Source organism: Hemiscyllium ocellatum, chromosome 30, assembly GCF_020745735.1.
Source record: "Hemiscyllium ocellatum isolate sHemOce1 chromosome 30, sHemOce1.pat.X.cur, whole genome shotgun sequence".
NCBI lineage: Eukaryota > Metazoa > Chordata > Chondrichthyes > Orectolobiformes > Hemiscylliidae > Hemiscyllium > Hemiscyllium ocellatum.
The window spans coordinates 9452724-10018091 of record NC_083430.1 but is presented as its reverse complement, the minus strand read 5'-3'; the positions used below and the strand labels follow the sequence as shown (position 1 = coordinate 10018091).

Genomic DNA, 565368 nt, shown 5'->3' with positions numbered 1-565368 from the left:
GACCCTCATCCAAAACCCCAACCCCGAGCCTTGTTGCCACATATTCACTATCACCCGCCGTCCTCAAACTCTCTGGGCCTGAATGGTCCGTCCTCAGGAAAGGGATCACATTTGTGTACCTCTGCCCCCACCTCAATGAGCTCCATACCTGCCATGACGTGGAGCTCTTCCTCCACCTCCGTGCTTTCCTCTTTGACAAAAACTCCAAACCTCCCTCCAAGGACCCCTTTTCTCACCTCCAACCTTCCCCATCCACCTGGTCAACTGCGCCCCCACCCCATCACCCCCCCACCCCCGGCCTTGTACCCACCCTAGACCTCTTCATTGCTGACTGGCAACATGACATTGGCCACCTCAATTTCTCCACCTGCCACCCCCCCAACCCACTCCAACCTCACCCTCTTCCGAACGTGCAGCGCTCCACTCTCTCCGTACCACCACCCAACTCACCATCAAACTCACCAACAAAGCAGGGCGGTGGTAGTCTAGAGAATGGACCTGTATGTCGCAGAGGCCGAACTGCGACTCTTCGACACTGCATCCTATCTCCCCCTTGACCACGGCCCCATTGTGACCCATCAAGCCAAAATCACGCCCACTGTCTGTGCTCTCATTGTCTCTGCTGATCTCCCCTCCATCGCCTCCATCCTCATAGTCCCCCCAGCCCTGCTCTGCCCGGTTCTACCTGCTCCCCAAGATCCACAAGCTCAACCACCCCAGCCGGCCCATCGTCTCTGCATGCCCCTGCCCCACTGAGTTCAGCTCATCCTGCCTCCACTCTGTCCCCTTCCCGTTGATTCAGGCACTCCCACATACACCAACCACACCCTCCTTCACTTCAGTAACTTCCAGTTCCCCGGCACCCAGCGCTTTATCTTCATTATGGATGTGCATTCCTTGTACATGTCCATATCCCACAAGGATGGCCTTCAAACCCTCAGTTCCTCCTCTCCAATAGACCTATCCAGTGTCCCTCCACCAATACCCTCCTCCGGCTCACCGAACTAGTCCTCACCCTTAATAATTTTTCCTTTAACTCATCCCATTTCCTTCAAATCCAGGGGGTGGCCGTGGGCACCCGGATGGGCCCCAGCTATGCCTGCCTCTTTGTCGGCCATACTGAACAGTCCCTCTTCAATACATACAGGCACAATGCCCCATCTCTTTTGTTGTTACATCGATGACTGCATCGTCACAGCAACCTGCACCCAGGCTGAATTGGAGTAGTTCATCGACTTTGACTAGAACTTCCCTCAAATTCATTTGGTCCACCCCCCTCCCCTTACTTGACCTCTCCATTTCCATCTCTGGTGACAGTCTCTAGACAGACATTTACTATAAACCCACAGACTCTCGCAACTACCTGTACTACATCTCTTCCCACCCAATATCCTGGAAGAACTCCATCCCTGTTCTCTGAATTCCTCCGCCTCCACCCTATCTGCTTGGATGAGGAGACATTCCACTCCCAAGCATCCCAGATGTCCACCTATTTTGAATAACGTGTTCTTCCCCCCTCTGTAATCCAGACAGCCCTCCACCGCACCTCCTCTGTTCCCCACTCCACTGCTCTAAACCTCCCCATTTAAACGTTATAAAGACAGAGTTCCCCTTTCTCATTACCTTCCACCCCACCAGTCTCCGCATCTAACCCATCATCCTTAAACACTTACACTAACTCCAAATAGACCCCATCATCACCTCCCCACTCCTCTCTGCCTTCTGCAAGGAGTGTTCCCTTCGACAGCCCTTGGTTCACACCACTCTCCCCACCAACCACCACCCCCTCACCCCGAACCCCCAGGTACGTAAAAGATGCAAAACCTGCAGGTACACCACCCCTCTCACTTCTATCCAGGGCCCCAAATAGTTCTTCCAGGTGAGATAGAGATTCATCTGCCTCTCCTGCAACCTGGTTTATTGCATCAGGTGCTTCCGACATGGTCTTCTCTACATCAGGGAAACTAAATGTAAACTCAGGGCACATTTCGCTGCCGGGCCTGCAGGGGTCGATCTGACCTCCCAGTCACCATTCATTTTAACTCCCCTTTCCACTCCCTTTTCGATATGGCCATCCTTGGCCTCCTCCACTGCCACAATGAATCAGACTGTAAATTGGAGGAACAATACCTCATCTGCTTGGGCAGCCTGCAGCCTAGAGGACTCAAAGTTGAGTTCTCCAATTTCAAATAACCTCACTTCCCATACTCCAACTCTCTTCCCAGTTCTCCCCTTCCATTCCTCTGATTGACCCTTCCTTCTGGCCACCAACCAGATTCATTCCTCCCATTGACCAACCAGGTTGTACCTTCTCCCTGTCTTCATCTATCCCCACCTCTCCACCCTGTCCCCCGCACCCGCATCCCTGTTATCTGCGGCTCTCCCAACACCCACCCCAGTCCATAGGAAGGGTTACACCTGAATCATCGACTTCGCCACCTCCTCATGTTGCCTGCCTTACTGTGTTCTTCCAGCCTCCTGCTTGTCTAATCAGATCCTGGTGACAAATTTCTCCAATGTGTGATGAATGCACAACTCACGTGAAACAACATTAATCCAAACATTAAAATGTAATTTGAAGAAACAAAATAAACAATGTTCAAATGAAATGATGTTAAGTCAGGAAATGGGAAGGCATGGTAGCTCAATGGTTAGCACTGCTGCCTCACAGCTCTGGGAATCCGGATTCAAGTTGAGCCTCAGGTGACTGTGTGGAATTTACATGCTTTCCCCATTTCTGCATGAGCTTCCTCCTGGTGCTCCGGTTTCTTCCCACAGTCCAAAGATGTGCAGGTTAGGTGGGTTAGGGAAAGCAGGTTTACAGGGATTGGGTGGGTCTGGGTGGGATGCTTTTTGGAGAGTCAGTATGCACTTGATGGGCCAAATCACCTGCTTCTGCACAGTAGGCATTCTATTCTAATGTAAAACCAGAACTCTGTGTAAACAAAATATGGAAGAGCTACCTGTATAATGCTTTTAAGAAAACTAGTACTTCTTTAAAATATCTGTCAGGTGGATATTAATGCTTGTCACTGTTGAGTCTGTCTATCTTCAGCAGGAGTAGGAATTGTAAGAGAACAAGAAAACAAGAACTTGGAGAGAGGTCTAGGGAAGCTGGTGGGGAGATAAACATGATGGGGAGCAATGCCATGGTGGAGAGAACTGAAGCTCATTACCATCTTTTCCCAGGTTAACACTCCTGCTATCTGGTGATATTTGGTACAGGGTGGAGGTTGTTTATAATATTCACTGCTGAAAATCTTCCTTTGTCTTTGCTTTGTCTTGGACCAATGGACAAATGAGTGAATTAATGATTTATTGTCACATATACGTAGGAAGACACAGTGAGAAAATATTCTGTCACCCTAATTCAGCACCCATAAAGAATGAAACAAAAGTGAAATAACTCCATGAAGATTGGTATCCCATCACCACGTCATCCTTTATTTAGATGTGTTGCTGGAAAAGCGCAGCAGGTCAGGCAGCATCAAAGGAGCAGGAGAATCGACATTTTGGGCATAAGCCCTTCTTCAGGAAGAAGGGCTTATGCCCGATACGTTGATTCTCCTGCTCCTTGGATGCTGCCTGACCTGCTGCGCTTTTCCAGCAACACATTTTTCAGCTCTGATCTCCAGCATCTGCAGACCTCACTTTCTCCTACTTTATTTAGATATGCACAGAATGGACACTGACCAGTTACCTCAGAGACAACTCCTAGAGTGAGCAGAACTGATGACACTACTGCTTTTTTTTAAGCCCTGTCATCAAAAGTGTATTAAAATCTATTTAACTCATCCACCATTTGATTATGACATGGAAAGTTGTCAAGACTTTTTGAGTTTACCTATTAAAAGATTCCTGACCTCAGGCTAGGGGTCCCCTATAGAACATAGAACATAGAACAGTACAGCACAATACTGACCCTTTGGCCCTTGATATTGTGCTGACCTTTTATCCTATTCTAAGATCAAACTAATCTATGTACTCTACATTTTACTATCATCCATGTCCTCATCCAAGAGTCGCTTGATTGTCCTCAATGTATCTGACTCTACTACCACTGCTGGCAGTGCATTCTATGCACCCACCACTCTCTGAGAAAAGAACTTACCTCTGATATCTCCTCTAAATCTTCCTCCAATCACCTTAAAATTATGTCCCCTCATGATAGCCATTTCCACCCTGGGAAAAAGTCTCTGGCGATCCACTCTATAAATGCCTCTCATCATCTTGTACACCTCTAACACCTCCTTGTTTGCAACAATCAATGAGAAAAGCCCGAGCTCCCTCAGCCTCTCTTCATAAGACATGCCCTCTAGTCTGGGCAGCATCATGGTAAATCACCTCTGCACCCTCAATAAAGCTTCCACATCCTTCTTATAATGAGGCAATCCGAACTGAACACAATATTCCAAGTGTGGTCTAACCAGGGCTTTATAGAGCATAATCTCACAGCTCACATTTTGAGGAAGGGTCACTTGACCCAAAATATTAACTCTGATTTCTCTCCACGGTTGCTGCCAGACCTGCTGAGCTTTTCCAACAATTTCTATTTTTGTCTCTGGTTTAGAGCATCTGTAGTTCTTTCAATTTTTATTGTGATGGAAATTGAATTCTTCAATGTGATTAAGGCAGAAGTATATAGTTTTTTTAATAAACAAATAGGTGAAAGCTCATAGAGGGTAGGTTGGAATGTGGAGCAATCAGATTGAAGTAGACTTGATGGGTTGAGTGACGTACTGTGGCACGGTGGCTCAGTGGTTAGCACTGCTGCCTCACAGCACCAGGGACCCAGGTTCGATTCCAGTCTCGGGTAACTGTCTGTGTGGAGTTTGCACATTCTCCCTGCGGGTTTGCTCCAGTTTCCTCCCGCAGGCCAGGTGAATTGGCCATGGCAAATTGCCCATAGTATTAGGTGCATTAGGCAGAGAGAAATGGGTCTGGGTGGGTTACTTTTTGGAGGGTCACTTTGGCCTGAAGGGCCTGTTTCCACACTGTAGGGAATCTAACCTAATCCTGCTCTGAGACTCCATGTTCATATGGCAAGGCAGCCATGACCGTGGCTGCAGTTTGAATCTGAAGTAAGATAGCGATAAAGCTCCTGTGAGCGTTGAGTTAGACTGTGCTGAACAGTGATGTTAATGGAAAGTGAACAGCCTGGCCACTTGAGAGACGGGAAGCCTTCTGTTCTTGGATAGTGATGCTTGAGGCCATAAGGGAGTAGAGGAAGCTCCTCTTCCCTGGGTATGTCACCCAACCATGGCCAGAGAGTCCTGGGTTGAAGTAGCAGAGGCTGTCAGTGCCTGGAATGTAAGCAGAAATAATGCGGTCAACAGGTTTAATGACTTCATATACAACCACCCAGCCCTCAGGGCCCATATCAAGGCTTGCATCGTTAGCAAATATCCCACAAACAGGGGCCTTAGAGCACATTTTGTTCCCAAGCATGGATAGGGAATGTGCCCAGGACACTCAGATTTCAGAATGCCGTGTGCCAATAGCACTGCTGAGGACCTGTCACCACATAAACACTAAGCTTCAAATGGATAGGGACAGATGTGATTGGCTCAGAGAACAGCAATAGAAATCAGAGTTGACACTTCAGGTTAGGTGATATTCTGAGGGACGGTTACTCGACCCAAAACTTTAGCTCTGATTTCTCTCCACAGATGCTGCCAGACCTGCTGAATTTTTCTAGCAATTTCTATTTTTGTCTCTGTTTCCATCACAATTTGAGGAAGAGTTTCAAAAGCTCGTGACCTTCTGTCAGAAACAAAATTCAACCCAGCTCTGCCCTAAATGGGTTATGTCTTCAGCGTGTGAATTGGGCTCACATTTCACTTGATCTATCTCCATTTCATTCCCTGCCCAGTGGTCTCCCAAACTCCTATCCTTCCTGATATCATTTGCAAGTTCATCCTCAAATTCTCTGTGTTATTTTTGCTTTTATTTTGTTGGTTTATAAAACTTTCCCAATTCTCTGGCTTATCACTAATCTTTGCCATACTTTAAATTTAATATTATTGTTAAAGTGCCTGGTTAACCATGTTGGGCTTGTCGCCTTCCTCAAATCTTCCTTCTTCATTGAGATATATCCTTGCTGTGAGCCATGAACTATTTTCTTAAAGGTCTCACATTGTTCCTCAATTGTGATTTCTACTAAAACCCTTTTCTAATGCATGCCTGCCAGTTTTGCCCTCATTTCATTGTCATCAACCTTACTTAAGTGTAAAACATATATTTCCAACCCAAGTCTCTCTTCTTGAACTGAATGGTAAATTCTACCGTGTTATAATTACTGTTTCCTAGGGGATCTTGTACTCTGACATCATTCATTAAACCTGTCTCATGACACATCATCACATCCAAAATAACCTGATCCCTGGTTGGATCCATAACATATTGTTAGGGAGTCATTTATGTCTGCACTGGTCAAAAACAATCAAGTCACTAATCTAATCCAATTTTTCAACATTTGCCCCATAGCCTTGTACACCTTGGCATCACGAGTGCACATCTAAATACTTCTTTCATGTTAAGAGGGTTTCTGCTTCTTCCATGCTCACAGGCAGTGAGTCCTAGATTCCCACCACCTATTCTTTTTCCTCACATTTCCTCTAACCCTTCTGGCCCTTACCTTAAATCTATCTCTTCTCATCACTGATCTCTCCATCAAAGGGGAAAAGTTTCTACACTATTTATGCCCCTCATCATTTTAGGCATCTCAATCAAGTCCCCTCTCAATCTTCTCTGCTCCAAGGGAAGGAACCCCAGTCTGTCCAAACTATCTTCATGACTGAAACTCTCCAGCTCAGGCAAGGTCCTAGTAAATCTCCTCTACTCAATCTCTAGTGCTATCATGTCCAACCTATCACGTGGATTCCAAAACTGCACGCCATTCTCGAGCTGGAACTTAACCAATGTTTTACACAGTTCAAGCATACCCTCTCTCCTCTTAAACCTTATGCCTCAATTAATAAAATTTGTTCAATAAATCATATCAGCTGCATGACACTGGGATCTTTTGCTATAGATTGTGTGTCTTATGATCCTATTCCACAGCTACCTGATGAAGGAGCAGCGCTCTGAAAGCTAGTGCTTCCAAATAAACCTGTTGGAATATAACTTGGTGTTGTGTGATTATTTTTATAGGTTATTTTTATTGAAAGAGAGGTTTTTTTTATAAAATTACAAAAAAAAGCAATTGCATAACAACATCAACAAACCAATGAGACAAAAAATTACTCTATATGTATACAACAGCAAAAGAGGAGAAAAAAAACACTACAACACAAACAAAACACAACTATTCTCGTGCAAAATAGGCACATCAATAAAGGTAATTAATAAATCAATAAGTAAAACACTCAACACAACAAAACATTAGCTCCTGACCTCCCAACCTTAGAGCCCTAAGAATTTATTCAAAATTCTTCCTTCAAGGACATCAAGTACAGATGTACTAGATCAAATTGTCATGACTACACAAGAACCCAAGTTAAAATGGCAGATAAATCTACATCCAAATAGTCCAGAAAGGGCTGCCATATCCAATAAAAATTTACAGTTTTCCGGCGTACCACATTCGTAAAAACGTCCAGAGGAATGTGTTCCATGATAAACGTATGCTAACCCAACAGACGTGGGGGGGCATTTTCGGAGATCCAACCCATTAAGATATTTTTCTTTGCACAGAAAGCAAGAATATTAAAAAGTTTATTTTTCCAGTGAGGATACTTTGGGTCGGCCCAGGAGGAGAGAGATTGGGTGCATCTTAACATGGACCCCCAAGACCCTGTCTATAATTCCTGCCACAGCACACCAGTATATACAGAGCCTGTGGCAAGACCATTAACAATGAGTGAGTGTGCCAATGCTTGTTTTAGACTTTGGATCAAATGAAGACACTCCCGCCATAAATTTTGAGAGACTGTCTGGTGTCAGTGAACCCTATGCAAAATCTTTAGCTGCATGGCATGGGTCCTATTACAGATTGAAATCTTCCTTGCATTCTTGCAAATGTCCCCCATGTCTCCATAGAGGTCTCAACCCCTAATTCTGTCTCCCAAATGCCACAAAGCCCTCAATGTCTTCTGAAAGATCACCCCCTAACTTGGCACCCTCTAGTGTGGTAATAGAGAGGCTACTTCTGGCGCAATGCACCTTCTTCTCCATAACAGATCTGCAGGGGTCGGTCAAAAGCATGGTCCGTTTTTGAACAAAATCCCTGACCTGAAAAAAAATGATAAAGGTTATTTCCAGATTATTTGGTCAAGGACATCATTATTTCACTTTCAAATAAATAGCCCAAACAGGAGATTCCCTGAGCTGCCTAAGTCCGTGGTCTATTATCCCCAGCTGAAAGCCCAGCACAGCAGCTATAGAGGTGAGCTATTTGGATGTATTACACTCCCCCTGCTGCATTGCCCTCCATGCCTTAACAGTATTAATAATTATCGGATTACAGCAATATTCCATGACCGTCTTCAATTTATCTAAAAACAAGCTAACGAGGGGACATTTTGCCTGGGAGGCCTCAATATACAGCCATATTGACATTGGGTCTTTACAAGCCTAGTCACTAATAAAAAATAGAAGGGAACTTACTTGATATCTTTTAACACCTGGGAAATCCATCCCTGAGGCAACTACAATTTAGCCATCTTGACAAGAGGTCGCCTGCAGCGTCAAATAAAGGAGCTAAACCATCCATTAAGCCTCTGAAATGTTTGCCAAGGAAAAATTAAGGGGAGCATTTGTATAGGATATAACAAACGGGGGAAAACATTAATTTTGAGAAGAGTTACCTGGCTTAGCCAAGATATTGGAAGGACCTCCCCTCGTTGAAAATCTTGCTTAATCCTGTCGAACAAATGGGAAAAAATTGGCCTTAAACAACCAATCAAAGACAAGAGTAACAAAGATGCCTAAAGAAAGGAAACCATCCTGTGACCATTTAAAGAGGAACTGTGATTCACCCTCCAATGCAGTGATATGAGTTTAAAGAGAGTTTAAGGGTTACTGTGGATTATATCTGCCATAAATGCTGTTGGATGCGAATCTTATCAGATCGAGTGGATCGGTTAGAGACACAGGTAGAAGCGATGAGGAATTTGCAACAGTAACAGTATGTGATGGATGGCAGTTATAGGTATAGGGGAAAGTCTCAGATACATTCACATAGATGGGTTAACTCCAGAAAAGGTAAGAGAGGTAGGCACCGAGAGCAGGAGTCTTTTGTGGATATACCCATTTCAAACAGGTACGCTGTTTTGGAAAATGTAGGGGTGATGGATTCTCAGGGGAACGTAGCACAAACAGCCAAGTTTCTGGTATTGAGACTGGCTCTAATGCAACGAGGGGTGCGTCAGCTTCCAAGAGATCAATTGTGTTAGGGGATTCTGTAGTCAGAGGTACAGACAGATGTTTCTGTGGCCAGCAGTGAAAAAACAGAATGGTGTGTTGTTTCCCTGGTGCCAGGATCAAAGATATCTCAGAGAGGGTGCAGAATGTTCTCACGGGGGAGAGGGGCCAGCAGGACATCATTGTCCACATTGGAACCAATGACATTGGAAGGCAAAATGTTGAGACTCTGAAGGGAGATTACAGAGAGTTAGGCAGAAATTTAAAAAGGAGGCCCTCAAGAGTAGTAATATCTGGATTACTCCCGTGCTACGAGCTAGTGAGGGCAGGAATAGGAGGATAGAGCATATGAATGTATGGCTGAGGAGCTGGTGTATGGGAGAAGGATTCACATTTTTGGATCATTGGACTCTCTTTTGGGGTAGAAGTGACCTGTACAAGAAGGACGGATTGCACCTAAATTGGAAGGGGACTAATATACTGGCAGGGAAATTTGCTAGAACTGCTTGGGAGGATTTAAACTAGTAAAGTGGGGGGGGGTCCCAGGGAGATAGTGAGGAAAGAGATCGATCTGTGATGGGTACAGCTGAGAACAGAAGTGAGTCAGCAGTCAAGGCATGCAGGGACAAGGTAAGACTAATAAATTAAACTGCATTTATTTCAATGCAAGGGGCCTAACAGGGAAGGCAGATGAACTCAGGGCATGGTTAGGAAAATGGGACTGGGACATCATAGCAATTACGGAAACATGGCTCAGGGATGGACAGGACTGGCAGCTTAATGTTCCAGAATACAAATGCTACAGGAAGGATAGAAAGAGAGGCAAGAGAGGAGGGAGAGTGGCAATTTTGATAAGGGATAGCATTACTGCTGTGCTGAGGGAGGATATTCCCAGATATACATCCAGGGAAGCTATTTAGGTGGAACTGAGAAATAAGAAAGGGATGATCACCTTATTGGGATTGTATTATAGACCCCCCAATAGTCCGAGGGAAATTGAGAAACAAACTTGTAAGGAGACCTCAGTTATCTGTAAGAATAATAGGGTGGTTATGGTAGGGGATTTTAACTTTCCAAACATGGACTGGGACTGCCATAGTGTTAAAGGTTTAGATGGAGAGAACTTTCTTAAGTGTGTACAAGACAATTTTATGATTCAGTATGTGGACGTATACTGCAGCATGATCTGAAATAGTGATATTTCCAATTATACAGGATGTTGCCGAATCCAAGGATTGTACAGGGATTAAGAAGATATCAATCTTGGTTTGACACTTGTGCACATTAGAGAAAAAGGTTAAGTCCCTACACGTCCCTACACCTCCAAACATCTACCAATCCCAATTCTGCACATAAATCTACTAGTTGTTTAGATTGTGACGTATGTGTTTAGGGGCTCCATAGGTATTCTATCCACCGTGGGATCCATAAGGCAATTAAAGTCTCCCCCTATAATAATCTGCTGCAGTGCAAGAGCCATCAATTTGGAGAATGTATCTGTCAAAAACTTAATGGGGTGCGCTGAGGGACAATAAACATTCAAGATACCATACTCTTCTCCACATATTGAGGCTTTGAGAATGATAAACCACCCATGCTCACCTTTAATCTGATCTAGCAACTAAAATGAAAGATTCTTCTGAACGGTATGGCCACTCCCCTGTTCCTAGTATGGAAGGAAGGGAAGTACACCCAATCAAATCCATCTGTTGCAATTTCAAATGCCCTTTATCATTGAGATGAGTCTCCTCTAAAAAGGCAATGTCCACCTTCTCCTTTCTAAGACTAGAAAACATCTTGTTCCATTTCATTGACGAATGGATCCCTCTGACATTCCAGGTACACCATCTGAGGACGCAATTAGCCACAACTTTCTATAGCATTATTTAGTCTCCAAAAAGGAAGAACTCAACTTATCAACTGCTGAGTGTAAACAAAAAAAGATTCACAGAACCTAAAAGAAACATAAACTAAAACTACTACAGCTAACATCTTAATAACTGCGTATACAAAAAAAAGACGAAACCATATACAACACACTTAACAAGGGGCTCTATCCCCTGCCCAGAAGGGGCACTTACATATCCCAAAAACACTTTCCTATCTCCTTCCAGCTTGAGCTGCATCCCAGACTCAGGCCAAAAAGGAGGAAAGTTAAAAAAAAGCGTAACAAATATTAGAATTTGTGTTAAAAGTAGAAAGTCTACCCATCTCCAAACATACATTGTTGCTCATTAATATCAGAACAAAAAGGGTTCAGCAACAATATCATTAAAAAAAATCAAAGGACAAGGAAAAAAGAAACACTATTGTCCACATACTTTAAGCCTATTTTAAAGTGCCTTAAAAATGTTTCACTTTTTCCAAGGAGTCAAAAGAATGCAAGACCCGTCATGTAAAGGGAAGCACCGTCAGGTACCTGAGGAAATACTGGATACCAAGGTCTCTCAATTATCTTTTGCCTTCATCAAAGATTTTCCTTTTCCGAGTTACAGCTGCAGAGAAGTCCTGGAGAAACCTAATCTTGCAGCCTTGGTAAATTAAGGCCTGTGGATTGTGTCCCTTTACTCTGGAGGCTTCCATAACTTTGACTTTGTCCCAATAGTTATGGAGTTGCACTAGGACCATACAAGGGTGCTGGTCTGAGCCCGGCCTGCGCATCAGGACTTGATGGGCCTTTTCCATTTTCACCTGGTCCAACACGGTCTCCAGGCCCAGATATTGCAGTAGCCAGCTTTCAAAGAAGCTCATTGGCTAGTTGCTGTCTACTCTCTCTGGCCACGTGAACGTTCTTCTGTTTTCCAGGTGGTTGACATGGTCCTGTGAGTTAAGTATCCGCCTCTCCAGAACCCATACCCATTCTTTTTAGAATCGATCTCAATTTCAAAAGCCGTGGTCCTCCTTTCAACTTCCTCTGTTTGGTGCCCTCGGCCTTGCAGCTGCTCCTTGTGCTTTTGGGGCATGGCTGTGACCGGGTCGAGTCTGGCACAGAATGTTTCTTCAATCGACGACTCAAAAATTGCTCGGAGTTTCACAAACTCCGTAGCCAGGGTCTGGTGAGTGATCGACTCCGGTCGGCTGGCAGAGGGAGCTGCAGCTGCAGCTGCGGAAGTGCCGACTGCTCCGATGAGTGTACTGTGTGTTGGGACTTGCTGGCGCCTTTACCGTTCATCACGTTTCTTTAGTCCTGCAAGCTTTATAATAGAATTTGGGGAAGTTCTATAGGTTCAGAAGCTCTTTAAATTCTGAATTTTCATAGGGGTAATTTACGTGGGGAAGTGAGAGTGCCACTTTGCCTGAACTGGGATGCAGAGCTCAGCAAAGCAGACCGCTCAGATTGCCGCCATCTTGGATCCCCTGTTGTGTGATTTTTAATTTTGTCCACCCCAGTCCAGCACCTCTACGACTCGAATAATAAAGGCAAATGTACATTCTTAAATGTTTTATCCAACTGCCCTGATACCTTAAGGGTCTGGTGTACATGCACACTAAGATATCTTTGATCCTTGATGCCTCTCTGGGTCCTACCATTCATTTTGTATTCCCTTGCCTTGTCCATCCTGCCCAAGTGCATCACCTCACATTTATCCAGATTGCCTGATCTGCCCCTTGTAGTCTAAGGCTATCCTTCTCATTATTTATAATTCTGCCAATTTTTGTACTTTCTGCAAATTTACTGACCAACTCTCTTACACTAAAGTCTAGCAGAAAGACTATCACACTCTGCTTTCTGCCAATCAGCCAATTGTGCATCTAATTTGCCAAATTTCCTTGGATTCCACGCGCTTTTACCTTGGCAATCAGCCTCCTCTGCAGGAACTTATCAAAAGCGTTACTGATGTCCAAGTAGACCGCATCAAAAGCACTGCCCTGATTTGCATATCTGGTCACTTCTTCAAAATATTCAATCATGTCGGTAACAAAACCATGCTGACTATTCTTGATTAATCACTGCCTCTCCAAGTGCAGATTAATTCTGTCCCTCAGAGTAATTTTCCTACCATTGAGGTTAAACTGACTGGCTTGTTCTAGGAAACTATCTGAAATATGTATTATGAATTCTTCCTTGTGGCAACCTCTACCAATTGACTACCCCAAACTACAGGAAGTTTAAAGTCATCATAATTAATGTATTGCCATTTTATAATGCAGCATTATTTCCTGATTTATTCTCTGTCCCACTATATAGCTACGGTTATGGGGCCTGTAGACTTTAAATGTCTTCTTCCCTTTTTTATTTCTTGTCTGAACACCTTTGCATTCTACACCCTTTGATCCTAAAAGTTTCTTGCTAACAATACTACTCCACTGCCCTTTCCTTCCACTCTGTCCTTTTGAAAAGTCACACACCCAAATATTTAGTTCTTGGCTTTGATCTCCTTGTAACCAGGTTTATGTAATGACTAAAAAAAATGCCTATTAACCTGTACTTAAGCAGTGAATTCATTTATTTTGTTCTGAAAATAGCATTACAGCTGTACTGAGGGAGGATATTCCTGGAAATACAACCAGGGAAGTTATTTGGGTGGAACTGAGAAATAAGAAAGGGATGATCACCTTATTGGGATTGTATTATAGACCCCTAATAGTCAGAGGGAAACCGAGAAACAAACTTGTAAGGAGACCTCAGTTATCTGTAAGAATAATAGGGTGGTTATGGTAGTGGATTTTAACTTTCCAAACATGGACTGGGACTGCCATAGTGTTAAAGGTTTAGATTAGATTAGATTCTCTACAGTGTGGAAACAGGCCCTTTGGCCCAACAAGTCCACACCGACCCGCCCAGACCCATTCCCCTACATTTACCCCTGCCCCTAACACTACGGGCAATTTAGCATGGCCAATTCACCTAACCTGCACATTTTTGGACTGTGGGAGGAAACCAGAGCACCCGGAGGAAACCCAAGCAGACACAGGGAGAATGTGCAAACTCCACGCAGTCAGTCGCCTGAGCCAGGAATTGAACCCAGGTCTCTGGCGCTATGAGGCAGCAGTGCTAACCACTGTGCCACCGTGTCATCCTATTAGATTCCCTACAGTATGGGAACAGGCCCTTTGGCCCAACCAGTCCACACCTACCCTCTGAAGAGTAACCCATCCAGACCCATTTTCCTCTGACTAATATACCTAACACAATGGGCAATTTAGCATGGCCAATCACCTGACCTGCAGGTCTTTGGACTGTGGGAGGAAACTGGAGCACCCGCATGAAACCCACACAGACACGAGGAGAATGTGCAAACTCCACAGACAGACTTCCGAGACTGGAATCGAACCTGGGATCCTGGTGCTCTGAGGAAGCAGTGCTAACCACAGTGCCATCTTGCCGCCTAAATGAAGAGGAATTTGTTAAGTATGTACGAGAAAATTTTCTGATTCAGTATGTGGACGTACCTACTAGAGAAGGTACAAAACTTGACCTACTCGTGGGAAATAAGGCAGGGCAGGTGACTGAGGTGTCAGTGGGGGAGCACTTTGGGGCCAGTGACCATAATTCTATTCATTTTAAAATAGTGATGGAAAAGGATAGACCAGATCTAAAAATTGAAGCTCTAAATTGGAGAAAGGCCAATTTTGACGGTATTAGGCAAGAACTTTCAAAAGCTGATTGGAGGCAGATGTTCGCAGGTAAAGGGATGGCTGGAAAATGGGAAGCCTTCAGAAATAAGACAACGAGAATCCAGAGAAAGTATATTCCTGTCAGGGTGAAAGGAAAGGCTGATAGGTTTAGGGAATGCTCGATGACTAAAGAAATTGAGGGTTTGGTTAAGAAAAAGAAGGAAGCATATGTCAGGTATAGACAGAATCCATCGAGTGAATCCTTACAAGAGTATAGGGGCAGTAGGAGTATAATTAAGAGGGAAACCAGGAAGGCAAAAAGGGGACATGAGATAGCTTTGGCAAATAGAATTAAGGTGAATCCAAAGGGTTTTTACAATTGCATTAAGGACAAAAGGGTAACTAGGGAGAGAATAGGGCCTCTCAAAGATCAGCAAGGTGGCCTTATTGTGGAGCCACAGAAAATTGGTGAGATACTAAACGGATATTTTGCATCAATGTTTATTGTGGAGAAATATAGGGAAATAGATGGTGACACTTTGAAAAATGACCATATTACAGAGGAGGAAGTGCTGGATGTTTTGAAACGTATAAAGGTGGATAAATCAGGTACACTGATCAGGTGTACCCGAGAACTCTGTGGGAAGCTAGAGAAGTGATTGCTGGGCCTCTTGCTGAGGTATTTATATCATCGATAGTCACAGGTGAGGTGCCGGAAGACTGGAGGTTGGCAAACGTGGTGCCACTGTTTAAGAAGGGCGGTAAAGACAAGCCAGGGAACTATAGACCGGTGAGCCTGACCTCGGCGGTGGGCAAGTTGTTAGAGGGAATCCTGACGGACAGGATGTACATGTATTTGGAAAGGCAAGGACTGATTCGTGATAGTCAACTTGATTGAGCTTTTTGAAGAAATAACAAAGAGGATTGATGAGGGCAGAGTGATAGCTGTGATCTATATGGACTTCAGTAAGGCGTTTGACAAGGTTAGATCTCATGGAATACAGAGACAACTAGCCATTTGGATACAGAACTGGCTCAAAGGTAGAAGACAGAGGGTGGTGGTGGAGGGTTGCCTTTCAGACTGAAGGCCTGTGACCAGTGGAATGCCACAAGAATCGGTGCTGGTTCTCTACTTTTCATGACTTATATAAATGATTTGAATGGTAGCATAGGAGGTATGGTTAGTAAGTTTCCAGATGACACCAAAATTGGAGGTGTGGTGAACAGCGAAGAAGGTTACCTCACATTACAACAGGATCTTGATCAGATGGGCCATTGGGCTGACATGTGGCAGATGGAGTTTAATTCAGATAAACGCAAGGTGCTGAATTTTGGGAAAGCAAATCTTAGCAGGACTTATGCACTTAATGGTAAGGTCCTAGGGAGTGTTGCTGAACAAAGAGACCTTGGAGTGCAGGTTCATAGCTCCTTGAAAGTGGAGTCGCAGGTAGGTAGGATAGTGAAGAAGGCATTTGGTATGCTTTCCTTTATTGGTCAGAGTATTGAGTGCAGAAGTTGGGAGGTAATGTTGCGGCTGTACAGGTCATTGGTTAGGCCACTGTTGGAATATTGCGTGCAATTTTGGTCTCCTTCCTATCGGAAAGATATTGTGAAACTTGAAAGGGTTCAGAAAAGATTTACAAGGATGTTGCCAGGGTTGGAGGATTTGAGCTATGGGGAGAAGCTGAACAGGCTGGGGCTGTTTTCCCTAGAGCATTGGGAGCTGAGGGGTGACCATATAGAGGTTTACAAAATTATGTGGGTATGGAAGACAAAGTCTTTTTCTGGGGGTCAAGGAGTCCAGAACTAGAGGGCATAGGTTTAGGGTGAGAGGGGAAAGATATAAAAGAGAGCTAAAGGGCAACCTTTTCACACATACCATGTGTATGGTATGTGTATGGAATGAGGTGCCAGAGGAAGTGGTGGAGGCTGGTACAATTGCAACATTTAAAAGGCATTTGGATTGGTATATGAATAGGAAGGGTTTGGAGAGATATGGGCCGGGTGCTGGCAGGTGGGACTAGATTGGATTGGGATATCTGGTTGGCATGGACGGGTTGGACCGAAGGGTCTGTTTCCATGCCGTACATCTCTATGACTCTATAACATGCATTCAGATAAAGAGCGATTAATAAACTTGCATTTATATTCTGCCTTTAAGATAGAAAGTCCAAGGTTTTGCTGAGGCATGGTCAGATAAAAAGGACATTATCAGCAATATTCAAACAGCTGACCAAAAGCTGAGGCAGATTGAGAGTTCGATAAGACCATAAAGTATAGAAACAGGAGTAGACTGCCTGGGCTCCTCAAGTCTGCTTTGCCATTCAACAGGATCAGGCCAATCTGACATTACTCATGTCTATGTTCCTGCCCTTTCCCTATTGGTTCCTCTATTGATCAAGAATGTGTCAATATTAAGTATGGTATTAATGGAGTTTTAAGGGCAGCATAGTGGCTTAGTGATTAGCACTGCTGCGTCACAGTGCCAGAGACCTGTGCTCCATTCCAGCCTCGGGCAACTGTGTGGAGTTTGCACGTTCTCCCTGTATCTGCATGGGTTTCCTCCGGATGCTCCAGTTTCCCACCAAAATCCAAAAATGTGCAGGTTAGGTGAATTGGCCATGCTAAATTGCCCAAAGTATGTTCAGAGATGTGTAGGTGAGGGGCATTAGTCAAGGGTAAATATAGGATAATAGGGGAATGGGAATGGGTGGGTTACTCTCTGGAGGGTTGGAGTGGACGTGTTGGGCCGAAGGGCCTGTTTCCACACTGCAGGGATTCTATGTAGAGAGGTTTAGGGATGGAAATGGGTTTGGCAACAGAAGGAATGCTGGTGGTGCAGCAATTATAACTGGAAATGCACATAGACTGGAATGAAAGGAGCACAGCTATGATAGAGGGTTTGGGGGTTACAGGGGACAAGGAGGGAAAAGGCCAAGGCTGGATCTGAAAATAAGGACAGAAATTAAAATTGCTGCTATAATCAAGTGGGAGCCAGTGTGGGTCAGTCAGCACGACGTGGTAAGTTTATGATTAAATTAAGTCAATCCCCGGTGCTGGCTGGAAAAGGGACAGTCACATAGGGGTTTATTGTCGGCTAACACCAATAGACCATCCCTTTAACCCACCCCTTTAACGGCAGCACGCAGACAGCGGATTGTTGATTGGTGCCGGCGTGATTGCGTCACCGCCCTGACAACCAGAGCGTCAAGGCAACGGGGAAACCCAGCCCCCAGCCAGGACCCGGATTCACAGAGAAACCCCCACCCTCCAGGACAGAGAGAGAGAGAGAGAGATCCCCACCCCCCTCCATCCAGACAGAGAGAGAGAGAGAGAGAGAGAGATCCCCACCCCTCCAGGACAGAGAGAGAGATCCCCACCCCCCAGGACAGAGAGAGAGAGAGAGAGAGATCCCCACCCCTCCAGGACAGAGAGAGAGATCCCCACCCCCCAGGACAGAGAGAGAGAGAGAGAGAGATCCCCACCCCCCTCCATCCAGACAGAGAGAGAGAGATCCCCACCCCCCCAGGACAGAGAGAGAGATCCCCACCCCCCCCAGGACATAGAGAGAGAGAGAGAGATCCCCACCCCCCCAGGACAGAGAGAGAGAGAGAGATCCCCACCCCCCTCCATCCAGACAGAGAGAGAGAGATCCTCACCCCCAGGACAGAGAGAGAGATCCCCACCCCCCTCCATCCAGACAGAGAGAGAGAGAGATCCCCACCCCCCAGCACAGAGAGAGAGAGAGAGAGATCCCCACCCCTCCAGGACAGAGAGAGAGATCCCCACCCCCCAGGACAGAGAGAGATCCCCACCCCCCTCCATCCAGACAGAGAGAGAGAGATATCCCCACCCCCCAGCACAGAGAGAGAGAGAGAGATCCCCCCACCCCACCCCCAGGACAGAGAGAGAGATCCCCACCCCTCAGGACAGAGAAAGAGAGAGATCCCCACCCCCCAGGACATAGAGAGAGAGATTCCCCCCCCCCCCCAGGACACAGAGAGAGAGAGAGATCCCCACCCCCACCAGGACAGAGAGAGAGAGAGATCCCACCCCTCAGGACAGAGAGAGAGAGAGATCCCCACCCCCCAGGGCAGAGAGAGAGAGAGAGATCCCCACCCCCACCAGGACATAGAGAGAGAGAGATCCCCACCCCCCAGGACAAAGAGAGAGAGAGAGAGATCCCCACCCCCCAGGACAGAGACACAGAGAGAAAGTACCCTAACCCCCAGGACAGAGAGAGAGAGAGACCCCTGTCCCTAGTGAAGATGTCACTGCGGACACTGCCACTGCTCTTCATTAACCTGGGTGGGGAGATGCTGTACATCTTGGACCAGCGGCTCCGAGCCCAGAACATCCCGAGTGATAAGGCCAAGAAAGGTACCTCACCCAGGGAGAGAGGGCTGTTGGGGAGGACATGCACCCTCTGTACACTGCCCTTATGGCCTTCACACTGACATCTCCTTCCTCCTTCTCAATACCCCTGTCCTTCCTCCATTTCCGCTCCCCCATCTCTCCCCATCCATCTTCTCCCCCTTCATTTTCTCCTCCTCCATCTCCCCCGCCACCATCTTGCTCCCCCGTCTCCCCCTTCCATCTCTACTCCCCCATCTCCTCCCTCTCCATTGCCCCACCTCCATCCGTCTTCCCCCTCCCCTCCCCCCCGTCTTCACCCTTCCTTCCCTTCATCTGTCTCCCCCCCCACTTCCTGCCATCAGTCTCCCCCTTTACCTTCCTGCTGTTTGTCTTTGTTCTGTTTTGCCCACTCCATTTCTTCCTCACTGTCCTGTTCCCCCCTTCCACTCTCTTATTCTGTAACGTTGGTTGGGTTAAAGTTATTTTTAATTAAAGTTGTTTGGACATGTTAGGACACATTTCTGGGACTTGAAGTGAGACCTTGTGGTGCGGGGGTGGGGTGGGGGGGGGGTGTGTTGAATCTTGCTGCACTACAAGAACCCCTTGTGTTTCACTTGAGTTATTGTTTGCCAGATTTTCATTGTTACTATTAAGACAGGGAGTCTGCAGTTTCCCGTGGCTTTATCTATATGCTATTGATTTAGGTAAAAACAATGACTGCAGATGCTGGAAACCAGATTCTGGATCAGTGGTGCTGGAAGAGCACAGCAATTCAGGCAGCATCCAACGAGCAGCGAAATCGACGTTTCGGGCAAAAGCCCTTCATCAGGAATAAAGGCAGTGAGCCCGAAGCGTGAGGAGGGTGGGGTGGTGAGAGAGTAGCATAGAGTGCAATGGGTGAGTGGGGGAGGGGATGAAGGTGATAGGTCAGGGAGGAGAGGGTGGAAAAGAAGATAGGCAGGTCGGACAAGTCCGGACAAGTCATGGGGACAGTGCTGAGCTGGAAGTTTGAAACTAGGATGAGGTGGGGGAAGGGGAAATGAGGAAGCTGTTGAAGTCCACATTGATGCCCTGGGGTTGAAGTGTTCCGAGGCGGAAGATGAGGTATTCTTCCTCCAGGCGTCTGGTGGTGAGGGAGTGGCGGTGAAGGAAGCCCAGGACCTCCATGTCCTCAGCAGAGTGGGAGGGGGAGTTGAAATGTTGGGCCACAGGGCAGTGTGGTTGATTGGTGAGGGTATCTCGGAGATGTTCCCTAAAGCGCTCTGCAAGGAGGCGCCCAGTCTCCCCAATGTAGAGGAGACCGCATCGGGAGCAACGGATACAATAAATGATATTAGTGGATGTGCAGGTAAAACTTTGATGGATGTGGAAGGCTCCTTTAGGGCCTTGAATAGAGGTGAGGGAGGAGGTATTGGCACAGGTTTTACAGTTCCTGCGGTGGCAGGGGAAAGTGCCAGGATGGGAGGGTGGGTTGTAGGGGGGCGTGGACCTGACCAGGTAGTCACGGAGGGAACGGTCTTTGCGGAAGGTGGAAAGGGGTGGGGAGGGAAATGTATGCCTGGTGGTGGGGTCTTTTTGGAGGTGGCGGAAATGTTGGTGGATGATTTGGTTTCTGCGAAGGTTGGTAGGGTGGAAGGTGAGCACCGGGGCGTTCTGTCCTTGTTACGGTTGGAGGGGTGTAGTCTGAGGGCGGAGGTGTGGGATGTGGACGAGATCCGTTGGAGGGCATCTTTAACCACGTGGGAAAGGAAATTGCGGTCTCTAAAGAAGGAGGCCATCTGGTGTGTTCTATGGTGGAACTGGTCCTCCTGGGAGCAGATACGGCGGAGGCGGAGGAATTGGGAATATGGGATGGCATTTTTGCAACAGATAGGATGGGAAGAGGTGTAATCCAGGTAACTGTGGGAGTCGGTCAACACAGTATAACTAAGAATTGATTTGCATGTCTTTGTTGTCATTTCATTTGGTAAAGTTGGTGTTTTTGCAAGGATTGTGAAAGGATTTGGTAAAGTTGGTGTATTGATCCTCTGTGGTGCTGGTAAAACACAGCAGGTCAGGCAGCATCAGAGGAGCAGGAAAATCAACATTTCGGGCAAAAGCCCTTCATCTGCTGTATTGATTCTCCAACTGCTCAGATTAGTTGATAGTCGGTAGGCCTGCACCAGTTGGCTTTGGTGTTCATGACCTACGGAGAAAACATTGTCCAGGGGCTTTTGCGTTCAATGGCTGGTGACGTTTGCATCTTTGTGGGCATTTGATGAGGGGAAGGCTGACTTCATAAGAATTGCTGCCATTGTCTGTTTTGATTTCTGGCATTTGCAGCTTGCAGTCTCAATGCTGCCACCTCTGAGAGTGGAAATGGGATCAAAGGTGTTTTAAAATAATCACACATTAGCTCTGAATGGTGACCAAAGCAGCAAAAACCATCAGCGCTGGGGGGTGAGAGGGCAGACAGCTTTATGACTGCGGTGCCTGCAATATTGGAGCTTGTCCTGTTCCTACCCCTCATCGGTGCATTTTTCAGTTTAACCTTTTGAAACCCATGATTATTTTGTAACTGCACCTTCTCCTTGAAGAGTGTCATTCAGGTGGTGAAAGGTTTGTGGAGTGGCTGTGTTTGACAGAATGCAAAGTGGTCCTTCCTTTCATCTTGGAATCCTGTAAGAAGAGGGTTTCATTTACTTGCATTTACACACCTTGTCTGGGCTAATTTGTATGGTAGCATTTTAATTCATATTGCTGTCTCTGGTGGCTGCGCACTACAAAAAGGTAAGGAATTGGCCATTTGACCCTCTAAGCCCCGAGGTAAAAACAATGACTGCAGATGCTGGAAACCAGATTCTGGATTAGTAGTGCTGGAAGAGCACAGCAGTTCAGGCAGCATCCAAGGTGCAGCGAAATCGACGTTTCGGGCAAAAACCCTTCATCAGGAATAAAGGCAGTGAGCCTGAAGCGTGGAGAGATAAGCTAGAGGAAGGTGGGGGTGGGGAGAAAGTAGCATAGAGTACAATAGGTGAGTGGGGGAGGGGATAAAGGTAATAGGTCAGGGAGGAGAGGCTGGAGTGGATAGGTGGAAAAGGAGCTAGGCAGGTAGGACAAGTCCGGACAAGTCATGGGGACAGTGCTGAGCTGGAAGTTTGGAACTAGGGTGAGATGGAGGAAGGGGAAATGAGGAAATTGTTGAAGTCCACATTAATGCCCTGGGGTTGAAGAGTTCCGAGGCAGAAGATGAGGCGTTCTTCCTCCAGGCATCTGCTGGTGAGGGAGTGGTGGTGAAGGAGGCCCAGGACCTCCATGTCCTAGCCCCCTTGCCATTCAGTAAAATAAAGAAAGATCATCCACTTGCTTCCCTTAGTACCAAAGAAATCTGTCAATCTCTATTCTAAATAGAATGAATAGGTGAGCATCCACAGCTGTCTGTGGTAGAGAATTCCAAACCTTCACAATCCTTTGAATGAAAAAAAGTCTAGTTTGAGCCTTAAACTGACTCACTATTCCCATGAATTTACTCTTTGATTTTAAGCTGTACATAGCCAGGAGAAGATCCTCCAGATATATACTTTGTCAAGCCCCTTAGGAATTTGATGTAACTTACCTCTTATTTTTCTAAACTCCACTAATATAGGTGAAAGTGAAGATTGCACATGCTGAAGTCTAGAGCCAAGAGTGTGGCACACTGGAAAAGCACAGCAGGTCAGGCAGCATCTGAGGAGCAGGAGAGTCGATGTTTTGGTGAAGGGCTTTTGCCCAAAACATCAACTCTCCTACACCTTGGATGCAACCTGACCTGCTGTGCTTTTCCAGCACTACACTCTCGACTCCACTAATATAGGCCTGATCCACTCAGTGTCTTCTAATGGGCAATGCCCACATCTTGGCTATCACTCAAAGAGACCCCTTTAGTTGTACTTCGTCTAAAATAAAATAATCCTTACGTAAGGAGAGCAAAACATGTCACAATATTCCATGTGATTTTCACCAAGGTCTGTATATTTTTAAGAAAATTTAGTTTCTCATAGACTGGGCTAATGAGATAGCTCTGAAAGCCAATATTATCCTGTTTGACTGTTTATCCAACTGAATTGATTAACAAATTTCTCCATATTACATGGTGCCTGCCAAGTTTTGTCCGTTTACTTAATGGTCTATGACAGTGACATCAGGTTAGTTCACTATGGTAAAGTTGTGAAATGAACCACCTTGTCTCATGTCTAAATCTACTCTGTAGTATTTAAAATAAAAACAGTAAGTGCTACAGAAACTCAGCAAGTCTGGCAGCATCTGTGAAGAGAGACAGTTAAAGTTTCATGTCTAAAATGACTTGTCTTTGCTTTTATTTCCGAATGTATTCACTGAGTTGGAATGTTGTTATTTATTGGTTTTTCCTCTTCTTGCCTTTCTTCTAAGTTTTTGATTCATGTTGTGGAAATAGTTGTGCTGGTCTTCAAATATGGTCCATAGGGGGCAAATCAACTTTCTGCACTCCCTGCCTCAGAACAAGACATAATAGAAGATAAATGTGACAAATGATAGATTGATCCAATCCTTTAAAACTCTGCACCTCCCTCTCCCTATTTAAGATGTTCACTGAAGTTTATTGCTATGACTAAGCAGCATATCTGTGTCAATTGTTTTCTGATGATACTTCTTTGTAGCACCTTGGAATGTTCTACTACGTCAAAGATGCTAAATAAATGCAAGTTATTATTCTTTACAGAGGATTTCTAGTGCAGGAATAGGCCATTTGGCCCAACGTTGTTGTGCTGCTTGACAGGAATCTCTTCCTATTCTGCCTTCCTCCTTTGCATATATTTCCTTCTCATAGGGTCACAGAGATATACAGCATGAAAACAGACCCTTTGGTCCAACTCATCCAAGCCAACCAGATATCCTAAATAAACATAGTCCCATTGGACAGCATTTGGCCCATATCCCTCCAAACCCTTCCTATTCATATACCCATCCAGATGCCTTTTAAATGTTATTATTGTACCAGCATTTACTATTTCCTCTGGCAGCTCATTCCGTACACACACCACCCTCTCTATGAAAAAGTTGACCCTTAGGTTCCTTTTAAATCTTTCTCCTCTCACCTTAAACCTTTTGGACTCTCCTACCCTGGATGAAATACCTTGTCTATTTACCCTCATGATTTTATAGACCACAATAAGGTCAACCCTGTTGCGCCTGCCACACAGTGTTTAACTTTTATGTTGAGCAAAAAAAACTGTGAGTCGACTCTTAATAATAATAAGCAATAATATTAATTTATTTGACATAATTAATACTATCACAACAAAATACACTATAAAGTAACAATGTACACTGCAAATCTATTGTCCTTTAACTTAACTCTGGATGATTATATACTACCACAGGAGATCTTGGCCTTGATCCACGTGGCGATGATTGTCTGGTCTTCTCCTGCTGGTCTCAGGGGTGTCTTCTCCTCTCGGTGGTTTGTCTTGAGTTACTGTCCTGAGTGTGGTTTTGTGGTGATTCTTGTACCTGAGAGTCTTTGCGCCCTTTCTGGAGGACCTTTACCATTCACAGTGGATCGATCGGGCTCAATCACCCTGATTGATCAGACCCAACCAGGCATGGGCATGTTGATGGCAGGGTGGTTCTTTGGCATTCATTCCTGGAGATGCTGGGCCCACGCAGCCTCCTCCAAATAAGGGTGTGAGGTGGTCCCGAGTCTGGTGACACATCCTGATGTTTCCGATTGCCCTGAAGATGATATTGTGTTGACTCTATTCAAACCTAAATTTGGGTGTGTATTGTAGGGTCTGCAGCTACCAGGTTGATTGCAAACTGTCTATTGGTAGCTGCAGCCTATCTGGATTGTGTAGTATGTTCATTAGCGCAGTCACTTTGGTCAAGGCTTATCTCAGTTTCCCAGCATGCCTTGGTCATTGCCCAATCTTTGTAAATGCATCATAAATTCATTGTTTTGGGCAGCCCATCTGGCCACAGTCCCTCATGATCCTGAACGCGAAGTGTGATGGATTACATAATCAGAGAACGATTTCCATGTGATGACTCCATGATCATCCAGGCTCAAGCAAACCACAACACGCACTAAAGCAGCGAAACTCTGACGGATAACCTGGGAAATTAAAATAAAAATAGAAACAATACAGAAAACAAAATCATAATGAAAATCAAACAGCATAATACTGGAAAATAAAAACAACATCATAGCAGACTTCATCTAAATGGAACATAAAAATATACTCGTACTTAATGGCTGACCAAGCAAATGTAGTAAATTATCAAAAATAAGACATTGGAGAAATAAACAAATACAAAAAAAATTCATAACGAGAAAAAATATTTATAATGGAAGTCGAACAAACATTGTAAACCCGAGAATATTTTATATAAACAATAGGATAACTGATATTTACTAGGCTAACAAATATTTATCCCTGTTTGTTTGTGTTTCGTATGTGTGTTCCAGATGATGATGACAATCCCAATGAGGTACATTTTGATTGCATTTCATGCGGTGATGGTTGTCCTGGGAAGAGATCAAGGTTGTTTCTGTTGTTATCCTTGTCTAATATCTGAATAGTTTTGAACAGATGTAATGCTTATGCCGTTAACTGTTCCCCACTTTTTTTTCAAAAACAAAACAAATTAACAAAAAGGAATGTGAACCTCATGTGAAATGTTAAGTTGGGTATTTAGAGGCCTGGTAGGCTCCAACCTTGATTTCTGGTGGGAGGGGGAGGGTGGTTTAAACAACCTGACCATGAAGTTGTCAGGAAAGACTGAAATGAGGTGGTCAACATGACCAATGACTTAAATGTAAGTGAAGATGGAAATGATGGTCGTCATGACCAATAGAGTCACAGAGATGTACAGCACAGAAACAGACCCTTTGGTCCAACTCATCCATGCCGACCAGATGACCTAACAATCTAGTCCCATTTGCCAGCACCCGGCCCATATCCCTCCTTGTCTAATATCTGAATAGTTTTGAACAGATGCAATGCTTATGCCCTAACATTTTAATTGCTGCATTTTAATGGGGATGCATTTTAATTGCTGCAGTTGTATCAGCCTCCACCACTTCCTCTGGCAGCTCATTCCATACATACACCACCCTCTGCCTGAAAACGTTGCCCCTTAGGTCTCTTGTTTATCTTTACCCTCTCACCCTAAACCTATGCGCTCTAATTCTGGACTCTCTCCAACACGCCCCCATGATTTTATAAACCTCTATAAGATCACTCCTCAGCCTCTGACGCTCTAGGGGAAACAGCCCCAGCCTATTCCACCTCTCCCTATAGTTCAAATCTTCCAACCCTGGCAACATTTCTGTGAATGTTTTCTGAACCCTTTCAAATTTCACAACATCCTTCCAATAGAAAGGAGACCAGTATTGCATGTCTTATTCTCTGGGAAGCCGGGGGCAGTTAGTGGAGCCTTTGGCTTTGATCTTTGAGTCGTCATTGTCGGCAGGTTAGTACCAGAGGACTGGAGGATTGCAAATGCTGTGCTCTTGCTCAAGAAGGGCAGTAGAGATAACCCAGATAATTATCGACCAGTGAACCTTATGTCTGTTGTAGGAAAGGTTTTGGAAACGATTGTAAGAGATAGGAATTATAATTATCTAGCAAGCAACAGTTTGATTGGAAGAGAGTCAGCATGGTTTCGTCAAGGGCAGGTCATGTTTCACAGACCTCAGTGAGTTTTTTGAGAAGGTGACCGAACATGTGGCTGAGGGTAGGGCAGTTGATGTGGTGTACGTGGACTTCAGTGAAGCCTTTGATAAGGTTCCACATGGTCGGCTTTTGGAGAAAATGCAGAGGCATGGGATTGAGGGTGATGTAGCAGTTTGGATTAGAAACTGGCTTTCTGTAAGAAGGCAGTGAGCAGTGGTTGATGGAAATATTCAACTTAGATTCTGGTTACTAGTGGTGTGTCACAAGGATCTGTTTTGGGACCAGTGCTGTTTGTCATTTTTATAAATGACTTGGACGCAGGCATTGGTGGATGGGTTAGTAAGTTTGCAGATGACAGTAATGTTGACGGAGTAGTGGACAATGTGGAAGAATGTTGCAGGTTGCAGGGGACTTGGATAAACTGCAGAATAGGGCTGAGAAGTGGTAAATGGAGTTCAGTGCAGATAAATGTGAGGTGGTTCACTTTGGGAAGAATAACAGGAAGGCAAAATACTGGGTTAGTGGAAAGATTCTTGGTAGTTTGGATGTGCAGAGGGATTTTGGAGTCCACGTATATAGATCCCTGAAAGTTGCCACCCAGGTTGATAGTGCTGTTAAGAAAACGTACGGTGTGTTAGGTTTCAGAGGTAGAGGGATTGAGTTCTGGAGCCGTAATGTCATGCTGCAACTCTACAAAATGCTAGTGTGGCCGCACTTGGCATATTGTGTACAGTTCTGGTTGCCCCGTTACAGGAATGTTGTGGAAGCATTGGAAAAGGTGCAGAGGAGATTTACCAAGATGTTGCCAGGTCTGGAGAGAAGATCTTATGAGGAAAGGCTGAGGGACTTGGGTCTATTCTCATTGGAAATAAGAAGGCTTAGAGAGGATTTAATAGAGACATATAAGATGATCAGAGGATTAGATAGGGTGGACAGGGAGAGCCTTTCCTAGGATGATGATGTTGCCTTGTACAAGGGGAGCATAGCTGCAAATTGAGGGATGATAGATTTAAGACAGATGTCAGAGGCAGGTTCTTTACACAGAGAGTGGTAAGGGCATGGAATGCCCTACCTGCCAATGCAGGTAACTCAGCCACATTAATGGCATTTAAATAGTCTTTGGATAAGCACATGGATGATGATGGGATAGTGTAGGGGGATGGGCTTAGATTAGTTCACAGGTCGCGTAACATCGATGTCCGAAGAGCCTGTTCTGCACTGTATTGTTCTATGTAATATTCCAAAAGTAGCCTAACCAATGTCCTGTACAGCTGCAACATGACCTCCCAACTCCTATACTCATTAGTCTGACCAATAAAGGAAAGCATACCAAACGCCTTCTTCACTATCCTATCTATCTGCGACTCCACTTTCAAGGAGTTATGAACCTGCAGTCCAAGGTCTCTCTGTTCAGCAACACTCCGTGGGATCTTCCCATTAAGTGTATAAGTCCTGCTCTGATTTGCTTTTCCAAAATGCAGCACTTCGCATTTATGTAAATTAAACTCCATCTGCCACACCTCAGCCCATCTCCCCATCTGATCAAGATCCTATTGTAATCTGAGGTAACCTTCTTCGTTGACCACTACATCTTCAATTTTGGTGTCATCTGCAAACTTACTAACTATACCTCCCATGTTCATATCCAAATCATTGATATAAATGACAAAAAGAACAGGCCAGGAAAACCTTTCCAGTCCTTTGGATAACTGGCTGTGAAAAGTCAAGGGTGAGTTATGAAACCCTTGAGATAGGCAAGTCCAGCTATACTGTTGTTCCTGGAAAGTAAATGCGAATTTGTACTGGCAAGACCAATTTAAGTGTATGGACCAGAAGCCATTACTGATATCAAGTACTGTGAAGTATTTCGCTTGTGGGGCTTGTTTCATTATTGTGTCTGAGGTGGTGGCTACTGTTGGTGTAGTCAGAGGCGTGACTTTATTAAGTTCTCGATAATTGATGGTTAAACGCCATGAGCCATCTGGTTTCCTGACCGGCCAAACTAGAGTCTTATCACTGGAGGCTACAGGTTGTAGCACTCCTTGCTGTAACAGACCTTGTTAATCACCTTAGCCACCTCCAACTCTGCCTCTCTGGGGAATCCGTATTGTCTTTGCATTTTCTAGTCATGCCCCTCGATTATCACCTCTCCCGGGATACGCCTGCAGTCATGCTTATGCTGGGCAAATACCCGTTTGTGTTTCACAATCACCTCTCGCATAGCTAGATGCTTGGTTACTGTAAGGGGATTAACCAAAATTCTACGATTGTGTTGATTTGACTCGCCTGCTGAAATGATGGGTGGGACATTGCTAACTGGAGACAGTTGCCATACGCAGGTTTCACTGGATCAAAAGTAAGATTGTACCTCGTCATGTAATCAGTGCCAAGGATGTGTTCTGCACTTGGGAGAAGGTTGGCTAAAACAGCAGGGTACTGGCATGTAATGTTGCCTAGTTTAAATTCTATCCGTTCTGTTTTGTGCCCTTTCTGTGTGCCAATAAACTTAAAACAATACTCCCTGTGGTCCACCAAGGTAGATTATTAAATCGCGAGGTGTTCAGGGTTGTGTGGGAACCTCTGGATTCCCAAAGGAATTCGACAGTTTGGCCTCCTACCTTGCCATTGACTAGTGATCTACCTACATTCCCCCTCTTGGTATTGCAGACCCATATTAGAGAGGTAGAAGCCTGACACTGTCATGCGGATGTCTAATAGATTTGGAGTGGGGTGTACGTGGAGTTGGCTCGTGTCCATGACATGGACTGGAACCTGCCAGCTTGGGCCTTCTAATATGAATGGTGACTCCTTCTATCACCCCTTGGTCCCGCTGCGGTCGGTGGTCCCTGTGGCTGTGAGTGCAGACGTGCTTGATCTGTACGTTCTCGTTCTGTGTCCTGTGCGCCTGCAGAGGGAGCACCACACTGGCTGCCATTTGTTCTCCTGTTGTGCCCCTCTACCTCTCCCTGTGGATGTGTAGGGTGGAACTGGGTTCTCTTCATAAGAGCTCCCTCCTCTTCCTTCATTCGTCCACAAGAGACCTGGTTGGAGGTTCACAAAGGAAGCATTTACCCTCCTTTCTCTGCTTTACTCCTGTTTAATTCATGGGCTTCTTTCTCCCATGCATGGGTCATTCTCTGCAGAATCCATGCCTCATCCATGGCTTGGCTCTGTGGGACCGAAATTATACATGCGTTCCTGCTCTCTTCGGTGGAGAAACTAAAGTTCTGGCCCACACTGCTGAACCGGGCTCGGATAACTGAAGAAGGGCTTATGCCCGAAACATCGAATCTCCTGTTCCTTGGATGCTGCCTGACCTGCTGCGCTTTTCCAGCAACACATTTTCAGCTCTGATCTCCAGCATCTGCAGACCTCACTTTCTCCTCGAAGATTTTAACCTACTGCGAATCCTCTTGCAAGGATACCTTCCTTGAAGAAGCTCTCTTCCTCCCTCTACAAGGATTTCAGTGAGTCCCTCTCTCACTGCTCACCCCAGGTCATCTCCTCTGCACAGAAGCTCTTCAGCATTCCTGAAGAAGGGCTTATGCCCGAAACGTCAAATCTCCTGTTCCTTGGATGCTGCCTGACCTGCTGCGCTTTTCCAGCAACACATTTTCAGTTCGGATAACTGACCCCTATCTAAATCTCCGTAGACTCTCGTAAAGTGCACCCATAAGCAACTGGTAAAGACATTCGGGTGTTTCCCCTTCTTTTGTCTGTGTTTGTTTAACCCATCTATGGGGTCTCCCTTATTGTACCCAATTGCTATTATGATCACCTTTTTTGTGTTGGCAAGGGTTCTGTCTCCTATATTTAATGGGCCTGGGATCACGACTGCACTGACTGGCTTACACACATTACAGTGAGTTTTACTTCCTCTGTCTTGTCTAATTCATGTAAAACCGTCTGCCCTTTCAAAGAACATAAACGAATCAGCTGGTGGTTCAAATGCAGGAATCTTTTTCCCCGATCTCTGCTAACTGCTCCACTGTAAATGGGGTGGTCTATGTGATCGCTGGGGCTTTGACATCTCGACCTGTCTCTCAGTAGTGATCGGATTCATCGTGACAGTGGTTGTCCCCAGGTGCACTGAAGGAATTGACTCTTCTGGGAAGGGTGGGGGTAGACCCCAATCCTCTGTGCACATGGCATACTGGTGTGTGTCTTCCCTGAGCTCACCCCAGTCTGTCTCCAGTCCTTCTCCTTCCTCTTTAACCTTTCCACATGTGCAAATTATTCCGTTGCGGATTGAGAGCTGAGCTTTTAATTTTCTCCATTTCCTGCAGGTTCTTGGTATGGTTTGTGGCTACATGTTTCTTTTCCCCCTGTGTCTGGTGCAGTACTTTGACTACAGCTCGCAAATCTGCACAGTTGTTTCTCAATTGCCTTACTTTGTTCTCAGTGGCCTCTTTCTCTGACACTGTACACTGGGTATCTTGGTATGGTTTTTCACACTGGGTTTGGAATTGCTTCATCGGGAGTGGGTTTGCATGATTTCTGTGATCCTGAGCTGCGTTTTTCAGCTTTAAATCTGTTATTTCCTTTTCACATCTTGCAATTCCTGACAAACGGTTTTAATTCCTGCTCTGTCCCAAATAATTGTCCTAGACAGCACATTATTGCTGTGATCTTCTCAAGTTTGGAAGTCCACTTTCCTTGAGTTCATACAGATGTGCAGCATGGAAACAGACCCTTCGGTCCAACTCATCCATGCTGACCAGATATCCCAACCCAATCTAGTCCCACCTGCCAGCACACGGCTCATATCCCTCCAAACCTTTCCTAACTAACTGTACCTCTAATGGTCACATCCAAATCATTTATATAAATACCAAAATGTAGTGGACCCAGCACAGTTCTCCTAAAGTCATCCCAGTATTTCTGTCCGAGGGATCCTGGACCTGTTCCATCATTGCAACAAAATTCTGCCCATATGGGCCACTTTTCCTTACTAATATACTGCCTCAGTTTTGTTTCCCATGTGGGACAATCCTCTTCTCCAATACCTTTCTCTGCCATTTCCAATTAAACTGTGAGGTATTGAGGATGGATCAGATTGAGGGTATGGCTTTTGCCATGCTCCAGTCCTAATCCCACCAGGTTTCTACCGACTTTCGGTGTTTGACCTTACCTATCCCACTCAGGCACACAAAGGAAAGTCATTTGCTGGATCAGGAGTAAACACCTGTTGATGTTATCTTTAAAGAACAGCTGAGTTTAGACCTGCTCAATTTGTCTCAGTTCTCTTATGCATGTCCCAAAAAGTTTCTTATGAATCAAAGTGTTTTACACGCTCAGTAAGATCAATGGAAAGAAGACAACTTGTTTTTTGAAGGATGAGGGGGGTGAAAGAGAAAAAGAAGTGTCATTCTGTGTTGCAAAAAAACCTTATTTTACATTTATTTCTTCATTAGTAGTGCATGAAGTTATTATCATCAGGCTACAGTAGCTTGTAAGTAATATAATTATCTTTTTAAAAAGTCATTCACTTTTTTCTTGTGCATCTTGTAGATGAGTGGCCAGAGGCAGACCGACAACAAGGTATTGTACTTTGTTTTGTTTAGCTGCATAGTTGCACCCTGTGCTGCTCCACCTCAGCTCTCTTTCTAAATAGGTACATCAGATTGTAGAGAGAGTATTAGTCCCTTAGCCCTGGATTTTATTGTTTCTTTTCTTAGAGGAAGAGGGCAGAGCTGATGGTCATGAGAAATCAAATCCTGTTCGCTGTTTAGCTTGAAAGTAGAACAGAGTTAATGCACTGTTCATGCCAGCAAGCTACTGTCCATAGCCATTCTGTCTGACCCTCAGCAGTCAGGAGATGGGAGCACTTGTGCTTTGGTGAGGTCCACTTGTCACAAAGTGGCAACACTGAGACCCATTGTAATTTCATGCAGCATCACCAGTGTCACCTAGAATAGACTTAAGAGAAACATCATGCCATTCCAATTGAGAGATTGCATCTTTGGAAGCAGTGCAGGCTTTCTGATGCATGGTACACATGTTGAAAACCAAAATGTGTTATGTTAGCCCAGTGTTAAATTTATATCAGATTCTTTGACATTCTTGATGGAGACCAAGGCTGACTGTGATGTCTGTAAACATAAAATTTAAAAATAGAAGTGGATTATAAGACAGTGGGATTTCTGATCCAACTTTGCTATTCAACCTGCAGACAAAATGGGGCATGGTGGTATTATGGCATACTGACCTCTACATCGCTGAGGCCAACGCCAACTTGACACCTCTTTCTGCTGTCCCCTTGATCATGACCCCACCTCTCATCACCAAACCATCATCTCCCAGATGATCAACAACCTCATCACCTTGAGAGATCTCCCATCCATAGCCTCCAACCTGATAATTCCCCTGATGAAGAGCTTATGATTCTCCTGCTCCTTGGATGCTGCCTGACCGGCTGAGCTTTTGCAGCACCACTCTGATCTCCAGCATCTGCAGTTTTCCAGCCTTTTTTCTGTCTCCTACCCAAAATCCACAAACCTGACTACCCCGGTTGATCCATTGTCTCTGCATGCTTCTGCCCCACTGCACTCATCTCCTCTTATCTCGATTCCATTCTTTCCCTTTTGGTCCAGGAATTCCTCACCTATGTTCGGGACACAATCCACACAAAAGGCCTCTGTTTTTTCTTCCTCCCTCTCAGGTCCAACCAGTCCCCCTCCACCAACACACATTCACTTGATCCTTGCCCTCAACAATTTTTCCTTTGACTCCTTCTACTTCCTACAAACCAAAGGATAGCTATGGTCAGCCGCATGGGTCTAAGCTATGCCCATGTCTTTGTAGGATACATGGAACAGTCCCTCTTCTGCAGCTACACCAGTGCCATCCCTCACGTTTTCCTCTGCTGCATCAATGACTGTATCAGTGCAGCCTTGTGCTCACACAATGAGCTTGAACACTTCATCTACTTCACCCACATCTTCCACCCAAATTCACTTGGACCATCTCTGACACCTCCCTCCTCTTCCTGGACCTCTCCTTCTCCAACTTCAGCAACTAACCCAATACGGACATCTATTTCAAACCCGCCAACTTCCACAGTTATTTTGACTACACCTCCTTCCACACCCTGCTCCACCCCCCCGCCCCTGCAAAAATTCAGTCTCATGCTCCCAATTCCTCCACCTCCATTGTATCTGCTCCCAGGATGAGGGATTCCACTCCAGGACATTCCAGATGTCTTTCTATTTCAAGAACAGTAATTTCCCCTCTCCTGTGATTAATTATGCCCTCAACCGCATCTTCTCCATTTCCCGCACCTCTGCCCTCAAAACCCCTCCTCCTAACCACAATAAGGATAGAATCCCCCGGTCCTCACATTCCGCCCCACCAATCTCCGAATCCAACGCACGATCCTCCAGCATTTTCGCCACCTACAGTCAGACCGCACCTCCAAAATGATATTCCTTGACCCACCCCATCTACTTTTTGTAGGGACTGTTCACTCCGTGACTCCCTTTGTTCGGATCTTTTCCTGAGGTTTCACGCACACCATCTACTGCAAGCGTTTAAAGTTTATTAAAGCCTATACAAGCTAAGTGACCCACTTTGACCCTCTTCGCAGGCGTGCAAAGTCGAGTCAAAGAGGCTCCGAACGAGAAAAGCACATCCCCTTTATACAGGTCAGTTGGCAATGCTGACTGATACTCTGGCCACTCCCCCACAGTCACTCCTGCACAGTCACATATGCCCCCAGGTACAATGGTAGAGTGAAATCATCCTGGGAGATAATGCAAGTGTAAATACCCTAATCCTGAGGAATCGTTATGCAGACGATTTCCTGACTCAGTGATTCCCCAAGACAATAATGTAGGTGTGATATATCTAGCTTCAGGGGATGGCTATGAAAGCATGGAAGGCACTGAATGATAGCTGGCTAGGTGAATGCAGCATTCTTTGCTGCTTCTGCTCCCGCTCTGCTGTTCAATGTAACAAAGCTGTTTTGATGTTAGCTTGATCAGTGAACCTTCATATCCCTTAAATGATCAAAAGGTGTAAAGCCCCCCACCGTTTAATGTTTGTAGGAAGGCCGCTGACGGTAAGCATACCGACCTCCTCTTCACTATTGTTAGCTTCTTCCGGTTTTCATGCTCATGACTGAGGAGCAGATTGAATCTGTTGGATCAGGTTGTGGAGGGCTGGATGGTGGTCCAAAGGCATGTGAATGGAGAAACTCGAGAGACAATGTTAGCTGCTGAAAATAGCTTTGCATTTTCTCCCTCATTGCTTCCTTGCCAAGGTGGATATCAGTATGAAGACAATCACACATTTAATTACACCAAATTGTGTCTACCTATTTCAACATTGCTTGAATTTGCAATATGAACAGGGTCAATGAAGTCTCAACAATAATGGCAAAAACCTAAACAGCTCAGCTTGAAGTTCTAATATTCTAACATCTTAACAAAACATCAAAGTAAAAATGCACTCTTCTTTTTGTGAATTCTCTGTATTAAAAACGCTGCAGTAAAGATATTATAAAACAATACTCTCATCTGGCTAAGACCACTGACACAGCAGTTTTTTGAAACAGGCGTTTTACAATTTCAAACAAATCGGGGCTCAAGGCCCTCAATCGATTTATTTTAAGGTTACATGTTTGGTCATTTTGAAAAGGACCTAATGTTGTACAATTTCAATGTAAAAACAAAATCTGCCCCACTACACAGTACACAAAACACATTGAATTGAGATCCTAATTCAGATAAGGCAAAACAGTTACTAAAAAGGATTTTCTGAATGAGTATTTCAGCAAACCAAAATATTTAAGTATCAAACTCCCAAATCCCCCCTTGACTCAAATATTAGTACAACCTTAATTTCAGCGTTTCTCATTTTTTTTCATCCACTTGACGAAATTACATTTAAAAAAAGAAAACCCTTGCAACGGGCCAAATGGCGCCACAGTCCAAGCCACTCCCCTTCCCCAGAACACAGCCCAGAAGCTGAGACTCTCACAACAAAAACCCGGACAAAGCTTCCCTGGCAGTCAATGTACTTTACTGTTGCGATCTGAGTGGACCAGCCCCACTTTCTCTCCCTTTCCCCGGTAATACCATGTTGTCCTAAAAGTACTTCTAAGGGAAGCTGTGGGGGACAAAGGCAATAATTTTAAGAAGTACCAAATTCTATTTTTTTTTAATGCTCTGTAGCCTCAAACCTAGTGTCTGGAGAGAACAAAAACACCTTTTCAAGTTACTTCTCATGGAGATCCTAACCCCAATCAAAACCCTGGGGACCCTAACTCCGATGTAACCTGGGATCTAACCCCGATTTAAAATCCTCGTTTGTGCAAAGTGGCTCATAGATGTGCAAGTGTGTGAGTTACCTCAAAGATTCCATCACCACTGAGTCCCAGGAGATGAGGGGTTGATTGAGTAGTAGGTTTACAGAGAGCGAGAGATCAAGGTGAAGCTTACCTTGTCGGCCCATCTGTCTCACGCAACCAGCACTCAGACAATTGATTAATCAGTCCACCTGGAAGCTCCGTGTATGTTGGAATCCCATTGCTGCCACCATGTGTTAGGTTCTTTTCCCGAGGTTTCGCACATGAGATGCAATTTGCACACACCAACTACTGCAAACAGTTAAAGTTATTAAAGCCTGTACAAGCTAGGTGGCCCCCTTTGACCCTCTTCGCAGGTGTGCAAAGTCAAGTCAAAGAGCTCCCGAACAACGAAAGCACATCCCCTTTATCCAGGTTAGTTGGCAATGCTCACCGATACTCTGGCCACTCCCGCATAGTCACATATTTTCCCGGGTACAATGGTAGAGTGAGATCATCCTTGGAGATAGGGCAAATGTAATTCCCCAATCCTGGGGAATCATTATGCAGACAATTTCCCGACTCAGTGATTCCTAAGACAATGTAGGGATGATATACCTAGCTTCGGGGGATGGCTATAAGAGCATTTCTGAATGGAAGGCACTGAATGGTAGTTTGATTTGATAATACTAGTAGCATAGTAAATGGGGTTGGAAGCATCTGCATTCCTGCATGAATGTTGTCCCCACACACTTCTAAGATGTTCAGCCAGTGCAGTTTAACCCTTTAATATTACATATGTCCAGAGAGATATTACAATTTAATCTTTTAACGTTCCACCTTGTCAGTTCCAAACTCCCCACCAGCCTCTCCTCCACACAGCACCTTTTCCTGCAGTAAGTGCAGCACCTACCCTTTCACCTCTCCTCTCACCTCCATCCAAGGCTCCAAATAGTGATTCCAAATTCAGCAGAGGTTCACCTGGATTTTTAACCTGGTCTATTGCATCCTTTGCTCCCAATGTGATCTCTACATCAGAGAGATGAAACACAGATTCGGGGACCTATTTGCAGAGCATCTGTACGTTCCAACCAACACTACCTTCAGTTTGCCAGCCATTTCAACTCCAACTCCCACTCCCTTAGCACCATGTCCATCCTGGGCCTCATTTCTCTTGTCAAATGAGGTCACATGCAAACTGGAGAAACCCCTTGTATTCCACCTCAGGAGCTTACAGCCCAATCGCCTGAACAGACTTCATCAGCTTCAAAATTGCCTCTCCCCCAAACTCATCCCATATCCATACCTCCCTCTCCTCCCCACCCCCTTCACCTGACCTAACCTGTCCATCTTCCTTCTCACTTATCCGCTCCACCCTTCCCACTGACCAATCACAATAACCCCCACCTGCATTCACCTATCATCATCCCACCCACCTTTCCCGCACTCCACTCTCCTCCCTCTATTTATTTCTGAGCTCCCTTCCCTCTTCCCAGTCCTGATGAAAGGTCCCGACCCAAAACGTCAACATTCCTGCTCCTCTGATGCTGTCTGACCTGCAGTGCTCTTCCAGCTCCACATTTAATCGACTCTTGTCTCCTGAAAGTTGTACGTACATATTTCATTATAAACGTTTCTAACCTCCTGTATCTCTGCAATGAAGCTACAAACTGAATTGCTACAGTTGGATGCTCTTTACACACTTATTAACAAAACATTTTTTGAAAGCCTGGTGTAATTTTGGTACTTTCAGCTCATGCTCATCTTTATTCCATTCCAATGTGATCCTGTTGTCTATTCAGGTGAAAAACAGATTGTGGAATGGAAACTTTCATGATGGTTGTCCTTCTTCCCAGTAAAGCAAAAGAGAATCTTCCTTTCTTCTGCTTTCCTGAAAATGTGTTGTACAAATATTGGAAAAAAAATGACATGTCAGCAATATTTGGACAGGCAACTTATTTTTTTTCCCTCTCCTGCAGATAGACATTGCAACCTATTTAAAATGTTGGTAATTATGGGCATCCCATAGGCCTCTGACTTAATGCTGGGAATTGGTAAGCTGGTGAAAGATCTTATCTTAACATTGGCTGAATGATAGACTGTGCCACATGCAGCATTATTCAAATATAATGAGGTCAGGCCAAGCTCATTTCATGTTTAAATATTGTTATCACATTTGCTGGATCACAGTCCATTTGTCTTCATAAAATGGGGATTCTCTGCCAGGAGCCACTGTCTAATATAAATGTTGTCAAATTGGAAATTGTTGCCCCAATAACTCAGCTCACACAAGCAACAGGAGTAAGCCATTCTGCCCTCAACCTTGGTCTGCCATTCAATAATTACTGATTCTCAATTCCACATTCTTGTCTGATCCCCAAGTTCCCTGATCAATTTAGAATCTAAAAATCTCTCCTTTTTAATCTTGAATGTACTCAACACAAGAGCACCCAGGGATGGAGAATTGCAAAGGTTCAAATTCAATGAATGGAAAAATTTTTGAATCCAAAATGGCAACTCCTTGTACAGTGACTAGGAATACGATACCTATCGTATTCTCAGCGCCCCTCCCCCAAATCCCCCCCATCCCCACCCCACCTTTTCCAGCACCACACTTTTCAACTCTGGTCTCCAGCATCTGCAATCCTCACTTTCTCCTATTTGTTGAATCCCATCAATGCTTTCCAAATGTTCTGCTTTCACATCTTCTATAATAGTCTCTAGCATTTTCCCACTGCTAAAGTTCGGCTTACTGGTTGGTAATTATGTTTTTTTTCTATCCCTCCTAGTTACATTTACCACCTTCCAATCTGTAAGAACTATTCCAGAGTCTCAGAATTTTGCAAGATGACCACCAATGCATCAGATATTTCCAGAACCACTCCCTTGGGAATCTGTCAACCTTTAGCCCCTTTTATTTCCCCGGCATCAGTTTTTTGTTAATACTGATTTCCATCAGTTCTGGCGTCTCAGTTTACCCTTGCTTCTGTAACATTTCTAGGAGGTTATATGTAGCCTCTTTTGTGAAGGCACAAACCCCAAAGTTTATATACAATCTTCTGCTGTTTCTTTGTTCCCCATTATAAGTTTATGGGTTTCTCATTGTAAAGGATCTACATTTATCTTTACTAATCCGTTTATCTTCTCATATTTATAGAAATATTTATAATCATTTTCTATGTTTCTAACAATTTTATTCTCATACTTCTATTTTCCACTTGATCAATTTTTTTAATCCGCTTTCAAATCTGAATTCCAAAATGCCTCAAACCTTCAGGCTTACTATTTTTTCTGGCAATTTTGTACTTTTCTTCTTTATACCTATGTATATCCTTAATTTATTTTGTTACCCATCGTTGAAACACCTTTCCTCCTAATTTTGTGCCAGACAGGAATTAATAATTGTTGTAATCCATGCATGCAATCTTTAAATATGAACCACTGCTTATCCACTATCAACCCATTAGATAAGGTCTCCAAATCCATCCTTGCCAATTATTAATTAGTGTCCTCATAGTTCTCTTGTGTGTGATTTGGTGGCTCAGTGGTTAGCACTGCTGCCTCACAACTCCAGGGACCCAGGTTTGATTCCAGCCTTGGGCAACTGCCTGTGTGCAGTTTGCACATTCTTCCTATGTCTGCATGAGTGTCCTCTCACAGTGGGTTAGGTGGATTGGCCATGCTAAAATTGCCCATTGTGTCCAGAAATATTCAGGCTAGGTGGATTAGCCATGGGAAATGTGAGGATAGGGTAACAGGGTGGGATGCTCTTTGGAGGGTTGGTGTGAACTTGATGTGTTGAATGGCCTGCTTCTACAGTGCAGGGATTCAATTATTCTTTTGAGTGTTAAATTTAAGCTGCACAATCCTATGCCAATTGGTGCATGGTTTTGGTAATAATCCAAAGATGATTTTGATACTCTGTATTTTCATTTTCACCCCAATGCCTTAAATTCTCTTCACAGGATTTAATTCCTAGTCCTAGACATCATGAGGAGCATGGAAAGGGTAAATAGCCAAGGTCTTTTTGCCAGAATGTGGGAGTCCTAAACTTGAAGCCATAGATTTAAGGTGAGGGGAAAGAATTTAAAAAGGCCTGAGGAGTAACCTTTTCATGTGAAGGGTGGCGTGTGTATCGAACGAGCTGTCAGAGGAAGTGGTGAAGGTGGGTACAATGACAACATTTAAGAGGCATCTGGATGGATATGTGAATGGAAGGATTTAGAGGGATATGGACCAAATGCTGGCAAATAGGACTAGATTAATTTAAGATAAACTTGTCTGCATGAGCGAGTTGGACCGAAAGATCTGTTTCTATGCTGTACAGCTCTCTGAAGGTCTCTGGTTCTCACATGTATTTCAACAATTGAATCTTCAGCCTCAAATTTCCTCCACCTAATTCCTATAGACTTAACCTTTGAAGTCCAGGTGTCATTTTTGTAAATCTACCTTGTACTCCCTCCAAGGCTCATTCATTGGCAAGTAAATCACCTCCTATATCCTCAAATCCTGCCCACCATCTACAAGACACAAGATGGGACTGTGATAAAATGTTGTCCATTTGCCTGGTTAAGTGCAACTCCAAGAACACTTAAAGCTCAACCCTATTCCAGACAAAGCAATGCACATGATCAACACTATCTATTACCTGAAAAATTCACTTCCTCCAGCATTAGCAACAATGCATACCATCTACAAAATCCTCTAAACCTGTGACCTCTACTTGGGGAAGGGCAATAAATGCAGGCTCATCCTACATCCCTAAATGAATTAAAAAATAAATTTAAAAGAACAAAGTGTAAGCAGATGGACACAAGATGTATGCCATCCTGACTTGAAACTACGTCACCATTTCTTCAATCTGCTCAAACAAAAATCCTGGAAATATTCGCCATAACAACAAAGTTATGACAGTGATTAGATTACTTACAGTGTAGAAACAGGCCCTTCGGCCCAACAAGTCCAAACTGACCCATACCCCTACATTTACCCCTTACCTAACACTATAGGCAATTTAGCATGGCCAATTCACCTGACCTGCACATCTTTGTGACTGTGGGAGGAAACCAGAGCACCCAGAGGAAACCCACGCAGACACGGGGAGAACGTGCAAAGTCCACACAGTCAGTCGCCTGAGGCAGGAACTGAACACAGGTCTCTTGCGCTGTGAGGCAGCAGTGCTAACCACTGTGCCACCGTGCCGCCTCAAAAGACAGAAGGCAGCTTACCTCCACCTGCTCAAATGCTATTTGGTATAGGTAATTAATGCTGGTTTGTCAGCATTGCCCCACATATTTTGAACAAAGTGAAAAATCAACAATGAGATTCAACAACCATGTTAAAAACCAGACGACACCAGGTTATAGTCCAGCAGGTTTATTTGGAAGCATTAGCTTTAGGAGTGCTGGTCCTTCATTGGGTGGTTGTGGAGCAGAACCATAAGACACAGCATTTATAGCAAAAGATTACGGTGTCATGCAACTGTAATGATATTTTGAACAAACCTAGATTGTTCTTAAGTCTTTCATCTTTTAGAATGGGTTGCAGATGTCGGGTAATTAACATGTAAATTCCAGAACTTCTTTTAAGTCACATTCTTGAGATAACTTAAGGTTTTATTTTTAAAAAGTGACATCTCAACTCAGGCAGTGCATGAATGTTGGGAGGTCAGAGGCTGTCTGTATCCCAAACTTGAGTCAGGCTGGTTCTATTCCAAAGTGGAATTTACAAAATATTACATGGATTGATGCCTGCAGATTGTGTGTTTTTTGAGCAAAATAGAATGTATCTGCAAATATAATTCTGTCACTTTTATAAAACCTTAAATTTTATTTAAAAAGTCAGAGGTTATAGAAAGGGTAGAAAGTAGAACAATCAACATCAAAAGGGAAAAGGTACTCAGCAAACTATTAGGATTGAGGGCAGACAAGTCCCCTGGGCCTGATGGCTCACATCCAAGGGTATTAAAAGAAGTGGTGGCAGTGATAGTGGATCCATTGGTGACAATAGTCCAAAATTCCCTTGTCACGGGAAGAGTTCCAGTGAATTGGAAGCATGATAATGTAACACCTTATTTGAAAAGGGAGGGTAGCAATATGTTGTTGGGAAAGTGTTGGAATCGATCATCAAGGAAGCAATATCAGGACATTTGGAAAGTCAAATCACTATCCATCAGAGTCAGCATGGTTTTATGAAGGGCAAATCATGTTTGATTAATTTGCTAAAGTTCTTTGATGATGTAATAAGCCAAATAGTTAATGGGGATCCTGTAGATGTAATGTATCTGAACTTCCAGAAGGCATTTGATAAGGTGTTGCGCAAAAAGTTAATTCACAAGGTTGGATCAAATGGGATTTGAATAATTTATTAGCTTGGATAAGTGACTGGCTGATAGGCAGAAGACAGAGAGTCGGAGTAAATGTTTTTTTTTCTGGATGGCCATAAGTAGCTAGTGTGATGCCCCAGGGTTCCTTGGACTCCAGCTATTTTCAAGATGCATTAACAATTTGGATACAGGAATAGAAGGCTTTACATCCAAATTTGCAGATGACATAAAAATAGGCGGATGGTGAATTCCAGTGAGGAAATAAGATCCCTATAAATGGATATAAATAGCTTAGGAGAGTGGGCCAAAATGTGGCAGATGGGGTTTAATATGGATAACAGCAAGGTCATGCATTTTAGTCAGACAAGTGGGAAGGAGAGCTATTATCTAAAAGTTGAGAGACTTCAGGGTACAGAGGGATCTGTGTGTCTTTGTTCATGAGTCACAGAAAACTAACATGCAGATACAGCAGATAATAGAGAAAGTGAAAGGAATGTTGGTTTTTATAGAAAAGGCAATAGAATATAAAGGTAAGGAAGTATCGTTGCAATAATACAAGGCATTGGTGTGACCGCACCTGGAGTATTATGCACAGTTTTGGTCCCCTTATTTGAGAAAAGACGTAGTGGCATTGGAGGCAGTTCAGCGAACATTCACTAGATTAATCCGAGAGATGAGGAATTTGTCATATGAAGAGAGATTGAACTGTTTAAGCCAATACTCTCTGGAATTTTGAAGAATGAGGGCAGATCATATTGAGGTTTTTAAGATGATAACAGGTATGGATAAAATATACGTGGTGCGAATGCTTCCTCTTGTAGGGCATTCTAAGGTTAGGGGTCATAGTCTTAGGATAAGGGGTAGCAAATTTAAAACAGAGTTGAGGAAAAACTGCTTCTCCCAAAGGGTTGTGAATCTGTGGAATTCAGTACTCCAAAGTGCTGTGGATGCTGGGATAGTGAGTAACTTTAAGGAGGAGTTAGGCAGATTTTTAATTGATAATGTGTTGAAGAGTAATGGGGAGAAGGCAGGAAAATGGGGGTGAGGAGCATATCAGCCATGGTCGAATGGAGGAGCAGACTCAATGGGCCAAATGGCCTAAATCTGCCCCATGTCTTATGAACTTAACCAGCAACACAAAGCAATGGGAGGTTATTGAGTTATTTGTTTGATATATATTTCACAAACGTGAACAATATGAACATGATGAAAGTTCTGCAGCTATAAGAAATGTGATAAAGCAAGTCACTAATATACTTAAATAATGTGTCAGCAGCTGCTGGGATAAGAGTCTTAGGTTCAGCAAGCACATGTTAAGATGCTTTATGATCTGCTGTGTACTGCACAGCAGCAATATAATTACACTGTGGCAAACAGGCAAATTCACCCCTGTAATCCTCAAAACACCTTTGAAAATTCAATCGCTAGACTGACCAGTCAGAAAATTCATTTCCTAACGGCATTGTGGGTCAACCCACAGCAGGCGGACTGCAGTGGTTCATGGAGACAACTCACCAATACCTTCTCAAGGGCAACTAGGGATGGTCAATAAAATGCTGGCCAGCCAACGACACCCACATCTCGCAAATTAATTTTAAAAATCCACCCTCTTACCCTCCTCCTCTTCCCCCCCAGTAAAATGGACAATATTGGAGAGTGGCTGTACCACCAGTTATTGGCTGATTGTTTTCCATTTGCTGGTTCCATTATGGATCATTATGAACCTATATGAACATTAAATGCTGGAAAGAAATATCCTGTGATTGGAGGGACAGTGAACAGTTAGGAAAATTTTGTCAGCACTGAGACAGTTGGCAAAAGAATCCAACCTGCCTTTAGCCCACTCTGGGAGGCTGGTGAGGGGACAATCTCTTGTCAAGGCTGTGATGGGGAGCCAGGAGCTGCTCTTTGTCAGTGCAGCTTTCTGCCTTAGGGAGCGGTGGTTGCATTGTTACAGTAACTGTCTCAAGGAGGGCAAATGGTGGTGGTAGAGAAGGCAACAGTACAAAGGTGAAGGTTAGAAGGAAGGGACGGAGAAAGGGGGGAGGTTGCAGGAAGGGGTCGGGTTTTGAGCAGGCTGTAGGGGGGCTTTGAGGAGGGAGCCTACAAAAGGAGATGACATTTTTAAATGGATCAGTAAAAGAATACTCATTTAACAGGGATCTCGGAGTAGTTGAAATCATTGATACAATGAATTCCTTACAAATGAATTGCAAAAACTACACATTTTACTTGAAAGTGTAAGCCGGAGAATGGATGTTTGTATTATTAGTTTTTACAACTTGTAGAGAGAGTGCCAGTGCGTGTTATTTTCCTGGCACTGGATTTTATACTTCAGGGATTCACAGTGACACCTCGTTTGTTTGGGGGAAAAGAAAGTAACTGTCCAAAATCAGTTTGTGCATTGATTGTGCGTGTCACTCAAATCATTTTCAAAAATGACTTCTAAGTCAAAACAAGAGCCACGTCCAACTGATTAGCAAATTGAGGATGGTCATGGTTAACAATAATGTGATATAATTGTCAAAAACCGAAAAGGAACTGAAAATGTCACCTCATTCAATCTCTTTTGGTTGAGGCTCAAGTGCAGAATTTATGCCTATTTTCCATTCACAATATTCTTGCCGAGTCTTGGTCTTGTCAGTTCTGTAGATAAGTTTGTTATAATTTTTTTATTTTACATTTTATTGGTGAAACCTGGTGTGAGTTTCTTTTTTCATAGAACTTAAATCAGTCATATGTGGCAACTCGTGGAATAGTGGGGTGTGATTTCCAGCATACTATATTCAGAATCAAAACAGAATGTGGAATCTCTAGCTTAAAGTAACGGTTGCTCAGGAGTTCATGTTCTAGGAAAGCCTGTCATGCATGCTGTAGTAATGAACACAGGATTGATTGTTAAATTTAAATCCACGATCAAGATTGGAGATGCAGTGAATGAGTAGTAACCGGATTTAAAAATTCCATCTTTGTGCACGCTTGATAGAAGTAGATTATTTGTGATCTCACAGGGAATGAAGTGTGAAGAATTTCAATCAAGATGGCGGTAGAATTCATTTTGAAAAAGCTTTTGCTTACTTATGCCTGCTGTGTTTTACCAATTTAAACACTGATTTAAGAAATTAATGGTCTCCTTGTGTGTTGTGGCTTCAAGTTAATTGTGGGTTCATATGGGTGATGTGGAAATGCAAAAAATGGAGGAGAGACCCATGGACAGGAATCATTAGCTGAGCAAAAGGGAAGATATTTTGGAAGCATTATTGTTGAAAGTGGCATTCTCAGAACACGTTAAGAGAAATTGGAAAATGGAATTTAGTCCTCACAGGGAATGAGGTGTGAAGAATTTCAATCAAGATGGCAGTCAAATTCAGTGGCCTTGCAATAACTAATGGTGGATAGTCCATTCCCTTTAAATAGAGATTTTTTAAAGAAGGGAATGGAAGAAACAGTGAAGGTCCTGGATTTAAATAGATATTTACTCCACGTTACTGACAGTGTTAATATGGGTCAAACTTGGGTTGAAAGTGATTACAGCAGAAGCTATGTTGGAGAGGCCTCAAAATGTGTTTAAAATGAAATGTCCTGTGCAATTAACATCCTGCTCACCCACCCCTGCAAGCACTCTCGACCACTGGACCTTATAGGCTGCTGACATCAGAGTGTGCGTGCTCTCAGTGCTCTATGGCTGCCTTTGAGAATGACTGCATCTTTCAGCTCCTGATAACTGATGTCCTACGCCAATATCTCCAATGAAACAGTCAACCTGAAAATTCTGTTGCTGCAGATCCCTCTTGACCTGCTGAGTATTTAAATTTTTCATTTTTGTTTAAGATTTCCAGCATCTGTAATAATGTGTACTTGGTTGATATTAATACAGTCTGCGAATAACAGTTTTGTTTCTCTTTCCCATAACGGTAAGATCAAAAAAGGGTGGATAAGCAAGCTTTTTGAATTTTTGAGCATGTTTGTATCCACATGACCCCCCCCAATTTGCAAAGGTTGGTATCTCACTAGGTTGAATGCAGCATGATACAGAAGTCATCATAAACTTAACATTGATCAAAGACTCTGTGTATAGGTAAAACCTGAACTACCTAATAAAATGATGCATCATGTGAGCCGCAGGAGACTAAGACAGAAAGTGTGGCCCTTATGATATATGTTTTGACATTTCCTGAAAAAAGCTGTAATAAGTGTGAGGGAGGTTTTATATATTTCTTATGCTAGTCTCACACATATTTCCTGGCAGGTAATATACTTCCAACCCTCTGTTTGGCCTACTGTACACAACCTGTGGGTACAGCATTTTAGTTATTTTTCTGGTCACCAAACTCTCTTAAAGGCCTGCAAGGATAGCAGCTCAACACATTCTCAAATCTGTAATGGTGGATGTGAATGTGAATTCTGCCTGAGCTCCAAGACTGTGTCACTGTACTGTTCCTCCTCACCTCCTTTTAAGTGTTCATTCATTTCTCCAATTTATTTCCTTCCTTTGTGAAATAACTGCACCGAGGCTGGTATCTTGTCACCAGGTCCCCTTTATTTACTTGTGCACAGTACCTTGGCTTTGGCCGGCCAGCCAGCTCAGTCCCCTGAACTGAGGAGATACTAAATTCCCTGTTTATAATTTATTCAACAGAACCTAATTTTCCAAATCAACCTGTTCAGAGATGTTATTACACACCTGTGGGCAGGTGGGACTTTTAGATTAGATTACTTACAGTGTGGAAACAGGCCCTTCGGCCCAACAAGGCCACACCGACCCACCGAAGCGCAACCCACCCATACCCCTACATTTACCCCTTACCTAACGCTATGGGCAATTTAGCATGGCCAATTCACCTGGCCCGCACATCTTTGGACTGTGAGAGGAAACCAGAGCACCCGGAGGAAACCCACGCAGACACTGGGAAGAACGTGCAAACTCCACACAGTCAGTCGCCTGAGTCGGGAATTGAACCCGGGTCTCAGGCGCTGTGAGGCAGCAGTGCTAACCACTGTGCCACCGTGCCGCCCACTTAAACCTGGGCTCCTTGGTTCAGGGCTAGGGACACTACCTCTATGCCCCAAGAGGGCCCCTAATCTCTGTTTATATAGTTTTTTAACGTTAGCAATTGTTTAATACTCATTTGCAGGTTGTTAATTACATTTTTTTTCAAAGCATTTAATTCACATTCAGCTATTTGCAATGGTGGGATTCAAATCTGTGTCCAGAGAACATTAGCTGAGTTTCTGGATAAAATTGTCTCACGCTAATACCACTAGGCCATCAGTTCGTCTGCTTCACGTTTTTTTTTAATTCAATGTTATACAAATTTACAAACACGTGATACACTAACAATTAACAGTTAAAAAAAACTACAAAAAAAGGGTCCCAACAACAGATATCTCAAGTCCCCCCAAAACCAGCAGTAAAAGCAATACACAGAAGCAATAAAGCAAACCACTTAGCAATCCTCCAAAAAACACATGCAAACAGCTGGGAAACAGGGCATAAAAAGAAACCCACACACCAGCACTTCCAGCAAAAATAACTCTCCCCAGAGATACACAAAACACAATGGAAACATGGTTCAATCAGAAACTACACAACAAGATATAGTGTATACACAGTAAAAAACACAGTACAAACCGCATTAGGCAGAATCCACTCATAAGGCAGTCTCCCCTGTTTGTTTATTTATTTATTATTTTTGATTAGATTAGATTCCCTACAGTGTGGAAACAGGTCCTTCGGCCCAACCAGTCCACACTGACCTTCCGAAAAGTAACCCACCCACACCCATTTCCCTCTGACTGATGCACCTAACACTATGGGCAATTTAGCATGGCCAATTCACCTGGCCTGTACATCTTTGGACTGTGAGAGGAAACTGGAGCAAAACCCACGCAGACACAGGGAGAATGTGCAAATTCCACACAGGCAGTCGTCCGAGGCTGGACTTGAACCTGGACCTTGGTACTGTGAGGCAGCAGTGCTAACCACTGAGCCACCATGCTGTCCCTCACCCCTGTTTATATTGGTCAGCCAGGGCTTCCTTATTGGCCCAAGTTAACAACCCCAATCAATGATCTGGTAGTCGACAAGTTCCCCCGGTTCCAATCACTGCACTTTGGTAAAGTGATGACTGTCGTGTAGATTCATAGTTTTCCTCCGCTAGCTGTTCTTGTTCCTGTCACATGCACCTTTTTTTATCAAGTCAAATATTGTAATCAGGTTAACTATACTGGGCAACCCCCCTACTGTCACCCTGAGCCCAGCTCAATTAACTCAGGGCTGATTCAGGATTAAATTTGTGGTCTTAGTTCTGGATACATGTGATTGAGTTCTACCTTGGGCAGTTCCTCTATCCAGTACATCAATATAAAGGATTCTGATGAATTATTCATTAAATTATATATAACTCTTTCTCTTTTTTCTTAGTAATGAATGACATTATCAGCACTATGTTTAATAAGAAGTTCATGGAGGAATTGTTCAAATCCCAAGAACTGTATTCCAAGAAAGCCCTAAGAACCGTGTTTGATCGGCTGGCTCATGCCTCCATCATGAGACTTAATCAGGCCAGCATGGACAAGGTGAATGGATCAGTTCAATATAATTGCACTATTTAATCCTTAGAGAAATATGGGAATTATTTTGGTTATAACATATGTAAATACAAATGGTTTCTAGTCTCATCTAACAACATTGATCAGACAAAGCTGTTGGGAGCAATCACTATTCATTCTTTTTGACACCTGAGTATTAAATATTGCTATAGGAAAAAACAGGGGTAATCTGTCAGGCCCTCAACTGTGCAATCGATGAAAATTCACAATGCTAGCTCAAATACTAGCCCTACTTCACCCTTCACAAAAAGATATGGATGATGCCATTGATTGCCAGTGCCAAGTGTCCACAGCTGAAGGGGTGGGAAAAGGATAAAATAATTCCAAGGTGATACTCGTTTCCAGAAAAGAATACTGTTCATGTAATTTAATATGCAGTAAGTATCTGAGCTTTGTTTCTCTGTAATCTCCAGCTCTATGACCTGATGACAATGGCATTCAAGTACCAAGTACTGCTTTGTCCAAGGCCCAAAGACATCTTATTGGTCACATTCAATCATATGGATGCAGTTAAGGAATTTATTCGTGACTCGCCAAGCATTCTCAACCAGGTAGACGAGATATTCCGACAGCTGATCGAGGTGGGTTTTATCTTCACTTGATTTGAAGTTGGTGTGGCTGAGGCCAATGTTGGCCCAGGCATGCGAATTGAAAACATCACGTCATGTAGGCTGCAAGCGTCATTATGTGAACCACCTATCAGGAATTACTGAGACAGATGGTGGGGAGGACTGTTTCTGGACAGGTTCCTTGACAACATGCAAAAGCTTTGGAAAAGTGGTCAAGGATCGAATTATTTTGAGGAGATGGGTAATGACAGCAGGAAGGGAGGGACCCAGGAACTGAGCAGAAAAGAAAGTTCACAAAATTGGTTGTCAGGGACCATTAAAGCAAGTTGGGTGATCAATAGTTCTGTGGGAATAGGTTTAACACAAAATCATGAGGCCATGCACAGAATTAAAAGAGAAGTTAGCAAAATATGCAACTTTTGCATTGAAACAAGGAGGGAATCTTAGAGGGTAAGGCAAAGCAATGAGCAACCCAGCAAGAGCGAAAATGCTACTTGACCTAAATCTGACTAACCTGCCTGCTGCAGCTGCATCTGTCCATGTCCATGTTGGACTGGGGTGGACAAAATTAAAAATCACACAACATCAGGTTGTAGTCCAACAGGTTTATTTGGAAGCACTAGCTTTCGAAATGCTGTGTCTTCATCAGATGGTTGTGAAGCAGGACAATAAGACACAATTTATGGCAAACGATTACAGTGATACAATGATACATGGAACAAATCTAGTTTGTTAAATCTTGCACCTTTTAGAATGGATTTGCTGGTTTCAGTCCTTTAATATGTAAATCCCAAAACATTTTTAAAATCACATTCTCAAGATAATTTAAGCTTTCATAACAAAAGTTAACATCTCAGCTCAGGCAATGTGTTAAAGGTGTGAGTCAGACTAACCTTGATGCAGACTGGTTCTGTTTCCAAAGTGGAATTTCAAAAGTGTGCATGTGTGCAAGTTTGGCAAAGTGTTTTGGGGCATAGGTCTGTGAGAGGGTGCATGTGGTGTGTGTGTGTGTGTGTGTGTGTGTGTGTGTGTGTGTGTGTGTGTGTGTGTGTGTGTGTGTGTGTGTGTGTGTGGTCACCTGTAGTGTGACATGACCCCAAGGTTGAGGCCATCCTCATGGCTATCAGCCTCTGCCACTCTGCATTGTTGCCTGTCCTGAGGTCCATCTTGGAGGTTGGTCACCCGAAGGCCCAAGGCCGAATATTCTTTACTGCTGAAGTGTTCCCTGACTGGGAGGGAACATTATTGTCTGTTGATTGTTGTGCGGTGTCCATTCATCCGTTGTCATGAGCATCAGCTTGGTCTCACCAAAGTACCATGCCTCGGGGCATCCTTGCCTGCAGCGTATCAGATAGACACCATAGACTGAGTCACATGAGTACCTGCTATCTATATGGTGGGTGGTGTCTCCACGTGTAATGGTGATATCCATGTCAACACATGTTGTAGTGGTTGCCATGACAGAGTTGTACGGTGTTGTGGTTGTTGTCCTGAAGGCTGGGCAGTTTGCTGCGAACAATGATCTGTTTAAGGTTTGGTGGTTGTTTAAAGGCAAGAAGTGGAGATGAAGGGAGGGTTTTGGTGAGGTGTTCATCTCATCGATAATGTGTTGCAGGATGCGAAGAACATGGCATAGTTTTCCGGCTCCCAAGAAGTACAGGACAACAAAGAGTACCCTATTGCTTGCAGCTTGTGTCTGTCTCCTGAGGAGGTCATTAAGGATTCTCGCTGTGGCACGTTGGAACTGGCGATTGATGTGTTGAGCATCATACTCTGTTCTTATGAGGGCATCCCTGAGCACCTTCAGGTGTCTGTCATGTTCTTTCACACTCATGATGACTCTCTCTCATATGCAGGCTGTCTCTCACCCGCACACACATACACCTCCCACACTCACAGCCATGCACGCATCCTCTCACAGGCCTATGCCCCATCACGCTCACTCACACACACTTTACCAAGCTTGTACATACGTAACTGTGCACTCTTTCACATGCACTCACACACACACGCACACACACTCACATGCACACACTCACTCTGTCTTTCACTCCTGAATGTGCGCACACATATAGGTTTATGGGGTGAATTTGTATTTGTAGAATTATATTTGCAGATACTTTCTATTTTGCTCAAAAAATGCAGAACCTGCAAGCAGTCAGTGCAGGCAGTGAATCCATATAATATTTGTAAACTCCACTTTGAAATTAGAACTGGTCTGACTCACACCTTTAAGGCATTGTCTGTGCTGAGATGTCACCTTTTCTTATAAAATCTTAAATTATCTTAAGAATAGAACTGAAAAGAAATTCTGCAATCTACATATTAAAGAACCAAAACCAGGAGATCCAAGATGGCGGCGACTCAGCAAGTCTGAGTTTACAGAGCTCTTCCCAAAACCTGGGTAAAGTGAGTTACTCACCCCCACCACACTTACCAAACCACCCAAAAACATTTCTAACCTTAATTAGCTGCTTACTATTATATTTAAGCAGTTTAATATTAAGTGGATAATGAGTAAACTAAAGGGATCCCGCAGCTCTCAGAAAACAAAGACCCCTCCCCCACCCTCCTCTCCTCCGGCTGCAGCTGATGTAAAAACAGGCCTTATAGAGATGATTGCTAGATTGGAATCGACACTCATCAATTTCATCGCAGAATCCCGACAGAGATGGAATGCATTCGAAGAAAAGCTGCAGAAACAGAATCACTCTATCGGAGAATTGCAGGGCCGAGTGGAGGGGGCGGAACTAAAGGCCACGACCTCCGAGGCTGCAGCTCAAACAGCTGCAGAACAGGTGCGAGCTCTGGAGCAGAGAGTCCGGGCCTTTGAAATCTACATGGATGATATTGACAACAGAAGTCGGAGAAAGAATATTCGGTTGCTGGGCCTTCAAGAACAAGAAGGGAAAGGACAGTTAGCAGCATTTCTGGAGCAATGGCTGCCCCAGCTTTTAAACCTGGGGGCTGAAACTGACCGGGTAAGGGTGGAGTGGGCCTACCGGGTCGCAGCACGCGGATCTGGCCCAAACCAGCACCCACGCCCGGTCCTGTTCCGGCTGCAGAGTTATAGGGAGAGGCAGATACTCCTGGATGCCTCCAGAAAGCTTGGAAAGGATCCTAAAGCTATGATTCATGAAGGATCCAAGATTATGTTATTTCAGGACTTCTCCCCGGCTTTGGCACGAAGAAGGAAGGCGTTTGATGAGGTGAAGAAATGTCTAAGGAACTTAAATATTCAATACACCTTACGATACCCAGCGACGTTATGCTTTAACCACGAAGGATCCGAGTATAATTTTAGATCATCGGAAGAGGCCAAGAAACTTTTAGACTCGGTTAAATAAATCGTAAGAGACAATTTATGTTGGCTTGCCTCTCCCACACTCCGTGGGGAGAAATGGATACTTTATTCTACTTTACTTTTGCCTCTGGGAGCGGGGTTGTCTTCCTTGCTATGTTATTATACTTAACTGTAATCTGTTGGAGTTGTAATTTTATAGTTATGTGTGTTTGTACATGGCATTGATGCTATCAGATATACTCAGGTATGGGTGGGGAGGGGTGGGGGTGGGGTGCTCACTGTTAACTCTAGCTCGGTATTATATCTAAATCCTATTAAGGAGCGCCCGGGTCAAGGGTGGGACACTGTTTGGGAGAGGATATGGTGGACCTTTAGAAAGGAAGTAAGGCCCCCTGAGAACAAGGGGGAGGATCTCCATTCAAACATTTTTTTTTTGTTCTTATTGTTTGGAAATAGTTTCCTTTTTATTATACTGTTATGAGTGTATTAGAGAACATTTTCTCTTGTTTGAAGGATGTAAGTGACTCAACTATACACTCTGGATAATTGTGGATTAGATTAGTAGTTAACTGAGTTTCATTGTTTTTCTTTCTTCTTTAGTATCATCCCTTTGAATTTTGATGATTATATATTTAAGATCTATTTTTATATTAATGTTTGTGCTTGAAAGTTCTGTTTATTTTTGTAAATCTGTCAAAATATTAAATTTCTAATAAAAATATCTTTAAAAAAAAAGAACCAAAACCAGCAAATCCATTCTAAAAGATGAAAGACTTAACAATCTAGGTTTGTTCAATGTATCATTGTAGCACTGTAATCTTTTGCTATAAATTGTGCGTCTTATGGTTCTGTTTCGCAACCATCTGATGAAGTCGCAGTGCTTCAAAAGCTATTGCATCCAAGTAAACCTGTTGGACTATAACCTGGTGTTGTGTGATTTTTGACCATGTCATTGTTGGAAGGAGTAACCACTGCATAGTCCGTCTTGAGACAAAAGTCTAGTTTTGGTAATGAGGACACTCAATGTCATGTTGTGTGGTGCTATACTATATTGGATAGATTCAGAATCTATCTAGCAACTCAAAGTTGGGCTTCCATTAGGCACTGTGAGCTGTCAACTGCAGCATAATTGCATTTGACCACTACCTGTAACCTCATAGCCTGGCACATCCCTCACTCTACTATTACCATTAAGCTGCTGGTAATGCAGAGGCAGGACTAGGCATAACTAAAAATATGTTCCCAACCTGCTGAAGGTACAACACAGGACTATAAACATACTAAATAGCAGAAGTGGCACATTATCGACAGCTAAGCAGTTCCACAAGAATAGCCCAGGTCAAACCTCTACATTCCTGTCATATCCAGTTGTGTTTGGGGTCAACAGCTAAACTGTTAACTGGAGAATGAGCTTTGACAATCATTACGATGGGCTAAACCAGAATATTAGTGCTAAAAATGAGTTTAAAGTATTTATAATCATCTTCAACCAGAAGTCCAAAGGGATGATCTGATTTCAACCACTTCCTGAGGTCTCCACCATCACAGACGCCAGTCTTGGGCCAATTTGATTTTCTCTATGTGAGACTAATCAGCAGCTGATTACATAGGATACAGCAAGGGTTATGCACTCTGATAATACTCCAGCCGAATGTTGAAGACTTGCAGTTTAGGACAAGCTATGCCATGAATCAGACTGTTCTGTTTCAGCTGCAACAATGGCAACTACTTGGGCATGTTGAAAATTGCTCAAGTATGTTCTATCCCCAAAGTGTAGTAGGACTTAATCAAGATGACGGCGGAGGGGCATGGCTGCATGCGGGCTCTTGAGCCTGTGACTCGTCCGCACCCATCTGCTTGCTTCTTTTTTTTGCTTCTGTTCTTTTTTTGTCCTTTCCATTTTCTCGTTCAGTTTCCTTTTCTTTAAAGGCTTTAGTAGTAGGTTAGTCAGAAGCATCGGCATGGCAACGAGAGCAGGTCATGCACAGAATGGCGGCAGCCTCTTGGCAGTCAGCAGCAATGGATGTGACTCCTCTCAGCGATTAGAGGCAGCAGCGGCAAGGACACCCTCTCAGTGTGCGGGGTGACGGCAGCGACAGTGACATTTCAGAGGAGGGTGGCTGGAGCGGAACTCGTGGCAAGGCAGTGGCGACCTAACTTGGCCTGGCCTAGAGTGGAGCAGAACCAGTGACTCCTGGTTGTGGTCGCGGCAGGTCCAGAGCCAGGGATTCTTGTTTATTGACGAGGTGGCGGCAGCAGAGCCAGGGACTCCTGGTTTTGGGGCGAATGTAGTTCAGCACGGGACCCTGCAGTGGTATTGATGAGGTCACACCAGTGCCAAAGAGATGGTACCTAAAGTGTGGTGACTCTCACATTGCTGCATCCGGTGCAGGTAGTGGGGTGGCGGTGGAGGCGCAGGTGCTGTTGATGAGCCAGCTCAGGAGTCACAGTGGAGGCAGCGAGGGGAAGATAGACTCTCTTTCAGTTGTATCTTGTTATTCTAAAACTATTCAAAATGGCACTGGATTGAGGTGACAGTTGAAACTTTTCACTGTATTTTCACTGTAAAATGCAAGTGACAATAAATCATTCAAATCAAATAATCCAATTCATCCATACCTATCTTATTAATTTACTTTGGTTCATCAGAAAATTAATGAATGGTGTTACTGACAGCGTTCTTGAGCAGCACATACTCAGCAATAATTTGAATTCTGTTTATCTGCCACTCATCTCAGATTGCACTACATCATTTATCCAAACATAGAAAGAAAAGTTAAGTTTCAGAGGGGAAGTGAGAGTATCTACCGTTGAAATCAGGCAACATTTGACCAACAAAAACAGAAGTTGCTGGAAAAGTTGCAGGTCTGGCAGTATCTGTGAAGAGAAATCAGAGTTAAAGTTCCGGGTCCAGTGACCACTAACTCAGCACAGTTCTGAGGAAGGGTCACCACACCCAAAACATTAACTTCTTTTTTGTTTCTGATTTATAGCATCTGCAGTTCTTTCAGTTTCTAATTCAACATTTGACCAAGTGTGGCATCAGAGAGCCCTGAGAAAACTGAAGTCAATGGTAATCTGAGGAAGACTCTCCAATGGTTTGAATTGTACCAAGCACAAAGGAAAATGAGAGTTTTGGAGGTCATTCATCTCGAGTTCCTCAAGATCGTGTCCTCAGCCTGGCTATCATTGGTTTCATCAGTGATCTTCCTTTGTAAAACCAGAAGTGGAGAATAGTTCATGATGAAGGATGATTTTGTGGAGTACTTGGAAGTCCATAGTGAAATAGGGCTGTGTTGGCACAGCTTCATCAAAAGGAGATCATGCCTGACCCATCTGTTAGACTTCTTTGAGGAGGTAATAAGCAAATTTGACAAAGGAGAGCCATTGGGTGTGATCTGTTTGGATTTCTAGAAGGCCTTTGGCAAAGTGCTGTAAAGAGGCTGCCGAATAAGATGATACTCCATAGTGTTGGCAAGTATTGGCATGGATAGAAGATTTAGACCACACTCATTCATATTATAAATTAACAATCTGGACAAAGAAAGTAAGGACATTGTTGCTAAGTTTGCAAATGACTCAAAGATAGGTGGAGGGCCAGATAGTATTGAGGAGGTGGGGAGGCTGCAGAAGGAGTTGGAGAGTGGGCAAAGAAGTAGCAGGTGTAATAGAATATGGGAAAGTGTGAGGTTATGCACAACATTAGGAAGAATAGAGGCACAGACTGATATCTAAATGGGGAGCAGCTTCAGAAATCTGAAGCACAGAGGGATCCCTTTACTGCTTAAGGTTAAAATGCTGGTTCAGTTGGCAGATAGGAAGGCAAGTACAATATTAGCATTCATTTCACGAGGGCTAGAATACAACAGCAGAGAAGTACTGCAGCAGAAAAGGGTCACGTCAGGCCACATTTGGAATATTATGAGCAGTTTTGGGCTCTACCTGAGGAAGGATGTGCCGTGATTGGAGTCCAGAGGTGGTTCACAACAACGATCCCGGGAATGAGGAGCTTATGACATTAGGAATTGTTGAGGACTCTGGTTCTGTACTGGATGGAGATTGGAAGGATTAGGGGGGTATCCGATTGAAAAAGACAGAATACCAAGATGCTTGGTACTAATAGGAGAGACTAGAACCCTCAGAGTGAAGGGATGACCCTTTAGAACTGAGATTAGAAAGAATTTTTCAGCAAGAAGGTGATGATTCTGTGGAATTTATTGCCGTAGAAGGCTATGGAAACCAAGCCATTGAGTGTCTAAGCTGGAGACAAGAGACAGGTTCTTATTCCGTAATGGGATCAATAGTTTTGGGAGAAGGCAGGAGAATGGGGTTGAGGAACGTATCAGCCATGAGTACTTGATGGGCTGAATTGTCCAATCCTGCTCCTATATCTTCTGGTCTTATGTTTGCTGAGTTTTATGTGATATTTGCAACTTCTTTGATAGCAGAACAATCTATGACCATACAAACAGGGACAACGTTCAGGTTTGTGCTGTTAAGTGCCAAGTTACACTACTGTAACAGAGGTGAAAGGTAATGACCATCTCCAATGTATAGGTGTGTCGTAGGAGATGGAGGGTAGGGTAAAAGGTTGAAAGAGATGGTGTAGTGGAGAAAACTCATTGTGGGGGTTCTGTTTGTGTGATCCTGGAGTTGTGATTTTCGCGGAGGTGAGTAGTACTTAATGGGACTTGTTGTGGTCCAAGCTGACAATGAATAGCCAAACTGGTTGTATTTCAAACTCCAAATGTGACTTTTGGAATTGAAACTGAAAGTTGTAGCCATAACAAGAGGAAAGACTGTGCTAGATGTGTGTGTATGATTTTGCTGGTGACAAGTGCATCAGAGTTGGGATGAGATTGTGATTGGACTTTGTCCACTGATATAAGCTCCCACAGAAATGCATGACCCCCCCCCCCCCCACCAATTCTCACCAACATACAGTTTCTTCATACAAAAGATGTGAGCTGCCAGACAGAAACCCTTGCCCCCACCCCCTCCACCCCCCCCTGCAATCATTCTCCTCACATCTATCTCCCAAGAATGCTTGCAAACTTGGAAACTGTAGCCTCAGCTCTTCAAATTTGGGAAAATAGATAAATATTGTCCTCTTCAAGGTTAACGTTGATCAGTCAGCAAGATGCTATTTTGCAGCAATGAAAAGGAAGTTGTTTTCCAATGTTCAAATGTGGAAAACGTAAGGAACTCTTCAGTTAAAAGGAAAATCAAGATAGTACAAGCATGCAAAGATAATAGGAGCCACCAAAGATTACCAGCTGATGAACATCTCTATATTCCTGATGAAGGGCTTATGCTCGAAACGTCGAATTCTCTATTCCTGAGATGCTGCCTGGCCTGCTGTGCTTTGACCAGCAACACATTTGCAGCTTTGGGGGAACTGTATAAATTCTGACTTGGGCACTTACACCGAATGATAGCCCCGCACTTGGTGGGGCATCTAGTCAACTGTATTTAGTGCTGTGAAACCGATTGCATGTTTCTGATTTGGAATGTAATACATGTCTTTTTGCCTTTCTCTGATTAACAGACATACAGCTGCCTACCTGCAGGAGAGTTTCAACTCATCAGACAAACCCTGCTGGTTTTCTTTCAGGATCTTCATATCCGAGTAAGTGTACCAGGTCCCTTCAAGGTCTGTGATCCATCAAGCACATAACAGGTAGAACTTACTGAGCCCACAGTTTCACAGTTGTGTTGCAAAATATTTACTGTGCACGCAAAGAGTAGATGAGAACTTTTTGCTTCTTTTATGGTGCCTCTTTATAGTGCAGGAAGACCATGTACAGAGAGATGGACTCATATTAACTTTGGTAACTTTCAAATTGATCACTTTTGTCCATAGTCGAGAGTGTGGAGCTGGAAAAGCACAGCTGGTCAGGCAGCATCAGAGGAGCAGGTGAATCGACATTTCAGACATAAGCCTTCATCCTGCCTGAAACATCAATTCTCCTGCTCCTCGGAATCTGTCTGACCTGCTGTGCTTTTCCAATGCCACACTTTTGACTCTAATCTCCAGCATCTGCAGTCCTCACTTTCTCCCACTTTTGTACATAGCCCACTTTTTTTTTCTTTTGATTAAAGTTAGAGTTTGGGACAAACAAAAATAAGACAAAGGAAATTATCATAATCCATATTAGGGCAACTCTGGTAAATTCTTCGAGTAAAAAATGAGGTCTGCAGATGCTGGAGATCACAGCTGCAAATGTGTTGCTGGTCAAAGCACAGCAGGTCAGGCAGCATCTCAGGAATAGAGAATTCGACGTTTCGAGCATAAGCCCTTCATCAGGAAATCTTGTTGTGTCCTTCCCCAGTTTTCTCCCACTTCAGCCCAAGCAATCAAGCGGGCTCCAAGAGTCGTACAGCTATATAGCATGGAAACTGTACACGTTTCACCTTGGTCCAACTCGTCCATGCCAACAGATATCTCAATGCGATCCAGTCCCATTTACCAGCCTTTGGTCCATATCCATAGAGTCATAGAGATGTACAGCATGGAAACAGACCCTTCGGTCCAACCTGTCCATGCCGACCAGATATCCCAAACCAATCTAATCCCACCTGCCTGCACCCAGCCCATATCCCTCCAAACCCTTCCTATTCATATACCCATCCAAATGCTTCTTAAATGTTGCAATTGTACCAGCCTCCACCACATCCTCTGGCAGCTCATTCCATACACGTAACACCCTCTGTGTGAAAAAGTTGCCCCTTAGGTCTCTTTTATAATTTTCCCCTCTCAGCCTAAACCTATGCCCTCTAGTTCTGGACTCCCCGACCCCAGGGAAAAGACTTTGTCTATTTATCCTATCCATGCCCTTGATAACTTTGTAAACCTCTGTAAGATCACCCCTCCGCCTCCGACACTCCAGGAAAAACAGCCCCAGCCTGTTCAGCCTCTCCCTGTAGCCTGTCTCTCCAACCCTGGCAACATCTTTGTAAATCTTTTCTGAACCCTTTCAAGTTTCACAACATCCTAAACCCTTCCTATTCATGTGCCCATCCAGATGCCTTTCAAACGTTGTAATTGTACCCACCTCCACCAGATCCTTTGGCAACTTGTTCCACACATGTACCACCCTGCGTGTGAAAATGTTGCCCTTCAGGACCCTTTAAAATCTTTCTCCTCTCACCTTAAGCCTATGCCCTCTAGTTTTGGCCTCCCGTATTCACCCTGTCCATGCCCCTCATGACTCTATAAAGTCAACAACTGTCTTAAATCATAATGCCAATCACTGCTAGCTCCACTTTTGCTATCTACAACTTAAAGGATCCTTGCATCTCAGTCAGCTCTATTTGAAAGAATTGTAGAGTATATAGTTGGAGTACATCTTGGTGATTTGTTCCAGATATTGGGACTGAGTGAAGAAATAATCCTTGTCTTGGAAGCTAACTTTTCTAGTTTATTTGATAGTTGAATATTCTTCTGACACTGTTATCTCAGAATGAGGATTGAATATTTGAAAAGCTCAGCAGGTCTGTTCCAAGGAAGGGTCACTCAAGCTGAAACTTTAACTCTGATTTCTCTTCAGGTGCTGCCAGACCTGCTGAGCTTTTCTAGCAATTTCCGTTTTTATTTCTGATTTACTGTATCTGTAATTCTTTCAGTTTTATTGAATACTTGAGGACAACAATTACTCTACAGCAGCAAGAGTGAGCAACTATAGGATAGGAGGAATAAAAGAAAAAATAATGGCAATGATGCAAGAAATACATCTTCCCTTTTCTCTTGAAAAGGTCTGAGAGATGATTGAAGAAGTTTTTAAATTGAGGCTTTGATAGAGTCGTCATAGAGAAATATTTCCTTTTGTGGGAAAAGTATAAGTAGTGCTCATCACTAGAAGTTGCCAAAAAGCAACAAGATGTAACATTTATGCCACACATATGCCAGGAGATGACCATTTCCATTAAAAGATAATCTAACCACTGCCCTTGACATTCATTGGTGTTATTATCACTGAATCCCTCCACTATCAACATCCTGAGGTTACTATTGACCAGAAACTCAACTGGAATTACCACATAAACATGATACCTGCAAGAGCAGGTCAGAGGCTAGCAACACTATGGTGAGAAACTCACTTCCTGACTCCCTTAAATCTTGTCCATGACTTACACAGCATAAGTCAGAAGTGCAATGGAAATTCCCCACTTGCCTGGATGGGTGCAGCTCCAACAATACTCAAGAAGCTCGACACCATCCAGGACAAAATATGACTGGCACCGCACCCTCCGCCAATGACAATCAGTAGCAGCAGTGTGTAAAATTATGAAGACTGCAGAAATTCACCTAATATCCTCAGATAACATCTTTCAAACATTCTATTGAGAAGGACAAGGGCAGCAGATACAGGGGAACACCACCATTTATACATTTCCCTTCAAGCCACTCACCATCCTGACTTGGAAATATATTGCTGTTCCTGCAGTGTTGCTGGGTTGAAATCCTGGAATTCCATCCCTAATAGCATTCTGGGTCTACATGCAGCACACTAAGTGTGGAAGTTCACCACATCTCCTTGGAGGTAATTAGGAATGGCCAATAAATGCTGGCCAGCCACTGATGCCCATATGCTAGGAATGAATTTTTAAAAAGTCCAATAGGGAATTCCAATGCAGTTTCATCACCTGTAGAGTGGTGAGAATGTGGAACATGCCACTGTGTGGAGTGACTGAAGTGCCTATTATAAATTAGCCATTCCCAAGAAACAGCAGATAAGGTCAGAAGACATGAAGTGACATTAATCCCTCCTCCGTGACCACACTTCCCAACGTTGTCAAAGCAATGTGATGTATCTAATTGAATTACTAGTGTTGGACATTATCTGTGGCAGTTCTAATCAGATGTTCTGTATTGTAGTTATGCATTTGCCTAAGTATGTCAAAAGATTCCTGAGTGGCTTCTGAAAGCAGCACTGTTGAAGATGGATGCTGATTTAGCAGCCTACTGCACCCTGCTCACACAGAACCTGGGATTCTCATTGCAGACGTTTATATTTATATGATGTATTACGTGTTGACCTGTCATTTGCTGACATTAACAGTTATATGCTCAGTGTTACCATGCTTCATTATTGGTCTGTTGTCTTTGTGGGTATCTGAGACTATGTTATCCGTTTGGGAATTTACAGATGAATTTCAATGGAACCTAGGCAAACGTGATGAAGGAGGGAATATAGGGCTACAATTATACATTTAAAGGCAGAAAGATGGAAAGACTTTTGAGTGGAGCACAAATACAGATTGAACAAAAGCAGAAATTACTGGAGAAACCCAGCAGGTCTGACAGCATCAGTGGAGAGAAAGCAGAGCCAATGTTTCGGGTCCAATGACTCTTCTTCAGAACAGAATGGACAAAGAGTCACTGGATCCGAAACGTTGACTCTGCCTGCTCACCACAGTTGCTGCCAGATCTGCAGAGTTTCTCCAGCAATTTCTATTTTTATTTCCGATTTCCAGTACATCTGCAGTTCTTAGTTTTATTTTCATGATAGATACATTGTCGAGTTGGCTGATTTAGTGCTGTATATCTTATGCATTATGGCACCGTCAATAATGGCGATAAATGCTTTCTCCACAGGTGTCCATCTTTCTGAAAGATAAAGTTCAGAATTCCAATGGACGCTTTGTGCTGCCAATTTCTGGACCTGTTCCTTGGGGAACAGAGATCCCTGGATTGATCAAGTAAGTTACATCGTCTTCCTTCTATAAACTCTATGCTAATTTTAATTCTTCCATTCATGATCCCCTGTGCACACTCCCTCTAATTTAATTTTGATCTTCACTGTGGTAGAAAGAAGACAATTTGGTTCAATTGTTGATGATTTATTGTTCCTTGCTCCTCCATAAATCCCACTATTTAGATCCTGGCATGTATTTCCGTGGCCACAGAGGAATATGTTTTCTTTTTGAGTGTTGTTTAGTCATCTTTCTGTGCAGCAGATATAAAACATCAAAAGGCAATTGATGGTCCACCCTATGCTCAACCATCCATGAAAGGGAACCTGTATTTCCCCACCATTCCAATGAAGTTGTCCTCTAATAGCAGTAACAGGATAGGTCAGAGTCAGCATGGATTTATGAAGGGGAAATCATGCTTGACTAATCTTCTGGAATTTTTTGAGGATGTAACTCTGAAGATGGACAAGGGAGATCTAGTGGATGTAGTATACCCGGACTTTCAGAAAGCCTTTGATAAAGTCCCACATAGGAGGTTAGTGAGCAAAATTAGGGCACATGGTACTGGGGGCAAAGTACTGACATGGATTGAAAATTGGCTGGCTGACAGGAAACAAAGAGTAGTGATAAACGGCTCCCTTTCGGAATGGCAGGCGGTGATCAGTGGTGTGCCGCAGGGATCAGTGCTGGGACCACAGCTTTTTAAAATGTACATTAATGATATAGATGAAGGTATTAAAAGTAATATTAGCAAATTTGCTGATGACACAAAGCTGGGTGGCAGGGTGACATGTGAGGAGGATGTTAGGAGAATACAGGGTGACCTGGACAGGCTAGGTGAGTGGTTAGATGCATGGCAGATGCAGTTTAATGTGGATAAACGTGTGCTTATCCACTTTGGTGGCAAGAACAGGAAGGCAGATTACTACCTAGATGGAGTCAAGTTAGGTAAAGGGGCAGTACAACGAGATCTAGGTGTTCTTGTACATCATCAATGAAATCAATCATGCAGGCACAGCAGGCAGTGAAGAAGGCTAATAGCATGCTGGCCTTCATAACAAGAGGAATTGACTATAGAAGCAAAGAGGCTCTTCTGCAGCTGTACAGGGCCCTGGTGAGACCACACCTGGCATATTGTGTGCAGTTTTGGTCCCAAATTTGAGGAAAGACATTCTGGCTATTGAGGGAGTGCAGCGTAGGTTCATGAGGTCAATTCCCGGAATGACTATCTTACGCTGAAAGACTGGAGTGGCTGGGCTTGTATACACTTGAGTTTAGAAGACTGAGAGGAGATCTGATTGAGACGTATAAGAGTATTAAAGGATTGGACACTCTGGAGGCAGGAAGCATGTTTCTGCTGATGGGTGAGTCCTGAACCAGAGGACACAGTTTAAAAATAAGGGGTAGGCCATTTAGAACAGAGTTGAGGAGAAACTTGTTCACCCAGAGAGTGGTGGGTGTATGGAATGCTCTGCCCCAGAAGGCTGAGGAGGCCAAGTCTCTGGATACATTCAAGAAAGAGTTGGATAGAGTTCTCAAGGATAGTGGAATCAAGGGTTCTGGGGATAAGGCAGGAACAGCATACTGATTGAGGATGATCAGCCATGATCATAATGAATAGTGGTGCTGGCTTGAAGGGCAGAATGACCTACTCCTGCACCTATTGTCTATTGTCTAAATTAATGATTTTGTTTCCCCCATCATATATCAAAGCCCATTCCAAGCATTTATCTCACTTGTATTGATCCCATTCTTCCCAGTATGTGGATAAAATAATGTAGTTCCAGGAGATTGGAAAGCTATTCTATTTAAAAAAGAGGTGAAAAACAGTTAACTATAGGCCAGTTATCTTAATATCTGTTTACGGGAAAGTCTATTATAAAGAATGTAATAGCAGAGCATTTAGAAACATATCATATAATCAAGCAGAGTCAGCATGGTTTTATGAGGTGGAAATTATCCCTGACAAATTTACTCACTCTTTGCGGAGATAATAAGTATGTTAAAACGGAAGCACTGGATGTAATATATTTGGATTTTCAGAAGGGGTTTGATAAGGTAGCATACATTAGACTGCTTGAGATAGCATAGATGGAATATTGGCTAAATAATAGAGCTGGGATAAGAGGGACATTTTCAGGATGGCAACCAGTAACTGGTGGAATGCCTCAGGAATCAGTGCTAAGGCCACAGTGATTTACAACACAGTAATGATTTGGTTGAGGAAAATGAATGTGCTGTTGCCATATTTGCAGATGACACAAAAATAGGTGGGAAGGAGTGTAGTGAGGATAATTCAGTCTGCAGAGGGATTTGGCAGGTTAAGCGAGCTGGAATACAATGTGGGAAAAACATGATATGTACTTTGGCAGGAAAAATAGAGGAGTCGAATATTTGAATGGAGAAAGATTTCAGAAAGCTACAGAACAGAGACTTTCAGATTGCTCGTGCATGATTCACAAAAAGCTAGTATCCATGTTCAGTGAGTAACATGGAAGACAAATGGTCTGTTGGCCTTTACTTCAAAGAGAGTGCTGTATAAACATCTTGCTAAAACTGCGCAAGGCACTTGTCAGACTGCACCTGAAATACTGTGAACAGTTTTGGTCATCTTATCCAACGAGTGATATACTGGCATTGGAAAAGGGTCCAGAGAAGGGTCGCTAGGCTGATCCCAGGTTTGAAAGAGGACTGTCTTAGGAGATATTGAGTAGTTTGGGCCTCTAGTCATTGGAGTTTAGAAGAATGAGAGGTAACCTTATTGAAATGTACAAGATACTTAGAGAGAGATTGTTTCCCCTTGTGGCAGGGTAGGACCAGAGGGAATAATCTCAGAATAAAAATATGCCCATTTAAGACAGATGAAGAGGAATTTCTGCCCTGAGAATGGTGAATCTATATGTTTTTCACAGTGGAAGGCTGTTGAGGCTGTTTTGTTAAGTATATTAAAGGCTCTGACATATTTAATCAGTAATCAAGGGTTATGGGGAACAGGCAGGAAAACTGATTTGAGGATGATCATATCAGTCATGATCTCGATGATTGGCAGAGCAGGCTTAATGGCCTGGAAGACCTACTTCTGGTCCTATATCTCATGGAGTTATCAAGAACAAACTCGATGACTGTGTGTATGATGATAGCTTGGTAAGCAGCCAAGATTGATGAGAAGGGGAAGATCCTGCCTGACCAATTACTTGTACTTTATTGTGGTGATTAATGCCAATTGGTCCTTGTGATGTATACATTTAAACTTCCAAAAAGCCTGTAACAAAACTCCTCATGACAGTCACAGTCTACTCTCGAATATCAGTAAAATGATAAATGACGTCATTATCAGTGCTATCAAGCCACACCTACTCAGCAATAACTTGCTCAATGCTGACCAGTTTGGGTTCTGCCAGGGCCACTCTGCTCCTGTCCTTCTTATAGCCTTGATTCAGACATGGACAAAAACACTGAATTCCAGAGATGAAGTGAGAATGTGACATCAAGGAGCCTGAGCAAAACTGGAATCAGTGGGTATCAAATGGCGAACTCTCCAGTGGATGGAGTCACATGTGGCATGTAGGAAGATGGTCATGGTTGTTGGAGGCCAGTCATCTCAGGAGTTCCTCAGGGTAGTGTTCAAGGCCCAACCATCTTCAGCTGCTTCATCAATGACCTTCCCTCCATCACAAGATCAGATATAGGGATATTCAACGATGATTATGCAATGTTTAGCACCATTCATGACTCCTCATATACTGAAGCCATTCATATTCAAATACAACAAAATGTGTACAGTAGCCAGGCTTAGGTTGACAAGCAGCAAGTAACATTTATGCCACACAAATGCCAGGCAATGACCGTCTCCAATAACAGATAATCTAAAAATTACCCCTTAACATTGAATGGTGTTACCATTACTGAATCCTCCACTATCAACATTCTAGGGATTACCATTGGCCAGAAACTCAACTGGACTTCCCACATAAATGCAATGGCTACAAGAGCAGGTCAGAGGGAGGTACCCTGCAGTGACTCACCTCCTGACTCCCCAAAGCTGTCCACCATCAATAAGGCACAAGTCAGGAGTGTGATGGAATACTCCCCATTTGCCTGGATCACTGCGGCTTCAACAACACTCGAGAAGCTTGACACCATCCAGAGCGAAGCAGCCCCCTTCATTGACACCACATCCACAAGCATCTATCCTTCCACTGTGACGCTCAATGGCAGCAGCGTGTGCTATCTACAAGAGGCACTGCAGAAATTCACCAAAGATTCTTAGACAGTACCTTTCAAACCTGCAATCAGATACATGGGAACACCATCAGCTGCAAGTTCTCCTGCAGATCAGTCATCATCCTCACTGGAAATATGTCACTGTACCATCACTGTCTCTGCATCGAAATCCTGGAATTCCCTCCCTAAGGGCATTGTGGGTCAACCTGCAGCGCATGGACTGTAGAGGTTCAAGAAGGCAGGTCACCCCCACCTTCTCAAGGGCAACTAGGGATGAGTATTAAATTCTTGCCAGCCAGCAAAGCCCACGTCCCCGCAGTAAATAACAAGCCATGCAAGAATGAGCTGCAACTTGCGACACTGCAAATACTAATCAAAAGGGTTATGTCAGGATGATGGGACATTGTTGCAGGTATCATTTTAACATCCTCACTGGTTCTTACTTGCACCAGTGACCTGAACTAATTGGCAAAGGTTAAAAGTTTCAAGTCGGGGGATTCAAGATGGCGGTGACCCAGCAAGTCTGAGTCTGTAGTACTCTGCTCAAGACTCAGGCAAATTGGGGTACGCACCTCAACCACACCTGCCAAACCATTTTAAATAACTCTTACCCAGCATATTTAGTCATTTTGCAGCAAACTTGAACAGTTTGGTGCTGTGCTTAAAATGACTAAAGGTAAAAATGCCCGCAGCTCGCAACAGGCAGGGACCCCCTCCCCCACCCCCTCCAGCAGCAGTGGAGATGTCCGCGGCCGCCTGGGGGTTTTACCTGCAGAGGTGAACCTGATCTCCGTAATTAAAAAGCTGCAGGAGAGGATCGATGCCTTTATTGAAGAATCCAGGAGCAGGTGGGAGTCGCTCTCGGTCGCGCTGCAAAAGCATGACCGAGAAATTGAAAAGCTCGAAAATCGCGTTGGAGGGGCGGAGCTAAAGGCTGGGACCTCGGAGACTGCCGCTGACTCGGCTGTGGGCGGGGTCTTGGCTCTCGAACAGTGAGTCTGGACCTTAGAGCTGCTCATCGATGACCTCAACAATCGGGGTCGTTGAAAAAATATTCGGTTGCTGGGCCTTCCCGAATGGGAAGAGGAAGCCAGCTGGCAGTTTCTTTGGAGCGATAGCTCCCCGAAATATTAAAGTTGGAGTCCAGACCAGGCCAGGTAAGGGTAAAGTGGGCCCACCAGGTTGCTATACGCAGGCTCAGGTCAGACCAGCGCCCCCGCCCGGTCCTGTTCCGGCTCCAATGCTACAGAGAGAAACAGATGCTCCTGGAAGCCTCTAGAATCCTGAGGAAGGACCCCCAGGCCATCGTGTACAAGGGCTCTAGGATTATGCTATTCCTGGATTTTTCTCCAGCCATGGTCCACAATAGGAGGGTATTTGATGAGGCGAAGAAGCGTCTGAGAGACTTAAACATCCAATATTCCTTGCGTTATCCAGCAACACTGCGCTTTAGCCACGAAGGATCTGTTTATAACTGGATCACTGGAGAAGGTTAAAGAATTTTTGGACTCTTAAGTAGATAGTAAGAATTAAACTGTATGGCTAATGATGCAATTTTGCCTCCCCACCCTGGTTTATCTTTTCTGTCCATTTTCTTCCCCTCTATTGTTTAATATTGTCTCTGGGGGATAGGGAGGGGGGCTTATTTGTTATTCACTATGTGATTTTTTTTAACAGGCCAGGCAGCTTAGTTGACTCGTGTCAGGGGAGGAGGGGGGCATTTGCTTTGTCCTACCTCAATTTTTTTTAGAGTGGAGGTTCTTTTTTCTTCTGTTATTATACTTAGTTATCTATTACTTGCTGGGATTGTAACTTTATAGTTTTATATGTTTATACTTTGTATTATCTTTACTAAATGTATCTAAGTGTTGATGTGGGTGGTGGGGGTGGGGCACTCACTTTTAACTGTGGTTTTATAGTACACTTGAATTTCAAGGGCAGGGTGCTGGTTGGGAGAGGGTAAGGTGGGTTTACTGCCCCCTGGGGGCAAGGGGGAAAATCTCTTTTTAAATGTATTTTATATTTTTCTTATTTAGAAATAGTTTTTAACTATATCGGCATTAATGTATTAAAGAATTTCTACTTTTATGAATTTTCTATGGTCTATGCTCAGGGTGTTTTGGATGGGGTTCTTCCTCCTGGGGGTCTCGGACTTGCCTGGACGATCATGGTTAGTCATTCGATTAGGTGGTGCACCTGGAACGACAAAGGGAGTGATTCACTAATCAAAAGGAAGAAAATACTATCAAACCTCAAAAAAAGAAAGGGGTGATATAGCTCTCTTACAGGAGACACACCTTCTGGATAAAGAGCATTTAAAATTACAACAAGGAGGATTCGATCAGGCTTTCTTTTCGTCTTTTAGTTCAAAAAGTAGGGGAGTAGTCATTCTCATTTGGAAGAACCTTCCCTTCAAGCTCTTAAGTCAGATAAAAGATGAATCTGGACGGTATATACTGACTAAAACCCTCATAAATGGGAGGATTGTGGAATTTTGAATCTTTATTGTCCCCCAGCACACCCCTTCAAATTTATAACGGAAGCTGATGGCTTTTGGGGCTTGTCACACAATTATAGGAGGAGATTTTAATTGTACTATGGACCCAGAGATAGACAGGATACCCAAGAGTACTGTGGGTATATCTCTTAGATCCAGACAATTGGTAGATTTGAATAAGGAGCTAGGGTTAGAGATATGTGGAGGTGCCTTCATCCGTAGGGCAGAGACTTTGCTTTCTACTCTAACCCACATAAGTATCATACTAGAATTGATATGTTTTTTGCTCCCTTGACCTTTTTGAACCCCATATTATCCTGCAAAATAGGTAATATAATAATCTCTGATCATGCTCCATTATATATGGAAGTTAAAACTAGGGACAACGAGACCAGCCCCCGACATTGGCGTATGGATTCCTTCTTAATGAAGGATAGTAAATTCATAAAATATTTCTCTTAAGAATTTAAAACCTTTTTGGAAATTAACTCAGGTAAGGCCAGTAACCCGTCGATGATGTGGGAGACCATTAAGGCTTTTGTGCGAGGTCTCATTATTTCATACTCGGCGATACAGAAAAAACAAAAGAGAGAACAATAGTGTCTACTCGAGGCTCACTTGAAGGCAGCTGAGACAGCGTATGTTGATAGGCCCTCTATTGCTAAGTTACAAAGGATTACAGCCCTTAGGACAGCCTTGAATACCGCACTTACCCAAACAGCAAAGAGGGAAATATTATTTGCAAAGCAAAGATTATATGAATATGACGATAAGCCTGGTAGATACCTAGCATATCTCGCAAGGAGAAAAAAGATCCCACAAGCTATCATGTCCATTAGGGAAAGTGCTGGTATTTTGATTCATGACCGCAAAAGGAGCAATACAGCCTTCAGGAAGTTTTATTCTGATCTGTATAAATCACAGGATTGTGAAGACAGAGCTTAGAAGATGGGATCCTTTTTTTAAAAGCCTGGCCTTTCCGGACTTAACCCCGGAACAGGTGTCGATTCTGATTGCTCCCCTGACAACCCAGGCAGTACTTGATGCAACCAGGCAGCTTCAGAGCGGTAAAGCACCTGGCACAGGTGGAGTCCAGGCTGAATTCTACAAAGAGTTTATGGGGTACTGGCTGGTCCACGTATAGGAGAAAGTGAGGTCTGCAAATCAGAGCTGAAAATGTGTTGCTGGAAAAGCGCAGCAGGTCAGGCAGCATCCAAGGAGCAGGAGATTCGACGTTTCAGGCATAAGCCCTCATTCCTGAAGAAATGCTTATGCCCAAAACGTCGAATCTCCTGTTCCTTGGATGCTGCCTGACCTGCTGCACTTTTCCAGCAACATATTTTCAGCTCTGGTCCACTTATAGACATGTATAATTATTTATATAATCGGGGCTGTCTCCCACCTTTGTTGAGAGAAGCAAATATTTCTCTCATTCTTAAAAAAGGGAAGGCCCCAGAAGATTGTACATCATACAGACCAATACCTTTGTTAAATGTAGATTTTAAAATTCTTTCTAAAACGTTAGCATTAAGGCTGCAGAGGGTTTTACCATACATCACAAAAGAGGACCAGACGGGGTTTATCAAGTGCCGTAGATCATCTAATATAAAGAATTTTTGGACTCTCTTAAATAGATAGTAAGAATTAAACTGTATGGCTAATGATGCAATTTTGCCTCCCCACCCTGGTTTATCTTTTCTTTCCCTTTTCTTCCCCTCTATTGTTTAATATTGTCTCTGGGGGATAGGGAGGGGGGCTTATTTGTTATTCACTATGTGATTTTTTTTAACAGGCCAGGCAGCTTAGTTGACTCGTGTCAGGGGAGGAGGGGGGCATTTGCTTTGTCCTACCTCAATTTTTTTTAGAGTGGGGGTTCTTTTTTCTTCTGTTATTATACTTAGTTATCTATTACTTGCTGGGATTGTAACTTTATAGTTTTATATGTTTATACTTTGTATTATCTTTACTAAATGTATCTAAGTGTTGATGTGGGTGATGGGGGTGGGGCACTCACTTTTAACTGTGGTTTTATAGTACACTTGAATTTCAAGGGCAGGGTGCTGGTTGGGAGAGGATAAGGTGGGTTTACTGACAGGGAGTGATGCCCCCTGGGGGCAAGGGGGAAAATCTCTTTTTAAATGTATTTTATATTTTTCTTATTTAGAAATAGTTTTTAACTATATCGGCATTAATGTATTAAAGAATTTCTACTTTAATGAATTTTCTATGGTCTATGCTCAGGGTGTTTTGGATGGGGTTCTTCCTCCCGGGGGTCTCAGACTTACCTGGACGATCATGGTTAGTCATTCGATTAGGTGGTGCACCTGGAACGACAAAGGGAGTGATTCACTAATCAAAAGGAAGAAAATACTATCAAACCTCAAAAAAAGAAAGGGGTGATATAGCTCTCTTACAGGAGACACACCTTCTGGATAAAGAGCATTTAAAATTACAACAAGGAGGATTCGATCAGGCTTTCTTTTCGTCTTTTAGTTCAAAAAGTAGGGGAGTAGTCATTCTCATTTGGAAGAACCTTCCTTTCAAGCTCTTAAGTCAGATAAAAGATGAATCTGGACAGTATATACTGACTAAAACCCTCATAAATGGGAGGATTGTGGAATTTTGAATCTTTATTGTCCCCCAGCACACCCCTTCAAATTTATAACGGAAGCTGATGGCTTTTGGGGCTTGTCACACAATTATAGGAGGAGATTTTAATTGTACTGTGGACCCAGAGATAGACAGGATTCCCAAGAGTACTGTGGGTATATCTCTTAGATCCAGACAATTGGTAGATTTGAATAAGGAGCTAGGGTTAGAGATGTGTGGAGGTGCCTTCATCCGTAGGGCAGAGACTTTGCTTTCTACTCTAACCCACATAAGTGTCATACTAGAATTGATATGTTTTTTGCTCCCTCGACCTTTTTGAACCCCAAATATTCCTGCAAAATAGGTAATATAATAATCTCTGATCATGCTCCATTATATATGGAAGTTAAAACTAGGGACAACGAGACCAGCCCCCGACATTGGCGTATGGATTCCTTCTTAATGAAGGATAGTAAATTCGTAAAATATTTCTCTTAAGAATTTAAAACCTTTTTGGAAATTAACTCAGGTAAGGCCAGTAACCCGTCGATGATGTGGGAGACCATTAAGGCTTTTGTGCGAGGTCTCATTATTTCATACTCGGCGATACAGAAAAAACAAAAGAGAGAACAATAGTGTCTACTCGAGGCTCACTTGAAGGCAGCTGAGACAGCGTATGTTGATAGGCCCTCTATTGCTAAGTTACAAAGGATTACAGCCCTTAGGACAGCCTTGAATACCGCACTTACCCAAACAGCAAAGAGGGAAATATTATTTGCAAAGCAAAGATTATATGAATATGACGATAAGCCTGGTAGATACCTAGCATATCTCGCAAGGAGAAAAAAGATCCCTCAAGCTATCATGTCCATTAGGGAAAGTGCTGGTATTTTGATTCATGACCGCAAAAGGAGCAATACAGCCTTCAGGAAGTTTTATTCTGATCTGTATAAATCACAGGATTGTGAAGACAGAGCTTAGAAGATGGGGTCCTTTTTTTAAAAGCCTGGCCTTTCCGGACTTAACCCCGGAACAGGTGTCGATTCTGATTGCTCCCCTGACAACCCAGGCAGTACTTGATGCAACCAGGCAGCTTCAGAGCGGTAAAGCACCTGGCACAGGTGGAGTCCAGGCTGAATTCTACAAAGAGTTTATGGGGTACTGGCTGGTCCACGTATAGGAGAAAGTGAGGTCTGCAAATCAGAGCTGAAAATGTGTTGCTGGAAAAGCGCAGCAGGTCAGGCAGCATCCAAGGAACAGAAGATCCTGAAGAAATGCTTATGCCCAAAACGTCGAATCTCCTGTTCCCTGGATGCTGCCTGACCTGCTGCGCTTTTCCAGCAACACATTTTCAGCTCTGGTCCACTTATAGACATGTATAATTATTTATATAATCGGGGCTGTCTCCCGCCTTTGTTGAGAGAAGCAAATATTTCTCTCATTCTTAAAAAAGGGAAGGCCCCAGAAGATTGTACATCATACAGACCAATACCTTTGTTAAATGTAGATTTTAAAATTCTTTCTAAAACGTTAGCATTAAGGCTGCAGAGGGTTTTACCATACATCACAAAAGAGGACCAGACGGGATTTATCAAGTGCCATAGATCATCTAATAATATTAGAAGGGTTTTGAATGTGATTCAAGTCTGTCGTCAGGAAAGAATACTGGGAATAGTAGTCTCTTTAGATGCGGAGAAGGCATTCGATCGGGTTGAATGGTCATATCTGTTTTACACACCGGAAAAGCTCAGTGTGGGAGAGGTATTCACTAAATGGATCTCAGTATTGTACAATGACCCCAAAGCAGCCATAATTACTAATGGTTTATGCTCGGATAGCTTCAGTGTGGGTAGGAGCTGTCGTCAGGGATGTCCTCTCTCACCGTTATTATTCACGCTAATAATTGAGCCACTAGCGGAAGCTATATGGGCCGATTCTAATATCATGGCTCCAAGGGTTAGTTCGGGTAAACATAAAATTACCCTTTATGCAGACGATGTTCTCCTTTTTCTTAGTAATCCTTTGATATCCATGTCCCGCTTGATCCAAGTAATCATTTTATTTAGTGCGTTCTCAGGTTACAAATTCAATTTCACAAAATCAGAGGCCGTGCCGATGGGTGGTCTGGTTAATATGTCCAATTTATTGGACGGGTCTTGCTTTCCCTTTCGGTGGTCTCTGGAGGGTTTTTATAATTAGGTATTTTTATCACCCCAGTATTTGGTCAGCTGTATAAAGCCAATTTTGTGCACCTATTAGAGAGGATAAGGCAGGACCTTCAAAGCTGGGGGGATCTCCCGATATCTTGGTTAGGCAGAAGAGCTCTAATTAAAATGAATATTTTGCCTCGTGCCTTATACCCTATGACAATGCTCCCTCCTAATGTTGCCAAGGCCGGCTTTGCGTAAACTATCCATGGCTTGGTTCTTTCATCTGGAATCATAGACGGCCCCTTATTAAATTAACGAAGCTGCAACTTCCACAAGCAAGGGGAGGGCTGGAATTTCCAAACTTTAGGAAGTATCAGCTGAGTTCTCTGTTAAGCTACATAGCTGATTGGGTCTTATGTGACCTGGAATCAATCTGGCTGGACATTGAGGCTTCTCAAGTAAAGTGTCCCCTCATTTATCTCTTATTTTTAGATAAGATGAAAGTTATTCTGGACCGTTGTAAAAATTCTATTGTATTAAATACAATTAAAACTTGGAAGATAATGCGGCAAGACGAGGGTAATTCACAGAAAACTCCCCTTATATTCCTATAGTGGGAGCATGGGATTTTCAACTGGGGCTCACAGATGTTACATTTAAAACCTGGAGATCCAGGGGTATTTCTTGCTTAGGGGATCTGTTCGATGGGGAGGTTATGATGTCTTTTGAACAGCTGCTCCAGAAATTTGGACTGCCTAATGGAGATTTTTTTGATATTTCCAAATTCGAGATTACATACAGAAGAAGACTCCGTTATTGCTCTTATAAATCAGATAGGGAAAGAAGAGTGTTATGGCCAATGGGTCCACTCTCAGTCAGCACTCTTTATCACTCATTACAGAACAAAGTATCGAAAGACATGGAACAATTGTTTAAAACATGGAATCAGAAATTGGGGTTGGAAATCCCTTCAGAAATGTGGGACGACATCTGGGAAAATGCCAAAAAGATCTCCATTTGTAATAGAACCCAAGCTATTCAATTAAAGATACTCCATAGGACTCATATAGCACCGGAATGATTGGCAAAATTTAGGGCAAGAACATCTCCAATGTGTCCTAAATGTAAAATAGAAGTGGGCACTCACACACTGCTTATGGACATGTTATAAGATCTGCAAATACTGGATCAGAGTAGCAAATGCTCTGACAGAAATCTTGGGAGCGGAAATTGGAGTAGATCCAGTATCTCTTCTCAGGTTTTCAAACCTGCACGGGAGGAAACTATTTTCCATTCTCTCCTTTTGTGCAAGGAAAAATATCTTAGTAAACTGGGTAGCTGAGGGCCCTCCACGGCTTTTGAATTGGCAAAGGTTAATCATGGAATGCATGCCCCTTGACTTCCTCACAAAAATTGAATTATTCTATAAAATATGCCATCCCTTCCTGAATTATATATATTTCGGCCATATTGTCAAGGGCTTTTACCTAGTTGTGGTAGTGGTTCTGGCTGGTCCAGGGGCCCCTGGGGGGAGGAATCCTGTATGAATATGGATTTTATTATGATGGATGTTTATTCATTCTGAGCATGTACTTCATTATTTAATTACTATGTTATCTTTTCTTTTGAGTAATGTAAGATATTTTATTATATTCTTTGGTTATTTGTAGGTTAGATTAGTATTTAGTTGATTTTTTTTCCTTTTTTTATTTGTTGAGTTTTGCTTATTATTTATTTAATATTTAATTGTATATTAGTGTTTATATTTGTAAGTTTGTAAAAAAAGTTTTAAAAAATTTCCTTTTTCTTCAATAAAAATATCTATTAAAACATAAGTTTCAAGTTGAAAATGCTCAGCATACTTTGTCAGTCATACAGCATTTGTAGAGAGAGGAAGAGTGTTAACATTTTGGGGCAATGACAGATTTTTCAGAACTGAGAAATGTTTCAGAGATGCCCTAGATTTTAAGCAAGTGAAAGAGAAGAGAATGGGAAGAACACTGAAAGGGGAGGTCTTTGATAGTTTGGAATTAATAAATGTTGAATGGTACAAGGTCCGAGTGATTGTTAATGGAACATGGAAAGATAAATCAAAAATCTAGAGTAGGTATGAATTGCAGAATCATAACATTTGCTTTCTGCTTATTGTTATTTAGTGTCTCCTGCTTTCCAACTGACATAGACCCTCCCTTTTGTTCAGAAACCTTCTGATAATTTATTCATTATCTCCTAAATCTTCTTCTGTTGAAACCAATCCTCAATTGGCCACAATGCTTCCAAAAACTTGGTCCAGCAGGATCTGCTTTGTTGTTGGATGGAACTGTACTGATGTAGAAGATTGTCCTGAACATAACCGAAGAACCCAACTGTCCTATATACTGCTAATATTCCAGTCTATATTTGGATAAATATAATCCCTCATTTCTAATATAATATATTAGAAATCTTGCATTTCAGTAATTGGCATATGAATTGTTCCCCTATATTTTTTTCCCACTTGTGGCCTATACACCACATCAAGTAATCTAATTGCAACATTTTTGTATGTTCCTTGACTCTAACAAATTATGTTTGTCTGTCCTTGGACCATCTTGGACACCTTCTCTGACCTCCTTTTCCTATCTTTCTTGAACACATCCAGGAAAATCTAACTGTCAGGCCTGTCTTCCTTTGAGTCAGGTTTGCATTATTGCAGTATCACATTTCCACATGGGGCCATCTATGCCAGTGGCTCTGCAAAGTTGTTTACCGCATTTTTCACATTCACATATCTGCACAGTCACCCAAATTTCAATGTATTACTTTTCTCTTCATATTGATGCCCCTTATTAAACTAGTATTGCCTATTTTAATGCTATCTGTCTCTCCCAGTACTCTGTGCACCTCTCTAATATTACTTCTTGGCTTCCACATCCCTGCCAACTTAGTATACATCCTCCCTACCAGCACCAGCAGATCACCCTGGAAAGATATAAGCCCAGCTTTAGCTAGGTGCAACCTGTCCATGCTTTTAAGGGCTTATCTTCCACCGAGCTGGTCCCAGTGTCCCAGGAATTATAATCCTTCCTTCTTGCACCATATATGCAAACTTCCATGGACCTATCTCTGTCTGCACTCCGATTAACCATCACTGCTGTTAATATTCCAAATTGAATACATTTTGGAGAGCAGATGGACTTGAAATTCCTGAGCTAAGTAGCTTGTTTCTTCTTGACAGGTCCCAAAACATCCTCTGATGTGTTCATATCATAGACCAGTAACTAAATTATCTAAATTTAATGGTTGAGAAATTGTTGAAGCTATGTGGTAAGAAGGTGAAAGAAGACTGATGAACCTTCCAGGCTGAGCTCTCTTTGTGAGAATCACCTTATTGAAGAGTGTTCCTATAAAGTATTACCTTAACGTCTTTTTTAAGATGCTGGCTTGTGTTGTGCAGCCTTTGGCTTTTTTTTTCAGTCTCCATATGCTTAAAAAAAAACCTGAACTCTTCGACAAAGTTGTCCCTGAGACAGTTTTACAGTACATTGAATGTATGGATAGACATGAGCTGAGCATGTTGTGATGTCTATTCCAGCTTTTACATACATCAAACTTTCCATAAAACCCCTCCTGCATAATCCACAAAGACACGAGTATCTATCAAAGTGCAATTTTAAAGGCGTCTTATGGGGAGAAATGGGAATATGGCATTGAGATAATGGAGCTACTATAATCCTATGGAATGGTGGAACAGGCCTGAAGGGTCAAATGGCCTACTCCTATTCCTAGTTTCTATATATCTGTGGTTTTACAGTGATGAAAGTGATTGGAATTTGATGTTTGGAAGCTTCTCAGGTAAGGACAATACTGATGTCTAGTATTTCTCCACTTGTTACAGAATGTTTACCTATGATGGAGAAGAGATGAAACGAGCAACTTTCCCAGTCAGTGGCAGTTACACGAATGCGCTGACAGAAGGATCTTTCGATCTCTTTGGTGACAGAGTCATTAAACTTGGCACTAATATGTAAGTTGCAGCATTATCACATCCTAATGTCTCTTGGGTACCAGACCCAGAGGCTCTAGGCTGGCCCAACAGTCTCCTGCTTTATAATAGGAACCCTCTGGAATGAACCAAGAATCAAGGAGGGCTATTTCAAAACTATTCATATGGTGTTCTCTGTTGCTTAAAGTTCTCATCACCGATCACTCCTGTGCTATATGACCTACACTGACTCCCAGTTAAGCAATGGTTCAATTTTAAACCTCCCACCATGCCTGGCTGGTTCTGTTCTCTGTGATCTCCTGTATCTGTACAACTTTCCAAAATGTTGGTGCTCCTGCCTCTTGGAGTGGAGCTGGTGGCCTTGCCTTCAGTAGTGTGGGCCCTGAAATTCATCCATACACCTCTCAGCTTTGCTAACTCACTACCTCCTTCAAAACCTGCTGCTTTGACTAATCTTTGTCTTAATATTGCCTTACAGGACTCAATGTAATATTATTTTAAAATGTCTCTGAAACACCTTAAGATGCCATGTGATATTGTTGCCCCTATACACACACAAGTGTTCATTGCTGTTGTAGCACTCAGAGATTCAGATGAACAGGTCCCAGGTTTGATTTTCTGGACCCCGTATCTCAGTCCCTCAGTGGGTGATGCTGTTACCTTCCAGATTTACTAATTATTCTCATCACTCCAGCTGGCCTTAGCATTCATGGACCAGGAGGGTTAAGGTAAAGCAGTGCTGTTCTGCAACGTTATGTGTGTGAGGAGGGTTTGCTGAGCTGGAGGTGAATATCCTGCCACAACTCTCACTGTTTAACTTCTAAATGTAGTGAAGGCTCTTCACTTAACCGTCACTCAAAATGGGAGAAAATAAACTACCGTAAGGACTTGAGGTTGCACAAAAGACAGTTGAATCAGTTGAGAAGTTTTAAACAGTGCCAAGTTAGAAGTTACAGGGTGGTTAATGAAAAACAAGAAGAGGATGGAGGTGGTGTAAGGATGTGGGGGGATTGCAAGTGTAGAGATGGAAGGTTGAGCGTGTAGCTGAGGGATGAGAGTGAGGGGGCGTGGGGAGAGAGTTTGGCAGGCACACTGGACAAACGAGTGACAATGCGAAGAGGGATGGTTAATACAGGACTGAAGGTATTATATCTGAAAGCACGCAGTACTGTATAAGGAACAAGGTAAATGGGCTTGTGGAGCAGATCAAAATTGCCAGGTATGATGTGGTGGGCCCCACGGAGACCTGGCTGCAAGGGGATCAGGATTGGGAGCTGAATGTTCAAGGCTGTACATCCTATCGAACAGGCAGGCAGATGGGCGGGGTAGGAGGGTGTTGCCTTAAGAAATGAAATGAAATGATTAGCAAGAAATGAAGTCAGGTCAGAAGGTGTAAAATCTGTGTGGGGAGAATTGAAGAACCGCAATGGTTAAAAAAAACATAGTTGGAATTGTGTCTGCCTCCAAACAGTAGTCAGCAGCTGGCGTGCAATATACATCAAAAGATAGAAAAGATGTGTAGGAAAGGCAAAATTACAGTGATCATGGGGGATTTCAATATGCAGGTGGACCGGGAAAATCTGGTTGGTAGGGGATCGCAAGAAAAGGAATTTGTGGGATGTCTGCGAGATGGCTTTTTAGAGCAGCTTGTGGTGGAGCCCACCAGGGAACAGGACAATACTGGATTTAGTGAAGTGCAATGAGGCAGACTTGATAAAGGAGCTTAAGGTGAAGGAGCCCTTAGGAGGCAGTGATCATAATATGATTGAATTTACTCTGCAATTTGAGAGGGAGAGGATAGGATCAGAGGTGATGGTATTACAGCTGAATAAAGGCAATGACAAAGGCATGAAGGAGAAGCTGGGTGGAACTGACTGGGAGAGGAGCCTCGCAGGAAAGACAGTGGAACAGCAATCGCAGGGCATTCTGGGAGTAACTCAGGAGACACAGCAGAGATTCATCCTGAGGAAAAAGAAGCTTGATGCAGGGAGGATGAGGCAACCCTGGCTGACTAGGGAAGTCAGGGGTAGCATGAAAACAAAAGCAAAAGCATATAATATGGTGAAGGGCAGTGGGAAACAAGAGCATTGGGAAGCTTAGAAAGAAAAACAGAGGGTAACGAAAGTAAAGAAATAAGGAGGGAGAAGATGCTATGATGCTAAGATAGACAGTAATGTAAAGGAAGATTGTAAGAGTTTCATTAGATATATAAAGGGCAAAAGAGAAGCAAAAGTGGATATTGGGCTGCTGGAAAATGATGCTGGAAAGATAGTGGTGGGGAACAAGGAAGTGGCTGAGGAACTGAATAATTACTCCGCGCCAGTCTTCACAGTGAAAGGCACGAGTAATATCCCAAACATTCAAGAGAGTAAGGGGGCAGGGCTGAGTATGGTGGCTATTGCCAAAGTGAAGGTGGAAGGAAAACTGAATGGCCTGGATAAGTCACCTGGACTGGATGAATTACACCCCAGAGTTCTAAGGGAGAAAGCTGAAGAGATAGTGGAGGTGTTAATGATGATCTTTCAGGATCAGGGAGGGTCCCAGAGGACTGGGAAATCATTAACATGACAGCTCTATTTAAAAAGGGACTAAGGCAAAAGACAGAAAATTATAGATTGGTTAGCCTAACCTCGGTCATGGGTAAGATACTGGAATCCATTGTGACGGATGAGATTTCTGAATACTTGGAAATGGATGGTAAAATAGGGCAAAGTCAGCATGGTTTCATTGAGGGGAGGTCATGCCTGACAAATCTGCTAGAATTCTTTGAGGAAGTAATGAACAGGTTAGACCATGAAGAGCCAATGGATGTTACCTACCTGGACTTCAAGAAGGCCAAGGTGCTGCACAAGAGGCTACTAAGTAAGATCAGGGCCCGTGGTGTCAGAGGCACGGTGCTAGCATGGATGGAAGCTTGGCTGTCTGGCAGAAAACAGAGAGTGGGGTTAAAGTGGTCCTTCTCAGGATGGCAGCTGGTGACAAGTGGTGTTCCACAAGGCTCAGTGTTGGGACCACAACTTTTCACTTTATATATTAACAAACTGAGGGCATTCTGGTTTAGTTTGCAGATGATACAAAGATAGGTTGAGGGACAGGTAGCACTGAGGAAGTGGGGAGGCTGCAGAAGGATTTGGACAGGTTAAGAGAGTGGGCAAAGAAATGACAGGTGGATACAGCGTGGGAAAGTGTGAGGTCATGTACATTGGTAGGAAGAATAGAGGCATAAACTATTTTCTAAATGGGGAGAAAATTCAGAAATTTGAAGTGCAAAGAGTCTTAGGAGTTCTCATCCAGGATTTCTCCCAAGGTAAACTTGCAGGAGCAATATGCCTGGAGCATGTTCAGAGGAAGTTCATGAGAATGGTCCCAGGAATGAAAAGCTTGATATATGAGGAATGTTTGAGGACTCTGGGTCTATACTTGATGGAATTTAGAAGGATGAGGGGGGAATCTAATTAAGACATACAGAAACTGAATGGCTTGGACAGGTAGATGCTGGGAAGATATTTCCATTGGCAGGAGAAACTAGGACCTGAGGGCATAGCCTTAGTGTAAAGGGAAGAGCTTTTAGAATGTAGATAAGGAGAAACTTCTTCAGCCCAGAGAGTGGGGAATCTATGGAATTCACTGCCACTGAAGGCAGTGGAGGCTAGGGGAGAAAGCGGAAGAATGGAGTTGAGAAATTTATCAGCCATGATTGAACAGCAGAGCAGACTTGATGGGCTGAATGGCCTAATTTCTGCTCCTATGTTTTATGGTCTTATTGAGAGCCATGGGTCTGGGTTTGAGAGTGTATTGGGGAAGTGAGAGTGTGGTGGGTTGTTGAAACTCAAAGAGCATGGCAGGGGTTGTGGGGTGAGAGGGCAGGTGTTTGAGAGAGTGGAGGGGGTGAGAGAGTGGTGGGGACAGGGGATGAGAAGTCATGGGGGTTGAGAGGGCAGAGGTCAGCTAAGAAAACGGATGGGTTGTTGAATTTAGATGGTGGGGGGCAAGGGTGTATGGAGTGGGGTTTGCATGAGGGAGGTGTGCAGATGGGTTAATGTGGCATGTGTGTGTATCAAGGAGTGCTACTGGTTTATCTGTCCATCTTGTAGCCATTTAGGTTGGAGATGTTGTTCCTCAGGAGGCTGTAGGATTCACATAGGTGGGGTCTAGGCTGATGTACAACAGAGCAGACCATGACCTCTCCAGACTTGTAGATTTGAGTAAGAGAAATGCTGAGCACAGGGTTCTAAAGGAACCACAGTTCTGTTGAGCAGCATGAATCAGTTCACGTTTAAGTAAGTATTCATTTGTTAAATTAACGTGCAAAGATGCCATCTCTGAGAACATCGTGTGTACGTTTAGGGATCGAATGGGATGAAACCGATGGCAAACTCCCACACCATGTTACAATTTGTGTAGCTAATAGCTCGATGTTTTTCATTTGTTATTCATTCCTACATTTTCAAGAACGAATGCAGAATCAGCAATGCCTAGTCTGTGCTTTAGTCGTGAGTGTGAGTAATCATTCATTGTTCCAGGGAGCTGCCAGTGGTGCCTGCTCATTATATACACTTTACTGCTGAATCTTTGAGTGATAGGTACAACAGATTGTTTTGTTTGTTAATGTTGTGCTGTGTGCCTTTTTAAATCTCATGCATTATCTGAATGGCCACAGGTACAGTGTTTCGCGGCCCGTGGAAACACATATGTCTGGGACATTAAAGAATTCAGCTGCACGTACAAAGGTCAGTGCTCAGTCCACTGCTATTTGCTGTTTCTAGCTTCCTCTTGTTTTCACTGGGTCTTCCCATTTTCTTTCATGTGTTTCCCATATACCTGTGTGAATTGATATACAATGCACAACAAAGCATTTTGCAAATTAAATGTAAATATGGATTGAACAGCAGCAGCAACAATGACATGTATTTTAACGTGATAAAACATCTCTAGGTACTTCACAGGAGAGTTGATACGCAAACTTTGACACTGACCCATATAATGTGCCTTGGAGGAAGATAACCCAAAAGCTTGACCGATGAAGTGGGTTTCACGAAGTATCTTAAAGGTGGAAAGTGAAATTGAAAGGTGGAGAGTTTAGGGAGAGAATTCCAGTTTCGAGCCGAAGGAGATAAATAGGAATATTCAGTAGGTCTGAATTGTTCAAAAGATTTTGGACCTGGGGAAGATTACAGAGAGAGGATGTTACGGAGGTGAGGTATGAAAATGCAGATGAGACTTTTAGCTGAGACCATCCGCTGTCAACTCATAGAGAGAAGATGGTTTCAGATGAAATGCTTCAGATGTTCTTCAGAATGTTAACTTGTGCACTCTGTCTGAAGCAGGTTGTCCTACAGTATTTCCAGGAGGTTACAGTGTAGTCAAACAGATCAGTAGCTCCAGAAATATCATGGTGAATAGAAGACCAAAGATTGGATACTTGCGAGTTTGAAAGTGCAGTTATAAATTAATTGGGAAATAGTGTTTCTGAGCGATGGCCACAGATGGAAGTAGGATTGCTGACAGGAAACAGAAAGAAAGTGACTGAGAGAGGGCCAAAGTTACTGGAAAATAAGAACCCCAAAGAGTTTGATAGTTGGTATCCAGGAAGGAGGGTTGATAAAGCATGATATCGGAAGAAACACAGCAGGTCAGTCAGCATCCTGGGTACAAAAGAGTTGACATTTCGGGCAGGACCTTTCTTCAGGACTGGGGAGGGGGAAAGGGGCTGAGAAATAAATAGAGGGAGGGGGTGTGGGGTAAGGGAAAAGGTGGATAGGATGGCAAGAGGTGGGCAAAGGTAGGAGGTGATAGGTCAGTGGGAAGTATAGAATGGATAGGTGGGAAGGAAGATGGACAGAGAGGTCAGGTCAAGAGAATGGATCTGAGTTGGAGGGTTGGATCTGGGATGGAGTTAGGGGAGGGAAGATATGAAACTGGTGAATTCTGTGTTTATGCCATGTGATAGTAGGCTGCTGAGGTGGAAGCTGAGGTGTTCCTCCTCCAGTTTGCGGGTGGCCTTGTTTAGGTGATAGATGTGGCCCAGAATGGATATGTCCTCAGGGGAGTTGGACTGGATGGTCATGGGAAGGTGGGGTTGTTTGGTGTGTATGGACCAGAGATATTCCATCGGTCTGTCGGATGTAGAGGAGACCACATTGATAACACCAGATCAATAAATGAGGTTGGAGGATGTACAAGTAAATCTCTACTGGATTTGAAATGATCCTTTGGCATCTTGGATGAGGTGAGGGGAAAGGTGTGGGTGCTGGTTTTGCTAACTCTTACAGCAGCAGGGCAAGGTGCCAGGTTTGGAGGGGTTTGGTGGGGAGTGTGGACCTAATGAGGGAGTCGCGGAGGGAATGGTCCCTACGGAATATAGCTAGAGGTGGGGAGGGAAATATATTTTTGGTGGTGGGGTCTGACTTTGAATGGCAAAATGTCCAGAGGATGATGTGCTGGATTTGGAGATTAGTGGGTGGATGTAGGTTGTAGGAAATGGGAGGATTGAAAGAAGTTGTTCAGCATACAGACCAGTTCCGCCAATTGAATGAGAAAGGCAGTGGAGGGGGACTGGGTGGTCGACGGGAGAGGAAGAAATGGAGGCAGCCTATGTCCCCTTTAGAACTGTGGTACAGGGGGATTTAATTTCAATTCAGATGCTACTATCCTGTTCTTAAAGGGTATTATTCCATTAGACTTGGTTAAGATCATTGAAACAGACTGGAGGATCTTATGTGAATATAGTTCAAGCCCTAATATAGTTTACAGAACGTTCTGTTCATGTAGTGTTCTTTGACAAATATTAATCATGAATTTTAGGCGGCACAGTAGTTGGCACTGCTGCCTCACCATCCTCAGGCGACAATATGTGTAGGGTTTGCATGTTCTCCCTGTGTCTGTGCAGGTTTCCTCCAGGTGCTCCAGTTTCCTCCCACAGTCCAAAGATGTGCAGGGTAGGTGGGTTGGACATGCTAAATTTCCCCCAGTGACCAGGGATATGTAGTTAGTTGGATTAGCCATGGAAAATACAGGGATAGGGTACGGAGGTGGGTCTGTGTGAGATGCTGTTCAGAGGGTCAGTGTGTACTCAATGGACCGAATGGCCTGCTTCCACACCTTAGGGCTTCAATAATTCTTATATACAGGCCTTAATTTAACATCTCATCGATTTCTCATTTCATCTAAAAGATGACATCCCTGACAACGCAGCACTATGTTCTGATTGGCTAAGCATTTTTAACTCCATGAAAGAGAGAACTTTGATCGAACGTATTCCTTCCAGACTTTCATAACTGTTTATTGAAGAGGTATGGAGATAGTCGGGACTGCAGGTGCTGGAGAGGCAAGAGTTGATAAAGTTGGTGCTGGAAAAACACAGAAGGTCAGGCAGCATCCGAGGAGCAGGACAGTCAACATTTTGGCAGGACCCTTCATCAGGACTGGGAGAGGGCAGGGGGCTGAAAAATAAATAAGGGGAAAGGTAGGTAGGATGCAATATTCTATTTATTGGGGAAATAGAAAGAAACTAGTAAGAGCAGTGATCTGTCACCCTTGAATTTTCACATTGCTGGAAATGTGATAAGATCTTCATTTTTGTGGATCACCGGCTGTTTCCGATGATTGGGCTTGTATTTTACTGTATTAGAACATGGAACATAGGACATTACAGCGCAGTACAGGCCCTTCAGCTCTCGATGTTTTGCCGAACTGTGGAACCAATCTGAAGCCCATCTATCCTACACTACTCCATTTTCATCTATATGTTTATCAAATGGCCATTTAATTCCCTATAGATTTGGCAAGTCTATTACTGTTACAGGCAGGCCGTTCTGTGCCCTTACTAGCCTCTGAGTAAAGAAACTACCTCTTACATCTGTCCTATATCTATCAACCCTCAAATTAAAGCTGTGACCCATTGTGCTAGCCATCACCATCTGAGGAAAAAGGCTTTCACTGTCGACCCTATCTAACCCTCTGATTATCTTATATGTCTCAATTAAGTCACCTCTCAGCCTTCTTCTCTCTCATGAAAACAGCCTCAGGTCCTTCAGCCTTTCCTCATAAAACCTTCCCTCCATACCAGATAGCATCTTAGTAAATCTCCTCTGAACCCTTTTCAAAGTGAATCAACTCACACCTTTCCGCATTCAACTCCATTTGCCACCTCTCAGCCCAGCTCTGTTGCTTATCTATGTCCCTCTGCAATCTGCAACATCCTTCAGCACTATCCACAACTCCACTGACTTTATTGTGATCTGCAAATTTACTAACCCATCCTTCTAAGCCCTCATCCAGGTCATTTATAAAAATGACAAACAACAGTGAACCCAAAACAGATCCTTGCATTACCCCACTAGTAACTGAACTCCAGGATTAACATTTCCCATCAACCACCACCCTCTGTCTTCTTTCAGCTCGCCAACTTCTGATCCAAACCGCTAAATCACCCTCAGTCCCATGCCTCCTTATTTTGTGCAATAACCTACCATAGGGAACCTTATCGAACCCCTTACTGAAATCCATACAGTACATCAGTTGCTTTACCCTCATCCACCTGTTTGGTCACTTCCTCAAAGAACTCAATAAGGTTTGTGAGGTATGACCTACCCTTCACAAAACTGTGTTGACTATCCCTAATCAACTTATTCCTTTCTAAATGATTATAAATTCTTTCTCTTATAACCTTTTCCAATACTTTGCCCACAACTGAAGTAAGGCTCACTGAGTATAATTACCGGGGTTGTCTCTACTCCCCTTCTTGAACAAGGGAACAACATTTGCTATCCTCCAGTTTTCTGGCATTATTCCTGTAGACAATGAAGACATAAAGTTCAAAGCAAAGGCTCTGCGATCTCCTCCCTGAGTTCCCAGAGAATCCTAGGATAAATTCCATCTGGCCCATGAGACTTATTTATTTTCACACTTTCCAGAATTGCTAACACCTCCTCCTTGTGAAAGTCAGTCCCATCTAGTCCAGTAGTCTATATCTCAGTATTCTCCCTGACAACATTGTCTTTTTTCAATGTGAATACTGATGAAAAATATTCATTTAGTATTTTCCTTATCTCCTCGGACTCCAAGTGCAATGTCCCACTACTATCCTTGATTGGCCCTAATCTTTCTCTAGTCATTCTTTTATTCTTAATATACCTATAGAAGCTTTAGGGTTTTCCTTGATCATACCTGACAATGACTTCTCATGTCCCCTCCTGGCTCTTCTTAGCTCTCTCTTTTGACCTATTCTGGCTAATTTGTAACTCTCAAGCGCCATAACTGAGCCTTCACATCTCATCCTAACATAAGCCGCCTTCTTTCTCTTGACATGAGATTCAATTTCTTTAGTAAACCACGGCTCCCTCGCTCGACTACTTCCCCCCTGCCTGACAGGTGCATTCTTCTCAAAGACACGCAGTAGCTGTTCCTTGAATAAGCTCCATATTTCAATTGTGCCCATCCCCTGTAGTTTCCTTCTCCATCCAATGCATCCTAAATCTTGTCTAATTGCATCATAATTGACTTTCCCCAGCAATGCGTTATATACATATCCCTTTCCATCACTAAAGTAAACATAACCGAATTGTGGTCACTATCATCAAAGTGCTCACCTACCTCCAAATCTAACACCGAGCCAGGTTCAGTACCCAGTACCAAATTCAATGTGGCTTCGCCCCTTGTTGGCCTGTCTACATCCTGTCTCTGGAAGCTGTCCTGCACACATTGGACAAGAACTGACCTATCGAAAGTACTTGAACTGTCGTATTTCCAGTCAATATTTGGAAGGTTAAAGTCCCCCATAACATCTACACTGTTACTTTCGCTCCTGTCCAGAATTATCTTTGCTATCCCTTTGTCTACATCTCTGGAACTCTTCGGAGGCCTCTAGAAAACTCCCAACAGGGTGACCTCTCCTTTCCTGTTTCGAACCTCAGCCCATACTACCTCAGTAGACGACTCCTCAAACATCCTTTCTGCCACCGTAACACTGTCCTTAATTAACAATGCCACACCTCGCCCTCTTTTATCATCTTCTCTGTTCTTACTGAAACATCTAAATCCTGGAACCTGCAACAACCATTCCTGTCTCTGCGCTATCCATGTCTCTGAAATGGCCACAACATCGAAGTCCCAGGTACCAACCCATGCTGCACGTTCATCCACCTTATTCCAGATACTCCTGGTGTTGAAGTAGACACATTTCAAACCACCTTTCTGCTGGCCGGTGAACTCTTGCGACCTTAAAACCATATTTCTGACCTCACTACTCTCAACCTCCTGGACACTGGAACTGCAGTTTAGGTCCCCATCCCCTGCTGAATTTGTTTAAACCCTCCCAAAGAGCTTTAGCAAACCTCCCCCCACCCCCAGGATTTTGGTACCCCTCTGCTTCAGGTATAGACCATCCTGTTTATAGAGGGCCCACCTACCCCAGAATGAGCCCCAATTATCCAGGTATCCGAAACCTTCCTTCCTGCACCACCCAAATAGCCATATGTTCAACTCCTCTCTCTCCCTATTCCTTGCCTTGCTAGTATGTGGCACATGCAACAAACCAGAGATAGCAACTCTTGTTTGTTCTAGCTCTAGGCTTCCACCCTAGTTCCCTGAATTTCTGCCTTAAAGCCCCATCTCCCTTCCTACCTAGGTTGTTGGTGCCTGTGTGAACCACGAGTTGGGCCTACTGCACCCCCCCACCCTCAAGGATCCCAAAACACAATCAGAGACATCACAAACCCTGGCACCTGGGAGACAACACACCGTCTGTGAGTTTGTCTTGTTCCCACAGAACCTGTTATCTGTCCCTCTAACTCTGCTCTGCTCCTTTTCCCCTTCCCTTTTGAGCAACAGGGACAGACCCTCTGCCAGAGACCTGTACCCCATTGCTTACCCCGGTAAGTCTTTCCCCCCACCCACAACAGTATCCAAAACGGTATACTTGTTATTGGGGGGGACGGCCGCAGGGATCCCTGCACTGTTTGCCGGCGCCCTGACTGTAACCCATCTGTCTCATTCTTGCACCTGAGGTATGACTACCTTCCTGTAACCCCTCTCAATAACCCCCTCCGCCTCCCGAATGACCCAAGGTTCATCTAGTTCCAGCTCTAGTTCCCTAATGTGGTTATCGAGGAGCTGGAGTTGGGTGCATTTCCCGCAGATGAAGTCAGCAGGGACACTAGTGATGACCCTTACCTCCCACATTCTGTAGGAGGAACATTCAACTGCCCTCACCGCCATCCCCACTATTCTAAATTCCCTAAAAACTGTAGAAAAATAAAGAAATTTTTAAAAAGTTACCTTTTCAACCCAGTGCACAGGATTAGAGGAGAAGGATGGGAGGGAGGCACGACCTGAGTAGTGTTTTGAGTAACGCAACCACCCAGATATATTCCTTCACTTACCCAGCAGTCCCGTGTCTGCTCCTGCTCAGGGTGCGCTCTGCCTATTCACAAGCTAAGTTTATATAATTTTAAATTTACCTTCCCAGCAGGCCCCTGGTCCTCGCTGTCCCTCCTCCCACTGCTGGCTACTGGAAAAAAGTATTATAACCTAAAGGAAGGTAACAGAAGATTGAAGGAAAGATATTGAGAAGTTTGCAATAACATCTCTCATTGTAATGTGCAGGGCTATCTTTTCAACTCTAGGTCAATCAATCCAAATGACACGTTTGAACATAAACCACCTCTCCCAACAGCCACAGCTACAGTCAGTCTCTTAATAGGAAGTGAATTTCTGAAGTGAATTTCTAGTTAATACTCACTATCTGCCTACAATTAAATACAATTAAAAGATTCCCTTCTCTCTCTTTTTAAATAAAGACTAGAATCTGTACATCCAACCAAATTTCAAAACACAGTCAAAAAACCTCCAAGTCCTGTGGTCCCAAGATGTCTTCCAAGACCCTATCATTATCTTCCTACATAAATTTCTTTCAGTAAGATAATCAGAGAGTTGCTCTCTCTATAAATTCAGTGGGTCTCCTATCTTCAGTACCGATGTGGAGGTGCCGGTGTTGGACTGGGGTGGACTAAGTTAAAAATTACACAACACCAGATTATAGTCCAACAAGTTTATTTGGAAGAAGTGCTGCTCTTTCATCAGATAGCTAGTGGAGTAGGATCATAGGACACAGAATTTATAATAAAAGATCAAAATATCATACAACTGAAGCCATAAATTGAACAAACCTAGATTGCTACTAAGTCTTTAATCACTTAGAATGGGTTGCAGGTTTCGATTCATTAACATATTAATCCCAGAAGTGCTTTCAAGTCACACTTCTGAGATAACTTAAGGTTTTATAAGAAGAGTGACAACTCAGCTCACACAATGTATTAGAGGTGTGAGGTTAGAGTCTGTCTGTATTCCAACCTTGAGTCAGACTGTTCTGTTTTCAAAGTTGAAATATATAAAATGTCACATGGACTGACTGCTTCCAGATAGTGTGCTTTTTGAACAAAATGGCATGTATCTGCCAATACAAATCTGCAAATGCAAATTCACACCATAGACTTATATATATGTGTGTGTGAGGGAGTGAGTGAGTGAGTGTGTGTGTGTGTGTGTGTGCGCGCGCGTGCACACAACAGAGTAATATCCAAACCATCATCTCCCAGACCATCCACAACCTCAATACCTCTGAGGATCTCCCATCCACAACCTCCAACCTCATTGTCCGCGAACCCCGCCATGCCTGATTCTACCTCGTCCCCAAGATTCACAAACCTGAATGCCCATTGTCTCCTGCCCCATCGAACTTATCTCCGCATACCTTGACACCTCCTTACTCCAGGAACACCCCACATGTGTTTGGGACATCACACACGCTCTCCACCTCCTCCAAGCTTTTTGTTTCCCTGGCTTCCAATGCCTCATCTTCACCATGGACATCCAGTCCCTGTACACATCACTCCATCATGACGAAGGTCTCCAAGCTCTCCATTTTTTCCACTCACGCTGACCCAACCAGTACCCTTCTACTGACATTCTCATTTCCCTGTCTGAACTGGTCCTCATGCTCAACAACTTCTCCTTCCAATCTTCCCACTTCCTCCAAACCAAAGGGGTGGCCATGGGCACCTGCATGGACCCCAGCTACGCCTACCTCTTCCGGTACGTGGAACAGTCCATCTTCCGCAGCTGCACAGACACCATTCCTCACCTTTCCCTCCACTACATCGATGACTGTATCGACGCTACCTTGTGCTCCCACGAGGGATTGAACAGTTCATCAACTTCACAAATACCTTCCACTCTGACCTCAAATTCACCTGGACCATCTGGGAAACCTCCCTCCCCTTCTTAGACCTCTCCATCTCCTTCTCCGGCAACTGACTAAATATGGACATTTACTACAAGCCCACCGACTCCCACAGCTACCTGGACTATACCTCCTTCCACCTTACCTCCTGTAAAAATGCCAGCCCTTATTCCCAATTGCTCCACCTCCACCGCATCTGCTCCCAGGAGGACCAATTCCACCCCAGGACATCTCAGATGGCCTCCTTCTTCAAAGACCACAAATTCCCTCCCACATGGTCAATGATGCCCTCCAGCGCATTTCCACTTCCCGCTCCTCTGTCCTTGAACCCCACCCCTTCAATTGCAACAGGGACAGAACCCCCCGGTCCTCACCTTCCACCCCACCAACCTCCGCATGCATCGCATCATCCTCCGCTACTTCCACCACTTGCAAACACAAGCCACCACCAGGAATATATTTCCCTCCCCACCCCTATCTGCATTATGGAGCTTCATTCCCTCTGTGACTCCTTAGTCAGATCCATGCCCCCCAGCACCTTACCCTGCCACTGCAGGAAGTGCAAAACCTGCACCCACACCTCCCCCTTCACCTCTGTCCAAGGCCCCAAAGGATCTTTTCACATCCGACAGAAATTTGCCTGTACATCCATGCAGTTATCTACTGTATACGTTGCACTCGATGTGGTCTCCTCTACATCGAGGAGACAGGACGCCAACTTGCGGATTGTTTCAGAGAACATCTCTGGAATACCTGCACCCACCAACCCCACCGCCCCATGGCTGAACATTTTAACTCCCCCTCCCACTCCACCAAGGACATGCAGGATGTGAGCCACCTCCATCGCCAAACCCTTGCTACCTGATGCCTAGAGGAAAAGCCCCTCATCTTCCGCCTTGGGACTGCAACCATATGGGATCAATGTGGATTTCAACAGTTTCCTAATTTCCCCTCTCCCTGCCTTATCCCAGTCCCAAGCCTCCAACTCTACTCGGCTCCACTACCTTGACCTGTCCTACCTATCCATCTTCCTTCCTTCCCGCCTATCCACACTACCCTCCTTTCCAACCTATCATTTGCACCTTTGCACCTTCATCTACCCACCACATTCCCAGCTACCTTCCCCCAGCCCCACTCCCCTCCCATTTATCTCTGAGCTCCCCAACCCACAAACCTCATTCCTGATGAAGGACTTATGCCCAAAATGTCGATTCTCCTACTCCTCAGATGCTGCCTGACCTGCTGTGCTTTTCTAGCAGTACACCCTTGACTCTGATTTCCAGCATCTGCAGTCCTCACTTTCTCCTGACCCAGTAATATGTCTGTAAGAAGGTGTACACATGAGTGTGAGTGTGTGTCGGAGAGGGAGCATGAGTATGAGAGAGGGCCTGCATGAGTATGTAAGTGTGTGTGTGTGTGTATAGGGGGTAGTGGGGATCACCTATAGTGTAGCTCCACTAGCTATCTGATGAAGGAGCAGCACTCCGAAAGCTTGTACTACCAAATAAACCTGCTGGACTATAACCTGGTGTTGTGTAATTTTTAACTTTATCTTCAGTACACCATTGTACAGAATTTTATCAGAAAGATTTGATAAATTGTATCCCATATGCCATGCCTCCACAAGAGTGAGCATTTTAGTCACTAAACAACTCATTTTCTTAGCTTCCCAAGCTAAACCACAGCATTTCCCATTCTTTGGCCTCTATAAATATTGGTCCAAGTATTCTGATATGTGGAGCAGCCTCCAGTGCATTGGAGGTCCTTATGTGCACTCTTCTGCTGCAATTGGGCAGGACATTTGAAGCTCTGATTGTCAATTTTATCCTGCTCTAATTGTTCTGTGATTCCATGAGAGGGGGTTAAAATTAATGGGGGTGAGTGAGACTTAGAACTGTTGACTTTGGCAGCTCTATTTAAAACAGTATCGATTAACCAATACCAAGAATTGCAGATGCTGGGAATATGAAACACAAATAGAAATTGATGGAGAAACTCAGCAGGTCTGGTAGCATCCAGTTTTGATGAGGGGTCACAGGACTCAAAACATTAATTCTGAAAGCAGAATTATGGAAGTGTAAGTATGTGGGTTAATGAACATAAAAGCTGTGTTTCTGCAGGTTGTGACTTTTCAGAAAAGAGAATTTCTGAAACTTACTTCAAAAAGGCAACAGATGTAGAAGTAAAACTCAGGAAACGAAATAAACTTAGTGGCCTGAAGATGGTTTCTCGAGTGTAATATTATTCTGCCAGATTTAGTTTTCTAAAAATATAAATGTGAACTGAATGCAGTGCTTTGTAATTGTAGAATCATACAGTGTGGAAGAAGCCCTTTGACCCATAAAGTTTGCCCCACCAAGGCTACACCAAAATCTATATCGGTCACACTTTCCAGCACTAGACCCTGAGCCTTGAATCTTACAACATTTCAAGTGCTCAAAAGAGAAAGAGAAAATATACAGAATAATGCTGGATGTTGAATGTTTCTTGTTGGGATTTGATAAATTTATTATTAACAATACAATATCATTCAAAATTGGGAATCAATTTTATAAATTGAGTTTGATCAGGATTGTGTTATGAGGGAGGCAACGTCCTAGTGGTATTATCGCTGGACTGTTAATCCATGGATCCAGAGAACATCCTGGGGACCTGGGTTCAAATCCTGCCATGGCAGTTGGTGGAATTTGATTTCAGTAAAAATCTGGAATTAAAGAATGAATCCATTGTCAATTCTCAGAAAAACTCATCTGGGTCACTAATTTCCTTTCGGGAAGGAAACTGCCATCCTTACTTGGTTTGTTCTACATGTGACTCCAGACCCACAGCAATGTGGTTCACTCTTAACTGCCCTCTGGGTAATTAGGAATGAGCAATAAATGCTGGCTTGGCCAGTGATAACCTCATCACGTGAATGAATAAAAAACCAAGCCAGAGTCCAGTCTGCTGAAGGTTTCTGTCTAGCCCTTGCCTGTGTACGCAGGAGTGCATTCCAAGTTATAACCACTATCTACACAAAATAGTTTTGCCTTATGTCGCAAATTTTTTTTTTTTGCTAACCACCTTAAGTCTGTACCACTAGTTCACAGTCCTTTAAAAAATGAGAGGTTTCTCCCTATCTGCTGCCTAGCCCCCTCAGACATTCGAACATTCGATCAAACGTTCAGTCAGCTTCCTCCTGCAGGGAAAATAGCTCCCGATTTGAATTTGCAGCCACTAAGTGAAGATTTCACCTTGTTTAAACATTTTACTGTAAGAACTCACTAAAAACACAAATGAAGAAAGGCTTTTCTTTTTCTAGGCAACTTCTACTTTAAACTAAAGTGAGGAATAGTATCCCCTCAAATGTGACTCATGTTGCACCCTTCATAGAATAACAATTCTTATAGTAATCAATCAAAAATTCCTCCCACTTTCCAAAACGGTATTTCCCCTTTACTCTCCTCGCCAGTAATCATAATGTTGTTTACTAAAGCAACTTGTATTCTACCTCTACATAAATAATTTCCCCATTTCAGCAGGCATCAAATTAAATAAGCTTAAAAGAAAAGCCGTTTAGTTTTATGGTGGTCTGTTTTACTTGCCTTCCGAGTTGCTGTTCCACTGTTACAGACTTCATCACCTATGTATAGTCATTCCAGTAGCTGTGCAAATAAACCATTAACCAGGAAGATAAAACATACAGCACTAATTTATTCCTTTATTTGCTTCAATCTGACTAAATACAGTGGACGTCTGTTCTAATGCAGATCAATATATAATATAAATTTGCTTATAATAAGGGGATCTCACAGCTACCATATGTATTTATTTGTTGGCAGAAATAATGATGCTCACGAATGAAGTACACATGCAATTTGAGTTGGCACTGGTATTGGGCCTGAATTTAAAATCTTCTAATGGTCTAAGGGAATGCAACTACTTCCAACCTTGGCTTTTACCTTCACGTGCATCACCAGGAGGAAAAATGTTGACTTGACATATACCTCACAGAGCTGCAAAAGGTTTCTCTCTCGCCTCAAATCAATCAGTGCACAACTTGTAGCTGCACCCTGTCCCCAACGGACACACGCACACATTCTCACAATTACAAGTAATTATTCAACGAAAACAAAGAACTATGAATACTTGCAATCTGTAAGAAAAACAGAAATTGCTGGGAGAAACTCAGCAGGTCTGGCAGCATCTGTGGAGAGAGAAACAGAATTAACATTTCAGGCCCACTGACCCTTCATCGTGTGTTCTGAAACCAGGGAGTTGGTTAAGGAGAGAGAGCGGACAGGAGTTTCTATTGAACTAATAAATACAAATAAAAATTGTGGAAGACTGACAGACTCTTACTTCCTGCTTTGGTAAATGGATAATCAGTGATACAACATTCACTACACTTTGAGCATTTATTAGATTACCTACAGTGTGGAAACAGGCCCTTCGGCCCAACAAGTCCACAATGACCCTCCGAAGAGAAACCCATTCCCCTATATTTACCCCTGACTAAATCCACCTAACACTACGGGCAATTTAGCATGGCCAGTTCACCTGACCTGCACATCTTTGGACTGTGGGAGGAAACCGGAGCACCCGGAGAAAACCCACGCAGACACGGGGAAAATATACAAACTCCACACAAGCAGCTGTCCGAGGCTGGAATTGAACCCGAGTCCCTGGTACTGTGAGGCAGCAGTGCTAACCACTGAGCCACTGTGCTGCCCCTCTCTGTGTAAGCCCCAAAATCATCAAAGGCAAGTATATATTTTTCCTTTGCCAGTCACTGCACCCCTGTTTAAAATCTTGTTGCCAATAAGTACCAGATGATCTCTGCTGAGAGAGAACCCAAAATCTTCCATGTAAATTAGCACATTGTCTCAAAAGTTAGATCCTGATGCTGACACAACATCTGTGTTAGATTCCAACCCTATAATCATCTATGTTCTTGCTTGTTTTATTTTCTCAACGTTTCATTTTCCTTATGCTATGTTTCAGGAGAATACAGCACCCAACCCACTGGCTAAGGAAGAGCTGAATTTATTGGCGCAGTTAATGGGAGGTCTAGAGATCAAAAAGCCTGTGGGCACTGAACCAGGATTTCGGCTGAATCTGTTTGGCACAGACGAAGAGGAGGAGTAAGTTGGCAATATTGTTTTGTGTCATTCACAGGAACAAGATTTATAAACGTACACGACTCTTTCTCTTGTGCATGGTCCTTCCCTCTTACTCGCACTGTATCGACACATCATCTTTCCTGTGCAGATCAACTTTCACATACTTTATCGCCCCAGCATCCACATGTATGTTTTCGATTGTGCACATACACTTGGGCGTGAAGAACAGAATGGTCACATTTCGTGCTGTAAAATGCTTTGAAAATGAATTTTTCACATCTGACTATGCCTTTGAGAGCTGGAATGTTACAACTGAGAGTCTAGTTGGCACCAGTACCTTGTACCTTCTAGTCAGAAGCAGTGTTACCTGTTTGTATGCTTAGCTGGGGAATGATACATGGAGCAGGTTAACCCCAAGCAGCAAGTAAAAAATCTTGGAATACTTTAATCCTCAGCACACACAGGAACTGTGTTGGTGTGATACTGTGCTGTAAGACTAGAGAGACTGAGAAAGGGCAATTTAAGATGCTTGCCATCACTGCCACTGTCTGGGCGATGCCTTCAGACCTCTATTCAGTGGAGACAGCTGTACCACTGTGTTTCCCTAAAACTCTGTCAGTAAGAAACCAGAGCATCACTATAACACAACAAAATTAATCAGGTAAAGGGAAGACAGAAACACTGCTCCTACTATGTTGGATGAGCAAGGGACAGCTGTTTGTCAAAGATTTTTGCAGACCAGTGAACTGGTGGAAGATCTGTATAGGTTGTGCAAGTATCTTTTTGATATTTTTTGTGTGCGTCTGTGAAAATCAAATCGCACCAAGTAAAACTGGGACTGTAACTGATTAGATAGCCATGGATGGAAGCCAGGGCAAGGGCAAACTATATGAATGGTCAGAAAATATATCACAGTCAAAATCAGTCAGTGCGGTTACAGTAGGGCTGTACTAAGGCAGGCTGTTTGTCACAGGAGATTTCATTCTGACCTATTTTTATCGTTACAGCCAAGCAGTAGCCATAAAGTCTCCAGAGCTTTTTGATGAGGTGATTGACATACAGGTCTCTAAGGTAAGCAGAATATCATTGGATCACTATTTGCAAAAGCTGCCCCTTTTATTTTAATGAATGGACACATCTATGATGCCCTGCCTCCCACCTTCCTTTGGCAGCTGAAAGCACTGGATCAACAAAGACCTTCAAACCTGTGGGCACCAGCAGACCCTTTGCTAATTCAGCTAAATGGGCACATGAGTTCATTTTATTATGTAAGTAGTGAGCAGGGGCTAGGTAGTAACATACAAGCCCAATCCTGGTTTGTGCCCCCACATGTTCACTCAGAGTGGCACTGAATGGCAAGAGCAGAAGGGTCCTCAGCTGCTTCCTAGCCTAAGTGGACAGTGACAGTCATTGTCCTGCTCCCCCACTACCAACTTCTCTGAGGAGGGCCTGCTCAGACATGGATCTTGCCTCAGGCACAAGTAATAGCGCATCCTGGACAGTGCATTTACTCTCTCAGTCAATCAAGGACCTTGTTTTATTAAGGAATAAAACGGCAGACTGCCACTTGGACCATATGTGTTGTTCTTCTCTGCAGGACCAGCAGCAGCATGAAGAATTAGCTCGAATAATGGAAGAATTCCGTGTCCAGGAGCAGCCGAAGCACAGCTGCAGTAAAGGAGATGATCTCCTGGCCATGATGGATGACCTCTGAAAGCTGAGTTCCCATTCTGTACAATTCTGTGCACTTTGGCACTGCTGCATCCAGTTTAACTCATTGTAAATAGTAAATACTTAAGCAACCAGGCTGTGGCTCATAATTCATAAACATTTGTGACCTTCAGAACCTGGATGGAGGTTTGGAAAAGCATTGGGATAAGGGGGAACAGAGATGTTAGCTTGGCTGTGAATTTTTGCAGACCAGTGAAATGGTGGAAGTGTTTATACAAGTGTTTTCTTAACATAATTTTTGAATGTGCATCTGTGAAAATCAAATCACACCAGGTAAAACTGGGACTCGAACTGATTAGTTGGCCATGGGTGGAAATTAGGGGAATGTCAACGTGGTATGTGGATGGTCAGTAAGTATGTTGCAAAATCTAAACCAGTCAGTGAGGCTAAAGTAGGCTCACTGTGTGTGACTGGTATCACAGTCTATGGCAGTGGAGCCATTGGGCCACACTAAGGCATCTTGCTGGCAGTTGGATAAAAATCTGGTTGGACAGTTGATATTTGTACATCTGATCAAACAGACAAAGCTTTGTTCAGCTTTTAATATTGAACAACAGAACTGGCCTCAAGATTTGGGCTTTAGAACTTAGAATTTCTAAAGATGAACTATTAATTTCAGACCAGTAAATGTTTTTAAATAACTTTGAACACTAACAACCTCATTAAAATATTACATGTAAATTTAAGTGTCAGCTTTAATTTGTATTTAGTATATCTGATTCATATTTATTTTTGATTTAATATTTATTATTTTAACATTGAGGTTTAATGCTTTCATTCCATACATTTTTATTCTTCCCTATCTTGGATGTTGGACTGGATTTGATTAACTTTATTTTATTTGCTGAAGATGTTTAAGTAAGTAATCTTTTCAGTATATGCTCTGCAAAACTATTTTGTCTTTGTTCACTTTGACAGTGCCTCACAGCACTAAGTAACTAGGGTTGTAAAGAGGGCTTTAAATTAAATAAAGGGGTGAGGGGGCGGGGTTGAATAATGTAAGGGAAGATTTGGGCACCATGTTTATAATTCTCTAGTCTTCTGGGACCTCTCCCAAGTTGAGGGAAGGTTGAGGGATTATAACTTGTAATTTTCATTGTCACCTTCAGTATCCTCAGGTGCATTTCATCCTGTCCAAGTGTTTTGTCAATTTTGATTACCAACAGGGCTATCTAATACTTTTTAAAATCAAATGTGAACACTTATAGTAAAGAAAATTCCTCTTCTGCCATTATGGTGTGGGTAATATCTACCTCTTTGGTGAATGTATTAACTTCTCACCTCTACCACACCCACTACCTGCATGTGTAAATCCTCCTTTTACCACTACTGTACTACTTATATGCTATCAGAAACAAGACTTTGGGATTTCCCCTTTACATTGACCACCAGTCTTTCCTCATAATTCCATTTTATTTCTCTAACATGCTTTCTTGTATTCCCTCTGACCCTGACTAACTTTCAGTTCCAGGATTTGTGAACTTCAAAGTTTGCTGTATTTCATAATCAGTTGAAAATCAAAATGCATTGAAGCATTTTTGTTTTAAAAAGTTAACTGTTATTTTATTCAAACTATTGAGGATTAGTGGCACTTTATATTTTAAATTATTTATTTAATGTTTGCACAGTCACTTGACCAAGCCTTTTCAGTAACTAATGGTGTTCAAGTCTACCTCCAAGTCTAGTTAGTGGACACCCTCAATTAGGTATGTCAATGTTTGAAATGCACCAGAGCTGCGGTCTGTATATTCTTGGAGACCCTGTTGCAGAGAGTCTCAGCTAGCCCAGAAATGTTTTAAAAGGGCCCACATGTTGTGGGAGATAAAAGCTGAAGGAACCGGCAGTGGGATGTACAATGGGAGGGTGCTTTCTGATGGTTGTTTTCTTGAGTCACTGTTACTCCTAGTGTGATGACTTTCATCATTTAGGGTGGCACCTCTTGGTTACTTCTGGTAAGTTGAGAAATCATTGAATAAGAGTTGATTTCGGTTGAGGTAGATCTTTTCCAGCAGGTTGCATGTTGCTGTTCCCCTTTCTGATGTGGGTGGACAATGGAAGCAGGCAATGTTGCTTTGGACTGAAACGTCTGGAGCTTAGTTGGTTAAAGAGTACATGCAATTATGTGCACGTTGATTTGCACATTGACAAGTTTGGACACAATATTCTGCAGTTGGATCAGTGATGTTTAGGATAACTCTTATATCTACCATGTTATTCCAATCATTTCATTTGTCTTCAGTACCACCTTTTTTTAAAAATTGTTTTAAACATAAGGAAAACTTTTGTATTTGTTGTAATTGAACATAGAAAAGTACAGCACAGAACAGGCCCTTCAGCCCACGATGTTGTGCTGACCATTGATCCTCATGTAAGATAAACCTAATGTACGAACCCTCAAATTTCTGTGACCATATGCATGTCCAGCAGTTTCTTAAATATCCCCAATGACCTCACTTCCACAACTGCTGCTGGCAACGCATTCCATGCTCTCACAACTCTCTGTGTAAAGAACCCGCCTCTGACATCCCCTCTATACTTTCCACCAAACAGCTTAAAACTATGCCCCCTCGTGTTAACAATTTCTGCCCTGGGAAAAAGTCTCTGGCTATCAACTTTATCTATGCCTCTCATTATCTTATACACCTCAATGAAAAAGGTCCGAGCTCAGTCAACCTCTCTTCGTAAGATAAGCCCTCCATTCCAGGCAGCATCCTGGTAAACCTCCTCTGAACCCTCTCCAAAGCATCCACATCTTTCCTATAATAGGGCGACCAGAACTGGACACAGTATTCCAAGTGTGGTCTAACCAAAGTTTTATAGAGCTGCAACAAGATCTCACGGCTCTTCAACTCAATCCCCCTGTTAATGAAAGCCAAAACACCATATGCTTTCTTAACAACCCTATCCACTTGGGTGGCAATTTTAAGGGATCTATGTACCTGCACACCAAGATCCCTCTGTTCCTCTACAGCGCCAAGAATCCTGTCTTTACTCCTGTACTCAACTTTCAAGTTCAACCTTCCAAAATTCATCACTTCGCATTTATCCAGGTTGAACTCCATTGCCATCTCTCAGCCCATCTCTGCATCCTGTCAATGTCACGCTGCAGCTTACAACAGTCCTCTATACTGTCAACGACACCTCCAACTTTTGTGTCGTCTGCAAACTTGCTAACCCATCCTTCCATCTCCTCATCCAAGTCATTAATAAAAATTACAAAGAGACGAGGCCCAAGAACAGAGTCCTGTGGAACACCACTCACCACTGACTTCCAGGCAGAATACTTTCCTTCCACTACCACTCGCTGTGTTCTGTCGATCAGCCAATTCTGTATCCAGACAGCTAAATTTCCCTGCATCCCATTCCTCCTGACCTTCTGAACGAGCCTACCATGGGGATCCTTATCAAATGCCTTCCTGAAGTCCATATACACCACATCCACCTCTCGACCCTCATTGACTTGTAACATCCTCAAAGAACACAATAAGATTTGTGAGGCATGACCTGCCCCTCACAAAGCCGTGCTGACTGCCTTTAATCAAGCCATGCTCTTCCAGATGGTCATAAATCCTATCCCTCAGAATCCTTTCTAATACCTTGCAGACGACAGACGTGAAACTTACTGGTCTGTCATTGCCGGGGTTTCCCTGTTTCCTTTCTTGAAGAGAGGAATTACATTTGCCTCCCTCTAGTCCTCAGGTACAACTCCGGTGGAGAGCAAGGATGCAAAGATTTTCACAAATGGCGAAACAATTGCATTTCTCGCTTCCCAAAGCAGCCGAGGACAAATCTGGTCTAGCCCTGTCGACTTGTCAATCTTAATGTTTGTCAAAATTTTCAGCACATCAGCTTCCTCAATCTCTATCCGTTCCAGCATGCTTACCTGCTCCTCAATGGTTTCATTCACTACAAGGTCCTTTACTTTTGTAAAGAAACAAAAAACTCATTTAGGGCTTCCCCTACCTCCTCAGACTCTATACACAAGTTCCCTATGCTATCCCTGATCGGCCCTACTCTTTCTTTGATCATTCTCTTATTCCTCACATATGTGTAAAACGCCTTTAGATTCTCCCTAATCCTTCCTGCCAAGCCTTTTTCGTGCCTCCTCCTGGCTCTCCTCAGACCATTTTTGAGCTCCTTCCTCGCCTGCCTGTAATCCTCCGGAGCTGAGCAAGACCCTGGCTTCCTCCACCTTACGTAAGCTGCCTTCTTTCTTTTGACGAGAAGCTCCTCCGCTCTCGTCATCTAAGGTTCCTTTATCTTACCTCTTCTTGCCTGTCTCAGAGGAACACATTTGTGCATCACTCGCAACAACTGCTCCTTAAACAGTCTCCACATGTCTGTAGTGCCCTTTCCATGGAACAATTGCTCCCAGTCCATGCACCCAACTCACGTCTGATAGTATCAATTTTTTTCCCCAATTAAATATCCTCCCATTGTGCCTGCTTCTCTCCTTCTCCATAGCTATGTAGAATGTGAGGCAGTTGTGGTCACTATCACCAAAATGCTCTCCCACCGCAAAATCTGACACCTGTCCCAGCTCATTGCCGAGTACCAAATCCAAAATGGCCTCTCCCCTCATCGGCCTGTCAACGTACTGAGTTAGGAAACTCTCCTGAACACACCTTACAAAAACAGCTCCTTCCAAACCATCTGCTCGAAGGAGGTTCCAATCAATATTGGTAAAGTTAAAGTCACCCATTACAACAACCCTACTACATTCACACCTTTCCAAAATCTGCCGACCTATGCTTTCTTCCATCTCCCTGCTGCTATTGGGGGGCCTGTAGTAAACCCCTAATGAGGTGACTGCTCCCTTACTGTTCCTAATTTCCACCCATACTGACTCAGTAGGCAGACCCTCCTCGATAATAGAACATAGAACATGACAGCGCAGTACAGGCCCTTCGGCCCTCGATGTTGTGCCGACCTGTGAAATCAACCTGAAGCCCATCTAACCTGGACTATTCCATTCTTGTCCATATGTCTATCCAATGACCATTTAACTGCTTGTGAGATTGGTAACTTCTGTAGCTGTGATACCCTCTCTGATTAGCAGTGCTACACCCCCTCCTCTTTTTCCCCCCTCCCTATTCTTTTGAAATGTTCTAAACCCTGGAACATCCAGCAACCATTCCTGCCCCTGAGAAACCCACGTCTCTGTTATGGCCACAACATCATAGCACCAGGTACTGACCCATGCTCTAACCTCATCATTTTTATTCCTGATACTCCTTGCATTAAAGCAAACACACTTTAACCGATCCCTTGGTTCTTTCCCAGGGAATTCCTTCCCACTGGCTGTGCGACCTCTTGCTACTGCCTCATCTCCATCAACTCTCACCACCAGTATATAACTCAGGTTCCCACCCCCCTGCCATACTAGTTTAAACCCTCCTGAACAACTTGAGCAAACCTTCCACCCTGGACATTGGTCCCCTTCCAGTTCAGGTACAACCCGTCCTTCATGTACAGGTCCCACCTTCCCCAGGAAGCATCCCAATTATCTACATATCTGAAGCCCTTCTTCTTTCACCAGCTGTGCAGCCACATGTTAAGCTGCGCCCGCTCGCTGTTCCCCGCCTTGCTATCTCGTGGCACCGGTAGGAAACCCGAGAACACGACTCTGTTCATCCTGCTCTGCAGCTTCCATCCTAACTCCCTGAAATCACTTTTTATATCCTCGATCCTGTTCCTGACTATATCATTGTGCCAATATGTAACACGATTGCTGGCTGTTCACCCTCCCCTTTCAGAATCTTATACACCCGATTGGAATATTCAAAAAACCAAACAATTCAAACCAATGTAAAAAAACACTAATTACATCGATAAATAAGTAATAACTAATAACTTAAAAAAGGAAATCATAACAATAATAATAATGATAACAGCTCGATGAAACAGAGCAATAGCCCTCTACCATCGAGAGCATAAATTTATCCATATTCATATTTTATAATTCCTCCACTTTGGATACCAGATTCACTAAACAGAATTGCCATGGCTATATAAAGGCTCTTGCTAGTAAGGTGGACACATCTGTACCCAGGTAGTCCAAAAAGGGTTGCCCCATCTCATAGAAATTATCAGTTTTATGGTGCACCATGCTTGTAAGAAAATCCAAAGGGATGTGCTCCATGTCTAGCTTATGCCAGCTCGACAGCCCCGGGGGATTGTCCGACACCCACCCTGATAGAATGTTCCTTCTGACATAGAAAGCGAGGATACTGAAAAGCCTTTTTTGTGTGCAAGTGAATGAACAAAGCCAAGAAGAAGAGATACTGGGTCCATCTCCACCTCTGTCCCCAAGGCCTTCTCTATTTCACCTACCACAGTGCTCCAGGATGCCCGCAGTCTGTGGCAGGACCAAAGACAAGGAGTGAGGTGCCCAAACTCACTTTGCATTTGGACACGTTGGAGATTCTCCTGCTTTAAATTTAGTGAGGCGGTCTGGAGCCAAATGGACCCTGTGGAGAATCTTCAAATGCAAAGTGTGGATCCTGTTGCAAATCGAGATCCTCCCATACTTCAGAAGAAATCTGAATATCCAGCTCCCTCTCCCATACCTTAGCTGTTTGGACTTGTCTGAGGGACCCTCTCCCAAAACATTGGTTACAGAAAGTGTACCCTCAGCACTCAACCCCCTTCTCTATGTCAGACCTATAAGAATTAGTTAGAAGTGTGGTCTCATTTTGTGTGAAATTTCTAATTTGAAAAAAATGGAAGAGATCCCCACTGGGCAATTCATATTTCTGAGCCAACTGGTCAAAAGGGATCAGTATGTCCCCTTCGAATAAATCACCCAGGCAGGACACACCCCTAGCTGTCCATAGTTTAAACCCAGAGTCCATTATCCCTGGTTGAAAGCCCGGTATACCATCTACGGGTGTCAAAAATGATACGTTGGCAGTATTCCCCAGACCCTGATGCATCGTCCTCCATGCCTTGACAGTATTGATGACTACTGGGGCTGTGACAATACTCCTTAACTGTCGTCATTTTGTCAAAGAACAGCAGGCTACTAAGGGGGCAACTTGCCTGAGGTGTCCAACCAAAGTGAGTGAGCCCCCCCAATCATTCACGTAAGATAGCATTGAGCTTAACTGATAGTTTTTGATATCTTGGAGGCCCACTCTCAGTCTGTAAGGTAACTGCAATTTAGTCAATGTAATTAGGGGCCGTGTGCGATTCCAGACAAAAGAACTAAACCAGCCGTTCAGTCTTCTGAATATTTGCTTAGTAAAATGTAGAGGATACAACAGGCGGGGCAGAATGTTCATTTTAATGAAGGCTATCCAACCTAACCAAGAGATTGGAGGAAGCACCTCCCAACTATGAAGGTCCTACTTGAATCTGTCGAATATATGGGCAAAGTTGGCTTTAAATAGCTGATCAAAAATGGGAGTAATAAATATATCTAAGTAGAGAAAGCCTTCCTGCAACCATCTAGAGGGGAACCAAGATCCTCCCTCAGAATCAGGCACTCTCGGGAGACCACCCATGGGCATGGCCTATGAATTCGTAAAATTGATCCTGTAACCCAAGAAACCACCAAATAAATTGATGCATTGCATCTTGTGTGGCACTGAGACTGTTGGGTTTGATAAGAAGACAAGATTGTCATCCGCATACAGTGCGATATTATATGACTTCGTCCCTACGTCTGGAGCGATTATATTGGGATCTCTACATATTGCCTCTGCCAGTGGTTTGATCACCAATATAAAAAGCAATGGTGATAAGGGACAGCCCTGTCAACTGCCCCTACAAATATTAAAATTGCTTGACCGTCCACCATCGGTGAGGACCTCAGCAAGAGGATCAATACACAAAACCTCCACGCACCTGATGAAGGTCTCTCCCAGGCCAAACCGCTTCAAAGTATGAAAATGATATGGCCACCTGACCCTGCCAAATGCCTTTTCCACATCTAAGGAGATCACCAATCCCCGTACCGATCACTGTTGACATACTTGGATCATGTTAAGTAATCTCCTGACATTATCCATCGATCTGTGACCTTTTATGAACCCCGTCTTGTCCTCCTTAATGATGGAGGGCAGTACAGTTTCTAGCCTTAATGCCAGAGTCTTGGATAGGAATTTGAAGTCGACATTCAGGAGCAAAGTGGGTCTATAGGATGCACAGTCCTTTAGATTACTTACAGTATGGAAACAGGCCCTTCGGCCCAACAAGTCCACACCGACCCGCTGAAGCGCAACCCACCCATACCCCTACATATACCCCTTACCTAACACTACGGGCAATTTAGCATGGCCAATTCACCTGACCCGCACATCTTTGGACTGTGGGAGGAAACCGGAGCACCCGGAGGAAACCCACGCAGACATGGGGAGAACGTGCAAACTCCACACAGTCAGTCGCCTGAGGCAGGAATTGAACCCAGGTCCCTGGCGCTGTGAGGCAGCAGTGCTAGGCGCTGTGAGGCAGCAGTGCTAACCACTGTGCCACCGTGCCACCGTTTCCTCCGGGGCTTTCCTTTTTTTAATGATGAGAGAAATGTTCGCCTCTTTTAGAGATGGTGGGAGGAGGTCACGACAATGTGAGTCATTAAACATACTGAGCATCGGCCCTGACAATATTCTTATAAATTCCTTATTGAACTCACTGGGGATTCTGTCAGGACCCAGTGCTTTACCATTCTGAGCTGCCTCACAGCCTCCTGCATTTCTTGCTCTGATAATGGGGCATTGAGGACAGACTCTTGTTCAGGGGTCACTCCTGGAAGGTCCAAATTCTTAAAAAAAGTCTCCAGCCTAAGCCACCCATCCTCACAACTTTCAGACTGGTATAGTTAAGAGTAACATTTCTGGGATACTGTATTAATCCTTTTAGAATCATGGGTTAAATTTCCAGTATCCTCTCTGACCAAGGTAATGACTTGGGGAGCATTTCTTTTCCTAGCAAGGTATGCTAGGTACTTGCCCGGCTTATCTCCATGCTGAAACAGCCTTTGACTTGCAAACATAAGCTCCTTCTTGGCTGTGTGAGTGTGGAGTTCAGCGTAGACCGAAGCGCTGTGATTCTCTGCAGTTTAACCAGCGAGGGCCTGTCAAAGTTAGCCTTTACAGCTACTTTCAGATGCACCTCGAGCAAGTGTTGCTGCTCACCAGTATGCAGCTTCTTACTGGCTAAGTAGGAAATAACCAACCTTCTAGCTTAGGCTTTAGCTGTTTCCCAAAGAATGGATGGGCTACTGGCTGAACCTGAATTAATATCTAAAAAAGCCGTGAACTCAGGAGAAAAGAATTCAATAAACTTGCTATCCTTGAGAATGAAGGGGTCTAGTTGCTGGTACCTCGAGCCTACCAACTCTTAATCATTAAAAACACTGGGGCGTGACTGGAAATAGTGATATTGCCATTTGTACATGCCACACTGAGCCCAAATGCGCTGCAGGAATCAAAAAAAGATCAATCCTGGTATGGCATTTATGTGGATTTGAGAACATGAAATCCCGACTAATAGGATGAAAGTGCCTCCAAGCATCTACCTATCCCAGTTCAACACACAAACCCTTTAATCGCTTAGATCGCAAAGAAGTTATTGGAGGTCCTTCGGGCAATCTGTCCACCGTAGGGACCATTAGACAATTTAAGTAAACATTTAAGATCCTGTATTCTCCTTCATCTATCAGAGCTTTAAGCATTACAAATCTCCTGTGTGTATCTTTAATACACTCTCATGACTTAAATGGGAGATTCTTTCTAACTAGAATGGCCACCTCTCTGCTCATAGAGTCATCGAGATGTATAGCACAGAAACAGACCCTTCAGTCCAAGTGGTCCATACCGACCAGATATCCCAACCCAATCTAGTCCCACCTGCCAGCACCTGGCTAATATCCCTCCAAACCCGTCTTATTCATATACCCATCCAGATGCCTTTCAAATGTTGTAATTGTACCAGCCTTTCCATCACATACCACGTTCTGCGTGAAAAAGTTGCCCCTTAGGTCTCTTTTATATCTTCCCCATCTCACTCTAAACCTATGCCCTCTAGTTCTGGACTACCCCAGACCAGAAAAAACACTTTGTCTATTTATCCTATCCATGCCTCTCATGATTTTGTAAACCTCTATAAGGTCACCCCTCAGCCTCCGACGCTCCAGGGAAAACAGCCCCAGCCTGTTCAACCTCTCCCTATAGCTCAAATCCTCCAACCCTGGCAACATCCTTGTAAATCTTTTCTGAACCCTTTAAAGTTTCACAACATCTTTCCGATAGGAAGGAGACCAGAACTGCACGCAATATTCCAACTGTGGCCTAACCAATGTCCTGTACAGCTGCAACATGACCTCCCAACTCCTGTACTCAATATTCTGACCAATAAAAGAAAGCATACCAAACGCCTTCTTCACTATCCTATCAACCTGCGACTCCACTTTCAAGGAGTTATGAACCTGCACTCCAAGGTCTCTTTGTTCAGCAAAACTCCCTAGGACCTTACCATTAAGTGTATAAGTCCTGCTAAGATTTGCTTTCCCAAAATGCAGCACCTCGCATTTATCTGAATTAAACTCCATTTGCCACTCCTTGGCCCATTGGCCCATCTGGTCCAGATCCTGTTGTAATCTGAGGTAACCTTCTTCGCTGTCCACTACACCTCCAATTTTGGTGTCATCTGCAAACTTACTAACTGTACCTCTTATGCTCACATCCAAATCATTTATGTAAATGATAAAAAGTAGTGGACCCTACTTCGATCCTTGTGGCACTCCACTGGTCACAGGTCTCCAGTCTGAAAAGCAACCCACCACCACCCTCTGTCTTCTACCTTTGAGCCAGTTCTGTATCCAAATGGCTAATTCTCCCTGTATTCCATGAGATCTAACCTTGCTAATCAGTCTCCTCAAGTGTCTACATCAACACCAGGCTTCCTGATGCCTGTCTCTGATGTCTCATATTATTTGTCAGGCTTCACCGGATAGTTTATCCAAGTAAAAATGAGAAAATTGAAGCCATTGTTCTCCTGTGACAATCTCAGTCGCTTTGCCAGATTCAGTCATTTCTCTGGCAAGTGTCGAAGCATGATCTGCAATGTTGGCAACCTTGATTTCACAAGAAACCCGGAAAAGAGTTTCCACAAGCAGGTTGATTTAATCAGTCAGGCCCTGGAATTGGCCAGCATCATACCTGATCAGCTGCTGCCACACTTTGGCTGCTGCTGAAATGATCACCCCTGCGGATTATACCTCCAGTCATGATCATTCTCTGAAGTTTCGAGGGTTCTTCCTTGGATTTTGGGGTGGTACTGGAGGACTGCAGAATTTCAAACATCATGCTCTTGTTCAGAAAAGGGCGTAAAGATACGATTGTTTAGATCAGAGTGGTGCTGGAGAAGCGCAGCAGGTCAGGCAGCATCCGAGGAGCAGGAAAATCAAGGATTTGGGCAAAAGCCCTTCATCAGGAATAGAGGCAGGGAGCCTCCAGGGTGGAAGATACAATTATAGACCAGTCAGTTTAATTCAGGTGGTGGAGAAGCTTCAAGAAACAATTATTTGGGATAGAATTAACAGACATAGTTAAAAAAAAGTTGGGTCAATTTTGAACAGTCAGCATGGATTTGATAAGTAAATATTATGTCTAACTAAATATTTGGAGTTTTTTGAAGAGGTCATATCAGGGACAAGGGAAAGGTTGTTGATGTGTGTACATGAACTCCCAGAAGCTGTTCAATACTTGTAAGATATGCCTGGTGCTGCTCTCCAGCGCAGCCTCTTGCGCTCTCCATTGAACTAGGATTGACCCCCTGGCTTGGTGGATGAGTGGGGGATATTCAGGGAAATGCTGGGCCATGACGTTGCAGATTGTGCTGGAGTGCAATTCTGCTGCTGTCGATGGTTCACAGCACTTCATGAATGCCCAGTCTTGAGTTGCTAAATGTAATATTTTGGATGAGCTGAATGCTTGACTTTGAATACAACACAGCCTATTTTCTCTGAAATTGCAAGGTTTTGGTAACTTTGCAAAACACCCCCAAGGAACCTCAGATACTGGAAATCAAAAATAAAAACAGAAATTGCTGCAAAAACTCAGCAGGTTTGGCAGCTTTTGTGGAGAGTGTGGGATATAGGTAAAGTAGTGTTACTTCTGCAATCATAATTACTTATGCAAGGTAAATGCACTCACACCAGTGTATAATTGTTTCAACCAAGAGCTGAATCAACAAGAATGAAAACTGTGTGGAGGAAATATATAACTGTTTTTGTATTAGCTAAAATGTGTATACAAGAATGAAACATGCCTGTAAACAATGGTAGACAAATAGATAAGGTGCTGTGAGGGTGTAGGTTAAGCCAGATAGACTTGTACAAGCAGTAGTTATAAGCATCTGTTCCCCACTTTTGCAAAAACACAAAAACAAACCCCAATTAAAAGGTCATAAGGATCAATATGGTTGGGGAAAGGGAGGAAATGTCACAGGTGGGGGAAGTAGACAATAGTGAAGGAGGATATACCTAACAATGGCCACAGCAGGATGTGGTGAAATGGCCGAGTAAAACTTGTACTTTGTTATGCACAAGGCCGGATAAGGCAGGAGATAAACAATAGTAATGGGCACCGGGTTTGGAGTAGTGAATCCTATATAAGATATGTACTTGCTAAACTCTGTGTGCCTTATTCCAGGCACCACGCTTGCAAGCGTATAATAAACATACTGATTGCTTCAGATCTTGTCTCAGACTGAAATTATTGAAGTGAGTGAGCTTCGTTTCTCACAATTGGGGGCTGTCCGGGATGTTCTTCCATCGCCGGGGAGAGTGGCTGGCCCTGGACACTGGGAAGACATGTCCCATACCCAATTGAGGAGCAGTCTCGTGTCCCAGTTTGGTCCGCTCCCTTGGGCAACTGGTATGAATCCCACAAGAGAGACATCTGAATATTACAGTGACAGGAGGTCGATAAAAAATACGGCGAAAAGGGGTCAGGCAACTCAGTGCACAGACCAAGGTAAGAAAACTGACCGTTAAGTATTGCCTTAGTGGCCGGGAAAAGGGGTATTTAATCGTTGAGGGACTGGCGAGGGCCCTGAGAAATGGGGGGTAGGCAGAGTAACTGTCACGGAGTAAAGGAAGAAAAAGTCCCTGGTAACATTCCTCCTGAAAGTCCGTTGGGGAGGATGTTGTGGAAATGGACAAGTAACACTTGTACAACAGCAAAAGATAAAAAGAAAATGATTAAATATTGTTGTTTAGTATGAACCAAAGAACCAATCCTTTATCCGGCTGTCTTCTGGCCAAAATATGGTTCAGACGAGGATTGGATATGTCAGTATTTAGTATGTGAATAAAAACAACCTTTTAGTCAAGAAGAGGCGGACTATGCATCCTGTTGGCTGGGCAGTTTGGGGATGATGGTAGTAAAGACAAGGGATTCCCCCTCTGCCCCACCCAGACCCTGGGATCCTCTTGGCTGCTTACCACCCCCCACCCCTCCCCTGTACCATAAAATCAGATTAGGTGAAAATGGGGGAGGAGGAGAGACAGACAGACAGGGACAGGGAATGGATGACCTACAAGAGGAGGACGAAGGGGCAGTGGATGGGGATGTTGTTGTTCCTGACCCTCAATCCTCAACAAAAGAAAGGGAAGATAAAGTAGACGTAGAGGAGGTCTCTGGAGCCTAAGGGGGAAAAACGAAAACAAAAAAAGAGGAAGAACGTAAAGGGTTATCCCCTTCGGGAGGTACCAATAGGGGACAAAGAGATTGAGTTTGTAAGTGCCCCCTTCACCAGTGGGGAGGTCAGAACATTTAAAAAGGAGATGAAGGTCCTGGTTGAGGATCCAGTAGGGTTGTCTGAATTTTTGGGGCCCAGTCTGTATACGTGGGCTGAGTTAATGTCTATTTTGAATATACTATTTACTGGGGAAGAAAGGGGACTTATACGACGAGCAGCCAATAAATATTGGACAGGGAACATCCCATTGGGAATGGGGATGCTGGACAGGGAGAGACGAAGTTTCCCCTCAGAGACCCCCAGTGGGAAAATCAAAACCCAGAGCATAGAGAAGAAATGAGGGAATTGAAAGACCTGATTCTAAAAGGAATAAGAGAGGCAGTTCCAAAGTCACAGAATTTGACTAAAGCCTTTGAAGTTAGACAGGAGAAAGATGAGACTCCCTCAGCTTTCTTGCAAAGATTAAGAGACTCAATGCGGAAATATTCTGGAATGAACCCTGAGGACCCAGTGGCAGAGGGTCTTTTGAAAGTACATTTTGTGACAAAGGCATGGCCAGACATACAGAGAAAGATACAGAAGATAGAAGGGTGAAGCGAAAAACCATTAGATGAATTATTAAGAGAGGCACAGAAAGTGTTTGTAAAGAGAGAGGATGAGAGACGGAAACAGAAGGTGAAAATGATGGTAGCTGCGGTTGATGAGGTAGTTAAGAAAAGAATGGAACCAGTGAGCAACCGGAGCGGCGGGTGGCAGCATGTAGGGCAGAGAGGAAGGGGAGAGGGAGAGGACAAGGAGGAGCATTTGATAGAGGGTTCGGGCAACAGGGGCAGAGATGGAAGTCTCCACAGGCAGGATGCTATTATTGCGGAAAGATAGGGTATTTTAAGCGGGAGTGTCCTGATCTACAAAGGGAAGAAAGGGCAATTCCACTTATGAATTTTGATAATGAATAGGGGTATCAGGGGTTCCTGCCCCCGGGGACCCACCAGGAACCCTTGATAAACTTGAAGGTGGGACCCTGTAGGGAAGAGGTAGTCTTCCTAGTAGATATGGGGCAGCACGGTCATCGCTGAATTTTAAACCAAAGAAAGTAGGAATGTCAACACGGTCAATTACTGTTACCGGGGTAAAAGGGGAAGGATTTGCTGTTCCAGTCTTTGAACTATGATGATAGAAGGTCCTAAGGATACAGTCACAGGGGAACTGTTGTAAATCCCTGATATAGGAAGTAACTTACTAGGGAGAGATTTAATTATCCTCTTAGGACTGAAGATTGGAATTCAGGAAAAAGAATTAGTTGTAAAAATGGCAATGTTGACAGAGGATGTGGAGAGAGAGATGGACCCTATTGTATGGGCTAGGGAAGGGAATCGTGGAAAAATACAGATCCCTCCCCTAGAAATAAGTTTAAAAAGGAAAGGGGACGTTGTCTGTGAGCGACTGCAGCCAGTAATTGAGGGACTGATTAGAGATGGACTGTTGGAGCCATATACGTCTCCATATAATACTCCAATCCTACCAGTGCGGAAATCCGATGGAACTTATCGATTGGTGCAGGATTTGAGAACATTGAATCGAATAGTACAGATCAGGCACCCAGTGGTGCCAAATCCCTATACGTTATTGAGTAAGATCCCTCATGACCACAAATGGTTTAGTGTGATAGTTTAAAGGATGCCTTTTGAGCTTGATCCTTGGCGGAGGAAAGTAGGAATTTGTTTGCCTTTGAATGGGAAGATCCCAGGACAGGACGGAAACATCAATACCGGTGGACCGTGCTCCCCCGGTTTACGGAATCCCCAAATTTATTTGGACAGATGCTAGAACAAATATTGGAGAAATCTAGCAGCCCCAAGGGGACTACCCTGTTGCAGTTTGTAGACAACCTCTTAGTAACAGGAAACAGAAGAGAAAGAGTAGTAGAAGCCACTAACAAATTATTGAATTTCCTGGGTCAGCAGGGATTGCAAGTATCTAAAAACAAACTACAATATATGGAGCGAGAAGTGAAATACTTGGGACGTTTAGTTAGTGAAGGAAAGCGAAAGATAAGCCCGGAACGGACAGAGGGAATAGTGGGGATGCCGCTGCCCAGGACTAAACGGGAGTTACGTAAATTTTTGGGTCTAACGGGATATTGCAGATTGTGGATTGATTCTTACGCTCAAATTATATCTCAAACTATTAGAGGAGGAACCAAAGTGTCTAAGTAGGATGATGAGGAAAATGAACTAGTTGAGGAACTCAAAAGAGATCTGATCCATGCCCCCGTGTTAGCCTTACCTTCCCTAGATAAACCTTTCCACCTCTTTGCTACTGTGGATAAGGGAGTGTGTTTGGGAGTATTGACCCAGAGGTGGGGAGGAATGAAACAGCCAGTAGCAAATCTTTCGAAGCTATTGGATCCAGTATCCCGGGGGTGGCCTGAGTGTGTGCAGGCTGTGGCTGCCACTGCACTGTTGGTGGAGGAAAGCAGAAAGCTTACATTTGGGGGAACCCTAATAGTAAGCATTCCACACCAAGTGAGAACGATCCTAAACCAAAAAGCTGGGCGATGGTTGACAGACTCGCGGATTCTGAAATATGAGGCAATATTAATAGAAAAGGATGATCTCGTGTTGGTCACGGACAATTGTTTAAATCCAGCTGCCTTTCTTTGGAAAGGGGAAGGAGAATCTCCTCAGAATCCAGAGCACGACTGCCTTGACACTATAGAATACCAAACTAAAGTTCACATGGACCTGAAAGATGTTCTACTTCATGCAGGAGCCCGACTTTTTATAGACGGATCATCCCGGGTGACTGAAGGGAAAAGACATAATGGGTATGCAGTTGTAGACGGGACGAAAGGTAGTGTGGTAGAGGCAGGAAGGTTGCCAAATGGGTGGTCAGCTCAGACCTGCGAACTCTATGCATTGGAAAGAGCCCTTAGGGCATTAGACAATAAAGAGGGAGCTGTATACACTGACTCTAAATATACATTTGGTGTTGTGCACACTTTCGGAAAGATATGGCAGGAAAGAGGACTGATCAATACCTGGGGGAAGGAATTAGCACATGAGGAGTTGATTAAACGGGTCTTGGAGTCCCTATTCCTCCCCTGAGAAATAGCGGTAGTGCATGTAAATGGTCACCAGAAAGGAAAGGAACCAGAAGTTAGGGGGAATAGACTAGCCGATGAAGTGGCTGAGGAAGCAGCCCTGAACCCACAAGAAGTGGTGATCCATTCCCTAATACCTACTGTCCCCGGTCCTCGGGAAGCTCCTATATTTACTGAAAGAGAAGAAAAATAATTGAAAGATTTAGGGGCTGCAAAAACAGCAGGTGGGCATTGGATGTTACCTGATGGAAGGGAAATGTTGAACAAAATGATGATGCGAGAGATTATGGCTGTCCTACACCAAGGCAGCCATTGGGGAGAACAAGCAATGTGTGATTTAGTTCTTTGGGAATATGGATGTAAAGGAATATATACAATTGCTAAACAAATATGTGAGGGACGTATAACATGCAGAAAGGTAAATAAGAAAGTCTTGAGCAAACAGACCCCGGGAGGAGGAGACCCGGGATTGAGACCCTTCCAGAGTATACAAGTAGATTATACTGATCTACCCAGAGTAGGAAGACTAAAATATATGCTGGTCATAGTAAATCCTCTATCAGGTTGGGTTGAGGCATACCCCTTAGCTACTGCCACTGCGAGTGGGGTGTCTAAAACAATATTAGAGCATATAATTCCCCGATATGGGCTAGTGAACCGTATAGATTCCGACCAAGGAACTCATTTTACTTCTAAAGTGTTACAGGGGGTAATGTAAGGGTTGGGAATTTCCTGGGAGTTCCATACTCCATGGCACCTGCCATCATCAGGGAGGGTTGAGAGAATGAACCAAACACTCAAACGACAACTCTCTAAATTGATAATAGAAACCAGACTCCCTTGGACCAAATGTTTACCTATAGTTCTTTTGTGAGTACGAACAGCCCCAAAGAAAAATTTGGGACTATCTTCCTATGAAATCTTATTTGGATTACCTTATCTGGGAACGAATGGAGAATTGCCAATTCCCAAAACTAAAGACTTGTTCTTAAAGAAGTATATACTGGGCTTGTCCTCCTCTTTGTCTTTCCTCAGGGAACAGGGTTTATTGGCACAGACTCCACCCCTGGAATTCACCGTTCATCCCATCCGGCCGGGAGATTGGGTCTTAGTAAAATCGTGGACAGAGACTAAATTGCAGCCGGACTGGGAAGGGCCGTATCAGGCTGTTTTGACCAAAATGGCAATAAGGACGGCGGAGAAAGGCTGGACTCACTACACTCGGATAAAAGGGCCAGTGGAATCTCCAGTTGAGGAAGAAGTCTGGACAGCTGAATCAATGCAAGACCCACTGAAACTCAGGCTAAAGAGACTTTGAGTAACTGATTATACAGTGGCGACGCGAGCGCGGGATTATTTCTGTAGGATCGTATATTAAGTCTTTTTGTGCTTCAGCACGATTTTTAAAATGCTGGGGACGCTTAGAGTTATGATACTAGCCCTCTTAGTATTGTGATTTTGTCAAATATCATTTTCATACATGTTATTAATGGTTCCTGAGTCTGATAATCCACAAGTAATAGACGCTGATGCATGCAGCTTAGTAAATTGTGGGGATGTAGATAATCAGAGATAGTACCGCAGCTCAGAGATACATCTTAAGTCCTATGGGGATGGCCTTGGGGATGGTACTTGGTATAATGGTCTCGTCACAGTACATCAGGCCCCCTTCCAACCAGCTCTCGACTGTCCCGATAAAAAGTGTAACCCAGTATACTTAACAATAAAGAAAACCACATGGCACGAAGCAATTCTGGAGGGTGGGGGTGGGGGGGCACCTGTGAGATACAATTAAATGAAACATTTGGGAAAGAAATGAAAGCAAACGGGAATAATTTCTCAGGCTGTTGTTTTCGAATTAGCGTAGGACAGGGAAAATGGGTAGAACTACTGGATAATAAGGTACAACCTTTCACCCCTCCCGATGACATTAAAGTAGTAAAAATTATAGAGGTAAAGGATTAAAACAGACCATTGAAATAGAGACTGGGTACAGGGATGCAAATGCCTGGGTTGAATGGGTGAAGTATACTGTAAAAAGTCTGAATAAGAGCAATTGCTATGCGTGTGCCTCCAGTAGGCCAGTGGCCCAGGTGGTTCCCTTTCCGCTCGGGTGGAAGTGAGACAGGAAGGGCATGAAATGTATGATAGTCCTGTATCAGGATGAGACTGCATGGAATGATAGGAATTGTACCTCCCTATCTCTGATGTTCCCTCCCTTGGAGAAGAAAGATTCAAAAGCCCCCCCTACATTTTCAGCCGCAGTTGGAAATCACACATTGTGTGTGCGTAGACGAGATACAAATCAGTCCAGAGACTTGGGGGAGCTGAAATTATGTACAGAGATTAAGAATGTCACCGAAACGGACAAGGGAGGGAACTACTCAGCACTAAAGGTTCCCCGAGCGGATCTGTGGTGGTACTGTGGAGGCAAAATACTGAGACCCACCCTCCCTCCGATTGGAGAGGGATATGTGCAATTGTACAATTGGCAATTCCATTTACCCTGGCATTTGAGAAGGAAAAGATAGTAGGGAAAAAGGGAAGGAGTAAGAGATCACTTTTAGACACTTCTTTCGATGACAGGATTTATCTCAATTCTGTAGGAGTCCCTAGGGGGGGTACCTGATGAGTTCAAGGCTCGTAACCAGATTGCAGCAGGCTTTGAGTCAGCTCTCTTTTGGTGGGTAACAATTAATAAAAACATAGATTGGATAAATTACATTTTCTATAATCAACAACGACTTATAAATTTTACAGGAGATGCGGTTAAAGGAATATTAGAACAGCTTGATGCGACAAGTAGGATGGCATGGGGAAACAGAATGGCCCTTGATATGATTCTAGCGGAAAAAGGATTTGTGGGTGTGATGCTAGGAGGAAGGTGTTGTACTTTTATTCCTAATAACACTGCGCCTGATGGTTCAATTACTCGGGCCTTAAGGGGATTGGCTACCTTAGTAGAGGAACTGGCTGAGAATTCAGGAGTAGACACATCTCTCACGGGATGGCTTGAATCATGGTTTGGAAGATGGAAGGGGGTGGTAGTTTCCATCCTTACTTCCCTGATAGTAGTAGTCGGGGTATTGATAGCCATTGGCTGTTGTATCATACCCTGTATACGAGGACTCACCCAAAGACTGATTGATACAGCCTTAATGAAACAGATGCCCCTAAAAGGGAATCAGGCAGAGGAGCCTGATTAAATAATGAGGAAATGTTTGAGACCAAGATGGATGAAATCTGCTTGCAAATTTTGATGCTTGCGAATTTTGGGGGAGATGCTTAAAAGAAAATAGCAGAAGATAACAAATGGTAATTAAAGAAAAAGGGGGAAATTGTGGGATATAGGTAAAGTAGTGTCATTTCAGCAATCATAATTACTTATGCGAGGTAAATGCACTCACACCAGTGTATAATGGTTTCAACCAAGATCTGAGTCAACAAGAATGGAAACTATGTGGAGGAAATATATAATTGTTTTTGTATTAGCTAAAATGTGCATACAAGAATGAAACGTGCCTGCAAACAATGGTAGATGTTACAGACAAATAGATAAGGTGCTGTGAGGATGTAGGTTAAGCCAGATAGACTTGTACAAGCAGTAGTTATAAGCATCTGTTCCCCACTTTTGCAAAAACACAAAAACAAACCCCAATTAAAAGGTCATAAGGATCAATATTGTTGGGGAAAGGGAGGAAATGTCACAGGTGGGGGAAATAGATAATAGTGAAGGAGGATATACCTAACAATGGCCACAGCAGGATGTGGTGAAATGGCCAAGTAAAACTTGTACTTTGTTATGTACAAGGCCGGATAAGACAGGAGATAAACAATAGTAATGGGCACCGGGTTTGGAGTAGTGAATCCTATAAGATATGTACTTGCTAAACTCTGTGTGCCTTACTTCAGGCACCACGCTTGCAAGCGTATAATAAACATACTGATTGCTTCAGATCTTATCTCAGACTGAAGTTATTGAAGTGAGTGAGCTTTGGTTCTCACAAGAGAAAGCAGAGTTAATATTTTGGGTGGAGAGATTCTTCTTCAGAACTGATTTTAGGTTGGAAAAGTATATCCAGTACATTCTGGATTAGTGGTGCTGGAAGAGCACAGCAGTTTAGGCAGCATCCGAGGAGCAGTAAAATCGACATTTCGGGCAAAAGCCTGGGCCGAAACATCGATTTTACTGCTCCTCAGATGATGCCTGAACTGCTGTGCTCTTCCAGCATCACTAATCCAGAATCTGGTTTCCATTGTCTGCAGTCATTGTTTTTACCTATACAGTACATTCACCTATCTGCCCTAAAACTAAGTAACAACTAAAGTCAACATCACAGCTTTTAACCTATTTTTAAACAAAGTCCGCATTCACTCACGTCATCATTTGCAGGGGTTCTCGGGAACGGAACCCTCATGGATACAGACGAATGACTGTATGCTGAAGATTGGGTGGAGTTGGGAGAGAAGCAATAAATGGATGAACCTAGGGTGAGAGAATAAAAGGGCAGCAGAATGGGGAAAGGTCAGAATGGTAAAATGAATAACTGCTACTGGGGACCATTAGTGGCTGACAATGGGTTGTTTGTGGTAGTAGCCCATGTATTGACAAGGCCTGGTTTGTGGGAGTTTGCATAAAGACATAGGGGAAGGTGCTCAGGCCCTAAAATTATTGAGCTTGAAATGGAATTCTTAAAGGCTGTGGGGGTCCCAAGTGGAAAATGATATGCTGCAACATAAATTTTGTAATGCAAATGTTGTTAGTGGATATGAACCAATGACCAAAAAACCCTCCATTTTAAGACTAATTAATAGTATATTTCACATTCATATAAAAAATAATTCCTCCAGTGAATTTCCAGTACAGATAAACCTTTGCTGTAGATGGATGGAGTTGGTCTATCTTTTCTTGCCTCTGTCTATGGGTTACTGGGACTCAGCTCCCTCCCTGACTGAGCCTCTTCTCAGACACGTGGCCAGGACCACCACGTGCTCCTACTTCCGGGTATTGTCCCACTGCGTCAGCGGAGCGGGGCAACCCTGGACACGTACTTCCGGTTCATACCCCGCCCACAGCCTCGAGGCGGAAGCTGGCGTTACCTGGGAAACGGGGCCTTCTCAGAGAGGCTGCCTGCGGGGAGCGGCTCGGCGGAGAATTGACGCTGCACGGACCGGGACCGAGACCCCGACCCCTTACCCTGAGGGCGCTGCCTCCGCCCCCCTGGCCCTGAGGTGGGGGGGGTAGTGTGGGTGGATTGAGGGGGGTAGTGTGGGTGGATTGAGGGGGGGGTGTAGTGTGGGTGGATTGAGGGGGGGGTGTAGTGTGGGTGGATTGGGGGGGGGGGTGTAGTGTGGGTGGATTGAGGGGGGGTAGTGTGGGTGGATTGAGGGGGGTAGTGTGGGTGGATTGAGGGGGGTAGTGTGGGTGGATTGAGGGGGGGTGTAGTGTGGGTGGATTGAGGGGGGGGTGTAGTGTGGGTGGATTGAGGGGGGGGGTGTAGTGTGGGTGGATTGGGGGGGGGTGTAGTGTGGGTGGATTGAGGGGGGGGTAGTGTGGGTGGATTGAGGGGGGTAGTGTGGGTGGATTGAGGGGGGTAGTGTGGGTGGATTGAGGGGGGGGTGTAGTGTGGGTGGATTGAGGGGGGGGTGTAGTGTGGGTGGATTGAGGGGGGGGTGTAGTGTGGGTGGATTGAGGGGGGGGTAGTGTGGGTGGATTGAGGGGGGGGGTAGTGTGGGTGGATTGAGGGGGGGGTGTAGTGTGGGTGGATTGAGGGGGTAGTGTGGGTGGATTGAGGGGGGTAGTGTGGGTGGATTGAGGGGGGTAGTGTGGGTGGATTGAGGGGGGTAGTGTGGGTGGATTGAGGGGGGGTGTAGTGTGGGTGGATTGAGGGGGGTAGTGTGGGTGGATTGAGGGGGGGGTAGTGTGGGTGGATTGAGGGGGGTAGTGTGGGTGGATTGAGGGGGGTAGTGTGGGTGGATTGAGGGGGGTAGTGTGGGTGGATTGAGGGGGGGTAGTGTGGGTGGATTGGGGGGGTGTAGTGTGGGTGGATTGAGGGGGGGGTAGTGTGGGTGGATTGAGGGGGGTAGTGTGGGTGGATTGAGGGGGGTAGTGTGGGTGGATTGAGGGGGGTAGTGTGGGTGGATTGAGGGGGGGTAGTGTGGGTGGATTGGGGGGTGTAGTGTGGGTGGATTGAGGGGGGGTAGTGTGGGTGGATTGAGGGGGGGTGTAGTGTGGGTGGATTGAGGGGGGGTGTAGTGTGGGTGGATTGAGGGGGGGTGTAGTGTGGGTGGATTGAGGGGGGGTAGTGTGGGTGGATTGAGGGGGGGGTAGTGTGGGTGGATTGAGGGGGGGGTAGTGTGGGTGGATTGGGGGGGTGTAGTGTGGGTGGATTGAGGGGGGGGTGGATTGAGGGGGGGTGTAGTGTGGGTGGATTGGGGGGGTGTTGTGGGTGGATTGAGGGGGGGGTGGATTGGGGGGGTGTAGTGTGGGTGGATTGAGGGGGGGGTGGATTGAGGGGGGGGTGTAGTGTGGGTGGATTGGGGGGGTGTAGTGTGGGTGGATTGAGGGGGGGGTGTAGTGTGGGTGGATTGAGGGGGGGTGTAGTGTGGGTGGATTGAGGGGGGGGTGTGTGTGGGTGGATTGAGGGGGGGGTGTTGTGGGTGGGGGGTGTAGTGTGGGTGGATTGAGGGGGGGTGTAGTGTGGGTGGATTGAGGGGGGGGTGTAGTGTGGGTGGATTGGGGGTGTAGTGTGGGTGGATTGAGGGGGGGGTGTAGTGTGGGTGGATTGAGGGGGGGTAGTGTAGGTGGATTGGGGGGGGGGGTAGTGTGGGTGGATTGAGGGGGGGGTAGTGTGGGTGGATTGAGGGGGGGTGTAGTGTGGGTGGATTGAGCTTCGGTGCCCGCTCCCTGTGTGTCAGTGATTGGTCCCTGAAGGACATATTCAGGTCCCAGTGCCTTTGGAAACCAGCAAGTGGCAGGTTATCCCGATCACGGTGAGGCTGAATAACCCCTGACCCCTCCCACCACTTTGCTCAGCTTGTGACCATGATGTGGAGCTGCTGGGGTTTACAAGGTCAGAGGTCACACGGTAACAGGTTATAGTCCAACAGGTTTACTTTAAGTCGCCAGTTTTTGGGGCACTGCCCCTTCGCAGATTTCTCCTGACAAAGGGGCGGTGCTCTGAAAGCTTGTGATTTCAAATAAACCTGTTGCACTATTACCAGGCGTGGTGTGACCTTTGAGCTTGTGTTCCACCAGGCTGCTGAACTTGTACAGCCACCTTTTAATATGTGTGAGCTGAGGAAGGTGACAATCATCACCGTTGAAATTAAGGCACAAATTGGGGGGGAGTGTGATGCTGGAAACGCACAGAGGGTCAGGAGCATGAGATGAGAATCGGCTTGTAGGTCAGGGCTGAGATATAAATGGGAGGGGGGTGGCGTCGGGGGGGAAAGGTAGCTGGGAAAGCGATAGGTGGATGAAGGTGAGGAAGAAGGTGTTAGGTCAGAAGGGGCAGTGATGGACGGGTCCGGGGAGGGGCGGTGCCGAGTTGGAGGCTTGTGATTGGGATAATGTGGGGTGGGGTGGGGGCAGGGGCAGGGGGAATGAGGAAGCTGTTGAAATTCATATTTATCCCGTGTGGTTGCAGGGTCCCAATGCAGATGTTCCTCCTCTAGGCATCGGGTGGTTTGGTGGTAGACAAGGCTCAGGATCTGTATGCCCTAAATGGAAGGGAGAGTTGAAGTGTTCAGGCACAAGGTGGTGGGTGCGGGTGTTCCAGATATGTTCTCTGAAACAATCCGCAAGAAGATGACCTGTCTCCTTGGATGCTGCCTGACCTGCTGTGCTTTCCCAGCACTACACTCTTGAGTCTGACCTCCAGTATCTGCAGTCCTCAATTTCTCCTCGTCAGTGCGTTCTGACAAAATTGAAATTAATGGGTATTAGATGAAAACTCTCCATGATCTGTTTCTTTTTTCCATGCAGTTCCTGAGCCTGGAGTCCCTGAGTTAGGCCTGGTATTCATCTATCAACTGAACAGAGTTTATGAGTCAACATTATGGCATTGAGCCATTCCATTAAAGAACGAACAATTGCAGAGAACAGCCTCATCATACTTCTCCAGGGGATACATAATCACGTTACCACTGTGGAGCTTAGGGACGAGAGCTCCGTGAAGGGTCGCTTTGTGAACGTTGATGCATTCATGAACATCCGGCTAGCTGAGGTTACATATACTGACAGACAGGGCAGAGTGTCGAACTTGGATGACTTCTTTGTGACTGGCAGAAATGTACGTTATGTTCACATCCCAGATGAGATTGATATAATTGAGACTGTTCAGAGCCAACTGCAGAAAATCCACAAAGTGCGTAACTTTGGAGGGAAAGATCGAGGGAGAAGAGAATTTCCATCAAAAAAGTAGCAATGATGTGCCATCACAGCTCAGTGATGCATGTGGGACATAAAGGATAATGTCAGAACCCGGTGATGTTGGGGTTTGGACAGTACAGTATTTGGAGTGTATGAGGACTGGATGGTATATGGCAAGTGTGGACATCAGGAGTGGGTGGTGTTTGGGTGGGGAATACGAGGACTGCAGTGTTTGAGAGACTGATTAACAGGACTAAGTGGTGTGTGGAGGGGTGGATACCATGACTGGTGTTTGGGGTTTTGTGTGTGAATATAATGACTGTGCGCTGTTTGCAGGTGCTGGAGGCTTGGTTATCCAAACTTGATATTTTGGGGGGGAGGGGGAGGGGGAGGGGGATGGTATTGGGTATCTGAACTGATAGCTTTTTTTCAGGGTAATTAGATAGTCAAATTAGGTGGTGTTTGAAGAGAGTGGATATCAGGGCTGGAGAATGAGCATCTGATTTGGGGGTATTGCATGGGACTGGGGTTGATATCTGGACTCAGCGATGTTTGGGGAGCGTGGTGATCAGGAGTGATTTGTGTTTAGGGTGTGGCTATCAGGACAGTGTGATGTTTGGGCACTGGACATCAGGGCTCAGTGGAGTATGGTGACTGATCACTGTGGGTGTGGATTTCCCTGCCCAATTGGTCTGATATGCTTGGCAAGACTGGCTGCAATCCTTATTACCATGTTGGAAGCTTCGCACTCCAGTGAGGAATGGGTGGGCCAGTTGAATTCCAGAGCAGTACTGAGAGGGAGCTGTGTTGTTGGAGTTACCATCTTTGAAACATCATACCACAGTATCAGCTGTTTCAGTGGTCATTGTGCCAGTACAGCTCCCTTGGTAATTTTGGAAGAATGGAAATTACTAGTTCCTGTACAGATTCTACATAAACATTGATTTTATCTTGGAATCTTGCTGTGTTGAACAGCTGCTACATCCCACAACAGATCAGTGACTTGCACTTCAAATTCCAAGTATTTCTTCAGATGCATTCTCAGTTATCTTTGAGATGTGGAAGGATGATGTACAAATACAATTGCTATCACAAACATTGCCGCTGTGTTTATGTCTGTGCTCCTAATAGGTGATTGGATAATTGGGTGGATTTCTTAAGAGCCAGTGCCACCATGTCCATGGTTTCTGTCTGCCTGTTGTGTAGGTCAGCAAGATCCATGTGTATTTGAAACAAATGCTGATCATAGTAGGTGGTGATGGTAAGTATTGTCACTGATGTGTCACATTTCCAAATGGTGCATTGTATACAGAATGAATGGCAGAAGAACATGCTCCCACAACCTGGTACTTACTCCATTACAGTCACTACCATTATACTACAGACCATTCACATCCACACTGATAATTAAATATAACAAAAGTTTGTATGAATCTCTTCTTTTAAAATTGAACCCCACTAAAAGTGAATATCATGTCCATGTGTCCCTCCCTTTCAGTCATGTGGTAGAGAACCGAATCCAGAGTTCATGTTGGCAAGGACAGAATCTTAAGTGTTTGTCCTAAGTGTGAACGTTTAATTCAGCTGATAGCAAGCACTGCTAACCCAATGACTGTGCTGAGCAACCATCATAATTCTGAAGTCACTGTATATACTTGTATCTAAACACAAACTTGTATCAATTCTTTTCTCATTCCCAAAAAGGGTGATTCTGCTTGTAAATACATTCAGTGATGACTTGGGTTCTGGATAATGTGGGACAGGAAGGTTGCCTTCTCACTGGAGGGATAGGCATCCTTCTCCAACCAGACTCTGAGTCAGTGTCTGGTTTTTAAGAGTAAATCTTATGTTGTAGGTGTTCACAATAAGTTGGGTGCATTTTCAGTTAGTGTAGAACTAGTCTTTCTTCGTCATCCCTAAATTGGTGACAAAACCAGTATTTATTGTTGATTTCTAATTTCCCTTGAGAAAGTGGTGGTCAGTTAGTGCATTGACCTTGAGTTAGTTATACTCCCGGTGCTAGTAGACCATAAGATATAGGAGCAGAATTAGGTCCTTTAGCCGATTGAGTCTGCTGCACCATTCTCACCTGCTCCTAACACCAATTACTCTGTCTTATTTAGCAGCATATATTTGGAAATCGAATCACGTCCATTAGCTCTTGTTACTATCTCAAATAATTTTAACAGATGTGTCAGGGATGACTGCCCCTTGAAACCAGACTGACTCAGCCTTACTTTACCATGCATTCCATTTACTCCGCAATCTCAGCCTTAATAATGGGCTCTCAAATCTTACCAACAACCGAGTTCATGCTAACTGGTCTATAGCTTCCTCCCTCTTCTTAAACGCGGGTGTTACATTAGTTGTTTTCCAGTTTTTGGCACCCTCCCTGACTCCAGTGATTCCTGAAAGATCACTACCAATACCTTTACAACAATCTGCACTTGTTCTTCTAAGTGGTAGATGTTGTAGGTTTGTGAGGTACTGCTGAAGGGAGAGTTATAAGAGAACTGTGTGTTCTTACCACCCCATCTTCCAGCGTGTTCTGTGACCTCCACTTCACCCGACTCTCCAAGCTCCAGCAGTCATTTTCTCACCATAGATTCAACTTATTACCACCTTTTCTGGCAATGCTCCTTCCAAGGTACATTCTTGCACATTGACCTGCTCCTGTATCTCTTAAAGTTTTAATTTCTTTACCTACTCCTTGTGCAAGAGTAAACCTTATCCACATAAGTAAATTCTTTTAAGAGATCTAGTACTCTCTTATTAACCAACCTCTGACCAGGCTCTTCAACTTCCACTGGGATCTCCTTGACCACTTTAATACACCCCACTGGTTTTTCTTGTTTTACCACATCTAATTTCTCAGTAGTTTTCTTAAATCACCAACACTAACTTCATAAAAAAAATCAAAAGAACTATAGATGCTGGAAATCAGAAACAAAAACAGAAATTGCTGGATAAAGCTCAGCAGGTCTGGCAGCATCTGTGGAGAGAAATCGGAGTTAATGTTTCAGGTCCATTGGCCCTTCTTCAGACCTGATGGTAGCTAGGAAAGGGTTGTTTATGCAGAAAATAGGGTGGGGGAAGGGTGTAAGGAGTAAACGATAGGTGGAGATAGAGCCCAAAGAGAGAGAAGGGTGAAGAAAATGCTGGAGGTTTAGAGATATTGAGGCTTTGGCCAGGAATAAGAAGAATGCATACATTAGGTTTAAGCTATCAGGCTCAAGTGAATCCCAAGATAACTATGAAAAGTATAGGAGCGGACTTAAGAGGGAAATCAGAGGAGCTAAAAGAGGGTAAGAGATGGATCTGGCAGTTAAGGTTAAAGATAATCCCAAGAGATTCTGTAGTCACATTGAGAGTAAAAGGATGGCTAGGGAGAGAATAGGCCCCCTTAAAGATCAGCATGGCTGTCTGTGTGGAGCCACAGGAGATGGGGGAGACGTTTAATGAATATTTCTCCTCTGTTTACTGAGGAGAGAATCGGGGATGCTAAGGAAATAAAGGAAACAAGTGGGGATGTTTTTGACTGCAAACATATTACCAGAGAGGAGGTGTTTGCAGCCTTACGGCGCATTGAGGTGGATAAATCCTCTGGACCTCATCAGGTCCATCCTCAGATGTTGTGGGAGGCTAGGGAAAAAATCATGGAGGCCCTTGCAGTAATTTTTGCTTCATCTTTAGCCACTGGTGAAGCTTTGGAAGACTGGAGAGTGGCTAATGTTCCATTGTTTAAGAACGCCAGGGAACTACAGGCCAGTGAGCCTGACATCAGTGGTAGGCAAATTGTTGGAGAGGGTATTGGGGGACAGGATCAACTAATATTTGGATAGTCAAGGTCTGATTAGGAATAGTTAGCAGGGATATGTATGCAGGATGTCAGGTCTGACAAATCTTTTAGAGATTTTTGAAGAGGTAACCAAAGTGACAGAGAAGGGTAGGGCAGTGGATGTTGTCTACATGGACTTTAGTAAGGCCTTTGACAAGGTCCTACATGGCAGGCTAGTCATGAAGGTTAGGTCACGTGGGGAGAGCTAGCTAATAGAATTCAAAATTGACTCTATGGTAGGAAACAGAGGGTGAAGGTCATTTCTCAGACTCGAGGCCTTAGACTAGCAGTGTGCTGGGGTCGGTGCTGGGACCTTTCTTACTTACATTAATGATCAGGATGTGAATATACTCGGCATGATTAGTAATTTTGCAGATGATACAAAATTAGGAGGTATCACTGATAGGTAAAAAGGTTTTTAGATTAGATTTACAGTGTGGAAACAGGCCCTTCGGCCCAACAAGTCCACACCGACCCGCCGAAGCGAAACCCACCCATACCCCAACATTTACCCCTTATCAAACATTACAGAGAGATCTTGATAAGATGGGAAGTGGGCAAATAGAATTCTACAAATACAATTCACCCTACAGACATATATATATGTGTGTGTGTGTGCATGCATGACTGAGAGAGTGTGTGTGAGTGTGAGTGCCTGTGAGTGTGTGTGAAAGCTTGGTAAAGTGTGTGTATGTGTGGGAGTGATAGAGTATAAGCCTGTGAGAGGGTGTGTGCGAGGGGTGGGGGTGTATGTGTGTGTTTATAAGAGAAAGCGTGTGTATGAGAGAATCTGAGTGAATGTGTGTGTGAGAAAGAGTGTATAATGTAGTGGGGTCACCTGTAGTGTGACATAATCCAAGGTTCCGGTTGAGACCCTCCTCTTGGTTACCGAACTTGGCCATCAGCCTCTGCTCGACCACTTTGGTCTGTTGCCTATTCCAAATTCCGCCTTGTAGGATGGTCACCGGAAGATCCGAGGCCTAATGTTCCTGACCACTGAAGTGTTCCCTGACTGGGAGGGAACACCCCTGTCTGATGATTGTTGTGCGGGTGACTTAAAAGACGTTCTAGGATTTACATATGAATGAAGTGAAACCTGCAACCCATTCTAAAAGATGAAACACTTAACAACAATCCAGGGTTTTTCTATATATCATTTCAGTTGCATGACACTGTAATCTGTTGCTATAAATTGTGTCTTATGATCTACAACCACCTGATAAAGGAGTAGCGCTCTGAAAGCTAGTGCTTCCAAATAAACCTGTTGGACAATAACCTGGTGTCGTGTGATTTTTAACTTTGTCCACTCCAGTCCAACACCAGCTCCTCCACATTGAATAAAGGAGTTGGGACGTTATGTTACAGTTGTATAAGTCATTGGTAAGGCTACACTTGGGAGTATTGTGTACAGTTTTGGCTACCCTGTCATAGGAAAGTCATAGTTAAACTGGAAAGAGTGCAAAAAAGATTTATGAAGATGTTGCCAGGAGTTAAAGGCAAAGGTTGGCCAGGGTAGGATTTTATTCCTTGGCATGTAGGAGAACAAGGGTTGACTTATCGAAGTGTATAAAATCATGAGGGACATCGATAGAATGAATGCAGATAGTCTTTTTCACAGGGATGGAGAATTGAAAACTACAGCGCATAGGTTTAAGATGAGAGGTGAAAGATTCAAGGAGGACCTCAGAGGCAACTTCTTCATGTAGAGAGTAGTACATGTATAGAATGGTCTGCCAGAGAAAGTGGTTCAGACAGGTACAATAGCAACATTTAAATATGTACATGGATGGGAAGTGTTTAGAGGGATCTGGTTCATATGTGGGCAGTTAGAACTAGCTGAGTGGGCACTATGGTCAGCATGGACCAGTTTCAGTCGAAGGGCCTGGTTCCATGCTGTATTACACTGATTCAATAAGACCAATTGGACAGATAAAGGAGAAGCAGTGAGAAAGTGAGTTGTGGTTCTGTTCACCGAGCTGGGAGTTTTTCTTGCAGACGTTTCGTCCCCTTTCAAGGTGACATCTTCAGTGCTTGGGAGCCTCCTGTGAAGTGCTTCTGTGCTGATTCCTCTGGCATTTATACTGGTTTGAATCTGCCGCTTCCGGTTGTCAGTTGCTGTCCGCTGCAGTGGCCGGTATATAGGGTTTATGTCGATGTGTCTGTTGATCGAATTCGTGGATGAGTGCCATGCTTCTAGGAATTCCCTGGCTGTTCTCTGTTTGGCCTGTCCTATAATGGTGGTGTTGTCCCAATCGAATTCATGTTGTGAGTAGTGGAGATGAAGGGCCGAAAGATGAACAAGAAACCACAATTGTGGTGCTGGGAAGGGGTGAGGTGGCCTGGCCAGAAAGGCTACAATGGTGGGAGGAGAGACATGCTGTTAGGGAGGGTGTTGCAAAGATGGGGTGAAAAGAAGAAGAAGGCTTTAAAGGGGAGAAAGGCAAGGACTAACTAGGGATAGTCAACAATGCTTTGTGCGTGGGAAATCATGTCTCAGTAACTTGATTGAGATTTTTGAAGAGGTACAGAGAAGTTTGAAGGCAGAAAGGTAGAGACGTCAATACGGTAGCATGCCAGATGGTGGACTGGTTAGCAGGATCCAAGGAGAGCTAGCCAGTTGGATACAAAATTGGTTTTAAGAAAGGAGGCAGAGGGTGTGGTTTTTCAGACCATAGGTCTGTGACTGGTGGTGTGCCTCGAGGATCAGTGCTGGGTCCACTGCCTTTTGTCATTTATATAAATGATTTGGATGAGTATATAGGAGTTATGATTATTAAGTTTACAGGTGACACCAAAATTGATGGTGTCATGGACAGTGAAGAAGGCTACCTCAGAGTACAATGGGAGATTGAGTAGATCGGCCAATGGGCTGAATGGCAGGTGAAGTTTACTTTAGATAAATGCAAGGTGTTGCATTTTGGTGCAATATGACTTATACACTTAAAGGTAGGGTACTGGGGAGCATTGGCAAACAAAACGTCCTAAGGGTGCAGATGCACAGTTCCTCGAAAGTGGAGCTGTAGGTTGTTTAAGGCAGTATTTAGCATACTTGCCTTCATTGGTCAGTACACTGAGTACAGAGGAACATCAATTATCTGAATGACAAGTGTAGAGTATTTTGTTCAGATAATCGAATGCCGGATAACACAGTTTAGCCAAGTATCGGGATCTTACGATCTTATTTGGATAATCTGAAATGCGGATAATTAAATGCCGGATAATTGAGGTTTCTCTGTGTAGGAGTTGAGGGTCATGTTGCGGCTATGATTTGAGTTATTGTTGTCACATGTACCTAGGCACAGTGAAGTTTTGTTTTGTGTGCAGTAGAGGCAGATCATAATGTACAAATATCACTGGGTGATTGAACAGAGCGAGGAAATAAAGTTACAGCTGCCAAGAAGGTGCACAAAAAGCAAGATCAACTTTGAATTTGAAATTAGAGAAATCCATTCAGAAGTCTAATAAACAGCAGAGAAGCTATTCTTGAATCTGTTGGGCAGCGTATCGATTTAAGAGAAATATGTGTTTTGACAGACTTACAATTGAGGATTAAAAGTGCAGAAATGTGAGAATAAGATCTACTGCAGAGATCTCACAAAGATTTTCCCTGTATCAGTGCCACCTTGGAATAAGGCTGTACAGGATATTGGTGAAGCCACTTTTAGAATATTGTGTTCAATTCTGGTCTTGTTATTGGAAAGATGTTGTTAAACCTGAAAGGGTTCAGAAAAGATTTACAAGGATATTGCTAGATTTGGAGGGTTTGAAAGATAGGGAGAGGCTGAATAAGTCTGCGTTTTTCCATGGAGATTCAAAGGCTGAGAGTTTACCTTGTTGAGGTTTATAAAATCATGAGAGGCACAGATAGGTTGAATAGCCAAAGTCTTTTCCCCCAGGATAGGGAAGTACAAATCTAAAGGGCAGAGGTTTAAAGTGAGAGGGGAAAGATTAACAGAGACCTAAGGGGCAACTTTGTCACACAGAGGGTCATGTATGGGTATGAAATGAGCGGCCATAAGGAGATGGTGGAGGCAGGTATAACTACAACATTTAAAAAACATGTGGATGGGTACATAAACAGGAAGAGTTCAGAGAGATATGGGCCAAATGCTGGCAAATGGGTCTAGATCAGTTTAGGATATCTGGTTGGCAGGAACAAGTCGGACTCAAGGGTTTGTTTTCATGCTTTATAACTCTGATTCTTTAGCCATGTTCTACACAGCACTGATGCTGAATGTTTATTCAACAGCTTGTTAAACAGTGAGACAACTGAAAGAACTCACTATGTAGAGTAGTCAGAATCCAGATGGGGTGTGTGCGTATATTTATAATGCCAGCCGTTTAACCAAGGATGCAGAGCGAGTTATTTACAAATCACTCTGCACCTTATTAAAAACTAAGACACTAATATGCTGAACATCACAGGGCTTGTTATGCAACCTTGTCACACAACAATCCCAATGATGTACACTAATGCAGGCATACTTGCCTGATATTTAACAGACACTCAAGCACCCACAGAGAGTTACTGGAGGTGCCAATTTTCCAGAATTTCCAGGAATTCAAAGGTAATTTCATATATGCTGTTGTAAGCAACAAGGGGAAAAAAAATCATTGAACAGTATTTTCTTTTTCTCTGAATACTTTATTGACTGATTTTCAAAATTATAGAAAAATATTAAGATACATAAATGTCTTCTCCAAGGCAGTTCAGAATGAGTAATAAATACATAATAGTCATGGGGAGGCAATGGCCTTGTGGTATTATCGCTGGACTGTTAATCCAGGGAATGTTTGGGGAACCTGGATTCAAATCTCTCCATAGCTGATGGTGGAATTTTATTTTAATTTTTTTAAAAAATGTGGAATTAAACGTCTGACAGAGACCATGAATCCATGACTGATTGTTGGAAAAACCCATCTGGTTCACTAATGTCCTTTAGGGAGGGAAAATGCCACCCTTACCTCGTCTGGACTACATGTGACTCCAGATCCACAGAAATGTGGTTGACTTTAAATTACCCTCTGGGCAATTAGGGATGGGCACTAAATGCTGGCCCAGTCAGCATTGCCCTCATCCTGTAAATAAAAAACTGGTTCAGCCAGCAGCACCCACCTGCCATGAATGTATTTTTACAAAGTGGGAAAATTCATTTTTAATGTGAACTAGTGTGAGCACATTCTTTTCACTGAATGTGCTCACATTCAACAGCTGAATGTGAAGATTGTAAAGACAGTACCATAATTTGGATATCAAGTATATTGTATTTCATGTAGGAACTTGGAATTCTCTCCATTTTAAAAGTCTCCTTTAAGATGCTCCATAAAATCTACCCACTGACGGCTGGGCATATCCTGGATCTATGAGGACAGGTCCTGTCTAAACACAAAAATGAACAGCTAAAGACTCTAGTGACTCCAAGGATTCTGTCAAATATATCCATGTGGGCCACAGCCATTGTGAGCTCCACAGTGGGTTTTCTCCTAAAAAGGTCTTTTCCCTCACCCTTTTAAAGTGCTTTTATTTCAGCTTCCCTGGTCTGATATGCTAACCACGGTTTCTACAGGCAGCTCCTCAGATGTGAGGTAGGGCATAGAAAGATGATTTATTTGTTCATTCATGGGATGTGGGTGTTGTTGGCTGGCCAGCATTTACCTCCCACCTCTAGTTGCCCTTGAGAAAGGTGGTGGAGAGCTGCTTTCTTGAACCACCGCAGTCCGTTTGCTGTGGGTTGACCACAATGCCATTAGAGAGAGAATTCCAGGATTTTGACCCAGCATCAGTGAAGGAACAGTAATATATTTCCAAGTCAGGATGGTGAGTGGCTGGGAGGGAACATACAAGTAGTGGTGTTCTACTAGGTCATCTGCCTTTGTCCAACTGGATGGAAGTGGTTTTGGGTTTGGAATGTGCTGGCCATTAGACACTTGGATCTTTTTAAGTAGCCAGTTATATCGTGCATTTTCACACAATTGACTTGTTTTAGCTGCATACACCATAATACCCTTACTTTAAAAAAAGTCTCCATGTGTCTTGGTAAAGAGGCTGGGATTTTGGAAAACATTTGTTTACTCTACCTATTGTCAATGGTTTTGAAAAATTATGGAATACTGCTTTATCTTCCTTCAAATCTGTGGCATCATCTTTGCCTCATGCACCATGTCTGGGGTAATGAGATTTACTCTGGATGAGTTTGACCTATGTTAGGTGCTACTGACGGAACTATCAGCAAATCAAGCCAGTCCTAATTTCATGTACATTCCCGGGTTAAAATCTTGCAGTTCTGCCATTTGCAGTCATAAATGATATAGACAGTTAAACAGCTAGGAGGATGGGGGTCTCTAGGAATGTCCTACCCTCAATGATAATGGAGTTAAGCATATCAGTACAAAAAACAAGGCTAAAGCGCTCACAACTATCTTCAGCCAGAAGTGTTTGTCATCAATTGTAGGCCCTTACTTTCGTCCCCAGTTTGATACATTACAGATCCAGTCTAGCAAATTTAATTGACTCCATAAGATATGAATGAACAACCGGAAGCTGTGACGACATTCCTGCTGCAAATTAAAAGGTTTGGCTGCACTAATATAGTTACAGCATTGGCATCAATAATGTGGAAAATTGCCCAGGTATACCCTGCACACACTAAAAACAATACAAATATAATCTGACAAATTACTACCCAACAGTCTACTTTCAGTTATCAGCACAATGCATCTGGGCCAGTGTTATTTACAGGAATAACCTGTAGATGCAAAGGTCAGTCAGCTCCTGACCACATTACAGCCTTGGTCTAAGCCCACACAAAGTGTGAATTCCAGACATGAGGTGAGAATGACTGCCCTTGACAACAGTCCAGTGTTTGTCTAAATTTAGGGTATTATAGTACCCTGCCAAAACTGGGGCAGGGGAACATATGGGCAACCTGAAGACTAATTCCTTGTGGGCATTGTTGGCTGGCCAGCATTTATTGCCTGTCCTTAGCTGCCCTGGAACTTAGAGCCCTGCTTGGTTATTTCAGAGGGCAGTTAAAAGGTCAACCAAATTGCTGAGTGTTATTTTTTCTTTATTCATTCACAGGACAAAGGCGTCTCTGGCCAGGCCAAGGTTTCCTGCCCGTCTCTAATTGCCCAGAGGGCAGTTAACCACATTGCTGTAGGTCTGGAGTCACATGTGGACCAGACTAGGTCAGGTTGTCAGTTTCTCTTCCTGAAGAACATTAGTAAACCAGATGGGTTTTTCTGACAATTGGCAACGGTTTCATGGTCTTCAGCAGAATCTTAATGTCAGTTTTTATTGTTAATATATTGAATTCAAATTCCCCAGAATATTTGCTGAGTTTCTGCATTTATAGCCCAGCGATAATACCACATTGCCATCGCGTTCCCTAACATTTGCTTTTATTTTATATTTCCAACATCCACAGTTCTTTGTCTTAATTTAGCCTAATGGTGTGTTGATCGTGTTAAAAAATATCCTGACTTATGGATATTCTTTACAGAAGATTCAAGAACAGAGAAATGTGGTCGATTCTTAACTGCCCCTGGAAAATGCCTAGAGAACCAAACATTTCAAGGCAATTAGGGACAGGCAGTCTAACACCAATGACACCCACTTTCCATGCCAGAAGAAATTTGTATAATACAAATAGTAGCGATGACCATCTGCACTTGAGAGAATCTAACCATCTCTCCATGGCATTTAATAAAATTACCATTGCTGAACCATCAAGATCCTGAGGGTTACTGCCGACCAGAAACCTAACTTTGCCAGCCATACAAATACCAAAGCTACAAGGATAGGTCAGAGGTGAGAATCTTGTGATGTGTAACTCCCTTCCTGACTGTCCAAAGTCTTTTCACCAGTTACAAGACAGAACTTAAGAACATGATTCCTGATGAAGGGCCATTGCCTGAAACATTGATTCTCCTCTTCCTCAGATACTGCCTGACCTACTGTGCTTTTCCGCCACCACTCTAATCTTGATTCTGACCTCCAGCATCTGCAGTCCTCACTTTTGCCTCAAGAATATAGAGTCATAGAGACGTACAGCATGGAAACAGACCCTTCGGTCTAACCCGTCCATGCCGATCAGATATACCAACCCCATCTAGTCCCACCTGCCAGCACCTGGCTTATACCACTCCAAACCCTCCCTATTCATATACCCATCCAAATGTTGCAATTGTACCAGCCTCCACCACTTCCTCTGGCAGCTCATTCCATACACATACCACCCTCTGCGTGAAAAAATTGCCCCTGAGGTCCCTTTTATATCTTCCCCCTCTCACCCTAAACCTATGCCCTCTAGTTCTGGACTCCCCAACCCCAGGAAAAGACTTTGAATATTTATCCTATCCATGCCCCTCATGATTTTGTAAACCTGTACAAGGTCACCCCTCAGGCTCTGACACTCCAGGAAAACAGCCCTAGCCTATTCAACCTCTCCCTACAGCTCAAATCCTCCAACCCTGGCAACATCCTTGTAAATCTTTTCTGAACCCTTTCAAGTTTCACAACATCTTTCTGATAGGAAGGAGACCAGAATTGCACGCAATATCCCAACAGTGACCTAACCAATGTTCTGTACAGCTGCAACATGACCTCCCAACTCCTGTAATCAGTACTCTGACCAATGAAAGAACACATAGCAAACACCTTCTTCACTATCCTATCTACCTGCAACTCCACTTTCAAAGAGCTATGAACCTGCACTCCAAGGTCTCTTTGTTCAGCAAAACTTCCTAAGACCTTACCATTAAGTGTATAAGTTCTGCTAAGATTTGCTTTCCCAAAATGCAGCACCCCATATTTATCTGAATTAAACTCCATCTGCCACTTCTCGGCCCATTGGCCCATCGGGTCCAGATCCTGTTATAATCTGAGGTAACCTTCTTCGCTGTCCACTACACCTCCAATTTTGGTGTCATCTGCAAACTTACTAACTGTACCTCTTATGCTCACATCCAAATCATTTATGTAAATGACAAAAAGTACAGGACCCAGCACTGATCCTTGTGGCACTCCACTGGTTACAGGCCACCAGTCTGAAAAACAACCCTCAACCACCATCCTCTGTCTTCTACTTTGAGCCAGTTCTGTATCCAAATGGCTTGTTCTTCCTTTATTCCATGAGATCTAACCTTGCTCGTCAGTCTCCCATGGGGATCCTTGTCGAATGCCTTACTGAAATCCATACAGATCACATCTACCGCTCTGCCCTCATCAATCCTCTTAGTTACTTCTTCAAAAAACTCAATCAAGTTTGTGATACATGATTTCCCACGCACAAAGCCATACTGACTATCCCTAATCAGTCCTTGCCTTTCCAAATACATGAACATCCTGTGCCTCAGGATTCCCTTCAACAACTTGCCCACCACTGACGTCAGGCTCACCGGTCTATAGTTCCCTGTCTTGTCCTTACTACCTTTCTTAAACAGTGACACCACCTTTGCCAACCTCCAGTCTTCCGGCACCTCACCTGTGACTATCGACGATACAAATATCTCAGCAAGAGATCCAGCAATTACTTCTCGAGTTTCCCACAAAGTTCTAGGGTACACCTGATCAGGTCCTGGGGATTTATTCACCTTTATGTGTTTCAAGACATCCAGCCCATCCTTCTCTGTAATATGGACATTTTGCAAGGTGTCACCACCTATTTCCCTACAGTCTATATCTTCCATATCCTTTTCCACAGTAAATACTGATGCAAAATACTCATTCAGTATCTCCCTCATTTTCTGTGGCTCCACACAAAGGCCACCTTGCTGATCTTTGAGGGGCCCTATTCTCTCCCTGGTTATCCTTTTGTCCTTAATATATTTGTAAAAACTCTTTGGATTCTCCTTAACTCTATTTGCCAAAGTTATTTCATGTCCCCTTTTTGCCCTCCTGATTTCCCTCTTACTCCTACTGCCTTTATACTCTTCTAAGGATTGACTCGATCTATCCTGTCTGTGCCTTACATTTGCTTCCTTCTTTTTCTTAACCAAACCGTCAATTTCTTTAGTCATCCAGCATTCCCTATACCTACCAGCCTTTCCTTTCATCCCGACAGGAAAATACTTTTTCTGGATTCTCGTTATTTTATTTCTGAAGGCTTCCCATTTTCCAGCAGTCCCTTTACCTGCAAACTTCTGCCCCTAATCAGCTTTTGAAAGTTCTTGCCTAATACCGTTAAAATTGGCCTTTCTCCAATTTAGAACGTCAACTTTTGCACATTCTCCCCGTGTCTGCGTGGGTTTCCTCCGGGTGCTCTGGTTTCCTCCCACAGTCCAAAGATGTGCAGTTAGGTGAACTGGCCACACTAAATTGCCCATTGTGTTAGGTAAAGGGGTAAACGTAGGAGAATGGGTCTGGGTGGGTTGCTCTTCGAAGGGTCAGTGTGGACTTGTTGGGCTGAAGGGCCTGTTTCCACACTGTAAGTAATCTAATCTGGTCTATCCTTTTCCATCACTATTTTAGATCTAATAGAATTATGGTTGCTGACCCCAAAGTGCTCCCCATTGACACCTCAGTCACCTGCCCTGCCTTATTTCCCAAGGGTAGGTCAAGTTTTACACCTTCTCTGGCAGGTATATCCACATATTGAAACAGAAAATTTTCTTGGACATACTTAAGAAATTTCTCTCCATCTAAACCCTTAACATTATGGCAGTCCCAGTCTATGTTCAGAAAGTTAAATTCCCCAACATAATCACCCTATTATTCTTATAGATAGTTGAGATCTCCTTACAAGTTTGTTTCTCAATTTCCCTCTGACTATTGGGGGTTCTATAATACAATCCCAATAAGGTGATCATCCCTTTCTTATTTCTCAGTTCCTCCCAAATAACTTCCCTGGATGTATTTCCAGGAATATCCTCCCTTAGCACTGTTGTAATGCTATCCCCTATCAAAAATGCCACTCCCCCTCCTCTCTTCCCTCCCTTTCTATCCTTCCTATAGAATTTGTATCTTGGAACATTAAGCTGCCAGTCCTGCCCATCTCTGAAGCCTGTTTCTGTAATTGCTATGATATCCCAGTCCCATGTTCCTAACCATGCCCAGAGTTCATCTGCCTTCCCTGTTAGGCCCCTTGCATTGAAATAAATGCATTTTAATTTATTCAACCTCCCTTGTCCCTGCCTGCCCCGACTGTTTGACTCACTTCTGTTCTCAACTGTACCAGTCTCAGATTGATCTCTTTCCTCAGTATCTCCCTGAATTTCCCCCCCCCCACCCCCATCTTACTAGTTTAAATCCTCCCGGGCAGCTCTAGCAAATTTCCCTGTCAGTACATTAGTCCCATTCCAATTTATGTGCAATCCGCCCTTCTTGTACAGGTCACTTCTACCCCAAAAGTGATTCCAATGGTCCAAAATGGTGAATTCTTCTCCCATACACCAGCTCCTCAGCCATGCATTCATCTGCTCTATCCTCCTGTTCCTGTCCTCACTAGCTTGTAGCACTAGCACCACTACTCTTGAGAACGTCCTTTTTAAATTCCTGCCTAACTCTCTGTAATCTCCCTTCAGAATCTCAATCTTTTCCGTTCCTATGTCGTTGGTTCCAAAGTGGACAATGACCTTTTGCTGGCCCCTCTCCCCCTTGAGAATATTCTGCACCCTCCCTGAGACATCTTTGATCCTGGCACCAGGGAAGCAACACACCATTCTGATTTTTCTCTGCTGGCCACAGAAATGTCTTTCCTTGCCTGGATGAATACAGCTCCAAAAACGTTCAAGATGCTCAACAGCATTCAACTTACAAGGAGCCCACTTGATCCACACCCCATCCACCTTGTACATTCACTCACTCTACCACTGGTACAAAGTGCATACTATTTCCAAGATGAACTGCAACAGTTCAGTAAGGCTATTTGAACAACATCTTCCATACTTATGGCCTCAGCCACCTCAAAAGAACAAAAAACAGAAAGAAATACCTTGCAAGTTCCACTCGCCATCAGACATGGCCACTTGTACTGCCGTTCATCTACTGTAGACAGGTCAAAAATCCTCCCAAAAAGCACTGTGTATACTAACATCATGTACACTGCAGCAGGTTGAGAAGGTAATCAGCAACACTCAAATCCAAGGAGTGAATGAAACAGAAATGTTCCAAATAAAGTGTGTGTTCTGGACGTACAGCATGGAAACTCGTCCGTGGTGACTAGATATCCTAACTAATCTAGTCCCATTTGCTAGCATTTGGTCCATATCCCTCTTAAGCCCTTCCTATTCATATACCCATAATGCTATAATTGTACCAGTCTCCACCACTTCCTCTGGAAGCTCATTCCAAGCACACACTACCATCTATGTGAAAAAGTTGCCCCTTAGGTGCCTTTTACATTTCTCCCCTCTCACCACAAACCTGTATACTCACCCAGTCTAGAGAAAAGACCTTGTCTATTTACCTTATCCATGCCCGTCATGATTTTAGAAACCCTAGAAGGTCACCCCTCAACCTCCGATGCTCCAGGAAAAGAGCCCTAGTCTGTTCAGCCTCTCCCTATAGCTCAAACCCTCCAACCCTGGCAACATCCTTGTAAATCTTTCTGAGAGGAGGGACACCAGAATTGCACACCTCATTCCAAAAGTGGCCTAACCAACATGATCTCCCAACTCCTATATTCGATACCCTGACAAATAAAGCATACCAAACTCCTTTTTCACTATCCTATCTACCTCTAACTCCACTTTCAAGAAACTATGAATCTGCACTCCAAGGTCTCTGTTCACCAATACTCCCCAGGACCTTACCATTACGCATATTTCACCAATTTTCTCTACACTAGAGTCAATTTCTTTTTCCTGAGTTTGACACTAAAAACAAAATCTGAAAAACGCCTAATTTTAAAACCTGTAACGAGAACTTTTTTTTTGTTGTTATCCAAATTCATCTGTCATTGGAATTCCTTCACCATTCTACCTTTTACATCACACATCAATCACAAGGTGTACAAAGTTAAAAATGACACAACACCAGGTTATAGTCCAACCGGTTTATTTTGGAAGCACTAGCTTTCGAGCATCAGCAGTGCTCCAAAAGCAGTGCTTCCAATTAAACCTGTTGGACTCTAACCTGGTGTTGTGAGATTTTTAACTCCAACCACAAGGTGGCACCAAAACAGCACAATTCAAAGTACTGTACAATGATTCATACCCTAAATGGTAGGGATCCCAAAAACTTAATTGACATAAAGGGAATGAAACTATCAGGTTTTTTTTGGTAGCAATTGAAACATGATCTGAAATTCAACCTCATTGGCAGCTGTGGCTCAGCATTAGCACTTGCCTGTAAACCAGATAGCAGCTCCCAATACATGAGTATTAAATAGATATTTTTGATCAAGCTGTTCAGACAGATTATGACAAATATCTGGGGCAAGTGGGGCTTTAACTGGCCTAGAGGTTCTACCACTACTGCTGCACCACAAAATGAGCAATTAACATAAACTGACACTTCAGTTCGACATCGTGACAGAATGTTGCACCACCGTAGGTGCACTAATCTGGAATAAGATATTAAATAAGTCCCAGTCTGTCCTCTGAGGGAGACACAGGATATCCTATGGCACTATTGAAATGAATGTTATCCTCAATATCCTGGTCTATACTTATCCTTCCAGCTACACCTGAAACAGATTTAATTATCATTATCACCCTGGTATTAACATTGGTAATACTAATTAATGTCAACAGGAGATAGCCAGATTCTCTGTTATTGGAGATGGCCACCACCTCGTATTTGGATGGCATGAATATTTCTTGGCACGAAATAAGCCAAACCAAACTGAGTTTTACAGAGCAGATTGTGAAGTTCGATAGCACTTTTGACGACATAGTGATAGAGGTAAAAACTCCCAAATAACAAGAAAGTATGTACGAGATTCCAACTGGGTGCCGTGTGATAGAGTAAAATCTTCAAGGAGAGCCAAAGAAAATGTAATTCCCATTACCCATTTGAAAAGGATAGCCTTCATGTAATTATGAAGGAAAGGAACATGGTGGCAAAGTCAGAAGCTTGCCTTGGGCTGAAGGCTGATATGTTTGTCATGTAACCATTAAGTGTCTGTGAACAAGTATTCACTGAATTGGAGGAATCTTTTAAGAGCACAGGGATAATCTGGTCAAGTTTTCCAGACAGCATCCTTTCAAATCTTACATGGAAATTTGAAACATTGAATTATTAAAGAAAAAAGTTGAGAAGTTATAGGAAGTTCGTAAACATGATCATGAAGCTGTTGGATTGCCCTAAAAACAAACTGCTACACCTTAAGGAAGGAAATCTGTTGTCTTTACTCAATCTGACTACAAAGTGACCGCAGACCAACAGCATAGCTGGCTCTTAACTTCACTCAGAAACAAACCATTTGATTACAAAGGTTTTCTGTGACTTAAAAAGAGAGCCTGTTATCACCACCTCAAGAAATTAGGTTGAACAATTAATGCCAGTGGCAGACACAGCCCATGTACAAAAAAAGTATCACAGGGTTTCATGAAACAAGGTTGTTAGATTGGTTGTTGGTCTGTTCGTTGAGCTGGTAGGCTTGTGTACAGACATTTGGTCCCCTTTCTAGGTGACATCATCAGTGCTGTTGCCCCCTGTGAAGAGCTGCTGTACTGTTCTGCTTTGAATTGATGTGATTCCGTTTGAGCTGTTTCTGGTTGGTGCTGCTTCCAGATTTTCCATTGCAGCGGTTTGTATATCGGGTCCAGATTAATGAATTTGTTGATGGAGTCGGAGGATGAGTACCAGGCTTCCAGGAACTTCCTTGCTGTTCTTTGGTTAGCCTGACTTAGTATCATTGTCTCAGTCAAACCTGTAGATCTTGTAGTCCATGTGTATGGATACGAGGGAGAGTTGGTTGTGTCGCTCAATTGTTAGTTGGTGTTCCTGGATGCGGGTCACTAGCTGTCTACCTGTTTGTCCTACATAGTGCCTAATTAGGCACCTTCATGTGCAACACCAAGAAGAGAGGACATGCCCCATCACAACACCTACTCTGTTGTGGTTCTGTTTGCCGAGCTGGAAGTTTTTGTTGCAAACGTTTCGTCTCCTGGCTAGGCGACATCATCAGTGCTTTGGAGCCTCCTGCGAAGCGCTTCTTTGATGTTTCTTCCGGTATTTATAGTGGTCTGTCCTTGCCGCTTCCGGGTGTCAGTTTCAGCTTTCCGCTGTGGACAGCTGAAACTGACACCCGGAAGCGGCAAGGACAGACCACTATAAATTCCGGAAGAAACATCAAAGAAGCGCTTCGCAGGAGGCTCCAAAGCACTGATGATGTCGCCTAGCCAGGGGACGAAACGTTTGCAACAAAAACTTCCAGCTCGGCGAACAGAACCACAACAACGAGCACTTGAGCTACAAATCTTCGCACAAACCTTGAACACCTACTCTCCCATACATTAAAACATTTCGGAACTGACGACTAAACTGTTCCAACCACTAGGGATCCTGACAGCATACAAACCAGCAGCCACACAGAGAGCAGCTCACCAGAATAAAGGACCCAATACCCAGTATGTGTAGGACAAATATAATTTACAAAGTCCCATCCAGCGACTGCATTAAGCACTACGTAGGGCAAACAGGCAGACAGCTAGCGTCCTGCATCCATGAACACCAACTAGCAACTAAGCAACACAACCAATTCTCCCTGGTTTCCACACGGACAAGAACCATAAGTTTGATAGGACAATGATACTAGGTCAGGCTAACCAAAGAACAGCAAGGGAATTCCTGGAAGCCTGGTGCTCATCCTCACACTCCAACAACAAGCACATTAACCTGGACCCGATATACAAACTGCTGCAATGTAAAAACCAGAACTGACACCAACCGGAAACAGCTCAAACGGAATCACATCAATTCAATGCGAAACAGTACAGCAGCACTTCACAGGAGGCAACACAGCACTGATGATGTCATCTAGAAAAGGGGATGAAACGTCTGCCCACAAACCTACCAGCTCGGCAAATAGACCAACAACGAATCCAACTACTTCCCGAGCTACAGATCTTCACAAAAACTTTAACAAGGTGGTTAGCTCGAGCAGAATCATGACAACATATTCTCCTCTTTCCACCTTCCATATCCTCCCAAGCCTCCAAGAATGGTCACAAATATTCAAACTAAAGAATCTCTCTCCATGCAGCGTGAGCAATGTAGATGAAGCAATGTAGATGAAAACCTTACGGATGAACCAGGGTAAAGCACCGTCCAATGAAGTTGAACATGTGTACTGGAGGGTATGTACTGTGTACATTGGAGGTCCCATATGAGGACTGGCTCTACTATTACACCCAGGAATTCAAATCTTTTTGGGATTGTTTAAAATGTAGACAGTTGCTTGGGCATGGTCACCCACATGGACCTCTGTCCTTACAAATAAAATAAATATTAAAAGGGTTCAGGACCTCAACACCTCATCTATGAAGTCTTTCATTACCAGTCTAGAGAGCAACTATGAACATTTTATTTTGCAGAAGTAGGCCTTGCAATCCTGTTTAGCTTTTGCTGTAATTCAGTAAGATCATGGCTACACAATGTGAGTGAAGTAACTCAGCCCAAGACCCCAAGCCATGGTACTGAGTGCACTGGATAAGGATGGGAGTCTTTCGGAGATAATGGCTTGGGGAAAATATGAATGTCAATTAGGCTATCAGAGATGGTTGTGGACATTGAGAGTTCAATAGGTGTAAAGACGATGGAGTCATTGCTACTTTTAGGGCAGGCCTGGGGTGGCATTTTGAACGATGAAGTTTGGAGAGGTCGATGGGATTCAGTAAGGCAGGGAAATGATGGTTAGATGAAACATTGGCAAGGGTGGGGTCGGGGGTGTGGAGAGATAAAATTTAGGTGGGCTAATGGCAGTGGGCAGGTGTGTGTTGAGTGGGGTGAGTGACTGGGTGAATGACCGACTGACTGGATGGTGGGTGAGTGGGTGGTTTCAGCAACTCAACTGCTGGTTTTGAGATACTTAGCTGAACAGACATGCACCCTCCTTCTCTGGTCCATGCACTTTCATGTGTAACGTGCCAAGGCCACCTTAACGTGCATCCCAGCAGAGATGAATGAAAATGTTAGTTCAATCCAATTCCTTCACTGGCGCCAATACCTACCCTCTTTTCCTAGTGATCAGCATTTGGAGCCTTCCCTTTCACTTTCTGCTTAACCTAAAAAGGGAAAAAAAGTTTGATTCATTCACTCTTGCTCAGGCAATGATTACAAATATACTTGTATGCACACACTTTATCAAAGAGCTATATTTTTGCTTCCTAAAGGTATGTTTCTGATATGAGAGAGTGGCTCCAAAATATACTGAGGGCCATGAGAATAGGAAGCTCAGAAATATGTTCAAAGTATCTGCCCATGGCTTTTTAGTGTAGCCACTTCATTATTGTTTACCTTTATGTACTACAATCAAGTTTGCAAATGACAGAAAAATAGATGGAAAGGAAATGGTGAGGATGACACTGAGTCTGCAGAAGGATATAAACTGGTTAAGCGAGTGGGGAAAACTGTATCAGATGGAATATGGCATCAGCGGTGGACAGGTTGTTGGAGGGAATCCTGAGGGATAGGACGGACATGTATTTGGAAAGGCAAGGACTGATTAGTGATAGTCAACATGGTTTTGTGTGGGGGAAACATGTCTCACAAACTTGATTGAGTTTTTTTGAAGTAGTATTAAGAGGTTAATGAAGGCAGAGTGATTGATGCTTCAGTAAAGCGTTCAACAAGGTTCCTCATGGTAGACTGGTGAGCAAGGTTGGATCACATGGATTACAGGGAGAACTAGCCATTTGGATACAGAAGTGGCTCAAAGATAGGAGTGGCAGAGGAGCGTTGCCTTTCAGACTGGAGGGCTGTGACTCGTGGTGTGTCACAAAGATTGGTGCTGAGTCCACTGCTTTTCATCATTTATATAAATTATTTGGATGTGAAAGCAGGAGATATAGTTAGTAAATTTGCAGATGATACCAAAATTGAAGGTGTAGTGGGCAGCGTGGAAGGTTATCTCAGAGTACAATGGGATCTTGATCAGATGGGCCAATGGGCAGAGAAGTGGCAGATGGAGTTTAATTTATCTAAATGTGAAGTCCTGTATTTGGAAAGGCAAATCAGGCAGGACTGATACACTGAATGGTAAAGTCCCAGGGACTGTTGCTGAATAAAGAGACCTTGGAGTGCAGGTTCATAGCTCCTTGAGAATGGAGTTGCAGGTAGCTAGGATAGTGAAGGGGTGTTTGGTATGATTTCCTTTATTGGTCAGAGCATTGAGTACAGGAGTTGGGGGGTCATGTTGTGGCTGTACAAGTCATTGGTTAGGCCACTTTGGGAATATTGTGTGCAATTCCTTCCCATTGGAAGAATGTTGTGAAACTTGAAAGGGTTCAGAAAAGATTTATAAGGATGATGCCAGGTTTGGAGGGTTTAAGCTCTCGGGAGGGACTGAATAGACTGGGGCTGTTTTCCATGGAGGCAAGGTTGAGGGGTGACCTTATGGAGGGTTTATAAAATCATGAGAGGCATGAATAGGGTAAATATACAAGGTCTTTTCCTTTGGGTGGGGGAAGAGCTAGAATGTATAGGTGTAAGGTAAGAGGAGAAAGATTTAAAAGGGACCTAATGGGCAATGTTTCATGCAGAAGGTGATGTGTATATGGAATGAGCTGCCAGAGGAAGTATTGGAGGCTGGTACAATTACAACATATAAAAGGCAACTGGGTGGGTACATGAACAGGAAGGGTTTAAGAGGGATATGGGCCAAATGCTGGCAAATAGGACTAGATTAATTTAGGATATCTGGTTGGCATGGACGAGCTGGATTGAAGGGTCTGTTTCTGTGCTTACATCATGACATTGAACCATATTTGAAAATATGACACCTGGTGACTAAAAGCTTGGTCAACAAGTCGATTTTCTTTTTGTCTCAAAAGGAGAAAAGAGTGGTAGACTGTCGAGACTTATTATTCGTTATTGATCTGCCAATTCCATAGGGAGGCCTTCCTGCTCCCTTATTGATTTCTTGACAAAACTTCCACATAATTTTTCTGGTTTCAGAACTTTATTTATTTTTATTCTCATAATGGATTACTTAAAGGAAAATGTGATAGTTATGGACAGCCTGTTCTTGTACTGGGTGAGCAACTCCCCCAAAAGCAAATATATGTTAGCACGTTAGTTACAGGGTTAATTTAATGTCCTTGTACAGGAACGTGGACACTAGATGAAGCGCTTAAAGTATATACACAGTTTAAACTGTGTCCCTGAGGAATCTTGTAAATTTCCATTATACAAATAGTTTAGTTATGATTGTAACCGCAGAATGATGCCTGTTGGAAACTGTCCCACCTGATGTTTGATCAACCGCATTCAGCAAGTGTTGCCATGGTGAATAATCGCAAAGCTCTATTTGACCCATATTCTTATGTTGCCTATATTACTGGAGTTGCTCTGCAGCTAAAATTAATGAATGTAGACAAAAGCCACACAAAAAAACCCTGCATCTCTAGTCAGGTTCCCTGAATTGACATGTCTTGATAGTACTGTAAATGTCAAGGCTATTTACCAGAAAATTTCAGGCTTCTAATCATGCTCTTAAGTTTGAGTGTTTGGCTATTTACCTAGTTTAAAGGTGACAAGACTTGAAAATGCAATAACTAATAAGGATGTAGTAACATGTTAAGAGGACAGGGACACAGTCATACATCTGTCTATTGTTGTGGTTCTGTTCACCGAGCTGGGAATTTGTGTTGTAGACGTTTCATCCCCTGTCTAGGTGACATCCTCAGTGCTTGGGAGTCTCCTGTGAAGTGCTTGTGATGTTTCCTCCTGCATTTATAGTGATTTGTATCTGCCGCTTCCAGCTGTCCGCTGCAGTGGTCGATATATTGGGTCCAGGTCGATGTGCTTATTGATTGAATCTGTGGATGAGTGCCATGCTTCTAGAAATTCCCTGAGTGTTCTCTGTTTGGCTTGTCCTATAATAGTACTGTTGTCCCAGTCGAATTCATGTTGCTCGTCATCTGAGTGTGTGGCTACTAAGGATAGCTGGTCGTGTCGTTTCGTGGCTAGTTGGTGTACATTATAAAATCTCATGTAAGGACTACACAAAACACTACATAGGACAAACAGGAAGACAGCTAACGATCCGCATCCATGAACACCAACCAGCCACGAAACGACACGACCAGCTATCCCTAGTAGCCACACACTCAGATGACAAGCAACATGAATTCAACTGGGACAACACTACTATTATAGGACAAGCCAAACAGAGAACAGCCAGGGAATTCCTAGAGGCATGGCATTCATCCACAGATTCAATCAATAAGCACATTGACCTGGACCAAATATACCGACCACTGCAGCGGACAGCTGAAACTGACAACTGGAAGCACTAGATACAAATCACTATAAATGCCGGAAGAAACATCACAGGAGCGCTTCACGGGAGGCTCCCAAGCACTGAGGATGTCACCTAGACAGGGGACAAAACATCTGCAACACAAATTCCCAGCTCGGCGAACAGAACCACAACAACGAGCACCCGAGCTACAAATCTTCTCACAAACTTTGAATACATGTCTATGTCACCAGAGTAAAATCAAGTATTGCATTTTGTAAGGAAAAATAAAATAAGGCCAAAAGAAATGAAACTGTATGAATTCTAAATACAGGCACCAAGGAGAAAAGCAATGCCATATAGCTGATACTTTATAAATTACTGCTTAGACATTGCTGCAGATTGTGTTCAATTCAGGGTACAACACTTCAGAAAAAATGGATATCAAGGCTTTCAAAAGTGTGCTTAAGTGTAACCATTTACCAAAATAGTTCCAGAGGTAAAGGACTTCAGATTTATGGAAACACTAAAGAAACTGAAACTATTCTTCATAGTGCAGAGATGGCTAAGAGAAGATTTGATAGAAATACTGAAACAAAAACAGAAATTGCCAGGGAAACTCAGCATGTCTGATAGCATCTATTGAGAGAAAGAGTAGTTAATGATTCGAAATAAGTAATCCTTCTGAGGTGCTTTTATAGTATTAATGGGGAAAATCTGTTTGTACCGACATGAGAGTTAGAAATTAGAGATAGAATCCAGAAGAGATTTATGTAGCAAATTGTTATTGCCTAAAATCCACTGCCTAAAACGATGTTGGAAGCAGATTTAATTGTATCTTTTCAATAGAATTGGAGACATACTAGAAAAGGAGAAATTTGCAAGGCTACAAGAGCAGGAGAGTCGATCTAATTGGATAGCTCTTTCAAGAATTATCAAAGATGCAATGGACTGAATGGCCTCTTCTCTACTGCAGATTCTGTGTTGTACTTTTGCATTGTTAACTAAATGCTAGATGGTCAGAGTTATCACTAAATTTGACCATAATATTCAAATGGAAAATGAAAGCACTAACCCCATTATTTTGAGTGCTTGTTAAGATTAAAATAACTAGGAATTTCCAGCATATGATGGGAAGGTGATTGCACAGGAGTACAGCATGAGAGAGAACAATTTAGCATTATCGAATATTGAAATCAACTAGATTTTAAGTTTGTTTTCGACAGGTAGCTAATGCCTTCACTGCATGTTCTTCACTACATATTGTCACCTTATTCAACAGCATTTCATATTTAGTGTTCAGCCTAATACAATGACAATAGTTTGAATATTTTACAAAGTATTTTTAAGATCGAGGTATTTCTTGTTTTTCATAGCCAGGTTCCAATGTTGTATCCTGAATTGCACAGAGACACAAGAAATTCTGACTCCATGAATCAACCCTTTAAAAACAGCTGCCTGCATTTCCTATTTTCAGTCTGAGGCGTGGGCTGAATTGGAATTTGGGCCAGGTGATTCATGAAAAGTTGAAAAGGGTGCCTGGATTCTGAGGCAGGCTGGGTCACCCTGAAACTCCAGCAGTGCATCAGTTAAAGAGTAAAATATAAAACATTCTTACAGCCCTCATTACTCATGCTATAATTGAGCCTGCAATTCAGCTAGCCTCAAGAAGGTAAAGCTACAAATTGCAGAGGCCAGCAGGATTGAATGTGGTGCCTAACTCTGTAGATTAACACAAGAAAGGTTCAATATCCTCATAAAGGTCCAGGAAGGTGACTGTCTGGAAACTCTTAAATGGTAGCCATGACTGTCTCACCTCCTTTATTCTTTTGTACATCACTGCTTTGATTGATACTCCCTGCTGTCTCACACATAGCTTTTGCTCCAGTCTCCTCCTCAAATCTCCATTTTAACAGATAACATGGCAAGTTCCCAAGTTATTGTCCCTCAGTCTCCTTCTTCAATGTCTACACTCCATCAGCAGTAATCGTTGAGTCCTCACACTCCGATATGCCTGCTTTTTCGCACTGTAAAAGACTGTTCAGATCTTAGGGACCACAGGAGGTAGAGCTGCAGCTGAAGCTGCCACCACTATAGGATTGCAAATATGGAGACCATTCATTACTGGAAAGGTGTGCTGACAGTTTTAGATATCACATTGGTACTTTATACTTAATTATCATTCATGGTGAACTGACATTGCTAAATGTCACTATCTGCAGTATACTGACTAGGATCCTATTTCTAGCTTCAGTACTGATCTGCATATTTGTCCTCCCACAGGTAAACTGACAGAAACAATCTGTGGAGGAAATAAGCGAAAAAGAAATTTTCAGAGGAGGTTCAGCACTCTGAATATACAGAATCTTATGACTGTTTTACTTGTACCTTGCATGTAGAACAGGTCAGGCCCCAGGCTCTAGGATTCCCTCCCCAAACCTCCCTCTCTAAATGAATAAACCGCAGGAATTTCCAGGGAATTATTAACAAGTGGTTTACAGTTTACTCAAAATACCATTACATAATAAATTGTCCAAAGGAAAACAACAGAGTTCTCAAACTGATGCCCAATATAGAAAGTCTGGAAGTTGAATATGATGATTCTTAATCAGTAGGGGAATCAAGGGTTATGCAGAAATGGCAGGAAAGTGAACGTGAGGAAAGTCAACTCAGCCATAATCTTATTGAACAATGGCACATGTTTGAGGGGCCAAATGGCCTACTACTGTTCCTATTTCTTATTGATCAGTCTGAGGGAATTATATTGATTACAAAAACCTTCAGTCTAATAACAACAGTACAGATCCATTGAATTACACAGTGCTGGTTAGTAGTTGTATCTGGATAGTAATAAGAATAAACTGGTTAAAATAGGTACAGGGATAGGTCTTTGGAGCAGGAATAACCTTCAGAGCCCTGTAAGACTGCTTTGCTGTTCAATAAGATCATGACTGATCCAAATGTGGTCTCAACCGTATTTCTGCCATTCAGATCCTTTGATTCTGTTGTCAAAACTCTACTTTGCTCATTCTTGAATAAATTCAATGGACCAACCTCCAATGCTTTCTGAGGAAGCAAATTCTACGTAACAATAACTCTAAGTGAAAAAAATCGTGCTTGTGGGAAAATATCCCTTTATCAAGTCCCCTCAAAATCACATCAGAACACAAGAAATAGGAGTGATTATTTGGTCCCCTCAAGCCTGGCTCTACTCAACAAGATCATAGCGGTTCTGCCAGACCTCAATTCCTCTTCTGTGCAGCTGCGCATAGTGCTCAACTCCCCAATATTTTTTTAAAAACTGCCTCCTTTTGAAATACTTTGTACTCTAGCATCTACAACTCTCTAGGCTAATGAATTCCAGACATTCACGATCCTCTGGGAGAAGAAATTCCATAGCATTCTCAGCTTGGACTTCCATTCATTAACTCTCAACCAAAGTTCCTCAAACAGCCAAGACTTGCTGCAATTGTGGTCACCATGGATTGCACTGGCGCCCACGAGTTTCATTTGCTATAATTATGTAAAATAGAGATGGCTGGGCAGGCAATCAATTTAGGTCTTTAAACATGTTAACAGCAAAATCCTTAACTGTAATCTTGTCTGTAATAACATCACCTGAGTTCAACAATTCGGCCAATAAAGAGACACAGAAAGAGCATCTACCAATCACCCATTTTCCTGTGACGTCACACATTTCAGACATGTAGAAACAAGTTGAAAGGGCTCTCTGACACAGGTTTTTTCAATCTCCCAATCCCACTATCCTTCTCACGTAGGTCTACTTATCTTTATGAAGTTGCTGTCACCATTGTCTCACTTATTTGCTTACTCTATTCTCTTTCCTGCTCTTCATGAAGCTGCTGTGCCTGCTTTGTCTGTGTTGCACTCTTTACAAAGCCCCATTCCTGCTCTCATTGCTGAAAGTCCCAGCAAATGTATACATGGCTACGTGGCCAAGGTGATAGGCAACAGTTAAGAGCTATGGGCTGGAAAATTAGGTGAAAATGTGGAAAGCAAGAAAATGCTTCTGGGAGTGACTCCGGCACGAGGAAACAAATATGTACTGGCAATTTTGATGATTGATCCTGTAGCAGCAGCCCTGAAACTCAAGGAGATGAAGTAGAGCTGTAGCTTGACTATGGCTGAGAGAATAATGGCTGCAGAACAATTTAAGAATTTTATGATTAGTAGAGATTGGTGACAAACAAAATCTACCATAAAGTAATAAAAGGAAAAGAGTAATTATGTAATAAAAGAACAAATAGAGTTAGAGAGTTTGAAGGAATTTATTAATTGCTCTGAAGTACAAGTTAGAGGACAGTAAACCTTATCACAAACTTGTACAACACAGAAAAAGAATGAGATTAGTGGCTCAGCATTTCAAAGAGAAACTTTGAGATCAAGATGTTAGAGTAAATTCCTTCATACCTCTCCAGGCTACATATTTATGGGAATATAAGTCAATCAATACAAAAATCATTCCTTTAAAAGGTGAAAAATTTAAAAGAGAAGTGTTTTCAAAGCCACTTTTTTTTAATAGATATTTTTATTGGGAATTTAACATTTTGACAAATTTACAAAAATAAGCAGAATTTTCAAGCACAAACATTAATATAAAAATAGATCTTAAATATATAATCATCAAAATTCAACTAATCCACAATCATCCAGAGTGTATAGTTGAATCGCTTACATCCTTCAAATAAGAGAAAATGTTCTCTAATACACTCATAACAGTATGATAAAAAGGAAGTTATTTCCAAACAATAAGAACAAAAAAAAAATTAAACATGTTTGAATGGAGATCTTCCCCCTTGTTCTCAGGGGGCCTTACTACCTTTCCAACGTTCCACCATATCCTCTCCCAAACAGTGTCCCACCCTCAACCCGGGCGCTCCTTAATAGGATTTAGATATAATACCGAGCTAGAGTTAACAGTGAGCGCCGCACTCCCACCCCTCCCCACCCATACCTGAGTATATCTAATAGCATCAATGCCAAGTACAAACACACATAACTATAAAATTACAACTCCAACAGATTACAGTTAAGTATAATAACATAGCAAGGAAGACAACCCCGCTCCCAGAGGCAAAAGTAAAGTAGAATAAAGTATCCATTTCTCCCCACGGAGTGTGGGAGAGGCAAGCCAACATAAATTGTCTCTTACGATTTATTTAACCGAGTCTAAAAGTTTCTTGGCCTCTTCCGATGATCTAAAATTATACTCGGATCCTTCGTGGTTAAAGCATAACGTCGCTGGGTATCGTAAGGTGTATTGAATATTTAAGTTCCTTAGACATTTCTTCACCTCATCAAACGCCTTCCTTCTTCGTGCCAAAGCCGGGGAGAAGTCCTGAAATAACATAATCTTGGATCCTTCATGAATCATAGCTTTAGGATCCTTTCCAAGCTTTCTGGAGGCGTCCAGGAGTATCTGCCTCTCCCTATAACTCTGCAGCCGGAACAGGACCGGGCGTGGGTGCTGGTTTGGGCCAGATCCGCGTGCTGCGACCCGGTAGGCCCACTCCACCCTTACCCGGTCAGTTTCAGCCCCCAGGTTTAAAAGCTGGGGCAGCCATCGCTCCAGAAATGCTGCTAACTGTCCTTTCCCTTCTTGTTCTTGAAGGCCCAGCAACCGAATATTCTTTCTCCGATTTCTGTTGTCAATATCATCCATGTAGATTTCAAAGGCCCGGACTCTCTGCTCCAGAGCTCGCACCTGTTCTGCAGCTGTTTGAGCTGCAGCCTCGGAGGTCGTGGCCTTTAGTTCCGCCCCCTCCACTCGGCCCTGCAATTCTCCGATAGAGTGATTCTGTTTCTGCAGCTTTTCTTCGAATGCATTCCATCTCTGTCGGGATTCTGCGATGAAATTGATGAGTGTCGATTCCAATCTAGCAATCATCTCTATAAGGCCTGTTTTTACATCAGCTGCAGCCGGAGGAGAGGAGGGTGGGGGAGGGGTCTTTGTTTTCTGAGAGCTGCGGGGTCCCTTTGATTTACTCATTATCCACTCAGTATTAGACTGTTTAAATATAATATTCAGCAGCTAATTAAGATTAAAGAAATTTTTTGGGTGGTTTGGCAAGTGTGGTGGGGGCAGGAAACCCACTTTTCCCAGGTTTTGGGAAGGGCTCTGTAGACTCAGACTTGCTGAGTCGCCGCCATCTTGGATCTCCTCCCAAAGCCACTTTTAAGAAGTGTGATGTTGAAGGGGAGCTGTGGAAATCAAACAGGTGCATTTATGGATTGAGTGATGCATCAAGGGAGTTGTATTTCTCCACTAGTCTGTCTTGCTGAACATGGACTTTATGCAACTGACAGGCACAGTATTACGCTGAAGCACGCTATTTGATAGGTTTGCAGGACAACAGAGATTAACAGAAAATAAATTTTCTTGAATGTAAATTGTTGAATAGGAAGAGCGACAATGAGGAAAGGCCTCACTTGATGAAAATTTCCAGCATCTTCTCCTCTTATTTATTTTCAGCATCTCTGCTATTCTTGTCTTGTGTTGTAATAATGACAAGTAACCCAGGTTAAAGATGATTGAGGACTAAGTATTGGCTAGAAACAAAAACAGAAATTGCTGGAAAATCTCAGCAGGTCTGACAGCACTGCGGAGTGAAATCAGCGTTAACGTTTTTGGGTCCATTGGCCCTTCTGCAGAATTTCCAATAGTTTCTGGTTTATTTTCTGATTGCCAAGATTTGCAGTCTTTTTGTGTTTTTGTTTTGTCAAGTATTGGCCAGATATTGGAATAAATACCCTCGTGTTCTTCAATGGTTTTTAGGAACTTTTATGACGTGCTAAAGAGGACAGATGGGGACTTGGTTAACATCTTATTCAAAAGAGGTTACCTCTGGTCTTGCAGCATTCTTTTTGCTCTTATATGTCAGTGTAGAGTATGTGCACAAGTCTTTGGAATAAGACTTAAACATAACTTTCTGACCCCACTAGACACAGCTACCTACTGATACTACTGGGTTCTTCCTGATCCTTCAATTCTTTCCAAAATATATATATCGCCCCATGTCCAGGTGGACAACTTCCCCACCTTGTAAACTATCTTTACAATACACATGGCGTCAACTTTCTGGAGTAGAGTCCCTTATATTTATAACTTGCTCTCACTTCAACACTACATCTTTGAACCACCATTTCTTCATTTTCAAGGTATCTTTTCTGTAAATTTAGACAATTTATCAACATTAGCTCTACCCACCTATCCTTCTTATGCAAGTATATTGGGAAGAAACATGCAAACATTCAACAAGAATGTACAAAACTGGAAAATCTAAGACCAGAAGATATAAGAGCAGACCAAGGCCAATCAACCCATCGAATCTGCTCTGCCATTTAAGATCATGGCTCATCACATAATCTTCAACTCCACTTCTCTGTTTTTTCCCCATAACGTTCAATTCTCTTACGGATTAAAAAGCTCAGTCAATATCCTTAACAAGCACCCTCTACTGCTGTCTGTGGTTAAGAATTCCATAGATTCACTACTCTCTGAGGAAGAATTTCTCCCTTATCACTGTCTTAAATATGTGACTCCTTATTCTGACATTATATCCTTGGTTCTAGTCTCTCCCAAATGGGAAACAACCATTTTGAATCTACCCTGTCAAGTTCCTAATAATCTTGCATTTTTCAATTAGATTCACTCTCCAATGAGTACAGATCCAAAATACACAACTTCTCATAAGATGGTGTCTCCGTACCGGGAAACAGCTTAGTGAACTTTCTCTGGTTGTCTCCAATATTAGTGTATCTTCCCTTAGATGAAGGACCTAAATCTGTCAGTATTTAGCAAGCATTACACATTTTTATACTCTATTTCCTTTGAAATAAAGGCCAACATTCCATTTGGCTCCCCATTACCCATTGAACTGGATGCTTGCTTTTATGATTCACACACATGGAATCTCAAATCGCTGTGTTATAGACTTATTCAGTCCCTCTCCATCTAAGTACCATACCACTCCTATATTCATCGTACAAAATAGTATAACTTCACATTTTCCCACATTATACTAACTTAGCGAAGCTTTTGCCCAGTCTTTTAAATCTGTTTATATCTGTCTACAGACTCTTTGTGTAATCCTTACTGCCAAGCTGCTTGGCACAGTACATTAACTTTCCTCCTACAAATAATTAATATAGAGTAAATAATTATAGCTTAGCATTGATCCCTGTGGCACACAATCCTGAATGAACCTCCTTATTCTAACTCTCTGCCTTTGCATGTGGTGCCTTATCAAGTGCCTTCTGAAAATTTAACCTGCAATGCAATCTTAAACTCTGAATTTGATCTCTAGAATGCCCTCTTTTAACTGTACCTTTGGTGGTTATGTTTCCATGAACTTCACCATGACAGGAGTTTCCTCTTGGATCAGTTGCCTGTTCTCCCTACGTTTTAGGACCCCCTTTAAAATCTATTTTTGACTGATCACTTGGTCACCCTTTCAAATATCTTACCTCTTTGGCTATGGGTTTTTAGATTATATCTATGTGGTTACATAATACTGGTCAGAAAGATTACTTCAATGTTTCCAATATAAGGGTTTTGAAACTTTTTTCCTCTCCAGGTTAATTGATTTCCATTTGTGCCAAATGGATTATCATAATTGTGCTTTACCTATATGGCTAACAGTGACTGGAGATTATCTGAGACAGGACAATTTTACAACTGAATTGTACTAATTTTTAAACCTCCTGTCTCCAAGGTGGATAAATGACATTTGAATAGTAGGAGCAATGGAAGGATGGCAGCAAATGATAAGAAACAAGCAATTGCATAGAATATTCAGGTTTTAAAAATGCCTTAGCGTTCTTCACACAGACGTTAGCGATATACTTAGAGCAAAAGGGAGGGTAATATTTGAAAGGTCACCTGTGGAAACAGTCTCTATTTTCGCTATTAGAATAATTGATGATACAGTCATTAGAGTCACACAGCAAGAAAACAGACCCTTCGGTCCACCTTTCTAAGCTGACCATAATCCCAAACTAGTCCCACCTGCAGCGCTTGGCACATTTCCCTCCAAACATTTCTTATTCATTTACTTATCTAAATGTCTTCTCAGTGTTGTAACTGTACCCACATCCATGACTCCTTCTGGAAGTTCATTTCATATGCTTATAACTGTGTAAAAGATTGCCTCATATCTTTTTAAAATCTTTCTCATTTCACCTTAAAAATGTGCCTTTTGTCTTGAAATCTTCCATCCCAGCCTGTCTATACCCATCATGATGTTATAAACCTCTACAAGGTCACCCCTCAACCTCCTACATTTCAGTGAATACAGTGCCAACCTAATCAAGCTCTCCTTATAACTCAAATCTTCCATTCCCAGCAATGTCTTGGCAAATCTCTCCTGAACCCTCTCAGCTTAATAATATCCTTCCAATAACTAGACAATTAGAAGTGTACCAGTAGTCCACAGGGGGCCCTACCAACATCTTATATGACCTCAACACAACAAATCTACTCCTATACTCAAAGGGCTGAGCAATGAAGGCAAGCGTGCTAAACCTTTTCTTAACCACTCTGTTTTTGTGATGCAAACCTCAAAGAATTATTTACCTGAATCCTAGGTCTCTACAACACTACTCAAGGTCCTACTTTTAATTGTAAAGAAGTCTTGCTCCCATTTGTTTAACCAAAATGCAATCCCTCGGACTTATCCAAATTAAACTCCATATGCCACTCTTCAGCCCATTGACTCAATTGATCAAGATTTCTTTGTAATCTTAAAAAACATCCTTCAATGTCCATTGTATAACGAATTCTGGCTCCATCCGCAAACTTATTAACCATGCCTTCTATATTCTCAGCTACGTTACTTATATAAATGACAAAAGTGGACCCAGCACCAATCCCTGTAGAACATCCCTGGTCACAGGTCTCCAGTCTGAAAACAACTCTCCATCATCACAGTCTGTCTCCTGCCGTTAAGCCAATTTTGTATCCAATTGGAAGCTCACCTTGAATCCCATGTAATCTAGCTTTACTAATTAGTCTACCAAGTGGAACCTTGTCAAAGGCTTTCTTAGAGTCTGAGTTAATAATGTCTATGTTTTTGCCCTCAATCTTCATAGAATGCCTACGGCATGAAACGCACCCTTCGGCCCACTGAATCCAACTGACCCTCAAAAGAGCATCCCACCCCTGCAATCCTCATGGCAACCCACCTAGTCTGCAAACTATTGGCAATTTAGCATGGCTAATTCACTTAACCTGCATATCTTTGGATTGTGGGAGGAAACCGGTGGAAATCCATGCAGACATGAAGAAAATGTACAAATTCCGTACAGATACTTGCTTGAGGCTGGAATTGAACCCTGGTCCCCAGAGCTGTAAGGCAGCACTGGTAACCAGCGAGCCACCATTGGTTACTTCCTCAAGAAACTGCATCAAGTTTGTCACATTATTTCCACAGCAAACAAAAAAAACATGCTGACTGTCCCTAATCATTCCTTATCTCTCTAAATGTACATAAATCCTATCTCAGAATTTCTTCCAACAGTTTATCCACCACTGAAGTCAGCCTCACATATCTGTAGTTCCCAGGCTTCTCCTCACATACTTTCTTAAACAAAGGCACATTAGCCACTCTTCAATCATTTGACACCTCACCCATGGTTACAGATGATACAAATATTTCTGCAAGGCAGCTTGCAACTTCCTCCTTAACTCTCCATAACATCCTGGGACACATTAGATCAGGTCCTGGAGGTGTATCCACCTTTACGTTTTCTACTGCTTCCAACACTTCCTCTTCTGTAATGTGAAATGGTTTCAAAATATCAATATTTATTTCCATGTTCACTAGCCTCCATTTCTTTCTCCAAGGTAAAATCTGCCACAAAATATTCATTTGAGGTTCAATGCAAAGAGGACCTCTTTGATCTTTAAGGGGCCCTGCACTCCCTCTCTCTCTAGTTGCTCTAATTGATGTTGAACCCCGCTGCTCGAAGATGAACAATCCTCTCAAACCCATCCGTATGACTGCAGGCCCTGATCCCCAGCGCTATTTTGGTAGACTTTTAAATGTCTTCTCAAAAGGTGTTGAGGACAACAGGGAGAGCTTCTCACAAGCGGTTTCATAGAGATGTACAGCAGGGAAACAGACCCTTTGATCCAACTTGTCTATGCCAACCAGATATCCTAAATTAATCTAGTCCAATTTAGCCACATCCTTCTAAATGCTTCCTGTTCACGTTCCAATCCACATGTCTTTCAGTTGTTCATCTGAGTCTTCCAGATGATTGATTCCCATGAGGGAGGCACAGTGGCACAGTGGTCAGCACTGCTGCCTCACAGCGCCAGAGACCCGGGTTCAATTCCCGCCTCAAGCGACTCTGTGCGGAGTTTGCACATTCTCCCCGTGTCTGTGTGGGTTTCCTCCAGGTGCTCCGGTTTCCTCCCACAGTCCAAAGATCAGGTGAATTGGCCATGCTAAATTGCCCGCAGTGTTAGGTAAAGGGGTAAGTGTAGGGGAATGGGTGGGTTGCGCTTCGGTGGGTCGGTGTGGACTTGTTGGGCCGAAGGGCCTGTTTCCACACTGTAAGTCTAATCTAATCTAATCTAATCTTGGTCCCCACCTTCAGCCAAGTCTCACCTGCGGCTCCAAGCGCCAAAGCACGTGTTTAGGCGGGAATCAACCAGCGCCATTTGCACGGGCGGCCTGCCCTCGGAAACACCGGGGGCCACGGTGTTATCATGGGGCAATTCTCACTGCCACACCCGCTAGACCATGCTCCCCGCTAATATCCACAATTAAACTCGAATCCCTTTCACCAAATGCTGAAGCGTACTCCCCACTTTACCCGAGATAACACAGGCGCAGTCTGAGGGATAACCACTAACTGCTTCCGAGAGCGTTTGGGAAGACACGAACCCGCCGAGAGGTGCTCGGGAAGGTTCTGGCGAGGTTCTGGCGTTCGGGAGGATTCGGAAGTAGGTTCGGGAGGAAACGGCGGCGGTTCTGGCGGACTCGGGAGAACTCGCGAAGATTCGGGCGCGGTCCAGGCGTTCGGGACCACTCGGGAGCGGCTTGGTGTAGGTTCGGGAGAACACGGCGGCGGTTCCGGCGTTCGGGAGCGGTTCGGGCGGACTCGGGCGTGGTTCGGTGTGGGTTCGGGAAGGCTCGGGGCGCGGTTCAGGCGTTCGGGAGGACTCGTCGGTGGTTCGGGCTGCGCCGGGGGCCGCTGGTAGCCGCCAGACTTCCTGAGCGGTGAGAGAGTGTGCGCGAGGTGGCTGCTGTGCGAGTCGCTGCTCGGAAGTGCACGGTGCTCAGCAGTTTTCAATGACCGGCCTGGTTACTGTGAGTACTGCCCGGCCGTACAAGTGGCGGTGGTTTGGGGCCTGAAGGGGGTGGGTCCTGGGACTTTTGTGCGGAGCCTCGAGCTGGCGGCGTGGGGGTGCCGGTCAAGTCCGGGGGAACCAGGCCCGGATTGTCGGCTTCCGGGGAGTGGAGGGTGGCGGCTGCTCGAGAAGCGCGATTCGCGGGTATCGAGTGAGTGTGTGAGCCGCGGGCCTGAGGCCCGGAGTCCGGCGGAGGGAAGGTAACCCTCCCTCACAACCGGTCGGGTGGAGTTAATTTTGATCCTAGTTCACTCCAGTCCGTGTTACCAGGACAGGGGGTGGGTGGGTGGGGGAGTGAATGATCACTAGCTGTGGCTTGGCCATGGAGAGGGAAGGCGATGTGGATTAGCTAATACAGCATTTAATTTCTGTGGCTGGTTGAGAGTTGGATAGTAAAGGAGGAGTTAGGAACGAACTAGAAATAGGAGAAACCTTTCAGAAAGCTTTGCGGCCAGCGCAGTGTGTTTGACAGGAATTGGTTGGTGACTTTAGATCATTCTCAAAGCTGTCCATCCTTCAGGTTTCCTCACTCGTGTCTGAACCCAGTTGATAAAGATTAGTTCCAAGGATCACTCGCTAACTTAATGTTGTAGGGTGAGAGTGAGGTCTGCAGGCGCTGGAGGTCAGTCAAAAAGTGTGGTACTGGAAAAGCACAGGCGGTCAGGCAGCACCTGAGGAGCAGGGTCATTCATTCCTGATGAAGAGCTTATGCTCGAAACGTCGTCACTCCTGCTCCCTAGATGCTGACTGACCGGCTGTGCTTTTGCAGCACCACACTTTTTGACACTGCTAGAAAGGTATCGAGCAATTCCTATGCTGTAGCTTATGTGGGACGACGTGTGAAATGTCTGTACTGTTGAAGAGGAGCATGCGGGCATGTGTGAGCAGGAAACATGACATTGGATGTAGAGGAAGAGACGTAAATACAGGGATTGGATAGGTTTCCTCCATGTTTGGTGTAATAAAGTTGTATATGTTTAAAAAGTGGGTTTATAATTTTTTTTGCAGTGAATAAAGCATAGAGGAAATCTATCAATTATGTAAGCGAGGAAAAGAGTTTTGTATTAAGTAATGAAAGAAAGTAGTGGGTATAGGGTCAAGGTCATACTGAGAGTGAGCATGCATGTGACAAGTGAGTTCCTGAAAGTGTCAAATCTGGGACACGATCTTTATAGGGGAAAGCATGTTCATTGAATGTTGGCCCAGAATAGAGAAGGGTAACGTGCAGTGGTGTCGAGTGAAATTTAATATGCTTGAAGGTGCTGCTGGTTGCTTTATTCTGTCTTGTTACAGAATCTGTTTTATTCCAAACAGTAAATATCTGCAACCCTGGATGTAAAATGATTTTCAATTTTTAAAATGGACTGTTTTGATGTGGATAAAACTGGTGCCTTTTAGAATAGTGATTGTGTCACTGATTGACATAGATCAGAAGAGATTTTTTAATCGGGGACTCGAGCCTAAAGTTCTGGCTCAGTGGTAGAGACACTACCACTGCACAGAAAGAGCCCTATATTTTCTAACCAACCTGATCAGATATGTTATTACACACATTTGGAGTAGTTGTGACTTGAAGCCAGGTGTCTCAGTTCAGGGGCAGGGACACTATCGCTGCACCACAAGAGGGCTCTTGTTTCTAATTAATCTGTTTTTACACGACCTGGTATACCTGGTTACTCCACAGCCTGAATTATTTTCAGTTAATGGGCTATGATTATCGTCCAGCATTTCACAGTGAGGCCAGCTTCTGTGTGAAATGGTGTACTGAAATAGGCAGAGAATCCAGAATTGCAGAGAAGTAAAAGCAGGATTTGATTCGCAATAGAACTTTACTTCAGCAATAGTACACTAAACTGCATTCTCTTGGGAGTTAAAATGAGAGTATAGTAGAGAATGGTTGCTAAATGACACCTGGTTCAGATGAGTTTATGGAATGTGATCATAAAACACTTTTGGTTTTTTAAAAAATCTCGTATTTTAATAATGTCTTTCACAATCGCAGGATGTCCTAAAGGATTTTCACAGAAAGCAAAGTAGTTTAATTGCCACCTTTCTAATCTATGTTCCAAGATTATGCTGTTGTCTTTGTTTTTCTTTTGCATTATGGGGTATAAAGTGTATATTGTAAACTGAGGGGAGCTAATTTACTCCTAACATTGAGCAATTGTCAACGATCATCATCCTGCATGTTACTGTGAAATTGCATTTGCAAAAGATGAGTAGTTTAGGTTGATGTAAGTTTATCAAATAGAAATGTGTAGTTGCTGAGAAAGATTTGGTCAGTAAATTGATTCCCTATGACTCATGAGCAGCAACTTAAGACTTTCCCTGAATGTAATTGTATTTATTTCAATCTGATAATCATTTACCAAGGGGGAATATCTCATAGCCTGTTTTCCTTATGTGGTTATATTGACAATGATTGATAGAATGTTGTATAACTGCTATCATATCAAATAAAGCATATCTACCACTGCTGCTGTGGCTTTCAATTGTTTCAAATCTTTCAATGAATTATTTTCAATCTAAGTAATTGACACATTTTTTTTGCTGTGCTGCCTTTTGACTCCATTGTAAACTATTTACATTTACTTATTTAGGGCCATGAGTAATGAAGGTTACAAGTTTTGGTGTATTTTTGTGTTTAGAGGTTGCAGCTCCAGTTTAACTTTAAGAACCAATTTGAGATTACTTCTTGTTATTGCCCTGCCAATATATTTCAAATTAAGAATCCCATTTTTGTTGTCACTGTATAAATTAATCCAAGATTACATATGAGAAAGGTTGGATCTATGCAGGGAGACTGGGGGCAAGGTGCAAAATAGTTTCCATGGTCAAAACATTTGTACAAAGCAAGAAAAGCTTGATAAGAGGTCTATACTGACACTGTTCTGAATTCCTTTATTATGGAAGTTTTTTTGGGGGAAGCCTGCAAATAGGATACCAATTGGTATGCTCACTTGCACTTCCTCACATTGACTGACTGTATAGGCTGGTAACCCCTTATGACACCTGACTTGTCACACTGACATTTAGAGTTTTGGGGATTTCTCTTTGGTGAGAAGGTGAAGATTCAAACCATATTTTGTTTTTAAATATCCCAGCAGTATAAAGACTTTGTTGATGACCTGTTTCAAATCCTCCTAAATGCTTTTCCAAAGAATACAAGTTGAGTTGTAACATAAGGTGAAGAGCAATAATTGAAATAGCATTGAGAGCTGAAATATTGAATTAAGAACATGACGACAAAAAGATACCATCTGAGAACATTGGCAGCAGTCAGAGGGATCTCTTGGAGAAAACTGGTCACATGAAGTTTAATAACGAGGGCTCCTTAGCCTCCTTTTTCTTCTATATCATTATGAATGTCAAGTTGGAACTGAATAATAGAGAAAATGAGTAGTAGTCATAGAGATGTACAGCATGGTACAGACCCTTTGCTCCAACCTGTCCATGCCGGCCAGATATCCCAACCCAATCTAGTCCCACCTGCCAGCACCCGGCCCACATCCCTCCAAACCCTTCTTATTCATATACCCATCCAGATGCTTTTTAAATGTTGCAATTGTACCAGCCTCCACCACATCCTCTGGCAGCTCATTCCACGCACGTACCACCCTCTGCATGAAAAAGTTGCCCCTTGGGTCTCTTTTATATCTTTCCCCTCTCACCCTAAACCTATGCCCTCTAGTTCTGGACTCCCTGATCCTAGGGAAAAGACTTTGTCTATTTATCCTATCTGTGCCCTCATAATTTAGTAAACCTCTATAAGGTCACCCCTCAGCCTCCAACGCTCCAGGGAAAACAGCCCCAGCCTGTTCAGCCTCTCCCTGTAGCTCAGATCCTCCAACTCTGGCAACATCCTTGTAAATCTTTTCTGAACCCTTTCAAGTTTCACAACATCTTTCCGATAGGAAGGAGACCAGAATTGCATGCAATATTCCAACAGTGGCCTAACCAATGTCATGTACAGCTGCAACATGACCTCCCAACCCCTGTACTGAATACTCTGACCAATAAAGGAAAGCATACCAAATGTCACCTTCACTATCCTATCTATCTGCAACTCCACTTTCAAGGAGCTATGAACCTGCACTCCAAGGTCTCTTTGTTCAGCAGCACTCCCTCGAACCTTACCATTAAGTCTATAAGTCCTGCTAAGATTTGCTATCCCAAAATGCAGCGCCTCACATTTATCTGAATTAAACTCCATCTGCCACATCTCAGCCCATTGGCCCATCTGGTCCAGATCCTATTGTAATCTGAGGTAACCTTCTTCCCTGTCCACTACACCTCCAATTTCAGTGTCATCTGCAAACTTACTAACTGTACCTCTTATGCTCACATCCAAATCATTTATGTAAATTATAAAAAGTACAGGACCCAGCATTGATCCTTGTGGCACTCCACTGGTTACAGGCCACCAGTCTGAAAAACAACCCTCCTCCAACACCCTCTGTCTTCTACCTTTGAGCCAATTCTGTATCCAAATGGCTAGCTCTTCCTTTATTCCATGAGATCTAACCTTGCTAATCAGTCTCCCATGGGGAACCTTGTCGAACGCCTTGCTGAAATCCATATAGATCACATCTACTGCTCTGCCCTCATCAATCCTCTTTGTTACTTCTTTAAAAAACTCAATCAAGTTTGTGAGACATGATTTCCCACGCACAAAGCCATGCTGACTATCCCTAATCAGCCCTTGCCTTTCCAAATACATGTACGTCCTGTGCCTCAGGATTCCCTTCAACAACTTGCCCACCACTCAGGTCAGGCTCATCGGTCTATAGTTCCCTGGCTTGTCTTTACCGCCCTTCTTAAACAGTGGCACCACATTTGCCAACCTCCAGTCTTCCGGCACCTCACTTGTGACTATCGATGATACAAATATCTCAGCAAGAGGCCCAGCAATCACTTCTCTAGCTTCCCACCAAGTTTTCGGGTACACCTGATCAGGTCCTGGGGACTTATCCACCTTTAACCGTTTCAAGGCATCCAGCACTTCCTCCTCTGTAATCTGGACGTTTGCAAGATATCACCATCTATTTCTCTACAGTCTATATCTTCCATATCCTTTTCCACAGTAAATACTGATGCAAAATATTCATTTAGTATCTCCTCCATTTTCTGTGGCTCCACACAAAGGCCCCCTTGCTGATCTTTGAGGGGCCCTGTTCTCTCCCTAGTTAGCCTTTTGTCCTTAATATATTTGTAAAAGCCCTTTGGATTCTCTTAATTGTATTTGCCAACGCTATCTCATGTCCCCGTTTTGCCCTCCTGATTTCCCTCTTAAGTATACTCCTACTTTCTTTATACTCTTCTAAGGATTCACTCGATCTATCCTGTCTATACCTGACATATGCTTCCTTCTTTTTCTTAACTAAACCCTCAATTCTAGTATCTCTTTTATTCTAAAATTACACATCTCATGCACTGGAGAGACTTGACAAGCAGTTAGCTTCCTGTGCTTTTTCTGATACGAGAACTTCTACAACAAAAAAAAATTAACATCAGCACAGTTGAAGTAAACTTGAGGTGAGAGGGAAGTTCTGACTGTAACATTGCATACAAGTCATTGTTAACATGGAGATGCACAGTGCTGGATTCAGAGGTTTTGGATGATTCAAGCTAATGGCATATTACTGACTAAAGTGTTTGGGAGCTTAATGCTTGTCAGCTGCCTGGAGGTTCTCTGCACAGTGAAGCACAGGTTTGGGAACTGCTGTCTTGTGTACTGGACACTTCATTATTTTAGCAGGCTGTACTGCTGCTCCATCCAATGACTGTACGAAAATGGTCTTCCAATGCTTTATGCATTGGCTTCTTCTAATGTATTCTGTTTCTAGAGGAAAGAGGGTAGGAGCTGTCAATAACGGATTTTTCAGTACAGAAAGACAAAGTACAGAAAAATGAATAGTGGGATATGTATGAGATCTGAGAAATCCTTTACTTAAACCGAGGTGTTTTAGCATTGAAATAAGAACAAAAGGAATTCAGATCAGGTTGAATCTGTGGAGAGAAACAGAATTAATGTTTCAGGTTGATGACCTTTCACATTTTTAGCTTTGGCTATTCTTTCATGGGTTAGAATTGAGATCAGTAATTGTGATTTCCCTTTAGTGAAGGGAAGTAAGGCTGAGGTTGGGAAGAGATGGGGAGTGAAAAAAAGGATGCAGCATGTTCCTGGGGGAACTTACTGGATAAAAGCAACCTGTTCAGGATTACCACCTGCTGAAAACTTATGACTTGACACTTTTTTATTTTGCTGTTCGTTGCAAAAAATATTTTTTGCTATTGGTTTAATGTAAACCATTGTCTGCAATGGACCACTGAAAAGAAAGTAGCATTTTGAAACTTTTGTAGAACCTTTAAAAGGTTGTATCTAGATAACGTGGGTGGGAGAGTCGAGGAACTGAACTTCTAATTCTGCATTTTTTGATATTAGGATGTTGTCATGTAAATTTCCATATAATGTATGTACATTGATCATGTTTGTTTATTGTAAGTTTGTAGCTTGCTTTACTCATTCTGGTATAACTTGCATGAAATAATTTGTAATCGGATTGAAAACAGCTCACAGATGCTTATAAATATAAAATGCTGTTTTTGCATGCCATTGTGAAGCATTCTACCAGAGGTCCTGGCACTAATGGCTGCCTATTTCTTAGGGAGCACAGGCTGGTTTCATGTTGAAACTGGTAAATGGTGAAACTAATTGGCTTCCTCTAAGTGTTGGTTTCTGCTCTTATTATAATCTCATCATAATCAGACTTTATTCTATCTGCTTATAGGTTAAAGATGTTCTTTAATGAATCACCTGTACTGACAGTTATGTTATTCTAATATAGCCGTTTAAATGTTGTTTTAGGGACTAGCATAATCAAAGTTTTTGTGAGGAGGATTAATGTAACTTCTATATCTCTTGTGTGTTTAAGTGCTGCCTCAGGAAATGTTTCATTGCTATTTTCTACAAATATGACCTTATCCAGTTTTACCTAACTAAGACAGAGCCAAAATATGAGTGGGATAAATTGTTCAATCAAAGGCACAACCTTGGTGACAACTGAAGTACTGATAAAATATATGTTCAAAATCTAAGAGACGACTTGACATTAAGTGTGACACATTTGCCTCTAATTTCAATTCGTAATTTAGCTTGGAGCATTACATTCACACAAGCATAATCTTTAAAACTAAATCATATTTTGGATCCTAAGTATGCATCGCGGTGATTAGAAAAATTTGAGGGACCATTGGTATTCTAGATAATATTTAGGAAGTCGTGCTTGCATTTTAAATATTTTCCAGCTATTGTAATACTGAAACCCTGCTTTAAACTTTTATTGCCTGTGTAGTGTTAGCTTCAGTTGTGGAATAGTTAAAAATGATCAGCCAACTTTTGTATCCTAATCTTTCACTGACTGAGTATACTTCAGTTTATGTGAGGAGAGATTGGAACTTTACCAGGCCCTCTGACGTTAACCATGCAGATTAATTTCTAGCAAGTGTGTACGCCTTGTAGATTCATGCACAATTTGCTTTTAAGTATTCATTGACCCATTTCAAACCCAACTGACAAAAGTGGAAGTGGCTTTTAAATCTCTTGTTGCTGATACAGCTTTGAACAACAGATCAACATCTCTCAGTAAGAACAAAACAACTGCATTTAGCAACATTATGGTTTTGCCCGCTGTCTCATCTGTCAGATGGAGCTAGTTAGATTGAGTGGAGATAAGCTGTTATTAAACTCACTTTGAAAAATCCACTATTTAGAAGATTTAAGTCTGCCCAATGGCAATATTTGAGTACCTAAAATATGATCTCTTTGGAAGGTTATAGGAATGATAAAAACTAAAGAATGTTTAGTAATTGCTTTGTATTTGTGTACTTTTAAGCTCAGTTGGCTGGATGGCTGGTTTGTTTTGTGTTGCAGAAAGACACCAACATCCTGCACTGGCCGAGGTCACCACAAAGTCCTAACTTATCAACTGCACCCCACTTGTCTCTTAGAATCTTGTATTTTTTAAATTGGGCTGTGGGATTTGGGCATCACTGGTGAGGCCAGCATTTCTTATCCATACCCAGTTGTCCTGAGTGGCCTGCTAGGTATTAGTTTAGACATCACATGGCTGCATTACGTGGTGGGCAGATCAGGTGATTTCCTTCCCAAAAGGATACACATGAGCATCTACGACAGTCAATAGTTTCATGTTTGCCATTTTTAAGACTAGTATTTATTCCATATCTATTAATTCCATTTAATCTCCACAGACTGCAGTAATGGGATTTTAGCCTGTGTCCCCCAGAACATTAACTTCGATCTCTAAATTGCTGGTATCATTGCCATGGTCCATCATTTGTCGCTGTGTGGATCTTTTAATATAATAAAACAATCAAACAAATGTGTTGGGACATCAAGTTGATGTACAGGACATTGGTGAGGCATTTTCGGACTGTTCTTGTCACCGTGCTGTAAGAAGGATATTGTTAAATGGGAGAGGGTTCAGAAAAGATTTAGAAGGATGCTGCTAGGACTGGAGGGTTTGAGTTATAATGAGAGACTGGGTGGGCTGGGACGTTTCTCAGTGGAGTGTCAGAGGCTGTAGGGGGACCTTTTTATAGAGGTTTATAATATCATGATGCACATAGATGATTTGAAAAGCAAAGATCTTTCCCGTGGGGTAGGGGAGTTCAAAACTCAAGAGCATGTTTTTTAGGCTTAGAGGAGAACATTTTAAAAGGGAGTTGAGGGGCAACATTTTGATGCTGAGGGTGGTTTGTATGTGGAGTGAACTGCCAGAGGATTTGGTAGATGCAGGAAAGTTACAACATTTAAAAGACATTTGGAGTACATGAGTGGGAAAGGTTAAGAGGGATATGGGCCAAACACAGGCAAGTAGGACTAGTTATAGTGTCATACAATTATATAGCATGGAAACAGACCCTTCAGTTCAACTAGTCCATACAAAACAAGTTCCCAAACTAAACTGGTCACACCTGCTGTGTTTGGCCCATATCCCTCTGAACCTTTCCTATTTTTGTACTTATCCAAATGTTTTTTATATGTAACTGTACCTGCATCCACCACTTCCTCTGTCTTTTCTGTCCACACTGTAACCACTCTGTGTAAAGAGCTTGTCCCAATCTCCTTTTTCAAATCTTTCTCCTCTCACCTGGTAAATCTTTTTTGAGCCCTTTTCAATTCCATAACAAGACAATCAGGACTGCACACAGTTCTCCCTGAGAGGCCTCACCAACATCTTGTACAACCTCAACATGACGTCTCAATCCCTATACTTAAAGGTCTGGGCAATGAAGGCAAGTGAGCCTGTCCTCCTGGGCTGTAAATTTTGAAGAATTATATACCTGAACACCGAGGGGTCTCTGTTCTACAACACTACCTTGGGCTTTGCCATGAATTGTGTAGGTCCTGCCCTTATTTGTTTTATCAAAATGTAATACCTTGCGTTTATCCAAATTAAACTGCATCTGCCACTCCTCAGCACATTGACCCAATTGATAAGGTCACTTTGTAATCTTAGGTAAATTCTTCACTGTCCACTATATCACCAATTTTATGTTGTATGCAAATTTACTAACCATGCCTCCTGAAATTCTCATCCCCAAATCCTTTATATAAATGACAAACAAAAGTGGACCCAGTACTGATCCTTTTAGTTTGGGAAACCTGGTTGGCATGGGCAAGTTGGACTCATTTGTTTGTTTTTGTGCTGTATGACTCTGATGAAGTATGAACCTCTTAAAAATGAGGCAAATTACCAAAAGCTTGGATGAAGTATGGTTTTAAGTGTGCCTTAAATGAGAAGAAAGTGAGCTAAAGAGGTGAAGAAGCTGAAGGAGGCAGTTGCGGAGTTTTGGGCCCACACATCTTGGATGCTTAAATGTGTCGAATTAGTGAAGCATGGACTTCTTGGAAAAATCTGGAGGAGAAGCTTGAATTGGGGAAGTACAGGCTATAATTTTTGAAAATGAAGATGAGAGTTTTGAAAATTTGTAGATGATATGTGAGGTTCCCACCTCAATTTTTGAAGCTAACGTTCCCAGCCAAACAAATTAGCCGAGAATGCAAGAAACTTGTATTGTCAGAATGCAAATATTTTCAAAATTAGTTGCTCATTTATAGATGTGTAACAATGATTATCCCTTAAAACATTCTTGTAAATGGGCCTTTATCTCAGACCTTGACTCCCATCTGGTCAGTTAACAGCAGTTAGCAAATCCATTGTAAATGGATAAGCATACCTACTTGGCATGTAGGCTTTCCTTAATTCACCTGGTCGCTGGCTGGTCAGCATTTATTACTGATCCTTAGTTGCCCTTGGAAAGGTGGTAGTGAGTTGCCTTCTTCAACTGGTACAGTCCACATGCTGTAGGTAGACCCAAAATGCCATTAGGAAAGGAATTTCACGGTTTTCACCCAGGAACAGCGATATATTTCCAGGTCAGCAGAGTGGTTTGGAGAGGAGTTTGCAGGTGGTGGCATTCCATGTATCTGCTGCCCTTGTCCTTCTAGATGGAAGTGGTCATGGGTTTAGAAGATGCTGTTTATGGATTTTCAGTAAATTTCCTAGTACATCTTGTAGATACAGTCAGTTCTGCTATCACGCAGTTGTTCCATTCTCGTGCAATGCCGTATTATAAGAAAATTGAACAGGTGCTGCTTGCTAGCACGGTTTATGACCCCTTCCATTGCTTTACTGATGATTGAGAGAAGAGTAAACTGGCTGGGCTGTCCTGCTTTTTGTGTACAGGAGACACACTTGGACAATTTTCCAGGTTGTCGGACAGATGCCAGTGTTGTACTTGTATTGGAAGTGCTTAGCTCAGGACGTGGTGAGTTCTGGAGCACAAGTCTTCAGTACTATTGCTGGAATGTTGTCAGAACACATAGCCTGTGTAGTATCGAGTGCCAACAACCATTTCTTGATAGAATGTGGAGTGAATCAAATTAGCTGAAAACTGGCTTCTGTGATGCTGGGGACCTCTGGAGGAGAAGGAGATGGATCATCCACTTGGCACTTCTGGTTGAAGATTGTGTGAATGCTTCGGCCTTATTTCAGGCTCTTCCTTCATTGGAAATGTTTGTGGAGTCACCTCCTCCAGGTGAGTTTAATTGTCCACTGCAATTCACAACCAGATATGGGAGGACTGCAGAGTTTAGATCTGATCCACTGGTTGTGTCTGCTTAGCTCTTGTCACTTGTTTATGGTGTTTGGTATGAAAGTAGTTCTCGGTGAAAGTGAGGTTTGCAGATGCTGGAGATCAGAGTCGAGAGTGTGGTGCTGGGGAACCACAGCAGGTCAGGCAGCATCTGAGGAGCAAGAGAATCGACGTTTCGAGCAAAAGTTCTGTTTGGTGGCTTTGAGGTTGAGACCCCATATTGAGAAGTGCCAGTACTCTTAAGACAAGGATTAGCCCTATTTCAGATGGTAATAGTTGAGTGGGGGAGGAAACCAGACACCTGGAGGAAATCCACAGACATGGAGACAATGCGCAAACTCTGCTGGGTGACAGATTTCCTCCCCTGAAGGGCATCAGTGAGGCACTGAGTTTTCAATGATTAACAGTGATACGGGTTCAGTAAATTCTTAATCGCAGGTTTTTAAAATTGAATTCAAAATTCACCATCTGGCGTGTTGGGACTGAATCCTGATGAAGGGCTTTTGTCTGAAACGTCGATTTTCCTGCTTCTCAGATGCTGCCTGACCTGTGCTTCTGAACACCACACTCTCAACTCTAATCTCCAGCATCTGCAGTACTCACTTTTGCCGTGGTGGGTTTTGAATCGAGATCCCCAGAATGTTAGCTGAGTTTCTGGATTCATTGTCTTGTAGTAATATCCCTTGAAAATTGCCTCCCTATGCCACAACAGCATAGTGACAGTGAATCTACCTCTAGACCAGGAGGCCAAAACAGGCTATAAGCATCTAGGACAGCTTGAACAAAAGGTTCCCAAAAAAGTTGCAACTAGAATATTTGACACTTAAGTTAGGGAAAATTCTTTCTAGTGGCATCCTACAGATTGGTCCAGCTGCAATTCAAGACCTGTGAGTGCAGTGCAATGAGTGGTATGAGAAATATTCCTCTCCCTTCCTTGCTAAAATCAAAGAGCTTTGAGGAAATAACCTCCACCTTGTGGTCTGGGTTTATTGATCTGCAGAATTTGTTTTCTTTCCACCCACAATATTTGTGTCAAATCATCTGATTTGTCTCTCTTTTGAATAATTTGAGCATGTATTGGGTTTAAAACACTACAACCTAAACTGTGTAATAAATTTATCCAATTTTTGCCTCTGTTGAAAACCAATTTTCAACAATAAATAGTTGATTTTCTGTTAATGATGAAACCTGATGTGAATTACCTTTGCCCCAAGTAGCAGTCCATCAAGCAAATCAATCAATCAGGACGAAAACTGTCCGGTGGCTAGAGTCATGTCTGACATCGATGAAGTTGGAGGTTGGTCATCTTATTGTCATCCTCACGGGGCCTTGAATCCCACTTAAACACAGAGGACATGAACTCCAATCAAATACACAACACAAACCCCAATTAAACACTAGCCCCAGTACTGCGCAGAGGACCCGAACCTCAATCACACACCCCCTCCCCCCAATGCAGCGCAGAGGACTCTAACCTCTATCTGCCAGCACGCTTGCAAAACTCTCTCTCTCTCAACTGGACTAATTACCGTTCGAGGAATCCGTAGGATAGAGAGTAATCGAGTGAGGGGACCATCTCCGGCACACAGGAATATCGAGAGGGACCAAGGTTGAACATCTTGTGGGCTCGTACGTTGTGAGGCACTGATGTTCCGGGCGGCCGCTGACACTGTGCGATCGTAACTATCTGGATTGTTTGCTGACTAGGCCAATATTGTCTTCCCATTTTCCCCCTCAGTCGAAGCATAATGCTCAAGAGACAGTGTGGTTTTACCTCCTTCGTCCTTATTCATCATCTGATGAAGCTAACAGTGGTGAAGAGGAGGTCTGTGTCTGTATGCTTTTTGTCAGTGGCCTTCCTATGGATATTAAACTACATGAGCTTTACCTTGTCTTTCGATCATTTAAGGGATATGAAGGTTCACTGATCAAGCTAACATCAAAACAGTCAGTTGGCTTCGTTACATTTGACAGCAGAGTGGGAGCAGAAGCAGTAAAGAATGCGTTTAATGGCATTCGACTTGATCCCAAAAATTCTCAGACATTTTGGTTGGAATTCGCAAAGGTGAACATTAATGTGGCCAAAAGCAAACTGACGGCTACAACTAACCCCACAAATACGCACCGTGCCTTGGGAGCACACTTCATTGCATGGGACCCTTACAAACAGCACTGATCCCTGCACCTCCAGAGGCCTGGGCTCCCTATCCACTGTACACAACAGAACTGACCCCTGCCATTCCACATACTGTGTTCACCTACCCTGCTGCTGAAGCTGCAGCTGCGGCACGTCATGCTCCGATGCTCTGGTATCCTCCATCCGAAGTATCTCCATGAAGGTGGATGTCTTGTCAGTTTTGTTTAGTATTTAACTGCCCTTATCCAAGAATTCAGATTTCTCCATGGAGAAATTTTTGTTTTCAGGTTGGACTTGGACTTTACTGAAGGAGATTTTGGATAGCTGGCTCATTTTCACTCAACTTGGAGGGGGTGGAATGGTCACTAAGGACTGTAGAATTTAAGAACTTGACTAGCGAACGCTTTTTTTTCTATGTGAGGATCTGTTGACTGTATGGAATAGTAATTCTTGTTACACTCATTGTATGCTATGTGCCAATAACTTAAATACTGGCTGTCAGATTCTAACATATAAGCTGGTAGCACCTTTTTCATCCTCATTTAGTTGGTTATCCTGGAATGATAAAATGAGAGAATGAGATGTTAAAGGGTAATTTTGTTGTGTTGGCATGTAAAAATATTGGATGTCCCAGCTGGGGGTGGGGGGAGGAGGGAAGAACGTTGTTTTCCTGTCTTGCAGGTAGGATGTGACAATCTAATCCCATACTGTTTTAAGGAATAGCCTAATCTCATTTCTGGAAATAATCTAATCTCTTTTTGTTTTTGTGTGGCATGTGACTGTGGGGGAGTGGCCAGGGTTTGTGTCTTGTGTACATGACTGACTGATATAAATACCTGTATAAAGGGAGGACAGTTCCCTTGTTCAGGGAACCTTGCTTGACATACCCCGCAAGACTTACCAAGAGTGTTAAGTGTTCCTCCAAAAGCTTGCACTTGCCGAAATGAAGAATCACGGATATTCACAGAAATTGGTGTATTATAGTTGTATCAAGCATGTAAGAATCTCAAGAAGGGAACCTACCAGGGAGATAGAGATTTCTAAATGGGAATGGATGGAAGGATTATGAAGAGCAGACAGTAAAGTGCAGTTGAGGTGGAAATGAGATCGACCACGATCACATCACATGGTGAAGGAGGCTCGAGGAGCTGAATTGGAGTCATGCTTCTAGTTCTGATGCTCTGAGTTTACAATCTGCTTTGTACTCGATAGAACAAAAAATTAAAAGCTAAAAGCCTAGATCTAACCTGGCTACAACATTTTTGTGATGCTCCATGACAACATTACATAAGGCCTACATATAAAATGGTTGGACTGGGTTGTGGCTGCACTAGTTTAGACATCAAAAGGTTATAATTATTGGCCCCTCCGTTATTTTCAGCCTGGTCTGGCGAAGCAGAGTTATTTAAGGCTTGTTCTTCTATCACGTACAGCAAAAAATGTCTGAAGTCCTCTGTTTAGTACTCCAGGCAGTCCACACCATGACCTAGGTAATTGAGCAAATTTCAGGAATTGATGGAAGAAGCAAGGTTAATGGGATAGCATGTTTTTGGATCTCTTCTTTTCAATTAAAATGATCTAGTATGAACAGTCAGCAATCTTCATACTTTCAGTCTTTGCCCCATTTTGGACTGGACATTTATGGTTAGGAACTGGTTCCTGTCTGTTTAAGAAAACTTCCATCAACTAACATACCACCTAATTAAATCTATTTCTGATTCCCTCATTCCTTTCTGCTTGTTGGCATTGAATCAGTACCCTTGAAATGGCAGACAAGAAAATGACTTCAGTGCTTTATTTTACATTTTGGGGTTTGTGGATTATGTTTGCTGAAGGTGAAGTAAACATTATGTACTGTTTATGCACATTAACCCTGTGGGGAAGGGTGTGTGGTGGTATTCAATGGAAGATCCACAGAAACCCCAGAGAAGCGGCAATATTTTCCAAGCCAGTCAGTTTAAGTTTAGTAATAGGAAACTTTTCAGAAACTCTAATCCAGAACAAAATTAACAGGTACGTGAACAAATGTGGATTAATTAGGGAAATTTGTTTTAATAATCCCCACAGAGCCCTACAGCGTTTAAAAATAATTCCCAGTCACTCATTGACTTTTAAAAGAAACATGGCTGTGACAGGCATTGGCCAAGAATGGGTCCTTTGGGGACAAGTGGAGTGATAACTTTTGGGAATAATGAGACAAAGCAAAATGAAATAAAGGATAGAAATCTCAAGGGAGGTGTAAGAGAAGAAACGTGGACTTTATGGGCACACATCTAGGTGAATATATTGCAATTTGAGAAAGCAGTTTAAAAAGCCTTTGGGTTCCTGAATTTTACTGAAACTGAATGTTACAATAAATCTCTCTCAATTCCAGATGTGTCTCTGTAGAGGACCTTGAAGATGCAGAGGATGTTTACTAGAATGCTATCACAGTTTAAGAACATGTGGAGTAATTGAAGTTGGATTTTTGATTTTAGAGAAAGTTAAGGAAGTGATCAACTCATGAAGCATTTTGATAGAGTAAGCCGGAGAAACAGTTTTGCTGGCAGTAGACTCTGTGATAATTGGTGATGATTGGCAATAAAGGACAGATGTGAAATGTGAATTTTACTTGTGTGTTAGTTATGATCTTGAATGTGCTGCCTGAATTAATGAAAAAAGAATCAGTTTAAAATAGCTTTAAATTCAAATTCAATGCAGGATTGTGGGGAAAATGGCGTGGGACTAAGATTAATCAGTAGCTCTTTCAAAGAGCCTGCATTGGTGAAAGGGACCAAATGACAGCCATTTAAGTTTTAAAGTTCAGTGAAATTTTAAGTATAGGTCTACTCTGACAGTGAAAAGCTGTATGCAAGAACTTGTGTTAAAAAAAATTATTGCCTTTTTAAGCCATGTTGCTTAGTGTCTCTGTGGTACATTTTTTAAACTGAAGAGCAATAACCAGTACTGGTGGATTGAGATAAAACTAGTCTCCCATTTGTGAAGTTCTTTGGCATCTTCCCTGTCTGACCATTCTTCATTTGAGTAGGCGAAAGTGAGGACTGTAGCTGCTGGAGATTAGAGTCGAGAGCCTGGTGCTGGAAAAGCACAGCAGTCAGGCAGGGTCCAAGAAGCAGGAGAGTCAGCGTTTTGGGTAAAAGCCCTTCATCAGGAATTCTTCATTTTGAGCCCACACCAAGAGTGGTGATCAACTTTTTGACAACGAACTGAGAAACACAACTGAACCTGATCTATCCTTGTGTGAAACAGACATTTGCACACTTTCCAACAAGTCAGTGACTCCATGCTTCCCTCCCCTTTGTCTTTCTCTCTTTCCCTACACACTCTTGGATTCCCCCCCACCCCTCCAGTCAGTCGTCTTTGTCTCTCTGTCTATGCATTCTGATAGTCACTCTCTTCTTTGTGTCTCTCTCTCTCTCTCTCTCTCTACTTGTTCTGACAATCTGAATTCTACTCAAAACATGCTACAAAGGTGACTAATTAGGCAAAGTGAAATGATATTGTAATCCTGACTCAAAGTATTTAATACTGACACTGCCTAGTAAAAGTAGGAACTGCATAATGATACGTGCAATCTATTATCGCATAGACTTTGTCATGAAAGTCTATTCGCCAGAAACCTCATGGCTGAAAGCGAGTCTTTAATTAGACCAAGCCATTGTGTTCAGTTATTTGGAAGACGAGGTTCTTATTTTATCATACTGGAAAGAACTAAGCTCCCTGTGTACCCTGATTTAGTAATTCCCATACAAGGAATGAAAGTAATCTAGAACTCAAGCGCTGTTTAAAAGCACCTAGTTTGTTTGCCTACTTAATCTCCTTTTAAAGGTAAAAAATCTCACACCACCAGGTTATAGTCCAGCATGTTTAATTGGAAGCACTAGCTTTGAGCACTGCTCCTTCATCAGGTGGTTGGATGAAAGATCCAAAAGCTAGTGCTTCTAATTAAACTTGTTGGACTATAACCTGGTCTTATGTGATTTTTAACTTAGTACACCCCAGTCCAACACTGGCATTTCCAAATACTTTTAAAGGATTGTTCTTATGAATTCTCAGGCGGAATAAATATCACATCTTGCCTCAAGTCAGTACTCGTTCTAAGAGCTTGGCCTAATAATTTTTGGCATCTGTAGATATTGCAGTAGTCAGGTAATATGTCATCATATGATCATTCTGCAGATTGCACATACACACATGCCGTCATGCAGTGTGTGCGACGGTTTAGATAAAAGCCAATTTTAAATCTTAAGGAGACTAGGGACATTTTGTTGTTTGTGCCTGAAGAATTGTGAAGGAAATCTTTCACAAATACATTCCAAGGGCAATCCAGGAATTTTATTGGAACGCAGAAAAGGAATTTAATTCCCACTGTTTATCCGGAATGTTTTGTGTAGCTTGCTAATGGATATTTCAACTTTATTCATGCAAAGTATGCAGTTGAAATTTGTTAGGCATTTGTAATTGTGATTTGCAAACTTAAAATTGGGCGTAGCTTATTAGCTGTATTCCAAATCTGTTGAAAGGTTTTAGTCAGGCATTTCACAAGAGTTTTCAGTCCCCTCTACTTTGGCTAGCCAGTTAATTGAATGTCATGTCTACTGATTTTTTAAGGCCGAGCCAGTTTTCATGCAGATGATGATCCAAGAATACAGATTTCTCAAAGGGAATTTGTTGTGCACTCATTGTGTCCCTACCTCTGAGCCAGGAAGCCTGGATTCAAGTCCCACCTGCTCCATAGACGTGTAATAGCACCTCCGAACAGGTTGGTTAGAAGATGTTTACAGATTTCTCTATCTGTTGCTGTTACCACTGTTCAATACTGCCCATGATGGTTGAAGTATTCGGCTCAATTTCAGTGATCAGTACTCCTTTTGAATTCAGTTGCCCTTCCTTTGGATACTATTTACCCAGCTGTATCCCAGAAGCAGAACAGCTATTTAACATTATCTCTTCAAAGTGGGGGCCTGCATTTGAACTAACATATTTCATCCAACTGAGATAACTGACAGTTGGCCCAAAGATCTGAACTGTTAATTTTCATATTGGCAAATAAACACAATTATTTAATGCCAGTTGGAATAATTGTCTAATTATCAGTGAAAAAAATGTAACTGTGTTCCAGTAGCATGTGCCTATTTATTTTGCAGCCTAGTGGTTCACACCAGGGATTGAAGGAAACTTTACCTTTTTTGTTTTGTAAGTTCTGGCATATTTTGCCATCAAACTATTTTCGGCATGCTACTTGAGTCATAGTTGTTGCTTTCAATGATCAGAGCTTACATCACAGTTTAATGACTAGGTAGTTAACTTGTCAAAAAAATTATATGTTACACTTCTACTTCTGTAATTAAGCATTATAGTAAATGAAAAAGGGCAAAACAAGTCAGTGGGAATTAGGGGCAAAATCTCTCCATTGTATGGATTCTATGATTCTATAATGTGGAAGCAGGCCATTCAGTCCATCGAGACCATGCTGACCCTCTGAAGAGCATCCCACCCAGAACCACCTCCTTACTCTATCCTTGTAACCCTGTATTTCCCATGGCTAATCTACCTACCTACCCTGCACGTCTTTGGACTCCATTAGTTGGAGTCATCCAGGGCACATAGTAAATTGGTTGTTGGAAATCAGTCATTTCAGCTCCAGGACATCTTGCAGGAGTTCCTCAGGGTAATATTCTAGGCCTACCGTCTTCAGCTGCTTCATCAATGACCTTCCCTCCATCATAAGGTCAGAAGTGGGGATGTTCATCTATAGTTATACAATGTTCAACATCATTTTTGACAACTCTGTTGCTGAAGAAGTCCATGTTCAAATGCAGCAAAACCTTGATAAATAACCAGAGTTGGGCTGAAAAGTGGGATGTCACATTGCCTAGCATTTTTGTGGCATCAATGACCATTTCCAGTATGAGACAGTCTAATAATCATCCCTTGAAATTCAATGGCACTACCATCACTGAATCTCCCATTATCAATATCCAGGGGTTATCACTATCCAGAAACTGGCCTGAACTTGTCATGTAAGTACAGTGGCTACAAGAGGGGGTCAGACGTTAAGAATCCTGCAGTGAGTAACTCCCCTCTTGATTTGCCCACAGTCTGTCCATCCACCATTTACTTTGCACAAGTCAGGAGTGTGATGGAATACTGTCCATATAATCTGGATGAATGCAAAATAACAATGCTCAAGAAGCTTAACACCATCAGGACTTGCTTGATTTGCACCACACCTACAAATATTTACTCCATCTACCCAGAAGCATTCAGTGGCAGTAGTGTGTACAATTTACAAGATACACTGCAGAAATTCACCAAAGCTCCATGGACAGCACCTTCCAAAGCCATGATCACTTCTAGACGGACAAAAGCAACAGATACATGGAAATGCCAACATCTGCAAGTGCCCCTCCAAGCTGCTCACAATTTTGATTTGCATAAAAATGCCATTCAGTGTATTTGGGTCAAAATCTTGGCATTGGTTACCTAGAGGCATTGTGGGTCTGTCTGCAGCACATGGACTGCAACAGTAACTCACCACTACCTTAATAGGAACCAGGGATATGCAGTGAATGCTGGCCTGGTCAGCAAAATAGAACAAACTTAACTTGGAATAGTTTCAATAGAAGCTTGCACCCATAGTTGTGATTTACAAGGAAAACTCAAACTTCACTTTTTGATTGAGGAGTTTACAGATCAAACTCTGAATTCATAACATCATCATTATGTTGAGGCAAAATGTATTCGTAACAAATTGGTAGTGTTCAATGTTTTGTTTTCTTGTCCACAAAATAAATTAAATGCAATACAACATAAACTGTATTTGATATTCCAGATGTGTTGTAAAAAATCTATTTGTCATGGTACCAGTGATAATTATCCATTGTTATTTGATTAATTGTCAATTATATCAAAAATGTATAGAGAGTGAGTGACTAGGACCTGTTACAGCAAACGGTGATTCCATTTGTCAAAACTACTTAAGCACTGCATTTTATGTAAGAAGAAAAGTATCTTAATTCACTGAGCTGAGCATTAAACTTGGTTGGTACAATAATTTTAAAAAATGCATCAGAGGTGCTTAGCTTTAGTTTGTGTTTCAGGCTCTTTAGTTTTTCTCATAAAATTTAAGAATATTGGTGCAAAGTGTATTTTGAGTATTCTCTTTCTTGTCTTTCACTTTGTCCTACCAAGATAAAAATGCTAACTTTGCCTATTAAGTTGTTGGTCACTTCTATGCTGCCTTGTACATATTTAGTTCACATTTAATGAAGAAATCACATAGGACAAGAGTCATAGGGAGACTTTAAATTTCTGCAGTGAGCATGAAGATCATTTTCTTAATGTTGTGTTTATTTTGTGGACCCACTTCAGAAAACAGTTTTATAATATTGACTGCGGCATTTTGTGCTGTGGGATCCATATTTATTTTTGTGGGACAGATTCCGTGGCAAAGCAGCAGTAAATGCTGGTGCCTTGAGTATGCGTAGTTAAATTTAATTTGTGTATACTTAGTTCTGGCTGGCACAGTGGCTGCCAGGGAAATTTGCCAGCATAAAGGGAAGACATTGTTTATATTCCCACAGCATGAAAGCCCACTTTGAGAGTCAAGAACTACCAGAGACCATAATGCCTTAAAACAAAGTAGGGTACTGGATGGCAAGTAAATATGGTTTGACTGTTTTTTAGATCAGTATGAAAAGTTTTAAAAGTTAAAGTATCTATTGAGACCATCGGATTGGTTGTGCATTTGAGATGGTAGAGAAATATCAGGTGGTGTTCTTTTGAGCTGTTATGAGTTGAAGTGGACACTTTTTTTCAATGCCTGAGGAATCAAGAGTTGGATGAAGAAGGATGTGATGATGCCTCCTGAGTAATAAGCCTGGCTCAATGGTTGAGCTTTTATTTAACAATCTCCAAACCTGTGTAGGTGTTGAAAGATTCAAATTTTGTGGGAGAGCTGTTATTTGTAGTGTAGATAATGCACTTTAATCCAAGACCTCATGTCTTTTATCTGGATGTCTGTCTTAGTATGTGGAATTAAGGCTCAGTTATTCTGATGTTGCAAGTCAGTATTCTTCAGCTTAGCTAGCTGATGACCCTAGAACCAAGAGGCATAATATCAGGAAAAGAGGTGGGCCATTAAAGATTGAAAATGAGTTTCATCACTGAGGAGGGTAAATGTTTCAAAATCTCGATCACCACTTCATAGAATCATGAAGTAGAGACGGATCAGTGTTACTGCATGAAAAGAGGCCCTTTGACCCATTCTGTCCACGCCACTCATTAAAGTACCTATCTAGTCTGATTCCATTTCCCTGCATTTGGGCTCTGACCTTGTATGATGTGGCTTTTCATTTAATTACTACTTGAATGTTGCCTCTACCATCCTTTCAGGCAGTGAGTTCCAGATATCCACCACTCTGGTCAAAATAATATCCTCCATAAGTCTGCTGTAAATCTCCTACCAGTTACAGATAGTTCTCATATAAAATATGTTTCGGTAGCTCGATTTGGCTATAATATTCCTGAAGAATTAGGGAACGGTATTTTTGAGAACGCTTACCTCTTTTCGCAATAGTGCGATTCCAGCAGCGATCGTTTTGCGCACTTCATTCTGCGCATGCATTGATGTCAGCACTGAAGTCTCCACGCTGTTCTGCACATGTGCCGATGTCAGTTGCTGTCAGAGCATGCGAGAGGTACAGTACCAAATATTGAGCAGCTTCACCTCAAACATTCATTAGTTTAATGTTGATTGCTCTCCCTCTGAGGCAAGAATATTCTTGTATAATTCCTGTATAAGCCCTGTATAATTCCTGTCGGACGGCATTACTCTCATGCATGCCATTTGCCTTTCTAATCTGTTACTGTACCTACAAATCTCTCAATCTGAACTCACCCCAAAGAAACAGTCAAAAGACAATCAACCACAGCCATCTACTTCTGCAACCACAACTACACCTGAAGGTAGTGATGATGATGACGACCCTCTCTTCCTGCATTAACAATATTTTTTCAATGTAATGTGTTAAATTTACTTTTGTTTCATTAATAAATGATTTAAACCTTCATTCAGGCTGTGCTATATTTTGTGTTAAGCTTTTGGGTGATGTTTGAACAATCCTGAGTGATATTTTTAGGCCCTATTATTTATATTAAGTTATTTTCTATTAAGTGAGGTGTAGCTGGAATGCAACTATGGCATTCAAGGAGAATTAAGCGTACATTTAAAACTATGCCTCCTGAAAATCAGCCATGGAGTATATGTGCTCTTTGTAATTTTGTAGACCTCAACTGGTTTTCTTTGTTCCAAGGAAAACAATACATCGAAGCTCAATCATTCTGCATGTTCAAGACTGAAATTGGCAGTTTAAAGACAAATGACATCAACGGCCATGGCAGTAATGCAGGAATATGTCATTGAGGTAGATGATAAATCATCATCTAATTGAATGACTGCAGGTTGTACTAGTTGAGTGGCCTACCGCTGATCCTATATTCCTTTGTTCCTATTAGCTACATTCCCTCTAAGTTGTGTGATGGAACATACTGAAAGCAATTCCAATGTTCTGCGCATGGCGATTGGCTTTGGCATGCACATTGTGACATTGAGTTCCAGTTCTGGGTGTTTCTGCCATGCGTAGACTTTGGATGCCAGCCCAGCCAGGGAGAAAATGTGAGGGAACACTGCCACTAAGTATTGTCTTTTGAAATGTACTTTGATAACTGGAAGGTTATGGTGCCTGGTATGACTTGCAGGCTCTACCTGATTTAATGAATTAAATCTTGGTGACAGTTTCATCAGTTTCTCTTGTTACTGTTTTTGTGTGGCGTTAAGTTGTAATACAAACACTTGTACAAGCAGTGACATTCTATGCTTTGCAGAGTTGTATTATGTTTTCATCCTCTAATTGCATTAGTCAAACCTCACTTGCAAAATTTCAAAGCCATACACATATTTTGTACATCTTTCCATATCTTCAGACAGAACGATGGAAATTAACCTCTGACTCATTTGACAGCTGCATGAGTGGTTTCTTAAATTCTATAGTTGAAAGGCACGTTGAAGGACAGAATGAAGCTGTACAGATGTTTAAGGGTTAATCTCAAATCCCTGATGTATAGTTTAAACATTTTTCTAGTTGTCGCACTCCAGTGAAGATGGTAACTGCCTGAAACTTCTAAACTAAGTGCTGAGTGAAACTTTCCACTAGAAATGTAGTTTTTGTGCACATGGTGACCTTGGGCAGGAGTGAGTGTGATACTGTTGGAGATTATATCATGGTGCTACTTTCATGGCCTGGTTAGCAGAAACGGGAAATGACTCACCAGCATGTGTTGGATTTAGTGTGCAGCCACTGAGTAGTTTACTTTGAACGAAGAGCCAAGGAATTGCTGTTTCTGAAGCCAAAAGAGAAAAAGCACTTGAGCTATCATTTGCTTTTGTTTCTCCTGAATTTTGCAAGTTTTCATTATAACTTAAAAAGTAACTTGCCACAGTCCCATTTCAAACATACTTCAGATTAGTTTCTCTGTTAAGATTTCCGCAAATACTTTACTGATATTACTTGATGCTTTAATATTCAAGTCACTTTGTATATGGATCTTGTTTCCCAAATGTTGTAGCTTGCCGCTGTAACTCTTGACTTCGAATACAAAACACATGTTGTGCAAGATATTCCTGTATGGTAATTATTTTGTATGGAATTATGTTTGCAATCGGTGTCCAGCGTCGTCTTCTAGCTTGAACTTCTAATTGTTACAAGAAAAACTTGTATAAAAGTGCAAAAACACTGTTTCGTGCTGTATTGATTGGGAAAGGAGAGAGTTTCTTATTTGGTACATGAAAAGGCTATATCCTACTTCAGTTTTTTCAAAACTTGACTGTTGCTCTCACTCCTTTAACCAATTGCCCTTCCTTCTTGAAAACAGAACACAGGTTGACTGTCCCTATTTAAAAACCATCCAAGCACTTGTGTTTATTGATTAATTGATCCTTTTTGAGTAGGTTGTGGAGTCAAGCTTATTTTGCACAGATTAATAAGGTACCTTGCAACATTCCCTCTAATTTGCACAACTACATGGCAGTCCTAGGAGCTTCCACACATGCTGTGAGCTAGTTAGCCCTTTTAAATTACCGCAGTTAAAAATGGTTGCATGCTTAAATACATTTTCTGCTCACTCCAAATGAAAGTAGGAAGAATGATCATCACAGGCCCAGGTTTTGCTGATTTGTCTAGTTTCTGGTTTGTGTTCTGGTTCCTATAACTTTATTTTTGGGTAGTTGTTAGTGTACATCCTTGCTTACATTCTGTTGTTGCATAACTGTTGTTCAACAGTATTTGAACTTCAGTATTGCAGGAGTTTGGAAAACTCTTCAAATTCATTTGGCTGTCTAGAAGTAAAGACTTAATGAGATCATTCAGGGGAATTTTAATTATAATAATTTTCATATCAAATCATAATGTTCATGCCAAAAAGCTTAGATTTGATTAGATTCCCTGCAGTATGGAAACAGGCCCTTCGGCCCAACTAGTCCAAACCAATCCTCCGAAGAGTAACCCACTAGATCCATTCCCCTATCCTATATTTATCCCTGACTAATGCATCTAACATTATGGGCAATTTAGCATGGTAACTTCACCTTGCCTTCACATCTTTGGATTGTAGGAGGAATCCCATGCAGACACTGGGAGAATGTCCACATAGACAGCCACTTGAGGTTGGAATTGAACCTGGGTCCCTGGCGCTGTGAGGCAGCAGTGCTAACCACTGACCCCCCCGTGCCACCCTTACTTTGCAGTTTACAAACCGAAAAGGCAGAAGAAACTCAGCAGGTCTGGCAGCATCTGTGGAGAGTCATATTGGACTCAAAACGTTAATTCTGTTACTCTCCACAAATGCTGCCAGGCCTCCTGAGTTTCTCCATCATTTTGTTTGTTTATCTTCCATGATCTTGTATTTAGTTTTCACTTTACAGTTTAATCTTTATATTATTTTTAACAGTACTTATTGCTGCATGAAGGTTTCACATTGAGAATGTGACCTTAATTGGATAAGTCCTGCTAGTCTACATGTGTGATTGCATAGATGTTCTGATTGACAAGCCAGATGGTTACCAGTGCAATATCAAAGCCACAGTTAGTCACTGTGAAGTAAAACGGGGTAATACCCCGATTCCAATTAAACATGTACATTAGAGCTATGATTTTTGTCTTTGAATATATAACTTGGAACATTTTTCAGTAACTCCAGGATCCATTTTGGAATCAAAATATCAGGCAATAAAAATGTCCAGTCATGCTGCCTTTTGGAGGGGAAAAATAATTGTATCTTTCTAAATATAGTCATCAAGTGTTGACAAATAGAACATCATTTTGAATATGAAGTGTCTGTATCAGACACTTACGTTCAGGAGTTAGATTGCCAATTGCAAAATAACATTGCTTTTTTTTGGTCCACTCTATTCTAAGCATTTACCTAAATATAACAAAACCAAAGTGGAATACCTTACTGTACTGTTTTGACATTGTTTGATGGTGACAATCCTCAGCTTTTTTTTAGAATGAGGATGGAAATTGGTGTTTGAAGCAATCTTGTGCCACCTATCATGTTGGCACCTAGATTAACAGGGCACAAGCTCATTCTGCAATGATTGTACTTGTTTAAAAAAAATTGAAGGGAATTGGTAACACTGAGGTGGCATTTTAAAAAATATTCTTGCACTAAGGCTTAATTTAACTTTCATTCTCAATTATTTAATAAATTGAGCCAGTCATAGTGGCCATAACACACAACCAAATTTAAATTGTACTAGAAGTTACCAACTGAAACAAATTTGTACTGTTTCAGTTGGGGGATTTGTGCAAATGTTTAAGGGAGAGTCAATGTTGGATTTCTTTCCAGCTTTCAAATCAATCCATGCTCTCCAGTTAGTAGTGAGTTGGCAGTCTATAAAAGGAAACAATATCCTTTTAAGGTCATCTGTTCTGCTGAGAGAGAGTTTTTGCAATCATCTTTTCACAGCAGTGCTGTTTTGAACAGCATCAATAGAAACTGGAAGCAGACATGCATTTGCTGACCAAATTGGCCTTCACCCCTAGCCACTGATGCTGCAAAAGTTGTGAATCGCTTCTACAATAGGAAATCACAAGAACAAAACATGTAGTCTTCGCAGCACCAGCCACGCAGAACTGTATTGCAGAATGTTTTGAAAATGTAGAAGGCAGCTACCTTTTTTCCCTTTGAACATTCTGATGAAGGGTCAGTGGACCTGAAAAGTTAGATGCTGCTGGACCTGCTGAGTTTCTCTAGTAATTTCTGGTCTTAGTTGCCAAAATTATCTATCTGCATTGTGGTCATGTTGGTCATAGTAAAAGATTGCCCTGTGGTCAGATATGACATTTGTTATAATGTTAATTTTGACAGCATAATTCTTTTGAAATTTTAGAATTTTCCAGTAATGCATTTAATCTTGGGCTGGATCTATAATAGTGTGGCAAATTATCCATTGAACTTTACATACTTTGCTATGTAAACTAAGTAAATATACAAAGCATGTTACAAGGATGCCTCTGTCCCTTTAAATAGCTCAAACTGAATGTATAACTGCATCAGTGTTGGTAATGGTTGAAGCTATTAATTTGTGATCTGGTTCATAGAACTAAGTTTTAAATAAACTTAAGATATGGCTTCCTGAGTTTGTTTGTAATAAAAGGTTTTGCCGGCAGGCTCTTCTTTAGTACTTGCAGTTCAGGGCAAAACTTCTTACAGTATGGCGTGTATAGAGATGGCCTACGGGTCTAATTCATGCTTTTGATGATTGTGGTTTTTGTTGAGCTGGAACTCTAGAGGTTCTGCCAGTTTCTCCATTTGGCAGCAGAAATAACAATACCTATTTCTATGTCTGCCTTCATCTTTTTATTAATACCCTCGTTCAAGCTTCTGAATTGCTTCCAGACTTATTCTTGTGCTGTCTGTCTTGTTTCCCGCCCTCTATATCTTGTATAAACTTGAACTCATCTATTGTTCTGCCACTTCTTTCCTCACCTGTACAAAGACCTGCATTTCCAGCATGATCTTCTCACTATCATTTATTAGGTCCTGGTTCACCAATGTCAAAAATGGAATAATTCTCATTCTGGTATTCAGATGCCTCCATGCAATTGCTCTCCCTGATGTAACCTCCTTCATCTCTACAATCCTTTTAAAGCTCACATTTCTTAATGCTCCTCTTAAGACTTTCCTTAGAACTTACCTGTTTCTCCATTTTTAATCGCCCTTGTTATGGACCAGACCAGACCCCCTCAAAATATGAAGAAGGTAGATTTCTTTGTTTTAAAACAGGGAAATGTGAAGTGCTGTGTTCCAAATGCAATTTGAATGGTCAACTTCTCAACTTACTACTTTAGCAAATTACAATTTATTCAAACACTTTTTTTCTATTGTTGCATTTTAACTAAAGAAGGAATTGGCATAACTTTTGGAAAACTTAACAGTTTTCTATTGCTCTGTATCTATTGCTCTGCTAACTAACTGTTCCAATATAGTAACATTCCATAAACACACCCTTGACAAAAAGCAAATTTGGAACACCGATTGTCTCCCATGCAACTTCCATAGCAGGCAGGGAAGCCCAGCTTTCAGCTGTATCTGCGAGAGGGAAAAATAGCTTCCACTTTGAGACCCCAATAGTAACTGCTGAATGTTAAAACTAAAAAATCTGGTTCTGTGGATAGGAGCTTTACCACAATTATTCACCTTTCTATTGTTCCAACCCTTTTTAAAACAAAAGCACACCCAAGTCTTCACAAGTTGTTTTACCTTCACATAGACTAGTCGATACCTGGCCCTCAATCTCTCTAAAAGAAACCAGGACAAAGATCAGCTCCTAAAGTCACAAATCATTACACCCTCCCAGTATCTCCTTTTGCTTAGGCATTTTAAAAATCTAATTTATATTTGTGTGAGCTTCTGTGGAATGTTTTCCCACATTGAAAATCCCATACAAGTGGATACCTTCTTGATGTGAGTTGAGATGGCTGGTCAGTGAGTAGAGCATTTTTTATATATATAATCTTTTAAGTAAATGTGTTAACTGGGCAATGTTAAAAGAGGTGTTGGTGTGAAATTTGTTAATACCTACCATTAGTCTTACTATAATATTTTAATTTTTCCTTTAATTGAACGGATATTTTTTGAGTGTGTATATATATCTATCTGCTCTTAATCTGATCCTAACCTGTTGTAATTATCTGTTCTGTATTTTTATGTATCCCGTGATTTTTCTGGTATGTAGAAATAATGATTACTCTTCAAATGATCACATCTTGAAGGCTGTTCACCAGTAAATCGAAAGGTACAATGTGGGACCTGCTTTTTCAGCGTGCTGATCTAACCACTGCCCCTTGACATTCAATGGTCTTAGCATCACTGAGTCCCCCACTATCAGCATCCTTGGGGTTACCATTGATCGGAATCTAATCCGGACTCGGCATAGAAGTACAGTGGCTACAATAGCATGTTAGACGTTAGGAAAACTGCATTGAGTAACTCACCACCTGACTCCTCAAACCTGTCCGTCATCTACAAGACACAAGTCAGGAGTGTGATGGAGTACTCCCCACTTGCCTGGATAAGTGCAGCTCCAAAAGCACTGGAAGCTTGACATCATCCAAACAATGCAGCCACTAGATTGGCACCGCATCCTCAAGCATCCACTCTCTCACCAACAACACTCATTTGTACCGTCTCCAAAGATCCTTAGACAGCACCTTCCAAACACACAACCACTTTCATCTAGAAGGATAAGGGCAGCTGATAGAACAACAGCACCTACAAGCTCTCCTCCAAGCCACTTACTATTTTAACTTGGAAATATATTGCCTTTCCTTTACTGTCTGAGTCAAAATTCTGGAATTTCCTCCCTATGGTGATTGGAATCAGGTGGACTTTGTTGACTACGATGTTCTTGTTTGGCCAGGGTTAATAATCCCAATCAGAAAACCCTCACCAACTAATATGAACAGGGGATTTAAAATCTTCAGTTCAGAGGACTCACTTTGAGCTGGCTGGCCACATGTAAATAAAGGGTGACTTGGTGATGGGATATGGGCCTCTGTACAGTTATTTTGCTCCCTGATGGCAGTGTGGCTCAACATATATCATTTGGAGTGCAGTGGTCCAAGAGAGCAGCTCACCAGCATCTTCTCAAGGGCAACTAGGACGGGCAATAAATGCTGGTGAGCTGGGGATACCTACATCCCACAATACAAAAAAAATGTTGTAAATGTGGAATGTCTGTATACTTTGTGGAGCAGTTTAACAAAGTCTGGATAACTGTTAAATTTGGGTTTAGATTCTCTTAAATTATCTGGTGGTAGTTTACATTTTTGATACTATGTTGGCAATAATGCTAGAATAAGCAGCTGTTGCATTCATCTTGCAGTTCATTAAATGTTTAGAGCTTTTAAAGGACATGGTAGAACGGCATAACATGTTTTGAGAGCATAAAGACTGTTACATGATTCTTGCATGAAGTACTTCAAAAATGGAATTTGTTACACTGGTTACTGTTCTTGAAATAGTAATGACTGGTAACAAATTTTGATTTTTTTTGGATTGTATATGCCACTGGTAAAGCAATATTTGTTACCCTGAGAAAACTACTGGACTTGACTACATAATATGGCACTGTAGTGGCAGTGTACTTCCCTGAAGGGCATTTGTCAACTAGTTCCGGTTTTAGAGACCTAGAGGTCTACAGCACTGAAAAGGATTTACAAAAATACTGCAATTTTCATGAACAAAAATGGAAATTACTGAAAAAGCTCAGCAAGTCTGGCAGCATCTATGAAGAGAAATCAAAGTTAATGTTTCTGGTCTGGTTGAGAAGGTGTACAAAGTATCAACAGGTAGGAAAAGAGTTAGGTTTTGAGTTTTGTGAAGCAAAGATTCAGCTAAGCATGACTCAGAGCAGATAAGAACTTGCAGGAAACAGTGAGGTGCTGGAGATAAGGGTTCTGGGTTAACAAGGTGGAAAAGCATTCATTATGTAAAGCCATTTAACGAGATGACGAAGTATTCATTATGTGAAGCCAGTTATTCATTGTGTAACAGCAGATGGCTTAATCTTTACAGTTGATGCTTGCTGATTGTAACGGTCAGCCAATCAATATGTATGCTACCTTATCTGGATGCTCCTCCCTGCAAAAGACTATATAATTCATCTAAGAAACTGCTGTTCAAGTAAAGACCACAAACTCATGTCTCTGTGCACATGGGCGAGTGTTCTCTCTCCCTCCAGGGCCCGAAATACAGATGGAGGAAGTAAAACTATACTGTGTTTCTGACCATTTTACTTTGAGGCAGGAATGGGATACCACTGTGACCTTTCCTCAGTACAGATGCTAACTTTAACAAATTCCATGAAAAGCAGTCATTCCTTTTCCCTTGGTGAATATCTTCATGCAGCAGGTTTTGATTATGGTGAATCTCAGGATTTGATCAGAGAATAACCAAATTAGATGTGGACAAATTGCTAGCTGGATAAAAGTCTAGGAGGATGTGGGGAGAACAAACACATAACGAAACTAATTTGATGTGCTTGTCATTTCACAAATAAATAGTGCACAAGATAACTTTGTGGGTGTGATACGGTGTTGTGCATCCTAGCTTTCATGTTGCATCCTGTCTTTCATGTTGCATCCTGTCATGTTGGTTCCCTACACGTGTACTAGGGCTATAGTGGGATGGAACCTGTATTTGGCTAGCTGTTGCTCCACATGTACAAGGCTTTTTATTTGTGATTTTTGAGAAGGTTTGTAGCTCTGGTTGAGGTTCAGGTTGTAAGTTTGCTCGCTGAGCTGGAAAGTTTGTTTTTAGACGTTAGGTGCTAGGTTGCATCATCAGCTTCCAGTGAAGAGCTGGTGTTATGTCCCACTTTCTATTTGTATCTTGATCTGTTGAGGTGGGTAATATAATTTCTGATTATTTTTCTCAGAGGTTGGTAAACGGGGTTCAAATCAATGTATTTATTGATGGAGTTCCAGTTTGAATGTCAAGCCTCTAGGTATTTTCATGCGTATCTTTGTCTAGCCTGTTCTAGGATGGATGTCGAAATGGTGTCCTCCTTTGCCTTTACGTAAGGATACTAGTGATAGTGGGTCATATCTTTTGGTGGCTAGTTGGTGTTCGTGTATTCTGCTGGCTAGTCTTCTGTCTGATGTGGTGTTTGTTACAGTCCTCGCGTGGTATTTTGTAAATGACATTTGTTTTGCTGGTTGTTGGTATAGGGTTATTTAGGTTCATCAGTAGTTGTTTCTGTATGTTGGTAGGTTTGTGGGCTATCTTGATGCTAAGGGGTCGGAGTAGTCTGATTGCCATACATCAAAGACATCCCTGAAATGACTGTGGCTAGAGATTCTGGGCGCATTGTGCCTGCTTGTTTGGGTTTATTGTTTAGGAATCGGTGGACTGTGTTTATTGGGTACCCATTCTTTTTGAATATGCTGTGTAGGTATTTTTCTTCTGCTTTAGTTCCTGGGTGCTGGAGTGCGTTTGTAGCCTCTTTTAATGTCTTGATGCAGCTCCGTTTGTGGATATTGGGGTGATTGCTTCAGTAGTTTAAGTATCTGGTCTGTGTGTGTTGCTTTCCTGTAGTCGCTGGTCTGCAATTCTCCATTAACTGTTCATTCCACTGTGACATCCAGGAAGGAGGATGTTGTTCTCCTACTCTTTTTTTTGTGTGTGCGTGAATTTTATGCCAGTAAGCGTTTTGTTAATGATTTTGTGGGTTCCTGTAATTTGTTCTCTAAAGTATCACCCACGTAGCGCATCCAAAGTTTTGGTTGAATCGTGGGGAGGGCTGTTCGTTCGATTCTCTGCATTAGTTTCTGCTAGGAACCCTGATATTAATGATCTCATGGGTGTTCCATTGATTTGTTTGTTGGTCTTATCATAGAATGTGAAGTGGGTATTGAGGCACAGGTCTGCTTGCTTGAGGATGTTGTCCTTGCTGATGAGGTTGGTGCTGTCTGATGTTTGTGTCCTTGGTTCTCTAGTAGCACAGTCAGTGTTTCTTTGGCCAGGCTGATGTTTTTAGGGCTGTCACATCAAAAGAGACCATTATTTCATCGTCTTCTGTCTTAGTGTCTTTGGTGTTCAGGAGTTTTTGGGTGGAGTGAATGGAATGGCATGAGTCTTTTATTAGGAATTTCAGTTTTCGGTGGAGTTTCTTTGCCGGTGTGTATGTCGGTGTTCCTGGTAGTGAGACTATGGGTCAGAGGGGTACAGCTGTTTTCTGTATTTGAGGTAGTCCATAAAAGTGAGGTTTCATATTTTTTTGGAAATCTGGTTTATGAAGTTTCTTCAATGAGGTTGTGACCTGGCTTTCTAGATGTGGAGTCAGGAGTTTCACCATCGGCTGTATCTGAGGCACTGTTGCCATCACAAAACGGAACAAATTAGAGGAAACCTACAACAGCATCAACAATATCCTTACTGGCGCAAAATTCACAGAAGAGTAATAGAACAACAACACTCTCTCCTTCCTGGATGTCACAGTGGAGCGAACAGTTAATGGAGAACTGCAGACCAGTATCTACCGGAAAACAATACACAGATCAGATACTTAACTACACAAGCAATCACCCCACTACCCTCATATGGAGCTGCATCAGGACATTATTTAAACAGGTCACAACACACTGTAGCACCCAGGAACTACGAGCCGCAGAAGAAAAATACCTACACAGGGTCTTCAAAAAGAATGGTACCCAATAAACACAGTCCACTGATTCCTAAACAACAAACCCAAACAAGCAGCCACGATGGGCCCAGAAACTTTTGCCAGATTGCCATACAAAAACATCTCTGAAATGACTATCAGACTACTCTACTCTGACCCCTTGGCATCATGGTCATCCACAAACCTACCAACACACTGAAACAACTATTGATCAACCCTTTGTCGGCAACCAGCAAAACAAATGTCATTTACAAATTGGCACGCAAGGACTGTAACAAACAGTACATCGGACAGACAGGCAGAAAACTAGTCACCAGGATACACAAACACCAACTAGCCACCAAAAGACATGAACCACTCTAACTAGTATCCTTGCATACTGATGAAGAAGGACCCCACTTTGACTGGGATAATACATCCGTCCTAGGACAGGCAAGACAGAGACACGCACAGGATTACCTAGAGACCTGGCATTCAAGCTGGAATGCCATTAATAAATACATTGATTTGGACCCTATTTACCAACCACTGAGAAACAGAATCAGAAATGATATCACCCACCTTAAGGGATCAAGACACACAAATAGAAACTAGGACATAACACCAGTGTTTCACTGGAAGCTCACTGATGATCCCTAGCATAGCAACGAAACGTCTGAAAACAAACCTTCCAGCTCAGTGAGCAAACTTACAACCTGAACGCCTTTTATGCTTGAGAGTGGGAACCACCCCTGCTATTTTTGGTGCAACACCTAGGATGATTCTGAGATCCTGTAAACAGTTCTTTAAATCTCCAGAGTTCAGCGGGCTTGTGGTGTAGGGACTAGTGAGGTCAGAACTCCCAGGTACTAACTAATTACAGTGTAATAATGCTCTGCTATAATGCGTGTTTCATTAACAAATTGGTGGCACTGTTTCTAAAGCGCAAACTTTTAAAATGTGTGTTGGCTATAATGTGATTACAATACATCGCCAACACTGTAAACGCTGTTTCTATAGTGCAATTTTTCTATAATGCAGGGTCGCATAAGAACACAACCATTGCATTATAGAAGAACTACCTGCATAGTGAATTTAGTTCATCACAATCTGACCATGAGGCCTGTGGGGCAGCAGGGCAAAGCTATTGCTACAAAGCTGTTTGCAAACATATGGTAACGAGTGAGTGATTGGGATGAAGTGAAGGTTCATAAAAAGTGCCACTGAGTGAGTGCATGGTAGGGGGTGTTTGGGGGTGGCAGACCTAGCATAAAATGCATTCAGGAAGTGAGATGTCTTTGAAAATATGGTTTTGAAACAATAGTAGGCATTTGGCCTGTTGCCTGCTTTGCCAGTCAATACGATTGTGAACTCAAATCCATATTGTTGCCTACCCTGATAATCTTTTGAACCCTTGATTAACAAGAATCTATCTTCCAAGGTCTTTGTTTTCACCTTTTTGCTTCCTTTTCTGGAAAAGAATTTAAAGACTCTGCCAGGGTTAAAAGACTTGAGCTATAGGGAGTGTTGAATAAGCAAGGGCTGTTTTTCCCTGGAGCATTAGAGACTGAGGGATGATCTTTATAGAGGTTTATAAAATCATGAGGTCGGGGAGTCCAGAACTAGAGGGCATAGGTTTAGGGTGAGGGGGGAAAGATATAAAAGAAACCTAAGGGACGACTTTTTCATGCAGAGGGTGGTACGTGTATGGAATGAGCTGTGAGAGGAACTGGTGGAGGCTGGTACAATTGAACATTTCACAAGCATCTGGATGGTTATATGAATAGGAAGAGTTTGGAGGGATATGGGCCAGGTGCTGGCAGGTGGGACTAGATTGGGTTGGGATATCTGGTCGGCATGGACCACTTGGACCGAAGGGTCTGTTTCTCTGCTGTACATCGGAGTCTGACTCTGACTCATTATTTATTGAAAAAAATGTTTGTTTTAAATGGGTGTCTGCTGATTGTTAAACAGTGACCTCTTGTTCTAGATTTTCCCGTAAGATATTTATCTTTCCCACATGAATCCTGTCAAGTCTGCTCGGGATCTTATGTTCAAATCAGTTGGTCTTAGACTTCTAAACTCCAGCAGATACAAATCTATCCTATCCAACCTTTCATCATTTGACACAACCACCACCCACCCATTCCATGTATTAGTCTAGTAAACCAACTTTGAACTGCTTCCAATGCATTTCCATCCATCCTTAAATAAGATAACAAATACTGTGCATAGTACTTTAGATGTGGTCTCATTGGTGCTCTGTATAACTGAAACATTATCTCCCTGCTTTTCTATTCCGTTTCCCTTGTGATAAGTGATAACATTGTCAGTTTTTCTAATTGCTTGCTGTGTTAGAGCGGCACGGTGGCTCAGCAGTTAGCACTGCTGCCTCACAGCACCAGGGTCCCAGGTTCAATTCCAACCTTGGGCAACTGTCTGTGTCTCCCCTTGTCTGCGTGGGATTCCTCTGGGTGCTCCGGTTTCCTCCCACAGTCCACAGATGTGCAGGTCAGGTGATTTGGCCATGCTAAATTGTTCGTATTGTTAGTTGCATCAGTCAGAGGGAAATGGGTCTGGGTGGGTTACTCTTCAGAGGGTCAGTGTGGACTTGGGCTGAAGGGCCTGTTTCCACACTGTAGGGAATCTAATCTAATCTTCATACTAATCTTTTCTGATTAAGCCGAAAGCAACCAAATTCTTCTACTTTGCAGAGCTCTGCAATCGCTTGCGATTTAAATGTTTTTTTTAAATAAAAGGGGGCAATTGCACATGTTTGTCCGCCCATTTTTTTTGTATCCTCCTTGTTCCCTTCACAACTTGACTTTCCTACTTTAAAATAAACTTGCGGATGGTAGACATCTGAAACAAAAACAGGAGAAACTTGGAGAGTCTGGCAATGTCAATGGAGAGAAATGAATTAATGTTTCGTTAGAATTGAAAGCACCTGGGAAATGGTATTTATACTGATGCCAAGCTGTAGAGGTAGAGTACTAAATCGAATAGATGGAGATAGATAGTACCCAGAGAGAGAAAGGGAGGAGAAGCAGACAGCAATTGCAGATGATAAGCTGGCAAAGAATTAAATCCTAAATCGGTGAGAGTGAAAAGTGATTAGTTGAAAATGTAAACTGATGAAACATTAATTATTTTTCTCCTCATAATGCTGTCAGACCTGCCAAGCTTTTCCTACATTTTCTCTTTTTGTTTCTCTCCATGCCAATATATGACTATAGTATGCCAGGACTTTTAAGTATGTTACATCCACTAGTTTCCTTTTATCCACAGCATGTTACCTCTTCAAAAAATCAATAGATGGGTCAAATGTAAATTCCTTTTTACAAAACCTTGCTCTTAGCCACGCAGTCTGCTAAAATTTCTCTAATGGTTTCTAACATTTTCCCTCTGACTGATGTTAAGCTAACTAGCCTGTAGTTTCCTGCCTTGCCTCCTTTTTGCAAAACAGAATTACATTTGCAATCAGGGCAGATAGGGCAGTGAAGGAGGCTTTTGGCACACAGGCCTTCATCAGTCAGGGCGCTGACTATAGAAGTTGGAAATTATACTGCAGTTGTACAGGTCATTGCTGAAGCTGCACTTTGAGTATCGTGTTCAGTTTTGGTCACCTTACTATACGAAGGATGTTGTTAAACTGGAAGAAGTGGAGAATAAATTTATAAGGATGTTGCCAGGACTTCCAGGGCTGAGTTATAGGGAGAAGTTGGACAAGCTAGGATTTTTTTCTTTAGACTGTAGGAGACTGAGGGGGGTATCCTATAGAGATGTATAAGATCATGAGAGGAATGGGTAGGGTGAATACACTCAGTCTTTTTCCCAGGGTTGGGGAATTGAGGACTAGAGGGCATCAATGTAAGGTTAGAGGGGAAAGAATAAAAGGGAGTGTGGCGGGCAACTTTTTTTTTTACAGAGAAAATGGTCCACATGTGGAATAAGCTGCAGGCAGAAGTCGTTGAGGCAGGTACATTAACGACATTTAAAAGGCATTTGGACAAATACATGGATAGGAAAGATTTAGAAGGATATGGGTCATGTGCAGGGAAATAGGGTTAGAGTGAATGGGCATTTTGGCTGACTTGGGCCAAAGTGCCTGTCTCCGTGCTATAAGACTGTATACTACTTACAATTCCAGTGGGACTTCCCAAATCAAGAAAAATTCAGAATTTGGGAAAACTTGGAAAATTGAAATCAATGCATCAACTATCTCACTGGCCTCTAAGGTAAAGTCTTCAGGATCCGTGCACTTGTCATCCTGCAGCTCCAGCATATTTATTCTCAAACACATCTGGTGATTGATTTTCCTGAGTTCTTCCCTCTCACTCCCTGATTTATCACTACTTTTGTGAGATTTCTTGTTTACTCTTTAGTGAAGATTGATATAAATTAACTGTTGTAATAATTTCATTACTTTTATGTTCATTCTTCAGTCTGACTTTTGATAGGACCAATGCCATTTTGTTAAGTCTTTACTAAATGTTCATAGAAAGACTGAGTATCTGTTTTTATTTTTCTGGCTAACTTTCTCTCATATTCTAATTACTTTGTTACTTTGTGATGTAATTAACTTTGTTTTCTGCTTATTCTTTGGTGTTTTAAGAAAAATCTGATCTGCTGACTTGGTACCTGTCTTTGCACAATTTTAAAAAAAGTTTGATGCTTAAGTGTTTAATGTTCCCATGGATGGTGAATCTGTCATTAGGAACTTTTCTCTCACATTGCAGTATACTGTATGTTATGAAGTATCCCCTTAAATATCTGTCACTGCATCTGAATTGACCTATCTTTAATATAATTTGCTAGTTAACTTCAGCCAGCTCTACTTCCATCCCCTCATGATTGATCTTATTGAAATTTTAAAAAATAATCTTTTGACTTTGAGGGAAAGAAGTGTGAGACAATGATATTTTATTATAGTCTCTGCTATATAAGGACAACTTCATTGAGATCATTGACTCTGTCTCATTGTACTATTTCAAGCCCGGTATAGCTTGTTCTCTGGTCATCATCTAAGAAACAATTCTGAAAATGTTCTATGAACTCATTTAGGCTACCTTTTACTTACCTGAATTTTCCGTTCAATATGTTGATTGAAATTTCCCATGATTATTAGTGTGCCTTTCTGAAATTTCTTTCATTTGCTCATAGAATGAGTTTTGTTGCCTGGGTCAGTATTTATTGTCCATCCCTAGTTGTCCTTGAGAAAATGGTGGTGTGAATTTTTGTATTATATAATAAGCAATCTTGAAAAATTTGGCAGCATCTGTGGAAAAAGAAACCGATTTTAATGTCTTCAGTCCAATATGACTGCCTTTTATGCCGACCTTACTGTTTGACTGCTGTTATGGGGCCTGAACATAACTCCAAGTGGCAACTTTGCAAAATATTTTCTCAACCTGAATTTGGCTGTCCATGAATTTATAAAATTTTACTAAATTTTTTTTAAACATTTCCATTTCTATGTATTAGACAGTCAGTTCTGATTTAACACAATAGTTCCGTCCTTGCGTAATCTTTCGATATAAGAAAATCATGCAAAAGCAGAGCCATTTAAACTAATGGGATTGGAAATGCATTATAGTCAATACAGGTAAGGAACGTTTGCATTCTACAAACAAATGTCGAAATTCTTCAATCGCATTAAAGCCAATTCGTGTTGAAGAAGCACTCATTAGAGCAGAACCGACTGTATGTTGATCTGTAAATCAAAAGTAAAAAATGAGGTCTGCAGATGCTGGAGATCACAGCTGCAAATGTGTTGCTGGTCAAAGCACAGCAGGTTAGGCAGCATCTCAGGAATAGAGAATTCGACGTTTCGAGCATAAGCCCTTCATCAACCTACTGCGAATCCTCTTACAAGGATGCCTTCCTTGAAGAAGCTCTCTTCCTCCCTCTACAAGGATTTCAGTGAGTCCCTCTCTCACTGCACCCCCCAGGTCATCTCCTCTGCACAGAAGCTCTTCAGCCACGTTCTACACGACGGCTGGAGGAGGAGCGCCTCATCTTCCGCCTGGGAACCCTCCAACCACAAGGTATGAATTCAGATTTCTCCAGCTTCCTCATTTCCCCTCCCCCCACCTTGTCCCTCAACTCAGCACCGCCCTCCTAACCTGCAATCCTCTTCCTGACCTCTCCGCCCCCACTCCACTCCGGCCTATCACCCTCACCTTGACCTCCTTCCACCTATCCCACCTCCATCGCCCCTCCCCCTAGTCCCTCCTCCCTACCTTTTATCTCAGCCGGCTTGGCTCTCTCTCTCTTATTCCTGATGAAGGGCTTATGCTCGAAACGTCGAATTCTCTATTCCTGAGATGCTGCCTAACCTGCTGTGCTTTGACCAGCAACACATTTGCAGCTGTGATCTCCAGCATCTGCAGACCTCATTTTTTACTCGAAGATTTTAACCTACTGCGAATCCTCTTACAAGGATGCCTTCCTTGAAGAAGCTCTCTTCCTCCCTCTACAAGGATTTCAGTGAGTCCCTCTCTCACTGCACCCCCCAGGTCATCTCCTCTGCACAGAAGCTCTTCAGCCACGTTCTACACGACGGCTGGAGGAGGAGCGCCTCATCTTCCGCCTGGGAACCCTCCAACCACAAGGTATGAATTCAGATTTCTCCAGCTTCCTCATTTCCCCTCCCCCCACCTTGTCTCAGTCGGTTCCCTCAACTCAGCACCGCCCTCCTAACCTGCAATCCTCTTCCTGACCTCTCCGCCCCCACTCCACTCCGGCCTATCACCCTCACCTTGACCTCCTTCCACCTATCCCACCTCCATCGCCCCTCCCCCTAGTCCCTCCTCCCTACCTTTTATCTCAGCCGGCTTGGCTCTCTCTCTCTTATTCCTGATGAAGGGCTTATGCTCGAAACGTCGAATTCTCTATTCCTGAGATGCTGCCTAACCTGCTGTGCTTTGACCAGCAACACATTTGCAGCTGTAAATCAAAAGCAAACTTTAGTTCATGTGCTGTAAATTGTTAATGTTTAATGGGAGTTTTGTTTTTGCTGGTGCCTGGAGTCAAGGTAATTTTCAGCAGGTCAATAGTCATTCATGGGATCATCATTAGCTTATGGGAACGCATGTTGCCCACCCCTAATTCCCCTTGATGAAGTGGTAAGGTGGTAATTTAAAATTGGATCCCACCTTTTCAAAAAAAATTGCAAATTGCAGCCATAGTTCTTTGTTTTTTAAGTACCTAATACAGCAAGGTCTTATTCTGTTGTCAGGATGGACTTCATCCTGTTGTAAACGCGTCAACAGAAAACAGATTAGGAATAAATGAGTCATTTTCACATTGGTAAACTGAGACTTGTGGATACCACAAGGATCAGTGCTTTGAATCCCAGATGTTCACAATATATAAATGTTTAGTCGTGGGGACTAGATGTAACATTTCCAGGCGATACAAAGCTAAATGGGAATGTGCAAAATATATGTTGGTGATGGACTGTCCTATTAAGAGACATTGGGAAAACTGGGCCTGTATTTTCAACAGTTTTGAAACATGAGAGGTTATCTCATTCCAACTTCTAAAGTACTAAAAGAGATCATCTGTCGACATTTCCGCCACCTCCAAAAAGACCCTACCACCAGGGATATATTTCCCACCGCACCCCTTTCCGCCTTCCGCAAAGACCGTTCCCTCAGTGACTACCTGGTCAGGTCCACGCCCCCCTACGACCCACCTTCCCATCCTGGCACTTTCCCCTGCCACCGCCGGAACTGTAAAACCTGTGCTCACACCTCCCCCCTCACCTCTACCCAAAGCCCTAAAGGAGCCTTCCACATCCATCAAAGTTTTACCTGCACATCCACTAATATCATTTATTGTATCCGTTGCTCCCGATGCGGTCTCCTCTACATTGGGGAGACTGGGCGCCTCCTAGCAGAGCGCTTTTAGGGAACATCTCCGGGACACCCGTGCTAATCAACCACACCGCCCCGTGGCCCAACATTTCAACTCCCCCTCCCGCTCTGCCGAGTACATGGAGGTCCTGGGCCGCCTCCACCGCTGCTCCCTCACCACCAGACACCTGGAAGAACAATGCCTTATCTTCCGCCTCGGAACACTTCACCCCACGGCATCAATGTGGACTTCACCAGTTTCCTCATTTCCCCTTCCCCACCACCTCATCCTAGTTTCAAACTTCCAGTTCAGCACTGTCCCCATGACTTGTCTGGACTCGTCTGACCTGCCTAGCTCCTTTTCCACCTATCCACTCCACCCTCTCCTCCCTGACCTATCACCTTCATCTCCTCCCCCACTCACCCATTGTACTCTATGCTACTCTCTCCCCACCCCCACCTCCCTCTAGCTTATCTCTCCATGCTTCCAGCTCACTGCCTTTATTCCTGATGAAGGACTTTTGCCCGAAACGTAGATTTTGTTGCTCGTTGGATGCTGCCTGAACTGCTGTGCTCTTCCAGCACCACTGATCCAGAATCTGGTTTCCAGCATCTGCAGTCATTGTTTTTACCTACTAAAAGAGATTGACAAGTTAGATGCAAACACGATGTTCCACTGGTTGGGGAGACTAAAATCAGGCACACAATTTAAAAATAATGTCTGAGCTAAATTAGGTCTGAGATGAGAAGAGTATTTTTTCATACAGAGTTGTGAACTTTTGGAATTATATTGTTCAGAGCTATGGAAGCCCTGTCTTTGAACATATTTAAATTAGAAATTGATTAAGTTTTGATTACCAATGGCATACAGGGTTATGTGAGTACGGTGAGTGAAAAGCAATGAAGTTTAGATCAGCGATTATCATATTGAATGTTGGAGCAGACTCGACCAACTGAATGGCATGTTCTGTTTCTATGTTCCTAACTATTTTTGAGTGTCAGAAATGCTGACATGAATCTGATATTTTAATACAACTGCAACAGTTGACTGTATTAATCTTTAATCAAAGATGAACAAAGGGAAAGCTAGTGTTTCTAATTGCTCAAAGTCTAATAATTCCACCCACTTGAAGTGACCTAGAAATATTTGCACTCAATACAAATCATAGAACCATGTAATTCATTATAGCTTTTATGTCTCATAAAATATTCAGACAGTTTTATCTTTGAACACTCTTATCATTGGAAAAATTGCTGTCCAATATATAACAATGCTGTGGCTTTAAAAGTTGTTGTGGTTCTGTTCGCCGAGCTGGGAATTTATGTTGCAGATGTTTCATCCCCTGTCTTTGTGACATCCTCAGTGCTTGGCATCCTCCTGTGAAGCGCTTCTATGATGTTTCCTCAGGCATTTATAGTGGTTTGAATCTGCCGCTTCCAGTTGTCAGTTCCAGCTGTCCGCTGCAGTGGTCGGTATATTGGGTCCAAGTCGATGTGCTTATTGATCGAATCTGTGGATGAGTGCCACGCCTCTAGGAATTCCCTGGCTGTTCTCTGTTTGGCTTGTCCTATAATAGTAGTGTTGTCCCAGTCGAACTCATGTTGCTTGTCATCTGAGTGTGTGGCTACTAAGGATAGATACAAATCACTATAAATGCCAGAGGAAACATCACAGAAGCGCTTCAGAGGAGGCTCCCAAGCACTGAGGATGTCACCTAGACAGGGTACGAAATGTCTGCAGCACAAATTCCCAGCTCGGCGAACAGAACCACAACAGCGAGCACCCAAGCTGCCAATCTTCTCACAAACTTTGAATTTTAAAAGGTGTATTTTGTCCCAATCATATGGAGAAAGGTTGAGATGAGGTGCAGACCAGTCTACTCCAAAGACAATAAAGTAAACAGTCGTGATGTCTTGGGTTTTATGTTAGAATAATAGAAACAGCCTGAATGGAGGGAGTCCAGCTCCAACAGAACCAGGATTTCTTTTTTATCTTTAACATTCAGTAGCAGTTGCTGGGATCATTAAAGCTGGATGTGGAAGCACTTTGTCCTCTCTCTATAACAGCGAAAAGCTGGGGTTCACTTCCTGCTGCTAGAAGTGCATGTGAGGCAATCTATTTTATTGAATTTGCCTTTGACAAGGATGTGTTTATGGATTGTTACTGTATTGGAACAGTTAATTAGTAGTTGTTAAGCATTTCAATTGAGTAACAATTAAGCCAATTTTTTTGTCTGTATTTTAATTAGTATATGTATAAGGTGCGTTTTGTTTCAACTCTGGCAGTCTGATCAATCAAATTGCATCCAAAACACAACACCTTACACATCGTTTAAAATAAGAAAAAGTTAAGGCTTAGACTATCTTAATACATTTTGAGGCAGCTAGGCTTGGTCTGTAACAAGTATCATCCCTTCACTGTGGACCTCCAATTTTAGGGCAATGACTCATTATTCTGGATTTCCCCATTGAAGCATTGTGCTTTGTACCCTTTTGAATCCTTTAATCATTTTAATAAGAAAGCTCAAGCCACGTTTACAGAACTTGTCCTGATAATTTAATCATTTAAGCTCTTATTTCATTCTAGGGGATGTACACTGTAATTCTCTCAATCAGTATTTATTTCTTGTGATTTTGTGTTAAAACCTGCTTTGCTCGAGCTTTCTTTCTAACAATGGTTTCTGTTCAGCAGTTCTTAAGGTGACTCATCACCACCACCTCAGGGAAGGAAAAAGTCCCGTTCTTTTTGAAAATCCATGCACTGAATACAAATATATTTAATCTTGTGATGAATAATTTCAAATGAGAAAACCTTAGCTTCTGTTGTTTTTCAACATATGTTGCAGCAGAAAGGCCTAAAACACAATGATTATTTTAAGAGAAAAATTTGATTGAGGACTGTTTCCCTCTGAAAAGTGTAAAAATAAATGTTCCTGTACTAAGAATGGCTTTAGTCTTTTAAATCGTTTCAGTCTTTGATAAATTTTGGGGTTTTTTTCTACGTCTTCCAAATAGTTAATTTTTATTGGCACTAACAATGGTCATGGGAGACATTGCAAACTGCTTTCACTGGAAGTTCTGGCTCACGTTTTGCTGCTGTTAGATTCCATCAGCCCACAGTGGCGGCTCAGACAGTTCTTTTAGATTTGCTCACTCTCTATTCAGTCTGTCTAGGCTATTTTTGTACTGGTGATGAGCTCTGTTTACCCTGTAATTTTACTATTTTAGTGCCAGTGAATTGTTCTGTATGAATAGGGTCTCTGTGGCTTGGCGTGTCCATTGTGCATTTATAAGTAATTAAGAATCTGTGCCAACAAAGTCACTGGAACTTCAGATTCTTTGAATAGATTGTATCTCTACTCTGAGTGATTACTGATTATTTCTCTGGAAGTGTGGTAGGTCTCACTCATTAATGATTTTTTTAAATAGTTGTAGGTTGTCTACTGCTAGTTCATAAATGTAACTTTTCTGAAGTAGTCAAAAGTAGGACTTCGTAACGTTTTGACTAGTTTCTATTATGAAAGTTGATAAAGTGAAATTCAAAAATGTTAGTAAAGGCATAACCAAAAACAATAATAGACCAACAATCAGCATTCACATTGTATCATGGCATGATTTATGGTGAATTGAATTTATACCAGAAAGTTTTATAATCAAAGCTTCTCAGGCTAACTACGCCTTTGAAAAATTTGCATTTATTGTGTTTTGGTGGGTACTAATTACATTCAGTTTGATTGCACTGGAAAATATATTTTTGGTTCTTGTATGCCCACCACTTGAAGAATACTGAATTCAAAGTACATAGTTCCAGCGATGACTTATTATGTGTGCATGAAATTTGAGATTTTCTCTCTGTGCCTGTAGAAGTTTTGAGTAATGAATCTTTGAGTCATTGATCTTTAATTTTTATCTCATGTCCTTTTAAGGAAGGAAATCTGCCATCCTTGTCTGGTCTGCCCTACGTGTGACTTCAGATTGACAGCAATATGCTTGACTCTTAACTGCCTTCAAATAGCCGAGCATTTTAGTTCAAGGTCGATTAGAGACAGGCAACAAATGTTAGCCTTGCCTGTGATGCCCAAGTCCCACGAAAAAAAAGAAAAACAAATGCTTTGGTTCCATACAGCAAGGGGAAAATCTTGTTTTCAACTTAGCCTCATATCTAATTTCAATCAGATTATCAGTCTGCTTCATTCCAGAGACTTGAGTGTGGAATCTAATCTGGGTGGTACTTAATGTACCTTCATTTTAGAGAAGTATTACTCAAGACTTTCTTGCATGAAAGCTTCTATGACACCATTTGAAGAGTAGCTGGAGAGTTCTCCCCCATCCTATTGAATATTTATTGCTTTGTGTAAATTGGCTGTTGTGATTGCTATTGTGACTACATTTTCAGGTCCTTTGCCTGTAAAGTGCTTTATGATGTACTGGTCGTTCTGTTAAAATGCATGTTTCATCAATGCGAATTCACTAACGCAATTAACGAATTGGAGTACTGTTTCTAAAAGTGCAAACATTTAAAAAGTGTGTTGGCTGTAACACGATGACAGTGCCAATACTTTAAGTGCTGTTTCTAAAGTGTGATTTTTCTATAATGCAGGAGTGCACAAGAATGCAACCATTGCATTATAGAAGAACTGACTATACTGAGGTGTGGAAAATGCTGTATAAATGCAGGTTTTAGATGGATGTGAGCCTGAAATTTACACATTGATCTGAGGACCTTAAAACTTTAACTCTTGAGATTTGATTTGCATTTTACAGCTTACTTGAAGTGACTTTCATTTATATGGATAAGTGTAATATTGAGGAAGCTTGTTACAAGAAGGCATGCTTATATTTATTTTACTGTAGTTATTTTACTGTAATTGACATATAAATTTCAACATAGATGAGTGAAGTATTACACATTAGTAAGAAAGACAAGGAGGTTGCAATCTTGAAAAATAAAAATTTAAATAGAAGTGAGGAAAAAGGCAATCTGGGAGAACAAATACACTACCGCAAGTAGCAATGCAGTTGAATAAGGTCATCACAAAATGTTTGGTTATAATATGTCAGGAAAGGCTATGTTTCTGTTCTTAAAATGGCTTAAGATACTTAGTGGGGGGCCTTCTAAAATTAATCAAGGGTGTGATGGAATAAATGCAAAATGTTTCTGCATGGAGGGAAGGGTAGAACTGAATAGAACGTAGTTATCCTGAAATCAATTGAGGAAATAAAAATTCTGTACCTAGAAATTGTGAAGATATGTTACTTAGTACTGTAGGGAGTGGTTAATGCACTTAACAGATGCTAAGCAAGCAGATTAAATGGAAGTGAGTTAAGTAGAGGCGCCATTTAAGATGTATCTAGACAGATACATGAATGGGCAGGGAGCAAAAGGATAAAGATCCTTGGAAAATAGGTCCAGATGGAGGATCTGGATCAGCGCAGACTTGGAGGGCCGAAGGGCCTGTTGCAGTGCTGTAATTTTCTTTTTCATTGTCAGGTTAATCAAAGAACAGACTGAATGAGCCTACACTAAAGCATTACTGGGCTGTTTGGGCTAAATAGCCTGTATGTTCGGTAACAAGTAAACCAGTGCATTTAATTAAAAAATTCAGTAATTTATCCTGAGAGAACCCAATATAATCTTTTATATTTGAATATTTTGTTTAAAATCACTGACTTTTGCATTTTAAAATCACTTTTCCCCACAAGAGCTTTTTTTTTGAAGGAATACATCAGGATTCCAATTTCAAATTTATATTTATCCTTTAAATTTAAGTCATCAGTAAAATGATGGACGGTGTCATCAACTGCTGCCTCACAGCACCAGGGTCCCAGGTTTGATTCCAGCCTCGTTCAACTGTCTGTATGGTGTTTGCACATTTTCCCCGTGTCTGCGTGGATTTCCTCTGGGTGCTCCAGTTTCCTCCCACAGTCCAAAGAAGTGCAGGTCAAGTGAATTGGCCATGCTAAATTGCCCATAGTGTTAGGTGCATTAGTCAGAGGGAAATGGCTCTGGGTGGGTTACTCTTCGGAGGGTCGGTGTGGGCTTGTTGGGCCGAAGGGCCTGTTTCCACACTGCAGCGAATCTAATCTAATCTAATCTAATAGTGCTATCAAGCAGCACCTGTTCAGCAATATTACACCCTGTGATGCACAGTTTGCATTCCACCAGGGCCATTGAGCTCTTGACCTCAGTACAGCCTTAGTTCAAACATGGACATAAGAGCTGAATTCCAGTGGTGAGGTGAGAGTGATAGCCTTTGACATCAATGCCACATTCAACTAAGTATGGCATCAAGGAGCCCAAGCAAAGCTGGAGTTAATGAGTATTGGGGCAAACGCTCTGCTAATTGGAGTCATAAGGATCACATAGTAAGATGGTCGTGGTTGTTGGTCAGTCATCTCAGCTGCAGGTCATCTTTGCAGGAGATGCTGAGGGTGGTGTCCTAGTTCAAATCATCTTCCGTTGCTTCATCAATGACCTTCCTTCCATCAGAGGTGGGATGTTCACTGATGTATAAATATGCAATGTTCAGCACACTGGAGAAGTCCATGCTCAAATGCAACAAATTCTGGACAATAGCCAGGCTTGGGCTTACAAGTGGCAAGTAGCATTTGCACCACACAAATGACAGGCATTGCCCATCTCTCAATAATAGACAAGCTAGCCGTTGAGTGGTGTTAACATCACTGAATCTTCCACTATCAACATCCTTGAGGTTACCATTGACCAGACACTCAACTGGACTCACCATATAAACATCATGGCTTCAAGAAGAGGTCAGATGCTCGGAATACTGCACGAATAACTCAACTCCTCACTCCCCAAAGCCTCTCCATTATCTACAAGGCACAAGTCAGGACTGTGATGGAGTAGTCCCCATTTGCCTGGACACAAATTGGTGCAACTCCAATAACACGGAGTTTGAGAGTATTCAAGACAAAGCAGCCCCCTTGATTGGCATCACATCCACAAACATCCACTCCCTCTGCCAATGATCAGTAACTGCAGAAGTTCACTAAAGATTCTCAGACGGCATATTCCAAATCCGCAATCACTTCCATCTAGAAAGACAAGGGCAGCAGGCATATGGGGCTACCACTACCAGCAAGTATCCTCCAAGCCACTCACTTGACTTAGAAATATATTGCTGTTCTTTCACTGTCTCTGAGTCAAAATCCTGGAATTCCATCCCTAAGGGCATTGGTCTACCACGTGGAAAGCAGCAGTTCAAGAAAGCAGCTCGTTACCACCTTCTCAAGGGCAACGAGGGACAGACAATAAACGCTGGCCAGCCAACGATGTCCACCTCACACAAGTGAATAAAAAAAACTAAAATGCAGTCTCTGTGAAAGTAGTTGGGAGACTTTTTTTTGGTCTTTTGTTGCAGTTTCAAACTTTATGCCCATTTTCCCTGCCAAAAGACAATGGCATAAATTATTTTTGAAGTGTGTTTTGAATAAAAATGTTGTGATTTCACTAGTAGGTGAATGGTTATCGACACTTGTCTTGGCTTTCAGGCAGCTGATTAACAATGTCTGGACATTCAAGAGGCACCTAACACCTACTGTTGATGAACAGAGAAAAAACAAATGGCTTTTAAAAATCAAGACCAAAGCCAAAATGGTTAGCCACTGCACACTGTAAGGCTCTGAATTCTTCTCTGAAGAGATTTTATAACATCAAGTATTCACAACAAAATAACAGAATTTTGTTTGCAGTAGTCTCTTCAGTGTATTCTGTATTTTTCGCCTAGTTTGGAATGAAGCAGTTCACATAGGCAGATTGATACTCAGTTGTATTAATCGATTCCTACTTTGGAGACTTGAAAGAAATTTGCAAATATGACATGCCAAATTCTGATTGTGAGCAAGATGGTTTCATTCTCAGAATCCTGAATCACGCTGCTGTGCTTAGATACAAGGGAGTGGGTATAGACTTCTATAAGGAGCAAGTCAGCAGAAGTCTTATATCACTGAGTCTTGGTAGATATCTGTGGTAAGTCTGAATTTGTACAATCCTGAAAAAGCACCCTTAGCGCTAAATTCTGGTCTAACGAAGACTTTTCTCAAAAACAATATATTGAACCAATATGCTTAGAAATGGCTTCATCTTTTAAATTGTGCTTAAAATGGTCTCATAGCAAATGAAGTCCATTTCTAATGTGTGTGGAGTCTGAGGAGATAGGGAAAGCGCTAAATGAATATTTTTCATCAGTATTCACAATGTCTTTTTCCAGTGTTGTTGAGGAGAATGCCGAGATACGGGTTATTCGATTAGATGGGATTGAGGTTCACAGGGAGGAGGTGTTAGCGATTCTGGAAAGTGTGAAAATCTAAGTCCCTGGGCTGGATGGAATTTATTCTAGGATTCTCTGGGAAGCCAGGGAGGAGATTGCAGAGCCTTTGACTTTGATCTTTGTCAGCATTGTTTACAGGAATAGAGCCAGAAGACTGGAGGTCAGCAAATGTTGTTCCCTTGTTCAAGAAGGGGAGTAGGGACAACCCTGGAAATTAAAGAACAGTGAGCCTTACTTCGGTTGTGGGAAAAGTGTTGGAAAAGGTTATAAGAGAGGATTTATAATCCGCTAGAAAGGACTAAGTTGATTAGGGATAGTTAGCACGGTTTTGTGAAGCTCATGCCTCTCAAACCTTATTGAGATGGTGACCAAACAAGTGGATGAGGGTAAAGCAGTTGATGTGGCATATATGGATTTCAGTAAGGCGTTTAATAAGTTTTCCTGCCATAGGCTATTGCACAAAATATGGAGGCATGAAATTGAGCATGATTTATTGGTTTGCATCAGAAGTTGGCTATCTGAAAGAAGTCAAAGGTTGATGGTTGATGGGAAATGGTCATGCTGGAGTTCAGTAACTAGCAGTGTGCCACAAGGATCTGTTTTAGGGCCACTGCTTTTTATCATTTTTATAAATTACCTAGATGAGGGCGTAGAACGATGGGTTAGTAAATTTGCAGATGAGACAAAGGTTGGTGGAGTTGTGGATTGTGCTACAGAGGGACATAGATAAACTGCAGAGCTGGGCTGACAGATGGCAAATGCAGAAAAGTGTAAGGTGATTCACTTTGGAAGGAGCAATAGGAGCAAAGAGTACTGCGCTAAAGGTAAGTTTTCCTGGTCATGTAGATGAGCAGAGATCTGTGTCTCTGAAAGTTACCACTCAGGTTGATTATGGTGGTTAAGATGGCACATGTTCTCTTTGGAGAGGGCTTGAGTTTTGGAGCCACGCGGTCTTGCTGCAGCTGCACAAACTCTGGTGTGGCCACACTTGGAGTATTGCGTACAGTTCTGGTCACTGCATTGTAGGAAGGATGTGGAAACTTTGGAAAGGGTGCAGAGGAGATTTTTTAGGATGTTGCCTAGTATGGAAGAAAGGTCTCACGAGGAAAGGCTAGAGAGAAAAAGTTGATGCGTGACTTAATTGAGACCCATCAGAGGGTTAGATAGGTTGGACAGTGAGAGCCTTTTTCCTCAGATGGTGATGGCAAACATATGGGGACATCGCTTTAAATTGAGGGTGATTGATATAGGACAAATGTCAGAGGTAGTCTCTTTACTCAGAGTAGTGGGGCACGGAACGCACTGCCCTCGCCAACTTTAAGGGCATTTAAATGGCCATTGGATACACATATGGATGAAAATGGAATAGTGTAGGATTGATAAGTTTCAGATTAGTTCCACAGATCTGTGCAACATCGAGGGCCAAAAGCACTGTACTGCACTGTTATATTCTATGTTCCAATATTGTCTTTTCACAATGTGAAGGAAGAGATGCAGAACAGTTGGAATCTGCTGTGAAAGACCTCAGCATAATAACATAAAATATTTTTTTACTTTTGGTGAAATTTTATTGGGCCTTAAATTATTGGTTGAAAATGTGTCATTTGGTCAGCTCCCAATGCAGCAACTATTTCCCTCACCAAGGGAATACTCATGTCGGCATATTCCTCAAAATTCAATCACCACATTTATAATCAGATTCACTGTTCACTTTATTCCATTCGTACATTAGAGACAGTTTAGATGATACTGTTTATTTGCAGAGCAGATATGTTAACAAATATGTTTATAGTGGAAACAAATAGATAAGCAAATTAACAAATCTTTCCCTATTAGCTAGAGGGTAGGCACGGTCATTCAGTTCTTAAAACTGCACCAGAAAAGGAATGGTAGTTTCTGAAGGGGTGTAGTGAAGATGGACTACGAATGATACAGAAGTTTAAAGGCAAAGGGAACAGTTACGGAGATAGGTTACTTATACATTAGAGAATCTCAGGGTTTTTTTTGCAGTGCGGAAGGAAGCCACTCAGCCTGTTATGCCTGTACCAACTCTCTAAAATAGCATCTCACCTTGTGCCATCCTCATGCTGATTCCCTTCTGAGCTGAACATCTTTCTACCACAATATCAAGCAACATATTTGTCACTTGTTGCAAACACAATTTTTCTTTCATATACGTTTTTTGTTTCTTTTACTTTTAGACCTGTGCCTTCTTGTCCTTGATCCTTTCATGAGCGGAAATTTTTCTACCACTGAATCTCCAGGATTCCTAATGAATCTGATTTACCTCAATTGGAACTACTCTCGGCTTTCTCATCTCCAAAAACAGCATTTGCAGCTTCTTCTGATCTGTCTTCATAACTGAAATTCCCTATCCCTGGAAACATTCCCATAAACCTCTTCTGCACACTGTCCAATATCGTTGCATTCTCATTCATTCTCCCCCATCCCGAGAAATGGATATCACATTATAGCTGAGACTGAGCTAGTGTCTTACAGAAATTTGGTATAGACTCCTTGCTCTTATACCCTGTGCCCCTATTATTAAAGCTTGATTTATTAATACTGCTTTTACCTGTCCTGCCACTTTTGAGTTGTGCACATATTTACCCACCTTCCTCTGCTCCTGCTTTCCTGTAATTGTTGTGCCCTTTAATTTGTTTTATCACTGTATGTTCTTCTTATCAAAATGTATCATTTCACACTTTGCATTGAACTTCAACTGCCACCAATCCACCCACACTTCATCAATGTGTCTGTTCCATTGAAGTTCTTGCTACAGTTTACAATACTGTAGAAGGCTGAGGAGCAATCAGTTGAGGTTTTAGTGGTTTTTACTGAGGGTGGGGCAAAGTACATACATTTATTCCACTAAGAGAGTCCAGAACTCTGGCATAATTCTTAACATTATAGCCTCAACACATTGGAACAAGGTTTGGGAGAAGATTTGTAGCTCGGGTGCTCATTGTTGTGGTTCTGTTCGCCGAGCTGGAAGTTTTAGTTGCAAACGTTTCGTCCCCTTTCTAGGTGACATCCTCAGTGCTTGGGAGCCTCCTGTGAAGCGCATCTGTCATGTTTCCTTCGGCATTTATAGTGGCTTGTCTCTGCCGCTTCCGGTTGTCAGTTGCTGTCTGCTGCAGTGGCCGGTATATTGGGTCCAGGTCGATGTGTTTGTTGATAGAATCAGTGGATGAGTGCCATGCCTCTAGGAATTCCCTGGCTGTTCTCTGTTTAGGTTGCCCTATCATAGTAGTGTTGTCCCAGTCGAATTCATGTTGTTTGTCCTTAGTAGCCACACACGCAGGTGACAAACAACATGAATTCGACTGGGGCAACACTGCTATTTTAGGGCAAGCCAAACAGAACAGCCAGGGAATTCCTAGAGGCATGGCACTCATCCACTGATTCTATCAACAAACACATCGACCTGGACCCAATATACCGGCCACTGCAGCAGACAGCAACTGACAACCGGAAGCGGCAGAGACAAGCCACTATAAATGCCGAAGGAAACATGAAGAAGCGCTTCACAGGAGGCTCCCAAGCACTGAGGATGTCACCTAGAAAGGGGACGAAACGTTTGCAACAAAAACTCCCAGCTTGGCGAACAGAACCACAACAACATTGGAACAAGGTAGAAGAAGTTTGGAACTCTCTCCTACCAAATGCTGAGATAGTTGAAGTTTTGAAGTCTCAAGGTTGGTTAGGTCTCTGGATGCAGACGTCAAGGGATATGATGCCAAGGCTTAGAAATGGGGTTGAGGTGAAGATCAGAACAGCCTTGAGTGGCTGAGAAGCATTTTTCTTTTCCTGTGTTCCCAAGTCAATCTCCACTAAACTCTATGTGAAGTGTAGCTATCACCGATGGTCACAATCGATGAATGTCATCTAAATGAGAGATTTAATTATTCATAACGTATATCATTTTTAATGGATGTTCGAGAAAGATGAAGGTGGAATCCTGCAGTAGTAGTCCTGTACTGTGTGTGAATGCAGTTGGCAGCATAAGGACTGGAAAGACTGGATCTGTTACAGCATTTGTGTTATGTAAAAGCTGAAAGTACCAGAAGGTAGGAAGCACCACCAGACAAGTTGTAGCTTGTTCTTTGCCAACCTGTGTAACTACAACCCTGTTGATTTAAGGTTCTCTAAAATATTACCACTTTGGCTTTTAGGCTAATGCTATTTCTTTTGACAATTGGTGTGTAACTGAAAATTAGAAAATTTAAGTGCAGCAATTAGCAATCAGTTATGATGTGCTGTTATATATTTCCCAGAGGTCTAAATTTGTGCTTCACAGCAACTTGGTAATGGCCTGGAATGTGCTGTGGTTGAGGATGGTGGAAGTAGAGATGATCAATGACATTAATAGGAACTGGACAGGCACTTGAGGAAAAGTAAGTTCGAGAGCCATGGAAATACAATGGGGAGTGAGATTAACAAATATTGTACTGAGAACTGGTATATATTTTGGGCTACATGTCCGCATATGCCATTATGAGTCTGAACTCTCACTCCCAACAGAGTCTGAGACTTGGAAGTTAAATATAACTGCTAAAATTAAGCTCTGCTTCAGTATTTGAAATGCTGGTACAGTTTTGTCCAGAATCCTTCAAGGATCTGACGGGCAGCATGGTGGCTCAGTTAGCACTGCTGTCTCAGTGTAATGGACCGGGGTTCAATTTCGCCCTTGGCAACTGTCTTTGTGGAGTTTGCACGTTCTCCTCATGTCTATATCAGTTTCCACCCACAGTCCAAAAATGTGCAGGTTAGGTGGATTGGCCGTGCTAAATCACCCACAGTGTCCAGTAGGCTAGGTGGGTTACCATGGGAAATGTGGGGTTACAGGGATAGGGTAGGGGAGTGGGTTTGGGTGGGATGCTCTTCCAGAGGGTTGGTGTGGACTTGATGGGCTGATTGGCCTGTTTCCACATTGTAGGGATTCTATGATCTGAGGATTTGCTAGCTTGTGAACACAAATTGGTTGCTGTTCATTTCGTTAAACAATGATTTTGTTGTGTGAAATTCAAAATTTTATTTAGTTCATTTTTTTTAACTTGGTACCTGCACTTAATAAGAAGTGTGTGTGCTTGGTTCCATTTAAGAAACTGCTAACTAAATAGACATTTAAAAGTTCCATCTGTAAATTAAGCTAATAACTCTGCTCATCATAATTACGTTATACCTCTTCTGTTATGCATACCTGAAGTACACTTGGGGTGCTTTTTATACTATTTTTGCACATTGTCTATATCTCTTTCTGTAATGGTTAAGTTGTGGAAGGCTGTACACTAAGATCCACATTTATGACTCCAGTGTTTTAATTGGGGCACTGACTCCACTGCCTGGGGGAAAAAAAAGCTGAGGATGAATTACCCCATAATGTTAGAACAAAGTCCCTATTGATGCCTGTGTTGGGCAGTGAGTTGGAGGTGGAGTAGGACTTGCAACAGGATTCAAAGTAAACAATTTCCCAGCAAAGTCTGTTTAAACAGCACACTACAGCAAAACAGACGATGTAAAGAGTGTCTGAAGTACAGCAAAATGACTCTACTAAAACTGCATCAACAAAGTTAGGGTAATTTTCTCCAGCAAAGGGCAAGGAAGGGTAGATGGTTGCATACAAATTATGCAGATAAAATAAATTCCACTTTGAATAGATGTGATTAGGCCAGCTTCTCCTGTATTTCCATTCCAGCTGGGAATACTGCTGTTTATTTGTGGCTTTGTTTGAAATCATTGTTAATATCGTTGCTGTTTGTGCTCAAATAAATTGTTAATGCAGCAACGATTTGAGTGCATGCTTCAATAGGTCGATGCATACATTCTAAAACAGGTGCCTGTAGCATTATACTTAGCTGTGTTAACTACAGTGTTTTCTCAAAGTTTGTGCACTGGAATGAAGTACAGAGGAACCTCGATCATCTGGCATTTGATTATCCGAATATCAGATTATCTGGCAAGGATTGCCTGGTCCCGGTGCTCGGCTAAACTGTTATCCGGCATTCGATTAACCGAATGAATTACTGCCACCCGTGTACTTCGGATATTCAAGGTTCCTCTGTAGTTGTTTTGCTCATGAGCTGAATACTTGCAATGCTTTTAAAAACTTTGAGTGTCTCTGGGTGGTGATCTGCAAATGAGCTTTTAGTACTTTCAAGTAAGAGCTTTATACAGGTAATCCTATAACATGATAATTGCAATCTTGTGCAACCCCGCCTAACGGCAAAATTGTGCTTAGGAACCATCGCTTCAAAGAATAGGCAATGTAAATGCGATATAGCCAACACGTTTAAAAATTTGCACTTTAGAAGCAATGTCTCCAGTTTGTCAATTGTGTTATAGCAGAATGATCTGTATTGTAAGAAAATATTTAGTGTGATGGGCTTCCGAACTCTGGCTCATGCTTTTCAAAAGCTGCAGTGCACCATGAAGTAGGTTCGAACAAGTTGTAAACAATTTTATTCTAAGTGGAAATGTAGCAATTATTTTAAATAAACTTTGTAAAAATTGGAAGTTTTCAGATTCTATCTTGGAACTTGGTGCTCTTAAAGATGTCAAAATAGTCTTTTAAAAACTCCATATTTAACCTGCCATGGACTCTCAAAGTCCTGGAGCCACCAAAGATGACATCATTTTAGTTGCTGTTTGCAATCTGTGGCCCAGAAACTCTGGGTGAACCCATCTTCCGAGAACTCATGACAATTGCTCTTCTAGCCTTCAAGGGATGCACTTCTACATTCTGTTTTACATGTAATATTCTTGCCCTTGAAATGTATCTTTTCATTTGGTGCAAATAGTGCCATGGGGTGGGGGGGTGGGGGGGGTTTCAAATAAGAAAATTAAAAATTGTATGAACTGCAAGCGTTCTGCTTGAGGGCAGGCAGTAGTAATATTACATGACTAGTGAGTGAGAGGCCCAGGCACATTCAAGCTCTGGGTGGAAGGGGCATGGATTCAAATTCCTGCAAAGCTGCAGGTAGAATTTAAAATCAGTTTTCAAAAGAAGTGGGTGTGGAAGCTACTTTTCTAGAATGATGGCGATGAGATGAATATCCATTGTTGCAACATTCATTCACCACAGCTCCTTTGCACGTTCCAAACCAATACCATCTAGAAGGACGAGGGAATGGGTATACGTGGGGGCACCACAGTTTGCAAGTTCTCCAAGCTGCTCTCCATCCTGATTTGGAAGTCTGATCCTTTACTGTTGCTCAATCAAAATTCTGGAACTCCTTCCCTAACAGCACTGCTGGCCTTACCACATCAAATGGACTGCAGTGGTTTAAGAAAGCAGCCCACCACCACTAAGGCGATTAGGGATGGGCACCAAGTGACAGCCCAGCCTATGAAGCCGACATCCCTGAATGAATTAAAAATACATGTCCTTTAGGGAAGGAAATCTGCCATCTTTAATTAGTCTGTTTGCCTGGAATCACATGTAGGACAGACTAATTGTTTGTCTGAAATGACCGAGCAAGCCTCCTGGTAAAGGACATTTAGAGGTGGGCAACAAATGTATGTCTTTCCAGTAACAGTCTCAACCCATGAAATAGCAGAGAATAGATGTAATAAGATGAAGTTAACGTGAAGGAAACCACAATGTAGCAGCTACAGGTTGGCCTGTGGTAATGCTAAGCTATCAACATTAGTTCTAATGTAAATATCCATAGCTATTTATAGGATATTGCTCTACTATTTAGTTTCTGTGTGTGTGTGTGTGTGTGTGTGTGTGTGTGTGTCTAATCCTTCTCTTCCTTTTTATAGTTGTGTATTTACAATATGCATTGGGTCAGGTTTCCTGCAGTGAGATTGGATAACGAGAGTCTGGGGAATTAATAGAACAGTTAACTGCTGTGCTGTGTTCCTAATTTTGGTTGTACTCTGCCCCTGTACTAATAACCTCCAACAAAACTGGAATGTGAAGTGCAACAGGTAGAAGTTGAAGTGCAGTAGCTTTCATTTATGTCACCAGACCAGTGCCTTCAGTCAGATACTGCTCTTCTAAGCCTCAATACAAAGATACTTAATGATAATTATGCTTCGTGCATTCTGTACTAATTGGGGAGTCAAATGGATTTCACCCAAAGTATCAAGAATTTTACACTGACTTGGAATAGAAATTTGGAATAAATAATTTAATCTAAAGTGTCTTTTTGTTTTAAGTGTTAACATAGCCAGAAGAACTAGAAAACATCCGAAACTTCAAATGTGGTTTGGGTTTGCTAATTACCACTTGCATGATAAATCATACATCATTTATCGATCTTATTACCAGTCTAACTATATGTGAAGTTTCTAGAAAGTTGTATGGGTCATTGCTGTCACGTAAAGCAACAAAAAATGCTTTTGCAACTTCTTGGAAGAATTATGTTCTCAATGTCCCTTAGCACCAGTGAGAACACAAGTCTTTAACAGTGATTAAAGACAGCAATACGTTCTGATCTGTGAAGTATCCTAATTAGATCTTCATTGCTGTTTACTCTGTACATTTGTCTCTTTGCCCTCTCACATCAGCTCCAATTCCATTGAAGCATTAAATCAGATTCCGTCAAATAACTGGAAAATGTTGCTTAATACCATGAACCTGTGCTTGTCAGTATGCCAAAAATGTGTCAGGCTCCTGATCTGCAAAATGACCTTTCTTCATTGCAGCTTTTCCTTTCTTTTAATAACTGGGTTAATGCGTTTATTGGGAACTGCATTAACTCTTCCCTTCCTTAGGAAGCTGGAGCTTGCACATTTTAATTTTTAAAAAGTGCTTTGAGTTGAGTTTATAACATAGGCTATTGGGTGTTTGTTCACAAAAATGTTTTTGAATGTTTTGTGAAGAAAGTACTGACAGCATTGAGTTGTCTTGCACAAGTAGCTTATATTGCTTAGTTTCCAGTCTTGTCCAAACTAGACTAGGGTGGTAAAATATCCTAATTCAAAAGAGGAAAGTGAAAGGCCAGTTGTACTTAATGTTTGATCACTGACAATAATTCCTCCTTTAACCCCATCCTAGTTGCGTTTTTAAAAGTGCAGCTTTTAAGTGTGTCAGACCTTTTGGTCATAAATGAATATGCAAACTAGAGTTTCATAGATACGTTTCTCCCGTGATCCTGAGCAGGTATTCAACCTTTGTCCACCTGCCCTGCCCTCAGCTGTCTTTCCACAGTCTCTGTTAACAGAGAGTGGAAACTGACTATTTAAAGACGTGTAGCAAGCAGGTCTGTATGGAAATCTCCCAAACTAACCCAGAAGGTTGCAGTCAAACCTCCAGATAGTAATGTTCTATTTTTGGACTGTGATGTTGACATGAAAATGGAAATTATAGTGTCAATCCAAGAAGCAAGCCTTAAAAACTAATTTGAGCTTAAAACAAAACACAGGTAGCATGGTTGATTCCAGTCTTGGATGACGGTGTGACCTTGCACAATTTCCCCACGTCTACATGCATTTCCTCTGGTGGCTTGGGTTTTTTCCCACAGTCCAGAATTTTGTGTGTTGCATGGATTGGCCATGTGAAATTACCCATGGTGTCCATGGATATGCAGGCTAGGTGGATTAACCATGGGAAATGCAGGGTTATGGGGAATAGGTTTGGGGGGGTAGGGTTGATGTGAAGTCAATGAGCTGAATGGCCTGCTTCCACACTGTAGGTTTCTATGATTCTAATGTTAAGTACAGTGATGAATGTTATGATCCATAATGATGGGGCAGTTGATGTGGCAGATTACATTTTCTTTCTTTTGAATGAAAGCTCTTTATGTTAACAGGTATCATTACGCCAACTTATTCTTGTTGTTTTCAAAAACCTAATACACCTAAAATTTTGACTACAGCTTTAAAAATGTGATCATATGTAGCTTTCACAAAGTCAGCTGCATGCAGTCGGTTCTGCTATAACGCTCATTTCTTCAGTGTGTTTCAAGAATTTAGACCATTATTTGTAGAACATGAACTCTCCTTATCTGAACTGGCTATAATGCGATTCTGGTCCCGTTGGTTTAAATGGTACTGCTATTAAGTGATTTTCTTGTAACACAGGAGTGCATGGGAATGGAATTATCGCATTATATCAGAACAGACTGTATGTGGGTGTAGATTAGAGTGGTGCTGGAAAAGCACAGCAGGTCAGGCAGCATCCAAGGAGCAGGAAAATCGACATTTCCTGATGAAGGGCTTTTGCCCGAAATGTCGATTTTCCTGCTCCTTGGATGCTACCTGACCTGCTGTGCTTTTCCAGTACCACTCTAATCTGGACTCTAATTTTCTGCATCTGCAGTCCTCACTATTGCCTGAAGTGGGGGAATCCCAGTGTGTTTAACTTATGCAGTGGCTGATTTTGGTAATGTATTTAGTTACTGAAAACATACTTCGTGGCAAACAATTTGCGTGGGGGGAGGTTCTCAGAAATGAGCTTAATTTATACAAAAGCAAAGAAAGTTTTCTTGTTTCTGATGAATTAGAGCAGTTTAGCTATCTTTCGTAAATCTACGAAGTTTGTTAGATTCGGTTTTAAAGATTTTAGAAACCATTTTTCTTGCTGAGCACTCAAGCTTCCTACAGTTGATGTCTACGAGCTCAGAACATCCTGTTCTGTATTTCATCAAAGTACCGTGGATTATGGACGATATTATGCTTTTGATCATTGCTAATACTGAACTTATACCTAACTAGATAATGTACTTCTGTTGAAACAGTGAGAAAATCAACTCAAATTAGCAAAGTGTCTTACTGTTTGCAACTGAATATCATTTAGGCTGACATTGCAAAAGTAAAGATCCATTTCCACCACAGAGGCAAGGTGTAAATGCACTGACGTGTAAATATCACCTGATGAAGGAGCGGTGCTCGGAAAGCTAGTGCTTCAACATAAACCTGTTGGATTATAACCTGGTGTTGTGTGATTTTTAACTATGTAAATTGCTAGTCATGTTATCATGTCGAGTGATTGAGGAACAGTGAAGACTCTTTGGCCTGTAATGTCTGTGCTAGTTCTCTGCTTGTCCCGTTCGTCCAAACTTTTTCTGCACAAATCTATTTTCTTTAGGTGCAAATGTAATTAATCGTTGAAAGCCATGTTGAATTTGCCTCCATCACATTGTCAGACAATGAATTTCAGATCTTTAAACCCTGGCATTTTCCATAGGTTACAGTTAATCTTTTGTTAATCATTTCAAGTTGGCATCCACTGGTTCACAATCCTTCCATTCAATGCAAGTATTTTCACCCTACCCACTCTGTCAAGGCCTGTCATAATTTTGAGCACCTGTCAGTCTCTCAACCATTACTTGAGAAAAGTCCAAGCTTCTCTGGTCTATCCACAAAAATTGAGTGTCTTGTTCCTCAAACCATTCTCATAGAATCTTCTCTCCACCCTATCTGAAGTCTTCTCTTCCTTCCTCAAGTGCAGGGTTTGGAATTGCATGTGATATTCCAGTTGAAGACAGAGTTTTCAAAATAACTAGCTTTACTTTGAATTCCATGCCTATTTATGAAACCCAGGACCTCATATGACTTTTCAACTGTTCTGTTATTCCCACCGAGCCTGCCACCTGAGTTCTTTGTGTGCATAGACCCTTTTTTAATATGGTGTCCTTTTGATATATCCCTTATTCATCCTACCTAAATGTAGCATTTGACACCTTTCTGCATTAAATTGTATCCCCTTGTCTGTCCTCATGAGATTTATCACTATTCTTCTCTGTTTCCATACCTCAAGTTTTTTTCATCTGCAAATGTTGACATGTTGCCCTATATACTCAGGTTAAATAACTAAACTAAAATGTTGACCCTATCCCAGAAACCCCCAATGCATATCATCCTCCAGTCCAAAACAAAATTGTTCATTGGTATGCTGTTTATTGTGATTCAGACAACTTGGTATCCACACAGTCCACTACCCCTTTTATTCAGCAGTTTCAATCTATCAGCATGTCTGTGGCATGTTATCAGACATCTTTTAAAATTCTCTGTAAAAGCATTACTGTCATCAATCCTCTCTCACCTCTTTAAACTCAGTCAAGTTAGTTAAACATAATTTTTCTTAACATATCAGTGCTGGTCAATAAACTAGCTATCGGTTTTAAAGCCATTCTACCACTGGTGTTAAACTGGCCTGGAGTTGCAGACTTTTTTTGAAGGCTGTTAGATTTCAATGGTCAAGTCCTCTGACACACTCCTGTATCTAAGGAGAATTGAAAAATTCCCAGAAGTACCAGTTCTCTTTGAAAAGGCCTTAACGGAGTGGGTAGGGTGAAAATATTTGCTTTGGATGGAAGGATTGTTTACAATTTTGCCTTGGTATCCTCAGGTGGGTCCTATACAGCCCCAGTGGCTTCTTAAATTTATACTATAACCAGTCTTTGTCACGTTTGCTTTTATCCATTTTTATTCCATCTGTTGTTACATTTGTTTTAATGGAAAGTGAGCTTGCTAGCATTTGTGATCCCTCACTCAGTTCAGGCCAACTAGGGGCTTGCATTTAGAGGGCAGTTAACAGTCAACCACATTTTGTGGATATGGACTCTTGTAGACCAGACCGGGTAAGACCACAGATTTCCTTCCATAAACGGCGTTTGTAAGCTAGATATGGTTCTTATAGCAATCTGAGAGTGTTTCATGTTTACCGTTGTTGCAACTAGTTTTCAATTCCAGATTCATTTAATTGAAATTAAATTCTTCCAGCTGTCATAGTGGGATTTGGACTTAGTCCTCAGAATATTTGCTTGGCTCTATGGGGCACTAGTTCACCAGCATCTACCTATCTCAATTACTCCTCTTTCACTGTGACTTTGATAACATCAGTCTTTGTAAAGACAGATGTAAAGACTTATGAAGTATCTCCGTCTTCTGGGTTGCCTTTTTATGTTAGCAACCAGTCTCTGCTCTTACTATCTCTTTGACTAGTGCACTTCTCACTTCCTCTCTGAGCCTTTTATTTTCAATCTAGTTATCAATGGTAATTTTCACCAGCATTGTCTGACTCAGAATAGCATCTGTTTCTGCTTCATCTTATTTCCAAACTGCTGCACTTAATTCTCTTAATATCATCTGGGATGTAACATGGTTAAGTCCCTTGTTATCACTATTTCTGGTTCACACAATTCTGTTTTTGTTCCTTTTATAGTTTTCTTTCAGGTTGATAGATGCTCCGCTAACCCTTTTTTTAACATTGAATGTAATGTATATGTTAGATTGTACTATAAATCTTCCTACAAATAAGAATTTGTAAAAGGAAATAAGGATGGAAAGCATAGAGGTGCACAATGTAGAAATATATTGTATATTCAGTACCTCCTGGAATTGTGTTGTGGGCCAGGCCAACATTTGTTGCTCACCTCTATTCAAGCTTGTTGTAGGCTGTCACCTTGAATTCTGGATTAGTGGTGCTGGATGAGCACAGCAGTTCAGACAGCATCCGAGGAGCAGTAAAATTGAAATTTCGGACAAAAGCCCTTCATCAGGAATAAAGGCACAGAGTCTGAAGGGTGGAGAGATCAGCTAGAGGAGGGTGGGGGTGGGGAGAAAGTAGCATACAGTACAATAGGTGAGTGGGGGCGGAGATGAAGGTGATAGGTTGAGGGGGGGGTGAAGTGGATAGGTGGAAAAGAAGATAGGCAGGTAGGACAAGTCATGGGGACAGTGCTCAGCTGGAAGTTTGGAACTAGGGTGAGGTGGGGGGAAGGGGAAATGAGGAAACTGTGGAAGTCCATGTTGATGCCCTGGGATGAAGTGTTCCAAGGCGGAAGATGAGGCATTCTTCCTCCAGGCGTCTGGTGGTGAGGGAGTGGCTGTGTAGGAGGCCCAGGACCTCCATGTCCTCGGCAGAGTGGGATGGAGAGTTGAAATGTCGGGCCACAGGGTGGTGTGGTTGATTGGTGCGGGTGTCCCGGAGATGTTCCCTAAAACGCTCTGCTAGGAGGTGTCCAGTCTCCCCAATGTAGAGGAGACCGCATCGGGAGCAACGGTTACAATAAATGATATTGGTGGATGTGTAAGTAAAACTTTGGATGTGGAAGGCTCCCTTAGGGCCTTGGATGGAGGTGAGGGAGGAGCTGTGGGCACAGGTTTTGCAGTTCCTGCGGTGGCAGGGGAAGGTGCTAGGTTGGGAGGGTGGATTGTATGGGCGCATGGACATAACCAGGTAGTCACGGAGGGACAGTCTTTGCGGAAGGCAGAAAGGGGTGGAGAGGGAAATATATCCCTGGCGGTGGGGTTCTTTGCGGAAAGGGGTGGGGAGGGAAATTGAATTGCTGTTTCTGCTGTTGGTTATTTGATTATTAAGTTCACCTACTGTCGATGATTTGATAAAACCCAGTGACTTGCTGCTCTTTCAAACGGCATTAACAGGATCTACATCCTTTGCAGATCTTGAGTCAAACACACAGGCCAGACATTTAGATGATTTTTCCCACAATCTAGTAGTTTCATGGTCATAATGAATGAGGTGAGCATTTTATTCCAATTTTATGAACATCAAATTTCTCCAGGCTTCTTGGTTGGATTTGAGTACATCACTTAAACATTAGTCCTGATCTCTAGATTACTGGTCCAACTACATAATTGAGCTACCATCCTTGTGTATTCTGCAGCTGTGCCTGTGAGTGCAGGTAAATGTAATGGCTATTCACAGAAGTTAAGAGCTATTAAAAGTGTGAAGGATTGTATGTAATGTTTAATGTCTGGGCACAGAATTGGCTGGCCCACAGAAGACAGGGTGGTAGTTGATGATGGAAAGTATTTAAAGTCTGGTTGAAGATTTGTAGCTCGGGTGTCCGTTGTTGTGGTTCTGTTCGCCGAGCTGGAAGTTTTTGCTGCAAACGTTTCGTTCCCTGGCTAGGGAACATCATCAGTGCTATTGGAGCCTCCTGTGAAGCGCTGCTTTGATGTTTCTTCCGGTATTTATAGTGGTTTGTTCTTGCCGCTTCCGGGTGTCAGTTTCAGCTGTAGTGGTTTGTATATGGGGTCCAGGTCCATGTGTCTGTTAATGGAGTTTGTGGATGAATGCCATGCCTCTAGGAATTCCCTGGCTGTTCTCTGTCTGGCTTGTCCTATGATGGTAGTGTTTTCCCAGTCAAATTCATGTTCCTGGTTGTCTGAGTGTATGGCTACTAGGGATAGCTGGTCGTGTCGTTTTGTGGCTAACTGATGTTCATGGATGCGGATTGTTAGCTGTCTTCCTGTTTGTCCTATATAGTGTTTTGTGCAGTCCTTGCATGTGGAGTTTGCACATTCTCCCTGTGTTTGCGTGGGCTTTCTCCGGGTGATCCGGTTTCCTCCCATATCCAAAGATGTGCAGGTCAGGTGAATTGACCATGTTAAATTGCCCATAATGTTAGGTATTTTAGTCAGACTCCTTCCTCCCCCTTCCTTGACCTCTCCATTTCTATCTCGAGCGACCGAATCAACACGGACATTTACTATAAACTGACCGACTCCCACAGCTACCTAGACTCCTCCACCTCCTACCCTGCCCCTTGTAAAAACGCCATCCCATATTCCCAATTCCTTCGTCTCCGCCGCATCTGCTCCCAGGAGGACCAGTTCCAATATCGAACAACCCAGATGGCCTCTTTCTTCAAAGACTGCAATTTCCCCCCAGATGTGGTCTACGATGCACTCCACCGCATCTCCTCCACCTCCCACTCCTCCGCCCTTGAGCCCTGCCCCTCCAATCGCCACCAAGACAGAACCCCACTGGTCCTCACCTACCACCCCACCAACCTCCCATATACATCACATCATCCGTCGTCATTTCCGCCACCTCCAAATGGACCCCACCACCAGGGGTATATTTCCCTCCCCTCCCTGATCAGCGTTCCGAAAAGACCACTCCCTCCATGGCTCCCTTGTCAGGTCCACACCCCCCCACCAACCCACCTCCACTCCCGGCACCTTCCCCTGCAACCGCAAGAAATGCAGAACTTGCGCCCACCCCTCCCCCCATCTTACTTCCCTCCAAGGCCCCAAGTGATCCTTCCATATCCATCACAAATTCGCTTGCACCTCCACACACATCATTTATTGCATTTCCTGCACCCAATGTGGCCTCCTCTATATTGGGGAGACAGGCCACCTACTTGCGGAACGTTTCAGAGAACACCTCTGGGATACCCGGACCAACCAACCCAATCACCCCGTGGCTCAACACTTCAACTCCCCCTCCCACTCCAAGATCATACAGATCCTTGGACTCCTCCATCGCCAGACCATAGCAAAACGACGGCCGGAGGAAGAGCGCCTCATCTTCCGCCTAGGAACCCTTCAACTACAAGGGATGAACTCCGACTTCTCCAGTTTCCTCATTTCCCCTCCCCCCCACCTTGTCTCAGTTCCAACCTTCGAACTCAGCATCACCTTCCTAACCTGCAATCTTCTTCCTGACCTCTCTGCTCCCCACCCCCACTTCAGCCTATCACCCTCACCTTATCTCACACACCTTCACCTCCTTCCATCTATCGCATTTCCAATGCCCCTACCTTTTTATCTTAGCCTGCTTGGCACACTTTCCTCATTCCTGAAGAAGGGCTCATGCCCGAAACGTCGATTCTCCTGCTCCTTGGATGCTGCCTGACCTGCGCTTTTCCAGCAACACATTTTCAGCTCTGATCTCCAGGATTTGCAGTCCTCACTTTCTCCTACATTAGTCAGAGTCTGGTTGGGTTACTCTTCGGAGGGTCAGTGTGGACTTGTTGGGCCAAAGGACCTGTTTCCACACTGTAGCGAATCTAATCTAATGTAATCATAGGGGTAGCAGGGTGGCTCAGTGGTTAGCACTGCTGCCTCACGGTACCAGGGTCCCAGGATCGATTCCAGCCTTGAACCAAAAATTATTCCAATGTAAAAGGTTACATCAGGTCACTATGAAATTATAAGAACTGGCATATCAGTCCAAGAAGATGACATTCCAGTGGCATTTTTAAGGTTTCTTCAATCATTAGTAAGCATGCAAGTGCAGCTGGTGAAAAGGGCAAAAGGCATGTTGGCTTTCATAGCAAGGATTCAAGTACGGAGTCTTGCTACAGTTACACAGGGCATCGGTGATACCACCTACATTGGAATAATTTTGGTTCCAGTTTTATGATCCCTTCTCAAGGCTGTCATCTAGGTTTCAGCAGTATTGGTCAGCTTACAATCGTCGTTTCCTACAGAAGGGAGCTGAGGCAAGGCACCTTTCAGACCCAAGAGTGTGCTGACAAATAGTTTCGATATAGATCTCTGCCTTCAGAGAAATTTAATTACAATATTTTTCAGTATTCTAGTGCATAAAAATGGCATTCCTGTTATAAATGGCCCAAATTCTTCACTTGGGAATTTGTTGAAACAGGCTTCCTGAGACATTGTTTTATGGCATTTATGTAAAAGGTCTATGAAAGTTGGTGCTGATAATCAGAGGTTAATTGTTTTACAATTTATTTGGTGGAAAGGAAGAAATGTGCTGATAAAGTATTTAAATTCTAAATATGAAAGGCTGTTGATTTGTCTTTGAAGTGATTTTACAATGTTCTGTTTTTTAATAAAGTTATGATTTCCTGCAGTTTTGCCCCATATTTGCTCGCATCTAGATTAGATTAGACTTACAGTGTGGAAACAGGCCCTTCGGCCCAACAAGTCCACACCGACCCGCCGAAGCGCAACCCACCCATACCCCTACATTTACCCCTTACCTAACACGGGCAATTTAGCTTGGCCAATTCACCTGACCCGCACATCTTTGTGACTGTGGGAGGAAACCGGAGCACCCGGAGGAAACCCACGCAGACACGGGGAGAACGTGCAAACTCCACACAGTCAGTCGCCTGAGTCGGAAATTGAACCCGGGTCTACAGGCGCTGTGAGGCAGCAGTGCTAACCACTGTGCCACCGTGCCGCCAATTGTACTTTTTTAGAACAAATATTGTTCAAGTTCTGAATGTGGTCACGCTCAGTATGCAAGTTGCCAATTTTCTTTACCTCCCAAAAACCCAGGATTAGATTCAATGTTGGGGTTAACTTTTTTGCCAGACCATGCAAATATAATAAATAAAATGAAGATCTGTGAATATTGGAGATCTGAAACAAACAAAAACATAATTTGATGGAGAAACTCAGGTCTGACAGCATCTAGAAAGAAAAATAATTAACATTTCAAGTCCACTGACCCTACTTCAGAGCTCTGTTTATAACTTTTTCAATTTTACTGTGTATCTCTAAAGGGAGATCAGTTTTTTTTTTCAGATTTAAGATGCTCTTAAATATTTGTGCACTTGCTCCCAGTAAAATATTCTTGTATTCTCTTTTCTACCCTTTCTGGGCACATTGACATATCCACTTGTGTGAAATAAAAGAGCAGAACCATATCACCATTTTAAATCAACTGCCATAAATATAACTTCAAAATGAGACCAACTTTGGCAAAGGGTTAGGTAGACTCGAAACATCAGCTCTTTTCTCTCCTTACAGATGCTGCCAGACCTGCTGAGATTTTCCAGCATCTTCTCTTTTTTGTTTCAGATTCCAGCATCAGCAGTAATTTGCTTTTATGAATATGAGTTCTCTTTTTTTTTAAAAGGTTTTATTTGCCTTCCTTTCCTGAAGTTGCTGACATCCTTTAGGGACCACTCTGAATGTTCCAAGGGTATGTGCTGTTGATTATTGAACCATGAAATTCGCCATAGTTCTGTCTCGTGATATTATCATCTCATCACGAATCACAGGATAAAATTGTGCCAGAGTTTTTGACCAATTTCTATTTTTCCTGGGGCCAATTATAATTCAGCTGACAGTGCTGCATAGATCAGCTAACCAGCACAGACCAGGAGTCAAGTCACTTTGTGGACTGAAGCACGAATCAAAAGGTCGTTTATGAAAATTCTGCTGAATTTGTAAGCAAAGATAGATTATTAGAAAAAACGCTTCTTCTGTCTTCGATTGATGTAGGATTATTTTAAACTAAGAATTAAGTATTGATTAAATTGATTGTGATTGTTGACTAGTGTAGACTGAACTACTTGCAGGAATTAGTGTATAAGTAGGAGGTAAATTGCTATATATACCTTTGTGGAAATGTAGAATGCTTTCTGCCTAGGAGGCTATTTGATCCACCATGTAACGCTGGTCCTTTGTCGGAGAAGTTCACCTATTGCTGCAGGACTGCCATTTTTCCTGGACACCACAGATAACAATCCAATTTCTCTTTAAACACTTGATTGAACCTGCTTCTACTATATTCTCAGGTAGTGCATTCCAGATACTAGCTAACTGTTGTTGGAGGGAATCCTGAGGGACAGGATATGCATGTATTTGGAAAGGCACGGACTGATTCAGGATAGTCAACATGACTTTGTGCGTGGGAAATCATGTCTCTCAAACTTGATTGAGCTTTTTGAAGAAGTAACAAAGGATTGATGACGGTAGATGTGATCTATATGGACTTCAGTAAGGTATTCAACAAGATTCCCCATGTTTAGCAAGGTTAGAGCTCACGGAATACAAGGAGAACTAGCCATTTGGATACAGAACTGGCTCAAAGGTAGAAGACAGGGTAGTGGTGAAGGGTTGCTCTTCCGACTGGACACTTGCGACTAGTGGAGTGCCACAAGGATTGTTGCTGGGTCCACTACTTTTCATTCATTATATAAATGATTAGATGTGAACGTAGGAGGTATAGTTAGTACGTTTGCAGGTGACACCAAAATTGGAGGTATAGTGGGCAGCAAAGAAGGTTACCTCAGATTACAAAGGGATCTTGATCAGATGGGCCAATGGGCTGAGAAGTGGCAGATGGAGTTTAATTTAGATAAATGTGAGGTGCTGCATTTTGGGCACTCCAATCTTAGCAGGATTTATACACTTAACGGTAAGGTTCGAGGGAATGTTGCTGAATAAAGAGACGTTGAATGGAAGGTTCAAAGCTCCTTGAAAGTGGATTTGCAGGTAGATAGGATAGTGAAGAAGGCGTTTGTTATGCTTTCCTTTATTGGTCAGAGTATTGAGTACAGGAGTTGGGAGGTCATGTTGCGGCTCTACAGGACATTGGTTAGGCCACTGTTGGAATATTGCTTGCAGTTCTGGTCTCCTTCCTATCAGAAAGATGTTGTGAAACTTGAAAGGGTTCAGAAAAGATTTCCAAGGATGTTGCAGGGTTGGAGGATTTGAGCAATCGGGAGAGGTTGAATAGGCTAGAGTTTTCCCTGGAGTGTCTGAGGCTGAGAGGTGACCTTATCAAGGTTTATAAAATCATGAGGGGCATGGAAAGGATAAGGGGACAAAATCTTTTCCCTGGGGTCGGTGAATCCAGAATGAGAGGGCATAGGTTTAAGATGAGAGGGGAAAGATATAAGAGACATATGGGGAAAATTTTCACACGGAGGGCAGTACGTGTATGGAATGAGCTGCCAGAAGGGACAAGGTAGAACTAATAAATTAAACTGTATTTATTTCAATGCAAGGGTCCTAACAGGGAAGGCAGATGAACTCAGGGCATGGTTAGGAACATGCCCTGAGTTATCATAGCAATTACGGAAACATGGCTCAGGGATGGGCAGGGCTGGCAGCTTAATAATCCAGGATACAAATGCTACAGGAAGGATAGAAAGGGAGGCAAAAGATGAGGGGGAGTGGCATTTTTGATAAGGGATAGCATTACAGCTGTGCTGAGGGAGGATATTCCCAGAAATACATCCAGGCAAGTTATTTGGGTGGAACTGAGAAATAAGAAAGGGATGATCACCTTATTGGGATTGTATTATAGACTCCCCAGTAGTCAGAGGGAAATTGAGAAACAAACTTGTAAGGAGATCTCAGCTATCTGTAAGAATAATAGGAAAGTTATGGTAGGGGATTTTAACTTTCCGAACATGGACTGGGACTGCCATAGTGTTAAAGGTTTAGATGGAGAGGAATTTCTTCAGTGTGTACAAGACAATTTTCCGTTTCAGTATGTGGATGTACCTCCTAGAGAAGGTACAAAACTTGACCTACTCTTGGGAAATAAGGCAGGGCAGGTGACTGAGGTGTCAGTGGGGGAGCACTTTGGGTCCAACGACCATAATTCTATTTGTTTTAAAATAGTGATGGAAAAGGATAGACCAGATCTAAAAGTTGAAGTTCTAAATTGGAGAAAGGCCAATTTTGACGGTATTAGGCAAGAACGTTCGAAAGCTGATTGAAGGCAGATGTTCATAGTAAAGGGATGGCTGGAAAATGGGAAGCCTTCAGAAATGAGATAACAAGAATCCAGAGAAAGTCTATTCCTGTCAGGGTGAAAGGGAAGGCTGGTACGTATAGGTAATGCTGGACGACTAAAGAAATTGAGTGTTTAGTTAAGAAAAAGAAGGAAGCATATGTCTGGTATAGTCAGGATCGATCAAGTGAATCCTTAGAGTATAAAGAAAGTAGGAGTATACTTGAGAGGGAAATCAGGAGGGTAAAATGGAGACATAGCTTTGGCAAATAGAATTAAGGAGAATCCAAAGGGTTTTTACAAATATATTAAGGGCAAAAGAGTAACTAGGGAGAGAATAAGGCCCCTCAAAGATCAGCAAGGCGGGCTTTGTGTGGAGCCACAGAAAATGGGGGAGATACTAAATGAATATTTTGCATCAGTATTTACTGTGGTAAAGGATATGGAAGACATAGACTGTAGGGAAATAGATGGTGATATCTTGCAAAATGTCCAGATTACAGAGGAGGAAGTGCTGGATGTCTTGAAATGGTTTAAGATGGATAAATCCCTAGGACCTGATCAGGTGTACCCTAGAACTCTGTGGGAAGCCAGAGAAGTGATTGTTGGATCTCTTGCTGAGATATTTGTATCATCGATAGTCACAGGTGAGGTGCTGGAAGACTGAAGGTTGGCAAACGTAGTGCCACTGTTTAAGAAGGGCGGTAAAGATAAGCCAGGGAACTATAGACCGGTGAGCCTGACCTTGGTGGTGGGCAAGTTGTTGGAGGGAATCCTGAGGGACAGGATGTATACGTATTTGGAAAGGTAAGGACTGATTTGGGATAGTCAACATGGCTTTGTGTATGGGAAATCATGTCTCACAAACTTAATTGTTACTTCAAAAAACTCAAAGATGATTGATGAGGGCAGAGCAGTAAATGTCATCTATATGGACTTCAATCAGACGTTCAACAAGGTTCTTCATGGGAGACTGATTAGCAAGGTGAGATCTCGTGGAATACAGGGAGAACTAGCCATTTGGATACAGAACTGGCTCAAAGGTAGAAGACCGAGGGTGGTGGTAGAGGGTTGTTTTTCAGACTGGAGGCCTGTGACCAGTGAAGTGCAACAAGGATCGGTGCTGGGCCCTCTATGTTTTGTCATTTACATAAATGATTTGGATGCGAGTATAAGAGGTACAGTTAGTAAGTTTGCAGATTTGCAAAATTGGAGGTGTAGTGGACAGCGAAGAACGTTACCTCGATTACAACAGGATCTGGACCAGATGGGCCAATGGGCTGAGAAGTGACAGATGGAGTTTAATTCAGATAAATGCGAGATGCTGCATTTTGGGATAGCAAATCTTAGTAGGACTTATATACTTAATGTAAGGTCCTAGGGAGTGTTGCTGAACAAAGAGTCCTTGGAGTGCAGGTTCATAGCTCCTTGAAAGTGGAGTCGCAGGTAGATAGGATAGTGAAGAAGGCGTTTGATATGCTTTCCTTTATTGGTCACTGGACTAGGAGCTGGGAGGATATGTTGCGGCTGTACAGGAGATTGGTTAGGCCACTGTTGGAATATTGCGTGCAATTCTGGTCTCCTTTCTATTAGGAAGATGTTGTGAAAACCTGAAAGGGTTCAGAAAAGATTTACAAGGATGTTGCCAGGGTTGGAGGATCTGAGCTATAGGGAGAGGCTGAACAGGCTGGGGCTGTTTTCCCTGGAGCGTCGGAGGCTGAGGGGTGACCTTATAGAGGATTACAAAATTGAGGGGCATGGATCGGATAGATAAACAAAGTCTTTTCTCTGGGGTCGAAGAGCCCAGAACTAAAGGGCATAGGTTTAGGATGAGAGGGGAAAGATATAAAAGAGACCTAAGGGGCACCGTTTTCAGGCAGAGGGTGGTACGTGTATGGAATAAGCTGCCAGAGAATGTGGTGGAGGCTGGTACAATTGCAATATTTAAGAGGCATTTGGATGGGTATATGAATAGGAAGGGTTTGGAGGGATATGGGCCCGGTGCTGGCTGGTGGGACTAAGTTGGGTTGGGATATCTGGTCGGCATGGATGAGTTGGACCAAAGGGGCTGTTTCCGTGCAGTACATGTCTGTTTCTGACTCCACTTGATGCATTAATAATGTCTTTAAAAAGCGACCATTGCTATGTTTTTCAATTACCTTAAATCTGTTGTCACTGGTTCTGAATCCTTCTATCGTTAAGAATCATTCTGCCTATCGACTCTGTCCTGACCCCTCATCTCCCCATAACTTCCTCTTATTGAACAACCTTACCTTTTCCAATCTATCTACATAACTGAAGTCAAAGCCTTGCGTGAAAATTTAATCTTGTGAGTAACCACTTTGGATTCCTGCATGATTTCAATTTGGCATTTAGAAACTGGAGGAAACCTTAATTGCTGGTTACAAGAGCTGAATCAGGATGCTCTAGATTTACAAGAGGATAGGGAGGAGGCAAAATTACCATTTATATCGCAACCACTTAAGTCTGCGACAGCCCGAGAAAAACAGAAAAACAATGTATGGCTCTCGCTATTGAAGAAAACAAAATTTATTGCTGATGTGTACATTTGTGGTCCAGCCACTTCCAGTTTATAGTGAGAAGGGCTCAACATTGCTGTTATCCAAGCAGTTTTCATGCTAATACTAGAGTATCAAAAATCTGTTGCCCTTTATTGCGACTCTCTCTCAAAGAATCACCATGCTGTAAAAGAAAAGATTTTTAAAAATCAATAAAACGATCATTTTGCAAATCACCAAAATGTATCTTAGTGATATGTCACACAACATCCCAGGATCTGTAAAAATTCAAGCTCAATTTTTGTAACCCATTTGAGGAGTCCAGTTTAATTTGAGATTTTCTTCTGGTGTGAAGAATGTTTTGAAAACTGATCCTCATAACCTTTTCTAAGCACATTTGTAGTGTAAGAGTAGAAAGCATTCAGCTGTTGTTGCCAGTGTTTGTAGGACTTTTGAAAGCCCAACGGTAGTGGTGTTTTGAGATATGGAATCAAGCCAAGAGCTCTGAGTTCGTTTACAACTTGCGCTGAAAGGCTCTGTGTGGTATGTATGTGGAATGCATGCACCAAGACAAGATCTTGCCACGTAATTGCAGAACTTGAGCTGCCTTTCAGATGTGCAGCAGCTCACTGAGCTAGGGTGCTGGGAGGGGCTGAACTTCAGCTTCACTGTGAAACTGTGCCCCACCACAGATGATTAGTGTCATTTGTACTAAACTTCAAATTCTGCTGCTACTTTGAAAACAAAGAAAAGTAATACAGGTATTTAATTTCCTGTTTAAACCCACTCTATGGAATAGCTTGAGTTTTCAGCAGAAATGGGCAGATTTTCTAGCTATATTTTAAACTATAGCATAACAAGCTATATTTTTGTTGCTGATGTTTTATTTTTAATTTGATAGTAATATGTTTATTACTCATAGTAATATGAGTTTTTATGCCTGCAGCAGTGTATTCATGATGTGAGATCTATCATTGTGCTGTTATGGAGTATCTATTGCTTGATATGTGAAGCGACAGCAGGTTAACATTGGACTCCATTTAATATGTATCACTCTAATGCTCAACTCATTTCTTTCTTCAAGCACACCTTTTTTTTTCTCTCTTTGGAATAATAAAGAAGTGGCAGAAGGATTCATGGCCATACAGTCTGTTGAACCATGTCATGATTACTCCTTCCACAGTGAAACTAAATGATGTGGGGCTTTTGCGCCAAAGGTAGAGATGCTACTACCGTGTCACACTGCCTCCATAATGGCAGAATTGTATACATTCAACAAAAGGATAAAGATCAGAGTTAGATTCCTGGTTGATTCAGTTAATTGATCTGAATGTCCTCATTTTAAATTGCTATTTCTGAGGATGCTACTGAAGAGTCATGTGTTACTGTATGATATGGACAGATACATTGGAACTAATAACAGAGGAAGGGAAAATGATGAGATTCTAAAGGGAGAATATAGAAAGTCAGGCAGGAATTTAAAAAGGAAGTCCTGGAGGGTCGTAAAATCTGGAGTACTCCTGGTGCGATGAGCTAGTGAAGGTAGGAATAGGAGGATAGAGCAGAAGAATGCGTGGCTGAGGAGCTGGTACAGGGGAGAAGGGTTCATATTTTTTGGGCAAGAAGGATGCATTGCAGCTGAATTGGAAGGTGATTAATGTATTGGCAGGGAGCTTTGCTAGAGCTGCTTGGGAGGATTTAAACTAGTAAGGTAAGCCCAGAGATTGGTTAGGGGTGTGTCGAGTGCGTTGGGACCCCAGGGTGATAGTAAGGAAAGAGATCAGTCTGAGGCTGGTACTGTTGTGAAAAGGAGCAAATAAAACCGAGCAGGCAAGAACAAACCAGAGAGCAAGGTGGGACTGGTAAATAAAACTGCATTTATTTCAATGCAAGATGCCTAACGGGGAAGACAGATGAACTCAGGGCATGGCTAGGAACATGGGACTGAAATTACAAACGCATGGCTCAGGAATGGACAGGACTGGCTGTTTAAAGATTCAGTTTACAAATGCTATAGAAAGGGTAGAAAGAGGGTCAAGAGAGGAGGAGGGGTGGTGTTTCTGATCAGGGATAGCATTGTGTTGTACTTAGGGAGCACATTCCTGGGAATACATCCAGGGAGGTTATTTGGGTGGAAGTGAAAAATAAGAAAGGGATGATCACCTCATTGGGATTGTATTATAGACTCTTATTCCCAACTCTTCTCCCCCCCCCCCCCCCCCCCCAACCACCGCCAAAAAGAAGGTTAGCAGAAAATTGAGAATCAATTGAGGAGATCTGTTATCTGTAAGAATAAAAGGGTGATTATGGTGGGGGATTTTAATTTTCCAAGCATAGACCGGGACTGCCATTGTGTTAAGGGTTTGGATGGAGAGGAATTTAAGTGCGTAAAAGAAAATTTTCTGCTTCAGTATGTGAATATATCTACTGGAGAAGGTGCAAAACGTGACTTACTCTTGGGAAATAAGGCAGGACCGGTGACTGAGGTGTCAGTGAGGGAGCACTTTGGGGCCAGTGACCATAATTCTATTCGTTTTAAAATAGTGACGGAAAAGGATAGGCAGGATGTATAAGTTGAAGTTCTAAATTGGGGGATGGTCAATTTTAATGCTATTAGGCAAGATCTTTCAAAGGTTGATTGGAGGCAGATGTTCGCAAGTAAAGGAATGGCTGGAAAATGGGAAGCCTTCAGAAATGAGATAACAAGAGTCCATGGACAGTACATTCCAGTTAGGGTGAAAGGAAAGGCTGTGTAGGGAATGCTGGATGACAAGAGAAGTTGAAGTTTTGGTTAAGAAAAAGAAGGAAGCATATGTCAGGTATAGACAGCAAAAGGGAAATCAGGAGGACAAAAAGGGGGCTGAGATAGCTTTGGCACATAGGGTTAAGGAGAATCCAAAAGGATTCTACATATACATTAAGGAGAAAAGGGTAACAAGAGGGAGAGAATAGAGCCCCTCAAAGATCAGAGTCAAAAGATGTCGTGGTGGACAAGCACAGCTGGTCAGGCAGCATCTGAAGAGCGGGAGAGTCTAGGTTTCGAGCATAAGCTATTCTTCATTCCTAGACCACACGTTTTGACTCTGATCTCCAACATGGGCGGCATGGAGGCTGTGTTTAGCACTGCTGCCTCACAGCACCAGGGTCCCAGGTTTGGTTCCAGCCTCAGGCGACTGTCTGTGTGGAGTTTGCACATTGTCCCCGTTTCTGTGTGGGTTTCCTTCGGGTGCCCAAGTTTCCAATAACAGTCCAAAGATGTGCAGGTCGGGTGAATTGGCCATGCTAAATTGCCCATGGTGTTGGGTGCATTAGTCAGAGGGAAATGGGTCTGGGTGAGTTACTCTTCAGAGGGTCGGTGTGGGCTTGTTAGGCGAAGGGCCTGTTTGCACACTGTAGGGAATCTAATCTAATCTACATTCCTCACTTTCTTCCCTCGAAAGATCAGCAAGGCAGCCAATGTGTGGAACATGTTTCAGAGGAGAGGTGGATAAATCCCCAGGACCTAATCAGGTGTTCCCTAGAACTCTGGAGGAAGCTAGGGAAGTGATTGTTGGGCCCCATGTTGAGATTTTGTATTATCGATAGTCACAAGTTTGGTGCTGGAAGACTGGAGGTTGGTTAACATGGTGCCAGTATTTAAGAAAGGTGATAAGGAAAAGCCAGGGAACTGGTGAACTTCGTAGAACAGTACAGCACAGAACAGGCCCTTCAGCCCACGATGTTGTGCCGACCATTGATCCTCATTTAGATTACTTACAATGTGGGAACAGGCCCTTTGGCCCAACAAGTCCACACCGACCCGCCGAAGCGCAACCCAACCATACCCCTAACCTAACACTACGGGCAATTTAGCATGGCCAATTCACCTGACCCGCACATCTTTGGACTGTGGGAGGAAACCGGAGCACCCGGAGGAAACCCACGCAGACACGGGGAGAACGTGCAAACTCCACACAGTCAGTCGCCTGAGGCGGGAATTGAACCCAGGTCCCTGGCGCTGTGAGGCAGCAGTGCTAACCACTGTGCCACCGTGCTGCCCTCATGTTTGCACACTCAAATGTCTGTGACCGTATGCATGTCCAGCAGTCTCTTAAATGTCCCCAATGACCTTGCCTCCACAACTGCTGCTGGCAATGCATTCCATGCTCTCAACTCTGTGTAAAGAACCCGCCACTGACATCCCCTCTATACTTTCCTCCAACCAGCTTAAAACTGTGACCTTTCATGTTAGCCATTTCTGCCCTGGGGACATAGCCAGAGACTATCGACTCTATCTATGCCTCTCATTATCTTGTATATCTCAATTAGGTCCCCTCTCCTCCTCCTTTTCTCCAATGAAAAAAGTCCGAGCTCAGTCAACCTCTCTCCATAAGATAAGCCCCCCAGTCCAGGCAGCATCCTGGTAAACCTCCTCTGAACCCTCTCCAAAGCATCCAATTCTTTCCTATAATAGGGCGACCAGAACTGGACGTAGTATTCCAAGTGCAGTCTAACCAAAGTTTTATAGAGCTGCAACAAGATCTCATGACTCTTAAACTTAATCACCCCTGATGTTGGTGTTTGGAGGGAATCCTGGGGTACAGGATTTACATGTATTTGGAAAGGCAAGGACTAATTAGGTATAATCAACATGGCCTTGTGCGTGGGAAATCACGTCTCTCAAACTTGAACCTTTTGAAGAACCAACAGAGGATTGATGAGGGCAAAGTGGTAGACATGATCTGTATGGAGTTCAGGAGGTATTTGACAGATTCCTCATGGGGGATGGTTAGCAAGGTTAAATCTCATGGAACACAGGGAGAACTATCTATTTTGATACAGAACTGGCTCGAAGGCAGAAGACTGGGAGGCCTGTGACCATTGGTGTGCCACAAGGATTGGTGCTGGGTCCACTGCCTTTCATCATTGAAAAAAATGATTTGGATGTGAACAGAGGTATAGTTAGTAAGTTTGCAGATGACCCCAAAATTGGAGATGTGGTGGACAGTGAAGAAGGTCACCTCAGATTCCAATGGAATCTTGATCAGATGGGCCATTGGGCTGAGGAGTAGCAGATGGAGTTTAATTTAGATAAATGTAAGGTGCTGCATTTTGGAAAAGCAAATCAGAGCAAGACATATACACTTAGTGTATATGTAAGGTCATAGGGAGTGTTGCTGACCAAAAAGACCTTGGAGTGTAGGATCATAATTCCTTGAAAATGGAGTTGGAGGTAGATAGGACAGTGAAGAAGGCATTTGGTGTGCTTTTCTTTATCAGACAGAGCAATGAGTATAGGAGTTGGGAGGTCATGTTGCAGCTGTACAGGACATTGGTTAGGCCACGTTTGGAATATTGTGTGCAATTCTGGTTTCCCACCTATCTGAAGGATGTGAAACTTGAAAGAATTCAGGAAAGATATTTACAAGGATGCTGCCAGGTTTGGAGAATTTGAGCGAAAGGGAGAGGTTGAATAGGCTGGGGCTGTTTTCCCTGGAGCATCAGAGGCTGAGGGGTGACCTTTATAGAGGTTTATAAAATCATGAGGGGCATGGATAGCGTATATAGACAAAGTCTTTTCCTTGGGGTCAGGGGTGCCCAGAACTAGAGGGCATAGGTTTAGGGTGAGAGGGGAAAAAATTGGAAAGGGACCTATTGGGGCAAATTTTTCACGCAGAGGGTGGTCTATGTATGGAATGAACTGCCAGAGGAAGTGATGGTACTGTTACAACATTTAACAGGCATCTGGATGGGCATATGAATAGGAAGGGTTTAGAGGGATATGGGTAAGCGCTGTCAAATGGGACAAGATTAGGTTAGGACATCTGGTCAACATGGACGTGATAGACCGAAGGGTCTGTTTCTGTGCTGTCTTTCTCGACGACTATGACTCCTTATACCTTGGTTCTGACATTGCTGCAAAGCTGCTTCACACCCAGGATTCTCTGTTTAGGCTCACATTGCGAATGACCAATTTGGGCAAGGAAATAGAGAATCCTGTAGAATGCTAAGACGCACAGAGCTTTCAAGGGAGGCAGATAAAGGGATACAATTTAAGAGCAAATCCTGTCATGTTTGTCTTGCCAAAAGTAAAGGCAAACATATTTTCTGACTGTCCTCTTAAGTTGACCAGCCAAGCTCAGTGAAAGCGTCAGAGATAGGGAGGAGGCTGGAAGAACACGGCAAGCCAGGCAGCAACAGAGGTGGAGAGGTAGACATTTTGGGTGTAACCAGTCTTCAGGACCTGGGGTGGTTGTAGGGACGCTGCAGATATGGGAGCTGCCTGCTGTGATGCTCGGTGAACTGTTCCCCAAAGTAGACGAGACTGCATCGGAAGCACCTGATGCAGTAGACTAGGTTGAAAGAGGCACGTGAACCTCTGTCTCACCTGCCTCTCACCGAGCATTGCAGCTGGGCCAGCAGGGGCGACTTCTCCCTTTACAGTATGACCATCCTTGGCTCTTCCATTGCCAGAACGAACCACCGTACTACAAATTGGAGGAACAACACTTCATCTTATGCCTGGCTAGCTTACAGCCTGGAGGACTCCATATTAAGTTTTCCAATTTCAAATAATCTTCCTTCCCATCCCTGACTCCCTTCCCAGCCCCTTCTGCTCCTCCCTGCCACCAATTGGATTCAGTCCTCCCATTGACCAACCAGGTTGTACCCTCTACCCGTCTTCACCTATCCCCACTTCCCCACCCTCCCCCACCACCCCTTTATCTGCAGCTCCCCCAGAGCAGCCCCCAGTACTGAGGATACTCGAAACGTCGACTTCTCCACCTCCTAATGATGCCTGGCTTGCTGTGTTCTTCCAGCCTTCTGCCTGTCTAGTTTGGATTCCAGCATCTGTAGTTTTTTTTTGTCTCTCACCAGTGAAAGCACCAGACATGACAAAATTCCATCAGGAACTTCTGGAAAAAGGCAGTTCTGAGTCTGAAGAGAGATTTAATTGTTTGGACATGTATTACATAAGATTTTTGGGAGTGCAGGGGAGAATGTATGCTAATTGTGTAGTGGAATTGGAGTGGGGAGAAAGTAAATGCATAACTGATGGTGAAGGAATGCGATAAGTTGCTTTGTATGTGGAAAAAGTATTAATGTTTGGCTTTAGTGTTTTTCTGTATCAACATTCAAAGCAATTCACCATGAATTGCATTAGAAGCACTTGATTATTGTTTTGGTTGGGCTGTTTATTTGTCATTCTTTACTCAGTGATTTGTCTTTTTCTTCAACAGAAAATCAGTGGCATTTCCGGTTGCTCATTTATGGAGTTTCTGAAGGGCAGCAGGGACTATTGCCAGGCACAGCACGGCCGCCTCGCGGACAAGTGAACTCCAGGTCTCTCCCATTTCATCTGCTCCACGAGGAAATCATCTTAAATGTAAAAGTGCCAACAGCAAACTGGGATTCATCTGGATACTGGATTTAAAAATTGGATAGTTTGTGAGAAATAGAGGACGTTTGTTCTTTCAATGACCTAGCCTGGATGGGGTAAATCTGCCTGTGTTTTGTGCAATTGGATGCTGTAAGAAGCACCATTGCTCAGAGACACCAACCAAAACGTGCCAGTCTGAATTGGATTTCACATCAACTGTGTTGAGTCCAATTGTGAGAGTGGAAATTTTAAAAGCACAAGTGCGAACAGCGAAAAGGATCACAAAGTGCTGCTTCAGAATCTCCCTTTTTTTTATACACTTTTTTTTTGACGTTGCAACCACAATGAACCGCCCGGCCCCCGTAGAAATCATCTGCGACGGTATGAAGTTTCTCATCACACACAACCCAACCAATGCTACCCTCAACAAGTTCACAGAGGTAAACAATGTTATCTTCAGGCCAATGTGTAAATAATCTAATCAACATGGAAACTGATGCAATATTTTCAGTGTACTCTGCAATATTCCCTGTTTTATTTTGGGTTGAAATATGCCCCTGCAGGAGAGGATAAAGCTTTAGGAAAAACCAATGGTACTGTGACAAACTGTTTCACCTTTGGTACTTGAAACTGAGTTCAGAGCATGACCATCTCATGACAAGTCTCACCCACACATGCCATGCAAACCAATGCTAAAATCCTAGGCACATGTACAGGGTGGGCAGGGTCTGCGTGAGTTGTGATGCTGCCTTACCTTCTGAACAGGGGCCAGACTTAATAGAAAACTCCAAACCCCAGAGGAAAGATGTTGAATTGATTAACCGAATAATCAATAGTGCCCGTCCATCTCATTCGGATAATTGAGGTTCCTCTGTATTTGTATGTTCTTGTCCAGTGATCAGAAGTTCAGAAAACAAAACAGGCTTTGCATTCAATGTTCAAAGGCAGCCAAGGTGGTCTTGTTGAAAGATGACTTGTGGGTTGAGTATATATGATTTTAACCTCGACGCTTTCAAAGTGAAAACCTTTTTCCCCCTCAGGTAACATTGCATTATCCATAATACTGACTTGTTTGTCATATCCTGCTGTTTTTTTTCAACCTGCTCTTAATGTCCATAGCATTGCCAATGTCCATATTTGTTTAATTTTGAAAATTAAAAGCCCAGCCCCATTCTATTGTCCCTACTCCTTTTCTAAACAGTAAATTACTGTAATGCAAAAAGAGGCAAAATGGTCTGAATTTAACTGGTAAAGGATTAAAAGTCATTTTGACTATTCATTTCAATCTTCAATGGATTAAAACTCCTGGAGTAGATGTGATTTTGTTTCTAATGTAAGTAATGTTAGATGGTGAATGTCACTCAGTTAACCTTCTCTTAAGCAGGCATTGGGGGAAAAAAAACTAACTAATCTGTTGTAAAAACAACTGGTGACATGTAACACAAAATAAATTGCTCATTTAATCTTTGACAACTCCTATTTTCACCCTAATTAAGGCAGTGAGTAACTTACTGCCAAATTTTTTTTTTCTCTCTCCCTCTCTCTCTCCCCCCCTCTCTTTCCCCCCCCTCTTCCCCCCCCTCTCTTCCCCCCCCTCTCTCTTCCCCCCCCTCTCTTCCCCCCCCTCTCTCTCCCCCCCCCCCCCCCCCCCCTCTCTTCCCCCCCTCTCTTCCCCTCATACTTACTGCATTTCTCTCAAAGTGTGTGGATTATGTATGAGTCTTCACCCTACTACTTTGAAGTATAAAATATTGTGCAGGTCCAGTTTGCTGTGGTTATTATATTGAAGCTTGAAATTCAATGAAGTGATAGAGCAAAGCTCCTTTCACTGCATGTTCAGCTCTTGATCAAGTACTTTAGACTGAACTGGGTAAAAAATGTTCACTACTACAAACAACGGCCAACAATGTAACATGAGGAGCAACTTCTTCATGAGAGTTGATGGTAAATGAATAAAGTGTTTTTGAAGTTTATGCAGTGGAAATTTCTGCCATTTGATTGCTTTTTCCTCAGAGGCTACAGACAATCACTTAATGTAGTTAAAGTGGTATTTAAAATCTTTTGATGTACCGAGGGATTGGGTGTTCAGGTACCTTGTACCTTGACGAAGGCAACGTAGGTCGATTAGAGTGGCCAAGAAGGTATACGGCATGCTTTCCTTCATCAGACAGGGTATTGAGTACAAGAGTTGGCAGGTCATGTTACAGTTGTATAGGACTTTGGTTCAGCCGCATTTGGAATACTGCATAACAGTTATAACAGTTCCGGTCGCCACATTGCCAAAAGGATGTGGATGCTTTGGAGAGGCTACAGAGGAGGTTTATCAGAATGTTGCCTGGTATGGAGGGTGCTAGCTATGAAGGCAAGTTGAGTAGATTAGGATTATTTTCATTAGAAAGATGGAGATTGAGGGGACTGAGGTATATAAAATCATGTTCAACAGCAAGAAGCATTTTCCCAGAGTAGGGGACTCAATAACTGAGTCACAAATTCAAGGTGAGAGGATGATAGGTTGTTTTTCTTGAGATTCTTGTGCACATGATGCAACTGCAATACGCCAACTTCTGTGAGCAGCCAAGATTTATTAAGCAAGGATGAGCTTTTGGAGGATCACTTGCCCTCTTTGCAATGCTTGCAAAGTGTGTCAAGTGAGGCTCCCAGAACAAAGGGACCAGTTTTTGCTTTATACAAGATTTTACATCGCAGTCAGTAATGTCCACAAGACAATCCCCAGTTACTCCCCCAAAGTCAAGACACAATGTTTCTGGAAAGAATCAAAACACTACAATGTAAAATGATTAGGTTATTCCTTAAAACAGCACTTACAGAGTATGATTAGATTGTCACATCCTGCCTACAAAACAGGAAACCGCCCACCCCCCACCCAAACTGGACATCCAATTCCTGACATGTCAGCAGAACAAATTAACCCTTTAATATCTCAAGGGGACAATCTTAAGGGAGATATGCGTGGAAAGTTCTTTACGCAGACGATGGTGCCTGGAGCGCTTTGCCAGTAGAGGGAGGCACGATATCGTCATTTAAGATGTATCTAGACAGATACATGTATGTGCAGGGATAGAAAATGGGCAACAGGTTTCGATAGAGGATGTTGATCAGCGCAGGCTTGGAGGGCCAAAGGGCCTGTTCCTGTGCTGTAATCCAGTCAAATATAAATGGGAGTTGTCCTTAATAAGACCATAAAATGAGGGAACAGAAGTAGGATATTAGAACCATTGAGTCTGCTCTGCCATCCATGACTAATCTGATAATCCCCAACTCAACTTTCCTGCCTTTACCCCATAACCCTTGATTTTCAGACTGACTAAAAATCGAACTATCTCAACCTTGAATATAGTTAACAACTTAACCACAACAGCTCTCTGGTAAAGAATTCCACAGATTTACTACCTTCTTTGAAAAAAAAATTCCTGCTCATCTGTTTTAACTGAGTAACCCCTTACTCTGAGATTATGTCATCTGGTGCTGGACTCTCCCAAAGAGAAAATCCACATCTCCACATCTTAAGGCATCCTGAAAGTGTCAGAAGATTGGCAGTATTGCTGAAAGTTTCTGTTCTATGAATACTTCATGCTTACTGACCACCTGAATTAATGCTGACACTTAACTGAGTCTATAAACTGAGTGCATCTCAGCATCATTTCTTATATTGGAGAATTACTTAAGTGGCAAACATCAGATTTTTTTCTTAAATGAATTGTTGGCTGTATAATCACCCAAGATTTGAGTTTCATCATTAAAGGCATTTTTCTCTCAATGTCATTGCATTTGATGAACTTCTTCAATGATAGATAACCTGGAAACTGAACCTGCGACCATAAAACGGAAGTATAATCTGCAAATCAGACTTTTATATGTGACTATGTTCCAACCCAAATATTGCATCTGCTTAAAAACATAAGTCGTGTATAAAGGGTTCAACCATCTTCTGTCTGGATGGATAAAAGGTTTTTATTTAGGTGGTATGATTTTTACAAATCCTGGTTTAAAAAATCCAGTTGATGGGAGGGAAAAACTGTATTGTCAGGAACACGAACATGATCCATAGAAAGCACTTCCCTCCGTTCGGCTGCCTTGCTAATCTCAATTCTACTACTACACAGAGTCCATGACTTTATCATGATGAGGACCTGATTTAACCAGGCTGCATTTTGTATACCAATACTCCAAATTTGGAAATAGTCACTTCTGTTGACTTCTCTCGAGGTGGGGTGGCAGGGGGGGGGGGAAGGAAACTAAGGTTATGTTCAGGTTCACAAGCTTTTGTGAGAACGAGTTCTGACAACTGGTAACTACCTGAAATATTACTCTACCTTTGTCCATCATTATTGCTGGGCCTGCTCAGTATTTCGGCTGAAAATGTGTTGCTGGTTAAAGCACAGCAGGTTAGGCAGCATCCAAGGAATAGGAAATTCGCCGTTTCGGGCATATGCCCTTCTTCCTGATGAAGGGCTTATGCCCGAAACGTCGAATTTCCTATTCCTTGGATGCTGCCTAACCTGCTGTGCTTTAACCAGCAACACATTTTCAGCTGTGATCTCCAGCATCTGCAGACCTCATTTTTTACCCTGCTCAGTATTTCCCATAGTTTCTGTTTTACCATTCTTTTCCAGTAAACCTTTATGCCCTGGAGATTCTAAGCATGCATTCCAGTGATAAAACAGTCACTTTTAAAAGAAAGCAACAATTCTAAAGCATAAAAGTTGCTGTTTACACTTGTCTCAGCTACAATTAATATTAACTAACTAGTATGATGCTGCTGTTTCCAAGGGCTAATGTAATAAATCATATCAAATTTATCCTGGAACCTTCTCAACCACCGACAAAACGTCTTGTGTTTCTTTTGAGGTAAAAAAAAAATGACTGTACTCTTCATCTGAGGTATTTGATAACATTCTGTTGGATAAATAGGAGACTTTACTGGGAAGATGTTGCTGCAGATGGGAAAGATTTTGCAGATGATTTAGCTTTGGACAAGTACTGACTCAGGATTTCTTACTTTGCATTTTCTCTGCGTCTGATGCCACTGCCTTTGCAGCAATCCTGGGTTAGCTTCTCCCAACACCTGAAATTGAGGTCAAAACTTTGACCATGTAAACACACTCAGACTCTGGGTGATACTGTGGCACAGTGGTTATCACTGCTGCTTCACGATGCCAGGGACCTGAGTTTGATTCCATCCTCAGGCGATTGTGTGGAGTTTGTGCAAACTGCGCAATGTCCCTGCGTCTCTATGGTTTCCTCTGGGTCCTCCAATTTCCTCTCTCATTCCAAAGATGTGCAGGTTAGGTGAATGAGCCAGGCTAAATTGCCCACAGTAACCAGGGAGGTGCAGGCTAGATGGATTGCCACGGGAAATGCAGGTTTACAGGGAGGAGAGCTCTGGATGGGATGCTCTTTGCAGGGCTGGTGTGGACCCGATGGGCGGAATGGCCTGTTTCCACATTAGAGATTCTATGATTCCAAGATTGCTTTGGTAAGCAATTGTCAGATATTATGTTTACACGCCAAACTTAATTATAACTCTTAATATGATGCGGCTGTTTGGCTTCAAGTAGTTGGGTACACAGTGCATGTGTTGCATGTGCAGAGTAGCAAAGACAGGACTATTGCTCTTTAAACTTTGAGTTTGACAGGCAGTCAAATGCCTCTTCATTCTGACACTAATGTTTGCAAACTGCCAAAGGCTACACTTAAGGAATTTTGTCACATGTTTCATTGTCTACATTCAGTGCCCTGACTGATGAAGGACTGAGTGTAGGAAGCCGAGGAGGGATCTTATCGAGGCATGGATAGGGAATGCACTCAGTACTTTGCCCAGAATTAAGGAATTGAGGATGGGCGGGCATCAATTTAAGGTTAGAGGGGAAAAAGTAAAAGGGAACCTGAGGGGCACCCTTGTTTACACAAAGGGTTGTATGTAGATGGAATGAGCTGCCAGCAGAAGTGGTTGAGGCAGGTACAGTAACAACAGTTAAAAGGCATTTGGACAAATACACAGGCAAGTTTTAAAGGATATGGGCCAAGTGCAGGGAAATGGGGTTAGCGTGGATGGACATTTTCATCGGCATGGCCCTGTTTGGGCTGAAGGGCCTGTCTCCGTGCTATAGGACTCTATGAAAGCAGTGAGAGTACTAAGCTTTTGAAAAACCTTACGTTGAGCCATTGTAGCACAGTGGTGATGCCTTTCAGATTCCTTCAGCTACATGTTAAATACACTTTTCTCAAAGACATATTAAATTCTTATCATTACTTAACTTGCATCAACCCCACATGATGCAGAAGCAGCCAAACTCAAATCAATGTTGCAGGTCTCTGCTTCTAATTGCCACAAATATCCAGTTGCCATCATGGTAAAATTTGTCATTGCAGCAATATGATTTTCTTCAACCCTGAGGATTTTTTTTATTTCTAGTAGTCCTGATAAAGTTTGAACTGCAAGTAAAATTTGCAATCACTATTGATTAACTAAAATCTGTCAAATTGAAGGCAAAAGCATCAAGGTGTAGTTCAGGTATGTTGCTGTTCTTGTGCTTCAGTAAACTCAGAACTTAAACTAAGGAAAAACCGAAGGAAGTAAAATTAATGTTCTTATTGAAACAACAAAGAACAGTTTTAAGAAAGAATGCAAAGCGATTTAAAAGTAAACCATGTGATTTTTTTTTTCAAAGGTGCCCAAAACCCCAAAAATGTGCAAATCTTTAGTTACTGGTAGTATTTCCTGCTTCCAAAGCAGACGTTAAGAATTTGAATGCTCATGGGGTCAGAAACCATACCAAAGTTACAGCTATGGACTGATATCCAGCAGTTGCTCAGTCTGCCAGCTGCAAACCACAAACCCCGGCCTGTCGATTCCCAGTGTTGTACGGGAGCCCATAAAAAAGCATTCCACAATAATAAAACTGACCACCCTCCATTGTGACATTGCCTTTATTTCATTCACCATAGCTGACCATCTCCCTGACAAATCAAAAGTACCATTCAAACCAATCAACCAATCAGGGAAAGCAGAAACAGGAAAAAAAAGTCTTCTGAAAGAATTTTTTTAATGCAAACTATTGTTGTGCCTTCTCAGGAACTCAAGAAGTTTGGTGTTACCACACTGGTTCGAGTTTGTGAAGCCACCTATGACAAGGCTCCTGTTGAAAAAGAAGGCATTCAGGTTTTGGTAAGTAGCTATTAACTACAGACTCCAGGTTATGGACATCATCTGTTGACATGCAAATTGTAGAATTTTGATTTTGTCCCAGAGATTTGAGTGTCCAGTGCTTTACAATCTGAAGTGTAATTGAACAAAGCCAGAAAAAAGTATGCCTGTGAAAAGGTCATTTAATCCATCCAGTTCAACTTAATGATTTCTGTATAGCTAGAGAGGATCAGCTGATCATTGCTCTTCCTGCACCTGGCTTAATCCTTATCAAGAGCTACAGGTGAATGGAGTCAGAACGACCTCCCTGTGATACTACTTTTTTAATAAAAGGGAAAAAGAGGAATGATATGCAAAAGGACAAGGTGGGACATAGATTTAACAAAACTTCATGTTTCGTTTGTTTATTGGTGACATAGTGTCTAAGCCCTGATTTCATGGACTGTGCAGGCTCTGGGGCAACAAATGAGCATTCTCAAGTTGCTGAAATGAACCAGATTTTGGCGCTTTGACTCTGATGCCACATCTGTGAGGCAACAGTGATGAAAACAAACATTTCCAAACTTCCAGCCCCATTAAGACAAACCAGGAATGGAACTGTAAAATAGGATTCGATTGACTTCACATTTCGGTGTTTGCATTGCAAGTGCAAATTAGACACCTGCTAGAATATGACATTTTAGGAAGAAATTTCCGCATTGCATAAACCCATGCTGCCAGTCACAGAGAGAGAACATGGAGACAGACCCTTCGGTCCAAACTGGGCCATGCTGACCAAAATGTCCTTCCACGCTAACCCCATTTTCCTGAACTTGGCCCATATCCTTCTAAACTTTTCCTATCCATGTATTTGTCCAAATGCCTTTTAAATGTTGTTAATGTACCCATCTCGACCATTTCCACTGGCAGCTCATTCCATATGTGTACTACTGTGTTTAAAAAAAAGGTTGCCCCTCAGGTTCCCTTTTATCTTTCCCCTCTAACCTTAACCTGATGCCTTCGAGTCCTTGATTCCCCAACCCTGAGAAAAGTATTGAGTATATTCATCCTATCCATGCCTCTCATGATCTTATACAGTTCGATAAGATTCCCTGTCAGTCTCCTATACTCTAAAGAAAAATACTCCTTGCTTGTCCAACTTGCCCTATAAGTCTGACTCTTCAGTCCTGGCAGCATTGGGGCACAGTGGTTAGCACTGCTGCCTCACCGCGCCAGAGACCCGGGTTCAATTCCCGCCTCAGGCGACTCTGTATGGAGTTTGCACATTCTCCCCGTGTCTGTGTGGGTTTCTTCTGGGTGCTCCAGTTTCCTCCCACAATCCAAAAAATGGTGAAGTGGCCTTGCTAAATTGCCCATAGTGTTAGGTGAAGGGGTAAATGTAGGGGAATGGTTCCGGGTGGGTTGCGCTTCGGTGAGTTGGTGTGGACGTTTTGGGCCGAAGGGCCTGTTTCCATATTAAGTAATCTAATCTAATCTAATCTAATCTATTCTTAAAAAAAAAATGCTTGTAAATTTCTTCTGCACTCTTCCTAGTTTAATAACATCTTTCCAATAACAAAGTGACCAAAACCAAACTTAATACACCAGTGTGGCTTCAATAACATCCTGCACAACTGCAACATAACTTCCTAACGTCTATACTCAATGCTCTGATTGAAGAAGGCCAGTGTGCCAAAAGCCACCATTACTGCCCTGTCTATCTGTGACTCTACTTTCAGAGAAACGTGCACTTGAACTACAAGGTCCCTTAAGGCCCTACCATTCACCATGAAACTCCTACCTTGATTTGACTTTCCAAATAGCAAGACTTCACACTTATCTATATTAAACTCCATTTGTCCTTTCTCAGCCCACTTCCCCAGCTGATAAGGTCTGGCTGTACAGGGCATTGGTTAGGCCACTTTTGGAATATTGCGTGCATTTCCGGTCTCCTTCCTATCGGATGGATGTTGTAAAACTTGAAAGGGTTCAGAAAAGATTTACAAGGATGTTGCCAGGGTTGGGGGGTTTTGAGTTATCGAAAGAGGTTGAATAGGCTGGGGCTGTTTTCCCTGGAGTGTCGGAGGCTGAGGGGTGACCTTTATGGAGGTTTATAGAGGGGCATGGATAGGATATATAGACAAAGTCTCTTCCCTGGGCTGGGGGAATCCAGAACTAGAGGGCATAGATTTAGGTGTGGGGGGAAAAGATATTAAAGAGACCCAAGGGGCAACCTTTTCATACAGTGGGTGGCACGTGTATGGAATGAGCTGCCAGAGGAAGTGGTGGAGGCTGGTACAATTGCAACATTTGAAAGCATCTGGATGGGTGTATGAATAGGAAGGGTTTGGAGGGATGTGGGCCGGGTGCTGGCAGGTGGGATTAGATTGGGCTGGGATATCTGGTCGGCATGGATGGGTTGGACCGAAGGCTCTGTTTCCATGCTGTACATCTCTATGACTCTATGCTGCAATTTCTGATAACCTTCCTCACTGTTCACGATACCTCCTGTGTTAGAGCCATCTGCAAACATACTAATCATGCCATTTTCATACACCTCATTGATATAGATAACAAACAGAAACAGGCTGCAGCAACCCCTGAGGCACTCCACTAGTTACAGGCTTCCAGTCCGACAAACATCCTTCCACTATTCACCTCTGCTTCCTACATTCAAGCCAATTGTGCACCCAATTTGCCAGCTCCCCCGGCTTCCACGTATTTAACCTTTCAGAGCAGCCTACCATGTGGACCCTTATCAAAGGCCTTTGTACGGATTTCAGAATGTCCACTGCCCTGTTGTTGTGGTTCTGTCTGCCGAGTTGGGAGTTTTTGTTGCGAATGTTTCGTCCCCTGTCTAGGTGACATCCTCAGTGCTTGGGAGCCTCCTGTGAAGCGCTTCCGTGATGTTTCCTCCGGCATTTATAGTGGCTTGTCTCTGCCGCTTCCAGTTGTCAGTTGCTGTCTGCTGCAGTGGCCGGTATATTGGGTCCAGGTTGATGTGATCATTCATTCACTGATTCTATCAACAAACACAAAGGGGACAAAACGTTTGCAACAAAAACTCCCAGCTCGGCAAACAGAACCACAACAACGAGCACCCGAGCTACAAATCTTCTCACAAACTTTGAACTGCCCTGTCCTAGTCAGCATTTCTGGTCACTTCATCAAAGAACTCTAACAAATTTGTGACTCATGATCTTCCATGCACAAAGCTATGCTGACTATTCCTAATCAAACCCTGTCTTTCCAAATGCATGAATATCTTATCTCTCAGAATTTTCTCAAATTTAAAAATCATACAACACCAAGTTAATAGTCCAAATGTTTATTGGGAAACACTGTTTCTTCATTAAGTGCTCCAACATCATCACCTCAAGTGACTTAACGATCACAGATGTTAGGCTTACTGGTCTATAGTTCCCAGGTTTTTCTCTGCAGCCCTCCTTGAATAAGGACAGAACATTCGCTACCCTCCAGTCTTCTGGGACCTCACCTGTGGCTGATGATGTAAAAATATCAGTCCTTGTCTAAAACTCTGTTTTTATGAGACATAAAGATCCGTTAGATGATTTGTTTTCTCAGAAAAAGCATGTTTTTATTTGAGAGCTCAGTTCTGAATAAAGTTAGGAAGTGACCAAATGGAGGATTTCATGTGCTATCTCTTCTCAAGCATCACAGTATAGCTGAAATTTATCTATTTGTTGTATTTAATAATTACTTCTCCACAGCTTGTTATTTTATGTTCTTAAATCAAACTTTCTTTATCCAAGCTGGTGATGACCTTCCTGTACAATGAAAATATAAGAACTCTGAGCAGGAGTAGGTCATCTGACCCTTCAAGCCCACTCTGCCATTCAATAAATAGCTGATCTTTTTGTGGCCTCAGCTCCAGTTACACACCCTCTCACCATATCCCTGAATCCTTTATTGTTCAAAAGATTATCTATCTAAGCTTTACAAACATTCAACGAGGAAGCCTCAAGTACTTCACTGAGCATGGAATTCCATAGATTCCATGAGCCTCAGTTTTGATAACTAGCCTTTTCGGCAATAGTTTCGGATGCTTTCTTAAAATCCAGCTGGGCAGCATCTGTTGTTTTTTCCTTCATCAACCTTGGCTAGTACAACATCAAAAAGTTCAGTTTGGTTAATCTGAGCTGGCTATCCTTAATTAACTTAAAGCTCTCCAATATCCTGTTGATTTTATTTCCCTGATAATTATTTCTAAAACCTTGTCCACTATTGATGTTAAATTGGCCAGCCTTAGTTTCTAACAATGACCTTGTACCCTTTCTTAAATAAAGGAGAGACATTGCCAATCTCCAATCCTCTGACACCTTCACTTATCTGGGATGCATGCCATCTAGACTAGGTGACTTAACTATTCTAAGCCTAGCCAGTTTGTCCATGCATGCCTGTAACCTTTGTTTTAAAATTCATGGAACGTGGACTGGGCCAATCTTTACTGCCCAAATTGAGCTGGAATAAACAGTGGTGAGTAGCCAACTTAAGCTGCTGCAGTTCTTGGTGTGTAGGTGGACCCTCATAGTTGTTAAAAAGGGAGTTCCAGGATATTGACCAGTCATTGCTGCAGGAATGGCAATATAATTCAAAGTCCGAATGGTCTGTGGCTTACATGAGAACCTGGAAGTGGTGGAATTCCCAAGCATCTGCTGTCATTGTCTTTCTAGATTTAAGCAGTTTATAGTGTCCTTATGAAGGAGCCTTGATAGACTGGCACCATTATGCATCGATGGTGAAGGTATTGATTGTTGAAGTTGACGGGTGGGATGCTAATTGTGCAGACTGTCTTCTCCTGGATGGTGATGAGCTGCTTCAGTGTTGCTGGAACTATACTCATCCAGGCAAGTGAGTAGCATTCCATCACACTCCTGACTTGAGCCTTGTAAATTTTGGATATTCACTGGGGAGACAGGAGATGATTTATTCACTACAGGATTTGAACATTGATCAGCACATGTAGTGTGAATATTACCTGCCAGTTACCAGGCCAAGTCTGATTATTATCAGGTCTCGCAGAAACATGCATTGCTTCGGTACCTGAGTCAGGGATTATGCTGTACATCACAGAATCATAAGTGAATGTTTCTATTCCTGACCTCATGATGGAGGGAAGGTCAGTTACCAAGGGCATGTACCCCGAGAAACATCAGGCAGTGATGTACTTGGATTGAAGAGTTGCAGTATCGCCGATTCTGTTGATTATTTTGTCAACATCTTTTTCCTTTAAAACACTCAGAGCATTGACGAAGTATTCTAGCACTGTCTTGCTCACTATGCATTTCTCAGTCTCTTTGTACCTAACGGGACCAACTTCCTATCTTAGTACTATTATCTATGAATCAGTTAAAACAAATATTTTTATCTTTATTTTAACTGGTGTTTTATGGATGCATTTTATCTTTGCTGTCCTAGTTTCCCTTTCATTCCCACCGTTGATTTATTTTTGGCCTGATTTGAAGAATTCACCTGAAATACATGATTCATCTTTTGTTTTGACCATATTTTCTATCTCCTTCGTCATCCAAGCCACCCTAGCTTTGGTTCCCCTACCTTTCGTCATCATTGCAGTAATTTATCCTGCCAGTTTCTTTTTTCTATTTTACCCTGCTGGGTCCCTTTTGAAGAAAACTCTTATCCAATTCTGAAATTATACTTTAGATTAGAAAAATCTCCTCATCATTACCAATTTAAACCTTAGGAGAGAATTATCTTTCTTACCCTAGTGTTCTCACATCAGCATTTGGTTGACATTGTTCCTCAACACCAGATCCTGCAATGTCTCCTTCCTGCTTGGACCAAGAAAACAATGCTTAAGAACTCACTCCAGAAATTCCTTTGTCTCCACCCTTAACATTATCAAACTCAACAAGAGTAATATCTTTGCTGTGCAGCTCTTGTACATCTTTAATTTCACTGTAGATTTTTCCCTCTGTCACTTTCTTAATATCCAGAAGTTTAACAGCGTGTTCATATCCTTGTTCGGATCAAATCTAACAAAACAGATTTGCTTTTTCCTTGCCTGTCTTTTCTGGCACTTTGTATCAATGAATATTAAGCACCTAGTCTTCCCCACCTTTAAGCCATTTTTCTGTTTTATTATCGCTATACCATATTTCATCATGATTATTTATGCTTGTAGCTTGTCAATCTTGTCTATGCATGCAAAAGCTAGTGAAGGAAATAGTAGCATATTAGATAGAGTATTGAATAGAACGGTTTCTGAATATTCCTCTTTTCTACTTCTATACACTGGAGCTCAACCTCTGCCTGCTTAGTTTGATGTGAAGGTGCTAGTGTTGGATTGGAGTGTACAAAGTTAAAAATCTCACAATGCCAGGTTATGGTCCAACAGGTTTATTTGGAAATACTAGCTTTCGGAGTGCTGCTCCTCCTTCAGGTAGCTGTGCAGCAGGATCATAAGACACAATTTATAGCAAAAGTTTATATTGTCATACAACTGAAAAGATATATTGAACAAAACTAGATTGCTGTTAAGTGTTTCATCTTTTAGAATGGGTTGCAGGTTTCGTTTCACTAACATGCAAATCCCAGAACTGCTTTTAAGTCTCATTCTCGAGAAAGCTTAAGGCTTTATATTAATAAAAGTGACATCTCAACTCAGACAATGAATTAAAGGTGTGGGGTTAGATTCTGTCTGTATCCCAATCTCGAATCAGACTGGTTCTGTTTTCAAAGTATGAATTTATAAAGTGTTATATGGATTGAGTGCTTGCATTGACTGCCTGCAGATTGTGTGCTTTTTGAGAAAAATAGAATGTATCTGCAAATACCATACTACCTTGGAAGCACAAGAAAATTTTCTGATTCAGAGACTTGACCTACTCTTGGGAAAGAAGGGAGGGTAGGTGACTGAGGTGTCAGTGGGGGAGCGCTTTGTGGCCAGCAACCGTAATTCTATTAGTTTAAAATAATGATGGGAAAGGATACACTAAATTTAAAAGTTGAATTTCTAAATTGGAGAAAGGCTAATTTTGATGGTATTAGGCAAGAACTTTCAAAAGCTGATTGAGGGCAGATGTTCGCAGGTAAAGAGGCAGCTGGAAAATGAGAAGCCTTCAGAAATGAGGTAACAAGAATCCTGAGTAAAAAGTGAGGTCTGCAGATGCTGGAAATCAGAGCTGAAAATGTGTTGCTGGTTAAAGCACAGCAGGTCAGGCAGCATCCAAGGAACAGGAAATTCGACGATCAGGAATTCCTGATGAAGGGCTCTGGCCCGAAACGTCGAATTTCCTGTTTCTTGGATGCTGCCTGACCTGCTGTGCTTTAACCAGCAACACATTTTCAACAAGAATCCTGAGACAAGATATTCCTGTTCGGGTGAAAGGAAATGCTGGTAATTGTAGGGAAAGCTGAATGATTAGAAAAATTAAGATTTTGGTTAAGAAAAAGAAGGAAGCATATGTCAGGTGTAGACCGAAGAGATCAAATGAACCCTTAGAACAGTATAAAGGCAGTAGGAGTATACTTAAGAAGGAAATCAGGAGGGCAAAAAGGAAACATAGGATAGCTTTGGCTACGGAGAATCAAAAGGGATTTTATAAGTACATTAAGGACAAAAGGGTAACTAGAGAGAGAATAGGGCCCCTCGAAGATTAGCAAGGCAGCCGACGTGTGGAGCTGCAAGAGATGGATAAGATACCAAACATGTATTGTGCATCAGTGTTCACTGTGGAGAAGGACATGAAAGATATAGAATGTGGGGAAATATTTGGTGACCTCTTGAAAATGTCCATATTACAGGAGGGGGTGTTAGATAAAAGTGGTTAAATCCCCAGGATCTAATCAGGTGTACCCTCGAACTCTGGGAAAAGCTAGGGAAGTGATTGCTGCAATATTTGTATCATCAGTAGTCACAGGCGAGGTCCTGGGAGACTGCAGGTTGGCTAATGTGGTGCCACTATTTAAGAAAGGTGATGAGGAACAGCCAGGGAATGATAGACCAGTGAGCCTGACATCGGTGGTGGGCAAGTTGTTGGACGGAATCCTGAGGGACAGGATTTACATGTATTTGGAAAGGCAAGGACTGATTAGGGACAATCTGCAGGATTTTGTGCATGCGAAATTATGTCTCATTAACATGGTTGCGTTTTTTGAAGAAATAACGAAGAGATTTGATGAGGGCAAAGCAGTAGACGTGATCTATATGGACTTCAATAAGGCGTTCAACATGGTTCCTCATGGAAGACTGGTTAAATCTCATGGAATACAGAGAGAACTAGCCATTTGGATACTGACTGAGTCAAAGGAAGAAAACAGAGGGTGGTGTGGAGCATTGCTTTTCTTTATTGGAGGCCTGTGACCACTGGTGTGCCACAAGGTTCGGTGCTGGGTCCACTGCTTTTTGTCATTTATATAAATGATTTGGATGTGAATAAAGGAGGTATAGTTAGTAAGTTTGGTGATGACACCAAAATTGGAGGTGTAGTGGACAGCGAAGAAGGTTACCTCAGATTACAACAGGATCTTGATAAGATGGGCCAATGGGCTGAGGTGTGGCAGATCGAATTTAATTTTGATAAATACAAGGTGCTGCATTTTGGAAAAGCAAATCCAAGCAGGGCTTATACACTTAACGGTAAGATCCTGGGGAGTGTTGCTGAACAAAGAGACCTTGGAGTGCAAGTTCATAGCTCCTTGAAAGTAGAGTTGCCGGTAGATAGGATAGTGAAGAAGGCGTTTGGTATGCTTTCCATTATTGGTCAGAGCATTGAGTATAGAAGTTGGGGAGGATATGCTGTGGCTGTACATGACATTGGTTAGACCGCTTTTGGAATATTGCACACAATTCTGGCCCCATTCCTATCGGAAGGATGTTGTGAAACATGAAAGAGTTCAATAAAGGTTTACACAGATGTTGGAGAATTTGAGCTACAGGGAGAGGCTGAATATCTGGGACTGTTTTCCCTGGAGCATCGGAGGCTGAGGGATGACATTGTAGAGGTTTATAAAATTGTGGGGAGCATGGATAGGATGAATGGATGAGTTCTCTTCCTTTTGGGGTATGAGAATCCAGAACTAGAGGGCATAGGTTTACTGTAAGAAGGGAAAGATTAAAAAGGGACCTCAGGGGCAATATTTTCATAGAGGGTAATGTATGTATGGAATGAGCTGCTACAGGACATGGTAGAGGCTGGTATAATTACAACATTTAAAAGGCATCTGAATGGGTATGGGTATGGGAATAGGAAGGGTTTAGAGGGATATGTGCCAAGTGCTGGCAAATGGGATTGAGTTAGGTTAAGATATCGGGTTGCCATCGACAAGTTGGACAGAAGGGTCTGTTTCTGTGCTGTACATCTCTGACATTAATTGGTGCCAGATCTAGATTATATTTTTCAGGATTCAAACTCACGAGGTTTGAGCATGTGCTGAAATCCAAACTGGTATGTTAGTCTAATACTGACAGTCTTGCCCTTCCTGATAGATGTAAAAGATTCACTGACACTATTTGAAGAAGAGCTGGTGCATTTCCATCTTGTTCTGATCAATATTTATTCTCAACCAGAATAATGCAACAGGTTAATCAGTTTATTAATTTATTGATATTTGAGGAACCTAATAGGTACAAATTGGTTGCCACTTTTTCAACATTGCTACAAATGACTACTTCAAAAGAGTTTCAGTGGCTACGAAGTCCTTTGCCATATCATGAAAAAATGTGAATTATTTATGTTTAATGTCAGTTTTTAGTTTTCCTGTCTTTTGTGGATAGGGAATAAGCCTTTTTGTCATTAACTTTAAGCACTATACGCCTGGAAACTAATTCAGTTGGTTCTTGATAACCTGCTTAGATACTCCAGTAATCAGATCAACGAATGACATTTCTATAATTAATAATCTCTGTAGATGCATGGAACATAGTTTTGAATCTCTGAGCTGTGGCAAATATTCCCTTGCTGTTGATTTTCTGTTCCATATCTGTCCTCATATTTACATTTATTGAAATGATTGACAATTAGTGGAAAACTTTAAAGTCCCACCTGCACCAGAGGTGTGTAATAATTTCTCTGAACAGCTTGTTTAGAAAATTTCTGTAACTAACTAGAGTCTGTCCAACAATTGGAATGTTAGTTATGTCTCCCAAATTACATGTAGTGAAGGTTAGATACTGAAATGTATTGCAATCTCATTTTACAATACGAATGGCTGCTCTTTGCTGAGGTCGGTCAAAACAAGTAAATAATATTTTTAATACTTTGATACAACTAAGGTTTTCATACTTATACTGGAAGGAAGGGCTGCTGCCTCATCAGCCTCATCTGGTTGCATCAGAGCCTCATTCACGCACATCTTCCCTGAACAAATTCAGGTCAAACTTGGACTGCTACTTCCTGACTGGCTCACGTGACTTTTGATGATGGCAGTTAGCATGCAAGCAAGTTGTGACTTACAATAATGCAAGTGTATTCAGTAACCAGATCTCCAATTAAAAATTTCACTGCCAGATATAATGTTAATGAGAGGCAGAGACAGTTGAAACCTTTGTCCCACTGATGCCTGGAGTCTAAGGCTGTGGCTGCCATTCCAGTCAGTACCAGTACAATTAAGACTATAGAAGAACAGACCAGTCATCCAAGAATGAAGTCAAGTTTTTGATTTTTGTGTATTGAGTAATACCTTGCAATAGTTTAACAGGAAATAAGTTTACTGAGGACAACTACAAAGGGCATTATAATATAGTTATCTTCTAATAGCAAACTAGAAATTGAAGTTCTGAACTTGACAGCTGATTAATGTTTGAAATAGGGATTGGATACTTGTCTCTCACCATGGAAATAGAAGCTTAGATTATAACTTCTGTAGAGGCCAGCAATTGTTGCCTAATTTCTCTTGAACCAAGTGACTTGCTAATACATTTTGAGAGCGAAATTAAGAGTGAATCACATTGCTGTACACCTGGTGTCACATAGGCCAGAGCAGGTGGTGGTGATTTCCAGTTTCAGGCTATTGGATTAGTAGTTCTGCATATGTAACACTTTCCCTGTGATAATGGAAATTCTTGGTTGATGAGGTGAATAGTCAAGCTCTGCAGGCTCACTCCATGTTAAATACCTATATTCTGCTGTCATTTGATGTTCACCAGAGCAAAATTCACGCAGCTACAATTGCTGCCATTGCTGAATTGTTGTTGCACTTCAACTAGTGACTGGAGTAGAAATAGATCACTCAGCAATGCATCTCCTGTTTAGAGTTGGAGAAACCCCTTTTCTTGACTTGTTGTCTAGCCAGTGAGAGCTTGCTATATTGGTTGGTTTAATTTCAGCCACAGGATAGGATAGTTGATGCTTTAAAATGATTGTAACCTTTGATTTCAGATGAAACTGACAACTAAAAGTTTCAGTGCACCTAGTAATTTTTTTAATGCATCTAAAGTGTATTTTCTGCTGTTTAATCCTTGAACTGGAACTATTTGATTCTATGCAATTGTAATGGCTGAGATCTTATAACCTTAATTGAAGCAAACAAATCAAAAGATTGTGATACCTAGAGAATCTTCCTCATTTAATGAGTCTTTTTTGCAGTATATTCTATTGCTTATCAGATGGGAGAAAAAAATGTCTAAGTAATACTGGTTCTCTTGATGTAACTCATTGGTGCTTCAATGTTACTAAACTCTTGGCTGAAATGGTCTTGTAATATCTATGGAATCTTCCCATACATCATAACGAACTCCTGATGCCTGAAAGTGAATTTTTAGGCATTTTGGCTGTAGACCTTTCTGATGGTAAATCATTTAAACAAGCAGCAGTGCTCACGTGCTATTGGCTAGAGAACTTAATCCAAGCCTTGATATCACTGACTCAAAATTTGGTGGCTTTCCTATCACCAGAGATGCCGCAGAAAAGTGTTCCATGGGTTGATTTTATGATTGTTACTACAGCAATGGTGCTCCAGTTATTTCCTTTTCTGTGCTCAAGTTGGGGATTGCTAGCAACAGCAGCTATCATATAAAAAGATAATTGAATATCCCATTGTTTTGACTGAGTTTTGGCCCTTCCAATAAAAATTGTGTTTCAATCCCTGTTGATCTAATGTGTTTTTAAAATGCGGAAACTCCTATAAGTTTGGCCAGATCCTGAATTGAATTCATGGTTTTCCGCAGTAAGGGTGATTTCTACCATGGTGGGGAAATTCAATTTGAATTCCATTTTAAATGTCTATCCAGGAGGAGAGGAAAAGGTCCACTCTTCTCATGGCAGCAGTGTCCTAAGACTGCAGATATTTATGAGAACTATGGCATAGGAATAAAAATAATGGGCATAAACTGTTGAAACTATAAGCTTCTGAGGGCTTGCTGAAGATGAGTCAGAAATCATGTTGTGTGCTACAAATAAATGCAGAGACATGTAAAGTGGGTGATTGTTGCCAGAGATATTTGGGAAGAGGTTTGAGGGAGTCATGGTCAGACAATGAAGTAATTGGTTTGATTGTTTCCTGAAAAATAAATAGCATTTTCATTATCCATTCTGGATAAGTAAGTACATTCTTCTGTATTTCTCGAAAATAAATCTGCAAGTCAGCAGGGGAGATGGCCCTTCAGCAGACAATTGACTTCCCACAAGGGTAATCTCAGGTGTGTTTGTCATTACCTTTCTCACCTGACTCCGAGGAGTAAGCAGGTGTATTCAGTACTTCAAAACCAACTTGCGTAAGATATCAAATGTGCAACAATAGTACTTCTATAGAAAGTTTAAATGTTTTCTTGTCAGCAATCACTTAAAAGATTTTATGTGGCATTCTGTTTGTTCTTCATTGGTGGCTTTTGCTAATTGTTTTGTCATTATGGTCCTTAGAACTTTTTTGGAGCTTAAATTGTTTTTGTTCACTTTAGCTGTGCTTTGCAGTTTCAGAAATGTTAAGTTAGTGCTGAACATGTGCAGCAGTAACAGATTTGCAATGTAACAGTGCTGTACATGTAATTAAATTGCTTTTAACATTCTTTAGAGTGTACTATTGCAGGAGGCTGTTGGGTAAAACTGGGGTCAGAATGTCCTTCTATAGTAAAGGAATATAAGACGACTTTTTTTAATCAACTTTGAGTCAATATTTCCAGTTAGGTGGAGTCTGGTGGGAGGGTGTGGGACGTGATGATAATTTCCTTAACACACTGGAGCAGTCAATGTCCAAATGAAGTAAGATCTGGACAATATTCAGGCTTGCACTGAAAAAAGGCAAGTAACATTCACACCACTCAGATGTCATACTATCTAAAGAGACAATCTAACCATTGTCCCTTGACATTCAATGATGTTGTCATAACTGACTCACCCACCATTAACATCCTAGAGGTTACCATTGACCAGAAGTTGAATTGGACTTGTCATATAAATACAGTAGCTGTCACAGCAGGTCAGAAGATTAGAATCTGCAGCAAGTAACTCACCCTTTGACTCCCAAAGTTTGTTCACCATCTCATGGCAAAATTCAGGAGTATAATGGAATACTCCCCACATGTCTGGATGAATGTAGCTTGACACCATCCAGGACAACGCAGCCCACTTGGCACAACATCCAATCCCTCCACCACTGACATTCAGTAACACCAGTGCGTCATCTACAAGATGTAGTGCAGAAATTCGCCAAAGCTCCTCAGACAATACTTTCCAAACGCACAAGTGCTTCCATCTTTAAAGGACAAGTAACAGCTATGTGGGCGCCCCACAAACTTTATAAGTACCCATCTGAACACCTCAGCATCCAGACTTGGATGTTTATTGCTGTTTCTTCAGTGGTATTGTTGGTGTACTTATACCACATGGAGTGCAGCAGTTCAAGAAGGCAGCTCATAACCAACTTCTCTGGGACAATGAGGGATGGACAGCGAGCAATACCTAAATCCCAAGAGTGAATTAGGAATAAAATGCTTAGTAGCATTCATTGTTCTCATGTACCTTAGTTACTTGCATATATAAATTTCCTACAAGGGCTATAGCATTTAACTTGTCTGCTAATTTTAGGACCGCGTGTACTTCTAGGCTAGAGTGTGTGTGTATATATAGAGATATGCACAAGCAAATTTAAAATATTAAAATCATTTCCACAACTTTTAACTAGTAACAGCAGTGATGTAGAAGTGCCGATGTTGGACTGGGCTGGACAAAGTTAAAAATTACAGAATAAAGTCTGTGTCCTATGATCCTACTCGTCTAGCTACCTGACAAAGGAGCAGCATCCGAAAGTTTGTACTTCCAAATAAACCTGTTGGACGATAGTTATTGATAATGTCAAATATGTTTAAATTCAGGGCTGTCAAAGTTAATAAATTTCTACTATTGGTTTTTAATCCATTTGTTTTACTGTGTTGCAAAATTGTGAAGAGTACTTGTGAATTAGAAGGCAGGAGGTTAGAATCTGTTGGTAAAAATGATAGGGGAGAAAATGTTGGTCCCTTTTAAGAGGTGTTGTGCTTTTAAAGCTTGGAGATTTAAACAGAGTCTGCAAGCAGCTGTAGATGCACAGAAGTTTCTGAAATTGAAACATATGTATCGATTGAAATTGAAACATATGGCTGTGTGATTGGCAACCTAAGCTTGTGATGTTAAGGCAACCAATTTGAATATTAGCCAATTAATTTAAACCAGGCCCGATATGCCAAAGCTCAATTAAATTTAAACCTGACGGCTTTGACTACCCAGAACCAATCCGATTGTAAATAAATTAATAGGTCACAAGGGTATAAAAGATTTTGAAAATCAGAGGGAGAGAGAACTGCCATGTGAAGAGTAAATATATGGCTCTCACACCTTTTAGATGGTGCTTAGAGAGTTTAAAGGTTTTATAGCACTCTTAACTAATATTTCTGACACAAACAAGCGATATAGGAGTTTCACACACCAGAATTCAACAGAGAAAGGTGTTCTTGGTGGAGGGTTAGCAGAGAAGATGAGAAGCATTCTGGAAGATCTCTCCCAACTGTAATTTTGAAAGACTAAATTCTATTGTTTCTTATACAAGTGGGGCTTGTATTTTATTGGAACAACGTACCATTAGGATTTTGTTTTATTTGGGAGTAGTTAGTAGTTAGGGAGGAATTGTTTGTTTGGAGGCTATACTATGTTGAAATTCAAATTGACAAGCTGGTCTTCACTGGTACAGCACTTTCAATTTAATTAACCAGTCCATAGATATTTTAATCCATATTGTTCTTTTTCAATAGACCAGATTTCAGGCTTTGGTAAGAAACAGCTGTTCCATAAATGTTCCATTTGTTGCGTGGATTATAGCCTCAGTATTCATTCCGCATATTTTTGAATGGTATCCAGGGTTTGAGAAAGGTTTAATTTTTAAACTGACCAATGTCCAATTTTTAAATCTTTTGGCCTGCCATTTTGAATTTGCACTAAATTTCTAAACTCCATGAATGCTGGGAAGTATAACATCTGTTTTACTGAATCTCTGCGGTTGATAGCATTTTCTTATAAACAGTCCTTTGTATTTGAACACCTATGTGTTATAATGTGCCATATATTGCAGAAGCACAGAAAACAGAAGCTAGAGTAAGCTATTCATGACCTAATGTCTATCTCAATGCCATACACCCCCCTCAACACCTATGTGTAGAACTTATTGTAAACTCAAGTGTAGTCATTTTCACATGACCTTTTTTAATTCTACAATTCTTTTCCAGTACTAAATTTCTGCATGATAAATTGAAGATTGTGGTCAAAACATTTTATGGAAAATATTTGGAATGATTTGACTTCTTTTTAGCATACCTTACTGCCTGCTCTGCCATTTTGTTTTTGTTATGCACCCTAATACATTTTAATCTAAATTTATTTGTCCAAGATTCTACTTTGTTTTCACCTAGATATTTGAAGCTGATCATCTAGAATACTTTAAATAAAATAATGTGAATTTAGGAGGCAGTGATGTTGTCACTGCAATAGTAATCCAGACCCCCTTGGCATCCAATCACAACAGATATTGATTAGAACAGAAAAATATCTGGTTTGTAGAAATATAGAAAGAAGTAGTGTGGGCCAGTCCATCAAGCCTGTTTCTCTATTCATATGGTCATGGCTGATCATCTGCTTGGTGTCCTTTTTCTACCTTCTTTCCATATCCTTTGATCCCTTTACTGTATCTCCAAAACTATATCAAACTCTTCCTTGAAAGCATTGACTGTTTTGGCTGAGAACTTTTTGCTTTCTATGGCAAAGAATTCCACAGACTCATCACTTTCTGGGTGAAGAAATTTCTCCTCACCTTAGTGACATCCTTTAGGGAAAGAATCTGCAGTCTTTCTGTTGCTTGTTTACGTGACTGTAGACCAACAGTAATATAGTTGACTGAATTGCTCTTTGAAATGGCCTAATGAGCCATATCAAAATTACTACCTAATGTAAAGCAGGAAATTAAGCATGAACATCAACAGGCACTGGCGTTAACAACAGCACACCCCAACCCTGTCAATCTTCTTTACTATATCTGAGGCCTTGTACCAAAATTGGGAGAGCTGTCCCAGAGACTGGTCAAGCAAAAGCCAGATATTCTCTTAAAATAACTTTGTCCCAGATACCGCCATGGCCAACTCTGAGCATGACACAGATCCAGCAGAGATGGCATCCAATTCAATTTGTTCCATTTTATGCTAGGGCTGATAAGTGCAAGTAATATAGGTGCCACACAAGTATCAACAATGACAATCCCAAACAAAGGGGAGTCTGACAATCAATCTTTGATATTGCCAATCCTGACTCTTCCACTATCAACGCCCTGGAGGTTTCATTTATCAAAAGTTGACTTGCTGTATAAATATTGTGACTACAGAAACCGGTCAGAAGCTAGGGATTCTGCAGTAGGTGGGATGGAGTAGATTTCTTGAATTTTTGAAGTCTTTGAGGGGAGAGTACATCACACTGGTCAGGAGTAGTTGTTCCAGGGTTTTTGCACAATGACAATGAAGGAACAATGAAGTAGTTCCAAGTCAGGATTGCAAGGCTTGGTGAAGAACATGTAGATCATGGTGTTCCTTTTCATCTGCTGCCTTATAGGTGTTGAGGTTTGCAAGTGTTGTCAGGAGAATCTTGGCAATTTACTGCAATGCATCTTGGAGAAGGCACAGACAGCTACAACCTTTCAGTCATAAAGAGAATGAACATGAACTGGGCGGCACGGTGGCACAGTGGTTAGCACTGCTGCCCCACAGCGCCGGAGACCCGGGTTCAATTCCCGACTCGGACGACTTCTTCCGGGTGCTCCGGTTTCCTCCCACAGTCCAAAGATGTGCGGGTCAGGTGAATTGGCCATGCTAAATTCACCACTTGACTTCCTAAATCCTGTTTACAAGTAACAAATTATGTATATAAAGGAATGCTCTCCACTTGTTTGGGTGCCTGCAGTTTCAACAATACACCCATTGGGGGAAAAAGCAGTCCGCTTGATTGGTACTCTGTCCATCATCTTTCATTAGATTAGATTAGATTACTTACAGTGTGGAAACAGGCTCTTCGGCCCAACAAGTCCACACTGACCCGCCGAAGCGCAACCCACCCATACATTTACCTCTTACCTAACACTACGGGCAATTTAGCATGGCCAATTCACCTGACCCGCACATCTTTGGACTGTGGGAGGAAACCGGAGCACCCGGAGGAAACCCATGCAGACACAGGGAGAACATGCAAACTCCACACAGTCGCCTGAGTCAGGAATTGAACCCGGGTCTCCGGCGCTGTGAGGCAGCAGTGCTAACCATTGTGCCACCGTGCTGCCCAGTTCATGTTCATTCTCTTTATGACTGAAAGGTTGTAGCTGTCTGTGCCTTCTCCAAGATGCATTGCAGTAAATTGCCAAGATTCTCCTGACAACACTTGCAAACCTTAACACCTATAAGGCAGCAGATGAAAAGGAACACCATGATCTACATGTTCTTCACCAAGCCTTGCAATCCTGACTTGGAACTACTTCATTGTTCCTTCACTGTCATTGTGCAAAAACCCTGGAACAACTACTCCTGACCAGTGTGATGTACTCTCCCCTCAAAGACTTCAAAAATTCAAGAAAGCAACTCCATCCCACCACCTTCAGGGCAATTAAGGATGGTCAATAAATGTTGGCCTCACCACCAATGTCCATATCCCTGGATGATCAGAAGCAAAAACAAAAGAAATCCTAATAGTAACATTATTGAGGGGTCTTTTTGTTCCTATTATTAGTATGCTGAATTGTGTTCAATCTCGAGTTGTCATGATTTTCAGGTAACAATAATAAACACAATCAAACAACATGATTTCTATTACACCTTGACTTTCTAGTAAAAACTTTAGCGTAACTGACTCATCAAGTCTCGAAAATAACCCAATTCTGAAAATTATTTCTAAAGCTAGTGCAAGCATTCAAAACTTGAATGTGAGGTTTTGCCAGAGCATCAATGGAGCTTCCGGTCTTTATGATTTCAATGTACTTAGAAAAGTAGGCCACTTTATCTTCAATTTGAGGGGTTGCTAACGTAGTGTTGTCCGCTAAATAGAGTTTGAAGCTTCATTTCCCCTCTCCCCCCCCCCCCCCCCCCCCCCCCAAAAAAAACCCCTGTCTCCAGGCATCCAAGTTAACCATTAATTTAATAAGCCAAAATTGCAAGTGGGTATCAGCAAGAGTCATTAATGAAATCAATAGCTCAAGTTAGCAATTAAGAAAGAAAATCAAGCCAGCCAGTGTCCTGACAGCAATCTGTGCAGCATTGTTTTTGCTTTTCCTTCTGGCATTTACCAATGACAGCTTAGCCAACAATAACTCAAATCTGCCTGGCAACTGCATTTCATTGATATTTATAAAATTATAAAAAGGCATTAGGATTTGCATCGTGAGAGAACTCTGATTGAACACAGCGGAATTGATCAACCCATTTCGATTCAAGTTTGATCAGCTTAAGCTTTCACTCATTTTGTGCAAATTTCCAAACGGTTCTTGTCTTGCAGCAACTTTTGCGTGCAACTGTTGGAAATCTCTTGCAACGCTGATATTGGTCACGAAGGTCATATTGGACTATTATGAATGAATTTACTCTGCAAAATTTACTAAGAACTAATCTGAATTGGCCACAGTGGTAATGCTTTGAATCAAAAAGGGCATAGGAAGTGGATATCTCTGCACCAAAGGTACAATGATTTCTGTCAAAAATACACTCATTATTACAGATTAGTCTCATCCCAATTTTAATGTTTAATATTTTTCTCATTTTTTGATAGTTTTCCCTCCAACCTCCCCGCCCCCTGTTGTTGCGATATTCCTTATAAGTTACCCTTATCTTGCTAATTTCAGTACCAGTTCTCATCAGTTAGTTTCTTAGCAATGCAGTTGCAAGTTGGACAATGAATCAAAGTTAACTTGATCCTTTTCCTATAAAGGAATCCTGTGGCATCTTGAAAGCAGACGCTTCTGCTGTGTACCTTTTATGAATGTCTGAACACATCTTTGTGATTAAATACAGTAGTGCATTCACTTTGATAAATACTGAGATTTAATTTGATATGTGAAGTAGCTAGATATCAGCTTTGTTAAATGTGTTCCAGATTATATGTTTATATTAAGTTGTTTTAAAATACTTCGTTGAAATTAATGTTATGATGTAGAGGAGCCGGTGTTGAACTGGGGTAGACAGAGTTAAAAATCACACAACACCAGGTTATAGTCCAACAGGTTTGTTTGTAAACACTAGCTTTTCACCATGCCGTTCCTCCTTATATTATATGGATTGACTGTCTGCATTGACTGCCTAATAATGCAAATACAAATTCACCTTGTGTGCACGCGTGCATGAGAGAGTGTGTGTGCGTGAGTAAATACATGTGAGAATGTGTTTTGTGTGTTGCAAGCTTGATAGTGTGTGGGAGTGTGATGGGATAGAAGTCTGTGAGAGGGTGAGTGTGGAGGGTGTATATGTGCATGTAATGAGAGACAGCGTGCGTATGAAAGAGGGTCTGCATGAGTCAATCCATACAATATTTTATAAATTCCACTTTGGAAATAGAACCAATCTGAGTCAATATTGGGAGATAGACTCTCACCTCACACCTTTTAAGGTGTTGTCTGAGCTGAGATGTCACTTTTATAAAACCTTAACTTGAGAATGTGACTTAAAAAGTTCTAGCATTTACCTATTAATGGACAGAAACTTGTAACCTATTCCAAAAGATAAAGGACAACAACAATCAAGGTTTGCTAAATATGTCATTTTCCTTGCATGACACTGTAATCTTTTGCTATAAGTTATGTGTCTTATGGTCCTACTCCACAGCTATCTGAAGCAGCGATGCTCCGAAAGCTAGTGCTTCTAAATGGACTCTAACCTGGTATTGTGTGATTTTTGAAATATATGTTGTCACCTTACAACTGGAATATAAAACTATTCCCATGGAGTTCAAGCCATCTATATGGTAGTTTGTTTTAGATCATAGAACCGTACAGCCCTTTGGCCCATGATGTTGTGCCAAGCATTTAACTTAATCTAAGATCAACCTAATCTACACACCCCTCAATTTGCTACTGTCCATGTGCTTGTCCTGCAATCGCTTAAATGTCCCTAATGTCTCTGACTCTACTACCACCACTGGCAGTGCATTCCACACACCCACCATTCTCTTCGTAAAGAACCTACTTCTGACATCTCTCCTATACCTTCCTCCAATCACCTTAAAATTGTGACCCTCCTGTGAGAGCCTATTCTGCCCTGCGGGAAGAGTAGATAGCCAGAGACTGTCTATGCCTCTTATTACCTTGTACAACTCTATCAAGTCACCTCTTTTCTTCCTCCTCCTCCAGTGTGAAAAGCCTTAGCTCGCTCAACCTCTCTTCATAAGACAAACCCTCCAATTTAGGCAGCATCCTGGTAAATCTCCTCTGCACCTTCTCTAAAGCATCTACATCCTTCCTATAATAAGGTGACCAGAACTGGACACAATATTCCAAGTATGGTCTAACCAGAGTTTTATAGAGCTGCAGGAAAACCTTGTGTTTCTTAAACTCAGTCTTCCTGTTAGTGAAAGCCAAAACATCACACGCCTTCTTAACAACTTCCTATCAACTTGGGTGGCAACTTTGAGGGATCTACGTACATGGACCCCAAGATCCCTCTGTTCCCCCACATTGCCAAGAATCCTGTCTCTAACCCTGTACTCAAATTCAACCTTCCAAAATGAATCACTTCACATTTATCTAGGTTGTACTCCGTCTGCCACTTCTCAGCCCTACTCTGCATCCTGTCAATGTCTTGTAGCCTGCAAAAGCCCTCGACACTACCTTCAACACTACCAACTTTTGTGTCTTTGGCAAACTTACTAACCCAATCTACTACTACTTCATCTAAGACACTTATACAAGCTACAAAGTGCAGGGGCCCAAGCATAGATCTCTGCGTACACCACTGGTCACCAACCTCCAGGTGGGATACTTTCCATCCACTACCACTTGCTGTCTTCATTCGAACAGCCAATTCTGTATCCACACAGCCAAATTTCTCTGTATCCCATACCTCAACTTTCTGAATGAGCCTGCCATGGGTAACCTTATCAAATGCCTTACTGAAATCCACATACACTACATCCACTGCTCAACCTTCATCAACCTTTTGCATCACTTCATGTGAAAGAACAATGACAATTTGAGGTTGTTGAAAATTGTTTATGTATATGTATAAATCTTTGCCTAGCTGCTTCTGTAAAGAATTTCCTACTGATCAGTGATAACTTAGATGCATTCTGGTTAGAGAAGAACAAAGTTAGTACAGTATGTTAAACAACTAATTTAAGTACACTCCACTGTAATACATCTAATATTAAATATAAAGTTGCCATAGCCCCAGAGGACTGTTGCCCTCACAGAAAGAGAGAGAGAGATGACTGGTGTTGGTTTATCCTGAGGGTCATCATACCTCAGAGAAGAGGTGGAGAAGGAGAGTCCCTTGTGGTAATCTCAACTAATACTGGGATTGAACCTGCACTGTTAGCTGTACTGTCAACTAAGCACCTTTCATGATTACATGTAAAGTATGAGGTAATGTGGGTGGCACGGTGGCACAGTGGTTAGCATTGCTGCCTCACAGCGCCAGAGACCTGGGTTCAATTCCTGCCTCAGGCAACTGTCTGTGTGGAGTTTGCACATTCTCCCCATGACTGCATGGGTTTCCTCCCACAGTCCAAAAATGTGCAGGTTAGGTGAATTGGCCATACTAAATTGCCCTAGTGTTAGGTGAAGGGGCAAATCTAGGGATTGGTCTGGCTGGGTTGCTCTTCGGAGAGTCAGTGTGGATCTGTTGGGCCGAAGGGCCTGTTTCCGTACTGTAAGTAATCTAATGTCACTGTTAATACAGTCTGATACCCGAGCTGCAAATCTTTTCAAAATCTCTAAACTATTAAAACTATTAGATCAAAAATTCAAATCAAATGTAGTATGGAAGTTAGCTTGCTGAGCTGGAAAATTTGTGTTCAGATGTTTCATCACCATACTAGGTGACATAATCAGTGAGAGCTCTCGGTGACGCACTGGTGTTATGTCCCACCTCTCTCTTTACAGGTCTTGGTTTCTTAAGGTAGATGATGTCATTTCCGGATCTCTTTCTCTTCTCCGCTCACCCCCCCAACCACCACATCTAAAATTAGTTAGATATTGGTTAGAATGCCATGCCTCGTGTAACTTTTGTTTCAACTGTCCTAGGGTTTGTGTGTTGTCCCAGTCAAAGTGGTGTCCTTCCTTGTCTGTATGTTTGGAAACTAGTGATAGTGGGTCATGTCTTTTGGTAGCTAGCTATTGTTCATGTATCCTGGTGGCACGTTTCCTGCTTGTTTGCCCGATGTAATATATTTTAAAGGTCTTGCATGGTATCTTGTAAATAACTTGAATTACTGGTAGTATCTAATGAATCCTTTAGTTTCATTAGTTGCTGTTCAAGTGTGTTGGTGGGTTTGTGGGCTATCATGATGCCAAGGAGTCTGAGCAGGAATCATGTTAATGTCTTGAAGTAGCATATTAATTGTGACTCCACTATTTCTGTTTTCCCCACTATCAACTCCCAGTCTCATCCTTGAGGACCAACATTTGCTTTAGCCATGCTTCCCTTTTATATGTGTAAAGAAACTTCTGCCTGTTTTTATATTCTGCACTAGTTTCTTTTTATAATTTACCTTTACTCTCTTTATGACTTTTTAAGTAATTTTTTATTGCTCTTTTAAATGTTTCCCAATCTTCCAACCTGCCACTCTCATTTGCAATATGGTACGCCTTAGTTTTTGTCTTTTATATTATCTTTAGCTTCCTTGTTTAGCCATGGATTTTTTTCTTTTTCTTTCTGGAATATATTTTAGCTGTGAGCAATTGAGTATCACCTCAAACTTCTGCCACTGCTCATCAACTGTCCTACTTTTGGGTCCACTAGGGCCAAATCTGTCCTTGAACCTATTTGTTTAACTCCAAGATACTAGTGAGAGACTCCAGTTTCTTGCCTTCCAGTAGAACTTGAAATTCTATCATGCTATGATTACTCTTCCCTTGAGGATCCTTCACTATAAGATGATTACTAATCCCACCTCATTACCCAGTGCAAAAACCCAGAATAGCCTGGACCATGGTTGGTTCCACAACATATTGCTTCAAGAAACAATCTCTAATACATTCAATGAACTCTCACTTGAGGCTACCGTTGCCAATTTGATTAATTTGGTGATTTTAATATGCATTAAAATGAATGATTACTGTTGTATCTTTCTTGCAATTCCCCAATATTTTCAGTGTAAAGTGACGACAGCAGATGCTGGAGTTCAGAGTCAAGAGTGTGGTGCTGAAAGATGACAGCAGGTCAGGCAGCATCCATGGAGCACTCTGCCCCACTGCAGGACCACAAATCGGGACTTGTAGATTATTCCCACCAAGGGCGGCTTTTCCTTGCTATTTCTACCCAGACCTGTTCTACGTTTTAATCTCCAGCACTGAGATCCTTCCTCATTACATCTCTGATGTACTCCTTTACTGCAAAGCTAGGCCATCTTCTTTTCCTCCTTCCTTATCGTTTTGAAACAGGGTAGCTTTGGATTTTCACTTCTCATACCTGGTCTTCCTGCAACCACACCGGAAGCAAGAATCTTGAACATGTTGGACAAGGACAAGAGTTTAGATTACGACGGCACTACTTCCAGGATCTCTCTTCCTGCCTCACTCATAGTCACACCCTCCTGCCCTAACCACTGACTGAATTTGAGATAATTAATCTAAGGGGTGTGTCTTCCTCTGAAACAAAGCGTCCAGTTAACTCTTTCCCTCCCTGACGTGTCCCAGCTCAGACTCTAGCTCATCAATTCTGAACCAGATTTCCTCAAGCAACGAACACTGTAGGTGTGGTCACTAAGAACCCCAGTGGGGTCCACCAGCTCCCATGTCATGCAAATACAACAAAAAAAAACTGCACGTCTGAAACAAAAATAGAAAATGCTGGAGTTAACATTTTGGGTCCAGTGATCCTCCTTCAGAGCTGTAGCTAGTTAAGGTTTTAACAGTAGGTGAAGGTGGAGCCAAGAGGTAGACAGAATAGTAGTTGTGCAACAAAGGAATGGGTAATGCTTTGCTTAGAATCAACAGCTGCTAATGGGGACCATTAGTAGCTGACAATGGGCTGATTGTGGTGGCAGCCCATCTGATGACACATCCTGGGTATGGGTAAAGAACATGGAAGATGATGCTCAGGCCCCAAAATTATTGAACTCTATTATTAATTCCTAAAGTTTGCAGGGACCCAGGTGGAAAATAAGATACTGTTCTCCTAGCTTGTGCTGAACTTCGCTGGAGCACTGCAGCAAGCCTGACACAGTTGTTGGCTACGAAACGTAACGGTGTATTGAAATGGCAGGCAACTGGAAGCTCGGGGTCATTTTTGTGGACAGAACTTGGGTGTTTTACTTAGTGGTCACCCAGTCGATATTTCATCTCCCCAGTGTAAAAGAGACCACATTGTGAACAGTGAATACAGTAGACTAGATTGAGTGAAGTGCAGGTAAATCACTTGTTAACAGGGCTTTGGATAGTGAGAAGGAAGAAGATAAACAGGCAGGTGTTTACCATTTCTGTGATTGCATAGGAAGGTGCCGTGGAGGTTTATTATGAGTGGAGGAGTAGTAGCCCAAAGTGTTCCAGAAGCAACATCTCCTGTGGACGGCTGACGAGGGAGAGAAGAGGATCATGTCTGGCCGTGGCATTCTGCTAGAGCTGATTCAAATAGTGGCTTATAATCTTTTGGATATGAATGCTGGAGTGGTGAATGAGGACCAGGAGAATCCTATTGGTATTGTGGGTGGAAAGAGAAGGGGTGAGGATTGAAAAGCAGGATGAGTCAAACACACCTGAAGCCTCTATCAACCACATAGTGAGGAATTCTTGATGGAAGAGAAAAGTGGACAATTGTGGAAGCTGGTATTGTTGGAATGGAGAAATTAGAAACATGGAATAGAGTCTTCACAGGAAGCAGGTGCGAGGATGTATTGTCCATGTAACTGGGAGTGACGGGGTTTGTAATCTCTCCCCCAGATGCTAAGTTTCTCGAGCGATTTCTGTTTTGGATTCAGGTCCAGCATTGTTTAGTCCTGCACTTCTATTACATAACCCAACTTTTAATTTTTTTTTAAAGTTTCCTTCAGGTTTTTATTTTTATATCTGTAAAATCTTCTCCTTTTTACCTTTAATCTGTAGCAGCTGGTAATCAAATTAGCAACTATTACTAACCAATGAACAAATGGGTTTTCCTCTAATGTCACTTTGTTTATGCTGGACCCTGATCCTGGGCTTCAATTTATTCTGTTAAAAGGACCTTACAAACTATGAACCAAGAAAAAATCAGAAGTACCACTTCCACCCTGCACCGAACTTCCATGCTACTCCAAAATCCCAGACACAAAACATTCACACAAAGCTTATTGGCTTACTGATTCTTTGAAACACTATTTGAAACACTTGGGTGCTTTCAAATGTACTCGTAAGTACTTTCAAACATAATTTGGTTAGAGGCATTAGCAAGCCAAGAACAAGCTGAGAATGGCAGCCTGCATGGATTACAAAACTGGAAACATGATGACTACTGAGCTGATTTTCCAACAATGAGCAGCCTTGTGTCTTGGGAGATGAGCATCCCATTTTGTAATGGAGGCAGGCTCAATATGAGGCATTGCAGAGGACATTGGACAATTATTTGCATATAAATAATGTGTAACAGTGTGGAGATGAAGCAAGAGATTGGCACTAGATAATGATACTCATTTGAAGAGCTGATGCAGACATAATGGGCCAAATGGTATCCTGTACTATAAGACTTCTGTGATTCTGTGAAATGGGTAGCAGACAGAATGGAAAACAGCTGTAGAATGGTGAGGTATTCATGTAAGAATGGAACCATAGAGTTAGGAGAGTACTTGTGTGGAATGGCTATTTAGTGGGATGATTAATGAAGGGTGGATGACCTGATTTGGGGAAAGGTTGTAAGAGCATCCTCCTTCGTTTTAATTCTTACTGTCCAATTTCCTGGATGGGTGCAGTTCCAATGACACTGAAGAACCTTGACACCATCCAGAATAAAGCAACCTGCTTGTTTGGTGCCACATCCATGAGCGTCCACTGTAGACCTCCACTAGCAGCAGTGTGCAAGATGCACTGTAGAAATTCACCAGACTCCTTCGACAGCACCTTCAAATTAACAACCACTACCATGTAGAAGATAAAAAGACAGCAGATACATGGGAACACCACCTGCAGGTCTCGTCCAACCACTTGCCATCTTGACAAGAAAATATATCACTGTTCCTTCACTGTCGCTGGGTGGTAAGGTGCTGTGAACAGAGGAAAAAGTGCATAGGTTGACAGTTACTCCAGTTCTGGACAAGATTTAAATGTTGTATTATTGGACCTCTGAAAGAATCTGTACATTTTCACCCTTAATCTTATTTGTGGTCTTATAAAACAACTTCCTTACCCCCTTAATTATTGCTACTATTCCAATATGTCCATGTTAGTCTTAACACTAGGATATAATTTATACCTGCATTCTGCTGTGTAACTGGTAAACTGAAGCTGAGGGCCTCTTGGCTCTATGCCACCAATTTAAATAGCAACAGTGTTCTATTTCCTGGTCAGATGCCACAGAGCAGTCTTTGTACCTGAAGTCTAGAGTAGTTGAATTTGATCAGTTTCACTTGGCGTCCATGTAAATGATACGTGGACCTCTGCTCATGGCAACTCTGTCGGTTCTTTTTTACATGACACATTGAATGCTCTTAGATTTGCATTGACAAAAACTAATAGGAGATTTTAATCAATTTATTTGAACTATTATGGAAGCAGAGATGTGCCTGAATGCGCACAAACCCAGCACAGACTTAATGTCATTTCTTACTGAAAATCTATCGTATGTGATAATAACTTGTGAGCATATGACCCATGTTGCATTTCTGTCCCTTGCTACATCTGGTCTAGGAGGTCATGCTGTATGCCCTTGAAGTCCGATCAAGTCGATTTCATTGTTTTTCTAGTTGAACATGACCAGTTTAAAAGAAATCCTAAATTTTATTCCTCTGAAATTTTCTGTGAAACCATCCCGAGGTTTTTACAGAAAATGTAAGTCTAACATTAAAATGTTTTCACAACTGAGATTTTTGAGTGTTGTACCTTTGTGTTCCTTATTTCCTTCATATTTTCTTTACTGCATCATCTTTGTGCTGTCTTAAGATTCTGTAAGAAAAATCTTTCAAATCTTCAGCTGAGATAATTGCTTCCATGAAGGAAAAAATGGTGGGTGACTGCATCTTTGGCATTCTACTACTTGCACTGAACAGAGGCCATAAAAAAAAACAAAGGTGTAGAAACGATGAGGTGGTTATTAAACTGTCCCATATGCCATGTCCACTTTCCCTGTCTGAAAAGTTACCCTCCAGAACTGTTAGGGATGGTAACTACTTTGGAATGCAACTCCTCCAGAAGGATGCTCACACTACCCTGAGGGTGATTAGAGATGGGCAATAAATACTGATTTACTGAAATAGGTCAGAACCAATAAAGAATAATTGTGTTTTTAAAATTGCAGATATTCTGCAGCTTGCCTTTGACATTAATTTAGAGGTGCTGGTGTTGGACTGGATTGGACAAAGTCAAGTCACATGACACCAGAGTGTATAGTCAATAGATTTATTTGAAATCACAAGCTTTCAGAGCACTGTCCCTTCATCAAATGACAATGACCAACATTAACCATACATCATTCTGCAAAGTATTGAACTGGAGCAAATTGTGCTAAACATTCCGCATTTTAAGTTTCACATGTAGATAAGCCAGTGGCCTTAACAGTCGTCTTTGTGAAGATTGTACTCTGTTGTTTACCCATTTTCCTGGATAGGAATTCGTGAAAATTCTGAATAGCACTGATTCTTCAGCTCCTAATACTGTGCTGAATTTCATGTCATTCATGTCTGGATGCTAAATTGAATCTGGTGTTAGATTTAGGTTCAATTAACTGAAAACTATAATGTGGTTGCTATCTTTATAAAAAGAATCTGAACAAACTGCAACTCTACTAATGTAAAAATGGCTTTCTTGAACTGAGAAGTGTTGAATAACAGAATTGTAGAATGGTTCGGAACAGAATTTAATCAGGAACATCAAACAGTAGAGATGGCATAATGGCTCAGTGGTTAGCATTGTTGCCTCTCAGCGACAGGGACCTGGGTTCGAATCCAGCCTTAGGTGACTATCATTGTGGATTTTGCAGATTCTCCATGTGTCTGTGAGGGTTTACTCTGGGTGCTCTGGCTTCCTTCCACAATCCAAACATGCAGGTTAGGTGAACTGGCCATGCTAAACTGCCCGTAGTGTATTTGAATGTGTAGGTTAGATGCAGTGGTGAGGGGACATGTCGAGTAATAGGGTAGGGAATGAGTCTGGGGTGTGCAGTGAGTCTGCTGAAAATGTGTTGCTGGAAAAGTGCAGCAGGTCAGGCAGCATCCAAGGAGCAGGAGAATTGACGTTTCAGGCATGAGCCTTTCTTCAGGAATGAGTCTGGGTGGGTTCCTCTTTGGAGGGTCAGTATGGACTTGTTGGGCCAAATGGCCTGTTTCCACACTGTAGGGATTCTGAAACACGCAAGGGCACAAAGTGAGGATGTTAACTGATGAGCCAGAGGAATGAAAAAAATTATAAAAGGCATTCAAGCAAAAAAGAGAGAAAGAAAAAGGACACTTGAAAGAAAAAAAATACTTGACATATCATTTGGTTTTGTTAAAATCTTTTGAAATCTTATTTAATACATATGCATCAGTGAATGGTTAGGGAGTGATTTGCCAGGTGTGTTTATAGTCCTGTCATAAGTTGAACCATGGGTATTTGTTCTTAAATTGCCTGCTGTCTTTTTACCTTAAAGTTGATGCTTGTTTTTGTAATAGTGTGGAGTTCCTGTTTGTTTAACAAGTTGATGATTGTGACTTTACTGAATTCTTGTATATTTGATAGGTTGAGGATTGACCTAAAATGGGCTCATGAGGCTGATCTGGTCAAGCAAAGAAGCTCTCTTTCTTTCTCCATATGACATCAGTAATGCCAATTATATTCAAAAAGTTCCGTTAATAGGGTGCTTCACTGTATAACGATTTGGTGATGCTTTGCCAGATACTACCATTAAAATTTTGGTGGAGGGGAAGCAGCTTGTTGGGATATAAATGTGCCTCAAGACTTTCAAAATTGTTTTTAAAAAAATAATGTAATGACATGAATGAGGGCTCCTCTTTGACTTGTGTGTGAATTTCAACATACGTCACTAAAATGTTCCTTTATTGAATAACCTTGCATTCAATGCATAAATAGTGTGATTGTGAAGAGCATGTTTTTTCTCCATGTAGACTATTCATCTTCATGGTGGCACCTCAAAGAACGAAGAAAATACCTTTGCAAGTTAATTTAGGCTGACCCTTTGAACAATAGGGCACCTAAGTGGTTAACACTGCTGCCTCATAGCACCAGGAATCCAGGTTTGATTCCAGTCTCTGGCGACTGTGTGGAGTTTGAATGTTCTGCCCGTGTTTGCGTAAGTTTAGTCCAGGTGCTCCAGTTTCCTCCCACAATCCAAAGATGTGCAGGTTAGGTGAATTGGCCGTGCTAAATTGCCCCATAATGTTCAGGGATGTGTAGGTTCAGAGTAAATGTAGAGTAATAGGATAGGGAATGGGTCTGAGTGGGTTACTTTTCGGAGTGTCGGTGTGGACTTGTTGGGCCAAAGGGCCATGTTTCCACACTTTAGGTCATTCTTTGATAATATGGTAGTATAAAATGTCTGACAGGATGGCAGTTTCTCCTGCTGCCATTCCAGATTTATGGGTCATTCATTTGAAGATGCATCCAACTGTGCATGCTGCTTCTGATTGATACATCTAGTTGATTGTCAATTGTTGAGGATATTTTACCTGCCTTATGGTTAATTGTTAGAAGCAGTGTTTGTCTCAAATGTAGAATGATCTCTAATTTCTTGTGTTCTATACAGAGCAATAAAATGTTTTGGCATGGGCAATTTTGCCACATTTATTGTGATGTATTTGTTTTTACTATTAATGTCTTTCATTTGTGTTTCATGTAGGACTGGCCATTTGATGATGGAGCCCCACCTCCTACTCAAATTGTGGATGACTGGTTGAACCTGTTGAGAGAGAGATTCCATGATGAACCTGGATGTTGTATTGCTGTTCACTGTGTGGCAGGATTGGGGCGGTAAGGAAAAAATTGGTTACAATTGTAATTCAAATTTTCATAGTCTTAAATATAACAACATCCAATACACCTTATGGATGATCATTAAAAAGATAAACACAACAGAATCAGCTGGTAACATGCCAGCCTCTTTGGTATTGCCAGGGTAGAAGACTTGGCATTGACAAGTTGACAGCTTGTTGAATTTTCTTTCCCTTTAAAGTTGACGTTGTCAGGTATTCTTTTAACTGTTATCAGAAAAAGATGTGGCTATTTTCTTTGATAATTTAGAAAATGGGTAAAAGAGGTTCCTGGCAAATTCTTTTCTCTCCTTTATTACTTGTTATTTGACTATAGACTACTATCTGGATGAAGGGTTTTTGCCCGAAACGTTGATTTTCCTGCTCCTTGGATGCTGCCTGATCTGCTGTGCTTTTCCAGCACCACTCTAATCTTGACTACCATCTGGAAGTTGGCTACATCACCCATGTATTTTTTTACACCTGTTTAATATTACGTTCGTTTATTTGGCTTTTGGCAGTTGCCATGTTTCATGAAATTGAGATTGTTAGGGGATTATCTGTGACTGTCCCATTTAATGCAAACCATTTGTGAGTTATGCCTGGTGAGCATGCATGCCAACCTAGCAAATGGGCAAGATCTAAACACTACTTCCAACAAGCCAAATAAGTTGACAAATTGAGAATAGCCATGAGGGCCACTACACTTTGAGTGATAAGTAAAAGTCAATTTATTACTTTTATCTGAGTGAAGAAACAGAAGTACGTGGAAATCTGAAGTGTAAATCTGAATATTGAATTGGAAAACCAGGACATCATTCTTGTCTTGAGAAATTTTAGCTTTTCTCCTACAATGTTTCATTTTAAGCATTTTATTTCTCCAAAATAATTGGAAAAGGGAGAGAAAAGCAGTAAAAGAGGGAGAAAAATGAGTGACAGTAGGAAAATAGATTATAATCAGGGAGAGTAAAAAATTGTTTTGCAATAGGAAATTGGGGTATAGTGTCAGACAGTAATGGTTGATTTTTGTGTACTAATTGTGAAATGGATGGAGAAATTATTTCCAAATAAGAAAAATTGTTTCTATGAAAATGTGTAACAATTGATGAATTTTGTTTTGGGTAATGTTGATTTCTGACCCCAAGTTTTGGTTGATTTTGTTTTTAGAACGGGAACCATTTTCTTAAAAATCAATATTCACAATTTGTAATGTCGCATGGTAGCTCTTGATTGTGTAAACATTTTTCCCAAGCCCCTGCTAATAATATAGAATTAACCAGACTGTTCTTGTTTAGGAGGGAAATAGTTTTGTTGTTGATTCACCAGAGACAATTCACACAAGTCTTGGTCCTTAATGAGTCCAACCCACTCAGTCCATCATGCTTGCACTAGTTCTTCAAATGACCTTTACTACTGAAAGCCAATCTCTTATTTTTCCCCTTGAATATCGTTTTTAACCAAATAATTTTCCAATTCCCTCTTGAATACCTCAATTAAACCTGCCTCTATGGTAGTTCCAGACAGTGAATTCCATGCCCTAACTATTTACTGTTGAAAAAGATTTTTGACACGACCCTTCTTTCACAAATTTTAAATCTAGGCACTCTTGTTCCTTTTGCAAACAGGAGCAGTTTCTTCTCATCTAGCCTAATCATTTTGAGAACCTTTATCGATCTGAGAAAGATTGGAATTTGTATATGTATTCCACATCCTATCAAAGAACAACCACAAAGACACCACCTTAATACGGCACTTCATAATGTAAATGTTGAATGGTGTAAATTAAAGAGCCTAGATTAAGTCAGGCAGTGTGCAGTTGAATACTGTAATGTCAGATCTGTGATTCTATGGTTCAATGAGTTGAATAGCTTTTGTTTGGTCCTTTTTTTTCTTTCCTCTTAGGTGTGTGTAAATGTGCAGCAAATACTGATGCACAAAAAACAGTGCAGTCTTGCTAAACAAGTACTGATTATTCAATCTGTCTTTCCTTTGTACTGTAGAGCTCCAGTGCTTGTTGCATTAGCATTGATTGAATCTGGAATGAAGTACGAAGATGCTGTTCAGTTTATAAGGCAGTAAGTAAAGTGTCATTAATGTTTACAGTTTTATATTTTGTCTGTAGGTAGTGACTGTGTGTGCATTTGAACATTCTTCCTGGCTAGCTTTGTCAGTGGGCTCTCTGTAGAACTGAATTGTGCACACCATATAGGTATGAGACTTGATCCAATCACTGGATTAATTGATCACTCTCAATGCCATTTTGTTTAAAAGCATCCCAAAGATTTTCACAATAAGACCTTTGGGATTCTTTCAAATCAAATAGTATTAAGAATGGTCAGCTAGTCCAGCAAAGATTGAGTCACGCCTCAGACATTGTAATGTGTTGTGGTGTCCCTATTTCAGCACTTACAAATATTTTGCTTACGGTGATGGGGAATGGAAAATCCCCCATACTTTATCTGGTTTAGGCAGAGAATGGCAACTTTATATATTTTTCACTGTCCTTGAATACAAGCGACAATAAAATCTAAATCTATAAATAGTTAAAGGCAATTCAGGATGGAAAATTAATTCTTGTCTTGCCTGCATCCTGTGAATGAATCTTTGAAATAGAAACACATGTTGCTCTGAAGTTTTTTGTTGAGGATTTTGTCTGTGCAAAGATAAAAGTGGAATTTACTTGTCTAAGCAGACTTCAAAACATTGGGGCATAAATAGGAGGAATAGACCATTTATCCCATTGAATCTGCTCTGCCATTCAATAAGATCATGGTGACGTTTTCATGGACTCAGCTCCACTTACTGCCTGCTCACCATAACCCTAAATTCCCTTACTGTTCAAAAATCTATCTTTTTGCCTTAAAAAACATTCAATGAGGTAGCATCAATTGCTTCAGTGGACAGGAAATTCCATACTTTCCATAATACTTTGGATGAAGGTTCATGTCACATTACAGGTGATCACCATTGCACTACACACACACACACACATACACACACGGACACACTCACTCACTCACTCACTCACTCTGACAAAGATCCACATGCATACATATACTTTGTGTGATGAATTTGTATTTGCAGAGTTATATTACACTTTGCTCAAAAACTGCATGAATTTATGTAAAACTCTGTTATCTCACTTTTTAGATTAGAATCAATCTAAACATCAGGTCATAGACAGAGAACACAGGGGGCTAACACTTTCAACATATGAGGTAAAAACAATGACTGCAGATGTTGGAAACCAGATTCTGGATTAGTGGTGCTGGAAGAGCACAGCAGTTCAGGCAGCATCCAAAGTGCAGCGAAATCAACGTTTCGGGCAAAAGCCCTTTGGCTTTTGCCCGAAACATCGATTTCGCTCCACCTTCAACATATTGTCTAGCTGTTGTGGTTCTGTTCGCCGAGCTGGGAGTTTTTGTTGCAAATGTTTCGTCCCCTTTCTAGATGACATCCTCAGTGCTTGGGAGCCTCCTGTGAAGCGCTTCTGTGATGTTTCCTCTGGCATTTATAGTGGCTTGTCTCTGCCACTTCCAGTTCTCAGTTGCTGTCTGCTGCAGTGGCCGGTATATTGGGTCCAGGTCGATGTGTTTGTTAATAGAATCTGTGGATGAGTGCCATGTCTCTAGGAATTCCCTGGCTGTTCTCTGTTTGGCTTGCCCTATAATAGTAGTGTTGTCCCAGTCAAATTTGTGTTGTTTGTCATCTGCGTGTGTGGCTACTAAGGATAGCTGGTCGTGTCGTTTCGTGGCTAGTTGGTGTTCATGGATGTGGGTTGTTAGCTGTCTTCCTGTTTGTCTTATGTAGTGTTTTGTGCAGTCCTTGCATGGGACTTTGTACACTACGTTGGTTTTGCTCATGCTGGGTATCGGGTCCTTTGTCCTGGTGAGTTGTTGTCTGAGGGTGGCTGTTGGTTTGTGTGCTGTAATGAGTCCTAGTGGTCGCAGCAGTCTGGCTGTCAGTTCAGAAATGCTCCTGATGTATGGGAGTGTGGCCAGTCCTTTGGGTTGCGGCATGTCCTCATTCCGTTGTCTTTCCCTTAGACATCTGTTGATGAAATTGCGCGGGATCCATTTTTGGTGAATACTTTGTACAGGTGTTCTTCTTCCTCTTTTTGCGGTTCTGGTGTGCTGCAGTGTGTTGTGGCCCTTTTGAATTGTGTCCTAATGCAACTTGGTTTGTGTGTGTTGGGGTGGTTGCTTTCATAGTTCAGTACTTGGTCTGTGTGTGCGGCTTTCCTGTATACCTTCGTACTGAATTCTCCGTTCGGTGTTCTCTGTCCCATCACGTCTAGGAATGGGAGCTGGTTGTCCTTTTCTTCTTATCTCCTGAAACGGATTCCTCCGAGTGTGGCATTGATGATCCGGTGTGTGTTCTCTATTTCTGTGTTTTTAATGATTACAAAGGTGTCGTCCACATATCTGACCCAGAGTTTGGGTTGTATTTGCGGTAAGACTGTTTGTTCTAACCTTTGCATTGCTTCTTCTGCTATGAGTCCAGAGATCGGTGAGCCCACGGGTGTACCCAAACTCTGGGTCAGATATGTGGATGACACCTTTGTAATCATTAAAAACACATAAATAGAGAACACACACCGGATCATCAATGCCACACTCGGAGGAATCCGATTCAGGAGATAAGAAGAAAAGGACAACCAGCTCCCATTCCTAGACGTGATGGGACAGAGAACACCGAACGGAGAATTCAGTACGAAGGTATACAGGAAAGCCGCACACACAGACCAAGTACTGAACTATGAAAGCAACCACCCCAACACACACAAACCAAGTTGCATTAGGACACAATTCAAAAGGGCCACAACACACTGCAGCACACCAGAACCGCAAAAAGAGGAAGAAGAACACCTGTACAAAGTATTCACCAAAAATGGATCCCGCGCAATTTCATCAACAGATGTCTAAGGGAAAGACAACGGAATGAGGACATGCCGCAACCCAAAGGACTGGCCACACTCCCATACATCAGGAGCATTTCTGAACTGACAGCCAGACTGCTGCGACCACTAGGATTCATAACAACACACACACATCAACAGCCACCCTGAGACGACAACTCACCAGGACAAAGGACCCGATACCCAGCATGAGCAAAACCAACGTAGTGCACAAAGTCCCATGCAAGGACTGCACAAAACCCTACATAGGACAAACAGGAAGACAGCTAACAACCCGCATCCATGAACACCAACTAGCCACGAAACGACACGACCAGCTACCCTTAGTAGCCACACACGCAGATGACAAACAACATGAATTTGACTGGGACAACACTACTATTATAGGGCAAGCCAAACAGAGAACAGCCAGGGAATTCCTAGAGACATGGCACTCATCCACAGATTCTATTAACAAACACATCGACCTGGACCCAATATACCGGCCACTGCAGCGGACAGCAATTGACAACCGGAAGCGGCAGAGACAAACTATAAATGCCAGAGGAAACATCACAGAAGCGTTTCACAGGAGGCTCCCAAGCACTGAGGATGTCACCTAGAAAGGGGACGAAATGTTTGCAACAAAAACTCCCAGCTCGGCGAACAGAACCACAACAACGAGCACCCTGCTACAAATCTTCTCCCAAACTTTGAATATTGTCTAGCTATCACCATTGATAACAGCTAACCCGAGAATGCAACTTTTTCAAAAAAAGGGTTTTGTGATTTACACGTGAAAGAAGTGAAACTATCACTGTATGCTAACAGGTGAAAGGCTTAACAGACAATCAATTTTTCAATGTATAATTTCAGTGACATTACACTACAAATTTTTGCTATAAATTCTGTGTTACGATCAAGCCCTCCACAATCACCTGATGAAGGAGCATCGCTCCGAAAGCTAGTCTGCTTCCAATTAAACCTGTTCGACTATAACCTGGTGTTGTGATTTTTCACTTTGTACACCCCAGTCCAACACCAAATCATGGATGATGAAGCTACTCTTCAACTCAGTCCTAAGTCTGTTTTCTCTTATTTTGAGGCTATGCCTCCTGGTTTCATCTGCCAGTGGAAACAACCTCCCTGCTTTTATCTTATCTGTTCTCTTCATAATTTGATGTTTCTATAAGAACTCCTTCCTCATTCTTCTAAATTCAACTGAGTACAGTCCCAGTCTACTCCACCTTTCCTCCGTAAGAAAATCTTCTCCATTCCGGAATCAACCTAGTGAACCTCCTCTGTAACCTCTCCAGTTCCAGTAATTCTTTTTCACATAAGGAGACCAAAACTGTACACAGTACTCTAGGTGTGGTGTCACCAGTACCCTATACAGCTGCAGCATAACCTCTCTATTTTAAAATCCATCTCTCTAGCAATGAAGGACAATATTCCATTTGCCTTAATTACCTGCTACACACAAGCCAACTTCTTGATTCATGCACTCAGACATCCAGGTCACTCTCCATTTAAATAATAGTTCATTTTGCTGTCACACTTAGCAACATAGATGTTGAGAGAGATTTACTCTTTATCTAATTCACACTTGCTCATGGCTTATTACAATAGTGTAGAGAAAGATTTATGCTACATCCAACCCAACCTGGGAATGATTGATGTTAATGCTGGAAGTTTGAAACTGAATAATTGCCATTGCGTAGAACAATTTAAACAGGTAAATGACGTAAATACAATTACAGATCTATGGCTGCTTCTCGATGATTTGGGCATGGGAGATTTGCTGCTTACTACACAATTGGAATCTAATTTTATGTTAGTTGCTGTAAAGCAGCTATATCAAAGTACATTGGTTTTTCTTCATATGTCCACATTAGTCTGCTCCAATCATACTCAAAACTAACTATTGAGAAGTATTAATATTGTCTATAAAATTATCAGTCTTATCAAATCAGACTCCCGTTGAGTCATCTCATTCTGTTTACTCCCATTTGAAACTAGCAAATTCCCTTGCCAATGTTGAGCGCTGCACTCCAGTAACATTGAAAGCCAATTGAAGGATCCAGAGTACAGGTCTCTTGGCCAATGTTCTGAGCGTTTTCCAAAATGAGCTTTGAAAATAAGCATTGTAGTCTCCAAAGTGTCCTGCTTAAAGGAACTGTCAATTGTAATTAGGAAACTCAGACACATTTGTGTCCAATATTACTGAAAATGTCAGATGTAATTATTGAAAGATATGTGATAGATGCAGTTATAATGTACAGTTAAATTACTTACATATAAATACAGTAAATGCATTAAAATACTGAAATTCACCTATTCCATTCTTTCTCCATTTCAGGAAAAGACGTGGAGCTTTTAACTCAAAGCAACTACTTTACCTCGAAAAATATCGGCCAAAATGTCGTTTGCGCTTCAAAGCTGCAAATAGCACAAGCTGCTGCATCCAGTAACAATCTGTCTCTGGACTGTAGATATCTTGATGACGCAAACACAGAAAATTGAATATATTCACATTCGGTGAAGACAGGACCTTCAATCTTGAAGTGAATTTTTAAAAAAAGAAATGTCTTTGTGGTGAAGGAATTGTGTATTTTTCATATGATTGATCTTATCAGGGAAGTGTTGCATCTTAAAATGGTCTGTATAGAAAGAATTCACTACCTCTGTAAAAGGAGGTTAAGATTATGTCTGTGCAAAGTCCCACTGTCACCTCACTTTGTAGACCTCACTTGCAATGCACAAAGACTTCTTAAGGTTATGGTTCGATGCAATAGTTTATCCCTTTGATTGCAGCAGGTAGGCAAAATAAAAGATGGAATCTGGCACTGTAATTGTATTGTATTTGATTTCCAGAGATGAGCAATGCCAATCTTAGAGAATAAGCTCTTTGTTTTGGTGTAATACATAAGGTTTCTTCTAGACTTGAAGCATCAAGTGTATTAACCTCTTACTTTAGGTTTTTCTAATCAATTTTTCAACCAAAAAAGAGGAGGGGGAAGTAACTGTCCTTTTCTTTAAAGGTGATGTTTTGCAAATCTTATGTAGTAACAATCTGCAATATATGCATCAGACAGTCTCCAAGATGTGGAATGTGTGCTGCAATATTGGGTTTGCAGTCCCTTCATGGCAAATGCTCCAGCCTGTGTACTAATATTACCTTAGTGGGGTTTTCTCTTCCCCACCCTGAGTACAATGTAGTGTTACACTAAACTGTCTCTTTCCAGGGCAAGATTTGGATGGCAGTGAAATAGTAAATTACCACACCACAATGGTTCCTGTTACTGTTTTTATTGGAACCCACAAGATCGGTAATTCAATGTGCTACAGGTTCTTTCTGGGAGGATTATTGATCTAGAAGTTATGTCCCTCTGAATGTTACAAGATATTTTATGAATCTAACAACAGAAAGCAATAACACAGTAAAGTCTCATCATGTTTTACCAATTTGTTATACATAGAAAAAGGAAAAAAATGAACCAATAATAGATTGAGAGACTAAGAACATGCAGTGTCTGGATTTCTAATGGAGTGTCAGGGTGAGTGAAAAGGTGGAGGTGAAAATCTAGAAAGTGGTTAAATGAAGAATGTAGATGTCTAACATCTGGCCATAAATGTTGCATTGAATTGTATACAAAAATGAATTAATATCTGCTTTTCCTTCTACACTCATTTGCTTACAATGAGCGTTGGCCATTTTCTATATGTTTTTGTTTGGGTTTTGCACTGAACCCCTCACAAAAATGTGCAGAATGTCAATTTATTTGATTTTCTCATTATAAGTTTTCAGCTCTTTATGAAACAAAAGGCCAAAAAAAGCTTTTTTTATTCACTTTAAATATAGAGGAAGGATAGGAATTTCATGAGCTGTGGATGTGAGAAATGAAACTGATCTCTTGGGTAGTTAAGTAAAAGTGCAGCTTGTTGCTTGTGTCCAATCATCAGACTGGTATTTCAGGAGAAATTGCTTCTGAATCATGACTTAATCTTTTTTTAAAATAGATTTTCTCCTGATAGTGTTTTTTTTAAAAAAAACTTTCACAAATATTATTTCTGTTTAAGCACTTGTTACTCATCTGGTACCATACAATAAATCTGGCCGCCCTACATTGTTACACTGATACTTGATCAGACCCATTTTGCAAATTTAACTGGGCTGTTTCTGATTCTATAAATGTGATTCATGCAAAAGCTTACATCACAGTCATAGCCAAATGTGTACAGAGGCACAATGTACCCAGCAGAGACTCTTGAAACAAATGTGCAACATTTTCACTATTTAAGAGCATTATCACTCTAACTTTAGTACGTACTAATTTTACACAAGTGAGATTCCTTAATGCTCCTTAGATGTGGGGTCAAGCTGCTATTTGCTGATGCAAAATGAATTAACCAGTGCCTGTTACCATAGATGGCACTAATGCCAAAGGACTTCCTGGTGTCTAAACATTTGAGGACAATGTGGAAACAGGCCCTTCGGCCCAACAAGTCCACACCGACCCACCCATTCCCCTACAGTTACTCCTTAACTAACACTACGGGCAATTTAGCATGGCCTATTCACCTGACCTGCACATCTTTGTGACTGTGGGAGGAAACCGGAGCACCCAGAGGAAACCCACGCAGACACTGGGAGAATGTGCAAACTCCACACAGTCAGTCGCCCGAGGCGGTAATTGAACCCGGGTCCCTGGCGCTGTGAGGCAGCAGTGCTAACCACTGTGCCACCGTGCCGCCCGTGACCTGTGCCATGACTTGTTCATTTGCAGCATGTTTGTGGGCAGTGTCCAGCATAGGAGAGTAAGGTGCAACTTAATTTAACTCCCCTAAAAGATAGCAAATGCTTGAATGTGATTCTGGAGAAACAATTTTGTGTCTACCCTCGTATTGCAGATATTTTCCATTGTACAGGATGTAACAAAACAAGAAAGTGAGCTGAGTAACTGGAGCATACCAGTTATATCAGCTAAAGCCTAGCTAATCTTTAACTGTGCCTGACTGTCCAGTATGATTCTGTTATGTTAAACCTGACTCAACCTAATTTCCTTCTCCCCATAATTTCTTATCAAGGTTAAATTTAATATAACGTTGAAAAAGTGGTTATAAACACAATCTTCTGTACTTCTGGTGTGATTTGCCATTTTCCAACATTACATGAGAAGCTCTTCAAGAATTTTCTGAATCATTTGTACACCTTTAGAACTATTTAATTGTATATTTTGAAGTTATTTGACTTTTTTTATTTAGTAATTTCCAATTCTTCCAAGAACAATCCAAAGTAATACACCTTAATTTATAACAATCAGTGCCCTGGAATTCTGATGCTCTAATCATAGATATTTTGACTTGCACACTGTCAAGTCTTGTCAATACATGCTTCAGCAGTAATTAGTAGCTGTTCTTTAAAGAATATGAAGACTGGAAATAGCTGACCTATGTGGTCATAAATCTGGTAGCTCTGTCTTTGCAGCACTGTACTCTATCTTGGGAATCCTGGATAGCTTTGTTACTAGTATGCTGTTTTGATGCTACATTGCTTCATGTCTAGTATCTATCCCCATATAAATCTAAAAGAAATCACATAGGAACTGAGTTAGATTTAAAATTTTTGGGAGGAGAAGGAATTCCCACGTTTTTAATCTGAGGGGAAATGGGATAATGTGATCTAGCCACACTTTCCATCTCTTGTGTGAAAATTTATAGCTCATATTTAGAAGGAAAATCTCAAGACACCCTCTGTTTATATGTTTTGCTTTTTAATTGAAGAGCCTGTCAAACCCTGCTATATTGGAGAGTGCGCTAATCATTTCATTGTGACTTTTGAGAAATTGAACGAGATTCATGTGGTCCAAAACACCCATTTCTTTGTGAACCTACCCTTTTATTTAAAGAGGTAAATGTTAAGAAGCTGGCCTCCTGTTTCCTTGAGGTTTACTGGGATAGCCTTGTAAAGTGTGGGTTTGTTGTGATAGGGAAATCTGTTTTTTTAAAAAATAATAAATTAATTGAACCTCTGGAGGTGAAGAGACAGCTTAATTACATTTACAAATCAATTCTTTGTTTCAGAAAATAATTTCCTCTAACTTGAAAATTATTTCTATTTTGCATTTGTCTTCAGACATTAGGAAGGACATCTAATTTATTTGTGTACATCTTGATGGCAGTTGACAAATTCAAACATTTGATCAGGAGATAATTAAGTTTAAAAAAAATCTAAACTAGTGATGGACAAATGGGATTACTGGACTGGTGAAAATAACCAGATACTGCAGGTACCAGGCCAGTGTTGGAAATGCCCAGTTATTGGGGCCTCTTCAAGACACTTTCAGGGAATTTTGATGTCCCAGTACCTATACCCAGGTTCACTTTGTTTCTTGTGGACTTTGTGTTATCAGATCTATGCTTTTGAGTGCTAAAATAAATACCAAGGGTGAAATAGTTACATTAGCAAGTAATCTATCACTATTTCAAACTTGTATTTAGAATCAATTTTCTTTCATTTCAAAATTAACAAACTATACTAAATGACTTGGTGATTTCTGTCCTGGAAAGACTGCATTCCTTTTTAAATTATAATATGTGTTCAGAGGGAAACTCGAGTAGACATGAACAATCACCAAATACAAAACTTCAACAGAGCCTTGGTTGATGAGGTTACCTGTTCCAAAGGTGGGGCATCGTGAGCGATCATTGATGTCTTGAGACATGTGATTTGAAATGAGCTAAAAGTTCTTAATCATAAAATAGCGCCTTGACATTGCTGGTCACTGACTATGTCATCTCTATGACCATTCTGTGCCTATCCAATTGGTGTGTACACACCAACAATCATTTAGTAATTATCTAAAACTACCGATATTTATATTTTCAATGATCAATTGTGTTCCAAATATATTCTTTTTTAATCATTTTGCAAAACAAAATGTTAGAAGTGCAAGTCAATGTTATGGAAACGCTGCCCCTGCTGTGACAAAAGGGGCGCAGTCTTTCTGGAATCATGTTTCAGCATAAAATCTGCTTTTCTTGATTCTATATTAAAAGAGATTGTGTCTTTAGTGTTAGAGCTCTCATACTTTGTGTTTTGTTTCATTGTTTATAAAGCTTGGTTATCATGGGGCTAAAAAGTTCGTTTTCACTAACTTGAAGTGAAAAAGCAAACAATTGATACAGCATCTGTTCAGTTTGTGACTGAGTAAAATGATCAACTTATTGCCTTCTTGGGTGGATGAGTTTAATTCTTAGACGGGGACTGAGGAATCAAAAGTTGTTTGCTGGGGCTTGTGTAGGACATGAGGTTAGCTGCAAACACAAGCGTTTTAGGGACAGGAAGGTATTGGCCTATATCTTGGGTAGAAAAAGTACGTTTTTCAGCAGTCACCTTTAATTTGGAGCGCCAACTTATGATTTTGCAACAGAAAATTGCTGTTCAATTTACCCCTACTCCAGAAGTTTTAAGTAATTGAAAAGTGTGTTTCTAGACATTTTGCCCACTGTATATCCTTTAAACACAGTCAAGGTTAGGGCTGATGGATTTTTTTAGCAGCATGCTAAGCCCAAATTAAAATGCATCTCACATTCTCTGAAAATGAACTTTACAAGTGTTTTATTACTCTCCAGAATTTAATTACTGTTGAATATTTTGAATTTTTTCATTATCTCAGTCTCATCTTCCCCTCTTCATTTCTAAATCTGATTTGACATTGAATATTAAGTATGTACCTTCCTTTCAGGAAGATTTAGATTCTGCATGTCTGAGCATTCTTCAATTTGAAGCTTACCCTGCTTACATACAGTACAAACTCCTTACCGAGTATTATACTCCAATTTCTAAATGTAAGTTGGCAGTCAAAAGTCAGCAAAAGATGTGTGTAAGATGCTAAAAGGGTAATAAACAATGACTACCATTATTTCACAACTGGCAGGAATACTGGCTTGGATTTTGCTATCTTACCCTTCCGAAATGGCTTAAAATTTGCTGATTCTAGTTATATCTGTTTTATGGCCTGGCAGAGTAACTAATTTTACAGATTTATTAACCTGTCCTGCCTGGAGTTGCAGACTTCTTTGCATTCCTTCCACCTTGTAGTTAGATTTTTTTTTACATTTCTTCCTCATTAAAGTTACAGACGCCCTCATATGTCCTCTGGTGTTAAGACCTTCAGTATAAACAATTTGCTTGGATCAAGTTTGTCAAATTATTTTTATAAATAAAATCAGGCTGAAGTCAAAAGACAACAAACCAGATTTCCCTTCTGGGGGTACACTCTCCTTCCAATATATAAGTTGGTTAATGTTTTGCACCAATCTGATGGAATAATGGATCTTTCATGACTGCAACACTGTTGTATTAGTAAATATTACTTTATTCAGTCAGGTGGCATTTTCAAGTTTCTGCCATAATTTCATCTCTGCTCTCCATTCATATATTTATGCAGGCCATAAGAGTTCAACATTGCCATAGTAAAGCAAAGCAGACCAATGGCCAGCACATTGTTTTTCTGTCTCTCTTACTGTTTTCCAATGACTGCAGCAATTTCAAGATGTCAGTATCTGAGTTGTTCTGTCCTATCAGTGATTTGTTAATTGGTCTCTGGTCTCAATTGACAGTGCTGGTGGGCATTTCCCTCCCATTATGAATCGGTAAATGACTAGAACTCCTGATCCATATCTTTAATTTGTGCACACTGGTGAAAATGTGTATGCACATATATCAGATTAGAACACGTTTTCCATCTAAGTGCAAAGTCAATTATGTCCCACCTGTGTTAAGAGCAAGTGGATGCTGATTACTCCACATCCCAGCAAGGGGCAGGAGTGAACTGCAAGAAGAGTAGGCTGGGTGAATTGATATAATACGAACACCAATATATGACCATCTAAAATAGAAGCCCTGCCTTGTCTCTAGCACAAAATGTGGAAGTAGCTGGAAAATGTGTGTTGATCAATGTCTACAAAGAACATTAATATTCTGTCATAGGTGCACTCTTAACTTGAATCCTAATGTAGGATTAGTCACAAAATATCAATGTTATTGGTGATGTCTTCAAACATTTTCTATTTTATCCCTTCTTACATTTCTGAGCTTTCAGTTTAGCTTTGGTTGTTCTGAAGCATAATTTGATAGCTTTGGAGTGTTTGAAGTTTCAGTTAGACCTGGATTTCACAATATTTTATCACTGCCAGTTTTTGAACCATTCCTATAGAAGAATCTGTACTAGTGTACTGAAACTACAAATTAAAGCCAGCAGTGACAGGTGCTGTATGTGAAGATTCATTGAGTATCCTAATCTGCTACTACAAGTACAATTGTGCTACAGAGACAGGCTAATGAATTTAGTAGAAGTTAGATTTGTAGCAGGTTAAATGTTATGTCTTGCTCCTGAATGACAAAAGCATAGAGTCATAAGAGATGTACAGCAAGGAAACAGACCCTTCGGTTCAACCTGTCCATGCTGACCAGATATTCCAACCCAAACTAGTCCCACCTGCCAGCACCCGGCCCATATCCCTCCTAACCCTTCCTATTCAGATAGCCATCCAAATGCCTTTTAAATGTGCCCCTATCCCTCTCAACCCTTCCTATTCACATACCCGCACCTAAATGCTGTTTTAATGTTGTAATTGTACTAGTCTCCGCTACTTCCTCTGGCAGCTCGTACCTTATGTGCATCACCCTCTGTACAAAAAAGTTTCCCTTAGGTCCCTTTTAAATCTTTCCCCTCTCATCTTTAACCTATGCCCTCTAGTTTTCAACTTAAATCCTCCAACACTGGCAACATCCTTATAAATCCTTTCTGCACCCTTTCCAGTTTCACATCTTTCCTATAGCAGGGAGACCAGGAGTGCAGTATTCCAAAAGTGGCCTAACCAATATCCTGTACAGCCGTAACATGACCTCCCAACTTATATACCAATAAAGGCAAGCATACAAATGGCTGTCTTCACTGTCCTATCTACCTGTGACTTCACTTTCAAGGAACTATGAACCTGCACTCCAAAGTCTCTCTGTCTGGCAACACTCCCCAGGGCCTTAGTGATTTGCCTGACCAAAATGCAGGCAGGATCTCCTATATATCTAAATTAAACTCCCATCTGATTAAGTCCTGTTGTACCCTGAAACTAGCTTGATACTGTAGCATTTTTAAATGTTTTGGCATGCAAGTTTTCATACTTTTCATATTGGCACATATATCGATCTTCCTTTGTGATCCTGTGATTTGTCCAGAGTTACAATCATACCTTTTATCTGAAAATACTCATGTTGGTTAAAACATGAGTATTTAGTTGTCACTTGTTTTCTAAGCTCACTTTAGTGTCATTTTTAAAAAAAAACTTCAAGTTGTAAAATGCATACAATTTCAACTGTTTCAAGTTAGAAAATGAAATTTCTTTCCTCCATTACATCATTTTATTGTATCTTGAAAGATGTTTGCACAGGCTTCCATCACTACCCTGCCCAGAAAACTTTTTCAGTATTGATCATTTTCTAAATGTAGAGTTTGATAACATCAATCTGAAATATTTCTTCAGAGGTGATGACATAATGCTTCATTGAAGCTAAGCTGCTACAGGAATTAATATTCACCATTGGAACAAAAGTGTGATAAGTGAATTTATAACAGTGGCCTAAAGCTGCATTTGGGGGTTCACCAAGCCGTTACAATTTCACAATTTACACTTTTCAATTCTATACCTCTCCCTTCCTGCAATCAGCGAATATATGAAACTACAAAATGTGCTACATGCTTTGCTACATTTTTAAAATATCTAATTATAATGTTCAGAAGCACCAAATAGTATTGTTTGATGGTGCGACAATTAACATTTACACTTAAAGTGCACACCATCAAAGTGAGGAGCACTATGGTGGCACAGTGCCTAGCACTGTTGCCTCATAGTGCCAGAGACCCAGGTTCAATTCCCACCTCAGGCAACTGTCTGTGTGGAGTTTGCACGTTCTCCCCGTGTCTGCGTGAGTTTCCTCCCACAGTCCAAAAATGTGCAGGTTAGGTGAATTGGCCATGCTACATTGCCCTTAGTGTTAGGTGAAGGGGTAAATATAGGGGAATGGGTCTGGGTTGCTCTTTGGAGGGTCGGTGTGGACTTGTTGGGCCGAAGGGCCTGTTTCCACACTAAGTAATCTAATCTAATCTATTAAAATGTCAACTTTGCCTTCCTTGACAGTGAATCTCATTCTTTGATTGAATGTTGATTTAAGCAACCAGACCTTCTGTTGGAAAGTGGTAATAAATTTGGAAATGAGCACCAACTTTCTCTCTTTTTCTGCCGCCTGCACTGATGCCTCCGTTCCCATTCTCAAACACAGACAGTAGAAGTCCAAAGGAAAAATGTTTACAGCAACTCTTGACCCTGCCGTCCTTGCATCTCCATCTGCTAAGTTGTTGAACGTGTTATTGATGATCACCCACTTTACTGCCCAACTTTACTGTAGGAAGGGATGCATCGAAAGTGGCTTCCTGCACCTGCATTATTAGATCTACGTCCTAAACATGAATCATCAAATATCCCAAGGAGCCTTCACAAGAGCTTTGGAAAGCAAAATTAGACACTAAGCTACATTAAATGGTATTAATGAAGTTTTTTTCAAACTGGTAGATATTAATCAAAGGTTTTCTAATCTGTGGGCTGAGACACCAGTGGAGATTGCAAGCTCAAGCAGCAATGCCTGGCTTGAAGCTTGGACTAATTTCTAAAAGTTGTGGCTTTCTTTAAATTATCACTTTTGTTGGACATTGTGGTTACTTCTGACAAGAAATTCAAACTTCCACTGATTTTGAAAAAAAAATTATACACCAAGATTTCAAAAATAAAAAAAACTCTGCACACATGCACCATGTATTATGAGAGCGCAATGGAAACAAGTATGACCTGATGGCCATTTTGGAGACGAAGTTGCAAGGTGAAACCTAAATATTTGAGATTTTGGAAGGACATAAAGCTATTGAAAAGGTAAGATTAGATTAGCAATGTGGAAACAGACCTTTTGGCCCAATCAGTCCATACCGATCCTCCGAACAGAAACTCACCCAGACCCCTTTCCCTCTGACTAATGCACCTAACACTATGAGCAATTTAGCATAGCCAATTCACCTGACCTGCACATCTTTGGACTCTGGGAAGAAACCCACACAGACACTGGGAGAATATGCAAACTCAACACACGGTTGCCCGAGGCTGAATTGAACCTGGGACCCTGGTGCTACGAGGCAGCAGTGCTGACCACTGAACCACCATTCCATCCAGGAGGTAGCTCTGTTTATTAAGGATAATATAAGGCCATGAGATCGTAGAAACAGTAGTAGTCTATTTGGTCCTTCAGGGTTCTTCTGCCATTCAATAGGAATGATGGATGAACCATGATCCATGTGTCAACTTGGCTGCGTTTTCCCGGTAACCTTTGATTCCCCTACCAATGAAGAATCTAGCTATCTCAGCCATAACACAGTAGGGATAGTCAACTATAGTTCATACGTCAAAGATGTAGAATCAGTTCAGGTGGTGATAAATAGCCAAAGTATACTTCATGTGTTTATTGACATAACAGTAGCTTTGCTGTAAAAATATACATATTATAAACGTGATTTGTTTTTTTAAAAAAAAGCACTGCAATAACAAATGATTTCAACCTTAATATGGATTAAATGAATCAAACTGGCAAAGGTGACTTGAATTTGACGTGTATTTGAGACATTAGTTTAGACCGGTATAGACCTGGTAGTGTGCAATGGTGCAGGACACAAGTGATAAAGTCTATAAGCAACAAAGACAATAACACATTGAAATTTTACATTCAGTTTGAGTAGAAGGCTCCAGGACCAATGTTTTTAATAAAGATTAAAAAATTAAATAAATTACAAGGATATGGGACTTGGTTAAAGCAAATGGAAAAAATACATTAAAAGGGACAAATAAAGAAGTAGTGGAAGATATTTAAGGTGTTGTTTCATAAGTGATGAATTTATTCCATTGGGAAAGAAATTTATGAAAGGAGGATTTACATTTGTGGCGACCTAAGGGAGTTTAGGGTAAGATTAAATTGAAGGAAAATGTGTAGAATACTTCAGAGACAGGTCAGATGATTGAACAGATTTTAAAGCCAGCAAAGAATTGCATTTTGTTAAAAAGGGAGAATTCAGACTATCAGAGAAAAATAGCGAGACATGTAAAAACAAATAGTAAGACTTTCTGCAAATATTTAAAAAGGAAACAAATATGAGAGCAGAGTTTCCCAAACTGTAGGTTGATATATTAGCCAACTTCCCTGATGTAATCTGTGAGTAGCCTCCCAACCACCTGCACTTATCACTACCTACTCTTGCAGGTAAGTGCACCTCTCACCCTACACTCTCCGGTCTCTTCCACACTCCCATTCTCGTTCATACCTATGTGAGCAACACGTCCCCGCCCTCCATAACTTTTTCAGGTTTGAGATCACAAGTAATGTCAAGCAACATAAAGGGACCACAATGAGAAGCGCTTCCTTAAAATTGAGAGACTGAAATTAATAATAAAATTCAGAAATATCACAGCAATTTTGTTATCCCTATGAAAGACAAGAAAATCAAGAGTGTAAAATAAATGAAGAACTTCAAACAGCTTCAATCTCTCAGAAAAAGTGGTGGGAGAATTTATTACATCTAACAGTTAAGTCTCGTGGACTTGATGGCTTTCATTCCAGGTTTTAAAAGGAGTGACTGCAAATACAGTAAAGGTGATCTTCCCAAATTCCATATATTTTGGAAAGATTTCAGTGGATTGGAAAATCACAAAAATAACACCCTGTTCAAAAGGAGGTGAAAAACAGGAAATTAAAGGCTAGTTAGTCTAATGCCTATTGTACAGACAATCTTGCCTCCATTATTGAGTTAAAAAAAAATCACAGCACCAGGTTATAATCCAACAAATTTATTTGGAAGTACTAGCTTTCAGAGTGCTGCTCCTTCATCAGGTAACAAGGGAGGCTATGATGTTAAATGTCTTCAAGGCAGAGACTGATAAATTCTTAATCTCACAAGGAATTAAGGGATACAGGGAGACCGCGTGCAAGTGGCATTGAAATGCCCATCAGCCATGATTGAATGGCGGAGCGGACTCGATGGGCTGAATGGCCTTACTTCCACTCCTATTTCTTATGGTCTTACGGAATTACTAATTACTGAATGAAGACAATAGAAACAAAAATGAATTAGTAATTATTCTGTCTGCTGTTTTTTTTGCCTTGTTATTCTCTTTTTAAAAAAAACTTACTGTGGAGTGGGGGTGATGACATCTTTGGTGCAGCTAAGAGCCAAAATGGGAGGCCCAGAGCAGAGCAGGACAGCCAGCAAGCTAGAGGCCTGGAGTGGAGCAGTATGGTAATACAAAATGTGAATACTAATTTTACTAATAATGAAGTCATAGAGGTGTACAACAGGGAAACAGACCTTTTGGTCCAACTCGTCCATGAACAGATATTCTCCATTTGCCAGCATTTGGCCCATATTTCTCTAAACCTGTCCTAATCATATACCCATCCATAAGCCTTTTAAATGTTGTCATCGCTTGTCATCGCTTCCTCTGACAGCTCGTTCCATACATGCACTCCTCTCTGCATGAAAACGTTACCCCTTGGGTCCTTTTTAAATCTTTCCTCTCTTGCTTTAAACCTATGCACTCTAATTTTGGACTTCCCCCACCTTGGAAAAAGACCTTGACTACTCACCTATCCATGCCCCTCATGACTGAAGTCACCCCTCAGCCTCCAACATTCCAGAGAAATAAGTCCTAGTCTACTTGACCTCTCCCAATAACTCAAACCTCCGGTTGCTGTGAATCTTTTCTGCACCCTCTCAAATTTAACAAAAACCTTCCTACAGAAGAGTGACCAGAATTGTACACGTTCTAAAAGTGGCTTCCTCAATGTCCTGTACAACCACAATATAATCTTAAACTCAATGTTCTGGCCAATGAAGGCAAGTGTGCCAAATACTCTTCTCACCAGTCTGGCTACCTGCAATTCCACTTTCAAGGGACTATGCACCTGTACCCTTAGGTGTCTTTGTTCAGCAACACTCCCCAGAATCCTAGCATTAACTGTGTAAGACTGTCCTGGTTTGCCTTACCAAAATGCACAAATGGCTGTGGACCCATCATCAATCCTTATTATACACTGCTGGTCACAGACCTTCAGTTCAAAAAGCCACCCTCTATGCACCACCCTCTGTCTCCTACCTTCAAGCCAATTTTTTATTCAAATGGCTAGCTGCCCCGGATCCCATGTGATCTAACCTTACTAACCAGTATACCATGCATAACCTGTCGGAATGCTTTGATGAAGTCCATAAAAATGACATCCACCGCTCTGCCTTCATCAATCCTTTTTGTCATCTCATCAAAAACCTCAGACAGGTTAGTGCAACATGATTTTCCTTACACAAAACCATGTTGATTGATTTAGACATAACAGCTCCAATGCATTCCTGACTGATGTCCCTCATTCTACCCTTGTGATCATCCAAATTTATGCTGCTCTCTCTTATCTTAATTGGCACTATGTCCCAATTCTCCTATCCAACCTGTGCACATTGGCTCCTAGTCAAGCAACAATTTAATTCTAAAATTCTCATCCTTGTTTTCAAATTAATTCATGGCTTTACACTTGTATATCTCTAATTTCCTCTGGCCACAGCCCTCTAATAAATCCACACTCCTCCAATCGCGTCCAATGTATACTTCCAATCTAAATTTCTCTACGGCAGAGTACACGCTTTCATGTTCTCCAAGTCCCACCATTTCTTTACCTTGCTTTCCTCCATTACGGGCACTCCTTAAATATTACTTCTTTGTCAAAGCTTTTAGACAACTGACCTAATATCTCCTTCCATAGATTACCCAGATGCACAGAGAGTTCTGAACACAGCCCAGTCCATCATGCAAACCAGCCTCCCATCCATTGACTTCATCTATACTCCCCATTCCAACGGGAGAGCAACCAACACTTTTCAAAGTACCTCAGTACGTGAGACCAGTAATAAATCAAATCAAAACAGAATTATAAGAACTTGAACTCCAAAAGGATAGGGCAATTATATAAGTTGGCCTTGAAACAGCTTAAAGTAAACATGGATGAAAGAGATATTAGTTTTAGAAAAAAAAACAAAAGAAGTCAAAGTAAAAAAGAATAAAGGCTAGAAAGAAAAAGTGTTATACAAATAAGTTAACATGCTTCTGTTAATAAGACTGGACAAGCCAAGGTTAATTGCTGGAAGTTAAATGGGAAATTATAGTGTTCTTTGGATAATGAATTTAAGAAATTCGCAGCCTAACATTGGTGTGAATTATATATCAAAACACATAATAGCACAAAAAAAATTTTCCTCATCATGACATTCACATTCAGGAGGAGAAAGTAAGGTCTGCAGATGCTGGAGATCAGAGCAGAAATGTGTTGCTGGAAAAGCGCAGAGGTCAGGCAGCATCCAAGGAACAAGGATAAGCCCTGAAGAAGGGCTTCTGCCCGAAACGTCGAATCTCCTGTTCCTTGGATGCTGCCTGACCTGATACACGTTCAGGATAAGACCTTCACTCAAATGTTGATTATTATCTGTGAAGAACTAGGGTCTAGTTTTACACAAGATATATGGAAAATCCAGATTTTGTAAACCAAAAATAGGGGATTGACTTTTACTCGAGTATATATGGTAATCAAATTTGTGAGATATAATTTCCCATGCACAAAGTCGTGCTGATTATCCCTAGTCAGTCAAATGCAGATGAATCCTGTCATTCAGAATCTCCTCCAACAATTTATGCTGAACTGATGTCAGACTCACCAACCTGGATTTTCTGTCCAGCCTTTCTTAAATAATGGAACCATATTTGCCACCCTCTAGTCTTCTAGCACCTCGCTGATGGCTGTTGATGATATAGACATATCTGCTAGGGGACCTGCAATTTCTTCTCAGCTTCCCACAATGTTCTGAAGTACACCTGATCAGGTCCCAGGACTTGTCCATCTTTTTGCATTTTAAGACTTCCAGCACCACATCTTCTGAAATGTGGACTCTTTTCAAGACATCACCATTTATTTCCCTGAGTTCCCCAACCAGTTCCAGGGTAAAGACTGACATGAAATATTTGTTTAAGATCTCACCCATCTGCTGTGGTTCTATGCAGATGGCTTCATTGATCTTCAAAAGGCCCTAATCTCTCCCTAGTTACTTTTTTGCCTTTAATATACTTGTAGAATCTCTTTGGATTCTTCTTTAAAGCTATCTCATGTCCCTTTTTGTCCTCCTGATTTCCTTCTTAAGTGCTCTATCTACAATTTGGTAGGTAAGAATAGAACTAGGTAAGAGCAGTTCCAACCGGCTAGATGGCAGTGGAGAGGCATTGGTGTAGGATGATGAGAGGTGAATCATATTATATCTTGCAGACAAGTTGAGAATGTCAATGAGGTCAATGTTTACCTTTGTCATAGTCACAAAGGATGTCATTTGGATTTTGATAGAGTCCTTTTGGTACTCTGACAGATGCAGAAATTTGATTGAAGGGGTTCAAACGTGAAATTCCATAACAGATGGTAATGGATTTGGGAGCTGACAACATATTCAATAACTTTGGACTGAAAAGGGAGATTGGTTGTTTGCAAGGAAGTTCTTTTTGTTGTTATGGGTTAACTAGCTAACTATATAAGTAAAAAGCAACAGAGAATTGAACTGTTCTCGTCAATTCAAAGCTATGGGGAAAATATTCTGTCCTCAATGGTGGTGATTTTGAAGGCAGGAAGGGCACTTTATTAGTCTGCAGGGGCCAGCAGCTGTATTCCTTAGGGCCAGACCTCCCAGACAGCAGCAACCAGAATGTCCCCCTGATGCTTCTGTACAGAGATAGCAAAACAACTCCTTTACACAGAAGCAAAATTCTGTGGATGCCAGGAATTGGAAATAAAAATAAAGCAGCAGATAATATTTCAAATCAGCCAGTGGTGGGACCTGCTGGAAATATTGGTAAATTCTTTTCTTCTAAAGTAGGCCCTGGGAGTTCAGAATTTCCAAGGCCTTGAAAGCGAATGTGTTGCTCTCTAATGGTTTAAGAAATAATCTGAAAATGATTTGTTACCATTTCTATGGATCGTTCTCATTTTCATTCAAAATATAAAATTTTGGATGTTAAAATTTGAATACAGAACTGGCTCAAAGGTAGAAGACAGAGGGTGGTGGTGGAGGGTTGCTTTTCCGACTGGAGGCCTGTGACCAGTAGAGTGCCACGAGGATTGGTACTCAATCCACTACTTTTTGTCATTTATACAAATGATTTGGATGTGAACATAGGTGGTATAGTTAGTAAGTTTGCAGATGACACCAAAATTGGAGGTGCAGTGGACAGCGAAGAAGGTTACCTCAGAGTACAACAGGATCATGATCAGATGAGCCAATGGGCCGAGGAGTGGCTGATGGAGTTTACTTTAGATAAATGTAAGGTGCTGGGTTTTGGAAAAGTGAATCAGAGCAGGACTTATACACTTAATGGTAAGGTCTTGGGGAATGTTGCTGAACAAAGAGACCTTGGAGTGCAGGTTCATTGCTCCTTGAAAGTAGAGTGGCAGGTAGATAGGATAATGAAGAAAGCATTTGGTATGCTTTCCTTTATTGGTCAGAGCCTTGAGTATAGGAGGTCATGTTGTGGTGTATAGGATATTGGTTAAGACACTTTAAGAATATTGTGTGCGATTTTGGTCTCCTTCGTATTGGAAGAATATTGTGAAACTTGAAAGGGTTCAGAAAAGATTCACAAGAATGTTGCCATGGTTTGGAGGGTTTGAGCTATAGGGAAAGGCTGAATCAGCTGGGGCTGTTTTCCCTGGAGCATCTGAGGTTGAGGGGTAACCTTTTAAAGGTTTATAAAATTATGAGGGTCATAAATAGGATAAATAGACAAGGTCTTTTCCCTGGGGTGGAGGAGTCCAGAACTGGAGGGCATAGGTTGAGGGTGAGAGGGTAAAGGCATAAAAGGGACTTGAAGGGCAACTTTTTCACACAGAGGGGAGGGTGGTGCGTGTATGGATTGAGCCGCAAGAGGTGGAGGCTGGTACAATTGCAGCATTTTAGAAGGCATCTGGATGGATATATGAATAGGAAGGGTTTAGAGGGAAATGGGCCAAGTGCTGGCAAATGTGTCTAGATTAGGTTAGGATAGTTGGTCTGTTTCCATGTTGTACGTTTCTATGACTCTAAAAGAAGAGACATGAAGACTGTTGGAACTGATGAAGGTTAAACTCATTATCTATTTCCTTATGTAGGAGGAATAAAAATAGCCTGGTTTAATAAATTCACTGTCAGCTCTCTTAACATCAGAAAATCTTGCTATCACCCTGTACACAGGATTTTGTAGCTATCCTACTGGATCAGGAACCAAGTAATGTACAGAATATTAAGTGGTTAATCTAATTGAGATGTTTAAGATGATTAAAGGAGCTGTTTGGGTTGATGCTGAAAAATATATTTCCTCTGATTGGAGGAATCAGTGCAAGGAAGCATAACTCCAAATTAAAGTTTGGTGTTTGGGGGATGATATTTCTTTACACAAAGGACTGTGTAATCAAATGCTGTTGAAGGATAACTTGAAAACTTTTAAACTGGAATTGATAACTTACTATTTGGCAAGGGTTACAGAAGCAAGGTGTGTAGTTGGAACTTAAAATATAAATCGACCGTGGTCTAATGAAATGGCAAAACTAGATCAAGCACTGGAATGACCTCCTCATGTTCCTAATGTCCTATAATCCTACATTCTTTTGATATAATGTTCACATCAGGCATTTAAGTGGAGATAATGGTGTGATGATAATGTTACTGGATTGGAAGTTTGGCTATTGATTTGGAACATGTTCAAATCGTACCATGGCAGATGGTAATATTTGAATTTAGTTAACTAAAACTGAAATGGAAAGTTATTTTAATCATGACTAATGTACACACTGCAGGGCAATTTTTAAAACTGTCAATCCACCTAACCTGTACATCTTTTGATTCTAGGAGGAAATCCAAGACCCCAGTGGAAATGCATGCAGATATGGGAAGAATGTGCAAACTCCACACAGACAATCACCCAAGGCTAGAATCAAACCTGGGTCCTTGATGCTGTTAGGCAGCTGTGCTACCTCAAAAGTGGAGTAGCAGGGCTTGAACTCAACCCCTGATAAGTTCATGAACCACACACCTTATCCATTAGGGCATGCAATGATTAAATTGCAACCATCAGTGACTCTTCATCAGAACTGATGATTTCTAACTTCTGATGAAGAGTCACCGGACACAGAACATTAATTCTGCTTTCTTCCCATAGATGTTGCCAGACCTGCTAAGTTTCTCCAGCAATTTATTTTTTTGTTTCAGATCTCCAGCATCTTTAATTCTTTGTTTTATTCTACAATGTTGCAAAGTGTGCTCCCATTACGACTGAGGAGTAGGCCCCAAGAACCTTTCTTTCTGTACCAACCTCAAGTATTTCTTCATAACATGACAGATCAAGTGCGGAATATTTTATCTAATGTATTCAACACTACAGCAACTGCTTTCTTCCTCCCCCACTCAAACAGACCGGCCTGTTTGGAAATGTAAAAAAAACTGAATCAAGTGATATTGGAGTCTCGTCCTCCTTGATGCACTTCAAACAACATTTTTTTCATTTCCTTTGCCTAGTCCAAACAAGTCTTTGTTCTTCTTAGACGAGACTGAATAAATGACGGCATACTTTTTCAAGAGCTTCTAATTAAGTGACATTCCAGAAATCCCTTCAACAGAAGCAATTTTGCCAGAGTGGAAGGTTAAAACCTTTGAATGAGGTAGCTTCAATCCCTAGCTTCCAAAGACAATACTTCCACAGAGACAGTCCATTATTAAATGCATGCAGTGTTTACAACTTAGGCTCAGTGTTAAGGAAAAGCTTTGGTTTCACTTTCCACAAATATAAAATAAATGCATCTTCTCTTTTGTAACCTTGTTGAATTCTGTATTGGGCTGAAATTTACCAGCTGTTCGTGGATAAATTCAGACAGAGCTTCCCAAATATTTTCTCGCTGTGACTCATTTTGAGTGTTGAAAATTTTTGTGGCCCCCTTCAGTGAGAATCGGAGCACAGCTGTACAGCTCTTCTCACTTGGCTAGAGTTCCATGTCAGCCATTGCTGCCTCAGAGCTCCTGCTTTTCAGCTTGTCACACTATTTGGGGTTTGGCCCCTGTTTTCAGCTAGGATGTGAGAAGACTTGCAAAATGACCTGCCACATTTCCTTACATGGAAAAAGTGACAGATGAGCCGCCCATGCAATCAAGCTGCTTGGCTGAAGAATTGAGTGCCTCTGGCCTCTTATCAGAGGTTAAGGGCCCTCCACTACAAGCAGAGTCAATCAGGTTTCAGCAGATTTTGTGGAATGGGGTGAAGGGGTCCATCTTCTTAAGAACTTTCTGCCCACAGTCGGGCCCCTGTCTATTGCCATCTAATTGGCTGCTGCCTACAAACCTGAGCCCTGAGTCCCACTGCCTGTACAAGGAGTCCCCCTGCCTTCTGCCCCATGTGACAAGATCCCTGTTACCTGCATGAAATCCAGTCAATTTGTATCCATTGTCCCTGATCAAGTGCTAGCATTACCGCAGAATGCAAAACTAGTGAAGGATTTACTAGGAGTTCCTCTCTACACAGAACCTCCTTACCCACTGCCCTGACTGTGCTTTGTTAAAATGCCTGAATGCAGGGCCATAGAGTTGTTAACATTTTTTAGGGAAATAGAAAGTAAATACCTCCTCTGAAATGTTCTTCGTGATAATCATCTCTAGAGAAGAGCCATAATTGATAAAACCACTCTCTATCTTTGTCTAAGTAGTACTGTTGCTAACAAAATGCACAAGTGGCTGCTGACCTTCATACAACACCAAATATGTGGCCATCACAGTAACATGAACGTCATCGGATTGGTAAGACATCATAATGTCTGTGCATCTCAATAGTGGTTTATGGCTCCATAAATGTTTTCTGTGGAGTCATTTTTAGCCAGTCATGTAGTATCAACGCAGCAAGGAGATCAGCAAAGCAGTATGTGAAATGACATCAGCTAATCTGTTACTGACGTGGAGGTGATATCATTATTCATTTTTGAGAAAATGAAACTGTACTTTCATGACCTCCAAAGAACTTTACAGTCAAAGGATTTTGAAAGGATTTATACATAAACCGTCAAAGAACATTTGTGCACAGTAAACTCCCACAAATAATGTGATAATTTTGTCAGAGATTGTTGGGAAAAGTTTTGGATAACCTACCTCCTCTCCTTTAACATATTGTCAGGAAAACTTTATGCCTGCTTGAGATGAAAAATTGCTTTAATGGTGCTTCCAAAAGACTTTTCAACCATGATGATTTGGAGCAGATGGAGGGTAAACATTCTATCATTGTAACTTCTGCCACAGGTTGTTGAGTGTTGAAGATTTATTCACAGGATGTGAGCATCGCTGGCCAGGCCAGCATTTATTGCCATCTTTTATTGCCTTCCATAGGGTGGTGGCGATAAGTGCCTTCTTGAACTGCTGTATTCCTTGGTGGCAGGTACAGCGCTGGTCAGAAGGGAAAGTGAGGACTGCAGATGCTGGAGATCAGAGCTGAAAATGCGTTACTGGAAAATCGCAGCAGGTCAGGCAGCATCCAAGGAGCAGGAGAATCGATGTTTCGGGCATGAGCCCTTCTTCAGGCTCATGCCCAAAACATCAATTCTCCTGCTCCTTGGATGCTGCCTGACCTGCTGCGCTTTTCCAGCAACACATTTTCATGGTCAGAAGGGAATTCAGGATTTTCATCCAGCAACAGTGAAGGAACAATGGATGTATTTCCAAGTCAGGATGGTGAGTGGCTTGGAGCAGAACTCTAAAATGCTGGTGCACCCATGTAGCTGCAGATCTTGTGGTCTATTGAATGACCCTTAGTATGTGACTGCAGTGCATATTGTTGATGGTACATACTACTGCTACTGAGCATCGGTGATGGAGGAGGAAAACTTAAGATACTGCAAGTGGGTTTCTTTGTCCTGGATGGTGTTGAGCTTCTTGAATGTTGTTGGAACTGCACTTATCCAGGGAAGCAAAGAGTATACCATCACTCTCCTAACTTAGATTAATAGAGTCATGGAAACAGACCCTTTGGTCCAACCCATCCATGCTGACCAGATATCCCAACCCAATCTAGTCTCACCTGCCAGCACCCAGCCCATATCCCTCCAAACCCTTCCTATTCATATACCCATCCAAATGCTTCTTAAATGTTGCAATTGTACCAGCCTCCACCACATCCTCTGGCAGCTCATTCCATACACGTACCACCCTCTGCATGAAAATGTTGTCCCTTAGGTCTCTTTTATATCTTTCCCCTCTCACTCTAAACCTATGTCCTCTAGTTCTGGACTCCCCGACCCCAGGGAAAAGACTTTGTCTATTTATCTGTTCCATGCCCTTCATAATTTTGTAAACCTCTATAAGGTCACCCCTCAGCCTCCGACGCTCCAGGGAAAACAGCCCCAGCCTGTTCAGCCTCTACCTGTAGCACAGATCCTCCTTGTAATTATTTTCTGAACCCTTTCAAGTATCACAACATCTTTCCGATAGGAAGGAGACCAGCATTGCATGCAATATTCCAACAGTGGCCTAACCAATGTCCTGTACAACCGCAACATGACCTCCCAACTCCTGTACTCAATACTCTGACCAATAAAGGAAAGCATACCAAACGCCACCTTCACTATCCTATCTATCTGCGACTCCACTTTCAAGGAGCTATGAACCTGCACTCCAAGTTCTCTTTGTTCAGCAACACACCCTAGGACCTTAGCATTAAGTATATAAGTCCTGCTAAGATTTGCTTTCCTAAAATGCAGCACCTCGCATTTATCTGAATTAAACTCCTTCTGCCACCTCTCAGCCCATTGGCCCAGATCCTGTTGTAATCTGAGGTAACCTTCTTCGCTGTCCACTACACCTCCAATTTTGGTGTCATCTGCAAACTTACTAACTGTACCTCTTATGCTCACATTCAAATCATTTATGTAAATGACAAAATGTAGGGGGCCCAGCACCGATCCTTGTGGCACTCCACTGGTCACAGGCCTCCAGTCTGAAAAACAACCCTCCACCACCACCCTCTGTCTTCTACCTTTGAGCCAGTCCTGTATCCAAATGGCTAGTTCTCCCTGTATTCCATGAGACCTAACCTTGCTAATCAGTCTCCCATGGGGAACCTTGTCGAACGCCTTACTGAAGTCCATATATTCCTGATGAAGGGCTTTTGCCCGAAACGTCGATTTCGCTGCTCGTTGGATGCTGCCTGAACTGCTGTGCTCTTCCAGCACCACTGATCCAGAATCTGGTTTCCAGCATCTGCAGTCATTGTTTTTACCACCTTGAAGTCCATATAGATCACATCTACTACTCTGCCCTCAATCTTCTTTGTTACTTCTTCAAAAAACTCAATCAAGTTTGTGAGACATGATTTCCCATGCACAAAGTCATGTTGACTATCCCGAATCAGTCCTTGCCTTTCCAAATACATTACATCCTGTCCCTTAGGATTCCCTCCAACAACTTGCCCATCACCGAGGTCAGGCTCACCGGTCTATAGTTCCCTGGCTTGTCTTTACTGCCCTTCTTAAACAGTGGCACCACGTTTGCCGACCTCCAGTCTTCCGGCACCTCGCCTGTGACTTTCGATGATACAAATATCTCGGCAAGAGACCCAGCAATCACTTCTCTAGCTTCCCACAGAGTTCTCGGGTACACCTGATCATGTCCTGGGGATTTATCCACCTTTAACCGTTTCAAGACATCCAGCACTTCCTCCTCTGTAATCTGGACATTTTGCAAGATGTCACCATCTATTTCCCTACAGTCAATATCTTCCATATCCTTTTCCACAGTAAATACTGATGCAAAATATTCATTTCATATCTCCCCATTTTCTGTGGCTCCACACAAAGGTCGCCTTGCTAATCTTTGAGGGGCCCTATTCTCTCCCTAGTTATCCTTTTGCCCTTAATATATTTGTAAAAACCCTTTGGATTCTCCTTAATTCTATTTGCCAAAGCTAGCTCATGTCCCCGTTTTGCCTCCTGATTTCCCTCTTAAGTGTACTCCTAGTTTCTTTATACTCTTCTAAGGATTCACTCGGAATATCCTGTCTATACCCGACATATGTTTCCTTCTTTTTCTTAACCAAACCCTCAATTTCTTTAGTCATCCAGCATTCTCTATACCTACTAGCCTTTCCTTTCACCCTGACAGGAATATACTTTCTCTGGATTCTTGTTATCTCATTTCTGAAGGCTTCCCATTTTCCAGCCGTCCCTTTACCTGTGGACATCTGCCTCTAATCAGCTTTCAAAAGTTCTTGCCTAATACCGTCAAAGTTGGCCTTTCTCCAATTTAGAACTTCAACTTTTAGATCTGGTCTATCCTTTTCCATCACTATTTTAAAACAGATCGAATTACGGTCGCTGGCCCCAAAGTGCTCCTCCACTGACAATTCAGTCACCCCCCCCACCTTATTTTCCAAGAGTAGGTCAAGTTTTGCACCTTCTCTAGGAGGTACATCCACGTACTGAATCAGAAAATTTTCTTGTACACACTTAACAAATTCCTCTCCATCTAAACCTTTAACACTATGACAGTCCCAGTCATTCCTTGCAGATGGTGGACTGCCTTTGGAGTAAGTTATTTGCCACAGGATTTCATGCGGTTGTAGCAACAGTCACCAGACCATTTGTGGATCGTTCAGGCTTGAGTCAAGAATATGGTGCTGGAAAAGCATCGCAGGTCAGGCAGCATCAGAGAAGCAGGAATTGCTGATGTAGGGCTTTTGCCCGAAATGTCGATTCTCCTCCTGCTTCTCTGATGCTGCCTGACCTGCTGTCCTTTTCCAGCTCCACACACTTGACTCTGACCTCCAACATCTGCAGTTCCCAGGCTTCTATATGGACCGCTTCAGCACCTGAAAAGTTGTGAATAGTGCTGAATGTTGAGCAGTCATCAGTGAACACACCGTGCAGAGAAGTCGATGATGAAGCAGATGATTGGCCAGCACACTGAAGAACTCCTGCCAAGATGTCCTGGTTACTGAGATATCAATCATCCTCCTTTGCGCTCGGTATGAGTTGAACCAGCAGAGAAATCCCCCCTACCCCCATTTGACTCCAGTCTTGCTGGATTCTCTGGCCTGAGTTGATTTCCTTGCCCCCCGCGGGCGCCGGATTCTCCCTGGAATTAGATTCGTGATCTCGGGGGTGGATTATTTTGCCAGAGAACTGGGTTTTGGTCGCAGAGTTTGAAGTCCCTCACCCGGGGATGGAGTCTCTTTATCCACGGACTTCGCTGTGAGTGACCTCAGGGGGCGCGGCCCTGAGGGCTCGATGACATCACCGAGGCCCCCGCTCCACCAATGAGGCTGGCCCTGCAGATCAGGTGCCCTCGAGGCGGGAAGGAGTCGGCACGTGGAGGGGCGACCGTTAAGGTAAGCGCGCGGGTTGGGCAGGTGCAGAGAGTATGGAACATGTTCGGGTTGGGGGAGGTTCAGCTTGTTACTGGGCTGGAGAGGGAGCTCCTGGGTGTTGTGAACTCCTCTTTGGTCATAAATCCGTTACTGTCATCCAAGACGCCTGGCCAGTCAGTAAAATATTCAAAATGAGCAATATTTTTGCAGTTTGAAATTAGTTCGATAAGCTTTCATTCAACAATTACCTATTGAAACAAATTAATACCACGTGGTTTCTCTGCCCATATCCCTTTGGCACTAAATTTTGAAATTCTCCGTATTCCTATCCCTCTGGATCCAATCCATGGATTCCTCTTCTGATTCAACCTACAATCAGATTGATATGGGTAATGTAATTTCTGCAGTTTCACACACTCTCTCTCTCTCACACAGGAGTCACACATTCTCACACACACACTTACACACACACATTCTCTCACACACACACACACCACACACACACACTCACACACGCACATCACTCACACACACACACACGCACATCACTCACACACACGCACACACACCACACACACACACACACACACTCTCACACATACACACGCACATCACTCACACACACGCACACACACACACACACGCACACACACACATCTCACACATACACATCTCACACACACATACACTCACACCACACACACTCACACACACACATTCACACCACACATACACATCTACACACACACATACACAAACACATACACTCTCTCACACACACATACACACTCTCTCACACACACACATCACACACACACACACACACTCACACCACACATACACACACACTCACACACACACACATACATACACACACACACACACACATTATTTTAATATGGGTAAGGTAATTTCTGTATTAAAACTGAGGTTTAATAAGTAAAGGCTAAATATGAGCAATTAGGCCATATGAGAACATGAACCAGAAGTCACCTCTGTTATGTCAGGAACATGGTAACCTTGGGCAAGATACCAAGGAATGCTTTAGCTAGACACAGAGGGCAAAATACAATAGAAGCCCTTTATGACATGCAGATAAGTGCTTTAACCAGCAGAATTGTTAAAAACAATATAACATTTAATTCAGCAGAATTGTTAAAATAATATAACATTTAATTAAAGAATTGGCAGAGAAAAGCGTGAAATGTTTTAACCAATGGAATTGTACTAATGTTTTCGAATGTAAGAATAATGTATAAATATTACTGCTGTAAACCTTTCGTTGCAATTCTTCCGAAGCCCCTTTGGGAAGAGATAGAGAGTAAGTGGGAAGTTTTAGAAAATTTACCCCGCCATATAATCTTCAGAATGAACAACTGCAGCAGCCGCAGGGGAATCAGGACAGTCAGGAAGGGAGATCTGAAGAGTCAGACGAAAGGGACTTGGGATCCACAGCCGCAGGGGCTGAGGGAGTTAGGAAGTCTGCACGTCTGAAGGAGAAAGAAATAAGGGAAAGGGATAATGAAAATGTAACAAGACTGTGTCCCTTGCGGGAGGTCCCATTTGGGGAACGGACTACGGGATTTGTCGTAGTCCCATTAAACTCAAATGACATAAGGCAACTTAAGAAAGAGATGCCCTCTGTCATGGAAGACCCAACTGTGGTCTCTACCCAGTTGGACCAGTTCCTGGGTCCTAATTTATACACTTGGCAGGAATTACAGTCAATAATGAGTATTTTATTTACTCACGATGAGAGAACTGCAATCCGAAAAAGGGCTATGGAAATATGGGAACGGGATCATCCAGAAGGGGGCGTTAGACCTGAAATAAAGTTTCCCCTGAGTAATCCTGATTGGGATCACAATACTGTAGAGGGGCGAACTAATATGTCTGATTTAAGAAGTTTGATTGTTAGGGGCATTCAGACTTGTGTCCCTAAACAGCAGAATCTAGCAAAGGCTTTTGAGATAAGACAGGGCAAGGATGACTCACCCTGTGCGTTTTTAGACCGCCTGAGAGAATCAGTTAGGAAATACTCAACTATAGACCCAGACGGGGAAATAGGATGTGGCATGATAAAAGTGCATTTTGTGACAAAGGCATGGCCTGATATTCAGAGAAAGTTACAAAAAATAGACGGTTGGAATGAAAAGGATGTATCAGGATTATTGCAAGAAGCACAGAAAGTTTTTATTTGGAGGGAAGAGGTTGCTGAAAAACAAAAGGCTAGGATGATGGTTGCAACAGTGAGAGAGGTATGTAAATCATCGGGAATGGTGGATAAAAGAAAGAAGGGAAATCGTGGAGGGGGCAGAGGAAGTTGGCAGGATAGTGCTGAGAGGAAGGGGGATGCCCAAGGGAAGGACTGTCGAACCAGCGCGGGACCCGCTGAAACTTAGACTGAAGAAACTTTGATTAACTGATTATACTGTGGAGACGCGAGTGCGGGGACTGTTTCTTCAGAACTGTATGTTAACTTTGTTTTGCGTTTTAATATAATGTCTAAGTTCCTAGCACTAGTCAGAATTATGCTGTTATTCCTGTTACTTCTAAGATTTGCTCATATATCTTTTTCCTTTGATGTGTTAATGATTTCTGTTTCGGAATTTCCACAAGTTATAAAGGTCGATGTTTGCAGCATAGTAGAATGCCCAGATGTAAAATTTCGAAGAGAATATCTTTCCTCAAAAATATCTCTTCACACTGTTCCAGATGTAAGGTTTGGGTCGGAAGAACTACCGCCTGGCATTACTATTCATAGAGCCCCCTTTAGCCCAGCCCTAAATTGTTTTGACAGGAAGTGTCATCCAATATATATCACCATTAAAAATGCTTCCTCTGAAGACTCATTTCCCCGTAAAAATGGGTCCCAGCTCCTTAGTGAAGATTTAAAGATAGTGATGACAGAGTATGGGAAGCGTTTTGTGGGCTGCTGTTTTCGAATTGGCGTCAAAGACAGGCTTTGGGATTCCTTGATTCTAAATTGCAAATTTTAACCCCTTCCACTGATCCGAATTCACTAAAAATTATAGAGGTTAAAGACTTGAGACAGACTCTTGAAATAGAAGTTGGATAAGGAGATATAAATGCCTGGGTTGAATGGGTTAAATATACTGTAAAAAGCCTGAACACAAGCAATTGCTATGCATGTGCCTACGGTAGGACAGTGTCTCAGGTAGTTCCCTTTCCGCTCGGGTGGGAGCGAAACAAACAGGACATGGAATGTATGATAGCCCTATTTCAGGATGAGACTGCATGGAATAATCCGAATTGTACCTCCCTGTCTTTGATGTTCCCTCCTTTGAAGAAACGACAGACACAAGCTCCCCCTGTATTTTCTGCTGCTGTTGGAAAACACACGTCGTGTGTGCATAGACAAGGTCGATCTATCGATTTGGGGGAGCTGAGATTGTGTTCAGCAATTAAAAAACGTTACTGAAGCGAAGGAAGGAAGAAACTACTCAGCTTTAAATGTTCCCCGAGCGGATCTGTGGTGGTACTGTGGAGGCAAACTACTGAGACCCACCCTACCCCCAGATTGGAAGGGGATATGTGCGATTGTACAATTGGCAATTCCATTCACCTTGGCATTTGAGGGAGAACAGATAGTCGGGAGAAAGGGAAGGGATAGGAGATCGCTGTTGCCCACTTCTTTTGATGATAAGATCTATCTTGACTCAATAGGGGTCCCTAGGGGGGTGCCTGATGAGTTCAAAGCTCGTAACCAAATTGCAGCAGGCTTTGAGTCGTCCCTGTTCTGGTGGGTCACTATAAACAAGAATGTCGATTGGATAAACTACATTTATTATAATCAAGCGCGATTTATTAACCATACTAGAGATGCAGTCAAGGGGCTGGCAGAACAACTAGATGCTACCAGTCGTATGACTTGGGAAAATAGACTGGCTTTAGATATGCTCCTAGCTGAAAAGGGGGGTGTTTGTGCCATGATCGGCTCTCAATGTTGCACTTTTATTCCTAACAATACAGCCCCTGATGGCTCGGTCACCCGTGCCTTGGAGGGACTTAAGTCACTGGCAGAGGAAATAGCTGAAAATTCAGGAGTTAATACTGATTGGACTGGCTGGCTAGAGCGGTGGTTCGGTAAATGGAAGGGGGTGATGGTCTCAGTAATGATTACTCTTCTAGTGGTAACAGGGGTCTTAATCACTTTGGGCTGTTGTATAATTCCCTGTCTACGGGGCCTGATTACCCGCCTTATTGAAACGGCCCTGATGAAGGGCGACCCGCGTACAGTAGTGGGCATTCACCTACAGACTGATACTGATGATCCTGAGGCTGATTGGGATAGAGAGGCCATGATTATGCTGCAGAAATTACAGACTGTATAAAAAGACAGGGGGAATTGATATGGGTAATGTAATTTCTGCAGTTTCACACACTCTCTCTCACGCAGGAGTCACACATTCTCACACACACACTTACACACACACATTCTCTTATACACATACACCACACACACACTTCCACACACACATACACACACATTCTCTCGCACACACACACCACACACACACTCTCACACACACACACACTCTCACACACACACATACACGCACACACACACACATCTCACACATACACATCTCACACACACATACACTCACACCACACACACTCACATACACACATTCACACCACACATACACATCTACACACACATACACACACACACATACACACACATACACACACTACAAACATATACACACACACATACACTCTGTCACACACACATACACATTCTCTCACACACAAACACACATCACACACACACACACTCACACCACACATACACACACACTCACACCACACACACACACTCACACACACACACACACACACACTCACACACATACATACACACACACACTCACACACACACACATACATACACACACACACACACACACACACACACACACACTCTCTCACACACACACACACACACACACACACATTATTTTAATATGGGTAAGGTAATTTCTGTATTAAAACTGAGGTTTAATAAGTAAAGGCTAAATATGAGCAATTAGGCCATATGAGAACATGAACCAGAAGTCACCTCTGTTATGTCAGGAACATGGTAACCTTGGGCAAGATACCAAGGAATGCTTTAGCTAGACACAGAGGGCAACATACAATAGAAGCCCTTTATGACATGCAGATAAATGCTTTAACCAGCAGAATTGTTAAAAACAATGTAACATTTAATTCAGCAGAATTGTTAAAATAATATAACATTTAATTAAAGAATTGGCAGAGAAAAGCATGAAATGTTTTAACCAATGGAATTGTACTAATGTTTTCGAATGTAAGAATAATGTATAAATATTACTGCTGTAAACCTTTCGTTGCGATTCTTCCGAAGCCCCTTTGGAAGATGCCCAAACTTGCAAGTTTGAAATAAACATCCGTTGCTCATTTGTGTGTCTCGCAGCATTTCGATTTACTACGGGAAGCGATAGCCGGTGGGGATAAGGGCTGGTGCTGACAGCTTGGAGTTCGCCTCCTAGGACGGGACCTTGCGGACAGTCTCCCTTGAAGTCAAGGGTTAAAGGACAGTCTGCGGTCGGCAGAGTGTGGAGGCAGAACCCGGTTGATCTGAACCATAGCCCTAGAGTAGAATAGTTAGCCAAGTGTCAGGAACTATTCTCCGGAGATCTAGAATACCTAGACAGAATTCACTTATAACAAGATCAGCTATGGTCTTATCCAATGGTGGAGCAGACTGGAGTGGCCAAATGGTCCACTGCTTCTTTGAATTAATGGGCTTGAATCTGTTCATTTACCAAGTATCGCTGATTTTAAATCAACATCTATTCCCTCTTGTGTGCCATTTATAAGGCATATTGCAGAAATTCCCTCCGATCTTTAGCACCTTCCATCCTCCACAGAAATTCACCTCCGATCCTTAGCACCTTCCAAACCCCTTCCATCCAGAATAACAAAATAAGTAGACATATGGGAACGCCATAACCTGCAGGTTTCCCTTACTATCCTGACTTGGAAATATATCACTGTTCCTTTACTGTTGCAAGGTAAATGCCCTGGAATTTCCTGCAAGAGGGCATTGTGCGTCTACCTACAGGACATGGTCTGCAATGGTTCAAGAGGGCAGCTTACCACCACCTTCTCAAGGGCAATTATAAACAAGCAATAAATGCTCGCCAGTCAGCGATGGCCACATTCTACAAGTAAATTTTGAAAAAAGGCATTGTCCTCATCTACACATCTGGTCACTCCTTCAACGAATTCAATCAAGTTGTTCAGACATATGGTCAGAAATGACCTCCCCTTAACAAAACTATGTGTCCGTTCTTGATTAATCCCTGCCTTTTCAAATGCAGATTAATCCTGTCCCCTATGTTTGCTTCCAATAGGTTCCCCACCACTGGGGAACCACTTGCCTGACCACTCAGGACTTCCTCTCTGTGCTAATTTCTTGAAATGTTATCACAGACCTTCTCCCCAAGTTCTATACTGTACTCATAATTTCTCTCACTAGTGAACCCCGACACAAAGTATTCATTTAGAACCCTACCTTACGTTCTATGACTCCATGCTCAAATTAAATTTTTGGTCCTGAATAGGCCTTAGTTTTTCCATTGTTAACCTTTTACACTTAATGTATCTGCAAAACAATTTAGGATTTTCTTTTATGTTACCTGCCAATATCTTTTCATGTTCCCGTTTAGCTGTCCTAATGTCCTTTACATATGCACATTCTATACTGTAGGATTTCTGCTGTTGTGAGCTCTCTATATCATCCATAAGCCTCCCTTTTTCTCTTAATCCAATGCTGTGTATCTTTCTGGATAATGTCTTATAGGATGTTTGCACTAGCTCGCATGTTGAGTTATGCCTTAAATGTGCACTTTCTAATTTTCATGGACTGTATGACGTTCATAGTGGTAAAATGTTTGTGAATGTAACACTTTGTGTAGACTATGTCAAAGTGGAGAGCCTGTTTGTTTTCTGTTGGGGGTTCTTCTGCTTTGAATTTTCTCTGCTTTGAATTTTCACCCTGGTCTGTGTTGCTACTAACTTTGCATGTCGGTTGCATGAAAGTCCCTGGCACACTTCTTGTTGCTGCTAGCGTGCTGCATATTCTTTTCTGCTTGGTCACGTCATATTGTACCTTCGCGTTGTGTCTTTGGAACCAGATTTATTGTATATTTGAGCTCGGTGTCCCTTTGCACATGACTTGGAAAGGTCTTGGAATTTTAAGCAACGTCACCATGAATGCAATGGACTGCACCACCCATGCAGCTAGCTTGCTTTCTGCATCCTTGCTGCGGATTGGTGACTGTACCTAAGACTTACAAATGTTGTGCAGCTACAACTACTTCATGTTTTCTGTCATCTTTTAACCAGTATGTCAGTGTTGTAATTGGGTAATTATAGATACCCAGGTAATTATAGACCAGTGAGCCTTACTTCTGTTATAGGAAAGGTTTTGGAAAGTATTATAAGAGATAGGAATTATAATCATCTAGCAAGCAACAGTTTGATTTCAGGTAGTCAACATGCTTTCGTCAAGGGCAGGTCATGTCTCACAAACCTCATTGAGTATTTTGAGAAGGTGACCAAGCATGTAAATGAGGGTAAGGCAGTTGTCGTTGTATACATGGACTTTAGTAAAGCCTTTGATAAGGTTCCACATGTTAGGCTGTTAGAGAAAATGCAGAGGCATGGGATTGAGGGTGATTTAGCAGTTTGGATTAGAAACTGGCTTTCTGAAAGAAGGCAGTGAATGGTGGTTGATGGAAAACATTCAGCCTGGAGTCCGGTTACCAGTGGTGTGCCACAAGGATCTGTTTTGGGACCACTGCTATTTGTCATTTTTATAACTGACGTAGACGCAGGCATAGGTGGGTGGATTAGTAAATTTGCAGATGACAATAAAGTCGGTGGAGTAGTGGACAGTTTGGAAGAGTGTTACAGGTTGTAGGAGGACTTGGATAAACTGCAGAATTGGGCTGATAGATGGTAAATGGAGTTCAATGCAGCTAAATGTGAGGTGATTCACTTTGGGAAGAATAACAGGAAGGCAGATGGAAAGATTCTTGGTAGTGTGGATGTGCAGAGGGATTTTGGAGTCCGGCAGATGGAAAGATTCTTGGTAGTGTGGATGTGCAGAGGGATTTTGGAATCCACGTATATAGCTCCCTGAAAGTTGCCACCCAGGTTGGTCGTGCTGTTAAGAAGGCATACAGTGTGTTAGGTTTCATTGGTAGAGGGATGGAGTTCCGGGGCAGTGCAGAGGAGATTTACCAGGATGTTGCCTAGTCTGGAGGGAAGGTCTTATGAGGAACGGCTGAGAGACTTGGGTCAGTTCTCATTGGAAAGAAGAAGGCTAAGAGGGGATTTGATAGAGACATACAAAATGATCAGAGGATTAGATAGGGTAGACAGTGAAAGTCTTCTTTCCTAGGATGATGAAGACAGCTTGTATGAGAGGGCATAACTACAAATTGATGGGTGGTAGATTTAAGACAGATATCAGAGGCAGGTTCTTTACTCAGAGAGTGATAAGGGCGTGGAATGCCCTACCTGCCAATGTAGTTAACTCAGCCACGTTAGGGAAATTTAAGCAATGGATGATGATGGGATAGTGTAGGGGGGGGGCGAGCTGAGGATAGTTTACAGGTCGACGAAACATTGAGGGCCGAAGAGCCTGTTCTGCGCTGTATGACTCTTCAGAACAGGAAGAAGCTCTAAAAAAAAGTCAAATTTTACTTGAAACATTAACTCTGTTTCTCAATGTACAGATGCTGTCATATCTGCTGAGTCTCTGTAGTACTCTCTGTGTTTGATTCACCTGCTGAAACAACTCAGTCTATGAAATATGGCAATCATCACCCTTATGATACTACCTACTAACAAATTGATCCATTGAATCTTATGGCTGCTGTTTGTAAGACATCAGCTCCAAAGGGGAGGTTGGAGACTTGCTAATACAAATTAATTTATTGAAAGGTGATAAGAATATTTGTGGCAATAAATTGTCCTCAATGTCTGCAATTATTGTTTCCTTTTTTAAACTCTCAGGGATAATCTATTAAACCAGAGGCAATAGAATATCTTAATTACTGAAATATGGAGACAGACTCGGATACATTTCCGATGTACATGAAAGGAGTTCGTGGGGAATTAATAGTTGATTCAGCAGAAAACATCTCAACGAACTCATCATCTGAAGAGAGAGACCAAGGCAGCTTGCAGGCTGTAGTATACGCAATGGATTCATCAAAAGTGGAAGTTTTAGACAGTATGGTCGCAGAATCTCAGAGAAATTGCTATACTGAGAAGTTCCACCCTGACTGCAGCCAGAGAATAAAGGAACTGACATCAGTATTTATTGGATGTGGTTCCTTGGAAGAAGAGGAATTAAATGTGAAAGGCCTGATGTCAGAATATACACATGAAGAAACAGGTCTAGACACCAGCCACCAATGGGAGAAGGATCGAACAAATGTGGAGCCACCCAAGACAGAGAAGGTATTGCAAATTAAGTAAGGATAAATGTCATAATTCTACTGGAACCATAGGGCTGCTCTCTCATTGGAGAGAGATTACTGGTGCTCGTTTAGTCTGAGAGTCACCACGCATCAGGTGATGGGAGAGGTCGAGAAGGAGGGTCCCTCATGGTAACCCCAGCTTGGAATTGAACCCAGGCTGTTGTCGTTGCTCTGTGTCACAAACCAGCCATTCAGCCAACTGAGGTAGCTGACCCCCATTGCAAATGAAGTAACTTGATAAGGAAGTTACTTATCAAATTGTTTCACTGCAAAAGGAGTAATTTTTGTTTTCTTGCTCAGGTAAGGCAAATCAAATAACTCAAGTGACATTAATAAGAATTGCAAGTACCTGCTTCATGATCATTTGATGAACTGAAGTAGAATAACTTAAAGTTAAACTTATCAAATCCATCTATGTACCAGGTCCTGGAGCAACACTATTTAATTTGTCTACGGTTTGCTGCTGGGAAGCTGAATTTTGGATTGTAAATTTTGAGTTATTTCATGACAAAGATGATTGATTATAATAGGTGGGGCACTGGAGTCACTGATTACAGTAGGTGGAATGTTGATTACTTGGGTATGGTTGCATCATGGTAATGTTACAGGACCGGTGATCGGAGAAATGGATGAATGCTGCAGAGACTTATATTTAAATCACTAGTATGGCTAGTGATTTAAATCACTAGTGGGGAGTTTAAATTTAATGAATTAACAATTTGAAATAAAATGCCAGTTTCCCATTATTGGTGACCCTGCAACTAATAATTGTTGCAAAAGCCGATTTGATATACCAAAGTCCTTCAGGCAGGAAAACTAACATCTCAACCTGGTGTGGCCTACACGAGACTCTAGACTCATTGCAATGTGGTTGACTAACTGCCCCTGAAATGGCCCATCAAGCCACTAAAATGCACGAGGATGTATCTCGTAATTCAAGTAGTTCAGTAGTTCAAGAAGCAGCTCAGCAACACTTTGTCGAGGACAGAAAGGTACGAATAACAAATGCTGGCCTCACCAGTGTATTTACATAACAAAAACATTTTTTTAAATGGGCAGGATTTGGATTATTGACGACAATCAATAGTACAAGATCAAAACAAATACAGGAGTAGAATGTGCAACTCCTCAAGACTGCACCATCATTCAAACCAATCATGCTTGATTCTCTACTTCATCTCCATTTACATGCTCACTCCCCATGTTCTCTGCTTTCCTAAGATATAAAAGCTGTCTGTTTTATTAGTAATTGGAGAAATGGGAGTAATGCTCCAAGCATTTCAGTGAGCGTTCTGTGCAGTGTGGGAATGCTGGAATTCCATAGTCCTGAAGCAGCAGCATCCAGGGAGCAGGAGAATTGACATTTCAGGCATGAGCCCTTCAGGAATGTGGAGGGTGGAGGAAGGGAGCTGAAAGATAAATGGGAGGGTGGGGTGGGTCTGGGGAGAAGGTAGCTGGGAAGGCAATAGGTAGATGCAGATGGAGATTGATGGTGATAGGTGTCCGTAGGAAATATATCTCTGGTGGTGGGGTCTGATTGTAGGTGGCAGATATGGCGGAGGATAATGCAAGGTATCCGGAGGTTAGTGTGGGTGGAAGGTGAGGACTGTGGGTTCTAACCTTGTTGCAGTTGGACACATGCACCAAACAGTCCACTGCCCTGTGTCCGACCACTTCAACTCCCCCTCCCACTCCCCCAAGGATATGCAAGTCCTGGGCCATCTCCAACACCACCACCAAATCCAAGCCACCCGATACCTGGAGGAAAAATGCCTCATCTTCTGCCTTGGGACCCTCCAATCACGTGGCATCAATGTCAATTTCACCAGTTTCCTTATCTCCCCTACCCTCACCTCATCCCAGATCCAGTCCTTCAACTTGGCACTGCATCTTGAACTGTCCTACCTGTCCATCTTCCTTCCCACCTATCCGCTCCCCCCTCCTCCAATCTCTCACCATCACCCCCCCACCTGCATCTACCCATCGCCTTCTCAGCTACCTTCCCAGCAGCCCCACCAGCACCCTCCTATTCATTTCATTTCTCAGTCCCCCCCCCGCCCCACATGCCCACATTCTTGATGAAGGTCTTATGCCTGAAACGACGATTCTCCTGCTCCTTGGATGCTGCCTGACCTGCTGTGCTTTTCCAGTGCCACACTTTTCAACAAGAATTAACCTCAGTTAACTTCCAGGTCTGATCTCATAAATAAATATCCATTTGTATGTCCTTTTTAGAACAAGCTGCTGCTTGTTTGACCAATGGTCACCTTCATCTCTCAGGGCTTCTATGATTCTATAAACCAAACATGATATCAAAAAACGAAGATTTCAACAGTGGCACTCTACTTAAACCTTTTTAAATCCACGTACATTAATTGCACTGACTGCTCTTCATCTATTTACATCCTCAAAATAAAAGGGATTGTCAGTTTTATTTTTATAAAACCATGATGGTTCTGTCTGATAATACTGCAATTTTTGAGTCCACGTTAAGACTTTTTATGACTAGATACCATCATTTTTCCGATGGTTAAGTTTGGCCGTCCTGCCTTGATTGTAAGACCAAACAAATTTAGGAGGGTGAGTAGGCCACCTAGCCTCACAAGTCTACTTCACCTCAATAAGGTCATGGCTAACTTGATTGTGGTCATATCTTCACTTTACTGCCAGCCCAAATTAACTCACTTATCAATTAAAAATCTAACTCAGCCTTGAATATATATTGTTCCCCATTTCAGCCATAAATGGGGAGCTCCTTGTTTTTAAAGTGTACATTCTAGTTCTAGATTCCACCTGAATTCCCTAGCTCTTATACACCTTTCTTAATGAGTGTTGTTATATTTGCTAACTTCCAATGGAATTGTATCAGAATCTAGGAACATCTGGACAATCATAGCCACCTATTATCACTGAAGCTTTCTGATCCACTGTACAAAATCTGCACAATTTTCTATTCTCTTGACTTATTTTTTGAAGATTTCAAAATCCTTCCATCACCTGACTCTCTCTACCCCTTTGTTTTAAAGACCTATTCAATCTAAGATGTGGGGCAAGTGTTTTTGATTACAGTAGATGGGATTGGGGTTATTGATTAGACTAGAAATGCTGGGGTTTTAAGTAACTGAGGAACAGGTAAAGATGAAGGGCATTAGAGAATCAGATTGGTTTTTATGAAACTCAATGGTCATCATTAGACTTTTAATTCCAGATTTTTATTCAGTTCAAATTCCACCTTCTGCCATAGTGGAATTCGAACCCAGGTCCTTTGTACATTACCAGGGTTTCTGGATTAAAGGCCTATCAACAATACCACAACGCCATCACCACCCCTTTTAATTACAATACTTGTGACTGGTTTATTGGTCACAGTAGGTGGGACTATATTGCAATTGGAAAGACAGATTACTAGTTATGGTGAGTGGGATAGATGTTATTGATTAGACTAGTGCAATGTTGTCTTATCCTGCAAATAATATACTATGCACGTTTTCTCACTCAGGCTAGTGTTCTTGGCCACTGTAGGAATGGAGTCTTGCCTGTATACTATGTAAGTTGTTCTTCATTTATGTTTGCTTTCTCTTTGATTTTGTTTGTATTTCATATTTGTTTTTAGCCTGTTTCTACCCAATTTTCTTTGTTATATTTTGGAAGCTAAACTGGACACCTGGTGTTGTAAGAATTGGCAGATGTGGGCCAGATTTGGGTTTGTTCTCTTTCTACAGCGTAACTAAACAAAGTCTTAGAATCCCAACACAAACCACCCAGACCCACCCCCTTATCCCTGTAATCCTGCTTTTCCCACGGCCAATCTACCTAACCTGCATATCTTTGGACTGTGGGAGGAAACAAGAGCACCGGAGGTAACCCACGCAGATGTGAGGAAAATGTTTACACTCCGCACAGACAGTTGCCCAAAGCAGGAATTGAGCCTGGGTCCCTGGCACTGTGAGGCAACTGTGCTAACCACTGTGTCAGCTACTCAAGACTGCTTAAACAAAATAAAAGAACTGCAGATGCTGGAAATCAGAAACACAAATAGAAATTGCTTGAACAAGTCGGGTCTGGCAGCATCTTGTGGACAGAAATCGGAGTTAACATTTTGGGTCCAGTGATCCTCCTTCAGGACAGAAGATTGCTGACATTTTGCAGCATCTAAAGCTATATCTAAAGCTAATTGACAATGGAGACCATAGCTAGTCTTCGTTCGTTTGAATAACATGATTAGAAGACATGATGTGTTTAATAGAAGGCAGATAACAGTTTGTTCTCTTCATGTCACGCTCATAAGATCCTGGGTGGAAAATTCTACACTTGTGGAATTATTTTAATACAGCTAATGCTGTATTATACATTAATCTTTATACATCATAGACCTTTCTGGCAGAAATTTGGCATTTTAATATTGCATGAGCAGACATAAATATTTTCTTAAATTGAATCAGGATCAACTTCTGGGAACACTTCTCAACAGTTTCCATTGGGAAGCTCTTACAATTCAGCATAGATGGTTGGCAAGTTGAGTGTCAGAGTGCAATACCATTCATTTCATAACTGCAGAGATGAGAAAAAGATTGTGTTTGAATATCACATACCAATGGTTGTGGCACATTCTGCATGTGCTGTTTAGAAAGTTAACAGTGAAACAGTAAAATTGAATATTTCTGACATAATAACCAAAGCTACCTATTTACAATCCTGCATTGGACCATTGAAATCAGCAATATAAAAATAAAATCTTGTAAATGTTGCAAATTTGTATTAATTACTTTTGAATGGTGGTCTGGATTGCTGCAGCATTATTTCTCTTCTCACAGATCAGGATTTAAATGCAAATGAGCTAATGTGATAAAAGTTTCCTATATTCAGTTACTAAATGAACTGAATTTTACTTAAGTTGCAGGTTAGTTTGTGAGGATCCACAGCACAGTTGAAACTGAATTCATAGAATCATAGATTCCTTCAGTGTGGAAGCAGGCTATTTGGCCCAATATGTCCACACCGACCCTCCAACGAGCATCCCATCTAGACCCACCTCTCTACCCTCTCTACCATGACCAATCCACCTAACCTGCACCTGCACATCTTTGGACTGTGGGTGGAAATGGGAGCACCCAGAGGAAACCCACATAGAAACGGGAAGAATGTGCCTGAGAATCACAGAGAGCCGCCCAAGAGTGGGTCCATGATGCTGGGAGACAGCAATGCAAATAACTGAGCCACTGTGCCAAATGGAATGTCTTATTCAGAAAAGCTGCCAAGGTAGTTGGTGCACTAAATGACAATGTACTAAATTCACACTGTACCAAAGTTAGTACAGGTTGTGATAAACAATAAAAACTGTTAGCAAGGTTCAGCAGGTCAGGCACTCTGATAAACAGACCACTTTCTGTCAACCCAGAAACTATCTGTTTAATAATATATTGGTAATTCTTATTGATAGTTATCTAACTGGACCAGTAATCCAGAGGTTCAGGAGACACGAGTTCAAATCCCACCACCACAACCAGGAAATTAAATTCAGTAAGGTATATAAATCTTGAATTAGAAATTAATTTGTGGAGTTAGCATGTTCTCACGATGTTTGCCTCTACAAATATTAAAATTGCTTGACCGTACACCATTGGTGAGGACCTCAGCAAGAGGATCACTATACAAAACCTCCACCCACCTGATGAAGGTCTCACCCAGGCCAAACTGCTTCAAAGTATGAAAATGATATGGCCACCTGACCCTGCCAAATGCCATTTCTGCATCTAAGGATCATCAATGTCTGTACCAATTGCTGTTAACATGCTTGGATCATGTTAAGTAATCTCAATAACACCATCAGTCGATCTGCAACCTTTTATGAACCCTGTCTGGTCCTCCTTAAGGATGGAGGGCGGTACAGTTTCTCGTCTTAATGTCAGAGTCTTAGATAGGATTTTGAAGTTGACATTCAGGAGTGAAATGGGTCTATAGGAAGCACAGTCCTCCGGGTCTTTCCCTTTTTTAAGAATGACAGAAATGTTCGCCTAAGCATCGGCCTTGACAATATACTTATAAATTCCTTATTGAACTCACTGGGGATTCTGTCAGGACCCAGTGCTTTACCATTCTGAGCTGCCTCACAGCCTCCTGCACTTCTTGCTCTGATAATGAGGCATTGAGGAGACGCTCTTGTTCAGGGGTCACTCCTGGAAGGTCCAAATTCTTTTTAAAAATCTCCATCCTAACCTGCCCACTCTCTCAGCTTTCAGATTGGTACAATTCAGAGTAAAATTTCCAGAATGCTATATTAATCATTTTAGAATCATAGGTTAAATTTCCAGTATCCTCTCTGACCAAGGTAATGACTTGGGGAGCATTTCTTTTCCTAGCAAGGTATGCTAGGTACTTGCCCGGCTTATCTCCATGCTCAAACAGCCTTTGACTTGCAAACGTAAGCTCCTTCTTGGCTGTGTGAGTGTGGAGTTCAGCGTAGACCGAAGCGCTGTGATTCTCTGCAGTTTAACCAGCGAGGGCCTATCAAAGTTAGCCTTTACAGCTACTTTCAGATGCACCTCGAGCAAGTGTTGCTGCTCACCAGTATGCAGCTTCTTACTGGCTGAGTAGGAAATAACCAACCTTCTAGCTTAGGCTTTAGCTGTTTCCCAAAGAATGGATGGGCTACTGGCTGAACCTGAATTAATATCTAAAAAAGCCATGAACTCAGTAGAAAAGAATTCAATAAACTTGCTATCCTTGAGAATGAAGGGGTCTAGTTGCCAGTACCTCGAGCCTACCAACTCTTAATCATTAAAAACACTGGGGCGTGACTGGAAATAGTGAGATTGCCAATTATACATGATGCAATCGAGCCCACCTGTGCTGCTGGGGTCAGAAAAAGATCAATCCCGCTACAGCATTTGTGTGGGTTTAAAAAGAACGTAAAGTCCCTGCCAGTAGGATAAGGTGCCTCCAAACATCTATCAGCCACAATTCACCAGACAAATCCCTTAATTGTTTAGATTGCAAAGAAGATATCGGTAGGCCTTTGGGCAATCTATCTACTGTAGGTACTGTAAGTCGGTTGAAAACCCCTCCTACAATAATATGCTGAGATGCAAGGTTAACCAGTCTAGAAAGTGTGAATGTCAAGAAATTAAGGGGTGGGCCGGGGGACAGTAAACATTTAAGATCCCGTATCCTTCCCCATGTATCAGAGCTTTAAGAATTACAAATATCCCGTGTGTGTCTTTAATGCACTCTAATAACTTAAATGGGAGATTCTTCCTAAGTAAAATGACCACCCCTCTAATTCTTGTATTGAAAGATGAAAAATAAAACAGGTCATTCCCATTCTGTTGCAGATTCAAATGCTTTGCATCATCCAAGTGTATTTCTTGTAATAACGCAGCATCCACCCTCTCCCTTTTAAGGCCGGAAAGTACCTTCTTCCTCTTGATAAGTGAATGACTCCCCTTAATATTCCATTTGCACCATTTAAACACAACCTTTACCATAACCTTCTATAGCACCCTTAAGACTTCAGAGAGGAAGAACCTGAACTACAGATCACTGAGCTTTATTGCAAAAGAATCCACAAAACCCAAAAACTACACAGACTAAAATAACTACAGCCAACAAATCTACAAAACTTACAAAAGCTATATATAGCAAAACAGAAAAATAAAAAATCGCCAAAGGCACTGATTGGAGGAATTTGCCCTGATTCAAAGGGGGTACCTACACATCCTATAACCCCACTAACCATTCCAACTGCCCTCTCAACTCCTGCGAGCTAAGGTCACGCCACATATACCAATCACCGATACAGAGAAAAAAACACCAAGAGCAAGGTTAGTACTATAGACAAGTAAACTAAAAATTTATATATCACCTATCCCCTAACATAACTCAGAGATTAAAGATAAATACTGTATCCATCTCAGACATCATTTCATGCAACTTATTACCAGAAAGGAGTGTCACCAAGTCCTTTTTGAAGAAGAACAAACCCGAACAGCTCTGTCCTCCAAGATAATTTGGCCGTTCGACTTAAGTTAATGTGTCCACAAAGTTCTTTGCTTTCTCTGACGATTCAAACGAATATATGGATCCATTATGATTGATTCATAGTACCGCTGGATACCTTAGAGAATATTGGATCTTAAGCTCTCTCAATTTCCTCTTGATGCCATCATAGGACTTCCTTTTCTGGACCACTGTCGCTGAGAAGTCTTGAAGAAACATGACCCTGGAGCTGCCACATACCAACACCCTTGGATCCCTTCCCGGGGCTCTCAAGGCTTCTATGACCCTCTTCTTGTCTTTATAATGTTGGAACCTCACCAGAACAGGGCATGGGCGCTGAACCACACCTGGCTTTCATGCCGCGATCCTGTGGGCTCTTTCAATTGTAATCCTTCCCTTCTCAACCTCCAAACCAAGGAATTCTGGGAACCACTTCTCAAAGAACTACACCAGCCGCTCAACTTCTGTCCCCTCCAGTATGCCAACAATGCACAGGTTCTTTCTACTGCTGCTGTTTGCAAGATTGTCTACCAGATCCAACAGACCACAGACCTGTGTTTCCAGGGCTTCAATCTAGCTCTTGGAGGAGTCAGTCTCTGCCTGTACCCCTGCAGCCTGGTGCTCAAGTTCATCAGTTCTTTTTGCAAAGTCTTGTAACATAGTAGATACAGGAGCCAACTTCTGTTCGATTTTTCCTGGATCTGCTTCCCCAGGACCTTGCAAGATTTGGCCAGCTCCTCAACCAGGGTCTGGTGAGTAAGCAAGCCCGCTGCTTCAGTGGGCTGGGCTGTGGCCCTGGCCCCAGGGGAGCTTCCTCCTTTTTTTGCCATTCCCTAGCTGCAAAGACAAAGGTAAGTCAATTTTTTTTTCCGATTTCTAGCTCCTTTAATGTGTTTTTACTCACAGTAAAGTGTATGGAAGGGGTTCTAGCTCTGTTGGGTCGGTGTTGCAGCACGGAGCCCAGCAAACAAGATTCTTACAGGATGTCACCATCTTGGATTCCCCCAGATTTGATATTTGATAACACACATCTGTGGTCGGTAAGTTACTTGAGAAGATTCTGAGAGGTACGATATAATGCATTTGTAAAGATAGGGTTTGATTAGGAATAGTCAGCATGGCTTTGTGAGAGGGAGGTCATTCCTCACAACTTTGTTAAGAGTTCTTTGATGAAGTGACTAGGAATATTGATGAGGGCAGTGCAGTAGACATAATCTCTATGGATTCCAGTAAGGCCTTTGATAAGGTTCCCAATGGTAGGGTGCTTTGGAAGGTTAGATCACATGGAATCCAGAGGAAGCTGGCAAATTGGATCCAAATTTGTTTGATGGTAGAAAGCAGAGGGTAATAGTGGAAGGATGCTTGTTGGACTAGAGGCCTGTGACTCGTAGAGTGGCTCAGGGGATCACTGCTGGGCCCATTGCCATTTGTTATCTATATCAGATGAGAATGTACCAGGCATGATTAGTAAATTTGCTAATGACACTAAAATAGCATGTATTGAGGATAACGAGAAAGGTTATCAGAAATTGCAGCAGGACCTTGATCAGCTGGGGAAGTGGGCCAAGAAATGGCAAATAGAGTTTAATATAGATGATTGTGAGGTCTTTCATTTTGGAAAGTCAATTCAACGTAGGAGTTTCATGGTGAAAGGTAGGGCCTTCAGTAGTGTAGTGGAACAGAGGGATCATGGAGTTCAGCTTCACAGTTCTCTGAAAGTGGAGTCACAGATGGACAATGCAATGAAGACGTCTTTTGGTGCACTGGGCTTCATCAGTCAGGGCATTGAACGTAAAGTTGGGAAGTTATGTTGCAGATATATAGGACATTGCTGAGGCTGCACTTGGGGTATTGTGTTCAGTTTTGGTCACTTTGTTAGAGGGAAGGGTGTTATTAAACTTGAAAGAGTGCAGAAGACATTTACAAGGATGTTGCTTGAGTTATAGGGAGAGGTTGGACAAACTAGGATTTTTTTCTTTAAACCGTAGGAGACTGATGAGGGATCTTGTAGAGGTGTATAGTATCATGAGAGGCATGGATACGGTGAACACACCAGTCTTTTTCCAAGGTTGGGGAATCGAGGAATAGAGGGCATCAATTTATGGTTAGAGGGGAGAGAATAAAGGAGAACCTGAGGGGCAACTATTTCACACAGAGGGTGATACACATATGGAATGAGCTGCCAGTAGAATTGGTTGAGGCATTGTAAGAGCATTTCAAAGGCATTTGGACAAATACATGGATAGGAAAAAATTAGAAGGAAATGGGTCAAGTGCAGAATAATGGGGTTAGCGTGGATGGATATTTTGGTGTGGACCAGTTTGGCCCAAGAGGCCTGTCTCTGTGCTGTAGGACTCTATGACTCTATGAAAGCAAATTCTCAGGTTTTTAAGTAACTGTGAAGTGATGGAGTTGGGGAATCGATGGGATTTTTGTTTTGCTGTTTGTTTTTACATTTCTCAAGTTATGTATGCAGATAACTTGGTTTGTTTTTATTTTCATTTCTTTTATGTGAAACTTAGTTTTATTGTAAAACCATTTCTATACTTCTGTCCTAGAGGATTAAAATTTGCCGTTAGTTAAAGTGATTTATTTATTTGATATGATTTATTTATAACCTCTATCAAAATGTTTCATTTTTTGAATTGTTACACATGGATCAGAATTTGTTCAGATTAAAATAACAGATTAATTTACAATTATACGTAAAAATATGCATGACAAAATAATTTGTAAAGCACTGTCTTATATGAATGTGAGGACAGCTGTTCAGCATACTACTACGTTGTTCTGAGTAATTTTGTAGTTGCAGGTGGAATTCGGTGAGAAATTGTGCCAAAAGTTGATTGAATGCAGAAAAATGCAAAGTCAAGCAACTGGAGGAGGCACAATGTTTTAAACATTTCTCACATTTATTCTGGACCTGGAGGTATTTGGGGAAATACAAGAAGATGTAATTATATAGCATTTATAGAATTAGACATTGTTACCAAAGTAGAATTAAATAGTTTTAGTGATGGTGAAAATATATTGTTGCCAGCTCATCTAGGGGCCAAAACAAAACATGAAGTCTTGCATCCTGGGTGTGCAGCTCATTCCGAGGCAGCCACCAGAGAAAGGAATCAAATCAATATGTTGGGAATGACTGAAAACAATGGTTTCAGTTCCAATATTAAATTGGAAGAAATTTCTGCTTATCCAATAATAAATATCAGATATGAAGTTTAATAATTTGGAAATAGTGGAAGAGTTGAGAGAAATGTATCAAGATAGAACTGTGTATCATTGGTGCACGTAATTAAAAGCAGAATTAGGCCATTTGTCCTGTTGAGTCTGCTCCACCCTTTGATAGTGGCTGATATGTTTCTCAACCTCATTCTTCTGCCTTCTCAGCATAACCCTTGATCCCCTTACTAATCAAGAGCCAATCTGACTCTGTCTTAAAGACACTCAATGACTTGGACTCCATAGCTTTCTGCGATATTGAGTTCCAGATATGATTAATGCTTCATTCTTTGATATTATGGAATGCGGAACGTGGATAAGAAATTGTGTAGGATATTATGTTACAAGATATTGTGTTATAGGCTATCTTTATTAACTCACCAGCTTGCTATATTCATTAACATCAGGTCGCCGTTCATTCATTCATAACCCTTCAATATGACATGGTTTCATTCATTCATTCATAAAAACCACAATTCTGTAGTATCCAAATTTAAAACAGCTCTTTCAAACCCATTAGTGCACTTTCACACCTTATCAGCCCTTGCTACAAGCAGTGTTTACCTATGAATAAGTGTAGCTTACAGAACAATACCATCCCCATCAAGTTTCCACGAAACAATATTAATCAGCATTTACCAACCATCTCCTGAACCTGAGTAGATTAAGTACCTGTTAAATATCTATTAACCGGACCATTATCCCTTCAAAAAAGTAACTGACAAAACAGCACTCCCACGAAATTGCATACATGAATGAAACTCATACCGGCAAATAATAAATACATTTCACAACCCAGCTGCAGTAATCAGTTTAATATCCTTTATTCTTTTATTAAGTATAGATGCAATTTTTAACTTATTTATAGAGCACATGGGCCTAGCATTTTTATTAATATTTACTAACGTAAAAGACAAAAGGACTAACACTTCCTACTTATGCAAGCAGACCGGTTAGACATCCCATCAGAAGTAGCAGCCAGCAATTAGCACATGTTTTAACCCATCTCCTGTCTCCAAGGATAGAAGCCCTTCAAATCTTTGTATACTAGAGATAAACCATAATAATGAAATTTTAATAAATTTAAGAACTGTGTAGAAAGTGGCTCTTGTCAGAATTGCATTTCGGAATTTGATTGCCATCTCAAACTTGTGCTGTGATCATTATTTGAACTCGATCCCACAATAGGAGAGGGCCAAGTGGACAAGAGAGGTAACAGTGAGGGAGTGGGAAGAGAAGCCACTACAAGTGATAGTTAGGCTACAGTTATGTAGATAAGAATGAAACCAGCTGAGAATAATCCCACTCATAGTCATAGAGATGTATAGCACAGAAACAGACCTTTTGGTCCAACTCATCCATGCTGACTAGATATCCCAACCTAACTCGTCCCATTTGCCAACTGGACACCACTGGAAAGGCATTTGAAAGGATAGTCAAAGACTGTAGACATAGTGTCACATATGTGAAGGTGTATGTGTAAATCAACTTCCTCATTTCTGTTTCAACTTGTTTCAATTTTTGCTGAGCTCTGGTATAACCAAATTCCATTCAATCCTGATTCAGAAAATGCCATGATCTAGTGCTCGGGCACATAACTTGCAGAATAGATTCCCAGTTGGCTTCCAGACAGAAAACAGTGTTATGAAGAACAGTGAACTAGATAGCAGCAGTTCTGTAGAAGAGCTATACTGAATTCGAAACATTACCTCTGTTTCATTTTCCACAGATACTGTCAGACCTACACATTTCTCCAGTTTGTCTGTGTTTGTTTAAAATTTCAATCATCTGCAATACTGTATTTTGCTTTTATTATATAAAGCAGTTATTTAGAGTTGCAGCAGATATCATAAGGACTAGGAATCAGTGTTGAGACTAGGGCTGCTAACAACTTGATTTGGACTTTAGATTGATGCACTGAAGGGTACTGTAGGTAAACATTTAAGAGATGATCGTCGAGAGTGTGGAAAAGCACAGCAGGTTAGGCAGCAGAATAGATGGTTGATGTAATTAGGGAAAAAAGGAGGAGGCCTCAGCGGAGCTTGAACACCAAGCTCTGCATCATATCCTGTGGTGTCCTATATAATTTCAGGGTTTTTTCTTTTAAGTGGGTGATTATAATAATACTTTCATGGTAATGGCAGTCCTGGTGGTGAAATTTGTTCCAAAAACCATTTTCACCGTGTTGACAGATTTGCAAATTGTCATTTTCTGTTTCAGGTGTACAAGTCTTCAGTGATTCAACTGTTAAAAGCCTGTGACTCAGATATCCAGCCTGGCTTGTTGCAGTGTCTGGAAGATACATCTGAGAGAGTGACGTGGAACAACAGTTTGAGTGGTAACAGCAGCTCTGTGCTGGTCCACAAAGGGGTTTGTACAAAAAGTAGTAATGATTGTTCCCCTTAGAGAAGAAAAAGTTAAGGACAGATTTAGCAGATAAAGAGACTTAATCTGTTTCCATGTTAGGAGGGTCTCTAACCAGGGAAGACAGATAAGATAACTGATAAAAGAAATAGGAGAATTTTTTTAATGCAGCAAGTTCTTATGATCTAGAATACTTGAAAAGATAATAGAACCAACTTCAATAGTAGCTTTCAAAAGAAATTTGTGCAAAATGTTTGGGGCCAAGAGCAGGCAAATGGGACTAATTCATTCTTATAAACAGTCAGTATAGATGCAATGGGCTGAATGGACCCTTCTGTGCTACTAAGTTCTTGATAGTTATTAATTTACATTCTAGCTGTTCTTATTAATAAGAGATTCAATCTAATCTGTGCTACACGAGAGATTAGATGCATGGAAAAGGTCTTTTAAAATTGAAGTTTCAAGGCTCTTAGAGTCATAGAGATATACAGTATTGAAACAGACCCTTCGGTCCAACCCGTCCAGTTCCGAACAGTTATCCCAACCCAATCTAGTCCCACCTGCCAGCACCTGGCCCATAACCCACCAAACCCTTCCTATTCATATACTCATCCAAATGCCTCTTAAATGTTGCAACTGTACCAGCCTCCACCACTTCCTCTGGTAGCTCATTCCATACACGTACTACTCTCTGCGTGAAAATGTTGCCCCTCAGGTCTCTTTTATATCTTTTCCCCTCTCACCCTAAACCTATGCACTCTAGTTCTGAACTCCCTGACCACAGGGAAAAGACTTTGTCTATTTATCCTATCCATGCCCCTCATAATTTTATAAACCTGTATAAGGTCACCCCTCAGCCTCCGATGCTCCAGGGAAAACAGCCCCAGCCTCAGCCTCAGCCTCTCCCTATAGCTCGGATCCTCCAACCCTGGCAACATCCTTGTAAATCTTTTCTGAACCCTTTAAAGTTTCACAACATCTTTCCGATAGGAAGGAGACCAGAATTGCACGCAGTATTCCAACAGTGGCCTAACCAATGACCTGTACAGCCGCAACATGACCTCCCAACTCCTAGTCCTGTACTCAATACTCTGACCAATAAAGGAAATCATACCAAATGCCTTCTTCACTATCCTATCTATCTGCAACTCCACTTTCAAGGAGCTATGAACCTGTACTCCAATGTCTCTTTGTTCAGCAACACTCCCCACGACTTTACCATTAAGTATATAAGTCCTGCTAAGATTTGCTTTCCTAAAATGCAGCACCTCGCATTTATCTGAATTAAACTCCACCTGCCACCTCTCAGCCCATTGGCCCATCTGGTCCAGATCCTGTTGTAATCTGAGGTAACCTTCTTCGCTGTCCACTACACCTCCAATTTTGGTGTCATCTGCAAACTTACTAACTGTTCCGCTTATGCTCGCATCCAAATCATTTATGTTAATGACAAAATGTAGAGGGCCCAGCACCGATCCTTGTGGCACTCCACTGGTCACAGGGGTCCAGTCTGAAAAACAATTCTCCATCACCATCCTCTGTCTTCTACCTTTGAGCCAGTTCTGTATCCAAATGACTAGTTCTCCCTGTATTCCATGAGATCTAACCTTGCTAATCAGTCTCCCATGGGGAACCTTGTCGAACGCCTTACTGAAGTCCATATAGATCACATCTACTGCTCTGCCCTCATCAATCTTCTTTGTTACTTCTTCAAAAAACTCAATCAAGTTTGTGAGGCATGATTTCCCATGCACAAAGCCACGTTGACTATCCCAAATCAGTCCTTGCCTTTCCAAATACATGTACATTCAATCCCTCAGGATTCCCTGCAACAACTTGCCCACCACCGAGGTAAGGCTCACCGGTCTATAGTTCCCTGGCTTGTCTTTACTGCCCTTCTTAAACAATGCCACCACGTTTGCCAACTTTCAGTCTTCCGGCACCTCCCCTGTGACTATCGATGATACAAATATCTCAGCAAGAGGCCCAGCAATCACTTCTCTAGCTTCCCACAGAGTTCTCGGGTACACCTGATCAGGTCCTGGGGATTTATCCACTTTTAACTGCTTCAAGACATCCAGCACTTCCTCCTCTGTAATCTGGACATTTTGCAAGATGTCACTATCTATTTCCCTACAGTCTATATCTTCCATATCCTTTTTCACAATAAATACTGATGCAAAATGTTCATTTAGTATCTCCCCCATTTTCTGTGGCTCCACACAAAGGCTCTTATTGTATGTACCTTGTTTAACTAATATTCATTGTTTTACATTTGGACGAAGACAGTTAATATCAGCAAACAGGTAAGATTTCAAGACCTAGCAATAATTTTCTCACCTGACAGTTACATATACAGGAGTTGGTTAGCTTAGATGGCTAGACAGCTGGTTTGTGATGCTGAGTGATGCCAACAACGTGGGCTCAATTCCTGTACTGGCTGAGGTTACCATTGAAGGATTTTCTTTCTCAATCTTGGTCCTTGCCTGAAGATTTAACCTTCAGATTAACCACCACCAGTCATCTCTCTCTAAGGAGAGAGCAAGCCATGGTCTGGTAGGACTTTCGTCTCTACTATTATCCACGCATTTGTAGTAACCTGACTTTAGATGAAAAGGTAAAATTCTTTGCCTACAGTTGCCCAGTTTCTGTAAATATCAGTTTCTTCAAAGTTTGGGTAAAATATGGAAAGAGAGCTATCAATTTATCTGCCCTCTTTATATCATTAATTGAAATGAAAATTGGGAGAGACGCATGGGAAACCGACCTGGTGTTGACCATTTAACAACGTAACCCAAAGTCACTATGAATTGCATTTGCTTTCCAGCAATGCTTGCATAGCTGTTGGGAGCTGAGACCTTGGCTGATGCATCCTTCTCAAAACTTAAAAGTCTGAGCTCAAAAACAATAGCATGACCCAGTTTCTCATTGAGGTCAGATATTCAACATAGAAAGTGCATTATAGTTGGGATCTTCATGATCTGTGTATCTTGATGACAAGCTAGTTATATCACCAGTGCTGTTGATAAAAATTAGCTCTGTTTTTTCCTTCATTTTTTTTTGTGTGCAGCCTATGCTCGTGATACATAATTGTAATATCATGTAAAATCAGCTTTGTGTATTAAATATGTGAAGATGGATTGAATTTTCCAGCACATCCTCTGCTACAGCTGAATGCCTTCATCTGCTGTGGGTGTGAGAAGGGATTCAGTGATTCATCCACACTTTTCGCACACCGAGTTCACCTGGAGGATGGACAGTTCACTTGCTCCAAGTGTGGGGTGGGGTTCACTCAGTCATCCTACCTGCTGACACACCAACAAATACAGACTGGGGAGAGGCCATTCATTTGTTCTGTGTTTGGGAAGTGATTCACTTTATTATCCATCCTGCAGACGCGCCTGTGAGTTCACAAGGGATCATGGGTGGATTCTGCTGTTGTTTCTGTTGTTAACCACATGCAGGACTGAACTGTGCTCTTTCTGACGGTAATGTGAGAGAGATGGTGATTTAAAGGACTGTGGAGAAGATTATCTAAGAGTACAAGGAGATCTTTATCAGCTGGGACAATGAGCTGTGAAGTGGCTAAAGGCAAACCAGGACAGGACTTACCCAGTTAATGGTAAAGCCCTGGGAAGTGCTGTGATACAGGTTTATAGTTCCTTGAAAATGACATTGTAGGTAGTGTGGTGAAGAAGGTGTTTGGCATGCTTGCCTTCATTGGTCACAGTATTGAGTGTTGGAGTTGGGATGTAATATTGCGGCTGTACAGGACACTGATGAAGCCACTTTTAGAATACTCTGTGCAATTCTGGTCACCCTGGTAAAAGAAGGATGTTGCGATACCAGAAAGGGTACCAAAAGTATTTACAAGGCCTGTGACCAGTGGAGTGCCACAAGGATCTGTGCTGGGTCCATTACTTTTCATCATTTATATAAGTGATTTGGATATGACCATAAGAGACATAGTTAGTAAGTTTGCTGATGACACCAAAAATGGAGGTGTAATGGACAGCGAAGAAGGTTACCTCAGTTTACAACAGGATCTTGATCAGATGGGCCAATAGGCTGAGAAGTGGCAGATGAAGTTTAATTTAGATAAATGCGAGGTGCTGCATTTTGGGAAAGCAAATCCTAGCAGGACTTATACATTTAATGGTAAGGTCCTAGGAAGTGTTGCTGTGCAAAGAGATCTTGGAGTGCAGGTTCATAGTTCCTTAAAAGTGGAGTCACAGGTAGATAGGATAGTGAAGAAGACGTTTGGTATGCTTTCCTTTTTTGATCAGAGTATTGAGTACAGGACTAGGAGTTGGGAGGTCATGTTGCGGCTGTACAGGACATTGGTTAGGCCACTGTTGGAATATTGCATGCAATTCTGGTCTCCTTCCTATTGGAAAGATGTTGTGAAACTTGAAAGGGTTCATAAAAGATTTACAAGGATGTTGCCAGGGTTGGAGGATTTGTGCTATAGGGAGAGGCTAAACAGGCTGGGGCTGTTTTCCCTGGAGCGTCAGAGGCTGAGGGGTTACCTTATAGAGGTTTATAAAATCATGAAGGGCATGGATAGGATAAATAGATAAAGTCTTTTCCCTGGGGTTGGGGAATCCAGAACTAGAGGGCATAGATTTAGGGTGAGAGGGGAAAGATATAAAAGGGACCTAATGGGCAACTTTTTCACTCAGAGGGTGGTACGTATATGGAATGAGCTGCAAGAGGAGTGGTGGAGGCTGGTACAATTGGAACATTTAAAAGGCATCTGGATGGGTATATGAATAGGAAGGGTTTGGAGGGATATGGGCCAGGTGCTGGCAGATGGGATTAGATTGGGTTGGGATATCTGGTCGGCATGGATGTGTTGGACCGAAGGGTCTGTTTCCATGCTGTACATCTCCATGACTCTATGAGGTTTTTTTCCAAGGGTAGGCCAGAAATGGAGGGCATAACTTTAAAGTGAGAGAGGAAATATTGAAAAGGGACCTGAGGGTAGCTTTTTCACACACATGGTGGTGTATATATGGAATGACCTGCCAGAGAGGGATATGAGCCAAACACAAACAAATGGAACTAGTTCAGTTTAAGATATCTGTTAGCATGGATGTGTTGAACCCAAGGGTCTGTTTCTGTGCTCTCTGACCCTGACCCTGTGCAATTGACTAAAGAAGTATGTTCCTACTGCTTCTTATTCAGTGATTTCACCTTTTGGAGCTTGGTGCAGTACCAGCCTTACTCAGCGGACACTTGAATGAAGAAGAACAGAAATACTTTACTTTCTTACTTTTGTTCACTCTCTTTCACTTTCTGTTACTATTTTTTCTCATTTCTCTTTTTTCTCTTTGTTTTTGTTCTGTCTTTTTCTCTTTCTACCTCTTCTCTCTCTCTCTGTCAGACAGATGGTAGTAGATCTTCAAATCACTGCAGTGTGTGGTGAGGGTATTACAACTGTGCTGATAGGCTCAGAATTTTGACAATGAGGAAGGAGCAGATAATATATTTGCAGGTCAGGCTGGTATATAACTTGGATCAGTTCTTTGGGGTGATAGTGTTCTCATCTGGCTGTTTCCTTTGCCTGTTTACATGGTAGCTACACTATAGGGCAAACTAGATCATTAAACAATGGGAGTTTGAAGGACTAGCAATATATTAATCAAGGGCAATTTTATTTTTCATGTAGATTAGACAAATCAAATTGGAAAAAGTAGCCGAGAGGAGGAGTTCATAAAGTACATTCAGAACAGTTTCTTGGAACAATAGGTTCTGCAACTAACTAGGGAACAGACATGATGAGGCTGGATTACTTAATGAACTCAAAGCAGTGTATCCTCCGGGTGAGAGTGATCATGACGGAATAAAGTTCTACATTAAGTTTGAGGTTGAGTAATGTAGTTATGAAACTAGGTTCTTAAATATAGGAAATTACAAGGTTATAAGGACAGAATTGCCTGAAGTAGGCTGGGAAATTATGCGAATATGAAAAGCTGTAGAGAAACAGTGGACATTTTAGGAGATATTTCAAAATTCTCAGCAAACCTAAATTTCAGTGAGAAAGACGACTCCACGAGAAGTATGCACCATCAGTGGCTAACTAAGGAATTTAAGGATGGTGTCAAGTTGAAAGAAAAATATACGATGCTGTAAAGATTAGCGGTAATCCAGAGTATTGGGAAAAATGAGAAATCAGTAAAAACTGACTAAACCAATAAAAGTAGACAAAAATGTCAAAGCATGAGAGAAAATCAACAAGAAACAGAAAAATAGATGTTAAGTTTCTATAGGTATATTTAAAAGGACAAAATTAGCTAAGGTTTACAATTCCACAGTGGAAGATACAAAAAAATCCCTAAAATGGAAGGAAATAAAGAGACAAAAGGGATAGAGGATTTAAAACAATAATAGAGTCATAGAGATGTACAGCACGGAAGCAGACTCTTCGGTCCTACTCATCCATGCCGACCCATATCTCAACCCAATCTAGTCCCACCTGCCAGCACCCGGCCCATATCCCTCCAAACCCTTCCTATTCAAATACCCATCCAGATGACTTTTAAATGTTGCAATTGTATTAGCCTCCACCACTTCCTCTGGCAGCTCATTCTATACACGTACCACCCTCTGAGTGAAAAAGTTGCCCCTTAGGTCTCTTTTATGACCTTCCCCGCTCACCCTAAATCTATGCCCTCTAGTTCTGGACTCCCTGACCCCAGGGAAAAGACTTTGTCTATTTATCCTATCCATGCCCCTCGTGATTTTATAAACCTCTATAAGGTCACCCCTCAGCCTCCGACGCTGCAGGGAAAACAGCCCCAACCTGTTTAGCGTCTCCCTATAGCGCAAATCCTCCAACCCTGGCAACAACTGTTGTGGTTCTGCTCGCCGAGCTGGAAGTTTTTGCTGCAAACGTTTCGTTCCCTGGCTAGGGAACATCATCAGTGCTGTTGGAGCCTCGTGTGAAGCGCTGCTTTGATGTTTCTTCCGGTATTTATATTGGTTTGTTCTTGCCGCTTCCGGGTGTCAGTTTCAGCTGCAGTGATTTGTATGTGGGGTCCAGGTCGATGTGTCTGTTGATGGATGTTCTTGCCGTTTCCAGGTGTCAGTTTCAGCTGTAGTGGTTTGTATATGGTGTCCAGGTCAATGTGTCTGTTGATGGAGTTTGGGGATGAATGCCATGCTTCTAGGAATTCTCTGGCTGTTCTCTGTCTGGCTTGTCCTATGATAGTGGTGTTTTCCCAGTCAAATTCATGTTGCTGGTTGTCTGAGTGTATGGCTACTAGAGATAGCTGGTCGTGTCGTTTTGTGGCTAGCTGATGTTCATGGATGCGGATTGTTAGCTGTCTTTCTGTTTGTCCTATATAGTGTTTTGTGCAGTCCTTGCATGGTATTTTGTAAACTACGTTAGTTTGGCTCATGCTGGGTATTGGGTCCTTTGTTCTAGTGAGTTGTTGTCTGAGCGTGGATGTTGGCTTGTGTGCTGTTATGAGTCCTAAGGGTCGCAGTAGTCTGGCTGTCAGTTCTGAGACGCTCCTGACGTATGGTAGAGTGGCTAGTCCTTTTGGTTGTGGCATGTCCTCGTTCCTCGGTCTAAACACTTCCTGGCAACAACCTTGTAAATCTTTTATGAACCCTTCAATCAGGATGAATCGGTTATTTTCAACTGGCTAAATGTAACACATAGAGTGGCATGTTGGGATGTTAGTGCTTCAAATATTTAAACAAGTAGTATATCTAAATCAGCTGTTCCACTTTCAGGGCTTACTTAAGGAATTGATGGCTGAGGAAAGTGTGTAATGTTGCCAAATGGTTGATTAGCAATCTATAAGTCCTTATGAACTATGCTAGTTACAGGCTCTAAGAGTAAGAGAGATTCCTGCTCATCCATGTGATAGAAAAAAATTGGAGCCTCTGCCACTGCTATCCATAGTTCCTGACTACAACCTGCATTAAAAGAACATATTGGCACACTGACTTGGGTTCCTTTTAGGGCTTGGTTGGTTCCGTTTTCTGGATGCTTGTGGATGAGATTGGAGACATTTAGTCCCTGTGCCAGTGAGTTGGATTTAGGACTTGCTTCTTGCCCTTCCCACAGTGGAATTCATGGCACTGTAATCGGGCAAAGAATTTAAGAAGAATTAATGACCTGAATTTCCATTGGCCGGACTGTTATCATTCAAGCATAGATGTGAGTTGCACATCCTGCAGAATCCCGCTCATAGCACACCCTAAAGGAATAGCCTGAAAAATTGAATCTTCTACACAGAGAGCCCTCCAAAAGTCACCATTCACACTGGAAACTTGGATGGTTCTGATGAACTTTAAAATAGTTACCCAGGAAAACTTTAGATTATTAAATATAAAGTCTAATTCCTGAGTATCGTTTAATCAGAACCCATACTTCCATCACACATCTCTAATTACACATCCGCTCGACCACTTGTACCTGCACGTACAGCCTGACTGACACCCTCCCGAGCACTTGCCCATTGGACCTGGCTGACACTCCTTCACCCACCTCACTCATCGGGCAAACTAATCCCTCTTCTCCCTCACTAGGCTTGATCTGATGTGACAAATTCCGGACCAACTGCTATTACCCTTCCAGGCCTGACTGAACCTGACCCAACACCTCATTTCCCCGTGGGATCTGATGGAACAACACTCCCACCCCTTTCACCCCATCTCCCCACCAGAACCAATCAGGCCTTCTCTGCCATCAGACCTGACTTGATTTCTCCCACCCTTCCCAGAAGGGACAAGCCACTCCACAATGAGAATTGTCCTGTCTGGCAATGACCTTTACGGTTTGAGAGCAGCTGTCAGATTGTCTGTCAGGACCTTTAAATGTCTGAATGCAGCAGCTGACTGCTATGAAAAGGAGCATAGTTTGCCTTACTCTGATAGATCTGTGCTTCAAAAGAACGGCCAGATTGGAGGCATGGTGCCGCACTTCTGAGGGAACCCTGAGTCGAATCTCCTCAGAAATGCTGAGCTTCTTCCTTTCTGCATGAGGTTGCCACTCGGGAAATCTGGTCCAGCGGCTTGGATGAAAGGACTGACTGAATTGCAGCTAGGTTTGTTGATGACTCAGAGATAGATGTGAAAGAAAATTGTATGGAAGGTGCAAAGAATCTGCAGAGATATAGTTAAGGTAAGTGAATGGGGTGGGGTGTAATATGGATAAAATCACAAAAAAAAGAGATGTAGATGCAGCCAAAAAATTAGGAAGGCAAAGAAATATTCCCAGTTAATACAATGAGATTTGAATATTAAAGAAGGAGAATGTTGCTGCAGGTGTACAGGCCCTCACTTAATTTGAATCTGGAACATTGTATACAGTATATTTAAGGAGGGATATAAATTCTTTAGAAACAGATCAAAATAGGCTCATGTGATTGATTACTGGTATGAAAGAATTATGGTATGTAGAAAGCTTGGCTGATACCCATTGGAATTCAGAAGAATGAGAGGAATGTTGCCCCTTGAAGGGTTGTCTAAAATTAGGGGATACATTTTTAAAAATATTGGTCTCACATTTAATTGAAAGATTTTTTTTCTCTTATATTGTCAATATCTTTGGAACTCTCTTCCCAAGAGAGTAGTGGAGGCAAAGTGACTCAAGGCTGAGTTGGATAGATTTTTGACCCAGGCTTTTGAGGCTTATGGGATGGTAAGACAAAAGTGGAGCTGAGACTACAGTCAGATTAGTCATAATCTTACAGATAGGTGGAGTAGGCTTGAGTAATCAAATGGCATTTGTGCAACTAAGTATATTCTTCTTTTGTTCTTAATTACAAAGTATGGATGAGCAGGTACATTAGGTACTTCGGAAGGTAGATAGAAATTTAGAATAGCAAGGGGGTGGAGTATAAAAGTAGAGAAATATAGTTACAACAATACAGAGCACTGGTAATGCCACATTTGGACTACTGTTTTGGTCTCCTTGTCTAAATTGTATTGGAAGCAGTTCAGAGAAGGTTCACACAGCTGGTTGAACAGGTTGGACCTGTACTAATTAGTACTTAGAAGAATGAAGAGTTAGTAAATGAAATATATAAGAATCTGAAGAAACTTGACAGAGCAGATACTGGGAGGGGGGTTTCTTTGTAGTGGAATCTGAAGCTAGGGGCCCAGTTTAAAAATTAGCAGTCTCATATTTGGTGGCATTTCTTCTCTTAGTTGAAAAGTGCAAATGGGAGGATGGTAAGTGAGGGAACCAGAGTTTGCATAAAGTGGTAGATGAGTAAGTTCTTTGACAGCACATTACAAAAGGTTCTCAAATTCAGACTATGGTTCATGACTTGCTTGAGAAACTGTGAACTCAAATCAAGGATTAGTTGGCCTGACTTCATGAAAATTGTAAGGGTTGGAGTTGGCCTTTCAAGGATGGCATTGGTGGAAAGGAGGCTAGTTTGTTGCTGGAGCATGCGTAAGTAGATGGGCAGAAATTTGACATGAGAGATGCCATGGGGCCATGCAGATTTTTACTGAGTGAGTTTGACAAGATGGGCTGAGAAACTCTAGTAGTCCTAATGGCAAATAATACCCCAAAAAACTTGATGCACATTTGATTTGGCCAAAAAAACCTGCAAGATTCACTTGCTTACAAGGAATCACTAGATTGGAAGTAGTCAAGGTTGAAAGTCACTGCATCATTTCATAGGAGGGTATATGCTTGGAATAAAAATTTGTGAGGATTTCAAACAAGGCTGGAAAATTTGCCAAGCTTGTGCAAGAGGTAAATTGGCAGAAGCAACCTTCACCTTGCAAAACAGTTCTGGGAAAAGAGGAAGTGAAAGTAAGCCTTTGGAAACTAAGAATGACTTTGGACAGGGTATGGAGAAACTAAATGACAACTTACTAGAGTATACCTGTGAAGTAGGATTTTTAAAGTAAAAGTAAAGTGTTAGAAGTAATGAGGAAAGTTTGAAGAATAAGCCCATGCATTAATAGCGTCTGCTTAATCATGCTTTTAGTTTGTTACAGTAAAAATCTTCAACCTAAGATCTTGTCATCTCATCCTTTTAGTTATCAACCTGAAGTTTGAATTTCTTTTTCGAAGTTATTGGTCACCATAGAGATGATTACAACACCCTTACCTATTTATATAAGCATGCTTGGGCATTCACATGCAAACATGAAATCTAATTTGGAGAAATACTGGGTTTCGGTGCTTATGTTTTTATTTTGCTGCAATTTTCATTCCCTTTATCCTTCATTTCTGTTTAAAATCTTCAGCAGCATTTTGAGGCAAAATTCAGTTGTTCCAATGAATTTGATCAATGCCAAAAGGATCAGGAACTTGAAGAGGTCCCATGCAAGCAACCGGACTTCTCCTCTGACCAAGCAATAGGTAACTCAGCTAATCATGAAATACTCCTTTGGAGCAGTTCATTACTGTGCACAAGGAATTGATATTTCATTTACTGCGACATTACTGTCCAGTTTTTGATTGGAGACCTTAGCACCGGCTTGGTTTGTTGTGGGTTGGGTTTCACAGACAAATGGAAGCTGCCTCAGCTTGAAAGCTTCTTAATAACTGCATGCATTGTTATTGGTTCCTTTAATGAATGGGTTTGGTCTCGTTCAGTTATAGGAAACAGTTTAAGAATTACCTAAAATAAAAATAAAGTACTGCAGATTCTGGAGATCTAAAATTAAGACATTATGTACAAATGAATCATATTGGATTCAAAGTGTTAACTCTATTTTTCTCACCGTTGACCTGCTGAGTTTCTCCACATTCTGTTTTATCTGAGAACTATATTTTTGTTAACACTAGGACAAGGGCCACGATTCTCGAATTTGTCTTCCAAGTGTGAGGCCGACCTGTAACAAATACTGCCACCACCGCCAATAAGAATGCCTGTTGGATCGAGTGTCAGCTAATCACCACCATGGTTAGGGCAGTTAGCAATGGGCAATAAATACTAGCCTAGCCAGTGATGCCTAGGTCCTAATTGTGAATGAAAACAAGTCTGTCAGTTTCCCAGAACATTGTGCCCCACTTCCAGAGAGACTGATACTTCTCCCTGCACCCACCCACCCGTCCCCACTTCCAAACGAGAATCAGACACCAATGGACACTGAGCAGCAGCACAACTTCAGAGTCTGGGGCTGTTGGCTACACAGCAACCTGGAGCAGCGAGCAACCTATGTGATTTATTGGGGGCTGAAATAATTGCAGGATGGGGATTGTGGGGAAGAGGAAGCCTCAGGAGAGCTGGAGGCAAGAGCAGTGGCAGAAATCCAGTAGCCACCCTCATCTCGTCCACATCCAAGTTACCACTCTTCCTCAGATTGGTTTGGATGGTGTTCCCCCGCAGCAGAATGCCAGGCATGCTGTGCCAGATTGCTAATTGAGCAGGGCTGCCACAGTCCTTGCCAGCTGGGAACAGAATTAATCAGGGTGATAACATGAATAGTCTCTTAGAAGTGACTTAACTGACTACTCAGGGTCTTGATTGCTGACGGGTCAGGAAGATTGCCCATAGACCTTCCACCCAGAGCTAATAATCTCAGGATGATTACCTGAGGCTACTGGGTAAATAAAATTAAGGAGTTAAGTTCAGAAGGATCAAGTTTCAGTTTCATCCTGCCACAAAAATCAGGTTTGCAGTTCACAAGAGCAGTTTCACCCTCGTAGCAAGGCAGTTTGTTAGGTATTTGAAGAAATATTTTTGTCCTCATCTGGAAATTAGTCAATACCAAGAGACTTAAAACTGTATCAGTAGTCTAAGGAGAAAAACAAAAGTGCCAGTTATGGCACAAAATTAAAGAGTTAAGATCGGAACGACATTTCTCTGGGATTGCATGTCTAGAAGGGATATTCCAGGGAAAAAGGTTTTTTTTAAATTTTGCTGTTTATATTAAAATCTTTTCAAATTGACACACATATATATATACATATATATATATATATATATACATATATACATATATATATATATTTATATATATGTCTTTGTGTAATAAGGTTCAGTTCTTTTTGAAATTTGTGTGAAATTCCCTTTCAAGGGTATTGTCGGTCTACAACACGTGGACTGCAGCAGTTTGAGAAGACTGCTTACCCCCACCTTCTCAAGGACAGCTAGGAACAGGCAATAAATGCTGACCAGGTAGAAATGGCCACATCCCATGCATGAATAAAGAAAAGAACATCTGCAGCCTCGAGTAAATATGTTCAGTGACTAACCACCATGGTAATCAACTGTAAAAGTAAGACTTATGATCTATTGAGTCCAGTTTCATTCCAAATTAACGTCAGCTGGGGTTATAAAATACCCAGTTGCTTCTATAAATTTCATTTGGCCGCAGAATGTGCTACTTGTTCATTTTCACTGAATTATATGTACGGACAACAGTAAGGAAACTTCCATTCTGCTACTTCGCTTGGATTCTAGTCCAAGATGCAAAAGTGACAGAATCATTGTACTTATGTATTAACCTGGAAGTTCCCAGTCTTGCTCTTTGTTGTGCAGTTTTTAGGACTTTTCTGATTTTAGGTTTCCCTTCTGTTCAGTTCCAGAGCAGCATGTTGTACATAGACAAAGGAACAATCAAAGCAGCACTGTTCCCACTACTCGCATAGCTATGCCTCAGTTGTCCAGTGAAGAAATCAGGATTATTGTGTACACATCATTTAAGGACATCCTGATACATAGGTACGTTACCATATACTAAAGTGTAGTGAAGTATATATGTTATGTATCCACACAAAAAAAGTACCTTTTCCAGTTCTCTTGCTGAAACAGGTTTGTAATTTATTTTCTCGGATTAATCAGTTGTTAAGTGTTACACCCTTGCTTAAATCCTAGATAACCCCAAAACACATAGGTTAATGTAAAGGTTTTCGGAAAGCTTGGAGCTAACTAATGTTTTGGATGTTAATTCTCACTATTTAATCTAGTCCAATCAGGGAACTCATATTCAATGAGGCCCACCTGGCTGACCTTGTTACAATTCTACGCTTCAGGTTTCTTCTCTGGGAAAACTCTTTTGTACTGTAACATGACTGATATTTGGAGGTGAGTGTGATGACCAACATTCTGTCTAAGCTGCTGTAAGGGTCCATCACTCTGACACTGTTCATAGCATTGACCTTTGGTTTAGAAGTCACTGCTATGTACGGAACTCAGAGATTCATGCAGTAGAAAGCAAAATTAGAAAGAACATACTTGAGGACCTGGTATAATGACCCAGTCCGACACAGTAGGCAAGACCACCTGTAACAGTCAGTTTTTTGAAGTTTTTTTTGTTAGTTTCTGTACATAATCAAGCTAATTTGATGTATCAGAGCTGAAAATGTGTTGCTGGAAAAGCGCAGCAGGTCAGGCAGCATCCAAGGAACAGAAGATTCAACGTTTCGGGCATAAGCCCTTCATCAGGATTGAAGAAGGGCTTAAGCCCTAAACGTCAAATCTCCTGTTCCTTGGATGCTGCCCGACCTGCTGCGCTTTTCCAGCATCACATTTTCAGCTCTGATCTCCAGCATCTGCAGTCCTCACTTTCTTCTCTTCAATTTGATGTATCATTCCACTGATACAAGTGATTTCTCGTGTAAAGTGGGTAGCATTTCCTATTTTAAGTGAGAAATAGTGGGTTTAAATCACATTCCAGTTCATTCCTCTCAGAAGTTCTGTCGTTTGGATTATTTTTTTAAAATCAGCAATATTTTTCGACAGTGTTCACTATAGAAAATGAAAATGTTGGTGAGAAGATACAGAGATACTTGCATCTAGATTAGAAGAGATTGAGGTTCACAAGGAAGAGGTATTAGAAATACTGCAGAGTGTGAAAATAGACAAATCCCCTGGGCGGGAAAGGATCTATCATAGGATCCTCTGGGAAGCAAGGGAAGAGATTGCTGAGCCTTTGGTATTGATCTTCAAATCATCATTGTCTACAGGAATAGTGCCTGAGGACTGGAGGATAGCAAATGTGGTTCCCTTGTTCAAAACAGATAGTAGATACAACCCTGGTAGTTACAGACCAGTGAGTCTCACTTCAGTTGTTGGTAAAGGGTTGGAAAAGGTTAGAAGAGATGGGATTTATAACCATCTAGAAAAGAATAATCTGATCAGGGACAGTCAGCACGGTTTTGTGAGGAGTAGGCCATTCCTAACGAATATTATTGAGTTTTTTAACAAAGTGACCAAACAGGTAGATGAGAGTAAACCAGTTGGTGTGTATATGGATTTCAGCAAGGCATTCGATAAGGTTCCCCACAGTAGGCTATTATACAAAATGCAGAAGTATGGGATTGTGGGAGACCTAGCAGTTTGGATCAGTAATTGGCTTGCTGAAAGAAAACAGAGGGTTGTAGTTGATGGGACATGTTCATCTTGGTGTCCAGTTACTAGCGGCGTACCGCAAGGGTAGGTGTTGAGTCCACTGCTATTCGTCATTTTTATAAATTACCTGGATGAGGGCTTAGAAGGGTGGGTTAGTAAATTTGCAGACGACACTAAGGTCAGTGGAGTTGTGGATAGTGACGAAGGATGTAGTAGGTTGCAGAGAGACATAGATAGGATGCAGAGCTGGGCTGCGAGATGGCAAATGGACTTTAATGTGGACAAGTGTGAGGTGATAGGAATGCAAAGTACTGGGCTAATGGTAAGATTCTTGGGAGTGCAGATGAGCAGAGAGATCTCGGTGTCCATGTACACAGATGCCTGAAAGTTGCCACCCAGATTGACAGGATTGTCAGGCATATGGATGTACATGGAATAGTGTAGGTGGGATGGGCCTCAGATTAGTATGACAGGGCGGCGCAACATCGAGGGCCAAAGGGTCTGGACTGCGCTGTAATGTTCTATGTTCTATTTTCCATGCTAATCAATATTTATCACTCAGCTGTGTGCAAAATGGCTGCTGCACTTCCTACACTACGCTTCAAACATACTTCATTAGCTGTAAAGTACCATGGAATGCCCCAGTGTCATGAAAGGCATTATCCTTCTCATATAGTTCTCTGCCCAAAGGCCGGTCTGACCCAAAGTGCTACAGCTTCGACCTTTGGTGAAGGGCGAAGGACCCAGTCAAGCCTGCAAACATATGAATTACAAGCATTCAGCAAGATCATGGCTGATTTGTTTGTGGCCTCAATCCACTTTCCTGACTACCTGCTGTACCTTTCGATGCCCTTGTTAGTCAAGAATCTATCTGTCTCTATCTTAGAAATATTCAGTGACCTCAACCCCATTGCTCTGTGTGGATAGACAATTCTGCGGATCCATGACCCTCTGAGAAAAAAAGATTCTCCTAATCTCTGTCTTACATCAGTGATGACTTGTATTTGAACAGTATCCTTTGTTCTGAACTGGATTTACATACCTTGTTGGGTCTTTTTTTCAGTGGGTGACCATGTTAAATAGAGCAGGTGCCCAACCCACCATTCTTCCAAAAGTCCCCCTGTAATAGGGAGGGTGTGCAGGTGTTGAAATCGGCAGCCTACACAGTGTATGTAAATAAATAAATAAGGGTAAATTGAGCTTGTTTAAAGTTCAGTTCACCCCAGTACTATAATGCTCAAAGTATAATATGGTTGGAGTGTGCAGCCCATTTTTAAAAAAAAGTATTTTACAAAGGAAGGAAAACTGTCTAACTTTCTGCTGTTGGCATTGTTCTATTACCTTTGGAGGGTGTCTTTTGCACATCTTCCTGAGAAGATAGCATACCTTCACCCTCGTTTCCTGCATGGATTTTAAAATCCATCTCTCAACACCACCACCCCTCTCACTATACCCTTCCCAAAGTGACCAAATGCTTCCTGCTCAATGGTCCTAACAGATATGGTACCGGAGATCCATTGGGCCTTCTTTGTGGGATTAGGTGTGGGCCCAGCAGCACCCACGATCCACTCCTGAGACTGCTGAATCATCTGACATCCTCCCATTGAGGGGTTGAATTCTCATTTCCTATTAATTTAGTCCGCCTTTAGCACATCATGGCTATATAGGTTGCAGTTTCTCTCGGGCTTTTTAGCTCACTTTGTTAGAGAGAGTGGGGAACATACAGTTTTACTCCTTGGCTTTTCTGCAAAGGGGAAGCATCCTTTACTCATTTACCCTTTTGGGTCCCCTCAAGATCTTCTATGTTTAAATCCACCCTAGCCTGAATGATGTCAAACACTGCACTGTTGGCAGCAATCTGCTCCAAACTGGCCATCCAGCCAACTAAACCAAAACGCCCCCTCCCCCAAAAAGTCCAGGTTGATGTGACAATATGCATTTTAGTTTTGTAGTCCTGTAGTTATGAGTAGTGATGGTAGAGGATCCTGTTTTCTTCCCATCACATGGTTGAATAGAAATATCATCTGCTTTTTTTCATCTGCCATTGGCATGTGTTAGAAGGATTTGTAGGTTAACATATATCCTGTTCAATGACAAAACACATCTCAAGCCCTGGAGTGAGGATTAAATTTGGAGCTTCTGGCTCAGAAGTAGAGACACTGTCCCACAAAACATCTGTCAATATAAGTTCTTTCTTACTGAAGAATTGAGAGGGGCTGCATATTGTTGTCATACTCCATTGATGCCAAGATGGATGAACAGCATTTGTACTGTTCAGCTAATTTATATTTGGAGTAAAATGTTTTAATATCCATTGCCAATTACGCTTGTCTTTTACATTTACAAAATGAGGAGAAAAATCATCCATGCTGAGTTGTGTTTAAAAGAATTTCAAATTCAAATCTTTAACAAGATGTTCCTGATGCATGATCAATGAACATTACTTTAAAAAATTATACTGCTTTCTCAGGTACTATACCATCCCTTTGACTCTTTTGATAGACTGTCAACTGATTCAGCTGATTACAAATTTAACATTTCAGTTTATTGACCATCTGGTTAGGTTGTTTCATGTACCAACCACTGTCTAATTATAGAGTGCAAATGACTGATTCCATTTCAGTTAGGTAGGGATAGTAAATCAGAGATGGAAACTAGACAAAAGAAATGCTGAAGATACCATTAAAATATAAAAAAAACAGAATTAATATGTTGCCTTTCTCAACCACGTGTAGTCCCAAATCTCTTTACAGTCAAGCAACTACTTTTGAAGTGTCACTGCTGTTGGAACGTAGGAAGTGAGCTTGCTAATTTGTGCATAACAAACTCACAACTAGATATATGATAATGACCAGATAATCTGTTTCTGGGATAATGCTACTTAGGAGATAAATATTAGCCAGAATCTAAGGACTATTTTTTTTCTTCAACATCAGACCGTGTAATGCCTTACACCCACGTTATAGAGGAGACAGGATCTTGATTTAGCATTTCAACCAAGAGATGGTGTCTGTATTGGGACTACATCTCTATATTTATGTACTATATGAAAAACTGGAAGATATTGACATATTTGGATTAAACTGCGTTTACTAAGGAATGAGGTCAGTAGTTTAATGTGGTTTAAAGTCACTGCTGATTACAGAAAGTCAAATGACTTTGGAAAAACAGTCAAACAAAGCTTTTTAGGTAATATGAAAAAGGGGTTATAACATTTAATTGGAAGAGTCTTGTTCTAAAGGCTGTCTAGTAGCCCATTTCCGGTCTTGGTTTCTGTTTCAAAAGCCTAATGAATCAAAAGAGAAAACAACCTCCAAAGCTTGCAGAAAAGTCAAGTCGCTCTCCTGAAATTCTCTTGTGTTTGAAGTATTTGGGAATCTGATAACGTTTTCATCTCTTAATATCTTGACAGTGTTGTAAACCCTGACAAGCTGAACTGAAATCATTTTCTAAAGACTTGAAATCAGGGTTTCCAGATTTCTAGCCAAAACTTGCTTGGAAGATTTGCCATTAGTCTATGGTTGTCATCAGCAAGATGTTCATCAACAAGAATCATGAAGAATTTGTGGAAATCTATCTCTTGTTTTCCAGACTTCTGGCCAATTAGGGTGTTTTTCTTTATCCCTTTCTAAATATCAAATCTGCAGATTTGTGCTGCCTTTTATGCTGTGTGTTATTTTGTGATTAACAGGGGATATAGTGCAAATTCCTGATTATAGTCTACTTGTTAACTAATTTTACTATTTGTTTTTAAAAATGATTTTATTTTATAATAAATGGGTTATTTTCAAGAGAACTAAAGAAATCTGGTGAAAGCTTTTTTTCATTTCGGACAGCAGTTTCAAAAGGAAAACAATTATCCATTTTGGTGATTGGATCAAAATTGTATACTAATGGTGACTCTTGGAAAAGTGGGACTTGATTGTCGACACATTCCTCCCGTCCTAATTGTAACAATCTAGCATTCTCCCAATGCTATACTGATAAATTTAGGACAGATTCTGAAGGGTTTTTTTGTATTTGCTTTATCAGGCTGCAAGAGACTAGTGATTTAAATCTAAATGAAAATGCTGTGCGAGCTATGTCAGCAGACATTGAAAAGGAATTGTTCAAGCTATTTTACTGCACTAATACCAGATACAAGAACAAATACAGGAGTTTGATGTTCAACCTTAAAGATCCTAAAAACACGGTAAGGCTACAACGTAGCTACGCACATTTTGATTATTGGATTCAAATACTTAACCTGGGTACATAACGCTGTACTGGCCACTTCTGGCCTGACGTTCCACCAGCCTTTGATTGTGGATTAATTACCTTCTAGCTTCTTTGAAGTACAAGGGTGTAGGAGTTCCTCATTAAGCCTGTGCATGTTGATTTAAGCAAGCGTCTGCATGAATGATAAAATAAGCCATGTACTCAAGCTGGGCTGGATTTTCCTGGCTACCTTTGTTGAGGTTGCTGGGAGAAGGGAGATATGAGGCAGTGGAGAATTGAGGTCTATGTCTGGGGTGCAGCACCTAAGCTAGTCTGCTAGCCCATTTTTAAAAAAAAAATTGTTCTTGCGATGTGATTGCTGTTGTCTGGGCCATACTTTAGTACTATTCTTGATTATTCCTGTGAAGGTGGTGGTGAGCTACCTTCATGAACCGCAACACACCTTGGGATGTAGGAATACCCATAGTGCTTTAAGAAAGGCTTTCCAGGATATTGATTCATTGGTATTCCCCTGTGTCTGCTGTCCTTGTTATTCTGAGTGGTCAGCTTTCCAGTTTGGAAGATGTTGTCAGAGGAAATTTGATGAGTTACTGCAATGGATCTTGTGGATGGTTAACATTGATGCCACTGTGCATCAGCGGTGAAGGGAGTGAACCTTGAAGATGATGAATGCAGCACCAAATCAGCAGGCTCCTTTGACCTGGATGGTGTCAAGCTTTTTGAATGTTTTTGGAGCTTTGCTGTCCTGACTTTGCCTTGTAGATGGTGGACAGACTTTGGCAGTCACAAGGTGAGTTACATGCTGTGGATTCCTAACCTCTAACCTGTTCTTGTTGCCACAGTGCTGCTTTGTCAGCTGAAGGGATAGGTGGTAATTAGCATTCCCTCTCATTTTTTTCTGGCTGGATTGACCTCCAAGGTCTGGAACTGAGGCCACTGTGTTGCCAAGAGGGAATGTTGGTGGTAAACAGCCCCATGTTTGACTGGATGCTGGAGTCTGGAGTTAATGTTGAAATATAGAAACAAAGAAAATTGGAGCAGGAATAGGCCATTCGGGTCTTCAAGCCTGCTGCATCATTCAGTGCGATGGCTGTTCATCATAATCAATACCATGTTCTAGCTTTCACCTCATTTCCTTTGATCTCTTTCGTCTTAAGAACTGTATCTAAAACATTCAGTGTTTTTATCATCAACCTCTTTTTATGGTAAATAATTCCTCAGGCTTACTACTTCCTGGATGAAGAATTTTTTCTTCATCTCAGTCCTACCCCATATCCATAGTCTGTGACCCCTGGTTCTGGACTCTTGGTCATCAAGAACATCCTTCCTCTGTTTACCCTGTGTGGTAGTTGGTGTATTTGTTAATAATATTAGTGGTCTGTCTCTGGAAATGGATTTGGGGATGCTGGTGTTGGACTGGGGTGTACAAAGTTAAAAATCACACAACACCAGGTTATAGTCCAACAGGTTTAATTGGAAGCACAAGCTTTTGGAGCATTGCTCCTTCATCAGGTGGTTGTGAAAGCTTTGAAAGCTAGTGCTTCCAATTAAACCTGTTGGACTATAACCTAGTGTTGTGTGATTTTTAAGTCTGGAAATGGACACAGTAAAGTCAAGAATGAGAAGGGAGAGTTCAGAAATGGACCAGGTGACGATGAGAGAAAGGTGGAAGTTGAAGGTAAAATTGATTAATTTTCTCTGATATGGATAATAGCAAGAATTTGCACTGATTCAGTCATTGAAATACCAGAGAAGAGTTATGGAAAGCAGCCTGTGTGGAACTTGAACAAGGAACGTTCTGTAAGGCCCACAAAATATAGATATATCTAGGGCCTGCACAGATATCAATGGGCATTTTTAAAAAATTCTTGGAATTAAGACAAGTTAAAGATGAAGTTGTTGAATTACAGAACAAGCTCACCAAGTGTGGAGGAGTGTGGTGGTAACTAGGGACTGGTGCATTCTCCATTTCAGGGAAGAAGCAGGGAACCAATCTTTGGGCCAAAATCCTGGAATTCCCTCCCTAATGGCATTGTGAGTCAACCGACAGCAGGTGGACTGCAGTGGTTGAAGAAGGCAGGTCACCACCACCTTCTCAAGGGCAACAAGGGTGGGCAATAAATGCTGGTCAGTCAGCCATGCCCACATCCCACAAAATGAACGCATGTTTAAAAAGCCTCTCAAAATTGTCCTGATGGAGCCTGGAAACTAAATAATTGAAATGCCATTGGGCATCGCAGAATTGTGAATGTAGGTGGGAAGAGGCTGGACAGTGAGCGAAAAGTTAGTCAACATAGGAACACATAAGCTCAATTGACAATAACAAGGCTGAAAGAATGGGTCTGCCAGAACAGTCTTGATTTTGGGAATAAGGTCGAAGCTCGTTGTACAGGATTGGGGATTGATAAGTTGGGAAGCTGGAAAGGAAAGATGTCAAGAGCAAATTAAGTCAGTGACAATCCTTGAAGTAATGACTTGGTGCTCATTGGTGGGGGTCATAGTCTGGGGTTATCAGAAGAAGTGTCTGAGAATTGATGTTTAGTCTCTGTAAGGTAAACGTCAGTCCCCAGATGATAGCAGTACCAGTCTTTGACAACAGATCTGTGATAGGTTGAGGCCACGGGAAATTAAAAAATGAAACAATTTAATGGTATACCAATGAAATGGCATAGTAGTGGATACATTAAAGAAACAAAAATTTCCAAATGGCTACTTAAAAGAATCTGAATGCAGTATGAAGGATTAAACAAAGTACAGCATCAGCCAAGTGTGCTGAATGAAAAAAAAACTGGAAAAAAAAGCACAGGATAACAAATAACAGGATGGAGGCAGGAGTTAAAGTCTAAAATTGTGAACTTAGTGTGGAGTCCAAATGGCTAGAGAGTATAGAGTAAAAAGAAAATTAGCCACGGATACATGAAATCCAACTAGCCACAAAAAGACACGACCCTCTCTCCCTCATAACCCAACACATGGATGAGAAAAGCCACCATTTCGACTGGGACAACACATCTATCCTGGGACAGGCTAAGCAAAGACATGCCAGAGAATTCCTAGAGGCCTGGCACTTCAACCACAACTCCATAAACAAACACATTGATCTAGATGCCATCTATCAACCCCTCAAAAAACGAACAGGAAATAACATCACCACAAACCCCAGGAACCCCATCCAGGAGAAAGATATAAGTAGAAAGCAGGAGACAACAGCTTCACTTCACTTGGAGGTCGCCACTGATGATGTTACCTAGCCAGGTAATGAAATGTCTGGGTATCAAACCTACAGCTCAGCGAGCAAACCTACACCCTAAGTAAAAAGAAAATGTACTGTTTCTCAAACATGCTTTGAACTTCATTGTGACATTATAACAGGCAGAAATTATAAAAGACAGAAAGGTCAATGGGAGCAAGGTGGAGAACTCACATGATAAACCATTGGAAACTGATGGTGGTGTTTTGCAAAACAATCACCCAGTTTGCATTTGGAGTCCACATGGTAGAGCAGACTACTTCATGAGCAGCAAACATGGTATGCTTAGTTAAAAACAATATGAGTAAATCATTGTTTCATTTGGATTTAGACAATGAGAAGAAAGGGGGAGAAAACCACATTTATATTTTATACTTGCACAGAACGATTTAGTAGAGAAGAAAGTCCTCGAGAGGACTGAGAAGCGGACTGGATGGTCCATAGGGAATGTTGAAAAAGCAGGCAAGGGGAAGATATGTTTGGTGGTTGTATCATACTGGAGTTTGGGGAAATAGTGGAGAATAATTTATTCAATATGAAGGCTGATACGATGGAAGGTGAGAAGAAGGGAAACTGTATCATGGTCCTTGCTGAGAGAGGAAGGAGGGATAGCAAAAATGTATGAAATAAATCAGACCATGTTGTTGGGTACTCTTCACAATTGTCGGTGAGAATTCTCAGTTGAGGAAAATGAAAGATGTCAGGACTGTAGCATTTGGAAAGTATCACTATTAGACTATATGCAACACAGATTGAGAAACTGAGAGAATGAAATGGAGCCCTTCATGGATTCAGGTTATGAGGAATTGGAATCAAGATGGCGTTAGGAGTCCATGGGTTTTGTAATAAATATTTGTAGGCAGCCTGGCTCCAGAAACAGAGATAGAGAAATCAAGAAGGAAAGGACAGAGAGGAACAATGTGATGGTTAAAAAAAGAATGGGAATTGAAAATAAAGTCAATTAAATTTTCCAGTACATGGCGAGAGCAGAAGATAGTCATGAATGTACAAGAAAGAGAAACAAGGAAGGGTCCCAAATAGGATTGGAATAATGAATATTATACATGTTCTACAAAAAAGGCAGCTGTAAGTAGTGTTACAACACAGCAGTTGAACCCTTCTGCTAATTAAACCAAACACCCAGAAAAGATCACCTTGCCTTGTAAGCTGTAAAAATACGATTGACAGAGAACTCCCAAATTCCATTGTTTAAAGAAACTAATGTCAATTTATTCCTTAACTCTAAAAGTGAACATTAAACAATAATTATTCTCAACACAAAGCCCCCTTTCTCTTAACTGCTTATTATCTGCCTCCAACTCTATAGCAATATACTGTTCCAATAAAAAAAATTATTAAAATTACATCAACTTAGTCTCAAAACCATACAGAGGCTGTCATCATTGGCCTCTGTCTTCTTCCGGCTGAATATCTCCCTGGGTCGTCATCTTTCTTTTACTGCGAGTATTTTTCACATGAAAGAGTTACTTTTGTTTTTGGATGACAGTCTTTCACGATGGCAGTTACTCTGTCTGACTTGCAAAATGCCTTTTTTATATCCCCAGCATCAGATCATCTCATTGGTTTGAAGTTGGCAAAACAATAAATTTAAATTCAATTAGGTTTTAGTATCCTGGGGCATAATTTAAACTGATTGGTTAAATTTGAATTGTTGACTCGGCAAGATGGTGGTGGATTCTGTTGAACTGCTGTGGACAGCTCTGTCTAACAGCCAAGGCATACTGGTGTTTTTTGCCATCCCTGGCTAACTTACGTGGTGGAATTATTAGTTTAAAACCTTACAGAACAAATATTTGTTAATATTTGGGAATGGCAAGGATGCCAAAGGGAAAAGGATTGAGCAAACAGCAGCAGGGAGGACACTCCCCTGCAGCACTTACCACACCAGAGACTGGAGCTCTCTTGAACCCCCCGGGGCCCTGACAGACTCACAGGAATTGGCTGGAGCGATGGAGAGACTTACCTTGAAAGTTGGGGCTACGATTGAGGAGATCCATGGGGAGATTCAAACTCAGGGCCAACCTATTGCATCCATGCTATGGAAGCATGAGCAGGAGATCAGGGCCTCGGGGAGTGGCTAGAGGAGGTGGAGGGTCGAACTAAAGCTTTGGAAGCTAAGATGGAGTCCTCATCCAGTCAGATCCAGGTGCTGGAGCGAGAGATGTGGGCTTTGCAAGACTATATCGATGACCTCGAAAATCAAGGTCAGAGGATAAATTTCGGAATTGTCGGGCTCCTTGAAAGTGAGGAAGATGAGCAGCCAGTCAACCACTTTGAAAGCTGGCTGCCGAAGTTTTTGGGCCTTCACATCGAGTCCAGCAGGCTGCAGATTGAAAGGGCATATCAGGTTACAGTGCACAGGTCAGGGCTAGTGCAGCGCCCCCACCCGATCCTAGTGCACTTCCACTCAAGGGCAAGCAAAAAATCATAGAAGCTTCCAGATCCCCGGGAAAAGATCCATAGGGACTGCCGGACAAGGGGTCAAAAATCATGTTTTTACAGGATTTCTCAGTAGCTTTAATTCGAAACAGGACGTCCTTCGATGAGGTTAAAAAGAGGCTGAGGAACCTGGGCATCCAGTTACTCCATGAGATACCCCGCAGTGGTCTGTTTCAGCCATGAGGAATCAGTTTATACATTTGACTCAGCGGATAAAGCTAAAAACTTTGTAGACACTTTAAGATAGATGGACTGGCCTGAAGAATACAGTTAATGTTTTTTTTCTCTTTTCCTTCTTTCCCCATGTTTTCCCTTCCTTTTTTTATTTGTTTCTTTCTCCCTAATAATTTCTTTTTTGGAAAGGGGCAAAAAAATTTGGAATAAGTTGTTCCTTTTTTTAAATAACTGGATTTTCTGACAGGAAATTTTGTGGATGTTCTTTGTTGTCTCCCTCTTTTTCTTGTTTGTTCTGTTTTTCTTTAGTCACGTGTAGAGGTGACATGAAGCCAAGGGTGGGTGGAGTGCTCATTTAGACTTTGTCTTTTTTCAGTTTTAAGGATCATCTCCTTGTTTTTATTTCTGGCCTAAGGCTAGGGAACAGTCCGGGTTTGAAGGAGCTGTGCCGGAGGGGCTAGGTAGGGTGAGTGACCCCTATGGGCAGGGGAAAGAGTCCTCCATTCAAGATTTTATAGTTGGTTTTCTTTGTAGTTTTTTGGTAGTAATAGTTGTTTATAGTTATGATAGAATAGTTTTTGTATATATAGTTCTTCGACTCTATGAGTCTTTATTTACTTGTGTTCAGTGCTTTGTAAGCAAAGTTCTCCCGCCCAGGATTTCAAGGGTCTCTGAAAGGAGATATGGCTAAGTGCACCTGGAACATCAAGGGAAGTCATTCGCTTGTTAAAAGGAAAAAAGTGCTTTCTAGCATTAACAGGGAAAGGGTTGATATTGCTTTGTTGCAGGAAACCCATCTTGATGATGGGGAACACCTGAAATTACAACAGGGGGGTTATGACCGGGTATTCTTTTCATCCTTTAGTACTAAAAGTTGAGGAGTGGCAGAACTTATCCAGAAAAATCTTCTGTTCACATTATTAGAGCAGGTGAAAGATGAACAGGGACAGTTTGTGATACTCAAAGCCCTGAAACATGGGGAGGAATATGGCATTTTAAATGTCTACTGTCCTCCGACGCATCCCGTCAAATTTTTGATTAGTGCTTTCTTTAAGCTGAGTGCTTTTGGAATGCGGCACATTATCATTGGGTGGGGGGGGAGGAGGGTTGGGATTTAAATAGTCTTTTGGATCTGACAGTGGGCAGGATGCCTTGTGGGCCCCCAATTGTTTCTTCGCAGGCCAAGCAGGTGGTTGACTTATGTGAGGAGTTGGGGCTGGTGGATATTTGGAGATGTCTTCACCCTACCCTCAGGGACTTCACCTTTTTTTTCAAGCCCACATAAATGTCACATGAGGATCGATCTCTTTCTGGCTGCCTTGGTCCTTCTGAATTCGATTATGAGTTGTGAAATTGGGAATATAGCTATCTCTGATCACACGGCAGTATATTTGGAGGTTAAGGCCAAGAGTAAAGGGTTTGTGGCTAGGTTTGCGGCACAGGCGTTTGGACCCTTTTTTCCTTAAGGATTCCAAATTTCTGGAATACCTTTTGAAGGAGTTTCAGGAATTCTTGACTATCAAATCAGGCACAGCTAGTAGTCAATCTACGTTATGGGACACTGCTAAGGCATTTGGTTGGGAATTAGCTATTTCTTATTCGGCTAGCCGGAAGCGACAGAAGGGGGGACAGCAGCGTCTACTTGAGACGTGGTTAAAATCCACCGAGGCGGCACATTTGGCATAGCCTTCGGTGACTAAGCGACAGCGGATCATGGCCCTCCCAGCTGCCTTGAATTCAATACTGACACAAAATGCAAAGAAAGAACTTGCTTTTGCTAGACAAAGGCTGTTCGAATGTGGGGATAGGCCAGGGAAGTATTTAACGTACCTGACTAGGAAAAAGCGTGCTCCCCAATCAATTACTGCAATCAGAGACAGTGCTAGGGTCCTTACATACAATGCTAAAAAGATTAATGAGGCTTTTCGGAGCTTTAACTCTGAATTGTATCAGTCTAAAGGTTGCGAGGGCTAAAATGGAGGCCTTCTTTAAGAACCTGGACCTCCAAGGGGTAACCTTGGAATAGGCCTCTCTCCTTGATGCTCCCTTGACAGTTCAGTAAATACAGGAGGTAACTAACCAACTTCAGATTGGGAAAGCGACTGGCCCTGATGGTCTCCCGGGTGAGTTTTATAAGGAGTTTACAGGGATTTTGTCAGGGCCGATGTTGGAGATGTACAATCACTCCTATATGCCTCCCACCATCTTTGAGAGAAGCTAATATTTCCTTAATTGTTAAGAAGGGGGAGGTTCCTTTGGATTGTGCCTCATACAGGCCCATCTCTCTATTAAGCGCAGCAGGTCAGGCAGCATCCAAGGAACAGGAAATTCGACGTTTCGGGCATAAGCCCTTCATCAGGAATGATTCCTGATGAAGGGCTTATGCCCGAAACGTCGAATTTCCTGTTTCTGGATGCTGCCTGACCTGCTGCGCTTTTCCAGCAACACATTTTCAGCTCTGATCTCCAGCATCTGCAGACCTCACTTTCTCCATCTCTCTATTAAATTCAGATTTCAAGATTCTGTCCCAAGATCCTGGCGCTGAGGAAAAGGTGTTGCCCCATATTGTTAAAGAGGACCAGACAGGCTTTATAAGGGGCTGTAGGTCCTCTAATAATATTAGAAGGTTGCTGAATATGGTTCAAGCATGTCAGCAATGATTGATTCAGAGGTTGGTGATTTCCTTAGATGCAGAAGAAGCATTTGACTGGGTGGAATAGCCTTATCTTTTTTATGTTTTAGAAAGGTTTGGGTTGGGTGGGGTCTTTGCTAGGTGGGTGGAGGTTTTATATCACCACCCTCTGGCCACGTTCATCACCAATGGGGTGAAGTCTGGGAATTTTAGGATTGGTAGGAGTAGCCGGCAAAGCTGACCCTTCTCACCACTGTTGTTTACGTTGGTGATAGAGTCGCTGGCAGAGGCCATTCATCAGAATGTCTACATAACCGCTCCAGTAGTGGGATCAAGGGCCCACAAGATTACACTGTATGCAAATGATGACCTTCTATTTTTATTGAACTCGATGACCTCCGTACCCCATTTGAAACAATGTATCGATTCATTTGGGGCTATTTCAGGATATAAGGTTAACTTTGCAAAATCGGAGGCTATGTCTTTGGGAAACCTTAAGGATGTGCCAAAGTTGAAGGTGGCCCTAAGTTCCCTTTTAAGTGGTCACGGGCAGGGTTCCGATACCTAGGCATTTTTATTACCTCCAAGTTTAATCTGTTATTTCGGACTAACTTTGCTCACTTGCTCGACAATATTAGGCGAGATCTCCAGAGATGGGAGGCTAAACCAATTTCATGGTTGAGCCGAATATCTCTCATTAAGATGAATGCTTTTCCTCATTTGCTTTATTCCATGCATATGCTCCCTATAATATTTGCCAGATCAATGCTGCAGAAGCTTGTGGGTGGTTTGGTAACTTTGTCTGGCATTGTGGTGGCACCTCCTCAAACTTACTAATTTGTAGTTGCCTCTAGGAGGGGGAGGAGTAGATATCCCAGACATCAGGAGGCATCAATTGAGTTCCCTGCTGTCCTTTGTCTTTGATTGGTTAGGTAACGATCCAAACCCAATATGGCTGGATATTGAGGCCCCCCAGGCAAAAGTGCCCTCTTATTAACCTGTTGTTCATGGATAAGCTGAGGGCAGTTATGGACCACTGCCGAACCCCATTGTCATTAGTACAGTCAAGGCACGTAAAGCAATGCGTCACAGTGAGGGTTGCTTATCCAAGACTTCGCCACATATGCCTATAGTTGACATGCCAGTGTTCCGACCAGGGATGATTTTCTCAGGGTTCAAACTATGGGCAGCGAGTGGAGTTTCTAGTTTGGGAGACTTGTTTGAGGGGGAGTTTATGATGTCTTTTGAGCAACTGAACCGCAAATACGGGTTGCCCAGCAGAGATCTTTTCCATATTTTTCGGGTTAGGGACTTCATCCAAAGAAGACTATGCTTCTCACTCAGCCCTATAAGTCCGTTACAGAGAGGTTGTTGCTACGTTCCTTAAGCACCCTTTCAGTTGGTGCCCTCTATCGCCTGCTGGGTGGCAGGACCTGGCATGATATTAACCGGTTATGTGAGGTCTGGGAACAAGAGCTAGGAATGGAGATCTCTTCTGAAACATGGGAGAACATATGGCGAAATGCGTGAAAGATCTCAATCTGTAATAGGACATGTGCTATGCAGTTAAAAGTTCTGCACAGGGTTCATCTGGTACCAGACCCTCTGGTGATGTTTAAAAAAGGGGCATCTTCAGTGTGCCCCAAATGTAAAATAAGTGTAAGTACTCTTACCCATTGCTTCTGGACATGCCACAAGCTCCATGTTTATTGGAGCACTGTGGCTGGAGTGATAGGGAGGTTATTGGGGACTGAAGTCAAAGTAGACCTGATATCTCCCCTCTTAGGTCTACCGAATTTGCCATCTTTAGACGAGCATGGAAAGAAATTATTTAATATTCTTGCATACTGTGCATGGAAGAATATTCTGATGAATTGGGTGTCTGAGAACCCCCCGGGCTTGCTGGGATGGCAGAAATTAATAATGGAGCACATTCCCTTGGACGTTTTTACACAACACAACAGACCATTTTTATAAGACATGGCAGCCCTACTTGAGTTATTTGGATATAGATTCATCAGTTATCTTAACTAGGGCATTTATTTAACCAGGATGGTTAGGTTTGTCAATCCCTGGGCCCTGGAGGGGGTCTCCTGAGTTAATACGGGTGTATATACAATGCTCTCGTTCCTCTGTTTAGGAGCTTTGCGCCGAGCATAGCTGTTCTGTATTCTATGTTTTATTTTGCTTTTTTTTTTGATCTATTAGTTATTTACTTTTTTTATTGGTGTTGCTTTGCACAGTATTAGGGTTTGTATTATAGGGTAGGTTAGTAGTTAGTAGACAGTAGTTATACTGTAATTTGTTTTCTTTTTATTACATTGATATTTGTTATTGATTATATTTTTCAATAAGTTTATATGTTTGCAAACTTAAAAATATTTGCTAATAAATACATTTACAAAAAAATTGAATTGTTGTCAAAACAGCACCCAAATGTTACATAATTTTCAATTTTCTAGTACACTCTGAGACTGTTAGCTAGTCATGTGCGAGGTGCTTGTAAGTTCTCAGTGTAAAACAGCATTTGCAGTGTCTTAAAGGTACAGTACACGCCTTCAACGTTATAACACCTTCCACTTAAGAAAAAATGAACCATCATAAGAAAAGGTGGTTTCTTTTTCTAATTCTTAACCCTGGTACAATGAAATAACATTAATCGAAATTCATATTAATTTCTGCACACACACATATATATAAAACATTGAACAGATACAAATGTTATATCCCAAGAATGTCACCTCTGTCTTTGCAAATTCTGTTTTCTTTAAGTTTATTACCAGTTTCACTTCTCTTAATCATTCAAAGAGCTCTGCTAACTGTACTATGTGATCTTTCCATGACTTGCTACATCATCCAGATAATGGTTTGTTAACCCAGCCACAACTCTGTTCATGGCTCTTTGGAATGTGATTGTGCGTGCTTCGTTCCAAAAGGCATCACTTTGAATTGATATAACCCATTTGGAGTGACAAATGCAGAGTGTTATTTCGCTTACTCTGATAAAGGTACCTACCAATAACCATGCAGTTAAGTCCAACTTTGTGATGTAACCGGTTTGACCAACTTTCCCTATACAGTCCTCCAATCTTGGTATTGGGTATGTGTCTGACTTTGTTACGGTGTTGAGCTTCCAATGGTCCATCCAAAATTGTTGAGTCCCATCAGGTTGGGAACTAACATGCTAGGTGTACTCCACTCATTCTGACTCAGTTTGATTATATCTTCTTTGAGCATTGCATCTACTTCCTTCTAGATCTGTGTGGCTTTGAAAGGATTAAGTCTGTAGGGGTGTTGTTTTATCGGAACAGCATTCCCTACTTCTACCTCATGTGCAACAATATTAGTCCTCCCCATCTTATTCCTGCATATGTCCTGATACTGCTGCAACAAACTTTTCAACTGGGTTTTTGCTCCTGAGACAGATACTTTACTAACCTATTCCACTCCTTAAGGACTTCCTCATTATTTAATATATTTTGAGGCACATCAAAGTCCAGGACATCTGGATTTGATTCCACACTCTGCAGAGCAATAACCAACACCTATGTCTCCAGTTTCTTGTTTTTATTATAATAAGGTTTCAACATATTCATATAACATACTCGATATTGTTCTTTTCCTGTCAGGCCTCTTTACTGGATAGTTTACCTGACTCATTGTTTCATAATTTGATAGGGACCACTAAACCTGGTTTTGAATGGATCTTCTACCACTGGTAACAATACTAATACGTCATCACCATGGGATTTCAGAGTTTTTATCTGCCCATGCATCATTCTATGCTGTGACCGCTTCAGGTGCTGCTTAGCTAACTCACCTACCTGATTTAATTTCTCTCTTGCCTCAGATACATAATCCAATTGTGAGATCTCCGACTTAAGTCCTGTCAATTCCTCTTTAATTAATTTCAAAGGCCCTCTTGCTTCGTGTCTGAATACTAACTCAAAGGCAGTAAACTGAGTAGATTTGTTTGGAGCATTTCTAATGGCAAACAATACTAATGGGATACCTTTACTGCAATCATTCGGGTAATCCTGACAGTACACTCCTAACGTGGTCTTTAGGGTCTGATGCCACCTTTCCAAAGCTCCCTGGGATTCAGGATGATATGCACTTGATTTATATAAATGATTTGGATATGAACATAGGAGGTTTGGTTGGTGAGGGTGCAGATGATACCAAAATTGGAGGTGTAGTGGACAGTGAAGAAGGTTACCTCAGAGTACAATAGGATCTAGATCAGACGGGCCAGTGTGCTGAGGCATGGCAAATGGAGTTTAATTTAGATAAATGTGGGATGCTGCATTTTGGAAAAGCAATTCAGAGCAAGACTTATACACTTATTAGTAAGGACCTGGGGTGTGTGGCTGAACAAAGAGACCTTGGAGTACAGGTTCATAGCTCCTTGAAAGTAGAGTCGCAGATAGATAGTGAAGAAGGCATTTGGTATACTTTCTTTATTGGTCAGAGCATTGAGTAGAGGAGTTGCAAGGTCATGTTGTGGCTGTACAGGACATTGGTTAGGCCACTTTTGGAATTTTGTGTGCAGTTCTGGCCTCCTTCCTGTCGGAAATATATTGCAAAACTTGAAAGGGTTCAGAAAAGATTTACAAGGATGTTGCCAGGGTTGGAAGATTTGAGCTAGGGAGTGAGGCTAAATAAGTTGGGGCTGTATTACCTGGAGAGTCGGAGGTTGAGGGGTGATCTTATAGAGGTTTATAAAATCATGAGGGACATGGGTAGGATAAATAGACAATGTCTTTTCCCTCAGGTGGGGGAAGTCCAGAACTAGAGGGCATGTATTTACGATGAGCGGGGAAAGATATAAAATGGACTTAAGGGGCAACTTCTTTATACAGAGGGTGGTGCATATATGGATTGAGCTGCCAGAAGAAATGGTGGAAGCTAGTAGTTACACCATTTAAAAGGCATCTGTATGGGTATATGAGTAGGAAGGGTTTAGAGGGATATGGACCAAGTGCTGGCAAATGGGACTAAATTATGTTGGGATATATGGTCGGCATGGATGTGTTGGACCAAAGAGTCTGTTTCTGTGCTGTACATCTCCCTGATTCTGTGACCCTAGGTGCTGTATGCCTAAGATATCCATGAATTCCTTAAACAGCCCAGCAGTAAAATTAGACCCTTGGGCTGACTGAATCTCTGTGTGTGGTCCATAACATAGAACATAGAACAATACAGCACAGAACAGGCCCTTCGGCCCACGATGTTGTGCTGAACATCTATCGTAGATTAAGCACCCTTCCATGTACCTATCCAATTGCCGCTTAAAGGTCGCCAATGATTCTGACTCTACCACTGCCACGGGCAGCGCATTCCATGCCCCCACCACTCTCTGGGTAAAGAACCCACCCTTGACATCTCCCCTATACCTTCCACCCTTCACCTTAAATTTATGTCCCCTTGTAACACTCTGTTGTACCCAGGGAAAAAGTTTCTGACTGTCTACTCTATCTATTCCTCTGATCATCTTATAAACCTCTATCAAGTCACCCCTCATCCTTCGCCGTTCCAACGAGAAAAGGCCGAGAACTCTCAACCTATCCTCGTACGACCTATTCTCCATTCCAGGCAACATCCTGGTAAATCTTCTCTGCACCCTCTCCAAAGCTTCCACATCTTTCCTAAAGTGAGGCGACCAGAACTGCACACAGTACTCCAAATGTGGCCTAACCAAAGTCCTGTACAGCTGCAACATCACTTCACGACTCTTGAATTCAATCCCTCTGCTAATGAACGCTAATACACCATAGGCCTTCTTACAAGCTCTATCCACCTGAGTGGCAACTTTCAAAGATCTATGTACATAGACCCCAAGATCCCTCTGTTCCTCCACCTGACTAAGAACCCTACCGTTAACCCTATATTCCGCATTCTTATTTGTTCTTCCAAAATGGACAACCTCACACTTGGCAAGGTTGAACTTCATCTGCCACTCCTCAGCCCAGCTCTGCATCATATCTAAGTCCCTTTGCAGCCAACAACAGCCCTCCTCAGTGTCCACAACTCCACCAATCTTCGTATCATCTGCAAATTTACTGACCCACCCTTCGACTCCCTCATCCAAGTCATTAATAAAAATTACAAACAGCAGAGGACCCAGAACTGATCCCTGCGGAACTCCACTTGTAACTGGGCTCCAGGCTGAATATTTACCATCTACCACCACTCTCTGACTTCGACCGGTTAGCCAGTTTTCTATCCAATTGGCCAAATTTCCCTCTATTCCATGCCTCCTGACTTTCTGCATAAGCCTACCATGGGGAACCTTATCAAATGGCTTACTAAAATCCATGTACACTACATCCACTACTCTACCCTCATCCACATGCTTGGTCACCTCCTCAAAGAATTCAATAAGACTTGTAAGGCAAGACCTACCCTTCACAAATCCGTGCTGGCTGTCCCTAATCAAGCAGTGTCTTTCCAGATACTCATAAATCCTATCCCTCAGTACCCTTTCCATTACTTTGCCTACCACAGAAGTAAGACTAACTGGCCTGTAATTCCCGGGGTTATCCCTATTCCCTTTTTTGAACAGGGGCACAACATTTGCTACTCTCCAGTCCCCTGGTACCACCCCCGTTGACAGTGAAGATGAAAAGATCATTGCCAACGGTACTATAATTTCCTCTCTTGCTTCCCACATAATCCTAGGATATATCCCGTCAGGCCCGGGGGACTTGTCTATCTTCAAGTTGTTTAAAATGTCCAACACATCTTCCTTCCGAACAAGTATCTCTTCTAGCTTACCAGTCCGTTTCACACTCTCCTCTTCAACAATACGGTCCCTCTCGTTCGTAAATACTGAAGAAAAGTACTCATTCAAGACCTCTCCTATCTCTTCCGACTCAATACACAATCTCCCACTACTGTCCTTGATCGGACCTACCCTCGTTCTCGTCATTCTCATGTTTCTCACATACGCATAAAATGCCTTGGGATTATCCTTGATCCTATCCACCAAGGATTTTTCATGCCCTCTCTTAGCTCTTCTAATCCCTTTCTTCAGATCCCTTCTGGCTATCCTGTATCCCTCCACTGCTCTGTCTGAACCCTGTTTCCTCAACCTTATGTAAGCCTCCTTCTTCCTCTTTACTAGACATTCAACCTCCCTCATCAACCAAGGCTCCCTCACACGACCATTTCTTTCCTGCCTGATAGGTACATACATATCAAGGACACGTCGTATCTGTTCCTTGAAAAAGTTCCACATTTCCACCACATCCTTCCCTGACAGCCTATGCTCCCAACTTATGCTCCTCAAATCCTGTCTTACAGCATCGTAATTTCCCTTCCCCCCAATTGTAAAATCTACCTTGTCGTGCGCACCTATCTCTCTCCATAACCAAGGTGAAAGTCACAGAATTGTGGTCACCATCACCAAAATGTTCACCCACTAACAAGCCCATCACTTGTCCCAGTTCATTACCGAGTACCAAATCCAATATGGCCTCCCCTCTGGTTGGACAATCTACATACTGAGTTAGAAAAGCTTCCTGGACACACTGCACAAACACCGCCCCATCCAATCTACTTGATCTAAAGTAGACTAAAATAACATGTGAAGAAAGCTACTAACTTCTCTACGACCCTTTTTGCCTTAATACTTCGTAATGGAATTGTCTCCAGAAATCTGGGAGACACATTCATTTGCAAGCATTGGTTCCCACTTCTAGTTTTCAGAAGGAAACCTACACAGCCAATCATAACTAGCATGAAAGCTTCTTCGAATGCAGGAATTGGCAGCAAAGGTGTTGGTTTTATTACTGCCTGTGGCCTACCTTCCATTTTCCATGTATGACATATATGGCAAAAATTTACCTCATCCTTGTGCATTTCAGGCCAATGGAAATGCTTTTATACCTTAGGCTGAGTCTTTCTCACACCTAGGTAACCTCCTATTTGAAATTCATGTGCTACCCGTAACACTTTCTGACTGTATGCTACTGGCATGTCCGCCCATTTCTCGTATGCACTAACCTGCCGTGCTATCCATTTACGTCTTAGGATTTCATCTTTAAGATAATAACTCTCAGGAAAACATTCTGATTTCTTTTCTGAGTATGCATCTATATCTTTTACTGTCTTGTCTTGCTGTTGTAAGTCCATTGGACTTTCAGGACTGAACACTTCTACCTGACCCTCTGCCTGTTCCTGCACCATTACATCAACAGGGTGTCCACTAACTGAACCTCAACTCCTTTGTATTTCTCTTTAGTTTTTGTTTCGTGCTGTGACTTACAACAGTGGGATCTTGTTATTATACAGCTTGGAAAAATTCCAGGGTATTTTTCTTTTAACACCTCAGTTCCCTGGTCTTCCTTTGGCTTCTACACAACAAGGATATCACTCCCATCTGGGATCCTGCTAAATCATTCCCAAGAACAAACTGTATTCCTGGAACTGACACTCTGTCAATCACTCCCGCTGTTACTTCCCCAGTCTTAAGTTGGCATTCCAACCTGAACACTACATTTCTGTCTATCTATCCCACAAATTACCACTCTCTTTGGTAACAGGTCAGAAAGATTGCAAATACGTTTATCTCTTACTATTAGAGACTGAATAGATCCTGTATCTCTCAAAATTATAACTTTTTCCCTTCTTCCCTTGTTCCTTCTGAGTAAACTTTACCCACAGAGGCGAAGTCTTTATAGAGATCAGGCACTAACTGCATGCCCAGCCCCTGCCTAGGCTGTGTACTCTCCTGCAACTCCTCATCTTTTCTTGAGCTTTCCTTTACTACTTCCACTAATGCCACTGGCTTAGCCTGTTTTACCACATCTATTCCCACAATGCCCTTCTTTGTGGGCGGCACGGTGGCACAGTGGTTAGCACTGCTGCCTCACAGCGCCTGTAGACCCGGGTTCAATTCCCGACTCAGGCGACTGACTGTGTGGAGTTTGCACGTTCTCCCCGTGTCTGCGTGGGTTTCCTCCGGGTGCTCCGGTTTCCTCCCACAGTCCAAAGATGTACGGGTCAGGTGAATTGGCCAAGCTAAATTGCCCGTAGTGTTAGGTAAGGGGTTATATGTAGGGGTATGGGTGGGTTGCGCTTCGGCGGGTCGGTGTGGACTTGTTGGGCCGAAGGGCCTGGTTCCACACTGTAAGTCTAATCTAATTACCAGCACTATAACTCTTGGGCTTTTTTAACCTGTGGTAAACTATTACCATTTTGCTCTACTCTTTTATTTGTAATGTAGGATCTGTTCTCCTAATTTCTATCCCTCATAAGATGAAATTCTTGCTGGAAGCTAAATTTTGCCTTATGCACCAATGCATATTGTCTGCCATCTTTGCTGCTCTTCTCACTTCTTGAACTTCCAGTTCATCCACATGAATTATCATCATCTCTGTAAGTGAGATTTTTAAACTCCTCTAGCAGAATAACCTCTCTTGGAGTCTCACAGGTTTTATAAATTTTTAAGGCCCATATCCATCTATTAAAATTACTCTGTTTAATTCTTTTGAACCCAACATAAGTTCTTTATATTTCTGAACTACTGTCTATATGCTTTTGATACCAATTCATAAGCACTCAAAATAGCCTCTTTGACATATGTATAATCTCTTGACCCCTCATCAAATATGTTAAAATATGAGTGACAAATCCCAATATGTAATGAAAATAATATCATTTTATTCCTGTACTCTAAAGGTGAACACTAAACAACAACTATTCACAACTCTAAGACCCCTTTCTCTTAACTGTTTATTATCTGCCTTCTATTCCATAACAATATACTGTTCCAATAAAAAAGCATTTACAAAAATTACTTCAACATAATTTCAGAACCATAAAGCGGCTGTCATCGTCAGTGTCTGTCTTCTTCCAGCTGAAGATCTCCCTGGTTCGTCTTCTATCTTTTATTGCAAACAGTTTTCATATGATAAAAGTACACTTAATAAAGAATGTTTTTGAAGGCAGTCTTTCTCGATGACAGTTATTCTGTCTGACTTTCAAAATGCCTGTTTTTTTATATCACCAATTTTGGATCATCTCATTGTTTCAATGTTGACAAAACAATAAATTCAAACTCGATTGGGTTTTAGTATTGTGGGGCATAATTTAAACTGGCTAAATTTGAGTTGTCAAAATAGCATCCAAACTCAGGTATCTACTTGACAGCCAAATATTACATATTTTCAATTTTCCAGTACACCTGAGACTATTAGCTAATCATATAACAGTTGTAATAGTTGTAAGCTGTCAAAACAAAACAACACTCACTCTTAAAGGTACAGTATACGCCTTGAACTACATAACACAAGGTCCTGTGTGGATAGCCATAGCAACACCTTTTCTTTTAAGTAAGTGAGTGGAATTCAATGCAAAGTTGTTCAGATTGTTATCAAGCTCAATCAGGCAGAAAGGATGATGGTGAATTGGTTGGACCTCTGTTTGAGGAAGAAGCAAGAGGTCTGAGACCATTCTGATGAGAGCTGGATGTGCAGAAGGATTGAATGCCCATATTAAAATGAATGATGTTATCATAGCAAACCAGAAGTTGTTGAAATTATGTAGGGCATTGGAAAAAGCATAGGTGTAAATAAGAAGAGACTGGATAAGGAGAAAAAAATGCTGGGTTTAAATGATGTCTGGGTTGGATCCAAGAGAATGGAATATAGCATATCCATTTGTGTGAGAAGAGCAGAGATATTGAGACAGTTCATGTTAGAGCAGCACCGGCCCAGAAAAGGGTAGGGAATGGGGGAGGATTGTGGTGTAGGTGGCAGAGAGCCTGTTTATATTCCGTAATTTTATGGTTTTCCTTGTTTGGATTGAAACAATTTTAAATGGAATGGTCAATCAATGGCCTCAGAATGACTTTTGCCACCCTTTAAAAACAATGTGTTCACCTCTTACTGGGGACAATCAATAGCAAGCCTTTCAGCACAGAGAAAATAGCAAACTATCTGTGCGGGTAAGAGCTGGAGATGGTGTCTCAAAATGAAAGGGTCCCTCCCATTGTTTCAAAATTTTACAGAATAAAATTAGCTGCTGCTTCTGATTGGAAGTTCAAGAGGAGAGACTGTGGTCCTGGTGTGGCCATTCTTTCCATTTGAAGTCGAGGATGGGGGTGGGGGTGGCACTTTAGTTACCTGAGTTGCTGTCCCTAGTTTGCTGTCGAGGAGTCTTTCTTCTTTCATCAATCATATTTCAGCCACCAGAGGCCCTTCATTTCTTTATGTAGTCATCTCTGACTTGCAGGCAAGTGGCCATTTGCAGTTCTGATTGAGCGATTTTTAAAATAAGGCTAGAGACTAGGTATAGCCTGGCAAACCAGCACTCCACTCATCAGTGTCAATGCTTCTGTCCATTTGCTTCCAATTTGCTGTCTCCAACCATTTGAAAATCTAGTCTACAGTAGACAGTGCTTAATGTTCATGCCTGGATATGTGAATAAAGAGCTGCATTTCTATAGCACTTGTTGTGGCCCCAGGATGACTCAAAGGAAACATGGCAGCCAGTTTATGCATAGCAAAGTTTCATAAACAACAATATGATAAATGACGGGTAATCTTTTGCATTGTATTAGCTGAGGAAGTAAATATTGCAGGACACCAGTGGAATCGAAACTTCAGGAAACACAATGGGTCTTCTTATGCTCACTTTAGAGAAGAAACCAGCCTTCGGTTTTAAAGTCTTTTCTGAAAGGTAGAACTTCTTAACACTGTACTAATGTATTGTTCTAGATTATGTGCTCGTGTTTATGCAGGTGTATGCCTTTTTAAATGTGATTAGCATCATAATTCATGCTCTCTGTGTCAGCCTGATTGGAAAATCAATTATCTTTACTGCAAACTTGCAGACCTCACACAATGTAATTGGAAGGCATTAATTACCTGACAAGGAGACAGGGGAGGGGAGGTTTGATCCATATTATTCTTGCAAGTTTTTAAAGCACCTTATTACAAAGTAAAAGTATCAGTACATTGGGAATAGGGTAAAAATGCTCCCATCCTGTATCTCTGAAATTGAGAAAATCTTACGGTTGATCAGGTGTATTTGTGGACCCTGTACTTCGAACCTGTTTGTCTCTTGCTCATTACATTGCCACAGTGCTGGACTCAATTTCTGCTCCATCCTGAAAGAGATATATGGTTGTAAAAATCTACATTGGTCAATTATGGATCTGAATATCAGTACCAGATACTAATAGCATTGGCTAATCAGTGGAAACATGGCGTAAGTTGTAACTGCTGTTAAATTCATAGGTTTAGGAGCAGAATTAGGCCATTTGGCTCATCGGGTCTACTCAGCCATTTGATCATGGCCAATGTGCTTCTCATTTCTATTTTCCTGCCTTTTCCCCATGACCCTTCAACCCATTATCAATTAAAAATCTGTCTAACTCCTCCTTAAGTTTACTCACTGTGCCAGCATCCACTGCACTTTGGGGTAGCAAATTCCACAAATTGACGACCCTTTGGGAGAAGTAGTTTCTCTTTAATTCTTTTTAAAGTTTTCTACCCCTTATCCTAAGACTATGACCTCCCATTCTAAAATGCCCCACAAGAAAAAGCATCTATTTTATCCGTACCTTTATTATTTTGAATACATCAATTTGATCTCCCCTCATTCTTCTAAATTCCAAAGAGTATAGGCCTAAACTGTGCAATCTCTTTCATATGACAAACCTCTCATTTCTGGTATCAATCTAGTGAACCTCCTCTGAGCTTCCTGCAATGCCAGTACACCTTTCATCAAATAAGGGGACCAAACCTGTGCAAAGCACTCCAGGTATGTTCTCACCAATGTCTGCATAGTTGCAACAATACTTCAATGCCTTTATATTTTATTCCTTTAGCTATAAAAGCCAACATTCCTTTCACTTTCTTTATTATCTACTATCTGCATGCTAGTTTCTGTGAATGAGAACACCCAGATCCCTCTGCATCGGAGCACCCTGACGTCTCTCCCCATTTGGATATTAGGTAGCCTTCCCATTTTTTTGACCAAAATGCATGACCTCATACTTATTCACATTAAGCTCCATCTACCATGTTTTGGCAGACTTTACTAACCTATCTATATCTACTTGTAAGGTTATTTCCTAATTGCAATTTAATGTCCCACCTATTTTTATGTCATCTGCAAATTTTGCTTTAGAGCCTTCTATCCCTCTATCCAAACTGTTAGTGTTGATTGTAAGTTGCTAGGGTCCAAGGGCTGAACCCTGTGGCACTCCAGTAGTTACATCCTGCCACCCAGAAAAAAAACTCATTTATCCTAATCCTCTGTCTTCTGTCCATCAGTCAGTCATTTATCCAGGCTAATAAATTACCCCTAATCCCATATGATCCAACCTTTTGTGTGGGATCTTGTCAAATGTCTTCCGGAAGTCCAGATATTACATATATAGGATCCTCATTATCCACTTTGCTTGTTACATATTCAAAGAACTTTAGCAAATTAATGTAACATGATTTGCCCTTCATAAAACCATGCTGACTCTGCTGGATAGTTAATGCTTCACTGGAGACTCTCATTGATGATGTTACCTAGTATGGTGACAAAACATCTGAAAACAAACCTCCAAGCTCAGCAAACTAACTTAGATACTTCTGATGGATAGTGATTTGACTTTCCAAATGTCCTGATATTGTTTCCTTGATGATTGATTCTAACACTTTTTCAGCAACAGATGCTAAACTAACTGGTTTGTAATTTTACACATATTGCCTCTGTCCCTTTTTGAATAGTGTTTTTCTTATCCACTGGAACTTTTACCATATCCAGGGAGTTTTGGAATATTGTAACCAATGAATCCACTATCTCTGCCACCATTTCCTTTAATAATCTAGGATATAGGCTGTCAGGCCTGGGAGACCTGTCTGTCCTCAATCCTAATATTTTGCTGAGTACCTTTTCCCTGTTAATGTTGATTGTTCTATATTGTTGTACCCTTTCTATTGTCTCTGACTTGCCCGTTCCAATATGAATGGTACTACTGTCCTCCACTTTGAAAACTAAGGCACAGTATTGATTTAGCATCCCTGCCCCACTATTAACTCTCCGGTTTCATCTTCCAATGGACCAACATTCACCTTCGCAACTCTCTTCCCTTCATATACCTATAGAAGCTTTTGCTATCCTTTTTGATATTTTGTGCTAATTTACTTTCATAATTTGTCTTAACTCTTTTTATTAACTTTTTTAGTATCTGTTTGCTTATGTTTGAAAGTTTCTCAATCTTCCAGCCTGCCACTAGTCTTTGCCATATGGTATTCCTTAGTTTTTGATATTATATTGTCCTTCGTCTCCTTGTTTAGCTATAGACATTTTTTAGCCCTCTTACTATATTTCTTCCTCACTGGGATATATTTTAATTGTGAGGAATTAAATAGCTCTTTAGCCATCTGCCAATGCTCGTCTGCTGTCTTACCTTTCAGCTTTCCTGCCCAAACTACTTGTGCCAAATCTGTCCTCATGCCTATGTAATTTCCTTTGTTTAATTCCAGAACACTGCTCTCACTTTTTCACCCCCAAACTGAATTTTTGATTCTGTCATATTATGGTCACTACTCCCTGGAGGATCCTTAACTATGGTGTCTCAAATCCAGAATAGCCTGCTCCCTGGTTGGTTCCACAATATACTGCTCCAAGAAATAATATCCAATACATTCAATGAACTCTGCATCCAGGCCACTGTTGCCAATTTGATTCTTCCAATGTATGTGCATGCTAATATCCCCATGATTGTTGCTGTACCTTTCTTGCAAGTCTCTAATATTTCCTGGTTTATTCTGTGTGCCAGTGCAGAACTACTGTTTGGAAACCATTGGATTACTCCTCCCAAGTACTTCTTCCCTTTGCTATTTCTTATTTCTACCCAGACTTTTTCCACATCTCGATCTCCTATACTTATGGAGTTTTTCTCATTACATGACTGATACTTTCCTTCACCAGCAACTCTATACCTCCTCCTTTTCCTTTCAGTCTATCTTTCCAAAATGCTGAGTACCCTTGCATTTCAATTCCAGGACTGGTCTCCTTGTAACCATGTCTCACTAATCATTACCAAATCGTACCTTTTTGTTCCTATTTACAACATTAACTCGTTCATTTTATTTTGAATGCTTTGTGCATTTAGATACAAAGCTTTCAAATTTGTTCTGCTGGTATATTTCCCTACTTTTTATAATTGCTTGATGTATAAAGCATTCACCTGTTCTGTCTCTCACCTTTATTGTCTGGTAACCATCCATCACATCGCTGACCTGCACTCTTACCTCCTACTTTCATTTGGGTTTTCTAAATTCCCCTACAACTGAACCCCCACCCCCTATTTAGTTTAAACTAGTCCTAACTATGTAATTTGCTAGGACTCTGGTCCCAGCACAATTCATATGAAGACCGTCCCATCAGGATCACATCCCTTCTTCCCCAGTACTGGTGGCAATGTCCCAAATATTCAAATCCATTTCTCCCACACCAATCTTTCAGCCACACACTTACTGCTTAATCTTACTGATGCTGTGCCAATTAGCTCATTGCTCAGGCAGTAATCCAGAGGCTATTAGCTTTTTGGTTCTGCTTTTCAATTTAGCTCCTAGCTGTTCATAATCCCTTAGCAGAACCTCTGCCCTAGTTTTATCTATGTTGTTGGTACCTACATGGACCATGACCATTGGATCTTTACCCTCCCATTCCAAGTTCCTCTGTAGCCCAGATGAGATATCCTGAACTCAAGCACCAGGTAGGCAGCACAACTTTCAGGACTCTTGATCCTGGTCACAGAGAACAGTGTCTAAACCCCTAAATATATTGTCCCCAATTACAACTACATTTCTCTTCTCTCCCCCTACCTGTAAGGCTCCCTGCACCATGGTGCTGTGGTTAATTGGCTTATTCTCCCTGCATTCCCATTTCTGTCCACATGGGAGGAAGACTTTGTGCCTTTTGGACAAGGATAAGGGCTGAGGTTCCTACAACTCTACCTCTTGGATTCCTCTACCTGCCTCACTCACAGCCACATCCGATGTCCCTGACCACTGGCTATATTTGAATTAGTTAGTCTAAAGATTGTGACTGTCTCCTGAAACACAATGTCCAGATAACTCTTCCCCTCCCTGATACGTTTCAATGTTTGAACCTCAGACTCTAGCTCATCAATGCCAGAGTTCCTCTGGCAATAAACACGTACTTCAGATGTGGTCACTAGGAACAACAATGGGGTTCACCAGCTCTCACATCGTACAGGAGCCACATATCACTTGACCCTCCACCCTTAGTTTATTTAATTAATTTGGAATTTTTTAATTTTTTTAACTGTTTTTATATCTGTGCTTATTTTCTCAATCTCAGCACAAGTTGTAACCAATAATTTTAAAACGATTCAATTTAATACAGATTCAAATTTAGCAGACAACCTATTAGCCAATCAAATCATAGCCTTCCTCTGACGTCACTCAGTTGAAGCACACTGAATCGAGACTCTTACCCTCCTAGGCTGCTCTCTGGTTCGATCCCACTCAGCTCCACTCCTGAAGTGAAGGCTGTAAATCCCCGAAGTAAGTTTTTATATCATTCACCTTCCCAGGCTGCCCTCCTGCTTGCTCCTGCTCAGCTTTGCTCTGTTAAAATATCTTCTGTGAAGTTCTCACTGATTAATACCACTGTTTTCTGCTTTTATTACAGCATCTGTTTAGACAGGTTTTGCAAGGTGATATCACACCTCAGTGTTTGGTTCTAATGAGTCCCACAGAGCTTGCTTCCTTGGAGCTCGTGGAATGGAGGAATCGTGAATACAAACATGTAAGTAATGAAAGCTAGGTGAGTGCTACACAGGGAGGTCATGGTCATGTAGGTACCAACAACAGAGATAAAACTAGGGCAGAGGTTCTGCTAAGGGAGTATGAACAGCTAGGAGCGAAACTAAAAAGCATAACTAAAAAGATAATAGATTACTACCTGAGTCACTCTCTGATTTATTAGCTTTATCAAGAATAACACCGTGTAACAGTGTGGTGTGTTTAATATAGCAGGCATGCCAGTGTAATACACTAGAGCACAGGGTACTGTCATAGACTCAAATGTCCATCAGAGTAATTTCTGCACTATGTTTAATGTGGATGAGTACAGTGAGTTGCAGGATGTTTAAACAGAGTGGATTTGCTGTGTAATAAGTTGGAATTCAGTCATTTTCCTCAGACCACATACTGTGTTACAAGGGTGAATAGTACATAGTAGTGGAATAAATTGCTTACCATTGTGCATATCTCAGCTTTGCACTGTAACCCATACCTGAATCCACATCTTTCTTGGCTGCTGTGGCACAGGTTCTTATTTACATCCAATGTACCATAATCAAGTGCTGAAGCTTAGATATGTCCTCATTTTCAATTACTGTCATTTGCAGAGTATAAAACTGAATACAACAGAATCAGATGAATTCGAAAGAAAGCCACTGAGTAAACTGACACACAAAGGAGAAATAGAAATTGAAAAAGATCTGGATCAGAACTTAACCCTTGAGGATTTAATGGTAGGTAATTCATGGTTAAAACATTACGTATCTCACCTTTGTTGCTAGGATAAGAAAAGTCTTGTACGAAAGGTGCTACTCTGGGTTCACAGCCTGGGAGAACTGAGATTTATCATGACCAGGATAATGAGTATATTGTGGGCAAACAATTGTGAGAGGGGACAGGTTTTCTGAATGAGAAACTTGGAAGTATGTATTTTCTTGACAGCCTGATTAAATTATTCCTAGGGCTTGATTAATTATTTTTCAATAGGTTTCTTGCCAACAGTCAGCCTGATTGACAGATGGTTATATCTTGGGTGGGAAAGCAGTTGGAAAGTGTGCACCAGCAAGAAGATTAGAGGAAGGGAATAGTTAGAGATCAGATTTAAGCAGTCAAAGATTGGGGTTTGGTGGATGACTTTGAAGATTAGGGATGGAGAGAGTATATGTGTTACAACAAAAACAAAAATTGCTGGAAAATCTCAGCAGGTCTGGTAGCATCTGTGGAGGGAAATCAATTTAAGGTTTTGGGTCCAGTGACCCTTCTTTAGAACTAATAGCAGCTAGAAAAGGCGTAGCTTTTTATGCAGAAGATAGGGTGGGTGGAGGGGATGAAGAGTAAACAATAGGTGGTGATTGAGCCCAAAGAGAGAGAAGAAAGAAAATGTGCAGGTAAGGTGAATTGGTCATGCTAAATTGCCCATGCTGTTCAAAGATGTGTAAGTTAGGTACATTAGTTAGGGACATATGTAAAGTAATAGGGTAGGGAAATGGGTTACTCTTTGGAGGGTTGGTGTGGACTTGTTGGGCCAAATGGTCTGTTTCTACACTGTAGCAATTCTGTGAGACTATGAACAGTTGGACAGACAAGGGATTGGATAATAATCAACCTTGGAGAACGAATGGCTGCTGATCGGGTGGCACGGTGGCTCAGTGGTTAGCACTGCTGCCTCACAGCGCCAGGGACCCAGTTCGATTCCAGCTTTGGGCTACTGTCTATGTGGAGTTTGCACATTCCCCCTGCGTCTGCATGGGTTTCCTCCCACAGTCCAAAGATGTGCATGTTAGGTGAATTGGCATGCTAACTTGCCCGTGGTGTTCAGGGTTGTGTAGGTTAAGTGCATTAGGAAGTGTCGAATAATAGGGTCAGGGAATGGGTCTGGGTGGGTTACTCTTTGGACCATTGGTGTAGGCTTATTGGGCACAAATAGACCCAATCATAGAATCATAGAATCCCTGCAGTCTAGAAACAGGCCATTTGGCCCAACAAGTCCACACCAACCCTCTGAAGAGTAACCCATTCCCCGACACTATTACCCTACATTTACCCCTAACTAATGCACCTAATCTACACATCCTTGAACACTATGGGCAATTTAACATGGCAAGTTCACCTATTCTGCCATTCAATAAGATCATGGCTGATTTTTCTGTGGCCTCAGCTCTACTTACTCACCCTCTACCAATAACCCTTTATTTTTTAGGTGTTCAAAAAGATTACCTTAACTTTGAAAACATTCAATGAGGAAGCCTCAACTACTTCACTGGACAGAGAATTCCACAAATTCACAGCCCTCTAAGTGAAGAAGTTCATCCTCAATTCAGTCCTAAATCTTCTCCCCCTAATTTTGAGGCTATGCCCTCTTGTTCTAGTTTCACCTGCCAGTAGAAACATCCTCTCTACTCCTATCGTATCTATTCCCTTCATAAATTTAGATGTTTCTGTAAGATTCCCCCCACCCCCCCATTCTTTTAATTTCTAATGAATATAATGCCAGTGTTCTTACTCTCTCCTTATAAGTCAGCCCGGAATCAACCTTGTGAACCTCCTGTAATAGCAGACAATGTGATAACAAGACCTGGTATGTGGCGGGGTGAGGTATGGACATGTCCCATGTCTTAAAATATTGAGACCAGAAGGTTGTAGAGTTCCCAAGCAGCAAATGAGGTGCCAATTTTCCAGCTTGTACAAAGCTTTGCTGGAGCACTGCAGTAAGCCTGAATCAGAGATTTGGCCAGGGAGCAAGGTTCCATGTTGAAGTGGCAGGTAACAGGAAGCTTGGGCTTTTTTGCAGAGAGAACATAGGTGTTCTGCAAACCAGTCACCCAATTTACGCTTTGTTTCCCCAATGCACAGGAGACCACAATGTGAGCAGTGAATGTAGTAGACTGGATAGAATGAAGTGCAGGAAAATGGCTGCTTCACCTGAAAGGTGTGTTTGGGCCCTTAGACACTGAGGAGGGAGAAAGTAAATGGGCAGGTTTACACCTTCTGTGGCTGCAGGGGAAGGTGCCGTGGGTGGTTATTGGGAGTGAAGGATGAGTGATCTAGCATATCCTGGAGGGAATGATCCTTCCGACAGCCTGACAATGGTGGAAAGGGAATATGTGTCTCATGGGTGCATCCCACTGGAGGTAAAGGAAATGGCAGCCAATGACCCTGTGGATGCAGATTCTGGTGAGACAGTAGGTAAGGACATTGGGGACCCTATCACTGTTGTGGGCAGGAAGAGGCGGTGAAGGCTAAAGTGTGGGAGATGGGTCAAACCCAGCTGAGAGCCCTGTTAACTACGGTGTAGGGGTATCCTCGGTTGACAAAGAAGGTGGACATTTCTGAGGCATCCCTGTTGAAATTGGCATCATCAGAAGCAATGGAGATGGAGGAACTGCGAAAATGGAATAAAGTCTTTACAGTGAGTAAGATGTGACAATGTATAGTTATGGTAATTGTGTGAGGCAGTTGGTTTATAGTGGCTTATTCCCTGAAATGGAAACAGTGTTGTCAAGGAAGAGAAGGGAAGAATTAGAGATGGACTAAATGAAGGTGAGAGCTGAGTGGAAATTGGCACCAAAATTGATAAACTTCTCCAATTCTGGATGAGAGAGGGGAGCAGACCAATGATTTCATTGATAAATCATTGTGGATGGGGGCTGGAGTAGGACTAGAACAAGGATTGTTCTATTTACCCCACAAAGCAACAGACATTTCTGGGACCTATGAGGATTCCCATGACCACCTCTTTGGCCTGAAGAAAGAGAGATGAGTTGAAAGAGAAGTTGTTCAAAGTGAAGACGAGCTCGGCCAAGTAGTGGAGAGTGGTGGTAGATTGAGTCGGTCCAGGCCTTTTTCTCAGGAAAAGGTGAAGAGCCCTGAGTCAATCCTGATGGGTGGATGGTCCACAGTAAAGAAGAGATGGCTGGAGCCCACAAACTGGTAATTCTGAAACTGACATAAAGCGTCAGAGGAATCGTGGATGTAAATGGGAAGCGACTGGAGAAAAGGAGAGAAAAACCATACCAAGATAGGATGAGATGGGTTCTGTGAGGCAGGAGCAGGCAGAAACAATGAGTCTGCCTAGGCAGTCCTATTTGTGGATTTTGAGAAGGTGGTAGAAGTGAGTTGCGCTGGGTTAGAAGACTGAGCTTGGAGGCACTGTCGGGGGAGATGACAAGAGGTTAATGACCATTGTGGATCAGTAGCCTGATGTTCAATGGCTATAGTTTGGGGTAGGTAGTAGGAGGTAGTTGAGAGCTGATGGTCAGCATCTGTATTGTAAACATCGATTCTCTTGCTCCTCGGATGCTGCCTGACCAGGCTGTGCTTTTCCAGCATCACACTCTTCAACTCGACATCTTTAATGTAGAGGTCAGTCTGCTAGATGACAACAGCACCATCCTTGTCAACAGGCTTAATCACAAAGTCATGTTTGGATCTGAGAGCACAGAGCGCAGTCAGTTCATAAGGAAATAGTTTGGAATGGGTAAGGGGCTGAGAAATTGAGGTGACTGAGATCTGTATCATTGGGGTATCTGGGATCAGGTGGGGTTCATCATAGATCAAGGGGGAAGTGGATGAATGTGACATTGAGTTGAAGATGGTGGTGAGTGGATGTTACAGCGGTCATCTCATCCTGGACTGTTTATAGATTAAGGAATATACTCCTGTTACTCCTAGCCCACTGAGCTGATTGCCTTTTAAGGAAAGGCTAGACAGCCTAGATATGTATCCTGTGGAGTTTAGAAGAGTCAGAGGTGACTTAATTGAAACATGTGAGAATCCTGAAGAAACAAAAAATGCTGGAAATCACAGCAGGTCAAGCAGCATCTGTGGAAAGAGAGCAAGCTAATGTTTCAATTCTAGTTGACTCTTCATCAGAACTGACAATGTGTGCAGGGGGCAGCATTTACACAATAGTGTGGGTGTGGAGTGCTGGGGAACAAAGGGTGTTGATGGTAGATTAAGTGATCAGAATGTGAGAATAGCAGAACAATGGTGTGTCTAGCTGCCAAATTGGAAAGAACAAATGGTCTCACTGGAGTGAGGGAGGGGAGAGGATATGATGACAGAGAATGCAATAATAAAGCTAAAAGAAAGTGACAAAATAGGAATGAGTTCACAGTGTGAAGGTGTTGAACTCAATATTAAGTCCAGAAGGTTTATAGTACCAAGTCCGAAGATGTGATTTTCCTCCTCCAGTTTTTACTGTGATTCACTGGAGCATGCCATGTTTGTTATAGGCAGAGATTGTTAGATTCTTGGTTACCAAATGGCTGAAAGATTATTGTGGCTATGCAGGAATGTAGAGTTGAGGGTAAAATTAGATAAGCTACCAGGGATATATTTCCCTCCCCTCCCCTATCAGCGTTCCGCAAAGACCACTCCCTTCGCGACTCCCTTGTCAGGTCCACACCCCCCACCAACCCAACCTCCACTCCCGGCAGCTTCCCCTGCAACCGTAGGAAATGCAAAACTTGCGCCCACACCTCCTCCCTTACTTCTCTCCAAGGCCCCAAGGGATCCTTCCATATCCGCCACAAATTCACCTGCACCTCCACACACATCATCTATTGCATCCGCTGCACCCGATGTGGCCTCTATATTGGGGAGACGGGCCGCCTACTTGCGGAATGCTTCAGGGAACACCTCTGGGACGCCCGGACCAACCAACCCTACCACCCCGTGGCTCAACACTTTAACTCTCCCTCCCACTCCACCGAGGACATGCAGGTCCTTGGACTCCTCCATCACCAGAACATAACAACACGGTTGGAAGAAGAGCACCTCATCTTCCGCCTGGGAACCCTCCGACCACAAGGGATGAACTCAGCTTTCTCCAGTTTCCTCATTTCCCCTCCCTCCACCTTGTCTCAGTCGATTCCCTCGAACTCAGCACCGCCCTCCTAACCTGCAATCTTCTTCCTGACCTCTCTGCCCCCACCCCACTCTGGCCTATCACCCTCACCTTGACCTCCTTGCACCTATCACATCTCCATCGCCCCTCCCCCAAGTCCCTCCTCCCTACCTTTTATCTTAGCCTGCCTGGCACACTCTCCTCATTCCTGATGAAGGGCTCTGGCCCGAAACGTCGAATTTCCTGTTCCTTGGATGCTGCCTAACCTGCTGTGCTTTAACCAGCAACACATTTTCAGCTCTGATCTCCAGCATCTGCAGACCTCACTTTTTACTCTATGATCTTATTGAGCAGGCTAAAAGGCCAAGTGGCCTACTTTTGTTCTTGTTTGTATGTTTGTAGCAGGATTTTAAAGAATCATAGAGTCATAGAGATGTGCAGCACGGAAACAGACCCTTCGGTCCAATCCTGCTGACCAGATATCCCAACCTAATCTAGTCCTACCTGCCAGCACCTGGCCCATATCCCTCCTAAGCCTTCCTATTCATATTTAAAATTATCATAGTTAGCGTGGAACATCCAATCTGAGATAGTGAACACACATACGTGGGAACTGGCAGAGGAAACGGAGCAAGAGTGAAGTCTTACCATCATTGGTGCCCACCAGTTCTAATGTAGACCCAGTGTTAGCAGATTTGTTAAGCAGGGGATGGAGTATTGGTTGGAAAGCTGAGGTTTCCTTCCCTGCATACTATAGAATATTATCTCTACAACATTTCTTATGGGGATCCCTATCAGAAGTAAACATGGTTGCCAGGCTCAGTCCTCAATCAAGCTGGGAATACAGTGGAACAGCCTGGAGTAAAGATCCTGAAGCTAACAGAGGTTGTAGAGAGGGTGCCCGATTGCCCACCTGAGAATGTCTAGTTCAGGGAAGCTAGATAGCCCTTTTGTGTGCAGGGGTTTGAATGAGAGAGTGAGTTGTGAAGAGAGGGTGGGAAAACAGTGGTGTGGTGTGTGATGGTGTCTTAACAAGGTACCTGGTGAGCCAGGCAAACTACTTGTTCACCACCAGTTGACATACTGTATTTTGAGGGCTCTTAAACTTTTGTTTGAAGCAGTTCTTGTCATCTTTAAACTGTTTGATTTCCTGAAACCTGAGAAACACAACCAACAGTGTTGAATCTGTATACCTGTATAAGTTTCAATGTAAATCAGGCCACCCTGCCACCCAGGAGTAAGTGACTGCTTGTTCCCCATTCCTTTCTGCTAAACTCAGAAGTGAAATTTTAAAAATTTTAACATCTCATCCAACATCAAACCATCTATTTGTGGGTTTTATAGTTAGCCCCATATTTTGATATTCAGACACTGACATGATTTGTAATTCTCTGTGTCAATGTGCTGCCCAATATCGCATAAACTAAAATAGAAATGTGCTTTAAGCCTTTTTATCTTCCACTCATCAAGATACAGGAATGAGAAGTATCAAAGAGAACAATTTATTCAGGGTGCTGATTTATACAGGGTGTTTGGCAGGAGACCAAGACATTGCAATAGAGAATAACTGTTCTCTGGTACAATGTAAAGCTTCGCGTAAACTTTAAAAAAAGAAAGTTTTCTCTGGTTGGCTGAGAAGTGCCACACAGACTGCACAAGGAAACAGGGATCTCCATTTGTTTATTTGAAAAGCCATAATGCCTGGACAAATTCCTTTAGGTTGAAGAGGTCTAAACCTTATATATTAATATAGGTAGTTTCTAGCAAATGTAAGTGAGCCATATTCTGCCTGCAACTGATCATCTTAAATTGATTGTTAATGTAATTCTTGGCACACTCAGATTGTTCAGTAAGTGTTGCCAAATCATAGAATCATTTGTAATGTTCAGCACAGTGATTTCTGGATTTGGAGGCATGGCCTAATATATACAGTATTATCATTACTTAGTCTGTTTGAAGAGCTGTGCTGTTTGATGCAGTGTTTACTTACTATTTTAAAATTTTAGCAGAAGATTTGAGACATGTGTTTCCTCCTTGATGATAAAATGTTAGCCAGTCAGAGTCCATTTGTTGATCAGTCAGCACCCTATTTGTTATACAGTATCGATTGTTGCTTCTTTTGAGAGTTGACCTACTTACATCTGTCCAGATAATAGCAAAATGCAACGTTCCAGCAATACTCGAGTTCTGTACTACTAAGTAATTACCTCCTCAAAATTTAATTAAATGTTATTTTGACTTTGGACAGTATAGCAATTGGGCAGAACCATCGTTTGCAAATCTCTCCAAATTTAGTCTTCTGTTGAGGTCAAAAAGTCAAATCCAAATCTCAGAATTATTCCCTCTGTATTTAATGTGGAATCTATGCTGTAATAAGTATGTACATACGTAACTTTTGCAGAATATGCAACATACTGTTCAATATTATGTGCTTGCTGCTAAATTGGAACATAGTTAAAAATAGATCACTAAGTTTAAATAAGGTATTTGATCACAACAGACGACTTACAGTAATATTCTCTTTCAATAAACAAAGCCTTTACAGTAAATGCCTTCCTTCAGTAATGGAAGCTTTTCTGCATCATACCCATTTCTGGGTATGATACATAGATATTAAGGGGATTCTCTTTTGCTCCGAATAGTTTGTGGAAAGGTGACGCGTGGAAAAGAAAGAAAGGAAGTTGCAATAAATTTTTCAGATGTGAATACATTTCCTGTGGGATGCTTTGTGCAAGTCACATTTTACAGAAACAGGAATAGGCCACTCCGAAATAATTACTCAAATGCCCTGCCATTTACTTCTGGATAAATAGACCCTTCAACTCTGTTTACTTGCCTTTTCTCTATCTCTCTTGATACTTTTACCCAATGAAATTTATCCCACCCAACAGCCACGGATTATAGAGAGTCTGATCAAGATTCTATACAACCTAAGTGTCACTTCGGTATAATAAAAGCTGTGACTGCATCTTGTTTTCCCAGAAATATCAGGGGAAGACTGTGTGGTCGTGCTGTGTTTATGATATACTGAGGTAGGGATGGGTGGAATGACATAAGAGTGCTTTGTTCAGCAAGGTAGTCATGGGATATTAAACAAAGTTGGGCAAGCGGAGATGAGGTACAGATGATGTGACTGCATCATAAAACATGCTTAGCATGCTGAATAGCATACCCCTGTAAGTGTCATCCAGCATTATAGTGCTAAAGGAGAGTTGTGATTATAACTGTGGGAGAGCCACAGTTACCAGATACTGATTTGAGTTATGTTTAAAAGAAATATCGGAAGTCTTGTATTTATGTGGTCAAAACCATTATACTTCTCAAAGTGCTTTACAACTGATAAAGTACTTTTGAAATTATTATACCCAGACCTCAAGTGAGGTTCCTCAGATTTTACAGTTCTAATCAGGATATCCCAAACTGTTAAGTTCCTTTGCTGAGCAGGGATAAACTGGCTCTCCTTTTTTATTCATCCACCCAATCCGGTTGCAAAAGACTTAATTTAGAAACAGATCCTGTCTCGGATGTATACCCTTCTCCCAGACCTCAATGAACTTTCTTTTAAGAGAAGTCAATTTAACCAAGCATCCTTGAATTAACTAAAAAAAAGTTAATAAATTATTGAACATGAGAAGAATTAGAAATGTAGCACACACAGAAAAGAATAAGATGAAAACGATAAAAGAGTTTGCAAAATAGATGTATAAATCTCTGAATTGTTCACAAACACTTGGACAGTTGGACCGCTGAATAAAGTGACCGTTGCACTGGTGGTTACTGGTAATGTCGTCATTGAAAGTTGAACATATAAATTTCAAAATCCTTAGTTTTTCAGATTATTTGAAATTTTGTTGTTCTGATTTCTTTCAATTGTGATTGAATTCAAGCATTCAGAGTGGCTAGAAAGTATTTTTATTCTGCCTTTTCCTTTTGTCTGGCTAACTATCTAACTGACTGCTACCACTTGGAGTGAGATAATCCCTTTGCCTGCAACACAGGGGTGACTAGGGGATAATTGTGGGCGGCACGGTGGCAGTGGGCGGCACGGTGGCACAGTGGTTAGCACTGCTGCCTCACAGCACCTGTAGACCCGGGTTCAATTCCCGACTCAGGCGACTGACTGTGTGGAGTTTGCACGTTCTCCCCGTGTCTGCGTGGGTTTCCTCCGGGTGCTCCGGTTTCCTCCCACAGTCACAAAGATGTGCGGGTCAGGTGAATTGGCCATGCTAAATTGCCCGTAGTGTTAGGTAAGGGGTAAATGTAGGGGTATGGGTGGGTTGCGCTTCGGCGGGTCGGTGTGGACTTGTTGGGCCGAAGGGCCTGTTTCCACACTGTAAGTCTAATCTAATCTAATTATAAAAAAAAACTAATCTAATTATTTAACTGTAACTTTCATTGCATAATAATGCTTGGACCCAGACTAGTACACATGGGTTCCATAGTCCAATGGCATGATAAGAATGTTTATTCCTGTAGTAGAAATGAAGTTGACTTTTTAATTCTTGTCCTTCCTGTTCTGTTCAGAGGATAAAAAAATACACAAAATGTGCAGGGTGTCATCAGCCCTTGTTATGTTTTTAATTGCAAGAAATTACAGTTCTGTCTGTTTTAATTTATCTTTCCCAGTTTTGAAAGGTTGTTGGAGGTTTCCTTCCCATCTCTAAGTGTGATATTCCTTGGGTCTCTCTCCAAACAAAAACATAATTTATATCTGCAGGTTTTTTTGCTTGTGTTACTACTCACTAAGGAAAACAAACTTACAATTACAAATTAATTGTGTCCCATTGTACCCCAGGGGTTCTGACCCATAGTCATGACAAAGTGTAGTCACTTTTGTAATATAGGAAAGTCAGCAACTAATTTGCACACTGAAAACTCTGGTGAGAATGACCAGATAATCTGTTTTGTGGTGTTGATTGATGAATATATATCGACTAGGATATCAAGATAACCCTTCAGCTTTCTTCAAAGTAATGCCATGTGATAATTTGCTGTCACCAGAGAGGGCAGACAAAGTTTGGTTTAACACCCATCTGAAAAACAGCAATCCTCACACTTGCTCAATACTGAATTTGAATTTTGTGTCTCATGTACTGGACTGGGATTTGAATTCTCAACCTTCTGAATTGGAGATGACAGGACCACCAATATGAAGCTAAAAATATTAATGTTTAGAAAGTGCCTTCTTTCTTTGGGAGATTCTTGTTGTTGTTTCTTCAGATTGTGGATCAATTTGAAATCACGAGATCTTTATCCAAGCATATAGAGAAGAAATATATGACATACTTGTGGCTTTTTTGTTGTAGAAAATCCTGCCATTAAATGAAAAATATTAATCATGTAAACTCATTGAAGATGATAAATGATTCTAATAGACTTATTTTCCTTGCAGGACACATCGACAAAATCCTTTGGTCATGCAGAATTATCAGTGTCTGAGAAAAACAGCATAGTAGACACTACACATCAACACAGAAGCCACCTGCTGGACCCTAATTGTCAGATCTGTTCAGGTAGCAGAAGTAGCAACTCTCAGAACATGTAATCGTGCTTATACTTTTCTTGAACTGACTGATGCCACCTCATTGGTAGCTGCTGCAGATTTCCCAACCAGTTTGGAATTGGTAAAGGATAACAATCTACTGTTGTCTACAGATAGCTTGTGTGTCTCGCTGTGTCAGTGCCTGAAAAATGATGCCCACAATGGGTATAAGACAACAATTTAGTCCTTTTAGAACTGTGTAGCTCATGGGTCCACCAGAGTTGCCTTTCTTTATTTGAGTGATAATTTTGTGTGTGTAAAACTGTAAACTGAAAGTGCCACAGCAGAAAAGCCATTATCGAAAACATCAGATAAATCACCCTACATGATGTGTAACTCTCAGTGAAAAACATTACGCCCTGTTTTATGGGTTGATTAAATTCTGTCGGTTTCAGTGATTCTGAAAGCCATCGGCATGTTTCATCATGCCATTTTGAGAGCTATTCCGATGATGTGAGAGAGTGCAGCCTGCTAGCTCCCTCTAATCTTACTCATGCCTCCTCATGAGAAACACCAAAGGGTGATTTTATTCTAACCTGATAGGTAGGAAATCAACAGGTTCACATTATCTGTTAATCATCTTGCACAGTTTTACTCTGAGATCCAATTAATAGACTTCAGAGTCACAGTCTTAGTTTATAACTGCCTGATGGCTGGTATGTGGGTCTACACCATTGGCACCGTTTGGCATTACACCCCCATTATCTAACCAACTGAGCTAACCAACAAATTTGGAAGCATAGTTTCTCTCACATCTTAGTGGAATCTAGAAATATCTCCCCAGAAAGATTGAGATATTGAGAGTCACTTGGAGCTTTTAAGACTGAGAACTGAGAATGGATTGTAAAAAATATGGAGCTGCGTTGGGTAGAGTTAAGATATGGAATGTGACCTAACTAAATGGTGCAGAGTGCTTGGAAGGCTGAATGGTAGTCTTTTGTTCTAGCATATGGAATTGTGGTTTGGAGAGTATGTAGTCAAATTGTGACTTAACTCTGATTGACTGGGTGAACCTCATGCATTGAATTCATAGCCATAGTTATGGTCAAGTTAACTATGAACTACATGGCTCCAGTATAAATGAGAGGCAGGAAGGGTGTGGGGTTGTGGACATGACACTGACAGCACAGATCCATGTCGAAATCTTGATGGCTAAGGGAGTAGAAACCCTGTCTCTTTAAAAAAACATGCTACAACCTCCTGTCCACATGCTAACAACAGATTGACAGCCTGTGCAGTATGCAGAATCACAGACAAATAACAGAAAGCAGGGGCTGCAAAGAACAAAGAATAGTACGACACAAGAACAGACCGTTTGGCCCACCAGGCCTGCAGTGACACATAACCCCTTTCAAAACTTTAAAACCTTTTGCCTCTGCATGGTTCCTCTATTCCCTGCCTATTCATGTATCTTGTTACAATGTCTCTTAGATGGTGGTATTGTATCTGCTCCTACCATCTCCTCTGGCAGCATATTCCAAGCATTTATGACCCTCTGTGTAAAAAAGAACTTGCCTGTCACATCTCCTTTCCCCTTTTACCTTCAACCTGTGTCCCCTAATAATTAATATTTCTATCCATTGGAAAAAATGTCCAACTATCCATTCTATTCATAACTTTTATAATTTTGTGCACTTTTGTCAGATCACCCCTCTACGTCTGATGTTCAAGTAAAAACAATCAAAGTTTGTCCAATCTTTCCTCAAAGCTAATACCCTCCAAATTAGGCAAAATCCTGGTAATGCTTTTCTGTATCCCGTCATCATCCATCCCATTGTGTGGTGATCGGAACTGTACACAGTATTCCAGGTGTACATGACTTGCCAATGTTTATTCTCTCTGCTTTGACTGATGAAGACCAGTGTGCCATATGCCTTCTTGACCACTTCACCCTCTTGTGTTGCACTTTCAGGAAACTGTGGACATGTACGCCTAAATCTCTCTGTAGGTTAATGCTTCCAATGCTGCCATTTATTGTATATATCCCTCCTGCATTAGACCTTCCAAAATGCATAATCTTGCATTTGTCCAGATTAATTTCCATCTACCATTTCTCCGCACAAGTCTCCAGCCTGTCTGTATCCTGCTGTGTCCTCTGGCAATCCTCCTCAGTGTCTGCAGCTCCCCCAATCTTGTGTCTCTTATAAACTTACTAATCAGGCCACTACTCTCCTCCAAATCAATTATACATATTACAAACAACACGAATTCCAGCACTGATTCGAGTGCTACTAATCACAGATCTCCACTCAGAGAAACATGCTTCCATTGCTATTCTCTGTCTTCTATGACCAAGCCAGTTCTGCATCCATCTTACCAACTCACTGAATCCTATGTGACTTTACCTTCTGGATCAGCCTGCTATTTGAGACCTGGTCAGAGGTCTTGCTAAAGTCTATGTAGGCATCCACCACCCTGCCCTCATCAATTATCTTTGTCTTTTTCTCAAAAAAAACTTAATATTGTGAGACACGACCTTTGCTATGCAAAGCCATGCTGCTAATACGTCCATATATTTCCAAATGTGATGAAAACTTGTCCCTGGGAACCTCTTGAATAATTTCCTTACCACTGACATAAGGTTTACCAATTTGTAATTTCCCAGATTATCTCTGTGCCCTTCTTAAACAGGGATCAACATTGTCTATTGTCTAATCCTCTGAGATCTCTCCAGTGACTAAAGAGCATATAAAGATTTTGTACAAGGCCCCAATGATTTCCCCCCTAGCCTGCCTCAGTATTCTGGGATGATTACTATCAGGGTCCTGGGGACTTGTTTACCTTAATGTATTTCAAAACAGCAACCACCTGCTGTTTTATAACTACATACCCCAGAACATCAATGTATCCCCCTAGACTTGCTGTCCACCATCTCCTTTGTGAATACTGGTGCAAATACCCGTTAAGTACCTCAACCATTTCTTTTAGCCCATGCATTAATCTCCTCCTTTGTCCTTGAGTGATGTACACTTTCCTTAGCCACCCTCTTGCTTCACATATATATGTAAAACACCTTGGGATTTTCTTGAATCCTGTTTGCCAAGGACATTTCATGGGTCTGTCTCGCCAGATAGGACAGATAAGAATGAAACATTTGTGAAATCGGAAGCAAGTTAAAAATTTTCTCAAAATTGCTTTTCCTTTTTAGCTCCACTGGCTGCACCTGTGAAGAATAGATTAAGAAGAACAAAAGAATCTTGCATGGCTTCCAATCTTTTGAATTTGGCTTCAGACGTTTCAGTTGATGAGCGTACTTTGTTAGAATCAAAATGTGTCTCACAAATGGAAAATACAGCTGGATTACCGAACCCCACCAAGTATCCTGCAGCATTCAAAAGGTATCGGTTTGTACATGTTTTCTTGTGAGAACAAAACAAACACTATTTATAGGTGTCATAAATTCACAGTATTGTCATGGTGTAGATTGAGGCCATTTGGTTCACTTTGTAGGCACATCATTTCTATTGAAATAATCATCCAATGCCTTCTTGCATGTCTCAGTTGAACCTGTTCCAACACCTTTTCAGGCAGTGCAGTCCATACCTTAACTACTTGTTGAGTGAAGAAGTTCTTTCAAACCTCATATTTCTTTCTTTTGCAAAATACTTGAAAACTGTGCCATCTGGTTCTCAGTTCATGTATGAGCATAAGCAATTTCTCTCTATGTATGAGTGCCAAATGATTGGAGTATGGCAAAAGTTATTCCCTTGTTCCGAAAGAGAATAGGGATATCCCTGGGAATTACGGACTAATTAGTCTTACGTCTGTGGTGAGCAAATTAGATATGATGCAGAGCTGGGCTGAGGAGTGGCAGATGGAGTTCAACCCTGCCAAGTGTGAGGTTGTCCATTTTGGAAGAACAAATAAGAATACGGAATATAGGGTTAACGGTAGAGTTCTTAGTCAGGTGGAGGAACAGAGGGATCTTGGGGTCTATGTACATAGATCTTTGAAAGTTGCCACTCAGGTGGATAGAACTTGTAAGAAGGCCTATGGTGTATTAGCGTTCATTAGCAGAGGGATTGAATTCAAGAGTCGTGAAGTGATGTTGCAGCTGTACAGGACTTTGGTTAGGCCACATTTGGAGTACTGTGTGCAGTTCTGGTCGCCTCACTTTAGGAAAGATGTGGAAGCTTTGGAGAGGGTGCAGAGAAGATTTACCAGGATGTTGCCTGGAATGGAGAATAGGTCGTACGAGGACAGGTTGAGAGTTCTCGGCCTTTTCTCGTTGGAACGGCGAAGGATGAGGGGTGACTTGATAGAGGTTTATAAGATGATCAGAGGAATAGATAGAGTAGACAGTCAGAAACTTTTTCCCCGGTACAACAGAGTATTACAAGGGGACATAAATTTAAGGTGAAGGGTGGAAGGTATAGGGGAGATGTCAGGGGTGGGTTCTTTACCCAGAGAGTGGTGGGGGCATGGAATGCACTGCCCGTGGCAGTGGTAGAGTCAGAATCATTGACGACCTTTAAGCGGCAATTGGATAGGTACATGGATGGGTGCTTAATCTACGATAGATGTTCGGCACAACATCGTGGGCCGAAGGGCCTGTTCTGTGCTGTATTGTTCTATGTTCTATGTTCTATAAATTATTGGAGAGGATATTGAGAGACATTTCCGATTATTTGGAAAAGCATAATTTGATTAGATAGTAAGCATGGCTTTGTGAAGGGCAGGTCATGCCTCACAGACCTTATTAAATTCTTTGAAGATGTGACAAAACACGTTGATGAAGGTAGAGCAGTGGATGTGGTGTATATGGGTTTTAGCAAGGCATTTGATGAGTGTCCCCAGTGGTAGGCTCATTCGGAAAGGAAGGAGGCATGGGATAATTGGCTGTTTGGATACAGAATTAGCTGGCCCATAGCAGACAAAGGGTGGCAGTAGATGAAAAGTCTATACAAACAATCAATAAAACGAATGTCATTTACAAAATACCATGCAAGGACTGTAATAAATATACATTGGACAGACAGGCAGAAAATGAGCCACCAGGATACATGAATACCAACTAGCCACCAGAAGTCATAACCCACTGTCACAGGTATCTTTCCATACAAACGAAGAAGGCCACCACTTCAACTGGGACAACACATCCATCCTAGGGCAGGCTAAACCAAAACATCCACGGGAATTCCTAGAGGCTTGGCATTCAAACCGGAACTCCATAACACATCGACTTGGACCCCATTTACCAACCTCTAAGAAAAAGAACCGGAAATGATATCACCAACCTTAAGAGACCAAAACACATGAATAAAAAGTGGGATATAACACCAGTGCTTCACCAGAGGCTCACTGATGCTGTCACCTAGCATGGTGACAAAATGTCTGAAAACAAACTTTCTAGCTCAGCGAGCAAGCTTACAACCTGAACCTCAACCAGGGCTACAAATCTTCTCAAACATCACAGTATTCAGCCTGGAGCTTGGTGACCAGTGGTGTTCTACAGGGATTTATTCTGGGACCTGTGCTGTTTGTGATTTTTATAAATGATTTGGATGAGAAAGTGGAAGAGTGGGTCAGCAAGTTTGCTGATGACATGAAGGTTGGTGGAGTTGTAGATAGCGTGGAGGGCTGTTGTAGGTTGTAACGGGACAAGGACAGGATGCAGGATTGGACTGAGAAGTGGCAGATGGAGTTCAATCTGGAAAAGTGTGAAGTGATTCACTGTGAAAGGTCAAATTTGAATGCAGAATACAGGGTTCAAGGCAGGGCTCTTGGCATTGTGGAGGAACAGAGGGATCTTAGGGTCCATGTCCATCGATGCCTCAAAGTTGCCAGCCAAGTTGATAGTGTTGTTAAGAAGGCGTATGGTGCGTTGGCTTTCAGTAGCAGTGGGATTGAGTTTAAGAGATGTGAGGTTATGCTGCAGCTGTATAGAGACCCTAGTTAGACCACACTTGGAATATTGTTTGTTGCCTCATTATAGAAAGGTGTGAAGCTTTAGTGAGGGTGCAGAGGAGATTTACCAGAATGCTAACTCAACTGGAGGGCATGTCTTATGGGCGGCACGGTGGCACAGTGGTTAGCACTGCTGCCTCACAGCGCCAGAGACCTGGGTTCAATTCCCGACTCAGGCGACTGACTGTGTGGAGTTTGCACATTCTCCCCATGTCTGCGTGGGTTTCCTCCGGGTGCTCCGGTTTCCTCTCACAGTCCAAAGATGTGCGGGTCAGGTGAATTGGCCATGCTAAATTGCCCGTAGTGTTAGGTAAGGGGTAAGTGTGGGGGTATGGGTGGGTTGCGCTTCGGCGGGTCGGTGTGGACTTGTTGGGCCGAAGGGCCTGTTTCCACACTGTAAGTAATCTAATCTAATCTTATGAAGAAAGGTTGAGGGAGCTAGGACTTTTCTCATGAGAGCAATGGAGGATGAGAGGTGACTTGATAGGGGTGAACATGATGTTGAGAGGCATCAATAGCCAGAGACCTTTTCCCATGGTGGAAATGTCTGTGATGAGGGGGCATAATTTGAAGATAATTGGCGGAAGATATATGGGAGATGTCAGAGGTAAGTTCTTTACAGAGAGAGTGGTGGGTGCGTGGAATGCATTGCCAGCAGTGCTAGTCGAGTCAGATACCTTAGGGATGTTTAAGCGACTCTTGGATAGGCATCCAGAAGGAAGTACAATGAAAGGTATGGAGTCATAGAGGTGTACAGCATGGAAACAGACCCTTCGGTCCAACTCGTCCATGCCAACCAGATATCCCAATCCAATCTAGTCCCACCTGCCAACACTCAGCATGTAGGATAGTCTGATCTTAGAGTAGGATAAAAGGCTAGCACACCATCGAGGGCCGAATGGCTTGTCTTGTAGTGTACTTCTCTCTGTTCTATGACGTTGTGGAGATTTAGTCAAGTAAAGAAGGAGCTTATAGGACCCAGACCTGGGCTGTTGTGTTCCCAATAATCTCAAAAGCCTTTGTAATGATATTTAATTAGTTAATGTAATTTCTACATAATTGATGTCATGTAATAAATTACATTTTATTAAGACAAGAGCCTCTTTTTGTGATGGCTACCTTGTGGCTGGTTTATCTAGCACTGTAAACCAAATAGACCCTTGGAAGCCATCATGAAAAGAAAAGAAATGGCAACATGTTTCTCTCCACAGATGCAACTTTCAACTTTCTTTCTTCTGGGCATAAAATGTTAAAAAATCTTTATGCACCTCACAACCGAGAAGTCTCTAACCTGGGTAGAAGGGCATGTGTTGACCCTACCCACATGGTACCTTAACCTCACATTTACCTAATGTACTTACCCTTTCACAGGATCTGTCAAAGTGGCTGACAGTGATGCTGAGTCTTTAAGTTACAGAATATGACCACAGACAGCTGAAAAATGGGAAGTTTGCCTTCCCTCAACTATCCTGCATTACAAGGGACCTCTAAGATTTGTTGTACAGATTCACATTTCTGAAGGAGCTCTGATTGGAATCTCCTGGCAGAAATTCAGAGGTCATCCTTACAGTGCAAAAGAAGGTGTGGAGTGGCAATCTGTATGGGATTGTCGCTCCTTGGAAAATCTGCTCTATGATGTCAAAAGGAATGCCAGTAGAAGATTTTGCTGGTCTCTGTAAGCTTATGGTGGAACCTCAACAAAAAGCAGGACCTCCTCAGGTTAGTTACGTTGATTAGCAATAATAATAAAGGTTATCAGATAAAGCAATAATGAACCTCCAGGGAACAAAATTGAGAGCGTGAACAAGCTGGGTTCAACAATAATTCAATTTCTGAGAGAGAAAGAGAATGTCCAAAATATTTAAGAAGTGGAAGTAACATGTTTATCTATTTCAACCCAAAGTAATGTCTGAATGAGACAGAAATTCCACTGACAGCACATAACCCAACACAAGATGTGACTAAGACAAACAATGTGCTAAGATGCCTGAGACTACAGAGAAAACTGTCAGTTGCTGTAGCATCTACTACACTGACAGCAATAAAGAATAGATATCTAACATTGAAGTGCTTTCCAAAAGAAATACCAGAAGTTAAACACCCTTTGGTTGAAGAGAGAACGACAGACCTCAGATCTTCCAGAAGATGGCCCAAATCAACTGCCTGAGATAGTTTTGAGGAAGGGTCAACGGACCTGGAATGTTATCTTTGATTTCTTTTCACAGGTGCTGCTAGACTGCTGAGCTTTTCCTGCAACTTCTGTTTTTGTTTCAAATCAACTACCTTCTACCTAACAAATAGTTATTCTTCCTATTCCGAAGGGAACACATTTGGAGAGAACAGAAAAACCTCCAGATAATCTAAATTTGTAAAGTTGACATGTTTAATAAAGATGAGTAAATGTAAAGATATAAACAAAAGTAGAACTTTATAATACTTGAGGAACTTGGGGAGTGTCGATATTGTATATGTATCCGATAGAGTTAATAATTGATGGAGTGGAGTCAGCATTACCAGTGTAATCATGCCAAAAGGACTTGGTTAGTGTAAAGAATGAGTGTGTAGAATATAGACCTGGGGTTACTGTGCTCCTAACAGTTTCTATAGTGAGCTGTGTAGGATTGATGGGTTGCCATAACCCAATAGACTTCATAATGTTGACTCAACAAGACTCTTGTAGCTTGTTCAGAAAAGTGGATATCCTAATCCATGTTGGATTATATATGAAGGATCGGGAAAAGCATAGTGAAAGGTATATCCTGAGAAAGGATGGTGAGTGTTTATTGACTGGTTGCCATGGAGGATTGAGGGCACTTTTGATCTGCATATTAAAACTGGCCTTTTGGCCTTCTACATGAGTAGCCAGAGTTATCACTGGAGCTTTCTTTAGAGTTATGAGAGTCAAATAAAAAGGTTCTGTAGAACACAAGACCAGAACTAATAATAAGTAGTTATTTATGTGAATTTTAATTATATGTAACCTGATGGTGTTGGAGACTAGATGTGATCTCAGCTGATGTTAATATGGGAAAGAGCAAACCCTAGAAAGAAACTTGGCTTGGTGAATCATAATTTGTTCTTTTCTTTGAATTTGCCATGGTGGTCTTTCACTGAAGTATTATACACAAGTCTGCAGATGTGGTTTTATCAGACCATAAGATATAGGAGCAGAAAGTAGGCCATTCAGCCCATTGAGTCTCTTTGCCATTCAATCATGGCTGGTAAGTTTCTCAACCCTATTCTTCCATTTTCTCCCTGTAATCCTTGATCCCTTTGATACTCAAGAAACTATCTATCTCAGTCTTAAATATACTCAATGACCTGACCTCCATAGCCTTTCGTGGCAGTGAATTCCATAGATTCACCACGCTCTGGCTGAAGAAGTTTCTCCTTATTTCCCTTCTAAAAGGTCTTCCCTTTACTCTAAGGTTATGCCCTTGCGTCTTAGTCTGTCCTACCAATGGAAACATCTTCCCACCATCTACTCTGTCCAGGCCATTGAGTAGTCTGTAAGTTTCAAATAGATCCCTTCATATCCTTCAAAACTCCATTGAGCCAGAGTACTCAAAAGTTCTTTAAATGTTAAGCTTTTCATTCCTGTTTTAACAATAATACAAGTTTATTACACAAAAAGAACCAAACTATTTTTATGTAGGAGAGTTTAAAAGTCTTCAAATACTTGGCAAAACAAAATCCCATCTAGTCTCCAACACCATCAGGTTACATATAATTAAAACTCACATAAATAACTACTTATTTTTAGTTCTGGTCTTGTGTTCTACAGAACCTTTTTATTTGACTCTCATAACTGAGACCTTAGTTGCTTCTGTTTTGAATAATGGATTTTGAACGAAAACTCCTAGGCTAGAAATTTTCACAACTGAAAGCCTTACACTTTGGTAATTTATTTCCTTAACCGCTGTCAACACATTTGTTTCTTTTAGAAATTTTTTAAAAATTCTTCTAAAAAGGAAATTGTGCTGTTTATTTAGGCTTTTTTTTAAAGAGTTGAGACTAAAATCCATAAAGCTTAAACTAATTTGCATGTCTCCATCACTACCAAATACTTTTAGCACATTATTGAATGGTAGCAAAAAGTTACCACTTTATAAAAGGCTTTTTTCAGAACTTTGTTCCATATTTAAATATTTGCTCACCCCTTCCAGAGTTTACACAATAATATTAACTTTAATAAGAGTTCACAATAAAGCAAATGCAACTTTTGCAACTATTTACATTAGGTACTTTCTTGAGACATATGTAGACTGGCTCTCTTGTGGTGTTGCTTTGACAAGAGTCAGATGCTATAGAGTGCAAGAGGACAGAGCTAAATGGCTGGATGGACATGTTCAGTAAAAGGATTTGGAAAACATTTATACAAGATCTTCTTAGAGACAAAGTTAACAATCACACAAGACTAGGTTGTAGTCCAACAGGTTTATGTGGAAACGCTAGCTTTTGGAGCGCTGCTCCTCCATCACATAGTTGTGGAGTATAAGATCATAAGACACAGAATTTATAACAAAAGATTACAGTGTCATACAGTGATATACTGAATAAAACTGGATTGTTGTTAAATCTTTCATCTTTTCGAATGGGTTGCAGGTTTTGGTACATTAATATATAAATCCCAGAACTTCTTTTAAGTCAACTTCTCGCGATAACCCAAAGGCAGCTTCAGGCTGAGCAGAGGCAAGTTCAGTACCCATGAGGATGGCCTCAACCAGGATCTTGGGTTCATGTCACACTCTAGGTGACCCCACTACACTATACTCGCGCTCTCTCTCACACACACACACACACACACACACACACACACACTCTCTCTCACGCACACACACACACTATCATACACACATACGTATAGACACCCCACACTCACATCCATGCACACACCCTCTCACAGGCTTATACTCCATCACACACACTTTACCAAACTTTCCCACATGCAAACACATATTCTCATATGCACTCACTCATATGCACACACACACACGTAAGTCTATGGGGTGAATTTGTATTTGCAAAATTATATTTGCAGATAAGTTCTTTTTTGCCTAAAAAATGCACAGCCTGCAGGTAGTCAATGCAGGCAGTCAAAACATTTTTTGTAAATTCCACTTTGGAAATAGAACCAGTCTGACTCAAGATTGGGATACAGTCAGATGCTGACTTCACATCTTTAATTCCTGATTTCCTGATGAAGGGGTTTCGCCCGAAAAGTCGATTTTCCTGCTTCTCAGATGCTGCCTGACTTGCTGTGCTTTTCCAGCACCACACTCTTGACCCACATCTTTAATGCATTGTCTGAGCTGAGACGTCACCTTTTGTTATAAGTTATCTGGAGAAGGTGACTTAAAAGATGTTCTGGGATTTACATATTAATGTACCGAAACCTGCAACCCATTCTAAAAGATGAAAGACTTAACAAATCCACTCTATTCCTGATGAAGGGCTTTTGCCCGAAACGTCGATTTTCCTGCTCCTCGGATGCTGCCTGACCTGCTGTGCTTTTCCTGCACACTCTAATCTAGACTGCGGTTTCCAGCATCTGCAGCCCTTGTTTTTACCTAACAATCCAGCTTTGTTCAATCTGCCACTATATGACACTGTAATCTTTTGCTATAAATTCTCTGTGTCTAATGATCTTATACTCCACAACCACCTGATGAAGGAACAGTGCTTCTAAAGCTAGTGCTTTCAAGTAAACCTGTTGGACTATAACCTGATGTTGTGGGACTTTTAACTTTGTACTTTTGAAGTGTAAAGCTGCATGTGAGGTGTTACTATAGAAGTAATCTGATTTTTCTTTGATTTCAATGGGAAAGTAAAATCGTTTTTGTAAGAAATGGATTATTTCAGTAGTAATTTTTTAATTACCGTAATCAGTGTTTTTTGATTATCTCCTGAGAACTAAGTATTCTTTTCCTTGCCAAATAGATATAGATCAATAATCAATTATATGTCCTTTGTCGTGAGCCAGGAACCCTAGCCATACTTCCAGTGAGAAAATAAGACTTTTAAAAAAATACTGTATAAACTCTGAGAATACTTTGCTTAATAGTGTTTAGGTTTTGGGGATATAAAATGTGTTGCTGGAAAAGCACAGCTGGTCAGCCGGTATCAAAGGAGCAGGAGAATCGAGGTTTTGGGCATAAGCCCTTCTTCAGGAATGAAGAAGGGCTTATACCCGAAACGTCGATTCTCCTGCTCCTTTGATGCTGCCTGACCTGTTGCGCTTTTCCAGCAAGACATTTTTAAGCTCTGATCTCCAGCATCTGCAGTCCTCACTTTCTCCCAGGTTTTTGGGATAGTCTTGTGATGAGTGATCAATGTTTAAGCAGGTGAGAAGTATTTAAAGTGCAGAATGGGTCACTTTCACACAGATCTTAAATGGTTGTCAGTCATTTAACATTGCCTGGTTATTCAGGAAAGCATGGATTGAGTTTGTGTTGACAAACTCTTTTGATTGAGATTAATTGTTGAAGGAAGTTTTGAAGTTTAGAATACTCTATACAGTCTCCAGGACGTCTGGCACCCAGCAGAAAAGTGCAAAAGATATGTATTGCTGCATTAACATTCAATCATTTTAATTGATTGGCTACAGAGTGCTAAGGGATGTCCTGAGGCAATGAAAAGCACCATGTAAATAAACGTTCTTCCCTTCTGCAGCTGTGAAGTGCTCTGGGACATCCCAAGGACATGAAAGGTGGTACATAAATGTGATTCATTCCCAAAATCTCTGCAAATGCATTGAGTCTGGAACTAATTTCCATTTCTGAAGACCAGTTCAATTTTGAAGCCATTCTATTTCTGGCACAGTGTTCTATTTTTAGAACTGTATTCTGTTTCTGTAGAAATGTTCTGCAGATTGTACCTCATTTTTGGTGAGGTGTTTCATTTTGGCAGCTATGTTCTATTTCTGGAATTGTGTTCTATTACTGTAGTGTGTCCTGTTTTTTTGCAGATTAGTTCTATTCTGGGAGATGTTCTGATTCTGCAGACATGCCCTGTTTTAGGAGAGGTTTCATATTTTAGGAGATTTCCTGAATCTGTGGCAAGCTATTCTGTTTCGTAGGGCAGCAGGTGCCTGAGTTTCGGTTAGATGGTTGCTTTTAGAAAAGTTACCTTTTGTTGCCTAGGTGCTGTTGTTTATTGGGCAAGAAATCCTTTGGATAGCTGCTTTCATTTCAGTAATTGCCTGTTGAAGTGATGTATTTAGTAGAATGGTTCTGCTTTCGGAAAGGTACTCTATTTTGGGAGATGCATCTCAGGTGGGGCATTCTATTTTGCGAGAGTGGTGTGTTCAATAAATATATATCTCATTTTGAAAGGTGTGTTCTTTGTGCACATTCCCACTTTTAGCATCTTTTCCTCTTTCATTCTAACATACTTTGACCTCTGTGCCTCAGACTGCCATTGAAAATGAACCTGGCCTCTGCAAGAGTTCACACTTTCCCAATAACATGCCTGGAGAAATAAAAACCAATTTTTGTTTTGATTTATTTAGCTACTGAGTTTAACGTGTATCTCTTCACATTTTCAAGAAGCAGCAGGACTTCACAGCACTACATGAAAGTTTAGGCTTTAACTAATAAATGTTTGAGTTATATCAAATTCACAGATTAAGTTTACAAGAAAACTATTTATTGGATGTATATGAAGCATAGTCAGACTTTGATAGATTCAAAAGAATCTATCAAATTGTTTTGTGGAGGAATATATCATCTGCACCTTAACAGATAATAAAGAGTTGAAAAAAATAAAATTAGAGAAACTCTGGTTCATTTAAATTCACTTAGTTTGCTGGATTATGTTTGGTTGTCACATATGGACAGGCTTCTGGTCGTAACTGACATACAGTTCTCAGAGCGAGAGTTCCTGTTGGATCAGATGTGTGCTGCTTTAATAAATATCCTTGGGGATGCAGTTATTTCTGGCAGCCTAAATGGAACAATGAGCGAATTTTGGAGCCTCATAAAAAATTGAGGACTTCTTGATTTCACTTTTCAAGGTAGTTCAGATTTTGGGTGCAAGCATTAGTGCAGTGGAAGCATTACAGCCAGAATGAATGTGAATGAAAGCATCTTTAGTAGATTTGGATACCACAGCAGAGGGTAGGATTGGAACAGCAGATTATGGAATTGAACCCCAGGAATGCTCAGTGAACAGGTAACAAGTATTCCAGATGTGACTTAAATTATCATTCATGATGAACTGCCCACAGCAGAAAGGCAGGATCTTCAAAACAACAAATAACACATAATTCTAAGGTTGAAGGTTATGATTATGATCAATTAGAATAAATTGTACTGATACTTAAGTGGATGTGACAGCATATTAGTATTGCCACTGGCCCATTAATACAGACCCATACTAATGTTCTGGGGACATGGGTCATTTTGAGTCTGATATGACCTCTTCAGAACAATTCTGAAGACGTCAAACTGGACTCAAAATGTTAACTTTGTTTCTGTCTTCACAATTGCTGCCGGACTTCCTGAGTTTCTCAAGCAGTTCTCATGTTTGTGCAAGAAAGACTTTAGTTTCAATACATTACATGATCAAATGAGGCCTATGGAACATTCAGAAAATGGGACTAAAAACAACTTCTCATGAAGTTTTGGTGGCTGCAGGTGAACAGGAGGAAAATGGATAAGTGGGGCAAACCAACAAGAGTGGTATTTGGAAATAATTTGGTGTTCATTCTGAAGTACCAGTTAGGAGACAGCCAGTTCTGTGGCACAGATGGATTTGTGTAGAAAACATTCTTACTGATGGGCACGATAAATGGCTTAGGGTTTTAGAACACAGAACAATACAGTGCAGAACAGGCCCTTCGGCCCTCAATGTGTTGCACCGACCTGTGAACTATTTTCAGCTCGTCCCCCTACACTATCCCATCATTATCCATGTGCTTATCCAAGGATTGTTTAAATCTTCCAAATGTGGCTGTGTTAACTACATTAGCAGGTAGGGCATTCCACTCTCACCTTACCATTCTCTGAATAAAGTTTTGAAAATGACTGGGTAAAAGCGATGTCAGAATGGACTCTTTCACAGCCAGAAAAATAATCCTGAAAATCTTTGTAGATCTTTAGGTCAAATATTCAAGGGAATGTAAATCAATTGATGTAAAAAATGGCACTCCTGCATGGAGATGACTTTCAGAGAGAGGTATTTCTGAAATTGCCCAAAGAGGCAGAACAAGAAGATAGAAAAGAAACAAATTAATCTATGGCTTTAATGATGCATCAAAGCCTAATATTTTTCAGTGAGGGATGTTTTACTGAAAATATATACTGAACTAAAAAATAGATTCCACATTTTTTTTGGTATTGAAATGTGAAACTTTCAGACCCTTTCTTGATGCATGTTATGATCTTTAATAAGGTAGTTGTATAAGGTAGTTTAAGAATTATTTTTATTCATTCATAGGAAAGATTAGGCCAGCATTTTTGCACAACACGAATTGCTCTTGAGAAAATGGTGGTGAGCTGCCTTCTAGAACTCCTAAAGTCCATCCAGTTTAGCGTGAATAGTAATGGTGAGAGAGGACATCCCTGACGGCAGCCCCTATCCACACTGAAGCTATCCGAACATAAACCATTGGTGATCACGGTTGCTTTGGGGTCACTATACAATGTTGAGACCCATTTAGCAGATACTTTACCTACGCCAAACCTTTCCAGTGTATAGAACAGGTATGACCATTCAAACCTGTCAAATGCCTTCTCCGCTTCCAACGAGACTACTATTCCCGGCATTCTTTCCTGATGACAGACTTCAAAACCCTTCTAATATTATTAGATGGTCTACGGCCCTTGATAAACCCCATCTGGTCCTCTTTTATGATATATGGCAATACCCTCTCCAGCCTCAATGCTATTGTTTTAGAAGGAATTTAAAAATCTACATTTAGCAAAGATACTGGTCTGTATGGTGCACAATCTTCTGGGTCCTTTCCTTTTTTGAGAATGAGAGAAATATTCGCTTCTCTCAACGAAGGCGGGAGGCAACCCTGACTATATGAGTAGTTGTACATGTCCATAAGTGGACCAGCTCATACTCCTGTAAACTCTTTGTAGAATTCAACCTGAAATCCATCTTTTTTTTTAATAGATATCTTTACAAGTTTACAAATAAAAAAAACAAGTATAAACTACTAATCTAACCTACAACTAACCAACATGTATAATTAAGTCTCTTACATTATTCAAAGAAGAGAGAAAAAAAACAACGGATAACACAGAAATTGGGTAGTGAGATACATGCTCAGAATGTATTAACATCAAATCGTAACAAAACCCGTATTCGTGCGGGATTCCTCTCCCAAGGGGCCCCGGACCAGCCAGGTTCGCCATTTCAATTAAATGAAAGCCCTTGTTAGGATAGCCGAAATATCTGTATTCATATAATTCAAGAAGGGCTGCCATATTTTGTGGAATAATGTGGTCTTTTGGTGCACCATATTTGTAAGGAAGTCAAGGGGAATACATTCCATGATTAATCTGTGCCAATTCGAAAGTCCAGTGGGGCCCTCAGCCACCCAGTTTACCAAAATATTTTTCCTTGCTCAGAAAGAATAGAAAATAATCTCTTCCCGTGCATATCCAGGGAGGGTAAGTTCGAAAAGCCCAAAAGGAGAGATACAGGGTCCATTCCAATTTCCGTTCCTAAGATTTCTGTCAGAGCACTTGCTACTTTAGTCCAATATCTACGGGTCTTATGGCAGGTCCATAAGCAATGTACAAGAGTGCCCACCTCTATTTTATATTTGGGACACATTGGAGATGCGCCTGCCTTCAATTTTGTCAATCGGTCCGGTACTATATGGGCCCTGTGAAGTATCTTCAACTGAATGGCCTGTGTTTTGTTGCAGATGGTGATTCTTCTGGTGTTTTCCCAAATGTCATTCCACGTTTCTATAGAGATTTCCAGTCCCAAATCCTGATCCCATGTTTTAAGCAGATTATCATATCTCCCGATATTTCATCATGTAATAAATGATAAATAGTGCTGACAGAAGATACCCCCATTGGCCATAGCACTCTACATTCTCTATCTGATTTATAAAGACTATCTAATAACGTAGTCTTCTTCTGTATATAGTCTCAAATTTGAAGTATCGAAAGAAGTTTCCATTAGGTAATCCAATTTTCTGACACAGCTGTTCAAAAGACATCAGGACCCCTTCTTTAAACAGATCCCCATAACCCCTGGATCTCCAGAGTTTGAAAGTATTAACCCCGGTTGAAATCCCCATGCTCCCACTATTGGAGCATAGGGGGATGTTTTATGTGAGTTGCCCTCTTTTTACCGCATTATATTCCAAGCTTTAATTGTGTTTAGTATTATAGGGTTTTTAAAATTGATCCGTAATGATTTTCCTCTTGTCTGAAAATAAAAGGTTAATAAGTGGGCATTTTACTTGAGGAGCCTCGATGTCCAGCCAGATTGATTGCGGGTCAGACAAGACCCAATCATCTATGTAACTTAATAGGGAACTTAACTGATATTTCCTAAAATCTGGGAAATCCAATCCTCCCCTTGCCCGTGGAAGCTGTAGCTTCTTCAGCTTAATGAGGGGCCGTCTGTGATTCCAGATAAAGGAACCCCAACAGCCATATAATTTACGTAGTGCCAGCCTCGGCAGCATCACCGGGAGCATTCTCATAGGGTATAGGAGACGGGACAGGACATTCATTTTAATTAGTGCTATTCTACCCAACCAGGAAGTTGGAAGGTCTCCCCATCGCTGGAGGTCCTGCCTTATCCTCTCCAGCAAATGCACAAAGTTAGCTTTGTATAACTGACCAAATACTGGGGTGATAAAAATGCCTAAATATAAGAAACCCTCCAGGGACCACCGAAACGGAAAGTGGGATCCGTCCAATAGATGGGATATACTAGTTTGGCCACCCATTGCATAGCCTCCGATTTTGAGAAATTAATTTTATAGCCTGAAAATACACTAACTGTATTAATAACTTGGATTAAGCGAGGCACGGTCATCAAAGAATTACTGAGAAATAGAAGAACATCATAGCGCTGCTGCCTCACAGCGCCTGAGACCCGGGTTCAATTCCCGACTCAGGCGACTGACTGTGTGGAGTTTGCACCTTCTCCCCGTGTCTGCGTGGGTTTCCTCCGGGTGCTCCGGTTTCCTCCCACAGTCCAAAGATGTGCGGGTCAGGTGAATTGGCCATGCTAAATTGCCCGTAGTGTTAGGTAGGGATAAATGTAGGGGTATGGGTGGGTTGCGCTTCGGCGGGTCGGTGTGGACTTGTTGGGCCGAAGGGCCTATTTCCACACTGTAAGTCTAATCTAAAAAAGTCTAATCTGCATAAAGGGTAATTTTATGTTTACCTGTACCAATCCTCGGGGCCGTTATATTAGGGTCAGCCTGTATAGCTTCTGCTAGTGGCTCGATTGTTAGCGTAAATAGCAATGGCGAAAGAGGACATCCCTGACGGCAGCCCCTACCCACACTGAAGCTATCTGAGCCTAATCCATTGGTAACCACAACTGCTTTGGGATCATTATACAGTGTTGAGATCCATTTGGTAAACAGCTTTCCAACGCCAAACCTTTCCAATGTGTAAAACAAATATGGCCATTCAACCCTGTCGAATGCCTTTTCCGCGTCTAATGAGACTACTACTCCTGGTATCTTTCCTTGATGGCAGGCTTGAATCACATTCAAAACCCTTCTAACATTATTGGATGATCTACGGCCCTTAATAAACCCGTTCTATCCTCCTTTATGATATGTGGCAATACCCTTTCTAGCCTCAATGCTAACGTTTTAGAGAGGATTTTAAAGTCTACCTTTAGCAATGATATTGGTCCTTTCCTTTTTTGAGGATAAGAGAGATATTCGCCTTTTTCAACGAAGGCGGGAGACAGCCCTGACTGTATGAATAGTTATACATGTCCATAAGTGGACTAGCCAATATTCCTGTAAATTCTTTATAGAATTCAGCTTGAAAGCCATCTGGGCTGGGCGCCTTATTGCTCTGATGTTGCCTGATTGCGTCAAGTATTTTTTGGCTTGTTAAGGGAACATTCAAGACCGATACCTGTTCCGGAGTTAGGTCCGGAAAGGTCAGGTTTTTAAAAAATGACTGCATCCTCCTAGTCCTGTCTTTGCAATCCTGCGATTTATATAAATCAGAATAAAATTTTCTAAAGATTGCATTAATCCTTTTATGATCATGAGTCAAAATACCTGTACTTTACTTGATAGACGTGATTGTTTGAGGGGCCTTCTTTTTCTTTGCGAGAAATGCTAAGTATCTATCAGGTTTATTGCCAAATTCATATAACCTTTGTTTTGCAAATAATATTTCCCTCTTAGCCGTTTGGGTAAGCATGGTGTTTTGAGCCGTCCTAAGGACCGTAATCCTTTGTAATTTGATAGTAGAAGGTCTGTCAGCATTTGCTGTTTCAGCTACTTTTAAGTGAGCTTCGAGCAGACGCTGTTGTTCTCCCTTTAATTTTTTCTGGGTTGCTGAGTATGAGATGATCAAACCTCGTGCATAAGCTTTGATGGTCTCCCACATCATTGATGGCTGGCTAGCCATATCTGAATTAATTTCTAATAAAGTTTTAAATTTTTGAGAGAAGTACTTTATAAATTTACTATCTTTCATTAGAAAGGTATCCTTACGCCAATGCCGGGGGGATGTCTCATTGTTCCTCGCCTTTATTTCCATATATACAGCAGCGTGATCGGAAATTGCTATACTGCCTATTTTACAGGATGATATGGAATTTTGAAAAATCAAGGGGGCAAAAAACATATCAATTCTGGTGTGACATTTATGTGGATTGGAGTAAAAAGAAAAATCTCTGTCCTGTGGATGAAGGCATCTCCATACATCTACTAATCCTAATTCTTTATTCAAATCCATCAATTGTATAGATCTGGGAGATACTCCTGCAGTACTCTTGGGAATCCTATCTATTTCCGGATCCATAATACAATTAAAGTCTCCCCCTATAATTGTATGACGAGCACCGAGAGCCATCAATTTTGAGAAGGCTTCCATTATAAATTTAAAAGGATGTGCCGGGGGGCAATACAAATTTAAGATCCCATATTCCTCTCCATTTATAAGGGCTTTAATCAGAATATATCATCCAGATTCGTCTTTTATCTGATTTAGGATTTTGAAAGGGAAATGCTTCCGAATAAGAATAACAACTCCCCTGCTTTTTGAGTTGAAAGAAGAAAAAAAGACCTGATCAAATCACATTTCAAGTGTCCTTTATCCAATAAGTGTGTCTCCTGTAGGAGAGCTCTATCATACCTTTCTTTCTTGGGGTTTGATAATATTTTCTTCTTTTTGACTGGTGAATTACTCCCCTTGACATTCCAGGTGCACCAATTAACCGACTGATCAACCATAATTGTCCGGGCAAGTCTGAGACCCATCGGGAGGAGAAACCCTATCCAGAACATCCTGAGCATAGAGCATATAAAATTTACAAAAATAAAGGCTCTTTAATACACTTCAATCGCTTCCTTTCCAAAAGTCCGTCGTATCCTCTCCCAACCAGTGCCCCACCCTTGACCCATGCGCTCCTTGGTAGGATAAAGAAAATTCAAGGAGAAAGTAAGGACTGCAGATGCTGGAGATCAGAGCTGAAAATGTGTTGCTGGAAAAGTGCAGCAGGTCAGGCAGCATCCAAGGAGCAGGAGAATCGACGTTTCGGGCATGAGTCCTTCTTCAGGAGTGAGGAAAGTGTGCCAAGCAGGATAAGATAAAAGGTAGAGAGGATGGACTTGGGGGAGGGACGTTGGAAATGCGATAGGTGCAAGGAGGTTAAGGTGAGGGTGATAGGCTGGAGTGGGGGTGGGAGCGGAGAGGTCAGGAAGAAGATTGCAGGTTAGGAAGGTGATGCTGAGTTCGAGGTTTGGGACTGAGACAGGTGGGGGGAGGGGAAATGACGACGGATGATTAGATGTATATGGAGGTTCGTGGGGTGGTAGGTGAGGACCAGTGGGGTTCTGTCCTGGTGGTGATTGGAGGGGCAGGGCTCAAAGGCAGAGGAGCGGGAAGTGGAGGCGATGCGGTGGAGAGCATCGTCGGTCACATCTGATCGTCTTAACAACCCAGATGGCCTCCTTCTTCAAAGATCGCAATTTCCCCCCAGACGTGATCGACGATGCTCTCCACCGCATCTCCTCCACTTCCCGCTCCTCTGCCCTTGAGCCCTGCCCCTCCAATCGCCACCAGGACAGAACCCCACTGGTCCTCACCTACCACCCCACCAATCTCCATATACATCATATCATCCGTCGTCATTTCCGCCACCTCCAAACGGACCCCACCACCAAGGATATATTTCCCTCCCCTCCCCTATCAGCGTTTCGAAAACACCACTCCCTCCATGACTCCCTTGTCAGGTCCACACTCCCCACCAACCCAACCTCTACTCCCGGGACCTTCCCCTGCAATTGCAAGAAATGCAAAACTTGCGCTCACACCTCCACTCTTACTTCCCTCCAAGGCCCCAAGGGATCCTTCCATATCCATCACAAATTCACCTGCACCTCCACACACATCATTTACTGCATCCGCTGCACCCAATGTGGCCTCCTCTATATTGGGGAGACAGGCTGCCTACTTGCAGAACGTTTCAGAGAACACCTCTGGGACACCCGGACCAACCAACCCAGCCACCCCGTGACTCAACACTTCAATTCCCCCTCCCACTCCACCAAGGACATGCAGGTCCTTGGACTCCTCCATCGCCAGACCATAGCAACACAACGGCTGGAGGAAGAGCGCCTCATCTTCCGCCTAGGAACCCTCCAACCACAAGGGATGAACTCAGATTCCTCCAGTTTCCTCATTTCCCCTCCCCCCACCTTGTCTCAGTCCCAACGCTCGAACTCAGCACCGCCTTCCTAAACTACAATCTTCTTCCTGACCTCTCCGCCCCCACCCCAACTTCGGCCTATCACCCTCACCTTAACCTCCACCCACCTATCGCCCCTCCCCCAAGTCCCTCCTTCCTACCTTTTATCTTAGCTTCTTGGCACACTTTCCTCATTCCTGAAGAAGGGGTCATGCCCGAAACGTCGATTCTCCTGTTCCTTGGATGCTGGTTGGCCTGCTGCGCTTTTGAAGAAAATTCAAATATACTACAGAGGTAGAGTTAACAGTGAGCACCCTACCTCCCTCCCCCCACACACACCAACACCTGGATATATTTGGTAATATTAATACCATGTATAAACATATATAACTATAAAATTACAGCCTCAACAAGTAATATTTAAATATAATAATGCAAAATAACAGGAGAAAACAACCCCGCTCCTAAAGACAGAAATAAACCAGGATAAGGCAACCACCTCCCCCCACCAACATTAACTAGACCCCCCCGGCCTATATATATAAATCAAAAAAAGGGAGAAAATTGCTAAGTAGAGAACAAACAAATAAATCCTTCTCCCCACCACCCCTCCCACCGAAGATAGTATTAAACAGTAAGGTAAAAAAAGGGATTAGTATTTAAAAAAGGGGGATGTAAACCGGGATGGGGGGAGAGCAAAACAACATCAATTATCTCTTACAATTCATCTAAGAAAGTCCAAAAATTCCTTGGCCTTTTCCGGCGATCCGAAGTTATACACTGACCCTTCATGGTTAAAGTGTAGCATCGCTGGGTAACGCAAAGAGTACTGAATATTTACGTCCCTTAAACACTTCTTCGCTTCATCAAATGCCTTCATCTTTTGGACCAGAGCTGGGGAAAAGTCCTGGAATAACATAATCTTGGATCCTTTATAAATCATGGTTTGGGGATCTTTCCCAAGTTTCTGGAAGCTTCTAAGAGCATCTGCCTCTCCTTGTAGCTCTGCAGTTGGAACAGGACCGGATGGGGCGCTGGTTCGAGCCAGGCCTGTGCACTGCAACCCGGTAGGCCCATTGCACCCCAACCTGGCCGGATCCAGCCTCCAGATTTAAAAGCTGTGGAAGCCACTGTTCAAGGTCGTCAATGTGATTCTCTAAGGTCCGCACTTGTTGGTCGAGAGTCCGGACCCGATCCGCGGCCGATTCTGCTGTAGTCTCGGAGGTCGCAGCCTTTAGCTCCGCCTCTCCGACTCGGCGCTCAATTTCCTTGATGTCTCGGTTGTGCTTTTGTAGCGCAGCCGAGAGTGAGTCCCATCGGCTCCGGAACTCTTCGATGAAGGCGTTGATTTTCGCAGCGAATTTAGAGATTATTTCCACTGTAGGTAAGTCCCCTGGAGCGGCTGCAGACGCCTCTACTGCAGCTGGAGAGGGTGGGGGGGGGGGGCGGGGGAGGGGTTCCTGCTTGCTAAGAACTGCGGGCTCCCTTCCTTTTAGTCATTTTTACTGGAGATTAAATTGTTTAAATTCAGTACTAAGCAACTAATTCCATTAAGTAAAAACTATTTTGAATGATTTGGTGAGTGTGGTGGAGGCGGGGTGACCCACTTTGCCCAAGTCTTGGGAGGAACACTATAGACTCAGATTTGCTGGGTCGTCGCCATCTTGGATCTCCCCAGAATCCATCTGGGCCAGGTGCTTTACCGCTCTGAAGCTGCCTGATTGTATCAAGTATTTCCTGGATTGTTAGGGGAGCATTCAGAATCGACACCTGTTTTGGGGTTAGGTCCGGAAAGGCAAGGCTTTTAAAAAAGGACTCCATCTTCCTGGCCCTATCTTCACAATCCTGCGATTTATACAAATCAAAGTAAAACTTTCTGAAGATTGTGTTGATCCTTTTATGATCGTGAGTCAGAGTACCAGCACTTTCCCTGATGGACGTAATAGCTTGAGGGGCCTTTTTGTTCCTTGCAAGAAACGCTAGGTATCTGCCAGGCTTATCGTCATATTCAAATAATCTTTGCTTTGCAAATAATATTTCCCTGTTTGCCGTTTGGGTAAGCGTGGTATCCAGGGCTGTCCTAAGGGGCGTAATCCTTTGTAATTTAGCAACAGAGGGCCTATCAACATACACTGTCTCAGCTGCCTTTAAGCGAGCCTCGAATTGATGCTGTTGTTCTCTGGGTCGCCGAGTATGAAATGAGCAGACTCCACACATAAGCCTTAGTGGTCTCCCACATCATCGATGGGTATCTAGCCATACCTGAATTAATTTCCAAAAAAGTATTGAATTCTTGAGAGAAATATTTTACAAATTTACTATCCTTCATTAAGAAAGAATCCATACGCCAATGTCGGGGGAGCCATCTCATTGTTCCTAGTCTTAATTTCCATATACACTGTAGTTTGATCAGAAATTATTATATTACCTATTTTGCAGATAATATGGAATTCAAAAAGGTCGAAAGGGTAAAAAACATATCAATTCTAATGTGACACTTATGTGGATTAGATTAAAAAGAGAAATCTCTGCCTTGCAGGTGGAGGCACCTCCACACATCTATTAATCCTAGCTCTTTATTCATATCTGCCAATTGACTGGATCTGGGGGATCTACGCACAGATACTGTTGTGTATCCTGTCTATCTCCGGGTCCATAACGCAATTAAAATCTCCTCGTATAATTGTGTAACAAGCCCCGAGAGCCATCAGTTTGGAGAATGCTTCCATTATAAATTTGAAAGGATGTGCCGGGGGACAATAAAGATTCAAAATCCCATATTCCTCTCCATTTAATCAGTATGTACCGTTCAGATTCATTTTTTATCTGACTTAAGATTTTGAAAGAGAGATTCTTCCGAATGAGAATAACTACTCCCCTACTTTTTGAACTGAAGGATGAAAAGAAGGCCTGATCAAATCCACCCTGTTGTAATTTCAAGTGCTCTTTATCCAATAAATGTGTCTCCTGTAAGAGAGCTATATCAACCCATTCTTTTTTGAGGTTTGATGGTATTTTCTTCCTTTTGATTGGCGAATTACTCCCTTTGACATTCCAGGTGCACTATTTAATCGAATGATTAACCATAATCGTCCAAGCAAGTTCGAGACCCCCCAGGGAGGAAGAACCCCATCCAAAACACACTGAGCATAGACCATAGAAAATTCATAAAAATAGAGATTCTTTAATACACTCATGCCAATATAGTAAACAACTATTTCTAAATGAAAAAAAATGTAAAAGAAGATTTTCCCCCTTGCTTCCAGGGGGCATCACTTCCTATCTGAAAACCCATTGTATCCTCTCCCAAACAGTGCCCCACCCTTGACCCAGGCACCCCATAATAAAATAGAAAAATTCAAGTGTACTATAAAGCTAAAGTTAACAGTGAGTACCCTACCCCCTCCCACCCATACTAACACCAAGATCCATTTAGTAATGATAATACCACGTATTAACATATAAAACTATAAAGTTACAGTCTCAGCAGGTAATAACTAAGTACAATAACATAAAAATAAAAAAAGGGGAGAAAACCCCACTCTAAAAGAAAGAAATAAGATAGGACAAAGCACCCTCCCCCCACCCCCCTCACCTGAATCAACCAAACCACCTGGCCTATATAAAAAAAAGGAAATCGCATAGTGGAGAACACATAAGTACCCCTCCCTGCCTCCTGGAGATGATATTAAACAATAAAGGAAATAAGGGAAAAAAAAGGATAAACCACATGGATTAATTCTTACAATCTATTTAAGAGAGTCCAAAGATTCCTTGGCCTTCTCCAGCGATCCGAAGTTATAGACGGATCCTTCGTGGTTAAAATGCAGCGTTGCTGGGTAGCGCAAGGAGTACTGAATGTTTAAGTCCCTTAGACGCTTCTTCGTTTCATCAAACGCCCTCCTCTTGCGGACCAAAGCTGGGGAAAAATCCTGAAACAGCATAATCCTAGATCCCTTCTTCGTCATGGTGTGGGGTCTTTCCCAAGGGTTCTGGAGGCTTCCAGGAGCATTTGCTTCTCTCTGTAACACTGAAGCTGGAACAGCACCGTCGGGGGCGCTGGTCCAACCCGGGCCGGTGTAATGCAACCCGGCGGGGTTTTGCAGCGTGACCGAGAGCAACTTCCACCTGCTTCTGGACTCCTGTATGAAGACGCCAGTCTTCTCTTCCAGCTTGGTAATTACAGCAACAAGGCTCGCTACCGTAGATAAGTCCCCCGGGGCTGCTGCGACGTCTCCGCTGCAGCTGGGGATGGTGGGGGAGGGGTTCCTGCCTGCTGAGAGCTGCGGGCATTCTTTCCCTTAGTCATTTTAACAAAGTACCAAACTACTCAAGTTTGATGCAAAATGACTAACTGTATTGAATAAAATTTATTTTAACTGGTTTGGCAGGTGTGGTGGAGGCGGCCAGCCCACTTTGCCTGAGCCTTGGGCAGAGCACTACAGACTCAGACTTGCTAGGTCGCCGCCATCTTTGATCATCCTACCCCCTTTATCAACCTTTATCCCTTTGTTGTATGCTCAAAGAATTCCAGCAAATTTGTCAAACATGATCTCCTTTTCTTAAAACCATGTTTACTCTGATTACATTAAGTTTTTCTAAATGCATTTTTATTTCACCTGTAATAATGGATTCTAACATTTCCCAACACAATTTTAAGCTAACTGGCCTATAGTTTCCTGCTTTCTGTCTCCCTCCCTTCTTCAACAGGAGAGTAACATTAGTGATTTTCCAATCTGCTAGAAGCCTCCTGGAGTTGAGTGACACCTGGAATATTTTGACCAAGCCTCCAATATTTCTGCGGCCGTTTACGTTACAACCATTGGATGCAGGCAGTCATGTTATAGCAATTTGTCTGTCTTTACTCCAGTTAGTTTGTCAGATACTTTGTCCCTGTGATAAAGACTGTTACAAGATGTTTCTTCCTGTTAGTATCTTGCCTATCAGTTATCATTGAGATACTTCCTGAGTCATTCATGGTGAAGACCAATTGAAAATATTGGTTGAAATTGTCTCCCATTTACCTGTTCCTCATTATGAATTCCCTAGTTGCATCTTCCAAGTATCAACATTTACTTTAGCTATTCTTTTCGTTATCTGTAGAAACTCATACTATTTGTTTCTATACTTCTTACCAGTTTACTTTCATAATCAGTTTTCTCCACTGTTATTATCTTTTTAGTCTTCTGGTTTATAAAAAATTCTCAATTCTCTAGCCTATCACAACTTTGTTCTTTTGAATGCCTTAGACTTTGATACTCTCATTGTCTCCCTGAATAGCCATGGGTGATTCATACCTTCTTATCGAGTACTTTTTGACAGAAATAAACGTTGCTGAGCATTATGAAATATCTGCTGAAGTGTGTGCCACTGCTTAACCACTGACTTTCTCCTTAGTCTATTTTCCCAGTCTACTTTAGACAGCTCTTCCATAATGCCTCCATAATTGTCCTTATTTAAGTTGAGAACATTGGTTTGAGACCCAAGTTGGTTTACCTCAAACTGAATTTGGAATTTTAGCATTCTAACTTCGTGTCATGCTATTATTCTATCTATGATGTCACACTCAGTCAAATGCATCCTTGATGTCCAGGACAGTCCTGTTGCCTTCCTGAGTTGTGTTCAGCTCTTTTATGTTAGGATGGAATAAAGTCAGGAGCTGAGTGGACCTGGTCGTATCCAAACTGAGCATAAGTGAAAAGGTGGGTGTTGAGAAAGTGCTGCTTGAGGGCACTGTTAATGACTCTCTCCATCACTTTACTGATAGCTGAGAGTGATTTGATAGGACAGTATTGAAAACAACAATTACAGTGGGTCAACATCTGATGAAGAGTCATCTCGACTTGAAACATTAGCTTGCTGTCTCTCCAGAATGCTTTCTGACCCACTGTGATCTCCAGCATTTGTTGTTTTCAGTACATTCCAGCATCTGCAGTAATTTGCTCCTACATTATGATAGACTGGGTAATTGGACTGGGTTGGATTTGTCCAGCTTTTTGTGTACAGGACAAACATGGGGCAATTTTCCATATTTTCGGATACATATGTGTGTTGTGACTGTACTGGAACAGCTTGGCTATGGGCATCACAAGTTCTGGAGCATTAGTCTTTGGTATTATTGCCAAAATGTTATCAGGTCCCATATCCTTTGCTGCAGCCAGTGCCTTCAGCTGGTTTTTGGTATAATGTAGAATGAGCTGAAAATGTGTTGCTGGTTAAAGCACAGCAGGTTAGGCAGCATCCAAGGAACAGGAAATTCGACGTTTCGGGCCAGAGCCCTTCATCATGCCTGATGGGTTTAGATATGGGCCAAATGCTGGCAAATGGGACTAGATTAATTTAAGATATCTGGTCAGCAAGAACAAGTTGGATTGAAGACACTGGTTCTGTGCTGCACAATTCTGTGACCCTATGACATGGTGTTCAACATGCAGAAGAACTGATTCATCAGTTTAGTCGGTGGGGATAATCAACAAGTGGTTTCTTTGCCCTCTATCGAGTCTCCCAGTTCCTCCATCTCCATCACAACTGTTCCAATGCTGCCACCTTCTTCTGGAATAATTCAGTTATTTCCTTTTTCCTCACCTGAGGATTTCTCATACTGTGGTTGACAGGACCCTCAGCTATGCATGATCCAACTTCTACACTTCTGCCGTCGTCTTTCCTGTCCCTCACAGAATAACAGTAGGGTTTCTCTCATCTTCATTTTTCACTCCACAAGTCACAACATTCAAAGGATCATCGTCTACTATTTCCACTACTGCCTGTAAGATGCCATCGCCAAAAACATTTCTCCTTCCCCTCCTGGGTCAGCATTCCACAGGAGATAATCCCTCTGAGACACACTGGTCCACTCCTCTGTCAATTCTAATACTTGTTCACCACAACCCCTTCTTGCTCCTTCCCATTGCAATCACAAAAGGTGTAAGATTCCCCTTTCACCTCAATTGCTCCTCACTGTCCAAGGCTCCACACACTTTCCAGGGGAAGCAACATTTTATTTGCTTTTTAATCTAGTCTACTGTCTTTGCTGCTAACAATGTGGTCTTCTTTCTATTGTCAATAACAAACAATGGTTGTCAGTAGGAATGACCCCATACTCCCAGTTGCTTGCTATTTCAATAACCCTTTCTGATGAAGGGCTTTTGCCTGAAACATCGATTCTCCTGCTCCTCAGATACTGCCTGACCTGCTGTGCTTTTCCAGCACCACAGTCTCGACTCTGATCTCCAGCATCTGCAGTCCTCACTTTCGCCTAGTTTCAATAAACCATCTTGCTCCTGAGTAACATTTCTATCCTGGATCTATTACAGTGTTGCAAAAACTGAACACAAGCTGAAGGAACAACACCTAGGTCATTCAGATACCACACAAAAACAGACCCTTTTGTCCAACTTGTCCGTGCCGAACAGATATCCTAAATTAATCTAGTCCCATTTGACAGCACTTGGCCTATATCCCTCTAAACCGTCCTATTCATATACCCACTCAGATGCCTTTTAAGTGTTATAATTGTTCCAGCCTCCATCACTTGCTCTGGCAGCTCATTCCATACAAACACCACCCTTTGCATGAAAAAGTTGCCCTTGCAGTCCCTTTTAAACTTTCCTCTCTCACCCAAAACTTGTATCCTCTAGTTTTGAACTCCCCCACTTCAGGGAAAGACCTTGGTTATTCACCCTATCAATGCCTTTCATGATTTTATAAACCTCTATAAGGTCACCCCTCAGCCTCCAACATTCCAGGGAAACAGCCTCAGCCTATTCAGCCTCACCCTATAACTCAAACCCTCCAACCCTAGCAACATCCTTATAAATCTTTTTTGAACCCTTTCAAGTTTCACAACATCCTTCCTATAGGAGAGAGAACAGAATTGCACGCAATATTCCAAAATGGTCTAATCAATGTCCTGTACAGCCGCAACATGGCCTTCCAACTCCTATAGTCAGTGCACTGACCAATAAGACAGGAATACCAAACCTCTTCTTCACTATCCTATCGATCTGTGACTCCACTTTAACAGACTATGAACCTGTACTCCCGGATGTCTTTGTTCAGTAACATTCTCCAGGATCTTACCATTAAGTATGTAAGTCCTACCCAGATTTGCCTTTCCAAAATGCAGCACCTCACATTTATCTAAATTAAGGCTCCACATACCACTCCTTGGCCTATTTGCCCATCTGATCAAGATCCCATTGTGCTCTGATGTGACCTTTGCTTCCACTACACCTCCAATTTTGGTGTCAGCTGCAAAGTTACTGACTATACCTTCTATGTTCACTTCCAAATCATTTGTATAAATGATGAAAAGCAGTAGACCCAGCACCAGTCCTTGTGGCACTGCACTGGTCACAGGCCTCCAGTCTGAAAAGCAACCCTCCAGCACCACCCTCTGTCTTCTACCTTCTAGCCAGTTCTGTATCCAAATGACTAATTCTCCCTGTATTCCATGTGATCTAACCTTGCTAACCAGCCTACCATGAGGAACCTTGTTGAGCATTCTGCCCACATCAATCCTTCTCATTACTTCTTCAAAAAACTTAATCAAGTTAATGTTGATTATCTGTAATTAGTCCTTGCCTATCCAAATATGTGTCCTTCAGGATTCCCTCCAAGAACTTGCCCACCACTAACTCAGGCTTACCGATCTATAGTTCCCTGGCATTTCCTTGCCACCTTTCTTAATTAGCGGCACCACGTTGGACAACCTCCAGTCTTCTAGCACCTTACCTGTGACTATCATTGATCCAAATATCTGAGCAAGGGGCTCAGCAATCACATCCCTAGCTTCTCACAGAGTTATAGGGTCCTGGGGATTTATCCACCTTTATGCTTTTTAAGACATCCAGTACCACCTCATGTAATATGGACGTTTTTCAAGATGTCACCATCTATTTCCCCACATTCTATATCTTCCATGTCTTTCACCACAGTAACTCTGATGCAAAATGCTCATTTAGTATCTCCCCAAACTCCTGCGGTTCCACACATAGGCTGCCTTCCTGATCTTTGAGGGGTCCTATTCTCTCCCTAGTTACCATTTTGTCCTTAATATATTTATAAAATCCTTTTGGATTCTCCTTAATCTAATTTGCCAAAGTTATTTCATGTCCCCCTTTTGCTCTCCTGAATTACCTCTTAAGTATACTCCTACTGCCTTTATACTCTTCAAATGAATATATAGTTAAGAAGGAAATCAGAAGGGTAAAAAGGAGGCATGAGATAGCTTTGACAAATAGGGTTAAGGCAAATCCAAAGGGATTTTGTAAGTACATTAAGGACAAAAGGGTAACTTCTCTTTTGCCACTTAGCCAATTTACAATCTCTAGGATTCTATATTTAGTCCACAAATTCAATATATGACCTTTGTCCTTCATTTTTATTTTCCCCCACCCCAGATTCCCAAATGTCCCAATCACTGAACCAGAGTTCAAGTTTCTCCTGAGGTTATGATGGCCACAGAGGTGTTTTATATCATATCCAAATAAATCCATGGTTAAAAAAAATCCATGTTTTGTGTCAGTATAAGAGTTAGATTGTATATACCTGTACTGGTTCACTTTGCATACATATACTCATTGCCTCTGTTCCTTCTTTCATGAACTGACTATTTTGGAAGTTTATACTAGATCCTTTTGTTCCCTGACCTCACCTCGATTTGCAACTTCCATATTACAAGTGATCTTCCTGTTCTTCCTATGATAACATAGAACCTCACATTTATCTGTGCTGGATATTATTTGCCTATGCTGCAGGTTTATTAATGCCTTCCTGTAATTTGTTGTAGTCTTCGTCAGTATTAACTGTTCCCTTCACTTTTGCAAAATCTATAACTTCAGAAATTCGTGGGCGGCACGGTGGCACAGTGGTTAGCACTGCTGCCTCACAGCGCCTGAGACCCGGGTTCAATTCCCGACTCAGGCGACTGACTGTGTGGAGTTTGCACGTTCTCCCCGTGTCTGCGTGGGTTTCCTCCGGGTGCTCCGGTTTCCTCCCACAGTCCAAAGATGTGCGGGTCAGGTGAATTGGCCATGCTAAATTGCCCGTAGTGTTAGGTAAGGGGTAAATGTAGGGGTATGGGTGGGTTGTGCTTCGGCGGGTCGGTGTGGACTTGTTGGGCCGAAGGGCCTGTTTCCACACTGTAAGTCTAATCTAATCTAATCTAAAGAAAATTGTGTCTCTGATTCCAAACTCCAAGTTACTTATGTAAATGTTAACAGTGATCCCAGCATTGTTACCTGTCAATCCTACTGCCACTCTGATTAACTGTACTTTGCTCCCATTCTCTATTTTCTGTCATGAAGGCAGCCAGCAACTCATTCTATCACTTGTTCCTAACTGTACATTCTCTGACCTTGTTATATTATTACGGGGCTTCTTATTGAAGTCCTCTTGTAAATTCAGTTAGATTACATCTGCAGTATTAAGATCTGCCATCTCAAGATTATGCTAAAGCTGGTTAAGGAAGAATTTTCCTTCTGAAATCCATCTTGATGATTCATTTGTGTACTATTCATTTCTAAATGATATATTCTGTTCTTTCCAAGTGATTCCATTATTTTCCTACTTTGGTTAAGCTGACTGGTCTATAATTAATTCTCAGGGTTTCTTCTGTCTGTTATTTCAAATATAGGATTTACATGAGGTGTCCTCCAGTCTTTATCTGATAAATGTTTAGATATGTACTGATAAAAATTTATTAAACACTCCATGATTCTGTTAAATTCAAAAAAAGTGATGAACACATCTGAGCTAACTATACCACATATTTATTTTGCCTGACTTGGCTGCTCCCTTAGGCTAACTGGCTAGAAATTGTTAAATAATCATCTTTATATCACTTATATCGAATTAGGCTGGGACATAAATTAGGTCAGGTGATTTCAAACTGCAACTCAATTAAAGGCTCCTCTACCAAGTTAAAACTGTGTAATATCGTTTTTGTCACGTCTCTGCTGTTGGGTTCTAGAGATAACATTTGACCCACCTTATTTAAATTTGAAACCCTGTAATTGTATATAAACGTTTAATTAGAAATTAAACTAACAAATACATACATGGAGGAAAACTTTCTCATCAAGAACCTCATTCGACAGCTATAGATCAGTGATTAGATGTGTACTTACAGCCTAGGTATGAATTGAAGAAATAGGTGACTGAAAAATTCTAGGCTTATTTGTATTTGTTCCATGTAGAAAAGAGAATTAGAAACTAATGCAGTGACTAGATTTTGTAATGTTATTCATCAGAGACAGACCCATCTGTTTCAGCTTCTAAATGGGGAGTTGGACAGGAGGGAATCGGATAATGATTTTTTTTTTTTTAGATTTGACTTACAGTGTGGAAACAGGCCCTTCGGCCCAACAAGTCCACACCGACCCGCCGAAGCGCAACCCACCCATACCCCTACATTTACCCCTTACCTAACACTACAGGCAATTTAGCTTGGCCAATTCACCTGACCCGCACATCTTTGGACTGTGGGAGGAAACCGGAGCACCCGGAGGAAACCCACGCAGACACGGGGAGAACGTGCAAACTCCACACAGTCAGTCGCCTGAGTCGGGAATTGAACCCGGGTCTACAGGCGCTGTGAGGCAGCAGTGCTAACCACTGTGCCACCGTGCCGCCCACTAATTCTGGTTTGTCCATCTGAATAATTCTGACCATGTGGAAATATAAATGGGAGATTGAATGTATTGCAAAGTTATAGAAAGGTTTGCACTTGTTCCTCATTGCAGCCAGCCCTGATCTCACTCTGTCCTTCCACTCTTACCAGTTTTTTTTTATGATTTGGAGGTACCGATGTTGACTGGAGTGGACAAAGTTATAAATCGCACAACACCAGGTTATAGTCCAACTGTTGGATGAGAACCTGGTGTTGTGTGATTTTTATCAGTTTTTTTAGTGGCCGTCGACATTGAAACCCACTCAAAAGACTGCTAGATAGGCCACAAATTTTGTTGTGCACAACTCTCCTCCTATTCCTGCCTGCAGAGAAGCTGAATTCCTGCCACAGTCACCTGATACTTACTCTATCCGTCTTGCAATAATATGTTGTGCTGTGGGCCTGGTTGCTGGTGTCAAGTGCAGCAATGGCTGCGGTCCTCAAGTTAGGATCAAAGCATATAAATGATGGGAAATTTGCACATATCTAATATTTAGTATAGTTCTCAGCATACAGTAAACTGCTACATCCTATTATAAAGCCAAATGTTTTTGTTTAATCAGAAACATTCTGCATGTCTTAGGAGTTTGCTCTTTACCTTAGTTGCAAATGTGTTGCTGGTCAAAGCACAGCAGGCCAGGCAGCATCTCAGGAATAGAGAATTCGACGTTTCGAGCATAAGCCCTTCATCAGGAATGAGAGAGAGTAGCCAAGCAGGTTAAGATAAAAGGTAGGGAGGAGGGACTTGGGGGAGGGGCGATGGAGGTGGGATAGGTGGAAGGAGGTCAAGGTGAGGGTGATAGGCCGGAGTGGGGTGGGGGCGGAGAGGTCAGGAAGAGGATTGCAGGTTAGGAGGGCGGTGCTGAGTTGAGGGAACCGACTGAGACAAGGTGGGGGGAGGGGAAATGAGGAAACTGGAGAAATCTGAATTCATACCTTGTGGTTGGAGGGTTCCCAGGCGGAAGATGAGGCGCTCCTCCTCCAGCCGTCGTGTTGTTATGTTCTGCTGGTGGAGGAGTCCAAGGACCTGCATGTCCTCGGTGGAGTGGGAGGGAGAGTTAAAGTGTTGAGCCACGGGGTGATTGGGTTGGTTGGTCCGGGCGGCCCGGAGGTGTTCTCTGAAGCGTTCCGCAAGTAAGCGGCCTGTCTCGCCAATATAGAGGAGGCCATATCGGGTGCAGCGGATGCAATAGATGATGTGTGTGGAGGTACAGGTGAACTTGTGGCGGATATGGAAGGATCCCTTGGGGCCTTGGAGGGAAGTGAGTGTGGAGGTGTGGGCGCAAGTTTTACATTTCCTGCGGTTGCAGGGGAAGGTGCCGGGGGTGGAGGTTGGGTTGGTGGGGGGTGTGGATCTGACGAGGGAGTCACGAAGGGAGTGGTCCTTGCGGAACGCTGATAGGGGAGGGGAGGGAAATATATCCTTGGTGATGGGGTCCGTTTGGAGGTGGCGGAAATGGCGGCGGATGATACGTTGTATGCGGAGGTTGGTGGGGTGGTAGGTGAGAACCAGTGGGGTTCTGTCTTGGTGGCGGTTGGAGGAGCGGGGCTCAAGGGGGGAGGAGCGGGAAGTGGAGGAGATGCGGTGGAGGGCATCGTCGATCACGTCTGGGGGGAATCTGCGGTCCTTGAAGAAGGAGGCCATTTGGGCTGTGCGGTGTTGGAACTGGTCCTCCTGGGAGCAGATGCGGCGGAGACGAAGGAATTGGGAATATGGGATGGCGTTTTTACAGGGGGCAGGGTGGGAGGAGGTGTAGTCCAGGTAGCTGTGGGAGTCAGTCGGTTTATAATAGATGTCTGCGTTGAGTCGGTTGCCTGAGATAGAGATGGAAGGGTCTAGGAAGGGGAGGGAGGAGTCTGAGACAGTCCAGGTGAATTTCAGGTCGGGATGGAAGGTGTTAGTAAAGTTGATGAACTGTTCAACCTCCTCGTGGGAGCACGAGGCAGCGCCGATACAGTCATCGATGTAGCGGAGGAAAAGGTGGGGGGTGGTGCCAGTGTAGTTGCGGAAGATGGACTGTTCCACATATCCTACGAAGAGGCAGGCATAGCTGGGGCCCATGCGGGTGCCCATGGCAACTCCTTTAGTTTGGAGGAAGTGGGAGGATTGAAAAGAGAAGTTATTCAGGGTGAGGACCAGTTCAGTCAGTCGAAGGAGGGTGTCAGTGGAAGGGTACTGGTTGGTGCGGCGGGAAAGGAAGAAGCGGAGGGCTTTGAGTCCTTCGTGATGGGGGATGGAGGTGTACAGGGACTGGATGTCCATAGTGAAAATAAGGCGTTGGGGACCGGGGAAGCGAAAATCCTGGAAGAGGTGGAGGGTGTGGGTGCTGTCCCGAACGTAGGTGGGGAGTTCTTGGACTAAAGGGGACAGGACCGTGTCGAGGTATTGGGAGATGAGTTCGGTGGGGCAGGAGCAGGCTGAGACAATGGGTCGGCCAGGGCAGGCAGGTTTGTGGATTTTGGGCAGGAGGTAGAAACGGGCGGTGCGGGGTTGTGGGACTATGAGGTTGGAGGCGGTGGATGGGAGATCCCCTGAGGTGATGAGGTTGTGGATGGTCTGGGAGATGATGGTTTGGTGGTGGGAGGTGGGGTCGTGGTCAAGGGGGCGATAAGAGGAGGCGTCCGCGAGCTGGCGTTTGGCTTCAGCGGTATACGGGCCGCCCGGACCAACCAACCCATTCACCCCGTGGCTCAACACTTTAACTCTCCCTCCCACTCCACCGAGGACATGCAGGTCCTTGGACTCCTCCACCAGCAGAACATAACAACACGACGGCTGGAGGAGGAGCACCTCATCTTCCGCCTGGGAACCCTCCAACCACAAGGTATGAATTCAGATTTCTCCAGTTTCCTCATTTCCCCTCCCCCCACCTTGTCTCAGTCGGTTCCCTCAACTCAGCACCGCCCTCCTAACCTGCAATCCTCTTCCTGACCTCTCCGCCCCCACCCCACTCCGGCCTATCACCCTCACCTTGACCTCCTTCCACCTATCCCACCTCCATCGCCCCTCCCCCAAGTCCCTCCTCCCTACCTTTTATCTTAGCCTGCTTGGCTACTCTCTCTCATTCCTGATGAAGGGCTTATGCTCGAAACGTCGAATTCTCTATTCCTGAGATGCTGCCTGGCCTGCTGTGCTTTGACCAGCAACACATTTGCAGCTGTGATCTCCAGCATCTGCAGACCTCATTTTTTACTCTTTACCTTAGTACCTAGTACACAGATTCAACTTACAAAATTGAATAGTTTTGAATAATATTTGCAGTACAGAGTCAAGTCATTTACTTCAACAGATCCATGCTGATGTTCATACTTCACACAAGCCTCTCCATCTTCATTTAAACTGATCAATGTGTCCTTCTACGTCTTCACTCGTGTTTACCTATCGTCTACCTATCTAAACAGCCTTATAACACCTTGTGATAGCAATTTCTACATTTTTAACTAATTTCTGAGTAAAGAAATTTTCTCATGAATTCTCTGCCATGATCTTATATTTATCACCTTCAGTTCTGGTCTCCTGATAGAAATGTCCTTTGTATACCTACCCTATCAAATATTTTTACAATAGTAATCCTCTCTCAGGCCATTATCTTAGTCTTTCTTGCGAAAAATGCCCCAGCACTTCAGTGTTTCTATGGATGAGGTGATGGAGCACCACCAGTCTAAGGCATCCATCAGTATGTATAGACCAATTTAACCATTGCTGATGCTGCAATAACACAAACAGTTTAGATACAAAAACATTCATGGTAAGTACAGGAGTTTTTCAGAAAACTTTATATAGAAACATTAAAACATTTGGGTCAAGCAATTGTGGTTTAGTACCAAACACACTTTTAAATCTTCAAACAATTAACATCACTTGCCTTGACATAATACCTATAGGGCAAACTATTTATGTTTATTTTAAAAATGTGTATTATTACTATAGATTTCATCCTCAAACCCATGCTGTTTGGAAGGGATTTATCCAGACGTCAAATATGAAACAGTTTTTGGTGAAAGCATATCCTGTGCTTGGTCTCACGGATCATCTGACAAAGGTACAAACCATTACAATTACAAGGTAATAGAGTTTACATATTGTACTGCCTTACACTTGAAGATTTGAGAGTTTGAACTTGTTATGTTGACAATTGCAAATTATGGGAGGATTGAAAAGGTTCAACAAGCTGATATCATCCAGGGTGGCACGGTGGCTCAGTGGTTAGCACAGCTGCCTCACAGCTCCATGGTCCCAGGTTTGATTCCAGCCTTGGGCGACTGTCTGTGAAGAGTTTGCATATTCTCCCTGTGTCTGCATGGGTTTCCTCTTGGTACTCCCACATTCCAGGCCAGGTGAATTGGCTATGCTGAGTTGTCCACAGTTGTTAGGTGCATTAGTCAAGGGGGTGGTGGGTTACTCTTCAGGGGGGTCGGTGTGGACTTGTTGGCCCGAAGGGCCCGTTTCCACACTGTAGGGAATCTAATGTGGGCGGCACGGTGGCACAGTGGTTAGCACTGCTGCCTCACAGCGCCTGAGACCCGGGTTCAATTTCCGCCTCAGGCGACTGACTGTGTGGAGTTTGCACGTTCTCCCCGTGTCTGCGTGGGTTTACTCCGGGTGCTCCGGTTTCCTCCCACAGTCCAAAGATGTGCGGGTCAGGTGAATTGGCCATGCTAAATTGCCCGTAGTGTTAGGTAAGGGGTAAATGTAGGGGTATGGGTGGGTTGCGCTTCGGCGGGTCGGTGTGGACTTGTTGGGCCGAAGGGCCTGTTTCCACACTGTAAGTAATCTAATCTAATCTAATCTCATAATCTGAAATGTGTGGAGCGCTGGGTGAGTTTTGCAAACGGCAAATATTTGTTTCCTTGCATATCTTTCATTAGCGTAGTGCTTTGTATGCCTTATACAATTTCAATCATCTTGATCCAAAACCCAACCCAACTCCACTTTTGTATAACACTCTGCCTATCCCTGATGGAACCCTATGACCTTCAAAACTAATTGAGGTTTGCATTTTGCCTGAAAAGCATTTTCAGTCCCTCACACTGAACTTACCATGAATGTGATCACCTGAAAGACGACTTCCTAATTTGGCACATCTGAAATCACTGTCAAATTAAGAATGGCATTTCTGAGCTTGCAGACCGTAATAGAGACCTGGAACCTGTCGTGGATGGCAGCCCTGGCAGCTAAAGGTGGAGGCACTTCCATCTTGAAGTTCCCTCTGAAGAGGTTTACAATTTTAGAAAATAAACTCTTGCCACAGCTTCCAAGTCACAGAATTGTCTGTAGATTACAGCTAAGGCCCATTGTTCCATGCCATTTCATTTGTAAGGGTGTAGCTAGTGGGCTGAGAACAGAAGGCCTCATGGAGAGATGTATTCCCCGACCAAGAAGTTGTCTCCAAGCACCTGCTAGATGGTGTCCTCAGTGAGCAGACCATTCACCACTGAGCAGATCCTGGCAGTGCCCTCATGCAGCCCAAAAATAAGCAGTTAATTGTTAAATTGACTCTCTGGTGATGACTGATTTCGGGAACATGTTGGACCATTGACCTGACACTCAGATACACCCTTATATTTCTGCCATGTCAACCTACTTATTTAATTCATGAAAACAGCTACATTAATCGCAGTTCTCCTGGCTAGGAGACAAAAGAAGAAAACTCATTGACTTCAGGATGCTGATAAAGGATGTTAAAAGCAGCACTTGTTTTGCCCTGTATGCTGAATCCTCAGCCGTAGCAAATTCCATTCAGTCTTCATTTCACTTCATTGGTCTTTGATTCCTTGCCTGTTCTTGTACGAGTGGAATTAGTGGAAATGGAAGTGGGGTGGTTGGGGGGAATTTGATTGTGATAGCAGGTACATTGAATCCACTGCTCACCAGCTGCTGCTAGTATTTCATTAGTGACAGAAGGGCCATTGTATAGTTTACTTGCTGTTTTGGTCAATTTATTGACCATTAATAGCCACTTAAGACCATAAGACCATAAGACATAGGAGTGGAAGTAAGGCCATTCGGCCCATCGAATCCACTCCGCCATTCAATCATAGCTGATGGGCATTTCAACTCCACTTACCAGTGTTCTCCCCATAGCCCTTAATTCCTCGAGACAACAAGAATCTATCAATCTCTGCCTTGAACACATTTAGCGTCCCGGCCTCCACTGCACTCCGTGGCAATGAATTCCACCGGCCCACCACCCTCTGGCTGAAGAAATGTCTCCGCATTTCTGTTCTGAATTGACCTCTTCTAATTCTAAGGCTGTGTCCACGGGTCCTAGTCTCCTCGCCTAATGGAAACAATTTCCTAGCGTCCACCCTTTCCAAGCCATGTATTATCTTGTACGACTCTATTAAGTCTCCCCTTAATCTTCTAAACTCCAATGAATACAATCCCAGGATCCTCAGCCGTTCCTCATATGTTAGACCTACCATTCCAGGGATCATCCGTGTGAATCTCCACTGGACACGTTCCAGTGCCAGTATGTCCTTCCTGAGGTGTGGGGACCAAAACTGGACACAGTACTCTAAATGGGGCCTAACCAGAGCTTTATAAAGTCTCAGTAGCACATCTCTGCTTTTATATTCCAACCCTCTTGAGATAAGAGACAACATTGCATTCGCTTTCTTAATCACAGACTCAACCTGCATGTTTACCTTTAGAGAATCCTCGACTAGCACTCCCAGATCCCTTTGTACTTTGGCTTTACTTATTTCTCCAGCTGCCGCAGGTGTTTCATGAAAGGCAGGAGTTGCAGAGGGCATATGTGAAGGTGATCCCTGTCAGACTTGCTTGGGGCTGGAATGGGGTCCCCTCTGTTCCATTGGAAACCTACTTTTTCTCCATGTGGTAACAACTGCTGTCACGTACTCCCTTGCCCTCTCAACAACAGCCCACATCTACCAGCCCAGGCTCTGCCAGTGCCTGATGAAACCATCTCTCCTTCACCCTCTAATCTCTAGTAATAATGCTTTTGGGGGAACAATCCTGCAATCCCAAGAGGAGCCACCACTCCCTTTCATGCTAAGCATTTTTTAAAAAAAATATAATTTAGAATCCCTACAGTGTGGAACAGGCCCTTTGGCCCAACAAGTCCACACTGACCATCTGAAAGTATCCCACCCAGACCCATTACCCTACATTTTTCCCCTTACTAACGCACCTAACCTACACATCCCTGAACAGTATGGGCAATTTAACTTGGCCAATTCACCTAACCTGCACATTTTTGGACTGCGGGAGGAAACTGGAGGAAACCCATACAGACACGGGGAGATTGTGCAAACTCCACACGGACATTCGTCTGAGGCTGGAATTGAACTTGGGTCCCTGGCACAGTGAGGCAGCAGTGCTAACTGCTGAGTCACCATGCCGCACTGTGCTGTTGGAATTAAAGAGTTGACACCCATAAAATTAGCTCGGGATGACCTGGCCATGTGCAGGCAGGTTCAAGTCCAACCTTTAAACCAGGTGACATGGCCAATGGCTGCAGAATTCTCCAGCCTGTGATTTTGATTTTGACTTTTTATAGAGACGTACCTGGGAACTTTGGACATATTGAGGCTACATCTCATCTGAATGGCACTTCTTGAGTTCTTACCTAAGTTTGGCTCTCGATCCACTTCTTAGAGCAGTAGAGTTGAAGGGATAGCTGGTAGCACAAGAGACCTGATGGAATGGTTTCAGATGTAAGTTAAATGCTGGGGGAGGAAAGAGAGAAAATGATTTTTTTTCCCTCTCAAAGTAACAGAATGTTTTACTTATCCTGACTGTTAGCTGCTGTGCTGTGATTGGTGTCATTGACATTTGCCAGGATTTCCCAATAATATGTTAAACCGTTGCAGTTGAATGCAGACCTCACTTGGTTGCAATGGGAAGCTTGGCCAAATGCAATGTCAGTACAGTTTCACCAAGTGGGGATGGTGAGGTCTCAGCTTGTAAATTAATTTGGCCTGATTTCAACCTGTTGTATGCACTAATCTTACTGGGTAAGGGAGCTAACATTACTCCCTAAGTGGCAGCCTTCTATTTCTGGCCCATTTACTGCATCAGCAGTGGTTACAATCCTCTCCTTAACTATTGCTGCTCTCTTTTCACTAGGCTTTATCCACTACCATCACTGTAGGAAAGTGTGTTCTGCCTGAACTAATTTGGGATTCTGTGGACAGGTTGCGCTGTTCTGGGAAAAAGGTAATTTTTGACCTGTAAAACTCAGTGTTGTGATTGCAAATACCAATGATTCTGCATAATCTGTGTGTCCCAGTACCAAGAAAGAATGAATTGTTTCTTTTTACCTGATGTGTAGTGTACTCACACAAGAATTCATGCTCAGAAACGTACAAGTCATATACTATCAGACAGGATTGAATTATTTTCTTTTATCCCAGTGTGTACTACATAGATACAGGATATGCTGATGCACAAGCTGTGCAGTATCAATCATGGTTGAATTGCTTCCATTCATTTATACATTATACATGTACAGGGACTTGTACTGAGGAACACATCACTGTACTGTTTCAGAAGGGAGGAATTATTCTCCTTAATAAATGTGTACTATGTGAAAGGGTTGGTTTGGTTAGTTGTCTGGATAGCTGGTTTGCAATGCAGAGTGGTGCCAACTGCATGGGTTCAATTCGTGTACTGGCTGAGGTCCCCATGAAAGTCCTGCCTTCTGAAGCTCAGCCCTTGCCTGAATTGTGATCCTCAGGCTAAACCAGTTGTTTACCTCGAATGAGAGAGAAGCCCTAAGATCCTCCGGGACGAGGGTGATGTTTTTACCGTAAACATGTAAACTGCACTGTAACACTTGGGAATCATGAAAAGCTAATCGGAAATGAATTGCTGTTGTAATATGTACATCCGCAGGAGCTGGGACTGACATAGGTGAATGCTCAGAGTAAGTGTTACCAGAGGGAACAGATTTGAGGTCATTAGAAAAATAACAAATGGTCCCGTGAGGAGACTTTTATTTGGGTTATTGTCTGGATTTCAATATCTGAAAGGGTGGTGGAAGCAGATTCAGTGGTGACATGAAAAGGGGATTTGGATAAATATGTTGAGGGAAGAAAATTGCATCGCTATTGGGAAAGAGCCAGAAGTAGCACTAATTGAATAACACATCTAAAGAGTTATCACAGATGAAGGATTGAGTGGCCTTATTCTATTGTGTTTAGACTCTGATTGTATAAAGTGACCCTTTAAACGTCTTTTCACTGAGGGAAAGTAGACCAAGAGATTGCAATGAAATTTGGGTCAACACATTGAATTATGGGGAAGCCTTACAACAGCAACCAGTATAAATGAGATAGACTGAGAAAGTCAAGTAGCTACTAACCCAGAGGGGATCTAATTCTAGGTTATGTCAATAACAGAAAATATTGAAGGAGTGAGGCAACTGAGGAAGCTCTGACCTTTAGTTGCTCATTTTGGAAAGTGTTTCTTCCTTGACAAAACAAGTGTTGTCAGTTTTCAAGAAAACAAGAACATTACAAAACTGCTCTGTTCCCTTGCTTAAGTATCAAAGTTACAACATGAGCCTTCATGTTTAACGAATGGAGATTGCACTGCTGTAAATCAGTCCTTGATAAACATTTGGATGGTTGAGAATTCTAAAGAGTTCTGCAGAGTTTCGGATTAAACAGGATTGACTGACTATACTTACCTTCAGATTTTTGTGACCAATTGCTTGTAGCTTTTTCTTAGTATTGGAGACTTGCCTACAATCCAGATGTGTGTCACCCAATCATTAACTATTGAATATTGTGGATATTGAGTCTTAGCTTTCATGTTTGACACAGGTTTACAGCTTTCTGTATTTTGAGAGTTTCAATTATCACCAATCTGAATCTTCTCAGTTGGTACGTACTTTGTGTTGTTAAATTAATGAATCTTTGAAGAAAACATTTGATTCTATAATGACCTTGGGCTTGAAAAATTAATGGACAAGACTATATCAAACATAAATGCAGTGGGGTATTGACAGTGTCCCTACCGTCAGAAGGTCTACTGTCCATGCGCTAGAAATGAATCGCAACAGGTCCACGCAAGTGCTTTTGGTGGCTTAATGGTTAGCACTGCTACCTCACAATACCAGGGACCCAGCTTCAATTCCACCCTCGGGTAACAGTCTATGTGGAGTTTGCACATTCCCCTCATGCCTGCGTGGGTTTTCGCCAGGTGCTTCGGGTCCTTTCCACAATCCAAAAATGTGCAAGTTTGGTGGATTGGCCATGTAAATTACCCATACTGTTCAAGGATATGTAGGTTAGATGTACTAGCCATGGGGAGTGCAGGGATAAGATAGGGGGATGGGTTTGGGTGGGATGTTCTTTGGAGGCTCGGTATGGATCCATTGGGCAGATTGGCCTGTTTCCACACTAGGGATTCTATAAATAGAGTTTAAGCAAGCAAGTGTGAGATCATCAACTTAGAATCATAGTCATAGAGATGTACAGCACGGAACAGACCTTTTGGTCCAACTCGTCCATGCTAATCGGATATCCTAAATTAGTACCATTTGCCAGCATTTGGCCTATTTCCCTCTAAACTCTTTCTGTTCGTTTACACATCCAGTTGCCTTTTAAATATTGTAACTGTACCAGCCTTCACCACTTCCTCTGGCAGTTCATTCTATATACACTTGTACAATTGTAACATTTATCTGCATGATAAAGTTGCTTTTTTGAAATCTTTGCCCTCTCACCTTAAATCTATGCCCTCTAGGTTTGGACTCCCCTTCCCTGGAAAGCAGACCATGCCTGTCATGAATTTATAAACTTCTTTAATGTCACCACTCAACCTCAACTTATGTGTAAGAAAGATAAATCATGATATTTTCCAAATGGTGAGGAACTAGAAATGCTAGAAGAGCAAAGAATTTGATTTCATGCATGCAAATCATTAAATGAGTACACAGGTGTAAATAAAAACCCCAAAGATGCAAATTGAATGTTGGGCTTTAACTGCAAGGAGCTGAAATTGCATTTTTAAAAATTCATTCATGGGACTCGGACATTGCCAGCATTTATTGCCCATCCCTAATTGCTCAGAGGGTAGTTAAGAGTCAACCACATTGCTGTGGGTTTGGAGTCATATGTAGGCCAGACCAGGTAAGGATGGCATTTTCCTTCCTTAAAGGATGTTAATGAACCAAGTGGGTTTTTCCAACAATCGACAATGGATTCATGGTCATCATCAGACCCTTAATTCCAAATTTTTATTGAATTCAAATTCCACCATTTGCTGTGACGAGATTTAAACCTGGGTCTGCAGAACATTACCTAGGTGTCTGGATTAACAGTCCAGCGATAACACCACTAGGCCATTGCTTCCTTTTAGGGGAGACCTTAAATTGTCCAAACTGTGCTTCACCTGTACATCAGCCTTGGCTGATTCGGAGTACTGAGTTCATTTGGGCCAGAACAAAGCCATTCAGCCCATCTGGACTATGTTGGCTATTCAAATGTGCATTATTAACTAGTACCAATTTCTCCCATACTCTTGCATGTTGTTTTCATCAAAATAATTGTCCAATGACCTCTTAAATGCCTCCATTGAACCTGCCTTCATCACATTTCCAGGAAGTATCTCATCCCTGGAACTATTCAGGAAAGATATTGGAGTCGGAGCAGTACAAATTCACCCAAATAATACTGGGATTAGGTTTAATCATGAGAAGAGATGAGATAACCTGATATGTATTCCCTTGTGTCTGGAACATTGAGGAGTAATCTGACTGAGGTGCTTAAAATGTTAAAAGGATTGGGTAGGATAGATATGGCGAAACTACTTCCTTTGATGAGAGAATTTCAAACAGACGGATGAAGATTGAGACTAAAAGCCACTCAGTTCTTTGCGCCTGCTCTGAGATTCAGGCCTGATCTGATTTTAATCTCAACTTTACACTCCTGCATATCCACACCAGTATTTAGAGAATAATCTAATTGCGCCTTAAAAATATTAAAGATTCTGCATCTGCTACCCTTTGAGGAAGGGAATTCTAAAGATTCTGAACCCTCTGAGTGAAGAAAATGTTTTCTGATCCGTTTTAAATGGGTGAACCCTTATTTTAAAACCATATCCCTAGTCCTAGGCTTTCTCATAAGAAGAAACATTCTTTCAATATCACACAATCCGTAAATCCATAAAAATTCACAGAGTAAGGAGTAAGCCATTTGGCCGCTTGAGTCTTCTCCACCAATCATAGGATCATGGTTTATCCAACATTCTTCACGTCCACTTTCCTGCCTTTTACTCACAACCCTTGATTCCCCTATTGACCAACAATATATCTTAGCCTTAAATATGCACAAAGGCTCTTGTTGCACAACTCCGTGTGGCAAGGAGGTTCAAAGATTCTCAATGAACATTCAGACCGAAGACAAAGAGATTCCTGGGGTAGGATTAGGGTACGAGAAAGTGAGGACTGCAGATGCTGGAGATCAGAGCTGAAAAATGTGTTGCTGGAAATGCGCAGCAGGTCAGGCAGCATCCAAGGAGCAGGAGAATCGACGTTTCGGGCATGTGCCCTTCTTCAGGAATGAGGAAAGTGTGTCCAGCAGGCCCTAAGATAAAAGGTAGGGAGGAAGGACTTGAGGGAGGGGCGTTGGAAATGCAATAGATGGAAGGAGGTCAAGATGAGGGTGATAGGCCGGAGTGGGGTGGGGGCGGAGAGGTCAGGAAGAAGATTGCAGGTTAGGAGGGCGGTGCTGAGTTCAAGGGATTTGACTGAGACAAGGTGGGGGGAGGGGAAATTAGGAAACTGGAGAAATCTAGGTTCATCCCTTGTGGTTGGAGGGTTCCTAGGTGGAAGATGAGGCGCTCTTCCTCCAGCCGTCGTGTTGCTATGGTCTGGCGATGGAGGAGTCCAAGGACCTGCATGTCCTTGGCGGAGTGGGAGGGGGAGTTGAAGTGTTGAGCCACGGGGTGGTTGGGTTGGTTGGTCCGGGTGTCCCAGAGGTGTTCCCTGAAACGTTCTGCAAGTAGGCAGCCTGTCTGCCCAATATAGAGGAGGCCACATCGGGTGCAGCGGATTCAGTAAATGATGTGTGTGGAGGTGCAGGTGAATTTGTGGCGGATATGGAAGGATCCCTTGGGGCCTTGAAGGGGAGTAAGGGGGGAGGTGTGAGCGCAAGTTTGCATTTCTTGCGGTCGCAGGGGAAGGTGCCGGGAGTGTAGGTTGAGTTGCTGGGGGGTGTGGACCTGACGAGGGAGTCACGGAGGGAGTGGTCTTTTCAGAACGCTGGTAGGAGAGGGGAGGGAAATATATCTCTGGGGGTGGGGTCCGCTAATGCCCGAAACGTCGACTCTCCTGCTCCTTGGATGCTGTCTGACCCGCTGTGCTTTTCCAGCAACACAGTTTCAGGTAGGATTAGAGTAGCCCTGAAGGCTGGAGAGATATGCTGGATATTGTTATGGCCACAGATTATAAAACTCCAGATTTGCTATGGACATATTGTACTTTACATTTTTTTAAAAATAAGGACATATAACCAAAGGTTGACTGCAGACATAAATTTATTAGCTTCCTGGAGAGAGAGAGACTCTGCAATGTTACATCTGATGCATCCATACCTAACATGCTCAAACTCTGGATTCTTGGATACCTCTTTGGAATTGCTTTTAGCAAAAATCAGTGTTGGAGGAGTAGGATTGTTTTGTAAAGTAACATGAAGTGTTCAATCCTGCATTTCCTACAGCTACTTATAAATGGAAAGTTGGATCAGATTGAACTTGAGGAGAAAACTGATTTTGTTTGGAATTTAATCAGGTGCAGCTTTTTCATGTCCAGTTTGAGGCCAAAAAGGTTTAAAAAGCCATTTATTCTGTTCTATGACCTTAATGTCTTAACTTTTTTTTAAATTAATTGAGAAGAAAACAGCAGAACTGTTAGCTTTGCAAAAAAAGCTCGGATTGACAGCTTAGAATCACAAGGAGCAAAGCAATGGGCATCAAAACGTACTGTGTTTTCCATTTGAATTGTGATATTCTCAAAATAAATGAATAAATGCTCAGTAAAATTGGAATGCATTCTCAAGATGAGTTTAAATGAAGCAGGTTCTTTCGACTTTGATCCACTTGGCCTCATTGTTCCAGAATGGCAACACTATCAAAGTCTCACTATAGCATCAAGCTTTTCTTTAAATGAGTCCAGATTCTAGCCTCCATCAATGTTCCTAGCAGCATGACCCTGTTATTAATTATTTTCTTTCTTAGTAATTTACTTTAGTATCTGAGCTAAAATTGCATCTCACAATTCTGAGCCTGACCCCATCCTGCCCAGGGGCTCCAAGCTAATTTTAAAGCATATTGCTTTGTCTTTAAGACCACTCACTCCACTTTGGAATAGTCATTGCGGCTTGTGATTGGAGTGGGCACATTTGGAAGGAGAGAATCTTTGTCAAAGCCCAAGCTTATTCTAATGGGTGGCACGGTAGCTCAGTGGTTAGCACTGCAGCCTCACAGCACCAGGGTCCCATGTTCGATCCCACCCTCGGGTGACTGTCTGTGTGGAGTTTGCACATTCTCCCTGTGTCTGCATGGGTTTCCTCTGGGTGCTCCAGTTTCCTCCCACAGTCCAAAGATGTGCAGGTAAGGTGAATTGGCCATGCTAAATTGCCCGTTCTGTTAGGTGCATTAGTCAGGGGGAAATGGGTCTGGGTAGGTTGCTCTTCGGAAGGTCGGTGTGGACTGGTTGGGCCGAAGGGCCTGTTTCCACACTGTAGGGAATCTAATCTAATCTAATCTAATTAAAAAAAGGTTGCAACAATCAAAAACAAACTCAAACTCATTGACTTATATAATGTGCACAATTACAAAAGGTTGTGGAAATCTAGAGCTCTGTCCCAAAAGAAATTTAGGTACTGAGTACATTGAAGTTCTCCAGACTGAGTTTAAAGCATCTTTTGTTTGCGTATGAAAGGATACATTTGTGGTTCAATCATTCTTGAGGGCATTCCAAGCTCAGAAGGAGGAGAATTGGTAAATTCCAACTGCTCATTTGAATGCAAATTCAAAATGTCTTCTCTTTAGGTCATGATTTTAAATTGCTATTTTTTTGTGACAACATTTTACACTCCCAATTACAAGGGTAAGCAATTTATTTTCTCCTCAGCCCAGTGGGGTGTGAGGTGTTATTTTTGGCTCAGTGGTGTCATTTTTACTTTGAGTCATGAGGTTGTGAGTTCAAGTCCCCCTTCAGTGCCCTGCTGTCTGCAGTCTGTTAACTGTGGGAGTGCCGTGCATTTGGCAGTGCTGAAAATGCTGTCTTTATAGACATTATAACTCTTTCCTCCCCACCCCAACCAAGAGAATACTTAAAGTACGTTGCTGGTCATCTACCACATTGCTGATCATGTGACCTTGTGTACTAATTGTACCCGCACTTCCAAACAAGAGTAGTAATTACAATTTGATGGTACATCATTGAATATGATGTGTTTTCAGATTTCTGAAGTGAAAAGCTCAAATGAATGTAAGTTCATTTAGTTGTTTAGTTCTAAGTGACTTTAGATGAAACCGTTCCTTTATTCAATAAAATATTATTGCATTAATTAAATTTCAACCCAGTTTTAAATTCAGAATTTGGAAGAAAAGGCACTAATTTTGTAGTAAATGTATTTTCTTCTGACTGTTTACCAAAGAAAGTGTGATACTAGATCAGCCCAGCAACTAAACCCGATTTAAAATCGTACAAGGTGCTCTTACACGACGTACTCCACGTAATCGTACAAATAAATTCTGTTTCTCCACTTTAATCAGTTGGCTAAATATGCCTGCTGTGATTAAGTTGCTCTTTGTTCCTTATTTTTGTTCTTTATTTGGAATGTGGGCATCACTTGCAAAGCCAGCATTTGTTGCTCATTCCCTAATTGTCCTTGAACTGATCGGCTTGTCAGGCTGGTTCAGAGGGCAGTTAGAAGGAAGTCACTTTTCTGGAATCTGGTGTCACATGTAGGCCAGACTAAGTAAGCATGGCAGATTTCCTTCTCTAAAGGACATTAATAAACTAGATTTTTATGGGTTTTGTGATCATCATTACTGAGACTAGCTTTTTAATTTCAGATCTTATTAATTGAATGTAAATTCCAAGTGTTGCTGTGCAGTTTGACACTGTATCTTTAGAGTGTTAGCTTGACTCTCTGGATTATAGTCCAGTGACTTTACAGAGGTTTCAAGATGTAAGAACAAGCAAAATACAAATGCTCATACAATTATTTCTTGTTTATTGCAATAGTTATGTTCTTCTATGACCTTCCACTATATAAAAATTGCACATTAAAAACAACCCATTTCATGATTCAATTTTAAAGAACTAACATTTTGGAATACTGCATTCACTTTTGGTCCTCTTGCTATAGAAAGAATGTTGTGAAACGTGAAAGGGTTCAGAAAAGATTTACAAGGATGCTGCCTTGGGTTGGAGGGTTTGAGCTGTAGGGAGATGCTGAAAAGGGTGGGACTGTTTTCCCTGAAATGTTGAAAACTGAGGGGTGACCTTATAGAGGTTTATAAAGTCATGAAGGGCATGGATAGGGTAAATAACCAAGTTCTTTTCCCCGGGATGGGGCAGTCCAAAACAAGAGGGCATAGGGTTAAGGTGAGAGGGGAAAGATTTAAAAGGGAGCCGAGGGACAACCTTTTCCTGCAGAGTGTGATGTGAGTATGGAATGAGCTGCCAGAGGAAGTGGTGGAGGCTGGTACAATTACAACATTTAAAAGGCATCTGGCTGGGTAAATGAACAGGAAGGGTTTATAGGAAAATGGGCTAAATGCTGGTAAATGGGACTAGATTTATTTAGGATATGTGGTGAGCAGTGGCGTGTTGGACCAAAGGGTCTGTTTCTATGCTGTACAGTTGTATTGCTCTATAATAAAGATAGGCAAATTAAGTTGAAGTGCAACTCATCCATGGCCTAATTGAATGACAGAAAATTAGAGAGGTTGAATGACCTCCTCCTCCTCCTTATCTTCCTGTGTTCCTTTTGAAGGTAATTATATTAGCCGCAGGGATCGGATCTGGAACCTCTGCTCTTTGTGATTGTTTATAAATGACTTGGATGAGGAAGTGGAAGGATTGGTTAGTAATTTTGCCGATGACACAAAGGTTGCTGAGTTGTGGATAGTGTGGAGGGCTGTTGTAGGTTGCAACATTGGCAGGATGTAGAACTGGGCTGAGAAGTGGCAGATGGAGTTCAACCTGGAAAAGTGTGAAGTGCTTAACTTTGGAAGGTTGAATTTGAATGCAGAATACATGGTTAAAGGCAGGATTCTTCACAGTGTGGAGGAACAGAGGGATCTTGGGGTCTGCGTCCATGTATCCCTCAAAGTTGCCACTCAGATTGATAGGGTTGTTAAAAAGGCGTATAGTGTGTTGGTTTTCATTAGCCGGCGGATTGCGTTTAAGAGCCATGAGGAGGATGCAGATGCTGGAGATCAGAGTTGAGAGTGTGGTTTTGGAAAAGCACAGCAGGTCAGGCAGCATCCGAGGAGCAGCAGAACCAACATTTCAGGCAAAATTCCTGATGAACGACTTTTGTCCAAAATATTGATGCTCCTGCTCCTCAGATGCTGCCTGATCTGCTGTGCTTTTCCAGCACCACACACTCTACTTTAAGAGCCATGAGGATTGCTGTGCTCTATAAAGTTTTGGTTAGACCATACTTGGAATATTGTGTTCAGTTCTGGTCACCTCATTATAGGGAAGATGTGGAAGCTTTCGAGAGGGTGCAAAGGAGATTTACCAGGATGCTGCCTGGACTGGAGGGCATGTCTTATGAAGACAGGTTGAAGGCTTTTCTCATTGGTGCGAAGAAGGATGAGAGTTGACTTGATAGAACTGTATAAGATGTTGAGAGGCATAGATAGAGAGGATAGCCCGAGACTCTTTCCCATGGCGAAAATGTCTGTCATGAGGGGGCACAATTTTAAGGTAATTGGTGGAAGGTTTAGGAGAGATGTCAGAGGTAGATTCTTTACTCAGAGAGTGGCGGGTATGTAGAATGCACTGCTAGCAGTGCTAGTAGAGCTGGATACATTAACGACATTTAAGCAACCCTTGGATAGGCATATGGAAGATAGTACAATGAACGGTATATAGGTTAGTCTGATCTTAGATTAGGATAAACGGCTAGCACAACATCGAGGGCTGAAGGGCCTGTAATGTGCTGTACTGTTCTATGTTCTATATTCAAGAAAATGCTCTGTCAGTGATTTAATGATATTTTTATAATGTTTATTGTCCTCTAGGAAATGTGCCTTGTACGTTTTAAACCTGCTACGAGAGGAGATGTCTGCCCTTACTCCTTATATTACTCATATTTAAACAGCCGGCAGAAGTATGGTTCTGTGGTACTTAAGCGGAAGTCACCTAACAGCATGTATCTCATACCTCTTCCTGCGTTACAGAAAATTCCATCCAGGCTGCCGCCTCTCAGTGGCCCAGGTAAGAAAGGATATTGATTGCAACATGGGTATCACGAACTAGATATTTCTCACATTTTGCATGAAGAGAAACAAACTTGCATTTATGTAGCTGTTTCCATAGGACTACCCATTTGTGGCAGCCATTTTGTGCACAGCAACTGGCTGACAACTGGCAAAGAGATAACTGACCAGATCACCTGTTTCATTGATGTGGACTGAGGGATAAATATTGAGCTGGGGACTGGAGAGAACCACTCTGTTCTTCTTGAAAATAATGCCGTATGAACTTTACCATTCATCTCAGAGATGAAATAGAATAAGTCATTAACATTTCATCTGAAACACATCCTCCAACAGAGCAGCACTACATTGAGGGGTCAGCCTAGATTATGTGCTCAAGTTTCTGGTGTGAGATTTAAACACATGACCATTTGATTCAGAGGCAGGACTGTCACCCACTCACTTTTTGATATCGTCATAGTTATTAATCTTTGATTTTTGTTTTTGTAATGTTGTAGCTGTTAAGGTTCACTTACACTGTTCTCATGTTTGAAAAAACTCAGTTGCATTATCTTTTCCAAACTCATTTTAACCTTTATTATGACTGAGGTTAATGGGGTGAATTGATTCCTTTCCTACTCCTGTTGCTACAATGGTCATAAAATGTGTGAATTTAAAATTGATGGTGATGTATAGATATTAAACTATTTAATTCTGTATCAGAAACAAGTTGGCCAAATTTCTTTTAGTTAAAACAAGTTAATAAATAATTCATTTATTTCAAATAAAATTTACTCAAGCAAAGATGCAAAGTTTATCAACAAAACAGTTCAGACTATGCAAATATATACAGATATAAAAACTAAGTTTCACTGAATTGTTACAGTGCAGAACAAGGCTGCACCAGATAAAATCTTCGAGTAAAAAGTGAGGTCTGCAAGATGCTGGAGATCAGAGCTGAAAATGTGTTGCTGGTTAAAGCACAGCAGGTCAGGCAGCATCCAAGGAACAGGAAATTCGACGTTTCGGGCCAGAGCCCTTCATCAGGAATGAGGAGAGTGTGTCCAGCAGGCTAAGATAATAGGTAGGGAGGAGGGACTTGGGGGAGGGGCGATGGAGATGTGATAGGTGGAAGGAGGTCAAGGTGAGGGTGATAGGCCGGAGTGGGGGCGGAGAGGTCAGGAAGAGGATTGCAGGTTAGGAGGGCGGTGCTGAGTTCAAGGGAATCGACTGAGACAAGGTGGGGGGAGGGGAAATGAGGAAACTGGAGAAATCCGAGTTCATCCCTTGTGGCTGGAGGGTTCCCAGGCAGAAGATGAGGCGCTCTTCCTCCAACCGTCGTGTTGTTATGTTCTGGCGATGGAGGAGTCCAAGGACCTGCATATCTTCGGTGGAGTGGGAGGAAGAGTTAAAGTGTTGAGCCACTGGGTGGTTGGGTTGGTTGGTTCGGGCGTCCCAGAGGTGTTCCCTGAAGCGTTCTGCAAGTAGGCGGCCTGTCTCCCCAATATAGAGGAGGCCACGTCGGGTGCAGTGGATGCAATAGATGATGTGCAAATGCACCTCCTCCCTTACTTCTCTCCAAGGCCCCAAGGGATCCTTCCATATCCGCCACAAATTCACCTGCACCTCCACACACATCTTCTATTGCATCCGCTGCACCCGATGTGGCCTCCTTTACATTGGGGAGACAGGCTGCCTACTTGCAGAACGCTTCAGGGAACACCTCTGGGACGCCCAAACCAACCAATCCAACCACCCTGTGGCTCAACACTTTAACTCTCCCTCCCACTCCACCGAAGACATGCAGGTCCTTGGACTCCTCCATCGCCAGAACATAACAACACGACGGTTGGAGGAAGAACGCCTCATCTTCCACCTGGGAACCCTCCAGCCACAAGGGATGAACTCGGATTTCTCCAGTTTCCTCATTTCCCCTCCCCCCACCTTGTCTCAGTCGATTCCCTTGAACTCAGCACCACCCTCCTAACCTGCAATCCTCTTCCTGACCTCTCCGCCCCCACCCCACTCCGGCCTATCACCCTCACCTTGACCTCCTTCCACCTATCACATCTCTATCACCCCTCCCCCAAATCCCTCCTCCCTACCTTTTATCTTAGCCTGCCTGGCACCCTCTCCTCATTCCTGATGAAGGGCTCTGGCCCGAAACGTCGAATTTCCTATTCCTTGGATGCTGCCTGACCTGCTGTGCTTTAACCAGCAACACATTTTCAGCTCTGCACCAGGTAAATCAATACACATACAATCTAACACACCTCCACACAAAACATACCCCAAATATGGGAAAATCGATATTACAACTCAGGAGGAGGAGGAGAAGGCTCCACAAATATCCCCATCTGTAATTAGATTAGATTAGATTAATTACAGTGTGGAAAGGATACCCATTACAACAGTGCAAACTCTTCACTGGTTGGGACCATACTTAACACAAAGCATGATGGTAGTGGCTTTTGAAGGTCAGTCATATCAACTCCTGGACATCATTGCAGAAATTTCTTAGGGTTAATATTTTCCAGTCAACCTATGTAGCAATGTTATTACCTTTGGAGCAGGTGGGACTTGAACTTGAGCTTCTTGCCTCAGAGGTAGGGCCACTATCACCATAAGATCCCCTTAATTCCTTAGGGTACCATCCAAGGCTGAAGTGTCTGAGCTATGTCATCAATGACCTTCCCTACATCGTAAGATCAGAAGTCGGGATGTTTGCTGATGATTTTACAGTATTCCAATTGTGACTTCCTCAGATACTGAAGTAATTCCATGTCCAAATGCAGCAAGACCTGGATGGTATCCAGATTTGGGCTGACAAGTGGCAAGTAACATTCATGCTACAAAAGTTGCAGGTAGTAACCATTACCAAAAAAGAAAATCTAACAATCACCCCTTGACATTGAATGGCATTTCCATCACTGAATCCTTCAGCTACAAAATGGTGGCGCTTAATATTGACCAGAAATAGAATTGGACAAACTATAAAAATATTATGGTTACAAGGGCAAGGAATGCTGCAGTGATTCACTCATTTCCTGCCTCTCCAAATCATGGAGACCACCTGCAAGGCACAAGTTAGGGGTGGGATGGAGTATTACCTATGGAATATTGCTTGGATGGGAGCAGTTCCAACAATACTCAAGAAGTTTGACATCATTCAGGACAAAATAGCCACTTGATTGGCACCACATTCATATTCACCCTCCCTGCAGCCAATACACAATAGCAGGACCATGTTCCAATTACAAGGTGCAGAAACTCACCAAGGCTCCTTAGACAGTACCTTCTAAATTCACAACTACTACTGTCTAGGAATACAAGAACATCAGATACATGGGAACACCATCGTCGAAAAATTCTGCTCCATGCCAATCACCACCCTGACTTGGAAATATATTACCATTCCTTCACAGTCACTGGGTCAAAATCTTGGAAAGTCCTTCGTAACAGCACTGTTGGTGTACTTACACCAAATGAATTAGAGCAGTTCAAGGATGCAGGTTGCCACTATGTTCTCAAGGGCAACTAGGGATGGGTAATCAGTGCTGGTCCAAACCCTTGAATGAATAGAAAAATAATTATTCATGGATTGTTCCAAATGATAATTTGTAGCTGAACACTGTCAGCATACACAGACTGTTGGCACTGGGATGTCTCCCTGCATCAAATTGACTCAAGTCCCTTTTCTAAAATCAATAAGATAGATTCTGAAATCTTTAGGAACCCTTCATGAGAGGTGATGGTGCCTTTGAGTGTCTTCAACTTGCACAGTTTTGACGAGAGAGACTTCAGAGAGAGGGCAAAAGGCAATTGCTCCTCTGGAAAGTTATCTCAGTACCTTTATATTCAGAACTTAGTGGCTTTATCATACAAAACTGGATCATGTAAACTCTGCGAAAATATTGTAGACTGGTTTTCTCCATCCAAACTTCTCTTTCCTTATGAATGCAACTGTTGTATCCAGTATCGTTGTTTTGGAAAACATGATTTTCAAATGTTCGAGTAGATGTGTGTTGGTTCAGTCAGTGATGTTATAGATTGATATTTGGGTCACACATCTTCATGCCATCTTAGAACAGAACATAGAACATTGCAGCGCAGTACAGGCTTCAGCCTTTGATGTTGTGCTGACCTGTGAAACCAATCTGAAGCTATCTAACCTACACTATTTCAATCTCATCCATATGCCTATCCAGTGACCATTTAAATGCCCTTAAAGTTGGTGAATCTACTACTGTTGTAGGCAGTGCGAACCACACCCCTACTACTCTGAGTAAAGAAATTGCATCTGACATCTGTTCTATATCTATCAACCCTCACTTTAAAACTGTGTCCCCTTGTGGTAGCCATAAACTTATTATAAATCTTATAACAGTTTATAATAGCCATGTATCTTACCAAGCACTTAACTTTCTTTCTACTATCCCACTAAATCCCTTCCATTGTGTAAGCCTCATGGACATCCTCTGCTTCAATTTGGTTACCTCAGCTGGATCTACATCCACCTCTCATTGCAGTCGTTTCAGCTTCATGGAAGATCCGGTGGCACAGTGATTAGCACTGCTGCCTCACAGCGCCTGAGACCCGGGTTCAATTCCCGACTCAGGCAACTGACTGTGTGGAGTTTGCACGTTCTCCCCGTGTCTGCGTGGGTTTCCTCCGGGTGCTCCGGTTTCCTCCCACAGTCACAAAGATGTGCGGGTCAGGTGAATTGGCCATGCTAAATTGCCCGTAGTGTTAGGTAAGGGGTAAATGTGGGGGTGGGGGTGTGAGTGGGTTGCGCTTCGGCGGGTCGGTGTGGACTTGTTGGGCCGAAGGGCCTGTTTCCACACTGTAAGTAATCTAATCTAATCTAATCCTTTCTACTTCTGTTTCTATTTTCCTCTTCATCCCATGATCTTTTATTCTGTCTCCACTCTGATGGCCCCACACCAGTTTCTCCTACCTATGTCCTCACCCATTAAAATGAACAAAACAGTTTCCTTCATCTTGGTTCTGAATGTTAGTATCCAAGCTTTGACTAATGATGAAGGGCTGATGAAGGGCTTATGCCCGAAACGTCGAATTTCCTATTCCTTGGATGCTGCCTAACCTGCTGTGCTTTAACCAGCAACACATTTTAAGCTTTGACTAAACCTTGGTTCACTGACAACAACTCTTTCTCCTTTTTGATGGCATTCTGCCTGGCTGCACTATTCTATTTTGTGCCTCTCCACTATGAAGGTAGTTTTGATGTGAGCTCTACCTCTGTGTTTGGTCTGTTATTATATTTTTCTTACATTGTTTCTTTCATGTACCATGTTGTGAATATATTTCCACCGACTGCTCAACCTGATCCTGCAATTAAACTTAATTTATTGAATAGCCTCACCAGCTACTAAAACAGGGAACTGACGAGCCATTTCTGTCCACTGTTTCATTGTGCTTAAAACTTTCCACCACTTGTTACACCTGTAAAATCTTGCCCCACTCCAGCATTTTTCAACTTCCTCTTCTCTGGCCGCCATGGATGAAATCTTCCCAGAAAACAATTACTACTGCCAACAATCATATGTCACTGCTTCTGAATCTGACTACCAACTGCCCAGACTCTGCAAGCCCATAGAGTCAGTCCCTTCTCAACCTCCCTTGATACTAGTTTCTGATCACTCAGCTTTCCTTTTTTTGCCTGTATATTCAGTCATTGGCAGCCATTTTCTAGCTTTCACTAGTTTTAATTCCAAAGCTTTCCTTGCTGTTCCTTAAACAAAACACATCCATGAATGATTTATTTTGTGGAAACATCCACTGTAATGGTGAACGTTTGGTTCAGTATTTTAACAAGTTTTGCGAGTGTGTGATTTCCACACTTGCGGTGTTATAAGTTGGTTTCACACCTCTAAATCCTCTATTCCTGATGAAGGGCTTTTGCCCGAAATGTCGGTTTTCCTGCTTCACGGATGCTGCCTGAACTGCTGTGCATTTCCACCACCGCTCTAATCCAGAATCTGCAGTCATTGATTTTACCTCTAAATCCTCTATCATACTAGCTTTACTGGGTTTTGGTTTAAGTGTCTGATGCCTGAGAAGAATGTCCAAATGTCAGCAAACTGAGAGTATAGTAAAGGAAACCTCCGTTTATTTTAGCACCCTTCACAATTGAGAGTCAGTTTAACTTCATTTAACTACACGAAATAGAGTAAGTCATGGTGGACTTCTTAAAAAAATAGTCCTGTTCAATCTGTAGGAAAAGTGGATTTAAAGTTTGTGGAAGAAAATATTTTACCGAACTCTGTTATTGTCTTTAACAGGTTTGGAATCATCACACTCAGATCTGTTGCTGGCGTTAACTTTCCCCAAGAAGCAACACTCATCAAGTATCTTCAGGAAGCTTTATGAATGTAGAGGAAGGGCTGACAGGTACTTTCAAGAAAACAAATGTAGACAAAAATGCACTGAAAACATCAGCAAAGAGCACCTTTCTGACTACTCTTCAGCTAAATGGAGAGCCCAGCCATGCACCCTGCCAACATTATCCACCTTGCCCTTCACACAACCAAGGGAATGTCAAGACAAGCCACTAGATTTGCTGTCTGGAAACCTATTGTCCACTGAAGAACAGTCCTCCTCTATTGACTTAGCAGATAACCTTGCTGTTGAGATATGTCAGTCATCCTACTGGACTGGACAAGATCAGGAGTCAGATGGGATAGGAAATATATTTGGAGCTTCTGATTTTCTGGATGACTGGGCGGATGATGGACAAAATGAGGACTTTGACACAAATGAGCAAGAACATCATGTTGCAGGGAAAGAAAGTGAGAGCATGACAAGAAGTAAAATGTTCAACATTGAAACAAACCTGTTAGCTCATTTTAAACCAGCAGACATCTTACCTGAAAACTTTCTATTCAGTGAGACCCAGTTGAATTCAACGCTTCAACAGGAAGATGAGTCAAAGATAGAAAGGAATGAACCGATAAATGATCAAGAGGCTGATGGAGCTGTGAATGCCCAGGACTCACAAGACATGCAAACCTACATTAAAGAACTGGATAAATTATTCCAAAATGTACCAGTGAGCGTATTTTCACAACATGAAGATTGTAACCATCTGCGCTCCACAATCTCTTGCTGCGCTGAAGTTTTAAACTGTCTTCTATCTACTAGTGACAGCAGTCTAGCCACTGAGCTTCAGATCCAACTGGGTCCATATGAAAATCGACATAACACCACAGCAAGTCAGGAAGGTTCTGAACATATTCCTCAATCTGTTAGTCCACTTCCATTACACTCACCTCAGATACCCAATAACTTTCAACATCTTGGCCACAGTGGAACCTTGAATCTAGAACCTAGAGTTCCCCTTTCAGCTTTGCTGGCTGATGAAGTGACAATGGAACAAGTTGAGGCTCCATTTCAAAATAGATCAACTTCTATTTTTCCCTTTAGGTTTAATTCTTATGATGAAACTGGAATAGATGCAGAATTGCACCAACTTCCAAGACCACATTCGTTCTCTCCCTATTGTCCCACCCATCATCAGCATTATACAAATGTACACATGGACACATGTCAGGTCCAACAATGTTCTCAGGCGTTCTCTCATACTGCAGTGATAGAGTCTCGTAAGGTCCAATAGTGCATTTTAGCAAATGGAGTGACAGGAAATAGGATCATAAAGTAGTTGGATGAGTCAACTGGATAGGTTTGATAAAAATCCTTTAGTGATATGAAAAGGAAACATAATATTGAAAGAATAAGATAAAAAATGCACAGCAGAAATCAAGTGTTAAATGGGATTGCAATAATGAGGTAGGCAACGGAAATCACTGGCTAAAAGCTTTATGACAAGCCGTTTTCACTAAGACTAATATACTGATCTATCTTGTTGTAATGGTAACTTATTTTAGTAGTTTAAACCATGTTTGTTAAAAATGTACCAATTCAAGACCTATTATGATCATTAAACTCAAATTTGATCTTAGAAGGAGAGATTCTCTACAGAATAAGAGAGTTTCATTGGCAGGACTGCGTAAAAAAAGAAGCTGTGCTGTTTTAGATATAAATTAGGGGAGTTTTGATTGTTGTACTAGCACCTTAATGGTTCAACTTGTCAATCGTTTTCAGATTTCTTTTATTTTAAAACAATGTTATTTTGATTGCTTAAAGCTTGCATGGCTAATATAAATAATGTCAAAAGAGATTGAGACAGTCGAAAGCACATACTGGGTAAAATTTCAGTTTTTGGCATGCTGCAGTTGTCAAATCCTTCTGGGAATAATGAAAGAAAAGTAAATGGACGGAAGGTGTGAGAATGCTCCCAGCTGGTGTAGAGACATATATTTAAAATCCAGATACGTCACATATGTCAAGTCAGCATTTGTGAATTTTCTTTTGAGAATGTTTTCCTGGATGGAGAACAAGTCAGTATTTTTTAATTTGAATTCCTCATTGAAGAAAAATGTTGGTTCTTTTTCTTTAAAATAGTTAGAGATATTTAAAACTTGTGTTTTGAGCTTGATATTTTAATTGTTTTTAAACATTTACAAGAAGTGTCAAAAATCCTAAGCACTCTTCTGTTATTGGTCCTTAATTTATGTTTTGTAATTTCATCTGTACTTGAAAATAGGTTTCAGACTGAACATTGTTTACACCTGAGCTGGTGTAATGTGTGTGAAATATGCACACAGACCTGTCACTGCTTGGTAGCATCGAGATGTTTGCCACTAGTGACTGAAACCCATACAGGGACCAGGACCACTGGCAAATTTTCTTATTTTCCTCTGCAATTCAGCCCATCTTTTCAACAGACTACCACTGCTGATTGCATTTCTCCAATAGAACAGGCTTCCAAGGTTTAACAGGCAAATATCCCACATCTCAGTTTAGCCATATGTAAAAACAGTTTATTATTAAGAAGTTAATTATTTACTCATCTATGCTCATGAGTCTATCTGAGCAATTGTTTTTATGACTATGAAAATGTTTTTATATCAGTAAGCGTCTGTATGTGTGTTTGACAGTGAGGGAACATGCATGTGTTTGAATGTGGGACAGTGTGTATGAGACGTTGTGCAATAATGAGAGGCTGTGTGAGTGTGTGTGTATTTGAAGCTCTGTGCTTGCCAAGGGAGTGACCAACAGGTATTGTCAGTGGCAGTGAGCTCATCAATGTGTAACAGGCCATGTCTTTTTTTCACAGTGGTTTTCAAGTACATTTTGATGTGGATCAAGAATTGCTGGACCTTTTGTTTAATGCTATTATTTAAACATTGCTTTTTATTATTTAATGTTGGTATGCTTTGCAAAGAGTTTTAAATGGAACGTATCACAAAGTAGAAAGATTTAATATTTTGTTTAACCTGTGCTGTTTTAAGCAGCTGTCACTCATTCGTAAGAATAAGTTTTTTCCTTCGTCTTTCCTTGTTGACCATCTGATTTAAATAGGGCAATATATCCTCCACTGAGTATTCCTATTACTTTTGTAGGAGTCCTGAAAGCTATGACCCTGGTGATGCAATGGTCAGAATTAACAAGCAGAAATATTAGAAAGTCATTTAGACCAAGTCAGACTCCAACACTCTTCTGTTTTCAAAATATTTTTGTTTTAATTATGTCATTTCCAACGTTATTTTATAAAGAAATGTGTAACTACATATAAGCAGCTACAGTGTACATTAACTTGTTGAACAGTGACACCAAATCAGATCACAGTGAAAACAAGGTAGTTGTTCAAACACTAAGATAGAAAGCGAATCTGAAAATGCTACAAGTGTAGGATCTGTCAGTACCAGAAGAAAGGTAGGCTCACATTTTGGAGGAGCACCATCCTCCAGCATGTCCAGTTCTTAAATTAGCGAGTGTTGTCTCAGTGAGCAAATTGTTTACTGTTGAATTAAATGGATTATCTTTAGAAACATTTCACTGGAGTGATGGAAATGACTGATTGTAGATACCCCTCCTGTTGTGCTTTCTTTCAACAAGTTTAGTTCTTGCCAGTGGTATTTCCTTTACCAGAAAATCATCAAAAACTTTATGATTAAACACAATTTTTTGCTGCTGCTGTTTAACTGTAAGTCTAGCAGAACTGATCCATCTCTGCATTAGAGATGAATCAGTTAAACTCAGATTCTGGATTGAGGTCTGTAGTAAAATGTTGTAGATGGACAACATTGTTATTCTGAATGAGAAATCATTTAGAGCATTAAGCTTTTTTCCCCCTGTTTTAATTTTGGCAAATTGATGACATTTTGGGCAGATAGTTAAGCCTTTCAAGTTTTGTAAAGAATACAAAAATGACACTGATAAACATTTGTAGGCGAGAGACCACGAATATACAGAAAAACACATACTAATCATCAAGCAATCAATCGTAAAACTTGCTGATTTATCACTTGTTTGTACCCCAGTTGCTGACACCTGAGCACATTTCTTATCAGGTACTCAAACTTATTTTCTGACAAAACTGTGAATATTTGACATGTAACTGTACAGTACACGGATCGAGATTATATTTGACATGTAACTGTACAGTACACGGATCGAGAATATATTTGACATGTAACTGTACAGTACATGGGTAGAGAATATATTTAATGGCATTTCCATACATGTGAATAAAAATCTGTAATTTTAACATGTGATTTTGCAATTGGATTAGGAATAAAAGTAGAACACATTGCACATTAATTTCTGCTTGTTTTTATGAGTAGATAGAACTTGCAGTACAGAAACAGGTCGTCAGGATTTTGCTGATGTGTATGCTGTACTGTATATGAACCAAAACTCACTTCATTTCAGCTGATGTGTTATTTGAGGAGTACCCAACTCAAATGGTGCTGAGCTTTCATTTTCTTGGTAAATGTAAAGAAAAGTAGGTGAAGATTGAAAACAAATGACAGATAATAGAGGAAAGTAAATACACAAGAGATAACTCCACTCATGTTTCAGCAATAGCAGGATGTTCCAGCATCTCGTCAGCAACTAGTTCATTCTTTTGGTTAAGTGAAGTGAGAGCTGGCTCATTCTCCAGTAAAAGTACAAAATGAAAATGCGTGCAGTGGTGGAGCAGTTATCCCAATTTAATAGTGCCCTGAAGATTGCTCTGATAAGTAACAGATTCAGGAGAGTTTGAACAAAGGCTTTTTGTTTCTCGAGGCTTTGTTCAATAGCACTAAGAAACCATTTGTGTTGGATTGCATTAGGAGACTGAGGGAAGTGAGCTAATCAGAGAGGGAGTACTGCACTTCAGGTCACTTTTGATATTGGCAAGTGCAACTGAATGGGTGGCAGGCTTCAAAGGTTTTCAAAGTTTGGCAGCTTCAGAGAGGCTGGAAAGAAAAGCAAGTAATTACATACTCAGAGACATGAAGCAACTACCTCATTAAGGTTACATCTTGAACTGTACTCCATAGAAGAAATGGCACCATCAGTAATGAAATGCAATATTTATTCCATGTAGATTCAATCATGCTGCACCTCCCTACTGGCACTCTTACAGATCACAAAATCTAAAAACAACAAAATCAAAATCTTACCAGCATATTGAAAATTATATGTCCAATACATGCAGGTTATCAGACATTGTCCTGGGTGACATGGCATTTCAAATTCTGGATGGCAATCTGTAAAGCTCCCGGAACAATTAAACTGAGCAATGCAGAGGGAACTTAAGGCAGATCTCCTCTGTGACCTGGAAGAAACCAACAATGTTAGGCACATCTTGACACAGAAAAGGAGTTGCATTTATACAATGCCAGACATTTCAAATGTTTTGCAAGCAGTTAAGTACTTTTGGTACAGTCATTGCTGTTTTGATAGAAACTCAACAGCCAATTTACATACAGCAAACTCTCACAAATATCATGTTAATAATGAACAGACAATATTTTCTGGTAATGTTGATTGAGCAATAACTTTTGGCTAAAAATATGGCTAAAATAACTCCACTGCTCTTCTATGAATTAATTCCATGAGTTTCTTATACCCACCTGAGAAAGCAGTAAGTGCCTCAAATTAACATCTCATCCAAATGCCTCACGTCTGACACTGCAGCACTTCTTTGGTGCTGCAATGGAATATTAGCCTTGATTTTTGAGCTCAAATTCTAAATTATGATTTGAACAGCGAACCCTGTGACCCAGGCAGGACAGTGCTACCAAATGAGCCGTGGCAGACATTAAAATATGCCTTGCAGCTAATTCACAACCATCTCAATCCAAATGCCAAACTTAATATTTGTTTATACCTGTAAATGTGACACTATCATTTTCTTTAATCACACAAAGTCATTGGTTGAACTGGACCATGAAATATATGAACATGCTACCAACCTCTACTTGACCTCAGTACAGTACCTTGTTACCCCCAGTACCTATGCAAAAGCCTATCAGTGCCAGAGTTGTAGTTCCAATTGTTTGTGCTCCTTTAAACATGACTTTTGCTGGATGGATGGAACTGAATTTGTCCTCATTTGTGTGGGCATGTACGTCACTGAATGTTCAAGCAAATGAGATGGTAGCAGAGACCAATACATTGGCTCTGTGTCAGCTTCTTGACAATACACTGGATAAAAGGGACCAATTTGGTCAGAACATATAGTGCAATACACAAGTGAAGGATTTAGTTTTACCCAGTTTGAATTGTACACCTATGGGCGATAACAATGAGGGGTAAATGAATTTTGCTGTTCAGGAATAAACTGAATTGTTTTACTCTGTGTATTGTATACTTACTGAAGCTGACAATGAGACACAAATGAGGTGTAACAGAGCATATACATATTCCTTTTGACCTGATGCTCTGTCTGTTTTTTGAAATTTCCCTTACATGAAACATAAAGAATAACTTATTTGATTTCACCTGTTTCAGATACTTCTGCTCTTTGTTTACCAAGTGAAATATACAATAATTTTTTTGTTGCAAAGCCACATGACACCTGGGAGTAAATAAAATTGTTCATAATTTGGCGTCATAGAGTCATAGCAATCAACAGAAAAACACCTGTCGGCCTATCAGGTTTACACCAAAGAACAAAGATCAGCACAACACAGAAGCAGCACTACACAGAAAATGAACCCTTTGGCCCGCAAAGACTGTGCTGCCTTTCTAAACTAAACTTTTTTTTCCCTCTATGCAATATGTGCCCCTTTATTCCCTGCTTATTCATATATCTGTCAAGGTACCTCTTAAACATTGCTATTGTATCTACCTCCACCATCTCCTTTGGCAGCATGTTCTGGGTAGTCACCTGCCTCTCACATCTCCTTTAAACTTATGTCCTGTAGTAATTGACATTTCTACCTTGGGGAAAAAGACTCCAACTATCATTCCATCCATGCCTGTCATAATTTTGTTAACTTCAATCAGGTCAGCTCCTCACCCCCCCCCATTCTTTAACATTCAAGTGAAAACAAACTAAATTTGTCCAATCTGTCCTCCTAGCTAATATCCTCCAAAGCAGGCAATATCTTGGTAAACCTTGTCCACACTGTCTCTAAAGCCTTCCCATCCTTCTGGTCATGTGGTGAGCAGAACTGTACACAATATTCCAAATCTGACCTAAAGTTCTATGCAGCTGCAACATGACTTACTAATCTTTTTGCTCCCACTGATCAAGGCAAGCAGGCATTATGCTGCTTTGACCACGTCATCCGCTTACATTGCCACTCTCATGGAACTGAGGACCTGAATGCCTATATCTCTCTGTATGTTGAGGCTACTAAGGGTTCTGCTGTTTACTGTGTACCTCGCTCCTGCATTAAATCTCCCAAAATGCATCACCCCGTGTATCTTTGGATTAAACCCCATCTGCCATTTCTCCACCCACGTATCCAGGCTGTCTATATCGTGCTGTATCCTCTGACAATCCTCTTCACTGTACACGGCTTCCCCAGTACTTGTGTCATCCTCAAACCTATTAGTTAGGCCACTTACTTTCTCATTCCATTCATTTAAATGTGTTCCAAACAACAGGTGTTCAGCACTGATCCCTTTGGTCATAGATCTCCAGTCAGAAAAAACACCCTTCCACCACTACTCTCTTTTAAATGACTAAGCCAGTTCCGTATCCATCTTACCAGATCACTGCGGGTCCCATGTGACTTTACCTTTTGAGTCAACCTATCAAGGAGGACTTTGTCAAAGGCCTTGCTGAGATCCATATAGATAACATATACTGCTCGGCCCTTATCAATCACCTTCGCCAATTTCTCAACAAGCTTCATCAAGGTTGTGAGACAGGACCTTCACCTCACTAAGTCCTGTTGACCAACCCTGTCAAGTCCTGCTTACCAATATCTGGGGGCTACTGCTAAAATTGGGAGAGCCATCTCATAGCATTGTGAAGCAATAGCCTGACCTAGTTAGAGTTATATCCTTCATAGAGATAATACTATTGCCACAGGGCAGACCCGGCAAAAGTGACGAGTTACTCTGGAAGTCCTTTACATTGACTCCGGACCACACAAAGTATAATTGCATTGGGTCAAATGGATACAGGAACCACTTGCTGATTAGACATAACGCACCCTCTTGGCTGATGAATCATATTCCACTCTCTTGAACACCACTTGGAGAATGGACTGAGGTGGTAAGGTTGCAGAATCTGTTCTAGATAGGGGACTTCAATGCCCATTACCAAAAGGGGCCCAGCAACATCTCTACTGTCTGAGCTGGTTGAATCGTGAAGGAGTTAGCTGTTGGACTGTGTCCTGCAAAAGAAGAACAAGGAAATAACAATAGGGAAAAAACATATTTGACATTACTGAATCCAACTATCAATCAGTTGGAGGTTACCATTGACCAGAAACTGAACTAGACTTGTCATATAAGAATTGTGGCTACAAGAACAGGTCGAATGCTGGGAATCTTGCAGCAAGTAACTCACTTCTGACTCCACAAAGCCTGCCCATCATCCACAAGTCATGAGTGTAATGGAATACTCCCCACTTGCCTGGATGACTGCAGCTCCAACAACACTCAAGACGTTGGACAGAGCAGCCTGCTTGATTGGTATCATATCCACAAGCATTGACTCGTTCCACAACTGACACATAGTACACACTGCTGCTTTATCTATAAATGCACTGCAGAAATTACCATAGCTCCTCAGACAACACCTTCCAATGACTACTTCTATTTCAAAGGTCAAGATCAGCAAGTATATGGGAGCAACACTCTGTAAGTTGGGGACAGGTTCACACAGCATCTGCACTTTTACCCTCCAATCAACACCACCTTCTGATTGCCTCTTCCTATTCCCTTGGCAACAAGTTCATCCTGGGCCGCTTCTGCTGCCAAAATAAGGCCAAACAGGAACTGGAGGAATAGCACCTCATTCCTCCTCAGGAGCTTATAGCCCAATGGTCTTAACATAGAGCTCACCAGCTTCAAAACAGCATTCCCCCCCCCCCCCCCCCCCCCGCCTCCAAACCTCATCCCACTTACAGCTTTTCCTCTCCTCCCTGCCTCCTTGACCAGACCTAACCTGTCCATCCTCCTTTTCACCTATCTGCTCCACCCTTCCCACTGATCACAATAACTCTCCCATCTGTATCCACCTATCACTACCCCACCTACCTTCACCAGCCCCACCCCTTCCCTCTATTTATTTATCATCTCTCTTCCCCTTCCCTAGTCCTGATGAAGGGTCCTGCCCAAAACATTGACTCTCCTGCTCCTCTGCTGCCTGACCTGCTGTGCTTTTCCAGCTCCACTTTTTATCGACTTATTCTAAATGTGATCTATTCGGTGTTCTGCCTGACAGTCAGCCTGGGTGATTTGATATCTAGAGATTGAAGGAAAGCTCAGTTTGTTTTGCTGAGAAGGAAATGCAAGAGGTTTGTTTGAAGACAATGGCAACCATCTCTGAGTAAACCATGACCCTGATTCTCTCAAACTATCAGAACTTTGTTTACTGAGATCATGCTAACAATTCTGCTATAAACCAACCATTTGCTTCGAAGATAAATGGAGTTGAGATCAAAGATAGTTAACATTTCTACTGATATTCAGGCTAATGTGTTTCATGTTGCGATACGGAAGAGGACAGAAGTTACAGACTCCTTTACAAATCCACAACTATCATAGAGAGACAGGCAGTAATTGGTGTGGTGTGGGCTGCAGGCAAGACCAAAGCAGAAAGCAAGAGATAGAGGCAGTAGATCCTGCACTTGAGCAAGAGAAATCCATTTTGAACATACATACACACACACACACACACACACATACACACACACACACACACATACACACACAATATGGGTGAGAACTCATGCTCAGATTGAAGTAACTAAATTCATGAAGATTTGAAGGAGTCAGGAAGATTCACCTAGCCTGGCTGGATTGAAAGACTTTGCAGCATAGATGTAAACAGTGAAGGTCTTTTCTGGGATCAAAAGTTACTCAGCTGGGAAAGTAAAATTGAAGCAAGCAAGCAAATGGGAGTCGAAAATCATTCTTTGACCCGTTCCTGGAGGTCACACTGTCCAAACGTGTAGTGCATAATCACAATGAGTGCCTTTCAGTCCTGCTAAAAGATAAAAAGGGGATTTTACTTTGTGTGGTTTGTAATGGTTCTGTTCGCCGAGCTGGAAGTTTTTGTTGCAAACGTTTCGTCCCCTGGCTAGGAGACATCATCAGTGCTGTGGAGCCTCCTGCGAAGCGCTTCTTTGATGTTTCTTCCGGCATTTATAGTGGTCTGTCCTTGCCGCTTCCGGGTGTCAGTTTCAGCTGTCCGCTGTAGTGATTGGTATATTGGGTCCAGGTCGATGTGTCTGTTGATGGAATTTGTGGATGAATGCCATGCCTCTAGGAATTCCCTGGCTGTTCTCTGTCTGGCTTGCCCTATGATAGTAGTGTTTTCCCAGTCGAATTCATGTTGTTTGTTGTCTGAGTGTGTGGCTACTAGGGATAGCTGGTCGTGTCATTTCCTGGCTAGTTGGTGTTCATGTATGCGGATTGTTAGCTGTCTTCCTGTTTGTCCTATATAGTGTTTTGTGCAGTCCTTGCATGGTATTTTATAAACTACATTAGTTTTGCTCATGTATACATGAGCAAAACTAATGTAGTTTATAAAATACCATGCAAGGACTGCACAAAACACTACATAGGACAAACAGGAAGACAGCTAACAATCCGCATACATGAACACCAACTAGCCACGAAACGACACGACCAGCTATCCCTAGTAGCCACACACTCAGACAACAAACAACATGAATTCGACTGGGAAAACACTACTATCATAGGGCAAGCCAGACAGAGAACAGCCAGGGAATTCCTAGAGGCATGGCATTCATCCACAAATTCCATCAACAGACACATCGACCTGGACCCAATATACCAATCACTACAGCGGACAGCTGAAACTGACACCCGGAAGCGGCAAGGACAGACCACTATAAATGCCGGAAGAAACATCAAAGAAGCGCTTCGCAGGAGGCTCCACAGCACTGATGATGTCTCCTAGCCAGGGGACGAAACGTTTGCAACAAAAACTTCCAGCTCGGCGAACAGAACCACTACAACATGCACCCGAGCTACAAATCTTCGCACAAACTTTGTGTGGTTTAAAGTAAATCACCCATTAAAAACAAATAGTATTCAGTCAGTGGATGTTGTCATTTTTTACAGTAAGAGATTTGAAACATGAAATGTTAATAAGACATTCAACTTCCTTTCAAATTGTTATTGGACTCTACAGAGATAATAACAGTGGCACAGATTCAGGATAAATCTAGCAATTAAAAGCTGGGCATCCATGAGACATTGGAAAATCAGCAGTAGAATTGCATTCAACCACAATTCGTAGCATCAGATCTCAGCATGTCCCTCATATCACGCCAAGGAATTAACCATGGTTCAACAAGGAATGTAGGTGATTATGTCAGGAGCAGCAGCAGCCATTCCCAGAAACAAGATGCCAGCCTATTGTTGAAACTACAATAAAGGATAACATGCATCCTTACAGTGGTACCAGAGTACTACTGACAGAGCTAAGCAATTCTACAGACATGTGCTTAGACCTGTTGTCCTGGCACATCTAGTCACGAATGGCTGTTAGTAATGAAGCAATTAACTGGAGGAGGACAACATCCCAGCTAAAGTAATGAAGACCTGTTCTGAAGAATTAGCCACACCTCTAACCAGACCTTTCCAGTGCATCTACAACACTGGCATTTACTCAACAAAGTCAAAATTGCCCATATACATCCTGTTCACATAAAGCATAATCAGAAAGGTCACAGCCTTGTCTCTGTTTCTTTCTCCATACTTGCTACCTAACCTGATTATTTATGGCACTTTCTGATTTATTTTAGGTTTCCAGAGTTTAGAATGTTTCACTTTCTGTATATGTACAATGTATACAGGAATAGATCGGCAGTTAGATATTCTGCAATGAATAACTCACCTTCTGACTCTCCCAAAGCCTGTCCATCATCTACAAGGCAGAAGTCAGGAGTGTGATGGAATACTCCCCACTTGCCTGGATGGGTGCAGCTCCAACAACACTCAAGAAGCTCGACACCATCCAGGACAAAAGCAATAAATTTGCTCAGGTGCCTATCCGCTACTTCAAACATTCAATCTCTCCACACTCCAGTGGCAGCAGTGAACACTATATACAAGAAGTCCAAGAGTGTGGTGCTGGAAAAACACAGCCAGCCAGGCAGCATCTGAGGAGCAGGAGAATCGATGTTTCGAGCATAAGCTCTTCATGAGGAAGTCTATATACAAGAAGGACTGCAACGTCTCAAGGCTCTTTTGACAGCATCTTCTAAACCCACAATTTCCACAAAGAAAAATAAAGGAAGGGCAGCAAGTTCATGAGAAAACCACCACCTTTTGGTTCCCCTCTGAATTACACACTGTGAGTTAAAAATACCACTGTCCCTTTATTGTTTCTGGGTCAACATCCTTGCGTTCCATCCCTAAGTATACTGTGGGAATACCTAGACCACAAAGCAGCCAGTAGTTCAAAAAGGAAGCTCACTACTACCTTCTCAATCGCAATTATTGATGGACAACAAGTGTTAGAATTGCCTTTGACACCCGCATCTCATGGACAAATTGAAGTAATAAGATGGACTCTATTGAGTCATTTTTTGGCATGTTCTATTCTTTCCTGAGCACTGTGCTGGATTGGACTGCTCTCCAACTGCTGGAAAATTATAGTGCCTGTAAATGATTGTTAGAAGAAGTAAATGAAGTGAAAGATTGGGTGAAATATCCTGAGAAGGTTCACAGAGTACAGTCACCTGACAAACAAATTCAAACTAGTTAGTGTTGTCATGGTGACAGGATAACAGTTTCATGTGCTGTTCATGTGTGTCGGTGAGACCTGGAAGAGAGGGTTGTTAGAATTAGCTTTACACCTTTTACATGATAAACGACTAAACTGCAGAAACCTTACCCCTGGTCCCAGCACTGTTACCTCTGTATATAGTTACAGGGGAATTAACTCAGTCTGGTTTTAACAGACTTTCCTCTGATAAAGCAAGTTCTAGATACCTGAAGCAATGGGCAATATGTTACCTGCTCCATACTTATGCTCTGTATCTAATGCAATTGTTATTTTGTTTGTCTTTTTGCAGAGCTCTTTTGCATTAGGCAGATGAAACAGAAACCAAATCTACTCAAAGTATTCCTTTGTTATAACACTGGAGGGGGAAGGCTGAGATTGCTCCTGGTTCTGATTCTATTTCTCCATCTGGAAATACAATGAATTTAATCTCTTAGGGAGAAGATGAAAATTGTCAGAGGAAGAGACTAAAGTCTGCCTTGTTCACCTGCTCTAGTTGGATAAGGCGACTGATTAATCCTGACATTCAAACCATCTATTAGTCCACAACCACCTCATACGTGAGCTGAGGGAAATCCCAGTGGTGGAAAGATTTGTGAACTCTCAGTAAAATAAAAAAACCTGCTCTTCTTAATCATGATACATAAATAACATTTTACGGTTCTGTACTCATCTCTGTGTCATTTTCTGAAATAAATTTGCCTAACCTGTATCTGAACGAATCAGTACTAGCAACTATTATTTTCTTGGGAAAACTGTTTACTCCCCATTTCATTTTGCACTTAATCCCTTGTAATAAAACAAAGAACTGTGGACACTGGAAATGTGAATCAAAACAGAAACTGCTGGAGAAACTCAGCAGGTCGTGGCAGCATCTGGAGAGAGAAAATCAAAGTTAAAGTTTAGGGTAGAGTGACCCTTCGTTGTCCCTTTTATGCGTTTATCTGCATTACATGTCAGGAAAATGTAAAAACTTGCATGATCTTAGCATATCCAAAAGTGATGTTTTTGAAGTACGGTCTTTGCTGTAATTACTATGGTTAAGATGGGAGGAGTGCACTGTCTGTCTTTAGTTCCACTTCTCAAAGGTTCAGAACATAAATGTTTTGCCTAGTTCTGAATATGATTAATTGTATACTTTCTCTTCATTAAACTTCAAATAAAAAGATCATCAACTAGGGTTCATTATTGATTTATTATAAAACAAAATGTATTCGGTGAAGATGTAAACTAGTTAGTACTAGTTTTTAATATGGATGCTTTTGATCTTCTGTCTTATGATCTAATAATATAATTATAATGAGTCTAAACTAGTAAGCCAGAGGTCTAGCCTAAAGTTCTGTGGATGTGGTTTCAAATGATTTATGACGAAAATTTAAATTCAATTCAATTCAAAACCTGGATCTGAAAGCTAGCCTCAATAATGGTGTCATTAAACTGTCATTGATTGTCATACAAACCTATCTGGTTCATTGATATCATGCAAGGCAGATCTGTAATCCATATCAGGTTTGATCCATACGTGTCTCTAACATTCCACAATGTTGCGGAGCATTAACTGTATTTTTAAACGGCTTTGCAAGCAAATCAGTTCAAGGGTAATTGGGAATAGGAAATAAAGTTGGCCTTGCTGGTGATGCTTACAGAATACTGGAAAAAGTGTCATTGTCTGTTCAAAACCTTTGTGAAATACCTTGGGATATCATTTTATAGGTCAGCCATGGTTCAATGGTAGCACTATTGCCTCCTATTTAAAAAACTGTGGGTTCGGAGATCCAAGATGGTGGCAACTCAGCAAGTCTGAGTCTATAGTGCTTCTCCCAAGACCTAGGCAAAGTGGACCATCCTCCTCCACCACACTCACCAAATCATTTAAAATAGTTTTTACTTAATGTAATTAGTGGTTCAGTACTAAATTTAAACAGTTCAGTCTCCTGTAAAAATGACTAGGGGGAAGGGATCCCGCAGCTCTCAGCAGGCAGGAGCCCCTCCCCCACCCTCTCCAGCTGCAGCAGAGGCGTCTGCCGCTGCCCGGGGGTTACCTACAGTGGCGAGCCTTGTGGAAATATTCTCCAAACTCAATGTGAAGATCGATGCTTTCACTGAAGAATCCTGAAGTCGATGGAATTCATTCTTGGCCACGCTACAAAAGCACGGCCGAGACATCGAAGAAATTGAATGCCGAGTCGGAGAGGCGGAGCTAAAGGCTGCGACCTCCGAGGCCATTGCAGAATCAGCCGTGGATCGGGTCCGGACTCTCAAACAGCGAGTCCGGACCTTAGAGAATCACATTGACGACCTAATCTGGCTGCAGAGTTATAAGGTAAGGCAGATGTTCTTGGAAGCCTCCAGAAATCTTGGGAAAGATCCCCAAGCCATGACTTATAAAGGATCCAAGATTATGTCTTTTCAGGACCTTTCCCTATCATTAGTCCAAAAGAGGAAGGTGTTTGATGAAGCAAAGAAGCGTTTAAGGGATTTAAACATTCAATATAGCTTTAAATTAAGGGGAGGTAGGTATAGGACAGATGTTAGGGGTAGATTCTTTACTCAGCGAGTTGTGAGTTCATGGAATGCCCTGCCAGTAACAGTGGTGGATTCTCCCTCTTTATGGGCATTTAAACGGGCATTGGATAGGCATATGGAGGATAGTGGGCTAGTGTAGGTTAGGTGGGCTTGGATCGGTGCAACATTGAGGGCCAACGGGCCTGTACTGTGCTGTATTTTTCTATGTTCTATGTAATATTCCTTGCGCTACCCAGCTATACTACACGTCAGCCATGAAGGGTCTGTGTATAACTTCGGATCACCGGAGAAGGCCAAGGAACTTTTGGACCATCTTAGATAAATTATAAGAGTTAATTGATGTTGTTTTGCCCTACCCCCACCCCGGTTTACCCCCCTTTCTTCCCTTTCATTATCTTACTGTTTAACATTATCTCCGGGGGGTGGGAAGAAGGGTTTATTTATCCATCCTTTACTTAGCGATTTTCTTTCCCCCCTTTTTTTATGTATATATAGGCCAGGGGTCTAGTTAATGTAGATGGTTGGGGATGGTGGCTACCTTATTTTATCTTTGTCCTTGGGAGCGGGGTTGTTTTCGCCTGTTATTTTGTATTAATATATTTAATTATTATTTGCTGAGACTGTAATTTTATAGTCATATATGTTCATATATGGTTTTAACATTACTATATATATCCAGATGTTGGTGTGGGTGGGGAGATGGTGGGGGTGGGGGAAAGGGTACTCACTGTTAGTTCTAGTTCAGTAATACACTTGAATTTTCTTTATCTTATCGTGGGGTGCCTGGGTCAAGGGTGGGCACTGGTTGGGAGAGGTTATCATGGGTTTTTTGGAAAGGAAGTGATGTCCCCTGGGAACAAGGGGGAAGATCTCTGTTTAAATATGTTTTATACTTTTTTTATTATTTAGAAATAGTTTTTTTTTATCAAATTGATCTGAATGTATTAATGCCCTTTAATTTTTGTGAATTTTATATGCTCTATGCTCGGGATGTTTTGGATAGGGTTTCTTCTCCCGGGGGGTCTCGGACTTGCCCAGTGATGATGGATGATTAGTCGGTTAAATGGTGCACCTGGAATGTCATGGGGAGTAATTCGCCAATGAAAAGGAGGAGAATGCTATCAAACCTCAAGAAAGAGAGGATCGATATAGCTCTCCTATAGGGGACACATTTATTGGATAAAGAATACCTGAAAGTATGACAGGGAAGAGATTATTTTCCGTTCTCTCTTTCTGATCAGGGAAAAACATTTTGGTAAACTGGGTGGCTGAGGGCCTCATGGACTTTAGAGTTGGCACAGAACAATTATGGAATATACTCCCCCTGACTTCCTTACAATATGGTGCACCAGAAGAAAAAGTCAAATTATTCCTTAAAAATTTCACAAATACAGATACCTCGGTCATCCTACAAGGGCCTTTATTTAACTGAGAGGGTGAACCTGGCTGGTCCGGGGCCCCCTGGGAGAGGAATCCCACATGAATACGGGTTTTGTTGTGATCTGATGTTAACACATTCCAAGCATGTATATCACTGCTCAATATATGTGTTATCTATTGGGTTTTTTTTTTCTCTCGAATAATGTAAGAATTTTAATCATACACTCTGGTTAGTTGTAAGTTAGACGTGTAGTTAGTTGAGTTTTGTCTTTTTTTCTCTTGGTATTCTGTTTTCTTGTTTGATAGATTTTGGTTATTATTTATTTAAGATTTAACTGTATATCAACGTTTGTACTTTTTTTAGTTTTCTTTTGTAAACTTGTAAAAACATGTTACAGTCACAACATTTAAAAGACATTTGGAGAAGTTCATGAATACAAAATGTTTGGAGGGATATAGGCCAATCGCAGGCAGCTGGGACTAGTTTAGCTTGGGATTATGGTCTACATGGATTGGTTGGGCCAAAGGATCTGTTTCTATGATGTTAGACTCTATAACTATGTACCAAATACAGGTGTGCAGCATCTTGGAATGTCCTGAGATTGTTAAAGATGCTATATAATTGCAAGTCTGTCTTGAGGATATAATGCAAATACAGGTTCTGGTTGAAATGAAACATCAGTTCCACAATGTTCCACAGCTGTTTTCTATAAACATACTTATATTTGATGTCAGCAATCATTGCAACTCCAGTGCTCGTGCTGATGGAATTCTGATAATTCAGGGTTCAATTCTGGGCACAGATGATTTACTAACACTTGAGTTTATATAATGTTCTTACACTAATTATAAATTTTGTAATTTCTGCACATTTGTTCAGCATTGGAACCAAGTTTCTCCATGCATGGAGAATTGACCCACTTGAATGTTTATCTCTAGTCAAGATCTGTTATTTTGTTGTACCTTTTTGAGTTTCAAAACATCAGTTTGACGCACTTTGAGAGAGCACTGACGCAGCAATTCTTTCTGGCTGCTGGTTGTGTCCAATGTGAGTACAGAGTGCACTTTGTATATATTCCAGCTTGTTAGCTGATGTGCTTTTTCCCTCAATGTGGGAAGGGGATTGGGGTACTGAGGCGATGTAAATCAATGTGACAATATGCTAACTCCAGTATCATTGTCACTCTTGTTGACTGTTCACATTTGACCTTGAAATGAGTAACCATTAGGATTTCAGAGGGCAGTTAAGAGACAAATATATTGCTGTGGGTCTGGACTCACTTTTACGTCAGACCAGATTTCCGTCTGCCCATTGAATGAATAATTAACTTCAGTGTAAAAGTGGAGCCAGGTAATTTCTTGAGGACATTAAAGGTGTTGTCTGTCTCTCCAAAGAAAGGTGAAGTTCTTCTTTCATTAAATATAATAGAATATAATGATTTAAATATAGTGATGAAGAGCATGTAATCTATGATTATGATTGAAATGTCGGTAGGCTTTCTGTTGGGCACTGTTTTATTTGTTCACTGATATTCCCCCTTCTTGCTAGCTCTGGTGAAATTGTGGAGTCAAAGGTATATCTGAGAGGCTGGACAGTGAGTGACTGTGTGGTATGTAACCCTGGGACCTAGCGCAGCTGGGGGAAGGGAACAGATGCCACAAGGGAAAATCAATGGGAGTCTAAGTGGAACTACCCTTCAGACTGGAGGCAAAGCAAGATACTTGTAGTTGTCAAAGGCCCCAGGATATCGATCCAGTAGGTGGTAAGGTTAGATGTGAGTCCATTTGCAATTGCTTCTAGACTTCAGCCCCATTCACTCCTCTGATAATGAGGTTGCATGTTCAAGCTTACAGAAGGATCTAAAGAACATGAAAAGTTTAGGCTGATAAGTGGTGAACAGCCAAGGTCCTTTTCCCAGGTTAAGGGAGTCCAAAATTAGAGGGCATACATTTAAGGTGAGAGCAAAAAGACTTAAAAGGGATCTGAGCGAGAAGTTTTTCATGCAAAGGGTGGTGCGAATATTGAATGAGCCGCCAAAGGAAGGGGTAGAGGCGTGTACAATTACACTTAGAAGACAATTGGACATATATTAATAGAAAAGGCTTAGAAGGATAGGAGCCAAATGCAGGCAAATAGAACTAGCTCAGTTTAGGATACCCGGTCAGCATGGATGAGTTGGACCAAAGGGTCTGTTCCTGTGCTGTATGACACTATGACCATGTAAGTTCAATCAATATACATCCTATGTATGTGCCATGAAAGCACTCCCACAAATACCATGAAGTCCAGCCCTCTGCCTCTAATCCTTCAACAAAATGATCATCACTGAGTCCCGTACTTTGAACATCTTTGGTGGTGACCACGGGTGAGAAACCTCTTTGGAACACTGTGTCTTCAGGAGTACAGTAGAGGATGGCTACTTTGATATCCATGATGAGTGAAGAACCTCTTCATCATCTACAAGGTTCAAATCAGGACTGCACTGGAAGATCCCCCCCCTTCACCTCGGTAGGTGCCACTGCACTAAGAGTGAAGAAACTTGACATTGGTCTTGGCAAAACAATTGATCCATGTTCCTGTCACCAGGATTCAAATCACATCATTAATTTACAAACATAAACCGTAATGATATTTCAATGCCACCACCACCCACTGTGATCCCTACTATCAAGTGTAGCAGCGTTGTGGGAGCACTGTCACTGCCAAGTTCTCCTCCAAGTCCTAAACATCCTCAAAAACAAAGCCTTGGCTGGATCCTTACAGTGGAATTTCCAATCCAGCAGAATAGTACAAGCATCACCAGCATCTTGACTGCAATAGGTAATGATTCAAAGAGAAGACCTGTGACCACCTTTGTAGAGGAAGTAGTGTCGACAAATCCTCAGAACAAATGGGGGAAACCTGATCCTGGCCTTCATCAAGCATCCACATATCCTTATGGAATTCCAGGGATAGTCATCGGGATCAAGAATCCTAGCAGAGATCAACATAGCTCAACCCTGGGAGCTTCCAGTGCCAGCAGAATCTTAAGGGACACTTGTTATCATCCAGGCATGGAAAGGATGATGGGTTACAATTAACCACAATGAAATGATGACAATGTGACGGTTTTATGTTGGCGATGGGACAGGAACTGAAACCCCCTTTGTTATCACGTGTTCACCAGGTTCCATTCCAAACGACAGACAAAAGTTGCCATGGTAACTAATGCGCCTTAAATATATGGGCATCGAGTGCCTGAGCAGGGAAGTAAGAAACTGCTCAGGAGCGTCACTGTTTATTAAGTATGAGAGGGTGAGCGATGGACTGGGAACACTGCCCGGATCATTGCCTTTTAAAGCTGCTGCTTGTGCAGACATATTTGTCACCAGACAGCTATATCCCACCAACTACTTTGCTTCCTAATTTCCAATGTGCTGGAAACATGCAGGCTCACATGTCAAATCCAAAACTAATTAAAATTCCAATGTTGAATAAATTTTCACTGCTTCCCTAAATACAAGCTTAAATTCATCCATGACGCTGGAGCAAACTCTGGCAGAGCTGCTTGAGGTTAATGATTGGCGGCTGTTCCATATAAGCCTGGCTCCTGAAAGCTTGCTGGAGTGGTTTCAAAGGGAGATTGTGATCCATGTCCCAAGGCAGAATTCAAAGTCAGAGCAGAATGAATTTTGCAACACTTTCACAAACTCTTGTTTGAAGAACACAGAGTCATGTGCTTTTGATATCATGAGATGGGAACGTGTTCACCCAGATGCCACAGATCATGGTATCTTTGGCAATAACAGTGTGCCATGACACTGTGTGAGTATTGCTGATGGTTAATAGACCTGGACCCTCTCGATACTGAGAGCTATTGACAGAGTAAAGAAATCATTGATTCCCTACAGTGTGAAAGCTGGCCATTTGGTTCATCAAGTCCACACCAATTCTCCAAAGAGCATCCCACCCAGATCCACCCCACCATCCTATTCCTTAATTTTCCATGGGGTAAAAACAATGACTGCAGATGCTGGAATTCCTGATGATGGGCTTTTGCCTGAAACGTTGATTTTACTGCTCCTCGGATGCTGCCTGAACTGCTGTGCTTTTCCAGCACCTCTCTAATCTAAACCCCTTAATTTTCCACAGCCAATCCACCTGACCTGCACACCTTTGGACTGTGGGAGGAAACCTACGCAGACATAGGGAGAATGTGCAAACTCCACACAGTCACCCGAGGCTGGAATCAAACGCAGGTCCCTGGAGCTATGAGGCAGCAGGGCTCACCACTGAGTCACCATGCCACCCACACTGAGCCACTCATGGAAAGGAAAGAAAGACTACACTTGTATGGCATCTTCCATTTAGAATGCCTTCAAGCACCTTAGGTATTTTTGAAGTGTTTGATTGTAGAAAAGACAGCAGCCATTTTTCCATGGCCAGGTCCCACAAAGTTAAATGACCAGATGATCTGATTTAGTGATGTTGGTTGAGCGAATCTGGAAAGTCAGGATCCTCTTCTCATTAATGAAGAGCACAGAGATGGGCAGTCCACCACCCAGCTTGACTCTTTCTGCCCTACTGGACCAGTTTGCCTCCTGGAATGGGAGATGGGTGGGTATTAAGGCAGATGAAGGTGCAAAGTACAGCTGTTAGTTGTGACAAAGGTGCAGAGGTGTCCTGAGTGAGTGAGTAGGCACCACAGAGATTAGGTGGTGTTGGGGGCTTATGGTGAGTGGTCAAACCTCAAATGAAGTGAGTGCAGTATCAGAGAGAAGATGGTGGCAGTGACATTGGCTGAGTGAAGAAGTTCATTGACCTTCTTCCTGCATTTCCATGAATTCCTTCACTAGATTGAGACAGAATTGACCCAGTTGTCAATCTTAGACCAGGCCGGAAGACAGAATCATTGAGATATGCAGTACAGAAACAGACCCTTCAGTCCAACATGTCTATGCTGACCAGCTATCCTAAATTAATCTAGTCCCATTTGCCAGCATTTGGCCCATATCACTCTCAACCCTTCCTATTCATATAGTCATCCAGATGCCTTTTAAATGTTATAATTGTACCAGCCTCCACCACTTCCTCTGGCAGCTCATTCTGTACTTGCATCACTGTCTGTGTGAAAATGTTACACCTTACGTTCCTTCTAAATCTTTCCCCTCTCACCTTAAACCTATGTCCTCCTGGCCTGACTCCATGGCCCTGGCGAAAATACTTTGTCTATTTATCCCATCCATGTCTTTCGTGATTTTATAAATCCCATAAGGTCACCCCTCAGCCTCCGACACTTCAAGGAAAACAGCTCTAGCCTATTCAACCTCTCCCGATAGCTCAATCTTGCAACATCCTTGTAAATCTTTTCCGATCCCTTTTAAGTTTCACAACATCCTTCCTTGAGCGGGAAGATCAGAATTCCATGCAATATTCCAATAGAGGTCGAACCAGTGTCCTGTAGAGCCACAATATGACCTCCCAACCCCTATACTCAATGCACTGATCAAAAAAAGCAAGCATACCAAATGCCTTCTTCACTAACCTATCGACCTGTGACTCCACTTTCAATCAACTATGAACCTGCTCTCCAAGGTCTCTTTGTTCAACAACACTTCCCAGGACCTTACCATTAAGTGTATAGGTCTTGCCCTAATTTGCCTTTGCAAAATGCAGCACCTCACATTTTTCTAATTTAAACTCCATCTGCCACTCCTTGGCCCTTTGGCCCATCTGGTCAAGATCCCGTTGTAATCTGAGGTAGCCTTCTTCGCTGTCCACTACACTTCCAATTTTGATATCATTTGCAAACTTGCTAACTATATTTCTTATGCTCACATCCAAATCATTTATATAAATGCTGAAAAGTAGTGGACCCAGCACCGATTCTTGTGGCACTCCACTGGTTACAGGCCTCCAGTCTGAAAAACAACCCCCCACCACCACCCTCTGTCTTCTACCTTTGAGCCAGTTTTGTATCCAAATAGCTAGTTCTCCCTGTATTCCATGAGATATAACCTTGCGAACCAGTCTATCATGAGGAACCTTGTTGAACACGTTACTGAATCTTGGGTTGTGGTTTCTAATTTTTCTAAATTCCAAGTACATTAATACTTAACAAACTAAACTACTAAAATAGTAATCACCAGCGACTAACCTATCACCTTTTATAACAGCGTAATCTGTTAATAATTATTCTGATTATAATGTTGTATTCAGATAAAAGTGAAATGGAAAATGTCCAACAGCTAATCACCTCCTTAATCTCCTCTGCCGTCACATTTTGACTTCACGTTCTGACCTCACATTGTGCTGTCAGAGCTGTGGAGATGTGTTTTACTGCTGTGTCCTTGCTTATAGTTTATGTTCTTTTCAAATTCCTCTCTCTTTGTGATCTGCTTTAAGAATCTGCTGCCTTTCACCAGACTGAATCCTGGGATAGCAGGAGAATTTTGGACAGGTATATGGATAGGAAACGTTCAGAGAGATATCGGCCAAATGCAGGTGAGAGAGACTAGTTTAGTTTGGGAAACTTGGTTGGCATGGACGAGTTGGGCTGAATGGTCTGTTTCTGTACTGTAAGACTGACATATGGAAAGCAACTGAACTGGTTAGGATGATGATCACTGGGAGTTGAGAAGAATGAGTAGGGGGATCTCATAGAAACCTATAACATTCTAAAAGGATTAGATAGGCGAAACAAAGAAAGGATGTTCCCAATGACTTGGGTTGGGAGGGATGCGGTGGGGTGTGGACTGAGATGAGGAGAAATGTCTTCAACCAGAGAATGTGGAACCTGTGAAATCGGAGCACAGAAAGAAGTCAGGACCAGAACATTGAATGTTTTCAAGAAGTAGTTGGATATAGATCTCAGGGTTAAAGGAATCAAAGCAGGGGACAAGGCATGGAGTTGAATGATCCTATTGAATGGAGGAGCAGACTCAAAGGGCCTGTTTTCCAGGTTTCTCTGTGACCACAGCCTGACCAATGCCCCTTTTGGATCACTTTTACAGGGATAGGGACCAAATAGGTCCAGATCAGAACATCTGGTCGGCATGGACGAGTTGGACAGAACGGTCTATTTCTGTGCTGTGCATCTCTATGTCTATGTCCAAGAGCATTTTGATTTTAGGAAGCCACAGTGATTACTGACAGAGAGGGTGAGGCTGCTGCAGCAAGAGAAACTGTAACACGGTAGGCTCTGTACTCGGGGGAGAAACTTTCATCACAATCTTTCACCAAGACGCTGGTGAAAGGGACAAAGGGTGTGGGCTAGAATGTCAGAAGGAAAAATCATTACAACTTGCGAATGTTGCATACTGGTCCAATTTCTTTCGTATAACTCAGAACAGTGCTCCAGCACAACCAGTACACTCAGTTCCAAGGTTTCTTTACTGGTTTTTCCCTCTGGGAAGGGGGGAATGCCAGCCACACGTCACTTAGTGAAGGTGGTTCTGTAGGGAGCTGGAAAGACTACAGGAGTTATTAGAGATTCCCAAGGGGAAGGGGGATAACTTCACAAATATAGGATAAAACCAGAAAAGGAATTGACAGCACTGATGGAGGAGTATTCTTACCTCTCCCTCTGAGCATTGCTACTATCAGGAATAGATTGGATGAGCATGAAGTGCTGCTGAAAGAGATAGTCAGGAAGTCAGAAAGGAAATTTAGATCATGGCTGGAGCATCAGAAAGGACCTAGAACTTACGTAAGCTCAAAAAGGTCAATTTAAAGAGATTTCATGAAGGAGACCAGCAGGAGAAAAAAGGTCAAGAGAAAATAAAAATTAAAATGATCAGGATTCTGTCATTAGACAATGATTTTGGCACAAAAATTTATGAAGGAAGCAACCAGAGAGTGTTATTTGAAAGTTTTTTTGATTAGATTAGGTTAATTTCCATACAGTGTGGAAACAGACCCTTCGGCCCAACAAGTCCACACCGACCCTTCAAATAGTTACCCACCTAGACCCATCTCCATTTCCCTCTGACTAATGTACCTAACACTATGGACAATTTAGCATGGCCAATCCACCTGACCTGCACATCTTTGGATTGTGGGAGGAAACCGGAGCACCCGGAGGAAACCCACTCAGACACGGGGAGAATGTGCAAACTCCACACAGACAGTCACGTGAGGCTGGATTCGAACCCAGGTCCATGGTGTTGTGAGGCAGCAGTGCTAACCACTGTTTGTGAGGAAGGATGTGCTGGGTGCTTGAGACTGCAAAAGATGGAGAAATGTCTATTTACCCAGGCAGAAGTGCGAAGTGGCTGCAGGAAAACCAAGTACACTGTACCGGAATTGCAAACTAGTACAAAGAAGGAAATTGTAAATAGGCAGTAAACTCCTACAGAACAGGCAGTTCATGGAAGTTAAAGTTTTATTGCAGAATTTCAAACAGTTTTATAGCAAGACAGAATTTTAAAAGACTGAAGAATCTAAGCAGAAACAATGGCTGCAATAAGAAAGACTTGCCCAAATTCAATGGGAACAATACAGTGATGAAGGAAGGAAGTGTTCCCATTCTCAGGTATTATGTTGGAGGATGGTGGGACCAATAATCCAGCAGGTAGGCGGAGAGCACGTACCCTGAACATCAAAAGCATTTCCAGATCATTGATGATTTATTAGTGTGTGACAGGATGGTAAAAACAATGACTGCAGATGCTGGAAACCAGATTCTGGATTAGTGGTGCTGGAAGAGCACAGCAGTTCAGGCAGCATCCAAGGAGCAGCCTTGACAGGAGCCTAGTTATTTCAGCTTCCCTCTGGAAAGATGTGTTGGAAAGGATGCTTGAGGAAGGTTTAGGCATTGCCATGTCAAACAGCCAGGGCATAATCACTGATGCTGTGGCTAGAGATTTTGAAAGAGATTGAAGATCTCATGACGTACTGTGAAATCTGTGATTATACAGGTCTAGAGCATACTTCTGTCATCATCGAAGAGAAGGCATAGTCATGAGAAGACTTTGAGAAGAAGTAAACACTGAGAACCAGAAAGAGCAGTACAACCCACTTGAGCTCATTCAGGTAAAGAAAACAAAGGGCTGTGGATCCCACAGATCTGAAACAAAAACAGAAATTGCTGCAGAAACTCAACTCATCTGACGGTATCTGTGGAGTGAAAGCAGAATTAACATTTCGAGTCCTGGGACTCATCATCAGCACTCTGCTTTGTTTAGCAATTTCTGCTTTTGAGCTCATTCAGGAATCATTAATTGCTGTTGTTTAGGCATCAGGACAGTCTGGTCAACACATTGATACCAGAGGGTCGTTAATACCAGTGAGGAAGAAAATGATGAACAAAGCAGCAACCTTTCAGTAACATAACAGAGAGCATGAGAAGGGGAACTTCAAACTTCAAACAATCAGCGAAACTTCCTGATAATATCCAATCTGATCAAGACATTGAAGGCGCTATGTGGTATTGGCTTCCTGGGAGCCAGACCAATGACCATTGATATGCGACATAATCAAGAGGAGAAATTGCTGTTATTTAGCATCCAGGATACAGAGAATGAGAGAGTACCCGTTTGAATCAGAAAGATATTGCCTGGTCCAGAAATCCAGGAGACTGCAAGGAAGAAAGCTCTTCTTTTGGCAGAGTAGCCATCGTCCATGATGGGCATTTGTGAAAATAAAGCTGCCCTGTCTGATGCTATGGACCAACTGAAGAAGCTAGCAGAGAACTGTACATCTGCAAAGGGAATTCAGGAGATTCAGAGTCCTCATTAGGGCCTAATAACTAAGTCTACCAGGAATAGCAAGTTCAGTGAAGGATACATAGAAAATAAAAGGTCCTCCAGTGGAGAACTAATGCGCAGATCAGAACCAGACAACTGACAGTGCCTCCAAGTCTGAAGAGAGAGTATTCTGGTAAAATTATGCAATGTCCAGCTCACCTACATTTGTGAAGTCAGGGTCATGGCGTGGGATTAGAAAGTGGTAAATCATAGAATCACAGAAATGTTACAATGCAATTGGTGGCCACTCAGCCCACTAAGTCTGCACCAACTCAGAGCAATGCAATACAGCTGGAAACATGAAAGCACAGTAAGTAACAATGGGAGAAAGCTTGGAGGTGGTGGGGATGTTCTAAAAGATAATGGTTGTGATAAATTTAATATTGAAGTCTCATGAACTCCATCCAATCTGATACCATCACATGCAGTAGCCTTCTCAGGGAACAGATGTATTCTGCACAGCTCCTGAGAGTCCTTTGGAAGTCTACCTGATTAGTAGTGGAAGTATAACTTACCGCTATCATGGTTTAAACCCTCTTGTTAATGAAACGTCTCTTCTGTAAAGATTGTACAGTGGTGTATCCACTGTCACAGATCATTAGAAACCCCCTGGACACAATACAGCCCAGGGAGGATTGATGGCAGTGAACTGTGCCACATTCTGGCACAGATGATAGATACTACAAGGTTCCAAGAGTGGTAATCAGAGTAATTCAGGGTGAACGTATTGATACTGATTGTATGTTTGTCTTAGGGCCCATAGAATGAGACAATTTGCAAAATCTCTGATCTTCTTGCTGTCCAAGCTACTGGGGGATCCACTACCAACTGCTTACCCCTTCACACTCCCACCTTCTCCTCCTGCTGGTGACCAACTGGTGTCACTCTGGTCAGGGTTTGTTATTTTGATTCACGTCCATTAACTCTTCAATTGACATTACAGTGCAGTCTGTTTGGAGAGGTGAATGCCAGTTGGTTTGTGCCAACATCTCTGCTGTGCTATGGAGCCTGTGAGGCATGTGTGTGCATTTCTAGAAGACCAGGAGTCTTAGTTCACATGTAAAGCAGAGATCTGATCATTTGTTGAATCATCTTGGGCTTCCACTCAGTAAAGTTGTTGCTAACATCTTCTCTCTATTCAAGCTGAACTGATGATTTCCTCAATATTTCCTTGTGGCTACAGCTTTGTCAGGACAAACAGGGACTGCTGTCATTCATTTTAACTGACGATTGAGAAGTCTACTGCCACACTGGATTTCGGTTTGAAGGGGCTGAGTTTGAAAAAGACTATTTCAGGTTATCTTAACATTTGCAGCTTTCAGGGTTAATGTGATACACTGGCAACTATTCAAGGATGGCCAAGTGCTCGAAGCACCCAGTTTCAAACAGGACATGGAAACACTCTGGCCAGCCCTCTGGCTGACAGGATCAATTCAGCAATAGTCATGAGGATAATAAGTCCAGTACTGGGTACCTCCATGTCAGCAATAAGGTGTAGTGAACTCCTGCTATGACCACATGTAAATTCACCCCAGTGATCCTTCAAATAATTGCTCAGTAATGAAGCACAATGACTGATCATTGTAAATGGTAATCCAGGCAGCTAAGAGTAATCCAACACTCTCAGATCTTTCTCATAGACAGTGAAAACTGCTCAGGCAACCAACCCAGGGTTTAACTACCCAAAGGTTACGATTAGATTAGATTCCCTACAGTGTGGAAACAGGCCCTTCGGCCCAACCAGTCCACACCGACCTTCCGAAGAGCAACCCACCCAGATCCATCGCCCTGACTAATGCACCTAACAGAACGGGCAATTTAGCATGGCCAATTCACCTAACTTGCACATCTTTTGGACTGTGGAGTGAAACTGGAGCACCTACAGGAAACCCACGCAGACACAGGGAGAATGTGCAAACTCCACATAGTCACCCGAGGGTGGGATCGAACATGGGACCCTGGTGCTGTGAGGCTGCAGTGCTAACCACTGAGCCACCGTGCCACCCATTAGAATAAGCTTGGGCTTTGACAAAGATTCTCTCCTTCCATATGTGCCCACTCCGATCACAAGCCGCAATGACTATTCCAAAGTGGAGTGAGTGGTCTTAAAGACAAAACAATATGCTTTAAAATTAGCTTGGAGCCCCTGGGCAGGATGAGGTCAGGCTCAGAATTGTGAGATGCAAGTTTAGCTCAGATACTAAAGTAAATTACTAAGAAAGAAAATAATTAATATCAGGGTCATGCTGCTAGGAACATTGATGGAGACTAGAATCTGGACTCATTTAAAGAAAAGCTTGATGCTATAGTGAGACTTTGATAGTGTTGCCATTCTGGAACAATGAGGCCAAGTGGATCAAAGTCGAAAGAACCTGCTTCATTTAAACTCATCTTGAGAATGCATTCCAATTTTACTGAGCAATTATTCATTTATTGTGAGGATATCATAATTCAAATGGAAAACACAGTACGTTTTGATGCCCATTGCTTTGCTCCTTGTGATTCTAAGTTGTCAATCTGAGATCTTGTTTTTGCAAAGCTAACAGTTCTGCTGTTTTCTTCTCAATTAATTAAAAAAGGTTAAGACATTCAGGTCATAGAACAGAATAAATGACTTTTTAAACCTTTTTGACCTCAAACTGGGCATGAAAAAGCTGCACCTGATTAAATTCCGAACAAAATCAGTTTTCTCCTCAAGTTCAATCTGATCCAACTTTCCATTTATAAGTAGCTGTAGGAAATGCAGGATTGAACACTTCATGTTACTTTACAAAACAATCCTACTCCTCCAACACTGATTTTTGCTAAAAGCAATTCCAAAGAGGTATCCAAGAATCCAGAGTTTGAGCATGTTAGGTATGGATGCATCAGATGTAACATTGCAGAGTCTCTCTCTCTCCAGGAAGCTAATAAATTTATGTCTGCAGTCAACCTTTGGTTATATGTCCTTATTTTTAAAAAAATGTAAAGTACAATATGTCCATAGCTAATCTGGAGTTTAATAATCTGTGGCCATGACAATATCCAGCATATCTCTCCAGCCTTCAGGGCTACTTTAAACCTACCTGAAACTGTGTTGCTGGAAAAGCACAGCAGGTCAGGCAGCATCCAAGGAGCAGGAGAGTCGACGTTTCGGGCATAAGCCCTTCTTCAGGAATGAGGAAAGTGTGTCCAGCAGGCTAAGATAAAAGGTAGGGAGGAGGGACTTCGGGGAGGGCATTGGAAATGCGATAGGTGGAAGGAGGTCAAGGTGAGGGTGATAGGCCGGAGTAGGGGTGGGAGCGGAGAGGACAGGAAGAAGATTGCAGGTTGGGAAGGTGGTGCTGAGTTCGAGGGTTGGGACTGAGACAAAGTGGGGGGTGAGGAAATAAGGAAACTGGAGAAGTCTGAGTTCATCCCTTGTGGTTGGAGGGTTCCTAGGCGGAAGGTGAGGCGCTCTTCCTCCAGCCGTCGTGTTGCTATGGTCTGGCGGTGGAGGAGTCCAAGGACCTGCATGTCCTTGGTGGAATGGGAGGGGGAGTTGAAGTGTTGAGTCACGGGGTGGCTGGGTTGGTTGGTCCGGGTGTCCCAGAGGTGTTCTCTGAAACGTTCTGCAAGTAGGCAGCCTGTCTCCCCAATATAGAGGAGGCCACATTGGGTGCAGCGGATGCAGTAAATGTGTGTGGAGGTACAGGTGAATTTGTGGCGGATATGGAAGGATCCCTTGGGGCCTTGGAGGGAAGTAAGGGGGGAGGGGGTGTGTGGGCGCAAGTTTTGCATTTCTTGCGGTTGCAGGGGAAGGTGCCGGGAGTGGAGGTTGGGTTGGTGGGGGGTGTGGACCTGACGAGGGAGTCACGGAGGGAGTGGTCTTTCCGGAACGCTGATAGGGGAGGGGAGGGAAATATATCCTTGGTGGCGGAGTCCGTTTGGAGGTGGTGGCAAAGACGACGGATGATACGATGTATACGGAGGTTGGTGGGGTGGTAGGTGAGGACCAGTGGGGTTCTGTCCTGGTGGCGATTGGAGGGGCAGGGCTCAAGGGCAGAGGAGTGGGAAGTGGAGGAGATGCGGTGGAGAGCATCGTCGATCACGTCTGGGGGGAAATTGGGGTCTTTGAAGAAGGAGGCCATTTGGATTGTACGGTATTGGAACTGGTCCTCCTGGGAGCAGATGCGGCGGAGACGAAGGAATTGGGAATATGGGATGGTGTTTTTACAGGGGGCAGGGTGGGAGGTGGTGTAGTCTAAGTAGCTGTGGGAGTTGGTCGGTTTGTAGTAAGTGTTCGTGTTGATTCGGTCGCCCGAGATAGAAATGGAAAGTTCTAGGAAGGGGAGGGAGGAGTCTGAGATGGTCCAGGCGTTCCAAAAAGACCACATCCTCTGTGACTCCATGGCTCAACACTTCAACTCCCCCTCCCACTCCACCAAGGACATGCAGGTCCTTGGACTCTTGCATCGCCAGACCATAGCAACACGACAGCTGGACGAAGAGCACCTCATCTTCCGCCTAGGAACCACAAGGGATGAACCTATATTTTTCCAGTTTCCTCATTTCTCCTCCCCCCACCTTGTCTCAGTCAAATCCCTCGAACTCAGCACCGCCTTCCTAACCTGCAATCTTCTTCCTGACCTCTCCGCCCCCACCCCAACTCTGGCCTATCACCCTCACCTTGACCTCCTTCCACCTATCGTATTTCCAATGCCCCTCCCCCAAGTCCCTCCTCCCTACCTTTTATCTTAGCCTGCTGGACACACTTTCCTCATTCCTGAAGAAGGGCTCATGCCCAAAACATCGACTCTCCTGCTCCTTGGATGCTGCCTGACCTGCTGTGCTTTTCCAGCAACACATTTTCAGCTCTGATCTCCAGCATCTGCAGTCTTCACTTTCTCCTGCTCTAGTCCTACCAGAAGAATCTCAAGTGGCCAGACTATTCACTTTCCATTAACATCACTGTTCAGCACAGTCTAACTCAACGCTCACAGGAGCTTTATCGCTATCTTACTTCAGATTCAAACTGCAGCCACCGTCATGGCTGCCTTGCCATATGAACATGGAGTCTCAGAGCAGGATTAGGTTAGATTCCCTACAGTGTGGAAACAGGCCCTTCAGCCCAACCAGGCCACAGTGACCCTCCGAAAAGTAACCCACCCAGACCCATTTCCCTCTGCCTAATGCACCTAACACTACGGACAATTTAACATGGCCCATTCACCTGACCTGCACATCTGTGGACTGTGGGAGGAAACCGGAGCGCCCAGAGGAAATCCACACAGACACGGGGAGAATGTGCAAACTCCACACAGACAGTCGCCCTGGGACCCTGGTGCTGTGAGGCAACAGTGCTAACCACTGAGCCACCGTGCCGCTATGTTATGCAAATCTGCGTAATGACTATAACAATAACAACCTCTATCATTGAGAAAGCAATTATTAAACAGTGGAACATCCTAAGGATGTACACATGGAATATGTCAGACACAAGATGTGCAGGTGGAGACATTAGGATTAGTGAAACGCGACGGGTTTTAAGGAGGTTAACTGGCATCAAAACAAACCCACAATTTTCGTTACATGGCGAACACTATAGGTTTCTGGCTGCTAATCATTGTCTGAGATTTTACAAAAGTCAAATTTTACATCTTTAGATGCTACTTTTGCTGTCAGCCTTTTTCCTCTCTCTCTTAATCCAGTCTTTCTAATAAAAACAAAATACTGTAGATGCTGGAATTCTGAAACAAACACTGAGAGTGCGAGAGAAACTCAGCAGGTCTGGCAGCATCTACGGAGAGAGGAACAGAGTGTTAATGTTTTCGCGCTGGTATGACTTCAGAACTCAGTGGAATTTGAATTCAATAAAAATTTGGAATTAAGAGTCGAATGATGACCCGGAGTCCATTGCTGATTGTTGGAAAAAAAACCCCATCTGGTTCACTAATGTCCTTTAGGGAAGGAAACAAATATTCCTTAACTGGTCTGGCATACATGTGACTCCAGACTCACAGCAATGACTCTGCACTGCCCTATGGGTAATAAATGCTGGCTTGGCTGGTGACACCTGCATCGTGTGAGTGAATAAAAGAAGCTCTTCCCTCACAAACACTGACTTATCTCGATTTGGAGATGCCGGTGTTAGACTGGGGTGTACAAAGTTAAAAATCACACAACACCAGGTTATAGTCCAACAGGTTTAATTGGAAGCACACTAGCTTTCAGAGCGACGTTCCTTCATCAGGTGATTGTGGAGGGCTCGATCGTAACACAGAATTTATATCACGCTGCAAATGTTTGCTATAAACTCTGTGTTACGATCGAGCCCTCCACTATCACCTGGTGAAGGAGCGTCGCTCCGAAAGCTAGTGTGCTTCCAATTAAACCTGTTGGACTATAATCTGGTGTTGTGTGATTTTTGACTTATCGCAGTCTTGACAGCTGTAGTATCCAATGTCTAATGTCCCTTTGCTTTGAATTTCTAAATGTTGCTGCTGGACAGTCTCGCTCTAATTTTAAGACTGTTCTCATCTTGAATCTGTCTAAATCAGGTTTGGAAGTGCCTTTTGGGATGACAGTGCTCTCACACAGTTGAGCTCGTGTGGAATTAGTGTGGTGTTGCTCCCTCTGGTGTTCACGGCCCATAGGGAGCTTTCTTTTCATAAAATCATTAGTTTGTCAGAGCTGAAAAACTACAAGCGAAATCCCAGTTTGAGAATACCCATGTAGATTGTGAATTGGAGCAAGCACATTTAACTTGGAAATAACTCAATAGTTTTTATTCTGATTTACTATGCAATACTGATCTAAGTGGTTTAGTTAGGTAGAAGTGGGTACTGCAGATGTTGAAGATGAGAGTCTAGATCAGAGTGGTGCTGGAAAAGCACAGCAGGTCAGGCAGCATCCGAGGAGCAGGAAAATCGACGTTTCGGGCAAAAGCCCTTCATCAGGAATGAGGCAGGGAGCTTCTGGGGGTAGAGAGATAAATGGGAAGGGGGTGGGGTGTGTGCCCAGGTTTCCTACCTGACAGCAGTAAGAGCACTTCGCATATCCTTCCTTGCCCCTATGGCTCCTCAGACTTTTCTGAAATTGTGAAAGTTTCCATTCAAATATATCTGTCTTTCAAATTGATTCATATTTACTGAGAGACTACTGAAGTGTAGTCATGGTGGTCACAGGAAATGATGCAACATTAATCCCTTTGTAATGGGACTGAAAGGGGTTAATGCTGAGGAGTGTCTCATAGACTTATAGCTATTTATGGCACAGAAAGGGACCAGTTGGCTGATTGTGGTTGGTCTGGTCTAGTCAATAATGATCTGGTTACAGTCAGCCCATCTTCCCGCTCTTGGCCCATGTCCCTAGACGCTATGAGAATGTAAGTGAATATCTACACACCATTAATTGCTACAATAGTTTGTGACTCAACCACTCTTTTAGCAGTGAGTTCCAGACTACCATCATCCTCTGGGTGAAAAATATTCTCCTCAACTCTCCTGGTAGTTTCCAACACGTTGTAAATCTCTGTTGGGTGGTTATTGTTCCCTCTCCTAATGAAACAAGTGCTTTCCTATCCATCGTCATTATTTTATACACCTCAGTCAGGCCCTTTCTCAATCTTTGTTGCTCCATGGAAAACAATCCCAGTTATCCGATCTTTCCTTATCTGTTGAACCCTCTAGCCAGGCAGCATCCTGGTGAATCTCCTCTGTACCCGCTCCAGGGCAAACACATCCTTCCTGTAGCACAGTGATCAGAAATGTACACAGTACTCCAGTTGTGATCTAACCAGTGTTTTATTCAGTTCCAGTATAACCTTCCTCCTCCTGTATTTACTTTTTACAGCCTAATAGCTTTGATATCATCTGTGATCTTTTTGATCATATCCCTACATTTAAGTCTTAATCATTAATGTGCACCATGAAGGCTCCAGCACTGAGCTGTGTGGAATCCCACTGGAAACTGACTTCCAGCCACAAAGACATCCCCCTCCCATCACCCTCTGCTTCCTATCTTGAGGCCAATTTTGGATCCAATATGCCACCTCACCTTGGATCCGGCAGGCACTTACTTTCTTGACCAACCTGCTATGAGGGACCTTGTAAAAAGTCTTGCGAACGTCCATTTTGACCGCTTTGAATGCACTACCCTCAGCAATGCTTCTGGTTACCTCCTGAAAAAAATGTGATCAAATTTATCAAACACGATCTTCCTGCCACAAATCCATGCTGATGAGCTCTGATTGATCGGCGTCTTTGCAAGTATAGGTATATTATGCCCTTCAGAATTCTTTCTAATAATTTCAACACCACCGAGTCAGATTGTTTGGCTTGTGATCTCCTGGTCTATCTCTTCTCTATTTTTTGAATAAGGGGACAACATTAACAGTCCTCCAGGCCTTGAGCACCTCAGCTGTGGCCACAGAGGGTTTGAAAATTACTGCCTCAGCATCCTGGGATACATCTCCTTTGGGCCTGTGGATTTATCCACTTTAAAGTTGCTAAATCCATTAGTACCTCCTCTCGCTCCAAGTGAATTTCTTCAAATATTTCCCAGTTCTCTGCTCTGTCCTCCTTTTCCATTGTGAAGACTGATGCAAAGTATTCACTGAAGACTGTGCCCATATTTTACTGAGTCTACACACCGATTACATCTATGATCCCTAATGGGCTGAACTCTTAAACTAATTATTCTTCTTACATTTTTTTTAAAAAAGTCCTCTTTTGGTTTTCCTTTATTCTATATACCAATGCTTTCTCCTGCTCTCTCTTACATTTCCTAATTTCCTTTGTAAGTTTTTGTCATGTTGAGCCCCCAGTATCTGCTCTAAACTTCCTTTTTTTATCATAATCCTAATCTTTTGACATCCAGTGTCCTCCAGCCTTGGTCCTACTATATATCTTTACAGGAGTGTATTTGTCTTGTCCTCTCACTGCTTTGTCCTTGATTGCCTCGCAGTGCTCAGACACCATTTTATCTGAATGTAGGTGCTCCTACAACACTTGGGCCAAATCTTACCTTCGTAAAATTAGCCTTTCCACAGTTTAGAACTTTTATTCCCAACTCAATCTTATCCTTCTCCAGAGCTACTCTGAATCCAACTGAGTTACGGCCTCTACTTCCAAAATGTTTCTCTATTAGTGGCTCAGTGGTTAACACTGCTGCCTCACAGCGGGAGGGACCCGATTTCAATTCCATCCTCAGGCGACTGTCTGTGTGGGGTTTGCACATTCTCCCCGTGTCTGCGTGGGTTTCCTCCGGGTGCTCCGGTTTCCTCCCACAATCCAAAGATGTGCCGGTCAGGTGAATTGGCCATGCTAAATTGGCTGAAAATGTGTTGCTGGTTAAAGCGCAGCAGGTCAGGCAGTATCCAAGGAACAGGAAATTCGACGTTTCGGGCAAAAGCCCTTCATCAGGAATCTTTTGCCCGAAACGTCGAATTCCCTGTTCCTTGGATGCTGCCTGACCTGCTGTACTTTAACCAGCAACATATTTTCAGCTCTGATCTCCAGCATCTGCAGACCTCACTTTTTACTCATGATAAATTGGCCTTGTGTCCAGGGAAGTGCAGGCTGGGTGGAATAGCCATGGGAAATGCAGGTTTAGAAGGATGGGGTGGGTCTGGGTGGGATGTTCTTCAGAGGGCTGGTGTGCGCTTGATGGGCTGAATGGCCTGCATCCACACTGTGGGGATTCTATGATTCTCTGAATGGGACCTAACATCTGGTCCTCCTCAGAGTCTCTGTAACAATGTTGACCATCTCGATGTAACCTATAACTAGTTGCTACATGCAATAAACTGTATCTTGTTAACCAAAAGATACTTTTCTAGTTAGACCTAGAAGTATTTCAGGGATTGGAACAGAAATTATAGAGTTATCCAAGGAGCTGCAGGCCAGCAGTGATCATGTATTGTTCATACTGCAGAGGGGGTCACATGAGGGCACTGTAAGATTTTTTGGGTCAATTGTTGATGACGGATTAAACACAAAGAGGAACTTGTTTTCCTCCACCATGCTGCAGTAAGCAGGCCATATATTTTCCTGCATTAACATGGATGGTGCCAGCAACTGGCAGTCTGTGCAGCTTAGCTGTGGGAGCTGGCACGGCCAAACAAAGACACACACTGAGATTCCAGAGTGGTCATTTAGGACACTGAGGCCAAATCCAGCTCCCCAGATATTGCCAGCTCTCTCTTTCAAACCTTTCCTGATTGTTGACTTTAATATCTTTATTGAGAAACAGTGACAAAATCTTACACTTACACTTCTGTTGAAAGTAACAATAAAACAGAATAGCCACATTAAAAGTTGAAGGAAAATTAAAAGTACAGATGAAACTTTCAAACTTTCAATTAGAATGTTTTCCATTGGCCGAGATCATACACTCCAGCCCCGGCGGTGCTCTCTGGTGGTGGAGAGACTCCGTCTTACCAGCCGGCACAGAGCTTCTTTCCAGGGCTATCCAGATGCAGATGGAACCACAGAAGAGAGGCAGGCCGTTGGGTCTACCAAGATATTCAACGAGATGGATTGTTCCAAGCTGCATCACAGATACACTTGGGAAAAGGTCTGACAGTGAGATACATAAGGTGACATTACAGCAGATGACCAAAAGCTTAGTCAAAGGAATAAATTTGAAAGAATGTCCAAAGGAAGAAAGTGAGGTATGGAGGGAGAGAGTTGGAGGCAGGGAATTCCAGACCTTGGAAGAGTTTATGGGTCAATTGTTCATGACAGATTAAACAGAAAAAGGACCTTGTTTTCCTCCACCATGCTGCAGTAAGCAGGCCATAGACCTCTGTCTAGACCTGAAGGGCAAGTGTTGGAAATGTGAATCAGAGGAGTGCAGGGATCTTGAATGAGAAGAAACTACAGAGATACAGAGGCCCAAGCCTTGGAAGGATTCAACACAAGGGTGGGAATTGTAAAGTAAAGAGGATTTCTTGTGTGGGAGTCAAGCAAGCACAGGGTTGATACGGGAATGGGACTTGTGGCAACTTAAGACATGGAGATCAGAGTTTTCAGTGACTTTAAATTTACAGTGGATAGCTAATTAAAACAAAGAATTGTAAATCTGATACAAGCAAAAACAGGAAATTGGTTGGGGAAACTCAGCAGATCTGGCAGTATCTGTGGAGGGAATACAATGCATTGAGGCTAGTTGACCAGATAGGAGTGCGCTGGAATAGTTGGAAGGTAAACTGGTTCGTGCAGTAAGATGAGATGGGATAGGGGGTGTGAAGCTGTGAGATGTTACTGAGATGGAAGTCTGTGGTGTTCGTGATAGCAAGTACAAAAACTTAGGTTGGGTTCAAATGTAACACCAGCAGACTGTTGCCAGGGATAGGGCTGGAGATAAAAGCAAGGGAATAGAGTTTGGAGTAGCAACCAAAAACAATGGCTTCAGTCTTCTCTGTATTGACTATTGAAGGTTAAGATATGTAAAGGTACGAACAGGGTAGTGTGCTCACATTCTCTGCTAGATTCTGCTATCTCAGGCAGCCCCTCTGTTGCCTTCCTGAGGTCACTAACTGTGGGACGAGGCAGATGGACTGACTCTCCAGTGTTGAGAAGACCCTGGGAACCACTCCATTTTACTGCTTTAAGAATTTTAACCGTTGGTCTGAAAGGAGTAGCCTGGTAAATAATGAGCTGACAGGACTTTCGAGTGTGTGGCTCTGGCCAACTGTGACTACAGCATCCTCTGGTGTTCAGTCATTGTATGTGCAGGAGGAAGCTACAGATGCTAATGGTGGTCCCGCTCTGATGTAAATCTCCATGTTCCTCTTTCTATAGTAAACTCTTTGCTGGTGGTTTGTAATGTATACATACATCTGGAATAGAGCTGGATCTGTGAAAGTGCAATTCACTGAAGATGTTTTAATAGAAATGCAAAATTGAAAAGCTTACTCTTTTTTACCAAATTGAAGTTTGAAGAAGGTTTATGAAAGAATTTGTACTCAGTGTTTTATGTTACCTGAAAGGGAATTATGATTATAGTTGGGTTTAAAAGCACTAATATATTTCTCAGGATTAAACATTTTCATACATGAATCGAGTTTATTGCAAAATTACTTTGCGTCACATAATAATTATCATGAAAGTTCATTGCACGAATACAAGACATTTTAAGGTGTTGGACAGTCTTTGACAAGTTCAATGCTGGACCATTCTGGATCTAGTTAAAATTCAATGTAAAATCCCTGCTCTAAGAAAAATAAATTAAAAAAATAATAAAATCCCTGCTGTAAGGCAGTCAGTCTCAGTCAAACCCAATTCAACCGCAGCATTGTTTGGAGGGTCAGAGGTGATCATGGAGATGACAAAGTTCAAATTGGGTTTGGAGGGTTGTCTGAAATTGGCGGCAGAATTGGGTGGTTGAAGAATTAGAAAACACTGAAGTCAGGGCAATACTGAGATAGTGAGAGGAGAGAGTGGATGTGATGGAAAGGGAGGTGGAAATTGGGGAGTGTGATCAGGGAGAAATCAGATAGGATTCAACAATTGCATTTGGGAATGTTCAGTGATGGAAACGGTGAGTGATTAGATTAGATTACTTACAGTGTGGAAACAGGCCCTTCGGCCCAACAAGTCCACATCGATCCGCTGAAGCGCAACCCACCCATACCCCTACATTTACCCCTTACCTAACACTACGGGCAATTTAGCATGGCCAATGAGCACCCGGAGGAAACCCACGCAGACACAGGGAGAACGTGCAAACTCCACACAGACAGTCGCCTGAGGCGGGAATTGAACCCAGGTCTCTGGCATTGTGAGGCAGCAGTGCTAACCACTGGGTTAGCACTGCTAACTAATGGGGGAGATTCGTGATAGGGCCAGTCAGTGATGGGGATGGTCAGTAATGGGGACAGTCAGTGTTGGGGATGGTCAGTGACGGGGACGGTCTGTAATGGGGTCAGTCAGTGATGGGGACAGTCAGTGATGGGGATGGTCAGTAATGGGGACGGTCAGTGTTGGGGATGGTCAGTGTTGGGGATGGTCAGTGATGGGGATGGTAGTTGATGGGGACGGTCAGTGATATGGACGGTCAGTGATTGAGACAGTCAGTGATGGGGATGCTCAGTGATGGGGTCAGTCAGTGATGGGAACGGTCAGTGATGGGAACAGTCAGTAATGGGGACGGTCAGTGATGGGGATGGTCAGTGCTGTGGACAGACAGTGTTGGGGATGGTCAGTAATGGGGATGGTCAGTGATGGGGATGGTCAGTGCTGTGGACAGACAGTGATGGGGATGGTCAGTAATTGGGATGGTCAGTAATGAGGATGGTCAGTAATGGAGACGGTCAGTGTTGGGGATGGTCAGTAATGGGGACAGTCAGTGATGGGGATGGTCAGTAATGGGGACAGTCAGTGATGGGGATGGTCAGTGACGGGGACGGACAGTGATGGGGACGATCAGTGATGGGGTCGGTCACTAATGGAGACGGTCAGTGATGGGGCCAGTCAGTGATGGGTAAATAGGAACTTAGGAACGTGCAAAACATTTGGAGGTGAAGACCCCTTAGCTCATTGAGTCTGTTCTACTCCTCAATGAGATCATTGTGTTTTGAATTTCCCAAATCCCATCTCCCCTGAGTAAATGTTTGCCTAACCACAGTGTGCCCATCTTTGTGCTAATAATATTAAATGTCCCTGACTCCACTGTCTTCTGAGACTGTGAGTTCCAAACTTACACATCCCCGAGATAAAACAATATTCTGGGATCCAAGATGGCGGCGACCCAGCAAGTCTGAGTCTATAGTGCTCTTCCCAAGACTTGGGTAAAGTGGGTCACCCACCCCCACCACACTCACCAAATCATTCATAATAGCTGTTAACTTTAAATAGTTGCTTAGTATTACATTTAAATAGTTTAATATTTAGTAAAAATGACCAAAGGGAAGGGAGCCCGCAGCTCTCAACAAGCAGGACCCCCTCCCCCACCCTCTCCCTCTTCAGCTGCAGCAGAGGCGTACACAGCCGCCCCGGGGGACTTACCGACGGTAACAAGCCTTGTGGAGATGATCACCAAGCTGGACGCGAAGATCGATGCCTTTATCGAGGAGTCCCAAAATTGCTGGGAATCACTCTCGGCCGCGCTGCAGAAGCACGGCCGAGACATCCAGGAACTGGAGTGCCGAGTCGGAGGGGCGGAGTTAAAGACCGCGACCTCCGAGACTGCAGCTCAATCGGCCGTGGATCAGGTCCGGACTCTCGAACAGCGAGTCCGGACCTTAGAGAATCATATTGATGACCTCGATAATATTCGGTTGCTGGGCCTTCCCGAACGGGAAGAGGAAGGCCAGCTTACAGCATTCCTGGAGCAGTGGCTGCCACAGCTTTTAAATCTGCATGCTGGATCAGGCCAGGTAAGGGTGGAATGGGCCTACCAGGTCGCAATATGTGGGCCCAGCTCGAACCAGCGCCCACGCCCGGTCCTGTTCCGGCTGCAGAGCTATAGGGAGAGGCAGATGCTCCTAGAAGCCTCTAGAAATCTTGGAAAAGATCCCCAAGCCATGATCTATAAAGGATCCAAGATCATGCTATTCCAGGACTTTTCCCCAGCTCTGGTCCGAAAGAGGAAGGCATTCGATGAGGTGAAGAAGCGTTTAAGGGACTTAAATACTCAGTACTCCTTACGCTATCCAGCGACACTACGCTTTAACCACGAAGGATCCATATATAACTTCGGTTCACCAGAGAAGGCTAAGGAATTCTTGGACTCTCTTAGATAAACTGTAAGAGATAGTGGATGTTGGTTTGCCTTTCCCCCCACTTTGGTCTGTATCCCCCCCTTTTCTTTTCTCTCTTTTTTTTTACCTCATTGTTTAATATTATCATGGGGGGGCGGGGAGAGGGATTTGATCTTCTCGCCCCCCCACCCGCTTGGGTTTGTTCTTTTTTATTACTTTATGTATATATGTGGGTATGTATGTATGTATATATATGTTGGGGCGATTGGTTAATGTTGGTGGGGGGAGGTGGTTACCTTACTCTATTTTACCTCTGTCTTTAGGAGCGGGGTTGTTTTTCCCCTGTTATTTTGTATTATTATATTTAATTATTACATGTTGAGATTGTAATTTTATAGTTATATATTTATATATGGTATTAACATTCTCAAATATATCCAGGTGTTGGTGTGGGCGGGGGTAGGGTGCTCACTGTTAACTCTAGCTTTGTATTATATTTGAATTCTCCTCATTTTATTGAGGAGCACCTGGGTCAAGGGTGGGGCATTGGTTGGGAGAGGATAAGATGGACTTTTGGAGAGGAAGTGACGCTCCCTGGGAACAAGGGGGAAAATCTCCATTTAGGTACATTTTATATTTTTTTATTTAGAAATAGTTTTTTATTATATTGTTGTGAGTGCATTAGAGAGCCTTTATTTTTGTAAATTTTATATGCTCTATGCTCGGGATGTTCCAGATAGGGTTTCCCCTCCCGAGGGGTCTCGGATCTGCCTAGATGATTATGGTTGATCAGTCGGTTAAGTGGTGCACCTGGAATGTCAGGGGGAGTAATTCGCCAGTCAAAAGGATGAAAATGTTATCAAATCTTAAGAAAGAAAGAGTTGATATAGCCCTCCTACAGGAGACACACCTGTCGGATAAAGAACACTTAAAATTACGGCAGGGTGGATTTGATCAGGCCTTTTTCTCCTTTTAGCTCAAAAAGCAGGGGAGTTGTTATTCTTGTTCGGAAGAATTTCCCTTTCAAAATTCTAAATCGGATAAAAGACGAATCTGGACGATATATTTTGATTAAAGCCCTCGTAAATGGAGAGGAATATGGGATTCTAAATTTGTACTGCCCCCCGGCACACCCCTCTAAATTTATAACGGAAGCTTTTTCAAAATTGATGGCCTTTGGTGCCCGTCATACAATTATAGGGGGAGACTTTAATTGTATTATGGATCCGGAAATAGATAGGATTCCCAAGAGTGCTGCCGGAGTATCTCCCAGATCTAGACAATTGGCGGATCTGAATAAAGAATTAGGATTGGTAGATGTATGGAGATGTCTTCATCCACAGGGTAGAGATTTTTCTTTCTACTCTAATCCACCTAAATGTCATACAAGAATTGATATGTTTTTTGCCCCATCGATTTTTTAAAAATTTCATATTATCCTGTAAAATAGGTACTATAGCAATTTCCGACCACGCTGCTGTATACATGGAAACTAAGGCAAGGAACAATGGGACATCCACTCGCCATTGGTGTATGGACCCCTTCCTGATAAAAGATAGTAAATTTGTAAAGTACTTCTCCCAAGAATTTAAAACTTTTTTAGAAATTAATTCAGGTACAGCTAGCAACCCATCAATGATGTGGGAGACCATCAAAGCTTATGCACGAGGTTAGATCATCTCCTACCCAGCGACCCAGAGAAAACTGAAGGGAGAGCAACAGCATCTGCTTGAAGCACGCTTAAAAGCAGCTGAAACAGCATACGCTGATAGACCTTCTTTATAAAATTGCAAAGGATTACAGCTCTTAGGACAGCTCTGAACACTACGCTTACTCAAACGGCTAAGAGGGAAATATTATTTGCAAAACAAAGGTTATATGAATATGGCGACAAACCGGATAGATACTTAGCATTTCTTGCAAAGAAAAAGAAGGCCCCTCAGACTATTACGTCTATCAAGGAAAGTACAGGTATTGTGACTCATGATCATAAAAAGATTAATGCGATCTTTAGAGAATTTTATTCTGAGTTATATAAATCGCAGGATTGTGAAGACAGGACTAGGAGGATGCAGTCATTTTAAAACAATTTGACCTTTCCGGGCCTAACTCCGGAACAGGTATCGGTCCTAAATGCTCCTCTAACAGTCCAAGAAATACTTGATGCAATTAGGCAACTCCAGAGCGGAAAGGCACCGGGCCCAGATGGTTTTCAAGCTGAATTCTATAAAGAATTTACAGAAATATTGGCTGATCCACTTATGGACATGTATAACTATGCATATAGTCAGGGCTGTCTCCCGCCTTCGCTGAAAGAGGCAAATATCTCTCTTATCCTTAAAAAAGGAAAAGATCCAGAAGACTGTACATCATATAGACCAATATCCTTGCTAAATGTAGATTTTAAAATCCTGTCTAAAATGTTAGCACTGAGACTAGAAAGGGTACTGCCACATATTATAAAGGAGGATCAGACGGGATTTATTAAGGGCCGTAGATCATCCAATAATATTAGAAGGGTTTTGAATATGATCCAAGCCTGTCATCAGGGAAAGATACCAGGAGTAGTAGCTTCATTAGACGCGGAAAAGGCATTCAACAGGGTTGAATGGTCATATTTGTTTTACACATTGGAAAGGTTTGGCGTTGGACAGGTGTTCACCAAATGGGTCTCAACATTGTATAGTGATCCCAAAGCAGTTGTGGTTACCAATGGATTAGGTTCGGATAGCTTCAGTGTGGGTAGGGGCTGCCGTCAAGGATGTCCTCTCTCGCCATTGTTATTTACGCTAATAATTGAACCACTAGCAGAAGCTATATGGACTGGTCCTAATATAACGGCCCCGAGGATTGGTACGGGTAAACACAAAATTACCCTTTATGCAGATGATGTTCTCTTATTCCTCAATAATCCACTGATGTCCGTACCTCGTCTAATCCAAGTTATTAATACATTTAGCGCGTTCTCAGGCTATAAAATTAATTTTTCAAAATCGGAGGCTATGCCAATGGGTGGCCTGGTTATGACACCCCACTTAGTGGACGGATCCCTTTTTCCCTTTCGTTGGTCCCTGGAGGGCCTCTTATATTTAGGTATTTTTATTACTCCAGTATTTGGTCAGTTGTATAAGGCTAATTTTGTGCAATTACTGGAAAGGATAAGGCAGGACCTCCAGCGATGCGGAGACCTTCCAATTTCCTGGCTGGGTAGAATAGCACTCATTAAAATGAATGTCCTGCCCCGTCTCCTACACCCTATGAGAATGCTCCCGGTGATGCTGCCGAGGATGGCTCTACGTAAATTATATGGCTAGCTGGGTTCCTTTATCTGGAATCATAGACGGCCCCTTATTAAGCTGAAGAAGCTACAGCTTCCACGGGCAAGGGGAGGATTGGATTTCCCAGACTTTAGGAAATATCAGTTAAGTTCCCTATTAAGTTACATAGCTGATTGGGTCTTGTCTGATCCACAATCAATCTGGCTGGACATCGAGGCTTCTCATGTAAAATACCCACTTATTAACCTCTTATTTTCAGACAAGAGGAAAATCATTACAGATCACTGTAAAAACCCCATAATACTAAACACAATTAAGGCCTGGAATATAATGCGGCAAAATGAGGGTAATTTACATAAAACATCCCCCCATGCACCGATAGTAGGGGCATGGGGACTCCAACCGGGGTTTACAGATGCCACTTTTCAACTCTGGAGATCCAGGGGTATCTCATGTTTAGGGGACCTATTTAAAGATGGGGTCCTGATGTCCTTTGAACAGCTGCATCAGAAATTCGGATTACCTAATGGAGACCTCTTTCGATACTTCCAAATTCGAGTTTATATACAGAAGAAGACTACGTTAATAGATAGTCTTTATAAATCAGATAGAGAATGTAATGTCCTACGACCAGTGGGGGTATCCTCTGTTAGTACTATTTATCACTTACTGCATGATGAAGTGTCGGGAGATATGGACAATCTGCTTAAAACATGGGATCAGGATTTGGGACTAGAAATCTCTATAGAAACGTGGAATGATATTTGGGAAAATGCTAGAAGAATTACTATCTGTAACAGAACCCAAGCTATCCAGCTGAAGATACTTCATAGGGCCCATATAGCACCGGCTCGATTGGCAAAATTTAAGGCAGGAGCATCTCCAATGTGTCCCAAATACAAAATAGAGGTGGGCACTCTTGTACATTGCTTATGGACTTGTCATAAGATCCGTAGATATTGGACTAAAGTAGCAAGTACCCTGACAGAAATTTTAGGAATGGAAATTAGAGTGGACCCTGTATCTCTCCTTTTGGGCTTTTCGAACTTTTCCTCCCTGGATACGCACGGGAAGAGACTATTTTCTATTCTCTCTTTCTGTGCAAGGAAAAATATTTTGGTGAACTGGGTGGCTGAGGGCCCCCCTGGACTTTCAAATTGGCACAGAATAATTATGGAATGTATTCCCCTTGACTTCCTTACAAATATGGGGCACCGAAAGACTGAATTATTTCATAAAATATGGCAGCCCTTCTTGAATTATATAAATGCAGATATTTTGGCCATCCTAACAAGGGCTTTTATTTAATGGAGATTACAAACCTGGCTGCTCCGGGGCCCCTTGGGAGAGGAATCCCGCACGAATACGGGTTTTATTACATTTGATGTTAATACATTCCGAGCATGTAAGAGACTTAAATATACACTCTGGTTAGTTATAGGTTAGATTAGTAGAAAGTTGAGTTTTGTTTTTTTATTTTATTTTGTTTTTTTTTCTTTCCTTTGTTAAATTTTGACTATTGTATATTTGATTTAATTGTATATCAATGTTTGTATTTGAGAGTTTTGTTTATTTTTGTAAACTTGTGAAAATGTTAAATTTCTAATAAAAATATCTTAAAAAAAAAGCACTATTCTAACCTCCATTCTGTCTCCTAGTCTGGACAGACCCACAAGAGGAGGCATCCTTTCCTTGCTCACCTTGTCAATGCCTTTCTTGATGTCATTTACTTTAACAGCTCTACATCCTGATGGAAACAAGCCCATTCTCCCCAAATGTATCCTTATAGCGGCTATTTGCTCATTGTTGGAATCAATCCAGCGAACCTCCATGAACTGTGTCCACCGTTTGTAGACCTTCATTTGTATAAAGTGGCCAAAACTGCAAACTGTATTTGTCAGATGGTCAGCGATGAGATGGTCACTTATGGGGTTGGTCAGTGCTAGTGGTCAGTGCTGAGGATGGTCCATGCTGGGACAGACTCTTTTCTTTGTACTTAATGAGAAATCATTTAATATTACGCTTTATTACATGCTATCTGCAGGCAAGATCATGACACCAAATTAAGTAATCTTTCTAAATTGACACTTGATTACTTCTTCCATGTGCACACATTCACACAGACTGAAGAACAGAAGCAGGGAAGCCAAAGCAGAAAAAAACGGTTCCCATGTCTTTGTTTCCAAGGATCCCTACAGTGTGGGAGCAGAACATTTGGCCCATCAATCCTCTGCAAAGCATCTCCATCCAGACGCTATCCTTGCATTAGCATGTCCAATCCACATAATCTGCGTATCTTTGGACTGTGGGAGGAAACCAGAACACCCGGAGGAAACCCACACAGACATGGGGACAATGTGCAAACTCAACACAGACATTTGCCCGAGGCTGGAATCGAACCTGGTGCTGTGAGATAGCGGTGCTGTGAGATAGCAGTGCTGCCTGTGCTGTTGGGCTTTTTCTTGTTGATCTGAAGGATTCTCTTTAACTTGCCTTTTACCAAATGTGTCCATTGGAAGAGTCTGTGACTTATTTAATTCAAAGTCATTGTCTTCAGTATCTGTTCAAGCTGATTTTCTTAAAGTTCAAAGTGGCTTACTGCAGAGAACGAAGAGAGAAAGAGAGAGTTTTTGGTTGTTGCTGATTAGGCTTCTTTCCCAGTCTGACCATGAACCAATCACTATCGAAAACACAAGTTGCTGGAAAAGCTCAACAGATCTGCCAGCATCTGAGAAGAGAAATCAGAGTCAACGTTTTGGGTCTTGGTGACTTTTCCTCAGAACCCAGTTGTGATGAAGGGTCACTTTAAATGTTAAGCTTTGATTTCTCTCCACAGACGTGGCTAGACCTGCTGAGCTGTTCCAGCAACTTCCGTTTTTGTTTCTGATTTACAGCATCCATAATTCTTTCAGATTTTATTCAACCAATCACTATTGTTATGAAGTTGAAGGACTGTACTGTATCTTTAAGAGAGAGACAATGGTGTTCTGAACTGAGAGCTTACAAGCACCTGTGTATATGACTAGATGGTAGTGCCAGAACATACTGGATAATTGTAAAAATGTAACATTTGGCTGTGAAATGGATACCTGAGTTTTGGTTGCAATTTTCTTGACAATTTAGAATCTAACCAATCAGTTTAAATTGTGCCCAGGATACTAAAACCCAATCTAGTTTGAATTTATTATTTTGCCAACATCAAACCAATGAACTGATCTGATGTTGGGGGTGGGAGTGAGATGGGGTGTCAAATGCAGACCTTTTGAAAATTGGTTAGAGAGCAACTGCTGTTGAGACAGAAAGACATGGAGAGTTAACACCTTGCTCCCCAAGAAATTAGGAAACACTGTCCATCAAAGGTACCTTTTCATATGAAACATACTCACAGTGAAAAGAAAGAAGACAACCCAGGGAGATCCTCAGCTGGAGGAAGAAAGATCAAGAAGATGACAGTGGCTGTGTGATTTTGAAATTAAATTGGTGTGATTTTAATAAGTGTTTTATTGGAACAGTATATTGTTATAGAGTTGGAGACAGATAATAAGCAGTTAAGAGAAGGGGGGCTTAGAATTGTGAATCGTTGTTGTTTAGTGTTCACTTTTAGAGTTAAAAGATAAATTGAACTTATTTTCTTTAAGTAGTGGAATTTGTTGGTTCTCTGTCACGCAGATTATGAGACAAGGTGAGGCTTTTCTGGGTGTTTCCTTTAATTACCAGAGGAGTTCACCACTGCATTGTAACACTATTTACACTGGGGTGGCACAGTGGCTCAGTGGTTAGCACTGCTGCCTCACAGCACCCGGGTCCCAGGTTTGATCCTAGCCTCTAGTCTATGTGGAGTTTGCACATTCTCCCCATGTTTCCTCCCACAATCCAAAGATGTGCAAATTAGATAAATTCGCCATGTTACATTGCCCATAGCGTGAGGTGCATTAGTCAGAGGGAAATGGGACTGGGTGGGTTACTCTTCAGAGGGTTGGTATGGACTTGTTGGGCTGAAGGGCCTGTTTCCATTTTTCTTTCTTTCTTTTTTCCCATCACCAACACACCCTTTATTTACATGTGGAAAGTCCTTAACACAGATCCAGCTCTCTCAGAGACAGTGCTCAGAGCAAACAAGATGTCTGGCACTCCTATTCTAAAGTTTTCACTTGAAAATCTGCTCGGCCCCCACAGAGTGAAACCCTCTGTGCAACACGACAGTAATAACACTTAACCAACTTCTGGTAAGATTCAATCTGGTGTTCTGGGGAAATGGTAAAGGCCTGTTTCCACACTGTAGGGAATGGAATCTAATCTAATCACTATTTGTTAACGAGCAGAGGACCTTTGACATTGATAATTGGTCCCTGATGCACAAACCAATCAGCTTCACTTCCAAACAACCCTTTGGCTGCAGTTTGTCTGCATGTTACTGGAGGAGAAAGTGAGGACTGCAGATGCTGGAGATCAGAGCTGAAAATGTGTTGCTGGAAAAGCGCAGCAGGTCAGGCAGCATCCAAAGAGCAGGAGAATCGACGTTTCGGGCATAAGCCCTTCTTCAGGAATGTTACTGGAACCCACAGTAACACCAACACTGTTCACAATATGTATCAAATTCCTTAACTTCAAAACATATAGCCATCCTTACAAAACCCCAGGTTCAAGACCAGTTATTTTTCATTTCAGTCCACAGTTTAAAAAAAACACCAACACAGTTTTTATAGCAAGGCAATTCTGATCCTGTTTAATATTTTAACTTCAGATTACCCGAAAACTTCCAATTTTTAGATTTATCCTCCACCACTGCCAATAGTGAGGAAATTAACTTCTCTCGGTTTGTCCTCCTGCTGCATTTACCTGAATTTCAATGAATCACATGAAATGTCAGTCTCTGCTCCTTCATGAACTTGAGGAAGCCCTGGTTATCCACGGGGATATTGCTAAAATGAGACGCTGGTTGAAATCTGATTGTTAACCTAACGGCTCTGGAGAAGGATGGATATAGGTGGTCAAATACTCACTAATCCAAAGCAGAAATCAGTGGAGTCAGATTAAAGACATTATGCATAAGTTTAACAGACACTCCTGCATCTTGACTCTCACTATCCTCAGCTTCAGACTCCTCTGTTGCAGTTACATGCAGTGAGCAGTAGGTGGGAGTACAGGCCTGTGTTTGGAGCCTACTCACGGCCAATCAGTGGGTCAGTGCGACACTTTCATCCCTTGTGTCCATTCAGTGAAGCAGTTTGTTTTCCAGCCATTCATCCTGCTTTGACTGTAATCTGCTGTCAGGGTGATTGATGCTTGTCTGTACTGAGCAGGGAGAGTCAACATACCATCATTTCACTCTTGATGATCCTATTAATCACAGTGAGAGTGTGGACACTGTTAGGAGCTCTCACCAGCACCAATACTGCTAGGTTACTTACTGGTCACAATACAAGTCAGCTTTACATGAAAGTAGCTTGGCACGGTATCATTTTAATTACATTTTTGGAGAAGTTGACCTTCCTAGGCTAGTTAAATCTTTTCCAGAAGATACTGTCCTTGTTTGATGCCAAAGTAACTCATTCTTGGAATAAAACACTGGCTCAGTATACTATTCCTCTATGAGGGCTTTCACTCTTAACATCATTTACCCTCCCCCTCATTTGTTCTATTGGCTAACAACACCAGCCCTGCCTTATTCCATCCCATACCCGGTTTGTTGGCAGCTGCATGGATATTGTGAACTTTGACTGATCAGTATAACCTCTAATTGTCCTCACAGAAGCCCATCATGTTTGTATCCCTTGGCAGGTCAGGGCTGAGAGCTGGAACCACCCGAGTCTGTGCACCTCAGAGCTGCACTTGACCGATGCACATAGTATACGTACTGATACACATCAACCCCTTGAAGAAAGACTGGTACAGCCAACCTACACTCACTGCCTTGTGCATCAACAACAATAACTTGCATTCATAGAGCGCCCTTACCATCGTCAGATAATTCACTTCACATTAGGGCAGGCAATGACCAAGTGCTATCACTCTTAGGGTTTTAATCCAGGGATCTAGGTAATGTTCTGGGGACCCAGGTGAATTCAAAGTCAATAAAAATCTGGAATTAAGAGTTTAATGATGATCATGAAACCATTATCAATCCCATCTGGCTCACTAATGTCCTTTAGGGAAGGAAACTGCCATCCTTACCTGGTCTGGCCTACATGTGACTCCAGACCCACAGCAGTGTGGTTGACTCTAAACAGCCCTCTGGGCAATCAGGGATGGGAAATAAATGTTGGCCTAGTGATGTCCTCATCCCGTGAATGAATAAGAAAAAAATGCATATAAATGTTAGGCCAGATGAACAAAAGCTTCACTAAAGAGGCCAGCTCTTAAAAGGAGGAATGTGTGAGAGTGGGAGAGTGAATGGCACAGTGTTTCAGATTTACAGAAACTGAAGGCACTGGCGCCAGTGAGATGCTGAAAACTGGGGACCCACAAGCGCTTGGGGTTTGGCAGAGTCTGATAGGGTTAGTGTCATGGGGCTGGAGGAGGTGACAGAGAGAGAGAAGGACAAGGTCATGGCGGGAGCTTAAAACCTCCCCTGACGCACTGGAAACCTCCTGAGAGAGACGGGATTAAAAGCCAGGACAACTCATGGAAAAAGATCTTCAGAATTTCATTAGCTGATCAAAATTGGTCATTATTCTGGTCATGAAGTGTGTGCAGGAGGTAAGAGGTGATCTCCACTCCAGCCAGAAGCAGACCCAGCCTCTCTAACAGGCCACCCAGATTGGTGAGCTACTATTTTCTGGGAGAAGATTTTAAACTGGATCTGGCCTCATGCAATTTAAAATTGTGACCTCGTAGTCATCCTCATCTATTTACTCAAAATTAATTCCAGCAAAAACGACTGCCTTTATCTTTGTATAAATCTGGATGAAGTCAGCAATCATCTGCGCTTTTCTAAAGGACACAGCCCAGCCCTCTCTTAGTTACCAAAATGGAAATTATCTCGTGACCCTTCACCCCTCATCGTCTCAGAATTAGCCACTGCGTGTGAAGGTCTAACCTGGCTGGTTTCTAACTCCTTGCCTTGATATCTCCTCCAACCACACAGCACTCTGAGCTGCCTACACTCCCCTAACTTGAGCCACTTCAACAACTCTGACGTTAGTCACTGACCACGCCTTCAGTAAACTCTGGAGTTTCCTGCCTGAGCCTCTCTATCTCCCTAACATCTCTTTCTTTAAAACATTCTTTAAAACTTCCCTCGAGGACCAGTTTTGTGTTTGATTTTATGAACAGCTCCCACGTGGCTCCTGCAAAGTGTGTTGTGTCATGAAGGGTGAGATATAAATCCATGATGAGGAAGAGTTAATCCATAACCTGTTCCTTGTGGATGGAAGGAGAGCCTGTAATGAGCCAAGTCTCTCGGTGTGGGGACCTAGTACTAAATGGGTTTCTTAACTGGACGTTGGAACACAAATGAACATAGAAACCAGGAGCTGTCCTCATTAGTCTCACAGAACCGAGTGGTCTATGTTCATTGATGCCTACGTTCGTTCAGATAAATCTGTCTGGAAGGATTAACTGGACACGAAGGAACAGTCCAGTGTAGGGATTAACTGGACACAAGGGAACTGTCCAGTGCAGGGATTAATTGGACACAAGGGAACTGTCCAGTGTAGGGATTAACTGGACACAAGGGAACTGTCCAGTGCAGGGATTAATTGGACACAAGGGAACTGTCCAGTGCAGGAATTAACTGGACACAAGGGAACTGTCCAGTGTAGGGATTAACTGGACACAAGGGAGCTGTCCAGTGCAGGAATTAACTGGACACAAGGGAACTGTCCAGTGTAGGGATTAACTGGACACAAGGGAACTGTCCAGTGCAGGAATTAACTGGACACAAGGGAACTGTCCAGCGCAGGGATTAATTGTCCAGTAACTCCAGTCTAACCTGAAGCTTGTAGAATTTAACATGAGTGATACGACAGTGATGTGTGATTCTAACCTCGGAGAGGTCACCTCTGAAAACTATTGGTAGCTCCTGATCAGGGTTCAGACTCAGAGTTTCCCCTCACACGCTGATCAAATTGATACAGGCAGAACAGATGGTGCCTTACACTGTGCAAACATTAGAGGGCAGAAGGAACTATGCCACCGATATCAGTGACCCTGAGTTGCATTCTTATAGTGCCGTCTTCACTGATGACTGCAAATACATGGAGATCCCACTGCCCTTGGTATATCTGTTAGAGCATGTCCAGATGGACAGGCCATGAGTACGTCATTGACCCAACCATCACAGCCAGTCATCACTGACTCAGAGTTCACCAATCATACTCTGGTTATGGTATAGAAAGTTATGAATTTTGAAAGTTTAATGAGTTCAACACGCGGCGAGATATTGAACAATTCTTCCGCTGCCTTCGCCTCCTTGCCTACTTTTACAACCAAGACTCCCGACCACCCTCTGACGACCCCTTCTCTCGCCTCCAACACACCCCATCCACCTGGACACCCCGTGCTGGCCTCTTACCCGCCCTCGATCTGTTTATATCCAACTGCCGCCGCGACATTAACCGACTCAACCTGTCCACCCCTCTCACCCACTCCAACCTCTCACCCTCAGAACGTGCAGCCCTCCACTCCCTCCGCTCCAATCCCAACCTCACCATCAAACCCGCAGACAAGGGAGGTGCGGTGGTAGTTTGGCGCACTGACCTTTATACCGCTGAGGCCAAACGCCAGCTCGCGGACGCCTCCTCTTATCGCCCCCTTGACCACGACCCCACCTCCCACCACCAAACCATCATCTCACAGACCATCCAGGACCTCATCACCTCAGGGGATCTCCCATCCACCGCCTCCAACCTCATAGTCCCACAACCCCGCACCGCCCGTTTCTAACTCCTGCCCAAAATCCACAAACCTGACTGCCCCGGCCGACCCATTGTCTCAGCCTGCTCCTGCCCCACCCAACTCATCTCTGCGTACCTCGACACAGTCCTGTCCTCCTTTCTCCAAGAACACCCCACCTACATTCGGGACACCACCCACGCCCTCCACCTCCTCCATGATTTTCGCTTCCCCGGCCCCCAATGCCTTATCTTCACGATGGACATCCAGTCCCTGTACACCTCCATCCCCCATCACGAAGGACTCAAAGCCCTCCGCTTCTTCCTTTCCCGCCACACCAACCAGTACCCTTCCACTGACACCCTCCTTCGATTGACTGAACTGGTCCTCACCCTGAACAACTTCTCTTTCCAATCCTCCCACTTCCTCCAAGGAGTTGCCATGGGCACCCGCATGGGCCCCAGCTATGCCTGTCTCTTCATAGGATATGTGGAACAGTCCATCTTCCGCAACTACACTGGCACCACCCCCCACCTTTTCCTCCGCTACATCGATGACTGTATCGGCGCTGCCTCGTGCTCCCACGAGGAGGTTGAACAGTTCATCAACTTTACCAACACCTTCCATCCCGACCTCAAATTCACCTGGACTGTCTCAGACTCCTCCCTCCCCTTCCTAGACCTTTCCATTTCTATCTCGGGCGACCGAATCAACACAGACATCTACTATAAACCGACTGACTCCCACAGCTACCTGGACTACACCTCCTCCCACCCTGCCCCCTGTAAAAACGCCATCCCATATTCCCAATTCCTTCGTCTCCGCCGCATCTGCTCCCAGGAGGACCAGTTCCAATACCGTACAGCCCAGATGGCCTCCTTCTTCAAAGACCGCTGATTCCCCCCAGACGTGATCGACGATGCCCTCCACCGCATCTCCTCCACTTCCTGCACCTCCGCCTTTGAGCCCCGCCCCTCCAACCGCCACCAGGACAGAACCCCACTGGTTCTCACCTACCAACCCACCAACCTCCGTATACAGCGTATCATCCGCCGTCATTTCCGCCACCTCCAAACGGACCCCACCACCAGGGATATATTTCCCTCCCCTCCCCTATCAGCATTCCGCAAAGACCACTCCCTTCGTGACTCCCTTGTCAGGTTCATACCCCCCACCAACCCAACCTCCACTCCCGGCACCTTCACCTTTTGCAGGAAATGCAAAACTTGCGCCCACACCTCCTCCCTTACCTCTCTCCAAGGCCCCAAGGGATCCTTCCATATCCGCCACAAATTCACCTGCATCTCCACACACATCATCTATTGCATCCGCTGCACCCGATGTGGCCACCTCTATATTGGGGAGACGGGCCGCCTACTTGCGGAACACTTCAGGGAACACCTCTGGGACGCCCGGACCAACCAACCCAACCACCCCGTGGCTCAACACTTTAACTCTCCCTCTCACTCTACTGAGGATATGCAGGTCCTTGGACTCCTCCATCGCCAGAACATAACAACACGATGGTTGGAGGAAGAGTGCCTCATCTTCCGCCTGGGAACCCTCCAACCACAAGGGATGAACTCAGCTTTCTCCAGTTTCCTCATTTCCCCTCCCCCCACCTTGTCTCAGTCGATTCCCTCGAACTCAGCACCGCCCTCCTAACCTGCAATCTTCTTCCTGACCTCTCTGCCCCCACCCCACTCTGGCCTATCACCCTCACCTTGACCTCCTTCCACCTATCACATCCCCATCGCCCCTTCCCCAAGTCCCTCCTCCCTACCTTTTATCTTAGCCTGCCTGGCACACTTTCCTCATTCCTGATGAAAGGCTTTTGCCCGAAACGTTGAATTTCCTGTTCCTTGGATGCTGCCTGACCTGCTGCGCTTTAACCAGCAACATATTTTGAGCTCTGATCTTCAGCATCTGCAGACCTCACTTTTTACTAGAAAGTTATATAGCCAGATATGCTGATCTCATAAAGTTAGATGACATTGTAGACAGTGTAGATGCCAGTATAACATTAGAATGGGATATTGATAGATTCAGTGAATGGGCCAAACCGTCAGATGGAGTTCACTGTAAGTAAGTGTGATGTTATCTAATTTGGAGCGAAAATAGATAGATCAGGTTGCTTTTCAGATGGTATGAAATTAAATGCAGCGGATGTCTAAAAAAATCCGGGGTTGCAGGTGCATAGACCTTTAAAATGTCATGGACAGATGCAGAAAATAATCATGAAAGCTAACGGAATGTTAGTCTTTGTCAGGGGGACTGGATGTAGAGGTTATGCTGTAGTTATTTAGAATTCTGGTTGAACCTCACTGGAATACTGTGAGCAGATCTGGGCACCACTCTTTGGGAAGGACAGGGAATATAGCGCAGGTTTACAAGAATGGGATCTGGACTTCAGGGGTTAAGTTATGAGGAGATTTTACACAAACAACGCTTGTTTTCTCTAGAATTTAAAAGACGGAAGGGGTGACCTGATTGATGTCTTCAAGATACTAACACAAAATGACAGGGTAGATGAAGATAAACTATTTCCACTGGTTGAGGGATTCTAGAACTAGGGGCATAGTCTGAGAATTAGGACCAGACCATTCGGGAGAGATTCAGTAGCACTTCTACACACAAAGAGTGGTAGATATTTTGGAGTTTTCTTCTACAAAGAGCGGTTTCTGGATCAGTTGATAATTTTAAATCTGAGATAAACTTCTCTTAAATAAAAATTTTAAGGAATATGGTTCAAAGGCAGGTATATGGAGTTAGGCTACAGATCAGCTATGATCTTCGTTCAATGGTGGAACAGGCTCGAGGGGCTGAGTGGCCTCCTCCTGTTCCTATGTTCCTAGGTGATCGTGCTATTTAAAATATTGCAGCAGGATAGATTTACTGCAAACATGCTCCGGCCAGTCAGCAATGCAGAAGGTGTGAATCCAGGCACTTACTGCAATTGAACCTGACAAAATTCTTGCAACTTCTATGCAATGTCTGGCAAATAGTGAATAGTTCAGGCTGTGATGGCCCTGACCTTTGAACAAGATTTCCATCTTCCTATCCTGTGTATGTATTTGGAAATGATGACTGACTTGGGCAGTATCTGTGTGTCTTCGTCTTGCAGCCAGTTTGTTGCTTGTTCTGATCATTCCAGCAGTCAGTTTGGTGTCAGTGAGATTATACGGGAGAACAAAGAAGACAAGCTCAAACAACAATGTTTTCATTATAGACAATCCCATTGATTTGCTTTTTAATTCGAGAATGAATTTTAGATATTGTTATTCATGTGATAACGTTAACTGCGAGTATTTAAATGTCTGTAGGAGAATCTTCTATTTCCTCGGCACGTTACTATTCCTGCTGTTTTCGAGCTAGCCGTGACAATGTAGACTTACCCTCTCAGAGAGATTGCCAGAAACCTCAAATAATGCAGGAGCCCGGAGGAGAAGACTTTGCAGTGAAAGTAGCCAGTAGTTAGAATAGGTGTCCAGAGGGGGTCACGTCATACATCAGATGGCAACAATGAACCTTTACAAAGCACTGACAATTGTCATTCTTGTAGTACTGACTGTCATCCCAGGGTAGCAGCAAGGCATTAAAAACAACGCCGGGCTGTATGTAATTCTCAGTGGGTGAACCTCTATGTAATCCTCTTGTCCCTTGTCCTTCTCATTCAACTTGTAGAAAGTGACATGTTCACCCACACCATCTTCCCACAACACCTCTCGATTACTGACCAGCTGGGTGGCCCTGTTCTTTCCTGGCTCCAAGTCTTCTGAGTGCCTGCTCAAATATTACCAACATACAGTAAGTCTTTTCATGATTTTAGTGGCCCAATTCCAGAGAGGGTATTACTTGAACCTGGGTTTCCTGACCCAGAGGTATGGACGTGACCACTCCTTTACCTGGTTGAATTCCCATCCTTTGTGTTATGAGGATGTTACAAAACTGTAATGGGTTATGGGAATGGTCAACCAAGTGGGGAAAGGTTAACCTCATTCAGCCAAGTCTGTGAACAGCCCCAGGCAACTTCTATAACCAGGTCAGGTGTGATGTTGGACAGTTCATCAGCCACCATCATTTGACAAATTCAAAGACAAGCTCATGCCTTCATATCCAAGGTCCTCATGCATTATATACCATTGGGGTAGCAGTGGATGACCATCCATAAGTTTATGAGTTGTCATTCCAGATTCTGCACGATACCATCAGGTCACCTCATGTGGGTTCACTGTCCCGGGATAACAGAGTGCTGTCACTGAAATGGAATTACTCACTCAGCCTGCAATGGAAACTGACCAGAAGCCATTGGTATGGTTACAGATCACAAAGGAACTCACAGGGGACTCTTCCAACCCAGAGGTTTCATTTACAGCTGAAGCAGTACAACACCATGATAGAATATGTACAGGAAATGCACCAGGCAACTACTGATATTGTACCAAACCTGCCCAATGTTGGATGTGTTGAGGTTGATGCCCAGTTACCACTGACCACAACAGCTATTGACTCAGCACAAAGACAAAGAGAGTTGAATCTGTATCAATTAACAACCAACTTTATTAGTCTAATTAAAACAAGCATGCAATTCATGCCATTCAATTAAGAAAGGGTTAAAGGTAGGCATGCAATTCATACAAAACTCATATCTATGCATCACACCCACTAGGCTTACCATAGAATCCTTGCAGTGTGGAAACAGGCAATTCAGCCCAGCAAGTCCACCCCAAAGAGTATCTCACCCAGACCAATTCCTTTACTCTACAACCCTATAATTCCTCTAACTAATGCACCTAACCTACACATCCCTGAACACTATGGGCAATTTTGAATGCCCAGTTCACCTCACCTGCACATCTTTGTGACTATGAGAGGAAACTGGAGCAAACCCACACAGACACGGGGAGAAAGTGCAAACTCCACCCAGATAGTTTGCCCGAGGCTGGAATTGAACCCGAGTCCCTGGCGCTGTGAGGCAGCAATGCTAACCACCGTTTATCAAACATCCCCTGAACACTCACAGAAAATAAAGGTTAATACTTGAGAATAGGTGTTTGCACTGACTAGGCGATCCCTCAGTGTAGTCTCTATAGTTCCAAGTGTAGGGTCCTTAACAGTGGTGAAAGTTGATCTCCAGAGATTTTTCTGCTGGCACACCCAAAATCCTTTATTTTTATCCTTTTTTCTTATATCTTGAACTGTGGTACTTAATTCCCGTTGGTTCTGGGTCATCTGCCAAGCCTGTGTCTTTTCATTATAAACTCCGGCCCAAGGACACCATCAAAATTACCTCATTACTCTTCCACCAGTTAAGGATTTATACCTGATGTCACTTCCTTTGTTGTCCTCTGAGCTGACCTGTATCGAACTGCTTCCAGCCAGCACAATCCAGTGACCAACAAGTGTGCTAACCATCAACGGCTTGTGGTTGAAGTAGTTTGCCAGCACGGTGGCTCAGTGGTTAGCACTGCTGCCTCACAGCACCAGAGACCTGGGTTCAATTCCAGCCTTGGGTGACCGTCTCTGTGGAGTCAAAAAGGTCGGGCATAAGCTCTTTATCAGGAATGTGGGGGGAGTGGGGCTGAAAGATAAATGTGGGTGTGGTAGGTAGCTGAGAAGGTGATAGGTAGGTGCAGGTGAGGGTGATTATGGTGGAGTGGATAGGTGAGAAGGAAGATGGACAGTTAGGACAGGTCAAAAGGGTGGTGCAAAGTTGAAGGGTTGGATCTGGAATGAGGTGGGGGAGGGGAGATTTGGAAACTAGTGAAGTCGATGTTGATGCTGTGTGATTGGATGGCCCCAAGGTGGAAGATGAGGCGTTCCCCCTCCAGCTGTTGGGTGGTTTGGGTTTGGCAGCGGAGGAGGCCCAGCACCTGCATGCCCTTGGCAGAGTGGGAGGGGGAGTTGAAGTGTTTGGCCACAGGGCAGTGGGGTTGGTTGGTGCATGTGTCCCAGAGATGTTCCGTGAGTTGACGTCCCGCCTCCCCAATTTAGAGGAGACTGCAACGGACACGGTAGACGAGGTGTTTGGATGTGCAGGAAACTCACTGCTGGACATGAAAACATCTTTTGAGGCCTTTGAAGGAGTTGAGGGGAGAGGTGTGGGCACAGGTTATACATGTCTTTTGGCAGCAAGAGAAGATGCTGCGAGTGGAGAGTGGGCTGATGTGGGGCATGGACCTGATGAGGGAGTCACGGAGGGAATGGTCCCTGCAGAATGCAGATAGGGATGGGAAGGGACTATCTCTGGTACTGGGGTCTGATTGTAGGTGGCGGACGTGGCAGCAGATAATGCGCTGTATCTGGAGATTAGTGGAGTGGAAGGTGAGGACCTGGGAGAGTTTGAACATCCTTCCTGTGAGTTTGAGGGTTTCCTCTGGGTGCTCTGATTTTCTCCCACAGGCCGGAACCATCCTTGTTTGGTGGATTAGGCAGGGAAATGTGGTGTTACAGGAATGGGATGGACGTGGGTGGCATGGTCTTCAGAGGGGGGTTATGGACTCTATGGGCCGAATGGCCTGCTTCCACACTGTAGGTGTTCTATGACCATCCTCTTTCCTTAACTGGGTCTAAGGCCATACTTGAATTGTAAATACTCTATTGAAATAAATACTTTTGTTTGTGTAGCATGTTGGATTTGTAAAAATGAATTCAATAGAAAGTATATTGGAATTACGAATCTAGTGATGACCATGAGATTATTGATAATTGTTGGGGAAAAAACCTCACCTGGTTCACTGATGTCTTTCAGGGAAGGGAATCTATCGCACCGCCCCTCGTCTGGACTACACGTGACGGCAATGTGGTTAGCTCCCAACTACGTTCTAAAATGGCCGAATAAGCTACTTGGCTGGTCAATGGGCTGCAGCAGTTCAAGAAGGCAGCTCACTATCGCCTTCAACTGAGCGACTTGGATAGTGCAATAAAATGTTGATCCAGCCAGCAACACTCACATCCTATAAATGAATTTTTAAAAACTTTTAAGAACATTTTTACAGTGCAAATTTAATTTTTCCTGTCTGGACCAGACAGACACTCTCCCTTTTAAACTTATTATTTGTGTTTGATGTTGCATAGAGTCATAGAGATGTACAGTATGGAAACAGACCCTTTGGTCCAACTTGTCCATGCTGACCAGATATCCTAACCTAATCTCGTCCCGTTTTCTAGTACTTGGCCCACATCCCTCTGAACTCTTGCTATTCATATATCCATCCAGTTGTTTTTAAATGTATTTGTACCAGCCTCCACCACTTCCTCTGGCAGCTCATTTCATACACGCACCACTCTCTGCATGAAAAAGTTGACCCTTAGGTCTATTTTAAACCTTCCCACTCTCACCCTAATGCCCTCTAATTCTGGACTCCCCCACCCCAGGGAAACGACTTTGTCTATTTTCCCTATCCATGCCCCTCATAACTTTGTAAACCTCTATAAGTCACCCCGCAGCCTCCAAAGCTCCAGGGAAAACAGCCCCAGCCTATTCAGCATCTCCCTCTAGCTTAAACCCTCCAACATCCTTGTAAATCTTTTCTGAACCCTTTCAAGTATTATTATTTCTTAGGATTAGTAGATTATATTACCTAAAGTGTGGAAGCAGGCCCTTTGGCCGAACAAGTCCACACTGACCCTCCAAAGATCAAACCACCCAGACCCATTCCCCTACGCGCAGTAGTAGCCAATTCACCTGACCTGCACATTTTTGGACTGTGGGAGGAAACCAGAGCAACCCACGCAGACACGGGGAGAACGTGCAAACTCCACACGGACAGTTGCCTGAGGTGGGAATTGAACCCGGGTCTCCAGCGCTGTGAGGCAGCAGTGCTGACCACTGTGCCACTGTGCTGCCCATAGGCAATAATATACTTCTTTCTTTCATTCAAGAAAACCCAGGTAAGTGCCTTTGTTGTTTTCTAGTGAACTAGAAGCACTTATAATTGAAGTGTGATTATTGTATGATTTATAAACAAATAAGAAGAATATTTCTTGCGATGATCCAAGAAGGATTTCAAAAGAAGGAACCGATATCTGCTCCTGACCTGGATGTAACAGTATCTCTGTCACTGACATTGACTGTGCCATTGTCTGAAGATATCTTTTTCTCATGTAGGGTATTTAAAATGTCTTGACTTTCCTCACTTTCACCTAGTTTATTTAAAATGCTTGCCAATTCCTGCATGGTTGCCCATGCCAGACACACTTTACTGTTGGCAACAAATAACTCAGGCTAACAGACTTGTTTAACCATCAGATCAGACCTGGGTTTATTGTATGAGATAAGGCGAGCAGGTTAGAGATTGTAAATTTATGCATGTTACCCAACGGCAAAGGTCAGCACTGAGAAGAAAAACATTAATGTGCAAAAGGACATTAACAACCCTGCAGAACAGGCAAACGACATGCAAATGATCAACGTAGATAAATCTGAGGCGTTCCATTTTGGCAACAAAAATAAAAAGGTTGCATCCTGCACAAATAAGAATAATCAAATGGGTGTGGACGTTCTAGCATTACAAATGGAAAAATAATTAAAAGCAGAATCAAAGCCATTGAACAAAGCCAATTACAAAAACCAAACCAAACACTAGGATTTATTTCTGAAGGGCTATTGTTGAAAAGTAAGGAGGTGTAAAACTTTGTCTATACCACACCTGGGGTGCTACCTTGACATTCAATGGCATCACCATCACTGAATACCCTATTGTCCACATTCTGGAGGTTACCATTGACCAGAAACTGAATTGGACTTGCCACATAACCACAGTGGCTAGGCATCCTGCAGTGAATAGCTCACCTCCTGATTCCTCAAAGCCTTTTCCCCCATCGACAAGACACAAGTCAGGAGTGTGAGAGGATATCCCCACTTGCCTGGATGGCTGCAGCCCCAATAACACTCAAGAAGCTTGACACCATCTAGGACAAAGCAGCTCACTTGATTGGCATCACATCCACAAACATTCATTCCCTCCAACACTGACAACATCAGTGTGTAGAGGATGCATCACAGAAATTCACCAAATTAAACAGCACCTTACAAACCCACAGAGACTTCTATCTGGAAGGAAAGGGGCAGCAGGTACTTGGGAACACTACGACTTTCATGTTTCCCTCTAAGCCACTCACCGTCCTGACTTGGAAATATGTCGCTGTTCCTTAACTGTCACTGGGTCAGGATTCTGGAATTCCCTTCCTGAGGACATTGCGGGTGAAGCACATCCGAGGGACTGCAGTGGTTTAGGAGAGCAGCTCACCAGCACCCTCTCAAGACTGATGAGGCATGGGCAAAAATGCTGGCCAGTCAGCAGTGCCTACACCATCTGTGAATGAATAAAGAAATGCCAACTCATTTGGCCGTCATATTTTAAAACAAACGTAGGAGACTCTGGAGTGGGTGCAAAAATGATCTACTGGGATAATGCCAGAAAAGCAAGGGCAGAACAATCAGGAGAGCATGAACAGACTGGATCTCCTTTCTCTTGTAAGAGAAGGCTAAAGGGGCATCAAGATAAAGTTCTTTAAAATCTATGGAAGGGTTTGATTGAATGGATTTGGAGAGGCCGTATCTTGAGGAAGTGATGGTGGTGGGCCCCGCACATTGGAGAGCCAGTGAGGGACCGTTATTACCTCCTATTTGAAAGTCAGTCTAACAACTGAGAAGCCACTGGCTGATTAATGTCCACACACTCTACGGTGTCAACTGACAGTGGGGCGGGTCTTGAGCCATTTGGGGCAGAGGTAGGATGGAGCCAGGATCCCAGCTGCATATCACATCCCCCCCTACCTCCCCAAATTGGTTGAATAAATACCGTCCCTGTCTGTAATATGGAAGGGGAAGTGATTCTACCTGAAGAGCAAGTTTCTACCTGCGGGCAAGTTTTCAGATGGGAAGGGAACTTATTCACAAGGGTGGAGCCATTGCCTTCTACCTGCCACCACCTCGATTAGGTCCAAGGCAAGAAAGCGTATGGTCAGACTTCGCCAACCCATCCCCCTCCCCACCCCGATCCCCAATAATGGAGATCCTTCACTGGGCTTTTAATGACTACATCAGGGTTTCATTCAGCCAGCATTAAGCCACATGCCTTTCCCATAAGGCTAGGGGAACATAAAGCTGTGCAGGCTATGAGCTGGAAGCTCCTGTCCCTGAAAGATGTAGTGCCTGATGGAAGGACCAAAGGAATTGGGAATGGATACCTACTGACATCCACATTCTCCCTATTACTACCGACAGCCCCACACACTCTTCCTGAGATCCCCTCCATTTCCACCTTACAAAACCCTTCCTACGATTAATAACTTTGCTTGCTCCTCAATCCTTCCAACACCAACCAACAACTCCCCAATCGCATCACTGGCAAAGCAGCCTTCCTGATTAGCACCTCATGCAAAGATGGAAGCATAGTGGCAGCAGTGGGTACCATCTGGTAGGGGTACTGCAGTATGACTAATACTCCACTGGCAGCATCCAGGAGGACCAGGGTAACAGACATATAGAAACAATCTTGTGTTATGCCTCACAGTTAATAAGCAGCAAACCTTAAAGAGACATGCGCATAATATAATCACCATATCGTTGTATACGGAGCTGCTTGAGATGCAGTGGTAGTGTTCCTCCCTCTGAGCTAGGTTCAAGTCCCACCTGCTCCAGTGGTGGGTAATGACATATTTATCATAGCATATGACCTGTCTGTATGAAGGTCTCAGACTCCATCTCAACAGGGACCACATGAAGCATAACATGCTGATGGAAGCATGCTACTGATATTAGCCCAGACTCTGAAGTCGATTGTGACTGTCATATATGCATGTACTAGAGTCTGTAATAAATGTGCATCGTTTAAATTTCAGTGGAGTTATCTATGCCTGATTCTTATGATCCAGAATCTAACACAAGTATTGCCTTATTAAGTACAAACTGAGGCTAAGCCCGTATCACAATGACACTTTATGATAAGCAGCAATGGCTGTTTAACATCGAGTTTAAGTTTTTGGTGGCACACATTTGACAACAACCTCACACAAGATCAGCTCAATGACAGCTCGGAACTTCAAAGCATTCAGTAAACCAACAGAACCATTTTCAGTGAGAGGGGATCTGCAGATTAAAGAACTAGGAGGCAGACCTGCCTATGTTCTGCTTCAAGATTGAGTTTTATCAGAGCCCTGTCTTCTTGGGGAAACCAAAATCAAACCAACAACTTGATTTTCTATTTAAAAATAAGAGAATTGTCAAAAGGCTTCTCATACTTTAAAAAGTGGCAGTCAAAAGTCAGCTTAAATGCAGAGCCCTCCTGAACAACAGCAGTGTTGTAAAACAGAGAGACCAGGGGGGGAACAGGTAAATAATTCTTTGAAGTTTGCATCACATATGGTCAGGGTGGTTAAGAAGGCTTGTGGCTTGCTTGCTTTCATTGTTCAGTCCTTTGAGTGTTGGAGTTGGAACGCTATGTTGAGGTTGTACAGGACATTGATGAGGCCTCTTCTGGAATATTATGTCCAGTTCTGTTTTAGGAAGGATATTATTAAGTTGGAGAGAGTTGAGAACAGATTTACCAGGATGTTGCTGGGAATGGAGGGTTTGAGTTTGAAGGAAAGGCTGGAAATACTGGGACTTCTTTCACTGCGACACGGAAGGTTGAAAGCTGACCTTATAGAGGTTTATAAAATAACAAGGGGTACATATAAGGGTAGGTGTCCTTTCCCTAGTGTGGGGGATTTCAAGACTAGCAGAGGAGAAACATTTAAAAAAGACATTAGGAGCAATATTTTTGCTCTGAGAATGGCTTGTGTATGGAATGAACTTCCAGGCGAACTGGTGGAGTTGGGTACATTTGCAACATTTAAAAGACATTTAGGTAAGTACATGAACAAGAAATATTTGGAGGGATATGGGCCAAGTGCAGGCAGGTGGGAATAGTTTAGTTTGGGATTATAATCAGCATGGATTGGTTGGACTGAAGGGTCTGTTTCCATGCTGTATGACTCTTTGACCCTATAACATACAGTTTCTAAAACACACAAAGTATGTTTTCTAAACTAGGACTGTTTCCAAGTGCAGAGGTTGGTTGGTTTTACCATTTGGTTTCCAATTCAGCGATAAAGCTCAAGAAAGCCCGAATGAGTTTGTCACTCCTTATTGGAAACAAAAACCATCTAGTGGCTGAACTGTAACACAGACAGGGAAGAAAGCAGAGTTGATGTTTCGAGTCTGGTGTCTCTTAATCAGAACTAATGCTGTCAGATCTGCTGAGTTTCTCCAGCACTTTCTGTTTGTGTTTCAGATCCCCAGCATTCACAGTTCTTTGTTTTATTTTAGTGACTGAAGACTGCTGCTACAGATCTGTATTTGTTAAAGACACAACCCCAAGCCATGAAAAGCCAATAAAGGAGCCGTGACAGAGTTAAATAAAGTGAAACAAAAGCAAATGAGTGAAACAAATAAAAAGAAAGTACAGAAAATAAGTTCAAGAAAGAAATAAGCAAGCCTTCCATGCTACATCAATAAAATAGAAGAAAAAAAGACATTCAATGAGGAGTGAAAGAGAAACATTTCTAGATTGGACTGCTAATGGTATCTTTACTGAATTACAGCTATTCAAGCAACAAGTGAAAAGTTTAATTTGTTCGTGATAAATGATCCTAAAAACAGATCTCTGAAAATCTTATTTGTCATCATCAAGCAGACCAGAAAGATTCAGAAAAGAGTAGGAAGGTACTCAAAAAATAACCCCAGGTAGGAATTAACATTAGGATTAATTCCAAAGCATGTCAAACACATAGAGACCTCAAGAGCGTATTGCTGAGTTTGTCACAAGGTATTGCTGTGATTTCTCGAAAGAAGAATTCTCAGAGAGGCTCATCAAATTTGATATAGTATCTACACTGATTAAAGGTTTCAGGAAAGATCTTTTGGAAGAGGAAAAGGACCATAGCATTGAGACATTTCTTGAAGCTGAATACCAACATGAAGCATTGTGGTTAGCAACAACAATTACTTACATTAGGAACAGCCAACACTATTGCTACAGTCGGCTGAATGCACCAAGCCACCAAAATCTGGAACAGATGTGGTTTGTCAGACTTGAACAAAAGCTGTCTAGCTTTTCCTCACATCTGTCAAACATGTGGCTCCAAAATACATTTTTGCAGAAAATTTATTTATAAAACTGAGGGGGAGGCTATGACCTTGTGGTGTTACCACCAGACTATTAATTAAGAGATCCAGGTAATGTTCTGAGCACCTGGGTTCAAATCCCACCATTGAGGTGGTGGAATTTGAATTCAATGAAAAAGATCTAGCATTAGGAATGTACTGATGACAGATGATTGTTGATGAAAACCCATCTGGTTCACTCATTTCCTTCAGGAAAGGAAATCTGCCATCCTCACCAGGTCTGGCCTACATATGAATCTAGGCCTGCAGCAATGTGGTTGCCTCTGAACTGTCCTCTGCAATGGCTTAGCAAGCCATTCAGAGTATCAATTGCTACAAAGTCTCAAGGAAATGAAACTGGATGGATCACCTATCATTGACCTAGGCACTGGAAAACACGACGGCATAAAGAGTCCTGTTGAGCCTGCGAAGTCCTCCTCACTAACATCTGGGGTTAGTGCCAAAATTGGGAGAGCTGTCTCACCGACTGGTCAAGCAACAACCAGACATAGTCACAGTCATGGAATCATACCTGACAGAGAATATCCCAGACACCACCATCACCATCCCTGGATATGTCCTGTCCCACTGGCAGGACAGACCAAGCAGAGGTGGCAGCACAGTAGTACACAGTCAGGAGGAAGTTGCCCTGGGAGTCTTCAACATTGACTGCAGACCCCATGAAGTCTCACAGCAATGAAGTCTCTTGCCACGTACAGTCTTCCTTCAGCTGATGACTTGGGACTCCTCTACGTTGAACAATACTTAGAGAACGTACTGAGGGTGACAAGGGCACAAAATGTCCTCTGGGTGGGGGATTTCAGCAGCAGTACTCAGACTGAGCTGTTTGCATTTCAAAGGACATAGCTTTTAGAGTGGGTCTGCGGCAGGTGGTGACGGAACCAGCAAGTGGGATTCTTACCAATCTGCTGACTGTAGAAGCATCGGTCCATGACAGGATGGGTAAGAGCAACTGTCGCACAGCCCTTGTGGAGATGAAGTCCAGTCTTCACATTGAGAATGCCCTCCATCGTATTGTGTGGCACTGTCACCATGCTAAATGGGATAGACTTTTCACAGAGCTGGCATCTCAAGACTGAGCATCCATGAAGCACTGAGGGCCATCAACAGCAACAGAACTGTACTCCAGCACAGTCCGTAACCTCATGGCTCGCCATATCCCCCACTCAACCACTACTTTCAAACCACATGATCAACCCTGGTTCTATGGAGAGTGCAGGGGGCATGCCAAGAGTAGCACCAGGCATACCCGAAAATGACGTGTCAACCTGGTGAAGCCACCAAACAGGACTACGTGCGTGCCAAACAGTGATGGCAGCAAGTGATCCCATGGCGAAGAGATCAGATCTAAGCTCTGCAGCATCCATTTGAAAATGATGGTGGACAATTAAGCAGCTCACTGGAAGAGGAGGCTCCACACATACTCCCAACCTCAATGATGGAAGAGCCCAGCATATCAATGCAAGAGATAAGGCTAAAGCACTTGTAGCAATCTTCAGCCAGAAGGTTCAAATAGATGATCCATCTCTGCCTCCTCCAGCGGTCCCCAGCAACACAGATACCAGTCTCCAGCCAATTCAATTCACTTCATGTGATATCAAGAAATAGTTGGAGGCATTGGACACTGCAAAGTCAATGGGTCCTGACAAGATTCCAACAATAGTAATGAAGACTTCATTGCTATTCAGAACTTGCCACTCCCTGAGACAGTACAGTCTCGGTTCCAGTACAGTTACAACACTGGCATCTACCCAACAATGTGGAAAATTGACCAGGTATGTCCTGTACACAAAAAAGCTGGACAAATCCAAACCAGCTTATTAGTGCCCCATCAATCGACTCTCGATCATCAGTAAAGTGATGGGAGGTGTCGAGAGTGTGGTGCTGGAAAAGCACAGCAGGTCAGGCAGCATCTGAGGAGCAGGAGAATTGACGTTTCAAGCAAGACACATGTTTTCATCAGGAGTTTTGCATGATAAGTTGATTCCCCTGCTCCTCGGATGCTGCCTGACCTGCTGTGCTTTTCTAGCACCGCACTCTCGACTCTGATTTCCAGCATCTGCAGTCCTCACTTTCTCCTGATGGAAGGTGTCATCAACAGTGCTATCAAGCAGCACCTGATCAGCAATAACCTGCTCAGTGACGCCCAGTTCGGGTTCTGCCAGGGCCACTCAGCTCCTGACCTCATTATAGCCTTGGTTCAAGCATGGACAAAAGCGCTGAATTCCTGGGATGAGGGGAGAGTGACAGCCCTTGTCATTAAGGCTGCGTTTGACTGAGTGTAATATCAAAGAGTCCTGGCAAAACTGAAACCTGGGGGCAAACTCTCCACTGGTTGGAGTCGTATCTGACACATAGGAAGATGATTGAGGTTGTGGGAGATCAGTCATCTCAGCTCCAGAACATCGCTGCAGGAGTTCCTCAGGGTAATGTCCTGGGCCCAACCATCTTCAGCTGCTTCATCAATAACCTTGACTCCATCATTAAGGTCAGAAGTGGAAATATTCGCTGATGATTGCACAGTGTTCAGCACCATTGTAGCCACTGTATTTATATGACTAGTCCAGTTCAGTTTATGGCTAATGGTAGCCACCAGGACGTTGATAGTGGAGGATTCAGTGATGATGATATCATTGACTGTCAAGGAGCAATGACTAGTATTCGTGTGGCATGAATGTCAAGCCTGGACATTGTTCAAATCTTGCTGTTTTTGAACACGGACTGCTTCAGTACCTGAGGAGTCGGAAATGGCACTGAACATTGTGCAATCGTCAGTGAACATTCCATCTTCCAACCTGAATATAATATGTATCCTATTTAACCCAATGTAAATTTGGAAGCTGGTTGACTAATGGGAAATTCAGTGACTTGGAGGTAATAGCCATGGCCCCTTGAATACGACGCTGAATGATTGGACAAACGACATGCAGATTGAGACGTGGCAAGTGAAAGGGGTACGGTGAGTCGTGGTTGATGATCATTGGAGAAATGCAGACTATGGATCAATGTCATTGCTCAAGTTGTTCCTTCCTCACATTGGTGATGAAAGATAGAAACATCGAAAATTTGAGCAGGAGTAGGCCATTCAGTCGATAAGACCATAAGACATAGGAGTGGAAGTAAGGCCATTTGGCCCATCGAGTCCACTCTGCCATTCAATCATGGCTGATGGGCATTTCAACTCCACTTACCCACATTCTCCCCGTAGCCCTTAATTCCTCGAGACAACAAGAAACTATCAATCTCTGCCTTCCAACCGGCTCCACCATTCAATCTGATCATGATCATCTAACTCTGTACGTGGTTCTCACTTTCTCCCCATACCCTTTGATCCCTTTACCTCAAAGAGCTGTATTTAACTTCTTCTTGGAAACATCAAATGTTTGGCCTCAACTGTTTTCTGTGGTAGCAAATTCCATGGCTCCCCGTGCTCTAGGTAAAGAACTTTCTCTTCATCTCAGTCCTGAATGGCCTACCATATATGCTTGGACTGTGATCCCTGGGTCTTGACTCACAGAATATTAGGAGTATCCTTCCTGTGTTAACCCTTTCTAGTATGTTAGAATTTTACAGGCATTTATGAAATCCCTCCTTATTCTCGAAACCCCAATGAATATAATCCTAACTGATTCAGTCTCTCTTCCTACATCAATCCTACCATCCCAGGAATCTTTCTTACACTTCCTCCCTAGCCAGAACATCCTTGCTCAGATAAGGAGACCAAAATTACACATACAACTCTAGAAGTGGCCTCCCCAAGGCCCTATATAACTGCAGCAAGATAACCCTGCTCCTGTACCTGAATCTTCTCACTATGAAGACAACATACCATTTGCCTTCTTCACCATCTGCTGCACCTACAATGCTTACTTTCAGCGACTGGTTTACAAGGACACCCAGTTCTTGTTGCACCTCCCCCTATCCAATCTATCATCAGTTAGATAATAACTTGTATTCCTGTTCTTGTAACTGAAGTGGATAACGTCACGGTTATACACGTTATACTGCATCCACCGTGTATGTGCCCACTCACTCAGCCTGTCCAAATTATAGTGCAATATCTCTGCATCCTCCTCACAGCTCACCCTCCTACCCAGCTTTCTGTCATCTGGAAACTTGGAGATATCCCATTTACTTCCCTCATCTAAGCCATGAAGGTATGTTGTGAATAGCTGGGGTCTTAATACTGATCTTTGTGGTACCCTGTTAGTCACTGCCTTCCACTTGCTACTCTTTGTTTCCTGCCTGTCAACCAGTTTCATATCCATGTCAGTACAGTATCCTCAATCCCTTAGCTTTAAATACTAATCCCTTGTGTAAGACCTTATCGAAAATCTAGAAGTCCAAATAAATCGCATTCACTGGCTATCACTTGTCAACTCTTGTTAGTTGCATCCTTGAAAGGTTTGTTTTTGCAGTGTGACGCTTGTTATTCTGTCTTGGTAATAATGCCATTCGTTAGTTCCTTGACATCAGCAACATTCGCTTCAAGTCAAAACCTCAAGCGAAGATGGGCTCTTGAGATGAAGTTTCAGCTGTAACCTTCTCTTGACCCAACAGCCTCTGATGGAATCAGTGTGGGTTGTGGAGAAAGCACCCTGGTACTTTAATAGACAATAGACAATAGACAATAGGTGCAGGAGTAGGCCATTCAGCCCTTCGAGCCTGCACCGCCATTCAATATGATCATGGCTGATCATTCCTAATCAGTGTCCGTTCCCTGCCTTATCTCCATAACCCTTTATTCCACTATCTTTGAGAGCTCTGTCCAACTCTTTCTTCACTGTAAGAGTATTCATTCTGAGACCCAGGTAATGTTGTGAGGACCTGTGTCCAAATCCTGCCAAATGGCAAATTTTGCAATTTAAATAATTCCAATAAAAATCTGGAATTAAGAGTTTGATGATAGCTGTCGACTCTCAGACAAAACCATCTGATTCACTAATGTCCTTTCGCAATGGAAATTGATGTCCTTACCTGGTCTGGCCTACATGTGAATCCAGAGCCACATCAATGTGATTAACTTTGAACTGTCCTCTGGGCAGTTAGGGATGGGCAATAAATCCTCCCCCACATCCTGTGAATGAGTTATAATCAAGTATAAGTTGGTCCGTTTCTGGTCTAATGTATCACTGGAGTCCTGGCCTGAAGAAACCACAGCACATAGTTACCCTGCTTTGAGATCCTTTGAGCCTAAGTAGGGAATATCTGTAGCCCGCACCTGAGTGTTAAACTCAAATGGGTTATGTTTCTGTGAAGTTTTCTGCATTATCCACCATTACTTTGGCAGAAGGTCCATGGCAAATGGTGGCATGGTGGCTCAGTGGTTAGCACTGCCACCTCACAGCACCAGCGGCATGGGTTCCATTCCAGCCCTGGCTGACTGTCTGTGTGGAGTTTGCACATTCTCCTGGTGTCTGTGTGGGTTAGGGCTGGGTGCTCTGGTTTTCTGCCTGAGATAGGCAGGTTAGGTTGATTGACCAAGAGAAATGCAGGTTTATGGGGCTAGGATAGGATGCCCTTCAGAGGGTTTGTGTTGACTTGATGGGCCGAATGTTCACTTTCTGCACTCTAGGGGTTCTAGACATAAAACATAGAACATTACAGTGCAGTACAGGCCCTTTGGCCCTCGATGTTACGCTGACCTGTGAAACCAATCTGAAGCTTATCTAACCTACACTATTCCATTTTCATCCATATGTCTATCCAATGACCATTTGAAAACCTTTAAAATTGGCCAGTCTACTACTGTTGAGGCAGTGTGTTCCATACCCCAATACTCTCTGAGTAAAGAAACTACCTCTGACATCTGTCTTATTTCTATCACCCCTCAATTTAAAGCTATGTCCCCTCGTGCTAGCAATCACCATCCAAGGAAAAAGGCTCTCACTGTCCACTCTATCTAACCCTCTGATTATCTTATTTGTCTCAATTAAGTCATCTCTCAACCTTTTTCTCTCTAACAAAAACAGCATCAAGTCCCTCAGCCTTTCCTCTAACCAGGTAACATCCTGGTAAATCTCCTCTGAACCCTTTCCAAAGCTTCCACATCCTTCCTATAATGCAGTGACCAGAACTGTACGCAATACTCCAAGTGCAGCCACACCAGAGTCCTGTACAGATGCAACATGATCTCATGATTCCGAAACTCAATCCCTCTACCAATAAAAGCTAACACACCATATGCCTTCTTCACAGCCCTATCAACCTGGGTGGCAACTTTCAAGGATCTATATACATGGACACTGAGATCCCTCTGCTCATCTACACTACCAAGAATCTTATCATTAGCCCAGAACTCTTTTTTCCTGTTGCTCCTTCCAAAGTGAATTACCTCTCACTTTTCTGCATTAAACTCCATTTGCCACCTCTTAGCCCAGCTCTGCAGCTTATTTATGTCTGTCTGTAACCTGCAACATTCTTCATCACTACCCACAACTCTACCGACCTTTGTGTCATCTGCAAATTTACTAACCCATCCTTCTAAGCCCTCATCCAGGTCATTTATAAAAATGTCAAACAGTAGTTACTCCAAAACAGATCCTTGCGGTACACCACTAGTCGCTGAACCCCAGGATGAATATTTCCCATCCACCTCCACCCTCTGTCTTCTTTCAACGAGCCAATTTCTGATCCAAACCACTAAATCACCCTCAATCCCATGCCTCTGTATTTTGTACAATAGCCTACCATTGGGAACCTTATCAAATGCCTTACTGAAATCCATATCCACCACATCAACCACTTTACCCTCATCCACCTGTTTGGTCACCATCTCAAAGAACTCAATAAGTTTTGTGAGGCACAACCTACCCTTCACAAAACCGTGTTGACTATCCCTAATCAACTTATTCCTCTCTAGATGATTATAAATCCTATCTTTTATAACCTTTCCCAACATTTTGCCCACAACCAAAGTAAGGCAGGTCTATAATTTCCAGGGTTGTTTCTCCTCCCCTTCTTGAACAAGGGAACAACATTTGGTATCCTCCAGTTTTCTGGCACTATTCCTGCAGACAATGATGACATAAAGATCAAAGCCAAAGGCTCTGCAATCTCATCCCTGGCTTCCCAGAGAATCCTCGGATAAATCCCACCCGGCCCGGGGAACTTACCTATTTTCACACTTTCCAGAATTGCTAACACCTCCTCTTTGCGAACTTCAATCCCATCTCACCTAGTAGTCTCTATCTCAGTATTCTCAACAACATTGTCTTTTTCCAGTGTGAATGCTGACAAAAAAAATCCTTTAGCACTTCCCCTATCTTCTTGGACTCCACATGCAATTTCCCATTATTATCCTTAATTGGCCCTAATTTTACTCTAGACATTTTTTTATTCCTGATATACTGAACGAATGCCTTAGAGTTTTCCTTGATCCTATATGCCAATGACTTCTCCTGTCCCCTCCTGGTTCTTCTTAGCTCTCCCTTTAGGTCTCTTCTGGCTAACTTGTAACTCTCAAGTGCCCTAACTGAGCCTTCACATCTCATCCTCACATAAGCCGCCTTCTTCCTCTTGACATGAGATTCAACTTCTTTAGTAAATCACGCCCACTTGCTCGACCACTCCCTCCCTGCCTGACAGGTGCATACTTGTCCCGGACACGCAATAGCTGTTTCTTGAATAAGCTCCACATTTCAATTCTGCCCATTTCCTTCCACATCCCCTTTCCTATATCTTGCCAAATCACATCATAATTGCCTTTCCCCCAGCTATAACTCTTGGTCTGCAGTATATACCTGTCTCTTTCCATCGCTAAAGTAAACATAACCGAATTGTGGTCACTATCACCAAAGTGCTTACCAATCTCCAAATCTAACACCTAGCTGGGTTCATTACCCTGTACCAAATACAACGTGGCCTCACCCCTTGTTGGCCTGTCTACATACTATGTCAGGAAACCCTCCTGCACACATTGGACAAAAACTGACCCATCTAAAGTACTTGAACTATAATATTCTCAGGGAGGAGAAAGTGAGGACTGCAAATGCTGGAGACCAGAGTTGAAAAATGTGGTGCTGGAAAAACACAGCAGGCCAGGCAGCATCCGAGGAGCAGGAGAATTGACGTTTTGGGCATATGCCTGAAACGTCGATTCTCCTGCTCCTCGGATGCTGCCTGGCCTGTTGGTTTTTCCAGCACCACACTATAGTATTCTCAGCCAATATTTGGAAAGTTAAAGGCTCCCATAACAACTACCCTGTCACTCTCGCTCTTATTAAGAATCATCTTTGCTATCCTCTCCTCTGCATCACTGGAATTATTCAGAGGCCTACAGAAAACTCCCAACAAGGTGATCTCTCCTCTTCTGTTTCTAACCTCATACTACCCCAGTAGACAAGTCCTCAAATATCCTTTCTGCCACCGTAATACTGTCCTTGACTAACAGTGCCACCCCCCCCCCCCCCCCCCCCCCGCCTTTTACTGTCTTCTCTGTTCTTACTGAAACATCTAATTCCTGGAAGCTGCAGCAACCATTCCTACCCCTGCTATATCCATGTCTCCAAAATGGCCACACCATCAAATTCCCTGGTACCAACCTATGCTGCAATTTCACCCACCTTATTCCAGATGCTTCTGGCATTGAAGTAGACACACTTCAAACTAACTTCCTGTTTGCCAGTACCCTTTTGCAATCTTAAAATCTTATTTCTGACATCTCTACTCTCAATCTCCTGTATACTAGAACTATAATTTAGATTCCCATCCTCCTGTTGAATTAATTTAAACCATCCCGAAGAGCTTTAAGATATTTCCCCCAGGATATTGGTACCCCTCTGGTTCAAGAATAGACCATCCTGTTTATAGAGGTCCTTCCTACTCCAGAAAGAGCCCCAATTATCCAGGAATCCAAAACCTTCCCTTCTGCACCATGCCTGTAGGCATATGTTCAACTCCTCTCTCTCCCTATTCCTCGCCTTGCTAGCATGTGGCATGGGCAACACACCAGAGATAACAACTCTGTTTATTCTAGCTCTAAGCTTCCACCCTAGCTCCCTGAAATTCTGCCTCAAATCTCCATCTCTCTTCCTACCTATGTCGTTGGTGCCTATATGGAACACAACTTGGAGCTGCTCCCTCTCCCCCTCAAGGATCCCGAAGAAATGATCAGAGACATCACGAACCCTGGACCCTGGGAGGCAACACACCAACCGTGAGTCTCTTTCATTCCCACAGAACCTCCCACCTGTCCCCCTAACTATGGAGTCCCCAACGACTAATGCTCTGCTCATCTCCGCCCTTCCTTTTTGGGCAACAGGAACAGACTCTATGCCAGCGAGCTGTGCCCCATTGTTTATCCCTGGTAAATCGTCCCCCCAACAATAATCAAAATGGTATACTTGATGTTGAGGGGAACAGCCACAGAGGACCCCTGCACTGCCTGCCAGTTTCTTTTCCGTCCCCTCACTGTAGCCCATCTGCCTCTTTCTTGTACCTGAGGTGTGACTACCTCCCTGTAACACCTCTCAATAACCCCGTCTGTCTCCCAAATGATCCGAAGTTCATTCTGCTCCAGCTCCAGTTCACTAACATGGTTTCCGAGATAAAGTCAGCAGGGACACCAGTGGTGACCCTTACCTCCCACATTCTGCAGGAGCATTCAACTGCCCTAACCTCCACTCCCACCATTCTAAATTCCCAATGAGACTACTGGAAATAATAAAAAACAATAAAAAACACTGGTCATTCTATTCTATGTTAAGATCCACATTTTGAGATAGAGATGAGAAGGATTCTTTCAGGACACGTTACTTCATGAGGTACTCCTTCAGCAATTGCACATATGGAGCTCATAATGTGTGAGAGAAACAACATCCATCTGTGTAAACAACCAATACTCAATAAAACAATGAACTCACTCCTTTAGGTATAATCAAGTAACTTTGAATTCATTCACGCATGCTGTGTGCAGCACATTTTAAAATCTGCAATCAGGGAAAATTTTCATTTTTAAAATGAATTATACCAAAACACATTGACAATGGAGTTCAGGTTTCAGTGAGAGCTAAATTATAACAAAATCAAAACTTGGCAATTGAACTACCACAGAATGACTTGTGCCTGAAAATCTGATTTTGTAAACATGAAGGAGTCAGCATTTCATCCTGAACAAATATGATGAATGCAATTGTAAATGAGTGCTTGCTCCACACAAATTTGCCTCAGTCTTTTATGCGTTGGGATGTGCTGAAGGTGTGAATGGCCTGTTTGTTATGCATGCTCTGCTTTTCTGTGTATGTTTGAGAGCCCAGCACATGGTTTGTACAGGAGGCGAAGATTCCTTCAGATGGATGTAAGAAATGGGGAGGAAAGGTGTGTTGTAGATGACAGCAAGATCTACATTGACCCCAAAGGCCCACGATGTGTTCAGCTGCAAAATTGGTTGTGCCCAGGCATCGTGTTCTCTGAGGGTACGTGAGGAGTGAGATTTGGTTTTGCTCTGCTCCTGGAGCTTAAGGGTATTGCAGTTTGTGATGGATTTGGAATGGGGAATGGGGAATTCCTCAGAGTCAAGAGTGTGGTGCTGGAAAAGCACAGCAGGTCAGGCAGCATCTAAGAAGCAGGAAAATTGACTTTCATCAGGAATGAGATTGGGAGTCTCGGTGTGGAGAGATAAATGGAAGGAGGTGGGGCTGAAGCTGGGGAGAAGGAAGCTCAGAGTGCAATAGGTGGATGGAGATCAGGGTCTTGGTGATAGGTCAGAGAGGAGGGTGGTGCAGATAGGTGAAAAGGAAGATGGACAGGTGGGACAGGTCATGAGGGCGGTGCTGAGCTGGAAGGTTGGAACTGGGGTAAGGTGGGGGGAGGGGAAATGAGGAAACTGGTGAAATCCACATTGATGCTGTGTGGTTGGGGGTCCTGAGATGGATGATGAGGCGTTCTTCCTCCAGGTGTTGGGTGGTGAGGGAGTGGCGGTAGAAGAGGCTCAGGACCTGCATGTCCTCGGCAGAGTGGGAGGGGGAGTTGAAATGTTCGGCCATGGGGTGGTGTGGTTGATTGGCGCGGGTGTCCCAGAGATGTTACCTAAAATGCTCTGCGAGGAGACGTCCAGTCTCCCCAATGTAGAGGAAACCGTATTGGGAACAACGGATACAACACATGACATGTGTGGAAGTGCAGGTGAAACTTTGATGGATGTGGAAGGCTCCTTTCGTGCTTTGGATGGAGGTGAGAGGGGAGGTGTGGGCGCAGGTTTTGCAATTCGTGCGGTGGCAGAGGAAGGTGCCAGGATGGGAGGGTGGGTTGTTGGGGGGCGTGGACTTGATGAGGTAATCACGGCGGGAATGGTCTTGATGGAAAACGGATAGGGTTGGGGAGGCAAATATATCCCTGGTGGTGGGGTCTGTTTGTAGATGGCAGAAATGGAGGAGGATGATCTGTTGTATACGGTGGTAGGTGGAGTGGAAGGTGAGAAACAGGTGGGTTCTGTTCTTGCGGTGGTTTGAGGGGTGGGGTTCGAGGACGGAGGTGTGGGAAGTGGAGGAGATGAGCTGGAGGGCATTATCAACCATGTGGGAGGGGAAATTGCAGTCTTTGGAGAAGGAGGCCATCTGGTGTGTTCTGTGGTTGAACTGGTCCTTCTGGGAGCAGATGTGACGGAGGCAGAGGAATTGGGAATGAGGGATAGCATTTTTGCAGGAGGCAGGTTGGGAGGAGGTGTAATCCAGGTAACTGTGGGAGTCGGTGGGTTTGTAAAAAATATCAGTGTTGAGATGGTCACCGTTGATGGAGATGGAGAGGTCCAGGAAGGGGAGGCAGGTGTCTGAGATAATCCAGGTGAATTTAAGGTCAGAGTGGGGAATGTGTTGGTGAAGTTGATGAACTGTTCAACCACTTCGTGGGAGCACGAGGTGGCGCCAAAGCAGTCATCAATGTAACGGAGGAAAATGTGGGAAGTGGTGCCAGTGTAACCATGTCTGCCTTAGTCATGGCTGAGATAAGAACAGAGCTCACTTTGGGGTATATCTGGTAAATATCCCAGACCATAAGACTGTAAGACATTGGAGCCGAAATTAGACCATTCAGCCCATTGATTCTGCTGCCCCATACAATCATGGCTGGTAAGTTTCTCAACCCCATTCTCCCGCTTTCTCCCCTTAATTATTCATCTCCTTGATACTCAAGAACCTATCTATCTCAGTCTTAAATACATTCAATGACCTGGTCTCCACAGCCTTTCGTGTCAGTGAATTCCATCAATTCCCCACTCTCTGGGCTGAAGAAGTTTCTCCTTATCTCCATTCTAAAAGCTCTTCCCTTTACTCTAAGGCTATTTCTTTTGGTCCTAGTCTCTCCTACCAATGAAAACATCTTCCCAACATCTATTCTGTCCAGCTATTCAGTGTTTTGTATGTTTCAATTACATCTACCCTCATCCTTCTAAACTCCATCGAGTATAAACCCAGAGTCCTCAAACATTCCTCATATGATAAGCTTTTCATTCTTGGGACCATTCTCATGAACCTCCTCTGAACGTGGTCCATAGCCATTACATCCAAAGCTGAGCAAAATACTCCAAATGTGGTCTGGCCAGAGCCTTATAGAGCCTCAAAGGTACATCCCTGCTTTTATATTCAAGTCGTCTCAAAATAAACGCTATTGTTACATTTGCCTTCCTAACTACTGACTCAACCTGCAAGTTTATCTTCGGAGAATCCTGGACTAGAACTCTCAAGATCTCTTGTAGGACGATAGGATGGGCAAGATCATGACAGGTTTCTGTTCCATGAGAGGTTCTGCTCTGGACTTAGTATCAAGTTTGACAATATTAGGCCTTGATGGACCTTCTCCTATGTCCTTTCCGCAGTCCCCACACATCAGGCCTAGTCATCATCACATATAACCACAACTATTTGTCAGCTACTAATAGACCCGATTCATTCTCCCAGACTAACCTTTATCCACTTCTTTGTCTAGCCAACTGTTCTTATCTCCCTTTGGGTTTTATCTCCACCTATTTTTACATTCACCCCCTCTGCCCAATGCATCTTCTACATAAATACCAATCTTATCCTAACTACCGTCAATTATGAATAAGGGTCACTGGACCCTAAACATTAACGCTGATTTCTCTCCACAGATGCTGCCAGATCTACTGGACTGTGCTCCGGTTTCCTCCCACAGTCCAAAGATGTGCGGGTCAGATGAATTGGCCATACTAAATTGCCCATAGTGTTAGGAAAGGGGTAAATGTAGGGGTATGGGTGGGTTGCGCTTCGGCAGGTCGGTGTGGACTTGTTGGGACGAAGGGCCTGTTTCCACACTGTAAGCAATCTAACCTAATCTAATCTCCTGAGTATCTCCTGGATTTTCTGCTCTTGTTTCTGACTTCCAGCACCTGAAGTTCTTTCTGTTTTCTGATCTTGTTCCTGGATGAGGATTCATTGAAGTTTCCAGGTGTCCCTCTCACCCCCTCCATTGCAGACACTGCACCACATCCCCCCCATCCCAAATTCACCCAGCAGCTTTGGGTGATCACCATTCCTCTGGGAGACAGCATCCCCTTTCACTTGGGCAGAGTGTGCTGGAGGACAGAGCTCAGGATACGTGAGAGTGCTGGAGAAAATGCCAACATCAATGACGCGGCCCAAGACATCTCCTTCCTCAAGTCCATGGCTTGGCGCTCTGACCTCAGAAAAGCGTATGGAAATCTGTGCAAGATTACGCAGATTCCACACAAAATTCCCCACTAGATCTTTGAGGAATACGGAGGAGTCCATGAACTGCAGCTTTTAGTCTTCACTTCACTCTCTGCCTCAGCCTCAATTTACTGTGGGAGTGTATAGCGAATTCAATGGCATATCAAGTCAAGTCCATCAGTGTCCCAGGTCCTAGGCCCATTATTCTATTCCACACAAAAACCTGACGGCTCGATTTGCTGAAGGAGTTCAATGTGGTCTTAGGGAGTGAACAAAAGCCACTGTGCTGAAAATGTGTTGCTGGTTAAAGCACAGCAGGTCAGGCAGCATCCAAGGAATGGGAAATTTGACGTTTCGGGCATAAGCCCTTCCTGATGAAGGGCTTATGCCCGAAACGTCAAATTTCCTATTCCTTGGATGCTGCCTGACCTGCTGTGCTTTAACCAGCGACACATTTTCAGCTGTGATCTCCAGCATCTGCAGACCTCATTTTTTTACCCAAAAGCCACTGTGCCTCAATTTACCGATGAAATTGTGTCCTCATGCAATCTTCCACATGGCTGGAAGGCAGGAGAATAAAGATCCCAATCAGATTTATTAAATGAGCAGTTGGATAAAAGCAATGACACGCAGGAGATTTTTCAGGAAACATTATTGATCTGAACAGCTAGAGAAACAAAACACAGACCTATGCAGAAATAAACTGCAGAGTAACCTGGACCTGTCTTCACTACTCTTGTCTTTTACGTACTGACTATTTGATGACAGACCACAACGCCCCCATGACTTGCCTCTTTCTCTCGAACGGTTTTAAACAAATTACCTGTCTCTGAGTAAGAGCTGCTGAGAAATGCTTTCACTGGAAAAAGCTTAAAAATATGTTCCTTAAGCTGCCAATCACATATACAGTATACAACAAAAAGCTGCAAGTTCTTTGTATTTGAATTGAACCTCTTCCCTAGTGTGCAGACCCCTAAGCAGACACAGGGTGATTTTCAACTCATGGTACCCCAAAGTAGGGATGGCAGGGTGGCTCATTGGTTAGCACTGCTGCCTCACAGCACAAGAGACCCATGTTCGATTCCAACCTCAGGTGACTATCTATTTAGGGTTTTCACATACTCCCTGTGTTTGTCTGGTTTCTTCCACTTTCCAAAGATGTGCAGTCTAGATAGATTAGGTGAAAGTGAGGACTGCAGACGCTGGAGATTAGAGTCAAGATCAGAGTGGTGCTGGAAAAGCACAGCAGGTCAGGTAGCATCCGAGGAGCAGGAAAATTGACATTTTGGGCAGGAGCCCTTCATTCCTGGGGAAGGGTTTTTGCCCGAAACGTCGATTTTCCTGCTCCTCGGATGCTGCCTGACCTGCTGCGCTTTTCCAGCACCACTCTAGTCCAGGTAGATGAGCCATGGGAAATGCAGAGTTGCAGGGATAGGGTGGGCCTGGGTGGGATGCTCTTTGGAGGGCCAGTGTGGATTCAATGAACTAAATGACCTGCTTCCATACTGTAGGGATTTTAAAGCAGGGTGATGGTGCGCCAAAGGAAAAATTGCCCTGGATCTTGGGTATTAGAGGTTAGGTGGTGACCATTCCTGGTGCGATCATTGGTTTCAATCAGAGAAAGCTGGCAATGGGTGTGGCCACCTTTTTTCTTTGAACTATTTTTTCTAATCCTGTTCAATGATGTTATTACACACCTCATTGCAGTTAAGTTTTAATCCAGACCTCCCAGTGCAGTGGTAGGGATACTACTACTGCATCACAGAAAGGCCACCTTTCTTTCTTTGATTCCTTCAGTGTTTTGAGCTTTAAAGCTCTGAGTACATTCCTGAACTTTCTGTGGCACTGAAGTTAGTGTTCTTCTGTTGACTCACTCATTAACCCTGTGGGATGCTGCGGAAACCTGCCTGTCTGACTATTTTCTCCTACTCCCTGACGCAGAGCTACCCTCAGAATGGGTCAATGAAAGAAGGTCTTGCACTTTGATCTTGCTTCCCTTGACATCAGGGTATTCCAAAACTGGGTGCTACTGCATTGTCGATCTGCCTTAAAACAGGGAAAAGCAGCCACCAATTTGCACATAGAAAGCTCACACAAACACCAATGTGTTAATTACAAGCTAATTTGATTTCTTTGATATGAAAGGATAAATAATGGTCAGGACATTACTCACTCTTCTTTGAATAAGGCCTTTTGATCATAGTTCATGGAACATAGAACAATGTAGCACAGTTCAGGCCCTTCAGCCCTCGATGTTGTGCTGACCTTTTTATCTTACTGTAAGATCAAACTAACCTATATACCCTTCATTTTACTATCATCCATGAGCTTAGCCTAGGGTCACTTAAATGTCCCTAATGTATCTGACTCCACCACCACTGCTGACAGTACATTCCACACACCCACCACTCTCTGTGGGAAGAACCTAGCTCTGATATCTCCCCTAAGCCTTCCTCTCATCGGCCCTACCCTCAATCTGGCTGACCTCTTGTTCCTCACATAAGTGTAGGATGCCTTAGTGTTTTCCTTAATCCTACCCTCCAAGGCTTTCTTATGCCCCCTTCTAGCTCTCCTCAGTCCATTCTTTGGTTCCTTCCTGGCTATCTTGTAACCTTCTAGAGCCCTGTCTGATCCTTGCTTCCTCAACCTTAAGTTAGCTTCCTTCTTCCTTTTGAGTAAATGTTCCACTTCTTTTGTCATTCAAGGTTCCTTCACCCTACCATCCCTTCCCTGCCTCAGTGGGCCAAACCTATCCAACACTTGCAGCAATGGCTCCCTAAACAACCCCTGCATTTCTATCATGCATTTCCTTGAGAACATCTGTTCCCAATTTATGCTCTACAGTTCCTGCTTAAAGCATTGTAATCCTCCCTCCCCCAATTAAATACTTTCCCATGCCATCCTATCCCTCTTCATGAGTATAGTAAGGGTCAGGGAGTTGTGATCACTATCACCAAAATGCTCTCCCACTGAGAGATCTGACACCTGATCTGGTTTCTTGCCAAGCACCAAATCCAATATGGCCTCCCCTCTAGTTGGCCCATCTAATATATTGAGTCAGGAGTCCTTCCTGGACAGACCTGACAAAATCTGCTCCATCCAAACTATTTATGCTAAGGAGGTTCCAATCAACCAATTTTGGAAGTTGAAGTCACCCATGACAACAACCCTGTTATTTCTGCACCTTTCCAAAATCTGCCTCCCAATCTGCTCCTCTGTGTCTCTGTAGAAAACTCCTAAAGAAGTTCCTGCTCCTTTCCTGTTTCTACCTTCCATCCATAATGACTCAGTAGGCAAACACTGTTCGATGGCTTCCCTTCCTGCAGCTGTGATACTACCCCTGATTAGCAATGCCACTCCCCCATCTCTTTTACCCACCTCCCCATTCCTTTTGAAACATCTAAACTCCGGAGCATCCAACAACCATTCCTGTCCCCCTGATATCCAAGTCTCTGTAATGGCCACAACATCATAGCTCCAAGTACTGATCCATGCTATAAGTTCATTCCGGGAGAAAGTGAGGTCTGCAGATGCTGGAGATCAGAGCTGAAAATGTAATGCTGGAAAAGCGCAGCAGGTCAGGCAGCATCCAAGGAGCAGGAGATTCGACATTTCGGGCCGGAGCCCTTCATCAGGAGGGCTTCAATCCCCCTTATTCCTGACACTTCCTGCATTAAAATAAACACATTTCAACCCATCACACTGACTGCAACTTTGCCCTATCAACTGTCTATCCTTCCTCACAAACTCTCTGCACACCGTATCTGTCTGTTCACCAGCTACCCCATCCTCTGAACCGTAGCTCAGGTTCCCAACCCCCTGCCAAACTAGTTTAAATCCTCCCAAAGAGCTGCCACAAACCTCCCACCCAGGATATTGGTGCCCCTCCAGTTCAGGTGCCAACTCGTCCTCCTTGTACAGGTCTTACCTCCCCTGGAAGGTATCCCAACGACCCACATGTCTGAAGCCCTCCCTCCTACACCAGCCCTGCAGTCACATGTTCAGCTGCACTCACTCTCTGTTCCTAGCCTCTATAGCCTGTGGCACTGGTAGCAATCCTGAGATTACTACTCTGCTCATCCTGCCTTTTAGCTTCCAACCTGACTCCCTACATTCACCTTCCAGGTCCTCATTCCTTTTCCTACCTATGTCATTGGTACCGATGTGTACTACGACTTCTGGCTGCTCTTCCTCCCCCTTAAGAATCCTGTAGACCCGATCCTAGACATCCCTGACCCTAGTGCTCAGGAGGCAACATGTGATCTGGAAATCTTGTTTGCGATCATAGAATCTCCAGTCTGTTTCTCTAACCGTTGGATCTCCTACCATGATCGCTCTCCTATTCTTCCCTCTTTCCTTCTTAGCCACAGAGCCAGTCTCAGTGTCGGAGACCACTGTGGCTTTTCTCCTGGTTGGGTGCACCCCCACTCCCCCAACCATATCCAACGCAGCATTCTTAGGAAAATGGCCATGGGAGTCCCTGCACTTCCTGCCTTTACCTTCCCCTCTCCTGACGATCACATAACTACCTTTATCATGTAACTTAGGTGTGACTACCTCCCTATAACTCCTCTCTATCACCCCCTCAGCCTCCCGGATGATCCGAAGTTCATCCAGCTCCAATTCCCTAACGTGGTCTGTTAGGCCCTAACGAGCTGGAATTGGGTGCATTTCCCACAGGCGAAGTCAGCAGGCATACCAATGGGGACCTTTTCCTCTTACATCCATCTCGTGAAAGGAGCATTCAACTGCCCTAGCCTCCACCCCCCTGCTCTAAATTACCAAGAGAGAATTAAAAAAAATGATCTTATATATTCACCTGAGTGGGCAGATTGGGATTCCAGTTTACCATCTCCTCCCAAAGACAATACCTCTGACAGGGCCTCGTTTCGGATATTTTATACTGAAGTTACTGGCTTGGGTCTTGAACCTCTGACCTACTGACTGAGAGATGAGGTTGCTAACACTGAGCAATGAGTGACCAAAAACCATCCAGCCAACGTGTTAAACATTACACATTAGTAGAGTTAGAGTTATAGAGTCAAATAACTCTATATGACTGACCAAGTTTCCCGAACTAAACTAGTTCCATTTGCCTGCATCTGGCTCATATCCCTCCAAACCTTTCCTATTCATGCACTTGTCCAAATATATTTTAAATGTTGTAACTATACCTGCATCTCCCACTGGAACAATGATCCGAAGCAGCACTTCAGGTTCTCAATTACCATCCTTTTATTTATTATTGCAGGGATACTGGCATCACTAACTGGGCCAGCAGTTTCTGCTCACCCTGACCTGCCCTTGAGAAGGTAGAAGGTGATCTGTCTTCTTGAAAGACTGCAGTCCATATGGAGTTGGCGCACACACAGTGCTCTTAGGAAGAGACCTCTGTAATTTTGACCCATTGGCAGCCAAGGATTCAAGATAGTGTTTGGCTTGGAGGGGAAATTGTCACTGATGATAATTCCTTGTATCTAATGCCCTGAATCCTTTGAGCTGGCAGAGGTTGTGGGTTTGTAAAGACCTGTCAAAGGGGTGTTGCTGAATTTCTGTAGCTCATCTTGTAGATGATAAACACTGCTGCTTCTGTGCATTGGTGATGTGCCTGAATCTGAAAGTATCTGCTAGATGTTAAATAAAAGTTCATTTTATTTAGACCAGTTTCAACTTGGCATTATCTGGAATAAATTGGACTGTGCCAAGTCCACATTATCCAAATCATCAACTCTGTGTTCTCGAGCCAAGAAGGATGTACAGCCCACAAGCAAAGATAAATTACAATTATCTAAGGATATTATATCATTTAATATCATGGCAGGATTTGTTGGCAGTTTACTTGTGAGGAGCTCTCAGGTTCTGATTATACAAGAAGCCCCTCCTGGGATTTACGTCTCAACTAATTGCTTTGTCAGCTCATTTGGATCCATTCCCTTTCCTTTTTCTGAAAGTGGCCTGAAGTAAGAGAATTGTAGCTGTTCCTGTTGATCTGACAGGAGCTTGGAATGTCACCCCTCACTTCCACCAGAGAAAGTGGAGTTAGATCCATGCTGGAAGGTTTGCCTTACCATCCCCTGATTGGAAGGATTGGCATTTCTCGAACCAATAGCAAATTCTAGTTCACAGGGACTGTGAAGGATTGGCCAGTTTGTGTTCCAAACAGCTCTCTGAACCCCAGGCTGGACTTTCACTGCCCTGTTAATGGATTTGGATTTGGCCAATATTTGGACAGAAAAGCAGCATTGTTTTAGCTATCCAGTACTTCCTGAGGTTTCCCTTGAGTCCCACATTGGCAGAATAACATGAATTATAGACCCTCGCTAAATGTTTTAAATGCCCAATTATTTTATGCAGTAGTAGATTTGATAACAGTAATAAAGGCCATGTAGAGTTGTACATGGGATGGATTTTCTCCAAATTTGTCCCTCTTCCACCATAGGGAGTGGCCATTCACACATACGCACACATCAGGGCAAGGGTTGGAGATGGATTCAACCTTCAGATCTTTTTGTGCTTTAGGTTAATCTAGGATACCTGAGCTGGCCTAGGTTTATGGGAAGGGAAGATTTTCCGGGTATCCCAGGAACTCAGAAAGCCCCAAAACTCTTTAGGTTCAAGTGCAAGTGAAATGTTGTCATCAAGGAAAGTTCTTCTATCAGCTGTGTGATAATGACAGAAGAATATAAGAAATAGGAATAGATGTAAGCCATTCAGCCCCTTATGCCTACCCTGTCATTCAAAACATTCATGGCTGATTATCTACCTCAGGTCCATTTTCCCACCTGGTCTACATTTCTTTTGATTCCTTGACAGCCCAAACCATTTCAATCCCAGCATTCTATATATTTTCCATTGGAGCTTCACCAATCTTTGGAGGCAGAGAATGATCAGATGAATTTGTTCGTTAGTGCCTTTGTCGAAGAGATAAGGATAATTTACTTGGCTGGTGGGGACGCAGAGATTTAATCTACCTGTACTTTTTCCAAATACAAACATGGTTTTTTTCCATCCAGCTGAGAAGCCAGGCAGATGTCTCCTTGGTGTACTGTATCATGCAGTACAGTCTCGTTTTCCTGCATTTAACCCATATCCCTCTAAATCTTTTCCCTTCCATGCATCTGTCCAAATATCTTTTAAATATTGTAATTGTACTCATCTCTACCACTTCTGCTGGCAGTTTGTTCCAGAGACACAGCACCCTTTGTGTGAAAACATTGCCCCTCAGGTTCTTTTTTAATCTTTCCCCTCTCACCTTAAACTTATGCCCTCTGGTTTTGGGCTCCTCTAACCTGAGGGAAAAGACCTTGGCAATTCACCTTACCTAGGTCCCTCATATTTTATAACCTCAATAAGGTCACCCCTTAGCCTCCTACACTCCAGTGAAAAAAAGTCCCAGCCTCTCCTTATTACTCAAACACCCCAGTTTTGGTAATATCCTTGTAGGTCCTTTGGTGCACCCTGTCCAGTTTAATGACATCCTTCCTATAGCAGGAGGATCAGAATTGTGCTCAGAAATCTAGTGGTGGTATACAATTGAAGGAAAGGCACAGGGTCTGTCCAGCTTGTTTGCGTTTGAGATGCTCTTCTGTTCTTATACATGAAACTGCATGGAATCCTGCGCTGCCCCAGAATAACCAAATTCTGCTCTAGTTCCTGTCACTGATCAGTCTCTATGTGTCTCTCCACTCCAAATGCTTCTCTGGAATATAAAGCATTACTGCTTACCTCGACTACTTTTCAAACCACTTTTTCAGCTGAAACAGTTTCAATGATAGATGCAGTGAGGGGGAATGCATTAGTCATTGCATTTCCAAACAGCGTATTGGCAGGCCACCGTAAACACTGCTGAATGAGGACGCAGAGGGCAGGTAGCAGAGGGAAGAATGCCTGCAGAGACCTAGAATTGCCAGGCAGTATGAGGACTGCAGGTCACGGAGTACAGTCTGATGTCAGCAGGTTTTTGGAAAGGTGATAATCCCACTCACATTTGAACTTTTCTTCTTAAACAAGGAAAGAGGTTGGGCACATCAGGAGGGCTCACTCCCCGTATCCCCAGCATTCACAAAGACTCACCTCCCTGCAGGTTTTAGTAACAGCTTCTCTACAAATATTCTCAAATATGACAGAGCAGAGGGCTTTTTTATTCAGTTCGTGTTGCTGTTTGGCTAGAATTTATTACCCACCTCAGTTACTTTTGAACTGAGTGGCTTGTGAGATTCTTAAATTCAGGTTATTATTGAATTCAAGATCCAGTCTTTGCCATAGCAGGTTTGAACGCAGGTCCCCAGAACTTTAGCTGAGTTTCTGACTTAACCAATCTAACAATATTACCACTGGGCCATTGTTTCCCCATAAAGGGTGCTGAAAATCCAAATATTTGAAGGCCAAGGTTGAGTTTTGGGCACTGTATCTCAGGAAAGACGTTTTGACCTTGGAGAGGTGCAGTGTGCCTGAAGGATACAGAGACTCGGTTTCATAATCTCGGCTTGTATACCCTTTAATATAAATGACGGTCTAAATCGAGTGGTTGAGCCAGCTAAAAGTGCTTAGAGAGTAGATTGAGGGGAATTGTTTTCTCTGGTGGAAAATCCAGATCATGGAGGTAATAGTTAGCTTAAAATCATTGAGATGTGATCAGGATTGAAAGCATGTCACAAATGAATAAAACTTGAAATTCTCAACCAAAAGCTGGTGAGGCTAATTAAAAGTTTCAAAACTGAGAATGTTAGGCAAGGGCATAATTGTAGATAGGTAGAAAGTTATGGAATAGATTGGGATTGATTGATTTGAATGGTGACACAGGTTTGATGGCTGCTTCTGCTATTGTGTGAGTTCCTTAGTATCTGCCCTCATTTCTCATGCTGGAGCAGTCTTTATGAAGCCAACAGATGGAGATTCAAGAATCTTCTGTACCTCGGGCTTGTCTCAACTTTGAGCAAAATTAATGCGATTCTATTTATATTGACTCCAGCAGGGAAGGTGATTAATTACTTCTGAAACGCAAAGCCTGGAACATCACCAAATAAATATGTAATAGCTTTTAAACCTACAGGTCAAAGAAACAATGTTTGTTTAAAATAGTAATATTGGAAAATAGCTCACCATTATAATGTGCACATAATTTACAATCACAGCTGTCATTTTCCTGAGATTAGCCAGTTTAAATGTTGGGAAGGTAGGACAGCATGGATTATTGCTCGACTCCAACCCTAAATAAATGGGCACTGAAGTGCTCCCCAGTGGGATTCTGGGTGTATTATGTATGGTAATGCCAATGAGTAGGTTCAGTTCCCCTACCTGCTGATGTTACCATGAAGGATTCTGCTTCCTGGCTTCTCCCCTTGCCTGAGACGTGGTGATCTTCAGGTTGAACCACCAGTAGTCATCTTTCTCTAATGAGGGAGCAGCCCTTAGAGACATTGATATGTTAGCTGTTACAGTGAGTTTAAAGAGGTCAGGCCTGAAACTGTTCTGTCCGTACGACATAATCATTGTGGATAATGTTTAAGGTATTCCACAGTGTATTTTTTTCATACTCCACACATTTTATTGCTCAAGAATATTTTCTAATAAACTGAATATCCTGTCATAAATTGAAATGGTACAACTGAAAGATAATGCATAAAAAAGCATCAAATGTGATTTTTTTCTCCACCAATGCAATAATTCAGTCAGCCAGGTGAATCAAAAATCATATTTCTCACACCATTTTATTCATACACCACTGACTGAAAGAAAAGATTAAACATTTTGTTCTACATGTGTATTTTTAGATGAAGCCACAAAGGTCAGGACAGTTGGAGTGCTTAATAAACTGCATGAAGAAGATTATGGAACCACAGCACGCAAAATTACATGGATAAACTTTACGCAAGACTATGCTTACAAAAAAAATCTCAACCACATAGGCAGGGCAATTTCATAACTAATTTCAATAAATCCAATTTTAATCTTTCCACAGTTTCATAGATCTTGCAATAAAATCATATCCATTCCATCAAGGATAAGATATTACTTCGAATAAAAATACTACGCTTCTAATAGTGCCAACGTCAACAAATACCAAAAAGGGAATGTTCAGGCCCTATAATTCTTAATCGACAGGAAATAATGATTTGGAATTCCAATGGGACTTCATGCCATGGAAAGGGGTAGAAGAAGAAGCTACATTGAAGATGCTTAGAAGTATTTTGTTTCTGAAACATCAATTGCCATTTCACAGCGTTGACTGAACTGCTAGACTTTATTTCCGTCTCTATACCTGTCAATGCCTGAGGATGCAGTGGTCCCTTTTCAAACTTATCTCCAAACTCTAAGATCTAGGTCTTTAAAACTGGATCCTTGACTTCCTGACCTGTAGACCACAATCAGCAAGATAGGTGACAATACTTCCTCCACAATAATCCTTTAAGCTGGTGCCCTGCAAGGCTATGTACTCCCTTACTACTCCCCTTATACACTCACAACTGTGTGGCCAAATTCTACTTTAACTCCATTCACAAATTTGCTGATGGATACCACCGTAGTGGGTCGGATTTCAAACAGCAATGAGACTGAATACAGGAAAGAAGCAGACATCTTAGTGGCCTGGTGTGAAGACAATAATCTCTCCCTCAATGTCAGCAAAATGAAGGAGCTGGTCATTGACGTCTGGAAGCAGAGTGGAGGACAGACCCCTGCCTGCTTTAATGGACTTGGAAGTGGTCGAGAGCTTCCAGTTTCTAAGAGTAAATATCACCAACCAGCCTGCCCTGGTCTACCCATGTCAACTCCACAGTCAAGAAAGCACACCAAAGTCTCTACATCCTCAGAAGGCTCAGGAAATTCAGCCTGTCCACAATGATGCTTACCAATGTTTATAGATGCACCACTGAAAGCATTCAAATGCTCACTGTTTGGGATGGCAACTACTCTGCCCAAGATGACAAGAAATCACAGAGTCATGAATACAACCCAGTCCATCGCAAAAATTAACCTCCTTCCATTGACCCCGTCTATATTTACTGCTGCCTCAGGAAAACAGCCAACATAATCAAAGGCCCCTTCCACCATGATTATATTCTCTTCCACCCTATCCCATCAGGCAGAAGATGAAAAAGTTAGAAATTATATACCAACAGATTTAAGAACAGCTTCTTAAACAGTTGATCTTTTTCTTGCACCTTCTCTATAGCTATAATCTGTACTCTGTTCTATCATCTTGATGTATTTATGTCTGGTATGATTTGTCTGATTAGCATGCAAAACAATACTTTTCACTGTAGCTGAGTACACGTGACAATAATAAATCAAATCAAATCTATTTATTCTGATAAGAAGATAGACAATCACTTCCATATATCACTGAGCACTGACTGGGTCACTGCCATGAAGGGTTTGTGCCTCTGGGCCTCCCCAGGCACCAAAGGGTGGCCTCCACCACACTCATCAGGCAGTGGGACAGCTACGACAGAGAATCCAATCACAGTCAGGTGCCACTCCATTTATGCCATTTCTCCATTAACTCTGAGGTCCACATTTCTGGCCAAGAATTCCAATCCCAGGTCCTTGCGGCATGGTAGCTCAGTGGTTAACACTGCTGCCTCACAGCGCCAGGGCCCAGGTTCAATTCCACCCTCGGGCGACTGTCTGTGTGGAGTTTGCACATTCTCCCTGTGACTGTGTGGGTTTCCTCCCACAGTCCAAAGATGTGCAGGTTAGATCGATTGGCCATGCTAAGTTGCCCATAATGTCCAGGGATGTGCCCGCTAGGTGGGTTAGCCGTGGGAGATACAGGGTTACATGGATAGGGTAGGGACGGGGAAGGTTGGGATGGAAAGCTCTTTGGAGAGTCAGTGTGGACTTGATGGGTCAATTGGCCTGGTTGCACAATGTAGGGATTGTATGATTCTGATGGAATGTGCCTGAAAACAACACATGGCGCAGGATAGTTAGGGGAATTCAAACACCCCAACCAGCAATGCCCCACCCCCAACCTCCCCACTGGAGCAATCTATGTGCTGTGTTCTGTGATTCATATGTCTAGCAGCACAGTGGCTGTGAAAGGGTAAACACTTCAAATCCGTGTGGTTCTCAGATGGCAGATGGTTTAGGTCTTAGGAAGGCAGGTAATTGAAGTGGGTAATGTTCTGCTGGGTGTGTTAGAGCTTGTAGTGGTGGGAGGGGGTTGAATGTTTGGACGGGGGGGTTGTTGGCACTGGGGGGATTTTCTATCAGGGTAGTCGGGGTTGCTTTCAGGGATAAAGGCAGGGGAGTGCTGTCAAATCTCAGAGTTCACGCTGGTTATGAGAGGGAAAGTCAGATCCTGGGGCAATGGTTGATATTGAGTTGGATTGGGGCCATCTGGTCAGAGAGCTTTGGATGGGTTTATCAAGGATCATGGAGTGTGAGAAAGTTGGGCAGGTTTAGTCAGTGGAGTTTGTAGTGAGTTGCGGGGAGGGGGGAGGTGTCAAATTAATTGTTACCCAACATCTGATCTTGTTTTTAATCATCTAACTTTCTCTGGGTCATTATTCATGTGATGGATATGGAATCCTTCTAATTCTCTGTCATCAATGGATTTTCTTGGAGGGTTCAGGAAATTCTCATGGTGTCAGGTATTTCTGGGGTTCCTGATGCACAACTCCAATCTGCACTATCGGAATTTGCAGGTCTCTAATTACATTTATGTTGTGATGTTATCATCACCTGGATCAAGGCCTTCGTGGCCTGGTGTGTGGCAGCAGCTGCAAGCCTGGATCAGGCCTTGGCAGCCGGTGATGCCAGGAGTGATCCCAATGCAGCGATGGAGTCTCCTGGACATCTGCAGCAATGATGAGAGCTGGGGAGATCGAACCCAGTGGAGGGAAAGTGTGCCAAAGCGGAGGATACTGAGCCCATGGAGGAAGTGTGGTCCCAGCATGGTTTAGTGCCTAAGAAAGACTACAATAGCTGAACTTTTAACTTTATTTCTTTATTTTTCAACTTAATATTGAGAAGGTCTGAAACGTTTAACTTTAACATTTTTTAACACTATGCCAAGAGTGACTCTAATGTTTAACTTTTAACATGATTAACTTTATTAACATATGTCTTTCCACCTTGTTTTGTACCTCAGTACTTGTACCTAAGATGGCGCAATGTGTAGCAACATTGAAAACTTTTCACTGTACTCCTGTATTTTTGTACTCGAGTACACAAGTCTAAATCTAAATCTAAATCTTGCCCATTGCCTCCCACCTGATGTATTATTCCAATTTTTCTACTCAGCTGCTGCCATCCCAATCTCTTCGATAACTCCACAGCTTCACCATATGCCCAGGTCATCCTCCGTTATACTACCCCCTGAGATACTTGCTGCACACGCTTTGCAGAAGCCCCCTGTCCTCTACTCTCACTGCCCTTCCCACACAACACCCCTGCTGGAAGCTGGACGTCTGCGTGTGTTATGTTGCCTTGAAAATTTGAAGTAAGGGGATCTCATGCTTTCAGAAACTCACCCATTTACAATGTTTAGGCCACAGCCCTGCCTTTCAGTGGAAAAGTTGCAATGCCGCCCATTTTGTGATATGAGTGTGAGAGAGGGAGAGAGAAAACAGAAAGTTTGATCAAATGACTAGCGTAGCTCTGAGGAGCTGAGGGGCCCAAAGATGGATCAAACCATTGTAGGCAACCAGTTGGTAAATGGTGTGAGTGTGGCTAGCCATTGAGCTGTGAGGCAAGGTGCTGGATGACATGCATCCAATGGGATCGTGGTACAGCACTCAAACGTTACATTGCATTCAACTTGCATGTGCCTGTGTCTGTTAGGGATCTGCTAGCAACATGCATGGGACATCCAGGCAGCTACATTATGGAGGCCATTAATATGCCACTTAAGAGGATGGTGAGTTCTTTCACACTGCATCCTCAAAACATAAAAACATGAAATATAAGAACACAAGTGGGTTATTTGGCCCTTTGAGTCTTCTCTGCCATTTAATATGATCACGGCTGATCATTGAACTGAGTACCTTAATCTGGCTTTCTCCTCATGCCCTTTAGCCCTAAGAACTATATATAACTCCTTTCTGAAAACATTCAATGTATTGGCCCAACTAGTTTCTGTGACAGATAATTCCGTGAAGTCTCTGGGTGAAGAACTTGCTCTTCACCTTGGTCTGATATCCTTAACCCGTGGCCCCTGGCTCTGAACTCTGCAGTGATTGTGAACATCCTTCCTCCATTTACCCTGTCTAGTCCCGTTAGGATTTTATAAGTTTCTAAGAAATACCCCTTTACTTTTCTAAACCCTAACTTAGAAGAACAATGATTCTAACCCATCCAGTCTGAATGACCAGGGGCCATGATCTACTTTGGGTACTAACAACGTAAGGTAGGAAGGGGATTGAGGACAGGGAGAAAATTAGCAAGCAGGGGTTCAAAGGCAATAATCCCAGCATCATGTGCAAGTGACTTCAGAAATTGGAGGATAAGACATGGCTGGAAAGATGGTGCTGGAAGCAGAGCTTTAAATCCTGGGAGATTGGGATAGGCACTGATTGCACTTGAGTAGAGAAGGAACTGAGTTTCTTGTGAATCATTTTGCAGATGCTTTTGGGAGGATTTAAAGTAACTCATGGGAACCTTGTGGAGCACATAACATTTACTATGATCTGTTTGTGGGGTTATCTTCAAGTAAAGAACATGTAAAAGGCATCTGGATAGGAAGTGTTTAGAGGGATATGGGCCAACTGCTGGGAATTGGGACTAGATTAGGTTAGGATATCTGGTCAGCATAAACGAGTTGGACGGTAGGGTCTGTTTCTGTGCTGTACATCTCTATGACTCGAAGAACTGATCTATTGTTCTACCAATCCTGCATATTGCTCTGTTTGTGATAACAGAAGATTTGCAGGGAAGTTTGTTATGTGTTGCTTTGTACGGCTGAATACCATTATTGTTAGATTGTGTAAAACCACTAAATGGGAGGATTTGTGATTGTTGAACATTTTGCTAAGAACCTGCTGAAAATCTGTTGAGCTTGGAATTGTTGTTTTGGTTTGCAATATCTCAGGGAAATAAATTACCTAGCAGATAGATGCAAAGGCAGCAATTGGTTTAATGGATTAGAAAGACAGTAACTTGATTGGTCGGTTAGCATATTTTTAATAGGTTCCTGCAAATTGCAGCCACTGTCTTTTGAAATGAATTTATAGGGGGGAGGAAGGGGCTCATGCATTTTATGTGTTCAGATTTTAAATTTGAAATGTTTGTTTTGACAGTTGGCTGCGTGCAGACATCTTCCTTCACAGTTCAGATTATCAATGAAAGTGGGCTCATCTGTGACTTAATCATAAGACATTCTGTGTTAAATAGAAAGAAACCAAATATGTTTGGCAAGTCCTGTGCCAGGTGGAGATTGCTGCTAAGCAGCACAGTGGCTCAGTGGTTAGCAATGCTGCCTATCTACACCAGGGACCCAGGTTCGATTCCAGCCTCCGGTGTCTGTCTGTCTGTGTGGAGTCTACACATTCTCCCTGTGTCTGTGTGGGTTTCCTCTGGGTGCTCTGGTTTCCTCCCACTATCGAAAGATGTGCAGGTCAGGTTGATTGGCCAAGCTAAATTGCCCGTAGTGTTAGGCGCAGTAGTCAGAGGGAATAGGTCTGGGTGGGTTACTCTTTGGAGGTCGGTGTGAACTTGTTGGGCCAATGGGCCTGTTTTCACACTGTAGGGAATCTAATCTAATCTGCCAGTGATTCAGACAGCAAGGGTGGTACATTCCACACTGTGTTCCACTTTGAGGTATTGGAATAGTGCTGTTACTCAGGGGATTATTTCTGCTTCAGTGCTGAAGAGGTGCGCTAGTATGATAAATCTTGCTATAGGTGCTGTAGTGTTCTTCAGAATCATAGAATCACTACAGCGTGGAAGCAGGCCATTCGGCCCAGCAATTCCACACTAACTCTCTGAAGAGCATCTCACCCAGTCCCACCATATCTCTGTAGCCCTGCATTTCTCATGTCTAACCCACCTAACTTGCACATCCATGAACACTATGGGACAATTTAGCATGGCCAATACATCTAACCTGCATATCCATGAACATTATGGGACAGTTTATCATGGTCAATTCACCTAACCTGCACATCTTTGGACTGTGGGAGGAAACTGGAGCACCCGGAGAAAACGCACGCAGACACTGGGAGAATGTGCGGACTCCACACAGTCAGTTGCCCGAGGGTGGAATTAAACCGTGGTCCCTGACGCTGTGAGGCAGCAGTGCTAACCACTGAGCCATTGTATCACCTTTGCATTCTTTAGTATTCTCAGTCTGTGGCTTGCTTGCCAAGACTGTATTTATTGTCCATCTGTAATAGCCCTGAGCAGTTTCCTGTTCTATTTCAGAGTGCATTGATAGTCAATTGTATAACATGGATCACTATTGCATGTAACATCCTCTTCCCTGAGGAGCTACCGGGATTCCGCAACAATCATCATTTACGCTGGTGAAGTCCCTAACTTATGATGAATGTCCATTATCTATCACAACTTTGAACACAGTAAAACACTGCAAGATGCTTCACAGGGTCATTTTAAACACATTTTCGACACTGAGTGAAAGAAAGTGGCATTGAGACAGGTGACCAACTGTTTGGAGGGAAAAGATATAAGTTTTAAGGAACATCTCAAAGGGGGTAAATGATATGGAAAGGTGTAAATGGATAATTCCAAAGCTTTTAATCTGCACAGTTGCAGGCACAACCACTAATGGCAGAGAGAAGGAAGGGGAAACAAAAAAGAGGCAAGAATTAGAAGAATATTTTGGGATTATTTAAGGCCTGGAAGCAGTCAGAGAAATAGAGACTGGCAAAGACTTGGTGTTGTTGGTACACAGTTAAAAGAACTTGCAAATTTCATCATTGGCTGTCGTAGGAGTGAATGGAACATGACGCAGGTAAGGTTAGGGCCAGCAGAATTTTGGATAAGCTAATATTTATGAAGCTGGAAGATAGGTAACAAGACTACATTGAAATAGTGAGGCTGAAGGAAGAATGAAAAGTATACATTAGGATGCCTGCAGCCAGTGAGCTGAAGTTGGAGTAGAGATGGAATCAGCCCAACGAGTCCAGTCCAATTTCATTAACTGAGAAAAGACTGGAAAGTGGAGTTCAGAATTATCATTGATCTCACTGAATGGTGGAGCAGACTTGATGGGTTGAATGGCCTACATCAGTTTGTTTGTTTTATGGTCTTACGCCTTGATGGGATTCAAACTCAAATTTTGGTTTCCTGCTCCAAACCACTGCATGGTACATGGAAACACCACCAGCTGCAAGATCCAAAGCCCCTGAACATTCCACTCACCATCCTGATTAGGAATGATTCGTTCACTGTCATTGAGTCAAAATACAGGAACGCCCTTCAGACAGCACTGCGTGTGTCCCTACAAATGTTCTCCTTAAACAATTCTGCTGCTCTGTGGATCTGTGACGTCTGTATGCAGCAGTGACTTCCATGTGCAGAAGTCAATGTGTCGACACACTGATTGAGATACATAGAACCTCCTAGTGGTTGCATGATCACGCAGCCTATAGGGAAAATTGGTCCCTTCAGCACATGCACCATAGTGGTTCACGAAGACAGCTGACCGGCATCTGTCAAGCACAGCTTGGAATGCAGGCCGGGACAACAATGCCCTTGTCCCAAGAAAGATTGAAAAGCATCGTCACATCTTTAATGGGCAAAGTGCATTGATTTCGCTCAGTGCCTCTCTGACTGTGATCATGGGTCTCAGACAGTAGATGAGGCTGAGCGGATTGCTTGGTGTTCTCTCTGCATGGACCATAACATTCTTGTTGATTCTCACACTGCTTGTTGCTACCTTTGAAGTAATTTGTGCAGTGATAATGATAGGAATATCCTGAACTTTTTATTTTCCGCATCATACAATTGGATTTAGTGCACTACAGCCCAGCGCTGAGCAGGAATTAGTTGGCACAGTGGAGAACAATAGCATACTGCTGAGGAGTACAGGAAGTATACCAGACTGGGCACAGCTACCTGGGCATGATCAATAAGGTTTGCCTCAGGGGCTGATGCTTCACAATGAGAAACCGTGCCATCTTCTTCAGGAGCAACTCTAATTAGTACAACACTGCTACAGGCTCCAGCGTCAACTGCCAGATTTTATTTCAGTCTGGCACTGGGGGAGTCTGCGATGACTACTCACAGATGTGCCAAGTGGGGCTGTGGACATATTAATCAGCAGAGCTTGCATATATATCTCACTTGTCACTGTAGAAAGCAAGATAGGGTCACATAGTTAGACAGGCCAGTCAGCTATCTCAGTGTAGTCCAGGGCTAATTGAGTTCAGTGCAGCCTGCCTCAATTGTCAGCCTGGGATACTGATGACCCTGGACTACAAATACAAATAATAAATACAAGTCAGCCAGGCCACTGCTCCTTTCTGTCACCTGTATTGTCCACATACACAAGGGATACAATGGCCTGGACACGATGTTTGGTTGAGATCCAGTAACTGAGTAGTGGTCAATCTCACGTAAAAGTTGATCCCAAAACTTTGGTCAAACAAATTCAGTTTTTCTCAAACCATGCAGGTAGGCTCCTGACTTTTTTTTAAAAAAAACGGAATGTTTTGAACTTGTTGCCCACTGATTGCTGAGGTCAAAGCCACCCAGTGGTAAAAGAACACAATCGCTGTGGCTCACGTTTGTCCACATTTGCTTCTTTTGTGCTACTTTGGTGAGCAGTGTTAATAGGAACAGGCTGATCTGGTGACTTCCAATAGCAAGGTGGTGGGGAAGGTTGGATTTTAAATCCTCCTCTTCAAAATATTGCTACCATAAATGTCAACTGCCTATCTTTTGACCAAATATTTAGTCATAGGTGCATGACTTTTACAGGACAGGTTTTGGTAATTTGTTTGATTCCATTAAGTTACGCAAAGGTACACCCAAACCTGTTGTGCATTTAGAGACATAGAGATGGACAGCATGGAAACAGACCCTTCGGTCCAACTTGTCCATGCTGACCAGATATCCCAACCCAATCTAGTCCCACCTGCCAGCACCCGGCCCATATCCCTCCAAACCCTTCCTATTCATATACCCATCCAAATGCCTCTTAAATGTTGCAATTGTACCAGCCACCATCACTTCCTCTGGCAGCTCATTCCATACACGTACCACCCTCTGTGTGAAAATGTTGTCCCTTAGGTCTCTTTTATATCTTTCCCCTCTCACCCTAAACCTGTGCCCTCTAGTTCTGGACTCCCCAACCCCAGGGAAAAGACTTTGCCTATTTACCCTCTTCATTTCCCTTATAACTTTGTAAACCTCTATAAGGTCACCCCTCAGCCTCCAACGCTCCAGGGAAAACAGCCCCAGCCTGTACAGCCTCTCCCTGTAGCTCAAATCCTCCAACCCTGGCAACATCCTTGTAAATCTTTTCTGAACCCTTTCAAGTTTCACACACAGCTTTCCGATAGGAAGGAGACCAGAATTGCTTGCATTTGTCTAACCAATGTCCTGTACAGCCGCAACATGACCTCCCAACTCCTGTACTCAATACTCTGACCAATAAAGGAAAGCATACCAAACACCTTCTTCACTATCCTATCTACCTGCGACTCCACTTTTAAGAAGCTATGAACCTGCACTCCAAGGTCTCTTTGTTCAGCAACACTCCCTAGGACCTTACCATTAAGTATATAAGTCCTGCTAAGATTTGCTTTCCCAAAATGCAGCACCTCGCATTTATCTGAATTAAACTCCATCTGCCACTTCTCAGCCCATTGGCCCATCTGGTCCAGATCCTGTTGTAATCTGAGGTAACCTTCTTCGCTGTCCACTACACCTCCCATTTTGATGTCATCTGCAAACTTACTAACTATACCTCTTATGCTCATATCCAAATCATTTGTGTAAATGACAAAAAGTAGAGGACCCAGCACTGATCCTTGTGGCACTCCACTGGTCACAGGCCTCCAGTCTGAAAAACAACCCTTCACCACCATCCTCTGTCTTCTACCTTTGAGCCAGTTCTGAATCCAAATGGCTAGTTCTCCCTGTATTCCATGAGATCTAACCTTGCTAGTCAGTCTCCCATGGGGAACCTTGTCGAATGCCTTTTTGCAGTCCATATAGATCACATTTCCACTCTGCCCTCATCAATCCTCTTTGTTACTTTCTCAAAAAACTCAATCAAGTTTGTGAGACATGATTTCCCATGCACAAAACCACGTTGACTATCTCGAATCAGTCCTTACCTTTCCAAATACATGTACATCCTGTCCCTCAGGATTCCCTCCAACAACTTACCCACCACCGATGTCAGCCTCACTGATCTATAGTTTCCTGGCTTGTCTTTACCGCTCTTCTTTAACAGTGGCACCACATTACTTGCCACCTCACCAGCATATTTATTATTCTGATTTTAGTAGCTTGTTGTCACCAGTCCTCCTTTCCCATGCTATATCTAGGGTCTGTCTAGTTATCAATGGTAGGGAATAGACCACTGTGATTGTAAACAGGAGAGGCATTTGTATTGATGACAAGGTAGTGAATTGTTTAACAGCAACAAGTATTTAAGACAAGCGCTTCTCTACATTCTCTGCTATTGATAACTAGATGCACACTAAGCTTGCATACCTACTGAAAACTCTTGGGATTTATTCAGAATAGATTTGCTCCCTCTGGCACTCATGCAGAACTCAACTGTGTTGTTTTACAAGGGGAACAGCGAGATGCCTTAATCCATGTTGGAACAAATGACTTAGGCAGAAAATTGTTTGTAGTCCGACAGAGAATTTCAACAACTAGGAAGCGAAGCAGCTGGATACCAAAATTGATTTTCTCCTCAAGAAACAGGAATGTAAAGCAGTAAAAATGGTGCAGAGAAATGGGTTTCAATTCTTGTGGCATTCAGTCCCAGGACAGAAGCAATGAACCTGTTCACAAAAATTGTTGCATCTCAATCATGATGCAACATTATGTGAAATCGCCAGAATTGAGCTGAATGTAACTTTAACTCCTTCAGAACCATTATCTTATGCAACAATCCCCTCCCTTCATCTGTTGTGTATTTCTCCTTCATCTGATCCCTCCTGCATCTAAAATATTCTTTACCCTAATACTTGTCTCCTATAGTTCTCAGTGGATATTGGTTTTCCTCTTTGATTGTATACCATGGCTCACCTCTCACTATTCTCTCAGTGGGGAGGGAGTTTCAACCCTTCCCACAGGATTACTTAACCTCTTTTTAGGATGTTCCAGTCCTATTAAAATGCAACAACCCACTGTGAACAGGTCCATTACTCCCATTCTGGAAATGATTCTCAAATGCCATTAGAATTTATTCTGCACCATTTTTACAGCTTTACATTACTGTTCCTTGAGACTCTGTGAGAAACCCAGGGATAATCAGCTTTGGTCTCCAGCTGTTTCACTTCTTAGCTGTTGAAATTCTCAGTCGGACTGTGGAGCAATTTTCTGCCTGAGTCATTTGTTCCAACATAGAATAAGGCATCTTGCTGTTCCCCTTGTGAAACAATTGAAAGAAAGTATTGAAGGACAATTTACTGATGCTGTTGAGCAGGAGGCAGTCTTTGTAAATTCAGTGATAACCTTGACTTTGAACAATCCCGTGGAAGCAGAAAGCAAGACAGAACAAAGACTTGGGTGATGGGACATATTAAGGGCAATGCAGGCTGACACGTGTTCTGCTGAATTAGCAGGATAAACAGATATGGAAAAGATGTGTTGGGCCTAAGAACAGATTTGAAGGAGATTAAATGCAAACAAAAGGTTGTAATTACCATAAAACTGTCAAAGCATCCTTTGTGGAGACTTGTGTTATCTAAGTGAATTCATACTAGGGCACAAGAGAGGTTTGACAGATTCAAACAATAGAGAGAAAATAAGAAGCAAGCAGTGACCAGGTGAACAGGGTAGTGTCCTGTCCTCTGATCCAAGTCCCACCTGCTCCAGAGGTGTGAGGTTGCTAAAAACATTTATTGAGCCCAACTCCTTTGCTGATGGTGCAGAGGAGAAAGGAGAGGGTAGACAATGTGAGAAACCTGCAGTAAAGGGATTGCTCGTTAGATCCTGGGTGCTGCCGTGTCCGAATTAAGGCACCTGCCTTTAGCCAAAAATTAGAAACTACGTTTTGGGCTGAATTGTCCCAGTCCTGGACAACATGAACCACGGGGAGAAATTTGAAAGAATAATGTGCAAAGTCTATGAGGCATTTTTCGATGTCAGGGTGATGCATTACATTTTCCACCGAAGTTACAGACATTGTGATGAGATTCTTGCTAATGAGCAGTGGAAGGCATATGAAGGTGGATAATTGCTCATTATCATGTTCTTTGTTACGTGATCCCATCTCATTATGCACTCCCCTATTTATTGCCACATGCTGGACAGAAACTTGCCACCAAGAATTCCTGACATGGAAGTCAGGCGAGGTACCTACTGACTCCTGCTCACTGCCAGCTGCTTTGGATCTCTATCTTGGGCACCCAGCAACAATGTTTAAGGGCACACTTCATCAGCAGCAGTGAAATACCCCATGTCTTCAGCTGCTTGTCTCTGACACATACTCGCCCCTCTGCAGATACATGGTATGGAAAAGGCTGCCTGCTCATTGATTAGACCAGGGGACATCTCAGGGCTCCCTTGCAAGCTGTTTTAACTCTAACTCTCACTGAGCACTTACCTAGATACTTGGAGCCTCCTTGTTTTAACTCACATTGGGCTCCCTTAGCCACACTTCAAAGACCCATAGTGTTTCTGCCTTGCCTTACTGTTTAGTGCAGACACATAGCTCCATGGCTTGTCATGTTGGTTCGCAATCATCAGTCAGGGGTGGGACATGTTGCTGCATGGCCCAGTGCAAGGCCAATATCATATCCATGTGCCAGAAGCTTATGTGGAAAACATATTGCATGCGAATCAACTACATGGCCATGTCTTTAAGACAAAACAGAGTGCTCAGTCAAGTCAAGGGATGCTTCTGCCATTCAGGGGTCAACGTACAGTTAGAGGCTGAATCTGCAATCGGTCCAGGGAATCAGACATAGTCAGACATTCATTTCCTGCCAGTCTGTGTCAGTGAATCACCTCATTAGAGTTCAGAAATAGACCACTTCCTGTTCTGCAGGTCCAGGCCGGGGGATTAGAGGATCACCAGTCAGGGAGATGCATGGAGATTGGTTGTGGTTCTGGTCGGTCAACAATCTGGGCTGGCTATCTAAGCCAGTCACAGGAGTTGGAGCACAGTCAGCCCTGGTGGGGTGAGGGTCAGGAAAATGAATATCATGAGTGGCTACCTGGGAGTCTGCTGCAGTGGGAAGATGGGCAACTCAACAATAAGAATTGGAGGCAGAAACCTAGCGTGTGGAGGTTGCAAGAAATGTGAAGGGGTGAATTTTGATGGGTGGTGGAGAAAGGCTGTTATCACAGCTGTGGCCTCGATGGGGAAATGCACATCATGGCAGTGGCCATGAGCAAACTATTGTGATAGGGCTCAGGGGTAAAGATGAGAGTTGGATGCATAATTAGAGGTAGTGGGTAGAAATATGTGGGAGCTCAGTATAGGTGGACTGTTAAGGAAATGACACTTAAAAAGGCACAGAGACTGTGTGTGGATGGGGAGAGTTGGGAATAGATACTTAACAACCAGACTGAGCGTGGTATTCGCAGCGTCAAACACAGGCCTGTCACCAGAGTGAGTGGAGTCAGTGTCTGTTTGCTGATCAATAACACAGGCTCCATTTCTGAGTGATGTGAGACACTTCAAGGGGTAACTACACCAATCAAGCACTTGCATGTAGCAAGTTGACATAACTTGCAATCATTTCAAATGCATGCAATAAACATGCAGTGAACAAGTGTGTGGCGTGTAAACGTTGGCTGAAAGCAATGTTGACCACATCAATGATCTTTGCAAGTTGAAGACAGATATCTCTGTAAAGCAGAAGTAATCACCAGTGTCATTAAAGTGTCTTCAAACCATTACAAGCACAGTTAATGCAAAATCGCCTGGGGTGTACAGAACTGGTCCCTCTCAATTCTATACCATAAATATAATGCAAAATTCTTTATGTACAATGATTGCTTTTGTGGGTGATGTGGGGGCTGGGAGAATTGAATTGAATTGAATCAGCTTTATTGTCACATGTAGTCACATAAGTACAGGGAAAAGTTTACAAGACGGTATCAGTACTGATGCAGCACTTACTCTCCCTCTCCCACACAGAGTCATCAGAATTAGGTCCAATGTCAAAGTGCCAAGACAGGACATTCATGATGCTCCTTTGTCTGGTAGTGGCTTATCGAGTATCACACTATTTTCCTGAACTACCAGCTGCCACTCGCTTCTTATACTAAACTCTCTGGCCCTGTCAGGAGGTGATTGGTTGTACTGTGCAATCCAGGAAACTTGGTAGTAACTCCAACAACAATAACCTTGAGAGGAGTGGCCTTCTCCTGTTCCGAATATGTATGATTATAACATTTACTCCTGCACCTTTAGAAAAGGTCATCTGGACGATGAGTTTCTTGAATATTTTTCTGACATTTTCTTGGACTAATATATGTGCGTGGAATTAACTTAGTTTGTTGCATCTAACATTATATATTGAGCCAGGGTTAATTAGCAATCTTATAGCAAAGGATCTGTTGGCAAATAACAATCTCAATATACTACAGGAGGTCTTGTTTCACAGTGGGAATTGGCCCAGATTCTGAACCAGAAGCTTTTGGTTCAAGTCCTTTCCTTGGGCTTCATGTTATGGAAAGAAAGTTAAAGCCTCTATTACCTTGATGTCTTGAGGAACTAAGGGCTACGGGGAGAATGCGGGTAAGAGGAGTTGAAATGCCCATCAGCCATGATTGAATGGCGGAGTGGACTCGATGGGCCGAATGGCCTCACTTCCACTCCTATGTCTTATGGTCTTATGGTCTTACCATTGTACATAACTTTGTAAAATAACATCTGTGAAAAGTTGCCATAGAAACTTGAACACCTTGGCGGGGTTGGGTGGGGGTGTAGCAGTTGGTTTGGTTGGCTGGATGACTATGAGGGTAAGATTGATGCCAACAACAGAGGGTTTATTCTCCAATTTGGCAGCGGTGGTCTCAGTCCAACTGGCCATAGCTGTCAAGAAAATTGAACCCAGGGATTTCAATTCATCATCTCATCTGAGCCACCTCCACCTTGCCCACGGCCAACTAGACAGCACAATCCACCAGCACCACCCAAGTGCAGCTTTCCACCACTGGCATTGTCACTCCTCTTACAGGGATCCAATGCCACCATAGCCCAATGGCATGTTCCAAATGTACTGGCACTGCAAGGGCAAACCTTTCTAACAGGGCACTCCAGCATCTAGCAATGTAAGGCTGCATCTGGTACAGGTACTGCACAGGGGATGGCACATAGTCTGTGGCATGGATCAGGCTGTTTACCAGACTACAGTGAAATCCGTGGGGACAGCCATCAGTCAGGGAGGTTTCAGATCACTGCATCAAGGGCAGCCTCGCATATCAGTCTCGGGCTTCAGCCATGGTCAGGCATCTGGGTAAGGTGGGTTGCACAGAGATGTCCATGTCACTGCACCCAAGGAGGCAGGTCACAGTCCGTCCTTTGGCTGGGATTGGTTGCCTTTCTCACAATCACGCAGGATGTCTTTGTCACTCTGCTCAAAGACACTACAGCACTGTGGCAGGACACAGAGCTCGTTGGAGGGATTGACCTGATTGGAGGATTCAAATGTGGAGTGCCAGAGAAGATGGGCGTGAGAAGATGAGGCAACAATGGGTGATCCGTTCACTCCCTGAGCTCCACTAGCACATAATATGACCCAGGACACTTCATAGAATCATAGAATCATGGAAGTGGGAAAAGGCCATTCAGCCAATTGTGCCTGCACTACCTTGATAAATGGTCATCATTACTTACTGCAAGTCTTCTGCTTTATTCTCCATGTCCTTGTAAGTCACTTCTATCCAAATAATGATCCAAGCAACTCTTGCATATCTCAGTCGAAGCTGCCTCCACAACATTACCAGGCAGTGCATTCCAGACCTTAATATTGGGTGAAAAAGTTTTTCCTCACTTCTCCTTTACTTTCTTAGCACACCACTTGGTATCTATGCCCCTTTGTTCTTGCTCCTGTTACGAGTGGGAAATGTTTCTCCCTATCCCCTCTATTCAGCACTTGAAGCATCCTGGTGCTCTCTCACACTGCACAGGGATTCCAGAACATGGGTCTCAGCTGGTCTGTCAATTCTCTTCACAGACTGTATACTTGTTATCACGAAACCCCAGCTGACACCACAGGCTCAGTACGATGCAGAGCAAATTGTTACTTTAAATAATCAACTTCAAACATCATGTTGATAGCATGAGGCTGTATTACTGAAGCACAGGATGTGTCAGTGTGGCAATCACTCATTGACACCAATAATCTGCTTCACACCATACCATTCCAGAGAGGCTTAAAGCTTCATCATCCAGCTGCTCTCAGTCTGCGAATTCAATGGTGAACTCTTCAATAAGGTTGACCCTCTTTTAGATCCCCTCCTTTAAGTACGCTTGGTGATTAAAGGTTAGCCTGACTGTCAAGCAGATGAACAATGTAAATCTAGTGAAAGTGCGTTGAACCAAGACAGTTGCACACACTGGCAGTTTGACAGGTTACAAACTAAGGATTGAGACCCAGATCCCTTTTGCGAAGACCCTTTCAGACTGATTGCTGTGCACACAGGTTTGCCACTTGCATTTCCTAAATGTATGCCTCCCACATCCTCATTCAATCGGTTAAAAATCACACAACACCAGGTTATAGTCCAACGGGTTTAATTGGAAGCACACTAGCTTTTGGAGCAACGCTCCTTTATCAGGTGATAGACTATCACCTGATGAAGGAGCGTCGCTCCGAAAGCTAGTGTGCTTCCAATTAAACCTGTTGGACTATAACCTGGTGTTGTGTGATTTTTAACTTTGTACACCCTAGTCCAACACCGACATCTCCAAATCATAATTCAATCGGGGTATTCTTTCTTCAGCTTTAATTAGGAAGGATTGTATCTAGGTAATTTATTCCTCCTTGCTTTTATAAATTCATTCCTGATGCATAACTCGTTGTATTGCCCAGACTGAATTGCCCTTGAAGAGGTGGTGGTGAGCCACATTCCTGAAGCGTTGCAGTTGTAGGCACTGTTCAGAAACCAGCTCCAAGGTTTTGACTGAGTGACAGTGAAAGAATAGACTCATTTCTCCAAGTGTATGATATGGAAGGGAACTTGCAGAGGATGTGTGCACTCTGAAGGATGAATTCAGAAGAAGTAAGGATTTATTTTGTATCTGCGCTTTGGGAGTTGACTACTTTGTGGAGACATATTGAGGATATTTCCTCACTGACACCGTAAGGCACATTATCTTTTCCCTCCTGCCTTACCTTTAGGTCCAAACCCCCGTCCTATCTCTTCTCAGCCTACCTCAGCTGGATGCATTGAAACATAAAGAATTCCAAAAGGGTTCAACAGAGAGATGCAAGAATTAGGCTCAGGTCTAGCATCAATGGACTGTCTCAGAATAAGGTACAGGTCATTGAGGACTGACATGAGGAGGAACTTCTTCACTCAGACAGTTGGGAAAGCTCAGTCAATGATAGAGATTAGCAGATTTCTAAACGTTAAACACATCAAGCAATGTGGAGACAGCATAGAACAAATGGTATTGAGTTCGGAGCTCTGGATGAAGAGTGGAATGGGTTCAAGGGGCCCAAATGACTGACTCCTGCTCCTATTCCTCATGTTCCTATAGCCCATGTTACAGTGAGGGTTAATCTTCTTTGCGAGTTCAATGCTTTTTGCTGTTTGGAACTAATGGTATTATTGTAACATAGCCTCAGGAAGCAGTGAAATTGGGGGTTAATCTATGTGCTTAACAACTCCCTGAAACCGAAGGGATTGCTGAATGACAGACTGGCAGCAGTATGCTTTCTGGTCAAATTCCTTCAGGCTTGAGTGTCAGTCTTGGCTGAGATTGAGAGGTGTCATTGACAGCTGCTGACTGTTCAGCATTTCACCTTACAGATGGAATGAGATTCAAATGCATTAAAAAGCCACTGATCAGTTCAGCTACAAAATACATTGTTTAAACTGTTTGTCCTTTCATCCTGAGATTGAGTAATACAATGATCAAATTCCCTGGAACATTCATTCTCATGAGAACACCATTGGCCTTGTAGGAATGGAAAGTGTGCAAAGCCAATACAGTGACTGCCTGACGGAAGCTAGTCTCTGCATCTTGTATTCACAGCCAGAAAATAGAGTGAAACGCAATGCGCTGGTGTGAATGGGCAGGTGTACTTGGTGACCCTAGGTTAGTTCTCCCAGAAAGCAGATGAAGGCAGTAATATGGGCAACAACCCCCGGTGTATGTGAGCTTGACGGCTCAGACTGCCTTAAGTTTACATTGGAAGAGTGTGCTGAATAAAATAGGCTTCTCAAATCTCGTTTGCAACCCTCATTTGGCGCAGGAATGCCCAGGCCCCCAGTGGGTGTTCAGGGATTCAACAGGCAGGTAACAGATGGGTACCATTGACCAAATGGGAGAAGGGGAGGACTGCTGATACTGGAGACCAGTCAAAAGGTGTGGCGCTGGAAAAGCACAGCAGGTCAGGCAGCATCCGAGGAGTAGGAGAATCAACGTTTCGGGCATAAGCCCATCATCAAGAATGTTGGTTGGGATGAGGGGGAGGGGAGAGGGAGGGTGGTTGGGTCCTGGGGGGGCTGAGAAATAAATGGGAGGAGGGGGTGGGGCTGGGGAGACGATAGCTGGGAAGGCGAAGGTGAAGGTGGGGCTGATGGTGATAGGCCGGAGAAGAGGGTGGGGAGTACAGCTGGGAAGGAAGATGGATAGGTAGGACAGTTCAAGAGGTGCCGAGTTGGAAGGTCGGATCTTGGATAAGGTGGGGGGAGGGGAAATGAGGAAACTGGTGAAATTGGCATCGATGCCATGTTGTTGGAGGGTCTCAAGGTGGAAGATGAGGTGTTCCTCCTCCCCGTGTCAAGTGGCTTGGATTTGCCAGTGGAAGAGTTCCAGGACCTGCATGTCCTTGGAGTGGGTATCTCTCAGCCCCCTTGGGCCTCCCCCACATTCCTGACAAAGGGCTTATGACCAAAATGTCAACTCTCCTGCTCCTCAGATGCTGCCTGACTGGCTGTGCTTTTCTAGCACCACAGTTTTTGACATCATTAACCAAATTCTTTGTCAGTCACTAGGGATGATGCAGGATGTTAACACAACTTGGAACATGTTCCTCATCCTTTTGTAACTGCATTTCAGACTGTTACTAAAGGGTAATCCTTGCATGGAGTAGTGTTGATTTGCCCCAATGGAGGAGTTTCCAAACCTGAGATCCCAGTAATAAGACAGGACTTTAGGGTCCTGAGCTCCGAAGAAGCAATTGTTGTCGTGGAGCTCAATTAGAGCATTGTGCGGCCCCTTTAAGTTCTTATTTTACTCTATTGATAGGTTTGGCCTAATGGACAGTTCCATTTGATGACTTCTCCAAAAAACATTCACGCAGAGGGGACAGTTCTTTGAAAAGAGACTGAATTTTAAAGTGATTCCACCACATTGAACTTCTCCCCTGTCCACCTGTTCAGGAGTCTAATCCCAATTCCCCTGCTCAGGGGATAAACTTCTCCCCCTACCTCCAGCCCTGTCCCCCAGCGTTCCTAGCCTCAGGATCATACAAATGAGGCTCTCATTAGGGATCTAATTAGGAAAAAGTTTGGGAAGTACTGCTGTAGTGAACCAAACGCAAGTTGTAGAGAGGACTGGGGCAGAAGAAGGAATCATAAATACAGCTGTGATAGCAGGACGTCAATTGCATGATGGTCTGCCTGTGATTACACGATAGTATCACGCTGAGTGAAAACCCACTTTGAACCAGCTGTAGTGATTATAACAAGGTCAGTCTGGTGGACCTCATAGAATATGAGTTCTCTGACCGGACCAAATTACAACCCCAACCGAGGAGCCCTGGCTCACAAGTGAAAACAGGAGTGTCACAAGCTCTGTTCTCTGTAAGAGAGCTGCCTCTGAGGAAGCCAGACCAGCGTCAACTATTATGCACGTGTACATCAAGTCACTCTGTATGACAGGGTTTTTTGGAAACTCTTTAGGTTTATGAAAATGACAGTGCAATGTGCTTGTAATCAGTGTGTCCTGGGGAACATGTACATTGTGCTCATTTCACCTGCTAATATCTGGCATGAGGAATGTTGCTCCTCCTGTGTATTGAAACCCCCCTAGTGACCTAATGTAAAACTGTATTGTGAATTCCAGGGTGGAGTTTCTATCTTGAGCACCAACCTGAAGGATGCTGGATGCGTTAAGGTTCAGAGTCACCGTAAACCTGGCTGGAACAGCTGAGAGATGTCAGTGACAACCTGTGACAACCACTGTAAACCCGGCTGGAACAGCTGAGAGATGTCAGTGATAACCTGTGACAACCACCGTAAACCCGGCTGGAACAGCTGTGAGATGTCAGTGACAACCTCTCTTGTGACCTGAAGATGTCACAACCATCACCAAAGTTAAGGCAAAATGGCTGTCTCTAAAGACCCTCCATTGACATGGCCACCTACTGAGAGTCTTTTCCCCAACCTTAATCCTCTTTCTCACTCTCCAAGCAGCCTACTGTGCTCTCTGCGACCTCTATTGTATTGTTTGACATTTTAACCTAGTTTCTTTATTTTTCTGCTTTCCTGCTAAGTAGACTGTAGTGCTGAACTTTTTAAAACTTATTTATTTTTCTATTTCTCTAACTAAGATTTTGAACTGGTGTGTTTTATACCCATGTCTGGTTTTCTTCTGTAATCTTGTAGCCCCTCCTTGTGTACACATCACAACAAAACCTGAGCCCAAAATCTAAACAAAAATCCAATTCTGCCATTCACCCTTAGATCTAAAAGGAACAGCACTTGGCCATCTATGGTGGAAAGTAACTTGTTTTGGCACAAGATATTAAACCAAAAAAGAGAATACTTCACCGACAGTGAAAGCACAATCTGTAAACACTTGACGGCAGGGCAAGCTAAGTTTAAAAAAAATGTATGAAGTTACCCTATTGACCAGAAGAAACAACCCAGCAACTAATCTTTAAGAAGTGCATGATCCTTTCAGTTAAATGCCTGTCGTTGTTTTTTAAAGTAATGCTCCGTCGTGTGAGAAAGGAGTGTGACTTTCGGAAATAGCAGGATTGGCATCAAATCAGCGTTTCAGGCTGATTGATGTAACAATCTGCCTCTCTGCATGCCCACCTGCAATGCCCTTTAGAACTGACGTTAAAGTCCCTTTGAGCGTGTGACACCATGTGACACCTGAGAAGTGAGAGCAACCTAACAGAAATTACACCGCTGTGGGGCCAAAAAGCTGTAAATTAGTTCAAAGCATTTACTTCCCACCTTTGCCAAGCTTTCACAATCACTATATCTGTGATTAATCGTTGTGCAGACATGACTGCTACACTTCAGAATCCTGCAATCACGGCATACAAAATAAATGGAATTGGAAAATAATGTCCCGAACAGATTGCTGGGTTTGCTTTCTCCTCACTTCGCTGCTGGGGGAGAAAAGGAGCAAGAAGTATGAATTGATTTTACTTTGCATGTGTTTTCATTCAATGTAATCATCTTGATACAAAAGGACCCTTGGAATCAGGCTCACTCTCCTCCGTGATTTATAGTTGGATGTTCAAATTCCACGGCAGAAACCTGAGCACTCGGTGCTGTATTGAACTGAGCCATTGTTGGAGTTACTGTTGCTTTGAAGGAGCTATTAAACCATGGCAGAGTCTGCCCTCTCAGGTGGAGTTAAACGTTTTTAGATTAGATTAGATTTCCTACAGTGTGGAAACAGGCCCTTCGGCTCAACAAGTCGACACTGACCCTCCAAAGAGTAACCCACCCAGACCCATTCCCCTACATTTATCCCTGACTAATGCACCTAACACTATGAGTAATTTAGCATGGCCAATTCACCTAACCTGCACATCTTTGGACTGTGGGAGGAAACTGGAGCACTCAGAGGAAACCCACGCAGACACGGGGGAGAGTGTGCAAACTCTACACAGTCAGTCGCCCGAGGCGGGAATTGAACCCGGGTCCCTGGCACTGTGAGGCAGCAGTGCTGCACTAGTTCTCTTGATACTGTTCGAAGGTAGTGCAAGATGGTGGCAGTGTAACACTTCATCTGCTCATTTTCTTTTTTTCCCCCCGTCTTGTGTCTTTTTCTCTCTTTGGTCTTTTTCCTCTTCTGCCAGTGGCCTGGAGCAGAGTGGAGCCAGCCAGCAGGCTAGAGTGGGGATGGTGGCCAATGGGCTCACAACGAAGATGGCTACTGGCTTCCAATTAGACCATATGGAAGCCATAGGGTGATACAGCACACAAACAGACCCTTTGGTCTAACCAGTCCATGCCGACCATAATCCCAAACTGAACTAGTCCCAGCTGCCTGTACCTCACCCATATCCCTCCAACCATTTCTTATTCATGTATTGTCTTTTAATCATTGCAGCTATATCCTTATCCACCACTTCTTCAGAAAGTTTATTCCACACACGAACTATTCTCTACATAACAAATTTGCCCTTCATATCTTTTTAAAATCCTTCTCCTCTCACCTTAAAAATACACCCCGCCCGGTCTTAAAATCCCCCACCTGAGGGAGAAGACATCAGCCTTATCTATATCCCTCATGGTTTTCTTAACCTCGATAAGGTCACCTCTCAGCCTCCTATCCTCTAGTGAAAGTCGTCCCAGCCTAATCAGCTTCCCATAATAACTCAAACCCTCCATTCCCAACAACATCCTGGTAAATCTCTCCAGAACCCACTCCAACTTCACAACATCCTTCATAAGATCATGGCTGATCCTCTATCTCAAACCTGCCAGCGTCAAAGGAAAGGCCGATAATGCAGCGCACTTGAACATTATTGTTGCTGAGGAGAACCGAAAGCAATGAAACTCAAAAAGGACTTTGAATGCCAGAAAGCAAGGTGACTTTTTCCTGGATAGATATAACAATTCATGTGGTATGGACAGTAATTGAGACTGATTGGGATCCCGTATGCCCCTAGGTTGTAGATTATTGATCCGGTGAACAACCATCAAGGGATTCCCTACTCATATGCATTGTTCCATTTCTCGAATGTTAACAGACCGTATACTGTATTGTAACACTGTGGGCTTGAAATTCCCTATGACAGTTTTAACTAAAAAGAAGGCAGTGAGGTAGTACTGTGGCCAAGTAAAATGATCAAGGGAACCATTCCACCACTCGATTTAATTTTTAACAAGAGGACAGCTCCCAGGATAAGAGGGGCAGGAGGCTGGAAGAACATTGATGGCAGGCAGCATCAGGAGGTGGAGAAGTTGACGTTTCAGGTGTAACCCTTCTTCAGGACTGGGCGCGAGTGTAGGGGAAGCTGCAGATAAAGGGGGTGGCGTAGGCAGGATGGTGAGTGACCGCCCCAGGATAGAGGGAGCAAGCTCATTACCATGTTAAAACTGAAGGGACATTTTCTGTTTGTGCAAGCCGCCACAGACTCAGGAAAGAAGATGCAGCAAGTTCGATCCTGAGCCCAAATTCATGTCTTTTCTACATTTGTCTAAATTGTCACAGTTTGACCCGTTTCTAAGGAATCAGTAATATATTGTAGATGCAGCTGGAACAGGTCTGCAGGCGTGTTCAGGATTGACCGAGCATCGAAGAGGAAATAAGAAACGGTGGAATCAGATACTCCCACGGGGCGTGGCCATGTCACAAGGAGCAAACCTCTTGAAGTTGTAGGCACATGGAGTCACAGGTCAGCACAGAATAAGGCCCTTCAGCCCATCAAGTCTGTGCCAGCTTTAATCTTCCCGACCTGTTCCATGGTCTGTACTTGAACACTCTCCATTGGCTCTTTGTTATTATCTTAGATTCTCCCTGTAGCACTCCCATGTTTTGTGACATTGTAAAGTCCTGGTTCACAGAGGTTGTGAGTAGGGAGTGTGACACTCATTGGTATAATCACATAAGGCAGCATTCCATATACAAAGAGGGTGACCATCATCTTGAGGATAACAATGAATCAGCAAGCCATTTTACACCCAATCCAATCTTCCAGTAAACTTCACCCTTTTTAACTGCTGGTATTTAATGCAGGCCATTATGGGTTGCAGAATAGATAAGGGAAATGGTAAAAGGATAAGGATGAGGAGGCACAGTTTGTGATAATTGGAAAAAGCAATAAAACTTCAGGAAGAATGCTTTTACACTGGGACATGGCATGCAATGCTCAGGAGTCTGGTGAAGTAATCGAGGTGTTGCAAACTGAATTAGTTTGCTATTTGAAAAGGAAAATGTGCAGAGGTTAAAGGGAGAAGGTTGAACGTATGGAATGGCACGAGGTGCATTGCTAATAGAGAGGAGAGAGTGAGAGTGAGAGTGAGAGTGAGAGTGGGGAGAGTGAGAGAGTGAGAGAGAGAGAGAGAGTGAGTGTGAGTGTGAGTGTGAGTGTGTGTGTGAGTGTGAGAGTGTGTGAGTGTGAGTGAGAGAGAGAGAGAGAGAGAGAGATCTGAATACAGTATTCCAATAGAGGTCTAACAATTTTTTTGTTGAGGTACAACATGACCTTTTGACTCCTAAACTCAATGTTCTGTTAAATAAAGGCAAGTGTACCAAACACTTCATTCACTAAGTAAAAAGTGAGGTCTGCAGATGCTGGAGATCAGAGCTGAAAATGTGTTGCTGGTTAAAGCGCAGCAGGTCAGGCAGCATCCAAGGAACAGGAAATAAGGGCTTTTGCCTGAAACGTCGAACTTCCTTCACTACCCTGTCTATCTGCAACTCCACGCTAAAGGAGCTATGAACCAGCACTCAAGGTCTCTTTGTTCAGCAATACTCCCCAGGGCCTTTCCATTAAGTGTATAAATCTTGATCGGATTTGCTTTTTCAAAATGCAGCATCTCGCATTTATCTAAATTAAACTCCATCTGCCACCACTCAGCCTATTGGTCCATCTGGATCAGATCCCGTTGTAATCTGAGGTAACCTTTCTCGCCTTCTGCTGTAGTACCAATTTTGGTGTCATTTGCAAATTTACTCAGTATACCAGTCAGGTGAGTTTTTGGAGTTGAGGTGTTGAAATTATATACACCATCTGGGAGGCCTGATAACAGGCGTGCTCTCGGAGGCCTGATAACAGGTGTGGCCTCGAAGGCTGGGAGGCCTAATAACAGGCCTGGTCTCGAAGGCTGGGAAGCCTGATAGCAGGCGTGGTCTCAGAGACTGGGAGGCCTGATAACAGGTGCGGTCTCGGAGGCTGGGAGGCCTCAGTAAAATGCAGTACACTCCTCTCTGCTGCTAGACAGAGGATTTGGCTGCTGCCCTTAGTGATGTGCACTTTAACACCCAACTAAATCAGGTATCAGGGGCAGCTCAGGTCTCACAATCTGATGGTCAGAGTATTCTTGCGGACTAGAGCTGATGGGGAACCTGGGATTATCCCTCTTGGATGTCTACCTTATTTCACTGACCAGCCAAACCTCCCCACTGGTGTCCCAATTACCCGGTAAGCTTAGGATTGGGAGGCTACCTTGTGATAGTGATCCAATGAGATGGATTTAAGTGGTTCAAATTTTAGTAAACAAGCATCTCAACAAACTATCCAAACAAAACAGCACCTTTAAAATAGACACAATACTGACTGCATTTTAAATCCTGTCCAGCCTGGTCTTCAGAAATGTTAAAGTTACTCCTTCTCCGTTGAGTTAATATCTACTCACATCGGCATGGACGAGTTCGACCGAAGGGAGTGTTTCTGTGTTATACATCCCTATAACTCTCTAACTGAGTTACCAGCCCTCTTTGTATGGTTGCTGTGTTTTGTGTAACAAGGTGACAACTGTTAATGTTTGAAGAGTTGAATTGAAGACTTTGTAGAACCTGAAAGATAAAAGAAGGTCCAGCAAATTGAAATAGATTCTGAGTAATGGTGGGGGCTCATTCTTTCCATTCATGTAATCATGGTCAGGAAAGAGAACAAGAAACAAGATGTTTAGCTCCTGTTAAAAGGCAGATGTGAATAGAATTGTACAGGGTGAGGAGCTGGGGAACAATGACAATGTGTCACAGTCAGTTTTACAGAGTATAAGCAAACTTGTGCTTATATTATTAGATTAATTCATGTGATGTGGGTCAGTGATTGGACCAACGTTTATTGCCCATTCTTAGTTGCGCTTGGGAAAGTGGTGGTGAGCTGCCTCTACGTGTTGAACCCCTAGTGTGGCATGCAAAAGTGGAGCTAAATTGAAATTTGTGAAGAAGTGCAGTTACTGAAAGAGGAACACAGACATGTTCAGAGCTGCTGAAAACTGGTAACAATCCCTGGAAATCACCGAGAAGAATAAAATAAAGGTGTACAGTTGCAGCTGGATCATTGGGTGGCCACATTATGGCCTTAAAATGTTCTTCCTTTGGCTTCACTGAAGGTGAAAAGCGAAAAGAAATGATACTGTCAGCTTTTCCACTTGCAAAAGCAAAACTATGAAATTGAGACAAATTACATTAAGAAGCCGAAGTATCTACTCTTTTATCACTGTTAGGGGAAGACTGTTACAAAGTGTAATATCTGTTAAATCTTTTTGTAAAACCACAATGAAGCACAGTGCAACCATTTTGAAAGCATTGAAGGTGTGCTTTGAACCCAAAAGTATGTAATTTGTGGATAGTGTGTGCTCTGTTGAGCACACGGTGAAAAAGAGCATATTGACAGTTATGTGACTGCATTAACACAGCTTAAAGAATTTTATGAATTCAGGCCCCTGAAAGACGATCTTGTCAAAGAGATAAGAGATCCCACTCAAACACTGTGGCTGCTAAGGGAAGAGAATCAGAGAAGTTATAGACGTGCAGAATTTCTGAGCTTGCTCCCCCGTGTAGAAAAGCAGCCGAGACCTGCGCTCTCATTTGCCTAGCAACTAAGACCTGTCCACTCTGTCAAAAAGCAACCCAGACTATTCAAGTACAACAATGCAGAGGAAAGATCAGCATAAAAGATCAAGGCCAAAGGACAAGCCACCAACATTGTGTCAGTTATCAACTGAAATAAAAGAAAGCTTGTTGAGTCTGGGGAGAAAACTGCAAAAAGTTTTGGAAGGTGACAAATCAGTCTATAGAGAAGATTGCTGCCGAAATGTTGGATAATGATAATGCCAAATCAACAGGAATTTGAAGGATGTTGGACAACGACTCAACCCGCACTTTAGGGTAGAGTAACAATGTCAAGCCTAAAGGGGAAGAACTATTTAGGAAGTATTATGATAGAAGCTGTAGAATGACTATCACAATCAAACAAATATAAAGTGGCAGATAGTCACTGCTCTCCCTGCAGCATCATATGCCTCCTGGACCTGTTTAAACTTCCATCAGGCAGCAATCCTAAATTTAAACTGGCTTCAGTTAAACTGTCCAATAATTCAGGTATCTAGCAGAGATTTTCTACCTTGCTACATTATTTACAATGCCTGCTACAAACTATTGAATAAACTACATTTCTTCAGTACAAAAAAAATCAACTTCAAGTTGTCAGTTTACTGTAACCTAACAGTGTTCTATAACAAAGGAGTGCTTCAGATCATTCAGTTGTTAATAAAAATGCCTTCATCGAATGAAAGAACACAAATGGCAATTTTATCAAGCATGCATTGTGGTTGTAATGTGTCTGATAAATCACAGAGGTTCAGTTACACTTTGCTTGAAGGGAATATATAACTGAATCAGTAGCATCAATATATCAGCCCAGTGATAAAATGCAGTGATGAGATATTATAACAGAATTGACTAAACAAAGCTTCCAACACATCATCATTTGAAAAGCAGCCTGGCACCCCAATGGTATTTGTAGACCTTTCATTTTAAGTTGCATTTTCTCACCTTTGCTCCATAACTGTGGAGACTCCCGACCAAAAATATCTCTTTTTACCTCAATCTTTAAATCTCACTTCAGGTATCTCACCT

General features: G+C 42.5%; 3 protein-coding genes, 1 long non-coding RNA gene and 1 pseudogene across 9 annotated transcripts; 4 read left to right on the top strand and 1 right to left on the bottom strand.

Moving 5' to 3' along the window:
* The first annotated feature begins 18977 nt into the window (after positions 1–18977).
* On the top strand, positions 18978–98873 carry oscp1b (organic solute carrier partner 1b). The gene is made up of 10 exons (XM_060847375.1): positions 18978–19302; positions 48987–49141; positions 49588–49755; positions 58596–58676; positions 62646–62749; positions 78081–78209; positions 82849–82918; positions 96412–96551; positions 97538–97601; positions 98128–98873. Exons 1-10 carry the CDS (start codon positions 19191–19193, stop codon positions 98242–98244), a joined length of 1140 nt encoding a protein of 379 aa, XP_060703358.1. The 5' UTR covers positions 18978–19190; the 3' UTR covers positions 98245–98873.
* A 21286-nt stretch (positions 98874–120159) lies between these two features.
* Positions 120160–128536, top strand: LOC132830074 (U7 snRNA-associated Sm-like protein LSm10). The gene is made up of 2 exons (XM_060847545.1): positions 120160–120300; positions 123056–128536. The coding sequence occupies exon 2, from the start codon at positions 123129–123131 to the stop codon at positions 123492–123494; it is 366 nt and encodes a 121-aa protein (XP_060703528.1). The 5' UTR covers positions 120160–120300; positions 123056–123128; the 3' UTR covers positions 123495–128536.
* Positions 128537–159797: 31261 nt separating this feature from the next.
* Positions 159798–290124, top strand: LOC132829922 (protein tyrosine phosphatase type IVA 2-like). 2 transcript variants are annotated; one of them, XM_060847342.1, is made up of 6 exons: positions 159798–159966; positions 240101–240680; positions 247337–247429; positions 278025–278155; positions 280155–280229; positions 285411–290124. In XM_060847342.1, the coding sequence occupies exons 2-6, from the start codon at positions 240585–240587 to the stop codon at positions 285520–285522; spliced, it is 507 nt and encodes a 168-aa protein (XP_060703325.1). In that variant the 5' UTR covers positions 159798–159966; positions 240101–240584; the 3' UTR covers positions 285523–290124. The 2 variants fall into 2 exon arrangements, with proteins under 2 accessions (XP_060703325.1, XP_060703326.1); XM_060847343.1 differs by lacking the exon at positions 159798–159966 and adding an exon at positions 160127–160207.
* On the top strand, positions 170656–173525 carry LOC132829791 (RNA-binding protein with multiple splicing 2-like; annotated as a pseudogene).
* On the bottom strand, positions 232896–452967 carry LOC132829924 (uncharacterized). Of its 5 annotated transcripts, none has more exons than XR_009646283.1 (5): positions 452761–452966; positions 452308–452462; positions 253133–253200; positions 250132–250409; positions 232896–233064 (listed from the first exon to the last, which is right to left on the bottom strand). It is a non-coding gene; the product is annotated as an uncharacterized LOC132829924 (long non-coding RNA). The 5 variants fall into 5 exon arrangements; XR_009646284.1 differs by lacking the exon at positions 232896–233064 and adding an exon at positions 429951–430050 and having other exon boundaries at positions 246880–250409; positions 452761–452967; XR_009646282.1 differs by lacking the exon at positions 232896–233064 and adding an exon at positions 252027–252314 and having other exon boundaries at positions 246880–250409; positions 452761–452967.
* Between the last annotated feature and the right edge of the window lie 112401 nt (positions 452968–565368).

Coding starts and splice junctions, on each gene's coding strand:
- LOC132830074 (XM_060847545.1), top strand. CDS start 123,129: ATGGCATTGAGCCATTCCATTAAAGAACGAACAATTGCAGAGAACAGC.
- oscp1b (XM_060847375.1), top strand. CDS start 19,191: ATGTCACTGCGGACACTGCCACTGCTCTTCATTAACCTGGGTGGGGAG. Junction 62,750..78,080: donor GAGATCCCTGGATTGATCAA/GTAAGTTACATC, acceptor CACTTGTTACAG/AATGTTTACCTATGATGGAG. Junction 97,602..98,127: donor TTGACATACAGGTCTCTAAG/GTAAGCAGAATA, acceptor TCTTCTCTGCAG/GACCAGCAGCAGCATGAAGA.
- LOC132829922 (XM_060847342.1), top strand. CDS start 240,585: ATGAACCGCCCGGCCCCCGTAGAAATCATCTGCGACGGTATGAAGTTT. Junction 247,430..278,024: donor AAGAAGGCATTCAGGTTTTG/GTAAGTAGCTAT, acceptor TGTTTCATGTAG/GACTGGCCATTTGATGATGG. Junction 280,230..285,410: donor GCTGTTCAGTTTATAAGGCA/GTAAGTAAAGTG, acceptor TCTCCATTTCAG/GAAAAGACGTGGAGCTTTTA.